Here is a 576,716-nt window from a genome sequence, read left to right on the forward strand (position 1 = left end):
AAATGCTTTGTCCAAGAGCAAGCTTTGCATTTTGCCCTGAAGTTAGGCAGATCCTGGAGCAGCCTGATCTCAGGAAGTTCATTTCCCAGCCGAACCTCCTTGACCGATAACATTTTACCTCCATCTCTCACACGCTTGGCCCGAGGTTTTGTCAGCGGCATTGCCCCCGAGGAGCACAGCTGTCTTAGTGGGTCAGAGATGGAGATGCAGTAGCTAATGTAGCTGGATCCTGAGTTGCTGATGGCTTTGAGTCTCAAGAGCAACGCCTTGAACTGGCAATGGCTGGGAGCCAGTGGAGGGTGTGAAGCAGAGGAGTGATGTGCTCCCGGAGACACGTCCCGCTGTGGAGATGGGTTCAGGGGTTGCTGCTTTCTACACAAGCTGCTGCCTCTGTGTTGCTTCCAACAGCAGCCCCAAATACCGTGTTTTACAGCAACCCAGCCTGAAGGTGCTGAACGTGTGAATCACTGTAGCCAGATTCTCCTTCATGAGGAAGGGGCAACATTTTCTCACTAGCTGGACGTGTAAAGAGGCATTTTTCAGCATTGATGTTACCTAATCATTTAGTCTCAGTGATGAGTCTAGCAGGACTTGAAGGCTTTGCCCTCATGGGTGAACAGAAGAATGGGGGGTGGAGGTGAATGCCTTTGATGGGAGTTCTTGAAAATGTTTCCCTCTTGAGCAGTCTGAGCATTGAGATGTGAACATAAGAATGGCCATACTGGGTCAGACCAAAGATCCATCTAGCCCAATATTCTGTCTTCCGACAGTGACCAAGGCCAGGTGCCCCAGAGGGACTGAATAGAACAGGTAATCACCAAGTGATCTATCCGGTCGCCAATTCCCAGCTTCTGGCAAATTTAGGCTAGGGACACCATCCCTCTCCATCCTGGCTAATTGCCATTGATGGATCTATCCTCCATGAACTTATCTAGTTTTTTTTTTAATCCTGTTATAGACTTGGCCTTCACAACATCCTTTGGCAAGATGTTCCACAGATTGACTGTGCATTGTGTGAAAAAATACTTCCTTTTGTTTGTTTTAAACAATTTCATATTAATGCTGCATATTAATTTCATTTGATGACCCCTAGTTCTTGTGTTATGAGGAGTAAATAATACTTCCTTATTTACTTTCTCCATACCAACCATGATTTTATAGACCTCTATCATATCCCCCCTTAGTCATCTCTTTTCCAAGCCTCTGTCTGTTGCCACAGGAAGATGGTCTTTGAGCACCACCAGGACTGTCTTTGTGCTGTGACCTGGTCTGAGGCTGCTCTGTGAACCATCTAGGATGCAAGTGTAGGTCATGTGCTGTTGGAGCTGAGCTGTCATTGCTTCCTGTGTGATTCAGTCTAGGAGTGGAGAGCTGGAGATGGCTGTGAGGTCAGAGTGGCTTTCTGCATCCAGGGCTGGCTTTCCGAGGATCAGGCAGGCTAATGTGCATTTCAGTAAGGTTGGCAGAGTTGTGTATTTGAAAGAGGCACCAATTGTTAGCAGTAGGCATGGTTGTTTGCTGCTCCCACCAGCCAGGAGGGGCTCAGAGTCCCAATATGCCAGCTCTGTCAGAAGCAATAATCTAGTGGCCATTTGGCCAAGGAGCTGGAACTCTCTGAGTTGTTCCCCAGGAAACAGGGCCTCCTGTGTGCTACCAAGCCCATCCTACATTCCAAGAGCCAGGTCTGTAGGATAATTGGAGAGCCCTGAATTTATAAGGGGCCCGGCAAGCTTGAGTCAGAATGCAGAGTCTTGCCCACATGACACGGCTGTGATGATTAGAGTTCATAATGGAATTATTTCCTCCTCCACCACAATATTCAGGATGGTGGCCACTAGCCCAACCCCACCCAGAACCAAGCACTGCCTGTGAGCAGAGCTTCCTTCCAGGGAGGAGAACGACATCTTATTTGATTAGCAGATAAGCTTGTGATTATAACTCACCCATTGATAGTGAGCTACACGTTCATTCTTCCCTGAAGTCTGTATGTTGTGGGCGTGGAGGGGTCTTGGTCACATACCCCTACTGAGCACGCACACCCCACCTGACTCTTATACCCCCTCACAAACCCACACTACATTTATCCCCCATTGCGTGTGCACATTGCTTCAGCCCTTACACACACCTCCAATGCATCTTCACACACCTTCACCCCTGCAACACCCACTCAGACTCACCCTTTCAGTCCTTACATCCCCCACCAATGCATCTTCACCCCCTACAGCTCCCCTTTCCCCACACAGACAGCCTCACAGGCGCACATCCCAGACCCTCCTCCACTCACTCACCTCGTACACTCTCCTTGTAAGGTCTAAAATAAACTCCATCTGGAACATGTTCAAAGGCTAATGTGCATCCTCTCTTAATTATTGATTTGTTTATTACAGACACTTTGGCAGGACACTCACTGCAGCTTGTATGCCAAACTCCTGCCTCCAATTCCCCTCTATGTGCACAAGGGACAGAGGGGAGGTTTAGCTGCTGGTGAGGAGGGGGAGGCACAGGACGGTCACAGATTTCTGGCCTGTCCCCAGTGGTGCCTCTCTGTCCCCACTAGAGCACTGGAGAGCTTCTGTGGTGCAAAGGTTAATCATCATTATCCAAGTATGGTGTGAATTCCTCACGGTTTCTGCAGAAGTAACAGCAGCTCCCCTGTTGTCTCCCATCAGCTCCCCTGCCACATGTTCAATGGAAGGAGACCCCGGGGTTTTGGGGCTCCTCGGTGGTGGCCCCCTTCTCCTGTAACTAACACACTATCACCTCTCAGTGTGTAAAGTAGAGTCTCTGGGAGCTGGCATGGTGGATCAAAACACAATTATGCCATTGAGTACCGAGGCTGCTGTCATCTCTGTGCAGGGAGAGATTAGATCCTACACATTAGCGTGATGGTTAACGACTCTGCAAAGCTGCTATTGAGAAACAGTGGCGGTGGCACCTTGAGATGTGCGCGCACACACAGCTCTGCCTCTACCAGGGGCTCTTATTAGCTCGTCACTTTCCGCTCCAAGAGCTCAGACTTTCAGATAGTACAGGGGAGGCATCAAAATAGGAAAATAAAGACTCAATCAGCCACCGGTGGATTGTTCATTCAGTATGTTTTCTCCAGCCCTGGATGATGTCGCTGTTTCTTATCAGGCTCCCAGGAGCTGCCATACGAGGCCAGACCAATAGTTCCTCCAGGCTGGTGCCCCATCTCCCACTCGGGAATAGACAACTGTCCCATTTGGTTTGGCACCATTAATTCGAGCTGGGTGTGTTGTACAGCATGAGCCAAAGAGAGTGGTGTGGCTCTCTTCATTGCAGCGAGTCTGAAAGGAAGGAGGCTGCCCACCCTGACACTGGATTGAATACAGTGTCTCCGTCTTGTGTACAGGCCCTGGGCTGGGGTTCAGATGGGAACAGCACGTGTGTATTGCTTCTCCTGTCCCACTGGGAGCTGTGGAGGTTCCTCACCAGCACTGGAGACGGAGTCCTTGTGTTTGGTGACTTCAACATTCGCGTGGATGAGGGAGGTTTGGAAACAGCCCGCGATTTCCTGGCTGCCAGGATGACCATGGGGCTGTCCCACATGATGGTTAGCTCAACTCAGATAGCTGGGCACACTCTTGGTCTAGTGTTTGGGAAATCTGGAAATTATCCCCTTGTCCTAGACTGACTGTGGCCGCCTTTGATTTCAAGTTTGGACTAATTTCTCCAGTTAGGTCAAGGGACCTGTTTTGATGGTCCTGTTTCCGAAACGTTAGGAAGCCCTATTAAACCTTCCAGCACCTGAGTGGAGGGGGTGGGTCTATTTTCCTCCTTTCCAGAAAGTTGCCTTTCTTACACTGCTTTAGTGTTAGTGATGTAATTGACTTAGACCGGGGAGATCGTGAGCCCCAAATCTCGGCTTTAGCAGGTAAGTATAGGAGCCATTAGATTTCAGATAGCTTCACATAAATTCAACCCTGCTGGGACTCCACTGTAATCAGCAGAGTCCTACCAGGCAGGAGGATCTGTTAAGGATTTGGAGTCTGAAGCAAGTTGTTAGTTTTAAAAAAAAAAAAAGCTATTCAATTCACTTTTAAGGACAGCCTAGGTTTGTAGAATGTGGGTGTGTGATTTGGAGCCAGGGAAAAACTCAGGGTAAGGAGGAATTGATTCTCTAGTGAGCTGTGATTTAACCTGAAGACTTGGTAGGGGGCTGGCGTGAGTGTTGTTTAGCCTCTGATGAGGCATGTGTCACGGCGGCTGTTCTTGTCGCACAATTTCCTTCCCAGCATTTTTGGTGCCGCGCTGGCTATCACTAAAGCACACTGAGGTACAGCCTGGCACTAGCAGTGCTTGCCATCTGGACCCGAGCCCCAGGAGCTGCTGTATTAGCATAGTTGCAATTTGTAGGAGTCTTGCAATCTAATGGCAGGTGTTGCTGGCAAAGGGGAACTGGACCTGGGGAGTGCACAGAGGAATTGAGGCCAGGGTAGTGCAAAATGTTATGTATTGGCAAGTAAATAGGAAAGGAGAGCTGTTAAGTGGTGTTCGATCTCAAACTGAAATTTTGTAATGAATTTTTTAAAGCTTAATGCACACAGAAATGCCATACATTTTCTGTTTGTTTAACATGTGCTTAAAATAGGCGGTTTTGTTTCTTTTTAAATCTACAGCCATTTTTTTCCAAAGTGGTCACTGCCTCCATTTTTGGATGCCCACCTTGAAAAACCTTAAAAGGCCTGATTTTCACAGGCGTGGAGCACCCACAGCTCTCGGTGGCTTTACTTGGAGGTCTCGGTGTTCAGCACTTCTGCAAATCAGGTCTTTAGGCGTCTCAAGATGAACACCCAAAGACTGTGTTACCATCATTAGGGGACACTTTAGAAAATCCAGGCCTTCACCTTTTGGGGAAGATAATTTGGGGGTATGTTTTTAGGTGGTGTGAGACCCTAGCTCCCTTTCTGTTGGCACAATGTGTGTCCATAACTGGACTGCAGGGCCAAACCTGATCACGTGCCTTACTGGTTTCCTGATTTGTGCCCATGGTCAGACAGTGAACTGGTCAAATTTTCAGCTTTGCATCTGCAATCCAACTGTCAGCACACAGTGCAAGTGCACATGGGGAGCCACGGGGCTGGACACCTCCCCCCCTTATTCTTTCAGTATCGTTTTGACATCCTCAGACGGCAGGCACTAAAGCAGAAATTTGATGACTGTATTTTTTGTTATGTACATGGCAACACACTGGCTGTCCCTAGTGCTCACCGAGGCTTCTCTAGAGGGCAGTGACTGGACTTGTGAATTGTGATGTAATGGCTTTGTGATATGGGAACTGGAAATAAGAAAGAGTTGGCTGTGTGGGGAAGGAATTGAGAGGGGACAAGGGGTGATGTATGGAAAGGAAAGGGTTAATGTGGAGATGGAATAGGGACACAGAAACCATTTATACTAGATGTCTTTCCGAGGTCTGTATGTATCATTCCTGAAGAGTTATCCCAGTGACCATGGGCACCTAATGACCTTGGTCAAAGAGTATGGTCCCATTGTGTTAGGTGCTTACAAAAGAATGTCTTTGTCCCAGAGACCTCACAGTCCACTTCTGAGTCTTCACCACCAGCAAACCTTGCCTCTGCTCGTGATATCCCCATAACACAGGAACATTAGAATCACCCGACTGGATTAGACCTGTGGTCCATCAAGCCCGGTGTCTGGTCTCCAACAGCAGTCAAGACCAGATGTTTCCTAGGAAGGTCCAGGACATCCCGCAGCAGGTGGTTAGGGGATAACCTGCTCCCTCTCCCTCTTCTTTTTGTCAATTTGTTGCTATAACTTTGGAGATTCATACTGTTCATAAAAATGCCTGATCCTCTTCTGAATTCTGCTAAGCTCTTGGCCTCATTAATATCTTCTGGCAATGAGTCCTCCAGGCCAGTGGGGCACTGTGTGAAGAAGTATTACCTTTTATAAGTTTTGATTTTGCCACCTTTCAATTCCATTGAATGTCCCCTTGCTCTTGGGTTCGGAGACAGGGGAAATAGAAGTTCTTCTCCAGACCATTCAGTATTCTGTGGGCTTTACTATGTCCCCTCCTAGTCCTCTCCTCTCTAAGGCAGACAGTCTCAAACTTTTCAATCTCTCTTCATATGAGAGATCTTCTCTATGCCACGATTCATTCTCATTGCCTTTGAATCCCCTCTATTTCCTTTCTGAGATGGGGTCACCAGACAGCACGCAGAATTCCAGGTGGCAGCTTATCAGCAATTGATATAATGGCACTATAATCTTTTCCGTATTATTCTCCAACCTATTCCTTATGGTTGCTAACATTTTTGACCACTGCCTCACATGGAGCAGAAGCCTTCACGGAGCTGTCCCCTGGGTATTCATTTTGATGACCAGGTTCTTTTTTCTTTAGAATCCACTGAAGTGTTTGAGTTGTTCAAATTAGTCCCTCCAATGTGCAGTCGTTTGCAGTTGTCAACGCTGAATTTCATCTCCACATCACGGACTCCGTGCTACACTGTTTTGACCCATGCAATGTGCTTCTTACCAGGATTGGGCTCCAGTGAACCCATGTGCCATACTTACCAGCATAGCCTTGCACCCAGCCACACATAGGCAGTGTTCATTACCTGATACCCAACCTTACAGAACAATGTGTAAACAACTGCATAATGGTGAATCTATTTCCCCAGGCTTATTGTAAAGCAGGGCTGCAGGCAATGTTCTACTTGTAAATATGGAGAGGACAATGTTTTCATCTTTCTCTTGAAAACGGCATTTTTCAAAGTTTCCATGCCTGTGTACGAGCAAACGAGGCTTTAATTTGTGGGTTCTCCATTTCCTTTTCATGCCTGCTTAAATTTGAGTCCATTGTAATTGGTCGTGTCACTGGAAATTAGAGCGGATTGTGTGATTTCCTGCTCTGATTTCCATTTATCATATTTGATATCTGTCTTTCTCTGTCTCAGCACACGTGGGAGTGGTAGCTCTGCACACAGGCACTTCCCTAAAGACCTACCTGCTTTCGCAGAGTGGCTTTCGTACAGCAGTGGCGTAGCCAGCTTCTAAGAGGAGGGGGAGCAAACATAAAAAAGGTGCCCCCCCTTGGCTCCTCCTCTGGCCATGCCCCCCTTGGCTCCTCCTCCGGCCGCTCCATGCCCCTCCCTTGGCTCCTCCTCCGGCCGCACGCCCCTCCCCCCCCGGCTCCTCCGGCCCTGCCGTGCCACCCCCGTGGCCCCCCGCCCTTGCTCCTCCGGCTGTGCCCGCTGCCCCCCCATGGCTGCCGGCTGCGCTGTGGGCCACCAGCCTGCACCCCCCCTCGCTCCTCCGGCTGCGGCTGCCTGCCGCGCTGCGGGCCACATGCCGCGTCCCCCCCACTCCTCCGGCCGTGCCCACTGCCCCCCCATGGCAGCCGGCGGCGCTGTGGCCGCATGCTGCGCCCCCCGCTCCTCCGGCCGCGCCCCCCCCGCTCCTCCGGCCGTGCCCACCGCCCCCCCATGGCTGCCGGCCGCACTGCGGGCCGCCAGCCTGCGCCCCCCCCGCTCCTCTGGCCGCCCCCCCTCGCTCCTCCGGCCGCTTTTGGAAAGGCGCCACTTATGGAACATGTGCTGAGGGGAAGCGGCTGCTTCCCCTGCACCCCGCTAGCTACACTACTGTCTTAGAGGACATATAGCTGGGGAGATCTCAGCCAGGCAATCTGAGAAGCCAGTGAAGATCTGAGCCCAGTGCGGTGGGAACTGCTTTCTCCACGTGGGTGGGGAAGCTCATCTGCCCTGTGGATGAAACGGACATCTTTGTGGATGATGATGCAACGGTGATCAAACCTGACACCTCCATACAGCTTCTCCTCTTCAAAGTGCTTGCGAAACTCACCAGCTAATCCAAACAATGCCACTGTGAAGCAGAGAACGTTATCCCCATTTTACAGAGATGCTGAAGTCTCTTATCTTGGGTGCCCAACTTTGGATAATGAGGGCTTGTTTTTTAGGGGCACTGAGCACCTGCAGCTGGCACTGAAGCCTGTGGGAGCTGGGTGTGCTCAGCACTTCTGAAAATCAGGCCATCAGTGTCTCAAATTTGGGCAACCAAAAGCCAGGGACTCGAAATTAGAAGCCACTGTTGAAAATCTGTCCCCAAGTAACTTGCCCCAGGCAATAGAGAGAATCAGTGTCAGAGCCAGGATTAGACCTTGGGAGTTCCTGGCGCCTGGTCTGGCACCGAGACCACTAGACTGTGCCTCTCAGTAGAACATACAGGGCTTCTGTCTTTTGCAGAAGTCTTTGGCATACCCAGCGGGACCTTCTAGGGGGACAGCAGTCGCCAGCGGCCACGGAATCTCCCTTGTATCTCCAATGCTCTGGTACTGCAGAGCTGGTGCAAACCTCGCGGGATCTCACACCACAGCCACCCTCTCCCTCTGCTGGCGACAGCCACTATAAGGAGAGAGGAGAAACCCACTTGCCTCTGTCTGGGCCACTCTGTCTTTCCACCCCAAGAACCTCCTCAGAAGAATCATCCCCAGGGACTGTGGTGCCTCTTGTTTGAAAAGCCTGCAGTGGGTGGGCAGGGAGCAGAAAATACACCATGGACAGCGACTTGCAGCAGGAGGCTCAGTTCCCTTCCACCCATCTGCAGGCAGAGACCCTGATTCCTGTCCTAAGAACCCTGCCTCTCCCTGGGAACAGGCTGTCTCCAGACCAAGCCTGCCCCTGTCCTTTATAGGCTCATTACAGCCCCTCCTTGTATTCTCCAGAGCAGCAGCCCCCTGCTCCCCTGGCCTGCCGCCCCATCCCCTGGCCGCAGTAGGGCGAAGGGAGGCGGTTCAGAGAAGGCAGTGTGGAGAGCTGGTGTCTTGTCTGCTTCTCGCGCTGCCCTCTCTTTGAGGTCACCATGAACAGCTGCTGGGATGAGCTGAGCTAGAGCCAGGAGCAATTCTGCTGCCTTCCAACCTCCCCAGCTGCTTAGACATTAACCCTTTGTTGCCTGCCTCCTAGTCTGATGTTTCCCAGAGGTGTGATTTCCCTCCCCCCCTCCCCCAAGCCTCCCAGGCAAGGCTGACCTGTTTGCAGGAGGCTACCTCCTTTTGCTACACGTGGGCTTCTTCTGCCAAATGCTTGAAAAGAGATACGGACATCAGATCAAAAGCTGCCTGTTCCCAGGGCTTCAGGGAAAGAGGAGCTTTGCTTCGGTAGCATTCCTTTTGATACTTGTGTGAGCTATACGGTCTGGGCGAAGCTAGGGAAACAGACTCCTCTAACACTCAGTGACTGCAGCTGTTTTTGTTTTTGATACCTCCCGGTCGCACCTCCCGGTGCCTCAGCAGGGAACAGTCTCCCCTGGAATCAGTACTGACCCCAAAGCCCCAGCATGGGCCCAAGGGGGTGCTGTGCTGCAGGGAGTGGCGAGCGGGACTTGGAGTCAACTGATCCCAGTGCCACAATGCAGCTGTAAGGGGTGTGGTGCTGCTGGAGATGCCAGCTTCTAGATGAGATGGAAAACTGACGTCCTGACCACCTGTGGTCATTAAAGAGCCCAGGGCACTTCCCCTAAGAATTGGGATGTTAGACTTCAGTGATCTGGCCAAGTTCCAATTTGGGAAATCACCTTCTTCCCTAAATTTCTCCCTGGAGTTTCAATCAGATATAGTATTCTTCACTTCCCATCCTAAAGTGTTGTTCAGTGTTGTTGAACAGCTGCTGCGTCCCACCCCAGACATGGCTGCCTGTAATGTGCAAAGTGATATCCTTCCATATATCTTGTGTTTGTAAAGTGCGGTTGGGTCCTTCTGGATGAGAGGGGTTAGAGAAGTGTTAGATCATCATTACTGAATAACTTAGTAGTGTTCTGGTAATAGGGACCAGAATGAGGCACGTCTCTGGGGTTGCTGAATCAATGTGAAGATTAGAGGAAGGAGGAGATGCTGGATCTTATAAGGACGGAGTATATGTCGGTGTCCTTACCTTAGACCAGGGGTCAGCAACCTCTGGCACGCGGCTCGCCAGGGTAAGCACCCTGGCGGCCCGGGCCAGTTTATTTACCTGCTGACGTGGCAGGTTCGGCCGATCGCGGCCCCCACTGGCCGCGGTTCGCCGTCCCAGGCCAATAGAGGTGGCGGGAAGCCGCGGCCAGCACATCCCTCGCCCGTGCCGCTTCCCGCCGCCCCTATTGGCCTGGGACGGCGAACCGCGGCCAGTGGGGGCTGCGATCGGCCGAACCTGCCACGTCAGCAGGTAAATAAACTGGCCCGGCCCGCCAGGGTGCTTACCCTGGCGAGCCGCGTGCCAGAGGTTGCCGACCCCTGCCTTAGACCTTAGTCCATCCTGTGCTTTGCCATCCTTGCTTGTCAACCGCCCTTCTCTCCAAATCTTCCCATTTGGGGGGGAGGGATAGCTCAGTGGTTTGAGCATTGGTCTGCTAAACCCAGGGTTGTGAGTTCAATCCTTGAGGGGGCCACTTGGGGATCTGGGGCAAAATCAGTACTTGGTCCTGCTAGTGAAGGCAGGGGGCTGGACTCGATGACCTTTCAAGGTCCCTTCCAGTTCTAGGAGATGGGATATCTCCATTAATTTCTATAATTTGTATTTCATTTCATGTTGTGGTGCTTGATGTCGTTCAGAACTGTTCGTTTCCATGTTATTCGCGGTCTTCCTCTCTTTTTCATAGGTCTTCCATTCAAGGGTGATATTTGGTAAGTGTTCTTTTTCCATTCTCAGCATATGTCCCAGCCACTGATGTCTTCTTTTGCAGATTATTTGTGAGAGGGTGCTGAGTCCAGTCATTTTTCTGACTTCTTCATTCATCTTCCTATCTCTATGTTATTCCCAATATTCTTCTCAGACATTTGTGATGAAATGCATCCAGCTTTTGTATATCTTTCTTGGTAATTTGCCATGTCTCACTGCTATATGTTGTGATGGTGATTAACAGTTGCTTTGTACACGTTCAGTTTTGTCTTGAGGGAGATGTTTTTGAGTTGCCAGATGTTTTTGAGTCTCCCAAATGCTGCGTTTGCCTTTCCTTTCCGATTCTTCTTATTTCCTCAGAACTAGTACCATCTTGGCTGATGGTACTTCCAAGATACGCAAAATTGTCCACCTTCTCCAGTTTCTCTTCTTTAATTTTGATTTCTGTCCCTGTAGTCCCCATGAACATGACTTTACATTTCTTTGCATTGTATCTCAAACCTATCTTCTCCATTACTTCTTTTACTTGGTTTGTGCATTTCTGTAGTCTGTTGGCATCTTCATTGATATATTGGTGTGCTAACCCTTTAAGATCAAAGTGTCTCCGGAGATTGTGACTGTAATTTTTTCCTCACCTGGGAGAGGTGCGGTGCATGGTAATGATTAGGCTGAGGCACCAGGAGTAATAACCTTTATCTAAGAACCACTGGGGTGGAGGAAATAGGGTGCCCAGATGTCCCAATTTTATAGGGAAAGGCCTGCTATTCAGGGCTTTGTTTTATATAGACGCCTATTACCCCGCAACCTCCTGTGTCGATTTTTCACACTTGCTATCTGGTCACCGCATGGTGGCCTGGAAGTCCCGGTCAACAGGACTGTTCTGAGTGGTTAGCAGCCTTTTGATTCTAGGTTCTCTGTGCTTGGTTACACACTTGACTCTTTCTCAGATTGTAGCTGGGGGCCACACCAGCTAGTCTGGGGCTGGATTGGCTGCTTCCGTGAGGGTGGATGTGTGTCTGAGAGGGATAAATGCAAGTTCTTACGGGACTCAATTTTAGACCTGAGTGGCTCACTGAGGTTCTGGTGGCACTTGGTCAACATCGGGCAAAGCCCTACAGTTTGAACCCATGTCCCTCTTGGCCAAGAGAATCTCATGGGGAGTCACTGACTTCATTCTTCATGGAGACTCTTAACACATGCCTTAGGGAGGGCAAGATGCCAGCATGTCTTAAAGCAATGATTGCAAGGCTGTGCCCAGGAGATCACCTCTTAATCCTGACAGTCGGATCAGTTTTTACCCTGTCCCTTGGCTCAGAGAAAAGTACGGGGTGTAAGCCACACCGACAATCCCTGCAGTTCTCAGATCTTCTCGATTCCCTTTTTGGTCTGGTTTCGGGCCTGTGTGTTATGGAGACTGTATTGGCTTTGTTGGGTGTTGACTTCTGTCTGGTGAAGGACACACACCAAGTGTCCATGGTCATTCCTTTAACTGTCGGCAACCTTGGGGACACTGACTGAGTTACTGACCGGGTCCTGGCAGAGACAGAGAGATAGCAGTGATCTCTCACCTGCCCCAGATGCCTCCTGGGAGGTGCTGCAGGAATTTTTCTTGTTCCATCTGTTTATTGAGGCCTGTAGGGGAGACGGTGAGGTGGTGTGAATTGCAGCGGAGCCACCGGTATGCCCTTTGCACAGAGTTCTTATGTCTCTGTTTTGCGGGCACTTCTGAAGCATAGAACAGACAGATTCCTCCACACACACCTACTAAAAATCCCTGGCTTCTGGCAAAGGCGGATGCTCCTGCTTCACCAGTTATACATCTATATCTATATATCTTGGAGTCATCGTGGATAGTTCTCTGAAGACGTCCACACAGTGTGCAGCGGCAGTCAAAAAAGCAAACAGGATGTTAGGAATCATTAAAAAAGGGATAGAGAATAAGACGGAGAATATCTTATTGCCCTTATATAAATCCATGGTACGCCCACATCTTGAATACTGCGTGCAGATGTGGTCTCTTGAGCTCAAAAAAGATATATTGGCATTAGAAAAAGTTCAGAAAAGGGCAACTAAAATGATTAGGGGTTTGGAACGGGTCCCATATGAGGAGAGATTAAAGAGGCTAGGACTTTTCAGCTTGGAAAAGAGGAGACTAAGGGGGGATATGATAGAGGTATATAAAATCATGAGTGGTATGGAGAAAGTGAATAAGGAAAAGTTAGTTACTTGTTCCCATAATATAAGAACTAGGGGCCACCAAATGAAATTAATGGGCAGCAGGTTTAAAACAAATAAAAGGAAGTTCTTCTTCACGCAGCGCACAGTCAACCTGCGGAACTCCTTGCCTGAGGAGGTTGTGAAGGCTAGGACTATAACAGGGTTTAAAAGAGAATTAGATAAATTCATGGTGGTTAAGTCCATTAATGGCGATTAGCCAGGCTGGGTAAGGAATGGTGTTCCTAGCCTCTGTTTGTCAGAGGGTGGTGATGGATGGCAGGAGAGAGATCACTTGATCATTACCTGTTAGGTTCACTCCCTCTGGGGCACCTGGCATTGGCCACTGTCGGTAGACAGGATACTGGACTGGATGGACCTTTGGTCTGACCCAGTATGGCCGTTCTTACGTTCTTATAGTTCTTCTCCTGCTCGAAATACATCTCTGAGTGGCAGTTTTATCTGTTAGCTGCAGAGGAAGCCAGAGCTTGGCACAGAACCTTCTCATTAGCTGCTGAAGCAGGGCCCCACTGGCATGGCAATGGCAGGACGGAGAGCGGGTGTCTCAGCTCAGAGGTACCCTGCACTAGATGGAGGGCCCTATGCTCTCACTCAGAACCGCTCCGCCTTTGAAGCAAGAGACCTGAGACCTTCCAAACTTTCCACAATTCTAAAACTCTCCTTTGCAGGAGTCCATTACTGGGCATCTGGGGATTTCTGCAGCCACATGAGCGTGTTGACAGTGAGCTTTAGGGAAAGTGGGAGCTGCAGTAACTTTTTCAATTCATTATAGAGGAATTGAAAACCTCTGCATATAGATTTACACTCCATTATCATGCTAACTCAGATATAAGCCCTACTTTCCAGGCACAGAACATCCTGGCTGCAGCTTGGGCTTGAATTGTAACAGCCACGAGACAATAGCCAGGAGCTGCTTTGGAAAATGTAGGACAGCGGGCAAACGCGCTGAGAGCCTGGGCTGCTTGCAGTCGTCATGTGGAGCGTGCTTGGCAGGGGAAAAGGGCGGGGATGATTCCTACCCGCTGCCCAGGGTTGCAGGGAGTGGGTTCAAAGGCCTGCGGTTGCCTTCACTGATGCTCTATTTAGTTCACATCTGCCCAGGGTGAACCTGGACGTAAGTGATGGAGATAGATTCATGGTAAACTCCCCCAAGTAAGGGAGAGGTTATGGCTGTGGCATTGTGCTGTTGATACTTGGCCCTGTTCGCAGGTTGAAGGGGGTGAAGCACAGATCCCGTATCTCGGCAGCATACTTGCATTCTTACTTGCTTTCCCTCCCCCACTTCCATCACTCTGGGGTACTATACTTTTAGAGGCGGTGCACGCCTGATCCACTCCTTTCACCAGCAGGATGCCACTCATCCCCACGTGGCACCAGTCCCCTCCCCTCTTCCAACCCTCCCCACTGAAGACAGAAAAAGCTCACTATTAAGGACTCTACACCCAGCCCCTTCAGTTACAGGCTGGGGAAGATCCCTGTACGCACTTCTGAGTCCCCTGTCAGAAGCAGGGAAGGCAAGATGTGCCATTCCTGATATATCTAAGGAACAATGAAGATGCAGGAGGAAAAGCTTGTCCAGCCACCTTCTTGCATCACAAAGAAGCAGAAAAGGGCACCAGTCCAGTTGTTTTTCCTCCTTCAAGTCACTTCAGCACTCTGTGCCTCAGTTTACCAATCTGTCAGATGGTTATGATATATAGTTTAATAATGGGAATAGAACACATTGCAGGGGAGCTGTGTGGATCGGGTCATTACTGTCTGGAAAGTTCTTTGAGGTCCTCGGTAAGGACGTTTTAGAGAAGGACAAAATCTGCATTGCCACTAATGTCTGAACAATGCCTCGGGATGGTAAACTCCGTCAGAGCTAAGCATAAGTATTATTTACACTTGCAGCACTATACGCCACAATAATAGCACAGAGCCCCTCTGCAGCACTTTATGGCCCAGGTTTTAAAATGATCTGTGAAAAATGCACCGGCGTGACTTGGGTATGGCATTCCTGCGATTGCACAATCAGCCATGGTAAATACATGGTTATTATTTTGTTACCTCTTGTGACCCAAGCAGCTAGTCAGAGTTTGGGACCCTGGGGTTGTTTCCACTGGAGGAGACATTGATGAGGCACTTCTTTGATGCAATCTTTTTTATTTACCAAGAATATACAAAGTCCCGTTTCCCTGAACACAGGAGGAATCAAATAATGGGAGGCAGTGTCCTTGCTCACAGGTCCAAGGTTCTTTTAGCTGGCACCTCCACCCTAAATCTCTCTCTAGGCTTCTCCCAGGGCCACATCACACTTCCAGGCGGTGTCTGTCTCTGTCCTGCTTCTTCCTCACCACACCAACCCTTGGTTAAAATAATACTCAGCAAAGTCCCTCTGCTCACATTGTAAATTCCTGATCTCACTCACTTATGTCTTTGCTTTGGGCGATGACGTACACTTAACTGACCCTTACGGTTATCTTAAATGAGGGGCAGTGGTTAAACCTGTATTATTATTTGCATGACCGTAGTGCCCGTGTGTGTCTATCTGTCCAGGTGCTTATAGGGGCTCTCCATCACTGAAGTAGCTGAGTAAATGGTCACCCAGACATCTAACTGGACTTTGCATGCACAATCACTGTGAATGCCCAGGGGACTTGTGCACACAATAAAATCTGGCCCTGTGTTTTCAAAGCACCGTGCAAAACACTGGGCTAGATTTGCTTCTGCTTGAAAGTCCCAGGCCCCAGCTGCAGGGGAGCCCTCTCAGGAGTAGAGGAGGCACAACAGTGCAAGCGGCCCACATACCTGTTGTGCCCATCTGGTGCAGCCCTAAAATAGGGGGGGGCAGCTAGGGGAGGGGACAGAGCCAAGGAAGGCCCCTGGCAGAGGTGCTCTCTAGGTCGATTTGCTGGGCATCCTCTGTTGGTGGGATTCTACTGGAGCCCCTGCCCTGGCTGGACACTACTTGCCCCAGCAGTGAATCAAGCCCACTAGCTAACACATACGAGCCCAGCCCTGAATCCCTTACTCAGCTTTGACTCCCTCCTTCCTCAGCCCTGGGAATTTTGCCTGGGTAAAAAGGTCAGGATTTGGCCCTGTAACTGTAGACCCAGACATAGAGGTCCCTATGCCCATTAACCCCATGCAGCGCAGCTCTGGGGAATACTAGCTACTTCCCAGGTCTGACTGCTCCTCTGCACTTGCTGAGGTGAGTGACACCTGTCCCCTCCCTTTCTGATCATCCTTTTGGGACAGACGTTTCTCCTCTCCTCCTGTCCGCCCCAGGTGCCAGGCAGCCCTGCTTCTTGGCTTCTCGTGGCTCCAGCCCAGAATATGAATCTTAGATCCCCTCCTCAATCCCATTTTGCTGTCATAATTAAGCTTATTCTGCCATATCTCCTCTTGTTCCCAAGCAGCTCTCCAAAGGGTCTTTGGAGGTTTCTCATTTGTTCTAAATCCAAATGTCTCTCTCTCTGCTCCCAGAATGTGTGGGGGAGAATTTAAACAGGGACTGAGGGTGTTAAAACCACAATGTTTCTCTTTAAAGCGGGTCGGCCACCATGGGGCGAGATGCTCATGCATGAATCACACCTAAATGCTAAACAAGATCACAGCTCCTTGGAATACAGAGCACCCGTGGGATCTGCGAATCCATTGCCCTGAAAGTGCAGGCGGCAATAGGTGGGTAGCCCCCAGACGCTGCTCTTGTTCTGTTTTGCATAATTATCCAAGAGATCTGCCCTCAAACAAAGGGATTTGCCATCTCCTTCTGCCAGATCCTGCAGTGATGTCCTCTTGCCAGGCTGGTGACATTACAGTCATTTCCATGGCAACACACTGTGATATCACAAACACAGGCGGTTGACCTCATGGCAGGGTCCAGTAGAAGGAAACCCCCTTGGTGCTAATCTGCCACCCAAAGAAGGGTTGTTATTTATTGGGTAACAAAACACGCAGACCTGCCACTCCACTGTTTGATGGAACCCACCCTTCCGGTCCTCAGCACAGCCTGCTGTTTGTTTAGGGCAGGGAGATGATTTCTTCCATGCAGCGCCAAGCATGCTGTCAGCACTCAACAGATACATAACATGAAGCATGAGAAGCTGTGTTCCAGAGGCTGGGAGGAAGAGAGGGGTGGCTCGCCTTAAAAATATTGACAGATGTAACGAATAATACAATGATGTTGCCAATCTCTAGCCTCTTCCATATCTGGATCTCAAAGCTTTTCCCAAACAGGAAAGAACAAACCCTCCCGCCTCTCTGAGGTGAGTCAGGATCATTATCCCCTTTTACAGGTGGGGAAACTGAGGCACGGATGGGCGTCTGAGCAAAACTTTCAATCCTGGGTGCCTGAAGTTAGGCACCTCAGTTTGTACAGAGGCGCTGAAATAAGTGACCTGATTTTCAGCGGTGTTGAGTCCTGACAGCTCCCACTGAAGCCAATGAGAATCAGGCCACTTTTATTTAGCTGCCTAACTATGGATTTAGGGGTCTATCTTTAGGTACCCAAGTCTGAACATTTTGGCTTGAGTATCTTGCCCCAGGCCACACAAGGGGCCGGGGACAAAGGAAGAGCTCAGTCCCCCCAACTTTCAGCCTTAGCTACCAGACCATCCTTTCTCCCATGCAGGAAGACATTACAGCAAACGGACACCAGTACAACTACCATTGATCACAGGCGGTAGAGATGGAAAAGCCCCGTTAGGTCCCATCTAGTCCATCTGCGGAGCCCGGGGAAGGATCTTTCCCTCTAGGCTATTTCCTAGACCTTTTTGTCCAGTCTAGGACAACAAACAAATGCCTCAAGAGTGGCCAGCGCCTAGCACGAGGCGCGACTGGGCCTCTAGGCGCTCACCGCTACACTCGTGCTAAGAAATAACAGGGATGCTATTGGAGTTTGATCCCAGCGGCCAGCCCCACTTCAACAGCCCCCTTGTGTGGGTGGCACGAATTGCTGGGACCCCTTACTGAAAGATACAGGTCAAGCTGCAGCCTCTCTCTCCCCCTTGCTCTTCCTGCTGGCCTGGTTGGATTGCATGTAGATTCGGTGGGTTTGTCTGCGTGCTGCTAAGCGGCCTCCCTCCCCGATCACGCTGCTTTGCTTCAGACTTCCAGTGTCTCCCCCCAGGACTAGAAGCGAGTCCCTCTCCCTGGCAGCGCCCAGGCTGAGCTATTTGGAGGGATCCACCTGTAATTCCTCTCCTCCTCTTCCCCACCACCCGCCTGCTGCGCTGCTCCTTCATCCTCTGGGCGAAGGAGCAGAAACAAGAAACTAAAAAAAAAGCACGTAAAAAAGCGCTGTAGAAAGGCAGAGCAAATTAAGCAGAGCCCTGATCTGCTCGGGTTTGTGCTTGCCAAAAATGCACCATGCATCTTAATTCGCTCTGCTGTTCAGCTCTCCCACACTGCTCTCCCGGTGCCATTTCGGCGCTCTCCGCTCGCTCAGCCTTTTCAACACTTCATTCTTCTTCGGTATGTGTGTGTGTGTGTGTGTGATTGCGGAATCTGCTGCCGCCGGTGCAAAGGAGCGAAAGAGATCCCCCCCTTCGGAGCTCTCCTGGCAGGTCCAAACGATCCACTGGGTCCCCGTTGCATTTTTTCCCCAGCCGCCTCGATTTTTGTGGGTGTGCATTTTCTAGAAAGTGCTGCTTGGGCGCTCTCCAAGCTTTTTTGCCCCCATCCCTGGGAGCTGCCTTTTATCTCCCCGGGATCCTTAGAAAATAAACGCGTACATAGAAAGGACCCGGAGTCCACACTGGGGGTAGGCGCCTCTAGTCCAGTGCGTGTCTTTCCTGCTGGCTATCCGGATTGCAGCAAAAAAAAAATTAAAATAAAATAAAACAGAGAAAAAGAAAGTAAAAAAAGCCGAAGACACTCTCCCCTCCCCCTCTTCTCAATTGCAATCCCAACTGGAACTTTTCCTCTTCTAGCCGGGATGCCTTTCCTCATCTCCAGTCCTTAGCTTTGAGACCAGCCTCTTTTTTTTTTTTTAAGCGGCGGCGGGGGGTGGGGGGGGGGGGGGAGAATCCTTTTTATTGCAGAGAGGGAAACACGCCGAGAGGGGATCTCTTTGCAGGCTCTTGTGCAATCTAGCTCGATAGATAGATAGATATTTTTTGCATGCATCTCCTGCTGCAGCAGATCCAGCCAGCGTGGGGGAGGGGATGGAAAGGGTGCACCCTCCTCTCCTGATCCTCTCTTCTGCCTCTGTGTGGGTTTTTTTGCAGGTGTGTCAATTTTAATTCTGCCCAGTAGGTGGGACTTGGTGACTTTAGCACCATTTTTGTGCGTGTGTGTGTGTGCGTGCCTGTGTGTGTGTGTGTGTGTGCTTCCTCCCCATCTTCTATTGCAATCCTCAGAAGTCTCTCCGAGAGAGCGAGAGAGCGCCTGATACCGAGAGCCAGCCTGCAATCAACAAGGCACTATGCATTTCGGACCGCTACTGTAGGGGGAATTACAGCTTCTCCTAGCCAGCTGCCAGCATGATTTCATCTGCTGGAGGATTTTTGCATCTGATCGTTTGAGTTTTTTTTCCTCCCTCTGTCTTTGTTTCCTTCCCCTTCTCCCCCCCACCCCCCTTTCCTCCTCCTCCTCCTCTTTTTTAGAAGCAGCAGTCGGAGATGGATGTCTCTCTTTGCCCTACCAAGTGCAGTTTCTGGAGGGTATTTTTGCTCTGGAGCATTTGGGGAGACTATCTGCTTTCGGTGCTGGCTTGCCCTGCGAATTGCCTTTGCAGCAAGACAGACATCAATTGCAAGAAGCCGGATGATGGGAACCTCTTCCCTCTCTTGGAAGGGCAGGATTCAGGCACCAGCAATGGGAACACCAGCATCAACATCACTGACATCTCAAGGAACATCACTTCAATGTAAGTCAGCTATGCCCCCCACCCCCACCCCAGTGGGTGCCCTTTCCTCTACCGCTGCCCAAGACACAGGGTGTGTGTGTGTGTGTGTGTAAGGGGAGAAACCGGCGTGTGGATTTCAGGTGCCCTCAGCATTGCTATGGATGCTGGTTATTCCCTGCCTCAGACCCGTTATGCCTGGGTTGCTGTGCAGAGGACGCAAATCTAATTTTCTGCCCCCACCGAAACAGCAACAGTTTGGCTCACATTTAAGTGGGATAAAGTAAATGAGATGAAATGGCTTAGCAGGGGCGGGCAGCAGGCAGAGATGCTGTAAAGCGACCTCTTCTTTTCCCCATTTGTGTTAGCAGAGAGATGAAAACACACAAACACACACACAAACTGGGCACCTAAGGCAAGTTCTAAGCCGCCTGCTCCTTCAGAGACTTCGGATCTGATTAGAATGTCATTTTTTATCCCCCCACTGGCAAATCCACCCTCCTCTGCCCTGGCTGCGTGGATCTGGGAATCTGCAGTTTCTCCTTTTTAAGAGAGAGAGAGAGAGAGTGTGAGATGCCCCTCAAGTTGTTATAATTTTCCAGCTCCACTCTGATGCTGAGCTGGGATTTGTGTATTTTGATCTCAGGGTAGTGGGGGTATGTGTAGGAGGCAGATATTTTTAGTTGAGCACTTTGCGTTTGTTTGCATGCTTGTTTATCTGGAAAATCAACTGGAAGTTGCATTATCCTTGTTTGGAGAGGCTGGTAGCAAAAGCCCATGCAAATCTCATCAGCGTAGAGTAGGGAAAGGACTGGTTTTTTTCTCCCCCCCCTCCCACATCATGCTGTGTTATGTGTGTGTTTAAAAAATCCCTCATCTTCTACAATCTCTGCTCTTCGACGTTCAGTACATTTTCGGGGAGGTGAACTCCAAGGCATTTCATTATTCTAATGCTAATTGAAATGTGAGCATTTAGGGAAATGTAGCCCCATGAGTAAGTTGCCTGTGGGAGTTGGGTGGAAATGAGGTGGAATTCTTTATCCTGGCAGTTAAATGCAGCAAGGTTTGGGATGAGTAATTGACGGTTATTTATTTATTTCCCACCTCCATTGTGAAATAGCTTGTTCGAAGGGTGCTCTTTGATGGTTCTTTTCCCGAGGCTGTGCTATTTGGTCACAGTGCAATTGTAGTACCGCTATGGAATAATTGCGATACCCTCCTGAAGAGCATTGCTCGGCACCTTTGCCGGATAAAGATGACTGGGCTAACACAGACCCATTGCTGTTAACGGGTTTAATGTAATGAATGCCCACGCAGTTCTCCCCACGTCCAGTTCTAGTGAGTAACGCTGACCTATTCCCATGCTACGACTTTCCCTTTCCAGCAAATCTGCTCTCCAGAAACTAAAGGGATCAGGGAAAGTAAATATGAACCTAATGTAATGTTTGTGTGCCAAATGGCCCAGATTTACCCTGTGCCCCCTGTGCTGGAGTATTGCTGTGGATGCTAGAGCGATCCAGATAACACTAGGAAAGTGGGAGAAACTTGTGTTTATTACTGTGCTTACCGTTTGTTGTGTTTTTCTCTTAACCCTTTCTTGTTAAACTGTGAGCATCAAGTATGCTGTAAGAGGGAAGAGAACTATCAATTTGGTTACTGTACTGTGGCTCAGAGGCAGCTTGTGTGGTTGTTACTTAGTATGTGTTTGTGTGTGTGTTTGTGTGTGTATATACACACATCTGAACTGCTGGATGAGTTACTACAATGTGAATCCTTTGTGTCTAGAAAATGTCTTTACTGCTTTGAAATTGAAAAATGCTGGGAGTCAACAAAAAATCCAACCCAAACAAAAAACCTAAAACCCAGCCCACAAACCTCTCAACTCCATTAGGAAATGTTTTCAGGAGAAGAGCATCTTTTCAGGACAGGAATAACGAGAGGGTGACTGGGTAAATCTGTTTGTGTTCCATCTAGAATAATATGTCTTCCCTGGATCCCCAACTCCCTAAATGGACTTCTGTAGCTTTGGAAGAAATGGTGGTAGCTGAATTGAGGTTAGTCCATAACCACCACTACTGTGATTCGGGATTTTAGGCTGAATATCAGGAAAGACGTCTTGACAGTGAGATCTGTGAGACGGTGAAATAGTCTCCCCAGGGAAGAGATGAAAACCCGGGAGTTCAGGATGCTTACAACTGGCACTAGCCATTGTACTTGGAGGGGGCAACCTGGTGGGCCAGGGACGGGCTAGATGGCACCTAAGAAGTCGTTTCCTCCTGCTATTTGTGTGGGATTCCTTAGGGACCTGAGCGCGTGGCCTGAAGGAGCTAGGACAGAAACTTGTGTTTAGCAAGCATACTCTGCTCACTCCGCCCTCGACAGAAAGGGAGGCTAGGACAGGGCTGATTGGGTCAGTTCACAGGGAGGGAAGGTCAAAGATCATCCCTGCCCCCACCTCGAGATTGTAAATATGAGGTATAGTTCAGCCCCATCCTGGCCTGTCAAAACTATGTTGTTGGCAAGGAAGTTACAGTGCCCAGATGCTAGGGTGATGGGCACATTCTCAATCCACCTAATAACGAATCCACTGCCCTTCCCAAAGAGAAGAGTGTGATGCTCCCTCATGTCGAATGTCACCTTTGCGTCATCCTGCTTCATTCTGTCTCCTAGTGTAAAAGCCCATTGGGGCTTTTATTTCGTTAGCCAGATTGACTTAGTGGCGTGCAATTGCCTCAGGGGTCGTTTAACTTACTAGCCCCTCGTGGGGAATGGTGTGCAAAAGAAGGCGAGTAGCTAGCTTGCAGCACCTGCCTTTCCTGTCAGTCTCTGGAGAGGGGTGGGGGGCTGTATTGGCGGGGTGGGTAGCGGAGCTCTGGTGCGCGCTGCTGTAATGGATCCTGTGTCTCTGGGCCTGTTCTCCAGTCTCTGCTGCGTGACGACCGGTGTCTGGGAAGGAATCTCTAGCTTTCAAGAGCCTCCCGTGAAGACTTTCCCTTCGTGTGGCTGTTGAAAACACGGGTAGGGCGTGTTCTTTCTCAGAAAGGCCACAGGGCCTAGGGTGATGCCTTCCCCATTGCCAAAAGACAACTGGTAAAGCTACGCTCACAGGGTCTCTGTGGTGGATTGAACTGTGGAAATGCAAGACCATTTTCATCAGGGGAAGGGTTGGGAAAGAGAGAAGGGGCTGGGGGATGGGAGGAAGAGGACCCTAGGTTGTGAACACTTCACTCACTGTTATTTTAAAACTCTTTATGTTCCAAAGCCCAGCGGGAGAGGCCATGAGCCCTTTTGCTACAGGTCTTCAAAAGAAAACATCCCACTGAAAGAAGGAATATTCCCATCTCCCGCCATCTTGGGATGAAGCCATTGGAAGCATTTTGCTCTAGTGATGTAACATCCCGGAGGCCATCCAGGCCAGAGCCCTCTTTTACTAGGGGTTGCACAAGCAGATAGGGAACAGGGACCTGCCCCAAAGAGCTGAGATTCTAACAGAGGACATCACAGTGGCATGAGACAGAAGAGTGGGCCGAGGTGGGGGAAAGGGGTAATATGCTACGGGGTGGATGCAGTTCTTAGCCAATCAGGGTAGTGATCACAGCTTGCCAGCTGCCTAGGTGTCTTTGTGTCCTTGTTTGTTGTATTTGGGGCCCAGTTCTTTGGAGCCTGTTTGGGGCATTCACTCTCCTTTCCCCCATCAATGGCAGAGGAATTACCAGCACCAAGGGTCTGGACCCTGGCATCTCATATCTTCGGATGCTGCCAGTGCTGAGAAGCTCTTTGCCACCTTCCTCTCTTCTGGGCAGTTTCCAAGCCCAAGCCATGCTGGCATTCCTTCTCCTACCTTGAAATCAGCCAGGAGGGCTCAGTTTGCGCAGGCTTGAGCAGCAGCGCGTTACTCTGTCATGGCCTGGCTGTTGAGCCATAGTGGACTGAGTTCGAATTGCGTGCGACTTGCCAGTTCACCGTAGCAGATTCCCGCAGCTGTCTGTGTGGGGGGAAAACGTGCAGTGTGAGCGCAGCTATGCATGAAGGCAGCCCTTTGGCTAGCGATCAGCCACGGCCACCTCTCCTGTCGAGCCTTGATCCTGAACATCAGGCGCTCCTGGAAAAGCAGCCGCATGTTGGTAACTTGAGCTGCAAGTGGGTCGCTCTGAGTTTGGCTGGGCCGCCTCGCTGTAATATTATCAGAGCCGGTGTAACTCAAGCTGCCGTTTAAAAGCTTGTTTAGAAATTGAACAAAAGCCTCAATTAATTAACGTTCCGCTCTCAGATTGGTTTTTTCCTCTCCCCCTGTTCTCCTTCCATGGAGAGCGGAATGGTCACATTTCTTGTTTCTATCTGTGAAGCCAACGCTGCTGCTACTGGTGTGTGCTGCAGGTGGGGACGGGCCAGGGGACGCAAGGCCGAGAGCTAGTGAGGAGGCCTGGCCTAGTGAGATGGGCGGGTGATCTCCCAGCTGCTTTCAGGAGAGGAGTGCTGAAGCTGCTGTGGGGTGCTGGGGCTCCTCCTATAATGGATGGACTCTCCCATCCAGTGCTGGAAAAGGGGTGATTCGCAGCGCTTTATAAGAATCCAGACCAGAAAGGGTTAACAGGGAAGCATGGGAAGGGCAGAGCATTCCTGGCCCTGGCTTAAGTGGGGCGAGTGGGTGAGGATTGTGTGGCTGGCACGGGCCCCTGAGGCCCCGAGTAACCCTGGTAGTGTCCTTGTGTTGAGCAGGCTGGACTCTTACCCCCATCCCCGAGTGCCCTGGCAATGCATCTGGCTTTGTGACTGGGCTTCTGGGGACCTGGTTCTGACCATGAGCCACTCAGCATCCTCCTGCCCCAGGGGAATTGCACAAGCTTTCCCGTTAGCTGTAGTCATGTAAGGTCAGGCGCTATCCTTATCTGTGCTGCCTTCCCAGAGGCCAGGAGGGTGCTGAGCTCCAGCCAGCATCATGTTCCCAGGAAGAACGTGTGGCTCGTCCTTGTTTTTGGAAAAGGCTTGCAAAATTTGCCGAGTGCCCCTTCCAGCTGAGACGAGCTCAGCACGGTGTCTGCCCGCGTGCCTCAACCCTTGGCCACCTGATGGAGCGGTTGCCCCTGGACTGCGAGGGCCCCGTGTGAGCCGTGGCTGGGCTAGCTTGCAGCTAGAGGGGGTTCAGCGTCCCGAAGGGGGGCTCTGTGGGCCGATGTGCTTCATTTATTTTCCTAGTGACGTTAGTGCTGCTGCAGGGTGCCAGACTGATGGCCCTGGAGACAGGAGGCCTCTGCTTCACTCCAGGCCAGGTATGGGTTGGGGAACATGAGCTTTCCTCACCCACGGGAGAGGGCAGTCCAGTCTCCTTGGCTCATTGCATCCGCGACCTCTCTGCTGAGACCGCCGGAGAGGGGGCCAGGTGTGACATGGCCGCTTGGCCGCTAGGAACAGGACTCGACCTCATCAGCTCCTTTCACTCAGTCCACCGAGCAGCCACGTTCATGCTCCCCATCCGCTGCCATCGTGGGCTCTGTGTGAAGCAGTGACCTAGAGGTGAAAGTGCCTCGTTCCCGTCCCAGTGCCCCAACTCCGCTGGCTGGTTATGTTCTCTATAGAGTCTGGTGAGCAGAGCCGACCCTTCCCAGGCGGGCAGAGAGGACTGGCCATGCCATGCCATGTTGTTGTACTGAGGCCCTGGTGTATCTGCTCCCCTGTCATTGCACTGGCCTCAGTGAAGGGCAGATCTTAAATTCTCGGCGTGCTGGCTGGAGAGTCAGAGCGTTTCCTTTATGGCAGCGTGGGAAGCACACGTGTGCTCCGGCACAGCGTGCGTGGGTAAGGCAGGATGGAGGAGTTGGCCATCTGGGCCTCTCTACTTCTCAGCTGCTGCTCTGGTACTGGAAAGATTCTGCCAGCAGTACTGTGCTGGGGTGTGTGCATCGCTCCTGGGCTCCTTGTCGCAAGGTGGGGTCCCCCTGCCCCAGCACAGAGATCATGTCCCCAGTATATAACTGCCAGCTGCCTTGCTCCCTTCTCTGACTGGAGAAGGGGAACAGTGTTTTACATTGTGAATCACACCTTGTAGAGGGCTTGGAGGTGAGGGGCCAGGAGGGTCCTTAACATTACCCACCATGACTGGGTAGCTGCCTATGGCAGGGTGAGCAGAAATCACATCCTTAGAGAGGCACAGGAATCTGTGGCACCCTGTTCTTGGGGGTCCCCCATGGAGAAGCCTGTGACACCCCTAGAAGGGGGAGAGCCTCTAGTATTCCCCTTATGGGGTCACCTGCTATGCAGGTGTTTTGTCCTGGGGGAGTGGTCACACAGCCCAGCGTGCCTTGCCAATGCCATGAGGTCACACCAAATCACAAGAGGTGTCTGGTGTAACCAGGCCTAGTTAAACTGGAATGTGCTTAATTCTCTAATATGTGGGCCTTGGAGGAGTGGGCCCGCCAGGTCAGGTCTCAGTGGTCTCAGAGCCCGGGGGAAGACTGGCTCACTTACCAGGCACAGTGAGATTTGCACATATGGAGACAGGGGAGAGAAGAGGCCCTCAGTGTAGTAGGTTGCTAACGGGGGAAGCAGCAGATACATGGCTCTGGCACACCCTGCCCGTACTGCCTGATGTATGGAGGAATCTCTTCCAGTGGTGCTCGCAGGTCATACCTCCTGCCTGACGTGGGCCCTTCTGGTGGGAACGGAAGGAGCTGGAGTTTGTGTCGGCCTAGAATGATGGGAGGGGTTGCTGGGGAACCTTCCAGCGAGTGATTAAGTGAACTCTCCTGCTAGAGGCAATGGGGTGCAGATACTGGGGGGATCCATACAAGTCACCCCTCACTGTACTGCAGGGACATCCAGGCCTTTTACCATGCCCTAGTGGGGATCCAGACCGTGCCGATGCCAGAAGAGGTTTAGGTGGCCTCTGTATCCTCCAGGAAGCTTCTTTATGTACATTTCAGTCACGACCTGTCCAGGTGAAGCGACTCGTGAGGCCGCTGGTTGGACATATAACCACTTTCCTCCTCTGTGCCCAGGAATCTCAGCAGTGACTGTCAGCCCTTTATGAGATGCATGTGTGAACGTGGTGTTTATGAGAATTGGCTGGGACCAGCCAGAACGGAGGCAGCTGTCAGATATCACGGGGATAAGAGGATTGTAGATAGAGAGATAGAGTAGGGGCCGTGCCAGCTTCCCCCTCCCCGCAGCCCTTCTGATACGCCTCTGTCCTGACCAGCAGCACTCTCTGCCCTGGCCCCCTCCTTTGCTGTTCCAGCCCTGGGGGGGTCTCCCGAGCTGAGACTGCAAATGATGCCAGATTATGGTGTGGATTCATGATGTGGACAAATATCCAGTAGGATGCGATTCACCCAACTCATTCTCACTTGTGCCATCAGTTGGGAGAGGACGTTGGGTCCCCAGAGGCTACATGCCCCTATGTTACCAGCGCCTCTGGTCTGTCTGTTTCGCCAGGATCCTGGTCCCTGAGGTTTTGGCTGCTAGTGAGATCATTACAAAGGTCTGTAATTCAATCCATCTTTGTTTTGCACAGTGTTTGTTTATGCAGAGCGCTTATCCCAAAGCACATTGCCAAGTGAGAGGCGGGCGCAGTGAGAGACTCTGACGGCAGAGGGAGAGGGAAATACACATCCCAGGGTGTGAAGATGTTTTGGGTTGAGACTTGGAGCCGGATGGGGGAGTCAGTGGGGTGGAGAGAGGCAGGGAAGGCTGCTCCAGGTGGCAGGGGCTGCAGAGGAGAAGGCACTCTCACCAAGAGCAGGGCAGTTCTGTGGAAGAGGCAGGAGTTGAGAGAGACGTGGTCCGTGAGAGAGGCTGGATTGAGATTGCAAAGGGCTGTAGAAATGAAGGCAGTTGAGCTGTTTGGATAATCTGGAAAGATCCTGATCTGGAGGAGCTGAGCCCCTGAATCTTTCAGCTCTGCCTGTCCCTGGCCTTCATTTCGCAGGGGCTGCTTCCAAGCAGGGTGCCACCAGATGCCCTTCGGGGCCGGTGTCTGGAGCCTCTCCTCTCTGTTGCTCCTGCTGGGTGTAGCAATGGGGATTGTTACAGGCTCTTCATGCAGGTCAAACCCACTCTCCCAGCGGGTCTGGTTTAACTCTCCCTTAAGGCTGTGATTTTCCTACTGAAGCAGTTAAATCATGGTGTGGACACAGTTATACCAGTGTAAAGGTGCCTTATTCCCCTTCCCATATAGGGATAAGCTGTCCTGGTAAAAGCACTGTCAAACTGTACAGTAGCAGGGGCTGTCCTGCTTTAAGTACACTGATGTGGTTAAACGCGCAATGTCTTTGTGTAGACAAACCCTTGAACTCATGTTCCTGCCCCTGTGCTATCCTTACAGTTGGCTGCAGCAGTGCCTGTGTGGTTTAATTTCCCAGGCCTGGGCTCAGCGTCCCTGCTTTGCATGGATAACGCCTCTCCCCGCTTAGCACTCCTAGAAGGAGGCACCTTCGTGCCTGCCGTGACCTTTGGACCCTCCAGAGCCTCTGCAGTCACTCTGGTTATACAGGGACACGGCTGACTCACAGCTGCCTTTCCAGGGAAAGGGAATGGAAGCGCCAAACATCACCCAGCAAACGCTGTGCACAGAACACAGCCCAAGGGCCAGCTAGAGACCGGTTGTAAGAGGCTGCGGCTCTGCTAACTTCAGTGGAGTTGCAGCTGCCTGTGCCAGGTCTCTGTCTGGCCTGAGAATCCGCCTCCCAGCAAGGCTTGGAGACCATGGCGGGTTATGTGCCTAGCGCAGCGCTGTGGACACAGGCCAACCAACTGTTACTGAGCAGACTTGTGTCAGAAAGACGATTCCGCCTGCGCCGAGCCACCTGGCCTCTTCAGCCAGAACCACTGAGCTGATGCCTCTGTCCCTTCATTTCCAGTGCCACAGTCTGTCCCTGAGCACCCCTTGCCGGGCCAGGCCTCAGAGCTCTGTCAGTGCGCCTGGCCTGCCTCCCTTCTGCCCAAATGCTGCTTCTCAGAGCAACCCCAGCAGCCCCTGTTCTGGAGCCCCTCCTCCAACCCAACCAGCCTGCCCAGCGAGGTCCCACTGGAATGATAGGCTGCCTGGTGGCCTGAGCCGCATTGAGATTATTTCTTCTGCAGACAGGAGATGGCTAATGGGAAAGCAGGTGATTGAGCTGGCTTTGCATGGCATTGATCGGACTGTAGAAGGGAAAGGGATCGATGGGTTGCACGTAATATCTCCCCAGTCTTTGCCCTCCACTGGAATAGAGATACTGTACAAACCTGCCCAGGGACCCTCATTACCAGGGGCCACCTTCAGTGTAGTCCCAGATTCCCCACAGGTCTCTGGGTGGCTGAGAACTGCGGGCCTCCTCTGACAGCTGGTGAATCTGTCACAGAAGTGGCAGAGGAGTACAACCCCCCTTGGAAGCTGGGTGAGCGCGAGTTGGGAAGTTCCAGACACAGGCCATGCCTTGCATGGCGCCCCATCCCATGTGGAGGAGCTTGGGCAGAGGAGCTGTTGTGAGCTACCAGCCGGGGTGGAGATGGAGGAAAGGGGAGGGGCCCCTTTTGCTGCTCACCCAGAGAAGCCGAATTGTGAGCATCCCCCAGTGCAGGGACCGCTGGACGCACTGAGATGTGTCCAGCCCAGTTCTCAGTGGAATTGTCCCGCTCACCCTCCCTTGTGAGCACAGGGCTTGTGTGTACTTTGTGGGGGTTGTTTTCCTGAAGACAATGGGTTGTTTACGTTAGGGACTTTTGCACTGGGGTAAATCCCCAGGGTAGAGGGCATGTGCGGGTACAAAGCAGGGCTTGCGGATGTGGCTCACTTGAAGCCAGAGCAAGTCGCACTGATTCAAGCCCCATCTCACACCAGTGTAGGGCATCTACACTGGGACTTTGCACTGATGGAATGCCAGTGCAAAGCCCCTAACATAGACAAGTCTGATTCCTCTTGTTCCTCTGAAGAGCCCCCTGGCATCTCTGCTGCTGGCCAGAGAAGCGATGTGTGCCCAACTCTGGTTCTTCCATAGGCAGAAACACCCCCAACCATCACATCAGGGACCCCTTCTGGGCACCCCATCTGGTCAGCTGTGCTTCAGCTTCTGGGGTTCTAAGAATGTCCAAACTGCCCCAGACCAGCAGCCTGTTAGTCATTGGTGCTGTCACGACTGGTGGCCAGAACTGGATGCTCCATATGAATGCCTGTGCCCCTCCCTGTAGGTAGCCTGCAGCTGGGTTTGGCTCCCCCCTGTTCACTGAGCAGAAGTTGCATGAAGAAACCAAGGCCCCTGGGGCCACAGTCCAATACTAAGCACAATGTCTTCCTGACCACAGTGTCTGACCTGGTGATGCCCTGCAACATGCGGGTTAATAGTGCTTGTCATTTACCTCTGCCTGATGGACCGTCAGGTGCTCTTCAGTGGCTTTTAGCCTTGGGAACATGCTGCTTCAGTGAGTTCTGTGGGTTCATTTCATGTTCTCAAAAAGTGTTTCCCTCCATCTGTGGGAAATTTGAATCTTTTACATTTCACTTATTGTCCCTTGTTCTTGTGCCGTGGGGCTGGGTAGAGAGGAGCCAGACTGGCCGTCTCTGGGTTGCTGTGTATCCCTCTCTCCTCACCTCTCTTACTCTTCCTCATTCCAGACGAAAGAGTCCAAGTGCCAGGCTCTGGGCCGCACCACGCAGGAGGCACAGAGCAGACAGTATGGTCCAGGGAGAGGGAGCAAAGGTGGCTTTATGCCAACTTTGTGCCACCCAGATGTTGGGCTGATTCAGGGCTCAGTTTGGCCCCTGTCATAAGTTAGAGCGACTCAGAGGCTGCTCTAATTAATGGCAGCCTCCCCATAACTGCCTGTGGGCTGCCTCATGGTCCAGCACAGCCAGAGGGCAGAGTGCTCCTTCCACTCCCCTGCTCTGGGGGTGAAAAGGGATGGGGGGAGGGCTGTGTAGACCTGCCCTAAGCTGCTCCTGCACTTGGGGAATTCCCCAGGGGGCCGTTTTGGCCCCTTTACACAGCAGCAGTGGTGTAAGGGAGACAGAGTAGGGGCCAGAATCAGGCCCTCGCCTCTCTCATCTCGCCTCCTTCTGGAGGCCCCTCCTAGTTTCCAGTTGCCTTCGTTCTTCTTTTCACTCTCTTTGGAGACGCGGTGACCCCTCCAACCCAGTGTTCAGAGTGTGGCTGTGTCCTTGGTTTCAATAGGGATATTCTCTGTCCCCATCTCAGCGGAGCCCTGCCTCCTAGGGCTTGTCTAGGTATGGGGTGGTTGCGTTGTGGTAACTGCACGGATGTGGCGCCATCAGTGTAAACCTTCCATCAGGCGCTCTGCACTGGTGCACAACGGAGCTTGCAGTAGTGCGCTCCCCTGAGCCCCATCTTACCCCGGGGCAGTGCATCTGCACTAGGGCTTTGCACTGGGGTAGCTACAGCCGTGCATGACAGACACCCTGCTACAGGCAGGGCCTTAGACACCTGTGTCACCACTGAACATTGAGCCAGTTCTTCACGGCTCTCTCTTGTCAGTGAAGCCCAGGTTTTTGTGCTGGAGAGGATACAGTGAACTCAGGATGAGGTGTCAGGAGTCCGAGGAGTTTAAATTGCTCCTTCCATTGTGTGTCCCCTTGGACTGGCTGATGTCAAGAGTCACTTGCCCAGTAGCTGGTTTAGCTTGGTGCCTCTCACTCCTCTCTGTCCTTGACTCACTAAATACTTTTGTGCCATCAGCACCTCCTTATTCACCCTCTGTCCCAGTCACTAATAACTATACTGACCAGCACCAGCCCTGGCATCAATTCACTTCTCTGGGAACTGCCCAGTTGTTCCTCCCTCTGCACCCTGTCTCTCCTAGCCAGTGTGCGACCCAGGGCCGGACACTAGCCCTCACTCTGTGGTGCCCCTTGGAGCCCTGAGGCCGACCTTCCTTTCCTCTTCCTCAGGAAATTGCACGTAGGCCGAGGATACAGTAACTCCTCCATGGCTTCCGTATTCCTGGTCCCACTCCAGAGCACCTCACCACTGACGCCTCCCTCAGCAAGAGCCTCGGCCCCATCCCAGCTGCTGGCCCCTTCCACTGTCCCTGATGTGCCCCAGCCTGACCCCTGGCTCTGCTGCTGGTTCCTGCCTCCCCATGTCTGGCCAGCTAGAAACCTGCCCGTGTCGCCCTCCCATCTAACCTGCCTCTCGGCAGCTGCTCCCAGCCTGGATGGGGACAGGTCTTGAGATCGGGGAGCTCGGGTCTGTGAGGTAGGTTGGCTCAGGCCATCCCAGCTGCTGGACACTCTCCCTGCTCCCCAGCCTCCTAGCACCCGGCTTTCCTTGTCCGATACTGGAAAGCGCTCAGGGTGTGAAGTGCCGAGAGCCTCCCGCGAGGGACTTTATCCCAGCAAAATCCCTGGGCAGGTCTGTCCCTTTGTCATCCCAGCCCGGCGTTCAGGAGGGTGCGCTAAGGAGCCCCCGGTCCATGGGGAGCCCTGAGCCCGGTTGTAGCCTTGTGGTAGCTGTCAGGACACACCCCCAGCCAGCAAACAGCTCCCCATCTCCTCCTCTTTCCCTTAGTCCGGCGGCTTTGCCTTTTCGAAGTGCAGTTCAGCCACTAGAGGGCAGCATGCTGCCCAAGACTGTGTGTCAGCATTCGGGATAGACAGACTGGAGCTGCGGAGCAGCTTTGGGTTGTGTCCTGGGGAGGGATGGTGATAAACAGAGACATGGCAGGACTCCCTCTGCTGCACCCCCCAAGTCCTGCACTGGGAAGCAGGGAGGCTGTATCCCAGCCAGGTGGGGAGGGCAGGTTTATGGATGTGCCCAGACAAAAGACACTGCGGCCAGCCAGCCCCTCTGTAGTGATCAGGGCCGGATTCTCCTGTCGCTCGCCTCACCATGGTTCTGCAGTGGGTCACCCACACGAAGGGCCTTTGCTCCGAGGTGACTGTTCCAGCTTCCTAGCGCCAGCTGTTCCAACCCTCTGGTGGGGTGACTGAATAGGTCTCAGCAACCCTGGACTCTGGGGCTCTTTCATTAGCAAAAACTCCTCCTGAAGTAACCTCCAGTCCCAGCTCCTCAGCGCCTGTGTCACATGCTGCCTTTGCATGCCACTTGGTGGTGGGTCACAGCTCTCCTTTCTGAGCTCCAGGCGTCTCACCTCCCCAGCATCCCTGCAAATGCACCCAGATGCTGCATCAGTGTCATGAGCTCTACGGCCTCAGTGGTATTCACATCTTCGTACCCATGCCTTGCGTGGTGCTGGTTCTCGTGCCCAAGACAGAGCTGGTACAGAGTGAAATGCCCTGGGGGAGGAGGAGGCTGGGGACACAGACAGAGGGTTTTAGTTCCACATTAAATACAGTCGAAGATGCTGATGTGCTGGGTGTTATCGGCCCTTTGGGACTATTGTCTAGCGATAACAATATTATATTGTACTTTACAAACGAGGGCAGTATCGTTATCCCTAATTTGCAGCTGGGGAAACTGAGGCACAGAGTGGGGCAGTGACTCACCCAAGGCCACCCAGCAAGCCAGTTGCAGAGCCAGGACGAGAGCCCAGGTCTTGTGAGTCCCAGTCAAGTGTTCTATGCACCAGGCCACAGTGCTTCACTATAGTCTTAGTTTTCAACCTGTGGGGTGGGTGCCCCCCTGGTTATCAGGAGGGTGAGGTGGGGTGTGGGGCTGCAGTCAGCCTGGTGTCCAGGGCAGGGCAGCAGTGGGGAGTGTGTGCAAGGAGTCCCCAGTGGTCGGGAGTGGGGAGAGGGAGCGGGTCCCTGCCCTGCCCCACCCGGGCAGCAGCCTGCTGCTCTCCCCTCCCTCTCTTCCCCTCCCCCGGGGCACTTCCTACATGCTCCCCCCAATGCTGCCCTGCCCCGGGCGGCTGCAGCCCCATCCATTTAAAACCCTCCAGAGCCTGCGGGGGTGAGAGGTTCCGGGCAGGGGAAGGGAGGGCGAGGAGCCCTGGTCTGTGCCGCGTGGCTGTGGGCTACTTCGGGGATGGAGCCAGCCAGGTCCTGCCACCGCCCCCTCTCTTCTGCCCCACATGGATGGGAATTGGGGAGCACGACCGTTATTTGACTCCCCTGGAGAAGTGGGGGTGCAGCAATAAACTTGGGGAACCTCTGTCCCCTCTAGCCATAGCTGAGGTGTTTGCGTGAACGGCCGCCCTGCAGAGCAGCTAGGACGGGGACAGAGATCCTCCAGTCCAGCTGCAGAGGGAGTGTAAGGAGATGCCCTCTAATTCCCCAAGGTGGAATCTGGCTAGCGCATTAGGGCTCATGACCAAGCGCCATGACCACAGGTAGGCAGGATCTGACCCAAAATACGGCTCCTCCTGCTGCACCAGCCCTGTGCTGAGGCCTGGGGCTCGTTACTGACCTAGAAATGAGAGTGCCCCCTGCTGAGTCACTCTCATCCCCCCCTGCTGTGCTCGGACATTGGGGTCAGCACTGACTCAGAGAGGAGAGCGCCCCCTAGCCCCACGCTGGGGGAATGGAGTCAGCACTGACTCAGAGGGGAGAGCGCCCCCTAGCCCCATGCTGAGGGAGTGGAGTCAGCACTGACTCAGAGGGGAGAGCGCCCCCTAGCCCCACGCTGGGGGAGTGGAGTCAGCACTGACTCAGAGGGGAGAGCCCCCCCAAGTCCCACGCTGGGGGAATGGAGTCAGCACTGACTCAGAGGGGAGAGCGCCCCCTAGCCCCACGCTGGGGGAGTGGAGTCAGCACTGACTCAGAGGGGAGAGCCCCCCCAAGTCCCACGCTGGGGGAATGGAGTCAGCACTGACTCAGAGGGGAGAGCGCCTTGTCTGAGTCACCAACGCCACTTCTAACAGCCCTTGGGTTTCCCTGGGAGGGCTCTTATTGGAGCACTGAGCTGCCCAGCCCTGCTGAGCTGACAGGCTGAGGTGCCATGGCTGCAGTGGGGTGAAGAAAGGGAGTCGTGTATGCAGAAGGGCGGCTGGAGGAGTGGTTACTCAGAGGCAATTCTGTGCATTTGCAGAGGGAAGAGTTGTACTTAACAGAGACAGTCTTAATTCCTGACCAGTTGCAATACCCTGCTAACCCACTAGAGGGCACATGGCTGAGGTTTAGGGTCACAGTCAAGTCGTGGTGGAATAGGGTGAAGGCTCTCTCTAGCCTGTTACACTCAAGCCACTGTTAGATACACCCCTGTACTGACAGTCTGTCCGTGCGGCTGGCCTTAGATCCCTCACTGATCAGCGCCTTGGAAACAGCTGTAGTAGATCGGGCCATCCCTGCTCCGATTAACCCTTTGCTGCATGTCCGAGCCCAGTGCTGGATGGCTGGGGGTGGGGCATGCTGAATGCAGGGCTGAAGAAACTGCTGGATCCCCAAGATGTAAAGGGCAGAGAGGAGACCTAGTTGGGAAGAGGGGGGTGCAGGAGGAGCTGAGTCATACCCCTTCCACTGCAGCAGTCCCATGCTCATAGTTAGTGAGCTGGTGCCAACCACCAGCATCTCTCTGAGAAAAAAAGCATCTTGGTTATTTTACTGCCTGGTTAATGCAGTTTGGATGCATTTATGGTGGGGTGGTTGTGACACCTGGTGGCCAGTTCATGTAACAGCAGCTGAGTTTTCACTAGTGGTTGTGCAGGGTGAAAGTGTGCTTGGGGGCGGGGGCTAGTGAACGCATCCCTGCTCAGCGTTGGGACGTTGGCCGATAATTCGGGGCCCACCGCTCAGTCCACTTGACGAAAAGAGGGAAAAAACCCTTGCTGCGACTCAGAATATTTGAATGATGTTTTTGACAGTTCCGTGGAAACGGTTTATTGGATTGGAGCCTTCTCCGGGAGGCTGCACGCTGCAGCCCAGCGGCCCCTGCTGACACAGGACAGGTGGCATGTGGAAGCGGCCATGCTGGTTCCACGCCCCAAGCTCGGGTGAAATGCAGACGGAAAACATGCCGCCTTGATGGCATTGTGCAAATGAGCCCCGGGGTCATTAGGAGCCAGGGCCAGGAAGAATGGGGATTTCTTCAATATGATTTTGATTTCCACCCTGCCCTTTTAGCTCCTTTCCATGCCATGCCCACCCGCCTCCTGAGACACCCCTCTTAAAGCTGTAGTGTGGAGTGGTGGGAGGTACTGTGCTGGGCGCTGGCCTGGAGATAAAGGGCCCCTTAGTTACAGCATTTCATTGCATGAGCAGCTCCTGGCGCTTAGCAAATATGCAATAAAACTCTCCCGAGCAGGGGCTCTCCAGAATGTGCCCAGCTTCATGGGGAGAACGGCCAACCCGGCCAGTGCCATGCAACAGAAACTAACCCTCCCCTGCCCCATCTCCCAGCCCAACCCCCTTCTCATTCCCAATTGCTGGCCCCGCACTGCCCATGCCGTTCCCCATGGCAGAACCCTGCTGTGGCAACGCCAGCCTTTGCTTACACGGGAAAGGAACATCAGGAAAGAATTTGCTCTATTTGTAGCTTCTTTTCATATGCTGCAGCAGCCGGTTCTCAGCCAGCCACCAGCAAGAGCGGCAAGGGTCACCGTTTGGGAAACAGTGCTGTGTATTAACCTCCCGCTTCTCCCCTGCTTATGCACCCCTCTCCCCCATGTTCAGAGACCGCCAAAATGAAGAGAGGCAACATCTCTTTAGCCCTGAAGGTCCCAGAGGGCTGGGGGAGGCTTCCCAGCGGAGCAGATCTAGTGAGCAGCGACTGGCTCCAAGTGGCTTGGTTACCGTTGCTCCTTGGCAGGCTGTATGGCAGCTGTCCAGTCTGGGGAGGAACACTTTGTGCCAGGTTGTTGCTGTCACAGCTGCGTGTTTGAGAGGCTAAGGGAGAACCCGCCCTGTCCAGTCTGCCCTTCCCAGGGCAGCCTGTGCAGCCTGCTCGGAGCCTCCTCCAGACAAACTGCTGCTTTCTGAGCGCCTGGTTTGCACCTAACGAAGCTTTGAAAATTAATTGATAGATGGCGCCAGTGCTGGGGGTTTGTTAAAGTGACTGTGAATGTCTAGCTGCATCTGTCCAGTGTCTGATGGAGCTGCTTGGCAGGGCGGGGCCTGTTCCTAAGAAACACCAGAGAAAAGCCAGACTCGGTTCCCCTGAGCAGCAGATCTCAGCCATGACCAGGACAGGAGCAGTCGGAGCAGGGAATAGCTGCTTAATGAGTCGTTAGCCCTGCTCCTTGCTGAAGTGCATCTCAATCCTGACCTGCAGCCCTCCCCATCCTCCCCACTACCCCAGTCCTGGGCTCCCACGCAGCTCTGTCAATACCCTCGGTTGCAGCCCCCCTCTCTGCTGCTCCCGTCCTGGGCCCCCCTGAGCAGAAACTCCCAGTCCTGCCTATTTTATTTTTATATGGAAATATGTTCCCAGGGATCTGGCCCTTGACCTCAAAATTTGTTGCCGTGGCAACGCAGTAGACCTTTGATCCCAAATCTATGGGGGGCCGACAGCTTCTCTTCGTTGTTACTGTTTCATGCACGTTACCCCATGGCTGTGCAGGGCGGTGGGGAGCCCCCCAGAGCTCGCAGCATGGGGGGAGCTGAAAACAAGAGGAACGATGGCCAAACATGGTGGGTAGGTGGGGGGAAGATTCCTTGGCAACAGCTGGGAGTGGGGATTTGGGGTCTGTGGATGAGGTTCCTCTCCAGGCTTTATTTGGCTGCTGGTCCCCTCCCTGCCGGCTTGCACCTCCCCTACCCCCTCCAGTTGCAGCTAGCTTGTCCATCCTGGTCCTGCCAGGTTGCCCCTTGCCCGTCCTGTCCTGCCAGTTCTCCCATCAGCAAGGCACCTCAGCTGCCAGCTGGGTTTCCCTTCTCCCTCCCTGCAGCTCCTCTCTGACTTTGGGGCTTTGGCACAGTCTGAGCCAAGCTGTTCTTTGAATGAGCCACCGTGAGCTTCATGCCCAGGTGCCGGGAGGCTGGGGCGCAGTTACCTTTGCCCCCCTGGCGAGACGGGGCACTCAGACAAATCCCTGTGCTCAGCACGCTGCTGCCGGGTGACCTGGCACTGTCCCTGTCCTGCTGTTGTGCTAGGCGGGGCTGGCCTTGGACAGATTCCCCATGGCACTGTCCCTGCTTGGCTGCTGATGGCTGTGCCCATGGAGGGCTAATGCTTAGGGTCTGTCTACACCAGAGCTGGGGCTGTAAGGAGACATACCCACGCTAGCTCTGATGGAGCTAGCATGCTAAAAATAAAGCATTTCTGCAAGCTGCCCTGAATAGGATCCTGTCTGAGAGAAGCATGTACTTGGGGTAGGGAGCCCATCCCACTGCAGCAGCCACACTTCGACATCTAGCATGATCTGAGCTGGCATGGCTCCCTCTCAAGCTGGAATTGACACCTTTTACCTCTAGTGGAGACATACACTGAATGCAGACTCTGCTTGGTCCTGTGCCCTAGTCCGTTGGAGGCCCAGCAAATTCAGGCTGTGTTGAATCAGGAACGTGGAAACTCCACTGGGTGATTTCTGTGGCTGGACAGCAGGGAGCTCTAGTTTTGGACTAGAGCAGGCTGGTTAACTCCTGGCACTGGTAGGACTTGAACTTACAACCTTTGGGCACAGATGGCAGTGCACACTGCATCAGCATTAGGCCTTGTGCTGCATGTGGCCTCTAACTTCTCCTTACCACTCACAGCTCAGTGGCAGAGCCCTCCTCCTCGGCAGCAAGCCCCTGCCTGTCTCTCGCCTCCTGGCTGAGGAGCTCAGCAAAGCTATGGAATGCAGCAAGCTGGGCACAGAACCCTGCTGCTGGCAGGCCACGCTCCCTTATGGGCTTGGCAGTGCGCTCTCTCATGGCCTGGGCTACAGGCATCAGTGGCTCCCGGGGGTCAGGCCTCGAATTAACCAGGGCCTTCGCTTTTGTCAGAGCGAGGCCATGTATCGTGGGGCCAAAGGGGGAAGGTTGCAGCTTGCAGGTCCCACCCCCATTATTTTTCACTGTCCCGTGTCATGTCTCGCGCCTTCTCAGATCCTTGGGCCTGGGGCTCCTCGCTAGTGCCACAAGCCACGTCCATCAGTCCGTCTGCTGGCGGGAGACAGCTTGTCGGCTTGTGTACCTGCCTGGCCCTGCTGGCAGTGCGCCGCCGTGGCTGCTCTCTGAGGGAGCCCGGGGGTGGCTGTTGGCCTCACCTGTTCATACTGCAGCTGGGTTCCCTTTGCACCGAGCCCCTGCCCTGCTGCAGGCCTGACTAGACATTGCACCCAGCTCGAACCCAGCCGGGTTCCTCCCCCCTCTGCCTGCCTGCCCTGGCGCATTCTCTGCTTTCACTCGCTCCCTCTTCCTGCATCGTCCTCTCCTCCTTCCCCAGGCTTGTTCTCTGGGCTCCCTCCTCCTCCCCCCGGCTCTCCCTGCCTGTGTGCTCCCTGCTCTCTTGGGGCGAAGCCCCCCATTGGTTAATTGTAATGTATATAGACAGTGTTTGGAAATGGAGCCGTGTGCCTCGTATTGATCCCTGCACAGATGGCTGCAGAGCTGCCTCCAGGGACCCCTAATGACTCGCTTGGCAGTCACCTCCTCCCCCCCATCTCCAGTTCCTGACATGGCATCCCCCCAGTCACGGGTTGGAGCGGTCCTGATGGGGGGACTCTGCCATGCTCCCTTGCCCTGCTGGAGGGGGATGGCATCTCTCTGTATCCATAATGGCCTGGCATGATGCCACTGTCGTGGCATTGTATATGAAGCCCAAGTCCAGAGGAGCCAGGCCTCTGCCTGCCACATCCGGAGGGGAATCTCAGTACCACCGACCATCCCTGGCACCAGGCAGACCCCTCCTCAGAGCCCAGGGAGTCCCCAGGTGGGGGTGACGGGGAGCCAGAGTCACCAACCCGCTTGTACAGGTTGGATCACAGAAACCCCCTTGGGAGCTGCCACCTGACGTACCAAGACTACCCCTGTTTCTGTTTTCCCTGCCAACTCAGGACTCCAGCACCCTGTCTTGCTGAGCCAGACACTCCCGTCTGCTCCAACACAGACCCAGGGTCTGAATAACTTGTCTCAAAGCTGCAAGTTTACCTGAAAACAGCTCACAAAAGTGTGCTGGTCTTTAGCACTGAGGGCAGGTCTACACTACAGGGGGGGTCGACCTAAGATACGCAACTTCAGCTACGTGAATAGCGTAGCTGAAGTTGCATATTTTAGGTCGACTTACCTGGCTGTGAGGACGGCGGCGAGTCGACCGCGGCTGCGCCGCGGTCGACTCCGCTTCCGCCTCTTGCCGCGGTGGATTTCTGGAGTCGACGCAGAGCGATCAGGGATCGATTTTATTGCGTCTTCACTAGATGCGATAAATCGATCCCCAATAGATCTGGCGGGTAGTGAAGACGTGCTGATGCCCAACTCCCAATGGGGTCTAAACCTAAATAAATCCGTTTTACCCTGCATAAAGCTTATGCAGGGCAAACTCATAAATTGTTCGCCCTCTATAACACTGATAGAGAGATATGCACAGTTGTTTGCTCCCCCCAGGTATTAATACATACTCTGAGTTAATGAATAAAAAGTGATTTTATTAAATACAGAAAGTAGGATTTAAGTGGTTCCAAGTAGTAACAGACAGAACAAAGTAATTCACCAAACAAAATAAAATAAAATGTGCAAATCTATGTCTAATCAAACTGAATACAGATAATCTCACCCTCAGAGATGCTTCAGTAAGCTTTTTCTCAGACTGGACACCTTCCAGGCCTGGGCACAATTCTTTCCCCTGGTACAGCTCTTGTTGCAGCTCAGGTGATAGCTAAGGGATTCTTCATGATGGCTCCTTTCCCCCCTTGTTCTCTTCCACCCCTTTATATATCTTTTGCATAAGGCGGAAACCCTTTGTCCCTCTGGGTTTCCACCCCCCCTCACTGGAAAAGCACCAGGTTAAAGATGGATTCCAGGTCAGGTGACATGATCACATGTCACTGCAAGACTTCATTACCCACTTGCCAGCACACACACATACAGGAAGACTAACAGGTAAACACAGCCATCTGCAGACAATGGTCCTGGTTAATGGGAGTCATCAAGATTTCAAACCACCATTAATGGCCCACACTTTGCATAATTACAATAGGCCCTCAGAGTTATATTTCATATTTCTAGTTTTAGATACAAGAGTGGTACATTTATACAAATAGGATGATCACACTCAGTAGATTATAAGCTTTGTAATGATACCTTACAAGAGATCTTTTGCCTGAAGCATATTCCAGTTACATTGTATTCACTTATTATCATATTTTTATAAAACTATTCCAGTTGCATTATATTCACTTCTTATTATGTTTTTATAAAACCATATAGACTGCACAACGTCACAATGAAGCCCAAGTCCAGAGGAGCCAGGCCTCTGCCTGCCACATCCGGAGGGGAGTCTCAGTACCACCGACCATCCCTGGCACCAGGCAGACCCCTCCTCAGAGCCCAGGGAGTCCCCAGGTGGGGGTGACGGGGAGCCAGAGTCACCAACCCGCTTGTTTCAGCGCCTGTGAGCACCCGGTTCTCCTCTGTAAATGGCACAAATTCCAGGGATCCTGCTGGGCCCCCCGCTCCATTGCCCTTCACCTGTGGCAGACGCTCTGTCTGTCTGGGCATCCGATGGCCCTCCGTGCCCAGTATCTGGGTGCTCTGGGCTCAGCTCATCTCTGCCCTCTGGTGGGAAGGGGCTGTGCAGCGGCTGTATGGCCCCAAAGCTAGTTGTAGGGCATCCCTAGTGGGTGACGCCAGCACAGGGCCTTGGACGGGGTATTCCAGCCACTGTCCAGCCCATTGGAGCCATGGCGTCTGGGTGGGCAGTGCCCTCAGGGCTGCTCTAAGCTGATCCAGGGCACAGACTGGTGGCCCAGGGTTGAGGCACCGCCATCTCCCCCTCCCCTCTGTGAGATTCCCCCCCTCTGCTCTCTCTGCTGGCTTTCTCTCTCCGCTGTCACCTCCTCCCTCAGGGAAATGCAATAAGCGGCAGTGAGATGAAAAAGCAATTTGCATATTTCCCGTAACCCAATCTCTGACAAGGGCTTATTGTTTTTAAATCAATTGGGAGCTGGCGAGTAGGCTTGTAGTGCAGAGGCAGGCGATTGAGCGGCAGGCGTCTCGGCCACGTGATCCGGCTATGGCCCTGTCAGAGCTACATGTACCACAAGGACAAACTGCTGACCAGCCTGCTACCTCCCAGGGCCTTGCACCCCTTGGCTAGCCAGGTGGGGAAACTGAGGCACAAAGTGGCGCAGCAGACTTCTCCAAGGCACATGCTGTCACCGGCACAGCTCAGCTGAGCCATCCCTTCCCCCTCCCCCCTGCCCCCAGATCTCAAGTTTCCTGACAGTAAATGGGATCTCAAGGACAGATTCTACTTACAATTTTTCCCGTCTCCAAACCCCAGGCCACACATGTGCTCACCTGAGGGCATGCGTGTGTGCGTGCAGTAGTGTGGGTTGTGCACGTGTGCTCTCCTGAGTACATGGGTGTGTATATGCAGGAGTATGGGTGTGCACGTGGGTACAGGCAGGTGTGCGCTTGCACAAGTACTTGGGTGCACTCTGAAGAGCATCTGCCCATGTGCACTCCCTTGCGGGCATCCGTGTGTTTGCACTAACCTGTGCCCACAGCTGCCATGTGCGGCACTCTCCAAGCAGCTTTGGACCCAGCCTGTGCGTACTGTAGAGCAGAGCAGTAACAGCAACCAATTGTCATAAGAACATAAGAACATAAGAAAGGCCGTACTGGGTCAGACCAAAGGTCCATCTAGCCCAGTATCTGTCTACCGACAGTGGCCAATGCCAGGTGCCCCAGAGGGAGTGAACCTAACAGGCAATGATCAAGTGATCTCTCTCCTGCCATCCATCTCCATCCTCTGACGAACAGAGGCTAGGGACACCATTCTTACCCATCCTGGCTAATAGCCATTTATGGACTTAGCCACCATGAATTTATCCAGTCCCCTTTTAAACATTGTTATAGTCCTAGCCTTCACAACCTCCTCAGGTAAGGAGTTCCACAAGTTGACTGTGCGCTGCGTGAAGAAGAACTTCCTTTTGTTTGTTTTAAACCTGCTGCCTATTAATTTCTTTTGGTGACCCCTAGTTCTTGTATTATGGGAATAAGTAAATAACTTTTCCTTATCCACTTTCTCAACATCACTCATGATTTTATATACCTCTATCATGTCCCCCCTTAGTCTTCTCTTTTCCAAACTGAAGAGTCCTAGCCTCTTTAATCTTTCCTCATATGGGACCCTCTCTAAACCCTTAATCATTTTAGTTGCTCTTTTCTGAACCTTTTCTAGTGCTAGAATATCTTTTTTGAGGTGAGGAGACCACATCTGTACACAGTATTCGAGATGTGGGCGAACCATGGATTTATATAAGGGCAATAATATATTCTCAGTCTTATTCTCTATCCCCTTTTTAATGATTCCTAACATCCTGTTTGCTTTTTTGACCGCCTCTGCACACTGCGTGGACATCTTTAGAGAACTATCCACGATGACGCCAAGATCTTTTTCCTGACTCGTTGTAGCTAAATTAGCCCCCATCATGTTGTATGTATAGTTGGGGTTATTTTTTCCAATGTGCATTACTTTACATTTATCCACATTAAATTTCATTTGCCATTTTGTTGCCCAATCACTTAGTTTTGTGAGATCTTTTTGAAGTTCTTCACAATCTGCTTTGGTCTTAACTATCTTGAGTAGTTTAGTATCATCTGCAAACTTTGCCACCTCACTGTTTACCCCTTTCTCCAGATCATTTATGAATAAATTGAATAGGATAGGTCCTAGGACTGACCCTTGGGGAACACCACTAGTTACCCCTCTCCATTCTGAGAATTTACCATTAATTCCTACCCTTTGTTCCCTGTCCTTTAACCAGTTCTCAATCCATGAAAGGACCTTCCCTTTTATCCCATGACAGCTTAATTTACGTAAGAGCCTTTGGTGAGGGACCTTGTCAAAGGCTTTCTGGAAATCTAAGTACACTATGTCCACCGGATCCCCCTTGTCCACATGTTTGTTGACCCCTTCAAAGAACTCTAATAGATTAGTAAGACACGATTTCCCTTTACAGAAACCATGTTGACTATTGCTCAAGAGTTTATGTTTTTCTATGTGTCTGACAATTTTGTTCTTTACTATTGTTTCAACTAATTTGCCCGGTACCGACGTTAGACTTACCGGTCTGTAATTGCCGGGATCACCCCTAGAGCCCTTTTTAAATATTGGCGTTACATTAGCTAACTTCCAGTCATTGGGTACCGAAGCCGATTTAAAGGACAGGTTACAAACCTTAGTTAATAGTTCCGCAACTTCACATTTGAGTTCTTTCAGAACTCTTGGGTGAATGCCATCTGGTCCCGGTGACTTGTTAATGTTGAGTTTATCAATGAATTCCAAAACCTCCTCTAGTGATACTTCAATCTGTGACAGTTCCTCAGATTTGTCACCTACAAAAGCCAGCTCAGGTTTGGGAATCTCCCTAACATCCTCAGCCGTGAAGACTGAAGCAAAGAATCCATTTAGTTTCTCCGCAATGACTTTATCATCTTTAAGCGCTCCTTTTGTATTTTCATCGTCAAGGGGCCCCACTGGTTGTTTAGCAGGCTTCCGGCTTCTGATGTACTTAAAAAACATTTTGTTATTACCTTTGGAGTTTTTGGCTAGCCGTTCTTCAAACTCCTCTTTGGCTTTTCTTATTACACTCTTGCACTTAAGTTGGCAGTGTTTGTGCTCCTTTCTATTTGCCTCACTAGGATTTGACTTCCACTTTTTAAAGGAAGTCTTTTTATCTCTCACTGCTTCTTTTACATGGTTGTTAAGCCACGGTGGCTCTTTTTTAGTTCTTTTACTGTTTTTCTTAATTTGGGGTATACATTGAAGTTGAGCCTCTATTATGGTGTCTTTAAAAAGGGCCCACGCAACTTGCAGGGATTTCACTTTAGTCACTGAACCTTTTAACTTTTGTCTAACTAACCCCCTCATTTTTGTATAGTTCCCCCTTTTGAAATTAAAGGCCACAGTGTTGGACAGTTGAGGTGTTCTTCCCACCACAGGGATGTTGAATGCTATTGTATTATGGTCACTATTTCCAAGCGGTCCCGCTATAGTTACCTCTTGGACCAGCTCCTGCGCTCCACTCAGGATTAAATCTAGAGTCGCCTCTCCCCTTGTGGGTTCCCGTACCAGCTGCTCCATGAAGCAGTCATTTAAAGTATCGAGAAATTTTATCTCTGCATTTCGTCCTGAAGTGAAATGTTCCCAGTCAATATGGGGATAATTGAAATCCCCCACTATTATTGGGTTCTTAATTTTGATAGCCTCTCTAATTTCCCTTAGCATTTCATCATCACTATTACTGTCCTGGTCAGGTGGTCGATAATAGATCCCTAATGTTATATTTTTACTAGAGCATGAAATTTCTATCCATAGAGACTCTATGGAACCTGTGGATTCGCTTAAGATTTTTACTTCATTTGAATCTACACTTTCTTTAACATATAGTGCCACTCCTCCCCCTGCACGGCCTGTTCTGTCCTTCCGATATATTTTGTACCCCGGAATGATTGTGTCCCATTGATTGCTCTCAGTCCACCAGGTTTCTGTGATGCCTATTATATCTATATCCTCCTTTATCACAAGGCACTCTAGTTCACCCATCTTATTATTTAGACTTCTGGCATTTGTGTACAAGCACTTTAAAAACTTGTCCCTGTTTATTAGCCTGTCTTTTTCTGATGTGCCAGATTCTTTTTTATGTGGCTGTTTATCATCTGATCCGGCCCTTACATTATACTTTTCAGTCCTCTGCTCCTGACTATAACCTGGAGATTCTCTATCATCAGACTCTCCCCTAAGGGAAGTCTGTGTCCGATCCACATGCTCCTCTGCAGCAGTCGGCTTTCCCCCATCTCCTAGTTTAAAAACTGCTCTACAACCTTTTTAATGTTTAGTGCCAGCAGTCTGGTTCCACTTTGGTTTAGGTGGAGCCCATCTCTCCTGTATAGGCTCCTCCCATCCCAGAAGTTTCCCCAGTTCCTAATGAACGTGAACCCCTCCTCTCTACACCATCGTCTCATCCACGCATTGAGACTCTGAAGCTCTGCCTGCCTACCTGGCCCTGCGCGTGGAACTGGGAGCATTTCTGAAAATGCCACCATAGAGGTCCTGGATTTCAGTCTCTTCCCTAGCAGCCTAAATTTGGCTTCCAGGACATCTCTCCTACCCTTCCCTATGTCATTGGTACCTACATGTACCACGACCACCGGCTCCTCCCCAGCACTACACATAAGTCTATCTAGATGCCTCGAGAGATCCGCAACCTTCGCACCAGGCAGGCAAGTCACCATACGGTTCTCCCGGTCATCACAGACCCAGCTATCTACATTTCTAATAATCGAATCTCCCATTACTAACACCTGCCTTTTCCTAGAAACTGGAGTTCCCTCCCCCGGAGAGGCAACCTCAGTGCGAGAGGCAACCCCAGAACCATCTGGAAGGAGGGTCCCAACTACGGGAAAGTTTCCCTCTGCTCCCATTGACTGCTCTACTTCCCTGGGCCCTTCTTCCTCCTTAACAGCACAGGTGCTGTCTAAGCGGAGGTCGGACAATTCTACAGTGTCCCGGAAAGCCTCATCAACATACCTCTCTGCCTCTCTCAGCTCCTCCAGTTCCGCCACCCTGGCCTCCAAAGTCCGTACATGGTCTCTGAGGGCCAGGAGCTCCTTGCACCGACTGCACACATACGCCACCCGCCCACAGGGCAGGTAATCATACATGCAACAGTCGGTGCAATAAACTGGATAGCCCCCACTCTGCTGCTGGGCTTCTGCCTGCATTGTATCCTAGTTAGTGAAAGGGTGGTTTACAGAAGGAAGTTTTGGAATGTGGTTTGGTTTATAGGTTTTAGGGGGGGGCCACGGGGATGGGGTTACGGCTGGCGAGGGACTCCCACTCCCTTCCCACTCCCCTTCTAAACTCCCTTGCGAAACTCCCTGTTAGCAGCCCCTGGTCGCTTGTGCGCGGCTTTATAAAGCCCTGGCCTGAGTGAATGCCCCGCCCACTGAGTAAGGCTCAGCCAATTACCAGAGGCTTCGAGCTTTCAAACCTGCCTCCAACTGCCAGCCAGAGCACACGGTCCCTCAAACAACCAAACAAACAAACACAAGCTCAGCACACAACAAGTAACCCCCAAAAACATGTCCTGGAGACGCAGCACTGGAGGACCTCTAGGAATAGGCTCTCCTGTCTCCTAGGAGTGTGAATATTCCATGTACCCACCCGGCTCCTTGTTCTCACCATTCTTCCTCCCTCCAGCAAGGTGCTCATTGCTTTGTGCCCTGCCCGGGGAGGAGTGAGAGGAGGGGAAGGTCTCCTTGGGCACCAGTGTGGTTCCAAACTCTTATTGGTCAGTCAGAAGCTCCTAGAAGAACCACATCCCTTTTCGATAGCGTTTGGGGTCCTCGAAGAGCTTTGCTGACTGCAGACAGGGCTGACTTGAGCCAGCACTAAAATGCAGCTACCTCTAGGGTGGAGAAACATGCCACAGGAACAAGACCGACTGCCGCTAACTCACTGTGTGGCCTTTGGTGAGTCATATGGGCCAGAATTCGCAGAGGCCTGTGGGCGCAATGGGAACTCCTGAGTGATGAGCTGTTTCGAAAGTCTGGTTGCTTCATCTGAGTGCATAAATGGGAGTAGAAGATCCTAGCTCCTTTGACTATCATGCTCTATACTTTTCCATGCCTCAGTTTCCCCATCTGTAAAATGAGGGTAATCATCCTGACCCAGCCCCTCCCCCTGTGTGCAGTGGGTTGGTGGAATCCACTAAGTGAGCACTGGGTGTAATGAGGATCATTAACATTACATTAGCTCTTAGAAGAGGACTCACAGAAGCGCCTGTGTCCAGCTGACGCTGATGGTGTGTAGGGTGGGGGGGTGGCCCCAATGCTGGGGTTCACATCCTGACTCTTGCCAAAAGGATCATGGGAGTGTTACTGACCTTCAGTGATCAGGACATGCCTAAAGCATTCCCTCTTCTAGCCACTGCCAGAGAGCACAGAGGCTGCTGTGTGAGTAATCAGTTTGCAGAGCTGGTCAGGGCTCCAAACTGACCACAAAGCAGCTACATGCAGTGTTGTTGCAGCTGTGTTGGTCCCAGGATAGTAGACAGACAAGGTGGGTGAGGTACAGTAACTCCTTGCTTAACGTTGTAGTTATGTTCCTGAAAAATGCGACTTTAAGCGAAACGATGTTAAGCAAATCCAATTTCCCCATAAGAATTAATGTAAATGAGGGGTTTAGGTTCCAGGGAAATTTTTTTCACCAGACAAAAAACTATATATTATATAGATATATACACAGTATATGTTTTAAACAAACAATTTAATACTGTTCATAGCTATGATGATTGTGAAGCCTGGTTGAGGTGGTGAAGTTAGATGGTGGAAGAGGGAGGGATATTTCCCAGGGAATGCCTTGCTGCTAAATGATGAACTAGCACTCGGCTGAGCCCTCAAGGGTTAACACATTGTTGTTAATGTAGCCTCTCACACAAGGCAGCACGAACACAAGGGAGGGGAGATCTAGACTGTTCTCAGTGGTACCTGATGACAGAACAAGGAGTAATGGTCTCAAGTTGCAGTGGGGGAGGTTTAGGTTGGATATTAGGAAAAACTTTTTCACTAGGAGGGTGGTGAAGCACTGGAATGGGTTACCTAGGGAGGTGGTGGAATCTCCTTCCTTAGAGGTTTTTAAGGTCAGGCTTGACAAAGCCCTGGCTGGGATGATTTAGTTGGGAATTGGTCCTGCTTTGAGCAGGGGGTTGGACTAGATGACCTCCTGAGGTCCCTTCCAATCCTGATATTCTATGATTCTATGAGTCATAGCAGACAGAGACAGACACACACCTTGTGTGTGGGAGAGAGAGAGAAATGCACACTGCCCCTTTAAGTAAGCTGACCCACTCTTAAGTGCATTATCTTTTTAAGTGGATCAGGAAGTTGAGACAGCAACTGCTGCCCCAAGTTCTCTCTGTCTCTCTCCCTCTGTGTCCCGTCCCTGCTCTATATGGATTATTAGCGGTAAATATGCCCAATGGTCTGTAATGGGATGTTAGATGGGGTGGGATCTGAGTTACTACAGAGAATTCTTTCCTGGGTGCTGGCTGATGAGTCTTGCCCACATGCTCAGGGTTTAGCTGATCGCCATATTTGGGGTCAGGAAGGAATTTTCCTCCAGGTCAGATTGGCAGAGGCCCTGGAGGTTTTTTGCCTTCCTCTGCAGTGTGGGGCACGGGTCACTTGCTGGAGGATTCTCTGCACCTTGAGGTCTTTAAACCACGATTTGAGGACTTCAATAACTCAGACATAGGTTAGGGGTTTGTTAGAGGAGTGGGTGGGTGAGATTCTGTGGCCTGCGTTGTGCAGGAGGTCAGACTCGATGATCATAATGGTCCCTTCTGACCTTAAAGTCTATGAGTCTATGAGGGGTAAGCGGGGTGCAGGAGCAGGAGGGAGGGGGGACACCCTGACATTAGCCCCCTCCCTTCCCCCCCTGCACAGCAAGCAGGAGTCTCTGGGAGCAGCTCCAAGGCAGAGGGCAGGAGTAGCACATGGCAGTGGGGGGAGGGACAGCTGAACTGCCGATTGATAGCTTGCTGGGCGGCTGCGGCACAGGGAACTTAGGGGAGTGGGGAGCTGATAGGGGGAGGTGATGGGGGGCTGCCGGTCCACCCTGGTTCCAAGCCCCCACCAGCTAGCTGCAAAGGGCTGCTCTTCCTGTAAGCAGTGGACAAAGCAGACGGCTGCCAAATGACGTTAGAAGGGAGCATTGCGCAACTTTAATCGAGCATGTTCCCTAATTGATCAGCAACGTAACAACGTTAACCTGGACGACTTTAAGTGAGGAGTTACTGTAATATCTTTTATTGGACTGGCTTCTGTTGGTGAGAGAGACCAAGCTTTCTAACTACACAGAGCTCTTCTTCAGGTCTGGGAAAGTACTCTGAGCGTCACAGCTAAATACAAGGTGGAAGAGAGAGAGTTTAGCATAAGTAGCACATACTGTAAAGAACCACTCAAGGTAGAGTGGCCTGTTAACACCCCTGTAATCATAGGACAAATGGGGGGGGAGGTTAGTGGGTTACAGATTGTTGTAATAAGCCATAAATCCAGTGTCTTTATTAACACCATGATTTTTAGTGTCTCGCAAAGTTATGAATGTATGCTTCCAGGCTTGTCTTTTGAAAGTGTTGTGCTGGTTTCTTTTGCAGATGAGGACTGATAGGTCAGATATAGAGTGATCATTTTGTGAAAAGTGTTCACCCACAGCTGATGTGGTGTTTTTGTCTTTTATCATTTACTTGTGTGAGTTCATTGGAGTGTGTAGTGATTGTCCAATTTCACCCACATAATTGTTATTGGGGCATTTAGTGCACTGGATGGGGTAGGATGAGTAGGATCCATGGATCATATAAGGTGTGTTGTGGGGGGTATTGATCATTGTAGCAGTGGAGATACGTCTGCAGGTTTTGCATCTGTTGTTCTGACAGGATCTGGTGCCACTCTGAGTTGGCGTGTCCTGGTCTGTGGGGAGCTTGCTTCTGATGATGAGCTTGGAGAGGTTGGGGGGTTGTTTGAAGGCCAGAAGAGGAGGTTCAGGAACGATTCCTTTCAGGATGGGGTCCCCAGCGAGTATGGGTTGTAGTGGTTTGGGTTCCAGTGTGGGGTGGTAGGTGACAACAAGGGATGTGCGGCCAAGTAGATTTTATTTCTGTATTGAAGCAGGTTCTTTCGGGGTATTTGGGTGGCCCGTTCCATGATGCGATGTACTTCTCTGGTGGAGTGTCCTTATTTGGTGAAGGTGGTTCTGAGTGTATTGAGGTGTGTATCCCGGACGTTCTCCTCGGAGCATAGTCTGTGGTATCTGGGTACCTGGCTATAGATAAGACATTCGTTGGTGTGTTTGGAGTGGTTGCTAGATCTGTGAAGATAGGTGTGGTGATCCGTTGTCTGTAGGGCTCTATTGTTGAAGCTGATCATGGTGTCCAGGAAGGTGATGACAGTGTGGGAGTGTTCCAGAGAGAGTTTAATGGGACGGGTGGTGGTTGTTGAAGTGGTGGAGATCTATGAGAGAGTTTAAGTCATCTGTCCAAAGGATGAAAATAGCATCGATGTATCTCGGGTGTATACTTGGTTTTTTGGTGCATTTTTTCAGAAATTCTTCTTCAAGGTGGCCCATGAAGAGGTGCCTAGTTCTGTCCTGTGCCATTTTCTCCAACTAAGCCTGGTATCTCCTTGTTCTTGACATACAGCCCCCTGTGAGTCCATCCCTGGGCTCCCCACACACAGCTCTGACAAATCCTCTCTCTTCTGCCCCGCAGACCCCTGTGGGTCCAGCTCCGGGCTCCCCACACAGAGAGCTCTGCCAAATCCCCTCTCTCCTGCCCTGCAGCCCCCTGCGATTTCAGCCCTGGGCTCTCATCAGAGGAGAAGGCTGCTCAGCCTAAATTGCCTGTGGAGGTTTTATGTTGTGAGCAAACAGTCCCCTGAAACTGCAACCAAACCCCACCATGCTCCTTTGGTGTGTGCAGCTGGCTGGCTCTGGGGGCGAGTGGGGAGCGTAGGTTCAAGGGGACACGCAGCAGGGCTGCCTCCCGCTCCCCAAGGGCTGCGGGGGATCCCTCCCCCCAACCTCCGCGTGCCTCTGAAGTGTTTATTGTGACTCTAATAGCAGCACAGTAATCCGCCCCTGAGGAGCAGGCGGGAACAAAAGTCGGTGCAGAGCCTGCGCTTGCCTTTCAGTGTCTGAGGCCAGGGATCAAAGCTACAACAGCTCCCTTTTCTTGTCACACAGAAAAGACAAGGTCGCTCTCAGAGAAGCCAGGTGCCAACGTGTCCCTGCCAGCCAGCAACGCTGCATGGTGGTGGTGCCGCTGGGAGCCTGAACAGTGCGAGCTGTCGGGTGTGGCCGGGCTGGAGCCAGGAGAGGGGGAGCTGTGCTGCTGGAAGTGCTGCTGCTCCCCCCTTGGGATTGTCGCTGTAAGGGGAGCATGTAGGGTGTAGAAGGGAGTCGTTCCCTCCTTCCGCTGTGGAGGGACGGGGTGCGGGGTGATTCTAACAGTGGATGTGTTATTCCTTGACTTTAGTAAAGCAGTATTCTTGCCGGCAAGATAAAGAAGTATGGGCTGGATGAATGGACTATGAGGTGGATAGAAAGCTGGCTAGATCATCGGGCTCAACGGGTAGTGATCAATGGCTCCATGTCTAGTTGGCAGCCGGTATCAAGTGGAGTGCCCCAAGGGTCGGTCCTGGGGCCGGTTTTGTTCAATATCTTCATTAATGATCTGGAGGATGGCGTGGATTGCACCCTCAGCAAGTTTGGAGATCACACTAAACTGGGAGGAGTGGTAGATATGCTGGAGGGTAGGGATAGGATACAGAGGGACCTAGACAAATTAGAGGATTAGGACAAAAGAAATCTGATGAGGTTCAACAAGGACAAGTGCAGAGTCCTGCACTTAGGACGGAAGAATCTCATGCACTGCTACAGACTAGGGCAGGGGTAGGCAAACTTCTTGGCCCGAGGGCCACATTGGGGTTGCAAAACTGTATGGAGGACCGGGTATGGAAGGCTGTGCCTCCCCAAACAGCCCCCTTCCACTTCCCGCCCCCTGACTGCCCCCCTCAGAACCTCCAACCCACCCCTGCTCCTTGTCCCCTAACAGTCCCCTCCCGGGACCCCCGCCCCAACCACCCTCCGGGGCCCCACCCCCTATCCAACCCCCCTGCTCCCAGTCACCCGACCCCTATCCACAACCCTGCCCCCTAACAGGCCCTGGGACCCCATGCCTATCCAACTCCCCCTGTTCCCCGTCCCCTGACCGCCCCACCCGCAGAACCTCTGCCCCATCCAACGCCCCCTGCTCCCTGTCCCGTGACTGCCCCCCGGGACCCCCCGCTCCATATTCAAACCCTCTGGCCCCGGCCCCCTTACCATGCCGCTCAGAGCAGCATGTCTGGCAGCCGCGCTGCCAGGCCGGAGCTAGACATACTACTGCTGTGCTCGGCAGGAGCTCACAACCCCGCCGCCCAGAGCGCTGCCCACGCGGCGGCGTGGTTGCGGGGGAGGGGCCGGGAGCTCAAGGGCCGGGCAGGATGGTCCCGTGGGCCGGATATGGCCCGCGGGCCATAGTTTGCCCACCCCTGGACTAGGGACTGAGTGGCTAGGCAGCAGTTCTGCAGAAAAAGACCTAGGGGTTACAGTGGACGCGAAGCTGGATATGAGTCAACAGTGTGCCCTGGTTGCCAAGAAGGCTAACGGCATTTTGGGCTGTATAAGTAGGGGCATTGCCAGCAGATCGAGTGACGTGATCGTTCCCTTCTATTCGACATTGGTGAGGCCTCATCTGGAGTACTGTGTCCAGTTTTGGGCCCCACACTACAAGAAGGATGTGGAAAAATTGGAAAGAGTCCAGTGGAGGGCAACAAAAATGATTAGGGGGCTGGAGCACATGACTTATGAGGAGAGGCTGAGGGAACTGGGATTGTTTAGTCTGCAGAAGAGAAGAATGAGGGGGGATTTGGTAGCTGCTTTCAACTACCTGAAAGAGGGTTCCAAAGAGGATGGATCTAGACTGTTCTCAGTGGTACCAGATGACAGAACAAGGAGTAATGGTCTCAAGTTGCAGTGGGGGAGGTTTAGGTTGGATATTAGGAAAAACTTTTTCACTAGGAGGGTGGTGAAACACTGGAATGGGTTACCTAGGGAGGTGGTGGAATCTCCTTCCTTAGAGGTTTTTAAGGTCAGGCTTGACGAAGCCCTGGCTGGGATGATTTAGTTGGGGATTGGTCCTGCTTTGAGCAGGGAGTTGGACTAGATGACCTCCTGAGGTCCCTTCCAACCCTGATATTCTAGGATTCTATGATTTACGGCCTGTTGGTGGGAAGGCTGCAGAACTGGGGCAGGGATGGAGGTAGGCTCAGAGGTTGATTGTGGGGCAGGGTGCCCCTCTGTCCTGTCTGTCTTGGTACCTCAGAAGCACCCAGCCCCTGAGTTCAAGCTCCAGGTGTTAGCCTGTGTCTCCGCTGGTGCAGCAATGTCCCCGCTGCTGTTTATACGTGCGCTTGAGTACCGCTAGCGTGCGCCTGTCTGCACTGGCTGGGAAGGTCACGCTCTGCTGCCGTGTAGACGGACCCTTTGTCTCCCATCGCCATAGTGTCTCAGTGCCTGGGCTCCCAGCTCAGGTAGTGCATGGGTGCTGAGGTCTCTGTGGGACAGTAGGTACTGGGGGCTGACTAGCTTATGGCTAGCGTCCCGTTTGGATGGCGTGTGCGGAGTGGTCAGGCACACTCGGTTCTCCCTTGTCGCTGAGGTGCAGGGCTGCAGCAGGCAGGTTCCTTTGCCGAAGAAACCTGCAGGGGACCCTGATGACTCAGGGACCCTCCTTATTTATCCCTGGCGCTCTGAAAGGCTGCCGAGCAGCTGCCAGTCCATCTCCACCTCCCTCTGAGCTTTGCTCTTTGACTGTGCTGCTGTGAGGGACCATCTGGCAGGGACGGCATGTGGGGAACAGCTTGGGGCTCCCCTAGTGAAGGGGTCAGGCAGCCCCGAGGCCACCGTTTCCCCCTGCTGGTTGGCAGTGGTCTCTAGGGGCTCCCAGCCCAGATCCACTGGAACAGTTTACCCAGGGTTGTGGATTCTCCACTATGGGCCATTTTAAAATCAAGACTGGGTGTTTTTCTAAAAGATCTGCTCCAGGAGTTATTGTGGGGAAGTTCTGTGGCCTGTGTTAGGCAGGAGGTCAGACCGGATGATCACAATGATCCTTTCTGGCCTTGGAATCTGTGAATCCCTGGGCACTGCCAGGAACTCAGGTGCTAAGACAGTACCAGTCTCTCTTTTGCTGGGTTTATTTTACCCTTCAGCTCTGGACACTTTAAGCTTTCTTTATACTTCAAAGTGGACTAGCCGGCTGTCCCGGGAGACGCTCTGTAGCAGGGAATTCAAAGCAGTGCAGAGCCCGGCTAATCCAAACACGAGGCGGAACTAGGGCAGGGGCAACATGCAGCAGCCTGCAGCTCTACTTAAAAGCTTCCTTTCATCTCCGGTAGCGTGGGTGTCAGAAACTGAGAAGTGGAGGGTCAGGCCTAGTGGTTGGAGCAGCAGCGGTCATGCCTAGAGGTCAGGCGGGAGCAGATCAGGAATCAGGCATCAAGAGCAGGGTTGGAACAGGAGTGGGCAGGGGCTGGGGCAGGAGCAGTCTGTCAGAACCACCCAGCAGCGGGGGATACCCGCAACAACATAGCAACATTGAGTAGACTGGAGAAGCTGCTCTCAGTGGGAGCTGATATCCCTGGCCTTGGGGAGTGTGTGTGTGGGGGTCACCTGGTTAGCCCTTCGCCTGTGGATTGGCTGAGCCCTGGTTTATTGATGTGGAGCCCTCAGGTAATCAGGCTCAGGGATGACTTATTACATTGAGGCCGGAACTGGGGGCTACAGCAGGGGTGGGGTGATGGAGATGGATATACCTGACTTACAAAAGGAGCTCACCACAGCTTGGAAGAGGCAGGGCCCTGGGATGAATGCACCCCCAATGGTCAGGGGGGAGGGATGGCTGTTTTTACAAACAGTTAACTAAGAAGGAGCCCCAAAGGTTAATGCATCCCAGAGATTGGAGCTGAGGGGCCCATTCTAACAGGGACCTCCTTGGGGCAAGGCTGGGGCTCATGGGATACATGGTCCAGCCTGCTGGAGCTGGGCTCTCGCTCCGGGCTGGGTGTTCTAGCCTAGCTGTTGCCTTTGCCGTGATGCTGAGCCCGGTCAGTGCTGTGGGAGGAGGAAACTCAGGGTATGTCTGTACTGAAAAAAACCAACCAAACACAAGAACCCCATGGCGGCAAGTCTCAGAGCCCGGGTCTGCTGACTCAGACTTGTGCTACAGCGCTAAAAATAGCTGTGTAGCCGTTTCTGCTTGGGCCCTGCCTCCCCAGCTTCCCCAAGGCTGAGCAGGGCCCTGGCTCCCACTGGGTTAATGGCTTTGGCTGGATCTGCTTTGTGGGGGAGAAAGGAGCCTAATGAGGAGGAGGAAGTGTCAGGTGTGGGAGCTCATCAGCCCCTCTTCACATCAGGCTATTGACCTCCTTGATGCCAGCATAGGATCCTCCCTCCCTCCCTCTCCCGCAACCCCGAGAGCAGGTGCCCTTGTGCCTCTGCATGCCAGCGCCACTCAGAGCCATATCAAGAGGCAGGGGGTGATTTGGGGCCCAGATGTGTGCTGGCACTTCAGCATCAGGCCTCTTGTTCTGCTGCTCTGCTCTGCTCGGCAGGAGGGGGCCCTCAGCTGTAGGGAGATAAGGACCTCTGGCGATTTCTGAAGCTGCCGAAAGGTTGTGGGGTGACAGCCCTGGAGCTAGCTGTCCTCTGTCTGTATAGGAGAGATAGAGCAGAGCAAATTTCTACTGCTCTGACAAGGTCTTTGGCCTTGCCCTGGAGGGGTCCCACTGGGGCTGAGGGGATTTCAGTCTCCATGGCCCTTGGCCTCTCTGCTAAATGGGCCGGCTGGTGCTGTTTGCGAGGAGGGTTTGGGTACTTGTTCATGGAGAGCTGTGTTGAGCCCCACCAGCTCACATCAGGACCACTGAACAGCCAGCAGATGTGGCCTTGTCACTACCAGCCTCTTATGGACTCTCTAGAGGCGCAGAAATGAAGGGTTCGGTAGCTTGTTTCTGAGCCCTTGACCTGACCCGGTTTTGAGCTGGTGACGAGGCTAGAGTGAACGGGGTTGGGTAGGAGTCATGCATGGTAGCTTCCCGGGATGGAGCTGGGATCATCTTGGCATTTAGGACTTTGGCCTCTTCTCTCATGTCAGATCTCCTGCCCCCTCCCCGGTGTCCATCTATAGCACCTGGGGGTTCTGCTCTGTCACATACCTGCTGAAGGGTGAGTGAGGAAACCTAGTTGGCTTGTGGGGTGAGATCCCCATTTGGGGTTGGCTAGTGCTGTTACGCTGAGATTGCTGGGAAGCTTTAAGTTCCCTCGGGATGCCAAGGAGCTGAGTCCAGTGCCCGGCTTGCAGCGATGGTCCTCGCTGTGCTACTTGAGAGGCAGCTTGGGAAGCCGTGACCTTGCTGCTCCCAAAAGTGAGAGATCCCTAGCACAGCTCTGCCAGTGCTCCTCTAGCCTGTGGTCTCTGTCCCTTTAAGGTCCTCCCTTGTGCACTGGTGGCCAAATAGGCTTGGCCTTACTCTCCCTGCTATTCCAGGCCCGGGCTGGAGCATGGTTGCTAGGGGTGAAGGTTGTCGTAGATTTGTGCTGCGGGCAAGAATCCTCTGGGAAAGAGACAATAAATACTTGGTTGAGGAGAGACCCATGGAGACACTTGCCCCCCCCCCCATATTCACAGTTTCACAGGTCCCCTCCCACCCAGCCACTCCCCACTTTTGGGGATCATCCTTGTAGCGACTACAGCAATTGCTCATATGGAAAGTAACGTCTGGAAGTATTAATGGGTATTTAGCTGCTTCTGATACAATTTAACTGCAGGCAATGAGGAGGACGAGCCAGCACCATGTGCCCAGCCGGCGACAGGCCACAAGCTATTGCACTGTATTGAGTAGGGATGAGACATACCCAACTCTTTCACTTGTAACTCAATTGAGGTTTGATCCTAGATCTCCGGGGTCCCTCCCTTCATTCTCCCTTCTCTAAATCATTATATGAGGCTCTGCCACTGGGAGGTCATTTTGACACCCTTGTTCCCTGCTTCCCTTCCTCCCCCACACCCCGCACCCATTTGCTGATTGGATGAGATTTGGGCTTGGGTGTCAGTGAGGACCCAGAGACTACTGAGACTAGGAAGGGGACTTGATGTGGCTGCAGTAAATGGTGGATGCAGAGGGAAAGGTGGGAAGGTGGGGTCAAGCGTTGTGCAGTGCTTCTGAGTGGTAAGAAGCCCCAGCCACATGGCATGGTGGAGGAGGCAGCCCACAGGCCTGTGGCTGGATGCACCAAATGGCTGAGGATGGAGGCAGATTGACCAGCTCCCCTGGCCCCCAGGCAGACTGCCTGGTGCCTTTGCCCATTGCGCCGGCGGCACTGACTCTACGGGGAAGGATCCCTGACTTCCAAAAGGCATTTGCTAGAATAGATTTGTTTATTCAAAGACTTAATTAGCATCTTTAAATATTAACTAGTAAACAAGCCGCGTCTAGCGGGATCAACATTTACAAACAGGGATGGTTTTTTTTCTTCTCTGGGACATGCATTCAGTTTTCAAAGCATTTAGCTGTCTGATGGTGGGAGCAGCTGCCCATGAGGCTCCGGGATGGGCCGGGGGCTGCCGCTGGCCTGTGACCGACCGAGCAAGCCGTGAAGCAGCATGTGTGGCCCATGCTCCTGGGGGGCAGAGGGAGCTGCAGAGCTCTGAGGAACAGGAGCATAAAGGGGCCAAGAGTTTGGGGGGAGGGGTGGGAGGTTGCAGGGGGTGAAGTTCTGAGGTGTAGAGTAAGTTGAGGTACAGAGTTACAAGGGGGCAGGGAGGTGGGGGTACAGGGCTTGGAGCTGTAGGGCACCGGGGGCAGAAGGATAGAGCTATAGGGGGCAGGGAGGTGGGAGAGGTACCAGATTTGGGTGCATAGTTGCTGAGTGCTGCCAAGTTGAATCCCAAGAGGTCTCCTTGTGCCCCCCCCGGCAGACTGGGGAGATGGGGAGGGACAGGAGGACCGAGAACTAATTGCAATAAAGACGTGGCAGTCTCTGGGAGCAGAGGTGTTTTACAACTGATCTGCATCCTAATATCTCTGCAGATGGAGTCCTGGCTGGCAGCAGATTACGCTGGGGGTTATTTATTGGCAAAGCACTGTACAGTTTTAATTTTTCTTTTTGCTTATTCAGACTTTAGCTCCGGAGGAAAGTAGCCTGGGGTGGCTTTGAAATGGATTCTCTCTGCCCCATTAACTTATTCAGTGAGTTTAATGGGCCTTTTTTCCCTCAGCCTTGAAGCCATCATTAAAAGGCAGAGATTTATAAAAGCAAAGATACTCCTGAGCTTTATTCAAACTTTGGGTGCTCGGGGGCAGGGGTGGGAATTGCATTGGTACTTCCTGCGTGTTGGGCGAACGACGTACAGTCCCTATTACCATTGATTGAAGCTGCCCAGGCCAGCCTGGAGCAGTGGAGAGTTACCCATCATGCATAGTGGCAGGAGGCCTTATACTGCAGTTCTGCTGATACATTGAGCCAAGCAATGAAGTTGGGGAAGTGCTGGAAGAAGTGCAGGGCTAATGACTATAGGGAGGGGACTTTTCTGTAACCGGGGCAGGGAATAGGGGGAACTTAGAGCAGAAACCAGTCTGGCTGGCACCATTTAAGGCAGAGCTATAGGGGGAGGCAGATGATATGAATGTGATATTTCCCGCGTCTGACACTGCCAGCTGCAGGATGTGGGCACCATATATTGGAGTATTCTCCTAATATCTAAACGGCATGGTGTGTAAAAAGAGAGAAACACGTAAAACCAGCGGCTCCTGCTCATCCTAAATCCCCAGGGTCCTGAATAATTCCATACCGCCTCCCCTGCGGCTTCACATGGGGCTGTGATTCCTCACTTCCTCTCCTAAATGTTCCTGGGTGGCCACGACCTTCCCTAGAAGCAGCTGCATTTCAGTGGTGGTGAAATGATTCCTTCATCTTACTGTGCGCCTTTGGGCTGGGTTAGGGGAAGGGTTTAAAGGAGCTGTGTGGGGGTGAGAGACGCAGACCTTAGCCCTCGTCCTCTCTGAATGATCTGGCTGTCTCCATCTCCTCTCCCTGAACCTCTGGAGCCTGTGATATCCTAGAGGGGTATTTGGGGTGGGGCGAGCGGAGTTCCCTGCTGACTCTTGTTCAGCAGAGGGTGCTGTAGAGCCCAGCTTTTGCTGGCAGGCTCCCCGCCGCAGCCCAAGGTTTGTTTGTAATAGAATGGTTAGGTTACATGAGCAGGAACAAATGTTCTGAGTGTTGGCTCGATGAGGCATTTTCCTGAGTGCTCCCTTTGCGGCATCGATCCCTTCACCTCTAATAAAATAACTATGCAGGGAAGCAGATAAAGTACCCACCGCATTGATCACTTCAGTATGAGAAGGCTTCGTGGGGCGGGGGGAAGGGAGCACTGGAGTGGGCAAGCGTGCATCTCTGTGTAAGGAGGTGTGCGAGCAGATGGGGGAGGGTGGCCATCGGAGGGTGCGGCTGTGGGTGCATTGGAGTGTGAGAAAGCGTGCATGTGAGTGCACGTACACGTGGGTGAGTGATGGGATGAGCGTGTGTTTGGCTGCCCGGCAATGCACAGCCTTGTAGCTGCAGCTGCAGACAGGCTGTGAGCTGTGATTTGTGATTGATGGGATCTTATCTGGGCCCTTGTGTTACCCATAATAGTGACTATTACAGAGTGGGATATTACCCGGTATGGCTCATAATCCGTCTGTGCTGAATAGCTGCCGTCACTCCAGGCTGAGGGGAGAGACACTTCCTGCCTCATGTAGGCAGCTTGCAGCTTTATTTTCATCTTATTTATTCTATTCCTGGCCTGGGAAGAATATTAACTCTTTCATTGCATTACTCGATGCCCATTGGTTGTCACCCTTCCCTCATCTATCCCCCTACACAGAGATGTGCGTGCACACACACACACACACACACACACAAACATTCACGCTTGCACTTGCACCACTAAGTTATACCTGCTAATTCACACTCAATTGTACAGATTCACGTTTGCACCGTAACCAGCTTGCATGCTCACTTCTCACTTGCTCACAACAGTTTTGTACACTCATGCATGCTTGCAGCATGTTGTCTAGTACGTACACCCTGGGGCAACACTCAGTCTCGATTCTTCAGTGTCATGCCCTCTGCTGCATGCTCACAACGTGCGTAGCGCGTCTGGTCTCTTGTACGTGCACACTTGTAGCATGCTCAGCCTTGCTCGCTCAGTGCATGCTTCTCCTTTATTGGGCCAGTGCAATGGGAATTTGATGCTCTTCTTAGAACTGATTGGTCCTCGGTTCCCTCATTATGAACCAGACCTTGGTATTTGTCAATTCCCTTAATACAGGGGTGGGCAAAATATGGCCTGCGGGCCGCATCCGGCCCGCGAGCTCCTGCTGGGGAGCGGGGTCTGGGGCTTGCCCCACGGTGGCGCTCCAGCCAGGGCGCAGGGTTGCAGGCCGTACCACGCGGCTCCCGGAAGTCATGGAATGGCCCTGCTCTGGCGCTCCAGCCGGGGCACAGGGTCGGGGGGCGCACCACATGGTTCCCAGAAACCGCGGCATGGCCCCGCTCCAGATCCTACGCACTCCAGTGACCCCCTCTGTCATTCCAATGGGTGCTGCAGGGGCGGTGACTGCAGACAGGGCAGTGTGCAGAGCCGCCTGGCCGCGCAGTTGAGTAGGAGCAGGAGAAGGGACATGCCGCTGCTTCTGGGAGCCGCTTGAGGTAAGCGCCGCTTGGAGCCTGCACCCCTGAGCCTCTCCCCACACCCCAACCCCCTGCCCCACCCCGATCCCCTCCCGCCCTCCGAACCCCTCGATCCCAGCCTGGACACCCTCCTGCACTCCAAACCTCTCATCCCCAGTCCCACCCCAGAGCCCGCATCCCCAGTCGGAGCCTGCACCCCTTCCCGCACCCCAACCCCCTGCCCCAGGATGGAGCCCCCTCCCGCACCCTGAACTCCTCATTTCTGGCCCCACCCCAGAGCCCACACCCCCAACCAGAGCCCTCACCCCGTCCTGCACCCTAACCCCAATTTTGTGAACATTCATGGCCTGCCATACAATTTCTATTCTCAGATGTGGCCCTCGGGCCAAAAAGTTTGCCCACCGCTGCCTTAACAGAAGTTAGAGCAAACCCCTGAAGGTGCCATCTCCAGTCTACAGGCCACTTTTTGCTGCTGGGGAGCCCCCGACCCCAGCTCCTGCCCTGGCTCCAGTGACTTGGCCACTCTCTTTCCCGACATCAGTTGCCCCATGTAGCTGTGATTCGGATGCATCTGTTAATTGGGCCAGTGATGAGGCCTTTCCGTTCCTGGCTCTGGGGCCGCCACACGCTAGGCTGGGGCCCTGTGCTGCTTTCCTTTACATAGGTTGCCCTTTGGCGGCACTGACGCAGACTTTGCACTGGCTAGTTCGTGGGCGAGGGTTTGAACTTGACCTTAGAATCATAGACTCCTAGAATATCAGGGTTGGAAGGGACCTCAGGAGGTCATCTAGTCCAACCCCCTGCTCAAAGCAGGACCAATCCCCAACTAAATCATCCCAACCAGGGCTGTGTCAAGCCTGACCTTAAAAACCTCTAAGGAAGGAGATTCCACCACCTCCCTAGGTAACCCATTCCAGTGCTTGTCTGGGGTGTTGCCTTCCTGAAGTGGTGCCAGGGTGCAGGGTTAGGAAGGAACCTCCACCCTGCTCTCACGAGTGACCTGAATTGCCCCCAAAGCTTCTGGAACGGAACCCATGCCCATACCCTCGTTCAGCTCCGCCCAGCACAGCCCGGAGAACCCTGTTGCACACGGGAGTTCTGGTGAAGTTAATGGAGTTGCACCTGCTTACCCCAGGGGTGGATTTGGCCCACGGAATCCAGGTGGGGGAAAGGAAGAGGGAGTCCAGGTGGCTAGAGCCCCCTGGGAACAGCTAACCTTAGCTCTGGCTAGTGGCAGATCTGACAGACAGCAATCTGGGATAGGCACATATGGCTGGTATTCCTGGCATTGGGGAGGGTGGAGCTGCCCTCGATGGGGAAAGACCGGGCTGGGCGGGATTCAAGGAGATGAAATGCCACAGGAGCCTTTCAGGAGGATTTCTGCCTTTCCATTTGGCTCTAGTGTGTTTGGTTTGGCTCAAGGTGCCCGTGTGTCCATTGATTTTTGCCCATGACTTGGCTGAACCTTCCTCTATCACCTCCCTCCCTTGCTACCTGTCCCCAGAGCTGGTCTTGGCCTGCAGATGCAGGGTTGCTTTCTGGGGCTGGTGGAGGAACGTCTCAGTATCGTGTACTGTATCAAGCACATTGCAGACTTTAGCTCCCTTCTTTGTGCTGATTGGTCAGGGTCACAGTCTGGTTGGCCCCTTTAAGGGGAGAGGGACCCAACTCCACCTGTGTTACAACTCTCTTGCCTCCCCAGGTGGAGAGAATGGTCATGGGACGGTGGGTCATTGGAACCAATCAGGTCTTCCTGGAAAAGCTAAGAACAGAGGCCTGGGGAAGAGCTGGGGGAGGGCAGAGAAGGAGGATCTGGGCCCAGCCTGAAAGACTGGGGTAAAGGCTCTTTGTTGTGTGTTTGTTTTGAGCTGCCAGGGGAGAGAGAGTGTGGAGCTTTGTTCTTGAAAGGGTGGATCAGGGGGCAGCACCAAGGAGGAAGGTGGGCTGTGATGTGGAATCCCCTTAGCCAAGAGGGAAGGGTTTGGAATCTAGCGGGCTACTGAAAACTGTGTTAAAGCTGAAACAAATTAAACCCCACGCAGAAGGGGGAAATCTTGTTTTAAATGCTGTGTGGTGGGGTATTTACTGAAGAGCCCAGAGAAGGGGAAACTGAGGCAAGGGGGCTGCAGCCCCCTAGACCTGGAGGAGATGCGCTGGAGGCGATGACCCTGTTATGGTCAGTTAATCTCAAAGTGCTGCTCTTGGAAGGAGATGCTTTCCCAGGCAGCTCCCTGAACACGACGACTGGCTGTGCCTCACTGGGCTGCGCATGTCTCACGCCTGCATCAGTCAGAGCAGCGGCTGTGGGAGTTCTGCGGGGTAGGCGACGGGGAGGGAGGGAGGAAGGGGGGAGTGCAGGGCAGCAAAGAGCTGCTGGGATTTTCCTAGCTCCCTGGCTAAGATTGTGAGACCCGCCTCCTCCCACATCTCCTTTGTCTGTTTTTTTGAACAGTGACTTATTGCTCTGTGGGGATTTGAGTGTAACACTCAGTGTGGCAGGAAATGGGGAGCGGGAGAAGGGCCCTGCCGCAGCACTGGGTCGCTACTTGCCATTGCTGCACACTCCCTGATCTCCAGCCTGGGACCGTCGGCACAGTCAAAGCCAGGGACCTGTGCCGCCTCCTCGCGCTCCCAGGCGTCGCTCTTCGAGCCAGGAAACGCCAGCAATGGGGCTGAAGGAATGAAACGGGGCCAAGGGCAGTTGATGTGTCAGTTTGTGAGCTGCCCCTCCCCAGCCTGGAGCCCCCAACCCAGCACGGGCTCCGTAGCTAATGTTAAAAACCAAGCTTGTCGGAGGGGCTCAGCAGCTGCAAGTGGGACCAGAAGATTCAAGTGCCCAGTGCCCAGCAGCTGCCTTCGCGCTGGCAGTGGACCGACGCTCTGGCTGCTCGCTGGGATTCAGTGAAGTGCCTGGCTCTGCAGGGCTCCGGAGAAGGAGGCTCCTTGGGGCATTTTGGCTCTGCTGCTTTCTGGCCCAGCTGGAAGCAGGAATTGCAGAGGCAGCTGGGAAATGGGAACATAAAGGGAGGGAGTGTGTGTGTGGGGAGGGGAAGTGACCTGCCCACAAGGAAGGATCTGTTGCAGTTGGGATGATGGCTTGGCTGGCTTCCCTGACCTTGCTGCATGGCCAGGGAACAGGATGCCCTGGCCCCCAGTCCCAGTGCTATCAGCATGGTGACTACCCCAGCTGCAAAGAGCCTCTCCAGAGCATTAGAAGTCCTGACTTCCAGCCCCCCTGCTCTAGCCACTGGATTCCCCTCCCATTGGGCCTCCTCCCTGCAAACTGAGGTGGGTGTGACACACAAGGTGGCATGAGCAATGCAGCTGGTCTTGCTAGAGGAAAAGGGCATTTGCCTGTGGCCCCAGGACAGGGTGTGGGGGAGGATATGTGGTTCCCAGCCTTGTTACGTAGAATGGCTTATCCATGCCCCAAGGCAGAGGGGAAGCTGTATTTGATGCAGTGCTCCATCTACCACAGCTGGAGCCTTGCATTCCAGTTGAGCACCTTTGCTCTAATCTGTACATCTCAGGGTCTGGCTCTCCCTTGTGTTAGCAGACATCTGTGGGAAGGGGTGTAACGTGCTCCTCCGAGCACTCATGACTCCAGGTTCACTCTTAGCAGGAGCAGGGAAGTGGAGCATTGGACCCAATGAAGGAATTCGTGGGTTCGTTAGGGCCACTCTACACCTGCAAAGCAGCTGTAAATCCCCATGAACAGTAGCCTGGGTGCAGGGGGCATGTCAAAAACATGCCCATGTTTTGACTGCCCTGACTATTCTGCAGTGCTGCAGCAGCCCATAGGGACCATTGCAGGAGCCATGCAAGTTACAGGCTGCCTTCAGAGCTGCTTCAACCCATACCAGAGATTAAGATGTCTCCCAGAAGCTCCAGGATGTGACAAGTGCAAACCACCCCCTAACTCCATATGGCTCTGCGAGGGTGAATCTGGCCCTGAGTTTTCTTCTGGCCCTTTTGGGGCTCTGTGGAGGGAGCCCTTAATGTTTGCATAACCACTGCTGGAAAGTCAAGAGCCCCCTGTAATGCTGCACCCCCTCCTGTAAACTCCCAGCCTCTCTGTGCTAAGCTCTTCAAACCCCTAGCTGCTGACGCCGGAAACCACCCTCTGCTTTGTTCCGAGGACCCTGTAACTTGCCCATCCCTTTAAATTCCCTGCTGCTCTGTGACACCAACCCAGGAGATCACCTGCTTCTGTCCCTTGCTCCCTCGCTGCCTGTCCCCATAAGTTCCCCAACTCTGTAAATCCCTTGGTGTTGTATTGCGGAAGGGGGCTTGACAGGCAGACACGTGGGGGAGAGGACTGGAGGGCATAGGTGCCATGTTTGTATAATTTTTGGTGATGCCCAGAATGGTTCCAAGCAGAGCTGTCCTGTCCATAGGACGGACCAGGGCAACTGGCCCGGGCCCTGTGCTTTGGGGGGCCCTGCGCTTCAGGGGGATGTGGGGTCCAGGGCAGCCTGGAGGGTTAGCGAGGGTCCTGGTGCCGGCAGCAGCGAGCGACCCAGCCTGCCCCACCAGCTTCCGGCATCGCTCAGGGGAGGGGTTGGAAGCCGGAAAGAGGCAGGGCGGAGGCTTGGGGGAATGGGGGGCAGGGAGGGGGCGGAGCAGGGGTAGGAAGAGGTGGGGTGGAGGCGGAGCAGGGGTCAGGTGGGGTCTTGAGGAAAGGGGTGGAGCAGGGGCAAGAAGAGGTGGAGCGGGGCAGGCTGGGGCCGGGTTGCTTGCTGCTTCTGGTGCCAGGCCCCCTGCTAACCCTCCAGGCTGGACCCCGTGTCTCCCTGAAGCACGGGGGCCCCCCAAAGCGCAGGGCCCGGGGTGGGTGCCCCGGTTCAGGATGGCTCTGATTAAATATAAGCCCAAACACTGGTGGAGCCGGGCTCACGTTCCTGAATATTCTTGGAGCACAGGCACCACGGGCCCATATAACTCCCCGCTTATGCTGGAGGGTGCAGGGCCGGGAAGCCCCCTTTCCTGGCTCTTTAGGTTCATTCATCCTCTGCGCCAGCTTTAGTGTGATGGGCTGGCAAAGGCTGATCTGGCTGGCTGCGGGGAAGGTCACTGCACCATGGAACCATACAGCACTGGGATGCCTCCTGTATTCTGCAGGTTGCAGCATGTTGGGCACAGACTCCCCTCCCCCATCGGGGGGGGGGGTGCAGTCTTTGTGGCCCTTTCATTCCTTGGCCTGGGCAGAGACCCCCAGCAAGGGGGCCCATTAGTGTGCCTTGCTGTGCAAATGCTGGTGTGTGAGGAACAGAGCTGAGACCACCAACTTGCTTCACAGAAGGGGCCGCTGAATGGCTGCCACACATGAATGTCTCTCTGGGGATGCCCCTGGGCCATAGTGCCATATTTACCCTGGGCAGGAGGAAATGTGTTCCCGGGATCATCCGGGCGGTCGCAGAGACACTGATGCCCCTGCTCTGACCCTGATTCCTCTAACACAGGGGGGAGGGAGGGAGGTCATTCTCATTGTCCTCCTTTGGCAGGTATGAGGCAGAGATGGATTGGGAGAGGGGAAGATTAAAACAGAGACGTTCCTGGCTGTGAGCTTGCTACCCTGGACAATAGTCAGTGCAGCTCTCAAGGCTGGGAAGTGCAGACAGACAGACAGCTGGTGGCTGAATACCTCAGGAAAGGGGCCTGGCTTCTCTAATACGGTACATGCAAGCCCTGGTGCTGCTGTTGCCAACTGCTGTTGTGCAAGGCTGGGAGATTGGAACTCGGGAAGCTTTGCTTTGCCAAGTGCTGATTCTGCACCTCGATGTCAAAGGGCTCAATGAGCAGAGCTGTTAGACGTGAACAGTTCTGCCCTGCTTCAGTAGGGGGCAGTGGTGCCGACACCAAAAAACACATTGCTGGAGCAGAGGAGGGGTTGCCGTAGTGTTTTGGGTTGTCATTCCTGGGTAAGTATGGAACTGATGGGTGGACCCTGGAAACTCCCTGCCCTGTCTCCCAGGGAGCCAGGTGATGGCTCTTAGAGATGCTCTGGGAGCACTCCTGTTACCCTCTGAATGAATTATCTTAATCTCTGCTGAGTGCATGCGGGCCAGCAAGCGCTAAACTGGCTGCTGAATCCCAGAGGGGAACAGCAGGAAGGAGCAGGCATTTTCCTGGGGCAAGCAAGGCTCTGAGCTAGTGTGTTGGGGTGCACTTGTCCTGCCTCCCCTCCAGCAGGCCCAGCAAGCATTTCCAGACCCTGGAAATCAGCGCCCCCTGTAGGCGGAGCTCGTAAATACAAATACATGCAGCCTGCATAGCTGCTGTCCCTGTGCTGGTTACTTAGTGACCCCCAGACACCTTTGAAGTCGGTGAAAATTGTTTCCATTGATACGACTAGGAGCAGTATTGGGCCCATCGGGGTTTTAAGATGCGGGCCCGGTGCTATGATCTGCTGAGCCCCCTCGAACCCCAGACGTCAGTGGGAGCTGGGGCAGTGTTGAGCAGCTTGCAGGGCTGAGCCTGTCAATAGTAAATGGAGGTGAAGGGATCAGAAAGGTGCGGCCATGGATTTGAATATTTCTCTGAATGACCCTTTCTTTTCTGTAGCAAATTTGTCAGGCTTCGCTGTCAGGCATACTGCATTAAAGGTGCCAAGTTCTAGCCCCTTCTCTTGGTTCTGGCACAAAATGGCTGGGAACTGGCTTACTAGGTTACCTGGGATTCTCTTTCCTAAGGGCAATCCCAGGGTCTCCAGCTGTCTGTCCCCTTTACCCCTTCCCCTATACTGGTTCCTGGCATAGGAAGTGTGACTGGAGCATCCGTGTGTCTCAGTTGTTGCTGGCTGCAAGAACAGCCTCTTCTAGGCTGGGTACCGATCCCTGCAGTCCATGTTTGCCCCTTTTCCCCACGAACTTGGACACGGCTCTGAATCTGGCCCCTAATCAGTGAATCGTTCTGTTCTGTATAGGTTCTTATGCCACTTTCTGTCGTGGTATAGTCACTGTAGTGTCTGAGCACCTTCCAGCAGTGCATTAAGCAATGTGACTAGCGTCTGTCACATGTTGTCCAATTCTGCTTGACGACCTGGAGAACAATTGCCAGGAGACTAACAATAAAAGCATTTAGTGACTCTTCCAAGTTACATCGGAGGGGTGCTGAATTAAGAGTTGCTAAATTCGCTAGAACCGTCACTGGAGAGACTGGCGAGGTCTTGGCAAACTAGAAGCAAATGTCGGGCTGCAGTCTGGCCTTTGCTGGAGGAAACCCCAGAAGGGAACTGTATGGCAGTCACAGCACCGAGGACAGTTGTGGCAGCTGAGAATGGAGGGGGAAGAGAAGGCGGATTTTAAAAATCCATATAAATAGCAAAAATAAATTTCCAGCAAATATTTCCAGCCCTGCAGTATTAAGAGAGAGAAGCACCAGAGGATAAGGGAAGCATGAGCAATAACAGCAGGGATTTAGAAAGAATAAATCTTGCCAGACAAACCTGATTGCTTTTTCTTTTTGATGGAATCACAAAATTAGTGGCTGAGCCCGACGTGGAAATCCTAATATAGTTGGATTTAGGAAAGCGTTTGATACAGTGTCTCGCCAAATCTGCCTCTGAAAATTAGTTCAGTTTGGCTTGGATATGACACTGCCAAATGGACTGAAAACTGGCTTAAGGCCCTCGAAAAGTGGCTGCGGCTGCAGGAGTGTGCGGAGTTGGGGGGAGGCATGTAGCTGGGTGCAGCAGGTAGCACCGAGCTAGGAGCTGGCTTATTTAAAGCACCTGGAATGTTGCCTCAGTTCTGGGTGCCTCGTTACCGGACTATTGACCAACTGGAGAGAGAGTTCAGACTGGAGCAGTGAAAAGAGATCCGGGGCATGGAGGGGTCCATTTGTGCAGAGAATAGTCTCCGAGTTTGGAGGGTGTAAACCCCAAGGAAGGAGGGGACTTTAGGGCAGAACACATGGGTATCACTGGGAGCAAAGGGATGAATGTCTGTCTGTCTCCATCACTACCCTAGTATCTGAGTGCCTCACAGTCGACAACGTATTTACCCTCCCAACACCTCCGTGCAGTATGGAAACACTATTATCCCCATTTTACTGATGGGGGGATAACAAATTGAGCGGGAAAATCTGGGGTGACTATCTGAAAGACACCTCCCTGCCACAGTGGTGAATGGTCTTTCCAGGGACATGTGCTCACTCTGGCCTCTTGAAATTAGGCTGGACAAAGCATTAGAAAATGGCGCATGGTCACAGTGGCAGCGAGGTGGGGGCGCATGGTGTAACGGGCTTTTCCCTCCAGGATTCTTGGAGACAGCAGGAAGTTGAGGGTGCAGACGGTAGGCAGGAGCTCCACACTGGGTGTGGCCGTGAATAAAGTCAGTTGCTGCCTGGTGTCAGTCCCAGCGTGCATAGCCACGCACTGGGAGTTATTCGTGGCCCTGAGGACAGGGCAGAAAGGCTGTCGCTGCTGATGAAAAAGGGACGATTGGGGGTGCAGGACTGTGCTTGTGGGCGTAAACCTGGGCTTCCGCCTGCCCGCGGGGTGATGTTCTGTCCTTTAAAATCTCACTGTGAGCTGGCGGCATTTTGGCTGGTCCCCAACTGGCCACATCAGGCAGTAGTGGGGCTAGACTTCCAAGTGCTCAATACCCAGGGCAGCTCAGCTCCCGTTCAGGCATCTAAACCAGGGTCAGATTTTCAAGAGCGCTTCGCCCCCAGTAGCCCCCGCTCTGACACTAGGGCTGGGTTTTGAAGGAAGCTCAGCCCCCAACCTATGTCCAGTGCTTGGAGCTCTTCTGAAAACCTGGCCGCCGCTTTGGGTGCCTAAATGGATGCTAAGCTCCTGTGGGAACTCTGGTCCTAAAGGGTTCGTTAGGCCCTCTGTGATCCTGTCCATTTCCGCAGCACAAAGCCGGTTCCTCTGGCAGGGAGGGTGCAGTGCTGTCACACATTGCTGTGACTGCTCTGTGTACTGTGCATCTACCAGCGCAAGTTGCCTCCCGCTTTCCAGGCTTCGTGATCACCAGGTAACTTGCAGACAAAGTGAAGCAGTGTGTGTGTGTGTGTGTGTCCCCGTGGGGAGTGTCCCCAAACCACTGCCCGCCCTCCCTCCCTCCCTCCCATTATCTTCTATGCCTTTTAAGAGAGGACATGGTAGTTCCACAAAATAAGGAATGAGGGAGAGAAGGCAAATCATGTGCTTGTATTTACTGTGGTTTCTAATACAAGAACAAGGGGACTGTCCATGATGCTGGAAGGCTGATGAAAGGGAATAGACAGCGTACAATCAGCTTTGGAACTCGCTGCCATGAGATGCCATTGAGAATTGATCAGGATTCAGAAAGGGATTAGATACAGAGAGGGCCAATGAGACCTGTGATGGGGTGTATAAACCCCACACTAGCCACAACAAGGTTAAAGGGGAGCCAGAGAGCCCAGTTTGCCCATTCTCTGGCCCCTGGAGGGGAGGCAGGTTAATTGAGGATTAGACTCCGCTGGGTGGCTCCTATAAAGCAAGGCCTGCAGGGAGAGGAGACCCAGGAGAGAGGTAGCTGGGAGTTCTCTCAAATGGGGATGGCAGCTGGGGAGGAGGAGACTCCTGAAGGAGGCCAGAGAGAAGAGACACCAGGGGAGAGGCCCTGAGGGTCAGCGGCTTTGGAGGATCTGGGCCTTTGGGGAGAAAGCCCTGGGAGGCCGCGCTCTGTAACTGAGCGAGGAAGAACTCTGCAGAGCTCAGGTTATTCCATAGCTTGCCCACTGCGTTGCGTCTTGCACCTTTCTCTGTTGGCTCTGGCACTGGGCAGTGTCAGGATTGGGATACTAGCCTGGAGGGTTTACTAATCTAATCCTAGATACCTGCTCCTATTTTATTGTGGGGCTTCTTGGTGCCCCACTTGACCAATCAATCTCTGAGAGGCTGGTCAGAGCCATCTCCCATGCTGCGGAAGCGCCAGCTGGAATCCTCTGATGCCAGCAATCTGGCAGGGATCTTGGAGGGCCATGCTGAGCTACTGTTTGTTCAGCCCCTTCTCTCAAGCTCCCTGCCCAGGGTCACCACAGATATTGGTGGCTCTTCCATGGTATGATTTCTGTTACTGACCAATGCTAGTTGTCAGTTTCTGCTGTGGATTAGTGTAGGGGCTGATGGGATCTGTGGTTCTTGCTCTTGTGCCCCCACTACTCCCCAGCTCAGATCTGCCCTGCGCTTTTCTCCTGCCGTTCAGCCTTAAAGGTGCAGTGTCTCTGGGTGAGAGGGTCTGGGAGGGGAAAGGGACAGTGCAGAATCACAGAGGGTGCAGGGAAGTATTTTTAGAGGTTCTAAGTGTGGCAAATAAATGCCATTCTTACTTGTGGGGCTTGAGCAGCAGATACATCACAACTAGTTCTAATGATGATAATTACCGGATTTCAATATTTATAGAAACTGGTGCTTCCTTCGTATCGGCGTCTGCTGCTGAGCTCTCACCTTCACACGTAGAATCCTGGGCTAATTATCACTGCAGCTATTTATTTATTTGCACATTTTTAACCCATCATTATTGTCGCTCTTGGTTAAAATTTGCAAATTAAAAACAAGCCTCTCCCTGAGACCTGCCCATTAGGCTCTTGCCAACACAGACCCTGGGTGAAGTTCTCCAGAGTCCTGTGTCTCCAGCGACTCACTCTGCCCCTGCCCGGAAGTGGCCTTCGCTTCTGCTAACGCAGTGGGTCTGCTCCTTTTGTGCGTTGGAGCGTGCATGTGTTTGTACACGTCTGTGGGTGTGTGCAAGTTTATGTATGTGTGTGTGCAAGGCTATGTGTGTCTGAGGGTGTGTATTATTTGCATGCGGAAGCTGTACGTGCAATTGCGTCCTCCACGTGTGTAGTCTGCGTATGCGCGCCCTCTCTCCTCGGGAGCTGACTGGCCTTGTACTTTGCCTGCAGATCCTTGCTGGCCTTCAGACCTCTGTGCGGATCAGCTCAGGAGATTCCATCCCCATGCAAGGTGTGGAGGAGATTCACTTATTCAATTTGCTATCTCTCCAGTGCCGCATAAGCTGTATTGATAAATTAATCTCATATTGTTGTGACTAAACAGCCCTGCAATTTTTTCCACTGTGCAGTCTAATCTGTCTTGACAGCTGTATCATTATTTTATATTTGTTGTAATCTTATTCACTGTGTTGGCTGCGTGTGTGCTGTCACACCATCACCATACAGGCTATAGGCATGGCTGTCAGCTTCCCTCCCCCACCCGTCACACCAATCCATTGAGGGAGTGCCTCTGCTCCACTGCGGGCATGCAAGGCAGAGAGCGCTAGCTGCTGTGTCAGAAGCAAACCACACTGAAAGTGATCGGGACGTCCAGAAGGTGTTTGCGTGGGTGTGGAGCTGTGGGTGGCTGGGTATAGCCATATATGGCTGGGCACTGGGCAAAGAACGGCTCACGAGCCAAACACAGCCCACGTGGCTCAGCAATGCAGTCTGTGGCTGTTCTTTAACCTGGAGGTGTGGGCTGGGCGAGTTGGTGGCTCCCATAATGCTCCGTTCTAAACTGAGAGCCCTGCTTGCATTGCATGCTGGGATGTCTCTTAGTCTAGTTAGTAACACTATGCCCATTTCTATGGGGTCTCGGGGCCTTGGCTGTATTCAGCTGCATTTCATGCCAGCTGGACTGAGCGGCTGGAGAGCCGGCGTTTCACCAACGTGGCCCTCAAATGGGCGAAATGTGGCCACCATGCAGTGTAAACAGTGGAAGGGCTGCAGAGCTGCCGGACACGCCCTGGTTAAACTGCTCTCCGTTGCCGATAGGAAAGTGCTCCTGTGTCTGCTCGTAACATAACTTCCTTCTGGGGTTGTTTGCGAGCCGTCTGGGCACCTCAAAGGGTGGGTCTGCAAGGCCCTTATTTGCATACTCGAGTTTCACACGGAAAGAGCCTCTTCCATATAGCGGTTGCTAGGGGTGTCGCTAGGCCATATGTCATAGAGGTTCTTTGGCTGCTGACAAGGTGATTGACATGACTGTCTTGAATACAGATGTTCAGCACGACCGGAACTGGGGGTGGAGACAGAATGAGGTGCACATGGCCAGGCTGGGATTGGCTAATCAGTGGAGACGGGATGCAGGGGAGGGTATTCTCCCAGCTGCAGTGAAGGAGAGCAGGGGTCCTTAACATACAGCCTCGAGGCAGGGTGGGTGGGGACGGCACGCTGGCACCTGTGATGTGTGCATTCTGGTGCATCACTCACTGTGCTGTCAGCCTTTGTGGAGAAGACATATTTCCCACTCAGCTGTTACGGGGCTTCGTAAACGCGAAGAGACTGAGTTTCCACAGCACGTTTCAGACTTAAGGTGTTTCCAGGCACTTTGCGCAGCAGTGAGTTAGAGCCTGTCTGTGCAGAGAAACACATCTGTCACGCTGCATTGGGTGATGGCTCAGGGCCGTTAGAGGCTGCTGAGTAAGGAGGGTGACTGTTGATGCGGGAGATGCTGGGGCAGGGCTGCCCAGAGGATTCAGGGGGCCTCGGGCAAAGCAATTTCAGGGGCCCCTTCCATAAAAAAAGTTGCAATACTATAGAATACTATATTCTCATGGGGGCCCCTGCGGGGCCCGGGGCCTGGGGCAAATTGCCCCACTTGCCCCCCACTCTGGGCAGCCCAGTGCTGGGGTTGTCTCCGGCTGCATGAAATGCATGGGATCTATAACTGGACAGCCCAGGAGAGAGGTTGGGTTAAGATCTCTTTCAAAGGGCAGGGGGTTGGACTAGATGACCTCCTGAGGTCCCTTCCAACCCTGATATTCTATGATTCTATGTTCCCCCACCAGCTAGGACCCCAGTGAGCTTTCAGCAAAGGTTAGGAGTCAAGTCCTGATGTAAGATCTGAGTAACCTACAGCCTTTGGGTTGACGCTGGAGAAGAGGTGGCTCCCTAAGCTAGGCTAATACCTTGCAATTGGTATAAATTGTAGCCACGTGCTGGCCAGTTTCTCAATGGGCAGAGTATAATAATGGCTTTGCTTTCCTCTAACCCCTTTCATTATAACAGCGGGAAGCTGCTTGGAGGTAAGGACACCTTGCAGTCCACACCAGTTGGGTCACTATTATTATTAGCCTCCTTTTACAGATGGGTGAAACTGAGGCACGGAGAGGGAAGGGATTTGCCTGCATTGAGTTGGTGGAAGAACCAGGAACAAAACCCAGGAGTCCTGAGTCCCTGCTCTAATGATGACACACACTCCCTCCCGCACAGTAACGGTGTGGTTTGGGGCTAATTGCATCCCCCCCAGGTGTTGTAAGTGTCATGCCCATTAGCAGCCGTGGTAATATTTCAGCCCTGTGTGTCTCCCGATTGTTCACATGGGGAGTCACAGACCCTTGCCCCAACTCTCTTGAGTGTTCTCCTCCCCTGGCAGCAGCGACTGGAGAGCAGCACATGGGTGGCCCTAATCTCAATGGCTCAAGCCTGGTCAGCAGTTTCCTGACTGTGGTGTCTATTTCACACCACCCTGCATCTGTGGATACTGCCAAACTCCGCCCACACCAGGGACTTTGGAGGGGAAGCAATGGAAGGAGTTTAAAAACAGGATCCAACCAAGCCACTCGTGGGGTATCAAATACCTGCTAGCGCAGGGGGCGCTGTAAGGTTAGGACTGCCTAATGTCTGGGAGAATTACTCAACTGGCCTGACCTGCTCCTGCCCCAACGTCAAGGCAATGGGAACTGGCTGGCCCCACACATCGCCTTGATGCTCCGATTGTGGGCAGGGCTATGGAAAGGGAGCATCCCTCTTCATGCTGATCTGGGTTCCATTCCTTGGTGAACCCCCCCTCCCCCATCCCTCAGACCGTTCCTGAGCAGAGCAGTGAGGGCCACGGTGCGGTAACAGCCTTGCTGGGCCAGTTGTGTGCACAGGCGGTGTTGAGCTTGGGCACCGTTGGAGGGACAATGCGTGTGATGGGAGGCCAATGGATTCCAAGACAGCGCCTGATGTTGTAGGGCTGTGGCTTGCCCTGGTGGAGGGGCAAGATTCCAGGGGTACACTAGGAAAGTGTCAAGTGTTGATTTGTACCCAGATACACTCATGCTCACACTTGGTGTGAATCATCAGACTGCCACTGGTCCTGGGATCACAGCGCTTACAACCCAATGCTATAGTTGCCAGGCTAGAGGCCGTTTCCTGCCCCAAACCAGCCAAACTCCAGTTTGTTTTAAACGTCTTTTATTTTTGCTGGGGGGTGGGAGGTAAGGAAAGTGGAAGCCCATCACCCCAGATGGAAATGAAGATGCCCGGCCTGGCCCTTTGGGGTATTGCAGTGTATTGGTGACCCTCTCCTGTTCTCCCTTCGTCTCCCATGCAGCTGGGGCTCTCACGTTGCAGGACCCTCCTTGAAAGTGCTTCAGCTGTGCTGGTGCCTGTGTCGACTCAGCAGTTTGTAGTGATGCATGGCTGACTGGCCCTGCTGGTCCAAAGGGCACCGTGTCCAGAGGGAGCCATGATTCCACTGCACCCTATTGGCAGTGTGCTCTACTCCTCCCTGGGGTTGGTTCCCTTCCCATTTGCTCCCGCTCCCTCCTTGCTCTGCCTCTTGCTGCCCTGGTGCCAATGGAAGCCATGGAAACGCTGGTACAAAATCCCCTCTGCTTGAGAGTGAGCCTTTGACAGGCTGTGAGGATGGAGCATCTGCCCACTTGCTGTAGGAGGTGATCCCAGCAGCTCAGCCTTGCTGCTCTGCCAGCCAGAGAGCCAGAGCGTGGAGCCTGATGTCTCATTGCAGGAAAGGAGCTCCCTGGACAGGCAGCTGCGCATACAGGAGGACTCTGTTGCTTTCTGCTGGGCTGGGTAATACAGGCCAAACGAGCCCTTTAACTCCTGACTGTTTTAGCCATGAGCTGGCAGCCAGCGAGGGAGTAATGGGGGAAGGAGGTGCTCCCCAGAGATCCTGTGCTTGCCTTGCACCCCTCAATTGTCTTGGAGCTGATAGGCCAGAGGGTGGAGTCCTCCCATCCTGCAGAGCCCAAGTCTCTGGGTACGTGCGGCTCTGTATGCTGCTGTAATGCAAGTTTTGCACCCAGGACCCTTGTATGGAATGTGCCAGGCCATGCCTGTGGCTTATGGACCACTAGTGGTGCTCAGAGCCTTTCCCGATGGTCCACGGGATGACCTATTTTGAGAACCGAACACTGGGGTATTGGGAGGGGAGGCTAGTCCCATTCTCACCAGGTCACTTACAGAATGAGATGAACTGAGAAACCCTGTGCTAGGAGTGAGCAGACTCTGTTCTGGGTCATACCAGTGAGGGGACAGCAGACATCCTGACCCTCTGCATGGCCTGTGTCTCCCCCAGTGCACAGGCTCTTTGTGTGCCTTGCAGTTGGGGTGATGCCCTAGGCATTCAGGACTGCAGCAGCTAGCCTGGCTGTAAAAAAGCCCTGAGCCCTGAAACAAGCAGCATCTTCCTCTGCCTGCCTCACGGACCTGTACTCCAGGGAGCAGCTCCTCCGGGGGAGTGAAAGGACTACCTGGCTGCTCCCCTTCCTTCTCCGCCCCCCCCTCACTCGCCCGTCTGTAGGGGTCAGACAGGTAATTTGGGGACAGTTCTGTTGCGGTGACCCAGGAATTTTGTTTCTGCAGTGAAATTGTTGGGGGTTTTCGCTGAACTTTTTATTTACCTCCATCAAGCGCTGGCTCAGGGTTTTGAGTGCACAGCCTTGCCGTTCCCTGTGCTGCCCATTAGGATGGGGTGAAGGGGCATACAGATGCCTCACAAGGCAGTAAGTGGTTAACGGGCTACTGGAGCCCAGTCAGCCTGCCCTGCGACACCTGGGGCGGGAGTGGGACTTCCAGGGAGGAGCAGAAAAGGAGAGCCCTGCTCAGCTGGAGAATGGCAGGCTGGGGGAGTGGCTGTGGAGTTCTGCTTGCAGCAAAGAAAGCTGTTGCTGATATGGTCTCAAGGGGAAAGGGAAGAGTTTATGTGCTTGTCTACTTGTTTTGGTCTTTGGGTCTCCTGGCGGAGGTAGACCTGTAAGTGACCTGACCAGAGGGCTAAGTCATTGCGACCCAGAAGGCGTTGGAGGCTGGGTGGAGCAGCAGCAGACTAATAGGGAAACCGAGTCTGAGCAACTGCTGCACTGTGCAGCGCTGCAAGGGGGCACTCTGGTAAGGATGCACTATTGCGGATGGGCACGCTGCACGGCTTAGGGGATTGTAATTCCGAGTCTCTTGAACTTCCAGGTGTGCATGGGGGAGCCTGAGCCTCGCAGGGTTCCAGGCCCTGCTGCCTCAGGGGTGGGGAAAGCTGTGATGGGGGATCCTGGCAGGGAGAGCAAGCCCACTCAGCCCTGTGGAGTAGGGGCAGGCTGCTCTGGGGCCAGGCTGGGGGATCTCTGGGCGGCTGGCAGCTTTGGAGAAGGATACAGATTTCTAGGCATTTAATCTAAATTGAGCTTCATTCCAGCTTCCGGAGGTTTCTCAGTTTGCCAGGTCTCTAGGTGTGAATGTGGCTCATGGAGCGCTCCCACTGGCCTCCTCTTCAGCAGGTTGGTGTAGCCCGTGGTTCTGTCAGACCAGAGCCCAGAAAGTGCTCTGCCCCCGCCCCTCCTCCTCATGACTTTGTTGCTTCTTCTTCTTAGCATATCCGCCACATGCCTCAGGTGGCACGTGACCAGGATTCCTCACTGAATTTGATCCACTGGTTGGATCATTAGCTTGCCTGGGCTTGGCACTGACAGGGCGCACAACATGAACGCTGATCCATGCCCCCCGCTTTCTTGCTGTGGCTGGCGAGCTTGGCCAACTAGTGGCTTCTCCTCAGCTATCAGGGAGGACACATTTGTGGTGCGGCCTTCTGGCTCCTGGCAAGGGGGTGATACAGCCCTTTTGTTGCACAGTGTGTGTTGGGCCATCTTGTCCCTGCCACTTCTCCTTGGGTCCGCGGCCAGGTCATTCTATGTATCCGTGTGAGGAGGGGCTCATCTCCCCCTCCCAGTCACTAACTCCCCCAGACCAGTAGGGTGGATAGAGCCCAGCAGACAAGTGGGGCCTGCCTGGGGCCAGCCAAGTGTGTGCCGTAGGACTGGCAGAGCCCCCCAGTTCAGTCAGGCTCGAGATGCCGCCCCACAAAGCAGGAAACTCTAATAAAAACCCAGTCTGGCATACAGCAAGAGCGCTTAGGTCCCAGCTGTTGTGGGCTGCTGAGTGAGCCAGCCCCCAGAGGACTCTCTGTGTGTTGGCATGCAACAAAGTCCACATTCTTCACGCAGAGTGAACTTCCCTTTCTTCTGACTCTCTTGGATTCCCCAGTCACTTCCCCCGATAGCTGACTTTGCCGGCTTGTTGGGCTGGGCGTTTTCCCCTTGGCTTGGTGCTGGCTGCTGATGCCTTTTGATGCCCGTGGTGCCACCGTTGCCATGAGAACATTGGAAGTGTCTTTATAGCCGCAGCACCACTAGCTGGCTTCAAGAACTGAGAGATTGTGTTCAGTGCTCAGACTTTCTCTCCCTGCCACTCTGTGTCTCTGCCATTCGGCGTGCTCTAGTCTCGCCCTGGTCTGTTTGTCTTTTGCCTTCTCGCTCTCTGTGTCTCCATTCTCATTGAATTCTGTGTTAACATGCAGATTGCGTCCTCTGATAGTCGGGGGTGATATTTACTCCGAAGCCGGGTTGGTACTGGGACCTCTCAGCCCACGCAGCTGCCTGGGAAGAAAAAGCAAAGTTTGAGTTAGGATTTGCAAAGAATCCAGGAACATGCTGAGATGTTTTCTCTGCTGAGGATCTGCTTTCTGGCATTGAAATTGCTCCGTGACCCTAAATGGCACCAAAAGGGAGGCCATGTCCTAGTAAATGAATTTTCAGCCTCACTGCAGAAAGAGGAGGCGCCATCCGGAGCTTGAACTTGGCTTCGCTTCTCGTTCCTTCTTTGCAATTATGAATTGGAATGGCCTCTGGATTCCTTGAATGCTCCTGCAAGATTTTATACCTGTCGGTTAAGCATTGGCCTTTGGGAATGCTTTGGAAATAGGCTGGTGTACTCTAAAATCAGAAATTTATCATGCTTGTCATGTGTGTACTTATCACATCTCAGTAAGGGAGGCGCTCAGGGTACCCTCAATGGGACGTTGCCTTATGATACAGAGATCTGTGCTTAACCTGACTGCTGCAGCCTTCTTTCTTAGCCAATCAGCTGATCTTAAAAAGAAGACAGGCGGCTTCACCCCCACAGTGCTGAAAATAGACCACTAGAGGTCGCCATTGCCCATCTAGTGCATTAAGTTAAAATTTATCGGGCAGTCAAAAAAACCATCTGACCGTTAAAGGAGGCTGCTTAAAAGTAAGCATGTTCTGTGCATCTCCTTTGGATCCTTTAACAAGCAAAAACCTAGACATACTATTTTCAAATGACTAACTGTAAATATCGCTCCCACATGGGTGCTGAGAGGATAATTCACAATGCAGTTTATGCACTTACATAGGGCGTATGTGGAGTGGAATATTGAGTATGCCACTTTGCCCCTGGGGGGTGGAGGCATTTCCATTCTGCATCTAGGTCCAAACAGTTGTTTCCTTAGCTGGGTCTGTCAGGAATCCTAACCGAAATGCCATAGCCCCTTTAACAGAGTCTCTCACTGCCCTATTGTTTCCTTCTACAGTATTTAGAAAAAACCCCACACCCTTGTTAAAGGGACACTGCCAAAGTTGAGAGTGTTTTGGGGGAGGGAGGGCTAAGTTTGATCAATGATACTTTCTCCCCCTCCCCCTTCCCCTCTAGCTCTGGCTCTGTCTAGACAGTGTCATTTGTGCAAACCAACCATCCCCTTCCCACAAAGTACTCTGCAGTACCAACAGCCCAGCACTCATGAGCAATCCCATGCCAGCACACTGGCATGCACATCTCCAGCTCTCCTGACCACAATCTTACAATAACACACCAGCGGGTCCGCTCTGTGGAGGAGACATGTTCAGAAAAGCGACAGATTTTTTTTTTCTTTGACGCTTCCAAGCAATGATGACCAACTGCAGGAAATGAAAACATTATAATCTCGAAAGGCTGCTAATATCACTGCCAGGTGACTTTGTTGGAGGGAGTCAGCTACTAGGGGTGTTTGCTCCCTCTGATGGGTCATCGAGGGCTGAGCTTGGGCTGAGGTAGTGGAAATCTCCCCCCTTGGGGCGTGGGGCAGATGGCGGTGGAGGGCTGTTGCTGCTGGCAGGACAGGCTGTGGTTTTTCTGCAATGGAAGGAATAAGAGGGGCACCATGGCAATGGGCACATAATAAGCTATCTGGCAATAGCTTGCTCGGAGCCAGTGGCTTTGCTGTGGAGAACAGGCTCCAAGCAGGCCAAGGAGAGCGATTTTAAATCCTCTGTGGCAGCGCTGTGAAGATAGGGAGACCGGGGCGGGCCTCTTCCAAGCTCCCAGACAGCCTTAAGTTGCTGGGCCCCAAGGCCCTTCGGAACAGCGTTCCGCTGGGGAGGGGGCGGGCAGGTTGGCACTACTCCAGCCCAGCTGGGCATCACTGCCCAGTTGCTCAAGCTTCATAAACATCTGAGGAGCCAAAACGCTGGAGGATCAAAGTTCAGGCTCCTTGGGAGCCATTTAGAAAAACAAATGCTTCGTGGGAGCTGAAAACAAGTCCAAGAAAGATTGGCTCCATCTCCCCGCCTCATTGGGAGCAGCAGCAGCACAGCAGGTTTCATACTATCTGGTGTGTGTGGGAAAACTGGTGCCTGAAATAGCTTAGGAGGGAGGGAAAGGCTGAGGGAAACGGAGGAGCATAAAGCCGCGGGGGAGGGGGATGGGGGAGTGCAGAGGAGGGAGAGGACAAGAAGAGCTCAGGCTGGGGGCAGGACATGGAATCTGTTGCCAAAAGCTCATAACCGCTCAAGGAGCAGAAAGACCTTCTGACACTTTGAAGTTTGCAAATCTTAGTTTTTGTTTTTACAGCTTTTGTGATAGTCAGAGGAGGTACCCGGGGGGTGGGGGTGGGGAATCAGCCCCACGGCCCTGACATTCACGTCTGCATTTAAAATGGAAAAAAGAATCTGATGTAGAAAAGAAAACTCCTAAATTTAGATTCACATGGAACCTTTTTGTTTTAAGTGTGTGTGGGCGAGGAGGGGAAAGGGGGCAGGACTGGTGCAGCAGGAGGGCTGTGGTTCAGGACTAAGGTATATTAGTACAGCTGCAGGTGCTGGAGGTGGGGCTAGGAATGGAGTAGCAGGGGGCTGTGGGGTCAGAATTGGGATACAGAGCCCTGGCTCCTTAACCCCCACCATATCTAGGCAGGCTGTTGGTCCGGTTTTAGGATGCACAGTCCTGTTTTTAGATGGTTTGTCCCCTGTCCAGTACTGAGACAACACCAGACATGGCTTTGTCCGGTATCACAAGGGTGCCAGGGTGACCTCGCTGGTGTGTGCGCGCGGGGTCACGCAAGCGGGGGCAGGATGGCGCATTCTTCAAAATGGCAGCCTCTCTGTGGCGTGCACGCGAGGGCGCACCATGGGGGGCAGGCCCCGTCATTCCCGGAAGTACCGATGTGTCCAGTATCATGGGGATGTGTGAGTAGCCACCCTACCTGCGTCTCTGTCGTTAATCGTGCAGCCTGGAGCTCTATATACCCTTTGTCCCTCTGGGAGTCTGGGCCTGGTGCTGTACAGCAGTTTACTACAGGACGTGAAGAACCACCCTCTATCCATTTGAACCCGCAGAGGGAATGTAATGAGTTGGGATTTGGCCCGGATGCTGGGCCTAGCACCCTGATTCTTGAAGAAAATGCCGTGTGATCTTTACTGACCACAGGGGGTCAGGACCTCATGCTTTCATATGAAAGACTAAGAGGAATAAAACAAGAGTCCTTCATCCAGAAGCCAGGATGGCTCTCACTGCCTCGGTTAGCTACTGTCCAAGGGGTGGCTCTTTGGGTCCCCTAAAGCCACCTCCTAAGTCAGGCGATGCTGGCCCGTCCTGAGGCTTGTGCTGCGATTGAGATTCTCAGGAAGCAGCTTTTTCCCTTGGGAAGCCCTCAACCCCAGAGCTGCAGGGTAATGAAACATGAACAGGTTTATGGTAATAGTCCCTAATCCAGAGCATATGCTCCTGATGCACAGTGGATAAGTCTCTAACAAGCAGCAGCAGGGACCGCCTCTCCTGGTGCAAAGGATTGTTTTAGCCATGACTTCATGAAGTCATGAAGTGAGACCGCCAGCCACACGCCCAGCCCAACAATAACAAAGAAACGGCCCATCTATGGGGAGAAATAGATGACTTTGGTCTCCAGGGCTGTCAGTCTGAAACCTTCCACTGGAGCCAAAGGGAGAGACAAGTTGGTCTAGTGGTTAAAGCAGGGGACTGGGGCCTTATTCTCCATTGCCTTGCAGCTGCTGCATTCCACCCCAGCGGTGGTTGTATTTCAGTACCGGGAATTATTGACATCTGTGTCAACAGGGTGTAAAGTGCTGCTGAATTAGAATTCCCTCCTCATGCACTCACCCTTTGGGTGGTGGGTTACACCTGCTCTGTTGGGTGTACACGACACAGGGTGAAAGGCCGAGGAGTAATTAGACCTTCGGTGCCTCAGTTTCCCCAACTTTAAAATGCCACTTATCTCATTTGAAGGAGTGTCACAAGGGTTAGTATCGGTAAAATGCCTTATGATTGTCTGATGAAAGGTGCTAAAGCAGCGCAAAGGTTTATTAATACAATCGCTCTGCTGTCGGACCCTGGGCAAAGGTGGGGCAGGGGCAACACAGTTAAGGGACACGAGGGTAGGATGTGGAGCAGTGTTTCTCAAACTGGGGACGCCGCTTGTGTAGGGAAAGCCCCTGGCAGGCCGGGCCGGTTTGTTTACCTGCCCCGTCCGCAGGTCCAGCTGATCGCGGCTCCCACTGGCTGCGGTTCGCTGCTCCAGGCCAATGGGAGCTGCTGGAAGCGGTGCGGGCTGAGGGACTTACTGTCTGCTGCTTCCAGCAGCTTCCATTGACCTGCAGCGGCGAACTGCGGCCAGTGGGAGCCGCGATCGGCCGGACCTGCGGATGCGGCAGGTAAACAAACCGGCCCGGCCCACCAGAGGCTTTCCCTACACAAGCGGCGTCCCAAGTTTGAGAAACACTGATGTGGGTTATAACAGCACTTGTGCAGAGCTTAACAATGCACAAACAGAGCCTCCATTCCATTCCTCTGATGAAGGCAGATGGTGTTAGCTGAGGTAAGGTGACATGCCCAAGGCCCCATAGAGAGTCAGAATCAGGAATAGAATGTAAGAGTCCTGACTCCCTGTCCTGTGCTCAGACCATTAAGCTGTGCTGCCTCTTAGAGGAGGACTGGGGGGGGGGGGGGAAATGCAGTTCTCTGTTGCGGGCCTTCGACATAGCTTGGTCCCAGTGAGCAAGGTTTCGTTTGTGTGAGCAGAAATGCAGTGATTGAGCAGTTGCACTAATTGCTTCTGGAGGCCTAAAGCTCTCTGGGGAACCCAGGGCTCAGTTCTGACTGGTGGTAACAAGGGCATGACATTAAGGAGGGTGTTTGTGAACGACATCCCTGCCGCTGCTGCCACCAGCCGGGTTTCGTCTCGGCTGCTGTGCCTTGTGAAGCATCGAGGTAGAAAACCACGTGTAATTCTTCCGGCACTGGGAAGGCCCTGGCTCTAGTGTGTGAGAACAGGAGAGCTCACTATTTCTGGCTTGCGGCATTGCCTCTGTGGTGGAGTGGGGCAGACAGTTGTCAGCTGATAGTTCTGAAACATAAGCCCTGGAGCCAGGACAACCAGCCCCATGAGACAGGAAGAGAGGGTGAAGGCACTACCCTGGTGAACTGGAGGGAGGATGTAGTCAGCCTGAGGGATCAGTGCTGGGGTCTGAGCACCCAGATCAGCCTAGCCTGGGTGTGAGCAGCCCTTCTGCAAAGCCCTACCCAAGTTACCTGCACTGGTGCTGAGTTTCCCCATGTGTGTTGCTGAGAGATCAGGGGGCATATCCCATAGTGCTCGGCCCTACAGTGAGCAGAAGTGCTTGAAGATTCTTTCCCTTTGAATTGTGGGAGGACGTGTCTGTCTGTTGAGGATCACAGGGAGAATTGGGGGGCTGTCAGTACTCAAATGGTTTAGCCTGCAGCCTACTGCAAAGTGGGTGGGTTACCAGCCTGAGTGAAAGCAGCACCTGAGCTGTAGCCTATACCCCTGCCCAGGCCAGCTAGCCTGGATTGAAAACACCATTTAGCTCAGCTCAGAGGGTTTTGAGAGTGGATGCCCAGATAAGAGCCTGGACTAACTCTGCAGTGAAGATAGGCCCTAAGGGGATGTCTACACTGCACTGTAAACTCGGGGTTAATAGGATTTGAATTAGCAGTCCTTGGGTTTATTAACTTAGGGCTTGAGTGTCTACACTCATTTGTAACCCCAGGTTAGGAATTGTTGAACAACCTGCGTCTCCAGTATCCACACTGCATTTTGCAGGCCTGAGTCCAACTAGCTGTATCCCAGACTTCCTGGCAGCCTCCCAAAATATAGCTCCTCTAGCCCTTTGTTTGTGGTGCAGTGTGGGAAAATGAGACGGTCCACAGGACAAAGAAAGTCAGCCTCTGGGATACTTTTGGTGGATTCCCAGAGCGGGAGTCCAGTGGGTCTGAATCTACACTGCAAAGCAATAGGGCCTGAACCCTGAGTCCTGGCTTGACTCAGGCTTGGACCCTCAACCCCTGTGGGGTCCTGGGACCTTGGGTCTGAGCCCTGGGTTAGTGCAATTTGTGTGTAGAGGGAAGGGGGCTAGGCTTGAGCCTGAATTTGAACCTTGGGCTTACACTGCAGTGTAGACATACCCTTAGATCAGTGTTTCCCAAACTTGGGACACCGCTTGGGTAGGGAAAGCCCCTGGCGGGCCAGGCCGGTTTGTTTACCTGCCGCGTCCACAGGTCCGGCCGATTGCGGCTCCCACTGGCCGCGGTTCGCTGCTCCAGGCCAATGGGAGCTGCGGGAAGCAGCGCGGGCCGAGGGACATACTGGCTGCCGCTTCCAGCAGCTCCCATTGGCCTGCAGCGGCGAACCGCGGCCAGTGGGAGCCGCGATCGGCCGGACCTGCGGACGGGGCAGGTAAACAAACTGGCCCGGCCCGCCAGGGGCTTTCCCTACACAAGCGGCGTCCCAAGTTTGGGAAACACTGCCTTAGAAGATGGTGAAAAACAAACCCAGGCAGAACACACAGGGAATGTGACACGTCGATGCCCGACCCCCATATGTAACATAACATTCAGTAAGGAATCAATAACATTGTCAGTGCCTCTCTTCCCAACCCCTTTAACAAAACTGAAATGCGGAGCCTAAACCTCTGGCCTGCGTTCTTATGGACTACCAGCAGCATTGTGTAGCTGGGCACAGCATCGGTGCCTGGGATAATTCTATATGGATTCCAAACAGAGCTTAAATATATCACTTACAAGATAGAGGCTGGTTTTCTAGAGCATCTTCTGTACTCGGATGCCTTTCTATGGCAATGAATTTAGATACTGCAAATGAGGCAGCCCTTCAGCACTGAGCAATAGCTCCCAGGTAGTCTGGGACAGCAGAACGTGTTTTGGTGAGAGGGGAGACACTGGCTGGACACTGACCTCATCCCGACTTGCTTGAAAAGTGTCCTTAACAAAACAAATTCCACACCAGGTACCGCTGGTGCCCTGAGAACTGTGGTGGGGCTCCTGAGGGCAGAAGAGAGGGATTCTGGGCGGGAGAGGAATTCACAGTTATCTCCAGGATCCTGTACCTAGATGGGAATGTCTTCAGTGTCTCAGCAGAGATGATGCAACACACCTCCAGCCACTAACCAGATTGCAAGATGCGTTGCAGAGTTATTAACTCAGTGGCAAGGGGGGAGAACTCAGAGGCTTTGGCAAAGAGAGCTGCAGAGGAGAAGGTTCTTGCACTTGCATTGTCTGGCCAGGCTGTGTGGAAGAGGACAGAGGAGGAGGCAGTGCTAGGCAAGGATGGGAGTAGAAAGAGGAGGGGTCATTTTATCTATCCCTGAGGGGCAGTGCAAAATTGTTCCCTACAATCTATTTCCCCTCCTGCCTGCTGTGCTCTCGCTCTTTCCCCATGATGGCGCTCCAGTGGGGTGCTGATTCCACCTCCTGTTGCAGGAGACTCAGATTCCACATGGTCAGGAGACTCTTAATGATATTCAACATAAATGCGCCTTTGCTTAATCCCATGGCTCCTCGTTCTGTCCCCTTGGATCACCCTAAGCAGCTCCTCTCCCTGCGTGGTGATTATACTCTGATAGGCCCCCTTAGTCACTGTTGGGATGGGGCAGGCATCCTCTGGGCATGTCTACACTGCAAAACAAGCCCTGTGGCAGCAAGTCTCAGAGCCCACCCCACTTGACTTGAGTTTGCACTATGGGGCTAAAAATAGCAGTGTAGACGTTCCTGCTCCCCCCTCACACCCTGCCAGTGGGTCTCAGCTGGGACTCGGAGACCTTCTGTAGCGGGGTAAGAAGAATTCAGTCTCCACAGCCCATTCGTGTCTTTGTCTCTCTGGGGATGCCAAACAGATGTCTGAGCTGGGATGTTGGGTCCTGTGTAGGATTCTGGTGCCGTGTCACATCTGGGACCAGAATGCAGACCTGAACACTGTTTCCTGCTAGCTATGGATCGGACCTCTCCGTTAGTAGTTTCTAACTAGCGGTGCTGTTTGTTCGGTTGTTGCACCTTTCTGAGCTAACATAGTTCCTCTGAATGATCCCGTATGGACCACTAGGTTATGCGAGGTTGGGGCCATGAACGGGTAACTGCCTCATCTCCTGCTTTCTTTGCCTGAGTCCTACGCATGCCTCACGTACGTCGACTGTCCTCACATGCGCTCTGTAAGGACCTGGCTAGAGGCACAGATTTGCATGTGTAGAGAGTGCTGTGTCACAAATGTTATGTTTTATGATCATTACCTTGACAAATCACAATTACACCCTAGGGTGATGCTGTTAATTATTTCTCCAAAGCTGGAGTCATTTTTTTTCCCTGTGACCTCGAATTATCCTCTAACGATATAAACTTCCTCAGTGCTGGGAGACTTTTTTCTTTATGTGCCCGTGGGGAGGGGGAGTTGAGGGGAAATCCATCCATTTAATAGGGAAAATATTGCCCTTGTAAGTATTTATGTGTCTGTATTTCCCTTTGATGCTCAGTTACTGATTCAATTTTATAACTTCCATGTTGAGTGAATTAAGTCTTTCATGCCCGTAGTTATTAAATGTATGTGATAAGTGCTTTATAATGCTGTAAAGGATGGCTTGATTTCTTTACAGCTTCATCAGAAACTCTTATGGAGTATGCAGGTGTGGGTGAAGGGAGAATGCAAATCAGAGACCTGTGCTGTGGTGTTTAATCTCCCTACGTACAGCCAGGGTCTTCACTGTGCTATGGGCTTTTTTCTCTGTCTCTCATGGGGCATGCAAAGTCGCTTGGCAAGGCTGCAGTCAGGATAGACAGTTTCCACTTAACCTTGCAGTGGTTTGGAGCATATCTTCAACTGCTCCCGGGCACAGGAGAGGAGAATCCAAAATCAGATTCCACGCTAGCTCTCTTCTGGGGCTGAGCTGAGAAGCAGGGCTGAGTTATGGCAAATAAGGACTGATGTCTAAGGAGAGGTAAAAAGAACAGGAGTACTTGTGGCACCTTAGAGACTAACAAATTTATTAGAGCATAAGCTTTCGTGGGCTACAACCCACTTCTTCGGATGCATATAGAGTGAAACATATATTGAGGAGATATATATACACACATACAGAGAGCATGAACAGGTGGGAGTTGTCTTACCAACTCTGAGAGGCCAATTAAGTAAGAGAAAAAAAACTTTTGAAGTGATAATCAAGATAGCTCAGTACAGACAGTTTGATAAGAAGCAAGTGTGAAAATACTTACAAGGGGAGATAGATTCAATGTTTGTAATGGCTCAGCCATTCCCAGTCCTTATTTAATCCTGAGTTGATTGTGTCTAGTTTGCATATCAATTCCAGCTCAGCAGTCTCTCGTTGGAGTCTGTTTTTGAAGTTTTTCTGTTTTAAGATAGCCACCCGCAGGTCTGTCATAGAATGGCCAGACAGGTTAAAGTGTTCTCCCACTGGTTTTTGAGTATTATGATTCCTGATGTCAGATTTGTGTCCATTAATTCTTTTGCGTAGAGACTGTCCGGTTTGGCCAATGTACATGGCAGAGGGGCATTGCTGGCACATGATGGCATCTATCACATTGGTAGATGTGCAGGTGAACGAGCCCCTGATGGTATGGCTGATGTGATTAGGCCCTATGATGATGTCACTTGAATAGATATGTGGACAGAGTTGGCATCGGGCTTTGTTACAAGGATAGGTTCCTGGGTCAGTGTTTTTGTTCAGTGATGTGTGGTTGCTGGTGAGTATTTGCTTTAGGTTGGGGGGTTGTCTGTAAGCGAGGACAGGTCTGTCTCCCAAGATCTGTGAGAGTAAAGGATCATCTTTCAGGATAGGTTGTAGATCTCTGATGATGCGCTGGAGAGGTTTTAGTTGGGGGCTGAAGGTGACAGCTAGTGGTGGTCTGTTATTTTTCTTTGTTGGCCCTGTCTTGTAGGAGGTGACTTCTGGGTACTCGTCTGGCTCTGTCAATCTGTTTTTTCACTTCAGCAGGTGGGTATTGTAGTTTTAAGAATGCTTGATAGAGATCTTGTAGGTGCTTGTCTCTATCTGAGGGATTGGAGCAAATGCGGTTATATCTTAGAGCTTGGCTGTAGACAATGGATCGTGTGGTGTGTCCTGGATGGAAGCTGGAGGCATGTAGGTAAGTGTAGCGGTCAGTAGGGTGGTATTTATGTGACCATCGCTTATTAGCACAGTAGTGTCCAGGAAATGGACCGCTTGTGTGGATTGATCTAGGCTGAGGTTGATGGTGGGATGGAAATTATTGAAATCACGGTGGAATTCCTCAAGGGCTTCTTTTCCATGGGTCCAGATGATGAAGATGTCATCAATGTAGCGCAAGTAGAGTAGGGGCGTTAGGGGATGAGAGCTAAGGAAGCGTTGTTCTAAGTCAGCCATAAAAATGTTGGCATACTGTGGTGCCATGCGGGTACCCATAGCAGTGCCGCTGACTTGAAGGTATATATTGTCCCCAAATGTGAAATAGTTGTGGGTGAGGACAAAGTCACAGAGTTCAGCCACCAGGTTAGCTGTGACATTATCGGGGATACTGTTCCTGATAGCTTGTAGTCCATCTTTGTGTGGAATATTGGTGTAGAGGGCTTCTACGTCCATAGTGGCCAGGATGGTGTTTTCTGGAAGATCACCGATGGATTGTAGTTTCCTCAGGAAGTCAGTGGTGTCTCGAAGATAGCTAGGAGTGCTGGTAGCGTAGGGTCTGAGGAGAGAGTCCACATAACCAGACAAGCCTGATGTTAGGGTGCCAATGCCTGAGATGATGGGGCGTCCAGGATTTCCAGGTTTATGGATCTTGGGTAGCAAATAGAATGTCCCTGGTCGGGGTTCTAGGCATGTGTCTGTACAGATTTGTTCCTGTGCTTTGTCAGGGAGTTTTTTTAGCAGATGGTGTAGTTTCTTTAGGTAATCCTCAATGGGATCAGAGGATAATGGCCTGTAGAATGTGGTGTTAGAGAGCTGTCTAGCAGCCTCTTGGTCATATTCCAATTTATTCATGATGACGACAGCACCTCCTTTGTCAGCCTTTTTGATAATGATGTCAGGCCAGTACGTCCCTCGGCCCGCGCAGCTTCCAGCAGCTCCCATTGGCCTGGAGCAGCGAAGCGCGGCCAGTGGGAGCCGCGATCGGCCGGACCTGCGGACACGGCAGGTAAACAAACCGGCCCGGCCCGCCAGGGGCTTTCCCTACACAAGCGGCGGCCCAAGTTTGGGAAACACTGAGATAGGCTGACCGTACCTGAACACTAAGGCAGGAGGAACAGAGACGCTCTGTGTGGTGGCCTCTTTTTATCCTCACTGGAAGGCAAAGGCCTCTTCACACGCACCCCCCTTCCTGCCTACCAGGAAGGGTTTAGCAAAAGCCAGCCAGTGCAGGCTGGTGGGGGGTGGGGGGTGGAGCCAAGTCTGTTGCTGCTCTGATCTGGTGGAACTTGCCAGGAATTGTTCATTTATTCATTGTCAGTTGTTGCCTTTGATCCCTGGACTGAGCCTCTGAGTTCTGAGGTTTTCAAAAAAACTCATCTGAAAATTAAAGGGCAGGGGGGAAATTGCTCAGCGCTGACTGTGAACATCTGGGCAGCAGCAACCTGCGTGAAACTGTTCAGCCGTCACTCGCTGGTGTGACTGGGGTTATAACAGAGGGGGCTCCTAGAGAAAACTCCGGGTGCTTTAGGGATGGGGTGTAGGCGCTCTCCCCTGAGTGAGTGCTGACCCCAGTACAACACTGCAGAGCAGTGTGTGGGGGACTCAAAAGGGGGCAACCAGGCCTTCTGAATCCGTGCTGACTCCAGTGCCCCAGTGGGGGGGTAGGAGGTGATGAGCAGCACGAGCAATGGAGGTGATGCCCTCTGAGTCCGTGCTGACCTCTGTGCCCTAGCACGGTGCAGGACCCTGGTGTGCTGCTGGAGGGGGCCATTCTTCAGATGGAACATAAAACCAGGGCCCTGTCCACTGGGTAACAAATCCCATGGCACTCCTTACCAGAGTCGGAGTGGTAGCCCCTCAATCCCTGGCCGTACTCCTTCCATCTCAGGGAATTATTTTGCTGGCTCTAAATTTCCCATGTGGTTTCAGTCTGAGAGAGGATTCTTTGTAACTTCCTCTCTGTCCTGAACCTTGTGTCATGTCGCTGTGCGGCTGCCTGCATCTTCCAGGCTAGCAGAGGTTAAGTTCAGTGGAGGAAGAGTGACCCCTGTACGCAGAGCTAGTTAACTGCGTTGGGATCAATTGGCAATTCGCATCAGTCTTTGCTAGTATCGTTGTAATGGGATTGGCACCGGAAGGGTGGTGACGTGGGCAGAAGCAGAGTGCACTCTGTACTGCAGTCATTAGCAGGATGATGGGGGGCTACAGAGATTGCCTGGAGACGTCACCAAACACTGTGGAATTGACCCAGGATCTCTAGCATCCCGTCTACAAACGGCAGCGGGTCCAATGGATTGTCAGCGGCTCATTGGTATTCCCGCAGGTAATTGCTGTTTTGCATTGCAGTGGCCTCCCAGATCGGCGTGCCAGTCACAAAACATGCTGAAGTGGGTTTCAAAAGAAGTCCTTGAACCTATCGACTTTTTTAAGTACCCATCAGCCTGAGTTGCATGGCCTCTGGCCTTCTTTCTCCTGACAGCTGGGGAGAGGCAGAGAGCTGGATTCAATTGGCTGCTGCTTTTAAAAGAAGGCCCCCTTCTCCCCCCCAACCCCTCCACGTTCATATCTGCATGGTCTGGAGCTGGTGTGCCAGACAGTTTGTTTATAATGCTAAACATATCAGATAATTGAAAGCTAATGCTCCTGTCTAGATCACTAGACATAATACGCCTGGATGACAAATCAATTTCCTGGTTGCCCTACAAGGGTGTGGAGTCAAATGCGCGGCTTGCATTTCCATTGTGCGTGTGTTTGTTTGAGTGCTGCTTGCTTGCTGGAATCCTGCGCTTATTTCGCAGCCTAGCATCCAAACACAAATGTGGGTCTTGAGCTGCATGTCTCTAAAGGGGCCATGTCATCTGCTCAGGTGTCGTGGAGAGAGAGCATCCTCATGGAAGTCCACTCCAGACTAACTAGGCAAGATACAAGTTGTGTGTGTGTGTGTGGACTGTGTGTAGAATGTAGTGTAGGCATCTCTCTGGGCATGTCTCTGTAGTGTAAGGTGTAGAGCTAGGAAGGCATGTAAGGCGTAGAGCTAGATGCCTTCAGAGGACTCCAGTGACCTGGCAGCTTATGGCCCAACAGCTTATCAGTTCAGTGTGGGAGGAGCTTTACACGCCAACCTGTTTCCCACTGAGCTTGCTTAGCCCGTGAGTGTGTCTGTTGGTGTGAAGAGTGTTCTTCCCCCAGGCGTGAGGACGGGGAAAGCGCCTTCCTCTTTCCAACGTGAAAATTCATGTGGGAGCAGAAATTACCCGATTGTCCTGTGAAGGGTGGGGAGAGGGACTGGGATGAGGAGCCTGTCACCTCTTGGTCACTGATTCCAGTTCAACCTAGGTTTGTATGTGTGTCTGCTCAGTGGACCACCTGCGATGTACTGGTGGGTCTTCCATTGTCGTGGATGTTAACTAGCCCTTTGTTGGCTGTGTCAGCAATGAGGTCAAGCCCTGAATGCTCAGGGGAGACAAAACTCTCCTCTGTTCTCTAGGTTAGGCTCCCACCAGCTCAGGGTTGAGGCCCACGGACAGGAGTCTGTGCTTATAGGGGTATATCTGTACAGCTAGTGGCAGTGAGTCTCAGGCTTGGTCTACACTTACCCCCCAATTCGAACTAAGGTACGCAACTTCAGCTACGTGAATAACGTAGCTGAAGTTCGAAGTACCTTAGTTCGAACTTACCTCGGTCCACACGCGGCAGGCAGGCTCCCCCGTTGACGCCGCGGTACTCCTCTCGTCTAGCTGGAGTACCGCAGTCGACGGCGATCACTTCCTGGTTCGACTTATCGCGTCCAGACAAGACGCGATAAGTCGAACCCAGAACTTCGATTCCCAGCCGCCGAACTAGCGGCTGGGTGTAGACATACCCTCAGAGCCCGGGTTGACAGCTGTGTAGACTCTTGGGCTCTGAAGCCTAGGGAGGGACGGGCTCCAGAGGCTGACCTCCAGTTTGAGCCAGTGTCTATACAGCTGTTTTTAGCACTGTAATGCGAGCCTCAGTCTGTAGACCCGGGCTCTGAGGCTCGCTGGGTAGACGTACCATAGGAATTAAACAATACAGCAGTGCCAGCTTTGTTCCCCCCCCCCCCCACCCATTCTCTATAGCACGCCTGTCCGACTGCCTCAAGTGTGCGAGGAACTCATTGTAAAGACACATTTTACAAACTCAGCCAGATACCATGTCACATAAACACTCCCCAGCCAGCAAAGAGTAGAACCCCACCTGTCACTCCCATTAGTAGAGTGGATAAATATAGGTATGCTGTGTTGCTGTAGCCACTTCACCTTGAATGGCCCCTTGAAATGTGTGTTAACTAGTTATGCCAAACAGCTTGTTCCACCTTGTATTTAGCTGTGACACTGAGTGCATTTCCTTGATCCGAAGAGCTCTGTGTAAGCTCAAAAGCTTGTCTCTCTCCCCAACAGAAGTTGGTCCAATGAAAGATATTACCTCCCCCACCTTGTCTCTCTGGATTAAAGGTATGACCAGGTCCTTCCATTCCTGTTATACGGTATATCGCAATCACCCCAACCAAAGCACCTCACCCCAAACCAGAGGTGGGCAAACTACGGCCCGCGGGCCCCTCCTGCCCAGCCCCTGAGCTCCTGCCCCGGGAGGCTCGCCCCCGGCCCCTCCCCTGCTGTTCCCTCTCCCCCGCAGCCTCAGCTCACCCCGCCGCTGGCACAGCGCTCTGGGCGGCGGGGCTGTGAGCTCCTGGGGCAGCGCAGCTGCAGAGCCCGGCCTGACCCGGTGCTCTGTGCTGCGCCGTGGCGTGAATGGCTCCAGCCGGTCGCCTGTCCTGGCGCTCTGGGCAGCGCGGCTCTAGCGCCGCCAGCCACCAGTGCTCCAGGCAGCGCGGTAAGGGGGCGGGGAGCGGGGAGGTTGGATAGAGGGCAGGGGAGTTCAGGGTGGTGGTAAGGGGGCGGGGGTGTGGATAGGGGTCAGGGCGGTCGGGGGGGGGAACATGGGGGTTGAATGGGGGCAGGGGTCTGTCAGGAAGGAGGGGGGGTTGGATGGGGTGGCGGGGGCAGTCAGGGGCAGGGGTTCTGGGGGTGGTCAGGGGACAGGGAGCGGGTGGGGGTGGATGGGACAGGGGTCCCGGGGGGGGGGCTGTCAGGGAACGGGGGGGAGGGGTTGGATGGGGCAGGAGTTCCGGGGGGGGGGGGGCGTCAAGGGGCCATCAGGGGGGCAAGAACCGGGGGGGATAGGGGATGGGGGCCGGGCCACGCCTGGCTGTTTGGGGAGGCACAGCCTCCCCTAACTGGCCCTCCATACAATTTCCAAAACCCGATGTGGCCCTCAGGCCAAAAAGTTTGCCAGCCCCAGCCCCAAACCCTGCTTTGCAAATCCAAGCTCTTGCCAGGAAAGGAGGGCTGGGTTGTATGGACCCCATCCAGCGCTTGGCAGGGAAGGAGTTATCCCTCTTCCTCCGGGCTGGAGGATGGCCCCCTGGACTGGGACTTGTGAGCTGGGTTCAAATCCCTGCTCTGATACACTCCCTATGTGACATTTAATCTCTCGGTGCCTAGCTTCCCCAGTAAAATGGGGACAACGATAGCTCAGAGACTCGTAGACTTTAAGGTTAGAAGGGACCATCATGATCATCTAGTCTGACCTGCTGCACATTGCAAGCCTGAGAACCTCACCCACCCACTCCTGTAATAGACCTCTAATAGCTCCTTGCCTCACAGGAGCGGGATGAGGACAAATCCGCTAGAGAGTGTGAGGTGCTACAGGAATGGGGCTGTAGAAGCAGACCAATCCCTAGAGAGAGCTCACACAGCCCAGCGGGCTCTAGGCAAAGTGGCTGCGGGGGAGTTGCCGTGGAGCCAGGTTGCAATGGACAAGTGGCTTTTCTTCCTCACCCGTCTCCCTGCTTCTCTTGCTGGTGGTGGGTCAGGTGGGGAGCTCCAGGTGGGGTAGTGACAGCAGCAATAGCTGCTAGCAGGGAGGGTAAGAGGGCGAATGGTGCAGAAAGGGGCAGAACAAGGGAAGCTTCTTCAGGGTTTCACTCACGCTTAGGCTCCCCCTTGTCCCCCGTACACCTGTCTCAGGCTCCTACTGCCCCCATAACCCTTTCCCCCAGTAGCCTCAGGCTCTCTTTCCCCCTCCCTGCACCATCCCCCCCAAACAATCTCCCCTCCAGACTCTGCTACAACACCCCATCCCAACAGCCCCTGCTCCCCGCTGGCTGCCCCAGGCTTCCCCCAAGCCCTCCTTGCTTTTGTGTGTCTTTGGGTATGGGGACTAGGTTCCTGCCGCTGCCACAGCTGCCCTTCTGCTCAGAGCAGCGGCGTGTAAAGGGGAAATCATTGACTTTTTCCCATCGCAGATGGAGCTGCTCAACTCCTGGTATCTCTTTTACTCCTTGGGTTTGGCTGGGGCCAGTTGCATCTTGCACCTTACCTTTGGCTGAGGGTGTGGCCCCTTAAAAGGCCAGGAAACTCTTAACACTTCGGTGTTGCACAATATAGCCCCCCCCCCCCCCCATTGGTGTTTAAACTCCATCTACGCATGCAGAATCCTTGCCTGTGGCAAGTGGCACGTTCCCAGGGTACTGGGGTAAAGCGGTCTCCTTCGTGAAGCTACCGGCATGGTCCGTAGCAGGTGAAGATAGAATGGGGCAGCTGCCTCTCTGGGACAGTCTGGAGGAATTTATTTATTTTAAGATTCATCTGTTTCATTATTGCCCTAGCCACAAACTTGGGCATGTGCCCGTATCATATCTCCATGGCGCTGTTCCTCCTTACTCTGGCTCTGATCGAGGGACGAGCAAAAGTTACAGCTACTGGAGCAGGCTGCTGCCTTGTAAAGGCTTTGTAAAACCGTGTCCCGTGTGTGTAGCAGCTGAACATCCCCTGTGGAGAGAGAAATAGGCTTCCTTGGCCCCATAAGCCTTCTGGTGCATCTCAGCTCCACCTCCCTATATGACCCCTGTGACCTTCAACTTCCCCTGGCTACAAGGGGCTTTTGAAGATGAGCCGCCACTCAAATGGTTCTTCAGTGTCATGGAGGTCACCCGTAGCAGGAGCCCCACAGGCTCCCCTGCTTAGCCCAGGACCACAGACCTGCCGCTGACTCCTAAGCTGTTGTTCCCTCACCCGGTGAAAGACCTGCAGCGGCTCTGCATGCTTAACTTTGGGGACACCTCTGCCCCATTATATGCAGGGATGCCCCTTCCCCATGTGCTGAAGAGCCTGCTGATTGGAAACGGGAAATCAGATCTACCGTTGTCCATACAAATTCTGGTTGGTGGATCAGCTGTCTGGGGGGTGGAGAGCCCTCTGTCCTTTCCCTGGATTAGTTTGCGATGAGGGCTGCTTTCAGAGGTGTCTGCCTTCCAGAAGCTTCAGAGACCAGGAGCCCCGAGGTGGGCCCTTAACTCTGGCTCTTACACGTGGGGATGTTGTATGTTGTCGCTGGGCTGGACCCATATTGAAGACGGGGTTTTTTGAATCTGGGGGGGTCAGAGCTGAGTGCACTTGAGCCCTGAAGGGACCTTATCTGTTTGTCGGGCAGCTCAGCCTTTTGCCCAGTGGCGCTAGTGTCTCTCATGTGGGGATCTTGATCCTTATCTCTGCTTTATACATGGGCAGAGTGAGACACACACAGAGGGGAAGTGACTTGCCCCAAACTCCTCCCTCCCATTTGGCTACATTAACCATTAGACCCAGGTACCTCCATTGGCCCCTTAATCAAATATTAAAGGACGGGACCGGAGAAAACCCAAGGTGATGGCTTGACCCCCAAAGTTGCAGAGAATTGGAAATAATAAAAAAAACAAGAGAAATTGTTTTTTTGGGGGTTATAATGGAAACCACATGAGCTCCACGGTGTGGGAGCAGCAGCTTATGTGGGTGTTGCAGATGCAATAGTGTCTATTCCCCACACCCTCCCCCTGCCTAGGGCTTTGGACAAAGCCAGGGAGTGGATGTCTCCTATAGACAGTTTCCTGGGTGTTGCCTGTGTCATGCAGCACTTCACCTGCGTGGAACAGACTGACTGTCCTGTTGTGCCGAGGGCTGAGCTTTTCCTTCCTCTCCACAGACACATAGAGAACTGGAAGAACTTGCAGACGCTGAATGCTGTAGACATGGAGCTGTACACGGGACTCCAGAGGCTGTGAGTATCATGCATGTGTGAGGGCGAGAGACCTGAAGGGTGGTGTGCGGGCAGCCAGTTCAGGTTGCAGCAGGGAAATATTGCTCCTTTCATCCTATGGCCTCTGACCTATGATGTTGAGAGCGTGACTGACTGTTCCCAGGCAGATGTAGAACCTTGCCTTTCTCCTTAACTTTTGTAGCTTTCCAGTCCTAGATGGAGCCCTGGTCAGGCAGACTGTGAACTTCACACAGCTCTGCCAATACGCTTCAATCCTAACCTGGATCACCTCCTGCTAGTCCAGATCTGGGTCCATACTCTGCACTGCTCTCCTAAGATGTGAAACGCCAGCTATTTCTATCTATCTGGTTACTTACATGGCTCCCATCACAGTATCAGCTGAGTGCTTCGCAGTAACAGCGACTGTGTCCTCAGCATACCCTTGTGAGTAGGGAAGTATTCGAATCTCCATTTTACAGAGGGGGAGCTGAGGTAGTGATTTGTCAGTCTGCGGTACAGCCAGGAACGGCGCCCAGACCTTTCAGATCCCATTCCAGTGCCTTAAACTGGAGCCTCTCTCGAGCAGACGCTGAATTATATTGGGCGATGGTTCTGTAATGTGGACAGACATCCACCAGGAGTTAAGTGGTAACTCTCCAACCTCATTTCAGTGGGAAACCTACAATATATCGCTCAGCTTCCTGTACTCTGCTCCCCGGCAAGCTGTGCACCGAACCAATCCCCAGCCTACGCAGCCTGGGCTGCTGGTTGAGATTTAGTGTAGGAAAGCTGCAATGGAGTCTGGTATCTTGTCCATAGAGGAGATTAAAAAATCATGGTCCTGGTGCTGATTTAGCTCTGCCAGAGCACAAGAAGAAGAGAATCCTTCTCGGCTCTTCTTATCATGCTGGGAAAAACTCACTTGTCCTCAGGTGCTCAAAGCAAAGGGATTTTCTCCTGGGTTAAATGTGTGTGGTGCTCCCCAAAGGATGTATATGTCCATCACAGATCTCTAGAACAATGAGCCCAAGGAAACTCTGGACCAGAAGTAGCAAGGACCATGGTGGGGTGCAGTCAGGATTGAGGGACACTGGCAGAGATGTGTTTTGGGAGCTCAGGACTGGAGTAGCAGGGAGTGCAGCTGGTAAAGACCGAAGTGCATTGATAATGCTACGTGGGGAAGCCCAGGGCTGCAGTAGCAGGGCGTGCTGTGGGTCAGGATTGCGGTGCATTGGCAGAGCTGGTAGGAGAGGCTTGCACAGCGGCTGCTCATGCTACACCTGCTCTTGACAGTACTAGGTCTATCAGATTAAATTGAGACAACCAGACTCCTCTCTATTTGTGACCTTACCCAGGTCTTCTGAGGCGAGCGATTAAAGCGTTCACCCCTCCCCACGCTCGCTAACTCCCTGAGTGTCCGCTCCTGAAACTGTCTTGCTCGGCCTGTCGCTTTCAGTTTTATGGCCATTGTCTCTTGACCGTCTCCTCGAGTTTAGCAAAGGGTTTTGAGTGCCCATTGATCCTCAGTCTTTACTTCATCACTGTCCTTTTAAATCTCCTTCCAGGACAATCAGGAACTCAGGACTTCGCAGCATCCAGCCGCGAGCCTTTGCCAAGAACCCTCATCTGCGCTACATGTGAGTAACGTTGCCCCCCTGCCCTGCTGTTCCCTTTGGAAAGGTTATCTCCAATGCTGTCACTCCTCGGGGGAAAGCCAGGGGCAAGGGTGAAAGGAGAGATGCAGGAGGGAGAAGGAGTGAGCAGTAATGAAAGGTGAATTAAGGAAGGGAGTAGAAGAGAAGAGTGAAGGGGATGGGGGACAAGGGCACAGAGAGGGAGGAGGTGTGGGGAAAGTGAGAGCACTGAACAGTTCTCTCCTGCTGGGAAGCCGACACATTTAGGTGTCTAAGAACTGGGCTGGCTTTGATTGTGGCTGTAACGAGCGCTTGCCTCATTAGCACCCCTGCAGCGGCCAGCGGAAGTTTCCCTTTCTGTGGAGTTCAGGGGACTGCGGACGGGGTGGTGGTGGCAGCGTGCCCTAGTGCAGAGCCTGAGCCTGCTCCGCTCATTAGCATTTAACAAATACAGAGGGCTTTGCAGACACAGATCTTGCTGTCGCTTCAGGCACGTGGCTGACAGCTGTGCTCCTAATTATTGACTCGTTAAACGTGCGTTTGAGGTGGGCCCTGGGCACAGATACTTCCTGCTGGAAGTTATTGGAGGATAAGGGAAGATGGTAAGGAAGTGGTGCTCTGGAATTTGGTATAGGAAGGCGGCAAGCCAGTAGGTAGCATCCAGTTTTCCAGAGGAGTATCTGGGAAGGTGGGACTGTGTCCCATGGAACGTACAAGCACTGGAGGCTGATGGGTGACATTTCTCTCTTCAGAAAAGGCTGGAGTACCAGCATGTGTGCAAAGCACATCAAGGGCCTGAAATAATTTGTCTGAGTGAGTGATATGGGATCAGATCCCTCTGAGCTCCAGCATAAGGACTAGAGGTGGGCTGATTGGTTATTGTGAGAGTTCTGGTGCATTGTGTGTGAACCCATGTGCTTGCTCTGAATCGTATGCTGTCAGCCATTTCAATGAAAACTGGTCATAACTTAAAAAAAATCATCTTTCTGATTCTATGGGCATGTGTTACCACCCATATGGGCATGTTACTGGTGAAAAGAGATGGGGTTTACTTGCCACTTGATTCCGTGCGCAGAGCTCACGTTAACACAAATGCCTAAAAGCTTCATTGTGAAAGCTAGTTACAGTTGCTAAGTGACAGCAATGTACTTACCTAACAGGCCATTTGCAAAACCCAAGCACTTAAAATCAAACACATGAATAGTTAAGGACGTCACAGAACTTGAACTGCCCACCTAATAAACACACACTGTTCTTACTGAGCATAAAGGAATGCATATTTCATCACAATACAACAGTTTTAATTCTGACCCATGGATTCTTTTTTGTAATGTATACTCTTGGCTATTTTGGTTGGGAAATCTAAATATTTTCTTTGATGAGATACTGTTGAATGGGGAAATTGCATAATGCATTTAGCACTGGACAGTTGAATTGTTGGGTAAAGTAGCTATGGTTGCTGTTTCTTGGGAGTAATATTGTCTATAATAGGTAAGGAGCATAACTATTGATCCATGGTAATGTTGTGTAGGTGAACTTGCATTAGAGGCTGATCAATATGTGCCATTAGTGTGTACATATACAATTATTACTTCTCTTTCAGAAAGAGCTCAGTTTTGTAGTTTGAGATGGCTGGACAGATCACTTTAATTTTGGGTCAGAGTTAAGGCTGCTGTGTGGTGATGAAATGTCTGTTTACTATGTGGGCCATGTAAGATTTAAACATCCTTAGCTTGAGATTCCCTTCCTTGCCTTGAAGTGCTTGGGTCTGCTACTATAGGTACCTACATTGTTCAGTTACTATCCTTAACTTTTTTTTTTTATTTAAACTAAGTAGCTGGGCTCCGGTGGTATGTCCTAGGCATGCTTCAACCTTCACCTGGGAGCATGGAGCTAGAGAGGAGGAAATACGTCTGTTCTTCTGACTGTTGTACTCCTGTCCAAAGAAAGCTCAGCCCCTGGTTCTGGTTGTTTGTTCAGACACATCATCTTGCTGTAGGGCCCTCTCCATGCCCGATGGTCACGGTTACCTTCTTCTGATAGTGTCTTGGATCATCTCTGGAATTACCTGTCTGCTCCCAGGAGAGCTTCCCTGGTCACCATGCCAGCCACTCAAATGAGGAGACCTCTCCTAACTCTGGCATTTCACAGTGTGAAGAGCGGTTGATTTGAAGTAAGAAAATGTAGCGTGATGATGGGAGGAGCCCAGACGTTGGGCTCTCTGTCACGCTTTGCTGTTCATCTTGGTGTCTGACCTCATGTAAAGGCTGGAAGTTCTTAGCTCTTAAACTTCCTGGTCCTAGAGGAGAAGTGGCTTTAATGATAACACAAAGAGGTGATTTCTGAGATAGTGGAGTGAGATAGATGGGGCAGGGCAGGGTTCTGAGTCCAACTGGACCAGGATTTGGGCTGCTGCTGGTTGTCTAGATGGTCTGCCCTCCGCTTTACTATCTAAGCTTCCTGTGGCTCCCTTGTCTCGGAGTGTGGCAGGCCATCTCACCTCAGCCATTGGATCTGCCGCATGAACATCTGGTGGCACTCGGGGGACCCCTCCAGAGCGACTGCACGTGAGACTGCGCCAGCATGGCAGGGCAGCTTTCAGGCTCCTCGCCAGCCACTGCCTCGGAAGGCGCTCAGCCTGCTGCAGACCTGACATTTTCGGAGGCAGCCTCACATTGGAGCTGGGGATAAAAGGATTAGTGGAAATGTCACTCTGCTCGGAGTCTCAGGCTGCTATAGCTGGGTTGAATGGCTGGTGAGATCAAGGAATACTGCCCCAGTCCCCAGCAAGGGGAATGGCCTCCATGAGCCACAGCAGTTGCATGTCAGGGCCAAGACCTGCTGGATGGTGTTGTCACTGTACTTGAGGCTCAGCTAGCCAGGGCTGTGAGAAGTGGAACCCAGGGGTCAGGGGAGGATGCAGCATTGCAGGGGACATCGCCTCTTTGCCCTCCACCACCTCATTTGGGGATCTTGTCGCTGTGTGTTGGTTGGAGGTTTGGATAATTTGCAAATGGATTCTGAGGCACCGAACACCAAGTGCTTGACTGGCGAATTACTGAGAAGCTGAATGGGGAAGATTGAGGGGCCACAGTGCAGGTGTGTTGGGGCCCAGGACTGGAATCGCAGGGGGTGCTGGAAGCTGGGATTGAGGGGCAGACTTGTATCTTGGGGAAAGCTTGCATAATGATTTAAACTACTTTACTGATTGATGGTGGGGGGTTTTCCTCTCTGGGGTAAATCCCAACACCATCCACCTCTCTATCTTCTCTCCCCTTCCACCCACAGCTTTGAGAGAGGCTTCCTCCTGTCAGACAAGCTGGGTTTCTCTGCCTTCTCCCAGCTTCTTCTATTTCTGTTCCCTTCTCCGTGCATTTACAAGTCTTCAGACCCCAGCTGTGCAATCAAGATGATCACTTACTCCAGCTCTAATTGTAGGAGCTCTGGTTTGTTGGGGTTTATTTAAGATAATGGCTCTGAATGAGTTTTTTTCTGCACAGAGTAAGAAAGGGAAGGTGAAGCCATTGAGAGGTTTTACAGTGTTCAGCTTCTTGAAGTGTCTGAATACTCCAGTGCCTTCTAACAGGGGACATAGCTGCCCTTGAGTGGTTAGTCGGTCCTGTGCACAGTCCTTGGTATCTGATGTGTCAGGGGGTGGGTGGGAAGGGGCGGAGGGAGCAGTGAGTGACTGATGTAAACAAACCCTGGACTGGAGGTATATGGATCCATAAATAGCCTTAGCCTACTGTGACATACTATACCTTGGGGGAGTGTCTTGTAACCCCCATAGTCCTCATTTTTATGTAATTGTGATCTTACATATAAAGCATGCCTTGTAAGGTATCGGGGAAAGGTTATGATCTGCTGAAAGTCATTTCTCTATCCATATATGTATATCATTAATGCATATGAAGTTATGAGAATTGTGGGTTGTCACTAAAACATGTTGTAAATTGGGGAATCAGACAGATATTAGCCCCCCAGAGGCAACAGCAAGGAAAGTAACCAACACCTGGGTGGGGTGTCAATCAACCCATCAACAACCATTGTCCAGCAAGGGAGCTACAATGCAATGACTCACCTGCATGGGGCCACACCAGGGGAATTGCTCAACCTTGCCTGGAGACTCCACATGCCTGGACTTGTGCTTCCCAAGCACATGGGTCTGAGGTTATAAAACAGACACAGGGGCCACATGCGGGGTCTTTCTCCTTCACCCACCCATGCTGGAAGCAACAAGAACATTGAGAAGACTTAAGCAGAGGAGATTGGCCCAGATTTCAAGGGGGAAATCTGTATACTATGGACTTGCAGTATCCAGTGGGGTGAGAAAAACTGCTTAATCTAGATGTTGCCCAGTCTAATAGAGTTGAGAGTTTAGACCAGTGGTGGGCAACCTGCAGGCTGCATGCGGCCTGTCAGGGTAATCTGCTGGTGGGTCGCAAGACAGTGTTTACATTGGTTGTCCGCAGGCATGGCCACCCGCAGCTCCCAGTGGCCACAGTTCCCGGCCAATGGGAAACACTGTAAACCCTGTCTCGCAGCCTGCCAGCGGATTACCCTGCTGGGCCACAGGTTGCCCACCACTGGTTTAGACTGTGTGGTTATCGTTTCTTTTCTTTTGGTAACTAACTCTGACTTTTTGCCTGTCACTTAACATCACTTAAAATCTATCTTTTGTAGCCAATAAACTTGTTTAACTGTTTATCTTTACCAGTGAGTTTGTCTCAAATGTGGGGCAAATCTGCTCAGGTTTTACAAAGGCTGGTGTATCTCCACTTCCCATTGATGAAGTGGTGAACCAATTAATAAATGTGCACTACTCATCTTGAGTAGTGCAAGACGGTATATTCCTGAGGTACAGTGCTGGGAGCTGGGGGGAGGATTTGGCTCTGGTGCCTTTCTCTGCGTGATTCATGAGTGGCTCTGGGAACATTCATGCAATCTAGCTGGGTGTGAGGGTCCACATGCTGTTGTGCTGAGTGATCACAGCGCCTGGAGGGGTTTGTTGCTGATCACTAGCAAGGCATTGTGGGAGCCAGCCCAGGCTGGAGAGAATTAAAGGGGCAGAGCGGTCCCACAGTCCCAGGCTGCGCCCCGGGGATCCCGTCACACCCACCTCTGGGAGTGAGCAGAGCTAGGTCTCCTGGCCCACTGAGTCTGTCAACAAGGGGACAATTATTCCCAAATGTGTTTGGGGGGTGGTTTTTCTAAAGTGGATGTACCTGCCCCACTGGTAACTGAACTGAGGCCATTGAGGGTATGTCTGTACCGCAATTTAAAAATCTGTGGCTGGCCCGGGCCAGCTGCCTTGAGCTCGCAGGACTTGGGCTAAGGCGTGTAAACATTCAGACTCAGGCTGGAGCTCATTCAGGGACCCTCCCACCTTGCAGGGTCCTGGAGATCAGGTTCTAGCCCAAGCCCATACGTCTACACTGCAGTTAAACAGCCCTTAGCCTGAGTCAGCTGGCCCGGGCCAGCCACGGGTGTCTAATTGCCGTGTAGACATGCTCTAACTCCTTTGTCCAGAAGCTGCTGACTGGAGGGGGATAGCTTTAGGTTTGATCTGAGTCAGATTCAGACTTGTGGCCTGTGACAGGTTTTTGCCAAGACTCTGGAGGCCTCGCTATTGGGCAAGGGCCCCACAGTGATTCTAGTCCTTGGCCCCTTTACTGTGCAGTCTTTGGTGTCATCTTGGCTAACACCTGGCTTGCTCTGGAGATCCACTCCCAGGAGGGGGTCTACTCTGGATGCTGTGAGTCTGATGTGTATTGCGCATGGGCTTCAGTGATCCAGTCAGAGCTTTGGACCTGGGCACCAGGTAACAAGGATCAGGTCAGGCAGAGACTCCCCAGCCAAACCGTTTCAGAGCAGCTCAGTTAAGCACAGTGAGGATTGCGCTTTATGTGATCAACTCCGTCTTTGAGCTCCAGGTCTTTCCAAGAAGCCTGTGGGATACTGTAGTTGCTAAATTTGGGGGTCCTTTGTTACTCCATGCCTCTGCCCTAGGCTCTTCCGGAGCTGGGAGGGCAGGGTTACCAAGCAGAGCTGGTAGGATGCGGTGGGCCTCTTTGGCTAACACAGCTGCCTTCCCCTCCCAAGTAGGAGAGTGTGCTGCCTTTGTCATGGATGTGCCATGCTCTAAGGAGCTGAGATCTCCAGTTCCTGAAGTATGTCCAAATGAGGCCCATATATCAAGGGAGCTGGAGGGGAAACCATCTCTCTGCCCTCTCCTTTTCCCCCACCACTCAGGCAGAGCTTCTGCAGAGGCCAGGGGAGACCCATTCACTGTGCTTCCATCCTGGGATCTGCAAAAGATGGAGCTGCCATAAACCCCTCCCTCCCAAAGCACAGTGCTGCCTATGCCAGGAGCCCAGAGTTCTCATTGCAGTGGGGGACACCCTCTGCATCAGTGCGGGAGAGGGTGGCTGTAGGATTTATGTTTTTCTGTCTTGTTGACTGAACTGGACCTTCCCTCTCCCCATCCTCCAAAAGATAAACATCAACCTCCATCTGCTCAAATAATGTGCCCTTGGGAGAGAATAGGAAACAAATGTCCTGGGGAGACAAGGACTCTAGGAGCTTAGCTGACTGTATGACACAAATCTGGTAGGTCTCAGATCCTTTTTGGGGACTGGGCTACCACGAAACCCACTGCTACAAGTGATACTCAGTGGCCCTGCCATTGTGAGGGCCTCAGCAGAGAGGCTCAGGATTGGCTGGGCTCTAGATGTTGAACTCTGTTCTTATCCCAAATGGCTCAGGGCTGAAACAGTCAATGGAGTGTGATGGCATGTAGGAAGCTCTCCCTGCAGAGGCTATCAGTGCCAGGGCTGCCAATCTGGCACCAGAATCGCCCCCAAGAGATAAAAAGAAAAGGACAGCAATAAAATTGAGAATAAAAACAATCGGGTGGTGTTATCTGGGGGAACCCAATCCCGTTGCCATTGTCAAGGAGGTTGGGGATAGGGTCTGAGGGCTGGACTGGAAATGCAAGCTAGAGAGGAGAGAAGGAACCACAATGCCACAGACTGGTGTGCGTTAGATATTAATGTATTTGTATGTCTGCTCCATCCCTCCCATCAGGTCCATAGTTCCATGCTGGTTGGGAGGCCTGACAGTCTCACCCCTCCCTGCCATTCAGATAGGCTGATGCTGGTCCCAGAGGTGTAAGTCCCTTCAGCCTCCCTTGCTTCCCATTAACAGCCAATGCTGGTCCCCTGTCCCCAGCTCCTTTCCTTGGACTGAGAGCTGAGTCCCTCCCCATGAACCCCATCGCGTTCTACCCCCCGTCTCAGGTCACCCGCTAATAGAGTGTGACTCCCTCTAAACACTTTCTCGAATCATTGGCTCTCAGTCAGCCAGCCTGTAAAGCGCCTGTTTGTATTTGCAGAGAATAACCACATGCACCTTATTTATTGGCGTAGTAAAGAAAACAAATTAAGGCCCAGTAATTACAGAGTCAGGTGCGCTCTTAAATAAAGCTTAAGTAGTCAGAATTCCATTTAGACTATTAATAATTGCTTTTTCCGCCTGCATTCTGTGGCTTCTTTCCCCCCCCATCTGTCTTCTGGAGGCTTCTGTGCGCTCTAAATTGGTTCATAGGCCGGCCGAGACACTGTTCCCATTCCAGAGCTCTCGCTTGGCAGTGCTTGCCAGTGTGGGGATGGAGGCCTTTGATAAAGCAGAGCCATGTTTTTACAAACTGTAGCCAGGTTGGTAAATACAAAGGACATGGAGTCTTTGTGGTGACTCCTGCCCTCTCTGAGTAGCGGGGTGGTGGGGTGATAGAATCCTAGAATATCAGGGTTGGAAGGGACCTCAGGAGGTCATCTAGTCCAACCCCCTGCTCAAAGCAGGACCAATTCCCAACTAAATCATCCCAGCCAGGGCTTTGTCAAGCCTGACCTTAAAAACCTCTAAGGAAGGAGATTCCACCACCTCCCTAGGAAACCCATTCCAGTGCTTCACCACCCTCCTAGTGAAAAAGTTTTTCCTAATATCCAACCTAAACCTCCCCCACTGCAACTTAAGACCATTACTCCTTGTTCTGATACAGGGGTCGGCAACGTTCGGCACGCGGCTCGCCAGGGTAAGCACCCTGGCGGGCCGGGCCAGTTTTATTTACCTGCTGACGCGGCAGGTTCGGCCGATCGCGGCCCCCACTGGCCGCGGTTCGCCGTCCCGGGCCAATAGGGGCGGCGAGAAGTGGCGCGGACAAGCGATGTGCTGGCCGCGGCTTCCCGCCGCCCCCATTGGCCCGGGACGGCGAACCGCGGCCAGTGGGGGCCGCGATCGGCCGAACCTGCCGCGTCAGCAGGTAAATAAAACTGGCCCGTCCCGCCAGGGTGCTTACCCTGGCGAGCCGCGTGCCGAACGTTGCCGACCCCTGTTCTGATAGATTGTTTGGCTTTTGAATGCTGCATACATAGGCTGCCTTCTGTCCCACTGTGGTTTTTTTCATCTTCTCTTCTGTGTCTGTCACTTCTCTGCTCACATACATTGGGGGTGGGCTGAGGGGGACAGACTTATGGACGTTAGAAGTGGGAAAGGCCCACTGGGCTAAGTGTGTAGGGAACTGCTTGGCTTGGGAGGAGGATGGGGTGGATGATCCAACAGGCCTGTTCCATTGCCAGCTTCTGTGATGTAGTTAACTTAGACCGCCCTGGCCATTCACCGTGGCATGTTGATGTGGATATACTTTATGAGCATGGCCTTGGCCCTACTGTCCTGGCCACGTTCTAGTCTGGGAAAGCACATCCTGATTACCTGAGGTTCACTTTCTGTTTTTGACTGGATACAGGATTCTTCTCTGCCTCACTTCCTGGTCTGTTCGGTACAGTTGCTGAGTGCTGTTAAAGAGCGGCTGTATTCCACCCCAGAGCCAACTGCATTCCAGTGCGAAGTGAAAGAATGAGGGGTTGCGTGGATAAGTGTGGTCTGTGAAGAGTTTTGGACTAGAATATTCTGGAGAAGCATTGCAGGATTATCTCTAGATCAAGGCAGGACCATGACCCATGACTCCTCCTCTGGATACCGCATAGTCTAGAGATCAGGGCTGCTGAGTCACTCTGCGCTCATTGTATTGACACTTCATAAAGGCACTCAGACACTAGAAGCACCCTTCCAGCTCATACACACACATATTCAAGGACTGTAGACACTTGAGCCGTGGTGCTTGTGAGGTTTGTGTGTCCCCTCGTGTAACTGCGCAGCCTTTCCATGTGCGTTATTGTTTAAACTACTTTGCCCTGTGTGGCTGTGTGAGCTTGTTCAGGATCTCGGGCTGAATGGATAAACAAACAAAATACCAGACGTAATATTGTTTCGAAGATGTTCAATTGCTTTTCACAAAAATCACTTGCCCTTATTCCCTGGATAGTGATCCCGGGCCTCTCTCTAAAGCAGCCAGGCTAATCTGTCTTATAAGGAGCAAAGTCTAACTCTGCTCTCCTCCACTAAGCAACTCCAGGGCTTCTCACTGTTTCTGATCCTGGGTGCCACACATCCTCCTTCCTCCTCCATGTTCAGTCCTTTCAAGTACCAGCTGTCACCTGCACTCCTGCCAGTCTTTTCCCTCCAACCTGAATTATAGCATAGGAACATTTCAAACAATTATGAAAAGGAATCAAATACATCCATAGCAAATCAATCTTTCCCCATCTCCCAGGTAATGCTTGGCATTCCTAGCTTGGCGCTATTACTATTTAATTGTATTTCTGTGAGAGACATCGTTATGGACTAGGACCACACTGTGCAGGGGATGTGGTCCATTGCTATCCGCTCTTTTAGTAAAGGTCTGGTCATGTCAGTACTCAGCACCTCTCAGCTCCCATTTGTGCCGTAAGGACGTTAGGGAGCTCAGCACCTCTTGGGAGCAGGCCCTTGAATTGTAACTTACTCACAGCAAGGTCAGTTGCCCTGGTCTATTTTTCATAGATTCCAAGGCCAGAGGGACCACTGTGATAATTTAGTCTGCCCTTCGGTCTAACACAGCCCATGGAACTTCCTCCAAATAATTCCTAGAGCAGATCTTTTAGAAAAACATCCAGTCTTGCTTTAAAAATGCCCAGTGATGGAGAATCCACCACAACCCTTGGTAAGTTGGTCCAATGGTTAGTTATTCTCACCATTAAAAATGTACGCCTCATTTCCTGTTTGAATTGGTCTAGCTTTAACGTCCAGCCATTGGATTGCATTATACCTTTCTCTGCTAGATCGAAGAGTCCATTATTAAATGTGTTCCCAATGTAGATACTTATAGACTGTAATGAAGTCAGCCCTTTACTTTCTCTTAGTTAAGCTAACTCAATTTTGCTTTTTGAGTCTATCACTCTAAGGCCAGTTTTCTAATCCTTTAATCATTTTTGCGGCTCTTCTCTGAACTCTTTCCAATTTATCAACATCCTTTTTGAATTGTGGGCACCAGATCTGGACACAGGATTCCAGCAACAGTAGCACCAGTGCCAGATACAGAGGTAAAATAACCTCTCTACTCCTAATCCAGATTCCCCTGTTTATGCATCCCAGGATCGCATTAACTCTTTTGGCCACAACATCACACTGGGAGCTCACGTTCAGCTGATTATCCACCACAACCCCCAAATCTTTTCCCGAGCCACTGCTTCCCAGGATAGAGTCCCCCACGGCGCAAGTATGACCTACATGCTTTGTTAGTAGATGTCTACATTTAGCTGTATTAAAACACACATTGTTTGCTTGCGGCCAGTTTATCAAGGGCTCCAGTTCTTCTGTAAAGAGGTGTGCATGTCTGTGGTTCCCTAGGTATAATAAATAGTAATAATGTTCACTCTGCTTCCATACCTCCCCCATGCCCTCCTCCCTACTTTGTCCCCTGCGTGCTGGCATAGCACACTGCCTAGCCGCTATGCTAATCAGCAGCAGTGGCTGGATGGCATTTTTTCCCCCCAGTTGTTACCTCAGACTGAATCAATTTGGAGCATCTCCTCATTCAGCTGGAACAGCAGCGCAGGCAGGCTCTGTATTTTAGCAGCCTCTGTTCTCAAGGCCGAAGGAGAGACCCGTTCTGTGCAGACATCAGTCAGTCTGGCTTTTCCCAGAAGGCTGGCCACTGTAACCTTAGCTCATTTGAACAGCATTCCGAAGGCCCAGTAGTGAATTTCTGACTGCAGTGATACTCCTCAGCATCTCTAGTTATAAACACCATCCACATTTAAAGCACTGCACAAGCATCCTCACCAGGCCTTGGTAAGGTAGGCAGGGGAGTGTTAGCCCCGTGTTACAGATGGGGAATGGAGCTGCAGAGATGTGAAGTGATTTGCCCAAGGCTACACAGTAAGGATTGGAGCTGGGGACCTCATGCCTCTTAGACTTGTGCTCTCTGCTGCAGGGCTGGCTGCCTCCATCAGAATCCAAACCTGCCTAAGAACTCATGTGTTCTACAGTAATACCGAGAGGAGAGATGATCATGTGGTTAATGCACTATAGTGGGACTCCGGGATATGGGTGCTGATCCTGTCTTTGCCACAGACTTCCTGTGTGCCATTTGGTGAGTCATTGATCTCTCTGTGTCTCCATCTCCGTCAGATGGGGATAAGAGTGCTTTTGTTCTCTAGTCTCCGTAGGCTGTAGCTCTCTGGGGCTACACCTGTGCAGCACCTAGACCAGTGTTTCCCACACTTGGGACGCCGCTTGTGTAGGGAAAGCCCCTGGTGGGCCGGGCCGGTTTGTTTACCTTCCAGCAGCTCCTGTTGGCCTGGAGCAGCGAACCGCGGCCAGTGGGAGCCACAATCGGCCGGACCTGCGTATGCGGCAGGTAAACAAAGCGGCCCGGCCCGCCAGGGGCTTTCCCTACACAAGCGGCGTCCCAAGTTTGGGAAACACTGACCTAGAACAATGGAGCCACAAGCTGGTGGGGCCTCTAGGCGCTACTCTAACAAGATGAATTATAACAGTAGTGATGTAAAGAATGTGTCCTATTCTGTTCAGGTCCTTTTATCTGCCCATCACCGTGGTGTCTGAACTCTTCAGAATCTTGTCTCTCTCTCACACACCACCTTGCTCTGAACCTTTTAGATGCGTTGAACCACCACTTCCAGTTAAATCACACGGGGATGGTGATGTTCCCTACTCCCTTGGGCCTTTCTGGTTTCATGCCATGCCGCCTTTTTGAAAAACGATCCGTCATCTCGCTGGCAAATGGACAAAACTGGGAGCTGCTTTGCCGGAATATCTCTGCTTCCCAGTCCCGTCTTACAAAGTCCTTTGCATTGATTGCAGCATCATTTCAAACTCGGCCCGCGCTGCATCCAGCAGCTCCCATTGGCTTAGAGCAGCGAACCGCGGCCAGTGGGAGCCTCGATCGGCTGGACCTGCGTACGTGGCAGGTAAACAAACCGGCCCGGCCCGCCAGGGGCTTTCCCTAAACAAGCGGCGTCCCAAGTTTGGGAAACACTGATGTAGCGCATTTACCCTGCAAGGCATGCTGTTAGAATCGGGAGACCGATCTCAGCCATGCCTCACGTAGTGTTTCTGAGCCAGGGGATCACCTGGTACTTACCGTATATATTCGTTCATTAGCCCGTTCGTTTATAAGCCAACTCCCCAAAATGGATAGGTAAAAATAGCAAAAACTGTATGATTCTTTCATAAGCCGACCCTATATTTCAGGAGTTGGAAAACTTTGGCTCCCGGCCCGTCAGGGTAAGCCACTGGTGGGTCAGGATGTTTTGTTTACTTGGAGCGTCTGCAGGCATGGAGCCCCTCAACTCCCTTTGGCCCCGGTTCGCCGTTCCCAGCCAATGGGAGCTGCGGGAAGTGGCATTCCCACAGCTCCCATTGGCTGGGAACGGCGAATCGCGGCCACAGAGAGCTGAGGGGCTCCATGCCTGCAGATGCTCCAGGTAAACAAAATGACAATGTATTAGATATTCAATTCAATGATTCCATAGAGTTTAAAATCATCAAATTTTGGTGTAGACCCGTTCATAAGCCAACCCCCGCTCTTTGATGCATCACTTTTTTACCAAAAATATTCGGCTTATGAACGAGTATATACAGTAGTTAAATCCAGTCAGATCTCTCCTCCTCTTCCAAGAGAGAGCAAACAAATGTGGAAAGACCTGATTCCTGCAGGGCTTGGTGTGGAGGTCCATGGGCGATAGGGGCCAGAATTCACTTCCACACCCCTGTGGCCAGTGGGGAATAGCATTTCAGAGGCAGCCTCTGGTAGCCCATTGAAGTCAGAAGCACCTTGCTTGACTGCAGAAAACACAATAGGGTATGTTAAGTGGCTGTGGTGGGGAGCCATATCCAGCCTCCCAGTGGGAGGTGCCCTGGGGGCATGAAATGAAGAGTATGGGCCTCCAAGGGGGACTTGGAAGACACCTTAAAAGTGGGTGGGAGGGAAGATCCATAACTGTAGGAGCATAATAAAATGTCGAGGGACTTCTCAAGTGATCTCGTTTGGGTTTTACAAGGATGCCGCCTTGCTAACAACATGACGGTGGGGTGGATAGGGGTGTAGAGACAGTAAACAGAGCTTCTGAGAAAGAGACACATTCAAAGAGTGTGTTATTTAAGCAATAAGGCATGACAGGGTGTGAATGATGGGGCATTAATTCAGACCTTGCATGTGACTGTGCCAGAATTTAATACGCCATAACTTACTCACTGGCACGTTTTATTGGAATTGTAAAATGTTGTTATAAAATTCTAGTTTTTTTCCACCAACCCCTCCCACTCCCTATTTATATATGTTAAAAGCCGAGTGGTGGATTATGCAGGACGTGGGAGTCAGTGTGACATACTTTATTAGCCCATCTGTGCGAGCTCACTGTGGGGTTATGGCGTCATGAGGAGCCCTGGCTGGAATTGCCTTTGCATTGTCTTTCCGGTTATGTATGCAGTGAGTGTCAGCAGTAATGTGGGATAAGTTGTGGTGGCAGACCTGATCCCATGGAAGTGTGTGTTTCCACTAGAGCCCCTCTCAGTCAGGAATGCGAACAAACGGTGACGTGTGTGTGTGTGTGTGTGTGTTTACACTGGATCCCCAGTGCACTGGTATATGGTTATTCCAGGTGCCTTGCACTCTGAATACACTTACACCCAGTGAGGTGCATGTTTACTTCTGATCCATTGCTCTGGGAGCCTGGTGCGTGAGTCCCTTAGCTGCAGCATGTCACCTCTCTTTGCACCTGCGATAGGGCCAGTGCCATTCAGCACCAAGGCCAGAGCATGGAGCAGAGCCCCTCGGCCCTCCCATCAGAAAAGAGGAGAGCAGTAAGGGCCATGCCAGGCTTTCAGAACTGGTCCCCTCCATATTCACCTGCCTTTTTTCCTCTCCTCGCTCCCTCTTCCCAGTGCTCCCACTGCTGGCACAAGATCCGTATTTTGCAAACAGAGCCACAGTGGTGAACTTGCAGCTGTTCGCATCTGTCTTGCAGGTGTCTGCAGGTGTCTGTTTTTCTTGTCTGTTTCTAGCAGCCAAGGATTTGGGGGGGCAGGAGGAAGAGCTCCCCATGGCTCCAGAGTAACAGGTGCGGGTGAATGATAGAGAGGGGAGAATAGCTTTCTTTTGGACCCTTCTGTGGTGCTACCAGCCTGTCTGAATTATTCTCCTCCAACCCCTGTGTTATCTCCCTCCTCCCCCGCACATGGGCTAGATCTCTCCAAAGTTGTGTCTGTATTAAAAAGAAGCAAAATAATTCTCTCTAACCTGAACTGATCTCCCAGTGCCAATTCCCCCTGTCAGCCTAAATGGAACTGTCTCCCAGTACGGGTACTCCGGCATTCCCAACAGGCTACCCAGGTGCCCAAAGTTCCAGCAAAATAAACCTATCACCCAGCCCTCCGTTCACCCCTCCCAGTCATCCCCGTGCAGCAGCAACAGGCTCTGCAGACAGGACGGCCTCTCAGGAGTCAGATACCGCGGTGCTGGATGTGTCCCGAGAATCTGAATGGAATAGGAAAAAGGGTGAATGCAAGACAGGGGTGGCTCTAAAGCTGCAGCTCCCCAAAGGCTCTCTCCCATTCTACCTGGGCTTGTTTGCTGCCATCCTACCCTGCATGAATGCTGCTAACCACTGGCTTGGGCTGTAGTCGCCTTGATGTCTGGTGTCTTGTTGCCCCACAAACGCTGTGGGGGTCCCAATGAGAATCGGCAGTTTGGGGTGGGGCAGCTTCCTCCTTGATGTTGTATTTGTCTTGTCAGCTGAGCATTTCTCTTGCCTGTTGGATTGCTGCTTTCGTATCCATTTGCTGCTGCAGGGGACCCTTTGCTACTTGCCTTCCTCCTTTCCCTCCAGGATGAAAACCTTAGCCTCTCCTGAGATCCAGGCTTGCTTCCCTCCAGCGGCCCATTGCCACAGCTACACACCACCTTCCCCCAGATGCTTGCACAGACACACAAACACTCCCCCCTCCTGGAGATACAAGGCTCTCCTCTCCTCTCCCACCCAGTCTACACCAATCCCCAACAGACATAAACTACTTCAACACAGATCCTCACCTCTCACCCAGCATACCCCCTGTCTACCCACTGGTATAGGCTGTCCAGCCTTCTCGGCCACATGTCTTCTGCTGTGTCTATCTGTGATGTCCCCAGTACTCCCTTTGCCACTGGAGGTTGCACTGGAAGCAGGTGTCTCAGTTTCCCTCCGCTCTGATGCTGGGGTGCAAGTGCCGTGAGGTAATGGCAGTCTTTCCTTTTTATTAGCTGGTATAAACACAGATTTCTTGGCAGCAGCCTGGCTTCATCAGCCCATGAAGACCATTTTCCTTTTATCTATAATTTAGTAAAGTATCAAGCCATGGAAGTTTTAACAATCAACAGCAGCAGATTTTTTTGTTTTGTTTTTGCTGTTTTATCCCAGGGCTGTGGCTCATTTTTAGATCTTCTCAACAAAGGGTTCAGCTGCTCACACAGGAGCAAATTCATTTGATCTCTATTCTGTCCTGGTGGAACGGCTCCCTATCTGCTCCCACTAGAGCCAGGTACCTGGCCGGGCAGGGCAGGTGAGCAGGGGAAGCTGGAGTGAGAAATAAGTGTTTAGTGAGATTTGAGCCTGGTGGGAGGGAGAGGACTCATGTTGTTGGCAAGGCAGGGCATGGGCTGGCTGTTGCTGGAGAAATTTGAGGCAAAGACCCAGCCACTGCTCTGACTTTGAATCAACATTCAGGGGGACAGGGAGGAAAGGGAAGCATTGATAGACACAAAGATGTGGGATGGGGGTGGGGGGAAAGCAGAGAGCGGGGAGCAGGAAATGGGGGAGGTGGAAAGGGATGAGATGTTGAACAAAGAGAAGTTTGGGGGTTTCTGGCTAGTGAGGAATGGGGACCAGGCCGGAAAGGGATAATGGTTGAATAGGGTGGAGCAAGAAGAAATGAGCTAGGAGGAATGAGTTGGAGGAGAAGGGGGAAAGGAAGTGGATGGGAAGAATGTGTATGAGGGCAGAGGGATAGGGGAGAAAGGGAAAGATAGCTGGGGTAGGAATGGGGTGTGTGGACTCCAGGAAAGTGGAGCAGGGACGAGAGGTGCTGGGAGCTGTGCCTCTAAATTAACCAGAACCACCCCCTTGGATTTGGATGTAATATTAAAATGTGCCTAATTATTCTTGGACAAGTTTTGTGATCCTGATGATATTAATTATTCTTAAAGGTCAACAGCACTCACTCGAATCCCCTTCTGTTCTATCATGTAATCAGTTAATTAATTGGAAACTATTTAGCAGTGCCTGCCAAGTGCTTTGTCTACCTCGTGTTGGGTTGTTTTGTTACTGCTGATTTCCCCCGCTTCCCGCCCACCGCTTTCTTCAAAGTCCAGAGAACCTGGAGAGCTGCCCCCTCCCAGCCTGGCCACGTGAGCACAGCCGTTTGGTACCGCGAAGGTTGCTCGGGGGTCTGCTGGCAGTTTTGGTTTTCACCCTCCAGCCTTATGTGCATGTAGCAAAGCAGGGGGACTTGGAACATGGCTCTGAGGACAGAAAAAGGCAGCTCAGCGACTGGGCCAAGCAAGCCTGCCTGAGCGGCTTCCTGCTCGATGTTGCTCACCATAGTTCTTCTACGACTGCAGTTGTGGGTTGATTGTGTAAAACGCCCCAGCCCCTCCTCCCGCTCTATCTGTGCAGCAGGGCTCCCCTCTAGTGCCTCCATAAAGGTGATTTATTAATCCATTGGCTCTCGCTGTTTCTATACACAGTGCCTGGAAGCTGTAGTTAAGTATTTTGGATCCTTGTTGAATATTATTGTGGCTGTGCTGTGGGTTCTGGCTTCTCTGTGTGCTTTGTGGAGTCGGAGGGAGGGGCCCTTTCATGATTCCCTTCCCAGGCGCTCTCTGTATCTTCCCCTGTATTCTCAGGATGGCTGGGATCTCTCTTCTGTTGTGGAATGGTCTGCCTCACCCCAGGCCTGCTGGAAATCTGGGGCTGGGGATGCAGGGGATGGGTCTTCGCCGTTCGCTGTCTGCGGGGGGAAACAAGCAGGTTGAGGCAAACAAGCACAATAAGCCCGGCCTCTTGCTGGAGTTGTCAGCTGGCACCTCCTGGCCTCAGTCGGCATGAATACTGCTTCTGTAGTATTCCTACTGCAGCAGGAAAAAACCCATCGTACAGTTATATTCCAGGTCTGATGGGTGTCCAATTACCCCGGTGTGGGCTGAGGGGCGGGGAAGTGAAGGGCACTCGGGGGAGGATCTCTCTCCGTGGTAGGGTGGAAGTGGAGGGGAAGGCTCCTCTCACTGCAGGCTGGCTAGTTGCACTGAGAACTAAAGTGCTTCCGAGCGCTGTTGGCCTTCACCCTGCGGGGGAGCTGGCAGGCTCAGGAAATGCCATTGCGGGGCCGAGCCAGCTTTTTAGTATTGGCTTGAATCCTCTGAATCCAGCTGTCCTTGGAGGAGAACATTGTAAACAGCCCCCAGGCAAAGGGCGATGAGCATAACAGAGAGCCTGAGCCAAACCCTGGCCTCTAACCTCTAAACCACCTCAGACCATGGGAAAGTTTGGATCCAACCTTTGTGACCGGTCCCCATCTCTGTCACATGCTGAAGCAAAGCCCAGAGTACCACTGAACCTTTGGGGGTGGTCCCATCTCTGAGTAAAGCTGGGTGCAGCTGAGAGACCCCTTGGAAGAAAGGGGGTGGTGGATGAGGGACGGCGTGTGAAGGCTCTGTGGACTCTGAAGTGCGTTGGGATCCATTGGGAGGAAAGTGCTAGCAGTATGCACGTTGTTATTATCATTTGCGGTGGGAGGAAAGGCGTGTGGCAGATGAGCTGCTAGTGCCTAGCTCCAGGGTGCCATAAGTGTGTGTGCACGTTGCTGGCAATTTCACCCTGTGCAGCATTGGCAGGGGAAACGCCCTCGCTCCTCCCCCGGTGTCTCTCTCCCTTGCATCGTGATTGTGGTTTGGTTTTAATGCTGTCGCTGAAAAAAAATAAAACCTCTCCACCCACCCCTCTTCCCCCTCAGATTCTGCTGCAGGAGCAGTTGGGGGCTGTGGAGAATGCCGGCTGCCAGCAAACGCAAAGCGAGGACGGCTGGAGTGCTATCTCTGGTCTCCTGCCTAGGAACGGGCCTGGGCTGGCTAGGTGCATCCCAGGGGATGCAAGGGCTGGTGTTTGAAAGGGGGATGTGCTGTGATGCGTCACGGTGGGCAATGGCTCCACCAGGCTGGTGGTGAAAATCTTTTGCTTCTCCCCCGCAGGACCAAATCTTGGCATCCATGCTGGTGTTTCTGGGGTTGTCGTGACTGCTGGCTGTGGCTCTGGGAGACAATGTATTAGGATCATGAAGTGATGCTGTTTGGGATACCCCATGTTCTAAGGCAGCATTGGGCAATCTCACAAAGAGGACAAGGCTCTCACCCCCTTCATCCATTGCAGCATTTGGGGAGACGCTAGGGCAAGGAACTGGGGCTTTCCTGGCTGGAATGAAACATCTTTTTGCTTTTTCGTAGCGCTGATATGTTTGTGGTGACACCTGGAAGAGTCCAGGCAGAGAGCGCGGCAGAAGGAATAGCCAGCGGCTAACACTGGCCTCGTCAATTTAACGCTGAGCCCTGTTCTGCTAACTCATCCACTTTGCCTGCGTGTGAGCGAGGGAGCGAGAGGCTTGCGTGCGTTTGGCATTGCCGGGTGCTTTGGCAGGCTCTGCCTCAGCTGTGGCCTATTGGGGGTTTGTGCTGAGCTATCTGAGATTTCAATTTAGTCTAATATCGGCAGAGCCCGATTCGTGGTGAGGGCCTGTGCCGCCGCCGTGGCTGCTGCTGGGACTTGCTAGGGTAATTTTAGCACGTTCATTAAAGGAGGACAGTACGTTTTCCCTTAATGAGCAAAGCTGCTTACTAAACAGGAAATAGGGTGGAGGAGGAGAAAGGAGACTGAGGGGGAGGGGGGAGATCAGGAGCACAACACTGTTTTTAGAGGTCATTGCATCTCTCTGACAGAGATGAACAAGCCGAAGAGTTATTCTCCAGTGCTGGAGAGTGAGGCTTGTTCAAGGGGTTTCTGCCGGACTAGGTGGGTCGTCCACCTGGGGGATGACCTCTTGCTCTGTTCTGGAAGGGCAATTCCTGTGTCATCAAGCCAGATTACTCTGAGGTGGAATGTTTTTCACTTCGGCCATTTTGGCACACGGTAGAAAATAGATCAGATGGTGAGGAGTTGGCCTAAAAGAATAGTGGGCCAGTGCATTTTCCCCTCCAGCCACTTTGTGGTATTTTTTTGGTGGCACACATTTTTCGCCGGTCCCCAATGTCTCTCTCCCCTTGGCACCCTGTTTCTGTGTCAAGTGTGTGGCACATGGAGACAGGGCAATGCCAGAACAGATGATCAGGCCTCTCCTTCCTGTCAGCTTCAGTGTCCAGTTCACACTTGCTGATCAACGCAAGGGTGCCAAGATGATCAAGAAGTCTTCAGTCCAGGGCTTTATTGCAGCCATGGGGCAAAGCCCAAATACCCTGGTGAAGACAGCGGGTCCACAGAAGCCTGGATGTGGGGGAGGGATTCCTGGTGAATGGCAAGGAGCCCTGAGGAGTGAGGTGTAAGGGAGGAGGACTTTCCTATGAGGACATATGCAATAAAGTCAAACTTTGGCATGAAGAGAGGTGGGCAGAGGCGGACCAGTGGGCTGTGTGTCCGTCCTTACTTTAACTTACATCTTCATCTCAAACCTGAAGCACCTGTGGCACCTGGCTGCTCCAGAGAGCCGACACGAGACGCGTGTGAACCCATGGCATTTGCTGCCGGCTTCAGTGGGTTAAACTAGCTGCCACCAGGAATGCTGAGAGATTGAATTGTCTGGAGAAATGAAACCATGACAAGTCCACGCTTGCTGGGCTCTCAGTCTGTATTGTTACCCTGGGTTGTGCCCAGCTGTGTTTGTGCAGGGGCCTGAGCGGGACTGACGTAGAGGTTAGTTATGTAGGAATGTCAGGGAGAATTTCCCAGGCTCCCTCTGGTTGGTTTTTGTTCTTGTGGAGTTGGTGGCCCCTTTCTTCTCTTCTCCCATTTCCTCCCTCCTTATTCCCTTCCCAAAACTAGGACTGCTGCTGGCTAGCAAATGGCCTGGAGAGAGCCACAGTAGGTTGGTTTCCCTACCCAATGACAACAGCAGTTTTTACTTCAACCCTGAGTGTGCTGTCATGACTTTCTCCTGCCGTGTGCTTGCCCCCTGCCATCCTTGGCCTTTAGATGAGAGGGTGGGGAGTCAGTGGGGGCAGCAGCCTATGTGCTATATTGGGGTACAGTGCCTTAATGGGCAAGGATGACTGGGTCTGTGTTGCAGAGCAGATTGAATATCAAAGAAGCCACGCACTGTGCCCCTGACAACCTGGGACTGGGGAATACATTGGGGATGTGCGTTTCACTTCTAATTTATGCCAAGCACTCATGCGCGCCCTCTCAGCAGCTCCATGCCGCTAATCCTCTGGATCAGGATTTTCGGAGCTGGCAGCGTGTTATTAAAATGTGTTTAAAAACATCTTCCATGCGTAAAGAAATGTGTCAGGTTTGAAATAAAGGGCAACCATGGAAGGGGGAGCTCAGTGGGAGAAGGAGGGCAGGCGGGTCCGTCCTCAACAGCAGCGTCTTTCTGCCACCAGTTGGACTGAATCACAATAATATAGTTTGCAGTTTTAATTACAGAGGCTCTTGTTTGTTAGTGTCATTAATCAGGCATCTGGCTCAATTTAGCTGAATAAAAATGGCTTTTAATAGTGGAGCCCTTTTTGCTGCTGCTTAATTGAGGGAAAAGCAAACATGCCATTTCCTTTTCGACTAAAGTCCAATTGTTCTGGATTTCGGGAGCTAAACTCCTCTTTAATCCTCCACTACAAACAAACAAACAAACAAACAAACAAACAAACAAAGAAACCACCACCTCCCCAAGAATGGGAGTGACGAGCCGTTCGGCAGATGCATCTCAGTGGCCCCCTTCATCTGCTGGGCTAAGATGACTCTGATAGCATTATATTTCTCTTCTGCCTTTCTTCACCAAGGTTACCACAGCACTCTAGCCATATGCAAACCACTTCAGCTACCACTGAAATGCAGCCACCTCTGAGTAGGGGTACAGATGCTGCCTAATAATGCACATCAACGCTTTAGGAGAGATGAGGTGACGAGTCCCACACAGTTGAAATTCCAAGAGGGAGAGGAGGCAGAATGTAATAACCCGGGCGGGAATACCCTAACTCAGAGGTCGGCAACCTTTGACTCGCGGCTCACCAGGGAAAGCATCCTGGTGGGCTGGGCCAGTTTATTTACCTGCTGACGCGGCAGGTTCGGCCGATCGCGGCCCCCACTGGCCGCGGTTCGCCGTCCCAGGCCAATGGGGGCGGTGGGAAGCGGCGCGGGCGAGGGATGTGCTGGTCGCCGCTTCCCGCCGTCCCCATTGGCCCGGGATAGCGAACCGCGGCCAGTGGGGGCCGCGATCGGCCGAACCTGCCATGTCAGCAGGTAAATAAACTGGCCCGTCCCGCCAGGGTGCTTACCCTGGCGAACCGCGTGCCAAACATTGCAGACCCCTGCCCTAACTCTTACAAAAAATGCATGAGATTTATAAGCACCAGTGGTCAGGAATGTTATGTCTCATCTCAAAGACAGCCACTCCAGGAACACTGCTCCCCCTGACATGATGCTGGGACAGTTGAGTATTGTTGAACTGTGACCTTTCCATCAGAGGTCACTAAAGAGTCTTAAATCTGTCTCGTTGGTGTTCAACCATTCAAGTGCTCTTTTGACCTGTAGTTTAGAAATGTGGGGTACTTGGTCGTTATGGGCCTCCCCTCCTTTAGAGCCCCCTTGGTCCAGAAGGGTACAGGGAAAGAACATGTTATTTGTGAAAGGGGAGGAGAGTGTTTTGAAGGATTTCCCATGGAAAGTGGGTCCTTGGAGGGTCCTGTGGGATGCCGGAGGCTGGCAGGAGTGAGGTTTAGACAACCTGAGGTGGAAAGGGCTGGTAACATAGGCTATTATTAAGGTTGCCTGATGCATCCCATGATAAGATCCTATTTTCAGTTGCTTATAACTTTGCTAAATTTTATCCATTTGAGCTGGAACTTTTTCATGCAGGCTGTCTGCCTTATGCTAAATATTTTTTGGAACATTTCAGCTAAAACAGTTCAGCTGCTCCCAAGAACGAAGCGAGGGAAAATACATTGTTTTATCCGTGACAAAGAATTCTCTTTTCTTTGCAAAGCTCTAGTGCCCCGTGCTTTGGAGTAGGGATTTGAAATTTGACAGGCCGGTGGTCTTTGTGTCAGAGATGTGCCTTTTGCTTTCCCTGTGAAAATCTGCCCACATTTGGCCCAATTATAAGTCTTTGTAAAATTGCAGTGTGCACACGCTCAGTAAAGTGTTGTTAGATTTTAGCAGGTACAGTAGTTCTCTGGAGCACACTTGCCTCCGGAGCCTGGAATCCAAGATTCCAGAGTCTCACCATTCCTCTGCTGTCAGCAACTATCTATGGAAACACACTGGCAAAGTGACCCAGTCTCCTCTAGTGCTGCTCCACACAAAGGATGACAACCTACTACTGCTGTCGGTTACTCTGTTACCTCAAGCTACAGAGGTCTGTGCTGTGGCTCTAAAACTTCCAACTCTGCCGATGACCTGTATAGGTGTTTATATGGTGCCACATAATGTAATTTCAGTTTTTTCGTTTGGCTTTAAAAAATTACCCAAACCCTAGGAAATTACATACAACCTTCCTGTCCCAAAAAAACCCAACCCAAACCAAAAACCAAATAAGGCTGCAAAGTCAAATGCTCAAATTGTCAGAGTTAAGGTTGCTTGTGGCTAGGCCAGGGTCTTGTGGGTAAAATAGTATGTGATCATGTAACTAAAGACTGTATCATAATGCATGCACTCAAGGAGGCCAAATAAAGATTACACAGGCAACTCTAATTCTGGCATTTCTTATTTTTTGAGTGCTTAACAGTGGCCCTGAGAGCACCCCAGTGCCAGAGGGCAACGGGCACTTTAGTAGCTAGCAGTGAGCCTGAGCTGGCCTGACCTGTGTACTCCAACTCACGTTGTCATAATCTGTATCTAACAGGTGTGGTGTAAAGTATCATCTGTGAACTGATAAAACGCCGGTCACTAGTTTTATTGTGTGGTGTCTGTGGGTGATACGAGAAACATTTTGTGATGGAAATGTATTCTCAAGTGTTTTTGGCAGGTAGGGTTTAAGTCAACCCACCCTAGACAAAGGAATGTGGTCCCACCTGCTTGACTTTGCCTCCAATGTAAATTGAACAAAGAGAGGCAATGAAAGGACGCTTACATAAAAGGTAAACAAAGCCATCAAACTACTAGTGAATTGGGGAGATAGCCACTTAACTATCTCAGTGAGGGGAGGAGACAGCAAAAATGACAAGTGTCAGCTCCTTGGTGGACCCAGCAAGCTAAGCCCCCAGGAGGGCTTCCTGACTTTGAAAATAAAGATAAAACTTTGAGGATATAAGCAGAGAGAAAAAGCCGTTTTGGCATCCTTCACCTGAAGGGACAAAGAAGCCAAGCGCTTTAAGCTCTGTGTTGGATCCTGGCTAAGAATTGGCCATTCATGCTGGAAGAACAACGGTGGTGATCAAATCACTTTGAACAAGAGGCTCTAGTTTAAGTTAGGTTTTAGTTTTACAAGCATATTTTTACTGTTGTTTGTTTGTAGCCATTTCTGTCTCAGTTCCGCCAATATGGTATCACTTGAATGTCTGTGCTTTGTTCATAAACTTAATCTTGTTTTATGACACCACCACCTCAGTGCATTGTTTCAAATGGAAGAGTAAAATCATCAGCCAAGCGAACAGGCTGGTGCTGCGTACTGTCTCACCAGAGGAGCAGCAAACTCGATAAGGTTTGGTGAGGGCTACAGTCAAAGGGACTGAGCTCTGCAGGGGAGATGGTTTTGGGTAGACTTGGGGCTGGTGGTGTCACCCTGAAAGGAGGAACCAGGCTGGTGGAAGCGAGGGTGAACCATTGTACCGCTGTTGCCAGGGCTATGAGCCAAAGCTGCCCAGCACAGAAGCACCAGGCTTGCAGGATGGGCGGTAAAACAACCCCTTACTGGTCTGGGTGAACCACAAAGCGTCACATGATTTTCCAACCTAATTATTTTTTTAAATATAGTGTTTTGTTTTTTTTAAAAATAAACCTCCTAAGATCAGGAACCTTACATAACTCACCCCACTTCAGAGTGTGTGTATCTGCCTCTGTTGACCAACGCCTTCCCCATGGCGTGAATCTCTGTTGAACTTCCCAGATAAAAGTTGTGAATAGGTGTCCCTGCCTGCTGTCGCCTGCAGATGTTGCCTATTGGGTCAGACGGTGTCACTGCTCTTCGGAAGGAGCGTTTCCTGCCAGATGTGAGCCAATGACAGCGCGTCCCCTCTTCACTGGGTTCTCCGGGAGGGGCGCGGCGAAGGAGTGAGGCTAAAAGCCGAGCACATCCGCCTAGCAAAGCGCCTCGCGTTAGCGAGGCCGTGTCCCCTCTCCATCTCTCCCTGCCCCAAATTGTAATAACATGATCATGCTATTTTTGATTCCTTATTTGCGTGGAAAGCCTGTTGTTTTTTCTTTCCTCTTTCAGAATCCAATTTTCTCTTGACATTTCTGCCTAATGTAGCTAAACATGACCTTTGTGAAAGGACACTTCCAGCAAGATGTGCTCCCTCCTCTGCAGCTTTGTCTGCCGTTCTTCTACATCTCTCTCTATTTCTCACCCATCGCCCTTTCCACCCTCCCCTCTTCTCTCTCTGGTGCGGGGAACTGTAGAACATTTACCGGCTAATCTTTCTGTAGCAACGGGATTTTCCTACCCTCTCCTCATCTGGCGGTGCCAGACTCCCAAAGGTTGACTCTTCTCTGAGGGGCACTGCAGTCCGATTCTCTGGGGCATGCTTGCAGGTTGTGTCCATTTCCCAAGACTTTCCTGCGGATGGGAGTGGGAGCCATGGGCTTGTCTAAATGGAGACTTAGTGCGTGGCATGCTGGGGTGTAAACCTCCAGCGCACTAGCCTGCCGCGCACTAACTGGCTGTGTGGACCTTGCTGCCGCGCCCTGAGTTCCGTAGTGTGGTTTGATCCATTGCTGAGTGAAACCGTAGTAGGTCTAAGCTCACTATGGAACTGTTATCACGCAGTAGCAAGGTCCACACGGCCTGTTAGCATGCAGCAAGCTAGTGCGTTGTGGATTTACATCCCAGCTTGCCACACGCTAAATTTCCTTTTAGACAAACCCAGTGTTTCCACAGCGTTGGGAATTGAGGGATCTTTGCTGCCTCAGTGAGATTCTTGCAGTTTGCAGTGCTTTATGCGCGGTATGATGTAGCGTGACATGAAGCCACGGCTTATGGATGCAGCGGAGTCATGTGGCTACTACCACACAGCTGTATGACACCAGGGCACGTGATGCGGTTTATCCCCTAACCAAAGTGAACGACGCGTATTTGGGAGTGTTTGCCTTGTAAGCAGCACAGATGTGTCTGGGCTTCAACTGCAGAATTCCAGATCTGACCCCTTCAGGAGAGGTTGTCCTAAGTTAGGGCAACCCCTGGGGCTGTTCTAACCTATGCCGCCTAGAATCTGAGTGGCAGAGGGGTGACTTAAAGTGACATTTGCCCTCCAACCCCCTGGGCTATGGCTTGTGTGCTACATGTCTCGTAAAGCAAAGCCTAGACCAGGGATGGCAACCTTTGGCACGCGGCCCATCAGGGAAATCCGCTGACAGGCCAGGACAGTTTGTTTACCTGCAGCGTCCGCAAGTTCGGCCGATCGCAGCTCCCACTGGCGGCGGTTCGCCGTTCCAGACCAATGGAGGCTATGGGAAGTGGCGGCCAGCACATCCCTCGGCCCGTGCCGCTTCCCGCAGCCCCCATTGGCCTGGGACAGCGAACCGCGGCCAGTGGGAGCTGCGATCGGCTGAACCTGTGGACGCTGCAGGTAAACAAACAGTCCTGGCCCGCCAACGGATTTCCCTGACGGGCCGCGTGCCAAAGGTTGCCGATCTCTGGCCTAGAATCTGCCATTGACTCTCTCCTGGAGGCTGGGTGGCACACTGGCTTGTTATTGCAGCATCCTTCAGGCAGGTTGCGTTGCAGAGGCCACGGTGTCTCAAGTGGGCTGGCTGGGCAGAGACCCAGAGCCGGCAGGTTTCCAGGGGCTTTGTGAGGAAGATTGTGAGGAGTTCTTCCAAGCTGGAAAGGTAAAACTCCTTCAGAGACTCCTGTATCCAAAAAAGATCAGTTTGGATTTGTAGGACCCATCCCATTTATCGCCCCTAGCACTAAACACCTGGCTTCACTGTATATTGCTTTCTTATTCTGAGCGTAAGAGCCAAGTGAATCTAATAGCCCAAACCCTTCAGACTCCCTCCTATATCAAACCCACGTAGAGCCGAAGTCAGTGCCTCTCCGTGTCCGCTCTCAATGCTGCCTCGTGCTTATCCCATTTCCCTGAATCTGATGGGGATCCTCGTGCTTGGCCTATAGCAAACTTGGCTGCCTGGAGCTGCCTTCGTGCCACCACCTCCTCTTGCCCCATATTTCCTCTTTAGCTGGCTGCAGATTTAATGAGGCTCTGGGTCTCTTGTTCATGTCTCTTGCTCTTCGTCGCCATTCTCCGTGAATAAGGTCACAGCATGAATGATCTCTGCAGCCAAGGAACCGTTGTCATAGCTGATAAATTGCCATGCCTGCCCAGGCATAGGTGACCAGGGCAATGATGATTCAGATGGGCCGGCAAAGGGGAGGGAAATTAGAGGATGAGGAAGGGGTTGAGTGGCATGAGAGACAGAAAGGGGTCAGTGCTTTAATGGGAGGGAGGGAGATCAAGGGAAGGGGTGCTATTGGTGATTAATACGTGTGCAGAACCCCACTGCTGAGAAGGGGGAAAGACAGTCCTGAAGCAACTCTACTCTGCAAATCCTGTTCACTGGACGTTCGTTGCTGGCATGCAGCGATGGAGATGGCTTCCCGTTCCTCCCCATGCAGCGGGCTCTCCCCCACTAGAGCTCTACAGGAATGGGCTCCCAAACCAAAGATTCTCCTGGGCAGATATTGCTGTCTCTGCTCTCAGGGTGTGGGACCCCAGATCTCAGCCTTCACTGTGACTTAAAAAGCCAGATAATGACTTCAGGGGTTACTGAAGTTTATTGCTGAACTTCCAATTGAAGTCTAAACTCGGGATTCGCCTGTGATCCACCCCTACCTCTTGGTTCTTGCTGTAAAATGGGAGTTTGGTTGGGAAGAAGAGAAGGCAGAGTTAATTAGGCTGTAATTAGGAGAAGGCTTTATGATCACTCACGCTGATGATTAATGGTTTGGAGCTTTTGCCCCTAGTTTCTGCAGCTGTGGTTTTTCATGCTCAAGTTGTTGCAGGTGCAAAAACTTCAGCGGGCAGGTGCGAGCTGAATGTGTGTGTGTGTGTGTGTGTGTGTGTGTGTGTGTGTGTGTGTGTAGACTGAGCTGCCAGGTGTGTAGCTTTGATGTGCAAAGCTTTGAGGCCTAATTTTTCTTTGAGTGCTTGCTCATATCAATTCCATGTTAGGTAAGTGCGCGCCCATGTGCACAGCTGCCGGAGATTTTTGCCTTACTGATATCCACAGGGCCAGCTCTGGAGCCCCATGCTCATGTGCTGGTATATGACGCGCCGCCGGCCCTGCGCCCTATCAGTTCCTTCTTACTGCCTGGGGTGGTTGCTGGAACGCCTTTCCTCTTGTGACTGCAAGTGCTTATAGTGGTTCTCCTTCATAGTTTCTTGTATATAGTTGTTCATAGAGTTAGTATTTAATAGTTAGTAAGTTACAGTTAGTTAGTGGTCCCCTTAGGGACGTCGTCCCAAGGACGGGGCTTGCTCCGGTCCCCGGGCTTCAAACCATGTTCCGCTTGCCATAAGCCTATGCCTGTCAGCGACCGCCATGCAAGCTGTCGGAAGTGTTTGGGAGAGACGCACATTAAAGATAGGTGCCGATTCAAGACCTCTGCAGAGCCACTACCTGGTCTTCAGTCCATATCTTTGTGTCCCATTACGCCATCACCCAGCAGGCTCGGGACGACTCCAGCTTCAACAGAGCAGTGTTGCAAACAGCACATCCGTGAACTCTGAGCCCACCTCCAGGGATACTGCTTGGGAGTCACCTAACATGGAATCACCATGAGCAAGCACTGAAAGGAGAAAAAACGGTTACTAACCTTCCGTAACTGCTGTTCTTCGAGATGTGTTGCTCATGTCCATTCCATGAGTCCATGACGGCAAGAAGGAACTGAGAGGCCACAGGGCCAGCAGCACCTCATATACTGGCACACGAGCGCGGGGCTCCAGAGGGCACCAGAGCTGGCCCTACGGATACTACTAAGGCAAAAATCTCTGGCAGCCATGCACGTGGGCACGCGCACACACCTAACATGGAATGGACACAAGCAGCACACCTCGAAGAACAAGTTATGGAAGGTTACAAACCGTTTTTGGGGGGTTTTTTGAGCGAGGGTTGAGGATCCATTGAACATTTTGCTTTTTACGAAATTTAGGTTCTTTGTTTTTTCCCGTCATCTTAAAATGAATCAATAATAAAATACAGGCGACCCTTCCGTCTCTCTCTGTGTGTGTCTCTCTCTATCTTTCTCTTTCTCATACTCTGCCTCTGTCCTCTCTGAGCTAGTCTTTGACCCCTGTTTGCTCTCTCTCCCATCTCCAGCTCTTTTTGTCTCTCTCCTTCTTTTACTTGACTCAGTAGACGTGGGCACTGGTTTGTAAAATGTTCCCAGAGAGAGAAGAGGTCACATTTCTGTAGTTCAGGGTGGAGTAGTGCTAGGAGGTGGTTGCTCTTAGTTGCTACAGCAGCAGTTCCTTTTGGTGTGAAAGACGCAGAACCTAATGGGAAAACAAATATACAAATCCTGTTTTAAAATTTCCCTTCTCTGTGTTTCTGTTAACACTTTAGAGTGTCACAGTTGAAATAATTCTAAAGATTAGCATTTATTTCTTACCATGCAGTTTGCTTATCTCTTTTATTTCACTTGAGTTTGGAGAGTGTAACCAGACTGATCAGTTTTCCTTTCTGTTTGTAGCTGGTTCCCTTTCCGGTTCTCAGGTATAGTTGCAGGGAATTGTTCTGTTTGTGTTTTTCACATTGCAACAGAATATGGACTGTTTTCACAAAAAGGAAGGGAAGTCTTCTATCCACATTCAGTGTCATTAAAATATTTTTACTAAACCTTAAGTTGGGGCCTTAGACAACTTGATAGCCTCCCTGTAGCTGTAAACTGTAGCGGAAAATGATGAGCTCTGAGGAACCCCGTAGGGTCTGGTGCAGAGGGAATTATTCACCATGAATTCTTTCTCTTGTTAATTTTCAGAAACCTCTCCGATAACCGGCTTACCACACTGTCATGGCAACTCTTCCAGACACTGAGACTTTCTGAACTGTAAGTTCCATCCTGGAGGGATCTCCTGGGAGGGGGGTGGGTGGGAAAGAGGTACAGAAAGTCCCCCCCCCCCAAAAAAAAGATTAATTTTGAAACCTGTGATATATGAGTGTGAATAATTATCTAAAATCCCAGAGGGCAGAGTGAATTCTGGAAGGGGTTCCTGGGCACGGAAGCACCAGAGCCCTGCTGCTTCTCTGTTAACTTCATAACATCTTGTGAACTGACGTTTGGGGCTGATGATAAAGCCATTTCTGGGCTTATAACTGTTTGGTTAAATGCAAGGCCAGATTTTAAGTGGACCTCCGTAAGGGCCAGACACTGTGAGATGGGAAGAGTCCTCCACTCTCATTCATTTGCAGGCTATGGTTGGTTGTACGGCAAGGGTCATCCAAGTGTGGAGGGGTGCACTTCGTAGGCAATGGTGGCTGTAATGGTGGGTCACTCCCTGGCTCTTGAGTAACCAAGGCACCTGCCAGATCCTGTGTGGACGAGAGGCGAGTATCTCTCCTGGGTCACCTGAGGGCTGCAGCCCACTGAATTATTGATAAAGCATGCTCCACTGCGTCTGAAGAGTAAGTGGACATGAAATCAATAGAGCACTGCCCTGGTGACCTGTTTTGTTGAGTTTTAGAAATAGTTGTTCAGTGGATATAAAAAAAAATGTACGATTTATCCCAGAGGATCATGGGATATCCCATTCATCCTCACCTGTGATCAATACAGCTGTAAGCTAGAAGTGACTTATGAAAGAATAATGACAGTCTCTCAAGTGGGAGTAAATGTGTTATCACCGCTGTTACTGCAGTGTATTTTATTTCTGTCAAATTGTTAAATGAAAAATACTAATAGTGATATTAGAAAATAAAGAAATACCCATCCGATGGGGAATCTGGCTCACAGAGTTAAACGCTGGATTTGGAATTCATCTCTGCACTGATTGCAGCTCACACGAGTTCCAAGTCCTGGCTCAGGTTTCAAGTTTAAAAGAGGTGAGTGGCTTGTAGTCTTAGGTTTCCATTTGTTCTCATTGCACCATCTGGCACAATTCAGATTAGTGGTTGCTAGCCAAGAGAGGCCCATGAATGGAAGAGCAGGGGGGCTGCAGGTCAGGACTGAGGTGCATTGGCAGAGTTGTGGGGGAAAGCCCAGGGCTGGGATAACAGGGGGGTGCTGCAGATCAGGACTGGGGTGCTTTTGCAAAAAGCTTTGGAGTCAAGGGCTAGAATGGGGTATGCTGCAGATCAGTGTAAATACTCTCAATATTAATTTGTTTTTAAATGGTTCTGTCCCATTTGGTTATACTGCACTTCAAGTATATCCCATGTCTACAACCCCACATCAGGCCAACACCAACAATGATGGAAACTGAGGATCCTTCATATTTGGGCAGCAAAAAAATTAGCCAAGAAGCCTCTTTCTTGCCCTACAACAGGGATTTCGATCTGGTTGAGCTTGCTTCATGTTGTGGCAGCAGGGTAGCTCATGACCATTACTCGAAGGGCTGACGATCAGGTGAGCTATATGAAGGAGGAGAATGGAAGTGGTGTAAACAGTCCAGTTCCTTTTGGAGCCTCTTGCAGAGTGGTTTTGTAGGAGGTAGTGAGCCTTGGCTGGTGGGAGAAGTAACGTGGATGAGGTTGCTGGGGATCAAAGAAGGGGGAAAATGGCACTGCCGTTATGAAGCGGTGTGGTGGGTGCTATCCCTTATAAAGCTTCAGGCCTCTAGTGCTGGGAAAGTATTAACTCCCAAGTGTGTGCTCCTCAAGCTATCAAAGTGGCTCCTAAGATGAAAAAACCCATTGGGTTTAACTCCTTCATTGAGAGTTATGCCTATGGGGGATGACTTCCTTTGAGCTGAATCAGAATCCGCATACAATCAGCATACAATCAGCATACAGTTCAGATAAACAGAAGTTTCCAGATGGGATCCTGCTCAGCAACAAATCTCCGTCCAGCTGGACAGTGGCCAGGCTGGTGGTCAGCAGTAGGACAGGACAGGGATGCTGCTCCAGGAAGTCTGGAAGAGAGAGGGGAATCTTTCTTAGCAGGCTGGGAGAGTACCAGTGTTGGCGGGAGGCGTGCTTTGAGCACCTCCGCTGGGATAGGGACGAGGGTGGCCTGGGTTGAGAGAAGACCGAAAGGGGTGGAAATCAAACTACAAGGCTGAATAATTGTGAATGCGAAGATGCTAGAGAGTGAGGGGGAAAGAGAGAACGGAATAAATATATTGCACATAGGGTTGACCCCTGAAGCTCAGAGGGCAAGATGAGTGCAATGGGGAATAAATCTCCAGCAGGTTGGGGAGAGGTTAAGAACGGATGGTCCAGGAGAAACATAACATTTAAAAATCCCAAGAGGCTCAGCCAGTAGAAGACATTTATGTCATGTCAAGCTACAAGATGGGTTACAAGACTTGGGAGGGAGGTGGAATACACAGTCCACACAAGGTGACAGTGTTGTACTGGTGGAAGCTAGAGAGAAAGCTGCAGTGTGAGGTTGGCTAAGAACTTGAAGGTGAGCCAAATCTCTCTTGAAAGGAAGAAAGTAATGAAACAAGAAGATAGATGCAGAGAGACAGCAAGCGTGAGAAAGTCAGGTTGAGCCGTATGAGCTCTGCAAGGCCTTGGGGAGGCAGGAGAAATATTACAGAAGACACAAGAACACATGTTCGCATGATGTGTATTATCCTCCAGAGCGATGGGAATATAGGAAGATGAGATGGGGACAAGCTGGCCTTCTAATGGCAACAGCTGCTGCTGCTTAAGGCCAAAGATGGAGTGGTGGTTACCGAGAGGACATCCGGCAGAGTAGACAGCCCCAGCTGGTAGGAGGGGCTCGTCACTTGAACATAACCAGGCAAAAATGATCTGTTAGCATTTCAGGGCATCAAGAGGCAGAAATGTCAGTGCAGGTAAAGATGCCCCCAGGGGGCCAGCTGAAAGAAGTGGAGCAAGCGGTAAAGGTAATGGTGGGAATGTGACAGATCGGAGACCCTGGGCAGTGTAAAGAGTTCAAATGACTCTACTAAAATGTGCCAGACAGGCCTTGGCTCTTTGGGACAATACGTGTTAAATGGCTTTCCTGGGCAATACCTGGGGAGTTTTTAAGGCAATTGCCACAACTCCGGTTTTGCAAGAACCCAGCTTTTTGGGGCTACACCCTGAGGAGAGGGCCATCAACTGGCGATTGCCTGTTCCCAGAGACTGAAGCTTAAAGGCCTGAGCTGTGTAACGAAGTAGCTGCTGCCTAGCTTTTATTCTGGTTCCGATTTAAAGATTGATGTGAGCCCAGGGAAAACCCAGCTATGGGAGTTCAAGGACTGACAGCTGACAGCGCCCTATGTTGGAGTTGGGGTGACCCCGGTAAGCTTTTAGGATGCAGGTAGGTGCTTTTCTTGGGTTTTTGTGTGCTTTCTTGGTCATACTTTGACTTTCAGAATCAATGTGCTTATTTAGAAGGAGCTGTGTGTTAACTTATAGCGGCTGGCCACACACTGCTCGTTGCCCTTGGGGAGAGAGCAAAGCGCAGGCGCTGGCCATTTAGGGCGACTGGCTTGCTGCGGGTATCTGTGTACATCAGGGAGCTGTGCAGTCTCAAAGGTCCCAGTCAGAGGGGAGTGAGATGCAGGTCTCCGCCCAGGAGCGGTCGCAGCTGGAAGCCCTCAAGGGACCATGGAGGAGGAAATACAGGTGCAGTTACCCTGAAACGGTGACAGGGAGAAACAGCTCCTTGGGGAGGATTGGGAGGAGAGGCACTGCAATGGACATGACATGAAATGGAGAGCGATAGAGAATGTCCGGTCTGATGAAGCCATTCACAGCAAACGCAGGAGAGGAGAGAGCACGGAAATAGTAATACCAGGATCATGCCACCCGTAAGATCTGGCTGACATATGGGAATTTCCTGAGGAACTCCAAGCTTCAGTGGGTTTGTGTCTGCCCTTTAGGCACATGGAACCAACAGCCTCCTTGCAGGAATGAGTAGTTTTTTGCAGGCTAGGGCTTCTTTGTCGTTGGCCAGAGCCAACCTTCTCCCCAGCTGACCGTTCCCCCAGAGCGACTGGCAAGAGGTCATCTCCTATTGACGATTGCTACACGTTCCCCACTCCTGCTGGCGCAAGCACCGAGCAACTGGTTCTTGGCATCAAACATAAGGCAGATCTGTCTTGGGGCAGGATGATTTTGTATGAATACAATACAGTGCATTACAAAGGAAAGTCCTGATCAACTCCTTTTCAGCCAACACCACAGGGACTTGAGAAACAAGAGGCTTGGTACCAAAATATACCTCCTCCACTCCTGGAAAAAGCCATGTCTGGGGATGGCTTGCTGTGAGTCAACCCCTAACTCTCCTAGGCTCAGACTGACCTTGTCGGGCAGGTCTCCAGCCAAAGGATGTGCAGCTCTTGTGAGCCTGTAGTGTGCTGAGCTCAGGGAAGCTTCAAAAACATGCAACAGCTCATAAACATTAGACGTACAGGCCTTGTTATCCAGAGGTTACTGTTGGCTTCCTCCGTCATGCTCTGGGAGAGCTTGGGGCTGACCTTTCAGGAGAGTTTTTTGTAAAAAACCTGCCCCCAAAACTGACCTTCCCAGGGCAGTGAGAGATCCAAGCCTTCCTTGATCCAGTGGCATCTTTCATTTTATAAAACCTTGGCGTTACGGGCAACTCCTCCCTCATCCAGACCTCCAGTCCTTCTAAAGCAATCTGTAGCTGCCTCATTGCACTGCAAAACATTTCCATAGTGCTGTTGTGAGAGGTGACGGTGCTGAATGGGGCACAGCAGGGTGTCTGTTAATATCATGAGCACAAGTTAATTTCACATGTGTCCGTTGCTTGAGGACTTATTGCCACCGACAGGCACGCTAATGGAGTTGGCTATACACAAGAGGGGCCTCCCTGCTGGGTGCAGGGGACTAATTCAGCAACCAGAAACCATGCCTCGCTCTGTAGATTAAATCTCCCCTTCTTGTTCCATTGCCTGCCACCAGGGGTTCTGAAATGATGAAGCCAGATATTTTTCCTTCTTTGCTGGACACCCTGATTCACTTGGAGGCTCAACAAAGAAGAGTCAGAGTCCCTACCTGGGAGAGTGCTTTAAGCCGCAAGCATACAAAACCTCAACCCTAATTTTATAAGACCCAAAGCAGACAATGGAAACAAGGCACAGATCTGCTGTTTCCCATTAGGAACTTTGCTGCGGGCACTTTTGTTTTAACTGGTGAATCGTATAGTGAGCTCGCCGAACCAGGGACAGGCTGTGAGGGTTTGGTGTGTCCCACGCGGCTGCGTTATTCTTGAGAGAATAGTTTTGAGATGAGCACACATCTAAAACCGTGGTCATCCCAGTGCATTCAGGAGCTCCTCAGGCCTCTGCCCCACAGAGCCCATTGGGTTTTTTTGGGAGCAGGGTGGCTGGGGTAATTTCCAAACGTTCTAGGCACTGCATTCTGGGATGCGGTTAGGAGGCTTGGCTGAACCAGGCAGCTGCAACTAGGGTGACCAGATGTCCCGATTTTATAGGGACAGTCCTGATATTTGAGGCTTTGTCTTCTTTGGGTGCCTATTGCCTCCCACCCCCGTCCCGATTTTTCACACTTGCTCTCTGGTCACACTAGCTGCAACACTTTATGATTCACTTAGTGTAGGCAGGGATTAGGCATCCTTTGCTGACTTGCTCCTTACCAACTGCTGCTGCATATTTCTGAGATCTTCTTCCTAGGTGCCCTCACCTCTCTTGGTCACCTAGACCCTTCCCCTGTACTACGCCGTTCATGTGTAGTCACATGGGACTTCCTGAAAATGAGCCGTGTTAACTCTGAGCCCAACTTGGCTGCCAAGACTGGGTGCAGTTCTTCTCTCCTGGAATGAAACTGCCAGACCCACTTGTGCCTGTTCCCTCTGCTTCCTGCGCCAGTAGAACCATTTTCAAAGCTCACTTGGTGCGTGCTGTGCTGCTGTGTGTCTCCTCCCTGCCCAGCCATGGATGGAATATGCTAGACCAGCATGTGGGTCCATCTCCTTTTGCTGGCTCATTCCTTTAGCTTATAAGGTAGATACACTTGATAGATTAGATCCCAGTTCACTTACACATGTGCAATTGTGTTTTCTCAAAGCTGTGGGTTGTTTTTTCAAATGAGGTGTCTTAAGGAAGCGGAATGGTTGTGCACCCCTTGAGAGGTGGTAACCTGGCCGTGGATTGGGAATACCTCTAGCCTGAATATATAAACTAAAATCTTCTTGTCCTTTCCTAGAGTAAAACGTGCAGAATACAGCTCATGAGAAAGAACACTCAGCCTTTAGATCTTGCTGCAGCTCTGATACGGCTGTTAAGCATATGGCAGCAACTAAGTGAAATTAACTTCCAGAGGCTGCTGAGGAAAGGGACCGCAGCTGTGGAGAAAATTAGCTCCTTCTCTTTCTAAGGCCAGGTCTACACTACCGCGGTAGTTCGACAGCTGGCAATCGAACTTCCGGGTTCGATTTATCGCATCTGGTCTGGACGCAATATATCGATCCCGGAAGCGCTCGCCGTCGACTGCGGTACTCCAGCTCGGCGAGAGGAGTATCGCGGAGTCGACGGGGAGCCTGCCTGCCGCGTGTGGACCGCGTCTGAACCGCGGTAAGTTCGAACTAAGGTATGTCAACTTCAGCTACGTTATTCACGTAGCTGAAGTTGCGTACCTTAGTTCGAATTTGGGGGTTAGTGTAGACCAGGCCTAAGTTGCAGCCTCGCAGGGAGGATAGCTTGGTTTTCTGAGATGGCCGTGCATCCCTTGGTCATTCTGGTATTGACACCGCTCATGCTCTCATTCTGGGTGCCTCACTTCAGGAAAGATGTGGACAATTTGGAGCGAGTCCAGAGGATGGCAACAAAAACGATAGAAGGTTTAGAAAACTTGACCTCTGAGGAAAGGTTAAAAAAACTGGGGATGGTTTAGTCTTGAGAAAAGAAGACTGGTGGGGCAGGGGTAACCTGAGAACAGTCTTCAAGTATGTTAAGGGCTGTTATAAAGAGGAGGGCGATGTGTTCTCCATGTCCACAGAAGGAAGGACAAGAAGGCTTAATCTGCAGCGAGGGAGATTGAGGTTAGATATTAGGGAAAACTTTCTAGCTAGAAGGGTAGTTAAGTTCTGGAATAGGCTTCCAAGGGAGTGTAGTGGACCCTCTCTCTCTCCCGCTTGGAGGGAGGCCACTCATTCAGGTTGCCTTCGGGCTTGTCTGGCCAAGGCACGAAGCTGCAGAACAGTCTAGGGCCCTTGTCTCCACCTGAGGTGGAGCAAGGCCCCCCCAGGTCCTCTAGTTCCCAGCCCCACAATAGGGCTGGGCACCAGACAGTCACGGCCAGGCTTTAGCCTGGGCTTGGGGAGGCTCAAGCTGCCAGCAATTAAACACCAACTACAGGTCCGGCTGCCAGCAAGACAATCACAGTCTATGGAGCTGGTGCGGGCCTGGGCTTGAGGTTCAGGCTGCCAGCCAACAAACAGTCTCAAGGCTGGCTTTAGCCGGGGCGGGGCTCAGGCAGCCAGCAAAGCAACAGTCTATAAGGGAGCTGGTAAGGGAGGCTCCTTCTTCAGGGTGGGAGCTTCCCTGCACAGTGTAGGGAGCCGGCCACCCTGGGGTGAGGTGGCAGGGGGACGCGGGCCCACCCTACTCCACCTCGTCCCAGCCCTGGGCCCTGGCAGGGGCAGGATTGGCTGCCCCTGTGTCGGTGGGGATCCAGCCACAATACGCCGACTGAGCCACACCTGGCTCCGCAGCCGGCTGCTCCATGGCTGCCCCTGGGCCACTTCCTGCCTCCCCAGGGTTTGGTACCTCTTGCTTCCAGGGCTCGTCGGGCTCCTTAGGGTACACCGCGGCCGGTAGTCTGGGCCATGCCTCGTCGGGGTCTCCCACTTCTGCGGCTATCACACAGCCGGGGGTAGGTTCCCCTCCTGGGCACGGCAGGAGCGTCCTCCTCCGAGGATTCTGCCCTAACTGGGCTGCAGGGCCTTCCTCTTATACTTCCGGCCCTGCCCCGGCACTTCCGGTGCGGGGGGGGGGGGGGGCAGGCTAGGCTCCGCCCACCAAGGGGAGTGTAGTGGACCCTCGCACTCCCTCTTGGAGGGAGGCCATTCGGCCTCACTACAGGGAGGTTGTGGAATCCTCATTGTTGGAGGCTTTTAAGAATAGGTTGGACAAACACCTGTCAGAGATGGTCTATATGTACTTGGTCCTGCCTCAGCACAGGGAGGCTGGACTTGATTATGTCTTGAGGTCCCTTCCAGCCCTGCATGTCTATGATTCTTGTGACATACGCCCTGCAGTTCCTTCCATCCTCTTGACTTCTTATAGCCTGATAAAAGTATTGGCATAAATGAATTGTCTCTTGGTCTGAAGTTTTATCTGTGACATTAGGCATCCCGGTGGGTGCCTTCTAGCTGGACATTGAAAAGTCAGCATATGCCAATAGGCACCATGCAGTTGCCAGAGCTATTTCCTCTGAGCACATGGGGAGAAAGCTCTGTTAATCTCAAGTACTGTTCCCGGCAAGTACTGCCTTCTTAACGGTAAGCACTGGAACGCTGGGTGGCCTGGTGCCTGAGTTCTAACTGGAACACCTGGGAGCACATCCTACCACTGTAGTATCTGAGCGGGGCAACTACCATCCTTTTCTTACTGGGAAATGGTTGTTTATATCACCCCACTGGGGTGCCTGGCACATGTCAAGGGAGTCAGATAACCTCCCTGTTCTGCACTTAGAGGAATGATAGATCTGTTACAGGAGACAGTCCATGGGCTACAGTGGTTGTGAGAAAATAGAACAGAAGGGAAGGCTGCTTTTAAGTGGCATTGTTTGTAATGGTCAGGCATGAGCCCTGAGGCTTGATAGGGCCTGGCATGGAGTTGAGTGAGCAGGAAGAAGCGTGTTTCAATTACTACGGACAGAGTGGTGGATGCAGGAGCAGAACAGCATGGGAGTCAAAATCCCTGTCTGTAGCGTAGAGAATGTATCTCCCCCTCCTGTGAATCAGCTGGCCTGGCAGCAGGGGTTCAAAGCCAGGAGCGCTTTTGGGAAAAGCACAAATAAAGGAGAATCAATAGCTGTATCTGAAAAGCAGCCCTGTCCCCAGAGTGGCAAAGTGCCAGCTGCTGATGACACGCGGCACATCCAGTCGATGAGAGGAGTTAATTTGTGCAAAAGCTCCCCGGGGGGCCACGATTAGGGGGAGTTACATCACTGACTCTGGGGCAGGTTGTTAGTAAATTCTACCCTGAAGTGTGCTGCTCCTGTATTATTCATGGGGCTTCATGCATTATCGATGGGCCAGAAAACTGCACTCTGTTACTTACAGATCTGCCCCTGAAGTGCTGTGAGGGCGGTGGCTCTCGCAGGCAACCTGATTTCAGGGCCATGTTTCCAGCCAAGTAGAATTTCCCCCCCTCTTCTAGTCTCCCCCTCCTCTCTGCTGCGTCTCCGGACGTAACTCACATTAACAAACCTGCTATTAGCAAAGACCAGAACGCCTAACCGTGTGCTGTCCCACCACTCAGCCAGCACCATGTGATCTCCCCTCCCTGCGCGTGGCCGACATCCTGTCACACTGATGGAAGGTACCTATGTATCGAGGGGAGTGAGGACTCCAGGTCTACAGCCATGCTGAAGTGAATTCAAGGCCTACTTTGGGCACCAGCGATAATCATAGTGGTGGGGGAGGATGTTTAAGTCATGCAGTGTGGGATGCCATGTGCCCCCAAATCCCTGAGACAGTCATGATGATCTCAGGTCTGTCTTCTCTAAGCCTTTTTCTGCTAGATTACTGATGGGTCCCTGATTTTTTTTCTCGTGCGACAGCCTCTTGCACCTGTATTCTAAAGGGTGTAGATTCTTGTGAGGGGAGAGGGAGGGAGAGATCTGAAATGCCACCCATCATCCAAGTTGGGCCACCAAAATGATCATCTGTAAAATATTGAACAATGTGCACATGGAAAGTGACATCACCAGGTTTCAGGATCAAGATCTTTTGAGAAAACAGGGGGAACTTGCCATCTCTCTTTGCACTGAGAGTTTCAGCAGCCCTGCAGTACACCGCATCAGAATCCGGTGTGTGGGTGGGGGCTATGTAGCTTTTTTTTTTTTTTTTTTAATGAAAATGTAAATTTTGCAGACCAAAATGGAGGAAAGCAGAGGAGTACTGGCCTCTGGCTTGGCCAACCCCTGGTACGCAGTTGTACAAAGATGCAGAATCCCTGGGTGGGAGAGTTTTTTGGGCTTGCTGAATCTTTCGCAACCTCAGAGTTGGAAAGGACCCTTCCATTTTCTTATGGCTGAGTCTGCACTTCACAGTTCCTACGCCTCCTGGTTTCTCTTGGCTTCTGGTTGTATCTGTGTTGGGAAATCCTGTCATGTCTCTGGCTGAGTCCTGAAGACCCTCTGTGACAGAATATATCCTTGTGTTCACACCCTACACACTATTGTAATAATGTTTGTACCAGGTTTGCCTTGTGAGGTATCATTTAAAAACTCCTAATTTGCTGATCAATAATATAATGGCAAAATGCACATAGTATTATATGTGAAGTTATAGACAGAAGCTGAGATCATGACTAGAAGTATGATTAAGTCTGGGGAGTGGTCAGACCAGTTCCTCAGAGACAAAGGGTGAGCAGACACCACAGGCAGGTGTAAACACGGCTAATGAACCATTACATGCTAAGTGGCGATTCTTTGGCAGGAAAGGAGGCGGGGTAAAAATCTACATCTTATCAAAGAAATAGCATGGAGTTCCCTTGCACACAGACTGTCTGTCACCTTGCTCCCAGCTGGAAATGCTTCTCAAAGTGGGGACAGGACTATAAAGGAAGGGGCAGACACCCCAAGACACCCCTCTGTCTCTCCCTGCCCATCGCATTCACAGCACCTGAAAACACAAAGGAAGCAGCAGTTGGATTCTGGAGGAAGGGTCCTGACCTAAAGAGTTTGGTCAATAAGCCTGCTGAAAGCATGTGGTGAGGAAACTTTGCTTTGAATCTGATACAGGTTGTTAAGTTAGGCATCGGTTGCATTTTATCTTTATTGTTCTTGTAACCATTTCTGACTTTTATGCCTCATTACTTGTACTCACTTAAAATCTATCTTGTTAATAAACTTGTTTTACTGTTTTATCTAATCCAGTGTATTCAAGTTGAAATGTCTGGATAACTTTTTAAGGTAATAAGATGGCATATTGCTCCCTTAAGGAATAATGGACTTAATATATTTGTACTGTCCAGGAAAGGGCTGGGCAGTGCAGGACATGTATTTCAGGGGGAAGATCTAGGACTGGGAGTGTGTTGGGGTCATCCTGAAGTATAGCCAAGGCTGGTAAGAGTCAAGGTGTGGCTGGCTGGCTGCAGCAAACACATGGACATTGCTGGGAGTGACTTACACGCTGGAGGTTGTTCATGAGCAGTCCAGGGTGGAGGCTACAGCAGCCCGGCCTTGTGAAGAGCACCCCAGGTTACAGGGCTGGGGTGACACAGCTCCTCACTAGTCTGGACTGTACCCTGGGATGTCACACCCTTTCCCATGTTTCTCCATGCTACATCCTCAAGTAGCTCCCTCTTCTTATCCCAGTGGTCATCCTTCCAGCCAAGCCGGGCTGGGTTCACATCCCCCAGTGGGAACCAGTGACCTCACGTCTCCGAAGGGAATAGCAAGGGTTTTTCAGAAATGTAAACAAAATGGCTAATAGGCTGGAAAATCAATAATAATAAAATTATCTGTATATAAAATATGTGTGAGTGTATTTTAAATGAAGTATATTAAAGGCAGAGCTCCCTCCCAGCCGGGTCAATGGGTCCCAGCACAGCACTGTTTGATTCAATTAAAATGCCTGGTGTGCTGTGTGTTAGCCAGCAGCGTTGTTTTATTACACGAAGATGCAGTATTAAGGACAAGAGCTGCCAGCATCTATTGAGCACACCCTGCTGAATGCCCCCCAGAAGGGTCCTGCCCCCCACAAGCACTGGGGTCTTATGACACAAGACATAAATACACCTCTACCCCGATATAACGCTGTCCTCGGGAGCCAAAAATGTTACCACGTTATAGGTGAAACCGCGTTATATCCAACTTGCTTTGATCCGCCAGAGTGCGCAGCCCCACCTTGCCCCCCCGGAGCACTGCTTTACCGCGTTATATCCGAATTTGTGTTATACCGGGTCGCGTTATATCGGGGTAAAGGTGTATTTCTTTAGGAGAATGGGGTCACGTCTGCTCCTTTGAGACAGTCCTTTGTTGTGCTAGGTGGCAATGAGGTGGAGCATTGTGATAACCATTTAATCCTGGGGCGTTCCAATGTATTACATGGATGTCACATGTCTGGGCTCCTGTGAAACCCAGATCTCTGAATTGGAGTGTGTGTGTGTGTGTGTGTGTGTTTGGAGAGTGCATACAAATGAACAACTGCCCCATATGGCTAACATCGAATCGAGATTCTCCTTTAGCTCAAGCCAGTAGTATTGCAGTCCAATGCGTGTGCACACACCCTTCCACCAATGCAATTCCATTCTGAACCTCGGCATCCTTTGTTATTCCAGCTCTTGTACTCTCTGCCTTTCAAACTCTGCCAACATATCTGCTTGCCTTCTCCCCCTCTAGCCAAATATCCGTCTGGCCTTGAGAGTGCTTACAACATTCTTTTTTGTGACCCCAAGATAGCATTTGAACCTTGGTTTCCAAGGCCAAAAGGCTAGTGCAGTAACTGGCTGCACCCCCATGCTCCTTTTCTCCCCTTGCAGCTCCAAGGAGTCCAGAATCTCTCCTGATCTGTAGAGACTCATTTTAGCCTCGCAGCACGTAGCAAGGGCGACCCTGCCTTTTTACAATTAGTAGCTATTCTGCGGAGATCCCATATAACCAATGGTCACCCTGTTTATTTGACCCCATCCCTTGCTTCTCACATTCTCTCTCTCTCTCTCTCTCTCTCTCTCTCTCTGTCTCTCTCTCTCTCTAGGACACTCGAAAGAAACCTTTTTAACTGCAGCTGTGACATCCGCTGGATTCAGCTCTGGCAGGAGAAGGGTGAAGCAAACCTGCAGAAACAGGAGCTGTACTGCATGAACATGGAGGCTGCTGTCATTCCCCTGCAGGAGATGAACATCACCCAGTGTGGTAAGGAAAGCCCTATATGTGCTCCGATTCACCTTTCTCCCAAGGCTATAGAGAGAGGAGGCCAGGAGAGGCCCCTTGCTCCCCTTGCCCGTCCTACAAGGAGTACCCAATGACAGGGAATAGATTAGGATAGTTTATGAATACAAATGGTGTCTGTAGTTGAACTTGGAATACTATTCCTCATGGTTCAGAGCATTAGCTAATCATCAGCTGTGTTTGGGAAGAAATTCCCTCAGTGGCATAATATCATCAGGCAAGGTGCATTGTGGTTGGTCCATGCCTTAGCCTGAAGCAGCAGGAATTGTCCATTTGTTCGAGACCGGATATGCTTCCTGTGGTCATCCTTCTGTTTAACCGATACTAGAAACTACTTGTATTAAAGGGACACGGGCAGCTTGATTTTTTTAAAATAATTTTTTTCAGTTGGTGCACATTTAAAATAGCAGATCCTTAAAGTTTTACGTGTGTGTGTGTGCGTGCGCACGTGCTTGTATATTTTTCTGCCCCCTGCTGGTCTTTTTGGGTGGGCCCATGAGCAACCTCAAACATGCTCTGGGCTGCCCCTTCTCCCAACACTTTCCCTTTGTTCACCCTTAAGTCTGCTGCCTTTTCAGTTTCAGCTCTACTACTGCTGGTACTGGCAAGCAGGACCTAGGGAAGGTCCTGTACCAAGAACGGAGCAGTGAAGGAGGCTGTCAAATGAACAGTCTGGGGAAAAAAGAGAAACATTTTTTTTTTAAAATTTTACATCTTTCTATTCTAGGAGTGTTCGGGTGTTTCTTGTAACAACAGTAGATACACTGTTTTCAGCTGGAGATACGGCATATGACTTTCAAGTTTATAATGTCTCTTTAGTCTAACCCTTCTTTATTACAACCTGGAAATGGGCTGAAATATCTGCAGGTAGGAGAATTAAAGAGATTTGAGAGAGAACTATAATTTCCTCCACAAATGAGAAGAATAATCCTCAGTGATTAGAAAATCCTCCATGAACAAGGAAAGGGGGAGAGGGGACTCCTACTGCTATTGGACGTGAGAGAACAACAGGGTGTTTTATGTACATAAATCTCCTGGGTTTACCAGGTGAGCAGCTCCACTGACCCCCCAGACCCTAATGATCCCTAAAAAAATAGAGAGAAGGCAGGAAAAGAAGATGCCCAGCTAAGATCTTTCCTCCCGAGATGAATCTTTCATTCAGAGATTTAGTGGGCAAGCATCCAAATGGCTCAAAGTATTTTCCAACGAGGCTTACTTTATCCTTGCATTCTGTCCTGCCAGGTGGTGCAGCTAGTTCAGGTTTGATATGTGGCTTGTGGCAGAATATGTGCACCATACAGGCTCCTGCCCAACTCCCACTGCTGTGTTAACGCTACTCAAGAGTGAATTGCAGCCTCTCTTGGGCTCCCCTCCTAGCTCTGCCAATGCATCTCAATCCTGACCTGCAGCACCTTTGCTATTCCTAGAGACTCTCGTGACTCAGAGATCCCACAGGAACAAGAACAGACCCATAACTCTGGATTCACTTTTGAACTGGGTCAAAGTTTGAACCCAAGTCGTCAGAAGAGAGAGGCCATTGCACTGACCCGTTGCCTTCTATTCCCATCTCGTTCATTCAGGGCCCCCTCTCTCCCCCCCTTTACACATGCTGCAGCCCTCAATGCCCCCCTGATGCATGCTGTGTCCAGTCACCCTCCTGTGTATCACCCTCCTTTCTGTATTGCTGCTGGCACTGCCTCTTGCACTCTGTGTGAGCGTTTGGTGGCTGGGTGACTCAGCAGGACAGAGGAGTAAGTCAGAGCCACTATAAATCAGTATTTCTTTGGCACCTCAGAGGGAAGAGCAGGGGCGTCTTTCATTAGCAGAGATGTTGTTAATATGAGGACACGTCCCTGGTCATCTTCTCTCGATTGTTATAAATTAGAGAGAAACTCTCTCTCTTCCCCTTAAGTGCCAGGAGCTCTGTGCCCTGTCCTAGCTCAGGCTGGATCTCTTGCCAGTGATTCCTTAGAAGCGGCTTTATTCCTCCCAGACCTCTGCACTAGCCCAGGACACAGGTGCCAGGGGCTTGGGGGAAAGGGGAGAAGGGACATAGGTTTGGATGGCAACTAGCACTTGGGCTGAACTTCCTGACTTGTGTGCAATGTCAGAATTGCAAAACACAGAGAAGATCCATCCATCCACCTGGTGATGTCCCCCGTGTCACTCATCTCTTCCAGCATGAGAAGGCCAAGTTACTTGCCACCTCCTGTACTTCCCCCTCCCCTTCCTTCATTCGGAAGCACAGGACAGTGCAGGCTGCTTTGCTGTAAGGTGAAGCCTGGCTGGGAGACGGAGCTCGTGGGGATCAGAATCCAAGTGCCTTGGCTGGCCAGGGTGCCCTAAGTGTCCTGGTGTTTGACTCCCTTAGATCTGCCCGAGATCAGCGTCAGCCACATTAACCTGACTGTGCGGGAAGGTGAGAACGCGGTGATCACCTGCAATGGCTCAGGCTCGCCGCTGCCAGACGTAGACTGGACGGTTGCAGATCTGCACTCCATCACTACTCACCAGGTAGGAGGCCCAGGGGCTTGGGTGGCTGGGCATTTACTGCGCTTGCCAAGGTCCATCGCCAGGACGTTAACACACAACACAGCAGTTGGGGTGCTGGCCGTGGGAATTTTCCGGGTCTTCGTTTCCTTTGTATTCCATTTTAATAGGGCTGGATGAGTGTTGATCACCACGGGGGAGAAGTGAAATGCAGGGATTGTTTGAAATGGATTGTATAGTCCCCACCAGCGTCAGATTAGGAACCCTGGGTTAGCAGAGTATTAGCGGGTGGCGTGCAGATATTGAATCCAGGCAGGAAAACAGCGCTTCCTGCGGGCTGATCGTTTCACACCTTCAGTGCTCCCTTGGTTGCATGTTAGCCTATCTCCACGAGCAAAATTATCTGTCGCTGACAATGGTGTGTCAACAATAGGTGCAGCTGAACGTGGTTTAACTGCAAGTAGAGGCAGGGACATACCCTGCTTAGCACTGTTTCAGAAGCTGTGATTATAACCTCCTTGGACCAAGTGCGTGGGTGCACTGTGGTGCTCGTGGTGCCATGAAACTGAAATCCTGCCTGGCCACGGTTGTTAGAGACCATGGCATTTCATACAGGAGTTGGGATTTTCTGGTCCTGGGCCAGGGAGGTGGGCAGGCCGGCATCATTTGTTGGTTTTGTCCTTATTGTTCTTTTTGGGGATTTGCAGACGAACCTCAACTGGACTAACGTTCATGCCATCAATTTGACCCTGGTGAACGTCACCAGTGAGGATAACGGGTTCCTCCTCATGTGTATTGCTGAGAACGTGGTGGGAATGACCAATGCCAGTGTGCTGCTCACGGTCTACTGTAAGTAGAGGCAGGGAGATGCTGGCTATACATGGGCTGGTGGGAGGGTGAGCATGGGAACTATTTGAATGTGTCTCCCGCGGGGAATTGTGTGTCACCAGGCTATGCTGTGCTTATCTTGATTTGCTGCCGTGGAGGATGTGGACACGGAGTCAGAATTGCTGCAGGAGACTGAGGCAGGGACCAGTTCTAGGACTGTAAAAGGAAATGTACAGAGCTTTCATTATGGGCCAATTACTGTGTCCTCCAGCTTCTCTCCATTTTAGCTTCCCTGCAGAAACGGGCATACTCCCAGTGTGGGTGTGCCAGTCCCACACTTGCACATGTGCAGTGGGCACCTGGTGGGTTGAACGGCTGAGTCTATGCCTGCATGCCTCACTGGCACGTTCAAGTGGCTACTTGCATTCACAAAGCAGCACTGGAAAATCCAGTGGGGTGAGGAAGTGCCCAGCAGGGGCTAAAACCTTCTCCCTGCATTTGTAAGTGAGTCACTCATCCCTTAGCCTCATTGAAATCCATGGAAGTTTTGCCATTGACTACAGTGGAGTCAGGATTTCATCCCAGATCTGTTCCTACCAGGTTAATCAGTGAACACTGTGTAAACATGTGCCAAACAAGGTTTAAAACAATTTACTTATAGGCTGTAGAGAGCTAAACTTTCATGTGCTTCCTAATATAACTTAATAAAAACCAGACCTTAGCAGGAGTTTACGCAGCTTTGCTGCCTCAGGCAGCCGGGACTTACCATGTGTTGCTGGATCCATAACATTTGCCCTTAATCTGTGGTTTGGAAATCCCCCATCCCTCACCCCTGCTGGTATCTGTGTAAACTGGAGAATTATGCCCTGCTATCCCATGCAGCGCGGGCACCATTGGGCGCCTGTAGAGATGAGGCAGAATTGTAGACAATAGAATATTGGAAGGAGAATAAAAGGTACATCATTCTCTGGTCTCCCCCAAAATAAATAATTTTGGGGTGTTTGGATGGGTTGGGGGCTTCGGTTGCCTAAATTAATACAGTTCCAGATCTGATCAGCTGGAAGGAGACAGGTAAAGTGCTTTACTCTGGAGTCGTTTACTGCAAACCCTTTAAGTGCCACCATGTTGATGCTAATTTTCATGCCCAGAATCCTGCAAGCCAGTGCCAGTTTGTACCATACTTGCTCTAATGTAATCATTCTGAAAAGAGCTGATATTTTGGTGTATCGGTGACTAATTGCTTTGGTACCCTCCTAGTCTTTCACCCAGAGATATATGGAACTAAATTCTGACCGAGGCTTACAGGTGAAACACGCTGGGTGGGACTCTGCACAGTCTCTGGATTAGCAGCCGTGTTTCAGGATTGAGGTCCATTGGCTGAGTTGTGAGTGGGGAATCTTGCACGGCTCCTCCCAGCTCTACCTCTCTCTCTTTGGCATTGCTGTTCCTCCACTTTCACAACATGAAACCAGCGCCGTATTATTGCCTAGGCCGACAAGGCCTAGGCCTAGGGCGGCAAATTTGTAGGGGCAGAAGCTCCCCTCCGCGCCCCGCCCCCCTGCTCCAGCTCACCTCTGCCTTCTCTGCAAGTGCGCCGCTGCGTCCTGTTTCTCTCCCCTCCCAGCGCTTGTGCCGCGAAACAGCTGTTTTGCGGGGCAGGGAGGGAGGGGGGAAGAGGGGGAACGCCGCGCGCTGGGGGAAGAGGCGGGGCCGGGGGTGGGGATTTGGGGAAGGGATCCAATAGGGGAAAGGAGGGGGCGGAGTTGGGGCGGGGACTTTGGGGAGGGGGTTGGAATGGGGGCGGGAAAAGGGCGGAGTCGGGGCGGGGCCAGGGCGGCAATTATTTCCCGGCCGAGGGGCTGCAAAATTATTAATCCGCCACTGCATGAAACGTTGACCATCTTTAGAAAACAGAGAGAGGAAAGTTGATGGATCTTTCCTGTTAGTTAGGGGCTGCCTGGGGGCATGACCCCAGCCCTCAGTATGGGGTGAGAGCCAGGGAAAGGAGAGTGCTTAGGAAAGAATAGAAGAATCTTATGAAATTGTGATCCTTGCCCCACAGTACTGGGCCATCCTTGGTCATGCTCTGTGGCCTCAGTGTTTGGGGCCTTACATGTGATGCTGTAATTAAGATTTCATCAGCGATGGTGGAGCGGAGTTTGAATTCTTGAGGCGTGGATATCCTCAGTTCAGAGGCCTCTCAGGAGAGGGGACCGTCAATATGTATTAAATGGAGGTGAGCTCCCAGCTTTAATCCCTGTCCTGCTACATGCCCTCTAATTGTAACAATCCTGGAGGATATTCAACCAATCAGAGCTCCCCCAGGGAGATTCAACCAATCAAAGCCCCCAAGGACATGCAGCCATTCAGAAGTCCTGAGGGATATTTGCTTGAATGGCTGAGAATTCCTAAACTACTGAATGTGACCAGAGAGCCCCAAGGGGCACCTTTTAGACATGTGTGTAATTAATAACAAGGCACTACAAAAGCCTACTTAACATGAGCAGGCTACTCCATTGACATTGTGTGAGGCGGGGAATACAACAATATGCATGCTAAGTGGAGTTACAAACTTAATTTGGGCTGGTCTGCAGGGGTCCAAATGCGAGATCTGATCTCAGACCTTGTTTCCCAGACCTATGGAGCTGGCGGTGCTTGTAGTGCTGCCTTTATAGAGGCTAGAGTGGCTCAGTGGTGCCCCTTCAGGTTGATGCTCTGCATGAGCCCATTCGGTCCTCCACACCAGAGCAAAGGCTGCTGTGAAGCAGGGCCATTTAGGAATTAAACTGGTGGGGTGAGGAGGAGTGGGGCTGCAAAGTAAGGGGTTCCAGTGGACATTTTAAATTTCTATTATGTATCCATTATCCAGGGCAGGGCGGAGCCTGGTTACGTGTTTCTTTATTGGGGATTTTGACTGTTGAGACTGACTGTCCCTCTATCCTGCACTGCTCGTTACATGCCCACTAAAATGAATGTGAACAACCCTCAAACATGTGTTGGGAAGGGCCTTGCACCAGTGTGATGTGAGTGCTATGAAATGCTATGAGAGCAACTCCCAGCTGAGACAAGCTTAGTTGATTTTGTGTCATCAAGTCCAGAGGGAAGGGACGAGACTCTTAAATAACAGCAGGTCATCTCCTACTGCCAAAACTAGGCTTGGTTCCTTTGGGCAAGGCTCCATTCCAGCTCACCTGGTAAGGCTGCTGCTTACAGACGACACGGATCCCAGTTCACGTTGCAGCTGCAGTAGCATGTAGGTTGCATGCCCAGCAAATTCGGCCATGGGATGGGAGTTTCCTCTAGCTGTTCGAGTGCGCTTTGGTGGCTGGCTGCCTACTGGGAGATGAGGCAATCATCTCTGCCTGGAACACGTGAGTTTACTTGAGTCCCACAGGTTTGCATTGTGTTTCTCTATGCTAGATCCGCCACGCATTCAGAGCCTGGAGGAGCCAGAGCTGCGTCTGGAGCACTGCATTGAGTTTGTGGTGCATGGGAACCCAGCGCCCAGCCTTCACTGGCTGCACAATGGCCAGGTCCTCAGGGAGACTGAGATCATCCGCATGGAGTTCTATCAGCAGGGTGAAGTGTCTGAGGGCTGTCTACTCTTCAACAAGCCCACTCACTACAACAATGGCAACTACACCCTCGTGGCCACCAACCCGCTGGGGACAGCCAACCAGACCATCAAAGGGCACTTCCTCGAGAAGCCCTTTCCAGGTGAGAGAGTCACAGCTTATGTTTCTGTAGTGCCTTGCATCTCGGAGCACTTAACAGGCTGCTATACAAGCTATGCACCAGGATCGCTGAACCTCCCATTAAAATACAGTCCCCTCTGGTGCACAATATAGTAACTGTTTACCAGCATGGAGCAACATTGCACAAGAGTCTAGACACGGGTGTGAAAAAGAGTTGTGGAACCAGTTGAAATCTAAGGGGATTTTAGGGAGGGAGGATGTAATTACCCAAACTGGCCATGATGTAAGAGCTAACATACCTATTGGTGCAAAAAGGTGCCATGACGTCTTTGGGGGATTTGAATGGTCATGGCCTTTGTGTCAAGTCTCATCTGAAAGATGGCGGCTTGAACAACAACACAACATCATGATGGGACACTTGGGTCTGATCAACCACGTACAGACCAGGCATGGCCCTAATTAGCTTGTGAAGTTTGCCCAACCCATGCAATATGATGGCAGGGGACCCCACTTTCTTCTTTGACAGGAATCTTAATCAGCATCTTAAGGGAAAAAAGGGTGAACATTTGACGGAAAAGAAAATGACTGACTGGTTTTTGACTTTGCATTCTGCAGTGTTTGTGGTGGTTCTTGCTCCATGACTTGTCCGTGAGAGAAGGGCTTAGGGCATGCAGTGTATCATGGGTTACTCTGACGCCCCTTAAAGTGGACTCCCATTGTTTTGACACTGAATATTTGGCATATAACTGGGGTAGTGGTTGTGTGTGTGGAGGAAAGCCCTTTTGAGGGACTTGGTGATCTCGTTTTACTTCTTCTATAAAATGGCTGTAATCTAGATGGAATGTCATCAGGATTCTACATATTTTATTAAAAAAAATCTGTCAGTTTTTTTGGTGCAACAGCCCCCACAAAAACTGTGAATCCCCCCAGTTCCTCTGTATCAACTGTTTGTTAGGCACTCTCAGGAAATGGTTTTAAATTCCTCACTGTGTCACTAGGTGGTGAGTGGCGAAATTGTAGAAGGAAAAATTAAGCTCTTGTTATAAGATGTGCATTAGAGAGGGTTGTCGTGGCTGTACTGCAGTGGAAGAGTTGGAGGGTTCTTGCACTGCCTTCTGCTTTTGCATCACCAGATCAGGCCCCATGGAGTTAACAGAGCGGTGCATGCTATTGCTTTCAGGAGTGATGCCGTGAGAAAGTGGCAGCCCCAAGTTGGCTCCTGCAGCCCCTAGAAAACTGAGCAAAATAGGGCACTTGCTATATATAGAGCAATACCAATGGTATTTTCATTTATTATTTATATCATACCGTCAATGCACACAGAGCTTTCCGGCAGGTCAGATATAGTAAATGGAAACCAAAATCTCTGCCTTGAAGAGCTGACCAATCTAAAGACATGAACAGATACAGAAGGGAGTGGGAAAATTATATTCAAGATTCAAGGATGATAATATGTCTATCTCCTTAATCTATGTAGGTTTTCTACTATCAGGGAGGAAGGGCAGTCTATGTTTCTGGCACAGGGGTGGGAGTCAGGAGATAGGGGTTATGTTCTCACCTCTGTCACTTCCCATTTCTGTGATTCAGTTCCCCTACCTGCAGAATGGGGAATAATAACATTTTGTTTCTGATGCATCCGCAATGTGCTAGGCACTTACCAAAGGTAATAGGAAGCAGTTCGGCTGCTCCAAAGAGCTGACACTAAAAATTCATTCCAGCCTTGCCACCATGTTGAGAGAATAAGCTAATGTTTGTAAAGTGTTTTGAAATACTTGTATAGAAGGTGCTGGAAAAGGAAAGACTATAGATAGACCTAATCCAAAGCTTCGCTGCCTTTTTCTACCTGCCACTACAAACCCATCCCCTTTTTTCCTCCCATGAGCCTGTGTCCCAGAATCTTTCTCACTGTGGCAGCCCCCGCCCATGATGTAATCAGTCCATGATTTACTTTCCTTGAAGATCACTGGTCCGTACATTGCCAAAACTGACATTAACATTCAGTGCATCTGAAATTTATAGTCTTGCATCTGAAAGTTGGTTTCTCTAGAAAATGTCAGGAGCTGCACATTCAACATGCCTCATTACTGCTGCTAGTTACACTGGGGAGGTTTTTGCTGCAACCTGCCAGGAGCAGAATTTTTTAAAATTAAAGTTTAGAGTCTCATAGATTCATACACTTTAAGGCCAGAAGGGACCATCGTGATCATCTAGTCTGACCTGCACATTGCAGGCCACAGAACCTCACCAACCCATTCTTGAAATAGACCCCTAACCTCTGGCTGGGTTACTGCAGTCCTCAAATCTTGATTTAAAGACTTCAAGTTACAGAGAATCCACCATTTACTCTAGTTCAAACCAGCAAGTGACCCATGTCCAAAGCTGCAAAGAAAAGGAAAAAAATCCCAAGGTCTCTGCCAATCTGACCTGGGAAAAAATTCTGTCCTGACCCCAAATATGGTGATCAGACCCTGAGCATGTAGGCGAGACCTGCCGGGCAGACACCTGGGAAAGAATTCTCAGTCGGAACTCAGAGCCCTCCCCATTTACTGTCCCATCTCTCGCCATTGGAGATATTGTCTAATAGCAGTTGTGGATGGGCCATATGCCATTGTAGGCAATCTCATTGTACCATCCCCTCCATAAACTTATCAAATGCAGTCTTAAAATAGGTTAGGGTTTTTTGGCCCCACTGCTTCCCTTGGAAGGCTGTTCCAGAACGTCACTCCTCTGATGGTTTGAAACTTTTGTGTAGTTTCAAGCCTAAACTTGTGGATGGCCAGTTTATGTCCATTTGTTCTTTTGCCAGAATTGGCCCTTAATTTAAATAACTCCTGTTCCTCTGTGGTGTTTTTCTCTCTGATGTATTTATAGAGAGCAACTGTATCACCCCTCATCCTTCATTTTGTTAGGCTAAACAAGCCAAGCTCCTTAAGTCTCCTCTCTTAAGGTAGGGTCTCCATTGCTCTGATCATCATAGTAGCCCTTCTCTGCATCTGTTCCAGTTTAAATTCATCTTTCTTAAACATGGGAGACCAGAACTGCACACAGTGTTCCAGATGAGGTCTCACCAGTGCCTTGTATAATGGTAATAACACTTTCCTAGCTGGAAATACCTTGGCTGATGCATCCTAGGACTGCAATTAGCCTTTTTCATGGCAGGATTACAGTGGTGGCTCATAGTCATCCTGTGATTGACAATACACCCGGGTCTTTCTCCTCCTCTGTCACTTCCAACTGATACATCTCCAGCTTATAGCAAAAATTCTTCTTGTTAGTCCCGAAATGCACTTTGTACTGTTAAGTTTCATCCTATTTCTATTACTCCAGTTTTCAAGGTCATCTAAATCTTCTTGTATGATGATCTGGTCCTCCTCCGTATTGGCAATATCTCCCAATTTAGTGTCATGCACAAATTTTATTAGCACACTCCCACTTTTTGTACCACGGTCATTAATGAAAATTTTAAATAAGATTGGTCCCAAGACTGACCCTTGAGAAACTCCACTAGTAACTTCCCTTCAGCCTGACAGCATGACCCATTGTTGTCTCCTCATTAACCAGTTTCTTACCTACCTTTCGATTCTTGTATTAATCCCCATCGTCTTCAATTTAACTAATAATTTAACTAATCTACTGATCTAACCATGTGGAACTGTATCAAATGCTTTACTGAAATGCAAGTAGATGAGATCTACTGCATTTCCTTTGTCTAGGAAATTGGTTATCTTCTCAAAGAAGGAGATTAGGTTGGTCTGGGACGACCTACCTTTTGTAAAGCCAATGTTGTATTTTATCCCAGTTACTGTTCACCTCTACATCCTTAACTACTCTCTCTTTCATAATTTGTTCTAAGACCTTGCATACAATTGAGGTCAAACTAACGGGCCTGTAGTTTCCCAGATCACTTTCTTTTCATTTCTTAAATATAAGTACTATATTTGCAATTCTCCAGTCATAAGATACAACCCCTGAGTTGACAGATTCATTAAAAACCCATGCAATTTCATGTACCAGTTCCTTTAATATTCTTGGATGGAGATTATCTGGGTCCCCCAATTTGGTCCCATTAAGCTGTTTGAGTTTGGCTTCCATCTAATTTCTACTTCCATATACTTGTTCCATTAGTTACCCTGCCACTGCCCTCAAGCTCCTCATTATCCTTATTAAAAACTGAGGCAAATTATTTGCTTAGGTGTTGGGCCATCCTTTATGATCTTTAATCTGCACCCCATCCTCAGTGCTTAGCGATCTCACTTCTTTCCTTGTTTTCTTTAAAAAAAAAAAAGAATCTTTTACTATTGGTTTTAATTTCCTTTGCAAGATCCAACTCTGCTTGGCTTTTGGCAGTTCTCACTTTTCCCCCTACACTTTCTGACTTTCAAGATGTAGCTCTCCATCACTTCTTCCATTCCTTGTAGGCTTTCTCTTAATAACCTGTTTGAGATGCTTGTTCATTCAGTTTGGTCTTCTATCCTTCCCTTTTAATTTTTTCCCCTTACTCAAAGTAATTCCAAGCCTCCTCCACTTGAATTCTTCAATTCAGTCCATTTCCCTAACTTATTCCCTTAACTTTTTAAAGTGTGCCCTTTTGAAATCAAGGATAGTTGCAGACCTATTTTTGTTTATCCTTCCATTTAGTCTAAACTGAATTAATTCATGATCACTTGAATCAAGGTTGTCCTCTACAACCAGGAGTCCTATGAGGTCCATGCTGCTTACCAATACTAAATCTAAAATAGCATCATATCTTGTAGGTTCAGTGACTACACCTCTACCTCGATATAACGCTGTCCTCGGGAGCCAAAAAATCTTACCGCGTTATAGGTGAAACCGCGTTTTATTGAACTTGCTTTGATCCACCGGAGGGCGCAGCGCCGCCCCCCCTGAGCACTGCTTTACTGCGTTATATCCGAATTCGTGTTATATCGGGTCGCATTATATCGGGGTAGAGGTGTATTTGGTGAAGAAATTTGTTGACTATCATGTCCAGGAATATCTGGGCCCTACCATTTACACACTTGTGCTTCAATCTATATCTGGGAAATGAAAATCTCTCATAATGACACAATTCCCAGTACTGTTTATTTCATTAAAAATATTAGCGGTCTCTCTCCATATCCAAATCAGATCCTGGGTGGTCATAGCAGACCCAAGCACTATCCCAGTGGAGCCTCTGTTACCTTTCTTCCCCAAAGAGATTTTGACCCAAACAGATTCAGTTTTATGCATTCCATCACTTCTAATTTCTTTACAGTCTTCCCCGTTATGAATAGACAGTGCTTTTCCACCACCTTTACCTCTATGTCTGTCTTTCCTGAACAGCACATACCCTTCAACACCTGTATTGAAGTCATGGCGACTGTTTCACCATGTTGCCATTCACCTTATGATATCTAGTTTCACTTCCTGCACCAGTAGTTCTAGTTCCTCCATTTTGTTACCCAGGTTCCTTGCACTGATATACAGACATCTTAGTTGTTTCTGCTTGGTTTCGCCCAAATTCCTCGCTGGATTAGATACAGTCATTTTACTGCCAGTATAGCTGACTGTTACTGCCAGTGGTTTAGCACTCTTTCCTCTTGTTGTCCATTTTCTTACCCTCTCTTATTCCTTTCTTCATTGCTCTTTTACTTGGTTTTCCTCCCACTCAATATTAGAATCCGATGCGGAGATTACATGAGCTCCAAACCATTTCCCCCAAGTTCCTAGTTTAAAGCTCTTTTAATCGGTTGTGCCAACCTCCATCCCAGAAGCATATTTCCCTCCCTACTCAGGTAGAGTCCATCCCATGAGAACAGTCCTCTGTCTGTGAATGCCTCCCACTGGTTGAATATCCCAAAGCCCTCCTTATAGCACCATTGTCTGAACCATCTGTTGATCATCATAATCTTGTCTCGCCTTTGCCCTCTTCCTCTAGGGACGGGTAGAATCCCCCTGAGGGTCACCTGAGCCTCCATTTCTTTAAGTGTCTTCCCCAGCCTGTCAATCTTCCTTGTTGCGTCCCAGTGAGAATCTAGCAGTATCATTTGTTCCAACGTGAAGGACAATCGGTGGATTCTTTCCTCCTCTCATTAGGATCCTCTTCCACTTCAGGTCCACATCCTGTCTCTTAGCTCATGGTAGACAACACACCCTTATGTTCTCTGGATCAGCTCTGGTGACAGGTCTGTCTGTCCTTCTTAGTAGGGAGTCCCCAATCTCATAAACCTTCCTCTTCTGATGGTGTTGCAATTCTCCAGCCTTCCCCCTTCTGTTCTTTCTGGCTGCAAGTCTTCTTGTCTTCTGTTCTCACTTGTCGTCTCCTGCGAGTCATCCTCTATTCTCTTGGGTCTCTGAAGTCTGGCTGTCTTCATTGTCTCTTCTCCTCTTCTTGTAGGACTAGCTGCTCTTCTTTTCGTACTTGCCTTCCCATCCTTGATTACTGACTGCCTCTCCCCTTCATTTTTCAACTCAGCGAACCTGTTCCTCAGCTCTATTTCTCCTTCGCTAGCCAGTCTTTTCCTCCTCCTTGTTCTCATAGTCACGTGCTTCTGCTGGCCACTTTCCTCATCCAGAAGTGTACCCTCACAGTTCTCTGGTCCAGCATGCATTTGCAAGTCATGAGGTTTCCCTTCAGCCTCCTCTCTCCTTCCCTCCATCATCTGCTCAAATCCCCTTTGAAACTCTATCAGTTTCTAGCTGCCTCTCCAAACCTTGGATCTTCTCCTCCGTCAGATGCATCAGATGGCACTTCATACAAATGAAGCACCTTTCAGGTACCCTCGGCAGAATAATGTATATCCCATAGCTTCCATATCCAGTCATCTTAATTGTCTCTTCCATTCTTTGGGTCACTACTACAGCTGCCTGTGTAGCTGTCATAGCCTTCCTCCTGTGAAGAAAGAAAAAAGGAGTGCGGAAAGAACCCAAAACACGCCCCCGTCCACAGATTCCTCTGTTTTTGGCTCAGTTTGCTGGCTCCTGTGCTGCTGGCCGATTGGTTGGCTGCCTTTATAGGCCTGCTGATTAGGGAAGCCCCGCCCCCTCAATCAAGGTTCAGCAGTGATCACAGGCTCTGCTTCTCTCCCCACACACTGCCCCCTGCCAGACTTTGCAAACTGAAAACAAACCTGCAAGCAAGCAATCACACTGTCAAGAACTCACTCCCTACCCCTCAGGAGCAGAGGCTTGCTACCTTCTCCTCCAACAGGGATCTCCACGCAAATGCAGCTGGTTTCAGCTCTGTTTGCTGGCTCCTGTGCTGTTGTCTCTTGAAAATTTCCAGCCCCCTCAAATAAAAAAATGCAGTGACTCGCCTGGGAGTCAAGAACTACTGATCTAATCCATCACAGCCCAATTAACCGAACCAAACTTCAGGTCATTGGGAGCTGCCCGTATGACCCTGGGACTGTATTTGCTTCCCTTCCAAGCCTCTGCCGTGCTTTTATGGGAATGCCGCAGCATCATTCCAGGCACCCTTGGCCAGCAAAGCTGTGTAAAATCCTGTTAATATCAGGGTCAGTTTCTTATTCTGGCGAGTACATTGAAAGCTGATGTTGTTCTCACGCTGTGTAAACTGATTGTCACTGAGAGCTTTAGACATTGTCACCTGGGGCCCCAGCGAGCTGTTTTGTTTGGAAGGAGCTTTTCTGGACACCCTGAACCGGTCAAGTTGCTGAGGTGAATGACTGACAGGGCCTGCTCTACTGGATGGCGCAAATGGAGTGCAGCCCGTTTCCCCCACCCCAGCCACACCTCTGTCCTGAGCCCATCACTCCATCACAGCTCTGCTACCGCAACTTGCTCCTAAATGGGGGGTTTCCAGTTCTGCCTTATCAATCCACCGGAATCCCAACCTGCAGTCCCCCCACCCCCATTTCAGCCCAAGCCCCCTCACAGCTGTTCCAGTGCACCCCGATCCTGACCTTCAACACAGTCTGAGGTTATTTTGAGCCAGGACTGCCAAATGGGCCAAAAAATGGGAAGCTTTGTTCTCTCGCCACACCTCCCCCAAATCCTGCTCAGCCCTGCCGCGTGGATCTAAACAGAGAAATCTCTTAAAGTAGCTATGCTCTTCCTAGGAGGGTTTTCCCTTTGCTCCCTGTGCAGTCAGTGAGCTGGCACTAGCTAGTGGCTGGCTTGCTCCGAGAGATAAGCCCTCAAGCCTCCCGGGGCTGGTTGGGATGATGCGGGAGTGTGGCTGAGAAGTGTTTGGACGGGAGGGGCTGCCGTCCCTTTACTGCGCTGTTAATTGTGTTGCTTCTCTCTTTGTCCTTTTCACAGAGAGTACGGATAACTTTGTCTCAAGTAAGTGCCTTCTTGCCTTTTGCTTTGTTCCCTTTTCCCCCCTCCTGAATGCAAGTACCTTGCAGATGACATTTGGGGGGGAATCTAATGCTTTAGCGCTAGGCAGGAGGGATTGTTAGAGAAGGAGATGGGAAGCAAGACACTTGTTTCCTCCTCTGTGAGAGCCCGAGTGTATTAAGGAAGGTTTTTATGTGCTGTACAGTCTGCAGATCCTGGGCAGGTCTATTCCTGCCTAGTGGCGTCCTGAAGAAGGATCCATACCAATGGAGAGGGTGGCATGTGTTGTGCTGGTAGCATGGGTGACTTTGCAGCATGACACAGAGGCGTGAATGTGTCCAATGTGTCTTCAAGCAACTCCTGTACTGGCTGTAGTTTGGGGTGCCACCGGGCAGCGGTATAGATGCCTCATCCACTGAAACTAAAAGGAAAAACAGTCTTCAGAGCTAATGTTGTGGGGGCTGATGTGGCTCAGGGCTTGGGGAAGTAATATGGAACCTCTCCCCTTGAGGTTACTGATCTAAATTAGGTGCAGGTAGGTGGTGCCCCAAAGAAGTTGCCATTGAATCAACTGTATGAAATGAGCAGATGGGTCTCAGTCCCCTTCTTAGCAGAACAGTTGTCCACATCACAACAAGCACTGGTTTGACCCCCTTATTCGGGCAGTCTGAGCGCAAGCCAAGGGACTGATTGGGTCCTGGATATTGGAACCCCTCCCCCCTGCATTGTAATGGGGACTTTTCCAAGTAAGAGCTGAGGCCCATTGAACAGGTGTGTAGGGTAAGTGCTGTACCTGTTCTGTGGGTGGGGGACTTCTGCCTCCTGGATTTTTAATCGCCAGCATTCAAATGCATTTAATTTAAAAAATCACTCAAGTCATTGTTTGTTGGTTTTAATTTGGCAGGATTCAGTCTTGCAGCAATCCGCATTCCAGGGATGCTTGAACCACGAGCTTTCCCCTGGTGCTGGGAGGCGTGTGGGTGGATGAAGAACCTTCACCCACAGAACATATGGGATCAGACTGCTTCTCATTAGCTGGGTGGGAGTGGCACTGTGTCCGATCAGTAACGTGGCTCTGCTTCCTCACTGCCCAGTTACATAGGACCCTAGAGATCTTAAGTAGAAAACACCTATTAGCTCATTTGGTCTATGCCAGTTCAGGAGAAATTACAACCCCAATAAGACTTGAATTCAGAGTCTTTGAAATAGAAGACAAGAGACCTCATTCTCTGGGCTAGCCAGTGCTATGTAGTGTGACATCACAAGGTTGGGATGTTCTGGGACCTATGGAATTCCTTGGGGGCACAAATTGAATGTTTCCTCTTTCCTCTTCTGGTTCCAGTTGGTGACTATGAAGTGAGCCCCACCCCACCTATCACCGTGACCCACAAACCAGAGGAGGATACGTTTGGGGTGAGTCCTGTCTCCTTTTTGTACAGGGGAAGCATTTTCTGCTGTTGCTGATGGATAGGGTGGTACACTGTTTGCACCACCATTGCTTTTATACTGAGATAGTTGTTTGTAAGTAAAATCCTACTCTTTGCAATTCATGATGGTCAGACTTCAGAAGGTTCAATGGTTTGGGATGGATAAGCAGGGATACTGATATGAACCACGTGAGCCTCTTGAGTTTGCAAAACTGGGCTGTGAATCTCTTGAAGACAGAGTCTCCCACAAAGTATTTCCTGCAGGGTCAGAAATTCTGGGAGAACAGTCTGAAAAAATAACAAATAAATCAATGAATTGAGTTGTTTCATGCTATAATAGAATGTTTAGGAGCATGGATCCAGTTTGGGTTTATTTTCATCAATACCGATTCATCCACCCCTTCTTTAACCCCCCTGCTGCATTTGGTGATGTCACACTAGGACAGGGGTCGGCAACATTCGGCACGCGGCTCGTCAGGGTAAGCACCCTGGCGGGCTGGGCCAGTTTTATTTACCTGCTGACGCGGCAGGTTCGGCCGATCGCGGCCCCCACTGGCCGCGGTTCGCCGTCCCGGGCCAATGGGGGCGGCGAGAAGCCGCGGCCAGCACATCGCTCGCCCGCGCCGCTTCTCGCCGACCTCATTGGCCCGGGACGGCGAACCGCGGCCAGTGGGGGCCGCGATCGGCCGAACCTGCCGCGTCAGCAGGTAAATAAAATTGGCCCGGCCCGCCAGGGTGCTTACCCTGGTGAGCCGCGTGCCGAACGTTGCCGACCCCTGCACTAGGACTTGATGACATTGGCTGAAAAAAGTGAAACTTTTGCCAATTCGTTTTACATGGTTTGCAAGACCTCAAAATTTCACTTTTCACAGAATCCAGACAGGAATGGGAAAAAATGTTGTGAGCAATAGTGTTGGGAAAATAATTAGGATTTCATTAAATTGCTCTAATTTTGTGCAAGTTTTTGAGAATCTTGAAATCCAGAAAATATTGACAGAATAAACAAAACCTTGTCAATTTTCTGAATGTTTTACCCAGCTGTAATTCTCAGGGGAGTGAGGAGAGAGCTTCATACAATGGGACATTACTAGAGAAGAGCACCGAGTGTAGAAAAAAGAAATGCAGAATATATACATGGGAATGAAAATCATACTTGTTAAAATGTGACATTTTAAAAATAAAATCATGAGTATATCAAAGACTGGGAAAAGCATGAAGCGATGAAAGGAATAAAATGTCTTTGTGTTAAATGCTGTATTTTCTTCTGTTATTGAACACATCACAGTAAGAGGAACACAGGTCCAAATGCAATAAGAGGCCTTGGAAGGCAGTAAGAATAATTGGCCAAATGCAAACGGAAGAAATCCTGAAAGGAAGCTGTTTGTTTACAGCAACACAATTAAAGTGTCTTGGGTAAAGATTTGCAGAAATAAATATTAATAAATATAAAAAGGAGCTTTGGGTTGTAAGCCTTTGTGGGCAGGGATGATCTCTCTTCTGCGTCTGTACAGTGCTTCGCACAATGGGACCCCAGTCCCAATTGGGGGACTTTGGATACTATCATAATATAAATATTTAGTACTACTACTAATAGAGGAGCAGCTGGAGCCTCAGGAAAAGAGTTCTACCACCTTCTGTCTCTTGTGTTTTTTCTCTTCCTTTATTCTTGCTTCTGAGGGTTGTTTGCATGGAGACAGAATTGATATTGTGAAAGAATTGTTCTGCTCCTACTGCATATTCCCCATCTCAAATTAGTATCCCCTTATGGTTGTGAGACCACAAGTTGGTTAAGATGTGTCAAATGGAGATTATGAAGGGGAAAAAAAACAGGGCATTAAGGAATACTAAGGAGCGAAGAGTCCATGCAGCTGTACTTGATGATTAAAGAGCGAGGGTTCAGAGATATGGGAAATGTGATATTGGAGCAGAATTGTATCTATATAGAAATTATTCTTGTTTTTCCAGTAGCAGTAAGAGGCTCTTGTAGTTTCAAAATTGCATTAAAGCCATTTGCATTCAGATGTATTCGTCTCCACAGCAGGCATTCATGCTGCTGTAGCGAATGTAAGTGTACAGGAGTGACTGAGCCAGGAGACTTCTACTTTTCAAGTCTGAACTGGTTTTGATATCATATGTTCCTTTAGCCTAACTTTCAGATTTGTCCCTTGCAGGTATCCATAGCGGTTGGGCTTGCGGCTTTTGCCTGTGTCCTCTTGGTGGTGCTCTTTATTATGATCAACAAGTATGGTCGACGGTCCAAGTTTGGGATGAAAGGTACGTGTAGCTGCTTTTCTCCAGCAAGAGGCACCTTCAAGGAATGCCAGGCTCTAATGCCACATTATGAAAGGTGTTGTTTTATTTCCACAAAAGGTACTGTCTATACCAGCCAGTGGCATTACCAGAGCCCTTTGAAGGGGAAAGGTGCTACTACCTCTTCTATTCATTGCCTGGCCCTAGAGAGCAATAGAGACTTTCTCTTTTGTTGTTCTGGGCTGCAGATGTTCCTGTTATTGGGAATAAGCGTGTGTGTGTGTGTTGGTGGTGGGGGCTTTGGGTCCTGCTGTCTTTGGCAGTGAACAGCGGTTGCTGCACACTGAAGAATGAATGCCCTTGTGCAGTGTTGTTGTAGCTGTGTTGGTCCCAGGATATTAGAGAGACAAGGTGGCTGAGGTCATATCTTTTATTGGACCACCTTCTGTTGGTGAGAGAGATGAGCTTTCGAGTTTACACAGAGCTCTGCTTCAGGTCTGGGGAATGTACTCAGAGCTCGAAAGCTTGTCTCTCTCTCAAAGATATTACCTCACCCCCTTTGCCCTTCTTATAGGTCTCACGGGAAATGCCGGTTGGCCGCACTGCGTTAAGCAGGTTTGGGTATGTTGGGGCGGGAGGTGAAAATACATGAAATTGCCTCTTTGGTGTATTGGCCAGTTCCTGATAGAAAGGAAGGCGGGTGGATTTGGAGTCGGTTTGTGAAGGAAGAGAATATGCTGTTGTGAGTCTGTGGAGTGCTTGCGAAGAGCAAGTGATGTTTCAGCAGGTTGCGAGGGGTTTTCCTGCTGCCTCCCCATTGGAATGTTTCACTCGTTTCCTCTTCTGCTTCATGGCCATCCTTGTGGGAACTGTTTCAGGCAGGCTAGGTAGTGCTTAGCCAATGAGAAGACAGTGATGTTTGCCATATGGAGCCATTCTTTCAGTTCTCCCCAGCAACGTAGTTGCTTCTCTTCGGGATCATGGGGCTCGTGCCAAGAGAAACTGAATCATTGAGCACCGTCTGTTTTTCATGATTCGCCTTGTGTTTATCTGCAGCCTTGGAGCGTTGGTGGTGCGCAGCAGAGCCTACTGGGACAGGTTTATAACATAACAAAGTAGTTGCCAGCCTCTATCCTTGTTAATACAGGCATTGTTCAGCCAAACACGTGGTCTTTGGTTAACACAACCCTTTTCAAAGGCTTCTGAATGGCAGCTGATTACCCAGCCATGCTGGGGCCTGCATTTGAGGAGCAGGCTAAAATGTTTGGGGGCATGGCTTGCGCTTGCCCAGAGTTAGTTTGCTTTGTGAAGACCTTTCCGGAGTAGGTCCAAATAGGATTGTGGCTGGAGTTTCCCCTGTGTGGCCTGTGGAGATGGAAGACAGGACTTTAATTAAACAGCAGAACTACTGTAGCAACTTAGCAATATTTAGCTCATATGCCCATTGATGGGAGCAATCTGCTAGGGTGTACAGACTGGTGGGGAGAGCATGGGAATGGAAGTCATGATTTCTGCCATTTGTTCCCAGCTCTTCCACTGACTCATTTTGTGATCTCACACAAGTAACTGGCTTAACTATGCTTTCTGCTTGAGTTTCCCCATCTGGAAAGTGGAGCTGAAGTTTACCAACTTCATTGGGGGAGGGGGGAATTATCTAAGGCCAAGTCTACACTACCGCGGTAGTTCGACAGCTGGCAATCGAACTTCCGGGTTCGATTTATCGCGTCTGGTCTGGACGCGATAAATCGATCCCGGAAGCGCTCGCCGTCGACTGCGGTACTCCAGCTCGGCGAGAGGAGTACCGCGGAGTCGACGGGGAGCCTGCCTGCCGCGTGTGGACCGCGTCTGAACCGCGGTAAGTTCGAACTAAGGTATGTCGACTTCAGCTACGTTATTCACGTAGCTGAAGTTGCGTACCTTAGTTCGAATTTGGGGGTTAGTGTAGACCAGGCCTAAGAGTCACAGGAGGAATGTTTGTACGGTGCTGTGATATCTGCTGCTGATAGTGCAAAATGTTATGGGTAAAAGAAAAGAATAAATATTCCCCCACACATGAAAAACAGAGATGAATGTGAATATCACGTGGGTAACTCACCTCTGTAGATGACAGATGTGTGCTTGCACTAAGGGGTTATGGTAACCATGAGTGTGAATCTTGAATGACGTTTGAGTTCCCCAGAAGCCTGAGATGTGCTGTGGTAATATTCCCTTTTGGCATGTGCAGGATTTAGATAGCACAAGCTTTTATCAAGAAAAACATGGATTTCCTTTCATTAAGTTGCTGTGCTAAGTTGGAGTCCCTGTTAGTCTGATAATAAATTGTAGACATAAATGTCCCCCTGCAGACTTAATTTTTAGGGGTTTAACTGGTAAGGCTGTTAGACAGACAGAATCTGCAGTGTTTACATGGGTTTAAAATTCAGGGAGATGTCTCATGTGGGACTTGATCTTGGTTCACTGATTATGTAGCCAATCACAACCATCATAGGCATCTTGGAAATGCAGGTTGTTGTTGGGCGCTGTGGACACCAAGTCCACGTGGAGTTAGTGTGAAAGTGACTGGCATTGCTATTGGATGAGTGGCTGGATCTTGAGCCTTGAAGGCTCTTTATAAATCGGTAGCATTCTGTCACCATGTTTAGACAAACATGCACATGCTCCTGCTGAGCAAAAGTACCTGCTGCTGACACAAGGGCTCACGTCGCTCTCTTGGTATCTTCTACAGCACCTTTATCATTGCCACTAGGGTAAAATTGTCTAATTTGCTCTCCTTAAAAACTCCACCTTGGTTCCTCCTTCTCCTCCCTCAACCAACATTCTGGGGACCCTTTCCATGACTTCCCCCTCTATACCACCTCCTTGGTGACCGTATTCATTTGTACAGCTTAACTCTCATCTCTTGGTTGATCACTCACTAATCTATGGGCCCTGTTTCCCTCTGCCCACTCCCGTGCTGCAGAGGATCTCCTGATATATGGCCTTACATGGCCCATCACCAGCATAGAGCTTCTTGGTTTTTCCATTTCCTCCTTTCTCTGTTCCATCCTGCCCGTCACTTAGGCTCACAATCCCTTTGACTCCTCCTTTCCCTTCTTCCCACACAACAAGGCTGTTGCCGAATATCGCTGCTTCTTCCTCTTCAATGTTTTGTAAATGTGACCCTTCCATTCTAATGCCCTGGCTGCATCTTTCCTTGATGGCTGCAACCAGCTGATGACTGCATCACTCCCCGCCAGTCTGCCCGAAACGCAGTGGCTAAAATACTCTTCCTTCCCCATTGATCAGATCCTATCATCCTCTATCTACCTTTGCAACCCTCCATTGGCGTCCATTCAGCCACTGCATAAAAGTTCAAACTTCTCACTTAACACCTTTAAGGCCTTGAATAACTTAGGTGTGGTCTACACCAGTGGTTCTCAAACTAGGGCCGCCGCTTGTTCAGGGAAAGCCCCTGGCGGGCCGGTTTGTTTACCTGCCACATCCGCAGGTTCGGCCGATTGCGGCTCCCACTGGCCGTGGTTCACCGCTCCAGGCCAATGGGAACTGCAGGAAGCGGCGCGGGCCGAGGGAAGTACTGGCTGCCGCTTTCCACAGCTCCCATTGGCCTGGAGCAGCGAACCGTGACCACTGGGAGCTGCGATGGCCGAACCTGTGGATGCGGCAGGTAAACAAACTGGCCCGGCCCACCAGGGGCTTTCCCTGAACAAGCGGCGTCCCAAGTTTGAGAACCACTGGTCTACACTACAGACTTATGGTGGTATAACTACATCGCACCCCTGAGCAATGCAGAAAATCCGCACTCCTGCATGACACAGTTATACCGACCGAACTCCTGGTGTAGACAGTGCTATGTAAACGGGAGAGCTTCTCCTGTTGACATCGCTGCCTCTTCTCTGGGAGGTGGAGTACCTGTGCCGATGGGAGAAGCTCTCCTGTTGGCAAAAGTACTGTCGTCACTAAGCATTACAGCCTCGTCGGTGCTGCTGCACCGCTGCAGTGCCATATGTGTAGACAAGCTCTTAGGCCTAGGCTACAAGTTGGATTTTATCTCCTATCATGTCCCCCCACCCTTCATTCTGCCAATGATGCCCCATTTATTTCAGTCTCCCATCTTTACCTTCTTCTGTGGTGTTTCCCACTTGTGGAATGAGCTCCCTAATAACATAAAAATGGCCATAACGGGTCAGACCAAAGGTCCATCTAGCCCAGTATCCTGTCTTCCGACAGTGGCCAATTCCAGGTGCTTCACAGGGAATGAACAGAACAGGTAATCATCAAGTGATCCATCCCCTGTCACCCATTCCCAGCCGCTGGCAAACAGAGGCTAGGGACACCATCCCTGCCCATCCTGGCTAATAGCCTTTGATGGGCCTATCCTCCATGAATTTATCTAGTTATTTTTTGAACCCTGTTATAGTCTTGGCCTTCACAACATCCTCTGGCAAGGAGTTCCACAGGTTTACTGTGCGTTGTGTGAAGAAATACTTCCTTTTGTTTGTTTTAAACCTGCTCCCTATTAATTTCATTTGGTGATCCCTAGTTCTAGTTCTAATCTAGTTTGCCAAGCCACTCTTCTTTCTTCATTCATATCTCCTGAAGTCTTACCACTGGACACTAACCTCTGGCAAAGATCTTTACTGCCACAGTGTCATGCTAGAGAAGGAGAATGTGATCAAAAATCAAAACAACCAAAAATCCTCTGGAAGCTTGCTCGCTCCTCTGAGTCTCCCATTGTGATTTAGTTGCAGCTTTCTGGGGCAGGAACTAGGTCCTACACAGCATCAAGAATGTGGTTGGTGATTAAAAAAATAGAATAATAATAATCAAAAGGCCTGATCTAGGTACAGAGCATCATTCCCTGATTCAGGAGCAGTTTGTAGCCAGCTGATGCATTACCACTTGCTATTGAAATCCCAGCTTGGCAGGATTGTAGGAGCAGGTTTTTCTTGTTGTTTTTGTCATGGCCACAGAACACTGTGTACTCAAGTAACCCAGAACGCCTTGTGGGGGCCCTGTAAGCTTGTCTCCTCCTCCCCCTCTACTGTGCTCTTCCCAGCAGGCTGAGCAGGGAGGTTAATGCCTAGTGAATAAGGGAGGAGGTGGGGGATAGCTGGCACAGGGGTAGGGGAGTGAACCTTACCAGGGTGTGCAGGCAGGTGGCTGCTTGTGTTCTGAGGAGGTGAGGCCAGAGAATGAGGAACTCCTATATCCCAATCCTGGGCTTTGTGCACATGGGCAGAAAGCACAGCAAAGGAGCAGAGCAATCTGAGAGGACCTAGTTAGGGATTTCCTAGCTAATAGGTATGGATTTGGGTCCTGTTTGGGAGCATAGGCCAGTGCCTCTGCTTCTCTTCTCTCTGCCGTGCACATTCTAGTGCTAACACTTGGCTTGCGGGTGCTCCTTTGTGTGTATGTTTTCTGTTGCAATTGTAAGCTCTTTGGGACAGGGATGTTGTGCTCATACTTATTTGTATTAGGTACTCTTGGTGCTACAGAAATAATAAACAATAATTCATGCTTGTAAGAGAGCGACAATATTTTTGGATGAAAGAGGATAGAGCAGAGCAGAAACAAATGTACATATTTATTTTGTGTGTTGCCATAGCACCTAACAGCCCTATAGTCATTGTGTGAGGTGCTACACAAACACAGAACAAAATGACTTGTCTTGCATAGCTAAACTTGTTTTCTGGGCTCAGCTACAAACTAGTTTTTGGTCCCCAAATCAGGTTCATCATGCAGGACAAGGGTGAGGAGCAACTGACAGCCCAAATGTAGCTTCATCTGCTAAAATCCCATTGCCTTTTTACATTTTCTGAATCAACAGAAACAGCAAAGGGGAGAGGGGAGAGGGGGAAGGAAAGAGAGAGGGAAAATAATAGTAAATAGAGGCTCTTTACCCTTTCTGTAATGTTTCAAGAATCACATCACTCAGTTCATTTGGTATTCACTCCAATAGCCCTGATCAGAGCACTGGTGTTGCTGATGTGCATGTGCATGTGCATGTCAAAAGTACTTGCAGAGCTGTTCCATTGCAATTTAGCATTAGTTAATAGCTACTTAAAGTAAAGTGGTTGCCTATTTGATTATGATTGGGGGTTATTAACATTTTTTCCATAAACAGATGGTAACTGTCCTCTGCGTCCATTGCAAAGCAATGCCAGGGTTCTGATTTCAAGGGGACCAGTTCCTGCAAGGAGAGCTTGGATGCATGCTTTGTTTTTTTGTTTCCCTTCTTAACAGTGTAATTATCTCTGTAGCTTAAAGGGAAAAAATGTTTAAGTGACATGACCTGCCTCTCCAATGAGACTTAATCCTGACCTCCATTGACTTGCCCATGTCTGAGTACAATTACATGGCGGTTTATTTTTTTCCTTGAAGCTGTACAGAAATTAAAATAAATGTGCAATTAAGAGAAACCATAAAGTCAGTACTGATTGCCCCAAAGGAATCGGTGTCCAGCACCCTTCTATTTTATTCTACCAGACTTGTTCATGTCGCAGGGGTGATTCCCTCCCAGTATCAAGGCCGTACAGGGTGGCTACGGGAGAGGAGCAGCCATCCATAGGAAACAGCAGCTGGCCACAGAAAGTGTCATGAATAAATCCATGGTGAACCAGGTGAACCATCAAGTAGAACAAAAGTTAGTAAAAGGTAACAGGCTTCTGCTGCTTTGTTTGGGCCCAGTCCTGTAATGTGCTGAGCACTTGATGTGAGATGTGAGCTCCTTGGATTCCTGCTGACGTTGATGGGAGCTGGAGGCACTCAGCACCCTGCAAGGTCAGGACCTTTCCTTGGTGGTATCTTTTTATTTGTTTTAAAAGCCCCTAGGTTTGCTTTCTGCGCTCAACATCACTTAGTTTGCCTGCCTTGAAACCTGGGAAATGGATTGAAAGGGCATGTGGTTTCACTGGGGCTTCCTTCTATAAGTGCTTCTGTATCTTCTAAAGTGCCATTTTATTTTGTTTTCTGATTTCAACCTTGTGAAACCCTGTTCTCCCAGTGTGTAGGCACCTCGCCTTCCATTAAAAATACAATCCATAACCACAGCAGCAATGGTCAAACAAAACTCTTCCAGGCCTGTCTTGGTGAACCTCAAGAGAAAACACTGCACTGCTTACAACGGCATGTCTCTAGAGGGATCCGTTTATCTTCGTTTCACAGGACTGGAAGTGCACCAGTATCACCCAAGGCTGTGTTGTGCCAGCATTCCTGTTCCCTTTACCAAGGTTCTGATACCAATTCCTGCACTTAAAGTGCAGACTTAATATATGGTAGGTATTGTTCTTCTAGTCCAGTCACTAGAAGTTTAGTCTGCATTTACTTTTACTGTCTTGCTACACCAGGTAGCAGCAGACTTTTTGCCTATCCTAACTAAGAGCAACCAGATTCCTTGTTACTAGGCTATATAAACAAAGGTGGCAGAGTAAATTCTGCCCAAGCTTGGCATCTCTGTGCCAGATAGAAGTGTCATCCCTGAAAGACTTTGGAAGGGAACAGAGGTGCATGCCACTTACTCCTATGAACTGCTTGGAGAAATGCTTAGTATAAGATTTGCAACTGCTTAGATCTAAAAGAAAAAATACTTCTACCTGAAGCTTTAAGAGACTGCTTAAAAGAAATGCTTGCAAAGTGCACTTACCAAACATCTATCAAGCATCAACTTTAATTTCTTAGTCAAAAATTGAATGTTACTTGAGAGCAATGGTAAGAACTGCTTAAGGAATTCAAATAAGTAGTTTAATTTGACTTGAGATACCTCTGCTTCCTTTAAGTTCCATTAGCCTTTCATCATACATCAGACCTTCCAGTTCTCCTTAAACCTTTGTTGCTTTTCGGGGCATTCATTCTTTCTAATTATCTGTTGGGTATTCTGATTCCTGCCATCTCCAGAATGCACCAGTCACATTAATGGAACAATGATGGAAAGAGCCCAACAACAGACTGGCTAGTGAAAGACTGTAATACGCAAATCTCGTTCTGTTCTTCTCTCCAGTGAGTGCCATGAATGGTTCACAAATCACATTAGTGGCACCCAGAATTGTTTGCAGCTAAATTGAGATGCAAACACCAAATTGGTGTGGTGGAAGTAAACAGTTGGATTATAAAAAGCAAACCCAAAAGCAAACTCCCAAATCCAAGTGACTTGCATTTTGCTGCTTTGCCCAGCAGAACATTAATAAGCAGGAACAGATTGGAGCTTCAGGGTTTCTAGGACATTGGGTTAATGAGGAACGGTAGGAGGCTGGTGATCTGGCTGGACATGCTAATGCACTAGGCTTGTAACTTCATGTACGTTGGGGTCACAACCTTGCATACAGTTCCTGGGGGAGAGGAATAGGGTCAATTACACAGTCTCTCTCATGTTGGAGGGGCTGAGTGGACTTCCTTCATCCATTGCAGATTTGGAAACCATCATACTGGTTTGTGGTCCTGCTTTCCGCTCTGCAGGCATCTCAGTTCCACAGCAGTGAAGTCTCACACTGCTGAGCTTCTCTCATCAGAGCAGCCTTACCTTGAGGATGATGGCCCAAGGGGATCTCCTCTGAAAGCAGTGTGGTTCCTGCTGGGTCACTCATCCCCTTTTCAATTCCAACCTGTGCTTGTCACTTGAAATGTTGTGTTTTCTTTCCGTTTTAAAATTAATTGAAAGATGGTGTATTGACAGACCTGGAGACCTAAGACCTCTGTTTATCTATAGCACATGTGCCATATGCATCAGTTTCCTTCATCTGACTTGGAGGGAACTACTTCTGGGCCATGGAGACTGAATTCTTCTCTCAACCATATGGAGTTGTCGGGATCCTCCTCTGAGGCTGACAACAACTGGGCAAATCACCGTCTGTTACGATGGTGGTATTGGTGCTGGAGCACTGCAGAGTAACACAGGGAGAAGCAGGGAGGCCCAGTACTTGCTTTTCTTTCCTGTGTCACCTTTAATTAATACTTTAATTGTGATCTGTCTATACTACCTTTCCTTGTCTTTCTCTTGGAAAAGGCTATAGGGCACTAAATGTCCTCCATGGAGTTTGTAGTTCACCTTCTCCTTCTCTGGCTTGCTGTAGGATCCTCAAGATTTTCCTCCCATTTAGCCAAGGCTCCTGCAATTGAATAGCCCATCCCTAAACTGTGCAGCCAGAGAGCGCAGCTCTTGACCTAATGACACCTCAATGGAGATGTGATGAACACACACAAGTACAGTGTAAACCCCCCGGGGAGGGAGAGGGAGTTCTTAAGGAAGATTTACAACAGTAATGGGATGATATTGTTCAGTTGTGAATTTAGGCTTAGTGTGATCTGAGGAATAACTTCTGAACCCTGGGCTCTCTAAGGCTGTGGAATAGTCTCCAAGGGAAATGGTAGAAGCTTTGTTATTTGAACCATTTAAAACTCTACTGGAGAGAACACTGGTGAGTATATTGTAGGGACCAGTGTGCATGGGATAATCTAATGGGCCTCTTCCATCTCTAATTTCTACTTTTCTGTGATGGAGTTACACCTCTGCCTGTGTTTTGGGAAGCACTGAGCATCTAGCAGGGGTACCGATGTTTAGTAGCTTTATTTATTTATTTAATGTATTTATTTATTGCTGAAAGTGGAAGCCATGTAGGACCCTCATTAACGTTCAGGCATTTCATTTCAATATTCAACTATGCTATTAAAAATTAATGGCCCCCATGAAAAATGCCTGGCCTAGTACCTGAAGTCAGCTGCATTAGCAGCACTCAGCATGCTGTAGGAACAAATCAGGTTGTGATTCTAATGCCTGGTGTCCAGGGTGTTTCACGATCCAGGTTGTAGGGTGGGGAGCTGTCTCTAGTTGACATTCCAAGTTCTTGGGAAGGAATGGGGGGGCGGAAGGGGGTTCTTTCTCCAGTGGATGGTTGGGATCTGTATTGGATACCCTGCCTCGGCTTCAGAAGAGAGACCTGGAGCTCTAGGCTGGTATTGCTGATAGTCATTTCTAACTACTATGTACTGAAAAGCAGTTTATTTTCCTTTGGGGCTAGCTGAATGGGGTGTGGGCACTTGTGGCAGTTGGGTTATATGTAGGTTTGAAAGGATTCGATTTTTCTCAGTAAATGTTGTTAAATGTGGATTTTTACCATATACAAACAAATCAACAAAAAGACGATAATTGAAATTACAGATAGGCAAAGTAAGAAGAATGTTGCTGCTTGAGAACTTATTAGCATTTGATTTAAGGATATTTACTGTGTATATACTGTATTGTTGACAGTTTGCGTTTTAATGCTTATAAAGCTTTAACCTTTTGTATCTCAGTGCCTACTGTCACTAAATAATTAACATCTGATCCCAGCCCGCATAATTTCCCACAACTGTGAAGAATCTAAATTGATAAAAATAAAGCCTGAAACTCATAATTTTGGACAATTGTGACAATTTGAATTGATTTAAAAAATTGCTTAAAAATGCACATTGATATTGGAAGCTGAATAAATGTGAAAAACTTTGGCTCAGCAGAGCACTCATAATTGCTAAAAGACTAGTGCTACAGAAATGGAAATCCAAAAAGCGACCACCAACTGAAGATTGCAGCATAGACATCATAAACTTGGCCATCCATGGAAAGAACTGTATAGTGTAACAGAAATACCCCAGAAAAATTCTGAGGGTACGGGGTGCTTTCCTGGAAGTATCTTGGTGATCTTATTAAATGGATGGGCCTTCCCCACTCGCCACCTCCTCTTTGCCTATTTCCTTCCCTCCTCTTCTCTTTCCCCCTCAAGTTTGCTTCTATTCTTTATCGTATTCTTTTTTTTTTCAATTTCTCTGTACATACAATAAGGATAAGGCAGAATAAGATTTAAAATTAATTGGATTTTATAAACAAATTATTTATAATCTGTAATACAAAGAATTGATTTATATTTTAACCATTCATATGATATAGTCAACTGTTTCAGGTATAGTTAACACATTGTGAGACATTTATGGATAGCTTATTTTTTGTGTGTATGTGTGTTAAAATTTAATTAAAAGTTAATAGGAAAAAATAAACATTGATATTATCTGTCAAATTTATAAAAAATAAAATAAAAATCAAATTCTGCCAAGCCTAATTATATGCTGGTATAATTCAAGGAGCTGAGAGCACCATGTTAACCTCTTGCGTGCCACAGGAAAATAGGGTACCAAGTTTAGCCATGAAAACTCGTGCAGGCCCAGAACCATAGGTCACCCTGTTTTCAAAGAAAGGAATTCCCTCTCCCCACACTGGCTATATATTTCTAGTGGATTCCCTCTCTTTGTTCCAGTAATTCATAGCTTCAGTCTCTCCCAGCACAAGGACAGCGTGGAGTCACTGCTTCCTTCTCCTCTGTCCCTTATCTTTCATTGCTCCTCTAGTCATAGAAGTTTCCTCCCTGAGGCTCCAAGACTAGACCTCTCAGAGGCCCCATCTTGAAGTGTTTGTCTACAAATCAGGGCTGTTATTATACGACCCAACATTACGCTCACTAGTGACTGGAGATTGCTCGGTGTCCCTCTGGACCCTCTTTGAGCTTACTCTATCTTGTCAGTCTGCACAGTTGGGCCAGAAACAGGCTTCCCCAGGAGGTATCTGGTACGTTTTGTTTCCAGCTGGTCCTGAGATATCTCAAGAAAAGAACAGCCTTTGATGTGGCATTTTGCCTTGTTTGTTTCTGATACCAGCTGGGCCAAGGAAGTGCGGAAGCTTCTAGAGATGTGAAAAATAACAGTTGTTCCAAGCACAGCAAACGTCCTGGTCAATTTGGGATTAGGATGAAACTCCTTCTACCCAAACCAGTACACCTATCCCTAATTCAGACCAAGGGTTGCTCTGCTGGAAGCTGGAGCCAGGAGGCCTATACGATTCTGAATCTCCCTGCAAAAGGAAGTGTCCCTTTTGCTTCCTTTGCTCCCCTCTAAAATGGAAGGTGAGACCGGGTGGGAGGAATGGACAGACAGAGGGAGGCTGTGAGTTGGAGTGGGGACAGATACTTTTTTCCTTAATCTAAATCTGGAGTTTCTGCCTCTTGAGTGCAGTGAGAGTATGGCATAGGCTGAGATCCCTGTGCCTGGGCAATCCTGGAGTGGGATGGGGAGGGGTGAGCTGATGGGAGACTCCTCAGCACAAGAGAGATCTGTCTTGACACAGTGCAGTGTCTGCCGCTCACGTAAAAGCCTGCGGCGGTGAGGCAGCTGCTGGAATCGGGGTAAAGAAACTGTCCCTTTTGTTGCTGACAGGATGATTTCATTTTGATATGGTAAAAGCTCTCGTGACCTCTGCAATTTTCCAGATGGATAACGAAAAACTAGAAGGAGGGGGCGTCTTGACGGCTTTCTGTGTATCTGCCTATGTAGCTGCATCCATTGGCTCAGATCTGCTGACAGGACTTAGTAGTCATTACATTAAATGGTGCTGGCATGGAGGGAGGCAGGTAAAACCACTGCCATCCTTGGGTTGAGATGCGTTCCCCGTGATGCAGGGCATGTGCATGCTGAGACACGAAACGCTCTCTCCAAACAGCCCCACTTCTGCCGCACATGTGTAGGGACCCAGAAGTTCTGCTACAGTTTGGAGAAGGGTTGTGCAGCAGCAGCAGCAGCAGCATTGGCACCGCAGCACTGTCCTGCTTTGCGGGAGTGAGGGCTGCTCTGAAAGCTATTTATTAACGGGGTAGCTTGACTGAGATGTGTGTGACTGGCGGAATCATCCCTGTTTTTCTCCACATAGCGCATGGGAGCTGTTGTATCCGTGGGGTGGGGTGGGTGTTTCTCAAAGCTTGTAGAATCTTCCCTACTTTTCCTTCTACTCTCCCACCTCAGACATTATTGCCTCAAAGGGAACTTCCCAACACCATGGAGAAATGGACCCAACTCCCTCCAGAGCCTGTTAACACCATTTCTCTAATCAGCCAGTTGGGGGCAGCAGAGAGTTATAGGAGGGGTAAATGGTGTCTGCAGGCAGGATGAGCAGAGAACCAGTTGATGGAGGTTTCAGAGTCAGCTTCAAAAGTCAGCTTCAAAAACAGACTCCAACGAGAAACTGCTGAACTTGAATTAATTTGCAAATTAGACACCATCAACTCAGGTTTGAATAGAGTCTGGGAATGGCTGAGCCATTACACACATTGAATCTATTTCCCCATGTTAAGTATCCTCACACCTTGTTGTCAAAGTGTCTGAAATGGGCTATCTTGATTATCACTTCAATAGTTTTTTTTCTCCTGCTGATTATAGCTCATCTTAATTAATTAGCCTCTTAGAGTGGGTAGGACAACCCCCACCTTTTCATGTTCTCTGTATGTATATATATATCTCCTTGCTATATGTTCCATTCTATGCATCCGATGAAGTGGGCTGTAGCCCACGAAAGCTTATGCTCAAATAAATTATTTAGTCTCTAAGGTGCCACAAGTACTCCTGTTCTTTTAGTTGATGGAGGGAGAACAGGAATTCTGTTCTTATCCTTCTGGATACTGCACATCAGTGGATGGGGAACAGATACTGGTGTTAAATTTGTATGTTTGCCTCACTACCTTATTGTTAGGTCCCTACCAAATTCATGGTACGTTTTGGTCATTTTCATGGTCATAAGATTTTGAAAAATGTAAATTACATGATTTTAGAGATTTAAATTTGAAATTTCACAATGTTGTAACTGTAGGGGTCCTGACCCAAAGGGGGCTGTGATGGGACCGGGGGGGTCGCAGGGTTATCATAGGAGGGTTGCGATATTGCCACCCTTACTTCTGCGCTGCTGCTGGTGGCTGTGCTGCCTTCAGGGCTAGATGACTAGACAGTGGTGTCTGTTGGCTGGGAGCCCAGCTCTGAAGGCAGTGTCGTAGGAATGTCATGGTATCGTATTGCCACCATTACTTCTGTGATGCTGCCTTCAGAGCTGGGCCCTCAGCCAGCAGCCACCACTCTCCGGCCGCCCAGCTCTGAAGGCAGCGCAGAAGTAAGGGTGCCAATACTGCGACCCCCCTAAAATAATCTTGCAACTCCCCCTGCAATCCCCTTTTCAATCAGAACCCCAGTTTGAGAAACGCTGGCCTCCTCATGAAATCTGTATAGCATAGGGTAAACGTACACAGAAAACCAGATTTCACGGTCCGTGACGCATTTTTCATGGCCAAGAATTTGGTAAGGCTTTACTTATTGTCTCCAGAGAGATCCTCTTGTATTCCCCACACACATCAGTGAGTGCATGAGAAATAAGAGCTGCTCACCTTCCCCTTATCACTCACAGTATCAGAGAAGTCAGCGAGAAAAAACCCTCTTGGACTTCCTGGTTCCCTTTCCCTGTATTTGCAGGGTTGTTCCACAGGAGGCTTAATATCTCCTGCGGATATAGCCATGGAGGGCATCAGGACTTATCCCATGCATATGACTCATATTCCATGTTGACTTTGTGATGTTAGCCCGCATATCGGCAGAGTGGCTCATGGTAAAGGCACAACAGCACATTTGCTCAGGAAGCCCTTGGAGAACTTGGGCCTGCGCTCTCAGGAGTGTGAGGAGAGCTATCTATTCTGTTCTGTTGCTAGGAGAGGCCATGCAGTGTGGTGGGACTGAGGCAGAGCACTTTCTGTCATTCTGCATTCTCTCTTTAAAACAGCCTCCCTCTCCTGCCACTTCATCAGCAAGCCCCCAGCATGGCCCAGCAGCTGCTTGGCTTCTGAATAATGGAGTCAGGGAGATGATGGGGTTTTGTGTCCTAAATGGCCACGTAAGACTTGGCCTTCTAGAGCAGACGGATAGCCCACCTAGTCCTGTCTCCACCCCTGCCAGACCAATAGCCCCTTTTGTCCAGTGCCCTATCTTAATCTATACCGGATCAGACCAATGGTTCATTTCGTCTCATGTCCTGTCTCCAGCTGTGTCAGGTCAGTCCTGTTGCTGCATTTGTCCCTTGTATTATCTTCTGACCTACCAGATCATATCAGCCACCTGTCCTACTCCTTTAGGCTGCTTCTTGCCCATAGCAGATGGCAGTGGCAGTCCCTCTGACAGTGGCTGGTGCGGGAGTCCGCCCCAGAGGGTGTAAAGCCCCCAGCATACAGTGCATGTACTATACTGTTTTAGGGGGCAACTCAAAGCCGTGGAGACAGAAGGGACGATGGGAGGGACAGGGGAGAAACTCCTCCCTCGCCATTGCCACAGCAGTTGTCTCTCTTTTTTTTCTCTCTCTCTCCTCTGGTTTCCTCCACTGTCCCTCATCCTTCCCTTTCACTTCTTCCCTCCCCACCAGTAGTATTAATCTCCTGCCTTTGGCCCGTGCCCGTGCCTTGTTGTACATCTGAACACGCTGTAGTGACACGGCTGCTGGGACACCTGTGGTATTTAACGATCAGGCCTGTGCGCCTCTCGTTAGGGGGCCCCCTTGTCAGCTCTCTGCCACCTGTTCTGTCTCGCGGTATAGCGCTGTTTATTTAACAGAGAGATTAAGCATGACATGATGACTCCCAGCGGAGGAGCCGGGGAAACTGCTGCCATCTATAAATTGGAGTCTTTCTATTTATTTATTTGTTTAATTGCCATCAAGGACTTGTGAGCTGTTTTTTGGAAACAGTGGTGACAGTTAACCCTTTCCTGCCCACGTGGCATGAAGAGAAGCCTGTCTGGGTGTGGCTGCGGGAGGGAGGGAAGGACCTTTTGACCTAGTCAGGACCTATGAGGAGCAGGAGCGAGGACGTACTGAGCCTGGTGCTCAGTTCTATGACAGTTTTTTTTTAAGAGGGAGGAAGGTTTTCTGGGAGCACCCTCCTCCTGTTTAATTTCCCCAGGTGTTCTCCTTCCCTTCCCTCAAGGAACCCGGCCTTGTGCCAGCATGCCTCCTGGGCTGAGGAAAATCAGGCTTCCCTATTGGTTCCCGGCCTCTCATCAGACTATCTTAGTGCAATCATAGGCAGATGCAGGATAAGAAAGGAGCTTGCATAGGATCTCTTGAGCTACCGCAGTGGAATGATGCCTCAGTCCCTGAGCCCAAACAGCTGCCTTCAGCTCAGGTTTGTCTTAAGGTGGTGGGGACTTGATGCTGAAAATGGAACCCACTCTTTGATATTGGGCTGCTAGTGTCTTTGCCTAATTCCAAGTGGGTGATTATATTCTATAGTCTACCTCCCCAAAGTCCTCCTGCATTGTCACTTAGATGCGTTATTCTTCACTCCCTGCCTTAAACTGATGTGCAGTGTTTTGGGGGCTCTGTTAAATGGCTGTTGTGCTCCACCCTAGAAGTGGGTACATTTCAATGCTGAGCAAAGTGATCGCTGTATGAATACCATCTGGAATGTGCTTTGGGACCAAAAGATGAATTTCTCATGAGGAAGTACTTAGGCTGGAGCATTTTCTATACAAATAACTCAAGGATTTCTGTTGCCCCCCCCCCAGGTGCTCCAGTAATAAATACGTTGATTTCTTTTTAAAATATATAATTAATCTGGGTATAATAGCAAGTGTGGAATTATTTATTAAGCTATGTTTTTTAATCAAGGAGAAAAGAAATTACAAATAGAGAGAAAACATAACTTAAGGCAGCAAAGCCCTGGGATCAATTTATGGTCTCCTTAATTAATCTCTCTCCTTGTTATTTATTGCATTTTGTAAAGAGAGAGAATCCACATGCCTGTTAGAATGGCAGAATGATGGTGCAACAAGACTGAGCAGCTGGTAAGGGCATAGCCCCAGCATGGCAAGGATGCAGAGGGGGTATTATATTGGCAGCTCACTAGACTGGACATTTTAAAGTGTAATAATGGATGTTAGAGGGACGATGTGTGACGTGAAGTGTGCCTGTTTCTCATTCTGGTGCTGTACCCGGTGCCTCTCCAAAATTGCACTAGGGCTAGATTTTCAAAAAAGAGAAAAGTGTGCAATTGTACACTTAATTTGCTTGTGCAGAGACTCTGTTCGTACAAATTGTGTAGCTGTATGCAGAACCTCTACCCTTAAAATCACTCCCAGATCGGCGGGTAGTGATCGATCTATCGGGGATCGATTTATCGCGTCTAGTGTTGCGATAAATCGATCCCCGATCGCTCTGCTGTCGACTCCGGAACTCCACCGCGGCAAGAGGCGGAAGCGGAGTTGATGGGGGAGCGGCAGTGGTCGACTTGCAACCGTCCTCACGGCCAGGTAAATCGACCTAAGATACGCCGACTTCAGCTACGCTATTCACGTAGCTGAAGTTGCGTATCGACCCCCCCCCCCCAGTGTAGACCTAGCCTACTAGTACACCAGAAACTAGACTTGGGGGAGACCTATTTGTTCATCTGGTCTCTTCCCCTGCCAGTGCAGGACTCTTCTTCATTGGATGATCTCTAGTGCCTGGTCTTGTCAGCAGTGGAGATCCCATCTCTTCCCATGGGAGACTATTCCACAGTCTAATGGCACTCATTGTTAGGAGAGCCTACATTTACCTTTGTTCAGTATCATTCCATCTCCCAGCTACACCCCTTTGAGCCATCCTCAACAATTCCTCTCTCCTCTTCATCCTTGTAGATGATTCTCTCTCTCTCCCTTAATCATCATTAAGGGGAAGCAATCCATATTTGTTTTTTTTTAACTCCCCTCGTAAGTCAGTCCCTCCAGCCTCTTCATCATTTTTGTTGCTCTTCTCTGAATTTCCTCAAATGTGTTGATGCTTTCCTGGCTTTTTGCCCAGAACTGTTTGCAGTATTCCAGGTGTGGTCTCATCCGAGCTCTAGGGAGATGGACTATCTCTGCTCGGTGATGCAATGTTGCTGCCTATGTAGGCTGGAATTTGGGTGGGTTTTTTTTTTTGCTGTCATATTGCATTATAGGCTGATAAGCCTTTTACTGCCCATCGTCACCACAAGCCTTTTTTGGTATTAACTACTTTCCAGGTTTCTGCCTTCCACTAAATTGTTTGATGTGATTTTCTCCAAAATGTATTGGCTTGCATTTTTTCTGGGTTTGGGTCTTGTTTTGTTTCCTTCCCTGTATTCTAAGCCCTCTAGGTGCTTTTTGTATGACTTCCCCATCCTCAGTGACCTCCTGATTTTATTATCGTTGGAGCATAGAAATGAACAGACTGGATCTGAAATAGACCAGTATCCTTCTCCTGTTAGTGGCCAATATCAGATGCTTCAGAGAAAGGTAATAATCCCCCTAAACATACAAGTATCAGCTTTATAGTTAATGTGGTGTCTAATGCTTTCCAAATAATTAATAATGATGTTAAATAAAACCAGACTTAACACCAATCCTGCTGCAGACAGCTTCCCCCAACTCTAAACTTTGCTATTTTATTGCCCTTTGTTTACACTCCTTCACCCTGTTTTGAATTCATATGCATACTTTTTTTAATGCAAGTGGTGTGTTTTTGTGGACTACCTAGAATGGCACTGGCTGATAAGAGCTATATAAATAAAATGTGTTGTTATTATTAATGCTACTATATGCCAGTGCTTATAACGAAGCCAATTTGAAATAATTTTTCAAGTAAGATTTTGTGAAGCACTGTATCAAATGCTTTACTAAGTCCAGATAGATTGCAGCTACTGCATTCCCTTCATCTACTCATTTTGTAATTCAATCAACAACAAAAAAGAGGTGATCAAATTAGTCTGGCATGATTTGTGGTTTATACATCCCCGGCTTATTGCTCTTGGTTCCATTATCCTGTAGGCACTTAAAGAATTTTGTCTCTTAATATTTGTTTAATTGTTTTGCTAGTGATCGAAGTAAAATGTACTAATTTATTTTATTCATCAAATATGAACATGCAACAGTTAACAATATATATGAGTATATCTATAAATATATATTATATATATATAAATATAAATAAATGTCTGTGAAGAATTATAGTATTTGTCTGTCTTACTGGTATGATTCTGGATAGAAATATATATTAGTCCATGGCCTGGAAGTGCATTTCCTGCCTTCCATGCTGTTGAGTGTATTCCATGCTGTTGAGTGTATCTGGTATGTCTAGGTAGCATACACCTGCTGGCTGCTCCATTTATGTCGAGCTGATCTGGAGAACCAACAGAGAAAACATGAATGAATTTACTAGAAGGACTTCTCATCTGCTTTGACCATTATTTCTTATGGGGTTTTGGGAATGTAAATTCTTTTCTCTCTTGTTCATTCTAAACTCCTCCTTCATTAAAAGTGGCACTCAAATAGCCTATAGATAGATATATAAACATAAAAATAGTATCTCCCTATTCACTCTGACTTCATTTTTGGAATATCAAGGACATTCACTTCCACTTCACTGCTGTTATACAGCTGGATTTTAGATTTCCATTCCTTTATTACAATGTCATTTAGCTCTTAATAACGAAACATATGGTCCTTACTTTTCATGTTCTTTTCTACCAACATTTTCTATGCTACTGACATATTCAGTAATGTGATTTCTGATATAGGAGTATTTCCCCACTTGGAGAGTTTGGATAATGCTTCCTGGCTGTGCTCTATTATCTAGTAATATATTGGAGTTAATGGAACATCAGCACATGCCTAATAAGTAGGCTTGGCAGAATACAATTTTTATTTTTTGTTATAATTTTGATGGATAAATTATCCTTACAACTTCTGCACAAAATCATGGGTGGTGGTTTCCAGATAATAATTGACGACAATGGACGTTGAGATTCAAAAAGTTAATACTTTATAACTATTAAAACACAAATTGTCAACATCATATATCTAAATATACAACATAAATAGCATTAAAATAAACTCTAAGTTTTCAAGCAGCTTACTTTGCTTATCTGTGCATTTTGATTTTTATCAGTGGAAATTTTGTTCTCGGGTTGTATGTGTATGGTGAAATCAACGTTTATTGACATTTACTGATAAAAATCTAATCCTTCTGAGCTTACTAATAAGCTTGGTAGCAAGGTGGATGTGTTCTGTGCTGAGTACCAGGTGCAGAAGTTGTAAGGATAATTTAGGCACCCTCTTTATATATGTGTGTGTGTGTGTGTGTGTGGCTAGAGGCATTGCTTACGCTCTACAGAGCTTTACATCCTCTAGGTCCCACTGACTTATGTCACAGTACAGAAGTTAGGATCTGCTGGGTTCTTATTGCAGTTGGCTCAGGGCCTGCACTTCCTATGCTCAGAAGAAGGCACTCTCAGTTGAGGCTTTCCCGTCTTGAACGTAGTTCCTGCAGGGCTCTGACAGAGCCTCAGTTTGGAGAGCTGCAGGGTGCCATTCCAGTACAATTTATGTAGCAAGGCTTTTCATTAATCTTCCTAATCAGGAATGGGGTTTGGGCTTTTTTTTGTTAAACAGCAGGTTTTGGTAACTTGTAAACGGGTGTTTTTGTTGAAGGAAGACACCTTGGGACCTTTACATTTCTGAATAATAATAATAATAATTGGTAAGGCCAAAAACTATAACATTTGTTACCTGCTACAGAGTGGCCCTGAAAAGGGATGACATTCTTTCCTCATCAGACATTTAGTTCAAAACTCAACCTGGACTGTTCATCTGATCTGTGTGCAAGCTAAACACATCAGCACCCACTGAAATCAGCCTTTGGAAATCAATTTGGATCCATGTAAGAAAATGATTACCACTGGCACTGATCCCTAAAGCCAAACTCACCTGGATTTTCAAATACATGGTCTGAAATTAGCGGCCTAGGGATAGATCTTGGTCCCATTAAAGTCGATAGCAAAACTCCCGTTGGCTTTCATGGGACCAAGATTATATCCTTAAAAGATTTTCCAAACCCTCCCATATCTGTTCTAATCTTAACTTAGATTGTAAACTTTTCGAGGCACAGGCTTTGTGTCTTTATGTGCCCTGTAAAATGCCAGGCACATCTAAAACACTATATATATAATGATGGGGATGGTACAGGGAACAATAAAGATTTCAGAACCCCCTTCCCTCCCCAACACACACATGCACTGGAAGCAATTCAGGATCGCAAATCAGTCACAGACTTTGTAAGCCCACTGACAAATCCATCTAAACTTTAGAATAAAATATTTGGAATTGGCTCCACCTCCACTTAATGCTTCTGAATCTTGAGTTCAAGATTCTAGGATTTTCTGGCAAGAATGGACACCATTGAAGGATCTATGGGTAAGGTTTTATGAATTCACACAAAAGGCTGGATGGCTCTGAGGACAGATATGGGAGGGGTAAGATTTGAGACACACATGCAGGAGGTCTCATGCTGCCGCGACTAGAACAATCTTGGAATTTCTAAATATTGTAAATGACACTTTTTTTAACTCAAAAAGTGTTACATCCAACACGGGAATTCTATATTAGACCTCATCTTGTCAGAAAAAGAGGAACTGATAACAGAACTAAAAAGTAATGATAATTTAGGTACAAGTGATTATGACTTGATCACATTTTTAATGTGCAATCAGAATAAAGTCCAGACCATACATACACACACACACTTGGTGCTTTATAAGGGCCAACTTCATAAAGAGGAAAACAATTATCAGCTAAATCGTCTGGGAGGAAGAATTTAATCAGAAAAAATGTGAATGATAACTGGGAATTGTTTAAGAATACTTTAGTAGACCCCAAAAAGCCACAGTCCTACAGTTGAGGAAGAAAGCTGTATCGGTTAAAAACTGACCTGATTTAGATAGGAAGCTATATATTTTTTAAAACAAGGGGTGGGGAAAATATAGCAAATGGAAGAAAGGGAAAGTTGATATTAATGAATATAAATCAGAAACTAGGAATTGTAGAAAATTGATAAGGGAAGGAAAGGAACACAAAGGAAAATCTATGGCAAGCCGAGTTAAGGACAATAAGAAGGATTTTTAAAATTATATTAGGAACAAAAAGAATCCTAACAATGGTACTGGTCCATTACTAGATGGAAATGGTAGATTTATCAATGATAATGCAGAAAAGGCAATGGTATTCAATTAATATTTCTGTTATGTATTTGGAGGGGAAAACAGATGATGTAATCATATCATATGATAACATTCTTCCATTGCTCTAATATCTTCGGAGGATGTTAAACTGCAGCTACTGAAGTTAGACATTTTGAAATCAGCAGGTCTAGATAACTTGCACCCAAACGTTTTAAAAGAGCTAACTCCGGAGCTCGCTGGACCATTAATGTTGATTTTCAATAAATCTTGGAACACTGGGGAAGTTCCAGAACACTGGAAGAAAGGTAATGATGTGCCAACATTTAAAAAGGGTAAACAGGATGATCTGGGTAATTATAGGCTTGTCAGTCATCGATCCCGGGCAAGATAATGAAGCGGCTGATACAGGACTTGATTAATAAAGAATTAAAATATGGCAATATTATTAATGACAATTAACATGGGTTTCTGTAAAATACATTTTGTCAAACTAACTTGATATCTTTTTAGATGAGATTATAAATTTGGTTGATAAAGATAATAGTGTTGATGTAATATACTTAGACTTTTGTAAGGCGTTTGACTTGGTACCTTATGATATTTTGATTTAAAACCTAGAATGATATAAAATTAACATGGCACATATTAAATGGATTAAGAGCTGGCTAACTGATAAATCTCAAAGAGTAATTGTAAACCGAGAATCATCATTGAATGGGTGGATTTCTAGTGGAGTCCTGCAGGAGATGGTTCTTGGCCCTATGCTATTTAACTTCTTTATTAATTACCTGGAAAAAAACCCATAAAATTGTCATTGATAACGTTTTCAGATGACCCAAAAATTGGGCGAGTGTTAAATAATATGGAGGACAGGACCGTGATACAGAGTGATCTGGGTTGTTTGGTAAAGTGGGTGCAAGTAAACAAAGTGTTTTAATATGGTTAAATGTAAGTATATGCATCTAGGAACAAAGAATGCAAGCCATAATTACATGATGGGGGACTCTATTGTGGGGAGCCAGTGACCCTGAAAAAGATTTGGGGGTCATGGTGGATAATCAGCTGAACATGAGCTAAAAGTGTGATGCTGTGGCCAAACAGGCTAATGTGATCCTTGGCTGCATAAACAGGGGAATCTTGAGCAGGAGTGGAGAGGTTATTTTATCTTTGTATTTGGCACTGGTGTGACCGTGGCTGAAATACTGTGTCCAGTTCTGATGTCCCCAGTTCAAGAAGGATGTTGATATTTTGGGGAGGGTTCGGAGAAGAGCTGTGAGAATAATTAAAGGATTAGATAACATGCCTTACAGTCAAGTATCAGAGGGGTAGCTGTGTTAGTCTGGATCTGTTAAAAGCAACAGAGAGTCCTATGGCACCTTTAAGACTAACAGATGTATTGGAGCATAAGCTTTCATGGGTGAATCTGACGAAGTGGGTATTCACCCACGAAAGCTTATGCTCCAATGCCTTACAGTGATAGACTCAAGGAGCTCAATCTATTTAGTGTAACAGAGAGGCAGTTAAGGGGGGACCTGATTGCAGTCTATAAGTACCTACATGGGGAACAAATAACAATGGGCTTCTCAGTCTAGCAGAGAAATATAACATGATCCAGTGGCTGGAAGTTGAAGCTAAGACTGGAAATAAGGTGTAAATTTTTAATGGCCAAAGTAATTACCATTGGAGCAGTTTACTGAGGGTCGTGTTGGATTCTCCATTGCTGACGCTTTTTGAATCAAGATCGGATGTTTCTCTAAAAGATCTGCTCTAGGAATTATTTTGGGGAAGTTCTCTGACCTGTGCTATACGGGAGGACAGACTAGATGATCACAATAGTCCCTTCTGGCCTTGGAATCTATGAAAAAGGCAGAGACAGTATAGTAGTGAAGTCGCTTGAGAGGCATCTTGAGGCTGCATGCTGTCCCTTAACGAAGCCCCTAGGGAAGGGGGAAGGCTGTGAAGAATTAGTTCCAATCTACATGTCTGAATAGTGTGTGTGGGTCGGGGGTGGGGCATCCCAGGGGAATAAAAGCAGAAAGATGTTTTATGAAGTTATTAGCAGCTGGTGGTAAGTGCCTATTTATCTGCACCGAGCTGCAGAGCCTGGGAGCGGCTGGAGTGAGATTTGCTGTCATATTGGTTCTTTAAGGATAAATAACCTTGGCTGGAATTTGCACTAATGATTTCCTAAGCGTGGTGCTGCTGGAGTTTCCAGACAAAAATTGTTTCTTTGTTTTTCAAGGGTATAGATGGGGATGAGTAGGAGGCGGGAGAAAGGTTTGTTTCCCATTTTGTTCTCATTGGGAGGTTGGCAAAAGATGCTTGTGTTTTATTTCTTTTTGTTTTTTTCAAACCCCTCCCAAGATTACCTTCCTTCCATCAAGGAGTGTGACCACTGGACATGGTCCTGCTGAAGTGTGATGAAGGCTGTTCCTTCAGTCATCTGGGGAAGGTTCTCTCAAACCCTCTGGGGGCTGCCTCTGCTGGCCTTGATGTTTCAGTTGTACAGGTTGGTGGAAGTGGACACATTGCTGGGACGGATGCTACCTACTCAGAGGAGTTTGGAATGGGGTCCAACAGAAGGCTTCCCATTTGCATTATTGGGGAAGTATATGGCTGCACATGCAACTATTTTGCCCAAGTTGGCAGTGAAACCAAAGCAGATGCACAAAGCCATCTAGCCAGGGTTTGAAGATTGTCCTGTGCATGTATCAATGGGATGCAGTTGTCAGCAAAGTATATTTCCATCTCCAGATGGAACCAGATGGCGATCTCCAGTTGCTAACCTTCCTAGAGGAACTCTCACGGATCTGTTTAGGCATTTATTCCCTGTGCAGCAGGGTATTATCTGAGCACCTTACAGAAATACCAGCGTCGACAGTAGTTTAATCAGTGTTGCGGGTCTGTTTTTTGGCTTTTTCCTCTTCCTTTGCATGTGAGGGGAAATGGGTAAAAATTAAATGTATTACCACTACAGTTATTGTTCTAGTAAAAAAGGGGAGTCTTGTATTTAGTCCTATGCCATGTTAACCTTTATGTAAGGGAGTCCCAATGCTCAGGCTTCCACAAGTTTCATCCTTGTAGTAGATAGTTCAGTGCCTGAGGAGCCCAGTTGTCATGGGAGGTCACGGTCCCTAAGGTAGTCTGGGCTCATTGCATTGTGGGCTTTGGAGAGCAGGACCAGAACCTTGAATTTTGACTTGTTGTTCAAGAGGAAGCCAAATGTCTGGAGTACAAAAGTTATATGTTCATATCACTCTGTATTGGATAGCAGGCGAGCTGCTATATTTTGAATCAGATGGATCTCTTCAGGTCTAGCATTGTTATGCCCAGATAGAGTACAACTGCAATAACTTAGTCTGGAAATCACAGACACAGTGGATCTGATAGTGCAAACCAATCAAGTAAGCAAATATGTTACCAAAAAAAAAAAGTCATCAAGTATGTTAGAGTATAGTCTCTAGTCACAGACACAAGAAAATATTCCTGGTGTATACTGGCTGCTAGAAGGTGAAGACTTGCATTCTCCATGTGTTCTGTTCTGGATGTTTGTTCCCTTTTCTGCAGCACCGAAGAATGCATAGAACGTCTGTGGTCTGAAGAGGCATCTTTGCTCACCCCACTGTACCGCTGGAAATGTGCAGCTGTCTTTGATCCTTCTAGATATCATGCTTTCATAAAACTCATGAATGATATTTGTTAACTTCTGAGTATCCCGAGGATCTTTCTGAAGATTTTTCATGGTGATGACTGGCCCCTGGGCTGTGATGGGAGGCATTTTGTGTGCTCCCTCGCTGTACTCTCCATTGGAGAAAATGCTGAAGTAGTATAGCTGAACAGTAATCATGATGATTCCCTGTGTTTTAGGGGAGGCAGTGTTACCTAATGGCTGGAGCACTGGACTGAGACTCAGGAGACCTGGGTTCCAGTCTCAGCCACTAGACCTTAGGCAAATCACTTCTCCTCCCTGTGCTGTCATTTCCCCCATCTGTAAAATGGGGGTGATACGGACCATTGTGAAGTGCGTAGAGATCTATGGATGAAAAACGGTATCTGAGAGGTATTATTATTATCAAGACACCTACAGAGGGGAGTCACTGAGCAGGATATGGGATCACAGTCTATAACTACCTTCCAGGCAACAATAGGAAGGCAGGAAGGTAGGTGGTTGGCACAGTTTCAGAAGGCAGTTGGACCCCGTGCGGTGGTGTGACGTCCAGCGAAGGAAGGATTCTGAAGGTCCTGAGGAGAAGGTTCTGAAGGCTAGGCGCAGTTGGGCTGTAGGGTAGGCTTCCCAAGTGGGTGATGGCGACACCATCCCTGTGGTGATGGAGGCACTGTTTCGAGAAGACCAGTGCTCAGCACCCAGCCTCTCACACTGTGACACTGGTGGCCAGATTTTCATGAGAGCGCAGCACCCGATGTACCTCCAACATGCTTTTTGAAAATCTGGCCGATAATGGGCCCTTTGTGGAGAGAAGCCCTGCAGGATGTAATGGAGATTTGTCAGGGTGACCCAGGGGATATTTTCCAGCTTGTTTGTCTGGCTTTATGAAAACTATTCGGGCGGAATGAACATTTTAGTGAAATTCTTCGTGTTACAGCTCTTGTATTCCGAGGGGCATCGTCGTCTTAAATGGATGACACTAGATTCACTCCATCACTCTCAGCTTGATCATGGCACTGCCCAGACCTTCATAAAGTGCACAGTACTTACAGCCCCTTTTGCTTCTGCTCTAGCAGTGTCCAACCGCTCCGCTGATGTCCCCTGCTTTGCCTCCCATTTGCATTATGCAGTCAGCCAGGCTTTCCCTTTAATAACCTTGTCGCTCGCCTTGAGAATTAGTTAATACTCTTTAGCATAAACATTGAACTGCATCCCCAATGCCTGGGAAGCCTGCATGGATATATTGTGCCCAGCATGCCGGCTGTCGGAGCTGCGTGGTATGTATATATTTTAGCCTTGACAAGTGGAGTATGTAAAGATTTTCCACTTACTGCCCTGCGTGGTCTGGTTGGTTCCAAAGCGTGCGTTAGTTACGGCAGCTTTCAGTGCACCCTGCGTCGATCATCGTGTTGGTGGATGTGAGTATTTCATGCGGGAAAAGCTCTTTTCCTGGAGAATGAATGAATTAAGAAGCGCTGTTATTGCCACTTGAGCAAAGCAGTCCCAGGCCGGGCAACAAGATGCATGGGTTGCGTTAAAATTAAGAGAACAAACATTAATACGGAAATGGAAGGGGAATGGAGACCGGGGAACTGGATTCTGTTACTTCTGAGCTAAGACAATCTTTGAGGCTGTCTGTTGCTCTGTGGGGATTTTGGAACTAATACACCTGATAGCATCACATGAGAGGATGTGAGTTTCATATGTATACCCATGTCTGCATGTGTGTGCATACGTGCGTTCCTTCTTGCAATTTATCCGGTGTGCATGTCGATACATTTATAATCCGGTTGAACCCAATAATCAGTTATAGCCTGTCAAATGGCACTGAAAGGTTTTCCTGCCCCAGCTAACACCCTCTGCCAGCATAACATACTTCCTCCGTTCAACCTCCGCTTTGAAAACTGCTGAGAAAACAAATGTGCCCAAAACGTCAACACTCTCAGAGTGAAATCCTGGCCCCAGTGAAGTCAATGGAAGTTTTGCTATTGATCTCAGAGGAACTAGGGTTTTATTCTCACGCTTTCCTGGAGCAAGGAGGGAATCAAATTCCAGACTGGAGACCTAGCCCTGACAGCGCCCTGCTCTCTGAGGCATTAATCAAGAGGGTATAAGCCGCAGTGCCTGTTTTGATCTCAGCTGTCGGGGTACCCACAGAGAGAGCATCTATCGCTGCGGTATCCAGGCCTCTGACTATGAAGAGAGAGCTTCATGGATCGGAACTAGCATTCTGAATATTTAGCTGTACTGAAGATGCTGCGGTGAGGGGCGGACTATAAATTATTGAATTTTATATAATAAACACACATATACCATGGAACCCACTTATAATGAGTGTGGGCCTTGCAAAAGTCTGTTTACAGGGCACTCAGATGACATTCTATGGGGCAAATAGTGTGTCCAATACCAAAGCAACCACGTGGAGCTCCTCCTCCGAGGTAGGGAATCCAGAAAGCCAGATGGGGGTTGGTAGCTCCCTCAGGGCCCTGTGCAACAGCATTAGTTTTTCTTAAAGGGCCACCTTCCAGGACATTGTATCAGGATGTGATACATCTCAAAACAGAGAGAGGTGTTCCTGGTTTGAGGAGGGATGGTGCAGGAGACTTGTTACTATTTGGAAATGGAATTTACACATGAAATAAAGGCATAGATAGTGATGTCCTCCCCCGGGAAGATGTTAACAGCTGGTTGGACCACTCCACTCAGTCCACTGATCTAATGCTTTCTCATGTGCAGGTATCAGCATGGAGGAAACAGGGCTGTGGGGGCCTTTCCCGCTTACCTTGCTCAGGAATCTCTCTCTCCCTCTGACCATGGCATCTGGGCCTCCTGCACAATCTGCAGTGTTGATCTGAGGGGAGCTGATTAGCAGCATAGTCAGCCAAAATCCTGTAGGAGGTAGAACTCCACTCGCTTTCAAAAATAGTTTTTCTTCCAACCAAAGCAGCCTGCCTTTGCCAAGATGTAACATAAGGGAGCTATGCACGTTCCGCTATTATAATCCCTTCCCTTGTTAATTCATCCCAGCCTCACTTTGGAATAATGCGAGAAGACAAACCCAGGAAAGATGATTTCAGAGCAAGCCCATTCCATGACCGAGCAAACCATCGGGAAGCAGAGTGGGGTGTTGTGAAGTGGATCTGTTTCCTCTGAGACTGCTCTGGCTCCTTGGAGTTCAGCCTTGCCATGTTGTGGCCTGTGCGTGTCCAGCTGTTTCTTTCCATAGCATCCTTCCTTTGAGGATGAACTCCGGCCAGACTTGAACATACTCTCCCTTTTGACCCCTCCCCTCCCCAACTCCCTTTTGACCTTCAGAACAGCCTGTGTGCTCTCAGCCTCTGCCAGAGCATCTAATGTTCTGTCTTTCTCTAGAAACATGGGTCTTTTCCTCTTGATTTTTTGTAAAGGGGTTGAGGGAATGTGTCCATCTATGGTGGTTAATGAAGCAGCATTCTGGCAGTGCTTCCTCCCCAGTCCCATGCCAACAAACCACTGCAGTACAAGCTTCTCTCATACACTATCACCTGCCAATGACTTCAGTCCTGAGCTGGTGCCACCACCCATTTGCGGGGGAGGAGGGGCGGTGTCAAAGGTAGCTCAGTCTCTATGTAGGCTAGGGGACCCATATTTTCCCAAAGGGAAAATGGGACACTGCACAGGGCCCCCAGAGCCCCTCCCTACTCCGGCATGCAGGCGGGGCCAGTCCAAGGTCCCCCTCTCCTGTCTGTGTGCAGAACTGGCCAGAGCCCCCCTGCGGCCCGAGCCGCTCTCCCGAACCCTCCCTCCTGGGCGGGGCTGGTGTTGCCGCTCACCTCCTCCCCACACGTTCCTCTGTGCCCCGCGAGGGTTCGCACCCCACTTTTTTTTGGCAAAACTGGGCATTTGTCCCGTTTACTCTTGTCAACTGATGATCAAGATGGCAAGAGCAAACGGGACAAAAAAGTCAGGATGGCCGGGACAGGGCTTAAAAAAGGGACTGTCCCACCCAAAATGGGACTTATGGTCACCCTAACATAGGCTCACGTTTCTGGGGGCTCTCCTGAGCACTGGGCGGTACTTACATAGCTAAATCTCTATGAAAATGTTCCCTTTGGTGTCTGTGGTGAGCCCGAGGGCTTGCCTACACTTACAGCGCCGCAGCAGCACCGCTCTAGCGCTTAGTGAAGACGCTGCCTATGCCAATGGGAGAGCTTCTCCCACCGGCCTAGTTATTCCACCTTCCCTCGAGGCCACAGCCATGTTGACAGGAGAAGCCCTCCCGTCGACATAGCACTGTCTACACTGGGAGTTTGGTTGGTATAACTGCATCGCTCAGGGGTGTGGATTTTCCACACCCCTGAGTGACGTACTTACAGTGTGGACCAGAGCTCTGTACTTTGTAGTGTAGACCAGGGCATAGTATGTCTTCTGTTGTTTTTTTTTTTTTTCGTAGCTGTTTGCACTATCTGATACCAGGGTAGGATACTTGGGTTACTGCAGCTACCATTCTGTGAATCAAATCAACTCCATGTTGGGCTGTCATCTTGTAAAAGACCTAAGAGCCAATGAACATCTTTCCAAATTATTCTAGGGGAGATTACTTGGGGAAAGGGCTTCCGGTGTTCTCTGCAGAAAGGGCTTTGATGCAAGAACTTCTTTCACATAGTTGAATAACCCCTCGCAGTTCTAACTAGACACTGGATTTGCAGCGTCTCCTCAGAGAGGCTTGTAGGCAGCTTGTAGGAATGAGTCTTTATTTGTGGTCTATAAAACACACAATAGAAGCCTCTCCTAGACATGAGAGCAATTAAAATGTCCACTGAGTGAATAAACACAGTCTAATAATAATGGTACAGTTAATGAGACTTCAGATGTTTTAGCAAACTGGCCTAGGTCTAGTAAGTTTGGAGATGCATTATCTGAATAAAGTTGCTGCTGCTGTGAATTGCAGAGATGTTTCCTAAATGCTGTGGGCTTTAAATGAAGCTTCACTATACCAGTACCACCACCGTGGGTGGTGTGTATCCCATCCCCAGGGAAATATACTTTAGGCAAAACATAGTCTGGAAGGGACGAGAGCAATTTTGCAGAGCAGTTCACTTGACTCTCTCTTGGAAGGAATTCAGAGAAGAGCAACAAAAATAATTAAGGTTCTGCAGGGATTAAATTGTAAAAAAAAGCTAAGTATGTATACCTTGGCTAGACAACGGCTAAGGGGATGTGATAACCAGCAGTGCATATTTAAAAGATGTAAACAGTGAGGAAGGAGAGGGATTTCTTAGGGTAAGGGGCTAGAACTGGAAGTTGCAAGATAAAATTAAGCACAAGAATATGTAGCTTCACTATCTGGAAACTTTTCCTAATCATAGAAATGGAGGGCTGGAAGGGACCTTGAGAGGTTATCTTGCACAGTCCGCTGCGCCGAGGCAGAACCGAGTATACCTAGATCATCCCTGACAGGCATTTGTCTGACCTGTTCTTAAATACCTCCAATGACAGGGATTCCACAACCTCCCACAGCCTATCCCATGCTTCACTATCCTAATAGTTACAAAGCTTGCCCTAATATCTAACCCCAATTTCCCTTGCTGCAGGTGAGCTGTATGGGAGCGTGGTATAGTTTCCAAAGTGAATGCCTCATCACTTGAGTAATTTAAAGCTGGTCTGAGCTAGTTAGGTTCGTTAGCTAGAAGGTCATGGCTGAGGAGCACGGGCAGCACTGTTTGAAGGTGGCAGAGCAGGACAGCCGGATGGATAGAAATCAGGGATGAGCAGAGATTAGTAATAATCAGTGGATTGCAGGACAAGATTGTGGTGCATTAGCACTGCAGGGCTGTGCTTGGGAAGTTTGCGTAGCCCCTGCCTGACCTGTGCCAAGCTCTAACCAGAGCTATAAGACACTCACATGCAGAAGCACCAAATTCACCCCAAATCGTAGTGTGGGAGGTGGAACAAGATACTGGATGGAACTGGAAAGCAGTGGGAGGAAGAACAAGATACTGGCCTTGTTTCCCCCAGTCAAATTGCTCCTTCTATCCCTGCGGCTGCCATATTTTGTGCTCATGGGTGAAATTGCTGACTGGAAGGTGGGTTAGGAGGACTGGCTGAAGTCTCTCAGCCTTGGCTGATTAATTAACTCTTCAGATTAATTTCCTTTCTGATTACCGCTTGACTAATTCCTCCTAACTCTGTGAGACCTCCTCACCACTTAATCCTCTTTGTAAGCCCTCAGAGTGAAACGCTTGAAGTAAACATTAGCAAAAAAGGAAGACATTATGAAACACAACAATGCTCCCGCTCCCCCCGTTGGGACACCCCCTCCCGTCCCACCCCCGCAACACCACTTTCCCTTTGCTTCACCATGGGGGCTGCTATGAGGCAGATTCTCTCAAGGGTTCCTCAGAACTCGTCTCTTTTCCTCATGTCTAAACCTGCTTTGCGTGTTGTTTCTCCAGTGTGTCTGTAACAAATTGCATAATTTCACTTGTTGAGCCTGATAATTAGTGACAATATCCCAGTAATTTGCAAAGGGGCCGGAAGAGGGAGACTCGTTGAAGCTCTGCTCAAAAACATTAGAGGAATTTTTTCTCACAGCTTCATTAAAGACAACGTCCAAACTTGTCAAACAGCTTTTGAGCGCAAGAGACTGACAGCGCTCCTGGGCTCTGCCGGGCATAGGTATCATGCAAACATCTCCACACACCTCTGCAAAGGCACCCCAATCGTAATCTGCCGTCCCTCCGGTTAGTCCAGCCCTGCCTCCTCCAGGTTTTGAATGCAGCTCAGTCCTGATCTGCAGTCCTCCTTCACTCCCCTCCCCCATTATTCCAGTCCTGCCTGCCTCCCATAGCTTTTAAATACACTTCAATCCTCATCTGCATCCGCACAGTCATTCCACTCCTGGGACCCTCCTCCACAGCCATGCCACTGTACCTCAGTCCTGATTCGGATGAGCCGATATTATTGGGACCATCCCAATATTAGGGGCTTTGGCTTATATACGCAAGTATACTCCCCTTTCTCCCTCCCCCCCAACGTGTCCCAGTTTTTCACACTTGCTATCTGGTCACCATACTCCTGATTATAATTAATTAATTTATTTGTATTACCGTTGCAGCCAGATTTGGGGCGCCCTCGTGTTAGGCATTGTACAAACACATATGAAGACCTGGATGATCCCTGAAAGAATTTACAATGTGATCCATGAAACTTGGGGGAGAGGTATATAATCAAATATATAATTGATGGTCAAATGGGATTAGTCTGTGTTGCATCTGTGTATGTGCAAATGCCTAAAATACTCCATGTGTCAATCACTGATTGCTGGGATGTCATAAGAAATCAGCCAGAGGAGAGTTGTGAAGGAGCAGAGCGTAGTGGCCCTGCGGATCGGTTCAGGGAAGATGTTCCATGTGTAAGGGGCAGGAAGGAAGAAGGCCTGGAGATAGATATTTGAGAAGCTCACAAACAGGGTAATGAGGTTGGCATTGTTGGTAGACAGGAGAAGGTGGCGATCATGGTGGTAGGGGTGGTACAGTGAAAGAACAGAGTGGACAAATAGGGGTGGGTAGAATTGTGAAGAGCCAATAACGTGAGGGCAAGAGGTTTGAATTTGATATAGTGAGATGAGATCGAGGAGAAAGGTGATATGGCCAAAGCGATGGGCAATTATGGGGCCTGCTACAGATAATGTCCAAGCAAAATGAATATGCTATGAAAATATGAGGACTCGCATATGCTATGGACCTGATCTACAGCATCCCCAATTACACAAGTTCAGTGTTCTCCAGAGGGGAATGCTGTCATACTTGTAATCTGCCTTGGAAGCCCTCGCCCTGTCCCAGTTTTGACCACTAATACAGCCCTACTAATGCACCTCCGTCCTTTTCTGCAGAGCACCTTCTGCTATAACAACCCTGGGCTCTCCCAATTAGTTCTGTCAATGCACCTCCATCCTGACCTTCGGCACCTCCTGCTATTCCAGGAGATAGTTTCTGCAGAACAGACGACTGCTTGTTCCACTAAGAGCACTATGTTTTTATTCCTGGGCATGCATTCCCAAAGTCTATGGATGTTTTAATGAAATATAAGTAAAAACATAACTTACACCGAAAAAGGAAACCTGCCCAAATCAATCCCAGAGCGGGAACAAAACTTCCCCCATCTTCCTCCAGCATCCCACCCTCCTAACATGCAATAAACGTACACGACACCCACTGGAAACATAACATTCAAAGAGAAACAACAAATTCTGGTGCAGCGCTTTGACCAATGCTTTGTGGATAGCAACAAGGTTCTACTAGGAATCCGGCTGAGACCTAGCCAGCTCCTTTTGCTTGTGACCTCAGCTCGTGAAAGGCTAGTGCAGTGACACTTGGAGTGAGCCATTCCTTTCTCTTCATATGTGTGCTGTGTGCAGTACTTAAATGTTGCCTAGACTAATTAATCTCGGCTGAGTTTGAGCTGCCAAGTGGAAAAAAATAAGAAAGAGGGTATGTGGATAGAGAAAAAAGAGGGCAATCATTTTTTTGACTGACGGTGAAAACAGCTATTTGAGGCTTTTGGAGCAGACACTGTTCGTGGATTCCAGGCTTCGCTGTGATAGCCTTGTGCAGCCCAGCCCTGAGTACCGCTGCACTCTCCTTGTCTAGCTGCTATGATTATGATATTTAAATCGGTCTTTAGATCTGCTGCTTTGCTTTGTCCCTGCTGGAAACAAATTACTCTGGCTGATAAAGGAGAGTGAACCATACGCAGAGACTATGCGGTTCTCATATACATGGCATTAAACACAACACAGAAAGATTACTGAAGGTACAGTGCAAATAGAGACTCGGGCATACTGCAGCCAGGGAGCTCTGGCCGCAAAGCACTCAGGCAGAAGCTTCTGTTCTTCTCTGGCGCCGCCACCCTTGACAAATAATTTTTGTTTGTGCCAACTTTATTCTAGCTGGTGTATGACAAATGGTAACTGCACTCTGCCAGATGAAAGAGGCCTACCTAATTTCAGGCAGCTAGGAATTGGTTTACCAGAACAGACCGATGTTCTCTTTAGTTCAGTATCCTGGCTCCTGCCTTATGGATCAGATTAATAGTCCATTTAGTCTATGCACCTAATTGGGCAATGATGTTCCTTGTATTGGGCGGGGCAGGGTTCTTCCTGACTCCAACTGGTGATCAGTTGAAGTCATCAAGTGTGAGGACTGGTAGACTGTATAATTTTATCCTGGCAAGTGTAACTGCAGTTGCTGGCCAGAGACGTAGTAGTTTGTAGTGATTAGAGCAGGTGCTTGGGAGTCGGGAGTCCAGGGTTCTCTTCCCAGCTCAGCAACTGACCTTGGACAAGTCACTTAATCTCTCTGTGCCTCACGTTCCCCATCTTCAGAACTCTATCTACCCACCTTGCACAGCGCTTTGATCTCCTTGAACAGGAGGTGCTGGAAAAGCACAAAATATTACTTATTTCCCAGAAGTGCTGGGCTACCTCACGACCCAGTATCTAAAAGCATGTATTTCGTTCCTGGTCCCCAGAGCTCTCACCACACCCTCTTGGTTTAAGGAGGTGAAGCGTGGCTCCAGTTATGTGCACAGAACACAATGTCACTCTGCTATAGATGGCATTGCATGCCTGGTGGCACTGATGCCGGTGCAATTGTATTGTATAGCTGCTCTGGATTTGGCCCCATCACTGATGCAGTCAGAATGGCACTGCACTAGCAGTGGAGCAGTCCCATACTTCGATGGCAATTGCACCCCGAGAGCATAAACTCTGTCTTTGTTTCTCTCTGGGTGCTTACATGGCCTGCTGACTGTAGTATCTGGTGGCTCCCTCTCCCCACCACACATGTGCTTTCATTCCTGCACCCAGCTTAGGTTGGGGTGGGGGGGAAACTATAGTCTCCTGTATTTCCAGTTATGCAATCAGAGTGACCCCATGTCCCCTCTTTTTGCTACATAAGCAGCATATTTCCCTTTGCTTCAGCACACTCAGTAACCCCAGGGGTAATACAGTAACTGCTGCTCATATGCCAACTGCTTGCACACACGTTCCTGTGGTTTGCATCACTTTCACGTTTACTTCTGTTGCCTGTTCAATTTATAAAGCGGAAGAGAGAGAGCAAAAATGACAGCAGTCATAAAATAATGGCAAAGCCAGAGCTGGCCAGTCAGCGACTCTTATTTAGCCCATCTCATCATGCAGGACGTAGAGGGCACCTGGCATTTCAAACAAATCCACAACACTTTTTAAACTAAACATGTAATGAACCTATAGCGCTCGCTGCTGCAGGGTGGTAGCTTGCTAAGATCCATCTGAGAGTCATTCAGTGAGAGGATTTGTTGGGTCTCTGTCCAATTTCCAGCGGACAGGTTCCCACATCTCGTAAATTACATGCTGATGGTCATGCTTGGTAAGAGTCATCTCTGCAGAGGGGCCAAGAACTGAATGGGCCATGGAGCCTGCATTCCCCTCTAGCTCCTCAGGGTCTCTGCAAGGCACGGCTGAGGCGCAGTAGGGGAAAGCTGCCCTGCCGTTGCCTGGGCTGTGTCTGGTCTGTGGATCAGAGGATATCCCTGTCCAAGGCTGTCATTCTGGCATCTTTCACCAGCATAAAATGTAGTTTAATAAAAGAAACGATCTGTCACTTTCCCCTTCGCCCTCTCTCTGAACTCCATGCTCCAGTCTCTGACTGTCCTTGCCATATAAAGCCAGACAGCACATCCCAGGACTCCGACTGAACCTTTTGGGCTGTGTCTTCGCTCTGCTGTGTCCTCCACAAACATGCAACCAGCATGTGAAAAGGGAGCATGGAGAAAGCCAGTGGCCTGATTCTCGGCCCTAAGAGCCGGGCTACAACCAGCTACCGCATGGTTAGGTGGTGTGGAACCAGCACATCCTTCTGACTTCCTGCACAGCTCGGAAGCTGGCAAGTCAAAGTGAGGGATGCAAGACAGGTTAGCATGGGGGGAATGATGGTAATGTCTGGAAAAGCAATGGATTCACGGGGGGGGGGGGGGTAGATTTCCAGCTGATGTAGCAGATCCAAAAATGCACATAAATTATTTGGGGCTGAAATGATAGTTTTTCAAAAACACATCTCTGCAAATGCCCTGGAAAAAACCCTCAGAGCCCAAAGAAATTTCTCATTTTTATGAGGTGGCCAGAGGGTGAGCACAATATCCCTTCAATACTGTATTGTATCAGAATCTCACACGCACACTCCCTCCATCCATCTCCCTCAGGCAGCTTAAACTCTGTAAGGATGACTTAGAGCATGAAGGATGCGGTAGGATTGAACCCTAATCAGATTATTACTGCAGCAAGGAGGGGAAATAACTTCCAATCCAAAGCTGCCGTCTTTTTACTTATTTCAGAATAGCGTTTATTTATTTATTTTTCCCGCTGCGTGGTCCAAAAATTCTCCCTGAAGACAGGGGAGAGGGTGAGCCACAGGGAGTTAGGGAGAATAGATGTTCCCGCGCTCTGAATTAAAAACAAACACAAAAAACACAGCGGTGCAGGCGTGCACAGTGCAGAGTTTTGCAGCAATCCAAATAATTTTATTCTCTCTAAACTAAAATTCCAGCTGTCAAACGTCTCTGGCTGTTTAGCGCTGTGGGCTCTTGAGGCCAAAGACTAGAGAAAAGGAGGAAAAGGAGGGTGATGCTTTTTGAAAAAAAAAAAAAAAAATTTATAAAAACAAGCCAGGGGGAAACTGGCTGTCTGATGGCTCCACTAATAAAGTCCAGGGCTGTGCATTTTACTTCTGGCCTAGACATCTGATTGCATCTTATGTCAGTGGTAGCTGGAAGCTGTTACTAGCTTATGGCTATTTGGTGCCCCTCCATCTGAAAGGAGCTGGAGGTCACAATATAGCAGAGAGGTGCCCACTTCACAATTGGAACTAAGGGGAGAGGCTGAATAGCTCAGGGGTTTGGCATAGGGATATAGCTAGGTGGCCTATTCGAATCCAGTCCAGGTCAGTCGTGACCACAACTTGCTAGCATTTGCTGGTTGTTTGGCTTCTGTGACATGAGCCTGGTGATTTCCATCACTTCCAGTGGGCAGGTGCCCATGCGACAAGAATACCATCACCGCAATTGGCACTAATTGTTCCCTTTACTGGTAGAAGGTGAAGAACTGAATTGCCTGCTCATGCGTCCTTTATACGAGTATCTTTGGACTGTGGGCGATTATGTCATCTCTGATATAGTCAGGTTCTCAGCTATTTTGGGCATAGCTGATTAGGACCAAGACTTTGAATTTGGTTTAGAAGTGTCTGGGGAACCGTTGGCATGTGTGGAACACTACAGTAATAGTTTCACTTTGAACCTTTGTTGCTTAAGACTCAGACTTGTAGCTTCAGTGACATCCCCGTTAATCATTGGGTAGAGGGAGTTGCTGCCATCTAACCTGGTGACCATGAGCATGGATATGTGTGGCAAGGTCTGTTTCGGAAGAGGAAAGAATGGAGTCTCCTGGGCAGTTGGAGGCGGTAGGAGCCATCCACACCACTATTGCAATCTTCGTGCACTGGAGTAGTGAAGTGGTAGCAGTGTGAGAGGTAGTTCCTCCTGGTTAGGGTTGATGCACATTGCTGGGGTGGTAAGTGGTGGAAACTTGCCATGCTGCTGCCTGTGCTTTACCTGTCCTGGGGATAAATAGAGGCCTTGATCTCCAGGGCTGTCAGACTAGCGTCTTTCACCAGTTTGAGCTGCCGAGAAAGAAAGAGGTGCTGAAATAAACGTGGGGCAGATCTGTAATTGCCCAGCCAGCTGGGCTCACAAATGTTGGCTTTGAACCTTGGGATTATCATTCCACAAATTCCGTCATGGGTGGCACCCCCTTTGCTGACATGTCTGGGACAGGAGGCGCCAGAGGTGGGTGCACCATGCCCAGACAACGGTGCCAGGCGTGGGAGGTGACGCTCCACCAGTGGAAATGCAGGGGGTCCTGTTGGAAAGCAGCTCCGAGAGAAAAGGGTTTGGTTTTGTATGCGTGACCCCGGAGGGCAAGGGGAAGAGGCTGGAGAGGAGGATGGAAAGGAGAGCCTGCTGGGCAGCACAGCGGTGGCCTGCCTGCACAGAGCTGTCTCAGCAACATCAGCCTTCCCTGCTTGAAATGGTAAATTATTCTCCTCCTCGGTGTGATTTTTTTTATGTGCTTTTCTCAGCAAAATCAATCAAGAGGAATTGATAATTTATAAGCTTTTGTTTGCCTTTTTCACTGTTCAAAGGTCGGGGTGGGGGTGGGGCGAAGCAGAATTCAGAGAAACAAATGCCAGAGATAAAGGAGGAGTTTGCATCTCAGAGTCCCAGTGCTTCCCCCAGCCCTGGGGTGGGTGCAAGGGTGAAAATGGGGGGAGGACTGCTGTTTCCTGTAGGATGCTCTGGGGGAGAGGGGGTAAGGTTTCTTTGTTGCGGCTGTTGACTCATCAGCTTCTCCTGAAGCAATGTGTCTGCTGTTGCTAGCTAGCCAGCAAAAGAGGGGGATGAGCCTGCCAAAGAGTGTGTCCTAGTGTATCCGTGTCAGGGACCCAATCCTGTGAGGTGCTAAACACCCTCACTTCGCACTGAAGTCAACAGAGTTACGTTGGGGTGACTGAGAGCAGGATGTGCTCTGCTTTCTGTGTGCAGAGAATGGTACAGGGAAGGAGATTGGATTAGGCAGGTAGAAAGATAAAGGCTGGTCAGCTGCCATCCTGGTTTATTTAGAAAAAGAAATACCCTATGGCAGCGTATTCCATGCGGCTGCTAGATACATCCCTGCCGACGCTCCCTCACACTCATGTGCACCCTCCTGCGTACACACATACACAGTCTGTGCCTCCACTCCCAGGCGCACACGTCCTGCAACAATGTGGGAACGCGTCTCAGCCATCCATGCCCACCTCACCATCATTTCCCTCTAGGGTGACCAGATGTCCCGATTTTATAGGGACAGTCCTGATTTTTGGGTCTTTTTCTTATATAGGCTCCTATTACCCCCCATGCCCTGTCCCGATTTTTCATACTTTCTGTCTGGTCACCGTATTTCCCCCTGAATTGCAAGTAAGATATTGAGAAGAGACCCGTGTCCCCAGGGAAACTACCCTAGTTTGAGAATTACAGGAGCCACCATCATCGTAAAATAGAGACAAATGTTAGAGCTAGGCAGAGAGAAAGATAAATAGACAAGGAGACACTCCACTTAGATAAATAGGTGCTGTAGATAAATACTTAGACAGATACAGTAGGTAATTATGTAGATAGATAGCTACACAGACTAGTGCATAGACATGGATAATAGTGGGCTGCTGTAGTCTAAAGAGAGAGACATGTTAGTCTGTAGCTCAGTTCCTGTTCCCTGACTAAGGGCTTGTCTTCACGTACAGTGCAATAGCCGCACAGCTGCCCCAGTGCCGCTATAGCGCTTTAGTGAAGCCTCTACTACACCAACGAGAGAGCTTCTCCCGTCGGTGTAGTTAGTCAACATAGTGCTGTTTACACGGTGGGGTGAGGGGTAAGTCGGTATATCTACATCTCCCAGGGGTGTGGATTTTTCACACCCCTGAGTGACGTAATTATACTGATATAGGCCTGTAGTGTAGACCTGGCCTAAGCTAACCCTCTTTAATGCCATTGTCCCTGGAACGGAAGTTTCCTTTGTGGGGAGCTCAAAGTGGGCAGCGGGTGTTTTTCCTCAAGAAAGGTTGGTTTCCATAGTCTGAACTCCTTGTGTGGCTTCATACCTCCATTTCTCAGAGCAGCCTGCATGAGTGATCATGGAAGTGAGTGATGATAATGTAATTAGGAATTGTAACTCCATCTCTTGACAACATCCTGCCCAAGAGCTGAATGTCCTTTGGCCCTTGTGCGCTACCAGCCCAGTGGTGCCAAAGGGAAACCAGTTTTGATGGTTGCACATGCTCCTATGGTGCTTGCATATATACTGAACCTAGTGAAACTGATGGTGTCTGGTTAGCTGTCCCTGCCCCCCTAGTAGTGTAATGTGTTTTGGTAGATGGTCCATTTACCAGGTGGAGCAGAGGCATAGAACAAAGTCTCAAGTTTCTGGTTAATTTTGTTGGTAAATAGATAATAAATAGTGAAGGGAAAAGGCTAAAAATGTTGGGAGTTGACGTTGGCTTTGAATAAACACTGCAGAATTTGGATCCTTGTCCAAAATGTTTCACACCTTTCAGGCCTGCGGAATTTGTCTGGAAATCTCCTGACAACAGGCTTTCTCACATGGCTTTTGTGCCATGTACCCCAGGGACAGCTTTCAGCACTTCTGCTTCTAATCATGGTCAGCACCAGAAAGTTCATAGATAGCTTCACAAATGGAAGAGGAAAAAAGTGACTTGTGCCTTTCTGAACTCTCAGAAAGGATGGGGTTCAGCTTTTGTTCTAGAAATTGGCAAAAGCTCATGGGGTTTTGTTTTCTTCAGAACCCTCTTACCCATTTCCTCTGTTACTGCTAACTTTGACTGGGCATATGCCAGGGCTGGCTTCCTGGGAACCAGCAGATCTTTCTGATCGACCCCAGTAGATTCTGTGGCCTGGTCTACACTACGACTTTAATTCGGATTTAGCTGCTTTAATTCGAATTAACGCTTGACCCGTCCACACAACGAAGCCATTTAATTCGAATTAAAGAGCCCTTTAATTCGATTTCTGTACTCCTCCTCGACGAGAGGAGTAGCGTCAAAATCGGTATTGTTAATCCGAATTAAGGTTAGTGTGGCCGCAATTCGATGTTATTGGCAATTCAATGTTATTGGCTACCCACAATGCAACGCTCTGGAAATCGATGCTACTACGGTAGCTTGGACGCACACCACCGAATTAATGGTGCCTAGTGTGGCCGAATACATTCGAATTTATAAAATCGGTTTCCTAAATTCGAATTATATAAATTCGGATTAATCCCGTAGTGTAGACATACCCTGTATGTTGGAAAATGGATGTTACTGTGTGAGCAATGATTGACAGCCCAGCCTGTAGAGGACTGGTTGGATCGTGGGTTACTCCTGAGCTATAGAGCCCTTTTAACCTTTAGTTTTCTGGTTCAAGTCCAGCCCAGGATGTGATTGATTGACAGTCACCAGCATATGAAGGCTGCGTGATGTGGAAGGAGTTATTGTCCACGTTAAAGAAAAGCAAACAAAAATACACCACTACAAATGTCACTAACTGACCACCTGGTTAACAGCAAAGAGAGGCTGAGAATTGAATGAGCCAAGGAGAATAAATTCTTCTCCCATCCTATGAGGTAGGGTCCTTCCCAAGTAATATACTTCTTGGACAAAAAACATGATCGGAGAAAAAATAATTCTCTCCTGAACCTCAAAATGGGTGATCGTCTACTCCCCAGCACAAACTGGTTGATAGCGCTTTCCATGCCATTTACTGCAGTCCTTTGGGTTTTATTTAAATGGCTTAATGCTGTGGGAGTCCTCCACTTCACCCTGAAGCTCAGTTCATTCCCTGTTGGGTGACCGAATGAAGGAATGTGATAAAGCAATTTGTTTTAATGCTCTTAGACACTTAATTTAATGCTCTTAGACAGACACTGCCTTTCTGTAACACCTTCTTGAGATGTAATGCTAGATTTGGCTGTCCAGTGACCATGTGGCCTCCCCTGGCGATTCCTATCAGCTGCTGAAGAAAATATGGTTCAGGAAGAGGTGGCCAGCCCTTCTCTGTGCACTGAGCACACCCCTGACTGGTATAGATCCCATGTATGCAGCATTTCCAGTCACTCTTGCCCTCTTATTCCTCTGGGCCCTTTCCCTTATGAAACATGTTTTTAAAACCCAATACATCTGAAGAAAATGTTCCGGGACCGTTGGTCAGACCTGTGTTTTGTTCCCTTCCCCGCTCATCACGGCCTTCACCTGGCCATGTAGATCCCCATTGCTGTCCTCCTCCCATCTATTGTTGCACCGCAGCTGCAAACGAAACGAGCAGCTCCCTGCACCAGGCAGATTGCTCCTTGGCTAAGAGGGTCAGAGATTGATGGCTTTGTGGCCAGAAGACACTTGTCATGGGCTTGACAGGCGGCTCAAGGTTGCTTGGTGTTGCAGGGTGGAAGTGGGGGAGGGAGGCAGTTTGCTTGCTGTTTATTGGCCCCCTGGTGGGACCAGTAGGCGACCTGCTGTAGTGACCGCTCTGGGCATTTAGTGAGAGATTTATGAGTTTGTAATTTTCTCAGGCCCTGAAGCAAAACTGTCTTTAATTAAATTTGGATTCCACCCCCTCCTGTCCCCCCTCTCTTCCCTGGTTGTGGATTGTTTACTGAGAGGCCTGCATAGCTTTTGAAGAACAGGTAAGAGTCTTTGAACATATCCAGGAGGAGCAGGGGATTGAAAAGCAAACAGACAGCTGGAGAATGAGACAGAGAGAGACATAGGTGGCTTTGCCAGGCTTAGAGAATGCTCTGTGATATCCCACTGCATGCACTTCAGGCCAGCAGGAGCTGCAAGTGCTCTAGGTTCTTCTGCATGAGAAAGATCCTGGATCAGTCTTCAGATTCTGGCTGACCTCTTGGGTTATTGCTCTGAACTGCTGTCTAGGAGCCCAAGGTTTGAGTCATGTTCCTGTTCTCTCCTTCCTCAGGTGGCCAGGAGCTAGGATAGCTGCAAAAGCAGTGCTGTCCAGTGCCACCCATCCTGTGGTGAGATGAGATGAGCTTAGGTTGCTCTGCTGTGCCACCCTGTGGCTGATGTAAGAGCACCACCCAGCCCTCCCTGTCTGAATGAAGGTTGCCTCTAGTGGTGAGAATGGCGAGTGAGCAAGAGGAGAAATAGCTGGTGGGAAGGGCTAGTTTTATTATTATTTAAAGAGGAAGGTACCAGAAGAATAAACTTGGAAGCTGGCTTGGTTGCTTGAGCTCTTCTGTTAAGGAAGTGGCCAGAAGGCATCCCAGGAGATGCTAACAGGACACTGCATTGGGTGTAACGGTGCTGCAGCCGCGCCCACAGATCCTCCTTGTCTTCTTGTACAAACAGACAGATGGAGAATGCCACTGTAGCACTTAGTGAAGACACTCCTACACTGACAGGAGAGCTTCTCTCAGTGGTGTCGTTAATCCACCTCCCCGAGAGGGGGTAGCCGTGTCGATGGGAGAAGCTCTCCTGTCAACATAGCGCTGTCTACATGAGGGGTGAGGTCGGTATCACTACATTGCTTAGAGGTGTGGATTTTTCACACCCTTGAGCGATGTAGTTATACCGATAGGTCTGCAGTGTAGTCCTGGCCTCAGTCTCATTTCTGATCCCCATCCAATAGCTAAGACAAACACTACATCTGCCCTGTGAGTAAACACCGGCTCCCATCCATTCACCCTCTCAGCCCTAAAGACCCACAGTTCAAAGGCTCTGGATACACATTAGCACTGTCTGCTCCATACTGAGGATGGTTTCACCTGCCTTTGTGCCTAGATAGTTGGGATGAAAAGTGGTCCAGTTTCCGTACTGCTCCTGCAGTGACTTGGTATCCACTTCTGAAAGGCTATTCCGTGCCCCTCCAGTCACCTGCCTCAGTGTTTCCAGTGCTATCTATATGATCCCTACAGCCACATTCCAGCGATCCCAGCCACATCCCCACACATCCTGTGGACACATGCTTCAGTGATCTCAGGCATTTCTGGGTCTTGCAGGGGCATGGAAAATCCTCCTGTCTTGGGCCCACCCAGGAGGTGCTGCAGCTTGGTGCTGTAGGTGCTTGTTGCTAGGTGAGCGGATAGGTTTGGCGGCACCCTTGCATTGTGCTGGGAGCCCCTTGTTTGTTCAGCCACACGCCTGGTGCCTGCTTCTGGGTGTGCTTGGTCTGGTCAGCAGCAGTCAGTGGGTGACGTGAGAGAGGCACGTGGCGTGAAGCGCAGAAAATGCTAGCGGCTCCCGGCCTGCTTGCTGCCAGCATGGGGCATTCCAGATTCCTTCCCTTCACAATGCAGTAGATGAGGATTCTATTAACTGAAAAGTCTCCTGTGCCTGCCTTCTCCCTCAGATGGCGCATATGGAGGAGACGTATGGCCCCCGCACATGTTCGGTTCTGACTTTGCAGCACAAAGCTGCTGTCGTTCGTCTTATTGTGAGCTACAAAAACAACCAGAAAAATATATAAATCCCCTAATGTGAGAGCCCTGTCTCACGAAGGGGGCTGGGCTCAACACATATTGATGCTTTGCCTGTGCGGAATGACAGATGCTGTCCTTTGCATCCCCTTAATTAGTCATGAAGGTAAATGTCGACCGCCTCTGCTTTCCTCTGCCCTCCTGGCTCGTGACCTGGAAAGAGGCATCTTTCCCTCCTACCAGCTCTCAGGATGTTGATGAAGTAGCTAATAATGACACAGGGCACATGTGTGCTAATGGGGACCTGGCTTGGGAAGGGGAGAGCACTCTGTCCTTCCGACTTGTATCATTTTAAACATAGACAACTTGGATTGCAAAGAACTGGGCGTAAAAGTAGCCACCTCTAACCCACTCCCTTCTGTGAGGCAAGGCTAGCCCACAGCTCACAGGGAAAACTCGAGGCTCCAAGCAGAGTCTCTTCTAGCCTGAATCTCCTGTTGGCAAGTCATTGATTATGCCAGAAAAGCCTTTGGGTGACCAAGACCCCATTCTGATGTCCAGTTGTATTCATCTGCTTCCTTAGCAGTCTCTGACAATAGGAACAGGAGTACTTGTGGCACCTTAGAGACTAACAAATTTATTTGAGCATAAGCTTTCGTGGGCTACAGCCCACTTCTTCGGATGCGTAGAATAAATCTGACAATAGGGTTTCCCCTCATTTGCTGTTCTTAGGTGGGAGTAGATGCTCTTTATGTGCACACATGTATAGTCTGTGTGTATCCGTCTTCCTACATTTGATCCCATATGGAGTCTCCTGCATTGTGATAGGTGGTTTCTGGGAACTTCCCCTCTGACTCTTGCCCGTCTTAGTATATTGAGCCAACTGATTCTATCTCTTATCATTCTTCTTCACCCCCACCCCCCCGGTCCTTTAGTGTCTGGTGTTCATGGGCATTTTCTAACCAAAGACCTCTTCATGTGTCCTCCTTTGTGATGCATCCCAGTGTGTGACACAAGCAGCAACTCCTCACATGCTCTTCAGTAGAGCACTTAAAAGCTCCCCTCACTTTAAGACTCTCCTCTCTCTTCCAGTCATTGGGCCATAGGCAGCCTTGATGTACAGGACCCAACTCCATTCAGTTGGTGGAGTGGCACCCGCTCATACCAGTGGCCCCTTGAGTTTTCAAACGACGGGGAGGGGCCAAGAGTGTAATACTTTTTTCAGGGTGGGGGTAGGAAGGATGTGTTCTAATAATAATAACAATCTCTTATATAGCACTTTTCATCAGTAGATTTCAAAGCACTTCAGTCTTCAATGCGTTTATCCTCACAACACCCCGGTGAATAGGGAAGTATCAGTATCCCCTATTCACAGATAGGGGAGTGAGGTACAGAGATGCCAAATGACTTGCGCAAGATGATGCAGGAAGTCTGTGGCAGAGCAGGGAATTGAACTTGGGTCTCTAAAGTTCTAGGCTGGTGCCCTAACCTTCCTTCCTCTCCAACTTCTAATTGCCAGCCAACCCCACCACTTCTTTTTGGGCACCTGCTACCACCGGCTGCTTGGATTCGTTCAAGCTGAAGTCAATGGAAGCAGCTGGGGATGCCACAGGTGAAGATCAGGCTGCTTGCTCAGGCCCCTACGTGTGGCTCTGGGCTCCAACTCTTTTAAAAGCTTGACCTGAAAGCCTTTCCCACAGATGAGAGATGGTTCATCATGCAGATATACGCTGCACCTCCCCCTTAAATGTGAGTTGCTCTGGTCTAGAGGCACCTCCCGGGGGTGGGAGGTGAAGTCAGTCTCCTATGGCCTGTTCAACTCTTGGCCTCTCTGTTATGAGTGTCAACAAGGAGCAGAGTAGTGTTAATTGTGCTTGTGCTGTGGACTGCTGTCCACCAGGAAATCGAGTGAGCCCCATAACTCTTTCACTTGGGTGACTGAACAGCCCCGGATGGGTAATAATGTTTGGTCTTTACTGACCTGGGCTGGGTTTGAACTAGCTGCTTAGAAGTGAAAGGAACCACATTCCTGTTCCTGATCCTTTGCAACATCCATCGCTCAACCTGATATTGTCTGGAATCATCCCCTTTATTCCATGCCACCATTTCACCCTTTATAATTGCAGCCTCCAATGGCTATTGCCTATGGCTGGCAGGACGGGGAGAGGCAGAATCGGTTTCTGGTTGAGTGTGAGTGTGGTTACACAGCTGACGGGTCCCAGAAGGTGTTGTGTGCACTTACACTGAGAGAGCTAGAGCTGTTTGCGATCATGGCTCCAGTCATACCATGACAACCACTGCACTTGCTTGCTCCTTTATTTAAATGGAGTTGATGTTCCCTACTGACCTCAGATGGGAGCTGCGTGCATGTGTGCCTCTGTGAGAAGCGGAGCATGCTGCACTGTTTAGAAAGTGAAATCCCCAGCCCTGGGGGGAATTAATAATTTTATATTCTGGACTCTTGCCTCCTGTCTGATCTATCTGAATTACAGATTAACTGGCAGCATAGGGACAGTGGAATCCATTTAAATGAATAGCTCTCTAATTTATTAAAGGGGTTATTTAGGCTGTTGGTATCAGCAGCGCATCAACTTCTTGGAGTAGCAGCAGATTCCCGCCCCCCAGCAGCACTCAACCCTTTGCTCCCTGTATATTTTATCTTCCCTATCAAAGCTGAAAGGGGGCTCTCCCAGAAATCCATGTAGGATTCAGATAAGAATTCTGAGCAGTTAGTTTTATTTTCTTCTCCGATTAGCAGTCGGCTCACTGGTAGCATATGCATTCTAAGTCATTCTGTAGGAGCCAGCTTTGTGTTCTCCTTTCTGATAGGTCTGGGGAAAGCATTGGAGAAATCAGACCTGGCTGACTAGACCAGACACCAGTTGTCATGATTACCCTGTGTCTGGTACTGTCAATAGTTCTTGTTTTTAACCCACACAGCCTGATTTTCAGACATAGAGATACAATCCACCTCTAGATCTCCAGGTCAGGGCTGCAGACCATGAGTGGTGTCCTGGAAAAGACTGGCATACCTATCTGACCTATTGACTGTAGGGGACCCAGCCAAGAGAGACCTTTGAAAATAAGAATCACAGAAGTTAGAAATAGAAAAGGCCTATGTAGGTCTACCCAGCCTGACTTCCTGGGGTCAATACAGATTTGTTTCCTCTAGTGATTTCTTGTGCTTTGTCCAGTCTTTTAAATGTCCCAAGCAATGGAGCTTTCATTGTTTCCCTCGGCAGACTGTTGTACAGATTCATATATCCTGCTACTGGGCCTCTTTTCCCGATATTGTCAAGGGGTTCTGTCCCCTCTGAGAGATCTTTGCCCCTCTGAAGATAGGGGATCCTTTGCACTAGTGGAATAGTTGTAACAGATGTATTTTTTTTCAGTTTAGTTTGCCCTGGACAGCCATCTGTTCCTTTGTTTCACACAGACTCATAGAAGAAGTGTCCCTTTCAGCCCTACAAGAGGTCAATTAGTCCATCCTCCCGCCCTGAGGCAGGACTGAGTATACCTAAACCATCCCTGTCAGATGTTGTGACTAACCTTTTCTTTAATGGTGTGATGTCAGCTCAATATGATGTGTATGTACAATGACAGTGAATTTTGTAACAGTACAGTTGTCTGCAAATTGTAGCTAAAAGAACTCATTTTGTCTTTAAAAGAAGTCAAGGCAAATACTACCTTGATATCATCTGTTAATATGTGTGCCAGGAATTTCTGCTTTCCCTCATTTAAATCAGCTTCTGTACAAATGACTGGAGGATAGCTAATGTGAAGCCAATTTTTACAAAGGGCCCCAGAGGTGACCCTGGCAACTACAGGCCAGTAAACCTCACTTCAGTATCGGGCAAATTGGTTGAAACTATCGTAAAGAACAAAATTGCCAGACACATAGATGAACATAATTTGTTGGGGAATAGTAAACATGGTTTTTGTAAAGGGAAATCATGCCTCATCAATCTACTAGAATTCTTTGAGGGGGTCAACAAGCATGCGGACAAAGAGATCCAGTGGATATAGTGTATTTAGATTTTCGGAAAGCCTTTGACAAGGAGGTGGCCTATAAAAGGAGCAGGTAAGAACCCCTTGATAATCCTTCACGTAGGAACGAATGACACTGCTAGGTTCTCACTAGAGAGAATCAAGGGAGATTATGCCAGGCTGGGGAAGACGCTTAAGGAAATCGAGGCTCAGATCATCTTCAGTGGGATTCTGCCTGTTCCTAGAGAAGGGCAGCAAAGGGCTGACAGGATTGTGATGATAAATAGTTGGCTAAGGGAGTGGTGCTATAAGGAGGGCTTTGGGATGTATGGCCACTGGGAGGCTTTCGGGGACAGACAACTGTTCTCACGGGATGGACTTCACCTAAGTAGGGAAGGAAATAGACTTCTGGGAGGGAGGCTGGCTCATCTCATCAAAAGAGCTTTAAACTTGGAATTCGGGGGAGACGGTTGGGAGATGTCCAGTTAATCTCCACGCCAGATTACAACACTGAGAAGGAGGGTGACGAGACAAGAACTGATATAGCCAGGGGGAAGAGATTGGACATAAGGAAGACGGGGGGATGGATACTAGACTAATAGGTCATACTGGCGGTACGGTGTCCGTACCAAATTGGATAACTAACGTGAGAGAGGCTAAACGGCAAAAATTAAGATGTTTATACACCAATGCGAGAAGCCTAGGTAACAAAATGGAGGAATTGGAGCTCCTGGTCCGAGAAATGAAACCGGATATCGTAGGAATAACCGAAACGTGGTGGAATGGTAGTCATGACTGGAGCACAGGTATGGAAGGGTATGTGCTGTTTAGGAATGACCGGAACAAAGGTAAAGGTGGGGGAGTAGCATTGTATGTCAATAATGAGGTAAACTGTAAAGAAATAATAAGTGATGGAATGGATAAGACGGAGTCTGTCTGGGCAATACTCACATTGGGTAAAAAAACTACTAGAGCCTCCCCTGGGATAGTGCTTGGGGTGTGCTATAGACCGCCGGGATCTACCCTGGATATGGACAGAGAACTCTTTAATGTTTTTAGGGAAGTAAATACTAATAGGAACTGTGTAATCATGGGAGACTTTAACTTCCCGGATATAGATTGGGGAACAAATGCTAGTAACAATAATAGGGCTCAGATTTTCCTAGACGTGCTAGCTGATGAATTCCTTCATCAAGTAGTTGCTGAACCGACGAGGGGGGATGCCATTTTAGATTTGGTTTTGGTGAGTAGTGAGGACCTCGTTGAGGAAATGGTTGTAGGGGACAACCTTGGCTCGAGTGATCATGAGCTAATTCGGTTTAAACTAAATGGAAGGATTAACAAAATTAAATCAGAGACTAGGGTTTACGATTTCAAAAGGGCTAACTTTAATAAATTAAGGCGACTAGTTAGGGAAGTAGATTGGGCTAACATATTTACGGATCTAAAGGCGGAAGGCGCCTGGGATTATTTCAAGTTGAAGTTGCAGGAGCTGTCGGAGGCCTGTGTTCCGAGAAAGGGAAAACGGTTCATAGGCAGGAGATTTAGACCGAGCTGGATGAGCGAGCGTCTCAGAGGGGTGATTAAGAAAAAACAGAAAGCGTACAAAGAGTGGAAGAGGGGAGGGATCAGCAAAGAAACCTACCTTATTGAGGTCAGAGCATGTAGAGATGGAGTGAGAAAGGCCAAAAGCCGGGTAGAGTTGGACCTTGCGAGGGGAATTAAAACCAATAGCAAGAGGTTTTATAGCCATATAAATAGGAAGAAAACAAAGAAAGAAGAAGTGGGACCGCTGAAGACTGTAGATGGAGTGGAGATTAAGGATAATCTAGGCATGGCACAATATCTAAATGAATATTTTGCATCGGTCTTTAATGAGGCTAATGAAGGGCTTAGGAATAGAGGCAGTGTGACAGAGGGGAATAAAGGAGGGGGGGTTGACATTACCGTATCCGAGGTAGAAGCCAAACTCGAACAGCTTAACGGGACTAAATCAGGCGGACCGGATGATCTTCATCCGAGAATATTAAAGGAACTGGCGCGAGAAATTGCAAGCCCGTTAGCGATAATTTTTAATGAATCTGTAAACTCGGGGTGGTACCGTTGGACTGGAGAATAGCTAATGTGGTTCCTATTTTCAAGAAGGGGAAAAAAAGTGACCCGGGTAACTACAGGCCTGTTAGTTTAACATCTGTAATATGCAAGGTCTTGGAAAAAATTTTGAAGGAGAAAGTAGTTAAGGACCTTGAGGTCAATGGCAATTGGGACAAATTACAACATGGTTTTACGAAAGGCAGATCGTGCCAAACCAACCTGATCTCCTTCTTTGAGAAAGTAACAGATTTTTTAGATAAAGGAAATGCGGGGGATCTAATATACCTCGATTTCAGTAAAGCGTTTGATACGGTACCGCATGAGGAGTTATTGGTTAAATTGGAAAAGATGGGGATCGATATGAAAATCCAGAGGTGGATAAAGAACTGGTTAAAGGGGAGACTGCAGCGGGTCATACTGAAAGGTGAACTGTCAGGTTGGAGGGAGGTTACCAGTGGAGTTCCTCAAGGTTCGGTTTTGGGTCCGATTTTATTTAATCTATTTATTACTGACCTCGGAACCGAATGTAGAAGTGGGCTGATAAAGTTTGCGGATGACACTAAGTTGGGAGGTATTGCCAATTCGGAGAAGGATCGGGATATCCTGCAGGGAGACTTGGATGACCTTGTAAACTGGAGTAATAGTAATAGGATGAAATTTAATAGTGAGAAGTGTAAGGTGATGCATTTAGGGATGACTAACAAGAATTTTAGTTATAAGCTGGGGATGCATCGGTTGGAAGTAACGGAGGAGGAGAAGGACCTCAGAGTCCTGGTTGATCGCAGGATGACTATGAGTCGGCAATGTGACGTGGCCGTGAAAAAAGCTAATGCGGTCTTGGGATGCATTAGGCGAGGTATTTCTAGTAGGGATAAGGAGGTGCTGCTTCCGTTATACAAGGCACTGGTGAGACCTCATTTGGAGTACTGTGTGCAGTTCTGGTCTCCCATGTTTAAAAAGGATGAACTCAAACTGGAACGGGTACAGAGAAGGGCCACTAGGATGATCCGAGGAATGGAAAACCTGTCGTATGAAAGGAGACTCGAGGAGCTGGGTTTGTTTACCCTAACCAAAAGGAGGCTGAGGGGGGGATATGATTGCTCTCTTTAAATATATCAGAGGGATAAATACCAGGGAGGGAGAGGAATTATTTCAGCTCAGTACTAATGTGGACACGAGAACAAATGGATATAAACTGGCCGTCGGGAAGTTTAGGCTTGAAATTAGACGACAGTTTCTATCCGTCAGAGGGGTGAAGTTCTGGAACAGCCTTCTGAGGGAAACAGTGGGGGCGAAAGACCTCTCTGGCTTTAAGATTAAGCTTGATAAGTTTATGGAGGGGATGGTTTGATGGGATAACGTGATTTTAGTCAATAGGTCAATAACATGCCATCGCTTGTAATTAGTATCAATGGTCAATGCGGGTCTGGCTGGAGAATCTTGCCTGCATGCTCGGGGTTCTGCTGATCGCCATATTTGGGGTCGGGAAGGAATTTTCCTCCAGGGTAGATTGGCAGAGGCCCTGGAGGTTTTTCGCCTTCCTCCGCATCATGGGGCAGGGGTCGCTTGCTGGAGGATTCTCTGCGACTTGAAGTCTTTAAATCATGATTTGGGGACTTCAACAGCTGAGTCAAGGGAGAGAATTATTCCAGGAGTGGGTGGGTCAGCTTTTGTGGCCTGCATCATGCGGGAGGTCAGACTAGATGATCATAATGGTCCCTTCTGACCTTAAAGTCTATGAGTCTATGAGGTCCCTCACCAAAGGCTCTTAAGCAAAATAAGCAGTCATGGGATAAGAAGGAAGGTTCTCTCATGGATTGGTAACTGGTTAAAAGATAGGAAACAAAGGGTAGGAATAAATGGTCAGTTTTCAGAATGGAGAGAGGTAAATAGTGGTGTCCCCCAGGGATCTGTACTGGGCCCAGTCCTATTTAACATATTCATAAACGATCTGGAAAAAGGGGTAAACAGTGAGGTGGCAAAATCTGCAGATGATGCAAAACTACTCAAGATAGTTAAGTCCCAGGCAGACTGTGGGAAGAGCTACAAAATGATCTCTCAAAACTGGGTGACTGGGCAACAAAATGGCAGATGAAATTTAATGTTGATAAATGCAAAGTAATGCACATTGGAAAACATAATCCTAACTATACATATACAATAATGGGGTCTAAATTTGCCACTCAAGAAAGAGATCTTGGAATCATTGTGGATAGTTCTCTGAAATCATCCACTCAATGTGCAGCGGCAGTCAAAAAAGCGAACAGAATGTTGGGTATCATCAAGAAAGGGATAGATAATAAGACAGAAAATATCATATTGCCTCTATATAAATCCATGGTACGCCCACACCTTGAATACTGCGTACGGATGTGGTCGCCCCATCTCAAAAAAGATATATTGGAATTGGAAAAGTTTCAGAAAAGGGCAAAAAAAAGGTTAGGGGTATAGAATGGCTTCCTTATGAGGAGAGATTAATAAGACTGGGACTTTTCATCTTGGAAAAGAGGAGACTAAGAGGGGATATGACAGAGGTCTATAAAATCATGAGTGGTATAGAGAAAGTAAATAAGGAAGTGTAATTTACTCCTTTTCATAATACAAGAACAAGGGGTCACCAAAAGAAATTAATAGGTAGCAGGTTTAAAACAAACATAAGAAAATATTTTTTCACACAACGCACTGTCAACCTCTGGAACTCCTTGCCAGAGGGTGTTGTGAAGGCCAATACTATAACGAGGTTCAAAAAGGAGCTAGATAGATTCGTGGAAGATAGGTCCATCAATGGCTATTAGCCAGGATGGGCAGGAATGGTGTCCCTAGCCTCTGTTTGCCAGAAGCTGGGATTGGGTGACAGGGCATGGATCACTTGACGATAACCTGTCTGTTCATTCCCTTTGGGGCACCTGCCATTGGCCACTGTCAGAGGACAGGATACTGGGCTTGATGGACCTTTGGTCTGACCCAGTATGGCCATTCTTATGTTCTCTGTTGTCTACAACATCCTTTTGAAAATCTGCTGAACCTCATGTCTTCCGGTTAACTTCAGATGACAAGACTGTATCAGCATAGCACTAGGGTACCAGCAGGGGAAAGCACAAGAGACTATGTAAACAATGGTTGTGTGTTTTTGGTTTTTTTTAATTTATCTATGATGGAATAGTGGACAAGGTTTTTTTTTTTTTTTTTTTTTAAGGATATTTCTAACCTGGAATTCATACCCATAGAAGATCCTCATAATTTTCAAAAGGCTCAGATTCAGGATATAAACTATTTCTGCAATTTAAATGCATTTAGTTTCTGTAGGAAACAAAATATTTTTCTTCGGAAGGAGTAAATGCATAGGGAGGATGACATCACCAGACCAGGCTATTTTGAGGAGTGTTGAGCAAAGAAAAGTGATATGCTTTTTGCAGAAGTCAGAAGTGTTACATTTCCATTACTTTAAAGAACTAACAAAGTTAAGTCAGTTTTATTTCAGACTTTCCTATTAAATTCCATTCTGGCTGAAAGTAAACATGGTGGATCTGGTTTTTCAAAAGTTTGGGTGTGCAAATATGTGCCTAATCTGCACATTCAGAGCCCGGGCTCCAGCCTGAGCAGGGATGTCTACACTGCTATTTTTAGTTCTGTAGCAGGAGCCCTGTGAGCCTGAGTAAATTGACCCAGGCTCTGAGACTCATTGCCAATGGGTTTATTTTGCAGTGTAGATGCTATGTCAGTTGCATGCAGAATTGCAATAAGTGTGCCTGCAAATAACTCGTTAGAAGCATAATGTCACTGTCATACAACTATGGTGACTGCCTGAATACAGAGTTAAAATGTTTAATAACAAAAAGTCCATTTTTAAAACAGGTCAAATTTTGACAGAAGAGGTTTTGTTTGAAACATCATGAGCTCTGTAAAATAGAGTCTGAGAACTAGAATGTGAGAAACTGACTAGTCTAGTTTAAAGGTTCAAGATGAATGATTTGCAAAAAGAAAACAAAGAGCATAAGCCAAGGGTGCAAAATACCTTGGATTATAAAGGTTCTTTCCATTTGAATCCTTTGTGTGAGTAACACAAGGGAAGAGATTTATTTTTGTTTAATACATGTTTTTTTTGCTTGACAGAAAATTAAACCGCAATAGGGAGGCCTGAACATTAATGTTGTATTATAACAGCTAATTCCCTCACTGGCTTCAGAGTCTCATAAATTGGATACTTTGGGGAGGGGACACATGACTCCAAGGACTCCAGGGGCTCTGGTTACCATTGGATGGGTCAGACTACTCTGCATACAGGCCTCTCATCTCCATGGAGAACGCACTGGTGTCAGCATTAAGTGATGTGGCTTAAAGATAGGCTTGTCAGTATAATTGCTCTTGAGTCATTGCCTTTCCTGCCAGGACTGTCTGTCTCCTTACCCATAATCCCCATCACTTTGATGACCCATCAGGAATATGGGACTTGGCCCAGCTTTGCCTTCATCCAATAACATTATGAAATTGATACTGACACTTCCATTGGCACTAATTTCTGTAAGAGATTGGAGCCAGAGGACAAGTGGTTTACTTTCATGGCCGTTAAGCTTTCCAAGTAGATCAAGGCAGAGACAGTCCAAGATTGATCTCACTGTGGCCAGGTTATGGGGGAGGAGATGTGGCGAGAGGATGGGTGGGGGGTGGATATGTTGGTAGCTCACAGCAACCATAGCGAGGGAGGGAAGCTGATTGTCGAACCATGGCAAAGCTGGAAAATGGGAAGCATGCACAAACCTTCTACTTCATGTCCATGATGGCAATATCCGCTGGTGGCCAGATGCCTGGAGGGCAGATACAAATGCTCTGACCACTGAGAGCTGGTAGAGGTTTGCTGGTTGATTACTATAATTATTTATTAAGCATCCGCGGTGCACTCAGCTCAGCTCAGGTCAGCACTGTATAGTAGGCCAGGTGCAGGCACTTGCTCGTGGGGCCATGCTGGACTCACTGAGCTGATGGTCTGATTCAATGGCAAATTTAATGTTGCTGAGGCCCGGCTCAACTACAGCTTTAACCTAGTCAGGGGGTCTCAGTTATAACATGTGAAAAGCTGCAGGGTAGGCAGGACCTAACCACAGCCCAGCATTGCAGGCACCTTAAAACCCTGGGCTGTCCAAAGCTTTACCCCAGTTGTGCGGAGACAGGTAGATCCCATCTAAACAGTAGCTTTTAACCCCGTTGTAACAGTGTCCCTTGTCCTGGGAGGGGTCTGCCTGCGAGGAGGGGATGGCATCTTCACATTGGGGCCCAGCTAGTAGAGATTTCTAGCTAGTAGCTAGAGATTTCCTATGTTTGTGGAAACCGTGTGCCTGCCAAGCAGCCCCTGCTCCAGCTCAGCTCTTTGTATGCGTGTGCTCAGGAGGAAGGGCTTGGTTAAAGTGTTTATCAGTTTTTCACAGTCTCAGTCTGCCATGGCTGGGGGCCAGGAAAGTGGATAAAAGCCTTGGGCCAGTGATAAATAGAAATTGAAAAAAGGAAATGTGTGTGTTCAGCCCTGAGCCGTCAGCTCTGTTTCCGAGGAGATTGCTCCCTTGTGGTTTGGGCATTTGGATTGACTCGCTTGTCTTGGCATTGAGCGCCCACGAGGTACCTTCTGGTTCAAATGACTTGTAAGCATGTGAAACGCCAAGGGCCAATGGGCGAAGAAACATGTCACAATGCTGAGTGTGGTTTTGGGGGGGGGTTGTCCCCCCCATTTTTACATATGGGTGATAGCACACATGTGCAAGTGAGCATGTCTGTGTGGGAGTGCCACATGCATGTAAACGGATATAGGCAAGTCCTTGGGCGAGTTCAAGTGACCGTATGTTAGCAGGCACGTGTCTAAGAAAGCAAATATGGACTTGTGTGGGTCTGAGTGAGGGAGGGTCCCTTTGTGGCAGGTGTCAACATGATCTAGTGGTTAGTGGAGTCAGGGAATCTGGGCTTTATTGCTGGTTCTGCAATGGATTTACTGGATTACGTTGCTGGATAGTCTTTGTGCCTCGGTTTCCCTACTGGTAAAATGAAGATTGTGACACTTCGCTCCTTTTGCGTACTGTTTATTGTGTGCGAGTGTGTATATGCGTGAGCAGCACCTGTGCAGACGTGAATGTTCATGTGAGTAGTTGAAGGTGTACTCCTGCACGTGTGTGCAAATTGTAGCAAGCACTGCAGTATATAAAACACACCTTATAAGCAGAAGAGATTAGAAAGCTGATATGGTGTTATTCCGATTGATTTTGCTGTTGTATTTATACCTGAAGGTAAAGAGCAGACATCCTGGAAATCAATTGGCCCTGTGCTCTCTCCCCACTCCCTCTGCAGTGCCGTTTGAATGAAATGCTTATATCATTTTTACGGTGTGTCTATGATAGGGATGAGTGAGCCAAGAGATTAATAGGCACTGGCTGAGGTCTTTACCCAGCAACTGCCCATCTCTTGTGTTGTAAAGTACACACGGTTCTGGAGGTTCAAGGTGCCCTCGAGGTGAAAGTTTTGGGACTCTGGCTTAAATGGGAGGCAAGTTTCCGGCTACGAAAAGACGATGTAAAGGGGCAGCATGCTGAGAGTTCAGGGGAGCCGGGAGCGTGCTGAGCTCTCAGTGTATGGGATTGGGGGCTAAGGGTGATTAATGGGAGATGCTGAACAGTTAGAGATTCATGGCTGGTACCAGACATGGGGGTGGGAAATAGGGGGTTCTGTTGCCAAAAATAAAGCATGGCCATAACGTGATGGCAGATTGCGGGCCTTGGTGACAGGACAGGAAGGATTCTTCCTGTGGTAAAGAATCCCAGCTACACCCACCTTTGCCATGACTTCAGTCTTTGTTGGGTTCCCCTGATCCATCCAACCCCAAATTGACTAGCCTTTGGCTTTCTGTAGCACCTTGCAAAATCCAGGTGCCATGCTGAGGGTGGTATAGCAGCTGTTCTGCACTAAGCAGTAGTCTCAGATATGCGAAACTGCAGTACTGGCCGAGGAAGAGTCAGTCATTTTATCCTCTGTCTCCTCCGGAAAAGTGCCTTGGGACTTAAAGATGGAGCAAAGGGCGCTGGAGAGATTTTTGACTTAGACCACAAACTGAGGCTATTTTGAGGCGGGGGAATGGGATTTTGTCCCCCCCCCTATTTTGGGGGGGGATAGCTCAGTGGTTTGAGCATTGGCCTGCTAAACCCAGGGTTGTGAGTTCAATCCTTGAGGGGGCCATTTAGGGATCTGGGGATTGGTCCTGTTTTGAGCAGGGGGTTGGACTAGATGACCTCCTGAGGTCCCTTCCAACCCTGACATTCTATGATTCTATGTTTAGTTTCCACATGAATCACCAACCAGAATCTTGCAGGTGGTTCCTTGGTTTGATGCCTCATTCCAAATATGGCCCCCCTAAGCACAGCGACCCTCCCCCTTATTACTGCATGGCTGCTATAAGTCTGGATCTTGGTATGAGATCTGAACCCCAGAAGCTTTTGGGCCAGAGGCAGATGGGCTCCCACCTGAGCCACAGTGACAAATGAATAGCAAAGGGACTTGTGTCCTGCTCAGGTCATGTCTACAGAAATGCTGTTGGGGCCTGCGGCCGTGGTGAGTTTGCAAGGAGCGGTGCCGTGCCTTGGGCCTCTGAAATGTCTCCTGATTTGCCCACTCTGGCATTTGTCCACTCCATGGGTACTTCGGGCTAGGCGCAGAGTGGGATTTTGTTACAGCGATAGATAGTTGTATCCCCTGCAACAGGGGCCCTTTTTCACTGCATTTCAGAAGGGTACATCACTGACATGCGGTTGCGATTCTGCAACCCAAAATACCACAGTGCATCCCATGTGCCTTGCTGGAAGGTTCCATATCTTATATATGCCAGCATCCTCCCCACGTAAAGAGGTGTGAAAGGAGCAAAGGGGCTGACTTCCAGAGGGTGCTGTGCACTGGCAAGTCAGTAGCAGCCGTGGGTACACCCAAAGAGCACGCTGAATAATTAAAGTGGGATTACAGCGAGTGACTCTGTAGATTTGGCCCTTCCTTGCTTCCCCACTCCACTCTCTTTGTGCCTTCAAAGCATATCTGCTCCTTTTGCTGACAGAACTGCATTTCTGCTCCCATTAATGCTGCAAAAGCCGATATCGCTGGCATGGACGCTAGCATACCAAGATGCGATCCCAGGAGCATTCTTGCTAGTGATTGATGCGTAAGCCAGAAAGACTCCACCTGGGTTTTCAAATCCCAGGATGAGTGTGCAGCTCTGGCAGTTAGAAAAATCAGCTTTTGGCATGTGAACAGAGCAAACTTGATCAGGGAATCATGAGGAGCAACTAAAGATGGTATAAGAGTAGTGCTGTTAGCTAGTGTCCTGTTCCATTCCAGCACAGGTATGGTAACTAAATACGGCCATCCTCCCTGCATTTACCATCAGATAAAATATGCTTTGCTTCCTCTCCTGAGCTGTTAGGAAGTGTTGCTGTGCATTATTAAATAGCTGCCATGTTTCACCCCAGAGGTGGTTGCATTTCATTGGTAGGCAGGTGAAGCGGTTCCCATATATCCTTTATGTGCTTCATGGGGGACGGTTTAGGCTTAGTTAATATTTAAAATGTTTGAGATGCTCAGGTGTAAGGATAAAATATTCCTATGAGTAACCCCACAGTGTCACGTTTAGTCATTTTTCCGACTATTTGCTTCTTCCTGCGTTGGAGGCACTTGGTACAGCTGGCCCTCTGGCTTTGGGCATAGTTGTAAAATATCCTCCTCTCCATTCTTCCTACTGGAGCCTGGGACTCAGAATTGCATTTTCACACGGTCTGGCTTGTTGGATGCCTCCCCTTGCAATTTTCAGATTGTCTTGTGATTTTTATTGTCTGCATTCCTCGGCTGGATTTATGTATTCGTGCTGTCCTATGCATTGACTCATGTTTGATCTTAATACTTCCATTCCCAGTGTGCAAGTGCATTCAGGAGTCGCATCAAAACTCCATAAATAAAGCTGAGAAGGAAAAACACTACCAAGGGGGAGCTCTCCGGAGCGTGAGAGATTTGGGGAATCCCACATCTCTCTTACAGGAGAGAATCTTTGAAGGGTGATGGAAGTTGAACCAGTGCTTTATGGCTTGGGGAGACCTTATGGATTATTGTATATGAAGCAAACAACAGTGTGAGTGGCCCAGAAGTAGATTTACTCTGTGATGTGCCTCAATTCCTAAACGTGATGATGGGATAGTTTCCTCGGAGAATTACTGTCCAGCATTCCATTTGTTCTGGGGGTCAATTGTAGCGACCACAATGGATTATTTTTACATGTGGCAGAAGGCATATGGGGAAGGAAGGATGGGGGCAGTAGCTGTGCTGCCACTGCAAGCTGAAATGCAACAAGCTTCTCTTTTTTCCTCTACCCCCTGGGGATGGAATAGGAGCAGCTCATTCAGGGCACTTGCAACTGAATTCAGTGGCAGGTTCATGACTCCCCTCTTCCATTCTCAGCAGTTTGGGTCTGCATCAGTGTAACTGCTGCAATTAGTTCTGTCTCTGGTTGGTCCATGTGCTTCTGGCTCTACCTCTGGCCTGCCTGTGGAGTGTATCGTTTAATGAGAACTGTGATTATAGCTCTCTAGGAAGGTGCTAATCTGGTTTCAAATCTTAGTGTGGCCAACGTCAGATGAGCTATGGGTCGATGCAGCTCTAAGGCTTGTGGACCAATTGCCGTGAATTTGGTGAAGAAGGAGAGGGATGGCCCTCGGTTGATGGTAACCGGAAAGCTGTTTCCACGGTAGGGGGTAACCTAGAAATAGGCATGAAGTTGGGAGTGGCCCGAGCAGGCAGTGCGAAGACAGCAGGGAGTGGGAGAGCGGAACAGAGTCCTGTGGCTGTTGGGGAGTGAGGGAAGCCGTGTTTGAACTTGATGCAGATGGCGAGGGCAAGCCAAGGGCGGGAGACTGTAGTCAGCAGAGTGAAAGCATTTTGCATGGACTGGAGGGAGGTATTCAGCCCCTTCTGGCTCTTGGTAGGGCCACGGCTCAGGGAAGCGCATCCTACAGGATAGAAGCTCCCGCAGTCTGCCATGCTGGATATCAAAGCTAGAAAGAAGAGGCAGCCGCACCGGGATATTCTGCAGACAACAAGGGTGGGATAATGCCCTTTACAGCAGGGAAAGGGGAACAGGGAGAGCCAGCCTCCAGTCAGGTCCCTGCCTTGAAAGCAAGCGCTAACCTGGCCCTGTGCCTGTATCTGCCAATAAAAATTAAGAAATTGATTTCCTTTTGTTTGCCTGACAGAACAAGGCTCTTTATGAGACAGTAAATGCAATACATCTCTGAGCATGGCGAGAGTTTTAATTGTGTTTGTTGTGCTTTCACTTATTCTGTTTTATGAGTTTCAGTTGCCATCCCTGCTGGTGCAGAGCTCACCCCTGGGGGATGAGTCAGTGTTTGATTTCAGCTCCAGCTAAAGGTTGGGATTTTTTAAACACCTTGGTGCTTTTGTTGTTGTTGTTGTTGTTGTTGTTTTTAAATGTAAAGGTTGGAGCTGTTTTTGTGTCTGCTGTTTATAAATAAATATATGTCTCCTGGTATGAAGCAGGGCTGGATGATTCTGTTTGAGAGCCATCCACCTTCCAACGGATGATATGGCCCTTTGATGTATTGAATTTAAGATTAAGATAACTGAAGCATGAAAGCACCAATCGAGGTTTGAGGTCAGGCCAGAAGGCCAATGGGATTTTAAAAGGTGGATTTTTTTTTAAATGAGGGCTTTTACAGCATTTGCTGTAACTTGCTTTTTGGACCAGTTTAGTGGGGAGGGGAGGGTTTTTTTAGTTATGGATCATATACAGTTCTTAATGAAATGGCTTCATTGTGTGGTTCTTTATATTATCCAGTGGAGTTTGGATAGCCCATTTAGCTCTTGTAGTGATCGATCAAAAATCAGTTCCCAGAAGGCAGTTCCTGTTGGTGGTGGTGTGGTTGGCCCATTGTTCTGAATGCACTATTTTTTTATCCTGGCCTGCTTTGGGACCACTGCTTTGGGGTTTGTAGTGTAGCTGGGACAGACCCTTTCTAGAACAGTGTTAGGGAATTGTGTTGCTTATAGGCTGAGAGTTCCAAAGTCACCTAAAGGATCTGGATGTCCACTTCCCATTGCAATGAATGAGAAATGCACATCTATATCCTCTAGGTGGCTTTGAAAATCCCTTACGTTCACTACGAGGAGATTTAAGGAGCTTCAGACTGGAAGGTAGGTAGGTACTTTGTCTTTCTTTGATCTTTTCAGAGATAGGAAAGAACTTGACTCCTCTCTGAGGGCCGTTCTGCTGCAATAAAGAATGTCATGGCTTGGGAGAGCACTGAGCATCATTATTTACAATCTGCCCGACCTGCCTTCTAGATGCCCGGTAGAGGTTACTGTCTTAGCATGATGGAGTTTTTGCTTCTGTGCACATGTCTGCTTTGGAGAATTCATTATGTTATGGATGTGCGTGGAGTGACCATTATCTTCTCTTCTCTAATCTCTGGCTATTTATAAGGTATTCTATAATGCCTATGCCTGCATTTTATCAGAAAATATAGTACCTTACCTTGTTAAGTAATTGACTATTAGGATATGATCATGTGAACAGGGGATCTCCTAGGTATTTATTTTTACTTCATTTTTTCATAACAAATTGCCTATATAACCCTGTAAATTTACTAGGAGCTTTACAGATCTAGAGTAAGAGGTGTACCCTGCTTCATAGAGATTCAGACAAACTGGAACCAGACCAGTTCATCCTCAGGAGACCATGCGGAGAGAAGATGCTAGAAAGTCACCAGAGACAGTGGGTTTCAGGAAGATTAGAAGAATGGGAGAAAATGTTGCTTGGCAGATGAAAAGAGGGAGGATTTTGGAGCAGCAGAATCAGGATAGAGTCAAATCCAAAAGGGGGAGAAAAAGAAAAATGGGCATAATGCTGGGAAAGAACTGGAAGGCATATAGGGTGGGAGGGAGGCAGCAGGAGATGAGAAGGGAGGTAGATGGGCATGCAAATGGGCCTAGCTCATGGTGGTGTGGGGGGAAAAGACAGAAAGAGTCAGAAAGGGGAGCTACACCTTTCTCTATCGTGACTCTAATGGCTGATGTTGGGGCATCTCTGACCAGGCTCTCCACCAGTCTTTCTTGGATGAGGACAGGTACAGTACTTTCAGTTGTGGTGACCAAGTAAGAGTCTAAAAAAAGGAGTGTGGAGTTGAATCAGCTGCTGGAGTCATGGAGGGGCCCCCAGGAAACTGTAGTTGCTGTCGTGCAGCAGGTATGAATGACTCCGACTGTTAACCTGACTTCAGCCACATACCAGATCCAACCTCTGCTTCTAATCCCTCCTTTGGTCTCTGAGATTTCAGAATGATAAAATCCCAGAGAAGACAGAAGATACATACAAAATCCTTCAAAAATTAACTAGTGGCCATATTATACGGTAATTAATATCCACAATACAGACCTATTTATCCACAGACAGACACCTGCCACATCATCATCATAGTTTGGTTCATTGGAGACTCAGATTCACTTCAGTCCTGTTCCAAGATCTCCCGTGGGTATATCAGGAATTACCAGGGGTTGTTCTGGACCATTATCCTGCATTTGATGGTACAAAATTATGTCCATCCGGGCATCTACCTACCTATCCATCTGTCTGTACAGGTGGATAGATTTGCATAGATCCATAGACACTTAAATCCTGAAGTCCATTTTTATTCAGTTTTTCTCAGTCTTTACTCAGAAAATCTCTCGCTGAGATCAGTAGACATTTGCCCAAGTAAAGATCTCAGGATTTGGTCTTTCATCAGTATCATCCATTCAGTGTCCATACCTGGTTAGTAGTTACAATATGTACAGTATACTCGAGAGAGTGTTTAAAAGTTACATTATTGATACATGGTTTATTTCCATCAGAAATTGATGATTGTATATATCAGGGATTGGCAACCTTTGGCACACGGCCCGTCAGGGAAAGCCCCTGGTGGGCCGGGCCGGTTTGTTTACCTGCTGCGTCCGCAGGTTAGGCCAATCGCAGCTCCCACTGGCCGCAGTTCGCCATCCCAGGCCAATGGGGGCTACGGGAAGAGCGGCCAGCACATCCCTCGCCCGGCGCTGCTTCCTGCAGCCCCCATTGGCTTGGGGGAATCTAAGAGAGGAGCAGAGAGCTGGAGATTTAGGAGAAATGTAAAATAACAAAGATAAATAATTAAATGATAAGAGAATGAGGGGAAGGCTTGGAGGGCACTAAACATTAATTTGTAAACATTGTACATAATTAATCCGATAATATCTGGTTCCTGAGTTTATTGGGGAGGAAATAGCTGGACGCTAGCCAATAGCTAAGTATCTTGGTCTCCAGCTCTGGCCCTGGCAGGGGTCTGAAGTGCCTCCAAAAGGTAAGAGCAACTGCATTCTGAGCTCCATTGGTGCATTCCCTTGCACTGGACTCCCTGGGGCTTGAGAAGAGGAAGCGTTGCAGGCTCATTCTCGGCAAGAGATGGAAGTGTGCTTAGGCAGACTGCAATATATTATCCATGTGGTTGTAAACGTCTGGTGGCTCCATCCCTGGCAGTTCTTGTTTTGTCAGTGACTAGCAGTAGTTGTAAGTGTTTGGGGATGGTGATGGACCAGCAGAGTTGGCTGGTGCTGAAGCTGATGGGGACTGGTAGCTTCCACAAGTGTACCAGTGTCTGCTGGAGCTGGGTGAATTTCACTGAGATGAGATAAAGCAAGGTCTTTTGGTGGTTTTATCTCAGTGTAAGCCAGGCAGTGTGTCTTGTATACTGTATATGTAATGATCATGACAATATTCTTGACTTTCCATTGCACCTTTCATCAAAATGGATCCCAAAGCACTGTCCACGTTACTAACCGATCAGACAAACTGCTAGCACATAGAGATCACTTTCTCCATTCTGAATCAGGGTCACCTCTGGGACAAAATGCTGCAACCTCGTACTGCCCCAGTTCCCTAGTGTCATTTGGGAAAATCTGTTTCTTTGTGTATGTTCTGTCTTTAAAAAAAAATTTAAAGATCACAGATTCAAATCCTGGCCTGGAATAATTTTAACTGAGAGTTATTAGAAGGAATGCACAAACCTCTTTACCACCATGATGGAAGTGGTTGGGAACCAGTGACCTAGAAGCAAAAGGCCCTGTATATCTGAACCAGCCAGAGCCCTGGTACAGTAGACCTGTCTTCTATTTAGTTTTAGCGTGTAGTGTCTTCTCTTACTGACTCGGAGGGCCTGATTTGACAGAAGTGCCGAGAACTCTCAGCTCCCATTAACTGCAATTGGAGTGGTGGCAGCTCAGCATTTCTGAAAACTAAGCCCTACGTTTGTAGTAATGCTTTTGAAACCCATCCTATTTGGGAGCCATCTGTGGTGTCCTCTAAGGCCAGGTCTGCACTTGAAAGGTTTTGCCGGCAGAGCTCTTTCGGCAAGGGGTGGGACATTTCTTTACGACATAGCTATGCTGGCAAAAGCCCTAATGTAGGCACAGCTATACTGGCAAAAAAAAGTGGTTTTGCCGAGATAGCTTATTTCACTCATTAAACTGGAATAAGCTATCCTGACAAAAGCACTTTGCTGGTACAACTGCATTGATACTTGCAGGGTTTTACCAATATAGCTATCCAATATAGTAGGGATCGGCAACCTTTGGCACGTGGCCCACCAGGGTAAGCCCCCTGGCGGGCCAGGCCGGTTTGTTTACCTGCCGCGTCCGCAGGTTTGGCCCATTGCAACTCCCACTGGCCCGGTTCGCCGTCCCAGGCCAATGGGGGCTGCTGGAAGCAGCGCGGGCCAAGGGATGTGCTGGCCGCCACTTCCCGCAGCCCCCATTGGCCTGGAGCAACGAACCGCAGCCAATGGGAGCCGTGATCGGCCGATCCTGCGGACGTGGCAGGTAAACAAACCGGCCCGGCCCACTAGGGGGCTTACCCTGGTGGGCCGCGTGCCAAAGGTTGCCGATCCCTGCAATATAGACAGCATTGCAAACCTTTTAAGTGTAGACCAGGTGTAATCCTAATGACTTTTAGCCACCCTTCCTGCTCACTTACCCTGATGTGTGCCCTACCACCACATCACATTACTGCCTTGGGACATGAAAACCCTTAACTGGCACTTACGGATCCCTGACAGCCCCCTTTTAAACACCAGGCCCATTCGGGGTGCTAACCAAAGAATTGCTCTCTGTTTAGACCAGGGGTCTCAAAGTCTCGGCCCGTGGGCCATCTGTGGCCCGAGAACCTCCCCATTGCGGCCTGCGGAGGACAGATGCATGCAGCCACTGCAGTCTCTGTCTGCTGCAGGCGCTGCCCCCTGCAGCTCCCATTGGCTGGGGGAGAGGGTCAGAGATACCATCACTAGTTGCTGGGCAGAATCAGCCATGGAGGCAGCATCATTAGTTGCTGGGTAGAGTCAGCTATGGCGGGAGCATCATTAGTTGCCGGGCAGAGTCAGCCATGGAGGCAGCGTCACTTTTTTCCACAATGAATATAAATAAGTCAAAATACCGAACAGAACTATCTGATGCACACCTTGCTCAATCCTGAAGGTTTCAACTGCTCAGTCACTGAGGCCAAACATCAACAAATTGACAGAACTGAAGTGTTGCCAGGTGTCTGGCAAACACTAAAAACTCTCTGGCAGGCGAAGAATTGTATAAAGTTGTATGACAGTTTCATTAGTTCTAAGAAATTCAAAATAAAAAATACAATATAAACGTTTTCTTTTCTGAACACCATCTTCAGTGACATTACTGGCCCGCAAGGAGGATTTGAGGACTGGCACTGGCCCTAAGGTAAACTGAGTTTAAGACCCCTGGTTTAGACTGAGGCCTTGTCCAGGCTACAGATGCTTTGCCGGCAGCTGTACTGCCAGAGCCCTCTAGTGTGGATGCAGCTTATGTCTACAACAGAAGGAGTATTTCTGTCAACAGAGTTGCACCGCTTCCCGCAACAATGTTAGCTCTGCTTCTGTCGGCACAGCTGTGTCTGCCTTGGGGTTTTTGCTGGCATAGCTGTCACCTAGGGGCTGTGGTTTTTTCACCCACCCCCCAACTGACATAGGTATGCTGACAGAACTCTGTAGAGTGGACCTGGCCTGACTGAAATGCCAATGTATGGAAGAGTAAGCGAAAGTGGAGGAAGTGGGCTGAGCCTGGAGAAGGAGTGTTGGCATGGGTGACAGCCTGCTATGGGGAATTACCTGAGAGTGAAATCCACAAAGACCTTTGAAGGGTGTAAAGATCAAGGAGCATGAGGTATTTTGGGGAGCATTCAAAAAGGGCTTGAAGTAGGAGCAGTGGGGATAGAATGAAGAGAAGGAAACTGCCGAGCGACCCTCAGGAAACACTTCCTACCAGTGAGGTAAGACCATGAGATTCTAGTGTCCAAAAGGGGAGTGATGGAAGCCCCATTGCTTGAGACATTTAAACGGGACAGCCCTATATTGATGGGGTGGTTGAATGGGCTTGATGTGACCTATGGTAATGGGTCTTGTCCATCGTTAATGCCTATGATTCTTCTCTGCCTCTTTTGCATTCTGCCTTCTTGGGATTCAGTTTGAAGCCCACCTTCAACCTGAGGGACAGGAGCACCAGTTTGAAGACCTCAGTGCTGACCTGGTTAGGTAGACATTAGCCAGGGAGTCACCGGGCATGCTCCCCTCTGCAGGCAGCCTCTTGTGTTCTGTGGAGCTGCCTGAACTAGTGTATTGTCATGTACAATCAGCTTCGTTATGTTGGCTAGTGCAGTATCGCAAGTCTGTTGCTGGATCAGTTGATCTCAACCTGTCCCTAGGGCAATCTTGGTTACTGTCCCCTCCCTTTTCTTCTGCCCCTCCGCCCCCCAGCCCTCATCAGCTTAGGCCTTGGCTACACTTGCGGATTCACAGCGCTGCCGCGGCAACGCTGCCGTGGCAGCGCTGTGAAGCGCGAGTGTAGTTGCGCCGCCAGTGCTGCGAGAGAGCTCTTGCAGCGCTGTATGTACTCCACCTCTCCGAGGGGAGTAGCTTGCAGCGCTGCAAGCGAGCGTGCAGCGCTGCAGGCGCTGATTACACTGGCGCTGTACAGCGCTGCACTCGCTGCGCTCGGGGGGGGGCGTTTTCACACCCCTGAGCGTAGCAAGTTGAAGCGCTGTACAGCGCCAGTGTAGCCAAGGCCTCAGTCAAGAGTGTACTAATGTTCCGATTTTGTCTGGTTTGGCAAATGAATTGCACAGCATCAGTGAATTGTTACGAATCATTAAAGGTGGGTGAAGTCTCAAGGTTCAAAGATGTGGCTCAGTTTGGAACAGGTCCCAAAAGTTTGGTGCTAATCCCACCTTTGAGACATTATCCAGGCTTCGTTGCTCTGGGAGGCACGCTTGGAATCTCCTGAGGATGGGTTTTCCTATCAGTTGCCCAGCACTTCCATCAGCTCCCCCAAATCCAAAGATCCTGCTGCCTAGAGAGACCCGTGGGGTTGTCAGTTGGCCTCTGCCACTGCCGTAGGGGGAAGTGGGACCTTCATAGACTCTCTGCAGGCGGGAGGGTGACATTCCTACATTTAAGGGTGCAGGATACAGAAAACATGTCAATCAAGATACAAGCGCCATATACTAGGATAGTAGACCAGATTTTTTGCAGAGACAGACGTCATGTTGTGTTCACTTCTCAGTGCAGTTTGTGACAGAGGAAACACCTACCATGAAAAAGACTTTGCTTTTGTTCTTTCTTTGGCGGGAGGGGTGTGTGTGTGGTGGTGGTGGTGTTCTCTTTCATCTAAAATAAGTCATTCAGACTGAAATTGCTTTTTGTTTATTGTGTTTGGAGAAACACAATAGCTGTAGTCCTAACGCAGGCATCTTGCTGGGGAGCTGAATTCCGTTGTGTTTTCTGTAACATCACAGGAGCTGAGAGTAATCTGGGCCCTGAAAGAAGGCGAGAACCTGCCAAAAGGAACTCACAATAAAGGGAGAGACTTCTTTCTTGTGCGTAAAACACCTGCCAGGAATCTGCTAATTACACAATAACTTTATTATGTCCCACTCGGAAGAACAAACAGTACTTGAAGTCTGAGAAATTAGACTAAATGAATGCAGTCAGAATGTCTGAATGAAGCACATATTCTCTGGATCCTCTCAGAAGCTCCAAGAGAGTAAAATGACTTCAAGACTCTCTTCTTTGTTGCTAGCGCTACATAATAAAGTAATTGTGCAATTAGCAATAGATTAGTGACAGGAGAGAGACATTTTCTACTCGGCGCAGGTAGAAGGTGGAGCAGCTCTGCTCATCTTGGCTTAACCTTCTGTTAGCCCCTGGTAGCTTCCGGAAAACAGCAGAGACGCATCACCAGATGGCTGGGATTTTTCTTCCCTCGGTGTCTGAATAAATTGCAGTGTGTTTGATTAGGGTGCTGAGGAATGCGTCCTTGCAAAAGCTTGCGTTGGAGCCTTCTCATTCCCAAGCTCCTCACAGTTTCCCATTCATGCAAGACAGATGGCTGAGGCTTGCAATTTTCGGCTTTACCAGGGGCATGGGGAAATGGTGGTTGTGATCATGGGGCATGTGGAAAGAACATTTCATAATGATCCCTCCTGGCCTCTGAAGTCCCGTGCGGTTTTCTGGCCTTGAGAACTTTCCGTCATGAAAGCTGATGGGCAGTTTTACAACTGGGGTTGTAAAAATCAGGGTGTGACTGAGATTTGTAACATATTCATGGGTTTGAGAAGCTGGACCCTGGCTATTAGGTCACCTGTCCCTTTCTTCAGGGCACCCTTTTGCGTATGAAAATGGGTGTGTGTTGGGGCGGGGTTAGAGCAGCCGTATTCTGGGATTTGGATGTGTGTGTGCATGTGCATGCTTGGATGTGAGGGGGTCTGTGTTTGCAGGAAGTGGGCTGTATGTTTGCAGTGTTTGGGCCATTAGGGTGCCTGAGGGGAGGTTGAGTGTGCCCATTTGGTGGTGTTAGGATGAGTGCGTTTGCCCATGCTGGGGCACGTGTGGTTGGAGGGGTGGGTACATGTGGTGTTTTGGAGGGGGTGGTTTGTGAAAGGGCAGGGAGGTGTACACAGATGGTGACGTATTTTGGGGTGTCTGAGAAGGAGAGGGGATTGGTGTTTGGGGTGTTAAGGTGATTGTGGATGTGGGTGCGTTGGGAGAAGGGAGGGAACTATTTGTGTGTAAGGGTCTACTGTGCAGGCTGCTGCAATGGTTCACCCGCCATGCAGTTCCCACTGGGTGACAAGTGTCAGCCCTTGGCTTAGAAGGACAGCGTGGAGAGAGACTCCGGGCTTCTCCATTAGTCCTGCTGCCCAGCAGTGTGACCGAGTGGCGAGATCGATAAAGCAACCCTGGACGTGAGCAGCAGATGGGGAACGGGGAGTTAAAAAGGACTTGAGATGGCAACAGTCAAATTAGAGAAGATGGGGAGGAGGAACTCTCCTGAGCCTATTACAGCTCAGCCCAAAGCTTGCTCCAATTGCTGCCTGGCTCTGCACCATGCTTGGGGCTTGCTCCTGGTGCTGGCTGTGGGTTCTTGTGGCAGAGGTGGAGAGAGGCGGAGCGGGGAGAAGCCAACACTGTGGAGTGCCAGCAAGGAGAAGCTCTGCCAGTGGGAAAATCCTCCTGCAGCCTTTTCTCAGGCAAGAGCAGGCCAACAAGTTGATGGCAGGTGGAGAAGGTTGGGGGGATTCCCCTGGATTGCAGTCAGAGAGCACTGGCTGTTTTTCTTCTCCCGCTGTCTGTGAATGCTCTGGCTTCGGAGGGGCTCCGGTGGAGAGGGTGTGGGTTGCTCAGCACACAGTTAGGAAGGAGCGGGGTGCATTTCCATCACTGTGCAATTCACTCAGGATTGACTCCTATGGATCACAGGTTCCCAAGCACATCAGCTGCATCGAGCGGTTGTGTACATGCAGGCAGGGAAAGAGGGAAGGAGGAGGTGTACCTGGGTGGTGAGAGGGAAACATCATCTGAGCACAGCGTGTGACCCAGGAAGCCCTATTTGTGAATGCTGCTTCTCCAGTCTGCGCTCTCGGTCCCCTGTTTAATCTCTCGGTTCTCATATCACGCCCAGCACTGTAGTATATGAACACCACAGAGGCTGAACTGTCCTGCAGGGCCTAAAGACGGTGGCCCTCCAGGGCAGGGCTGAAGCCTGTTCTGTTGCTGCCCGTGCTGTAGTTCTGGAGGGAGAGGACTTTGATCTCCAGGATTCAGTCTGGCTCGCTCACCGGAATGGTGAACGGGACGGGCTCTCCCCAGGACCCATGCATTGTCTGGGAGATTCCCAGGATAATTAATCCTGTTCAGGAGGTTAGATTAGTCTTTGTCCAGCTGACGCGACTAACCTGGGTGAACTGTATGTAACAGTGAACAGAAGAACCACACAGGGATCTGGGCCGCTTGTCTCTTCATTGTGTTGTCTGATGTTTTTGTGTGTGATGGATCTAGGTCCCGTGGCAGTGATCAGCGGGGAGGAGGATTCTGCCAGTCCCCTCCATCATATCAACCATGGCATCACCACACCCTCGTCGCTGGATGCTGGCCCGGACACGGTGGTGATCGGCATGACGCGTATCCCCGTCATCGAGAACCCCCAGTACTTCAGGCAAGGCCACAACTGCCACAAGCCAGACACATGTGAGTGCCTTATTCAGCTGGATCCTTCTGCTTACGTGAGGACAAGAATGGGGGCAGGGGTGGGGGAAGAGAAGTGGGTGGGGAAAGAAGGATGAGGAGGAAGAGGTAAAGGAAGAAGAGGGTGTGGGGGAGGGTAATGGGTCTTGTATGGTCCAGAAATGAAAGTGAACCCTAAGGTAAATCTCAGGTCTCAAAAATCACAACATACATGAAGGTGCTTCAGAAGGAGAATTCCCACCCTCACCCTCCACTCCACTTTCATCCTCCTACCACCACCCGCTAATCACCTTCCCCATTCCGGACAGAGACAGCCTAGAATGGAGCCTACAGACGTTTGCTTTGGGCACTGTACCAGAGGCGTGAGCCAGTGCAACTTGAGAGCACAAGGCATTAGAGAGACCTGCTTCCCATGTGTGATAAGAATGCATCTACCCTTCCTTCTCCAACAATTCCCTACCCTCATAGCAGCGGGACTACCTCCTTGAACACCCTGCAGCCCAAAGGGCAAACACAGCAGTGTCTACAGGTAGGGCAGATACACAAAAAACACTTGGAGCAGGAGAGCAACAGATTCGGACACTCCATTTCTTACACTCAGGGGGGCCTCTGAAAAGCTTGAAATCTGCATTGTGAGCAAAATCCATTAAATAGCAAATATCTTCCACACGAGGTGATAAACTGTCCATCCCAGCTTAGTGGGAGCCCTCATAAACTCTGATAGTAAAAGTGAAGGGCTATTAAAAAAGATGCACTCTTGGTCACCACATACCACGACTGCTTCCCGGGCCACTGTCCCTCAATATGTGGAGCCCATTCACAGTCAGTGGATCAGATACAAACCTCTCGCTGCACCCTCAGCCTTTGCCAATTCCTAGAAGCAACCACCCCCCACTCCAGTTATTGTTCAGGTTCTTGGAATATTTTGCATTTCTTGGTTCAAGTCAGGATTGGATGTAACAAAATGTCACAAGGAAAGTTATTGTCACTATCTTTCCGGGCTGACCAGAAGCAGGAAGAACCAGGGATCTTGCTGGAGAGCCAGACTTCCAGTCTGTTTTTGCCAACTCGGGAGGCTGGAAAAATTTGAGTCAGCCACTGAACTTTAAGGTGTTCGTAGGAATCAAACTTCCACACCATTAGAAATTCACCCAGTACTGAACATTAGGCAAGAAGTTGGTTCTCCATGGCTTCCTCTTTTGCAATCAGATAAGCCCGAACAGCATCCCTTTCCCCTCCTGCTGAGATGTCAAGGGCTGGTCCTATCGCTGACACTCACAAGAACGGATAGAGAGAAACATGAGCTGGACCTCCAATCCTGGACTGTTGCTTGTTGCACTTCAATCACCAGAGCAATGGGGTGTATCCAGTTACTGTGCCTGGCTTTCCCTTTGATTTGTATTTTAATGTATTTCTTTTGGTCTGTTTGTACAGGGATGGGGTGGAGTGTTTTGGTTAGGCAGAAGGAGCCAAATAGTGTGGTATTTCTGTATCATATTTATGTTTTATATTTCTTATAGCACCTCAGCTCAAAACACTTTACAGACTCTGATGGCTTTGATTCTCTGCTTTCTCTCTCTCAACTCTGTAATCGATGGTATTTCATAGTACACCAACCATTTTGGTGTGTAAGCGCCATTGTAGTAGTGGTGGTTGAAAGTCAAAGGATTCAATTTACTCTGCGTTTTGTGGGGCTGCCCGGGAAGTAAATCGCAGCAGAATTTGGTCCGAAAGTTTCACGGGTTCCATTTGATTAAGATCTGAAAAGTTCAATATGCAGCAGAACCATGAGGGGCTGGAATCTGGATCATTTAACCGGGCCACATGGGGAGAATATAACATTGTAAATAAATACACGCACAACAGATTACAGGGAAAGCACTTGCCTCTCTGCTTACCTGCCTGGAATCATCTGCAGGGTTCTATGTTTCTGGCATTAGTTTAGTATATTTTAGGGCCCAATCCTGCAGCTCTTATTCAAACCTGTGACTTCAGTAGCAGTGTGGCCTGAGCCCTGGAAAGTATTATAGTTCACCTTTACAATAAATAAAACCAACCAGGCTCTTTGGAGCTTCCATTTGGTTTTTATTTTACCCAAGCTGTTCTGCCCAGCCCTCATTTGGCGTGTTGGGTCTGGCTGGAGGTGAGTGACTGTTCCCATTCACCCAGCATTTTACACATTGGACCTCTGGTTTGCTCCTCTTAAAATATTTCTCCCTCCTCCCCCTTCCCTCTGTGAAGGAGAGGTGAAGCCCTTTAGATAGGCAAGCCTATTAATACCCAGCAGAGTCCATCCAGAAAAGGGGCTGATACAATGCCTGGACATACCAGTGCCAGTTAGCCCCTGCCCTTCTGATCACTGCCTTCCTGCTAAGTCCACTAGCTGGATATTAGACTATGAAGCCCATCGCTAGCAATGGCATTTACCCCCACATAGCCTGTAGAGCCCAGGTTCACATACAGGTTTTGTTAACGTATCATCTATAGGCACTGGAACGTGGCTTCTCTCTTTCTTTAGCTTGGTCCTCCTCCCTGGTTGGCTGTGACGCTGGGTGTTTGGGCTGAGGACACTCAGACACCTGTTACTGAATTACAGTGAGGAGAGAAAACTCTCTGTGCTTAATGCAGTATTAATAGTACATTGGTGTGATATAGATTTCCGTCACCCTCTGCACTAACAAACATCGCTTATCATGCGGGAATGATGGATGTTTATTCCCAGCCACTTAGTTCTGCATAATGGAATTGCAGATGAAATATGGAAAGTGGCTTGCTGCCTGCTAAGCTTTGCCCCCTCTTGCTGCTTCTGCACAAACCTGTCCTGCGGGGGGTACTCTTACAGACCCATTAATTACTGCTGTCTGCGAGGAGACAGACGTTTGCTTCTGACTATGGAGGTGCTGGGGTTTTTTCCCTGTCAATAGGATGAAGGATGCTGGAGCTCTCTCTCTCACCTGTGATTTTCTGGGAGCTCCTGAGACCAGGGCCTTTCTCTCACTCACCTGCTTGCTGCTGCTTCCAGAATTAGAGAGACGGAAGGGAAGAGTCATTCTTCCCTTCCTAGATGTGGGTTTGGGGAAAGGGCCTGGAAGCAAATGTGCCACCCTGTCCCTGTGTTGGGACGTATTGACACTTTGGGACCTCGTGCCCTCTGCTCCTTCCAGCCATAACTCCATGTGCACCGGTCAGCACCATGGCTTGGAAGGATGCATTTTGTTAATAAATAAAAGCTTCAGCTTCAGTAGTTCTCACTCCCCTGCAGGGAGTTAAGCTGAGTGTCAGATTTAAGATGGGGCATGTTGATCTCAGAAGAATTGGTGGCAATATAGAGTCCCTTTTTTCTGGGATACGGACTAGGGATCAGGTGGGCATATCTGCTTACTGAGATCTCAGGGTATCTATGGATGAATCTGTGCCTTCACTGTCATCTGGAAATAGTTGTGTTTCTTTTCTAAAATGCATTTAAGTTGTTTTGGGCTAGGGCACCGTATGGAAGGGAACTCATCAGAATTCAGTGTGCAGTGGGTCAGAAGGGTCCATCCCATGAGTGATGCTGGTGCTGAAGCAAAACGTGACTCATTCTACCCTTCAACGTTTCCTGAAAACGGCAATTGGTTCCTATGGGCAGGAAACTGCAGTTTGCTACAAAAATTAACCACACGATAGAAAAAATGGCAAGTGTCTGCCCAAGAGACATTAGCACTGATGCGGTGCCCTGATGCTGGTGGGAGGGACCAAATGTCACAGTTTTGACCATGGACAGCTGTGCTTGTTGACAGCAATGGAGACTTTCCACTCTAGCTCCAATTTGCCAGTCCCCACCAGACTAAAAAGGATCCATTTTGCCCCCGACTCTGATTCCAGGTGGGTGATGGAAGAAGCTGGACATTTCTTAGATCTAAAAGCTTCAGAGATGTTTTGGATGAAAAGGTTTGGAGGCTGACCTTGCTTTTGATAATGGTAATAAGCACCGGCTATGTTGAGGAGATTATTTATTAGAATCTCTTGAGTCTGTACCATCAGGTTCTATGCAAACACGGTAGCTAACGTTCAGTTGGCTTCCTGTTTTGTCAGAACAGCAGTATCCCAGGGAGCAATCGTTCTTGCGGAAAACTGGCTTTTCTGAGACTGTTCCAGGGCAAAACTAGGAAGAAAAGGCCTCAAAAATGAAAAATACTTTCCAAGAACGGATCCGAACTTTTCTGAAACTCAGGCATTTCTCAGTTTGCGTCTGGGGTGAAGGGTCAGTCGGGGCTGCTCTCTCAGAACAGGACGCTCTGGCCCCAGTAAAAACAGCGATGCTGGAGTCATTCAGAGCCTTCTTTGATTTTGTTGTTGCTGCTGCTGCAGACTGGGCACGACGGTTGTTTGGTTTGTTTTCCTCTGTCGGGACTGGTGCAGCCTTAGCACTGCGATGCATTCACCATGTGGGCGGAGCCGATGTCCTTCTATAGAGTACTAATGAGGGTTTTTTTTACAACCGCATTTATTACAGGCTGCCCTGACATAATTGCATATTCAAAGTTAGTAATTACACGTATTCACACTAATTAAGTAATTCTATCTAATTACTTAATAACTGTAAATACATGGTAATCGGCTAAAAAGAAGTACTTCAGAAAAACCAAGGCAAATCACACAATAAAGACACCATCAGCAGCCTTTCCGCACATCACTCTGTCTTTATCTTGCATTTGGAGTGCAGTTTGAAAGGGAATCTGTGATCCATTCAAAAATCATACTCTTTAAACAAACGGATTTCCTCCCCTGTCTCTAATAACACTAGAGAATCAAAATGGGAGAGGATTTTTAAAAATCCAGTTTTCCTCTCACTGCTGATGCTCTTTGTTCACCAGTTGTATTTTCTTTAGCTTGGACAAAGGAAACTGACTAAGTCCATTCCATTTTGCTTGTAATCAGTTTTGCTCCTAGGTTCTCCAAGATGCACATCTTAGGTTGCAAATGTTTGCAGTTTATTTGTATGAAAACAACTGTTTTCACTGCTAATAGAAGAGGAAACGTTCCTGGGGGCAGGTAGGGTTTGGAAAAATGTATTTCCACCAAATGTAAATTTTGAGCCAACTTTGAGCTGATGACAGAGGCCCTTTAACTCTTAATGAGCAGCCCAGAGTAACTGAATTATAGTAGACGTAGCCTCCGAGTAGACTGAATCCCCTCTCAGAACCCCTTGCAAGTCCTACTGACACTCACGTACACAAGCACTGACCCCTCTCTCTGCTCCTTCGGAAAAGCCTTAACCTTCCCAGAGACTCGAGTTCCCTTCACTTCTCTCTGAGGTTTGGCTGTGGCGCTTTCTTGTGGGGTACATCAGCATTCTGTGCTGCCATCCCTCATGGTCCATGTGTGTCTGAGGTCATTAGGGGACTTAGTGGGGAGGTTTGAGCTGAGGCCTTCTCAGTACGCTGATGACACCTAATTGAGCATCTCCATCTCCACCAACCCAGGGAGGGCGATCAGGTGTCTCGGAGTTTAGATGAGGGTGGGGCATAGATGAAAGTGAGCTGGGTTAGAGTGAAGTGTTTATGGGGAGTGGGGGAAGCAGCAGGATGATGAGACTGAGTTGATGCCATGCCTCCAGTTTGAGGCCTCCGCTCACAACTTGAAGGTCGGGTTAGATTCCCAGCTGCTTTTGAAGGATAAAAGAATAGCAATGGTCAAGGCACCTTTGTCCATCTAGATCTGACGAGGAGGCTGTGCCCGTTTCTCTTGGATGTGAATTTAGCTGTCATGATTGATGCCTTTGTCACCTCTAGATCAGACTGCTGCAGAGTGCTCCGTCCCCCTACCCACAGTAAGCACTTCTTCTGTCTGCCTCCCCATTGCTGCCCAGCCGCCAGCCTTTCCACTGCCAGAAACCCTCTTGAGCTTCCCTGGACAAGAGTTCTCACTGATGGCTGCTGCCCAGCCCTGATTGTCAGGTTCGGAGGTGGGGTGGAGACCACGTATGAAATAGGCTCCCTGGGGAAGTAGTGGAAACCCTGTCTCTAGAGTTATTTACACAAAACATAGGCGATCTTACATTGACAAGTGGGTGGAGGAGTAGATCTAATAAGTCTCTTCCATCTCTTCAGCACTTATGTCTAGGAGGTTTCTGGCTTGGCTCCATGCAAAAATCCTGACCTCAACATTCGCCTTCTAGCAGCTGGAAAACCTCTGTGATCCTGAACTAGAATCCTGCTTCCAAACCTTGCAAACCCCACCCCCCTGCTCCAGAGTAGTCTCTGCTGGAAACTGCTTAGAATGCCAAGGGCTAACGACAGTCTCTTGGGAACAGATTTTAATGTTCAAACCCCACAGGCAATGAAGCAGAACTGAGCAGTGCAGAGTGGCAGAATGAGGAAAGCGCAGGGCCCCACTCATCCCTTCATGCCCGCCTCCTCTGCCTCATTCTCCTGACTGACAGCTGAAAGGAAAGGTCCTTTTGGTCACTGGCCTGCCCATCCAGCTCTCTCTACCTATGGTCAGCTCTCAGCTGGTTTCTCTCTCTCTGCTGCACTCTCCAGTATTCCTTATCTGTAAGCATTTGTTCTCCATTCCATTCACCCAGGGGAGGAAGGGAGAGAGAAATGGCAACAAATGCCAGAGCTGAGAAGTCAAACCAATCTCAGGCGGAGAGTGGCAGACTGATCATCCAGACCCATTCAAGAGCTTTTCTGAGTTGCAGTTTGACCCTCAGGATTAACACCACTGGGAGTTGGTCTTCTGCCTTTCCTGCCATGGGCCATCAGCTTGCTATTGAGCCAAAGAAGTAGCAGGCTGCAGTGGAATGGCTGGCAGGTGCATTCTGCCCACGTACACCAGGACTATTGGCCAGTACTGCAGGTGTTTCTACATGGATCCATTCAGGAGAAGCCAAACAATTAAGGAGGAAAATTCCTGTCCTGCCTGTCTCTGCCCAAACCCTGCAGGCATTGCAAGGCATTGTGGTAGCCAATAATGCAGTGCCTGGTGGGACAGGCCCGCCCTACTCCTAATGTGACACACATGCTGTCTCTATTTGCATACAAGCAAATCACCTCCTGCAGCTGTGAGGATGGGCTCTGAGGGAGTTAGATCCTACCACTGTTATTTTAATGTGTGTTTATTGAAGATGTTTGTAGCAACAAAACAGATCAAAGGCAGCAAAGCACAACGCCAGCCCGCACCAGGAACTGAAGCTGACAGCACATCTGTGGCGGGTGATGCTGCATCCGGAAGCCACGCTCCTGAGTGCAGCGAATCCAATTCCATTAGAAAACAAACCATTAACTCAGCCATAACTCAGTTATGTGCTGCTGACACTGACCTGCCAGCAGGGAGACAATGCTCATGAAGGGACGAGACCCACATACAGACATCAAACAACGAGCAAAGTCTTCCCCTAAACACACATCCTCTGGCCCCAGAGTCACTCCTGAGGCCCCTTTAATCCTGGCATGTCCAAAGGTGACAGCTAGTGTCGGCTTGCCTGAGGTGATTTTAGAACGGAGCCAAAGCTCTACGAAGGGGGCCTGTAAGCTGTACGAAGAAGCAAAGCAAGGAAAGGCCTTCAGCATATTTCCTATTGGGCCGGAGAGGCTCTAGCACTCCAGGCTGCTGTCGCTCATCAGAAGCCCTGTCTGTCCATCAAGAAAAGGGTAGTTTGATCCTTCCCACTTCAGCAGTATGGGAGCAAACTCTTCCACACGAGAATAATGATTAAACTTGAAAGCTACTTGGCTGCAGCAAGGATGTGTATATACTCACTTGCCACCCTGGGCACATCCACACTTTACCTGCACACTCATTTGCACACCTGTGACACTCATTTATCTGTAGTCTGTCCCACCCATGTATTGCAATCACATACCCATCATCCTTACTTCTGTGCCCTCCGACGTACATATTGATTTGCGTACATATGCATGCTCACTCATATACTGTAGTGACAGGCATGGTATAAAACCCTAGCTGGATTAGCTACAGGCACTCACTCACCAATGCATGTGCTCTCACACGTACATTCACACCCACTTATCAGACGCCTCTGCTCACAGATAACTTTGCACCTGTGAATTTTCTACTTTCTGCTGAGCACGCTTGCCAGTTCTGGCACCACCCTCCCCACCCCCACCCCTCCCATGCAAGCCCAGCAATGGCAGCAGGCACATTGACATGCAGCCTGGGCAGCTTCCCTTTCACATATTGCCCCTACCTGTCAAAAATGGCTGTCTCTGCAATTTCTGGGGGTGGGGGTGGGGTGAAGGGTTTTCATGAACTGGCAAGAGAGACTGGATTTTCAATTCTGGCAGGTCATAAACTGTGAGGCATTGTGGGAGTGGTGGGGTGAGAAAGAAAGGATAGGGCAGGTGACAGAAGGAGGAGAGAGATTATCATGCTGTAAATTGGTGCCTGTTTAATCATTCGCTCACCTACGTATTGGTATTTTGTAATGTCTGTCCGGTTGAATTTGTCTCAGCTCCACTCTGTTCTTGGGGCTGAGGTGGGTGTCTGTGCCACAGAAAGACATAATGGTCTTCATCAGTCATTGCTGTCCTGGCTCAGAGCTCCGTCCTCTCCGTTTGGCATAATGGTGACACAGCAGCTTGTCCTGGGGCTATTGCTAACTCGTGCAGCCCTGATGCCAGTGATAATGAAGAAAGCTTTAGAATGATCTCCTAATGGCACATTGATTGTGTGAATTATGCTTTGGGTATTGCTAAAAATAGATGGTATGTCTGTATAGAGAGAGAACTTACCCATCAGCTATTTATTTATTGTGGTTTTTTTCCTGAATTTGGTTTGGCTTATAAAACAAGCATTCTGAAAGACCCTTGACCTGCCTGCTGTACCTACAGATCCATGATGCCCATGTAGTACATGGATGCTCTGATGTGGCTGTGGCATGTCGTAGTACCCAAGAAAGTGTTATTTTGTAGAAGCTAGTTGCCAGGTCCCAGGAGTTGCTTGGAAACAATGTCCTCCTCTCTTGGTATAATCCACCCAATGAGAGTTGGTTTTGCAGATGCAACATCACATCCTGCTGAAGAGTTATGTTTGGGTGAAGTCTTCCAGAGGTGATCTGAGTTGACTTGGTTTGAAGGAGATGCTCTCTCTGCTGGCAGTGCAGTTGAATTAAAGCTCCTAATAAAGACACCAATTATTAATGACAAGTCTAGGTGCCGGTTAGAAAAATTATTACTCCCAACATAGTGTGAGCATCTTTAGTAGCGCTGCCTCTCCCAATGGAGGTATAGTCTGGTACCCTAGAGCTGATGTAATGGTGATGGTTCATCAGCAGTCACAAGCACTGTCCATTTCCAATGCCGCTTTTAGACAGAGACCCCAGGAGTGGTTTCTCCTCAAAACAGCATTTTCAGAACATGACAGAACCCACAGTTCCAGTGGTGAAACCCAGGCAGAGATCAGGGTAGAAAGATGCTCTCCCTAATTGCAATAGGTTCACTCCAAAGAGCTCCTCGTGTCAAAGGGGACTCGCGTTCCATGGACCTGCACAGAGGTCTAGGAAAGGATGTGTGAACGGACTGTGAATGCTCAGCCAGTCCGATTGCTAAATGAGCTAGACAGTTTTTGTAAAGAGTGCGGCTGCCTCCTGTATCATGTAACAAAACTTGGCTATGGAGGATGCCGCATCTGTCACTATGCTACATGCCGCAGGCACTTGGAACAACCCAGTGGCAGACCCAAGGGTAGAATTGAGCTGAATCTAATCCAGTCTGCTACCTCTAACAGGGGCCAGTGTTGGGTGCTGCTGACGAGGGTGCCACAATACAGTGCACCCAGTCGTGCAATAGTATTCTTACTGAGGGGGAGTGTAGTAGGGATTTCTTCCTGACTCCAGCTAGTGATCACTTGGTGCCATGAAGTCTGTGAGCTCTTGCTGTTTTACTCCCGGGAAATTGTGAATTATTTATTATTTACATTGCAGTAGCACCCAGAGGCCCACTAATGTAATTGCACATACCGTTCTTCAGAGAAACGTCTAATCCTTTTGAGTCTTACTGAGTTATTTGCCTTAATATCTTGCATCGGCAGTTCTCCAGGTTATTGATACATTAAAATATTGGTTTTAAATGTGCTGGCTTTGAAATCTAGAGTGCCTTCTTGTTCTTGTACTATAGGAAATGGTAAACAGAAGCTGCATTGCCCTTCCTTATCCCATTCTATCCCTTCTTATTAACCCTGTGCCAGGCCAAAGGGTTCTTTCAAAAACAAAATAAAAAACCACTTCCTTTATATTGTGAAATAACAGATCTATGTGGCTCTGATAGGGATAAAAGGCAGAGAAGGTGGCTAAATCTCCAAAGTGTAAAGGCAAATTTGCCTTCTAATTGCAACACTGAAACGAAATCAAAGTCCCTGCCTCCCTCCCTCCTTCATCTCATCCTCTCTCACCCTTCCACCTCCTACTTGAGGGATTAATTTGAGCTAATCCTCGGCTGAGCAAAGTCTTTAGGAAAGTGAAGAAGTAAAGTAAAAACCATGGGGGGAAAAAAAAACCTCACACTCGACACTAATAAAGAAATTACTGGCGTCCTACATTATGAATTGGATGAATTTTTAATGGCCGGGAATGCGGTTGATTTAATGCATCCATCCCAGCCTGAAGAGCCCATCGCCAGCTAATAAATAAATGACTGGCCCCTTGTATTAAAAGTATCAGTCATTTTACATCATAGCACTGTAACTGATGTGGAGTATCAAGCATGGGGTAGAGTGGGCCTGCGGCCATGGCAGGTTCCATGCAGGCAGAAGAAGCAGGATGGGCTTCATGCCCCCAACCTATGTTTCAGACGAGCTCTGTGAGGCCAGAGAGTGGGTCTCAGTTGAGGTGGCCCTGTGAGAACCAGGCTGGCTGGTTACAGTCGTTCCACCCTGCTCCCTAAGAGGAAAGGGAGCTCAGCTGGGTTTTCCTTCCTTCCCCTGTGTCCCATTCAGAATTACCAGCCTGCATTCTGGGGGGAGGTAACTGCTCGCTGGTTTGAAAGCTGCCAGTACAGGGGGGAGAAACTCCCAGGAAAGGATCTCAGCCCCAGTTCCAAGCATTGTGTTACGCAGCCTGCAGTTTCCATTCTTGTCCTTGCATTGCTGGGGCCCTCACACATCAAAGACAAATGTAGCTAGGCTGAGGTCTTGCTCCAGGTGTCTCCAATAAAGCCTCATTCAGTGCAGCTCAGTACCCTGTCCTGTGGGTCTTATACTTAGGGTGCAGAGCCTGTGCAAACCAGGGGACAGGCACCCAGAGTCTGTGGTGATGGGCACATTAGTAGATATCATCAATGATCTAGGACAAGATTTGCAAGCCCATGTTCACTGGGGCAGAGCCCAACAAGCCAGAGTGAGGCTTGGTGGAGGGACATGCTTTACAATGAGCAGGGCAAAGTTCCTTAGGGAAGCAGGGTATCCGGGAGCTTTGGGGTGTTCTGCTCTGGGTTTCTCAGGTAGAGATACTTAGTACTTCACAACTCTCTAGAAACACTGATTACTCCTCAGAGCCACCTGTCAGGTAGCAAAGGATCCTTGTCTCCATTTTACAGAAGGGGAAAGGCAGAAGGCGGAATTGACTTGTGCGGGGTCCCAGGGCAAGTCAGTGGCAGCTCGGATTAGATCCCGGAGTTGCTGGCTCCCCGGCCTGCATTCAGCCCACTAGACCATGTTGTGTGTTTACGTGCCTACTGTAATTATTTCATAGTTGGCAAAGAGGTAACTCCCAGTTGAGACCAGTTAAGTTAGCTTCTTGCCAACTTGGTAGGAGGTGGGCTGAGCTGGGAGTGCAAGAGTAACTCCATTTTACAGACTTCTTTGCCAAGCACATAGATATGTCATATGCTTTCAGAGAGGCTCATTGCAGAGCTTACGAGGGGAAGGGTAGGGCGATATTTGCCTTATACAAATGGAAGACTTCTCCTTACTGCCTCTCCTTCCTTGACTTCCTTTATTGGCTGAAAGAATGCAACATGGAGCCTGGGACATCGGACTCGCTGACTGATGAAAACAGAGTGCTCCAAGCTACAGATTCTGTCTTGGCCTGGAGGAAGAAAGAGTTTATTGCCTTATTTATTACATTTCCCCATAGTAGCATAAATAATATTTTCATAATAGATGTGGACCTTATGAATAATATAGAGTTTTGATCTAAGTAATTGCAATGCTTTTTAATATAAGAGATCTTCAGTGTCAAGTACTATTAATGAGCTGCCTTTACTCTCTCTCTGCTGAGGGCAATTGCAAACCCCAGCGCTGTAAGAATTTGATACATTTGGGGAAGATTCCAATGCACTGTTCAATCATCTTGTTCTCTTTGGGATACCCCAGAAAAAGTATCATGTTTGCTGATTTTCTCAGCCTTCCCTGGGTTTTGATGGATGCCCAAGTTGCGTAGGTTGCTGGGAAACCAATTCTCTTACATTTAGTATAAATCTGTGAACATCTGATTGATTTACACATTGGCATTAACTACTCTAAACTGCAGGGACTATTTTGAATTAATGCATGTATAATACACCAATTCCACCATTATTGTATACATTATTTTAGTAAACCTAGTGTGGATGATGGGTGCCAGATCATCCTGGAAACTGAGTTCCTCTCTCCCTAAATCGGGTATAGCACAGGAAATTGTAGTGTAAGTTTCCGTAGCCAGTATGCCTCAGTTTTGCCCTGGAGGGACCAGCTCTCGAGGCCAGGAAGTAGTTCAGCCTCTGTGGCCCATTTGGTCTTTGGCCTCTCTTCTGAGGCTGAAGACAAGAGGGGGCAGTTAGTCAGGGGGAGACATTTTCACAAGTGCCTATATAACTTAGGCACTTTGGAAAATTTTACCCATGGTGTTTTTTGTGATGTGGACATTTGTCCACTAGGAACAAGACAACCAGTGGGCTCTGGGACTAGTTCAACGACCTGGTTAGTGTGGGGGTGGACTACTTTTCTCAGGGAAGTGGTAGAAGCGCTGCCCTGAAGTGCTGCAGGGAGCATTGATGGTGCTCTTCCCTTTGTCAGCAGAGCACTGAACTAGCATTCCAATGTGTACGGAGGCAGGGCGTGCTGTGCTGTGCTGTGCTGTGCTGCGCTGCGCTGCGCTGCTTGAGGCAATGTTTTTTTGGATGAAATACAAAACAAAGGTCCTGGCCACACTCCCTGTGGTCATTAAAGAGGATTGGAAAAGTCAGATTATTAGACGTGGTGTTATGGTTAAATTCACACTCAGGTAATGACATTCTGCCTGTCTGATTTCTCCCTGCAGTGTTAATTAGAAGTACTCCTCGTCACTTGCTGTCCTAAAATCCTGTGTAGCCTTGCCTCCTATGTGCTATTAAACAGGTGGCTATGTTGTTAGAAATGGTTCCTTTATAAAGTATATGCTGTCTGTAATGCCTTATGATCCTTTGGGATGAAAAGCACTGATGATATTAATTATTATTAAGATGGAACACACAATACCTCTTTAGCAGTTACACGGTCATCTGGGGGGGATAATGTGATAGCGGTTGTTGGAATTGCTGTGTGGTCATTTTCATGTTACGTCACTGTTCATATAAAACAGCCATTCATCAAATGGCCTGGTTGCCTAGTGGTCAGTGCACCTAAGATGGCTTCCTGCTTAATGTGTTCGAGGCCATGTGTCCTAGTGCCAGGAGGCCTCTTTAGATTAATGGAGCTGTCTTGGAACATTATGGATACCTTTTCCATTTTTTTCCAGACTTTGCATCTCAAGCCCAGAATCAGGCTGTAAATCTCTTGCATTACTCTTTTCCCAGCCAAGTTCCTTTTTAAGTAGTTTCGCTTCCTCCTTCCCCCAGCTCCCTTAGGACTGGAACTCTGGAAGGGGAGAACTGCGGCCTGCTGTCTTGGCAAATACAAGGCCTAAATTCAGGCCTCGCCAGTAGTGAGAAGAGGCAGGGAGGGGAAGATCTGGTGACCTTGGATGGCGAGTCAGGCAGGACCTGTGTGGCCTCCGATGTCCCTGTGCCAGAGGATAGCTAGTATCTCATTGACCCAGTGAGCCTCTGCACATAACTTTTATTGATCATCAGCTTCTTAATCAAAAATTCAGTCACAGTTCGATACCACAGTTCTCCCCCTCCCTCTTTGAGCTTCACCCCAGGTGAGGCTCACATTCTCATTATGCACCTGAGAAGCTCCTCTCCGGGGTTTGATGTGTAAATTTCAGTGCCGGTGAACGTTTACAGCTACCACAAAGCTCTGTGCATTGTGGTTCTGATCCACCACCAGCTGGTCATGCTGACCTTCTGCCCATGAGCGCTCCCCAGCTGACTTGGAAAGTCCAAGTTTAAAATCAAAATTCATACTCAGGGCCCCAGTATAGCAGTGCATAGTGCTGCTGCTAAACGGCAGAGCTGGCTCACGCCTGCCATTATTTAAGCACATGGCAGCTGGTTACGTATTTGCCAACTTTTGCATCTATAGAGCTGAGAGTTTTCCCTCAGTCTGCACCTGGCTCCATTATGAGCAGCATGGCGCCATGACATGGCATTGTTCCTCACAGCCATTGCTTTGTGGGGAGAAAAGTAGAAAACAGCTCTTCTTCCCATTTTCCCTTCATGGTTATGCTGCAAGTGCAGTTCCAGTGTTGGAGAAGAGTCCAGAGGGAAGGAGGAGGTGACTCTGCTCAGTACAGAAATTATTCTAGATGGCCATGTAGAGATATAGTCAAGGTTTCAGATGAGCAGCCCCCACTCTGCTGTACCCTTCCCTGGGTGGACTACAGGAGAAGACTGAGCTCAAGAGGAAGGCAGTGCTGCAATGAATCTGTGCCTCACACACTGCAGAAGCGGTTGTATAAACCACACATATGCCTGGGGAACTGGAACCCTCCGCCTTGAGTCCCAAAAGCCCAGGCCTGAGCTACCTGAGCTAAGGTAGATCTCTTGTAATGGGAGGTAGTAATCAGCCCCTTATCTTCTGTATCAACCAGCATGAAAAGTGACACCAGACACATTTACTGACTCCAAGCCAGTGGAGGACAAGGATGTCAAGAAAGAACACTCAGAAGGGCACATTAATAGGGTGAAGAAAAGAGACCGTGAGAGCGGGGTGACTGGGGCAGAAGGATTGATCTTCGGAGGTGGAGATAACAGGGCAGAGGAATTTGGGCGCAGGAGGTTAACTGAGGGAACGAACACACAGAACAGCTCTCAAGGGATTTAAATTGTGTGTAAATGATGGGAGAGAGCATAGGGGGTTGCAATCCTCATGGAGGGTCAAATGGCAGCCTTGGTCCTTCTAGTTGGACTTCTTTCTTTTTTCTTTCCCTGACCTTCTTGTATACAGTCCAGGCTAGATTTTCAGGTGGCTTAAAACCAGTGTGTGATCTGAGTCCTCACAATGGCCATACAAAGTGCACACTCATAATTTTGCACAAGTGTTCTTGGTCGTGTGTGTGTGTGTGTGTGTTCTGCTCTCGAAGTTTTACGAATCTGACTCCTTTTCTTGCACTTGACATGTCATCGTGCTCCAACTGTCAGAAGAAACAATGGACCATTTTTGGATGGGACATGATTGTTTTGGGGGAGATGAACCTTGAGTTAGATGTGTTTGTTCCTGTTGCTTCATGTGTAGCTCGGGGCTGAAGTTGCAGTTCTGTTTGATTTTCTGGTCTGCTTCATTTTCCTTCTCTCCTTTAATAATTGCTGCATTGAAAAAAATTCTCCTTGCTCCTTATGCGATCAGTGCTGCATATTCTGTATTGGTTACAGTGCTCTAATAGCTTAATTTGACTGTGCAGGGTCATGTCTCATTTAATGCTGGCTGGTTTTCTTGTCAATCAATAAAAACTTCATTTAAAAAAAAAAAGGAAAGAAAGTGGAGGCAGAAACCCAGCCATTAGTGAGCTAGGCTGAGACCTGCAGTACTCACCTGGTTTCCAAGCGGTCGTGCTGCAAAAGCTTGTGCGATCTAGTCTAAGTTGAGCCCTCCAGATTCATTGCTGACTTCTGCCAGCAAGGGACAGACCTGAATCACAGAAAGCCCCCCCCCCCTTTGGCCCTAGGCATCACTGAGCTGCTCCATGGAGTCCTTACTCCACCTGCTTGCATGTCCTCTAAGAGGAGTTCGTCTCTTAGGTCCTGTGAGTGTCTGTATAATTCTTCCCATGTCCCCAGCTCGACGCTCTCCGTGTTCCACGTGCGAACCATGTCTGGCTCAGAAACACTTCCCCTTCCTTGCCCCTGTGTTATTTACCACTAGCTCAGAGGGGACAAGAAGAGCCTGATTTGGGTTTGTTTGACTCATTTGCCTGTGAAATAAACATGTCACATCATAGGAGGGTGTCAGCAACCTCAGTCTTGTGTCCATGTTGTTCTCCTCACTCAGGCTGCTTAGACAGCCCTTCCAGAGGTTTTGTGTGAGTGGACCGTAATCAGGGAGGGAAAGAGATGTCTCAAGCTCTTATCTTAGCTGAAGTATAACTGCTTCTGCTGAGCTGGCTTATTCCCAAGAGAGGGCTCATAGCTAAATGTGTCAACTCAGAGCCTGGCCTTTTATAAAAGGGAATCTGCTTTTTTCCAGACTGAAACAATATTAAACCATCGCCTACATGTATGCAGGCAGCCTTTGCAAGGTGACAGTACTCGTTTGGCAGATCTCTCAGCTGACCCTTCAGTTGTTTGCTTGTGAGCCGCCAACCTTCTCCCTGACCTCTCAGGACTTTATTAACTCACTTTCCTGCACCATGCTATCAAGCGGGGCACTCCCAACCCTGTGAAGTCCAGCTTGAATCAGCAGTGCCCTCCTGTTTCCATTTGGAAACCTCTACTCTTGGAGCCGGGGGTGTGATTCCCAGCTCACGTGGCGATATCTGAGCTAGCTCTGCTTGAGCGAGGGTGCTAAAAACAGCAGAGTTGCTGGGCTAGCACAGATGGTGGCTTAGGCTCGCCACCCAGGGAAGTAGCGGGGGGTCTAGGTGGGTCTGGGCTATGGGAGTACATGCCCGCCTGGACACCCTGGGTACTTATTTGGGCAGCTCGCCTGTGCTACCCTGGCTACACTGCTAATTTGAGCATGATAGCTGGAGCAGAGCTAGTGCAGGTATCTGTGCAAGCTCAGACTCACACCCCCAAGTCCAAGTGCAGACATAGCCACCATGAGGGGGTGGTCAGAAAGGCACTGCCTCTCCCCAGACCATGTGCTGCATTGCGCAGTTGGCCAGGTGAATTATGCGGGGGGAGGGGGAGTTGTGCCTCATTCTGAAGCTTTAGATATTAGCCGCTGCTAAAGGCTGAATAAAGGAGTAAATGGACTGATGTTTCTGGCATGGCACAAGGCAGAATACCTTGGCTGCTGGAGTCCAGTGTTGTTAGGCGTAATGGGAAGAGGTAGGCTATTGGGCTGGATGGACCTTTTGAGCGATCTGTAATGGCAGAAGGTGGAATAGTAGACAAGACAGAATTATGGTGTGATCCATAATTGCAGGGAGTGGGACAGCAGGTTGAATATTGACTAGTTGTGTGATCCTTGATGGCATGACATCAGATCTGATAGACCTGCAGGCTGATCCATGAAGGCCGTTCCTGTTACTTGTTCTCCATACTGAAATATTTCTTTAATCAGAGAGTCAGATATGAAGTCTCTTTAAGAGCAGACTTCCATACAGTACCTGACTCAACGTAGTAATCAGAGTATCCGCTATGGAATGTTTTTCCTGCAGAAATTTCACATCCTTCCTCGTTTCCTTGCTGATCTTTAGGGTGAATCAATGAAAGGAGCTGTACACAAATAGTGCAGCCTGTGATCCTATGGGTGTCCATTAGCGAGGCATTTGCTCAGTATTAATGGACCTGTTGATTAACAGACAAGCCATCAAGGAAAGCTGTTACCCGATGACAGTGGTTTGGTAGCGTTTGGTGTTGTGCTGCCCCACCTCCTCCGTGCATCATTCATTCCTGGTGCCCAGGCTGCTGCAGCCAAATCCATATCTGTGCCACTTGAGAGAAGATCCAAAACAGGAGCTTGTGCACATCACTCGCAAACCGTGAGAAAATGGGATCTCATTGAGAAGAGAAAGAGATTGTTGTGTAATGGGCTGGTGATTTGATTGTTGTGGGCATTTTTCGGTTAATCCTATTACAGGCGTAGGCAGGGTTTGCCAGTTGTCTCTAGTGAATGCCTTGCTCAGCTGAAGCTAAATGGAGTGGTAATGTCCACGGAAGAGCCCCAACAGTCTTTAGAACTGTTGTAGTCGTAATGGCTCCTGAAGAAGTCACAGTGCATGGGAACATTCAGTCAGTTCTGTAAAGACTTCCAGGCTGCCTGTCTGGGCTCAGTAAAGCTGAGAGAGATGAGGTGGGTGAGGTAATAGCTTTTACTGGACCAACTTCTGTTGGTAAAAGAGACAAGCTTTCAGTCTCCGCAGGGCTCTCCTTCAGGTCTGGGAAAGGTACTCAGACAAAGCTGTTAGTTCTTTACCTTCCGACAGAGCTTTAATCTTTGCCCTTTTTGCAGAATTTCCCATAGTGCTAATGCCAGTTCAGTAGCACTCCCCATAGTAGAAGACCTAGGCCTGGTCTATGCAACGTGGTAAGGTCGACGTAAGCTGCCTTGTGTTGACCTAGCTGTGGAATTGTATTCTTAAATTTGTCTCCCTTCAACATAAGTGCCTCTCTACGCCAATTTAGTAACACCACCGCCCCGAGCGGCGTGGAGTCACAGTCAATGTAATTAGGTCGACACAGGGTCAGCGTAGACATTGCGTTGCTTGCATTGACTGTTCCTGGCCTCCAGGAGCTGTCCCATAATGCCCCACGCAGACAATACAATTGATATGAGCGCTCCTGGTGAGGATGTGCACCGCCTACCCAGGGAGCCAAGCATGCGCACACAAGTGATTTAATAACTATGGTGGCTGTATGCCGACGTAAGTTAGGTCGACATCATTTTGTAGTGTAGACATGGCCCTAGTGCAAGAGTTGGGATTTTGAGCACTGTGTTGATTAACATTGTATTACACTGTGGTTCAAATTCTTCTTTGTCTATTGTAAGGTGCACACTGCTGCTAATACCAGCAGAGCTGACCCAGTCTTTGGAAACTTTTGCAGAGTTCCCATAATGTAGACAAGGACTTAGCACATTTGGGTATGTCTACACGGCAGTATGGAGTGAGCCTCCCAGCCCGGGTCAATAGACATGGCCTAGCCAGGCTCACAGTAGCTCTCTACAAATAGTGGTGCAGACAGTGCTTTGACGTTGTAGCTCAGTCTGGAACTTGGCTCTGAAGCCCACCCCCCTTCCCAGAGCCATGGCTCCAGCGTGAGCCACAACTTCAAAGCGCTGTCCGCACAGTTAGTTTTAGAGTGTGAGCAGGCTCCCCGCTGGCCCAAGTCTATTGGCCCGGGCTGGGAGGCTCACTCCAAAATGCTGTGTAGACATGCCCTTCAATGTCTTCCAGTGATCTGGGGTCCCTCAGTACAAGCCTAGGCAATGCACTTCCCTGACAGCCCATGATGGCCTATCCGTGCTGAGCAGCTGTAATAAAGCTGTTGCGGAGACACTTGCGTGACCCAGCAGCACCAAGTGGGTGGAAGGAAAAGAACGGGTTTCTGGGTACGGGTTGTATTTTAGACATAACTATCATGCTTGTAACCAACTGCTGAGCTTCTGGGAAGTGAACTTGAAACCTCAGCGCTTTGTGGGGAGCGGAGGATGCTTTGGGCATCCTTTGGCTGCCGGTGTAAAGAAACCTATTGCCCGGTCTGGTATGCCGGGCATCACTGCTCCCCTGGCTTTGTGCCCACTGCACAGAGAGTCCCCAGTGTGTTAACTGTTAGACCTGTCTCTGTTGTTCCAAGTCTGACTCTGTTAGGATCGTCCTTCTTAGGGCTGACGGGAGCCGAAGTGACAAGGCAGTTAGTGGGTTAGGGCAGCAGAGTGAGAACCATTTGGTGTTTCTCTCCCAACTCTTCTGAGTGCCTTTAATTAGCATGATTGTAGTGCACACGATTACGCCATGTTCTCTAGTTCCCCTGGTTAGAATAATGATTCCCACAGCTCCTTTTGTAACCAATGCTGATCATTTAGAAAGACTCCTGTTAAAAGCTGTTGAGCTAAGATGTGAAAAAATGATCAAAGTTCAGCTGCAACATGCTCACAGTGACACACACACATTCGCACGTCACATGCCTCTTCACACCCGCATCCTACGCTCACCCTTATCACTGTCGTTCACACAGGTCACACCCTCCTGATGGCCTTGCCCTTTCTGTGCCATCCACACACACAACATCCACTTACACGGTCTCACACTGATGCTTTCTGTGTTGCTCAGACATAGTCACACGTACAACGAAACTTCTCCCCACCGCACTCAATATCACTCACATACATGTCACATACTTACCCTTTGTGTCACTTGCTTGTCCCTATCACGTGCTTGCACATCCAATGCACTCACACAAACACGCCCACCAACACACACTCACACATGCACAACCTTTCTGTATCACTCATCCCATGCACACTCACTACTCTGACCCATGTCCAGTTGCATGCACAGCCATGGACCGTAGTCACTCACGTTCAGTCACACGCACAGTCATCTCTACCCAGATATGCAGACATAATCATGAATGTGTGCACACTCGCTCGCTTATGCTGTCTCTCCCACACACTTACAACCTTAGTAGCTCTCCCTTTGAGGCCTCTGGTACATCGGCCAGTGGCGACTCCTGACTGCCGGAAGCAACAGACAGAAAATGGATGTATGATACATTGGGCTGAAGTTATTTTGGGTAAAGCTGTTCCCCTCACTGCTCCCTTTTTAACTCTTGGGTGGAAGGAGAATGGGGGGGGTTTCTGGACAGTTGTATTTTAGTGAGTTATCCTGTCCCAACACCTGCCCGTACTGACCCTGGGTGAGTGCATCCTCGTCTCTCCTGTGGATCGTTCCACATCCATGGCGATTGATATTTGTGACAAAAGTGGGGCAGACAGATATAAAGCCTTGCACAGAATTATATGGTGTGAAATGAGATCTGGCTGAAGTGCTTTAAACCCATAGTGCATTTATGTGACTCAGAGGGTGGGGGGAGTTAGTTTGGGGCTCAAAGTAAAACTGGGTCAGGCAAGGGCTTGTCCATCATGTGGATTCATGAGGCACAGAACTGTCTGTCAAAAGCTCCAGCGCAAAGATTCACAACCAGGCTACTGACAGGAAAAGTTTGCAGGAAAGACACCTTTGTCCTCCTCAAAAAAAAGAAAACTCCAAATGAGGCAGCCAAATGCTTTCATCCCACTGAGCATTTCAGCCCCTGGCCCTCATTTTCAACCCTGCACTGGTGTGCGGGTCCGTCCCTAGCCACCCTGTGCTGACCATCCCTAGGGTGCTGGGAGGGGCATCTCATGCATCGGTCGCCATCCCTTCTCGCTCCCTGCAAAGCAGACTGCCTGGGAGCCCCCAGCCCTTGTCTCCTCTCCACTTTGCTGACTCTCTCTGCTCTGCTGGGGGCGGGGGAAGTCGTCCTGACTTTTATACCTTATTCCCACAAACAGGCAGGGCTTTAGGTACCTTCTGTGGAAGGGAGGTTTCTAGCCATGCCTCCCTCTGTAGAGTGAGCCATGTGATGCCTGCCTCATTCACTTGGGGCTATCGGGAATGCCTAGGATTATTCCTTAGGAGCAGCATGTTCCCAGTACAGGCTTGGGTTCCTGTACACCCTGTGGGGACTGCAGGGTTCTTTCTTTGAGGGAAGCACTGGCCTTTTGTACCCTTGTTTGTGCATTGATTTGAATGTTCAGAGGGCGTGTTGCTCTGTGACACAAAGGTGGGGGACAGGAGCCCTCCCCACTTAACCCTTTGGAAGAAACTTGTTTCTTGTCTGACTTGTTTTTCTTCACAAGGAAACTTTTTGAGAACCAGATAGTGGGGCATTGGCAGGGGAAGCAAACCCATGGTAGGTTTCTTCTTTTACAAAGTGATCTGCAGAGTAGAAGAGCTGGAGATGTGCTCTGTGAAGGGTAGTAACACCCGTCCGCGTAACTGCCTAATGGCTTAAAAATAACAAACCCCTCTTGCACTAGCCCCTCTGCTCTTCTGCAGTCTCCTGCCCTCAGCAATTTCTGTTCCTATTTAGAACCACTCTGTAGAGACAAACACCTGGTTCCCGGCTGAGCTCCCTGGTGCTCTTCACTCTTAAAGCACCACTTTCCATCACTCTTTAAAAAGCTCCAGGACATTGGCTCCAGGACTCTCAGGCTGGTATCGCTGCCCGGATTCCTTGAGAACAGTTGTGTCCTTGCCAGGCTACAGAAGGCAGTGCTGGAGCAGATGGCTCGAGGAAGGGACTTAAACCAATGAGAGACTATCTTGGGCCTCGATCTCTCTTCTACTACTTCCTTGTCCATCTGGGAATCCGGATGGAGGCCTTAGGGAAGGAGACAGGAACGGTCCCACATATCCAGGGCTGCAGAGATGGAGCATTTTTCTCTTCAGCACATATACCTCCTTTGGCTGTGTGCTGTCATCCCCCTACCAATTTGTCTGCAGTAAACTCAGCTACTGAAGGGTTGGGGATCTGGGAGTGGGCCAGCAAATTGTTTGGCGCTGCCTAGTTCAGTGCCACCTGCAAACATGTATCCTCCTTTGTGTCTCTTATTATGCCATGCCAGCCACTTCTGTCATTAGTCTAAAGGGGGCAGGCTGAGCCCTGCACCCACCGACAGAGTAGCTAGTGAGAGTGTTATCTAGTGGTCAGGGCAAGGGAATGGGAGTCAGGGCTCTTGGGTTACATTCCATCTCTCTCACTGACTCTTTCTGCTATCTTGGACAGGTCACATCCCTTCTCTGTGCCTCAGTTTCCCCATCGGCATAATGGTTAAAACATCTCTTGCCTTCCAGGGGAATGGTGAGGCTTAGCAAACTAATGTTTGTAGAGCCCTTTGAGATTGAAGAGAAATGTATAATGTGATAGCTGTTATCCTAACTGGGGGGTTTCCTTCATGGCTTGTCTCTTTGACTTTCCAGTCTATGGCACTGTTAGATCAGCCACTCCATGATTTGTATTAAACACCAATTAAATAACCTGTTTAGTTAAAAACAGCCAACCAGGATTTCTTCCCAATGGGCTCTAATTCCTGGGCAGATTGGTTTATGATTCCAACAACTCAGTATAAACAATTTCCACTTGAAGCAGTTGGAGAACTGAGTCAGTGTAAGAATAGTACCAACACCACGGACCGACCTGCTAGGCAAACTGGGATTATAAATAAATAAAGATATCCTATCTCCTAGAACCGGAAGGGACCTTGAAAGGTTATCAAGTCCAGCCCCCTGCCTTCACTAGCAGGACCATGTACTGATTTTGTCCCAGATCCCTAAGTGGCCCCCTCAAGGATTGAGCTCACAACCCTGGGTTTAGCAGGCCAATGCTCAAACCACTGAGCTATTGCTCCCCTCTGCAGAAGAGTTGAGAAGCTCTTTTGAAAAGGTGCCTGGTTCTCAAGTCAGTAGACATCTAGGGGCAGATGTAAAGATGGCAAAAGAATATATTTAAAAATCAAATATGTGACAATGTATTATGCTCCAGTATAGTATCTCTGACAGGGTCCCTAATGCTTTGGGGAGCGTAAGAGCAGAGGGGAGAGAAGCTGAGACAGAGCAATGTCGAAAAGAAATGGAGAGTCAACGAGGTGGAAAGATACTAGAGATGGTTCCTTCTGTCAACTGGAGCAGTGGAGGAGAAGGCTTTTGCACAAAGTAGTGATACAACTGTGGGAAGAGACAGGGATGAGGAGAGTAGAGAGAGACAAAGCTCATGATATCGTCTGGAGCAAATCCATAGAGTGTTTTAAAATCAATTCCTGAGTTCAGGGTAATTTGTTTTTCATCACTAATATATCCAATGACCGGTTTGCTGCACACCTTGCATTGCTTTGGTTGTTTGGACAGCCAGGATATACTGCCCTGTGCACTTCACAGATTGAGAGCCTCTCTCCTACATGTTACAAGTCTGACCCTATCTGACTGAAAGAAGACTGAAACGCTAACCGTTGTGCATCGTGGGTGAAACTGGTGGGTACCCAGTCCTCCCCCCTCCAAGCAATCCCACATACACTGACTTCAGGCTAATGAAAACAAAGCTGGGGACAGGGAGGCCTAACTGATCTGGCTGAGTTCCATCATGCACTGGGCCTCTGAGTAGCTTTAAATAGCTGCATCACAGTGCATTCTGGGGGGGAAATCTGGCTCTAAGCTTTGATGACATGGGTGTGTCAGGAGCAAAACACAGAGCACCTGCATATGCTATCGCAACCTTGACACTGTTGTAGCAGAGCTCAAAGTGATCTTTTTATTTCTGTCACTCACTCTCTCTCCAATTCACGCTTTTTTCCACCCTGGTAAACACTTTCCCTTTCTGCTTCAGGGGCTTTTCTTAAGGAGAGGGGGAGTGATGGGGAAATCTTGGATCTCTGCCTTTTAGGCTATCCGGCTACAGCATTTAGTATCTTGGAACCACTCCATCCACAAAGGAGTTCCAGAGAAAACAAACTTGTGATCCCAGCTAATATGGAAATGTCTCAGATTAATGGAGGCAACAGCAGAAATATTCTGGATACGGGAATTCTTCTGACCAAAGGTTTAATGAGTCCGACACAAGAGTCTTAAAGATCCCGTGGACATCAAATGGAAAGCTCTGAACACTGCTTTCTTCACAAAGACTCCTGGGTGTTTTCAGTATTTCTCTTCCCCTGTGGTTTAAGAATGAGAAAAATCTGCATGAAAACAGGATCTTTGTGCTTTAGCTGCTTCTGCTCTTTATTCCACACACCCCTACCCGAGGTCATGATCCTCTGATTGTGACATCGCGGTTGGTTCCTGTGGAGATGATGGAGATGCCACAAACGGAGGGTTATAACTTCAGCTGGCGCCTAAGCCAGAGAGGTGTTAGGCAATTTCAGCTCTCCTTGAGGTAAGTGGGAGTTGTTTGTTCAGGCAGCTCTCTGCAATTTATGAGATAGAGCCCAGGGAGAATAAACAGCAGTAAAAGGTGAAGCTGCTGCTAATGGACAGAGATCCTGTTTCCATGCAAATGTCCCCAACAGTCAAGCCCCAGGGACAAGGGGAACTGACTGAGGCAGTGAAAAGTGATTCTGCCTTTCCGATAGGGATGTTCACTAGCTCCCAGGACCCATTCCGAAGCTGGTAAGTGGGGTTGGTTCCACTTTAACACTGGCTTGACCCTAGTGAAACTTTTCCGGGGGCCTAATTCTTCTCTGTCACGCAGGTTGTAAATCAGTAGTAACTCCCTTGAAGTCTGGGAGTTTGTAACACGGGTGAAGATGAGGAGAATCAGGCCCAGTGGCTTTAGCTTGGAGTGCAGAGAAGGCAGCATGACTCCTGTCTTGCGGGAGAGGGGGAAGCAGCACCTTAGTTCACTTTCTGCTGATCCGCTGTGGCTGGAATTGTAGTTGCAGGGCTGGATGAACCAGCCCTGTCCCTTGAAAGTGGGGGAGGCTCCTGAAGGAGCCCCCGCCTCTAAAACGTAGCCCTGGGGCTGAGTGTCTCCCACAGAGTTCACAAGTTCCAGGGCGCGATGAACTTCATGGGGCTCTCCCTCATCAGGATGTACAAGCGACTCTCCTAACCCTGAACACGCACTGGCTCCAGCACATGGACTAGACTGGATGGCACCAAACAGCACTCCCATCTCTTGTCTTCTCGGATGTCATTCCAAGGAGCACTCCTCCTACATAGAGCTATGAAAGATACCTGGACACTGGATTCGCTCATTGTTCTTGCCTATGTTACATGTTCTAATGTAACATGAGAAGGGCAAGGGTGGGAACACTATCAAATAGTTGAGGCCTTAAATATGAGCTAGGTTAGCGCAGCTGTAATTTGCTGGAGAGTCTCTTCCCGATTCTAAATAGCTGTTGTTAATTTAGCACTACCTCTCTTTCCCAAGAAAGAAAAAACAATCGCCCTGTCAGTGCTGTGTCTGTACTGCTAGTGCCCTGGCTGACTATGTGCCAGTTTCTATATAATCCCCTGGGGCTACCCTCCCTTTGCGGCACCACCTTCCACTCTCCTCATGTGACCTGGGGCACTCCAGGGTTTGAAAAGCCCCAGGCTGGATAGCACTTCAAAATGTTGGCAGAGCGGGAGGCAGGCAGTTAGTATACTACAGGGACCCAACCAGGAGGAGGCTGGGCTCTGGGTTCCCTTTTAAAGTAGCAAAAAGGGTGCTGGAGGCTGTTGGAAGGCCAGAGCGGAAACTAGGGAGAGTCAAGGAGAATGAGAAGGTAAATGGCTAGGGCAAAGAGGAAGGGTTATCACATATCCCTGGGACAGATGCCCTCAACCCAGCTCTCCTTTCAGCAGCCACCCCCTCCCAGACTGCTTAGGACAAGTGCTCCATCTGATCCTGCCCACCCCAAGATGTTAGACCGTCCTGCATCTAGTTACATGTAAGCCAGATCTGAGCCCCTTTCCTCCCTCACCAGCAGCCAAAACGCTCTGTGCATTTGCTCCAATACAACCACATGATCATTAAGAAAGGTGGTTTCATATTAAACTGGTCACCATAGACCAGCGATGGGCAAAGGAGTGAGGAACAATCATCCTCACCCTGAAGTGTTGCCTGTTCTTAGAGTCCGATTTTCCACAAGGCTTTGAAATGCCTGGCTGGTCACTAGTTACCAATATATTAGAGTGTTTTCCTCCCATTTTCCAACTGGTACTGTACTGAGTGAAAACGTTACAAGAACTGTTTCAAGATTTCCCCAGCCTGCTCCAAAAGCAGGAGGTGCTAGAAATCCTCTTTTCGTGAGATTTCCAAGCCAGTTTTGCAGGAGCTAATGGTTCGGCCAGTAGAGCTGATGCTTATCCCATCTCTGAATCTTTTGAGATTCACCCATTCCAACTCGACATCACTGAGGACATCATCCATCTAACATATGACAACAAAGAAGAAAACCTAGCAAAAGTCATGTTAGTTTCTGATCCATATGAAACAGAACAGGGTAGAGGACTGCAGATTGGGAGAGGAATAGTTGAAAAAGAGCAAAATCTGCCAGGAAAGGAATATAGTTTTGCAACTTCTCTGAGGGTTTTACAAACAAGAGAGAGAAAAAGGCAACAATTAAACACCATAAAAGAGTGCTGGGCAGTATCTCATTTTTTGCCAGATCATTTGTAGGTTTGCTTAATACCCTAAACCTTGGGAAACATAGACCTCCACTTCAGCACACCCCTCACTGTCTCTCAGTAAGAGACACATGCCACCTATGAGACCCAAATTTGCTCCCATCCCATGCAGACCCAGCATTCTTGTGCTCTTTTATTTATTGTCCATGGAGAGCTTTGAAGCCTCCAGCTGTACTTGCAGAACTTGCCACTGATGCTAATGGAATAAAGCCCTAGGACTTTCCAACTCCTGGCCTGGCTGATTTTTCATGTGTCTCTTGCTTGAGGGTCTTGGTGAATAGCAGGCTTTGGGACTGCTGCACACACTGGTTTTGCAATAAAATAAAGCAGAGACCAGAACTCTGAAGAGACACTTGGTTTTATTGAAAGTTGACTCCTCCAGCCATCCACCAGTGAATTTAAAGTGCAGTTATATTCTGAAAAGTGACTGGGTAAAAATGCCATTCCGGGGTGCCATGTTTATTGTCTGCCAATGACTCTGATAATAAGCGTGCTCAGTTTACACGTTATTTTCTAACTGTCAGCCAAACTGGGATCTTTCTCATCAGGAATGAAGATTCTGCTGCTGGAACTTGATTAACAATTTTGGTTATGATAATTGAATCCAGCTTGCTGTCCCAAAGACATGTCGATTCTGCAGGCCAACAGCAGTAACAGATAGTTAAAAATTATTTTTGTCTGCAAAGCTAGCAGATCTGACTGCTACATGCATTCAGGGATCTGATGAGGAAGAAGGGGCCAGTTTTATAAAGGTGCTTTTCAGGGTAGAACTGCATTTTACAATTAAAAGAGATGATTTTTTGCTGTCTGGCTTGGATTCAGGGTTTAGTGAGCACAGGCCATCTGTTTCTGTCCCTTCCGTGTCTGATCTAGTAGAGGTCACCCTGCATGTTGCAATCGAAGGGATAGGTTCTCCTCTGCACACTGGCTGCTCTGGTGGTAGCAGCCCCGAAGCCAGCTTCAGCAGTTAATTCGAGGATTCCCTGCCCAGGGGAATCCTTGAGTTGTGTAGAGCGGCTAGAGCAGCACTTGCACCCTTTGGGTGGGGCAAAGGCATCCCAGTGATTCCCAGCTGCTGGAACTGCTCAGGAGTAGCTGGCATAGACGTACGTTCCCTGAGGCAGCGTTAATGGTCATTGTTGACCAGACTGGCAGCCTGATGGACCTAGGATTAGGAAGGCACCAAAGGTGGCTTAAAAGCTTCTTTTGCACCCTCTTTGCCCAAGCTTCATTGACAGCAACTCAGCGGGAACTACCTACCTCCGACGACATCGACCATCTTCGCTCCTGCCCATCTCATTCCATTGTGGCTGCCTCCGTGTTATGGGAATATTATCAATGGGAGTCCACAGAAAGAGTTGAAAAATTGGCTTGGCTAGATGACAGTGGAAGGGCAGACATGAGAATTCTTTGCAAGTACCTGCAGGTGTAAGCACCAAAGAGGCGGGTACATGGGGCTAGACATTGCGGGGGTAGAACTAAGCAAAGCAAAGTTTAGGCTGACCATTGGAAAAGTGTCCTAACATTGACCCAGAACATAGCCCCTGCGCACCCCCGTCCCATTCAGCTTCACAGAAGAGGGCTCTGGGACAGGAAATCACCAGCTTTCCCCCATGGAGGTTCCCCCACATTGTTCCATCAGGAACAAATGAGGTTAGCTCCCGCTGGTGCCTGGAATAGGCCAAACCTGGTGATGGAGGTTCCATTGGAGTCACAGTAGTACGGACTCTCCCAGGCTGAGCCTGCCCAGGGAGGGGGCACTGTGCAGAAATGACAATCCCAGGCGGTTGATGCCTTGGGACTGAAGGAGGGATGATGTATGCGTTCCCTGTCCCACACACTCTTCCTTCTGACCTGACCAGGGCAGACCCTAGACCCACAGAGTACCCTTCCAGGCAGGGCTGTGCCCAGGCGGGAAGGAGGTGATCCACGTACAAATGATCCCCTCAGAGTATAACTCTTGAGACTGAGGGGACAGGCTGGGCCAATGAAATCAATGAGGCTGTGAAAGAATGTCAGAGGAATAGTAGAGGGAGCTCTTGTGCTTTAGCTTTTAGAAGCTAGACTGAACAAAGCAGTGGGGACACCGCAGCAGGGAACCCCCCACCCCAGGAGATGGACTAGTTGTGAACTAATAGGCCTCTGCCATCTCTAACTAATATGAATCTGTTGGGAAAATAATTCACAGAGCATTTGCACCACCCTGCTTCCCTGTCACAATCATGTACCTCCTGAAGCCTCTGTCTTTCCCTTATGGACTGAGATAGCCAGCTAGACCCGGCAAAGAGAGGGCAGTTTGACTTTGATTTAACTGCAGCCGTTCGCTGGTTATTCGTTTGGTTCTTTTTAAATAATTACATGTGTGTCAGTATCTCTCTCTTTTTTTTCTAGTTTTGCTCTTTTTTGTTTTTTCGTTTACTTTATTTTTCTTTTTTCTTTTTTCTGTTTTTTGTTTTTCTTTTAGGTTTCAGAGAAATTATGTTGAATCCAATAAGCCTCCCTGGACATTCCAAACCTCTTAACCAAGGCATTTATGTTGAGGATGTCAGTGTTTATTTCAGCAAAGGACGTCATGGCTTTTAAAAACTCCTTAAAGGTCCCTGTTCTGATGCCAAGTTTATAGGCTGTGTCCTCAGAGCGGTGGGAAGCAGTGAGCGTGCTCTGTACGGATCAAGGCCTTCTCCTAATAGGACTCTGCAGCCCCGTCGGTACACATGTTAAAGCCAACCGAAACCTGTGGTTGTCTGTCACCAGATATCAGGGTTGTTCTTTTCCTCCAATAGTTGCTGTGTTCGTTAAATGTTCCTGCAAGGCCCCACAGCCGCAATGAGAGCAAATAAAGAAAATTTAAAGCCCAATTTAAAGGAGTCATCCTAATGACACAGTAAATAATTGTACTTTTGCTTGAAACAACCAAACTGATACTGTTAGTCACGTCCTCCCTGCTTGGAGTTCTCCTTGTGAGCTTGTGTCTTCACAACACCCAGCGAATGCCGCCATCACCTTTTCTTGTGGCAACGCCATGGGAGGTCTCCCAGAGCGAGTGGAGATGGGGGATCCTGGAAGACACTAGAGCATAACGAAGACTTTTGGTAAGAACAAAGGAAGCCCTCTGCTCCCAGTTTTTGCACAGAAAGTGAAGATGGGCAGGAATAAAAATCTTACTTCTCTGACAGGAGAGAATGTGGTTATTTTTGACGTACAACTGTCCTAGGAGGCTTTTTTCGTTTGTGTGTGTTAGAACAGCTCTTTGGCGCTGACTATATCATTGTTGTGCTTTGGTCTCTCCCTACTGCTGGAATGATGAGCTTTATCTGAGGAGTTTCCTGGACTTCCCACATGGATGGAACGTCAGTGGTGTAGGATGGTTGGTGACCTTGCCAGGAGTAGGGCAGTAAGCCAAGGGAGAAAGCATATCAGACACATGCTGGCCCCAGTCAGTGAATCCATGGGCCTTTTTTCCTCCCCTCCTTCCTCGCTGAGGTAGAGATGTAGTGTAATCCAGTCATGTACACAGAATGATCAGCTCAAGGCAGACAAACTGAAGGGGATGAAAAATAAACATTCTGTTGCTTCTTTGGTGGCATAAACAGAAATATTGATCCTGTTCTCTGGTCAATATTTGTATGTTTTTTTCTCTTGCCTTACTCCATCCTCAGCCTCTCAGATGGAAAAATTAAACCTTTGATCCTACCCTTATGAGAAGATAACTGCCTTTAACGGCAACTCACAATCTGGACTGGCCTGGGATGGGTCTTTCCTTGGATACTCTGGAGAGCGTGTGTATGGGAAAGGAAGATGTGCTCACAGACACCACTGAAAACCTATAAAATGAGGCAGGTTTTCAAGGAGGAGGGGGAGAAAAACAAAGAATCCAGGTTTGGTCAGATCCCTTTCTGGCAGGAGTTGCAAACTATGAGCTCCCTCACCAGTCAGTTAGCTTGCTTGCCTCCCTCCGTGGCCCGAGACGATGTTTATCATCACCAGCCCTGATAGGTTGCTGCCGTTGGGAAGCGAGAAGGTTCCCCCTCAGCCAGCATTGAGCAGAAGTGTAAGAATGGGATGTTCCATTGTCATCCTGCCCTTCACGGGTGTCGCGTGCGGAACATTCCTGGAGATTGCAGGAATGTTCTCGAACTCCACACAGGGACGCTCCACTGAACATTCCATTCTCTTGCTTCTTTTACTGGTTCTCGTGCATAAAAATGTGAAGTATAATAGAAGAGAAATGGTGGCAGTTTGTTTTAAAGTAATGCATACGCATGAAGGGGCAGCTGCATTAGAATTGGGAGAATTCAATGCGGATCACATAAGGACCCACAACCAAAACTTGAACTGAAGGGTAATATCCCATGAAATTTCCAGCCCAAATTGGAGCAAGAGTGGCGGGAAATGTACAAGGAGATGACCCATTGCTTTCATTATTTCCGCCTCGGTTTTGCAGATTCAGAGAGTTAGGAGACACTTCAGAAAAACATGTAACAGCTGGGTGCTTGTCCAAACTGAACTCCCCGTCTTCTGAAATTCGCCCATCCCATTTGGGGATGTCTTGTTCAGGATGAACTGCTCAGCCTCGTGGTCCTCTCCCCTTGCACTGCACAGGGGACTCTGCTCTCAACTGTATGTGTCAGACTTAGAGACGTGTGGACCTGACCCAGAACCTTGTCTCCAAACGCCCTGTTGGAGGACAGTAGAATTTCACAGCTCAGGCCCATCTCTGCTCAGAAGCTGTCCTTCCTGACCGTACGGAAACATTTAAAACAGTTCTCCCCACTGTGATTGATGTCTCAGTTATTTAAACACCAACTAAAAGTCTCTGGTTCCTCACTGCTGAAAATGACAGCCAGTCGCAGTCATTTGCAATTGGTGGCTTTAAGTAGCAAATCTAAGGATTTTTTCTTTTAATTATTGTAAATCATTACCTCATTTCCTGTCAGTGAGAGTCCTCCATCCCTGAGCATTCTTATCTTGCCATAACTATCATCTTGTGCTATGGAAATGGGACAGTCCCTTTTTCACAGAGACTATAGGGGTGTTCAATGTCTAGTTTCTTAATAAACACTTTATTTTCTAACGAAACACCTGCATCAGGTCTGTTCTTTGAAGACAAAATAAAGAAAAGGTCAGACTGACGCCTCCCATACTTTACTGCTTAATTATGCGTTCTTGGTACAGTTTTTTGGTTGGGAGGGGAATTTGCTGTTCTGGTGTGAAAAGTGCTCAGCTCTGAGGCTATGTCTACACTACCGCGGTATGTAGACCTACGCTCCTTAGGTCGGGTTACCGTGGGGTCTACACCATGAGGGGCGACGGGAGAAAATCTCCCGTCGACTTACCTTACTCTTCTCATCGGGGGTAGAGTACAGGGGTCGACTGGAGAGCGATCTGCAGTCGATTTGGTGGGTCTTTACTAGACCCGCTAAATCGACCGCTGGTGGATCGATCTCAGAGCGTCGATCCCCGCTGTAGTGTAGACCTGCCCTGATGCTTGGCTCTGTCACCCACGTTGGTTTGGAGGCTGGTCTTCTCATAGAACTGTGGCTCTGCTGACTACGTGTCTGAATAGCTAGTGATTCCCAGCCACACATCAGCACTTATCTCCAATGACCTCCCTCTCTGGGACACAGCAGGCTAACGGGCAATTTAAGGGCTTACAAAGACGGGCTCCTTTGCCAGAGGATGGAGGAACGAGTGGTGGCTCTTAGTTCATCATTTTATCTGGGTCTCTGAAGCTTGCCTCAGCTCTACATGTGCATGTGCCAGAGCAGATGTCCCAGCAAGGATCCTCCATCCAGAAGAGCTATCCCGTTAAGCTGATGGCTGCGAATGGCATGTGGAGTGGGGATGAAGGTAACTTTGTTTTACTCAGCCTTTCCCCCATCTTTGTCTAAGTGGACAAATGTCTCAGTTGCCCCAGGGCTTGATCTGTCAGGCTTGGTAAACTGGAGGGATGGTGACAGCTGTGCCTATGAGGCTGTCAGTGGGAGCTGTCATTTTCATAACGCTCTCACCACCACCACACCAACCTGTATGTGTCCATGTGTGCATATGCGAAAGGAGGGGAGGAACTCCAGAACGGTGCTGAATGGGAGATATTTGAACTGACAGCAGTGGGATGTTATAGGAGCAGTTTCACTGTAACTCTCCTGAAAAGGCCCAAGGAAGTTTTGATGGTCTCACACTGGCCCCCAGTGAACAAAATAAGGTACCATGGTCTGGCATCAATCTGCCTCTCTAAAGTCCTGAGCTGACTTTCAAACACACGCATCGCACGGGCGCCATGAGCAGGTTTCTGCCTGTGCTTCTAATTACAATATCTCTGTGCCTGGTGAATGGGTGCTGGGGTTGACAGCAACAAGGTCTTGTTGAGCCCAGAGTGCCCTTCAGGCTCTCTCCCACTCCAGGCCCTGTGCCAGTGTACCCAGAGAGGAGGGGATGTGCTCCTCTGGGGGGAGTGGGCATGATTCACAACCTCACACAGAGGCTGACCAACTCACTGCTGCACTGGGTGCCGGACCCCAGGCTTCCCCCAGGCTTGCTGGAAGCATGCAGCCAATGGGAGCTCACCCCAATCTTCTCCTTTGCCCAGTGTGCCAGTTCCCTGGTTGGGTTTCACAGATCCGTAATGCTGCCAGCCGGGACCTGATAATCGATTACTGTAGCCTGGCATTATGGCCCAGTCCACCCGCCTTGCATTTCCATGGAAGCTGATTTCTCCAAGCATGTGAATTCCCATGACCTCAATGTATTTTGGAAGCTGTGAACCCCAGATAAGCAGGCATAGTTGTGTCTTAGTGCTTGAAAGAAGCTGCGGGGGTTCTCATTGTGCTTGCTGGTGGGTTTGGGGTTTTTTGTACCTGGCGGTGGATCACTAATACTTGTATTAGGACTTCATGGTTATTGAGACATCAGTAGTGTAAGCTAGTTGCCAAGTAAGCTTCTATGTAAAATGAGTCTGACCAAGACTGAGGTGCATGGGCAGAGCTGTGCGGAACAGGAGAGGGTGGTGCAGGTCGGGACTGAGGTGCTGGCAGAGCGTACTCCGGAAGCTTTCACAGGCACTTGCCTGCACTCTGTCCAGCTCTATTTCCCCAAACTGCACAGGGTGAGCTCAGAAACTCTGACCACTGTTTTGTTGATCTAGGAGGCCATTAGCACTGATCAGCACATCATCCCAGAGAAACCAATAAGGCTCCTTTCAAGAAAGCCCCACTCCTTGCTTCCCTCCCCCATCCTGCCCCTAAGTTCTCCATGCTCCCAGCCTCTTCCTTTGTCCACTGGGCAGGGACAGGGCAAACTGCAAAGAAACTCCTACCTCTGTCAGCTAAGTGTAGCGGAACATCATCCCTCCATTTCGATTTGTACCAAGTGCAAGCTGCAGATCTCACGGGTTAAGCCCTGGCATTAGCAGAGGATAAAGAGCCCTCGATACAGCAGTCAAGCTTTAAACTCAGGCTTGAAGGAGCAGACAAAGGAGCGCGCAAGAGAAATCAATGAAGGGCGACTTCATTTTTGTTTAACGCTTTGAACTGTTCCAGCTGTGGCTTAAGTAATGAGCCAAGGAGTCCTTGTTACCTCGATATTTACCGATGCCTCCAGGCGCTGATCAATTGACAGAAAAGTTTAACAAGTCACAGGAAAATGAATACAGCCACTTTAAAGGGGAAATAGCTTCTCCTTTCCTCCACCCTCCAGCTCTTTGGGCTAATTCTCAAGTTCCATGGCTTTTCCCCCTCTTGTATCTGCATCCTGAGCCCCAGACGTATTATTTAGAGCTGCTGCTCTGCGTGCAGATAGACTCCTGCTTCGACAATCTCTTTAGTGTTGCCGTGATGGTCAGTGGTACATTAAATTCCCCAGAGTAACCACTTCTCAGTCAGCTGCGTTTTCAGCCATCCATGTTCTGATTGAGCTGTACAGACAATGGTTCATATTCATCCATGATGTAACTCTATCAGCTTTGGTGGCTTTAGCCCAAGGATGGATTTGAGCCAATATATGGCCATTTCATTCTGTCAGATGCTCAGAAATTTAGGTTACCCTCCTTAGCATTTCTCTTACACAGGAACTGTTCACCATTTAATGCCAGGAAAGAAACAAGTGGCAGGAAGGCCAACACATAGATCTTTCAGAGGTTCAGTTGTGGAGCTTCTCTAGTGTTGCTGGAATCTCAGAATGGGAACTTCATCTCCTGATTAAATGTTTAGTTTTGGATTTCACTAACTTGGATATACCACAAGAGTGGTCTTTACTCATAGGAGTTTGGTATGTTTGCTTCCATCCAGTGAGTGATCTCCTCCTGCTTTTGTTTGAATCAATGGGCGCTTTGCCATTGACTTTACAGGGACCAGGACTCAACTGTAAGCCAGGAAGACTAAAGGCCGAGCAGAAATCTAAAACACCCTTAATTGAGTTTGGTTTGGTTTTTGGGTTAAGACTTATTTCAGTTCTTAGTTTGAAAGAACTAGTTCTCCCGCCTTAGTAAATATATGGCAGATTATTTCCTTGACAAGAAAAGATGATCTTTCCAGCACTAAAGCAAAATGCCAAGTACAAGACTATTATTTTGAACTTTGATATCGGTTTTGAACTAGTAACTGTAACTACTGACTGATCAGCAGGTGCGAATCCTGGTTGTTTTGAACAAAGCAAAGGAATTCATTATTAGAGCTGGTTAAATGATTCATTTTGGGGTTACTGAGTCATATGTGACCTGATTCTGGTTTCTGCGAACATGTGGGTTATTCATAGGGATTTGCCCCATGGTTTCAGTGGATATCTTGCAGCACATTGTGCCTTTTTTCTAGAACAATTTGCTTCAAATATTCATTATTGTGTTGTGTGATTGGTCCATGGTATTGTTTCTGCTCTCTGACTGGATGACTGAAAGTTTTTAAACAGGAAAATAGTGACGATGACCAATGTGAAGGTGCTATTGAACAATTACTACTACTGTACTGGATCAGTCACTAGCATGGTATTTCTGTACCATATATGGGGATGGATATTTCACCCTAGGGATCTGTCTGAGTAGCAGAGCCTACCCACCTATAGCAAGCAGAAGGAGGCCCGGTTTAATAGTCACCTAATAGCTTGCACTCATGAGTCATTAAGAGACAATACCAGAGCCAGTAGCCTTAATGGCTCTAGTCGGATCTCTGGGCAGCCCACAAACTAGTCTGAACAGGGGGAGTGGGCAGGACCCATGTACACTTGCTAAAGAACCCAGGAAGACAAAGGGAGGGGTGTATGGTTGATATAGGGAGTCAGAGACTCTCTCTAGGGGAGTCAGAGAGATCCAGACTGGGAGTCGCTCTCAGACACCAGAGCCTGCCAGCCTGGCTGAAGAAATTAACCCTGGGTCACCATTACAAGATGGTAGTACTTTAGGTAAGATAGATGGTGGTGGTTGTTTTAACTCATTTTCATGTAATGCTCTGTTGTAGCTGCTAAGTAAAACCACTTTGTTTTAAGAGGCTGTTGGTCATTGTATCACTGGTCAAAGGTTCCCGAAAGGAAGAAAGGTAGGTACCCAAAACCCAGGGTGATAGGCAATTGGTATAAGGGGCATTGTGGGAGAATCACCAGAGTCTACCCTGAGACAGGTAGGGCAAGAGACCTGACACTTGAGGTGGCTGCATTCAGAGAGACTTGAAAGGGGCAGGGGTGCAGCTAGCCCTATAACTGTGACAGTGATGGATAACAAAGGTTTGTAACACATTTTTGGACAGAGAATCATTGGTGCTAACAGTTTGGGGGTTTAGGAATATTTTCCTGCGTGTCTGCGAGCTGCCCGCATACTCATGAGTAACAAGAATCGGAGCCCATGAATGCACCTGAAATATTGCTTTTAGTCATAACAACTGTGATTTATTTTTATTTTTTTACCTCTTTGACCAGCTCTATTAAAGGCAGTGTCAGTCCCATAGAAGCAGAAGTAAACTAGGGCTGCCTGCCACCTGCCCTGATTTTACTGGGATTATCCCCAAATTAATAAAGGAGGACGGTCGCACTCTTTGAGCTGACTAGGTAAGGAATACAGTGTTCTGCAGCATTTTTAGGGCCAGCATGTCATCCTAACACAACATGTATTGAATGCATGGTGCTGTATTGCTACTGGTCTGTGTGTGTGCCTAGCCCTGATCTCTGATTGAAGCCTGTAGACACTCCAGTGATACTACTAATAAATAATAGCAATGACCACATGCCAATGGTGTACCAGTGTTCCAAACATCACAACAGGTGAGTTTGTTATGCTGGGCAAACTGCTAACGGTGGCTTTTCTGCTCGCAACTTCCTGTGTGGTCTTTGTGCCTGGTACTTAAGTGCAGTCAGAGATATTTTGGACCAAGAATGCATTTTGGTTTTGCCGAAATCAGTTTTTGGCAATATTTTGGGGTCTTTGGAACAGCTGTACATTCGTATAAGCAGATGAAAGCCAATCCTGGATTGGTGCAATGCTGTCCAATGCCCCACAGAATGGAGAAGTAACTGCATAGTTGCCTTGTGCTTCCCAGGACACATTTCCTGAGCAATTGGTGCCAAAGAGGTTTGCACATTTAAAAGTGTTCAGGCATAGCATGTATGCTCAGCAATGCCACAATAACTCCAAAGATACTCATCCCCCAAAGACACCACATCTGACAGCATGCAGACATTGCAGGCGATTGAGAAAGGAGCTTTTTATCTAGGTAAGTGTTGAATTTTCACCTTCCAGGAAGCTACTGTATATGACACATTGAGTTCAAATCTGGCTTAAATCGACAGCAAAAGTGAGTTTGGTGGATCTGATCCCAGTGTATAATGCCCCTCCCCAAAATGTGGTCACTCTAGCCCTAGGATTGTGGTGCACTGTGGGAAAACTTTACTGCCCGCCCTGCATGTTACCAGGAAGTAGCTCGCTTTGCAAAAGGTTTGATCAGTTCACTCTCCCTTGCAAGCCTAGGAGGCTCTCTGATAGTGTTCTTGCAGATTGATGATCAGAAGGAATGGGTTAACGCTGACCTGAGCTGCTGCTGTTTGCAAAGGGGGTGTTGCTTCCATTTTCAATGGAGTGGATTGCAGACTGTTGGGATAGAGAGGACTAAGGAAGTTGTCCCATGGAATTGTGGGATACTTGCGGCTGTCTAAGCGGGACTGCATCTACACTGCAAAGCAATAGGGTTTGGACCCTGGGTCCTGGCTTAACTCGAGCTTGGACCCTCCAGCCCTGCAGGGTCCTGGGACCCTGGATCCAAGCCCTGGGTTAGCACAATTGCAGTTTAGACGCAAGGGTGTTAGGCTCAAACACAGGTTTACGTTGCAGTGTAGACGTACCCAGGGTGTGGACTGAAATCTGCCTCACTGAGCTCTTTCATTCCCCGGAAAGCACTGAAGAGAAACAGCCAATGAGAGAGATCTTGGGGTCGGCCCTCCCAGGCAGAATTATGGGAGTATTCAGCCTTTCTGCTTCCCTCCAGGATCCATGCGTGACACAAGGGAGAGGGGTCTTAGCTTCCAAACTCATCCTTGGCTGAACGCCTCTTTAGGATGAACAGAGTAAGGGATGGGTTCTCTGTCTGCTGATCTTCTCCTCTCTTTTGAATGAGGACTGACTCTCCTCCTCTCTTTTGAATGAGGGTTTGGTGCTTCACTATGCTCAGTTCACTGTAGTAGAGCAGAGATGCCTCATCTGTCTTGGAAGGTCCATCTCCTTCACTGGGATGGCAGATGTTTGGAGTGAGGTGGGAGATAGATGTTCTTCAGTCATGGCGCAGGGGGTGTATGCGTGGGCCCATGCTCAGAAAGTGGTGCCAGGCTTAGAGGTGGTGTTGATTTTCCTAGATCAGGGGCTGGGTTTCAAAAGGAGTGTGATGTAGTAGGCTAGACTGGAAGTCTTGGGTTTTTTTCTCAGCTCTGCCAGTAGATAACCATGTAACCTAGAGGTAAGTCTCTGCCCATGTGTTTCCTCATTTGTAATAATATGTAGGGTGTAATAATTCTTAACTCCCTCGCAGGCAGTCTGTGATGTTCCGGGATAGGTATTTAAAAACTACTGCAGTCCCGTGGGAAGAGGGGGAACACTGTCGATATCTGACACTGGGGAAGCCGTGAGGTATCCTTGAGGAGTAATAACTCTCTGCTGTAATGATTCAGTGGAGATGGGAGATGTTCTTGAGGTTGGGAGGGTGTCAGGAACTAGTCTGTTTCCTGTGCCGCTAACAGACTGAGCTGGAGTCCTCAGTGATGAGCTTTTGAGGCCTGGGGTGCAGGAAGGCAGCTCTGCCCGGCAAATAGCCTGTGTGATGGGTTGGATCACAGAAACCCCCTTGGGAACTGCCAGACTGATGTGCCAAGACTACTTCTGCCCCTGCTTTCCCTGTCAGCTCTGGACCCCAGCACCCTGTCTTGCTGAGCCAGACATGCCCATCTGCTCCAACACAGACCCAGGGTCTGAATTACTTGCCCCAAAGCTGCAGACTTAATTGAAAGCAGCTTACAGAAGTGTACTTGTCTTTAACACTCAGATGCCCAACTCCCAATGGGGTCTAGAGCCAAATAAATCCATTTTACCCTGTATAAAGCTTATACAGGGTAAACTCATAAATTGTTCGCCCTCTATAACACTGATAGAGAGGTATGCACAGCTGTTTGCCCCTCCCCGCCAGGTATTAACACATACTCTGAGTTAATTAATAAGTAAAAAGTGATTTTATTAAATACAGAAAGTAGGATTTAAGTGGTTTCCAGTAGTAACAGATAGAACAAAGTGAATTACCAAGTAAAATAAAATAGAACACGCAAGTCTGTCTAAGAAACTTAATACAAATAACACCTCACCAGTTCCAGTAAGCTTCCTTTTACAGACTAGTCTCCTGCTAGTCTGGGTCCAGCGATCACTCACACCCCGTAGGTACTGTCCTTTGTTCCAGTTTCTTTCATGTATTTTTGGATGTGGAGCGGCTCTCTTTAGCCAGCCGAAGATGAAATGGAGGGGTCTCCCAGGGATTTAAATAGACGTTCTCTTGTGGGTAGAGACCCCCTCCTCACTCCTATGCAAAGTGTAGCTCCAAGATGGAGTTTTGGAGTCACATGGGCGAGTCACATGTCCATGCATGACTCAGAACTACAGGTAGTAGCCAGGGTTCACATGCTACCTTGAATGTCCTCAGGTAGACTTCTTATGTGAATTGGAGCATTCCAAGATCCATTGTTCCTTAAGTGCTTCTTGATTGGGCACTTAACTTTGCAAATTCCTTTCTAAAGAAGCTGACCAAATGCCTTACAAAGCTTACTTAGAAATCAAGCAAGTATACAGCCAATATTCATAACTTCAAGTACAAAAATGATATATGTGTACAAATAGGATGAATAGATTCAGTAGACCATAACCTTTACAGAGATAAGTTACATGGTACATGTAGCATAAGACATACTCCAGTTATCTCATATTCCCATCAAACATTGTGGGATACATCGTCACAGCCTGCAGTGTCAGAGAAAAAAATGTCAAACCCTGAGGATTTCTTTCCCCCACCCCCACAAAGGGGCAGCCTGGCCCAGGCAAAAAAGACAGGGCCCAGGAGCCACTCAGCACCACACCAGGCTGCCTTACAATCCTCTGAGTACAGATTCTGACTTAGTTCCATGATATTTTTTTTAAAAGGTCCATGAATCATTTAGAGCCCAACAGATGAAACCAAGCGCCAGAGCTGAAGAAAAGGCTGAGGGTCTGAGGCAGGGAACGTTCCATTAGTTATTGTACTAGATCTTGAACTGGCAGTACTTTTTCTCTGCACTCTTAACCTTTACTTTCGGGCTCTCTCTCTCTTTCTAAAGATAACGCTCTCTGATGTGCTGTCTGTTTTCAGTAGATAATAGTAACAAAAAAGCAGGAGCTAATCAGCTGCTTCTCTCGGTGTGATAACCGGCAGCTGGCCTTAAAAAGAACCCAACAGCATCCCCTTGAGAGCATGCGCAGCAGCAGTGCTGACGAGGAGAGCTCAGCTCTATTGGCTTGGGATGGGGTTAGGAAGAGAGGAGGGAGTCTCCAGAATCAGTTATCACCAGGGTGGTATCTGGACAGAAAAGGGTTAACATTGGAGTGTGCAGTCAGAGCCACAGTGCAAGGATTATTTGACTAAAGGGTTTGCTTTGAGGGCCTGGATGGCTCACAAGACTGGTAAAAGAGAGATGGAGGCTTTCACTTTTGGGCTGCCAGTTCCCATGTGGCCCAGGTCAGTTGTGGGTGAAAGCTGTTGCCATCACGTGGCTGTTTGGTGGCCTGTGTGAACTGAGGTTGTGGATCTCAGCCTAGTTCTTTGTGGACAGGTGTCCACGTCACAAAACCCACCACTACATTGTTGGAAGGCAGCCGAGGCCAGTGACTGAGTGGGTCATGATGTTGTGGTCTCCCCAGGTCAGGGATGCAAGGGGAGAAGTTTGTGTTGCATTTGTCCTGTCCTGTGGACAAAATGAGGTCTTCCATATGCAGAACTTTCTCTGGCACTTCTCACCAGCATTGAAATTCACATGAACAAAGGATGTGTCTTTTAAAGGTGACCTGGAAAAAAGGGCGTTGCTTTTCACTTCTGTTTTGTTTTGCTTCTTTATGATGTCGAGAGAGAGACTGGAAGATGGGGGAGTTCCTTCAAAACATGGGGTTTTTTTTTGTTTTTTCCCCCTCTCCTTGTTCTCCTGCTTTAGAAATTCAGATCATGTCAGCTCTGGAAGACTCAGGGATGACTGGAGAGGTAGTAAAATGATGCACCACAAGAGCCAAGAGAGGAAAAGCTTAAACCCTTTGCTTTACATTGGCTATTGTTAACACCTATTTAATGGCAATGCCTGATTAACAGGTGGGATAAATGTCATCGTGTCTAAGCCTCAGCAGCCCTCCATTTCAGTTAGGTTGTGAGGGCGCACAGCAACAAGCTCTGCAACAGCCAGGGAAAAACAGACTTGAAACGCCTGCTAGTTCTAAAGTAGAAAAATAACAAAAGGTTTGACAAAAACCTGTCAGGCCTTCTTGGATCCATCATAACGAAGGGGTGGGAGAAGTACGTATAGGACCAAATTTTCAACTTCCTTTGCAGATCACCTTTAAAAACTCCTAAATGCTGCATGTGGACTAGAATCCAAGGCAGCAGGCCCAATTGGGTTTGTTACTGAAAAAAGAACGGAGAGGCTAAAACAGAATCCAGATGAGCTCTGGAAATGGAATGGAGGAGCTGCAGCTGCATTGAGCTGGCTCGCATAGATTCAGTGTTTCATAAAGCCGCTTTGCCCTCCCTCTCCAGGCTCCCATAGTGCTTGGCTTGAGCACAGGAGAAAGCAATTTAAGGAGTGTTCAGAAGACTGCTCGACTCCTCGTTTGTCAATTGCAGATTTGCTCTGTCCTGTTCCTTCCTATGGAAGTTGGGTGTAAGTGAAAATTTCAGCATCCAGCCTTACCTGGGGTCTAGGTGCCAGCTCTTTAAGGAAAACAATTTTCCTCCTTCCACCAAGATCTTCCTGTGATGCTAAGTGCAACAAGGGCAAAAGCACGCTACATTAAACCCGATGAAGCAAAAGTGTATGGACTGGGGGGAGCATGCAATGAGTCTCATGAGACATAGTATTGAATTGAAGTCACAATGTGGAAAATGTGATCTATGGAACACTCTTGAGTTGATCCCAACTCTGGCCTCTCCTGAGCCAAGACTCCTTGTCATGATGAATATTAAATACTCTTTTGCAGACTAACCTGAGATCCTCAAACTCATTTCACTTTTGAATACCTAATTTCTGCACTTCCATCTAAAGACCAGCCATGTGCAGGGGCAGTAGGCACTTATTATCTATTGCTTATTAAGAGGTTTAACAAGCCTGGCTAATTACAACGTACTCAAGGATTTTCTAGCTTATGAAAACTGTCCCTGTTTGTTTGTGTAATGCTTTAATACCGTAACACTCCAATTAACTGTGTGCGCGTATGCGTGCTCTCATGGCTTAACATACAGTGGGGATTTTAAGGAGACATGGGAAGCCTTTCATATCGACCCTTGCTGCTCCAAAGAAATGTTTGTGTATTCACTGTCCGACATTACATGCAAATCGGATCACTGTTATAGCAGAACAATGTAACTCCTGCTAAGCAATGCTCTTTTCCATGAGACCCCAGCAAACACAGCACTGGGGTTAGTTTGGGGTTGTTTTTTTTCAACAATGACTAATCTACTGAAGTTGTGTGAGATGCTTTTTGGAGTATTTCAGAATTTGTTCTCACCCTGCGGCTGATTACTCAGACAATTTGTACCTAAATGTCTCCCCTTCTCCTTCGAGTGCTTGCTCATGTCCATTCCATTGTAGGTGTGTGTGCTTGCCACAGGCACTGGTGCAGGACATTTTTCCCTCAGCAGTATCCGTAGGGGACCAGCTCTGGTGCCCTCTGGAGTGGCACCCTTATGGCACGGTATAAGAGATGCTGCCGCGCCCCCCACCCTCAGTTCCTTCTTACCACCAGTGACGGTGCTGGAACATCTCTTGCTTTGGCAAGCCTTCTCATTCTTAATTAGTTGAGTCAAACATTTTTCTGTAAATAGTTAAAAGTTGGTAGTAGTTTCCCTTAGTGTAGTTAATTAGGCCTGGTCTACACTAACCCCCCAATTCGAACTAAGGTACGCAACTTCAGCTACGTGAATAACGTAGCTGAAGTCGACGTACCTTAGTTCGAACTTACTGCAGTCCAGACGCGGCAGGCAGGCTCCCCCGTCGACTCCGCGTACTCCTCACGCCGAGCAGGATTATCGGAGTCAACGGCGAGCACTTCTGGGTTCGATTTATCGCGTCCAGACAAGACGCGATAAATCGAACCCAGAAGTTCGATTGCCTGCCGCCGAACCAGCGCGTAAGTATAGACAAGCCCTTAGTTAGTTAGTCCCGGATGGGACTCAGCCTAGGGATGGGGCATACACTGATCCCCAGGCTTCAAACCCTGTGATCGCTGCAAAAAAACGATGCCCATCAGCTATCCTCATAGTAGCTGTCTGAGGTGCTTGTTCCTCCCTGCATGGGCCTTTATAACTTTGGACCGTTGGGTCCTCAACACTGTGATGCAGGGTTATACCCTCTAGTTTCTTTCCGTCCTCCCCTCCCACTCGCCTTCCCCATCCCTCTTCAGGGACCCTTCTTACGAGCAACTACTCGTGCAGGAGGTTCAGGGCCTTCTGCAAGTGGGGGCAGTGGAGGAAGTCCCTCAGGAGTACAGGGGCAAGGGATTCTACTCACGGTACTTTCTAATCCCCAAAGCCAAGGGGGGGGGGTCTAAGACCCATTCTGGACCTGCGAGACCTCAACAAATACCTCAAGAAGTTGAAGTTCCGCATGGTCTCGCTGGCCTCCATCATTCCCTCCCTGGATCTAGGAGACTAGTACGACACCCTCAATTTGAAAGATGCGATATTCCAGGGGCACAGACGATTCCTACGCTTCGCGGTGGGTCCCACTCGCTACCAGTTTGCAGTGCTCACGTTCGGCCTGGCTACAGCTCCGAGGGTGTTTACCAAATGCATGACTGTGGTGGCGGCCTACCTTAGGCAGTGAGGTATCCAGGTTTACCCGTACCTCGACGACTAACTTATCAAGGGCCGCTCCAGTTCTCAGGTCCAGCACAACATCTCAGTGCTGCAGCTTACGTGCTGTGCTCTGGGTCTGTTGATAAATGAGGAAAAATCAATGTTAGTCCCAGTACAAAGGATAGAATTCATCGGAGCGGTCCTCGACTCCACCCGTGCCAGAGCGTTTCTGCTGCAGGACAGATTCGAGACGATGGCAAGTCTCATTGCCAGAGTCTCTACATATCCCCTCACCATGGCCCGGGTCTGCCTCAGGCTGTTGGGCCACATGGCAACGTGCACTTGCGTCATCCACCATGTGAGGCTCAGGCTGTGACCCCTCCAACAGTGACTTTCAACAGTCTACTCCCATCCAGAGACCATCTGGACAAGGTTGTCACGACTCCACTGAAGGCACTTACCTCCCTGTGGTGGTGGTCCGATCCGGGGACTGTCCTGGAAGGAGTTCCATTTGAGAGTCCCCGACCCTCGGTATCTCTGATATCGGATGCCTCCGACCTTGGCTGGCGAGTGCATCTCGGCACATTGCGGACCCAAGGTACATGGTCTCCAGAGGAGCTGACGTTGCACATAAACGTCAGGGAGCTCAGGGCAGACCGCCTAGCCTACGGAGTCTTCCTGCCGCACCTCTCTGATCAAAGTGTACAGATACTCACGGACAACACAACCTCGATGTTTTACATCAGCAGGCAAGGGGGAGCTCACTCGTCGGCCCTCTGTCAGGAAGCGCCCCGTTTGTGGGAGTTTTGCATCCAGCATGGCATCCACCTGAAGGCGTCGCACCTCCCCGGCATCCAGAATGTGCTGGCGGATCGCCTCAGCAGGTCCTTCTTCTTTCCCCACGAGTGGTCCCTCCACCCAGAGGTCATCCAGGTGCTCTTCCAAAGGTGGGGGGCTCCCCGAGTAGACCTGTTTGCCACCGGACAGAACAGCAAGTGCCAGCACTTCGGCTCTCTCCAGGGCCTAGGCAGGGACTCCCTCTCCGATGCCTTCCTTCTGTCATGGGAGGGGGATCTGATGTACGCATTCCCGCCGATTCCACTGGTCAGCAGGGTCCTAGCAAAAGTCAAAAGAGACAAGGCAAGGGTCATCATGATCGCCGCAGCATGGCCTTGCCAGCACTGGTTTGGCACGCTCATGAACCTGGCCGTGGCATCCCCATGGCCGCTGCCCAGCCATCCGGATCTCCTTTCGCAAGACCACGGGAGGCTCCTGCACCTGAACCTTCCCTCCCTCCACTTCATGGCTTGGTTGTTGAGTGGCTGAACCCGGAGGAAAGGGCCTGCTCAAGCCAGGTACAGCAGGTCCTCCTGGTAAGCAGAAAGCCCTCCACCAGAGCGACTTACCTGGCAAAGTGGAAGCGGTTCTCCTGCAGGGCGGAGGAGCATGGCATCTCTCCGACATAGTCGTCTGTGCAGTCCTGCTCCACCTTAAGCAACAAGGCCTTGCGCTTTCTGCCATCAAGGTGCATTTGGCAGCCATATCGGCTTTCCACCTGCGGGTCCAGGGCAAATCGGTGTTTTCACACGACACGTCCATCCAGTTTCTGAAAGGACTAGGCTCACAGGGCCTCCTTTTTTGCCACTGATCTCATACTCCCTTTCACATCTGTGATGGAAAGTAGCTTTCCTTGTAGCCATTACCTCGGCAAAGCAAGTCTCAGAGATTAAAGCCTTCACTTCGGAGCCCCCTTACAAGGTTTTCTACAAGGACAAAGTCCAGCTGCGATTCCACCCGGTGTTCCTGCCCAAGGTGGTGTCCCACTTCCATGTTAACCAGGATATCTTTCTCCAGGTTCTCTGTCCAAAGCCACACTCAACTGCGGAGGAGAGGCGGCTGCATACCTTGGATGTCCGACGCGCCCTAGCCGTCTACCTGGAGCTCACCAAGGCCTTCCGCAAGTTGACCCAAGTCTTTATTGCAACCGCTGACAGGATGAAAGGCCTACAGGTGTCCTTGCAGAGGATCTCTAACTGGATCACATTGTGCATCCGGACTTGTTATGAGTTGGCATGGGCTGAGCCGCCACCTATTCTAAACGCCCACTTGACCAGGGCACAAGCGTCCTTGGCAGCCTTCCTAGCGCACGTCCCCATCCAGGACCTCTGCAGGGCCGCCACATGGTCATCAATACACACGTTTACGGCGCATTACGCCATCACCCAGCAGGCCAGAGATGACACTGGATTCGGTAGAGCTTTGTTGCAATTGACACATCCATTAACTCCTACCCGTCTCCGGTGGTACTGCGTGGGAGTCACCTAATGTGGAATGGACATGAGCAAGCACTCGAAGAAGAAAAGACAGTTACCTGTTTCGTAACTGGTGTTCTTTGAGATGTGTTGCTCATGTCCATTCCATGACCCACCCTCCTTCCCCACTGTTGGAGTTTCTGGCAAGAAGGAACTGAGGGTGGGGGGAACCGGCGGTGCCCTTTATACCGCGCCATATGGGCGCCACTCCAGAGGCACCAGAGCCGGTCCCCTACGGATACCACCGAGGGAAAATCTTCCTGCACCAGTGCATGTGGCGCGCACACACACCTACAATGGAATGGACACAAGCAACACCTCTCGAAGAACATCAGTTACGAAACAGGTAACTGTCTTTTCTTTCCTCCTCTTTCTTGATTCACTTGGAGAGGCCACAGGTCAGAGTTTGTGGCTGCCCGGCGGATTTTCTGGAGATGTCTGTCCTTGTTTGTAAAGCACCCAACGCACTGTTGATGGCACATAAATGATAAACGAAGGTAATGTCAGAAACAGTTGATTGTACCATAAGTGCAGAAACTGGACTGGAGCAGGCAGCCGAAGGTAAAGGTAAAAGCTTCCTTCCATGCACAAACATTTCAGCAAAGGGGAAAGCATGTTGCGGGGGGACGGGGATAGCAGTTTAAGGGAAATTCACCAGCTATGATAAATGCAATTGAAATTGAAGAGTAGCTAGGCGCCAATGATTATATTCTCCTCAGGACTGAAATGCTGAGGAGGGCCTGCAGAAAGGGCAGCCGCACAAAAACACTGGCCTTTAGGAAAGCAGACTCTAGAGGAATGCAAAATGAGTTAAAGAAAACTGGCTGGAATTCAATGCTGCCTGGGAAATCCACAGTGGGGGAGTGGGAATATTTAAGATACAGTTGGGAAGGCTGCACTCAAAATTCATTCCAGTAAAATAAAAAGAGCTGAAAGGGCTGACAAAAACCAGCCTGGCTAAGCAGGGAGATAAAGAGATCAAGAGAGGGCACTGATGAAATACACAGTGAAACTGTGAGGGAGGAAGATTGGGAGTTAGCCAAACAAAGAGGCAGTGGAAAGAGGAGAAAATGGAGGAACAGGCGGAAGCAGCATGCAAGACAATTCAGGAAGCATTTCAAACAGCAATACCCTGGTCACAAATATAGCCATGAGAGACAAAGAACCCTTTGGGAAGTTGGTGAGGAGGAGGAGAATTTATCTCAGAGATGAGGAGAATGGAGAGCTTATTTCAACAGTGAGGACAGTGGAGAACTTATATCAGTGATAAAGAAAAAGAAGCATTATTAAACAGTTTTTGTTTACTAAAATAGCATTCATCTTTACAGAGGATGAAGGGAAAGAGCTGCCCAAATTGAGGATCCGTTTCTCATGGGCACTGGACAAGGGAATATACTGTTTAGACAAAGACCCAGGTCCGATAACACACGCATGCATACGTGAACAAGGAAATAACTGAACCTCTAACTGACATTTTTAAATGCTCATCAGATTTGGGACAGATTCACCAGGATTGGAAGGTGGCAAACATAGTGCCTCCTCGTTTGTCTCTTGACTCCTTTTGTAAATAATAGCATTAACACCAGTGAGCTGAACATGTGTTCTGCGGAAACTCTTGGAAATCATCTTAAAGGATGTGGTGGAAAAACACATTGCTGTGAAGGCCAGACTAGCATGGGTTTGGAGCATTGGGAGATCATGCTTAACTAGTCTGCAGGCATTCTCTGAGGATCTAACTGCCAGAATAGATAAGGGAAATTTAGTGGATATAGTATACTTAGATTTTCAGCAAGTATTTGATAGGGTTCCACATCAGAGATTGATGGTTGAGGTTAGGAGTCTTAGAGTAGGATTTAAAATAGGAGGCTGGATAGAAAGCTGGCTTAAGAGCAAGAGACAAAACTGAGCCATTGCTGGAAACTATTCCAGCTGGAAAGAGGTCAAAAGTGTAATATCCCAGGGCTCATTTTAAGCACCTCTGTTGTTCATAAGCTGTATTAATGTTTTGCATGGAGGGTACTGATAGCAAGGGGCCAGATTCATCCCTGTTGTAATTCCATTGGCTTTATTGATGTTTCACCAATGCTGAGTCTGTCGTAAGATCTCCAAGTGTGCACAGTGGCAAACTGGATACTGGGCTGTGTTGGCAAAAAGGAGGTTCTGGGAGGGAGTAAGGTACTTCTTGGACTCTGTGCAGCTCTGAGAATAGTCCTACAGGAAGGAGATTTTTGTCTCAGAGGATGCAATGTGGGCAAGAGAGAGGATACCATGAAAGGATGAGTGAAGCAATTCAGATAACCTGAGACTCTCTGCCCCTCTGAACCTCTTCCCAGGACAGAACCCATGACTTAAGGGTATAATAGGAGTAAAAATCAGGGTCATTGACTTATACTGCAGTGATGAACATGGCATAGGCAGGTAGAGCATGAGATTAGATTAGCAAAACTTGGCCTTTGATTTATTGTTCCTAGGTCTTCAATTCAAACATTGAGAGAAAACACATAGCATGTAAGCTCCTGTCTAAGCAACTTAAATGAGATTGATCCCTGACTAATGAGGAAGGGCAGCAAATAAGATTGTGGTAGGCCCGTTTCTACTGTATGTGGCACATGGTTGGCTTCTTAACACCAGTTAAAGGTGTGGCTCACACACATTAATCTAAAAATTGGCATCACCAGCTTCTGCAGGCTACAGTGACGTACTTTCTGGTGCCTGGGGTCCCTTTTATGTCTCTTTAGCTCCTTACGCTGGCTTAGCTCACTGCAAAACTTGCCCCACAAGGACTCACCACCCTTCTTTCTGTTAACACAGTCCTTGCTATAGACCTTTCAGCTGAAGGTCTGATTAGATTCTCCCCCTGCGTCCCCCACGGCATGTGTCCACAATACTCACTTAGCAATCATCCAGTCATCACACTCACAGCCCATTTAGAGCTGGCACTGATCGGTCTCACTCGCCGTAATTCATTGTGTCCCGCAGGGTCACCAACAATACAAAATATCTTCTTCATTCTTGCCCTGGAGTTTAAGAAGAACCAAAAGGGCAGTTTCCATGGTGCAAATGATAGCAAGAATAAGTTGTTGTTTTCTTGCAATGAAAGTGATAGTCTCTGTGAAAATTTGGGCTCTGCGGGGTGGTCCTGATAAAACAAGAGCCACCAGTGATGGAAAACAGAGTCAGCCCTAGATATATTTTATTTATCCAGCATTCTAAAGTGTGCTGGGAGCCTCACAGGCAAAGAGCAGGGCAGGTCTCCACATGCAGTCTACATAAAGGTGGGACACTAGAGGGGAATACAAAAAATACAAATGGGTAGACTAGGGAAAGGCAGGACAGGGTCCCAACAAGATCACGGGCTTCCTTAAATAGTTCTCCATGGATAGCAGTAGATCAACAGGCATCCACATTTCTGAGGCCTTTTCCAGACAGTTCTTGTTGAGGTTCTAAAGGGTACACCTCTGCCAAGGGGGAGATGGTGATTTTGGCAAGTGGGTGCACCTCTCTCTTCCCCAGCCTTTGACAGCTCTTGGAGTTGGGGGTGGAGGGAGAGTCCTCAAGCTAGTCCCAGATCCACATGGCTAAGTGAGAAGCAGCTGCTAGCCCCATCAGATCACTCCCTATTCCTCCCAATAAAATGTGCAGCCTAATAACTGTCCCTGAAATAGCCAAACCACGGCAATTTTAGACCATTGTGCCGCAAAGGCAGGAGGAAATTTCTCACGTTACTCCTCCTTTGGGGGCTTCCTGCAGCAAGAAGAGTGGCTGAGATGAAAGGGATTGGGGTGTTGTTGACCCAAGTAGGAAGGAAGCCAAGGAAACCTCAGACAGAGAGAAAGGAGGAGACAGGCCCGTTTGGGATATAAGAAAAACATGAGTCCAAAAGAACACCTCATCAAGCCCTAGACTAGAGTATGCCTCCTGTATCAACTGCTTGAGAGCAGGGATAAGGGGGGAAGGGGAGAGATGGAAATTGGGCAAATTAGAGGGAGAGACATTCTAATGAAACCATAACATGAGCCTGAGATCTGTCTTTCAGCACCTCATGTTTTCACTCCATATGGCTTCATTTCTGGAATTTTCTTGTTCCATAAACTTGGCTGGGTTAGTTGCTCATTTAGTGCCAGCCAGAGCAAGCTTTCTGTAGGAAAATGGCCAGGCAAGGAGAAGGAGACAGGTACTCAGAAACCCCCTGGAGCCCGTAGTGGAAAACACTAGTTTCTGTCAAGACTTGTCCTTATAATTAGTGATCGCAGTGAGCCATACAAGAATCTGAGGCATCTCTGAACTATGTGGAACTCTGTCTGGAAAGCTCAAAAGAACAAGCTCTCTCTCACCAGATTGCCACTACTTCCTGCTTCAGGTCAGGGCAGGAATTCTGGGAGAACAGGTTTTTGCATGGTCTTCCAGCACTTCCGCCTCTGGAAGGCACCAGGAAGTGTGGAGGGGAGCAATGAAAGTAAAATGTAGGTTTTTAAAAAAAAAAATAGCCAAAATTGTTGACCTTCTAAAAAGTTTGAAGTTTATTTGAGTTTTGGCCAAAGTTCAGGTTGCTTCTTGTTCTACTCAAAGCCCTTTCACTCACCCTGTTTATAATCTGTGAGATGAACAAGTCTATGTTCAATCACCTCCAGACCACACAACTTGGTTAGATTCCCACCTCTCTCCGAATTGTCACCCACCTTCCAGTTACCCCTTTGGACTCCATCATGCAGTCAGCAGCATGGATACCGCAAGCCCTGCTTAGCAGCCCCCATGCTACACTATTGAGTGTCTCTGGGAAGTCGTGCTGCGTGATAGGCTCTTGGGCTCCAAGTGGTGCTGGCAGACTGAGAGCAGAAGTCACCAGGAACATCAGGGAAAGTAGGGCCAGATTAAGGCATAAGCTCTATAGGCCCATTTTTAGGACCCCAGTTTCTGGAGTCAGGGATTGAACTGGACTCTTAGCTTTTATTTTTAAAAAATGTGTGGTTTGAGCCACCCTGGTTACAAGGAAAAGTTTGAAAATGTGATCCGAGTGTAACGTATGCAGAGACGTCTGCCTGAGTCCTCAGACAGCCTGAAGCAATAGCCCTGAGAGGGATGAACTGCCCCATGCATCTCAATAGGATGTTAACTCCAAGACCCATTGCCCAGGGCAGGGGCTGCCAACACTACCCCAGCAGAGGATTCTTTGTCCTGCAGAAGAGTATAGTGGGTCTGTCCATCCCACCCATTCAAGCAGATAAATCCTGGCTGCTGGGGTAAGTACTGGGGGACCCCCTGCTGCCGGTATGTGCTGCAGCCCCTAAGTCTGGAATGGGAGGGGAGCCCATATCATTGACATGCCAACTAGGGATTGAGGCCAGGGCATGGTCCAGGGACAAGGCAAACTCCTGGAAGGATGTTGGGAGCCCGTGCCTCTGCTGCTGACCCCAGAGCAGGGTCGCATGCAGGAACAAGGTCAGGGGTGTGACCAGTTGGGGCCCTGCGTCATGATGTGAACGGTATAATCCCGCCCTGAGTGAAGGTCATGCTGGGAGGAGCTAGGGAAGCCAAACCTTAACTGTTGCTAAAGGAGAAGTCTCAGGTTGGGTTTTTCAAAAGCCAGTCCCTCTCCCACCAAGGAACCAAGTACCAGGAGCTCTGCTGTGGCATTATGGTACCTGTGTGCCTCTCTGTGTCATTCAGAAGAGGCTGGGGGGGGGGGTGGTATGTACGCCATCCACCATTGGAACTAAGCCTGGCATAGTCACCGTCACCGTGCGGCCAAAGATGAATGGTTTTCCCAAGAGAATTCTTCTCGGACCAACAGTAAGTCTTAGACCCTTAGACTATCCAGATAGTGCCTGTATTCCAGGAGGACCAGTCTATCTATAGCAGCCAGCAGCATAGTGTCTACATGCCAGAATTATGTGGTGCTTTCATTACTGGGAGCATAAAGAGCTGGAGTGGTTGGAGTTTTGGGGTGCTGGGGAAGGGGAAGGCAAAGAGAGGCATGCAAAACCTCAGTGCCAGAAGGTAATGCAATCCATGTTCCTGGGGAGAGTGGGCAAAGGGACGGCCCAGAAGCTTTGAGCCTGCTGCATAAAGCGGCCTTCTGGTTGCTCCCAGATTTATCGGGATTATCCATCTCGGCAATAGGATGCCGTTAAGTGTCTGATTACTGCATTGTTAAAGCACTAAGTCTGAAATCTGACTACTGCACGGGTCCCTGAGGGAGCCTTCCCCCTCCCCCTTCCGCCACTAACGATCCAGAAAAATCGCAAGTGGGATCTGTCTGCAGCAGCACTTTCCAATCAAGTGAAAACTGGCTGGAAAATCAAATCAACCTGTAAAGTTCCTGTGAAAAGCAACTATATCTCTTTAAAATCGCCCCTTTTGGGAGAGTTGAACTGAATGGCAATTGCAGCTGATGTAAAGCAAACCGTTTCGCCTCTCTGAGCCCCCTCCTGCCAGACTGACGAGTTTGAGGGAGGCAGACACTCTCTGAAGACTATTTTCCTCAATTCAAATAAATTCACTTTCAAATAATGTGTAATTAAATGTGTGGTATTGAATTAATGTTTTATTCTGAGTGCTTTGGCAGGAGGAGACTCAGGGGCCTGGCTGGTGGAAAGAAAACACGCTCACCAGAAAGCCTCCTGTCCTCTCTCTTACTCCCTTTTCCTCCCGCTCCTGCCAAGAATCCCCATTCCCACTTCCAAGAGCCGCTGGAACACACCGGAGAGTCAAGGAGCAGCTGCCACTTCACATTCGGTCTCATTTATGGTACCTTGTGGCGTAGCTCCCGGACTCTGGACCAGCACAAAGGTCTCTGCAGCTCAATACCCTCCTCTTCCTCAGCCCTGATCCCTCTCCATCTCCTGCAGGGGTTTGGCTTCTTGCCCACATGACTCTCTGCCATGTCATTAACCCTTGGTGTGCCAAAAGCTGCACACACTTTGGGGTAGGAGCCCAAAGCATCACCTCATTGGAGGCAAGAAGTTGAAGATGTCCATGGTGCGCTGTGATATATCTGTTGGATATATGTGGAAATAGATTGTGGGAATACATGAAGGTCAGCGGACAGGCTAGACTTCGACGTCTGGTTTCAGCAGGGAGTTATTTGTGGGGGTGGAGAGATCTGTGGAAACCTTTGTCCTGTTTTCATGTCTTTTGCCTGTAGCTTTGACCAGGCTCAGGTCGGATAACAAGTGCTTTTGCAATCCCCTTGCGGGTTAGTGATGTTTTTAGTCACGAGGAGCTACAGAGGAGAGGGAGCTTGCAGTGATTAGCTTGTGTGATGTGGCAGGGAAGAGTCCAGGGCTAGGCAAGCGGGGCGAGCGAGACGGAAGATCTGCGAGTGTAGCAGGAGCAAGGTTTTAAAAACAAGGGCAGTTTTAAAGCAGTTCTTGAAATGACTGTGGTGCCCATGGACATGTTTGTGAGTGGGGGGGATCAGCTGGCCGTGCTGTTTCACATGGATGAAAGGCTGACATCATGATGGAGTCTAGAGAGCTGAGTTTTGGGGAGGGCACAGGGAAAGCAGTGGCTGTGGCCAAAGCAAGAGGAAAACATGGGACAAGAATTTCAGCAGCAGTGGTATCCGTGGGCCCTGTTGCAGAGGTGCTGGTGACAAGTAGAACTGCAGTCTAAAGAGAGAGATCTAGATTTGTTCCTTGGGAAGGAAGGGGTGGGGGGGAAGAGAGCTGTGGTGAAAGGCAGGGACGTGGCATTCAGATCAACCCAAACCAGGTTGGGATGGGCAACCATGTTGGACATGCCCCTCAAGTTTGATGTGTTCTCCTCAGTGATGATGTTTTGGCCATTGACTTCTGAGCACAGACGAGGCATATGTGTGATTTTACCATCCATTGATTTCAGGGACAATAATCAGAAAAGGTGTGGGTGTGGCAGGTGATCTTTTGTTGAAACAGTTCTGCCAAGTTACACGTCTGACTGCAGAGGAGAATTTGCTTCTTCATGATGGGAATTTGCCACTGTGCAAGAATCCGGATGTACACTAGGGTTGGAGGCCTCTGTTATTTATTACTACAGTTGCTGGCAAAATCTGCGGTGGATGATCAACAGGAATTCTCGGTTTGACATGGCTATGTTGTTTTCTTTCCTTTCTGGAATTCCCCAGGTAGGGAGGAGATCTTGCGGAGTTCTGCAAATAATTACAGATTTCAACTGAGAATCCGCAGAGCGCCCAATAACCCTGAGTTACTTTATGCTATTTCCTTTATAAGATAATTAGCAGGCAGGTCCTGTTCACAAGTATGGCACGTATCGTTCTGGAATGGATGTGAAGGGTAGGGAATTCATTTTTTAATACACTCCGCTTTTGCTTTTTTTTAGAAAAAGAAGCTGGGCCTTGCTGTAAGATAAACAGAAATAGTCTCTTGAAATAATGTTTTTAACTGTTCTTAATGAAAATGAGGGTTTCGTTTTGGGTTTAAACTTTTCAGCTGCGCTTTATGCACCGCCCTGGCTTTCATCACCTTCCAGGTACAAATCAAGATATTGGTTTTAAATCTGGCTGCTTTAGAGTCAGCCTCTCGCCCTGTGTGTTATTGTGACAGCAGAGCTCAGATGAGATGTGTTGGCTGCAAGGCCTTAGAGGTGTCTCCAGAGGTGGTGGAAATATGGTGTTCTCAGAGAACAGTCTCAGGTTGTGAAATTGCTCCCTCTGTTCTCATCCTCTCTGGAGACTGATTTTACTGGCACATCTTTTCAGTCAAGCACGATAGGTGTAAATAAATCTAGAGGGAGCCTATTGAAGTAGTATCTAAGAGTTCCAGGCATGGACCAGGAACCCATTGTGCATTTGTTCTGTACAAACTCAGAACAGAGAGAGTTTCTGCCAGAGACTTTACAATCTGTGTAAGACAACAGATGACAGGTGGAGGAATACAAGGAAACAATAAGACAGTGTTGGTCAGTATGACAGGCAGTTGTCTCAGCACACCAGCTTCTTAACTGTTGTCAAGGCTTATATAGGCCTGGTGGCAAAAGCGTTTTAGAGAGGGCTTTGAATAAGGACAATGAGGTTGCATTGTGGGTTTTGTATGGGAAGCCCCTCTCAAGTATGGGGGCAGCATAGAAGAAAGCATGAAGGTGCTTGTTTGAAAAATTAACTAGTAGGTGATGAAGCATGAAGGTGCTTGTTTGAAAAATTAACTAGTAGGTGATGAATTAACCATTGCCTGACTGGAAATGGGAGTCAACTTTCTGATAATGTGGAAGAGATGATAGGTCTCATGGGGGTGGGCTGTGAAGGGCCTTGAAAGTGAAGATAAGGCGCTTATGTTTGATGCAATGAAGAAAGGGGAGCTAGTAGAGGGATGCAGCGAGTAGGTGACAGAATCAAATTGACAAGCTAAGAAAATGGTGTTTGCAGCAACCCTTGGGAGGTGAGAGCACAAGATGGCCTTTGTCCAGGCCAGAGAAGAAGATTGCAGTGATCGAGCCGCAAGATGATAAAAGCTTGGATTAGAGTGTTAGCTAGGCAGATGGATAGAAAAGGCTGTATCTTAGAGATGTCATGCAAGATTTAGATACAGCCTGGATGAGAGGCTTTAGAGAGAGGGCCGAGTGAAAAATGATGCCCAGGTTACAGAGATGACAGTGGTGTTATCCCTAGTGACTGGAGGGAATAGGAAGGGCTTTGATACATGCGGTTTCTAGAGCTCAGAAAGTCTATTTATGGGAGAGTTCCAACCCAGTTTTGCAGGCTCAAGAGAGTTACCCAAGGTTGGGGTACAAATTGCATCTTTTTGGTGCTGTTCTGAACCAAGTCTCTGACCCTTTTGATGTTTATTGTCCATCACTATTTTAGACATGAACTCCAGCAGGACATCACACAACCCTGAATGGTATTTGGACAAACTCTAATGTAGGATCTCAGCAAAGAGTAAGGGGCCAGGCACAGGGAAGAGTTGTCAAGAAGCAGATGTAGAACCTCCTCCAAAAGGCAGTCAGTGGCCAGGCTACCTACTGTACCATTAGAAGAAGAATGCAGCCTATTTATTATCCTCCTGGACTAGAGGAACAGCATGTGTGTTTCTCCATCGTAGACAATACGGACCTGATTCTCCTCTGATTTACATCAGCTTTACACCAGTTGACACTATTTTACTCCACTGATTTCAACAGAGTTACTACAGATTTACACCAATGCGACTGGAGAATCAGACCACATGCAGTTAGCAAATGAGTAACCTTTTTTCATTAAGAAAAAAGCCCAAGTTAGAGAGTGATTTAACAGACAGCCGACTGTGAGGCTTTTTGATCCTGTCCTACCACATGCGTTTGTCGGTTCAGGTATCTTGGGTAACTCAGCAGCGCAATTGATTGACGCCTGTACAATTTGAAATGCACTCTGCTGGCTAGTGACATGTCTTAATTACACAAGATGTAGTGCAAATTCTGACCTTTATAGTTGATTTTAATAGTCACGGTGCATGCAAGTCACATAGGGCTGATTCACAAGAATTATTGTCACCGTTACTCATGGAAGAAATTAGTGAATAATGAATACTTCTGCGAACTTTACCTTTTGGTGAACGGAAGAAAAGACCACATTCACAGAATAAATGATGTGTTGCAGCAAATTACTCATCCTTAGGGAAAACTGTCACCCATTAGTATTATATATATATATATATATATATATATATATATATATATATATATATATATATATATATATATATATATATATATAGTGTGCTGGAAGTGTAAACCAGGCTTTAGAAGTGCCTAAAAAAGACAAGGGCCCTGCCATAAAGAGTTTGTGATCGAACTCAGGAGATCAAGAATTCAGCTTTAAAATGGGTTTTGAAGAGTGAGAGGAGCAGGGCATAGGGGGAGGTTTTGACAGGATAGAGTGACCAAGTCAAGAGGGGGAATAGGTATGAAGGGGAGGGGTGCATTGTGGCAAATGAAAGCAGAGATGTGGGTTCAAATGGCACTGGGCAGAGCGTATAAGGTAAGGACAGGGACCATTAATGCGATGTGAAGGAAGAGAGGAAGCCAGTGGGGGGATTTGAGCTGGTCATCACCATAGCAGGAGGAAAAGATAACGATATACAAATGGGAGGCAAAAAGAAAGAGAGGGGAGAAATTTCCATAGATTTGTTCTGTGTTTCCTCAAATGAGCTGCATGTTGTCCATGAAACAGGAGCTGCAGGATACAAAATCGGTTAGCAAACACATACCAGCAAACGGGCCCCTTTTCATGAGAGTTGAAGATGGATGGTGTACGTGCCACACAAATCAATTTCAGTCCAGTGAGAATAAAGAGCCCAGACCAGTAGCCTAGGGATAGCTTTCTGTGCTGCTTATATAGTTTGAGGCCTATTCCTAGCAGCTGTTTACTGTGCCTATGATTCTATCCACCCATCTATCTACCATGCTAAGCATGCATGCCACACTTATCACCATAGTATCTGTATCAACCTTCCAATATATCATAATGTCCTTTGCTTGAAGGACATTGGAATTGGGAGGTCTTAAAAGGAAAATGGGGGCATCTTAAGGGGCATGGAAAACACCCAGAAATTAAAAAAAAAACAATGAGACTGAAGAGTGATTTGAAAACGTGTAAATAATCAGAAAAGTGGCCATGTGAAAAGGAGACTATGCGAGATTCTGATTTATCCTCATCAAGCTGTTGCAGTTACGTATTTTTTTCTGCCTACCAGTCTGTAAACTCCACTTGGGATCTGAAAAAAAATCAAGCTGGGCTCTTTCTGCCTCTTATATTGTCACCAGTGATAGAGATTTTGCAATAGGAGCATAGAATCAGCCGTAGGAGTTGGAGATGGAAAAGCCCTATTGGCTCATCTAGTCCATCTCTGGAGGGCTGGTGCAGGATTGACCCCTTCAGGACATGCTGGGCTGATGTGTGAGGAAGAGCTGAATTCATCTTGCCCCCCAAAAGCTGTATTGGTTATGTGGGGCTCATAAGAGTCACATATGTTTGTCTGGAAAAGCAGTAGGTGTGACTAAGAGACAGGGAACAAAGATGGGGCATAACAAGGTGCCATTTTTAGACAGTCATTTTTCTGACTTAATGCACTTTCAGCCACATTGCAAACGGTTTGGTGGAGGTTGTATAAGGTCTCACGACAGAACCAAGGTCCCTACCCATCTGCCTCGAGTCTCGTGGAAACAGAAGCCCTGTTGTGATTGTGAGCACACCTCCTACTGCTTACCCAACTCTTAACACTTTTAAATCTTAGAACATAATTTCTAAGGCTTCCTCTAACCTCCTGTTGGGCATTTTGCAGTTAGTTTCGTGCACCATTCACAATGGTGATGGGAGAAGGCCAAAATGTTTTCTACAGATGAATTCTTGATGGTCAAAGAATATGACTGAAGGGCATCAATCCATTGTCTATCTTTTTTTATATCGCTTATCACCATAGCAACGTAGCGATTGTGGGACCAGAATTATGAGATGTTACCGTGATTATGGCAACTAGTTCAGTGCTCTGTGTTGGCATCTGTCCTTGTAGGTACAGCATGGCCTTGAATGAGTTCTTATAGTGCTGTTGAGTCCGGTTATTTTCCTGTCAATTATTATTCTGGTTCTTGCCTAGATTCCTCTTTTGAATTGTCTTACTAGCTTTCTTTTGTAAATTAACGGTATATGGAGAAGAAAAAAAAGAGCATGGAGCTTGCGGGAAGGCCATTTGCATACACCTTGTTAGCAAGGCTGACCGCAACCCAGCAGAGACAGATAAACAGATTTAGTACACCCACGTCTGGCTGGAACAGCAAACAGCAGCTGTTTATCAGGCAGCACTCAGCTTTTGCCAGGAGGAGGTAAATAGCTTTATTCAGATGAACCTCCCATGTGTCCTTGCAACACAGTGTCTTTTGGTGGCAACTCCGGCTGCCTTATTAATTACAAGTTACAGTGTAAAATGGGGTAGTGAAGACCAGATCAAAGTCTAGCAGAACGAGGTCCGAGTCATTCAATTCCAGGCTGTATTTCATTGCTTTATATTTTAAACCCATGCTGACACAGCAAGGTAGGACCAAACACGAGCCTTTTGTGTCTCCAAGAACTTCACAGAAGCTGCACCAGCTCAGTCCTATAGCATTTGAAAATGTTATTTATTATTACTCCACATGGGCCAAAACACCACTATGCAAAATTCCCTGTGGCCATTCTGGGATCGGCGGGAAGCAGGATCAGCAAACATTTCCTTCCTGATCCCCAGAAAGGGTGACCAACTGTTCCCAAGCACAAAACTGATTCTCTATTACCTTATTAAATTTTATAGAGCCATTCAATTTTTTATTAAATCCATTAGAACTACTTGATACCCCCACCTCAACAGGATATCCACTCTATCTACTGCTTGTAATATAGCATTGATATAATAGGCATCATGTAAACTTGGTGGAATGAGGATAGGGACATAGCAATACCAAGGTACAAAATATATAGGATTGACAGAATAGGTCACACTGGGGAGGGAATGGCATTATATGTGAAAGAAAGCATAGAGTCAAATGAAGGTAAAAATCTTAAATCAATTGAACTGTACCATAGAATCGCTATGGATAGAAATTCCATGCCTGAACAATAAGAATATAGCAGTAGGAATATACTGACCAGGATGGTGACAGTGATGATGAAATGCTAAGGGAGATTAGAGAGACTACAAAGGCCGAAAACACAATAATAATGGGAGATTTCAACATATTGACCCGTACATGTCACCTCAGGACAGGATGCAGAGATAAAATTTCTAGACACCACAAATGACTGCTTCTTGGAGCAGCTAGTCCTGCAAGCCATAAGGAGAGAGGCAATTCTTAATTTAGCCTTAAGTGGAGCACAGGATCTGGTCCGAGAGGTAAATATAACTGAACCGCTCAGTAATAGTGACCATAATGTAATTAAATTTAATGTCCTTGTACAGGGAAAAATGCCAAAGAAAGCCACCATGGTAGCATTTAACTTCAAAAAGGGGAACTACACAAAACTGAGGCAAACTAGTTAAAGAAATTGAAAGAAGCTGTCACAAAGGTGAAATGCCTGCAAACTGCATAGACTTTATTTAAAAACACCATAATAAAGACTCAAAGTAAATGTTTACCCCATAAAAAGAGGACCAAAATATGCTGCAAAGGCTAAACAGCAGAGTAAACGAGGTGATTAGAGGCAAAAAGGCATCCTTTAAATATTGGAAGTCAAATCCTAGTGAGAAAAATAGAAAGTAGCATAAACTCTGGCAAATCAAGTATTAAAGTATAAATAGGCAGGCCAAGAAAGTATATGAAGAGCAATTAGCTAAAGACACAAAAACTAACAGCAATTTTTTTAAGTACATCAGAAGCTGGCAGCCTGCCACTGGATGATGGAGTTGCTGAAGGAGCACTTAAGGAAAACAAGGCCATAGCAGAGAAAATACATGAATTCTTTGCATCAGTCTTCGCTGAAGAGGATATGGGGTAAATCCCCATACCTAAGCCATTCTTTTTAGATGACAAATCTGAGGAGCTGTCCCAAATTGAGGTGTCAACCAAGGAGGTCTTCGAACAAATTGATCAACTAAACCGTAATAAGTCACCAGGACCAGATGGAATTCACCCAAGAGTTCTAACTCATATAAATTGCAGAACTATTAACTATGAATGTAACCTGTCACTTAAATCAGCCTTTGTACCAAATGACTTGGGGATAGCTAATATAATGCCTATTTTTTAAAAAGGCTCCAGAGATGAACCTGTCTATTGCAGGTTGGTAAGCCTAACTTCAGTAGCAGGCAAATTAGGTGAGACTATTGCAAGGAACAAAATTATCAGACATGTATATAAACATGATATGTTACATGAGAACGTAAGAATAGCCATACAGGAAAAGAGTCAACACGACTTTGTAAATCATGCCTCACAAATTAGAATTCCTTGAGAAAGTCAACAACCATGTGGACGAGGGTGATCCAGTCCGATATAGTGTACTTCCAGAAAGCCTTTGACAAGGTCCATCACCAAAGGCTCTTAAGCAAAGTAAGCAGACATGGGATAAAAGGGAAGGTCCTCTCATTGATGGTTAAAAGATAGGAAACAAAGGATAGGAATAAATGGTCTGTGAAAACGGACCATTTTCACAGTGGAGAGATCTAAATAGTACGGTCCCCCAAGGAGCTGTACTGAGATATGTGCTGTTCAACATATTCATAAATGATCTGGAAATGGGGGTGAACGGTGAGGTTCCAAAATTTGCAAATGATACAAAATTACTCAAGATAGTTAATTCCAAAGCTGACTGTGAAGAGTGGCAAAGAGATCTGACTAAAGTGGGTGACAGAATGGCAGATAAAATTCAGTGTTAAATGCAAAGTAATGCACATTGGAAAAAATAATCCCAGTTATACATACAATATGATGGGGTCTAACTTAGCTGTTCCCACCCAAGAAGATCTTGGATTCATCGTAGCTAGTTCTCTGAAAATATCCGCTCAATGTGCAGTGGCACTTAAAAAAACCTAACAGAATGTTAGGAACCATTAGGAAAGGGATAATAGAAAATATCATAATGCCACTATATGAATCCATGGTACGCCTTCACCGTGAATACAGCATGCAGTTCTTGTTGCCCCATCACAAGAAAGCTATATTAGAATTGGAAAAGGTACAGAGAAGGGCAAGAGAAATGATTATGAGTATGGAACAGCTTCCCTATGAGGAGAGATGAAAAAGACTGGAACTGTTCAGCTTAGAAAAGAGACGACTCAGGGGGAATATGATAGAATCATAGGACTGGAAGGAACCATGAGAGGTCATCTAATCCAGTCCCTGGCATAGAGGGTCTGTAAAGGGTATATAGAGTTCCTATAAAGGGTACATAGAGGGTATATAGAGGTCTATAAAATCATGACTGGTGTGGAGAAAGTGAATAGGGAAGTATTATTTACTGCCTCACATAACCTAAGAATTAGGGATCACCAAATTAAATTAATAGGCAGCAGGTTTAAAACAAACAAAAGGAAGTACTTCTTCACACAATGCACACACAGTCAGCCTGTGGAACTCATTGACATGAGATGCTGTGAAGGTTTAGAGCAGGGGTGGACAAACTATGGCCCATGGGCCACATCCGGCCCACGGGACTGTCCTGCCCGGCCCCCGAGGTCCTGGCCCGGGAGGCTCGCCCCCGGCCCCTCCCCTACTGTCCCCTCTCCCCCGCAGCCTCAGCTCGCTCGCTCCGCCGCCGACGCAATGCTCTGGGTGGCGGGGCTGTGAGCTCCTGGGGCAGCGCAACTGCAGAGCCCGGCCTGACCCAGTGCTCTGTGCTACGTGGTGGCGGGTGGCCACCGGTGCTCCAGGCAGCACGGTAAGGGAGCAGGGGGGGTTGGATGGAGAGCAGGGGCGTTCGGGGTGGTGGTCAGGGGGCGGGGTGTGGATAGGGGCTGGGGGGGAACAAGGGGTTGAATGGGGGCAGGGGTCCCGGAGGGGCAGTCAGGAAGGAGGGGTGGTTGGATGGGGTGGCAGGGGGCAGTTGGGGGCAGGGGTTCCAGGGGCAGTCAGGGGACAGGGAGAAGGGGTGGTTGGATGGGGCAGGGTCCTGGGGGGGGGCGTCAGGAATGAGAGGAGGGGTTGGATGGGGTGGTGAGGGTCCAGGGGGGGTCAGGGGACAGGGAGCGGGGGTGTGTGGATGGGGCAGGGGTCCCAGAGGGGCCATTAGGGAACGGGGGGGTTGGATGGGGCAGGAGTCTCGGGAGGGGGGGCAGATAGAAGGTGGGGGCTGGGCCACGACCCTCTCCCCTAACCGGCCCTCTCCCCTAACCGGCCCTCCATACAATTTACGAAACCCGATGCGGCCCTCAGGCCAAAAAGTTTGCCGGTCCCTGGTTTAGAGTATAACTAAGTTTTAAAAGTTCATGGAGAATAGATCCATCAATGGCTATTAGCAAAGATGGTCAGTGACGCAACCCGATGCTGCTGGTGTCTCTAAATCTCTAACTGCTGGAAGCTGGGACTGAACAACAGGGATGGATCGTTCAAAATTGCCCTGTTCTGTTCATCCCCCTGAAGCAACTGGCACTGGCCACTGTCAGAGACAGGATACTGGGCTAGATTGACCATTGGTTTGACTCAGTATGGCCGTTCTTATGTTCCTTAAATTCTTCTTACATATCTTCCCTCTTACCTAAAACTTCCAGTGTGTACTCCTGGCCGGTTCAGGGACATCACATAGGTCATGATGTTAACAACCCATTGGTAGTTTAAATTACCCGCACCAGAGCCCTGCTCCAAACTCCGGATCTTTAATCCAAAATTTGTATTTTTGTAATGGAGCAAACATCAAGTCTGAACTTGAAGGTACAAAATCCAGACCTGAACTTTCCCATGTCTAGTAGTTCATACTCATTTCATTCTACAGATACAGTAGGTTGGAGCTGTGAATTCTGAGCAAGACCTGAGGGATTCAGAACTGGGTATTTGGTTCAGTTCCAGTCACGTCACCTCTTAATTATCTTCCCTCTAGTCTAAATAACCTCAAACTCCATCAGTCTCTGCTCACATGTGAGCCGCTCCACACCATGCAGCATCTACACTGGCCTACATCGGACTCTGTAACTATCTCACTTCAAATAGGGTGACCAGACCCGAATGCTATCCTCCAGATAAGTATTTCTTTATAAAGTACTAGCACAGTATCTTTGGACTGCTGCCAATATGAGACAGCCTCCTCTTAGCCCTCTTTCTGGCTGCTGAACAGTGGACCGAGACTTGGGGCATGTCTTCACTACCCGCCGGATCGGCGGGTAGCAATCGATCTATTGGGGATCGACTTATCGCGTCTAGTGAAGACGCGATAAAATCGATCCCCAATGGCTCTGCCGTCGACTCCGGAAATCCACCGCAGCAAGAGGTGGAAGCGGAGTCGGCGGCAGCGCGGCAGCGGTCAACTCGCCTCCGTCCTCACAGCCAGGTAAGTCGACCTAAAATACGCAACTTCAGCTACGCTATTCACGTAGCTGAAGTTGCGTATCTTAGGTCGACACCCCCGCCCCCGTAGTGTAGACCTAGCCTCAAAATACTGGGTTTATCACTACACCCAAATCCTTAGTATGCAGACTACAGTAATGGGCCCCATGGAAATACCTTGGTACACAGAAAAAGAATCTCTAATTCAGTGCCATTTACAATATTTTTAGGTTAGGGGCTCTCCCTACCCAAGTGCATCCATTTACACTTAGACACCTGACATTTCAGATTCTCCTAGGTACCCATAAACACTGAAACTAAGCGAGACCCAGGGCTGGCTCCAGCTTTTTTGCCGCCCCAAACGGCGAAGCGGGAAAAAAAAAAAGATAAAGCCGCGATCGGCGGCACTTCGGTGGCAGCTTTACCGCGCCGCTTCATTCTTCGGCGGCAATTCGGCGGCGGGTCCTTCCCTCCGAGAGGAACTGAAGGACTCGCCGCCGAAGACCTGGACGTGCCGCCCTTTTCCATTGGCCGCCCCAAGCACCTGCTTCTTTCGCTGGTGCCTGGAGCCAGCCCTGGCCAGACCAAAGAAACCCGTACCTGAGCTGCTGTCTTTGACTGTCGTTTGAGATTTCACACCAGTCATTTAGGATGTGGCTACCATCCTATGCCTTAATGTTACTAATAGTATTAATAGCGGCACCTAAAAGTTTTCTACCTAGTGTACAATTAATGAAAAGGTCAATGAGAATTCACTATAGGGCACTGTTCATTACAAGGCCCATTGCTTATGCAATCTGTCCATATCTCGCTTCCCAAACAGTCGAGAAGACTGGAGATGGCAGCTTATAGACCTGCCTGCGAGCTTCTAATTAGCAGGTTTAATTGTATGGAAACCCTCAGTTCATTCCTCTTCCAGTGCATTGGCTTTTTGATAAGTTGAGCAGTGCCTGTGCCATCACAGGGTGTGTTCTTCCCCCTGTGAAGCAGCTGTGTATTGAATTGAGTCAGGGTTGATATGGTACTTGGGATGGGCACTTCTAGTGGGCTGTAACCTTTCCTTCTCACCGGCATGCTCCAGATGACTCAGTACAGCCACCAGAAGTGCTGTCTCAGTGTTGTCTTACCTTCTCGATACACCAGCCCAACATGAAATCTGGGCACCAAAGAATGCTGCCTACTGAGTACAGATCCTTTCTGCTACCTTGGCAAAGGGAGATGGATGAAAGGATACAAAAGCAACTTGCTATGGAAGAAAGTGGGAGCACATAACCAGAGGGTCGCATTATCGCTGCCTTTCTGTGGGAGAGAGAAGGGAACACTTTACCACACAGGGGACGGCCGTAATGGAGCCACATTTGGTCCATGAGCACAAGAGAGGGGTCACTAATGCTGCCATCACTCTGCCTCCGGCACACTAGGGCTCAGCTGGGGAGAGTCTGTGGTGCACCGGTGCCTTAGTGAAGCAGCTGGCTCTGGGGAATGTGCTCCCCCAGTATCTGCTTCTGGCCTCCACGGGCACAAAGCTTCCAGACACTGCTGCTGTGGTTGGGCACCTCTTCCTCCCAGCTCCACACTGCTCAGGCCCTTGGAGCCATAAAAAAGCCCTTTGGAAGCACTGGGACTCATACATGACCCGGTCCAGAGGCTGGAGGGGCCATCTTTTGGGTGAGATATGAAAAGAGTGCTTGGCGCACTGTGGTCATTGAGCATGCCAGGGCATTTTCCCCAAGAGAAGGCACTGAGGGGCAGATTTTCAAAGGCATTTCTGTGTCTAAAGGTGTAGCTAGGTACCTAATTGGATTTTCAGAAGTGCCTACGCAGGCTAGGCCCCTAAATCCCATTGATTTCAACCAGAGATAGGTGCCCAGCCTGCCTTCCTCTTTTGAAGAACTCGCTAGGTGCCTGTCTGCACCTTTAGGCACCTAAATACCTTCGGAAATCTGGCCCTGAGATACTGCACCAATGGGTGCTATATAAAGACCTAAACCAGTGTTTCTCAAACTGGGGTCGCCGCTTGTGTAGGGGAAGCCCCTGGTGGGCCGGGCCGGTTTGTTTACCTGCCACATCGGCAGGTCCGGCCGATCGCGGCTCCCACTGGCTGTGGTTCGCTGCTCCGGGCCAATGGGAGCTGCTGGAAGCAGCGCGGGCCGAGGGACGTACTGGCCATCGCTTCCAGCAGCTCCCATTGGTCTGCAGCGGCGAACCGCTCCCAGTGGGAGCCACGATCGGCCGGACCTGCGGACAGGGCAGGTAAACAAACTGGCCCGGCCTGCCAGGGGCTTTCCCTATACAAGCGGCGACCCCAATTTGAGAAACACTGACCTAAACAGACGGAGCATAAACCGCAGTGTCCCAGCTAAATTCCTATTGGTTTGCTCCTTCCTGCGTTTCAGTTGATATTTTCCTTCACTTCCTTTCATAAATTAGGTCAGATCCTGCAGCCTTAACTGAAGTGAAGAGGCTCACTGAAATCAAATTGATCCCTGGTGTCAATGAAATCATACTGATGATGAGCCTGCACCTGTAGAAATGTTCATGGGAGTGAGAGTTGCAGGATCGGGCTCTTATGTAGCATTGTTGGGGCTGCTAAACTGCTGCCACTTACTGCCCAGAACTTCACGAAAAAGTTAGTGCTTTCTCTCCTCCCAGGTCATTTTCCTCATTTTGACCTACCAGGGTCAGGCACCCAAATACAGTATCTCTCTTGAGTTTTGGGGTTTAAACCAACCCAAAATCTCTATGCAAAACTCACTCAAAACCCTCAGATTTCATCTGGTCTGGCATCAAAACCATGTGAAACTGCAACATGTCATGGACGTGGTGCCAGAACATATATCATATCCAGCTTTGTTCCAAACAGACCCAAAACAACATGGGAGATTCAGCTGAAAGTTTCCTGAACCTCCTGTTAAACCTGCTGTGAGTTTTAGCAAAAACAGGATGACTTTCAAGTGCTTTCCTTGCTGATGTTTTGGGCAGCTCTAGTTCCACTACTGCGTGGCTGCATCCCCTGTAGGGGTGCATGTGAAAAGGTAGAGCGCTTGTAAAGCACTAGAAATGTAACGAGTTGTTGTCCGATCCCTGCATTAACCTGGATTCATTCTCCCCTCCCCATCAACCCATTCTCCACAGATGTTCAGCATATTAAGAGGAGAGACATCGTTCTGAAGAGGGAACTGGGAGAAGGTGCCTTCGGGAAGGTGTTTTTGGCTGAGTGCTACAACCTTAGCCCCACCAAGGACAAGATGCTGGTGGCAGTGAAGGTAAATCTCAAGGGAGCATGGAACAGAATGTAGTGGAGGCTGAACAGCAAGGTATAGCTGGATGATACTGTGTGGGAAGGATAGGAAAGGGTAGGTGGGGAAGGTTTATCAGATGCAGTAGATTGTGGTAAATCCACTTAGTCACATAAAGTTTCAGCATTTTGCTTCAAGGTCATTTATTCTCACCAATGCCAAAACCTTTCCTTTCCTTTCCTGTTGAGCTGGCCACGAGGCACCGAGGAGAATCTGCACTGCACTGGTCTGGAAGCTAAAGCTGACATGCAGCTGCAAAAACAATGTATGGAATTCACCTGCCCTCTCTGAGAAACTCTGGGTCCTCCCCCCCCTCCTTTTGCTCAGCCTTTTGTTTTATCTTTTGCTGCAACTATATATGAGAAGTTGAGGCAAAGAGGCCTCAGCAAAACACACACACACACACAAATCCAAAACACAAACACAAAAACCCCACAGAAATAAAGTTTTCTGGGATGATCTGCAAGATCCTCCAAGGATCACTTCCAGCTGAGATCTGCTCCTACCAGCTTGGTCACACAACTCCTAAAGGACTTCCAACAGAGGCCAGCTCAGCATGGCTTCTACTGTCTCAATCAGCTGCTGCGTACACCCCTTAAGGGTCCTTTTGAGAGACTCAGAACACGTTTGCACAGCAAGTCCAGGCCTCGGGTGGAGGATTCTGCTTAGTGGATAAGTGTGCTATCATATCAAGTGGCACCAGTTGGCAAATACATCATAATCCACCATGGTAACTGCGGCCATGTAAATCATTATCAGTGGTTTTGAATTTGAACCGATACCCTACAAAGAAAAAATATCTCTCTCCAGAACCCCAGAGACAACCTGTTCCCAAAGAGAGCGTTGTTTTAATCAACCTTTTAAGACATTTTTTTTAAGCTCACTTTTCCTGGTATGTTCTGGTCCTGAACTGCAAGGTGCCACCTTTTCGCTCTATGCTACAGAGATGTATAGAATAACTACACACATGATTAATTATCTGAGAGCGTGGCTTGTGCCATGGTGTCAACCTTGTTCCTCGACTTGTGCCTGCCTCTCAACAACATCCAACCCTTACGGCGTATAAACAATGCATCCACAATCTCTTAGGGCTCGACTGAGTTCCATTTGCTTGTAGGCGGTAGCGTTAGCTTGACTATCTCCCACTAATTGTTGTTACAAACTTACATCTCCAGAATGCCTTTTGTCATGGTCACAAAGCATTTTACACAAGACTGACTTCGCCACCTCTGAAATGCGCCCAGCTTCAATATGCAACACAACAGCTGTTTGACATCCGACGGCACAAGGATAGGAAAGAATAATGTAGCCAGTTGAAGCCACAAGGAGAATTTAGGGAGCAAGTTTAGGTAGTTATGCAAAATCTGAACCCAGGCTGGCGGAGCTTAACATCAGTCCTCCTTTACAAAATGCCAGAGGGTCTTTAATTACCACAAGTGACCAAGGCTTTCTGTTTCACATCCAAAAACCTACCCCCCAGCAGCATCACACCCCTTAGGACTGCACTGGCATTTGTTCAATGATGGGTTAGATGGAAGAATGCCACCCGCTGGAGCATCAATATCACTTGCAGCACGCTGGGTTTTCTTGGAGATCTCGCAAGTGCACACAGACTCAACCTCCTGAGAACTGACTGTGATGGCAAAGAGGTGGCCCCAATAATGAAGCCCCATTCCCCCACAGGAAAGCCTACAGGACTCAGTAGCACCGGCAGTTGGTTTCTACAGGTGCATGTGAGATGACCTCCTTTTCTACATCAGAACATCGTTTTCTTTTCTCCTCTTCATTTATTACAGGCGGGACTGATCGCACTGCCCATTATTGAGGTTGCCTGACCCTTCCCATTGTAAGACCCTGTTTTCAGTTGATAATACCTTTGCCAGATTTTAACCATTTAGGCTGAAGATTCCCATGGTGGGTGTCTGCCTCAGGCTGATTTTTTTTTTTTTTTTGAAAATTTCAACCAAAACAATTCAGCTGTGTTCAAGAACGAGGCTAGGGAAAATGCATTGTTTTGCCCATGCTAAAAAATGCTGATGACCTTTTGTTTCCAAAGTTCTAGAACCCCCATGCTTTGGAGCCAGGAACTTGAAATTTGGCAAGGAAGTGGCCTTTGTGTCAATGACGTGCCTTTCGCTGTCCCTGTGAAAATCCACCAAATCTGGACAAATTATCAGCCTTTGAAAAATTGCAGTTTGCACGTGCTCAGTAGAGACTGCTTAGATTTTAGCAGCTAAATTCCCTGAAGGTTTCATGCAGTCCTGGCACTAAAATGGAGAGAAGGGACACTCAGCCTTTCCTATGCTCTCAGTGACCCCCCCACACACTCCATCCCACTCCACCCATGGGCCCAGGCAGCATGGAGAAGGAGGCTGCCTGATTCAAATGCAGAGGGGACATGAACCAGACTTGGGGGAAAGAGTAGACTGGGAGAAGGAGCTGGGCAAGGAGACTGGACTGGGAGCTGGGGAGAGAAATAAGGACGGAGACAGGAGCCTGAGAACCTGTAGATGGAGGTGTGTCTGAGAGTGGATGAGGATCGGGGTGGGGAGAGGAGACTGAGACTGAGAATCAGTGGGGTGGGAAGAAGAAGTAGGAGGGGAGATAGATCTGATGAGCTAGGGTGCATGCGGAGAACTGGAACTGGGTGGACAAAGAGATGGGGTAAGAAACTGGGGAGTGGGGGACAAGATAAGGCACTGAATTTGGAGAAGCCCCAGGAGGGAGATTGGGACTGGGGGCCACTGGGGATGGGGAATTCCAGAAGCGGGGAAATGGGCAACTGGAAGCCAGAGTGGGTGAGAGTGATAGATCAGATGAGGAGCTGCGATGGGGTGGGAAATTGGGACTGTGTGAGCTAGGAGACTGAGGCAGGAATGAGAAGCCAGAGGAACGGGGTCTGGCACTGGCTGAGGAGAGTGGGACTGGGACATGGAACTATGGATGGAGAAGAGACAAGAGTGGAGGGACCAGAACAGCAGGGATCACGGTTGGGAGAATGGGCACACTTCCCTCTGGAGCCTGTAATGGTACCTGAGATGCCAATCTCATTGTTCCTCTGCTGTCAGCAAATGTCTGTGAAACCCACTGGCAAAATGTTGCCCTTTAGTGCTGGTCCACATAGAGGATGCTACTGTTATCCATTAGCTTACCTGGCAGCGGTCTGTGCAGTTGGAAGGCTCCAACCCTGCTGATCACCCAGTGGATGTCAATATGATGCCACTCAATGACATTTTAGTTTTCTCAATTTGCTTTTTTAAAACCCTAGGAAATAACACACAAAAACTATATTCAAAGAACATGAGTGAGGTTGTAAAGTCAAGCATTGTAACGGTAGGAAATACCAGCATTAAGGTTGCCTGCTCTGAAGACAGAATTATTCATATCTTCACGTGGCTTTTCTGTGGTCCTTATCACTCAGTGCTTCACAAATATTAATGACTTTATTTTCACAACACCCTGAGTTATCCCCTTTTACAGATGGGGGACTGAGGCACTGAGAGATTAAAGTGAGAAGTACCCCCTCATGCCCAGTTTGGATGCCTTTATGCCAGAGTATTGCATGCAAAGCACAACTCCCATTGACTTCAGTTGCAGCTGTGAGTGCTGAGAGAGCTGCAAATCAGAGCCCAGAGTCTCAGGTCAGGCATGAGGAAAATGAGGAACTCACAGTTAGTGACCACCTGTGTAAAGTTAGGTTTAAGTGACTTGCCCAGCATCCAGAAGAGGCAGAAGCAGAGGTAGAAGGCAGTTCTCCCAGGCAACATTCAACAGCCTTAACCATGAGACCCTCCTTTCTTTTTCCTCTTCTCTTTTGCCTCATTCACTACACACCTTCCAACGTCTATATTTCCTGACTTTTAAATCCTTGCCTTTACAATCTTAACAATGTTCCTTTAACATATATATTCCCATTACCTTGTAGAATCAACGATGTATTCAGGGAACTTAAAAGTCATTGTACCTTGAAATATCAGGTCCAAATATAAAGGGGGGAAAGGATGATTGAGGGGGGAGGGGAGCTATTTTCCTGGAAGGGTGTAGCAGCAATACTATAAAGATATTAAATGATTAAAAATAATCAGGTGCCTGAGATGAGGATGGATGTTTTGCCATCTGCACAGTGTGACCGTCATCCATCTAAATATCTCTAGGTGGCTGTCCCGTGAGGGCAGAGAATTAAAATGAAGTTATACCATGTGTTGAGCGGGTGTAGGGTGGGGGAAGGAACAAAGAGGAGTGGCCTCATGCTTGGATAATAACCTGTGGAGATTGGTTCAGCGGGAAAAGCACATGGATGGAAGAAGAGCACTTGCCACTTTGCTAAGCTTAGTGTCTAGCTCAGGGGTTCTCAAACTGGGGGTCGGGACCCCTCAGGGGGTCGTGAGGTTATTACATGGGGGGTCGCGAGCTGTCAACCTCCACCCCAAACCCCGCTTTGCCTCCAGCATTTATAATGGTGTTAAATATACAAAAAGTTTCTTTAATTTATAAGGGGGGGGGTCTCACTCAGAGGCAGGGGGGGTCTCACTCAGAGGCAGGGCCGGCTCCAGGCACCAGCTGAGGAAGCTGGTGCTTGGGGCGGCAGATTGTTCGAGGCGGCATTCTGCCCAATCCTAGGGCGGCACGGCCACTTTTTTGTTTTGTTTTGTTTTGTTTGGTTTGGTTGGTTTTTGTTCTTGTTCCGCTCCAGCCGCCCTGTAGGGGGCGGCGGCACGGAGAACCAGAGCGCCCTGCAGGGCAGTCCTCTTCCTTCCCTCCCCGCCGACCGGAGCAGAGCCCTCGCGGCAGGAGGCGGCGCAGCGGGAGGGGCCGCGTGGCAGCGCCCCTGCTGTAGCCCTGGCCGCCCCCTTCTCTCTCTCTCTCCCGCCCGCTCCCTTCCCCTCCCCCCACCCCAGCCGATCCCCCTGCACCCGCGCTCCGGCCGCGCCGCAGGTGTTGTTGTTTTTTTGCTTTGCCGTTCTGGCCGCCCCGTTTGTTTTTTTTTTGCTTGGGGCGGCCAAAAAGCCAGAGCCGGCCCTGCTCAGAGGCTTGCTATGTGGAAGGGGTCACCAGTACAAAAGTTTGAGAGCCACTGGTCTAGCCTGACAAAGCTGCAGGACAGGCTGGATTTATTTTCAGCATCTCACTCGATAGATCCACTGCCTCAAGACACAGCAAATGAGAAAGCGCTTCCTAAATGCTGAACATTCTTCCAGTGCCTCATTTACTGCCAAGTTCTGCTGGCCTTCCTCTGACTATTTGTGCCTTTGAATTCCAGGCATGAGTAAGATGAGCAGGGTCTTGTCCTTAGTCCCCAATCAGTGGGGTGACCATATGAGTTTACAGACTGACAAGAGAAGGACTGGGGTTTGTGGTAACTCCAATGACATCATTACACAGACAGAGATTGGTAAGCAGACAGCAGATGTCCTGGTAGGGTGGGCACCCAAGAAGAAATAATTTCAAGGGATATTGTTAGGATCAAGTGGCACTAAATCTGAGCAGCCTTTTTTGATTCGCAGTCCATGGCATTTGTGATGATTCTCCCAAAACGATAGTGGGGAGGGACAGCTCAGTAGTTTGAGCATTGGCCTGCTCAACCCAGGATTGTGAGTTCAATCCTTGAGGGGGCCACTTAGGGATCTGGGGCAAAATCAGTACTTAGTCCTGCTAGTGAAGGCAAGGGGCTGGACTCAGTGACCTTTCAGGGTCCCTTCCAGTTCTATGAGATAGGTATATCTCCATATATTTTTTATTTTTATTTTATTACACCTACAATTACAAAGCAGTGTCCAAACCAACCTCCATAAGCAACTGTACAATAATAAACAGTGTGTACAGCCCTGCACTCACGCGGAACCTGACCGTATATTCAGGAAGTATGTGCAGTCAAGTCCTCCCAGCACCCTACAATAACAAGTGTGTGCATGCTTGTAAGCTACCCTATAACAGCAGCAAACTGGTGTGCTCAAATGTGCTAAAGGAGATGTTTTTGGTAAGGATACAGATTTCAGCATCAATCTCTCAGGGAGCTGTTATAAACAGCAGGGAATAAAAACATGATTTTAAAAATGATGAGGAAAGATTTGACAGTGTCCTTCAGAGGCATTTTGAAAAATCCTCCCAATAACTGCACAGCCCAGCAAATCCGTCTTCAGAAGAAAGGAGGTGTCGTCAGCTATTTCAAAAGAAAAGACAGCTAGAGGGGGCTGGCTGGCTCAGGAGCGGAGTAATAATGAGATACTGAGCCTTTCGCCCCTAGGTCACCAGTTGAAATCCTGCCCAAGCTGGTAATAATGGGAATCTATTACCCTCTGAGGGCTGTTTGCTGCTCTCTGTGAAATGAGGTGGGGAATGAGCTCTATTGCCAAGTAGGCTGCTGTCCACATAGGAAGAAACTCCAGCCTAGTGGCAGTAACTGCGGCTCAAGCTCAGCAGGGCTGACTGGTGCCATGGAGCCGTACCACCTTTGCCAACTCCTACAGGAGGTGCCTCCAGGGTAAGGTTGAGGCACATAGGTAGGGAGTAAAGGCCCCTTTGACAGCACTGTGAGAAGACCGTGAACTCCGTGATGGGTCCCACAACAAAGCCCGCAAACCATCAGGTGTTTAGTGGGAAAGGAGCAGGTTGTCTCTCCTTGTCGCAGGGAAGTGAAGAGATCTGTGATATTTCTAGCACCTGCTGGTAAGACACTGGAGTTTAATGGTAGGGAAGGCAAACTACTCCTCCTAAAATCCAAACAGACTTCGGCCTTGTCCCAGGTTCAAACCAAACCCAAACCATATTGAAGGGTTAGGAACAGTGCACTTAATGCAAGAGGGCAGCTCCTATAAAAGGTCTCCAGCCCACCTGTAACTTCCTCTAGCTTCCTTCTCTTCCCATCTGTTCGCTCTCCAGATTTACTCAGCAGATTCAGGCAATGCTACCAAGTCTCTTTCCCCCAGCCACTCTTGGGTTCCCCCCTCAGTGTCAGCCCAGGCTGGGTTTCAGGAGGAGGGTAGCTCAGTGCAGCAGTTAGAGCATGAAACTGGAGCTGGCACTACAGGATTCTGTTCCCAGCTCTGCCACTGACTCACTTTGTGGCCTTGGACAGCTCACTGTTTCTCCATCAATAAAATGTGGATAATGAACCTGGTTTGTCTCACAGTGGGGCTATTAGGCTTAATTCGTACCTGTTTGTAAAGTGCTTTGAGATCCTCGTGTAACAGGCAATATCACTCTGCAGAATCCTCTACCCCGAAGAGCCCAACGCTGGAGAGACCAGGCCTGGTCATTCTGACTCACACCCTCCCAATTCTGTTTGTATGCTCCCCTCTTCCAGGCTCTGAAAGACCCCACTTTGGCAGCCCGCAAGGATTTCCAGAGGGAGGCAGAGCTGCTCACCAACCTGCAGCATGAGCACATTGTCAAGTTCTATGGGGTCTGCGGTGACGGGGACCCTCTCATCATGGTCTTTGAATACATGAAGCATGGGGACCTGAATAAGTTCCTGAGGTAAGCGTGAGCTGACTGCTGAGAGGGCAGGGCAAGGGCCACTGAACCTTCCTCCTCTGGGTCACTGCTTTGAATCCAGGCCAAGCCAGTAGGGACCAAAAGTTGTTACTGTCCAGTGACTACTTGACTGCCTGGATAACATGAGTCGGTCTTCCCAGTCCAGCTTCCAGCAGACAGGGGTCAGCACTCTCCACAGAGAGCCATGCAGACTGGACTTCTTCCTCATCCAGGAGCGACGCCGGGGTTTTTGCCGCCCTAGGTGGCAGCGCTCCTCCTTTGAGCATTCGGCGGCGGGGGGGTCCTTCCGCTCCGCATCTTCGGGGCACTTCGGCGGTGGGTCCCGGAGTGAGTGAAGGACCTGCCGCCGAATTTCCACCAAAGGCCCGGAGTGGAAGGACCCCCCGCCACTGAATTTCCACCGAGGGCAGCAAAATGCCGCCCCCCAAATCCTGCCACCCTAGGCGACTGCCTAGGGTCGCCTAGTGGAAGCGCCGGCCCTGTCCTCATCCCTAGAGGGCGTCCATATGGTCAAAGCAGGTTTGAGACAGGAGGCAGCCTGGGAATGCTATGGATAGGGGGCTGTAGTCTGCAGGGCAGGCAAATCAACACCTTTCAGCAGCTGTGAAATTCCCATGCCAAACAAAGCCAAGGACTGAACTGACCCCCCTGAACACTTTCTCTGGTTTGTAAAAACGAGGTTATCGTTCTGCTGCCATGCATTTCGTTTTGCGCATCACCCACCTCAGAATTCTGATGGGGCCAGGAGTAAAAATACCAAAACTCTACCCTAGAGAAGCTGTACTTTCAGGATGTCTGACCTGGCTGGCATCAGTGGTTAGAGATCCTGTGAGATTTCCAGTTCCCCTTTCTAGATCCAGAGATCTGATTTTGGGGTGCCCACTGGACCCAAACACTGGGGCTTTGCTCACTAATTCTGGTCAGAGGTCCCAATTGTGATCCAGATGTCCCTAATCCTAGGGGAATTAGGAGCTATTGTAGGCTGGCCCCATTTCAATAATTGCCTCACCTGCCTCCAGAGTGGTAGAGATTAAAACACCAGCCGGGCTTGTCTATACCGCATGGTAAAGCGCATTAGAGGGGTGTGATTTGAGGGGTGCTCTGCCTGCCCTGTGTTGACCCTCCTGGTGTGAACAAAAAGGTTTCAGTTTGCGTTAACGTAGCCCTGTTTCAAATCTCTGAGTGGTGTGGAGCAGACAGCAAATGTGTCTGATGCTAGTCTCCTGTGATGCAGAAATCATGCTCTAAAGCTTGTACTGTAAGTGGAGTGGCGCTTACCTCTTGAAATAATTACTAGCTTTATTTCCAAGTATTTAGAAAATTGGACCCTTGATATTTTTGTGTTTTGACTGCTAAACACGAGCATAATTGCATTAGGAATGAGGAGCTGAACGTGGTGTCAGTGCCGAAACTGGGGTTCTCCTGTTCACAGAGATTATTGCTCCACTGTTGCAATCGATTTCTGACTGGGAAAAACAAATCCTTCCCCAAAGGTTTGGGTTATTAAACAAGTGTCCTTAGTGATGAGGCTCTGGGAATGGCTCTTGAAAGGTTCACCTCTCCCCAGAGCTCTGCAAGGTGGCTCTCGCACTGATGTCGGAGTTTCACAGTCCTTGGGGGGCGGTGCCAGCATTTTGATCCCCAAGCCAGAGGTGTCTTGGTGATAGTGTGCAGACTTCAGGAAACTGCATGTGATTTCACAGGTCGATTCCTATCCTATACCCTAGTGGGATGAGCTGCTTGACAAGTTAGGAACAACACAATACATCACTTTATTAGACATACCGAAGAGGCATTGGCAGGTCCCCCTCATAGCCAAATCCAAAGAGAAGCGAGCCTTCCCCACTCCGGGGCTTTCCCATTTCACTACCATGCCTTGTGTGGCACCCTACCACCTTCCAGCAGTTTATGGACCACCTCTCCCTGCCATCATTGTGAGCTTGTGGCTGCCTATTTGGATGAGATGGTCCTTCATTTAGTTCGGAGTGCAGATACAACCTGTAGGACAGTGTGTTGCTGAAGGAAGCCAGCCCAGAGAAAAGCATGAGAGACCAAGTACTTGAGGTATTTAATAGAAAAGGAGAAAATCCATCTGCTCTTAGATGAAGTGGAGACACCATTTCCTGGCAAAAAAAAAATTAAAATTTTGCAAGCCTTGTCTTCCTTAGGACTAGCCAGATATTGCAGATGAGTCATAACCTATTGTACCACTTTGACATCTCCTTTAATTGACCTCACCAAACAGAATGCTCCAGAACAGGCCAGCTGGACACCGCAGTGTGACAAAGCCATTCCTTGTTAAGCCTTGCCACTGCCAGAGCTCTGGGGCCTGGTTTTACACAGACATTCATACTCCAGACGAAGGCCTTGGAGCCATTCCACCCCCACACTTCCAGGGCTGTATTGGAGTCAAGCAACAATTTGCCTCATTAAGTGAGATAACCCATGGTTGAAGAGTGCCTGGGTGGGCCATGGACTCTCTGGAATCACCTATTAGAGAGGGTCTTTGTCTCATTACTGTATTATGCCCTATTGTCCTGGCTCCATGAGATGGAGTCCAATCCCTGGATTACCCAGTAGTCCCAGGCATTACAGCCTTACACCTTTTGGATGCTTTTTCCCTCATACTTTGGTCATCCCTGGGCCCCCTTCTCTGGGGAGTTATGTGGTGGGCAGAATGGACACTCTGGAACACCAGTAGCTGCCCTCGCATCCCCCAGCCCCTTTTTTACTAGTGATGGGAGGAGACACCAGCCTAGTTATTGGGACAGGAGGGCTCCAAGAGACACCTGGGCCAAGGGAACACCCCACAAAGCTCGGGGAGTTCAGAGAGACCATGAACCCCTTGAGCCTGATTCACTAATGCATCTGTGCTGCCATCCTCACAAAGGGGATGAGGTAGAGAGAGGGCAGCCCTGGGAAAGGGAGGCTGCTAGACGGAACCTCTCTCCCTTGGGCAGTGAGCTCAGGCAGAGCCATGAATTGAGCCCTGTCTTGTTGTTTGTGAGCGTACACTGAGTCCTTTGTGTAGCCAGCCCAGAGGCGCTGGGCGGGGAACTGGAGTCAGGTCTCCTTAGGCGTGAAGGTCTTTACATCAGATAAATAGGGCCTCTCTTTTGCTTGCTGCAGAGGAGCCTCTGAAGGAACTGGAACAGGGACCCGCCACACCTCTCTTTGCTGAAACGATACTGCGGGAGGTGCCATCTTTCAGGCAGGGCATAAAGCCCAGGCCCTGGCCACTTGTGTCACTTAAAATCCCCAGCGCATTCCCTCAAAAAGGGGAGTTCATGCCCAGACACTGTCAAAACCTCAGCAAGGATAATAACATTCTTCTTTAATTTCACCCATCAGCTTCAAGGCCTTCACTGCCTTCCTTAAGTTCTTCTGCAGCGTTATTGTGCACCATGAAGCAGCTGCTGCATTGCACACCAGTGGTGGCTGCACATCAGTGCTGGTTAGGAGTTAGCCCTGGCATGAGAGGGCCTAACTACCACTGACTTCCGCAGATATTACCCCAGGTTAGCCTGGGGCTGAATGTGGACCAGTCTCTGAAGCCCTTGGGAGTATTCTAGCTGTGTTGGTCCCAGGATATTAGGCCATAGCTACCCTACAGCTTTAGTTATGTCGCTCAAGAGTGTGAATTAGCCACACTCCTGAGCGACATAACCCATGCAGACATAGCACTGTCCACTCAGGTGCATTCCTTGCGTTGGGTATTTACCCTGCAGGAGGCATGCAGAAGTTTTCTTTGGCATACGTCACCCAGCACTGCTCCCAGGGCCAGAGGGGCGGGGGCTACTTGCAGGAGCAAATCAAATGAACTTGTCCGAGTTTAACTACACCTTTCAATAGAAATTGAAAAAGCAGTAAAATGGGAGCGGGCTCACTTTAGCCTGGGCTTCCCACAGATAAGCATCATAAATAAAAGTCCCCCAGTTTTTATTATGGCCTCTCAGAGAAAACACTGAACAATAAAGGTGACCGATGTGGCAAGGGGAGTCATTTCAATTTACACCTGCCAGCTGGACTGGGGATTGAGTGCCACAGGGTGGTCTCTCTTCATACTTCACTCCCAGCCCTCATGCAGCCTGGCTGCTCCTCTCGCCACTGGTGGCGGCAGATCAGACGTGTCAGGCTGCCGTCGGCCCATCAGGAAATACAAAAAGGCCTGCTGCAAATTGCAGTGTCCTGGCTGATAAAAGGCCAGCGTTGAAATGGCAGCTCCCTCCGAAAGAGCCTGTCAGGGAGAAGTGTAAACATCCCTCTCCAGGGAGCAGGGGGTCTCCAGGGCTGACTTACTAGGGAGCCTGGGAGTTCACTAAAAAGAACAGGAGTACTTGTGGCACCTTAGAGACTAACAAATATTAGAGCATAAGCTTTCGTGGGCTACAGCCCACTTCTTCGGATGCATATAGAATGGAACATATATTGAGGAGATATATACATACAGAGAGCATGAACAGGTGGGAGTTGTCTTACCAACTCTGAGAGGCCAATTAAGTAAGAGAAAAAAAACTTTTGAAGCGATAATCAAGATAGCTCAGTACAGACAGTTTGATAAGAAGTGTGAGAATACTTACAAGGGGAGAGAGATTCAATGTTTGTAATGGCTCAGCCATTCCCAGTCCTTATTCAATCCTAAATTGATTGTATCTAGTTTGCATATCAATTCCAGCTCAGCAGTCTCTCGTTGGAGTCTGTTTTTGAAGCTTTTCTGTTGTAAAATAGCCACCCGCAGGTCTGTCATTGAATGACCAGACAGGTTAAAGTGTTCTCCCACTGGTTTTTGAGTATTATGATTCCTGATGTCAGATTTGTGTCCATTAATTTGTTAGTCTCTAAGGTGCCACAAGTACTCCTCTTCTTTTTGCGGATGTAGACTAACACGGCTGCTACTCTGAAACCCGGGAGTTCACTAGAGCTGCTATGCAAGGCAAGGTTGCAGAGCCCCTGCTGTGCACATACCATTGGTGGCTGCTCCGCATCTCTATGGTGTTCAAATATCCTCTTTCCCTCTGTGTTTACCCCATGTGTGTCTCCCTCTCTATCTAGCCGTGGAGAAGGACAGAAAGCGAGCATGTATGTGTGTGTGTGTATTAAACTCGGGGCTTGGGTGGTAGAAACAGCTAGAGTGACGGTTACTTAAAAATTTCCATTGTAAACTCCTATTTGCAGTCGCCTTTAATTTTCCTCTTTTATTAAAATCTCCAGACTTGCTCCCTGCTCAGAGGCAATTGTTTCTTGGAAGTTTGTGTAGCATTTTGTATGTGTGTAAAATCAGAGCGTGGGTGGTAGCACCAGCTAGAGTTAAGGTTACTTTAAAATTTCCACTGTAAATCCCTATTTGCAGTCATCTTTAATTTTCCTCTTTTATTAAATACTCCAGACTTGCTCCCTGCTCACAGACAATTGTTTCTTGGAAGTTTTTGTAGTCTTTTGATTATGAAGAAAGAAGGAACAAACATACAAGCTATCCATTACAAAAAAAAAAGTCATAGTAGTATAATTTTAACAGCTGTAGTGTCCAAACAGCTGGGGGCAAAAAGAGACAGTGCTCATTGAAGACAGGGGATTTCTGCCCCATGCTGACCAAATGTCCATCGCATGAACTGCGGTGTTTTATCCCCAAAGAACAAACCCCTCTGATGGGCTGAGAATCTGCCTGGTTTTACAATCCTTAATAAACCGAATTAGCCCCACACTCTGAGAAAGTGACAGACCAACCCGTCTTCTCATGCTCTCTGCAGCCTTCTCCATAAAACTGGATGCACTGTTGTCACTTATACTAATGGCATTAGCCTGTTGACACTACCCCAGCTACAGGGAGGGAGGAAGGGCCTGTCTAGACTAGGAGAATAGGTTGCATTTTAAAAGGTTTTAACTAATTTAGACACTAGTGTAAACAAGGTGTCACACTTTTATGAAAGTGTTAGCTGGTTGAGGGTAACTGTGCACCCCTCTGAGGTTGACCTGGACCAGCTAATATGTTTTAAACATCACCTTTGTTCCTTACCTAGACGGGGCAGAAAGAGAGATTTCTTTGGTGCCTCTTGGTCTGTTGGGAGTTGGAATGAGCAGCAGATCAAACAACCATCTATCAACAACACGTTGCTAGCTTCCAGACCTGTTCTACACCAGAAATATTACTCGTTGCTGACAACAGGTGTCAGCCAGTCGAACCTTGACGAGCAGGGTCCAACTGCAAGTGCAGACCATGGCCAGCTATGTTCTTCATTGTTTCAGACGCTGTGGTTTGTTCTGGTGTATGTTTGTCGCTCAGCCGTGCTCAGCACCAGCTCAGCTCCACCTACTGCTGACATGTGTTGTCAACAACAGTTAATTTCCCTGGTATAAAACAGGCTTTAGGATGTTTAAATAAGACATCAATCATTCATCTTATATACTCTCTTCAGCAATCTCTTGCACTCTGCAACATTCCCTAACAAGTTCTCTCAGTCCACAGCTCCTCTCATCATCCCACCTGCTCTTTGCAACTAGCCTCATAATCTCTGTGACATTTCTACCCCGCAGCCCAGCTCCTCCAACCCTAGCCCTGTGCTGTCTGCAGCATTCCTACCTCCGGCTCTCTGCAACATCTCCACCTCTGTCTGCAGCACTCCCTGCTCCCTAGTGCCACCTGTAGAGTTCACCTTCCCTTTCAGAGCTCCTCCTGCTGTCTTGTAGGGGAGCTTTAGGGTTGTATTTGTGGTGGCAGGGAGGCAATAGGCATTTGAAGAAGTGGCATCTGAGAAATGGAATCAGCTGAACGCGAAATATCTGGACACTAATCCCAGTGCTCATCCCAGAGCCCAGCCAAGCACTTAAGAAAAGTAGACAAACAGTTCTGATCTTGTGGGGATGTTTAGCTCCATGCAGGGAAGGAGGTACAGCTCTGTACGTGCAGTTTCAATTTGCTTGATGAAATGTCAAGAATCATTTAGAAGAGAGTGGTAGGAAAGCCCCAGAGGAAACGTTGTTCTGTATCTAGTCAGGAGGAAGAAGATCACAGCAAAATCTTTTGCTTTTTCCCTAAATATGAATGTTTTTCCTATTCCACCTCCACACAGGCAACCAGAGGGTGAACTCCAGTAGGGGAGAGACTCCACCATGGAGATAGTGTGGCAAAGACAGGCTTAGTATGTGAGGGGAACTGGGCAGGCAGGGCAGCAAGGAGGCTGACCTTGAGTCTGAACCTAGAATGCACTTGTGTCTTATACGTAGACCTTGTGCTGCCCAGGATTTCCCCTGACTTTGTAGGGTCTAATCCCTGCTAGCAACTCTGGGAGGGCATGTGACCCTGCAAGTCACCCCCCACCCATGCCTTGCCTCTGCCTGCCACTTTCAGCTCCTGTCCAAGCTTACAAATGCCAGGGCTGCCTCAGGGTTAGAGTTGGGGCTCTGACCCGAGGAAGCCCAGGAGTGTGTGACATCTGAAGCCCAGCAGAACCCCCCCCCCCCTTGCCTCGCTTCGTGGAACGTCACCAGGAGCAGAGGACATAGTGGGGGCTGGTGAAAAGGAGTTTGGTGGGGAAAAGGCAACCTGTTTGAGGAGAGAGAGGCCACTGGGGAGCCAGGGAATGATGGGATTGGAAGAAGGGGAGATCTCTAAATATTTGGAGAAGGTTTTATGGGGGGCGAAGTTAACTGAACTGAACTTCCAGATCTTGAGGGCGTTCATGTTTGTTTTGGCTCCATTTTTCCAATAGATCTGCGCATAGAAGCCAATCATCCAGGTGCACTGAGAAGGTCTCAGAGTTGGGGCCCAATGCCCTGACTCCAGGATGAATGGAGGTGGTTTGAGATCCCTGCCACCTGGTTGTTTAGATACCCACTTCTGTGCTCTTTGCTCTTTCCCCTGCAGGGCGCATGGCCCAGATGCTATGATCCTGGTGGACGGGCAGCCTCGACAGGCCAAGGGGGAGCTGGGGCTGTCCCAGATGCTGCACATTGCCAGCCAGATTGCCTCTGGAATGGTGTACCTTGCTTCCCAGCACTTCGTCCACAGAGACCTGGCAACCAGGAACTGCTTGGTTGGAGCCAACCTGCTGGTGAAGATTGGCGACTTTGGGATGTCAAGAGATGTCTACAGCACTGATTACTACAGGGTAAGGCAGCTCCAGGGCCAGAGTCTGAAGGGCAGAGGGCGGCTAGGAAATGCTACAGTCAATCAGCCACCAAAACTACTGACTCGCACGCTTGTTCATTCCTTCCCCCGTGCTCCCACGAACCCTGAAACACATACTCACGCAACCGCCCACGACTCACATCCTTGCACACATCGGTGTACACACCCACGCATGCGCACACCCACACATCGGTACCCTCTGTCCTTCTCACCTACACTCCCATACACATTTAGAACTCAGACACAAATGCACACTCGTGCACTTACACACATTCCCTTAGTCTTTTACATATTCAGCTCTTTCTCTCTCTGATGCGCACACACACACATCACTCTCCATTACACACACACGCAATGTGCAGTTTTTGATTCCTCTCTTCATTTAAAAAAAAAAAAAGACATTGATGCATTAAAGAGACTCCAAAGGAGGGTGACAAAGCTGATTAAAGGATTGTAGACCGTGATCTGTAGAGTGCAATTAAAGAAACATAATATAGAGAAAAGGCAACTGAAAGAGTGACTGATAACTGCATAAAATAAGGGAGAGGAAATAATAGGCAATTTAGGTTTGACCTCAGGACTGTCTTTCAAAAGGGACATTATTTAGACAATGGAATAATTTGCCAACCTAGGTTGCTCAGGCCCCGTCATTAGAGAAGTTCAACAGGAGACTAGAAAATAAATACCTGGGTTTAGTGCAGCACTAAATGCTAGAGCTCGACTCAATGACCCAGGAGCTCCTTTCCAGCCTTATCTTCTGTGATTTATACTTACACATTCCTGTGTCCTTACACACACCCTTGTGTTGCTCTGCAGTGCCCCATCTGGCTGATGCAGGAGCTTTACTGATGGGCTCTGAAGGAAGCTCTCCTCAGCTGTGGAAAATGGGTTTTGCTTTGGGGGGAATCCTGTAGAGGATTCAGCACCCCGCCCTCCACAAAAAAAGAGTCTTTCAGGATAAAAAGTGGACGCTGTTGCTGTAGGGCACGTTCTGGGTTTGGGTCCTTTCAGATTGTAACGTAGGGGTCTGGTTCTGTATAGCTGGCTGCTGATTCTCCACCTGATTTCTGTCACCTTGGGGCAGAGTGATCCATGGCCACGTTGTTTTAAAACAACATGAGGTAGGAGCTATCTTGTGGGGGGATGGAGAGTGGAGATGGACAGAGGAAAGCTCTCAACAGAGCGATTGAGCAGTGGCCAAGGTGGAGATGGTTAAGACACTGTCAATGCAGAGATTTTAAGAAGCAGGCTAGATAAGGAGTTAGTGGGCATGATGTCTGGAGGAATCTTGCAGGATTTGGAGTAGGATGGGCTGTCAAGCTGGTATTATCTGAGTCTTCTCTCTATGGCTGTAGAAAAGATATGCTCCGTCTAACTACATTATTGAAAACCCCAGTAGGGTTTCTGCAAAAAGAACAGGAGAACTTGTGGCACCTTAGAGACTAACAAATTTATTTCAGCATAAGCTTTCGTGGGCTACAGCCCACTTCTTCAGGGTTTCTGTAAGTCATCTAAGTAGCAGGATCGCTGTCTTCCCACTAGTGCTGCGCAAAGGAGTGAGCACTGCAAAGAGCTTCGTGGATGAAGGGACTGTGCTGGGCCCTTTTCACTCTCTATAATGGAGATGTCCTGGGGCCCCGCCCGTCTTCTCGCAGAAGGATTTTTTATGTCTTTATTGACTGAGGAGGTGGAAGTTAAAACGCTCCCTTTCCGGCCAGTCACTGCAGCGTCTTTAGAAGTCATCTGTTTCTAGTGGGCTTTTCTTTGTATCACACCAACTGCCTTGTGTGGCCAGAGCAGCCCCTGGCACTGTGCTCTATACAAGCAGAGAGTCCCAGGGGAAGAGTTTTGTTCTTCAGAGGCCAATTTTTATTAGTTTTAGGATTAAAAACAAATCTTGATCATTTAACCCACTACTACTACTACTACTTAGCCTTTCTCTAGCACTGTCCATTTGAAGGGGTCCCCACAATCACCCCGGAGAAGTAGGGATCACTATTATTACTCCTGTTTACACATGGGGAAAATGAAGCACAGACAGGTTAAGTGATTTGCCTAAGGTCACACAGTGAATCAGTGGTAGAGGACAGAATTGCACCCATGTCTCTTGATTCCCTTATCCCCTCCCTTAGCCAGCAGGCCATGTCCCTCTTAGAGCTGGGAGCAAAACCCAGGAGTCCTAACTGCTCTATCCTCTGCTCCAACATTCCCCCCAAACTGTCCCCATCTCCCCTTCTGCTTTCACTTAGCACAACAACATTCTTTGATAACATGAGACTTGCTTTGCTGGGTTTGAATTGTGTGGCGGAATACGGTTTGTGAATGGCAGTCAGCATTGCTGAGCTCCCTGCTAGCAGCCGTTGCCACCTTTCTGGGCAAAAAGCTGGTGGTGACACCAGTGGTGTTGGATGTGGCTCTGTAGCCGTGGTGTCAGCCGTGGTGTAAAGTGCCATTGACTTCTCTTGCAAACCTGGGCAAGGCAAGCAATTCCGTTCAGCCACAATTGTGCTTCTTGGCCCTGAATGCATTTTAGGATTTTTACTCCTAATGTCTCTTGCATTAAAACTGGATCTTTTGGGCTTCAGAGCTCACCCGTCCCTGTTGCTTGTGCCCAGCATGAAGGGCTATTTGACCAGACACCACAAATGGTTGCTGTTGAAGCAACACAGACAGAGAGCAAGATCCCAAGTTTGAGAATCAAAGTAGGGCTTGGACTCCCATATGCAGCCACTAGGATGTGGCTGATGAGTTCAGCCTTTAAGGTTTACCCTTTGGGTATGGTACCAAGCAGTGGGTATAACCCCCATAGTAAGTTCCCTGAGCCAACTTCTCAGGGTCCATGCAGAACACCTTTCTGCTGAGGATATTTCCTGTTGGTAGGATCCTGGAGCAAAGTTCTATTTCGGGTGATTTCTGCATCACATTGTGTTGTGTATCCAGGTTGAGGCCCCAGAAGAATACAGTAATTTATCATTTTCTGAGAAGGCTGTGAAGGATTCCATCTGAAAACTGACAAGATCTGACAGGTCTGCAGCACTCTGAAGGCTGCAGCTTACTTAAATCTGTTGGGTCTGTGTGTTTGCCCTCGCCCAGCACTGCTGAGTGCGGATAACTAGGCGCATGGGATGCGGTAGTGCATTCCAGGTTCGGGATTAACTCCTAGCCATTTCTTTTCTTTTCCATTTTTAATCTTTTAAAACAAAGAGAAAGCACCATCTGGCTCATGCATAAGTAGGATGCAAAATGCTTTACAAAGGTGAACTGCTTAATTTCCTGTTACACGTTTGGATACAGAAAACAAACATTGACGTAACAAAAGCAACAGAGTGATTTGTTCTCCCTCTCTCCGTGTTCAGTCTGAAGACAGATGTGTCCTTTCCCACGCGGATCACTTAGGAATCCCATCAGCTCTTGCTTTTAAACCTGCTTTGACAAGACAGGGTTTCTTATGGGGAAGGGGAGGAAGTGTTTTTTGGCAAGTATGAAAAGATCTGAGATAAAATCTTTGATTCGAAAGGGAGGGAGGGTGGAGGGGTGGGACGGGGACGAGCTTAATCCTAAAACGTGTGTGCATTCCACAGAATTGAAGGAACATTGCTGTAAAGCGTTGTTTAATGTTCCATTTCATTTTTGGTTTTGATCCCTGTGGGAATAAAGGATTGAATAGCTGCGTATTGGTGAGAATTTTTATTTTTTTTTAATTTCATGAATGGAGTCTTTTTCAGACAAAAGACCCAGGACTGCAATGAGGGGAAGGGGGACTTGCAGGTCAGGATTTAGGTGCAACAGATTTGTGTGGGGAGCCCTGGACTGGAATAGCCGGGATTCTGTAAGTTAAAACTGAGATGAATCAGCAGTTATGTGCAGGAGGCAAGGGCTGGAACAGCAGATGGTGCAGCAGGTCAGGACTGAGTTTCTCTGACAGCTGGGGGTGGGCAGGAATGGAACAGCAGGGGATGCTGCAGGTGTGGGTTATGCTTGGATCCTAAGAAGTAGGTGACTTCCTCACTCACACCCTCCTCTCTTAGGCACTACCTTAGGGAAAGATCCCAACCAACCCTGGCCCATGCCCTTGCTAGTCTCAATGGGATGTTGAATCTCCTCAGTGAGGTCATTGGGTTCCCCTTCACCAAAACGAGAGAAGGGTCCCCGGTGTTTTAATGAGTGGTGAATTGCATTCCTAACAGTTCAGCTTGAATTGGGTGCTTCACCGGTGGTGTACAAGCCCCTCGAGTCTGTAAAATCTGGTTGGAAGTGTTGGAAGAAGATATTTTCTGGTGATGTTTTGTCATTGGCCTGGCGGGTCATGGCCAGAAGCATGGAAAGGCATGGAAATGAAAAGTTAACAGAATTCTTCCCAGCACCCTACGTGGCTCAGGATTAATATGAGCTCTGGGTGAAAGTTCAGGTCTTTTCTCCTTTTTAATCCACCCCCCCAACTTAAATTAAATACTTTCCGCATGACACTATTGTAGTTGCTGGCTTGTAATGGTAGGAGACCAGGGGAAGGAAGGGTGACATTTCTAAGTCTTCGGAAGAGAACCCTGATCCTGGCTTCTCTATAGCCAACATCTAATGACGCCCAGTTAATGTCCTAACATGGATATGACAGCAGGAGTGAGGACAAAGATCCAATCAGAATAGGGGAGTTTGGTAGCATCAAAAGCAGTGAAACCTTGTTACAACATCATTCCTGGTATAGTAACATTGGATAGTGCTTAGTCCCCATCATTTTTCAATTCATTTAAGAGTTTCAGCTCTAATCTAGCCATTGGCATTTCTCACACATCCATCGCCATGCTATTTTATTACTATAGAATCCTTCATTAATATAATATCCCTGTTATCTCTTCCCCTGCTGCTCTAGGACTTTGCTTTATTGTCCATCTCCATGTCGCACGAGGGCAGTGTGGCATTCACTGTGAGGCTCTTAGCACCAAGAAAAACGCCCAGCTACAGCACAGCAGTGCCAGCAAGAAAAGTGCCGGACTCCCTGCCCCAAGTTTGGATGCAATGTCACATCTTTCATCCAATCCCCAGTAGAGTTAGAACAGGTTTTACTGTACCGATACGTAAAAGTGGTTTGAAAACGTACTAGTATTTCGAGCTAATCCATCAGCCTTCCCGTCTTAGAAATCTGTCTGAAGTTTACTGGGCAAAAGTGGGGGAAATCGATTTGTCACCTGCCCTTCTGGCATTACTTCATTCCCATTTGACTAATACTAATTAACAGAGCGCTAACCCTTTCCCCTTAATTAATACTGAAGAAATAATGGTCTGTGAAATACCAGCCACTTCTCACTCGGAATTGCTGAGGAGCAATTCCACTCTCATCCCTCTTGCAGTTCTTCCAGGAGGCATGTCTGAAGCAAATGGCTGGCACCAGAAGCTATGCGGAGTGTGCTTAGGAGCACTGTGGGCTCTTCCCTCCATAACCCAGTATGGGACTTGGAAACACACTGCTTTCCAAATGTTCATCCCCGTCTAGGTTACTGACTTTGCTGTAAGTTCTTGGGCAGCCCATATAACGCATATAGGACTTCGCAGTGCAGTGCTAACGCTGGCTAATGAATCCAAATCACCTCACCTCTCCGTACCTCAGGTTCCGCTTCTGTAAAATGGAAGTGATCATACGATTTACAGCCTGGCAGTGCTGGAAATTTTAATGTCTGTAAAAATGCTTTGAGATCCGCAGATGAAAGGAACTTGGAGCTGGGCAGAGTGTTCCGATTAATTAAGGGCTCCCCATAATATAGGAGACGCCGTGGCAGAGTATGTGCTAGACTCACATACAGAGATAGTCATGGGTGCTATTAGGGGACCATAAGAGCTGTAGAAGGTGCCTCAGGGTGACAGAAAGGGAACCTGGAGACTTTCAGAATGGATGCAGATGTGCCTGCAGACTGGTGGCCGGAGACTTGCAGGGAACTTGGCCAGAGAATGGAGATCTCCACTGCTGATGGGAATATTTTTCTCAGTGTAACTTTGTATCCTTTTAGGGAGCGCTAGGCAACTTCATTCTCCCCACTTTAATACCTCTCTGTTCCAGTGCCAGCGTCAGTCACCAACCTCCCAGACGAGGACTGAATGGGACTCCCATCAGAATACAACCATGCTGCTGCTTGCTCAGCTGGTGCTCAGTATTCAGGGCTCCGCATGCTACCTACTCAGTGCGCCAGTCCCTACTGGCAGTCAGGAGTGAGAGAGCAGGACTGGCAGTCACCCGGGTTTGGAAAGGGAGACTCCTGTGTGGCAGTGCAGGATAAGTCTCCCTGGGCCGGCACACTGGGTGTTCCGTGTGTGTAGGAAGAGACTGCACAATATTAAATGTGTTGGTCTTTGATATCACTCCAGCTCCTGTAAAACCGCTGCAAATTGAATTCACAGTACAGTTTATTATCTTTGAAAGGAAGATGTAAGAACAGCATCTTGTGTTTTATCTGGACTCTTTTCCCCACCCTCCACCCCTGACTTTTACACCGATGGGGGCAAAAACAACAAATTGTAAAGGTTCTTTTTTCCTCTCTCTCTCTCTCTTTGATAGTTAAGAGCCCTTCACAAAGCAGAAGAATTAATCAGGGTAATTAGGTTGTGTTGTAATTCATGGCATTTTCTCAGGAATGGTAATTACCCTAATTCCCCCCTACACCCTCAGCCCTCCCTCTACCCCCCACCCCCACCTGCCCATCACATGGCTGGGTTGCTGTTTTGATGTATATACTGTTCATTTAATTTCTATAATGAGAGGGATGTGGCCGGCTAAGACCTCTCACCAGTCTAGTGACGTCTTCTTTGAAGCACAGACACAAAAGGGGACTGTGAAGAATAGTCTGTAATCAACTAGTGAAAACGCCAGCCTGCCAGCCGTGCTAGGAGGTTTGACCTCTGCCCTAGTATCACCACCAGCTCAGGATTTGTGCCACCAGACTCAGTCGTAGCATCGTCACTAGTGCATGATGCTCTTAAACGGGTTCAGGTAAAATGAGAATCAACCTGAACCTTCCCCCATGGCTTAAACGGAACCCCAAAACTTAATCCAGAGCTCAAACTAAATCCAGAACCTTGTGCCTGAGGTCACCACATCCCTGCATCTTCCCCAGAGCTAAGTGGACTCCCAGAGCTAGCCAAACCCGCATAGTTTCACTCATTGATAACCAACACATGAGCTTTCAACCAGAGCTCAATACGCCCTCTTCCCCCCCCCCCCAAATCTTCATCAAGAGCTTGAACTGAGGCCTTGAGCCTTCTTCCAGCAGTGGAGCTCAACTTCAGACGTTTGGTGAAGTCAGAAGCAGTTCAGTTAGCTCTTCCTTTAACTTGTACCCTGCCCTTGCATCTCCTGTTTGCAGAATACATGAAAGCATCAGGCCATTGTGTAAAAGCCAATTTGTTCAGCATGAAGTGACCCAAAACCAGCAAATACAGGAAGTCTCCCAAGAGGTCCTGTTCTCATGAGATTTCCAGCCTGATCTCTACACCACTATGGTCTGGAGAAATTCCAATCAGCTGTGGGTAATCAATCAAATGCTGAACCCATATGAGTGAGGGGCAAACCAACACCAGTAACATGGAGGTTCCATTTTATTCAACACAAAGAAATCCAGATGATCATCCAAATAGTCCATGCTTCTTACCTGCACAACTGTATTGCTAATCGTGAGGCAGCAGGTTTTCTGGTGAGATTTCAGGGTCCTTCTGCTTCCCTCCACTCAAATTCCAGTTATGCCTAGACCCTAAGGGCTGGATTCTCTGCTGTAGCCAGTTTCTGCTGGGTGAAGCAAACAGATGCAGGGGCAAAGGAAGCTGTTGATGGCTCCCTGATCGTAGAGCTGGTTCTCCTCCAGCCCCATCATAGATTAAAGAAGCCTAGAGCCTCCTCTAATCTATGCTGGCCAGCTGTGGCCCCCAGTGGATATCCATCAGCTGGAGATTCCCGGAGCAGTGTGCGCTAGCCACACCATTCCCCACCTTCCATATGACAAGGGCTGCACAGAGAATACTTCAGGAGCCAGATGTATGCCTAGGGGAAGCCGCAGATAGGGCGTTCTCACCAGTGTCTGGTCCCTTAGTGCCACCAGAACCATGCAAAGGAAAGGGTACGGAGCTGACCCTAGGATATTACAGATGAAGCCAGACAGACAAGAAGAATGAGAAAGGTGTTTCCCAATTTTTTTTGGACACTTCCACTCATTGTCCCAGGTGGCACCAGAAACTACAGAAAAAATGAAAAAGAATCCACGTGATGTTTTAGAAAAGCCTTTGCCACATTCAGGGAGATGAGTTAAGAATTAGATGCAGCAAGTCCCTCCTCTCTTCCAGTGCTGGGTCTGTACTCTCCACTGCTCCCCAGCTGATCAGCTGCCTCCTCCTGCTTGCTCACTACCCGCAACGTTGTGACATCACCATTCATCTCCATCGCAGCGCCTGTGAGATCACAAGCAGGAAGGGGCAGCAGAAGAGAAGGGTCGCAAGCTGTCGTTTAGCCACAAACACCTTGGGGATCAGCAAGGGAAGGGGAGGTAGAGAACTTATGAGAGTTTAATAGGAGCTTGGTAAATTATGGCTTGGCTTGATTTTTTTTTTTTTTTTAATGTGTTGCTCACGGCAGTGGCTTTTTAAGTGGATAGATTTGAAGGCTTCCTCCCGGTGCAAAAGGCCTTTCTCAAAGACAAATTGAAAACCTAGCTATGAAAATTAACATACAAATATCTTCCTCATCCTCTGTAATTAAGATATTTGCATAGGAAGAGAGCATGTTTCTCCTGACTCCTGCGTGGCCTGAATTCTTTCTCTCTTCCCCTCCATTTCATAATCCTCCTCCTCTCCCAGCCACCCTCTGTGAACTCCTACTCTAAACCAGCTGGAGATGAAAGAGGGAGAAAGACAGTATTTGCAAACAGCTGTGCTTAAGAAACGGACCATTTAGGGCTAGGCTTGCAGAGAAAGCATGCTTCACCGTACACTTGGGCAACGGTGCACAAAATTGCACATATATAGAAATAGCAATCTTTTTTGGGGAGGGTAACTCAAGTACCGAGCACAACTGAAAATAGTTCTTTTTTCTGTGCATGCCACGCTGAATTGGGGGAGGAGGGGAGAATCATTTGTGTGGGCATCACATCATCAGATCGTCAAAGGAATTCACAGGGAAGAAATGTTTATATTTTCTTACTCCAACCCCCCTTTCCTTTTCTGCAGTAGTTAGTGACAACATGCAGTACCTATAGTTCGGAAATACTTTGCCAGTATCTCATAGCAGCAGGGTAGTAACTCCACTCCTAGTTTTTTCCAATATATGTGAGGAAAGCATATGAGATCATTGGCTTTTATAGTCAGATTCAACAGCTTCTTCATATTTACTTGGACTGAGATATAAATTTCATTTGGGTTTCTCTCTCCCTAAGTTATTTGTGATTGAATAAGCACGTGGTAAGGGATAGACACAGGGAAAATGTCTCTTGCAGCCTCATGTTTGAGGTGGGATTTGCATTGTTCTGTATTGGGCTGGATTGGTGTGTTTTTCCATTGCTAATGACTTCATTTGCTCTGTATCTTTTTTGATGCCCGTCCTGTGACACTGCTGGCTGGGAGAGTTTGTGCAGCGGACTTTTCTAACTCTGTAACATTTTAATGAACAGGAAATTTAAACAGCAGTGAAATCATTTTCTCAACCTCTTTCCCACCCAGTTCTCATTCCTCAGGCATTTGATTTGTTCGGAATAGAGCAAAGCAATTTAGAGGCTTTTCAGCCATTCAGACAGCAATTGCCTGAACGGGATGATCTTGCAGCTACAGGTAGCAGCTCAAATTTGCACCGCTAGCTATGGTGAAAAGGTGCACGTGAGTGGAACTAGGTGGCCATGCCTCCCAAACCCACTTACTTCTTTGCTTTAATTTGGCAGCAGTCCGTGTTGTGTTCTTAAGCACCGCCTATGAAAATGGTCACGTGTGCAGAGCAGTGCTCTCCAACTACATGCATAGCTCAGGGATGTCCCTTTAATTTTTGCCCTTGGAGTCCATTTCACCAGAGAGGACTTACTCACTGATTTCACAGTATCTGCCACGGCCGTTCAACATTATTTGCCCAGTGAGAGTCTCCTCTGGCTTCCCTTCTGCTTTAATACAGCCGAAGTCTTTTCAGTGTTTTCTCCTTCATTCTTTTATAATATTTTTTTCTTCTTCTCTTCTTTGGGCCCAATTCTCTGAGGGGTGGAGCATCTGTCACTCCCACCGGTGGGGATAGAATTCGAGGCCAGTCATAATCTTGCAGGATAGGCTCCTGTACTTGCAAAATGTGACTGAAATGACTGGGGGGAGGAAGTACTGTAAATGAAACTCAGGGTGTCACCACAAGCTGCTTAATAACTTTGCACCACTGCAAATCAGGGCCGTAAACTCAGCTTCCCTGTCTGAAATGGGTATAATTCCTCCCTACCTCACGGGGGTATTTTGAGGTTTAATTGCTGTTTGTGAAGAGCACTATAGAGGTGGAAGTTGTCACAGAAAGGCAGATTACTGAATCACTGTGAGGCCAAACACTTTTCTGTCTATCATGTCGCTCCTCTGGCTTAGGATACCTGTAAACTAAATAAAAGTGGAACAAGTTGCTCTCATGAGTCCACTTTTATATTGCTGCTCTCAGTGGTCCCTAACGCTGAGGGGCATGTGTAGCAGAGAATAGCATAGCATCTATGTTACTGCTGTATTACACTGCAAAATTAGCTACAAGAATAGCCTCTCCAGTAGGAGTGCTGGCACATAACCATCCATTATATAGTGGGTGCTTCATCCTGTGAACCTTTAGGACCCTAATTCTGAGAGGCTCCGGGCACTCCCTGTCAGGTTCTGAGCAGCTTGAATTCCTGTTTGCTTCAGTGAAAGTGACAAGCACTCGGCACCTTACAGGATCAGGTCCTCAGTCTTGATTCAGGCCAAATGTTCCCTGGAAGTTTTGGCTGAGTAAAGGCCTGGGCCTGGGCCCTGTCCCATCTGCAGTGATATCAATCCAAGTACATCATTCTAAGGAGGATGTTTAGTAGCAAAGGAACTGGAGATATCTCGGAGATGGACACAAGGGACAATTCCAGCCCTTTACAGTTCCTTCTGTGCTACAAGAAGGAAAGGAGACTGTTTGTACAGGGTCTCAGTGTTATTCAGTGGCTTTTATCATGTAAGTCAGGGGTCCAATTCACAGGTGCCCATCACTTTGTTTAGTCCTTTGTACTTGTTTAATTGATGACCCCAGGTGCCGAGCAGTGGTGCAACGTGCCTCAGCACAATAGTGGATGTTCACGATGAGTGTTGTAAAGCTGTTAGAATGTTGCAGCCAGTGAAAGCCATACAGTTCAGTTAAAGACATACCCTCTCCCTTCTTGTCCCCCTGCTTCATCCCCCCCGACATACTCCCTCCTCCTCTCCCCCTCCCCTTCTCTTTTGTTTTTCTCCTTCCCTTGTTTTCACCCATTCACTGTCAGGAAGGGCCGCATCCGAAGGGCCAATGCAGCGCAGCGTGGCAGCGGCAGAGACTAGCACGACCAGCAGCTAAAACAGTGAGTGGATTTCAACTCCAGGGGGCAGTTTGAAGGCTGGGGAGTTGTATGGATCGAGCATGCGATGACATATGGGATTGGCTTTGGGACTGGTCTGCCGCAGTGCACGTGGCAGTGGAGGGGACCCCACCCCTCGTGTGGGAGGAGAACACAACCTACCCCCACAACAACTTCATACAGATAAACAGCCTCTCAGTGTAGCTGAAGCAGATTACAATAAGGCATGTGCTGCGTTAGGTGTCTGACTGTCTCTTGGAAGGCCCTTGGCATTGCTGTTAGGGAGCAGGGCTCTAGTAATTAATGTCGATCAGCAGAATCGCACGATAGCGTGAGTTTAGATCCAGCGTGGACAGACGATATAAGGGACATGGCAGCAGTTAAACAGGCTTCACCCCAAATATGATTTTGTTGCTTTCTTGCATTTCAGTGCAGTAACCATGGATGGAATTAGTGTAAGATCTGATGTCATTTGTATCCTCTGCCCTGAAGGCAGTGGCGGATTAGCCACTGGGCCAATGGGTCCCATGCCCAGGGGCACTGGGCAATTGTGGGACCCTGGGAAAATGGGGTCCCCATGCCCTGACCCGCTCCATCCACCCAGTGCTCCTTCCGGGGAGCAGGGTCGGGGCGCAGGGGCTTGCCCCACTCTGCCCGCCAGCCTGGTGCTCCTGCCAGTGAACAGGGTCAGAGTGCAGAGAAGGGCAGAGGCAGCATGTCCCAAGCTGATGGGTCCTTTCAGGAGGCTGTGGGTCCAGCCCCACCTGTGCCTGGCTCAGGTCTCCACCCCGCTGGGGAAAGTTAGTGCAACCACATGACAGGGAGCTCCCGCAGCTAAATCAGGCCCAAACGGAGGGCTGAGCCAAAAGCTTGCAGCTGCAGGGAGCCCAAGGCCGCAAGGGAGAAGCAAGCTTGAAGGAGGCCTGCCAGACCCCCCAGCCAGGACAGGATTAAAGGGACCACTCAGAGAAGCTACAGCTAGCTGGAATGAGCAGCACAGGCTCCGCAGGGCTGTGAGATTCCGGGCACAGGTGGGGCCGCTTACCGGAGTTATCAGCAGAGCTAAGCCGAGATGCTGTAAGAAACGAGAGCCCTCATGGCTGAATCGAGTCTAAAGTGCTCTGGTTTGGGTGCCAGGCAAGGGAGGAGAGGGCAGTGCTCCTGCAGGACCATGCTGTGCCCCCAGGGTATCCTGAGGGATGGCTGCTGGTCACATAGGGCCCACCTCTCCCAGGATCCAGCCCAGCCCACCAGAGCAGGTGGCTTGCAGAGCCAGTTCCTTGTGCCAGCCAGCATGGCCATGTGACCTGCAGCCAGGCCAGAGATTTGGGTTTGAAACCCTTTATTTCAAGAACCTGGCTAGTTTCCAGGTGTACATGGGCTTCCTGACCAGAGGCGCTCCTGCCGGGCGGGCAGAGGAGGGCGAGCCCCCGTGCCCCAACCCCATTTTCCCGGCAGGAGTGCCCGGGAGGTTTGGGGGGCCCCCACTTGCTCTGGCCCAGGGCCCCACAAAACCATAATCCGCCTCTGCCTGAAGGGAGTCTTTTTAACAGGATTTTCCCCTGTGCACTCACACTATTTTTTGTCTTTCATTCACATCCTCGTGACTGTATAAATACGGCAGAGGTCAACTCCAGCAAGACATGGTAACATGTAACTTCTCTGTAGTTCCTTTCATCCAAAGCCTCTGCAAACTGTGAGCCTGATCCTGCAAACACTTACCTCTGGACTGCCATGAACAATCCCCAGGGAAGTTAATGGGACTAATCACTCTAGAAAGTTCCATACCTGGTACTATTTGCAATATCAGGCTTCACCTAAATGCAGCACCCCACTGAGAGTGGATACATTTTGGACAAGAGAACACTACCGTACTCGGATGCAAAGTTCCCTGAGCTCTTGCCTGTCCCGTGTTAACATTTCGTCCCAAACACTCACACACTCTCTTCCTTTGGCTGCACTGTCATTGCAAATGGCTCTTTCTTCATAATTGTACTAACCATCTGGAAATTTGTTGCTTCCTTTTGTTGATTTTATGTGTTTTCCAGTGTAGATAACGTGAATTAACAGATTCCCTTAGCATAGCTTATACCATTTAATAATACAACCATTCAATACTTTTAATATATTGGCAAATACAAAGAACAAGCTATTCTGGGGTGGGGTGGGGGAGAATTTACTTAGAAATGTCCCCGGGTATCCCTTCCAGCAGAGCCTTGCAGCCTGCCATGGAGGTCAGTTGACTCCAGCTCCCTCGGACTGACTGGGTCCTAGACTTCAGAGCTCTGCACTGACCATGCTTGTATAGAGAGGTAGGGTCCGCCATTGGTTTGGGTGCTAGCCTGCGATTTGGGTTCAATTTGCTGATCTGCCACTGAATTCCTATGTGACCTCAGGCAAGTTATTTAGTCTCTGTGCCTGAGCTTCCCATCTGTAAAATGGGCATAATAGCATGCCGTACCTCATAGGTGATAAATACCTTTAAGAAGATGGTGAGGCATTGTGAAGGGGTTCCCACTCACCACAGGGTCTGGGAATTAGCACCTCCCCCACACCATCTAGCACTCTCTTCTGTGGATTATTCATGGCATGACCCCCTCACTCTCTTCATGACTCAGGGCTCTCCTTCTTCATGACTCTGCCCTCCGGCCTGGTCACTATATAGTCCTCCCCTTCTAGGGTAGGAAAGTCCCACCATACAATATCCGTATGCCATTTCAGTCTTCTGTTTCAACCCAGGCCCTCCCACTACTCCAGGTTCCAGCCCTGAGACCCTACGACTAGCAACCTAGGTCTGCTTAGTCTGAGAGACTGTTGTTTCCCTGGGCTCCTTCCTGCCCCCTTTCTCTATGTCCTTGCCTATCTCTGGGTTTACTACCAAAGATTCCTCCACTCTCTGTGGCTACTTCACCCCTCTGAGCCTCTTGCCAGACTCCCTAATCCAGGACAGGACCCTCAGAGCTTTCTCTTCTCCTGGATTTCCTCCTTGTCCCTGACCAACTCTTTTTCCCTTTAGGAAGTAACTGCAGACCTCACCCCTTCAGCCGCCTCCTACTTGCACTTCCTGGCTTTGCACTCCTATCCCAGGTGGGCTTCATCTGCCATCAGGCCTATCAAGCCCTGGTTCCACCCCAGATGCAGCATTCTGGCCCACATTAACCCACTGAGGGCTTGTGTGGGGATAGACATCCCATCACAGCTGCTCAGATACTATGGTGATGAGGGCCATATAAGTTACTTAGATAAATACAATCTTTGGTTTTGAACTGCACAGGGAAACATTGTCGGCAGAGATACGCAATGTACCCTGCTTGGAACTGGGTCTCTGGATCAGTCCGGGTGTGGTGAACTATGAAAATTCTCAGTGTTGTTGGAAAAAAACAGCAGGAGCTGGAAAGTATCCACCAGTGCAAGGACCATGCCGTGATTGCTTAGCCCTTTCCTTACCTGGCATGTGCAGCACTGCCAGTCATAGGCGCCAACTCTGTGGGTGCTCCAGGCTGGAGCATCCACAGAAAAAAAATAGTGGGTGCTCAGCACCCACCAGCAGCCCCCGATCAGCTCCTCTCCCTTCCCCCCATGCCTCCTGCCTGCCGGTGGCCCTGCCGATCAGCTCCTCCCTCTCCCTCTCAGTGCCTCCCATGGATCAGCTGTTCAGCAGCGTGCAGGAGGCGCTGGGCGGGGGGAGGGGAAGGAGCGAGGGCAGTGAGCACTCAGGGGATGGGGCAGACCAGGGGCAGGAAGGGGCGCGGGTGGGGGCTTGGGGGAAGGGATGAAGTGGGGTCAGGGCCAGGGGTGGAAAGGGAGGTGGTTGAGCAACCCCTGGCAACTCATAAAGATGGCGCCTATACTGCCAGTACTGTGCAAGGACATTAGTCTAGCTGCAGTGCTGTAGGATGTGGCCTTGCCTGGTGAGCTTATGCAATTAGCCAGGCATTAGAACCCCCCAAGAGGTGAGAGAGACATACATGCATATGTAACAGGTGTCTTTCTGAACACACATCTCTCTCTTTCCTTTCTGCTTGCTGCCACCCAAACAGGATCTTTTTTCTTAATTAGTTAATGTTTTATTAAACAGGAGGTACCTAGCTCAGAAGCAAGAGGTTTAACTCAGAATCTCACACAACCCATACAAAAATACTGCATTAAAAGAACATAAAGGTTGCAAAGTGAAGCATGCAAAAGTCAGGCACTGGAAAGGTCAGGACTGCCTATGCATCCTTAACTTCTACACTCCGATGTATCACCCTACAGTCTTTAATTATATGATCGTGAGCTATTATTCCTGCAAGGACAGTGCTCAGTAAACACAGGCAATTGTTCATTATTTCTTAGTGTTCATTGTGTGGCCCCATGTCTCATTTGCTGCACACCATCCAACTTCCACATTGAGATTTTTTTCTTTCTTTATTGTCTTTTTCTATGTCATTCATCACTGCAGTGTCTGAGAACCTCACAAATCTCTATCTGCCCAGCACTCTTCTGAAGCCGGGAAGTTTTATTTCCCCATTTTACAGATGAGGACCCGAGTTACAGAGAGATCAAGTGAATTACTTGTGGTCACACAGCAAATCTGTGGCACAAGCAAGACCAGAACCCAAATCTTGGGAGTCCCTAGCCATGGCCATAATCACAAGGCTATCTCTTCTCTACCAGGGGGCCTCTATCTTATTCACTACACACCATACAACATCTGCAGTGAAAGAGGAAAGGATGCTATGGATACCACCTTCATTCATGACACACCATACAATATCCGCGGTGAATGAGGTGAGATGTTCAGGTCCCAAGAAAAGTCACTACACAACCTGGCCTCATTCATTCTCCAGCATGTACATTGCATGAAGCAGGGGTCCTGTGAAAAAATAGTGTGTTATCATGTAACTGAAAACGGTATCACATTGCAGAGGTACAGGGGGGGCAGAGCTAAGGTTATACTTTGGCTGAAGGAGAGTCCCCTGAAGCTTGTAATAGCAAAGGGCCTATGACACACTGTAGTGCTCATTCCATCCAGCAGAGAGCAATGGTGCGCACACACACACACACACACACACACACACACACACACACACACACACACACACACACACACACACACACACGCTTGCCAATTCATTACAGTACAGTATAGACATGGGGCTCTCAACCTTTCCAGACTACTGTACCACGTTCAAGTAGCTGATTTGTCTTGCGTACCCCCAAGTTTCACCTCACTTAAAAACTACTTGCTTACAAAATTGCTGACTTTCTCCTTTTTGCCATATAATTGTGAAATAACTCAATTGGAATATAAATATTGTACTTACTTTTCAGTGTATAGTATATAGAGCAGTGTAAACAAGTCTTATGAAATTTTAGTTTGTACTGACTTCGCGGGGTAGCCTGTTGTAAAACCAGGCAAATATCTAGATGAGCTGAGGTACCCCCGGAAGACCTCTGAGTACCCCCAGGGTACATGTACCCCTGGTTGAGAGCCACTGACTACTAGAGCAATTTGCTCAGAGGGCTGTGTGCAAAATCACTATGTGAACTAAGTCCCACATTCAGTTATTTAAATTGACACTTATTCACCCAAAACAGGCATGGTTAAGAAGAGGTTAGACAAACGTGTGTCGGGGTGATCTAGCTATGTAATCCTGCCTAAGTGCAAGGGGCTGGACTAGATGCCCTCTTAAGGTCCCTTCCAGCCCTGCGTTTCTATGATTCTGTGTCTGGGGTCTACGGGCTGAGGGGAGCATCAGCATATGGGATTTGAGCGTTCTGTTTTGGTACTCATGTTTGAAAACTGGGCCTGGAAACTTTTTTTAAAAGTCATAAGAGCTATATTATACCCGACTGAATCCTTCCAACAAATTAGAAGATTTTATTAGTCTACGATCTGAAAATAATTGCTGCCATTACTATTTAAATTGTAAGTGCTCCTGAGGGAGCAACCTAAGTGGGTCTAAAATACATGCAAATAGCCTTAGTCACCTTAAAAATCCCATGGGCCTTATATGCATCAAACACCAATCCCTGATCCACATGCAGAGCACCCGTTGGCATCAGTGGATTGGAGGCATTTGTGTATCAACTGGTGGGGGCGATATGTGGGGGTTCTGTGGGCGGGATGGTTCCTTCGGGTGGGGTGAGCACTGTAGTCCAGGCAGTTCCATAAGGCATGGCTGGGGTATAATGTACCTGGCTCTGAGAGGGGCAGCATTAACTCTGGTGACTGGAGCAGAAGCTTTCAGACTGACCCACAGGGTGTGTGCATGTGGGCAGAGGCGAAAAGTTTCAACAGAGAAGGAGACAGCTGGTCCACTCAGCGTTTTACCTCAGGTTTTCCAAAGAGAACGCCCAGGTCTTTCTATCGTTGGTTTTGATGAGTTCAGAGGGTGACACAGAGCGCGAGGACATAGGTGGTGGTTACTGGCAATGCTCCCCCTCGCTCGAAGGCTAATATAGTACTCCAGCTGGTGTCCTCACCACCTCACAAACGAGGCTGTGTGAAATCTTGAACCCCTTTCTCCCACATCAGGAAGGGTGACCCCTCGCTCGCCCCACACACACCCCTTCCTTCTTCCAGGTATCACTGGGCAAACCCAGATTTGTCCCTCTCAGAAAGCTCAGTTCAAAACAGAGGAACTCCCCCTCCCTGCAGTCACACGCACAGACGTGTCCAGTCAGACTGCGCTTCACAGAGCAAACCCTTCCTCTTCACCACCCTGAACAGGGCTACCACCCCTCCCACCCCTGTCCCACAGCTGAGTTGTTTGTTGGGAGGAGTCTCAGTGCATGGACATGAATGGGCCGCTTTTCGGGGGTGCCGAGCACCCTCAGATCCAGCCAACGGGAGCTGCTCTGGAAGCCAACTCATAAACTGTTTCCCAAGGCGCTGACATGGAGACAGTGTCTTGCGTCGTGCTGCAGCCACCTCATGCTTCACGGACAGCATTGCAGAGTCTTGACACAGCAACTTTATGCATTTAAAAAGCGCTGACTCTTGCTCTGTAATGATAGCAACATGGCCAGTCCCCTGACACTGCACAGAGATAACATACTCTGGCAGGTTACTGAACACCAAAATGGGAAGGTGCTAAGAGGTTCAGAGATTAATTATCATTTAACTGGCCGTGTTTCAATCTCTGGATAAGGCTGTAGTGAAGAAGACAGAAATACCCAGATAATTTACTCTGGTGCTATATAGTAGATTACCCTGTACTTATAAGGTCACTAGTTACCCTGTAATTAGAGTTCTAACACATGGAAGCCAGTGCAAGGCTTCTGAAACAACATGTTACCACTTCAGCACCTGGTGTCATAATAGCAGAGGGATGGCAGCAGAGGGCAGGCGAAAAACCTCATTATGCACATATTGGAGGATGTTAAATAGCTTAAAAATTCAAATGGGGCCAGGGGGATTTGGGGTGGGGTGGGGTGGGGAGAGAGGCCATACGTAGAAGAGAGGAGAGAGAAGAGACAGACCCAGGGTTTCTGCGATACACAGTGGAAATGGAAGGAGATACAGACTATGTGTGCTAGGAGGTTTTGGACTGGAACAGCAGGTGTTGCTGCATTTCAGGATTGAATTGCATCCGCAGAGCTGGAGGACATGAGGCCCAGGGCTTTGACAGAGTCACAGGACTGGATTAGCGGGATACGGCACAGGTCCGGGCTGAGGAGCACCAGCAGGACTATGTTAGGAGAATGCAATACTGGAAGGTCAGGGTCTGCTGCAGGTTGGAACTGAGGTACTTCAGTAGCAGCATGTCAGGGCCCATGACTGTAATACCAGGTGTTCCTGCAGATCAGGATTGAAGTGGACTGGCAGAGCAAGTGTACCTGCCACATTGGACTTGCCCACACTGGGCCTGCCTCTAGTTAATGGTTTCTGTCCCTCATTTTCACTAGCATTAAATTCAAACAGAGCGAGAGAGAGAGAGAGTTTGAAAGAGTCTTTGATTATAAAGCACATATTCCATTAACATCACACATCTCACGTGGAACCAGTTCTGTCCCATACACAATAGAACCCCTGTAATGTGCACTTGTATCATTTCCCCTCAGGTCACATCCTATTTTCTTGGGGTAAACACTGTCCTCTTTGAATCGTGTGACGGGGAAGTTCACCACAGAGCTTGTGTGATACGGCAACACAAAGGCCAGTGCACTTTGAGGCTGTATGTACGGAGCAATCACATAAAGGAGCAGGGAGATAGGTCTCTGCTCCAAAAGTCTCTACTGCAGCCATACCTCAGATATTTCTTCCTTGTGCAGGCAGGCTCCGTGCCACAGCACCACATTAACAGAAAGGTATTGACAAACCCAAAAGACTTCAGAGAAGAGCAGCAGAAATCATGAGGGGCCATTGATTTATGAAGATTAAAAGGCCTAACTATGTTTAGCTTGGCTAAGCAACGACGAAGGGAGAGGATATGACAGTCTGCAAATATTGGAAAGCGGCAGATTTTCAGAAGTGTCAGAGAAGTGCTATTTAGGGCTGTACATGGAAGTTATCACTAGGAGCAATGGGATGGAGATAAGAAAGAGAAAGGCAGCGTGAACATCAGGGAAATCTCCTTGACAGTGAGATGTGTTTGGCTGTGGAGTATTTGCACATGGGAAACAGTGGAAGCCCCTTTGGGATGTTTAGAACTGAAGCCATCAAAATGTCCTTCAGGGGACAGTCCTCCATTCGCAAAGGGGTGATAAACTGAGTGGGACATAGCAGGTATTTTCCAACTCTAATTCCTTTGGTAGAACATCTTTTAGTTTGGTGTATAGATATGTGGCCACTGTGTGTTTCTCCGTGTGTAATACACACGTATACAGAATTCCTGGAACATAAATATAGGGCCAGATCCTCAGCTGATGTAACTCAGAGGAGCTTCAATGAAGTCAGCTGAGGATCTGGCTCATAATTTTTAAAGATAAACTTCTCCACTCAGTAAATGACCTGGCAAGGATATAATCTAGGAAGAAATGATGCCTTATGCATATCTGCATTGTGTCATTCCTCCCACCAGACACAGCTGAACATTAGCGGTTTCTGTATTTCTCTCTCTCCTTCCGTCCTTCCTCTTGTGGCTAACCCTAATGGAGAGATGGTGTCCAGAGAGACATCCGAAAGATCCATCTGGTTAAGACAGTTGATCATCCAGGGGCAACACAGGCTTCCAGCAAAAGCTTTCATTTCTGTCCCACCGGGGGGTGGGTTTAGCAAAATGAATCCCTTAGGGGCTGGATGGTTCAGGGCCTCCGGTTGGCTTCAGGAAAGGGAGCCAGTGGTGCAGGAGATGTCAGACAGCAATATCTGAAATAGGCTCTTAGTTCTTCCTAGCTCTCATGGCATTTAGGACCCAGGCATCAGCATATTCCTCGGTTTGGTTTGGTTTTTAAAAAAAATACATTTCTCTGCCAAATAAAGTGCAGAGAAGTGTTTTAATAATAGACCATTAGGATAAGCAGGTCATTGGACACCGTGGATGCTGGTCTATCGAGAAGTTCTGGAGACATCACCAACCAGGACAGTGAACTGTAAGTCACTCTGACGACAAATGCTTGGCTAGAAAGGGACAGGGTGGGGACTGTAGTCCCAAAATTCAAAATTAGCCTGTTACTGTTTCCAGAAACAAGTCCCAGATCCATCTTCAGCATGGGCTACTGCTCCCCCTAGTGGTGCTTTGAACTCTCCATTTTTCTGCTGCTGCTGCTGCCTTCTTGTAACCCACTCAGACACCTCCAGCAACTGTCCCCTGCTTCCACTTTTCTGTGGGTGCTGTCACCTCCGGCAGCCTCCTGTTTCTGTGCCCCAGCACTTTTTTGCCCATGCATTATAGCGTCTGGGACGTGCAAGAAAAGAGCTCCATCCAATGCAGGGCATTCACCTTGCTTGGCCTCAGGAAGTGGAGCCATTAGCAACACATGTCAAATCACTGTATCATCACAGTGTCTAAAATGTGTGTGCTCCAAATCCTCTCTAGCGGTGCCTTAACTCCTGGTTCTGCCTTCCTTATGCTTCTCCCCCATTGACCAATGTCAGAGCAGGCATTGCTTCCCTAATGGCATTGACTAGTTTAATCGCATCATTAGTGGGTGTGACGTTGCAGTCCTGAATGTTGAGATCTTCATTCTGACATGGGATGTAGTATGTTTGTTTGACATGCCATCCATGCCTTCTCTGCCAATAACTGGTACTTGACTAGGCCAGGAATCAAAAGCAACTTCAGTCTGAAGTTACTCAATATTTCTTTGTGGTTTTCAAGCTGATAACCCACTGTTCTAAAACAGAGTGAGACTCTCAGCCTAAGAGGGGTGAAAGCACCATCACCTGAGATGTTTAAATAGACTGGAGAGGACAAAGCACTAGCAGAGGTACAGTAAGGAACTGTCCTGTGTTGGCCCATAAGAGATTGACTAAATGTGACCGAATGGATTTTGATGAGATGGTCCTGATTTAATGGAGATTGTCTACCTATCATATTTCTAAAGGATCCCTCACCTTGGGAAAACACTAAACCCCCATATTGTAGGCTGAAGCTACTGCTACATTTGCAGAACAATAAGGGGCAGATTTTTGAAATGGTCCTTTAATTTGTATACACGCTTTCGCACACGTCTCCTGTTTGCACACACAATTTAGGAAACTGCATATGCTGTTTAGGCACGCAACTGTATGCATGAGAGTTACGTGTGTGCAGTTTTTAATATCTGACCCAACGGGTTTATTAAGTTATTATGGGCTGGTGCAGTATCCACCGAGGGTAGGACAAGAAGTAATCAGCTTAGTTTGTAGCAAGGGAGATTTAGGTTGGATATTAGGAAAAATTTTCTAACTATAAGGATAGTTAAGCCATAGAACAGGTTACCTAAGGAGATTGTCCAACTGGTGCTTAAAAACCTCCAGTGTTGGGGATGCCACAAACAACTGTCAGAGATGGTCTAGGTTTACTTGGTCCTGCCTCAGCACAGAGGGATGGACTACATGACCGCTTGAGATCCCTTCTAGCCCTACATTTCTATGGCTCTGTGATGTTCCATTGCAGCATGATGTGCTAACATCCCAACATTGCAGTACAGCTGGGTTCAACACTGGCAGCTTTCAGGTCACCCTCCAGAGTACCTGTTTCACATATAGAAAGGGATTTATGTATCATGGGGTTCCCAGGCCCTGCATTGTATTAAATTTCTGTCTTTAAGCCGCCAGGACATTTCTGTCTCTGGCTGCCAGGCGTGAGCTCAGTGAAACTGACATTAATAGGAAATAGATTTCCAAACAATCAACCCTAATGAATTTTGAATATTATTATGATTAATGCCAAGGAAGTTGAACTGATTATCCAGCATCCAGAAGTTAAGTAATGGAGCCTTGTCTAAATCATGTATACTCTTCAGTCAGGAGTGGATCTGGCTGCAGATGAAAAATGGACATGATTTTTCCAGAGAGGGTTTCGTGGGCAGGACAGAGAGATAGGGGTAATGGAGAGGAGAGATTAAGAGATACCAAGATGACACTGTCTTTGCATGTAGTGGTAGTACATGCAATTTGTTTATCACTGCAGTTTTTTGAGCTTCATATCTCAGCCCATTTTGTGAGTTTACTTGCATATTACTGAGCAAGGATCTATTGATATAAAACTCCACCTAAGTTCATGCCCCGAGATGATGCATGTAGAAAGAGAAACGTATTGAAGACATTGCTTGCAGCCTGCTGTTTTGACTTAACGCCCGTCTATCTGATTAGCTGTTGATCCCTGACACACCCATCACTGTATTATCAGGTCACTGTCAGGTTACACCACAACGCATGACGTGATGATGTAGTGCCAGCTCCAAAACATATGCGCTTGTATGATCTTGCAGATATGGGAGACTTTAAAATCAGTCTGAGAGCTGGTAATATGCAGCACAAAAGAGATGTCAGTTGGCCTCATGCCAGAATGAGACTGGGAGAGTGTAAAGCAAAAGAGAAGGTGGTTGGAGGGGGTTAGATAATTTCAGGGGTAGCCAAAGTGTTGGTCAGCAGGCCAAAATGGCCTGCAGAGTTCTCCAGTGTCCCTCACAGGAACCCTTATCACTAAACCTCAGGGGCTGCCCCTGGACATTCATGCAAATTTCCATCTTGATCCAAGCAACATTAGCTTCTCAGCGCATGATGGAGAATTACACACTGGGACCACGAGTAGCTTGGGTCAATATGGAGCATTACATGCTGATACCAGTAGCTTCCATGGGCCACACCTCTTTATTAAAGTTGGATACAGCTGGAAGACATTCCATTACATCAGTGTTTCCCAAACTTGGGATGGGAAAGCCCCGGTGGGCCAGGCCGGTTTGTTTACCTGCCCCGTCCACAGGTCCGGCCGATCGCGGCTCCGAGTGGCCGCGGTTCGCCGCTCCAGGCCAATGGGTGCTGCTGGAAGCGGCGTGGGCCGAGGGACATACTGACCGCCGCTTCCAGCAGCTCCCATTGGTCTGGAGCAGCGAACCGCGGCCAGTGGGAGCCGCGATCGGCCAGACCTGTGGACGCGGCAGGTAAACAAACCGGCCCAGCCTGCCAGGGGCTTTCCCTACACAAGTGGTGTCCCAAGTTTGGGAAACACTGCATTACATGGATATTAGGTGCCTCTGTCCACCTATGCAGCCTGTTATTGTGCGCAGTTTGGGCAGTGCCTGGGACATGGTGTCTGTAGTAGCGGATGTGGTTATGAAGTTGGTAGCATTGCTGGTGGCCGCACTGAGCACTTTGCAAATCAGAGCTGAGAAAGGCTTTCCTCGCTGTTACTCCAGACATTTGGCTTGTGTCCGGGCTGCACCTGGACAGTTTGTAGGACCAGCTGCCTCCCCAGCTGAACAAAATATGACTGTGACGTGTAAAACTCCACACGTGCTCAGAAGGTACTATTTTTGAGGCATCGTTTTGGAAGCAAAAGCGAAGTGCTGGATCTTGCTCATTTGCATATTTGCATGTGATTAGCCTAGCTCCTTCATAGCAGTAGGTGCTGATGTCTGAGCTCTGTGGGAACAAGAGGGAAGGGTTGAGCTGTGGTTTGGGCACACTGAGTTCTTGTCTGTGTTCTTGGCAAACATAATTAAAAATATCTGTGAGATTAATCCTCTATTTCCCTTTTTGTAACCACTCTCCGTGTTACCTCTGGCATTTCTAGGCAGCAGGTAATAACAGAGAACAATCCTGGATGCAGGCAGCTCTTAGAGTAGCAATGATTTATCTCAGGCCATTTTGAGGCAGCAGACTTTACCTCTAGCTACAGCCACCCCTCCATGTCTGCTCCCTCTCATTTGCATAAGTAATTGGCAGCTTGTTAATGGCTCATTAGGAATGCTGAAAACCGTGGGATTGAAACAAACTCAAAGGAGCAGAGACGGGGGAAGGGTGAAAAGGACGGTGTCCCTGCTTGCAAATTACACTGCTGAATTCCACCTGATTCCGAATTACGGGTCATAAACCAACCAGATTGTTAAATGAAGTACGGAAAAAACAATGTCAATGGGAGGCTTTATTTTTAGACTTGTATTTAAACACAGAATGCGAGTCTGTCGGGAACAAATAGTCCATCTCGCCCCCGTCCCGACCTTGCAGTAACTTTATCTGGTCAGCTCCCCCGCCTCATAACAGGTACATCCAGCTCTCTACATCCACCTTATGAGAAGCGCAATTGGTTCCAGCAGAAGTGATTCCAGCCTCCTCTCCTCACCTCACAGCCAGGGCACTGCATCCTGACAAGTAGGGGGACACAGGTGCCAGCTACTGTCTGGTGAGGAGAGGCCGTGCCTATTTGTAAACACAGACATGGTCAACCTGTGCAGGGCACTTCACTGAGAGCTATGAACAGGGCCCAGTTTTTGCCCTATGAGATATAAGCTGCCTACAGCTACTGACACCCAGGCAGGTCGCAAAGCCTGCTATGTGAAGCCGCGAGAGTGCAGAACTGGCTGTGTAATCGTTACACAGAGAGACTGGAGATGAATGCAAAGGCTGTGACTGCCATCCCCATGGGCAGTGGAGGGAATGCAAAGCAGCTGCATCAAGGAGACACAAGAGGCTGAAGAAAATCAGTTGGTGTTTGTTTGTTTTTGGGGGGAAGGTGATAGTTCATTCTCCACTCTGGCTGCAGCTGGGACCATTTGAATGAGCGAAGTCACCAGGCCCCAAGTCTCTCGCTTGTCCTGCTGGATCATGGATGAAGAACAAGAGCTTAAAAGCCCTGAGTGCGGTGTGTTCTCTCCCCTGCTGTAGGCCTGAGCTGTGCCCAGCAAAGAATTTAGGTTAAGTGGAAGGGCTAAAGCAGGGGAAGAAAGGAGCGGGGGCAGTCTGTCTGATCTGCTCTTTGCAGGGAGCAACAAGCCTGACATTTGCAGCGAGAGGTTGTGTTGAAGGGGAAAGAGCCTGGACTGCGAAGTAGAGCAGCAGCAGGAGGTCCCAATCTGGAGATGCTGTGACAATATCAGGGGAATTGCTTTGCAAGGCCTTCATAATCACACAGGATACTCCCCCTCCAGCTGGTGTGTCCAGACAGGAGAGAGCCGTGCAACTCTGAAGGCAAGATGGGGCTGGTGAGAGGACCCACGTTAGGAACGTCTACGAAACTCAGAGGCTTTGCCTCCATGAATCTGGAGCCTCTGTTGCAGCAGAGCCCAGATTTGGAGCTGGACCACATTGAGTTACGCATCTGCCTTGCAGTCTTTCCGAGTCTTTTCCACACATTTATAAGGACAAGTGATGTTCTGGTACCAAACAGCAGCCTCTCTATTGAGCGGGATCCTTTCCATTTGATTTTTCTTTCCAAAAGGAGTGGAACAAGGAATTGTTTCCTTCGTCTTACATTTCTCTAGGGCAGTGGTTCTCAAACTGGGGCTGCCGCTTATGTAGGGAAAGCCCCTGGCGGGCCAGGCTGGTTTGTTTACCTGCCGCGTCCGCAGGTCCGGCAGATCGCGGCTCCCCCTGGCCGCAGTTCGCCGCTGCAGGCCAATGGGAGCTGCTGGAAGCAGCGCGGGCCAAAAGACATACTGGCCGCCGCTTCCAGCAGCTCCCATTGGCCTGCAGCGGCGAACTGCGGACAGTGGGAGCCGCGATCGGCCAGACCTGCGGACGGGGCAGGTAAACAAACCGGCCCGGCCCACCAGGGGCTTTCCCTACACAAGCGGCAACCCCAGTTTGAGAACCACTGCTCTAGGGCCTTTCATCATGTATAAACTACATACATGGTAAAATGGAATTCCATCTCCCCCAACTCCAAATGAATATCCATACACACACGTGCACTTAAATGCAGCTACCTCTGGGGTGGAACATGCCAGCTGTTTAATAGCAAAGCAACAAGACAGTTTAGAAAAGAAAAAAGAAGTATAATGTCTGCAGGGAATATTTAGAGAAGCAGAATGTAGCTGAAAATAAGCCAGGACATCAGGGCTAACACCCTGTCCTTGCACAGAGTGCCCTGGAATCCTTAATGAACACAGGGTCTCACTTTTACATCTAATCTGAAAGCTGGCACTTCCAGCAGCACAGTATCTACTAGCGTCACACTAAGGCATTGGATTCAGCACTGACTCCCAGAGAAGACTGCTCCCTTCTGGATTTCCAGCAACACTGGGAATTTCCTGTGGGGTCTTACATCCCAATCCTTACAAAGGGCAACCCTGCTTAGCTTGTGAGCACTCACAAAATCACAGCCTGCTGTGGTGGGCAGATGGCAGCATCATTTGTTGTTTTTGCCAAATGCAGAGGCTTTTCCCGCATCTCAGCTGTATTCGCTCTGCTCTTACTTCCCCTCAGAAGATGACCCAGGCACCTGCAGTTCTTATTTACTCAAGAGTGCTCTAGATTATTGAACAGTAAGTATTGTCCTCAGCAGAAATGAACGCGCCCTGATGGGGACACACATCTGGTTGTTGGAAGAAGGTCCAGAGGTGAGAATCTTCAGGTGCTTTTGGTGCTGTGGTTCTAAAGGACATGCGCACATGTTCCATCCCATCCCAGCCTGGGAAGTCAGCCAGTTCTGCAGTTGAAGGAGAGCTCTGCTCTGACCCACACACACAGCCGGAGTTGAGACAGCAACCACAGAGCATATGTCCTGTCACCAGGTTTAAAAGGAATTAATTTGCTGAATGGATTCAACTGCATTCACAAACCAAACAGGCAGGGAGATGGCATCAAGTTTTCTATTTCCCCCTACGTTGGCCAGGAAGAAACCAAGCAAACAACATCTAACCTTCCAGCACACAAAAGGCAAAATTCACCAGAAAACTGCCTCATTTAAAGAGACACATTTTCTGTGACTCAGACCTGAGTAGCAAAAGCGACAAGAGCAGAGGCCTCCCAAATGAATGCCAGCCAAGTGACCCTTCCTCCTTCCAAGCGATCCCCTGTGTACATTAAACGGTTTCCTGGGTGTGGATCACAAATTTGGGTCAGGCTAAGTTAGAGGGTGTTTGGAGGAGTTGGATTCTGGATCCTAATGCACCAGCTGGCCCTTATCTCCAGAGTGGGGATCAGAACCAAAAACCCCTAGATCCAAAGTTCACGGGAGTTCTGGGCTAGGGTTTTGGCCCAGGCCTGTCTTTAGTTTTGGCTACGTCTAAGAGAGTAGGTGCCCAAGCGCCCCATTGTCTGAAACACTGCACTACCTTGGCAAGCTTCTCCGTGACTTGCTGCTGTATGGCCACACTCACTTGGGATGGCATGTCTTTTTAGTCCTTCCTAATCAGCTAGATGTCATTCAGAAAGCGGGGACAAGGAGACTTCTTTCCCCAGACACCAGGCTTCCTTTCAGGCAGTCAAACCTGGAGCCTTATAATAATAATCATACATAGCACTTATATAGCTTTACATCTTCAAAGTGCTGTACTAGCATTAACTAATTATCCCTCTCCCTAATGGCCATTAATCCTGGCCTTTCATGAACCTCCCCCATTTCCCTGAGGTTCAGCTCTAATACAGCAATAAGCTACTCTACGGGAGTGGCCTGCTATCTTGCAATCTGCTGCCTCAGATGTGTAATGAGGCCCCAAAGCAAAGGCCAGGTGCTCTGGGCCATTGGAAATGTGCGATTATAGAACAGTGCATGACCTTGAGAGTGGTTTATCCTGATTCTAAGATGGCTATTTTATCAAAAGACAGTTCTCCACAGCTCTGAAGCAAATGCACCGCAGGCGGCATTCATTTGTGGGCATCACGTTACCAGGATAGTATTGGAAGGAGCAGAGCCAGGGCCGGCTCCAGGCACCAGCTTAAAAAGCAGGTGCTTGGGGCGGCCAAGGGAGAGGGGCGGCACCTGCGGCAATTCGGGGGCGGCAGGTCCCTCACTCCCTCTAGGAGCGAAGGACCTGCCGCTGAACTGCCGCCGCCGATCGCGGCTTTTTATTTATTTATTTATTTATTTATTTATTTATTTGCTTGGGGCGGCAGAAATGCTGGAGCCGGCCCTGAGCAGAGCAATGGAAAGGATATGGAAGCTGGAGAGGTTGATTTAGAGAGAAAAAGTAAGAGCTAAAGCTGTCCGGCTAGGTTCGGCGGGAAGGCTGCAAATATATTGTGTGTTTATACAGCAACTAGCACAATGGGGTGCTGGTCATGACTAAGGCTCTCAGGTGCTATAGTTATACAGATAATTAGTGGCAATAATACACACCAGTTTGAATAGCAAGGAGGAGGGGGAGTTCTTTTAGGAGCAAAGGAGAAGAAAGGAAGAATTTAGGCTGAATGTCAGGATAAACTTCTTGAGAGTGAAACCTGTAACCAGGTTGTAGAACGTCTCTCAAGGGGAGTTGTGGGAATTGCATCGTTTGGGACTTTGAAGACTGCACTGGACAATCCTGCATTGCCCCAGGTAGACAGGTCTGGATTTCAGAAGAGCTCTTTTCTAGCTCTGCTGTGTCTGATTCTGGGTGGGAGTGGTGGAGGGTGGAGAAGAGAGCGACAGGAATCGTTCAGAAATGATTTTGAAGCAGCAGTCTCTTGACAAGGAGTCAGCCTGCGCGATCACTGTTATTGCAGGAAACTGCCACCCTGGGCTCTGTCTCAGCAAACTGTGGATTGATTGAAGCAAACTTTCATCTTCCCTATAAATATACATAATGATTCTATCCAGAGCCAAGGACATGAAATGTAAATTGGCTCTGCAAAAGGAAAAATAAAGTCTGTTTTGTAGACAGGTTTGTTTAATAGCCTCATTTCTCTCCGGTGCTTTTGCCAATGGATGCTACTCCAGGTGGTCCCAGGTACAGTGCACAGGCCTGGGAATCATGCTTATGTGATTATACAGTGGGAAGCGGGGGTTCAGAACAGGGAAGAACCCCCAAAGGGCAATGCCTGTTGTAGCCAGCACATGGTGTAAGAAGGATCTTCTGTTATCCAGGCCACATGCCATCTTATGTACTGTAGCCTATGCAGTCTAATCTGGCTGCTCTCAATTCTAGATGATAACGTTTGCAACATTAGCAAGCAGCGGGGCATAGTAGAATGAGCACAGGACTGAGATCCAGGAACGCCTGTGTTCTATACCCAGCTCTGCCATGACCGACTGTGAGGCCTCAAGCAAAGTCCTGTCCCCTCTCTGTGCTTCAGTTTCCCCATCTGTGAAGTGGGGATTATCATTTATATCCCTAATCAACCTGGTACGTGGCTGGTGTGGAGTTAATGGCTGTGCTTTGAAAACGTCAAATGGCAGGTATTACATTAACTCTGCACCCACTGAAAAAGCTGCTACCCTTCTGAAATACAGAACTCCCAAGAAACCCTTACTTACAGCCCTAGATTGGGCATATTTTGGGCTCCAGAGTCTTTTGTTTTTGCCTACGTCAGGGTTTCTCAAACAGGGGTCGCCGCTTATGTAGGGAAAGCCCCTGGCGGGCCGGGCCGGTTTGTTTACCTGCCGCGTCCGCAGGTCCGGCCGATCGCGGCTCCCACTGGCCGCAGTTCGCTGCTCCAGGCCAATGGGAACTGCTGGAAGCGGTGCAGGCCGAGGGACGTATTGGCCGCCGCTTCCAGCAGCTCCCATTGGCCTGGAGCAGCGATTGGCAGACCTGTGGACGGGCAGGTAAATAAACCGGCCCGGCCCTCCAGGGGCTTTCCCTACACAAGCGGTGACCCCTGTTTGAGAAACCCTGGCCTACGTCCATCTTCCTAATGAATTATTGGTATTTTTTTCAATAACAAATACATTGCACATGAAGTACAGAGATGAGAGGAGCCCCTGGGCACTCCATGTCTGTGAACAGATGAGCTAAGCCAAAATTCTGTCGTTAAATCCTTAGGACAACAGCTGACCTTGTATTTCACTCTATGGGTAATTTTTCCCCAATGTGTGTGTAGAGAAGGCCAATGCCTTGGCTGATGATTTGGCTCATTAGAGATGAGATGGACTATTGGTTCTTTTCTCTACTTTCACAGCCAGATCCTCAGCTGGTATAAATTGTTGTAGTTGCATTGAAGCCAGTGAAGCTACACACCAGTTTATACCAGTTGAGGATCTGGCACACAAACTTCCTGACTGGCGCGGGTCTAGTTCAAAAGGAGGTTAAATGTACACAATATATATTTCACTACTTGTATCTCCCACAAGCGCCAAGATATGGCAGATTTACAGAGCTCTGCAATGATTTCAGGATTGCTGGAAAACTAAGTCAGTGCTACTAAAGGAGTGCAGGGAGCCAAACATTAGCACAAAATAATTTTCAGTAACTAACTTGGATATATGTCATGTTGTGTTGACAAAGAATTTCCTTGGAGTCCTTCAAAATAAGGGAAAGTAAGTCATAAAAGCTGGAAGTGCAGGAAAGAGCTAAAATCGCAGCCAAGATTTAAAAGGAACAGAGGAAGGAGTCTTTCCAGTTGCAATAGGAATAGCATTCCTGGGGGTTCAAGGCAGCAAATGGAGAGCATTTCAGCCAAAGATGGATCTCTAACTGGGAGGTGTGGAGATACAATAAGCTGTTCATCCTCACGAATTGCAGTTTTGAGCATCTGCGCACATTAAAGTGAAAGATAGTTTTGAGACTTTAAAGAATCATACTTCTGGTAAAATTAGGCTGTACTAAGCAATAGAGCAGTGGTTCCCAAACTTGTTCCGCAGCTTGTGCAGGGAAAGCCCCTGGCGGGCCAGGCCGGTTTGTTTACCTGCCGCGTCCGCAGGTCCGGCCGATCGCGGCTCCCAGCGGCCGTGGTTCGCTGCTCCAGGCCAATGGGGGCTGCTGGAAGTGGCGGCCAGTTCGTCACTCGGCCCGTGCCGCTTCCAGCAGCTCCCATTGGACTGGAGCAGCGAACCGCGGCCACTGGGAGCCGCGATCGGCCGGACCTGCGGACGCGGCAGGTAAACAAACTGGCCCGGCCCGCCAGGTGCTTTCCCTATACAAGCGTTGGAACAAGTTTGGGAACCACTGAACTACAGACAGGGCCAGTTGACAGAACTCAGAGCCTGGATCTGCACCCCATTAAACTCTGGGGAAGTTTGGATCACCACTTCCTGGTTAAGGGCTCTCTCTGCCATGTGTATTACCCATGTCATAACTTACTTTGAACACCTCCTATGAAATTGTTTCTGTAGCTTAGTGTTGTAGCTTGCCTCTTTACTGACACTGCTTTAGCACTAGCAGCGATCTCGTGAAGCAGGGGAGCTTTGAGAATTTGTGAGGAAAGCAGGGACTTGCAAAGCTTTTTCTTTTTGAGTACTGTTGCCCCCTTGACCGAACAGTAGCTGAAACCGGGGGCCTGGGAGGATGGTTTCTCTTTGGATGGGAAACCAATGACGTGGAGTCAGGATACTGTCTTCATGTCATTTGTTACTTACAAAAATGTACACCAGCCCTCTTTCCACGAATGGCAGCAGCACACTGCACACAGGCAGCCCCGTGTTGCTGAAATTTCAGGCCAGGCGCTCCAGCCCCTGTCCCAAGAAGCAGCGGCCTTTGCCTCTGCTCATCTCCAGAGACCGAGAAAGACTCCAGCCGCTTCATTCCAGCTGCCACGTGGTTGAACTTTAGTGCTTCCACTGGTCGGTGTCTGTAATAGTATGAAAAGAGCTTCCCAAGCGTGCATGTGCAAAGACACATGCACACAGAAGGGAGTCTCTCAGCATCAGTACGAAAGGAATGGTAGTCTAGGACACTCTGCCCTCACAAGAGATGAATGCCGGAGACATGGAGCCACACTGCTCTCAACACCTGCTGTTCAAAACTCCTATCAATTAGTTATTCCTCTGCAGATGGTGATTCCTGAATTGAAGGACAGAACAGAGAGAAGCTGGTTCTGCTCAGAGACTTTAGTTGTACAAAAATCTCTAGCAAGGACAAGGTGATTCCTTCTGCTTTCCTGCTGCCACGGCTTGTGTACTTCCCCAGTTGGACTGAAATGTCCTGGCGATGGGGGAAACTCTGTCCCAGAAATGCTTCCCCTGCCCAGCATTCCTCAGAGGAATAGTCTCAGGCTATTCTTTCAAGGGCTCCACAGATTTCAGACATTCTGAAGGGGAAGGCTTTACTTTGTGAGTAGATTCTTATGCTGCGCCCATCACCGTGGTATCTAACGGTGTGAAGGCCAAGCCTTCATCCACTGACTGTGCTTTTGCACCTGCAGTTGCTTGAGTGGATTCCTGGTGCAGTTTTCTGGGTACACACCCCTTTGTGCAGTTATTTAATAGGAACCCAAACCTGTCTGAGGCTGTCCTAGGCAGCAGGAAAGCTATAAAGAACATTGACATACCTCTGCCGTACGTATTTCTATGTATTTCAGGCATAAAACTGAATATGCCATTCATTCTGCAATATCTAGGCCCAGGAAGGCTAAGGATAGTGCTTTGGTTTAGACTGTATATTTCCTGCCTTTTGTTGCTTCATCAGCAGTTGAACACGTTCTAGGCATTTTGTTGTATTACTTTGTAAGTCAGGTTTGGGAAGAGGGAAATCTTTGGAGCTGATCATTTATCTCTATATATTTTACTTCTGATCTCTCATGTTATGATATTAGCTAGTTTGCATTGATGGGTGAGTGTGTGGGGGTTAGAGGGAGGAGTTAGTGCAGGCTACCCATGTGGGTGCTCAGACAGGCTAGGCAAGCTAAGTGCAGCCTTTCCCCTCTCTTATGGCTCTGATAACCCAGATTTGCCTGTGCCTTTGTCCCCATGCAGGTTGGAGGACACACCATGCTGCCCATCCGCTGGATGCCCCCTGAGAGCATCATGTACCGGAAGTTCACAACAGAGAGTGACGTGTGGAGCTTTGGGGTGATCCTCTGGGAGATCTTCACATATGGGAAGCAGCCCTGGTTCCAGCTCTCAAACACAGAGGTACAGGATAAACCAGGGCATCTTGGGCTGGGGAGGGGAGGGGAGACGAGACATGATGGAAAGGGGCTTAGCATGCTTGTTGCAGGATGTTTCGGGCACTTTGAGACCTGGAGGTGGGTCATTTTGCCTCCCTTATCCACGTTGGAAGCCAGGGTACACCACCACCTTTCACATTCTCAGGAGGAAATCCTAGCCTTCCCCCACCTCGGGTGCCACTGTTCATAACAGCATCATGGCCTCGCAGAGGAAGGGCTAGGTGAAGCCATGGTTTCTGTCTGTGAAATGCAGCCTGACAGAGGCTCTTACTTTGAGAAGAGCCCCCAACCCATAATTCCTCCCATCCCACCCCTGCCCCTTCCTCGTGGGTTTGAATCAGCCACAAGTAAAGTAAGGTTACATGGAGGGCTAATGCGCCCCACACTGGCACTGAGTTGTCTGGCTTTAAGCAGCAGCCCGTTGCAAGTAAATTATTTCCAGCAGAATTCCCAACCTGGGGCATGTAAAATGTTGGTCATAGCGAGGGCTGCAGGTGGGGAGGTGCAGGGACGGGGTGGACCCCCAGTATTTTATAGAAAGCTGGGTCAGGCCATTCAATGTGCACCCCAAAGAGGGGGGGAAATTTGGGAAATACCAATTCACAGCAAACACCTATGGTCCAGGCACTTCCCTTGTATGTTCATGTACAACTCCCATTGACCCCAGTGGGAGCTGCGGGTGAATGCGGGAGGGACAGATCTGACCATAAAAATGGAACATTATTGCTCACGGGGAGAAGGGCTGTTCTCCTTCCATTGCCATCTTTGCAACAATGCTTTCAGAGCAATCAGTGCATCGAGTTTGATGGTCACCTCCCAGATGTTCACAATAACAGTGGTAATTAATGCTTGCCACTCTTATGGTCTTTTTCAGCATAGCATTTAAAGCACCTTTCAGAGGGATAACTATTATCCCTATTTCACAGATAGGGAAACTGAGGCACAGAGCCTGATACAGTGACAGAGCTGGGAATAGATCCCATGTCCCTTGATTCCCAAATCCATGATTTAGCGACATACCCACCACACTGTTTGGCTAGATAAGCACAGAAGCACGCTCAGAACTGGGACTAGTAGGGGTTGCTGCAGGTCAGGCTCAAGTTACATCCAGAAGAGGCAGGTCTGGAACAGCAGGCAGTGGTCCAGCTCACGTTTGAGTGCAGTGACAGAGCTGTGCCCGGGAAACGTGCACATTTTTATCCGATTGTGTGTCTAATGGATTTCAGAAATGTTACCTCTTTTAACAAGAAATGTGCATTTTCTGCTTTCCGGACACAGATCCCTTAATTGAGTGAGTGCAGAGAGGGACTATCCAAGGTGCTTCTTTACATCGCTAATACTTGCCCATTTGTGAGCTCAGTGCACTTCCCGAAGCAGCACGCACAAACATTTTAGAGACACAAAGAGCGAGAGAAATGATCACAGAAGCCATTTGTTATGATACTTAATGAGCTGCTCTTGCATTTGCCTTGGAGATAAATACACACACACACAAATGAGCGTGCATACATCCCACATGGATGAGCTGTCCTGCTGGAACCCAGACCGCACAAATGTCTCTGCACCTGTCTTAGTTTCCCCGTCTGTGAAATGGGGATAATCAAACTAACCCATCTAATAACCTTAAACAGTGCTTTGAACATATAAAGCTGGTACCGTTGGGCTAGGAATAGTACTGCTACATCCAGACAGGGTGACTTTTAACCACTGTCACCTCCATCTCTACGTGGCCCCGTCTTTCCTCTGTCCCTTTCCCTTTTCTCCTCAAAGGAGAGAATTCACAGGCAACCTGTACAAAACATTGCACATTCATCTTCCCAAATGTTAGGGACGTGTTTGCTGTTGCCCTGCTGGTTAGAAGCAAGCTTTGGAGACTCATGCAAAGTCCAAGGGCCTCTGGAGAACTGACTCCACCAGATCTTAGACTGTCACTTTTAATGAGGATGAGCAGGTCTGGGACACACCTTCTCCACTCCGGGACATCTACAGGGGACATGAGTCTAGATTTTGTCTGGCTGTTGGCCGGTTAAAGTTAAAATGAGCATTTTTAGACATTCTGCTAAACACTAGAAGAGACCCTCGCTGAGGGGAAGATGGAATAGGGCACATGGCTACTCAGAGACCACCTGAAGACCCAAAGCGAGCCCTACTGGCTAAATCTAAACTTTTCTTCCTCTCTAGAGATAGGGGCTCACCCTGGGTCTTTCGAATACAGGAAGCCTTTTAGTGGTCCTAGTTCATGTCTCTCTGCCTGCTCCACCAAGGGTCCGAAAGTTGACTCTGCCATCAGCTGTATGGTGATGGAGCCTTGTCTGCAGCACTGCATTTCCATCGCCCTCCCATCAGCAGCTCCTCCTAATCACTTATCCTCTTGCTACGTCTATGCAAACATCAGAACGATAACTATCTGTTTGGATGGGTGCCGGGCCCCATTACTAGTCACAAATGATAAACTTCAGGCCCCCCTTGCTGGTCTACTTGCCTCGCAAGTAGCACTGTTTGGGATCTGTGTTTATCTGCAGCGTGTGTCGGGTCACTCAGATACCACAGTGCCGGGACACATCACTTCCCAAACAGGGGGCTAGTCAGTGATAACAGGTCTCTGACAAGTCACTTTTTTCCCCCTTTACATCCTTTTCTCTGGCGAGCAGGATTCAAAAAGCAGGTGCTTGGGGAATTGTTTTCCCCTGGAGTCACTCTAAAGACACCATTTCATGCTGCACGAGCTGCTCGCAAATTTCTCATTAGCGGCAACGACCTGACCTAGAGCGAGGTGTGAACATTTGCAAGATTTCCTTCCATCATGAATTTGATCCAAGATGAAATGGTGTTCTTTTTTCTGCTTTCAAACATCAAAAATTAGACAAGTTTGCCCTGGGAGAGGCAGGTGGGAGATGATGCTTTGAAATCCCCCTAGTAGAATTTTCCTGGGTTTCACCATGGAAAAGGCTTTTATTTTCAGGGGGGCTGGGGGAAAGACTGATTATATTAAAAAAATTAACTTTTTCTTAGACCATCAGGAAAAACTGACATATCACTTTCAGGTTCAGCCTCTCCACTATATAAATTACCATTGGACTCCTTCTTTGACTAAGCCTTCTGGTCCATAGGTACAGTCAGGTAATGAGGTGTCAAACTGGGAGGAGTTGTGCCTGGAGTTAATCGTGGTTGCAAAATCAAAAGTGTATTTCATTGAGATTGCAAAACTGCAGCTGCAAAGCAGGAGGCAGGTGCTGAGAATCTGTTGCTGCATATCACCAGCTGGGAGCCCGCACACCTCAAATCAGAGGAATCTGCTGGCTCATTAGTGCTCTGATGAAATGTTGGTTACCATCCAGGGCTAAGCAGATTCGGCAAAGGGACATTCTCGGCGCGTTGTTGTGTGGGACTCACCCTCTCTGTTCTGCGTTTCAGGTCATCGAGTGCATCACCCAAGGCCGAGTCTTGGAGAGGCCTCGAGTTTGTCCCAAGGAGGTTTATGACATCATGTTGGGCTGCTGGCAGAGGGAACCTCAGCAGCGGCTCAACATCAAGGAAATCTACAAGATCCTTCATGCTCTTGGCAAGGCCACACCAATCTACCTGGACATCCTTGGCTAGCAGTGGCCACTTGTCAAAAGTTCCTGCTCCTTCCTTCCTCCACCCTCCCCACCTCCTCTTCTCCCCGACCCCTTCAGCCCCCAAGCAAACATCTTCATATAAACTCAAGTGCCTGCTACACATACAACACTGAAAAACAAAACAAAACAAAAAAAACAACCTGTAAGGCAGTTTGGCTTATATATATTTATAGATATATAGATATAGATATATATACCTTCCACACCAATACAGAAAGAAGCTGCTGTTACAGAAACTAAGACTTTACAAAACAAAACAAAAAAGAAGAGAAGAAACGTAAAGTACTTAAACAAAAAAAGGAGGAATCTTTTCCCCCAAGCTGTGGAGCAGTGAAACATGACCCTGCTGTGCTTTGTCCGCTCGTGCCGAGCTCAAGACTCTTGCTAGCGCAGAGAAAAGCTCTGGGAGGAGGCCCTGCCCCGTTTGTAAGATATGCACTGAATGTGTGACTCAGTCCCCCCCCCGGGCGTTCGGGCACTGAGCCAGGGCAGTGCCCCTGGAGGAACTTGCAATTCCGCCCGCCCACCTTCCCACCCTTTTCCTCCTTTTGACATTGCAGGACAATTTTTCTAATTTGCCAATTCTTAAATGTAGAGACTCAAGGCTTTCGGAACATAGAGTAAAGGATCACGGCACCTACGGGTAAACCACACACGAGAAACAGCCACCCTCCCACAGAACACAGACAAGAGGAACTGAACCTTTCTATTGCCCAGCGCCAACCCTTTGTCAGACTCTGGGGATCAGTGCCGGGGACCAGAGCAGCTGCCTGGGAGAGCCATACAGAGAACAGAGTTGGGGAGGGGCTTGTGCCATTCTAAGGATGCTTTGACCGCACTTCGGCATGCGGGACAGGCACCCAGCCCATGCGTCGCCCCAAATAGGGGGCGGTTTTGAAAGCAAAACCCTCCGCCCTGCTTCTTTTGCCAGGGGACACGATAGAGATGTGAGGAGAGCCCCCGCCATACAGATGGGCCAAATTCATCCCTGGTGCAACGGCGCTGAAATCAGGGCTTTCCCCCAGGGTGTGTTCAAAGGCTGTAGTTTGTCATCTGGCTGGGGACTGACTGGCACTGCCACAGGGGTGCTCTTCAGGGTTAGTATGCCATGCTGCCCCTCCTCTCTTTCCCCCGCCCCCACCATCCACCCCCCTCTCCCTTGGTCCAGTACCTGCCAAAGGGGTGGGGGGTGCAGGGGAAACGCAGGGGTCTGGGAGATGGCTGGGAACCTATCAGCACCTGCCCAGGCCCTGTTGACATTCCCCTCACGTCTCCAGGCCCTGAAAGGATTGATGCATCTGCCTTTGAGCTGCTGTGAAAATGCAGAGGCTGAAGAATAGCTCCACTGGCAGCCCGGGGAGCTGGGGGAGGGGAAGGTGGTTCCTTCCCGAGGAGACAGCTCAGCAAATGGCCACTGCGGCCAGCCTTGCATGTCAATGAGGACAAAGGCCTGGCCAAGGGGACAGGGACAGCCAGGGGAGGGGGAGAGAAGCAGTCCCTGTCCCATGCCCCCATCAATAAAAGGAATCAACCTCCTGGCGAAAGGCCTCCTCAGAGACGGGCTCCTGCTCGAAGCAGGCCTGGGAAACAAACGTTTCTGGTTCGTTTCTCCTCCAGCTAATGGAGGACGAGGGGAGAACGTGCCGCTTGGCAGCTCCAGCCAGGAGGAGCCTGGAGCACGGGAGCCACTGTCAAGGCAGAATCTGAAAGGTGACCGCTGCAGACCCAGAAATAGCTTGTTGGGATGTGGCCCTTGTCATGGAAGGAGTGGGGGATCTTCTCTCCTCCCCCCCCCCTCCAGCATCCCCTGCCCAGAGCAATCAACAGAGCAGGGTACATTTGAGAAAGGATCCTTCTGTCCAGCTAGCGACGTAGTTGTGGCGTGCTGCACAGAGGACACCCCCATCCCCTCCCCCCTACAATCACCCCATTTATCTGGAGCTGTCTTGTTCATGGCTTAAATCAGAGGAGGGGGCCCTGGTACAGGGAGGGGACGTAAGCAGATCCAGGGGAAGGCCTCTCTGGTGCTAGTGGAGCGGAGTCTGCAGGGGCTAAGGCTGCTGGAGAGGGATGGGTGCAGTGGCTTATTTGGCTGAGGCGGTGCTTGCTGTAATAAAGGCATTGGCGAGGGGAGTGGAGACAAAATGTGACTCTTCGGCCTGCCTTACAAAAACCAGGATCTGTCAGTGCTCGGCGGTAACGGCCAAGGCCAGTGCAGCAGACTCTGGAGTCGGGGCAGCGCGCGGGGCTGTTGGCGTTACAATGCTGCATGATTGTTTACGGGTCGCTTTGGATAACAGAACTGAGCTGTTGGCAGGAGGGCAGGCAGGGAAGGGGTGTTAATGGCCCCAGAGATCATAGAGAAACCACAGTCTGGTGCACCACTCCCCCCACGCTCTGCATGGCTTCGTTCTCCTGGGGCAGCTGGACCATGGGAGCTGGCTTTGGTGAGGGGGCCATCCAGTCTCTCCCCTCCCCCCCCCCTGCCCATTTAACTAACCCTTCAAACCCCTTCCCCCAGTCATAGCACTCATAGACCCCACAATTCCATGTTAAATTCAGGAGCACCCCACCCTCCAGCTCTGCTGCAAACCAGGGATTTCCCCTCCCCCGTCCCATGAGTGGTGAATTCCCCAAGCCAACTCTGTGTGTGGGCACCCGAGCAAGGTGAGGGCAGGAGCAAGGAAAGACATCAGGCCTGAATGCAGCATGGTTATTAATAACTGGTCTAATGAAAGGAGAGGATGTTGTCCCCTGAAAGCTGTTAAGCTCCCGACACCGAGATTCAGGCTGTCAGATGCCCTATTCTTAGCCCCACCAAATGCAATTATGGCACTGGGGAAAGGTTCTCTTGTCAAAGCTTGTTTTGAGCAGCTACTCAGCAAAAAAGCAAAGCAGGGTTGATACCATGGAATGGAGTCATGATTCCCCTGCTGCCGCTGCTTTGGGCCTGTGGGTGTCGGGTTTTGCTTTTGTTTGTTTTGTTTCTGTACGGGTGAGAGGAAATAGTTGCAGACGTGCTGTGGGAGTTGGGAAGGACGCTGGGCCAAGTTATAGGGGAACATATAGGGGAGTCTCCTGTTTGCCGGAATTAATACGGAGCCCCTTTAGTCTGCATGGGTAGGTCTTTCACCCACCACAGGACCAGACGTTCCTGAGGGCTGTGAAGCCTGTGTGGTTCCAATATGTCAAAGCGCAGGATTTGGGGAAACTCATGCAGTGTGCCTCAAAGCAAAGATCTACTCTAGAATGTGGGTGCCTTTGTGGACAAGGGAGGCACAAGTGACTCCAACATTGTGCAGATCCTCCATTCGCTCCCCCTATGAAGAGGGTTAGCTATTGCTCTGCTGCCAGGAACACCAGAGCTCTCCCCCAGCCTGGTTACTCGTGTGATACCCCAAGGACAGCAGTTGGCTCTGGCTTAGGCTTATTTCAATTCCTGTCCCCACATCCCCGTACCAGGGCATTCCCATTACTCCCCTCCTTTCATTGAGCTGGTCCCGAATGCCTTGTGAAAGGGGAGGTGGGCCAGACCCAAGGGAAGTCCTGGACCTTAGCTGAGAACAGGACTTGTTGCCCTTCCTTGCACTGGCAGTGGGGCAACCCAGGCAAATCCCTTCGAAGTTTTCACCTAGATGGAAACCTGCTGGGTATGAGGGCACTGGAGCTGTGTTGTGGTCTCAGTGACCTCATGTTTTTTTCCCCCCATATCTTCTGTGATTTCCCATTTCTAACATTTAGGTGAAGCGGATACTTCTTGAGGGTGGGCCATCGAGCGCTCAACCCCAGCTCTTGAAGTCAGCCTCCTATTTTGCATGCCTGTATTGTTGCTCACACAGCTCTCTACACTCCAGTTTTTGCACACACCACCAGACTTGGATGGTCATTGCGTGCGTTATATGTGCAAACCTGATCACCTGGCACATGCATGTGAATTCAAGATTTTGAATTTGCATGAACTTGGGTGTGAAAAATGGCATGCAAAAACGTCAGTGTGGAGGAATATATGTGCAAAAGCAAGTGTGAAAATGTTGGGGTTCCATTATAGAGGCTGCTTTTGAAAATGTGATCCTCAAAGCTCAGCCAACTGCCTCTCTCCTGTAGTGGGTAAAATAAGCTGTCTCAGTTAGACAGCGCTTGGAAAAGGCCTCGTAAGGAAGGGGACAGTTTTACAAGTCCAGTGCACTACTTGGGTTAAGTAAACCATAGTTGTATTGGGAAGGGCTAGTGTTATATTAAATTCCAAGTGGTGGTGATGGTAGAAACTGAAATAAACAAAAAATAAATTGTGTGACTGGGACTACAGGAAAATGAGGCTATAATTCTGGGCAAACATTGGCAAAAAAGCAAAAGCAAAGGTCACCAGCCGGCAGGGGTCTGAACTGTGCTGTGTTGTGAGCTTTTCTGGTCTGAAATACAAGCAGTACAAGGCCTGAGCAATATTAAACCTTTCAGGGACAAAGGCAGGGAAATCCAAAGCTAAGGCTGCTGTTTTCTCTTCTGAAGAAAGGCTTTTACCTGTCAGGACCCAAGTGCATTTGCTGCCTAATGTACTAGCGATATCAGCAACTGTAACTGCAAAAACACAGAACCCGGGTCTCGGCAGGTAAGTGAAGAAGGAATTGATTTAAGCGCTGTTGTTCGTTGGGTGTATTTATTTGTCATTGGTGAATCTCATCTAAAGTGTGTTCTGTTCAGAGCTGGGATCTTAGGCAGTTTTATTACGGTCGCGTATTTATTTTTATAACGAGGCATTTCACTTCCGGCACCCAATGGTGACTCTCATTTTACAGGCTGTGAGTGAAAAATGTTGCATTCAAGGCTAGTAGCCAAATGTACTGACAGAGAAGGCCCTCCTTGCTCTCTGCAGGTGATTTTTACACCTCAGGGTGGCCCAGTACAGGGCTTCCCCCTCCTCTGGGGCAGCTGTACCAGTTTACCAGACTAAGACTGTGGCCCATGCCCAGTGCCTTCCTGTACAGTTACATATGTTCACCTCTCCTGGGGCTTAGCAGCTGAAGCTCAGTTGCACACCACTAAATGGGAAGCTGGCAGTGGTGCCATGCTGAGGCCTAGCCTACAGAAACCTGACTGAGAATGCAAGGGAGAGCCTAGAGTATCTGTCATATGAGGACGTGCCAGTTTCAGGGCAGGGAAGAACCAATTGTTGAGAAGACAGACACACCCACCAGAAAGGATAGCTTACCCCCTTGGCTTTCCATTCATCAGGACTTGGTTAAGACCCTAGTATTTTTTGTACAAAGAGGGGGAGGATTTAATCTCTGACAGGATATTTAGCACTTGGGTCATTCACCTTGCATGGGCCAGGTCTTGGCTGGGAAGCAGTCCCTCCTGTTTACCAGGAAGAGCCTGGGTTCTGTTCTATGCTGTTTAGTTGCTCCCCTGCAATGGCTCCTCTCTGCTTTTCAGACACCTACTCATGTTTCTCTAAATGTGGATTTTCACATGCAGAGGGAGCTGACGGGGCGGGGCGGTTGGCCGGTGATCGGGTCTGATGGCTCCATACAGTTGTGCCCTGCGCATTGTGGGAAGACAGGATGCCCATGCCAAAAAAAACACTAGGCAGGTACATGCTTTGGATCGGTGCAAAGGCACATCCCCAAACGCTCTGCTGTGCTACTGTGTCCTTTTAAAGGAACAGGATGAGACTGCACCTTTGGGATGAGTATGCTGTCGGTTTGCAAAGGAGAAGAAATTGCAGGGGGAGCATGTCGCTTTGTGCCCCATTAGCATAATGGCTAAGTGGAAAAACTTGCTTAGCTCTTCTCCAGAATCACTGCTAGAAACCATGCTCCTGGCTGGGACTTTGCGGGTCCTGTGTCTAGCCAAGTGAATGTGTTCGAAGGCACACCCCCCCGAGTGGGAGACTATAGTGTCGCAAATGGCACAGGCGTATGTAGTCTCTGCTCCCAGTGGGATGCAGACGTAACAGTGCATCCTTCAGTCACTTTCATGCCCCTTGTTCCTTGTCTGTACAACATGAGGCAGTGGAACAGGTTCCCAACCAAAGTGGTGGAAGTCTCATTGCTTGCGACTTTTAAAACTATGCTAGAAAATTGTGGGGAACAATCTTGCTTGGGACCCCAGGAGACAGGCTAAGTGATCTCATAGGTCATTTTCATCTCTAGCTTCTGTGGTTTCCCACTGGCCACAATTTCGCAAGGCTTCTTTACAGCCTCTGTCTTCTTCTAAAACAACCAGCTATAACAGTCCTCAAAGGAAATGGATGATTATCACATAACTCCCATTGACACTCAGGGATCCCCTATGGGAACTGATCTCCCAGACAAAAAAAGTGACTGATCCTAAAACCTGAAGCCCAGAGTTCAGCAGCTGTTCTGAAGAGGTGTTTAGCTGCAGAACTACTGGCTTCTTAAGACAAGAGCCCAGCAGGAGATGACTGAAATGCCTCTGTGAAGGAAATCATAGCATTGGGAGGTCTGAATTTTTTTTTCTTTTGCGCACGCTGGCTCTCTGTTGGTTTCCAACCTCCCAGATATTTGCTGCTTGATATTTAGATAAGTGAAGTTGCTGCATTCGCTTCCTTCAGAAAAAATAGGACTGGCACAAGCCTTGTGATTTGTCTGGTGTAGGTGCGATAAGATTCCCTCAAACCCTATCCCCCGCCACCCCACACACACACTTTTCCTTTCTGTCCTTGTAGTTCTCTGGGAGTGACAAACAGACTTTGTCAACTGAGCGAAAGTCTTAATGTGAGGTGACTCTGAAGACCACAGTTTGGACTTCAAACAGTGAGAAAATTGGCGCTGAATGATTCCGCACACAAAGCAGAAAACTTTTATTTCCTGCAGGCAGGATGGAATTGACTGTTATATTAAGACTTCAGAAGGAGCACTGCCCTGGAGTAATTTCACTGCTGTCAGGCAATGTTGACATCTAGATTAACCTCTGTGCAGTGAATTTTACAGCAAAGCTCATTGTGATGCGTGTGGGATATCTCCTGTAAATCCCAGCTGAAACCAAGGGTGTCCCACCCCCCTCTATGAGAAGAAGGGGAAGAGCCTGGCAAGCTACTGTATTTTTTTTACCTCAGCAGAATGCGGCTCTGACCTCATCCAGGCCATTCCTGCTGAGACAGGTTTTCTGTTCTGCTAAAGTGACAGGAGTTTTAGCCCATATTTTTTTTAATCCCCCCAAGGTATTTAAATCAAGGGGATGAAAGGCTCTTTGCTATTGACAAACAGGTCCTGCCATGTATCCACAAGCAGACAGTCATAGTTAAAAGGAACTGGTTAACCAGTGGCTGTTAGCGTCTCTCTCTGATTAACTCCAAACAAGGGCACTGATCAGACCCGATACGGTGAGCCATGCCGCTCACTCTCACAGCTGCTGCCAACCGGCTGCATCTAGTGTTAACCAGCCAGCCCAGAAGCTAACTATTTAAACTGTGAGCACTAGACAAAAGATGCATGAATTAAAGGAGTTCACATAGTTCATTCTGCAGAAGTCAAAGGCCATTGCAAGAGAAGTCTCCAAACTCCTTATTTCTTTGCTCTGGCTGTTAAATCCAAACTGCAAGGTAGGAGCAAGTACCCTTGGTATTTTCTTTAAGAGTAGCTTCAGCAGCAAAAGTTTCCAGGGCTGAGAGGTACAGAAGCGGAACTGCCTTCTCCTCCCTTGTGTGCTAGAGACAATGCTCTCAACAGGCATTAGTAGGTACCCAGTGAAGTCACCTAGTTCTTCTGATTACCTCTGTGTAGACAAGCACTGTCAGCTGGAAAATGTCAGGACTTGAGGGTGTATCCTGCATTCTAGCTATTCTTTATGCCTTGTTCTTCTTGTTCATCTCCAAACTCATATATGTCTATAACAAATAGCAAAAATTCTAGGCAAAAAGGACAAAATGTCAGGCTCTCAGTGGCAAACCCCTAAGGCAAAATCTCCATCATATTTCTAGAAATTCCTTTCATGAAAAAAATCTTTGTTAAAGAAGTTTATTGTTTGTGAAGTGCTCTGAGATCCCTGGATAGAAGTGACTGTAGAGTCAAGAGCTTCATTTTCAGAGGTAGTGCATGCATCGTTAAAAAAGGGATTGATGATAAGACAGGAAATATCATATTGCCTCTATATAAATCCATGGTACACCCACATCTTGAACACTGTGTGAAGATGTGGTCACCTCATCTCAAAAATATATACATTGGAATTGGAAAAGGTTCAGAAAAGGACAAAAAAAATGATTAGGGGTATGGAACAGCTTCCATATGAGGAGAGCTTAGTAAGCCAGAGACTTTTTCAGCTTGGAAAAGAGATGACTAAGCGGGGCTATGATAGAGGTCAGTAAAATCATGACTGGTGTGGAGAAAGTAAATAAAGAAGTGTTATTTACTCCTTCTCATAACACAAGAACTAGAAGCCCCCAAATGAAACGAATAGGCAGCAGGTTTAAAACAAACAAAAGGAAGTATTTTTTCACACAACGCAGTCAACCTGTGGAACTCCTTGCCAGAGGATGTTGTGAAGGCCAAGACTATAACAGGGTTCAAAAAATAATTAGATAAATTTGTGGAGGATAGGTCCATCAATGGCTATTAGCCAGGATGGGCAGGAATGGTGCCCCTAGCCTCTGTTTGCCAGAAGCTGGGAGTGAGTGACAGGGGATGGATCACATGATGATTACCTGTTCTGTTTATTCCCTCTGGGGCACCTGGCATTGGCCACTGTCAGCGGACAGGATATGGGGCTAGATGGACCTTTGGTCTGACCCAGTATGGCTGTTCTTATATTCTTATGCAGCTCCCATTGACTTCAGCTGGAGTTGTGTGTCCTCAGTATCTCTGAAAGCAGGCCTATAAACTCTTTTTTGAACTTTTATTTGCTATCCCCACTTAGAATACAGCTGGAAGGGTTGCCTCCAAGGTAACAGAGAAGGTCATGGTGTCATTTTTGACTATGGAAAGAATATGATTGACCAATTTAACACCAAAGAAAATCAAACTTGGTGGCCTCTATAGAATATCTGGGTTGGAAGGGACCTTAGGAGATCATCTAGTCCAACTGCTGCTTAAAGCAGGACCAATCCCCAGACAGATATTTGCCCCAGATCCCTAAGTGGCCCCCCTCAAGGATTGAACTCACAACCCTGGGTTTAGCAGGCCAATGCTCAAACCGCTGAGCTATCCCTCCCCCTTAAAGTATAAAAGTATATCGGTATTGTGTTTTGCTTTGGATATCCATGCATTAATATTCCGCAAATATGATTTCCTCTTTGTTTGCATTATTGATGCTATAAAATGTCAGACACACTAAAAAACAAACTAAAAAAACCCTTCAGCAACCCAACCTTTGGGGTTTGGAGTAATTTTGGCTGAGTCAAAAATAAGGTTGCTGTCCCTTTTGCTTCTCATGGATATTAATGCACTGGTCACTTTGCTAGCTGTATTTCAAAGAATACAAAACCCTGACATTCTTTGTGCCCCAGGCAGGAAGCCAAAAGGGCCAGGGTGAAGTACCACTTTATTATGGTTGGGTTTGTGACAGGCATCCCCTCTCTCATAGGGTCTGTTGCATCTCTGAGGTTCCCAGCAAAGCACCACTTCACAACCGTCTTTGTTCCAGCCAAGAAGGACAGGGAGTGTGTGTCCCCTTTTGTCAGAGCCATTCTATCACTTGGGGTTGCTCTTGAGCAGTACTGGATTCCTGCCTCTTGCAGTGATAGGTGGATGTTATAACTCCACAGCACACCAGCCCTTAGTTGCCCAAGAATTGAGACAATCAGGAAGGAGAGACCTGTATTCTTCTCAATCGCTATCTAACTACATCCCAGAATCTTAGGCACTTGTTTTCATGAGCACTGAGTGGACATCTTTACTGTGCTGTCCACAGTGAACCCTAGATTTTTGTGCCAGAGAGGATAAAGGGAACTCAGAACCCATCCCTGTGTTTTTCCTGTGTTGGAGGAATTTAAATTGCTCCTTCCAATGTGCGTCTTCTTGAACTGGCTGAAGACGAGTTTCACTTGCCCAACAACTGATTTACTTTCGTCCCTCCCACTCCTCCCTGCCCCAACTCACTAAATAATTTTGTGCCATTGGCAAATGTCACATCATTATCCTCCCACCTCCCCAAGTCATTAATAACTAAATTGACCAGCACCAGCCCTGGCATCGATGTGTGGAGTCACCCCACTATTAACATCTCTGCGCAATAGGAACTGTCCTGTTACTCTTCCCATTTGCTCCCTGTTTCTCCTTGTTAGTATTTGATCCATGGTAGGACATTACCCCTTGCTCTGGCTATCCAGTTTCCTTATTCGTCTCTTATGAGGGCCTTTATCATAGTCTTTTTGAAAGTCTAATAAAATGATACAAATGTCTACTTTATTATTTCCTTCCCTCTTCCAAAGCATTCTCAAAGGTTAGAGACAAAATTGACTCTTACATAGGCTATGTCGGCATGTCCCTACCTTGTTGCTTTCATCTGGGGGCTTCCCAACTATTATGTAGTTGGCTTCCCGACCCTTTTTCCTAGTCCGGCAATTAGAGCTCCCCATCTCTCTGAGGTCTGAGTGAAAATGGAGGTCAAATCATACTCTGCTGGTGGGACCTTCTGCACGATGTTGTGGGGAGGATATCTCAGCAAGTTTCTCCTTGGATTTTCCCTCCAGTGATAGCATGAGCAGGGGATTTGGGGAATCCAGAGGGAGATAAAAGAGCTCCCAGTTCTGTAACCTCCTGCTGAGATTTCCACATGGAAATCTGGGAGCAGGGCAGGGGACACTGCCATGGAGAGCAACATTTCTCTTATTCAATCCTCCTCCCAACCCAGCCCTCTGAAGTCCACAGAGTGCCATTGGCACAGAGGTACAGCTCAGGTCCATGCCCACAGCACAAGGATGGGGAATTTCCAATTGTGCCCCACCAACCCCAATGAGATAGGAACAAAGGTAGCAAAAGTCCCAGAGTAGGAAGAGTTCTGGCTTATGATGTTTTCCCCACAGGGATGATTTAGTTTCCTTTTCTAACTCCGTTATTTAAGGCACAATCCCACAGTAACTATAAACATGCTCTGAAATATGGAATGAGTGCGAGGAATCTGTTTGTTTTCGTTTTTATGCCTGTAATTTCTCTCTCTGAGAATTCAGCTGTTACTCAGCCCCCAGCTGGTTGTTCTGATTGGAAAGTCAGTCAGGACTGATTCCTGATGGGATCTGCTCTAGTCCATCCTAGTTCTTACACACTTGGGCTGCGACAATGGAAATAATCAGCAAAAAAAGACTGAGTTATTGTTACCGTGTATAGATCTGAACCCTCCACTTGGTGCTGGGCTAAAGCCTGGTAGGTGTTGAGCACCACAAGTGTTCACTAGAGTCAGAAAAGGTGGTGGGGTCTGGATGCCTCTTGAGATCATTCATTGTGATGTTAGGAGTACAGTTGCAGGGAATGAGGGGGTGAAATTGTACAAGAAAAATGTGTCAAACAAACAGATTGTTTGACATTTAGTGCAAGAAAATCCACAATTGTACATGAGACAAGATTGAACTCATCATATTCTCCCCGGCAACAAAGAATATTTGCTACAGAGAGAGGAACTTCTCTGTCCCAATAGCTTTTAATTTTGTTTTTCTTGTTCTTCTGCTAGAGCAGAACGAACCATGGCTCACAACATCTTTGAAAGCTGGAAATGAGGGTGAGAGGTGGGCTTGGGAGCGGATGAGAGCCTGATCTTGTTCGGTGATGTAAATGGGTAGCAGCACAGCATCTTCCCAGAATCAGGCCCTAATCATCTGGCATCAGATTCCCCCTCCCCCCACCCCCAATCTATTTTGTGCAAGCATTGTTCACAATGTTGTAAATCAGCTTTATCTCTGAGATTAAGAGACAAAAGCAGCCACTAATCTGGGGATCCTGCTGTATTTTAAACCGGTAGAATCATTTCCCTGAAGATCAAAGCGCCTGCCTAAGGTCAAGAAAGGCGCTGATGGAAAACCAAGCAATGAGATTGTTTTGATGACCTGTCTGCACCTAAATTTTTGCAACATGTTAACCACAGCCACCAGGGAATTCTGTGCTGAGGACAGGGACACCTCCGACACCGCAGAGATCAATTTCAGGCAGCTCTGCTTAAGAACGGTCGGTGTAATAAACGTTATCGGAGGCAGGCTGTCAAGCAGTGTCTGCAGCTGATGACTGAGTGTTTAGTCTGTCAGACTTGTTCTGGTCTCTGGTTTCAGGGTGGCATGTTCTTACTGGCATTTAATTTGGGGCTGTGTGTTCAGCACCATGGACAACGGTCATCTGCTAGTAGTGAGTGAAATGTACAGGCTCTCGCCCAGCTTCATCTCCCACAGGGCCCTGGCTTCCCCCCTTGTTTCTAAGCTCTGGTGGTGGTTTTTCCTAGTGGCTGCTCTTTTGTGTGTGCTTTGCTTATCCAACTCAGTATGTCAAGACTCCCTCCCCCCCCCCCCCCAATGTTGCACCCTGAACCTGCTGACGTTGGCCTGCTCCTAAATCAGTGTGTTCCTCTCTGCATTAGGACTACTTGGGTTAGTAAGGGGGGCAGGGCTGGATCTGTACATCTCCCACTCTGAGGAACAGGCCAGAGAGCTCTCAGGAGAAACAGCTTGAAGATTAATAGGGATCCATGTACGTCAGTAGTTCTCAACCTGCTGCCCAATCGGCACACAGCTGAGGCTCATGTGCCATCCTCAGAGCCATACAGGTAGTCTATATATTATGTGGATGTGGCCCACATAACACAGAGAGCTACGTGTGCAGCCCACAATGGTAAATAGTTTGAGAACCACTGATGTAGGCAGTGGGCTGGCTCAGCTACCCTAGAACTGATCTGGGACTGTCCTGGCTCTTATTTAAGCCTAAATATTCAAGGACCTGGCGTTTACTTTGGAATGATGTAAGGATTTGGCTCAATGATGAGAGACAAGTTATAGCATGTCTAATGTATAAAAAGGGAACATAATCAGAGCATGCAGCTTTCTCCCGATTGTGTATGTGGGATTTCCCCCCCCCCACACACCCCCCCACACACACCCCTTTTCCTGAAATTTCAACATTTGCTTTGTCCTAAAAGATTTAACCAAGTAGCGTGAAACTACTGGAACTGGAGCGTCAGTGAAGTTACTGCTGATTGTCACCAGCATTTGTGAGATCAGGTTCAGGTCCAGTGACAATCAAAAAGCACTGGGCCAGCTGGAGATTTTGAAGCGCAGCCTTTGATCTGCTTTTGTTTATTTTTATATAAAATTGTCCTGTTGCAACAGTGCAAGGAAATGAGTAGCTACCACATATTAGTGAGCATATTTTTTCTCAGACTCAATGAGGTAACAGCATGCAAAATCCCTCTCAGTTCAACTTAGTGTCTCTGTGCTTTTTTTCACTCTAACAGCCCTGCCCCTGCTCTAAGCCCAAATGAAGCAGATAAACTCCATCTTAAGTGGCTGATTCTGCAAGCATCATGAATAATTTCCTTCCTTTGGGCAGCGTTGGGAGTGATCAGGAATTGTAGCTCCATCCCCAGCTCTTGGGTAGGGATGGGCTACCTGATTCAGGAAATGGAAGATAAGAACCGGCCAGAAACTTAGCTCAGATATGGAACCGAACCTTCAGATTGGTTCCTGGGAGCACCCCTTCTTGTCTTCCCTCCCTGACCCAACAGGCCCACTGACTTGGCTGAAATCCATCTTGGGGTTTGACAGTGTGTCTTTCCTCAAGACTGATGATGAATGTTGGGGTCACCCAGGCAGTAGGAACCTCAGAACTTATGATCTCTGATCACACAAGAGAGAGAAAGAAATTCAGGTCACTAATCTCTGATCAGTGAAGAGCAGGGCCAGGAGGAGGAGTTGAGAGGTAGAAGTGGGAGAGGTCTGGTTGGCATAAAGAAGATAGAGAACTGGTGGCATAAGGAGGAGAGATGCCAGCTGGTAATAGGGTCAAGGAGCAGTATGGAGTTAGGGAGCCTGCTGGATTTCAGGGAGAGGGAGTCATAGGGCAGGAGGATATACTGGGAATTGAAGAATGGGGTGTAAGAGGGAGGCTGTTGGAAATCAGAGGGTTTGATTTGCAGGAGAGGGGAATCCTGAACAGGGAAGTCTTAAATGTTGGGAGAGAGGCGAGAAACCACAAGTGACTTGTGTCCATTTGAAGCAGCTTTGAGGGCTTATCTGGACTTCCCGTCTTGTTGGGCTTCTCCCTGGTCTGATCGAGGGTCCCTCACTCAATACCTTACAAACACCAAAGTCTTATTATTGTATATTCCACTGTCTGATGGTTCTTGCCCAGCCACAAGTGGGTTGGTTGTTTGGGTTTTTTCCCCCTGTGTGAAAGGGATTTGTTTCTTCAGGAGAAGTGTCCTTTAAAATTCCAGCTAAATCTGGAGGTAATTTCTTGCATGAGCAGCTTTTTATAGATAGGCTTAAAGCAGAACAAAAAAACCTTATGTTAACTAAGTGCTATTTCACATAATGTGTTCCATGAGAAATGAAGGATTTCCTGCCTTGTAAATGATGTACATTGATGTAGTTCATACTGGACACTTGGGTCGGAGGAGTTGTGCAGAAAGATTTCATGATCTGAAGGATCCGCTGGCACCTGGGACAGACGTGAGGGGAGACCAGGATGTATTTGGCAATGGAGTGTAGGTGCTGTATTCTCCCCCTCCTGAGATACTAAATACGTGATGCGGTGACAATGGCTGGAAGTGGCGTGTATGTCCAAATTTCCCCCCCCCCCCCCCCAGTAGGGATGTATAATTCTCAGCATTGGAAAAATGGACCAGCTCTCAAAACAAATCTATTCCCCTGCCTCTATTCTGCAAAGATAGATGGGCCCTTGCCTGGGGAAGAACTGCGGTGGTATACACAGGCTGTTGTCATCAGCAGTGACTCTAGCCATGGGGAAGCTGTGGCTCTACCCCACTCAGAAAAAAAGTGAAAGTAAAATCAGAGTCCAATCAGTTGGCCTTTGTCCCAGCTCCTATGTACCTCTGTTCACAACTACTAATGGAACAGACTGGCTCTGCCAGGTGTAGAATTCCCCGCCCCATACTATATAATTCACATTCCAGTAGGGGGCTAGGCAGCAGCTGGACCTCACCCACCAGCCCAGGAGCGGCCACAGAGCACTGAGGGGTGCTGTAATGCGCCCTTAACTCATGAGCACATGTACAGCCCTCCCCCAATAGAATTTGGCCCTACGCAGCCTCTGGTTGGAACTCGGCCCCGTCTTTGCAGACACATTGGGGGAACATGGCTAGCATCCCAAAACACGGACGTTTGACTGGATTTTTACCAGGCTAATGTGAATATCAGTTAACATTTTTGAAACTCTGTATGAACAGAAAACAAAAATCTCAGTGACATTTGCTGGATTGAGTTGTTTGTTTTTACCCATTATACCAATAAGCTACAGTCGTGGCCTCTTTGGATCCTGTTTTAAATTCTGCATCTGGGTCTACAATGGAGGCCATCACCTCCCAATACTTAGCCACTATGGGGGTCATTGGTGGTGTCACCCGATTAAGGAGTCAAAAATGAACTACCAGCCTTCAGGTCTTGCTATGGTTCTCAACCCCTTCCATATCACAACACCCTTTGCCATACCAGGACCCATCTAGAACCTCCCATTCTGTCAAACTAGGATCCCCTCCCATGGGACAATATGGGAAAGGCAGGGTGATGGCACCCCCTAGAACCTGTCTGCAACACCCTTCCTCCCCAGGGACTCCAACTGCTAAGGGGAGGAACTCTGCAAAAGGTATTAGCCAAAGTGGGTTCCCCTGTATCCTCCCCAGTGTAATTTGGATTGAGCTCTTTGCTACACTGGGGTGGGGGGCATGATTCCATTACAGTTTTAGACCCATAGAAGCCTTTTACAAATTTTTAAAAAGTGTTTGAAATTGAGGTTAAGGGACATCTGAAACGCTGAGGTATTTGCCCTTCCCCTGGATCCTCTCCCCACCCTTTGCTTCTCCTTTCCCCCCTCCCCAGCCTCAAAATGAAACAGAAAATTATTTTTTTAAAACTATTGATAATTTATGTTTAGTACAAAGGATGATTTAATGGCATCACCAAAGGTCATTCATTCCATTTACACGTTCCTCCTCCACCCCCTACCCCATTCTCCCTACTCCAGCCTGTCGCCCCCTGTCATCCACCCCACACACTCCCCACCACCACTAAAGAAACACAAACACTGGAGACCATTCCGATTTGGTCAACAATCGTTGGAGGACAGAGATTTAAAAAAAATACTAACCAGCCACCACAAAATGAAACCATGTCCACCTTTCAATTCAATAGTCAACTGCTGCAAATAAAAGACGAACTCATTTCTTGACTTTTGTTTTAAAAAAAAGAGTCTTTTATACCTATATGTCTGAGCGTGTGTATGTATATACATGCACCTGTGTTCATACACACATACGCACACACATCTCTCTCTCTCTCTCTCTCTAATATAAATATATTGTACGTTAGAGCTGTAAATATTCCTTGGTCATGTGTCTATGTCTTCTTCATAGTATCATATCCTCAGTGTTACGTTAACAACTCCATTTATTGATTGATGAAACTGTGTGTAGAACTGTACCCTCCTGACATAGTTTATGTAGATCTCTCTTCTCAAATAAAGTACAAAACAACCATTAACTAGGCGTTTTTCCCCTCCTCTGTCTGCCTGTCATTCAACTTTCTTTTTATGAACATCACCTTTGATCTTTTATGTTCCAGTTTTAATCACAGGCTTGAGGCAGGAATTCTTGGGTGAAGTTCTTTGACCTGGATTTTGCAGGTCAGACTAGAAGATCATAGCAGTTACTCCTGGATTTAAAATCTATGGGTGATATCCTGGCCCTATTGAAGTCAAAGGGAGTTTTGCCAATGAGGTCCATAGGACCAGGATTCACGCTAGGAAGGGGAGAGTATTTTTCGTTTAGTGGAAGCTCTGATTTGGGAGCATGAGATAGCAGGTTCCAGAGAAAAATACCAGTTTGCTGAACTACTAACCCCAGCCTGATTCACCTGATGGGAAGGGTGTGAACTACCATCAGTCAGTTCCTTCTCACCCAGGTTTCTAGCTCATGAACTAGTTAAACCCAGACAAAGTCTTTGTTACAGAAATTCCATCATTCACAGGTCCCTTGACAAATAGCTTCCTTCTCCAGGCAGGGCCAGGAGGACACATCTCTGACACTTTCTTGGGGGCACTTAGGACTCTGTATCACTGTGTAACCCCCTCCCCTTCCCCCGCCACAGTGCGGGAGAGACTTGGTGGGGCTAAACTGGGTGTCCGCTCCCTGTCATCCCAGTCTGTTAGCCAGCTAAACAGTCTCCTCTGAAGCTCTGCCAGCCTTCACTTTGTTTTGCAGGTAACACTTGGTGTACTCCCATTCCCAATCACCTCAGAAGTATCTCCCTGTAGCATCCAGCCTGTCACTGGACACTCACGGAAATGACCAATCTGCTGTCTCAAAAAAGACAGTGTACACACAGCTGGGAGACTACAACCCAGGATCAGGTCCTTCCTGACCACATAGCACTTGGTGAAAACAAACGGAAGTTTAGTAACAACAGAGCTTCACCGATTCAAGTGAGTATTGAGTAAGAATAATGGAAACAGAAATGGTTACAAATGAAACAAAAGCATAACACGCTTCTAAGAGACGCCTCGTAATTGTGACAGGCTATATTCCTTTGTCTGCAATAGTTTCTCACCCTCAGAGTCCTTTTGCAGAGCTTACTGATTTTAAGTCAAATCAGGAGCCAAATTTTCATGAACAACCTCTGCTCCACTAAGTGTGTTCCGCAGTTAAATGGATAACGAAATGTTCTGCTGATGATTATATTTTCCAAGGTTTATTGTCTTTGCTTCTAGAGTCAGGGTAACCCCTGTTGATTTCACATCCCTCTGTCAACCTGTTTTTCTTGTAGACATACCATGCAAATAGGTGTTCCTTCCTGCTGGTTTCCCAACGCTTTTAATTTACATTAGAGATTGGGAGATAACTACCTTTCCTCCTGTCTGGAAGAAACTAGTTTCTGCCTTTGTTGGGTTACAGACTTTACAGCATAATATCAGTAAGTATCCATAATTCCTCATATAGTGTTAATACATACATTTCACAATGGCATTAATGACCAGTGTGTCACCGGCTTTCATCTGATACCTTACAACAGTGGTCTCCAAAGTGGGGTGCGCGCAAGAGGATCCTTGGGGGTGCGCGGCAGGAAGAGCGTTGTTTTTTTTTTTTTTTTTTTGGTTCGGCAGTTTGGGCGGGAGTCCGAGCGGTATTTTTTGTTTGTTTGTTTTTGCTTCGGCAAAAATGGTAGAGCCGACACGGCAGGGGGTGCGTGCTCAAAATTTTTTTACTGATAGGGGTGCGCGATCAAAAAAGTTTGGAGACCACTGCCTTACAAGACACTTTTTGGACAAACACTATGAAAACAGTGGGTTAGGTGTAATGAGTTTTTCAGGCCTGATAGGAGTTGCTCACAGAGTCGTGAACCATCAATGGGCCTCTGTGTCACAACATCACTGAGGCTTCTGAAGAAATAACCAAAATGAAATGCGTTAATAGCGGTTACCAGTGGGTGGTGCGATGGCCTGTCTGGTGGTGAAATCCCCAGGCATTTTCTACTGCTCAGAATGGCAGTGGGTCAAATGGCAGATTATAGTTACAGGAAGGCTGTGTCATTGGTGTTACGTTATATCCTGCCAATTTCTGCCATTGGCTCACGTTACCTTTCTAAGCGTGTGCTGCCTGCGGTTAGAATTAGGAGGTGCGGAAGGGTCCCAGAGTAACCATGTGAGATAAAAAGGCTCAGGATCAGCTTCAGGTTATGTGCCAAACTTAAACCGATTCCACATGCCTACAAAAAATTAGGGGTGATGTGGGAGAAAAGGGAAGGCGGGAGGGCTTTTGACATAGTCCCCCGGGGTTTGTGCATGATTTCCTGCTTGTTTCAAGGCATGCATCCTTGCGCTTGCTTGTGGAACCACAACACTATGTGATCGAGTCACCTCACAGCTACTGTGAGGATGTGAGCCTGAGAAATGCAATGTGGAGGTGACATCAGCATATACCTGGGAGCCGCAGAAAGTGACTCCAATTATTAGACTAATGAAAGAAGCAGATAAGTGCTGAGCACTGATCAATTAACTAGGTATTTGATCTGGACTATACACTGGGGACTCATTGGCTAAGGGAATTGTATAATGGGATACTGAGATTTTTCCCGACTTCAATTCCAGCCTGGTCTGGTAGATTCTTATCTGATGGCTATGGGGTGGCCTATGCGAAATGAGTCAAATGAGCCCTTGATTTAATAGGAGACACGTGTCCACATCCAAGCAGGCACCACTTGTCCTTCTCATTGGCAGCTTTGGCGAGAACTGAACAGGCCATGCAAACCGACCCCTGGGAGAGGTCCCTGGTGAGGCACACTAGCATAGCAATGAAGCTTGCACTGCTGCTGCCCATGCTGAGTCACCGAAGCTCTTTTTTCTCCAGAGCACCGTCAATCCAGCTCCTTTCTCCAGCCACCACCGTCTGATAATACATGTGCAGCATAAAGGGACCCATCACACAACAAAGACTGAAACAAAGCTGGGGGGAGGTTGGACTCAGGACTACCCACAATCCAGCTTGTCTGATGCATCCCCAGGAGGCTTCAACCTTCCGTTCATGCACATCCCCGTGGCTCTGGCATTTCAAAGAGGAGATGGCCCCTGTGTGGCGCTGAAGGTGACAAGCTAGACATTCAATAGCATAGCTGCCATTCCGCGCCCCTAGCACCATTGCAGAGCTTTACAACGGCTTCGGTTATTCCAGCCATCGATGCAGTATTCCACTGAGCGCCTAATTACTGCCCCACAGGCAATGGCTGCTGGGCTGGCAGGACCGGGTGGGAGGGGAAGTGCCCACCCTAGTTAAGACGCCCAGGATTCCTCTTTCCTAAGGCAGCTGGAGCTGGTGGCAGCTCTAGAGGACGTGACACTGATGAGAGGGGACTCCAAACCTGCACATACAGCCTGCGAGCCACGTAGCTGCTCATTTAGGGTTAAATTCACCCTCGGCATAAGCCCCATGCACCACTGGAGCAGTTCAAGCAGTGCCTTCCACCTCAATCAGGCCCTCTGCAAAAGGGGTGAGATTTAACCCTTAGAGAACCACTGAATTGTGCCACAGAGCTGGCACCAATATTTGGATCCCTTAGGATCTAGCCCCACTTTCCCCTGGTTCACACTGACCTGCTCACAACCTTTCCCACCCCTAGCCCCCTGCAGCGGCAGCTTGCTTTAGCCTTGGAAAACACAGCAGCTGTCATTTTTGCAGGCATTCCCTCACTGCTCTGAGCCTTTTTCACTGCAGGGCCAATGAGACTCAGAATTAATGCTGTTCATTGGGGGAATCCGCCGTTGCCTCCACTACATCCAAAGCCCGCCCCCCCACCCCCCAGCCAAAAGGTCAAGCACAAAGCAAGGCTCTCCCTGTCCCACAACGGCTCCGTGTACTCTCCTCCTCTTGTTCTCAGCCACTGCTGGCCTGAAGATCTCAGCACTCCAACTCAGATCTGCTGTATAATAATGGGTCAGAGGCCACCAGCCTAGCAAAGGGCTGGGTCCACCCCCGGCTCTCTTCATGCTGACTCTATGCCCCAATTACAACAGTCCATGTGATACCATCTCGGAGTCACTGGGAGTAAGGGTATTTGGCATCGCAAACTGAAATAAGTCTTTGTACAAATACACTTGCCAGCCAAACCGTAAAGGTGATTTGGGGAGTGTAACAGTTAATGTATTGCCTCTGACTCCAGCTGCTAGGAATTTGACTGACAATTTCTGTTTATTTATATCCCACTACATAATCTGTGGCTTCATGTTATAAATTCTTCTGATTGGCGTTTCACTGTGTCTGCTTGGATATTTATTGATCATAAAATAATCGGCACAATCCTTTCCAGTCGAGGCAGGAAGAACTGGCACCCATGAATTCACTTGGCAGGATCTGGGCACCAGTGCCCAGGCAGCAGGAAAAAGGGGGCTATTGTATTGGGTTATGAATTACTGAGCGCCAACCTTTCAGAATGGTTTATCGTCTCTGCCTGAATGCCTGACCTGGAGGCCTCCTTGGCTTGTGAAGCTGATTACCCATCAGTTGATTCCACCTGGACTTTGCAATCCGTTCTATAGCTGTGTGTGGGTAAGGGAGGCCGAGGGATGTTTTGTTAGTGTCATTAGCAGGTTCCCTGCTGTGAGGATTATTACATGTGCAATGAAATCTGTGTTTTCACAACAGTTCACTAATAGGGCCCAAGGGGCAACATTTGGCTCTTTTTTGCAGCACGGAAGTTTTGCCAGCTTTTTTGGCAGCCAAGAAAATGATACAGTTCCGAGCCCCCTGGGAAAAAAACCCTGCGCGCCTGCCCCAGCTGGGAGTCTGCCATTTCTGCTGGTGAATGTAGCTTTTCTTTCTGCACTCAGTGCTGACTCCACAATTTTTATCTCCAGTGAATCTTGCCCCATAAATTTTAGCTTCACTGATGCCTGGAGGAACAGAGCCGCCTCCCTTGTGGAAAATGTAACTGACTAGAAGATGTCCCTTTATTTCCCTTTTTGGCTTAGGCTTTCTTTCATTCCCTTCCAAAAGCTGGGCCTTTGCTCTTTCAGGGACGGCACTTCTATCTGGCACAGACATACCAAGGATGGGCAGATGTTACTCTGCCACCTTTGCTTATGTGGCCTGGTGCCAAAGATTCTGGTTCCTTTTAGTTATGATAGGTAATAAGTCAGCCGCTGCCTGGTGCAGCACAACACTGGAAGGAAACGCAGCCTAGCCCACCAGTGGCTGGACTAGAAGGCTGGTTCCCGCCATATCCATTTTATGAGGTTTGCACAGTAAGTCAGCCTTGGGGAACAAGGCACTCAAATCCCCTTAACCTCCCTTCAGCTCCTTTGAAAATCCCAGCCTCAGTGTGGGGTCTGACAATACCCAGCTCGACTACAGCAAGCCAGGTTCCTCACTGACACCCATGTATGCAGCGGTGAATCTGCTGTCAGTGAGAAGGAAAGGGTGCCACCCACCCACTTCTGGGCTGGCAGGCGGAGGGCGCTCTCTAGCGGCTCACTGGGGGACATGGATGTGCGAAGTTACACAGACACTAAGGAGGCATTTAGGAGAGCTACCGTGTTGGCACTTCGGGGCAGGAGAGACAGTTGTGACTATGGCAGCAAGGCTCTGTCTCTCCTTTAGCCTGCAAGACACCTTGCGTTGTGTGGGGGGGACGCAGGGAGAAATGGGGGGCTTTTCCCATTTTAACAGATGTGCTTATCCCTATCCATTCCCAGAGAGGGAGGCCACAGCCTCCCAGAGAGCTGCCCTTGGCTGGCCAGTGTTGTGCTCCTGAAGGTGTGCAGAGCACAGACTCCCGCTCCTGCAGCCTGAGGGGGTGGGATGAAGATCTCGGCGGAGTGCAAAGGGGAATGCAGGGCCCCTCTCTCTTTGCATTTCTTCGCTGGCTCCCTTGTATCAAACATAAGCGACATGTCTTCACTTCCAAGGCCCTTCACAAACGATCCCTACCTCCCTGCCATCTCGCCTTCAGCACCAAAAGGTTGGCACCTGCCTCCGACTGGCCCATGATGTCAGCCTCCATCAGCCACTTGTTAAATTTTAAGCCCCATGGTGCCTTCTCCTATGCTGGCCTTCACCGTTGGGAGACGCTCCCCATAAACATCCACAGAGCTACCTCATTGTCCTTCAAAACCCTCCTTAAAACGCTCCTTTGCTGTGTGGCCTACAATAAACTTGACAACAGCTAGGCTGCCGGTGTGCTGAGATCACTGCCAATCATGCTAAGAAGTGTTGTCTCATTGTTTCCTTGTACTCCGCCTGTGGGTCTGTCTGTCTGTCTGTCTGTGTCCATCTGCTCTAGCTTGGCTTAGGGCTTGTCTATGCTTGCAGCGGTATATAGGGTACATGGAGCTCATGGGCGGCGCGTGAACTGCTGGCTTGGGGAGGTTAGCCCCTGGCCCCACCCCTTCTGCCCAAGGGCCCGCCCCCTCTGGAGCCCAGAGCCCCCCACTGTGGCCACCACCTCCCCCCCCAGCCCTGGGCCGCCAGAGTGCCCCAGCCCCTGAGCGCTGGGTGGGCAGTGCAGCCCCCAGCCCCTGAGCGCCGGGTGGCCCCGCGGCAAGGTCCCCGAGCCCTGGAGCGCTGAGTAGGTGGGAGTTGCAGCCCTAGCCACCCAGACTCCCGGGCCGCAGACTGGCCCCTCCCAGCCCTAACCCTAGCCCCAGCCCCAGCCCAGCCATGGGGGAAGAGTGCAGGCAGGGAGCAGGCGGAGGCCTGGGGGTGGAGTGTGGGCAAGGCCACGCAGGGCTGTTTGGGGAGGCTCAGCCTCCCTTGGCCTGCGATACCCGCTGCCTATGGTGTAGCTACATGCCACAGTGAAAAGCCAGCGGCAGCGGCAGTGTGTAGCTACACGCAGCAGTGAATGGCTCTGGGTTGGGGAGGGAGGCAGCAGGGAGAGGCTCTAGCAGTGGGACACTGCAGTGTAGACGTGGGAGGCAGGGCTCAGGCACAGTGGAAAGCCACGTAGGGATATACCCTAAGGGTCTGGCCAGTCTGCACTCTACCCGTGTTGGTGATCCCCGTGCCAGCTGTGCATGCAGTGCCTGTACTCCACATGCCCCTAGTAGTGTAGTCATCGCCTTGGCCTGTAAGCTTTGTTCTGAGTGTGTACAGCGCCTAGCACAGGGGGCTACTGGGCCGGGCTGGGCTCCTTGGTGCTACAATAATACAAACCAGAAAAATCATCCTCATCCCCTGAGAGGTTAGTCTGAAAATCTCCATCAGTCGGTGCAACGCGTGGGCAACTAGAAGCCTTGGCGAATGGATCCAGCGAGGGGGGGCGAAAACCCACGGAACACAGTGAACTTGCTCCGCCCATGTTGGGGGGCAGAATTTTAACCAGGGGCTCCCAGGAACCCCCTCCGGCTCAGCAATGGACCAGGAAAGGAGTCTGTATCCAGAGCACTATGTGCCACTTAATGAAGATAAGTCGATAATGTCAGAGCTGCCCCCCCCCACATCCCATCCCAGCACACACACATGCTCGCTCATTGCCCCAGCAGGCACACACGCTCTCCTCATCAGCACACACCACTCCTCCTGCTCCCCCCTTCCCCTCTCCCCTCCTGGTTTGTTCCTGGAGTGCAGCCTTGGCTTGCCGGCTCCAGATAAATAATGCACCAGCTATTGTTTCTGCTGCTCCCTGCATCCCACAAACAAGCTACTCCTCGCTCCTCATCAAATGCAGATTTGCGAGCGTTTCCTCAACTTTGGACTAATATAACATGGGCTGGGGCTTGGATTTCAGGCTCATTAGCTCCAGGCCAACACCCTGATGGACAGAACTCACTTTTATTATTGATTTAAGACATTTACACAGCAAAGACCTTTTGAGATTCATTAAAAATACAATAAAGACGAACACAGCTCAGCCAAGTTCCCTAAGCATCCCCGCGTTCTGCTGTTCGCTCCCGCCCTGCGCCTGCTTCAGGCCCCTGCTATTTGTCTTTGACTAGCAGAGACGATGTGATTACAGGCGAGTGTGGCGGATGGAGAGGCATCTAATGGGGCTGGAAATAAAGACACACAAAGAATAAACAGCAGCAGAGAAGTCAGCTACGGTGGGGGGTCGTTAGGCTGCTGCAAAGCACCCAGTTGAGGCAACCACGTTCTGCATGGACTGATCACATACAAACATACGTGAACACCCCCCCCCCCAAACACACACACACACTGAGTCACTCGGCTCTTCACAGATTGTGCCTGCACAGATGTGTACACAGAGTCAGTTACATGCATATACCATCTAAACACAGAGCCCCCAGCCATACGCATGCCCCCCACGTTGTTCATACAGACCAACTCACACATAGATCGGCTGTGCATACATATAGCCCCAGATACACACAAAGGTTTTACAATCAGACACACATGTATGCTCCCCTAGACTAACTCCTGCCACACAAATAACTATAATCATACGGCTGTGATCACAGACAGTCACACACATACCTATGCTCCGCATACACCTACTGGGACAGCTTGTCAGCTGGTGTCAATTGGTATAGCTCCCTAGCCGCCCATCACCAGGCTATCTGGCCACTAGCAGCTGTGTGTAGGTATGCATAGTGGGGCAGCTCCTCAGTGGGAGTAAATCCGCATAACGCCATTTAATTCATTTACGCCCGCTGAGGATCTGCCCCACTGTATATACATACAATGGTGACAGCGGTCAGCTACCCTGGTGAAGGGCAATTGAGACATTCGTAGGCTGGACTAGCTAAAATGGGCAGAGATAGCAACACACACACAAAATCCCATTGACTGGAGGAGATAAAAGGCTCACATCCGCCCATCAGCCAGCTGCCCCCCTTCAGTCTCTGTTCAAGCTGATGATGACAGTGCAATGACAGAGGGCGGATGTGGGCAAGTCATTGAGAAAGTGGGACCTCCCCTGGCATTGGTGGATGTTTCCTTCCGCCACCGTGCCGTATATTTCACTCCAAGCCGATTGCCTGCCATGGCGATCCCACAGAGGCTCCAGTGTTCACGGTAACCTTTTCAAGGCCCATAAACCCCTGCACACATTACCCTTTAGAAACCAGTAAGCCTGTGTCTTCCGTGCGATCCACTTGGACAGCGGCAGTAATGGGGTCCTGCCCTGCGGGTTAGAGTCATCCAAACGCATGGTTAACAGTGTCATGCTTTACTCACTGCACTCGCAAGGCAGGAGGAGTGTCACACAGGAGCCACTTTTAAATTATGTCCTACCCAATCCTGGTGACTGTTCTTCCCCGAGAAAAGCAGCATGCGCTAGGGGCTTCTCATTATCATTCGGCCAGCTATTACCATTGTGGGGCTGTAATAAACACCTCCATAACGACCAAAGGGGAGGTCTTTCTAGGCTAATAAAGATATGGCCAAAAAATACCTAAGGACGTAGTAGTGACCAGGATGGGCAATTTCCTCAAAGCCAGACAAATGAAGGGCTCTTCAAGCAACACCTTTAGCCTCATGGCATAGCCTGTAAACACAGCTGCCCTCTGCACCATCTACTCTTCGAATGAATTCCTTTACCAGCCCGACTTTTCTACTCGCCACATTTTTCCTGCTGTGGGCCATCTGTGGATCCAGATCCATCCACAAAGTGCTAAGGATGTTTCAAATGAAGAGAGAGTAGGTGGGTGTGAAGCACATGGAGGGATAGGAGGCAAGTGTCATGACACCCCTGGATGCATCATCTGAGGGGACTGAACCAGGCTCTCTCAGCATGAGCATCACCTGGTTTTGCTCATGAAGCAGATCTATGTGCACAAGGCCAGTAGCAGACTCACAAACCTCTATAACCTGGTCTAGCCATAAGCGGTGGCCAAATAGACTTAATGTGTTCATTTGGTTTGCACGAGCATAGAAAGCAACATGGAGGTCATGGTCCCGCCGTGCTTGGCATTGGTAAGGCCTCAGCTGTGTCCAGTACTAGGTGCCACAATGTAAAAAAGATGTGGACCAATTGCAGAGAGTCCTGAGGAGAGCAACAAAAATGATAAAAGTTTCAGAAAAACTTGACCTATGGGAAAAGGTTAAAAAAAACTGGGCATGTTTAGCCGTGAGGGGGGACCTGATAACAGTCTTCAAATATGTTAAGGGCTGGTATAAAAAGGATGGTAATTAATTGTTCTCCGGGTCCATTGGAAGTAGAACAAGAAGGCATGGACTAAATCTGCAGCAAGGACGATTTAGGTTAGCTATGAGGAAAATCTTTCTAACTATAAGGATAGTTAATCCCTGGTATGGGCTATCAAGGGAGGCTGTGGAATCCCCGTCACTGGAGGTTTATAAAAACCGGTGGCACAAACACCTGTCCTGGATGGTCTACTGGTCCTGCCCCAGTACAGGGGGATGGCCTACATGACCTCTTGAGGTCCCTTCCAGCCAAAACATTTCTATGACAGGAGGTCTCCAGCATGGCAAGATGACTGAGGCTGCCCCCATTCTAGAAATTGTAGCTGTGGGCTATTTTCTCTGGAAATCCTTATTTTTTCTGCCAATAAAAGATAAAGAAAATGTCACCTAGTAGTTAGTGCAATAGACTCTAAGTCCTAGTCTCAGCCTAGCCTCTGAATCACTGTGTGACCTTGAGGGTTGGTCACTTACACACCGTGTGCCTCAGTTTCCCCATCAATGTAATGGGGAAAGTAAGCCTTACCCATAATACTTTGCACTCATATAGAGCCTCCCATCCAGGGAGTGCAAAGCACCTTCCAATAAATTATCCCTCACAACACTTCAGTCAGGAAGAGAAGCCTTAGCCCCATTTTTCTGGGAAAAAGTGGAAACTCAGGCATGGAGAGATTAAGTGATTTGCCCAAAGTCACACAGGAAGCCTGTGGCAGAGCTAGCATTAAATCCTAGCCCTCCTGAACTGCCAGGCCCAGGCCTTAACTAGAAGACCAGCTCCCTTCTTTTGCTTGACAGGAGCTGTGATGCTTCATTGATGCTCTGTTCTGTACTAGATGGTTTTACAATATGAAACACTGGTTAAAAACTCTTTTAGCCAGGCAACCCTTCTCTGGAACACCTGAAATCCCAGCACCACAAACAGCCAAATGCTGCAGGGCACTGAGCAACTAACCAAACCCATGTGTGGAGAAGTGGGTGATAAGGTGTCTGCCATTGCTGGACGAACGGGTAGCGCACGATGCAGATAGAAGTCTCTGTGATTAGTTGGTTGGGAGTTGAGCACCAAGATTCTCTCTCTCTCTGTTTCCAGACGTTGCCCATGCTCCTGCTGCTGCCGCTTGGGATCACAGAGGTGTGTCCTCCTAATGTGCGTCGTGCCTTTGCTTTAATAGGCCCCTGTGCTCTAAAACAACAAGCGGCATGGTGTCAGATGCCAGAGCCTGTGAGTGGGGCAGACGGGGGGTGGAGAAGTGGAGGGAGGGGTTCTGGCGTGGATGATGGCTTTCAGGAGAAATGGGGAAAGGAGGAGCTTTTCACCTGCAACATGGACTGTCTGGAAAGCTGCTGTTTGGAAAGTCAAGTAGCAACAGCTGCCTACCAGAGGTCCATGGTGAAGGGACCCTGACGGTGCAGGATCCCCAGTATCCTAAATCTGTTGTGCCCCAGCCCCGTCCAGCTGCCAAGTGCCCCTGCAATCTGCCAAATGACCTGATGCCCGCTCTTCTCTGCAGGACAGCCCAGCCAGGTGCTGAGCAAGCTGCCCTGCTTCTCCAGCGGACTCATCCCCTGCCTGGAGACGTGATCCAGGGCTGAGCCTTCTCAGCTGCCATCTAGCCTGAAATTAGACAGCATTTTAAGGGTTACAACGGCCTGTCTCTCTAGCCGCCTGTGTAATTACACCAGGCTCATTCCCAGGCTGGCTGAGTGCCCGAGGGAAGCAAAGGCCAACTTGCTGCGAGACCGTGGGCTCAATTCCCAGCTCACACGTATCAGCGAGAATGAAGAGAAACCCCACCACAGTCAAGGGACTTACCCAAGGTAAACCCAGAGCTAGCGAGGGAAGACTTAGGCTTCGTGTGCTCTATTAACGGGCACAGGAGCCTCCCTGGTGCTTCAGAAGGGAAAGGAGATCAAGGAAGCCCAGTGGCCAAAGCAGTGGTTCCCAAACGTGGGACGCCGCTTGTGTAGGGAAAGCCCCTGGCGGGCTGGGCCGGTTTGTTTACCTGCCGCGTCTGCAGGTCCGGCCGATCGCGGCTCCCACTGCCCGCGGTTCGCTGCTCCAGGCCAAGGGGAGCTGCTGGAAGTGGCGGCCAGTACGTCCCTCGGCCCGCACCGCTTCCAGCAGCTCCCATTGGCCTGGAGCAGCGAACCGCGGCCAGTGGGAGCCGCGATCGGCCGGACCTGCGGACGGGGCAGGTAAACAAACCGGCCCGGCCCGCCAGGGGCTTTCCCTACACAAGCAGCGTCCCAAGTTTGGGAAACACTGGGCCAAAGCATCACAGAGCATGCTAAAGGCAAAAAGATGTCGCTTCTGGAAAGTTAGCTAATGTAAGACAAGGAGAGGATGAACGGAACGGGCAGGCAAAATATATCACCGGGCGCTCCGTGTAGGTGCTCAGCAAGCTCCAAAAGTCGCTCGGGGTGCGGTGATCTGCAAAAAGCAATGCACAGGTCCCACCATTGAGAGGCTCCAGTTCAGCTAAGCTGGCACAGCTGCTGCCCCAAAGGCGGGTGGCAGGGCCTGTCTCAGCTGAGGTCCTGTAGAGGATGCACCACCCTTACGAGCCCGGCCACGGCTGAGCGGACACCCCCCCTCCAGCACCCGATCTCTTGATGTCATTTCTCAGTTCAGGTTGGCTGCCCATCGCATCGTCTCTCAGCTTGGGCAGGCTAACGAGCGAAAGCAAAACAGCAACAAGAACCTAACCAGTGCCAAATGCCCAAAGCAACAATGGCAGAACTGCCCAAGCCCAGGAGACCCTCACTCGAAAAGAGCCTGTGTGAACACATTGGCCTTCCTGTAATGTAACGAATGGCTGTGGGTAAATACAGGAGTCAGTGTCAGCTATCCCATTCTCTCTGTGCAGGATCCACCCGGAGATGAGTGTCTCAAACAGCGCCCAGCTCACGGGAAGTGATGGCGTGTATATCTCACACAGGCCCTGACAGGGTTCATGTGGATCTGAGAGGCCAATTATATGGTAAGGGGTGCGGGGGAAGGAGACAGGCTTTGCTGATGTTGAAGACCAGCTGGAATAAGAGCCTGGTGGAGACTATGAAGGAAGGACCTTCAGCGCAGAGGGAGGGCTGCAGGGAAGGAGTCTGCACCCAGCTCTCCGGGAAGCGAGAGAAAGAGAGAAGTCCTGGGATCCTAGCGTGCCTAGAGAAGGCTGGCAAGCAGCCTGGGGAGGCACAGAGTAGCCACAAGTTCCAGGGAAAAGCCCTGACTGTCTTGGCTCTGCAAGAAGGGTTCACTCAGAGAGGTTGTCGGCAGGGGCGCTGGAACAGTTTGTATAGTGGGGGGTGCTGAAAGCCTTTCAACAAAACTGTAAACCCTGTATATGATGGAAACCCCTTCAAGCCAGGGCGTGTGGCAGCACCCCCAGCACCCCTAGTTGTCAGTGAGAAGACCTGAGAACGGCTGTGATAGGAAGAAACCCACAGAGGCAGCAGCAAGGAGCTGTGCAGAGCTGCTTGTTGGAGGATCTCTGGGCTGGAACCTGGTGCAGAGGGAGGACTGGGTTTCCCCCACCAGCCACTGGAGAAGATGCCATGAAGCCCCCCCTGATGTAGGGGGATAAGGACATTGGAAAGCCCTCAGGCAAGGGAATGAGGACAACAGGACCCAGAGTTGGGGCCAAAGACCCGCTCCTGAGACCATTGGACTTCTTTTATGTTGGACCTTCTCTTACCCTGTAAGAGGTGGACTAAATTGTGATGTAACTGAAGGGCTGAGGTATGGGAAGAGAGACCACTGCAGCACTGGAGCGACCCAGCCACAAGGAGGCGCTCTAGTGGCCAGTGAACGCGTTCATAGGGGACTTAGTCCTTTAGCTCACGAGGGATCATTTCCCCGTTTGTGGCTTCCGGCAAACAGATTTGACAGTGTGCTGCAAATGGTACAACTCCCGTAAGCCATTGTCATCACTGGTGAAGCTGCAGCCATTGCAAACACCAGGTCCCCGATGTGCAATGCAGCTAAGGCGTGAGGGGCTGCAAAGCTCTTCTGTTGCTGGTGGGCCACAGAGGGGGTCTCCTTTAGTGCAATATAAATTGGCCTGTGGTTTTGCAGACACAGGTCCTGTGTTCTACTCCCACTGCCAGACGCGCGTGGTTTACCTGCCACCTGTGACATCTCTGTCGTGTGCAGCACGTGGCTCTTACAGTGCAACATGCTCCGTCAGCAAAGTTGGTGGCATCTCTCAGTCGCAGGCGGGAAGGGAATATGAGAGCTGAGAGCCCTTTGCAGGCAGCACTCTGTCCACCCTGCCCCAAGACGTCAGCTCAACTCTCTGGTTCCGCCTAGGACAGAGAGGCACTTTATAAACATTAAATCTGATAAACATATGAATTTATCCTAACTAAATCGTGGCCTAGCCAGACGGCAGCTCCCCCGTGAGGTCAGGAGGTAGCACTACCCACATTTCGCAGCCAGGGAAATGGGAAGGGCCGGGAGGGAAGTGATTTCCCCAGCACATCACACAGAAAACCTGTGTCAGAGCCAGGAAGAGAAGCCAGGAATCCTGAATCCACATGGCCACGCTTCCTCCAGACGGCTGATGGGGGTGGAGGAAGCCTGTGAAAACTGGTGAGCTCCCAAGGAGGACTTGGCTGGGGAACAAGCAGCAGCAGTACATGTGAGATCCTGATAGAGAAGTAGCAGGCCCTGACAACTTAGGGTAATGTAATAACCAGACACACTCTACCACTTCACATCCTTTACCGAATAAGTCCTCACAACACCCATTTTACAGATGTGGAAACTGAGGTGCGGAGATGGGAAGCGACTTGCCCAGCGCTACATGTCGATATCGCTGTTCAGACCTTTCCATGTCCACGTTCACCCTTTTCATTTCTCCTCCGCCCATGCCGGGGGAGTGACCATTGCTGTGGATTACATGTCCCACAACCCTTTCTATGGAAGGTCTTTAGCAAAGTCAATGTCCCTCCTCCTCACGCTTTTGTCGTCCTCCCCATCGATTACAAAAGGTGCTATTGTCAAGGGAGTGCACTGGAGACTGAGGACGTGTCATTTGTATAGTGCTTTTCCCCGCCGTCTGTTCCGACTCCTGCTGCTAAGTGTGCGCGTGCCCTTTATCATTGCTTTGAAATCGAGAGAGACACTTTGGAATTCAATTAGTCAAACAGTTGCCACAGCAACAAAAAACATATACACGTAAATGATTTATCCTCGCAGATACCACTTCAAATAGGGATAAATTTAATACAGCAGCTGGGAATGAAATGCATTGTACAATAAGAAAATTGTATTTTTTCCTCTCCCTGATGATAGGCCTCAAGGTCTTAATGCAATATAGATGAAAAAAAGATATTTGGGCAGAAGGAAGCGGAATACATTGTGCTGTATGTACAATGCTGGCTCGGAGAGTACAACATATAATGAGCATGTACATCTAATCACAGAGCTCCCGGATTTTGTTTGCATGACAGCAGAGAATCAAAGGCTGCAGTAAGCAAATTAGCTGTTGTTTGGTTTCGCTTTCCTTCTTCAACCCCTGCAGCATGTGACATGCACCCTGTTTGCTCTTACCCACTCGGGCAATAGACCTACCAGCGTTCCACCAAAGATCTATCGGCTGGCCCTAATTGGCGCCGTGATCCACTTTTGAACACGATCCAGGCCCATTAAGTAAGGCATGGCTGGGATGTTATTCTAAAAGCTATGCTCCAGTGCAGCCTCAGCTCTTACACAATCAGCAATTAATTCAGGGAAGTCCTGTGGTCTGTGTTATGCAGGAGGTCCAATTAGATCATCACAATGGTTCCTTCTAATCTATAAATCTATGAAAGTCACCATTGGTTGGGGAATCCAAATCAGGTATGGTTTGAGCAAACTATCCACTCTACAAGATCTTATTCACCTGCCCTCCATTCCCCTCCCTTGACCAACCTCAAACAAAGAAGACATCCAGAAGTTGGGCAATGGTAGTTTAGTTCTCCCTTGCAATAAGAATGGTGGCTAGTTTGGGACACGAGTCTGTCATTTCTGCGCTTGCAGGTTGTCCGCCTGTGTCATCCAATACAGCAATGGTGAGCTCATCAGCTCTCACAGCTTTTCACACGGACCTAGGCCATGCTTAGATTGTGGGCTTTAAGCAGAACCCAGTATGCTGTGGGAAGTTGTGATTCAGCAGGTGCTTCCCTGAGTCAGAGCTGACCCCCTGCTCCTGAAGGCTGTTCAGGGGTACTGTGCGGCCAGAGGGGCTCTAGTTCAGATGAGACGTGAAACTGAGGGGTCGATCTGAACCTGTGAGGGCTGAGTAACTGACACTGAAGCCAATGGGAGTTGAGGATGCTCAACCCCTTATAGCAGTGTTTCCCAAACTGGGGTCGCCGCTTGTGTAGGGAAAGTCCCTGGCAGGCCGGGCTGGTTTGTTTACCTGCCGCATCTGCAGGTCTGGCCGATCACAGCTCCCACTGGCCGTGGTTCGCTGCTCCAGGCCAATGGAGGCTGCTGGAAGCGGTGGCCAGTAAGTCCCTCGGCCCGCGTCGCTTGGCCTGGAGCAGCGAACCGCGGCCAGTGGGAGCCGCGATCGGCCGGACCTGCAGACGCAGCAGGTAAACAAACCGGCCCGGCCCACCAGGGGCTTTCCCTACACAAGCAGCGTCCCAAGTTTGGGAAACACTGCCTTATAGGGTTGATGCTTCATCACTGAAGATCCCCTGACTGTTTCTGCAAGAGATAGAGTTTTAGCTCTAAACATTGCTCAGGGCAACTAAATTCCACCAACATGAATTATCCTTTGAGGTTTCGGCCAGGTACAATATTCTTCTTTATTTCCTGCCCTGAACTAGTCCATAGCGTTGAGCCTTGTCTTAACTCAGAGGTGAGGAGCGAAGTGATTCCCATGTGTGTCAAGCACCTTGGGACCCTTCTTGTTCAACCCCTGTGTTAATGACATTCTGATGATTATGTATGATTTCCCCTGTGTCTAGTGAGATCAGAGCTTGGATGAGAAGTAGAAGGCCGAAGTTCTGCGTAAGACAGGGGTGATTCAAATCTGCAAGTCTTTAACTTGAGATTGGAGGTCTTTCTAAAAGATCATGCCCCAAGCTCAACCAGAAGTTATGGGCTTGATGCAAAAATTACTTGGTGAGGTTTTATGGTCTGTGCAATACAGGAGGTCAGAAGGGCTGATGGTAATAGATTACTCAGTGATGCTGCTGGGCTGGAACAACTGGAAGAGATGGCGGAAGTGATACTTTGATTGAACGGGGGTACATCTGCCTTTTTTGGCTAAGGTTTGCATAGACTAAGGGGCTGATCCAATGGTCGTTGAAGGCAATGGAAAGACTCCCATTGGTGTCAATGAGTACAGGATCAGCCCTAGGGTTGCATCCTTAGATGCTTAGGGTTCTCCAGACAGAGGCAAGACCAATGAGGGTTTCTTCCAGCTTGGTGTGGAAGGAGACTTTGACCTCTTTCCAACCTGGACTTTGCCACATGTATCCCTATGAACCAGAGAAACCGCCTCTCTTCACCATTTGCTGACATGCTCAAACCGATGGTCTCTAGAACATTGAGGGTGGGGGAAGGCCATTTTCAGGGGAGGGATTGTGTTTGGACTGGAAATAAGGGCCATCGGGAAAGTTCAGATCCAGAGGAAATGCTCAGATTCTGGGGTATTACTCAGTTCCACCCTGATTTCAAACAACAGTGCACTCCTCTTGAAATGCACAGAGCACTCCACGGAGCGCAGCTCCTCTCAGGATCAGGCCCTGTAGCCAGACCTACCTTCTGCATTGCTAATGTTTTTGTTGCTTCCTGGTTACTAAAGCGTCATGTGAGTGCAACACTCCTGAAAATGTCTCTCCAAAGAAAGAAGTTCAGTCAAGGTGCATTGCCTACTTGGGGAAAACTAACTCCTCTGTGGAGTAGAACTCACGTGAACAAGTTTTGGAGAGAACAATCTCTTCTAAAGGACCCGGAGCAAGGATTATGTGACTTGCTTTTCAGACAGGCAGCAAAGAGCCTTTGCATCTCTTAGCTGGGACTGACAGCATGGCCCCCTGCATAGAGAGGATAACGTGGTACTAACCCAGTGAGATACCCTGGGCATTTCACTGGCTCTGCTCTGTATGGTCATGCTGATCAGCTCACTGGCACCCCTAGATTGAGAGTGGCTGTGTGTCCATGAATTCACAACCAGGCTGTGGATCAACTGTTGTGATACTGTTGCCTGATCCGAGTCACTGAATCGTCTCTCTGCCACCACTGCATGCTTTAGCATGCCTCCAGCACTCGCTTGGAGTGAGCTGCATATGTTAGCCTTAAGGGCTGCATATATTGTCCTGATGGATGGGAAAGTTCTGTTTACCCAGCTGCATGATATGATGATCTTCTTGGGCACCCCCACTCACTGAGCTACTCAAAGAGACATTATGAATCAGGCTACAGGCTAATGTGCAGGGCTGAATTATTTCATGAAGTAGCCAAGGATGTTTAGGGGTTGAAATCTCAGCCACATTCAACGTGCTCATGCTTTTGCCTTTACACATTTTATCTCCAATAGCGCAGTTCCCAGCTGACTCTGTGCTGAATCAATGCTCCGGTACACACTCCCCATATAGATCCAAATGGCCTCATGTCATAGGAACAGAGTGTTTTTTGCAGCAAGCTCTCTATGGTTTCCCCACTGTCCTGCTCTGAAAAGCTCTCCCAGTCTAATATCCTGTTGGCAGCACACCATGGCTGTGTTCTTTGCTGATCAAACAATTTCATGTGGGGATTTTTTTTGCTGGGCTTTTCCAGCTCAGACTGCAGCTTTTCCAAATGCACCGAACCATGCCGGACATTTAGCCAGTCAGATCAATGGGACTGGATCAACATTGTAGCCTCCTGTTTCTGAGGAACTAGCTCATCTCATATAAGTCCACTGTGCTGGGATGTCCCATAGTCACTTTAAGGTTACATCTGACAGGGGTGGGGATAGCTCAGTGGTTTGAGCATTGGCCTCCTAAAGCCAGGGTTATGAGTTCAATCCTTGAGGGGGCCACTTAGCGATCTGGGGCAAAATCAGTACTTGGTCCTGCTAGTGAAGGCCGGGGGCTGGACTCAATGACTCCAGTTCTAGGCGATAGGTATATCTCCATATATTATTATTAAAATAAAGTTTATTTCAGTAGTTATTTCAGATTTTAGTGCTTTAAAACACACAGTTAAGTGCCTGAGGATCTCCCAATTCACCTGGGATATAGCCCCTACGCTACAGTTCATATATCTATTATCTGGGATCAGATGCGACAGTGATATACCCAGAAATAAACAGACAGGGACCCCGGAAGCGTCCCCACCAACATTCATATTACTCTTTCTAGGGATTTAATCTTACTAGGAATGAGTATTTAGAATTGCAGTAGAATCCCCAGTGGCTGTAAACTGACACATCTCCAGTGAGATGCACACCACCAAACAAGGACTGGACTTTTCACATTTCTGCCCAAATCTGATTATAGATGCTGCCAGCAATGGGAGATGCCAGTTCAGGGAGATAGTTTGCATTGCTTTGTGCACAGATCAAAATCAAAACACGGGAACCACTGCAACTTTGGAAAGGAATCGAAGCGGACTCGGCAAAACAACCAAACAAATCCAATAATGAAATCATGTTTATGTAGGCAGGAAGTAAGCTCAATTGCCAGGAGAGTATTAGACTTTACAAGTGTAAATACATACCAAAGACGTCAGTTTGACAAGATGCCAAGTTTGTCTTGCAAAGTAGGCCACTCTAGCGCTGAAGTGCCCCTGCAGAAGGAAAACCAGGAAAATGGCTTAAAGGTCAATGGGTGAGATAGGTAGCTCACTCCGGATGTTATGGAAACCAGCACAGATTGCTGGAATCGAATGCTGTATGTTTCTCTGCAGGTGAGAAAATATGCAGGGTACCTGACAATCCTGCCACATGTAACTGCGTGCAGGAGCTCTGCCGCAGGGAGTTGACATGCACTTACTGAACTAGCGCTTTCAGCTCTAGAGTCTTGGCAAAGTGGAACCCCCAGGTCATGCTTAGTGAAGGATGTATCAGGGCTGGAGATGAAAGGTTGAGATCCACGGCTGAGACCTAACCAGATATTTCAGACCACTGAGTCCTCCAAACCCAATTCAGCAGAACTGTCCTTTGTCAATAGATGGCATGAAAAGGATCAGGGAGCAGGTGGCTCAGGTGTGCATGTATTTGCAGGGCTGGTTTGGTCAGTACTTAGATGGGAGTGTTCTAAAGAAAACCCAGGGTGCTGCAGGAATTTGTTACCTTGACAATGTATCTGAGTCAGGGCCTAATGGCTCTTGCTTTTTGGGTCTTGGCTCCAGGTGGTGCCTTTGTAACCCACACACCTCCTGGGTGTGGTGTTCTGTCCCCTCTAGTGGCACCAAGACTACTTAGAGATTAATGAGTCTGCTACAGCCTTAGCTACGAGCCAGTTGGGCTCGTCTCAGAAGTCCCGGGTTTGATCCCACCCGCCAATGACCGGGGTCTGTGGATGTTATACCTTGTCTAATTTTTCCTTCCTCCCTGCCAAGCTGGGTGTCCATAAGGAGCGATGGTGCCTGGGGACAGCAGTTTGGTTTGCCCTGTCGCACGTACCCAGTGAGTTCCCACTCTTCTGCTTGTGCCTGAGGGAGCAGAACAGTTCCACAGTAAAGTATTCAAATCAAATGTAGTGTCAGACAGTCTAAATCCAGAAGGGACTCGCAGACCAGCTAGTCTGACCAAGCCAGCAGCACCACCCAGCACTTGCACACTAAGCCCAACAACCAAAATTAGACCTAAATATTACAGCACAGGTCTTTATGCCCCATCTATTGGTTCCCCCGACATTAAGGCTTTATCAGACTTCTTTGCTGGCTTGGCGTGTGTTAGTATTCCATTTGCATTACTAATCCCAGCTGGACTCTTGGCAGCATCTCCTGGGGACGAGCAATCTTTGCCCTATGCCTTTGACTGCGGGCCCAGGCTTTTCAAACGAGATCAGGACACAGCAGCTCCCATTGAGTCACCTAAATGAAGTGGCCAGACCTGGGAGTTGTTATTATTTAGTATGTGTATTACTGTGACGCCCCATTATGGACCACGACCCTGTTGTGCTAGGTGCTGTATAAACACAGAGCAAAAAAGAGGGGCCCTTTCCCAAAGCGCTTACAGTTCAAGTACAACACAAGAGACCCAAGTGGATACAGATGGGGGAGTACAAGGAAACAATGAGCCAAGGCTGGTCAGCATGACAGGTAGGGGTCTCAGCATACCGGTGGCCTAACCACTGATTTTTGCCGACCTCATGCCAAAGGAGAGCTTTTAGGAGAGTTTTGGAGGATAATGAGGAGCTTTACAGAGAGCTCTCCTAAGTACAAGGGGCATCATGGGAGAAAGCATGAAGAGACTGGCATCGTGGCCTGATCAGAGACAGGAGGAGACATCTCGATAGTGACAGGTAGGGCAGGGATAGGCCATGAAGGGCTTCAGAAGTTATGTGCTGGACATGTATCCAGTCCCTATTGCCCTGGTTCAGATACCTTTAATCCCCTTCTGTCCCTCACCCGACGTCAACAGTTTGTGGCTTTCAGAACAGACCTCAGTAAAGTTCCCCAGAACAGCCTGTGGCCAATAATACATCAGGCAAAACAAAGATTGTTAAAGAAGATGAGATGGAGTCAAATCAAAGATAAATGGTGCAGAAGGTCCCTGGGTCTATGAGTGCAGTCAGCCTTAATTCAGGGCTTAGTTAGAGGTGAAATAAATCCAAGACCATCAATGCTCACACCACCAGAAAGCCGGCCTTTGCAGGCCATCAGGGTAGATACTTCCTGACATGCTACCATGCCCAGCCATGAAGGCCAGGTGCCCAGCTCAGTTCCTGGCCCTGCACTATTTAATGTTTTTATCAATGACTTAAAAGAACACATAAAACCATCCTTTATAACATTTGCAGATGACCCAAAAACTGGGGAAGCGGTAAATAACAAAGAGGACCGGCCAGTGGCACTCTAGCTCACTTGGTAAGTTGGGTGCAAACACTGAGTGAGGGGAATGTAGTTTCCTGGGTTTCTGGGTGAGGGCTCAAACTGGTGTTAGTTAACTCTTTAATGAAACCCCTCAAAAATTGAACCTGGTCCTTTTTCTGCCAACACCATCTGGGAGAAGGGTGATATGTTATTGGTCACTTCGGAGGGTTACATGGGAGCCCGCATATCCATGTTATCAGCCACGGAGTCGCAGGTTGCATTCAGCTGGGCTTGCTCGTATTGCTAGCTCATGCAGTAGTTTGGATCTGGGTCCATCTCTGGTACAATACCTGCATTTAATGAAAACTCCCACTTTAGAACTGGAAACCCTAAGGCCCAAATCTGCACCACAGAGCAGCCAGCACTCTGGCTTAAATGGCCCTGGGAGAATTCCTTCTTTATAGGGGAATCCTCAAGGTGATGCAAGGCCTCTGGAACACATCCTATGCCACCGTCCCCATGCTGGGAGTGTGGCCAAGGTGTTCGCCCACCCTGGAGAGCCTGGCTGCTGGAATGGCCCCTTGAGGTGGGGGGCAACTCGTGTAACACAGAGCACCCTTCAGGTTGGCCCCACCATTGGGTTGCTAAAATAGTGGCATAAAGTCACCTTTGCCCTCATCTCTTAGGTTTGTGCCACGCTCAGCTCAGCTCAGCCAGCCTGGAGAATCTGAGCCTTAGTTTTAGCCACTCTTGCTCATGTTCCTTTTAGCACTTCAGAAGCGCCTTTGACTTGGCACAGTGGGTCAGCTTTTATTTTGCACAAAGTTTGAATTAAGCTCAGCTGCATGGTGACCAGCTGTGACATTCTGTACCTCGAGGGAACACCCTGCACCCCCATGCTCATCCTTATAATATGATTGTGTGGTATCCAATGCAAAGTTTGCCATGTCTGGCGTCTTCGGAAGGCTCGTGATGCACTGAGCATTGTTGTTATAGTGATGTTATAGGTTGTAATTTCATGTATATAGTTATGAGGCTGAAAATGTGTCCTCATGGCTTAAAACAACCCCAGGCAAAAACTCTCCAAGAGCAGAGGGGCAGTTCACACCTCATCAAGGCATGTATGGGACAAACCCAGCCCGGCCTAACAGGAACAAAGGACGCTGGCCTAGGCAGCAACAAAGGATCTGTTGGACTCTCAAGTGAGTCACCCCCCTTCCCTTGGTCAGTTTGGGGCTGCGATGAGATAATGCTCACCTGACTCTGAAGGGGGGGGGGGCAAAGCCAAGAGGGAAGAAAGAACATGATAAAAGGGAGAGACATTTGCCATGCTCTTCCTCTCCCCTCCACCTCCATCTACAGACACCAGCACCAAGCAACTGAAGTGCTGATCAAAGAGGAGCGCTTGGCTGAAGGGCAACCAGCCAGCCTCTGGTGAGAAATATCTAAGTTTGTAAGGGCACTGAAAGTGTTAAGATCAGCTTAGAATGTGTTTTGCTTTTATTTCATTTGACCAAATCTGACTTGTTATGCTTTGACTTATAGTCACTTAACATCTATCTTTGTAGTAAATAAATTTGGTTGTCTATTCTACCTGAAGCAGTCAGAGACTCCCCTTGGGATAGCAAGCTTGGTGCATATCTTTGTTAAATTGACGAACTCATATAAGCTTGCAGCATCCAGCGGACATAACTGGACACTGCAAGATGGAGGTTCCTAGGGTTGTGTCTGGGGTCGGAGATATTGGCTAGTGTCATTTGGTTGCACAATCCAAGCAGCGGCGGCTCCAGGCACCAATCCAAGCGCGTGCCTGGGGTGGCAAGCCGCAGGGGGCGCCCTGCCGGTCCCTGCGAGGGCGGAAGTCAGGCAGCCTTCGGCGGCGTGCCTGCAGGAGGTCCGCCAGTCCCGCGGATTCGGCAGCAATTCGGCGGTGGGTATGCCAAAGCTGCGGGACCGGCGGACCTCCGGCAGGCATGCTGCTGAATTTGCTGGACCGGGGACCTCCTGCAGGCATGCCGCCGAAGGCTGCCTGTCTGCCGTGCTTGGGGCGGCAAAAACGCTAGAGCCACTCCTGAATCCAAGGAGCAGCTTACATGCCAGAGGCTGTGCGTGAACAGCCCAGGAGTGGGGGTTCTCACAGCAGAGCAGGGTAAGGCTGGCTCCCAGAGTCAAGGATTGGAGTGACCTAGCAGATCACTGGTCCAGACAACACCAGGGGAACGTCACACCGTCCCAGCTCCCTGGGACTGCTGGCCTCGTGTGTCAGAAGGAAGGCAACTGCCAGTTCATTCACAGGTTTTGCAATCATACTCTAGTTCTCATTAACTCCCAATATGATTTCTTGCTGTATGAAATCTGCTTCATCATGCTGGGATTGGGGAAAGCTCAATGCTTGTCAAAAGCACAGGGCCAAAGCCAGCAAGGGAGAGAAAGTTATTTCTAAGGAGACCGTTACACACAGAGCAGAGCGAGACAAAATTATTGGAGACAATATGAAATGCATCGACAACCTGCCTGCGAAACACTGCAACTCTCTCAGCAACATGCAACAGTTTCTCAGGGGATGGGAGCAGTCAGATCAATGAAATATGCAGTCTGGTCAGCACATTTGTCATCTCATTCACTCAGATGCATAAATCCATTTACCAGCAAAGCATACGCTACGCCTCCATTGACAGGAGGGGAGAAGTTACTGAGCTAGTGAAGTATCTGCCTCGGGTGACTTTTGTCTTAAATGGAAGACATTTCCATTACAGGAAACAATGCTTACCAGTGATTCTCAATTATATGGGAACAAGGAAGAACAATGCCTGATTTTAATTAGCTGCCGCAGGTCGATTCCACAGCACTGAGAAGCCAGTGCCTCCCACCCCAAAAAGGCAAACCTAATTCGTAGGAGCAGGTAGACCCCAGATGAACAATCCCATGCGCCTGTGGAGTACATGAGTGCTGTATGTGCATACTTGTCTGACTCGTATCCAGTTTGGCAGGTTTCTTGGGTGTCAGGAGAACTGAGGTGTACAGACCATATAAATTGACTTCAGAAATTCTTTCAAACACATCTAGTGAGTCTGGTTTCCTGTTTTGAAGGAAAAATCAGGGACACCCCACCAAATTCTGACCTAGGGTATGGATGCACTGCAGCCACTGAAAAGAAGGACAATTGCATGAATGTATCTGAGGCCCATAGCAGGTTGTTCTGATTGATCTTTCATCCCAGAATCATCTGGTGGAAGGGATCTGCAAGAGGACATATAGTTCATAATGATTCATATATTCATGTGTTTAGGAGCCATTAATCCACTGGGTGTCCTCTGGGGAACTGTTAGTCTTTGAATTCATTTATTTAATTTTAGGTGAATTTAGAACTCACAAAAGCAATGCAGGAAAGTGATTGATTCTGCACGCAGTGGACAGGTGCTACGCAAATTCTCCTGCCTCAGCACTGCCAATGCAGTTTAATCACATCCTGCAGAATCCTCCAAATCACTATCCCGGACCTGGGCTCCCCGTACAGCTCTGCCAATGCCCCTCAGTCCGGATCTGCAGCCCTCCGCTGCTATCCCCATCTTGGGTCAAACACATAGCTCTGCTGATGCACCTCATATCTGAAGTACAGAACCCCTTGCTCCTCCAGGGCTGGGCTCTGCCTCAGCAGAGACTGACAGTTAGAGCAGTGGTTGGGACGCCGCTTGTGTAGGGAAAGCCCCTGGCAGGCCGGCCCGGTTTGTTTACCTGCCGCAACTGCAGGTCCGGCCAATCGCGGCTCCCACTGGCTGCGGTTCGCTGCTCCAGGCCAATGGGAGCTGCTGGAAGTGGCGGCCAGTATGTCCCTCGGCCTGTGCCGCTTCCAGCAGCTCCCATTGGCCTGGAGCAGTGAACCGAGGCCAGTGGGAGCCACGATTGGCCGGACCTGCGGACGCGGCAGGTAAACAAACCGGCCCGGCCTGCCAGGGGCTTTCCCTACACAAGTGGCGTCCCAAGTTTGGGAAACACTGAGTTAGAGGATGAATAATTTGTGACAAATTTTGCCTATTTTTCTCTACACAATTTGTCCCCAACTAGCTAGTGATTTTTTCAAATGAATTCATTATTCAGCTTAATCATGACCCCATTTGTTCTTGTTCGATAGCTTGTTTACAGGTAGTTTGTTGTAAGTCCTCGATTTTCAGAATTTGAGCTTTTATTACTGGACTTTTTAGGTCAGGTGGGATGTCAGCGTCCCTGATTATATGAGTGAAACTCTTTAGAATCAGGTTTCTGGTGCAACGACCTTTGCTTGTGAATTTGAAATTTGCATTTTTCAAACTATATGCAACATCCACTTAATTATTTCAGCGACATCCCTGACTGAAGGCCAACACCCCAAAATCATGAAGAATTGTGCCAAATGGACTAGTAGTAGATTTTTGTGAAGCAGACAGCTTTCACTCTAGACTGACATGGGACTCAACAACCTCATTTCACCTGTGAAGCAAATTTGGTCTGGACCTGACACTCCAGAAGTAAAACTGCATGAGCCCACTGCATCAGTCAGGCTCCTGGCTTGTCTCCTTGCAGCTGATGTGTCCATGTCTTCCCTTACATAACACAGATATCACTTCTGCAAAGACTTTTAGGTTAGAAACATTAATGGATGGATTTGAGGTAAACTCAGGCCCCACACATCCATCTAATATTGCTGAACTGCTGCAGGTTACTTCTTCTGAAACCTGTAATTGACTAGTCCTGTCAAAGCGTATAACATCTCAGGCTTTGACTAACAACACCACGCACTCTGAATCAGCTTTCTATCCACCGGATAGAGCAGCACATTTGTAAAATTGCTGTCGCACGTGTCTCTCTCCTATGCTAACACACACGCGCGCACGCAGAAATCTGAAAACACAGATTAATACTTAAACATCAACCTACAATCTTGTTCTAACTAGTTTGGGTCAGAAAACCCTGCCATGGAAAATGCAGTGGTGCAAAGGCACAGAAATCTCTTTTTGAACGGGAAGGTATTTTTCTTGTCCACTCCCTTTGAGATAGCCCTAGGATTAGCTGCTTTTCATCGGGGTCCTCAGCTGTTTTTCCATGATCGATCCCCAGAGAACAAAGCTTAGGAAGTTAAATGAATTTGGGAATCTCATCTTCACTTTTAATTAATCTGAAACAAACGCAGGCTAAGGATGGAATGACGGGAGGATTAGCAGAGCCTCCCCACACTGTGGGGGCTGCAGGCGTAGCCCCCTTTACTCTCTCTGGCTGCTGCTACAGCAGATAATTTGTGGTGGCTCCACCTCAGGAGGGTTTGCTGTTTCAGTTTGGAACAGCACTGAAAGCTGGGATGCTCTGAACTTCATCTGGCCTATCCCTATCTCTTTGGCCCAGAGTCTGTTTCCCTTACGCACTCTAAGGAGCATTGCAGTCCTCCAGTAGCCCCTTTGAAATCAGTGTGATGCCTGGAGGAGCAGGGTGCTTGCCAACAGGAGTAAAGGTATCATACTCCGGACCCTGGAGTGTGCAAACTCAGACGGAGATTTGTTCTGGTTCAGCCTCTCACAGGGCCGGCTCCAGGCACCAGGCAACCAAGCTGGTGCTTGGGGCGGCACCTGGAGGGGGGCAGCGCGGCGCTCGGGCCACCAGGTAGAGCGGGGCCACAGCCGGGCTCGCCGCCCTCCCCCCGGCGCTCTGGCTGCCCTCCCCCCCGCGCCCTCCCCCCGGCTGCCGGGGGGAGAGCGGCGAGCCCCTGCCGGGGCTCACCGCCCTGCGCTCTGGCCGCCGGGGGGAGAGCCGAACCCCAGCCGGGGCTCACCGCCCTGTCCCCGGCGCTCTGGCCGCGGGGGGGGGGGGGGGGCGGGGGGGAGAGCCGAGCCCCCGCCAGGGCTCGCCGCCCTCCTCCCAGGGCTCCGGCCGCCCTCCCCTCCGGCGCCCTCCCCCCGCCTGGGGCGGCAAAAAAGCCAGAGCCGGCCCTGGCCTCTCAAATGGGATTTTGATGCTTTGGCTTCCCACCCAGAAGTGCAGGGGCCGGAGCGAAAGAGGAACACAACAAAGCAAGCCAGTCGTTCGATCTCGGCTGGGCGGCAGGGATCAGGCTGAGTTTCTGACAAAGGTTGGTGTTTTGACCGGAATGGTCGCACCCTTCTCTAGTGAGAGTTTGGCTGAGAGAGCACAGTGCTTTGGTTCCCTGGAAGAGCATCTGAAGATTTGAACAGGACACTAGATCTTTCTCTCTGGCCTGGCGAGCAAGCAGTCGGGTGTGAAAATACTACCTGACACGTACATCGTGCCTTTCATCCCAAAGGGCTGCAAAGTGCTATGCGAACCTAGGGCACCTGTCAGCCACCACAGATCCTGGAGGCCTCAAATTCCTCTTGCTGATTGCACACCAGCTCAAACCCTTAGAGTGCTGCCTGCCCCCTTTCCCCCCCCCCCCCCCCCCCGCAAGAGAACAGCACCGCCGGGCTGGCCCAACAGGAACGGGCATTTTGGGGATCACACAATGCAGGGGTTGCCTGCTGGCTCCCCTCTAGCAGAACAAGGCATTTAGTACCAAGGAAAGGGAATGTTTCATATGATTTTAAGGCCACATAGGACCATGAGATCAGGGAGTCTCACTTCCTGTGTAATACAGGCCGGAGAATTTCACCCAGTTACCCTGTACTAAGTCCAGTTGCTTGTGTCTGGCTAAAGCAAACCTTCCAGAGAAGCAGCTCAACTTGATCTGAAGACATCCAGAGATAGAGAATCAACCACTTCCCGGTAGCTGATTCCAGTGGTTTGTCACCCTCACTGTGTGACACAATTGTGTTTCTTAACCGTCATGCAGCCTAGAGTCACAGCCTATGGGCTCCACGGTGGCAACAGGACAGGGAGAGAAACTCCAAGGGCTGGAAAGTGTTGCTGTTCAGAAACTAGGGGCCACCCTTCGCTTGGGAGCAGGTGCAGGCAGCCTTTGCAGTGGGGTGCCTGATCCATGAGCACAAGGCAGCGTATTAGTGGTAAAACAACAAGGAGTCTGGTGGCACCTTAAAGACTAACAGATTTATTTGGGCATAAGCTTTCGTGGGTTAAAAACCTCACTTCTTACCCACGAAAGCTTATGCCCAAATAAATCTGTTAGTCTTTAAGGTGCCACCAGACTCCTTGTTGTTTTTGTAGATACAGACTAACACGGCTACCCCCTGGTATTAGTGGTAAGACACTCCCTTAAAGGAGCTGGAGAAAGTCAAAGGGCATGACCTTAAGCCTCTTGCCTCCCTGTTAGCACAGGGGGAAAGGCATTATACAGTGTTGCCAAACCTGAGCGTTCAAATACACTGAGCCAAGCCTCTCAAAATCATGAGGTTGGCCTAGAAATCATGAGATTTTTAAAAAAATAACTACTGTGTGTTTTTATTTGCTTTCTTTCAGCCTGGAGAGGATCATAGTTCCCCAGCTTTTCTCTGCCACCACCATGGCTAGAAAGTTCCTTGTTTTTAAAAGGAGAGCTCAGGGACTCTCATGACCTCAGGACCTGGGGTTATCAGGGAAAACACCAAATATTGCGTGAGTTGCAATCCAACTGTGAGTGTTGGCAACACTGGCCCACATGGCACCCCTTTATCGGGCTCAATAGTTGCAACTTCAGGCTGTGCTTCCCACCTCAGTCCAGGGTGGTATCCCGCACAGATAGATCTCCTCTGTAGGAGCAATAGAAAGGATGATCCAATCAGTTTTTGGATTGGGTCAATCGAAACGGTTCATTTAAATGTCAACCTCTTAAAGTTTTTTTTTTATTATATATTAACTAACGTTTCAAAATGAAAAGTCATTTTGAATCAGAAAACAAACAAACAAACAAGTGCCAAAATGTGATGTTTTGAGAATATCAAACCTTTTTTTCAAATGTGTTTCAAATCAGATGTGTCGACAACGATCCATTCCCAAGAACAGTTTAAATTTTGAGTCAGCATTTTCCAATGAGAAACATTTTGTCACAAAATTTCCAGCGCTATTTGTGTCCTTATCTAGCCAGAGGGCTATATTGTGGCATAAAAATGCACCATCCCAGAGGCAGTAGCTGGAGGTGTAAGGTCTCACTGTCTCTCAAATTTGGATTTGAGGAAAGAACTAGGTGAGGTATATATTTTATTGGACCAACTTCTATTGTGGAAAGGACCAGCTTTCAAGCTTCACAGAGCTCTTCTTCAGGTCTGGGGAAGGACACCAGTGTGTCTGAGCTCAATACAAGTTGGGACAGATTGTTAAGCATAAGGGGTTCAAACACACATTGCAGGGGACCACTTAAAATGAAGTGGACAATTAAGCACTAGCAGGTCATGGGGTGTGTTATAAATTATTGTACTGAGCCATAAAACCAGTGTCCATGGTTTTTAGTGTCTAGTACAGTTGTGATAGGTTGGTTTTGTCTTTTATCATTTTTCTGTGGGAGTTCATTTGAGACCATAGTGACTGTCTGGTTTCACCCACATAGTTGTTGTTGTTGTTGTTGGGGCATTTGATGCACTGGACGAGGTACAGAACATGTTGAGATAGGCATGTGTAGGACCCATGTAGGATCTTGAACGGCACATAGAGGGGTATATTGATCATCGTAGCAGGGGAGATACATCTGCAGGTTTTGCATCTGTTGTTCTGCCAGGGTCTGGTGCTGCTTTGAATTGGTGTGTCCTGGTCTGTAGGGAGCTTGCTTCTGATGATGAGCTTTGCGAGGTTGGGGGTCAGAGTTTGGAGGTTGCCAGGCTGGAGGTTGTTTGAAGGTCAGAAGAGGGAATTCGTGAAAGATTTGTGGTCCACATCGAGTATGGGTTGTAATTGTTTGATGAGACCATTTAAAATTCAAATTAGAGGCAGTCTTAAAGGAACTTTTCAGAGAGCTGCCTCATTCAGTCAAGGCCTATTTCACTATTGTTCTTTCAGGATAAAGGACGTAAGGGAGTAAACCAAGCTCTGTTTTATTGCTACCACCTGAACAGTAAAAGGCTGAACATAACCCATTGAGCTATTGTGCCGTGGTTAAAATCCATCTCTGTACAGTACTTTGCATTTCAGCCTCAGCCTTTTTCAGTAAAACATCTCACAAACAACTCAAGCCCAGTGTAGATATACTGGAGTACAATCGCTAAGAGAAACCATTACATGGGGGCATCGTAGTTTAATTTAAATTAAGCAATCACCTGCCGCATTTGTAAAAGTGCTTTAATGTTAACCTCAGAGCACAGGCCGGTTACCCGCACAAACAGAAATCAAGTTACAGATGCTTTGGTGTTAACACCTTTGGTCTTAGTCACAAAATCAGAATGCCAAACTTTACCGGCTACATAAGCACACGCTGTACCTATAAGCATTTAAACAAACATGCCCAGCAGAAGCATTTGTTCCACTAACAGATTCCAGGGTAGCTGGTGATGGAAATCAGCTGGGCTGCTACGCCCGGCTTCTCCCTTGTGCCTCAGTGACTGTGATCAGCCTTACTCTCTCTCTCCTAGTTGTTTCAGCCATCAACCCCCCTCCCTACCTTTCTCTATTTCTCGGGGTTTAAGAGGAAGCTAGGCAGGCCAGGTGGCAGAGGAAGATTCCAGGCAGAACCTCTGCAGGGAAGGCAAGAGACCAGGAGAGCGAGTTTAGGGCTAATATTGTTTTCCCTACTCTAATAAAGGTTCTTGTTCAGCGTTAGAAGAAATCAGCTCTTCCCCATTGTCACATGGCAGAGTCTCATTATTTTATTATTAATATTTATTATTTGTATTATCGTAGCACATGGGAGCCCTAGTTCTGGACCAGGACTCCATGGTGCTAGGCGCTGTACAAAAACAGAACAAAAAGACACATTAAAAATACCCCCCAAAGGCACTGTCAGAGCTGCAGGACTCCATCAGCCCCTGGGCAGGCTAATGGTAGGGAAATAATAACCCAAGCCTGTTTGTTTTAGTCTCCGATGAGTGATACTCACTGTAGGTATGTTAATACTTTTGTCATTCATGGAAAACGCAAAGGAAGAGTTAAAAAAAACCCATGGCACACAGGGAGGCAGCAGCCCTGGACCTCACACTCTGAACCGGGGCACCATGCTTCCGTCTCTTATTCAGCTCCCACAAGGGTCATGAGAGCACTTGGGAAATTGCCTGGGATTATCGATTCATGAACATTTTGCGTTTTGGACCTTTTGTCCAAATTTAGGAGAAGAAATTTTTCTTGAAATCTCAAAAAAACTCTTGCGGGATGGGAAAACTCTCCGCCCGCCCCCAGCTCTAGATATCAGCACCAGTTCAAGAGGGACAGATCAAATCACTTGTGTCAGAGTATCACCTGACCACATGTAAGATGAGGACAGCATTTCTTTCCCCACCTGTAATTATCCAGGTGCATTCTGGGAGTTGTTCACTTAGGGTGACCAGATGTCCCGATTTTATTGGGACAGTCCCGATTATGGGGAATTTTTATTATATAGGCACCTATTACCACCCACCCCATGTCCCGATTTTTCACACTTGCCCTCTGGTCAGCCTATTTCACTGTCATCCTCTGAAGCACCAGATCTTGACATTGGCAGAAGCAAGATTCCAAAGGCTAAAGTTCACTCCTAATTGTAGATCAAGTGTAAGTAGTCTCTTGGTCTATCCAAGGCTGTGATCAAGTGTCTTGATGTTTTTGGTCTTTTGGCCTCGAGATGAAAACCTTGCCTGGGTGTCTTGGACCTTGAAGTAAAAATATTATCTAAGTTATATCTGTTAGGACAGAGAAGAGACAGGATCCCGTTATAATGAATGTAAAGGGGATTCTTTATAAGATTGCTGGGCACAGACAGGTCCTTTGGTTCTCTCTGGCTCTCTGGTTCCCAGATTTGGATTAATATCAAACACTAACACAGGGGGGGCTCCTTAAATCCTGGTCTGGAATGGTCTGTTAACTACACTGAACTAACCCAGAAAGACCTTTGGAGGAAAAAAAATGTTACATAGAGGAAATTATGTTAATATCCAGGGTATTAGATTATTGGTTTCCCTTCAATAAAAAACATGTGGCAATAAAGAAATAAGTGAAACATCAATGAGATCATCTGGGGCAGAGCAATAGGGCATCCTAGTGAGAGCAGATTTGCTCTTGGCCTTTTGCCTTTCTAATGCTAATATACTATTATTTTGCATTTCCTCCTCAGTGTCTGTTCAGTAACAGTAGAGGTGTCTGGGAGACAGAGTTATTCCCCTCCCCACACGCTGGGTCATCCCAATCCATGTCCCTCTGACCTGCCTGAGGAGTGATAACTAGCTTGTTAGGGGAAGTAAATACCCACTGTAGTCAGGTTGGAATTTAAAGGATGTCCTTGTCTTGGTGTCTTTCAAGGTGATGCTTTCAGCTTCGTTAACGGATCACATACAGTTTTGCTTCTTTAAAGCCAGGCTCTTTAGTTCCATCAAGGGCCTTAGATTTAAAATCTTTGATAAGTAAAAAAAAAAATCACATCTCAGTGGCTTTGCTTTGTAGGCTCCTTTTTGTCTTGCTGTCTCCCCCCGCCAAAAAAAAGCTCTGTGGCTTAAATTCCTGCAGCGGGAAGAAATACACTGGAAATAGAAATATGATGTACGAGATGGGAGCAAGTGTGCTGGGATCTATGGAGAAAGCTGTCCTGTCCTGCCCCAGCGTTCGGTGCATCTGCATAAATCCGCAGCTACAGCAGCTGCCGAGGCAACCAGAGTTTTGGGCTGGGTCTCTTAAGGGAGAAGAGCGGAGAGGATCACAGACTAGAACGATGGAAGAGGGCTGGTAAGCCCCATCTGTACTTTCTCCTGGCCAGGCAGTGAAGGATTGTTCTCTTAGGCTTTGTCCAGTTAAAATTTGAATGATCTGAGCAACTGGGACTTCCAGTGCTTCCCTTGAGGAACTAGTCCGCACATAAGGAATCTCACTGGGAGGAATTCTTCCCATCTTTGCAGCCTAAATGTTTCCTTTCCTCAGTTTCCCTGTTGCACCAGTGAAGTGGAAGGGGGGGAGGCAATATGAGGCCTTTGGAATATTCAGGGCATGCTCCTATCTGTGGGCCATTGCCTTCTAAAGCAGAGCCAGAGGCCTCTAGTCTATCTCCTTAATGTGAATCTCATCAGAGAGCTCAATGTTTGAACTCCCTTCTCACCCCTGGGATCAGAGACCCTTGCCATTCAAGGCTGAGACAGTGGCAGGCTGTGTGGGGAAAGCGGGCCCTGCTGCTCACCACGCCATTTCGTCTGTCTCTGGGGCTGTCAATCCAGCCCCTTTCACCGGCTCTTTTACTGTATGGGGCTGGTGTCACATTTCAGAGAATGGATGGACACAGTGACCTGCGTATGTTACAGAAGACTTAGCCTTTCTCTGGGGAACAGGGTGGGGGTGGGGGGAGATACGTCCCAGCCTGGGTCGGATACTGATTGTTGTACTATATACCTCATCTACAGTGGAAGCTGTGATTTGTTTCTTGGTTCTTGCTTTATTTTGTACACAGTCATGCCTCCCTTTAAAGTCACCTTTTCCTGGGAGCTCTGGCCTCAAAGGCTTCCTTTCCTTTGTGTGGGAATTGCAGATGTCACAAACACCTCTGACACGGTGCATGATTCTTGATTCAAATTCAGCTAAGCAGAGGAGAAAACAGGTCTTTAGATCTAATGCATCTCCTGGGGATAGCAGCATGGCACACACACACACTCACGCATGCTCCCGTGATAAGGCAAACCGGGCACTGGGTGTCACCAGAACTCCACCAGAATCACAGTAGAGGGAGCAGGTATCTGGCAGTAAAAACCTCCACTTCTTAAGGAAGGCAGCCCAGTTAGCAAGTAAGGATAATTGCTCGCAGTGCAAGAACTAATGGAGATCATCTATCCCTTTCTATCGCTGGAGTTATTCCAGCAGGCCAAGGAGACTCAGCTGAAGGGATGGGGGTGAGTTTTCAGTGCAGTGACAAAATAAGCATTGAGAAACAATCCCTAGCAGGGGAAATGAGAACGTTTTGCTAATCTTGGTGGAGCGGGGGGACATGGAGAAATAGCGTGAAGATGTCTCAGCTGGTCAAATTTCTCCTCCAGATCCCTCCAGCTGGCTAACAATATTGATAAAAGGGAATTGGGGAGGGGGGGGGAAGGAAAAGATCTAGGTTCTTAATCTGCCACTGCCTTAAGGCTCCATATTTCCCTGAAGCCCGGCAAGAGCCTGGCGCTCAACCCTTCTCAAGATTATGTAGTGTTTTGCGATCCTTGGCTGAGAAGTGCAAGTCTTGGTATTATTATTTCTGTACACTCTTTATTCACTCTTTTTCTTTCCCCTCACCCCACATATGCTTCTCCTTGCCCTCTGACGCCCCAGTTGCTCTTCTCCATGTGCCAGTGGGAAAGGAAAGTATAATTGACAAGTTCTGCACCGTCCCAGGGCTTGTCAGTTTCACTGTGCCACTCTGCTCTCGGTACAGAGCAGGAGACAATGACAAAGCTCTAGCCCATCCATTGTGCCAGCCCATCCCTGCTCACATGCGCCCCAGGGGTCAGGGTCAAGAGAGTACTGGGCACACTTGGAGCAAGGCACGCAAACCATGGAATGATGGATCCTGTACACTACAGAGTCCAGCTGAATTGTATGTTAATAGAGGAGCAGGAAACAGGGTCTGAATCGTCTGCTGGGTATGGAGTCTGAATGCCTCTGATCCAGGATGCTTGAGATGTTAAATATCCTAAAATGCTGTTTAAAAACTCAATGAACTGTGTGTATGTGTCACTGCTCGCTACTGGATGGAATGAGAGCTGTGTGTCATAGGCCCTGTACTGCCAACAGCCAAAGAGATTCTTCTTTAGCTTGACAGGGGCATGTGTTTTTGCAACAGGAGGAGATCTGTCCTACCCCCACTTTTGCTGTGGCGATATATGTGGTGACTAAGTGGAGCATAATAAGACATGATGTTCCTAGTTGGCTATGGATTTTTTACAAGTCAAGGGTGTCTGCATTGCCTTCGCATTATTTCCAGCACTAAGAGCCTGTGTCGGGCAGCTTCTGGCCTTACCTGACTGTGTAACTCTGTTACTATTTTAAACGTCTGTTTGTTTGTTTTAAATGCTCCAAAGCTGAATACACTGCCCTGCTGGAATGCCCAGGGAAATCGCCATTTGCACTGCCTGTGCCATCCTGCATTCTCCCTCCCATGCATTCATTTGTACAGAGCTTCACTGACCTTCTAAATATAGAGGCCTCAAATTAAATTATAACATTGCTGATAATCAGCAGACCGGGGGATTAAACTGATTGGGACCCTGCCAGACTAGATTTAGCTTTCATTAAGTTCTGTCCACAGAGCTGCCCTTCCCACGGAGGAAAGTCCTTATTCTCTATATTACAATATAATGCAATACACACAGCAAAAGCAAAGTACTTCACCGTTTAAAATTCTAATCCTTTCAAGATCCGGAAATACCTAGGGTCTAAGTACAGCACTGTCTATCCAACATCTGCTGTTAGAAGTCAAAAGCTGAAAGCAAGTCATTTACATGAGGGTTTAGAGAACTGTGAAGGAGCTACAAGACCAGGGACATAATCGGCAGCACAGAGAACGTCTGAAAGGAGCTTGTGTATCCCTGTGAAATGCAGCAAGAGGCTTATTTAATTTTGTGTGTGTGTGTGTAAATTTCCTAAACAGTTGACCTAAATGAGTTCTTACCACGATCAGATAGCCTAGGACAACAGAGTAATCCTTCTAATAGGATTATAGGCTGTGCTAAAGGAGACTTCGGGCTTTTATGCTCTGCATCGTAATATGCATGCACACACAAACGGATATCTTGCTTGGCTGGTGGCACCTGGGAAACTGGCCCTTATTCATGGACCCATAGACTTTAAGGTCAGATGGGACCATCGTGATCATCTAGTCTGACCTCCTGCACATTGCAGGCCACAGAACCTCACCCACCCACCCCTCTATTAGGCCCCAACCTCTGGCTGAGTTGCTGAAGTCCTCTAATCTTGAATTAAAGGCTTCAAGTTACAGAGAATCCACCATTTACACTAGTTTAAACCTGCAAGTGACCCGTGCCCCATGCTGTAGAGGAAGGTGAAAAATGCTCAGGGTCTCTGCCAATCTGACCTGGGGGAAAATTCCTTCCCAACCCCAAATCTGGTGATCAGTGAGACCAGGTATCAGTAACCTTTGGCACGCAGCCCATCAGGGAAAGCTGCTGGCGGGCCGAGACGGTTTGTTTACCTGCAGCGTCTGCAGGTTCGGCCGTTTGTGGCTCCTACTGGTCATGGTTCACCGTTCCAGGCCAATGGGGGCTGCGGGAAGCGGCATGGGCCAAGGGATGTGCTGGCTGCCCTTCCTGCAGCCCCCATTGGCCTGGAACGGAGAACTGCGGCCAATGGGAACTGCGATCGGCCGAACCTGCAGATGCTGCAGGTAAACAAACTGGCCCAGCCCGCCAGCAGCTTTCCCTGATGGGCCGCGTGCCAAAGGTTGCCGATCCCTGAGTTAGACCCTGAGCATATTGGCAAGACCTAACAATCAGAGACCTGGGAAAGAATTATCTGTAGTAACTCTGAGCCCTCCCCATCTAGTTTCCCATCACCAGCCATTGGAAATATTTGCTGCTAGCAGTCGCCGATGGTCCACAAGCCGTTGTAGGCACTCTTATCATACCATCTCCTCCATAAACCTATCAAGCTCACTCTTGAAGCCAGTTAGGTTTTTTGCCCCCTGTTCTCCTTGGAAGGCTGTTCCAGAACTTCACTCCTCTGATAGTTAGAAATCTTCACCTAATTTGAAGCCTAAACTTGTTGCTGGCCAGTTTATAGCCATTTGTTCTTGTGTCCACACTGGTGCTTAACTTAAAAACCATCTTGTGCCTGGGATAGACCACACTGATAATGCCACACTCAGGGCAAGAAATAGAGCAGACTATCCCCAGAGGTGGTTTACTCTATAATTAGATTCACCAAACCAGTAACAAAAACCCATGTGCAGTACCACATGGTTAACCAGAAGTCAAACACAGTCCCCCTTAGGCATTCCAGCCTTTGGCTCCAATCCAGGCAAACCAATCTAATATAGTGAGAGATTATTGGAAACCTATTTCACCAGCTGTGAGATTCTTTCTAATACCAAAGGATCAGACACATATTCCCAGGTCAATATGCATCTCAGATCTTACCCAAATATCACACTGCCAGTCAATCCTTAGTAACTAACTAAAGATTTATTAATAAAAGAAAAGAAGAGAGTTATAAATGGTTAATAGATCAAATACCTACAAATGATTGCAAAGTCCTTATATCAGGTTTGTAGCCATGATGGAATAGACTGCTGGCTTGTAAAGTCTCTCTTGGAAGGTCCTCAGTGCATAGTTCTGAGGACCTATTAGTTGTAAACCCACAGTCCAGATAATCAAAGTAGGAAAGAGGCAACATGGAGATGTCTTGGGTGTCTTTTTATATCCTCTGCCATGTGCATGGAAATGTACTGTCCCAAACAAAGCCCACAGCCCCTGTCTGTGGAAAGTTACTGGCCAAGATGGAGTCCAGGGTCACATGAGCATATCACATGCCCTTATATGTTTTGCAGAACCACAGAGGGTGGCTATTGGCTCCTTGCTATCTGCTGGAAGACCTCCTGGGTGGGATGAGTTTCTTCAATGGCCCATTGTGAGAGCAGAGTGGCCTTTATGGGCCACCGATACCTAGCTGTCTAGCCCTAACGTATGTCCTATCTGGTAGGTGTCACCCTGGAATACAACAGAGCTTTAAGATACAAGTCCATAGCCAATATTCATAACTTCAGATAAAAAGAGGATACATGGATTTAACAAGGATAATAATATTTGATAGACTGTAACTTTTCCATTGACACTTTACATGATACACTTTGTACAAGCTTTATGGGAATTGTATAACAGTGCTAATATCAATTATATAAATGGTCATCTTTAATCATATAGCAGCACACCCCTCCTTGCTCAATTCCTCTCCCCTCCGCCCCTGCTTTCTCCACCACAGCAATAAAGTAGCCACCGCTGTTTGTACTGGAAATAGGAGAAAACATACATCAAAGTTGGAAACAAAATTGGACAGAACTTGGGGAATTATCATCAAATGGGGGAGTTTCTAGTGAGGTTCCACAGGGATCAGAACTAGGCTGGAGGCTATGCAACATTTTCATCAGTGATCTGGAAGTAAATATAAAATCGCTGCTGCTAACATTTGCAGATGACACAAAGATGGGTGGAGGGGTCGATAAAAATGAGGACAGGGCAGAGTGATCTGGATCACTTGGTAAGCTGGGCCTATTCAAACACAATGCATTTAAATACAGCCAAATGCAAGGTTATACATCTAGGAATCAGGAATGTACGTCGTATGTACAGAATATGATGCTGCTGAAAAAAAGCAAAGGCAATTTAGGTTGCATTAACAGAGGCATAACATGCAAGTCAAGGGAGGTGATAGTACTGCTCTACTCAGCGCTGGTTACTCTTCAGCTGGAGTACTGTGTCCAGTACTGGTCACCAATGTATAGAAAGGATGTAGAGAAACAGAAAAGGATCCAGAGGTGAGCAACAAAGATGATCAAAGGTATGGAATGCAAGCCATCTAAGCAAAGGCTGAAGGGACTGGGTATGTTTAGTTTGGAAAAGAGAAGATTAAGGGGGTACATGATAGCGGTCTTCAGATACTTGAAATGCTGCCATAAAAAGATGGAGAAAAGTTGTTCTTTTTTGCCACAGAGGGCAGGACAAGAGGCAATGGGTACGAACTACAGCACAGCAGATTTAGAATAAATCTCAGGAAAAACTTCCTAACTGTAAGAACAGTAGGACAATGGAACCAGACGCCTAGGGAAGTGGTGGAAGCCCCTTTGCTGGAGGTTTTCAAAAGGAGGCTGGAGCCATCTGTCTTGGATGGCTTAGACACAACAAATCCTGCATCTTGGCAGGGGGTTAGACTAGATGACTCGTGCGGTCTCTTCTAACCCTATGGTTCTATGGATTCTATGAAGGGGGGGACTGTATCCTGGAAAGGAGTAACTCTGAAAAGGATATAGGGGACAAGCAACTGAATCTGAGCTCCCAGCGAAATGCTGTAGCAAAAATGGCTGAAACAACCTCAGATTTATAAATGAGAATTGTGAGTAGGACATAGGGGAGGGAGATAGCTCAGTGGTTTGAGCATTGGCCTGCTAAACCCAGGGTTGTGAGTTCAATCCTTGAGGGGGCCATTTGGGGATTTAGTAGGGGATTGGTCCTGCTTTGAGCAGGGGGTTGGACTAGATAACCTCCTGAGGTCCCTTCCAACCCTGATATTCTATGATTAGGAAGGTGATTTTGCCTCTGCATATGGCATTGATGAGACTGATACTGGACTATTGCACACAGTTCTGGTGTCAACATGTTAACTAGGACATTGAAAAATTGGCGAGGGTGCTGAATCAACACAACACATTTGTAAGTTTCACGTTCTAGGTGCGTATGTAGGAAAGTTTGGTTTGGAAGCTGCCACAGGCATGGAGAAGGGGGAATTGGGAAAAGGGCACTGTTGGGAAATCCATCCTCCTCCACCAGTTGGCAAGAGCCCAAAGAACTGGCATGGGGAGAGAGAGGGGGCACATCCTGCCATCACGTGCTTCCCTATGGGAATCAAGGGTGTGACAGAGAGCAGCATTTGGACCCGGAAAGGTAAAGGAACTTCCACAAAGCTGCAGGCTGGGTGGGGCTTGGTGAATTGGAGTGAGACAGCATGAGAGCAGGGTGGGGGGATGGAACAGAGAGAGAGAGGAAGTGAGTTGATCAGAGATGAAGGAGCAGCAGTTCCAATGCCTGGCAGTTTGGGGAGAATTGGGGCTGGGATCTGAACTCTGATCTCCTGCACTTTGCCACACTGTAAAGCACCATATAGCTCCAAGAGGCCACCTTGCCAGTGCTCCACCTAGATCCCCCTCTCCCCTTAATGGCGGAGCCTCTTTAGCATTCCTGGGACTTGCCCAGCAAATGAGGCATTTTCACACTTGACAGCAGCGGCAGCTGCTTGGCAATACAAACCATGCGTCTCTCCGGGGCTCAGTGCTAGATAGGAAATGAGACTTTTAAAAAATGGAATTTCATCCCCCCCTAATCTCTCCTACCAGGGGCAGGATTGTGATTGCTGGGTGCCTTGCACTGCGTATGCAGGTCAGGAGCATCATGTGAGACAGGCGAGATGCCGAAAGCTCCACTGGTATGTTTCAGCCCAGGCAAGATAGCATCTTTCCGTTAGCTCACTGCTTAAAGAGTCCTTTCTCAGCCTTCAAATATTTACGACGCCAGCTGATTTCCTGTCAGTGAACTTCACAGCTCTGCTGGCTGGTGTTATTTGTTTTCTGATACAGAGGAGAGAGGGCGGAGGTACAAAGAGAGGCCGTCCAGTACTTCCACTAGGCCAAGCCAGGCCTGGAATGCACATGAGCTGCTGCTGGTTCCCCTCAGGAGATGCGTTTGTCACAGGGGGCATGGGGAGCAGAGGTCCAGCAGTGGGCTGGCGGGCGAGAGGATGGAGAGACGGGCTGAAGAGGGGAGGGGGTGGGTGCTGTACCAGATGGCAGGGAGAGGGATGAGTGGTCGCAGTGAGGAATGCAAACCTCTTCCCAGTCAGAGTGTTGTCTGCATGTAGAGATTTGTTGAGTGTTTCCTCTTCTGGCCATGCTCTGTATGGTGACGAGGAGGCTGGATGGGAAGAGGAGGTGGCGGATGGAATTAGCACACCCATGCTCTGGAGGAACCAGTTTATATCCCCCTGGTTCTGCTGTGCTGATGTAACCCACCACGCCCATTATCTCATCAGCTGGGGCAATTGCAGCTGTCTGGGGGAAGAGAGGACAAAGGGAGATTTAACCCGTGCTTGTTAAAAGGCAGGTACCTAGTCTATACGGGCCTGGTCAATAAACAGTAACATGTAGGATTTAGTGCTGGAGAGGCCTTGACTGAACAGAAGCCCACTAACCCCCCAAAACATTTCACTTGTGGGACATACACCTGGATGGGTAGGAGGGCTAGTGGGTAATGCACTCAGCACCCCACATTATTAGCACTAACACATTCAAAATCCATATCTGCATTTTCGCCTTCCTCTCCGCCTGCCCCTGACACCAACTAAGCTGAGGTATCAGTTCCAATCTGCAGTGGGCAGCCAGTCACTGATACCAAGAGCCAAAACCATCTGGTCTAGTTCCAGACACAAGTCCCCGGGCCCTGGCTGGCAGCTCAAGGCTGCAGCAGGTCAATTTCAAGGAGGGTTATAATGAAAATGCATCTTGTTCTCCATTGGCCTTTGATCTACTGCAGCTCTGAGAATTTCAGCAAAGAAGTGAATTGCTAGAATTCCAGCACTAGAGAAAAATCTCTCCCAGTTCCTAGCTGAGCTCCACAATAGGTCGCACCTGCTGCTGGCCAAGGATTTCAGCGTCAATGCTGAGAATTTAACAGGTGTTTGTTTATCAAGGCCATATGCCACGATTCAATTGTCCAGAAAGGGCGGCTGGACACACACTCTCTCCAAGAGCAACAGTCTGCGTATTCATCACCTAGTATTTAACAGGCATCTTCAATAGGGGACTGCCAAGGAAAAGAATTCACCAGAAGATCCAAGGAGTATAAAAGTGGCAATTACAGACCATTCTTATATTTGGGGCCCATTTCTGCTCTGATACCCATCAAAGGGTACGTATGTTAGGGGCCAGATTGTGCCATGAAGGCACGGCCTGGACACTGGGTGGTGTGGCATTGCTCCCCAGTGGGGGTTTCAGCAGGCATTGTCTCTCCCTGGAGCTGCAGGGGGCGAGGGAGTGTACACCGTAGGATGTGCTCCTGGCTGATGTCTCAGAGGGTGTGGTTATGGCCCCTACTGGAGTGGTCTCCCCACCTCCCATCTAGAGCACTACCGTATGACGGGGGGAGGCTGTTCTCACAGCCTCAGAGAAAGGGCTGGGATTCCTACAGAGAAAGTCCTTTCACATACAGTTTTGCAGCATTCAGAGTTGCAAGTTGTTCATATTTGGAGAACCATCATCAGCATAATCCTCCGAGAATTTCCCTCCAAACCAAACTGAAGCTGGTCAAAATATTTCGTACTTCTCCCACCCCTGAAAATTGGCTTTATTTTCGGAACTGGAAATTCTCACCATATTTTCACAATTTATTTTTTAATTTTCTGTTTTTTCCCCCAAAGCAATTGGAAAAAGAAAAATGATCATTTCCAGTTATTGTTTTCTCTTTTTCCTCCACATCCCTCCTTCCATCCCACTGTGATCTTGCTCATTTTTCCCTGGCAAAAGGGAAAAATGAGGCCAGGAGAGAGCGGCAAGGGGGGAAAAGGGAGAAAAATTGAAAATGGGGGGAAATAGAAAAAGTTCAAGTCAGGAAATATTTTATGGTAAATGTGAATTGATAAAGTAAACAGTAATAAGTCACCAGGACCAGATGGTATTCACCCAAGAGTTCTGAAAGAACTCAGATGTGAAATTGCAGAACTACTAACTGTCATCTGTAACTTTAAATCATTTAAATCAGCTTCTGTACCAGATGACTGGAGGATAGATAATGTGACACCAATTCTTAAAAAAGGCTCCAGAGGTGATCCCAGCAATTACAGGCTGGTAAGCCTAACTTCAGTACCAGGCAACCTGGTTGAAACTATAATAAAGAACAGAATTATCGGATACATAGATGAACACGATTTGCTGAGGAAGAGTCAACATGTTTTTTATAAACCATGCCTCACCAAACTACTAGAATTCTTTGAAGTGGTCAACAAGCATGTGGACAAGGGCAATCCAGAGAAATACTGTACTTAGATTTTCAGAAAGCCTTTGACAAGGTCCCTCACCAAAGGCTGTTAAGCAAAGTAAGCTGTCATCGGATAAGAGGGAAGGTCCTCTCCTAGATCAGTAACTGATTAAAAGATCGGAAACAAAGGGTAGGAATAAATGGTCAGGTTTCAGAATGGAGAGAGGCAAATAGTGGTGTCCCCCAGGGGTCTGTACTGGGACCAATGCTGTTCAACATATTCATAAATTATCTGGAAAAAGGGGTAAACAAGTGAGGTGGCAAAATTTGCAGATGATACAAAACTACTCAAGATAGTTAAGGCCAAAGCATACTGTGAAGAATTACAAAGGAATCTCACAAAACTGGGTGAGTGGGAAACAAAATGAAATTCAATGTTGATAAATGCAAAGTAATGCACATTGAAAAACATAATCCCAACTATATATATATATAAAATGATGGGTTCTAAATTAGCTGTTACCACTCAAGAAAGAGATCTTGGAGTCATTATGGATAGTTCTCTGAAAACATCCACTCAATGTCAAAAAAGCTAACAGAATGTTGGGCATCATTAGGAAAGGGCTAGATAATAAGACAGAAAATATCATATTGTGTCTATATAAATCCATGGTACACCCACATCTTGAATATTGCATGCAGATCTGGTCACCTCCTCTCAAAAAAGATATATTGGAATTGGAAAAGGTACAGAAAAGGGCAAAAAATGATTAAGAGTATGTAACAGCTTCCATATGAGGAGAGATTAATAAAACTGGGACTTTTCAGCTTGGAAAAGAGACAACTAAGGAAATATGGTAGAGGTCTATAAAATCATGATTGGTGTGGAGAAAGTAAATAAGGAAGTGTTATTTACTCCTTCTCATAACACAAGAACTAGGGGTCACCAAATGAAATCAATAGGCAGCAGGTTTAAAACAAACAAAAGGGAGTATTTCTTTACAAAATGCACAGTCAATCTGTGGAACTCTTTGCCCGAGGATGTTGTGAAGGCCAAGACTATAACAGGGTACAAAAAAGAACTAGATAAGTTCATGGAGGATAGGTCCATCAATGGCTATTAGCCAGGATGGGCAGGGATGCAAAACCATGCTCGGAAGTGTCCCTAGCCCCTGTTTGCCAGAAGCTGGGAATGGACGACACAGGATGGATCATTTGATAATTACCTGTTTTGTTTATTCTCTCTGAAACATCTGGCATTGGCCATTGTTGGAAGACGGGATACTGGGCTAGATGGACCATTGGTGTGACCCAGTATGACCATTTTTCTTTTCTTATGAAATTTTTTTGAATAAATGAAACATTCTTCCTTTTCAAAACCCACAGAATTAAAATGATTTGAATTTTCAGATGTTGTTCACACATTAGTTCACACAGAAGACTGGAAAAGGGCAAATATAGTGCCAATCTATAAAAAGAAAAATAAGGACAACCCAGAGAATTACAGACCAGTCAGCTTAACTTCTGTACTCGGAAAGATAATGGAGCAAATAATTAAACAATCAATTTGCAAACATCTAGAAGATAATAAGGTGATAAGTAACAGTCAGCATGGATTTGTCAAGAACAAATCATGTCAAACCAACCTAATAGCTTTCTTTGACAGGGCAACAAGCCTTGTGGATAGGGGGAAAGTGGTAGATGTGGTATATCTTGACTTTAGTAAGGCTTTTGGTACTGTCTCATATGACCTTCTCATATACAAACTAGGGAAATACAACCTAGATGGCACTACTATAAGGTGGGTGCACAACTGGTTGGAAAACCGTTCCCAGAGAGTAGTTATCAGTTGTTCACAGTCATGCTGGAAGGGCATAATGAGTGGGGTCCTGTAGGAATCAGTTCTGGGTACGGTTCTGTTCAATATCTTCATCAATGATTTAGATAATGGCATAGAGAGTACACTTATAAAGTTTGCAGATGGTGCCAAGCTGGGAGGGGTTGCAAGTGCTTTGGAGGATAGGATTATAATTCAAAATGATCTGGAGAAACTGGATAACTTGTCTGAAGTAAATAGGATGACATTCAATAAGGACAAATGCAAAGTACTCCACTTAGGAAGGAACAATCAGTTGCACAGATACAAAATGGGAAATGACTGTGTAGGAAGGAGTACTATTGAAAGGGATCTCGAGGTCAAAGTGGACCGCAACCTAAATATGAGTCAACAGTGCAACACTGTTGCAAAAAAAACCCAAACATTATTCTGGGATGTATTAGCAGGAGTGTTGTAAGTAAGACACAAGAAGTAATTCTTCCGCTCTACTCTGTGCTGATTAGGCTTCAACTGGAGTATTGTGTCCAGTTCTGGGCGCCACATTTCAGGAAAGATGTGGACAAATAGGAAAAAGTCCAGAGAAGAGCAATAAAATTATTAAAAGTCTAGAAAACATGACCGATGAGGGAAGATTGAAAAAATTGGGTTTGTTTAGTATGGAAAAGAGAAGACTGACAGGGGACATGAGAACAGTTTTCAAGTACATAAAAGGTTGTTACAAGGAGGAGGGAGAAAATTTGTTTTTCTTAACTGCTGAGGATAGGACAAGAAGCAATGGGCTTAAATTGCAGCAAGGGAGGTTTAGGTTGGACATTAGGAAAAACTTCCTAACTCTCAGGGTGGTTAAGCACTGGAATAAATTGCCTAGGGAGGTTGTGGAATCTCCATCATTGGAGATTTTTAAGAACAGGTTAGGCAAACACCTGTCAGGGATGGTCTAGATAATACTTAGTCCTGCCACGAGTGCAAGGGACTGGACGAGGGGACCTCTCAAGGTCCCTTCCAGTCCTATGATTCTATGGCTATGTCTACACTATAGCCGTGATCGACGCCCTGAGATCGATCCGCTGGTGGTCAATTTAGCAGGTCTAGCGAAGACCCACCAAATCGACAGCAGATCCCTCTCCAGTTGACCCTGTACCCTACCCGCCAATGAGAAGAGTAAGGTAAGTCAACGGGAGAGTTTCTCCCATTGACCGCCCACGGTGTAGACCCCGCAGTAACTCGACTTAAGGTACGTTGACTCCAGCTAAGTTATTCACGTAGCTGGAGTTGTGTAGCGTAGGTCCACTTACCGTGGTAGCGTAGACATAGCCTATGATTATTTTTCCATTTTTTGACAAGTGCAACAAATGACAAACGCTTTGAGCTTTGCCCATCACTAATTTCTTTGTGTAGCTCCCTTCTCTAGTTCAGTGGTTCTCAAAGCTGGTCCGCCACTTGTCCAGGGAAAGCCTCTCACAGGCCGGACTGGTTTGTTTACCTGCCGCATCCACAGGTTCAGCCGATCGTGGCTCCCACTGGCGGCAGTTCACCACTCCAGGCCAATGGGGGCTGTGGGAAGCAGCGCGGGCCAAGGGATGTACTGACTGCCGCTTCCAGCAGCTCCCATTGGCCTGGAGCCACGATCAGCCGAACCTGCGGCTGCGGTAGGTAAACAAACTGGCCCAGCCCGCCAGGGGCTTTCCCTGAACGAGCGGCAGACCGGCTTTGAGAACCACTGCTCTAGTTGATTGTTACCTGGTGGTAATATCAACTCCTCCACTCACTGTTGTGCCTTTTAAAAAACAAAACTGGAGGGGAGGAGGGACTGGGGGAAGAGAAATTGTATGAATTGCTGAGAACCACATGGTGTTCAATGTATCTACATCCCAGCAATGGATGATCTGGATTGCGTGCGTTTAACAACCCTTTTGCAAACCCAGCATGGGTACCCCAAATATTTATTTAGTTAGATTTTATATTTGATTGTTTTTGGACACAGGGAAATTCAGTTCCATTAGGGCATCTTCCCTCCCTCATCTCCAATCATGACATCTGCCTGTGGAGCTAGGCGCCTGGGCTTGCCTGGTTCAGACGTGTGCATGAAAACAAAATCTCTAACTGCCTAGGACGCAGGGACCTCGGCGAGGCATCTTAATGCCAAGGCTGGTTGGTTAAGGAACAATCAGCTCCACTCAGCATTCCTGCCAGCTGTTCAAGTCCTCCCAGTAAAGTCAACAGTAAAACTCCCGTTGGCCCTAATGGGAGCTGGACTGGGCCTCAGTTCTTTATCTGTAGCCCTGGCCCAAAATTCTTTCCAACCTGAAACCATCATATTTGTTATTTCGATAGCAAGCTCTATGGAGGAGGGAGAGAGTATCTTATTCATGTGCTCTGCGGCCTTGTGTAAATGCATGCATTGCATTATTAATGTACATTATTCTTAATCAGTCAATTAGGTTGAATAACAAGATAATACACGCAGCTCCTGGATCTTTGTAACCAAAAGCTCTACAAATCTTTCCACACCAAGGGGAATCTGAGCCTGCACAGATAGATTTGGCCAACAGTGTCAGACGATAGCGGTGATGAGCAAGTCTGAATCCCATCCAGTTTTATTTGTAAACATTACATAAATACATGACTGGAGGCATGGGAATAGAAGGATCTCTGTAATCCTGCTACGCTGCAGATTTCTCCTCAGCACGTGAGCCTCTGAGCCGCATTTCCCATCTACATTACCAAAAAAAAAAAAAAAAAAAAAAAAAGATAAACCCAGTTATTGCCCAGATGCATTATAAAAGGGGAAGTGCCACACTTTGAAGTATGTGCTAAAGCCATCTTCAGAGCCTCATTTTCACCCATGCACTCCATTGATAAAGCAGTGGCGCACTTTGCCATGCAAAGATCATGTGACTTTAAATGATGTCCAATCAGTTTGAGCCTGGTGGTCAGGGCCGTCTCTAACTTTTTTGCCGCCCCAAGCAGCAAAAAAAAGCGCCGGCCCGCCGTAACACCCCCCCCCACTGAGTGTCGCGCCGCCGAACATCCCCCGCCGAGCGGAGCACCGCTGAACAGCCCCCGCCCCCCGCCGCGGAACACCCCTCGCCACCCGCCGAGCGCCGCGCTGCCGATCCTCCCCACCCCCCGCCGAGCTGCCGAACCCCCCCACCCCCCGTGGAGCGCCGCACCGCCGAAACCCCCGCTGAACGCCGCGCCGCCGAACACCCCCCGCCCCCCGCGGAGCACCGCGCCACCAAACACCCCCCGCCAAGCGCCGCGCTGCTGAACCCCTCCCCGCGGAGCGCTGCGCCGCCGAACACCCTCCGCCGAGTGCTGTGCCGCCGGAACCCCCCCCCCCTCCGCCGAGCAGCGCGCTGCCCCCCGCCACTCCAAGATTGGCCGCTTGGTTGCCTGGTGCCTGGAGCCGGCCCTGCTGGTGGTGCAACAACTCTGCAGCAGCCCGAAGCCCACAGAGTGAAGAAACTGCAGAAGAGTGGGAGTGTCTCTCTCTCCCCATTTCCATAGTCCAGCTGTCCAGACATTGTGATGTTCGTAGATAAAGTAGATGATGGGGTTCTGTTTTGCTGAACACTATCATCGCTGCATTCTGTGTATCAGATCGTAGGGTGCAGATGCTGATTGCTGCGCTGGTAGGTGAGATCCATGCCCCAGATCTGCGGGATGCAATGTAAACCCCACCCGGTAGGGCAGTGCGTGAAAAATTCGTATGTGGAAATTTAAGGACTCGTGGAATGCGTATAATGCATTTTATCAGGGACATCTGCCCCTTGTTCAAACACTGCCAGTGGCTTAGAGAGAAAGAAAAATAAAAAGTCTCTTATAAAATTATTACCCTGTAATTTAAGTCAACAGCAGTGGTACCATGATGGAAGCCAGCAGTTATGTCACATTGTTTTATCACTATAATTACATCAAGAACACAGTTACTGTCTGGGAGTGATAAGATGAAGAGAAGCAGCCCTTCTGAAATTTTGTATTCATGGCACTGAGATTTATAGACTGGTTCTGTGTTTGGACATTACGTTCAATTACTTCCCTTTAGCTCTGGAGATCTGTGTTACAAGAGAAACACTCTCATAGGCTGTCCCCCTAACTCCATCTGCTGCCACTGGGTTCACCTGGAGCCACCAAATGCAAGGTGGCTAAGGAAGATTGCTAAGAGATGCTCGGATTCCTTTCATTTCACTAGTCAGGGAAGATGGAGTCAGTCACTGGACAGCAACTTGAAGTGCTCCACGCTCATTTCATCTGCCAAGGGTGACTCTGAGGCTCTCCCAGCCCCAGGACTGAGGAAATTCAACTCTGCTTCCATGTTACATTACAAGACCATTAGACCATTGGGACAACCAATGGCTGACCTTTCTTTCCAGTAGCTCACAGCCATGCCAGTTGTGGCGGCTGGGAAAATGCTTACTCAGTGGAAGATCTTGCGTTCCAAACCTTACCCTTGCTTCTGATTTCCAATTGCCCTGAGAACGCATTACCCAGAGCAGAGATTGTGCATCTGCCAGCCCTGCTCTCCTATGCCTTATCTCAAGGAGCGCCTACTTGCTTTTAGCGGTGTGGCTTGCTTGCCAATTTATTTTGGCTACCAACCTGCTAATAGCATTGTTCTGTAGAGGTGCAGAGAGGCACACTCATGTACCTTTCCCTAACTTGTGGTATCACCCTAGCAGCTGTCTATAAAATCTTAAATCCTCCAAACACTTGTTCACTCATCTCAAAGAGTGAATCTCGCAAGGCTTGGAGGTTCCATCATCATTCCCTATCCATTCCTCCCACCTTCCCCCATCGCTTTGGAATACACAGCTACTCTCTCTGTTCAGGGGCCCAGTGCTCCACGTGCTCCTACATCTTGCCTGATGACTCATCTGTTTCTAGACTCTTTACTGGGGATCCCCTTATTTACTGTAAATGGTCCTGAGGCACCACAGCGTCCAGCGAACGGTGCAAGAGAAACTGGAAAGCTGCAATTGCTGCTGCTCTCAGCTGCCAAAGGAGGCAGGTTTTGTTTTTTTTCTTTTTATAGTGAAAGGCAGGACATGGCAGTGACACGCACAAAAGGTCAAATGCAGAGAAACTGTCAGACCAGCCATCTTGCTGGGCCAAGCGCCTTTTTTCTATCCAGTAATTCATTGTCTTGTGCTTATTAGACGTCCTTGTGCTTGCACCAGACTAGCACTCAGGACCCGTCCTATGTATGCACGTGAGACTCTCTCTCCTCCTGCATGTTGATCTCCTAGCATCTCTTGTCAGTACGTTGGTGCCCTCTATTTACATCATGAAAAATGACAGTATAATTTCAACCCCCGATATGTGTCAGTTACAGATTGCAGGCACTGCTTCCTGGGTGGAGAGGAAGTTCCGCCTCCATGGGCAAATGAACACTGTGGCTCTTCTGCTGAGAACTGAAACAAGAGAGCCAATCAGCAGGGGCAATCAGAGTGGGGCCTCAAGCTTAAAGGGGGCCTCAAGCTTAAAGGGGGCCTCAAATTTAGACACTTGTTATTCTGAAGCAATATCTTCCTGTTTCACTGAATGGGATGTCCAAAACTGGATGGTCTGCACGGATTGATGGTGTTTAACCAGTTGCGCAGTGTCTGAGTTCAGCGAGAAAGGCTTTAAATGAGCTTGAATCTCTCAATCTCACTGCACAGGCTCGAACTGAACTTCAGTCTGTTCAGAAGCACATGTCCAAATTTGAATGCATTCTGATGTCATCTTTGTGGATGAAGCTACTTACAATGATCCACCAAACTAATCTGGTAACTGAAGCACGCAATGCTACACTTGATATTGAGAGGGATAACACTGAAAGTCTTATCAATGACATTCAACAGATTCGTGAACAATGGGATGCAATCCTGACTGAGTCCAAATTAGTAGTAGAGAATATTGGCATTTCATCTGAGTTCTCCACCAATCGCAACTTACCTACTGAATCGGATGCCGAGCAGCATTATAGGGTCAATTTTCAGAGTAGCAGCCGTGTTAGTCTGTATCCGCAAAAAGAACAGGAGTACTTGTGGCACCTTAGAGACTAACAAATTTATTAGAGCATAAGCTTTCGGATGCATCCGAAGAAGTGGGTTGTAGCCCACGAAAGCTTATGCTCTAATAAATTTGTTAGTCTCTAAGGTGCCACAAGTACTCCTGTTCTTTTTATAGGGTCAATGTTTTCCCTGTCATCATTGACTCTATTCAATCAGGTCTTACACATCGATTTGAGTCACTGCGACTAATTTGTACCCTTTTGGGGTTTCTTTGGCAGTTCAACAGACTGAGTAATGAAGATCTACTTTCTGCAGCTGAACAATTTCAGCAACAGTACAAGAAATCTCAAAAGATCTCAGTGACGAGGTCATCTTCCTCAAACGAATATATTCCACGAACTTTACATTGGATTGCAAGCCAAAGGAATTGCTTCAAGAAATACTCGAACTTGGACTCTCTGGGGTGTTTCCTAATATCACAATTGCATTGCGTATTTTTATCAGTTTGCCTGCATCAGTGGCTTCAGGTGAACGCCCCTTCAACGTGTTGAAGCAGGTAAAGAACTATCACCATTCAACTATGGGACAAGAGCGTTTGAATGGGCTCGCCATGCTTAATATCAACTGTGACATTACACGAAAACAAGATTTTTAGTGCATTTGCACAGAAACCGGCTAGAAAAGCATTTGTTAAATAAAAAATATTCAAATTATGTCTCACTTTTTTTTGGTGCCTTATTTTGTTTTCATATGTCGTCATTTTTTATTTTTATTATGGCTAGGGGCCTCAAAAGCTGGAAGTGGCCCAGGCTTCTCTGGACCTCTGAGAGGGCCTGCCAATCAGTGCCACGTATCTGCACTGTGGACATCTGTCAACTAGGAATTCGACTGACACCTACTCGACTCATTTCTCACAGGGGCCACAGAGTGCCCGTCAGGTAAAAATGACTTCTGATCCACAATATTTTGCATGCTCAACCACAGAGCAACATGCAGGGAAATCACAGAGCAATCTGAGCTCTATAGAAGACTGAATGATGGGAAGTTTACAGTACATTTTGCTAGGCAGGCACAATTCAGATGAAGATAGTGCCACGGAATGTAACCCCATCCTGTTTACTGACATTGTTTACTATGCTTACCACAAAGGCATGGGATAAAATATCCTCTTGTCTGAAGTCAACAGCGACAGTGCAGTTAAGGATGATCCGTCATGCCACAGAGCTTTATCACGGTAATTACATCAGGAGCAAGTTTACTGTTTGAAAAAGAAGTAAGATTACAAGAAGCAATCCACCAAAACGGCAGCACCGCTATGGCTAAGAGATACACAGCAGGGAAGAGGAATACGTTATGCAAATGAAGTTGAGACTAGATTTAACACTCCAAGGACCAAATTTTCCTTGACTGCCCCTGAAGTATTTATGAGCACATCTCCTTTCAGGCGCTCATACATGCATGTTCAATAACTAATCCTGCATGCAGGGATATTCGTTTTGCACTTGCAAATGTACATACTCCCTGACGTTACAAGGACATTTCTAGAGGCCCTTAGAACGCAGAGGGATTACGGAGTCCTCCAGACACTCTTCTGAAGCAAATCAAAGTCCCTCAAAACCACATGGATTGGACACTTTATTAGTCAAGAATGGACCCATGCTCATCTGCTACTTTGACATCTCTACGTAGCACAACCTTTTTCCTTCAGGCATAATAATACAGAAAATATCAAATTGTCTCTATATAAATCCATGGTACACCCACATCTTGAATATCGTGTGCAGATATGGTTGCCCCAACACAAAAAAGATATATTGGAATTGGAAAAGGTACAGAAAAGGGCAACAAAAGTGATTAGGGGAATGGAACAGCTTCCATATGAGGAGAGATTAATAAGACTTGGACTTTTCATCTTGGAAAAGACATGACTGGGGTGGGGGATATGATAGAGGACTATAAAATAGTGACAGGTGTGGAGAAAGTAAATAAGGAAGTGTTATTTACTCCTTCACATAATACAAGAACTAGGGGTCACCCAATGAAATTAATAGGCAGCAAGTTTAAAACAAACAAAAGCAAGTATTTCTTCACACTACGCACAGTCAATCTGTGGAACTCTTTACCAGAGGATGTTGTGAAGGCCAAGACTATAACAGGGTTCAAAAGAAGAAGTAGATAAGTTCATGGAAGATAGGTACATCAATGACTATTAGCCAGGATGGGCAGGGATGGTGTCCCTTGCCTCTGTTTGCCAAGATGGGCAATAGGGGATGGATCAATAGATGATTACCTGTTCTGGTCATTCCCTCTGGGGCACCTGGCATTGGCCACTGTCGTAAGACAGGATACTGGGCTAGATGGACCTTTGGTCTGACCCAGTATGGCCGTTCTTATGTTCGGGCCAAGTTTCAAGTGATCTGCCAACAGCTCAGGTGAGGATCTGTACAACCATATGGAGAATCTGAATTTGGATCCTCCCTCTCTTAGCCACATGGAGGATCTGAATTGGTGTCTTGAGCCCATTCCCAGTTTCCTCAACATGGCAGGGCATGGAAGCACCACAGAGACAGTGGTGGACAACCTGCGGCCCATCAGGGTAATCCACTGGCAGGCCGTCAGACAGTTTCTTTACATTTGCACGGCCGCCTGCCACTCCCAGTGGCCGCGGTTCGCTGTTCCTGGCCAATGGGAGCTGTGAGAAGCAGCGCGGGCCACAGGGACGTGCCGGCCCCTGCTTCCCGCAGCTCCCACTGGCCACAGGGAGCTGCGGGCGGCTGTACAAATGTAAACAAACTGTCCGGCGGCACGCCAGTGGATTACCCTGATGAGCCGCGTGCGGCCCACTGGCCGCAGGTTGCCCACTGCTGCTCTAGACAGAGCTTCACACAGCCCTCCTGGACTGGAGGGAGGGTCATTACAACTCTGACTGGATACACCCCCCCACACCCACACAAATAAGATGGTGAGAAAATAGAGGAGACGCAAGGACGCAATCTGCCCATGAGACCCCATTGTAAAGAAGCTGTCATTGCTAACGCGAGGCTAGGAGCAATATCATTGGTCAGTTTCCTTTGTGACATTAGGACATTGGTACCCCAGGCACCACAGCCGCCTCCCCAGTGCACCACACACAGGCTGCCAGAGATGAAGGGGGCAGAACAGTGCACACCCCAGGCATTCAGAGAGAACTGGCCCTCAGAGAGCCATGGTCCATAGACAAGCTGTGACAGGAAAAGTGGAAGGAAAAAAAAAAAAAGAGCGTGGATGGCAGAAAAGACAGCCTAATACAAGCAGGCTCTGACACCAAGGATTTTGCCAGACCTCATGTCACTACCATGGCAGAGGCACACAGAGCCAAGCTGCCCTCTGCCATGCAGGCAGCAACGTCCCAGCCTGCAGAGTTTTGGGGGCTATAAATCACTGTGTAAACCCAGAGACCAGCACTCAGCCCCAGAGCTCCACACCGGCCACCGACAGGAATCATCACCTTCCACAGATCTGCTTCTGTGATGGCCTCATAGGCCACCAAGCACTACCGGTGGGAGCAGGGCCAGACATAGTGAGTCCCCTCCTTCCACGGAGTCAGCCCATTCACATGAGTCACAGAAGCACTGATGGCAACCAGGGATCACCTGTGACTGCCCCCTGCCCTGGCTGGCTGGTAAAAGAGGGAACACCTGGGAGCCCAACTAACAGCCTGTTGGCCCCTCCTCAGACAAAGGGACATCTACTACCCACCTTAAGCCATTCAATAGTCAGGGCGGTACTAGAGAAACCACCACCCCATGCTAGAGCCCTCGCAAGCCACTACCCAGCGTCCGACCTGCCTCTTCCAACCAAAGCTAATCCACACATGGCAATAAATGGGGTCCATTGGCACCCACCGGCTGCCCATTTCCTGGCTCCCTCCCAGGCCGGCATCAGGCCAGGGCACAGCACAGGGACAGTACTTGTTGCTATGGTGGATGACGTGCTCCTCACTTGTGACAGGGGAAAATCATCCATACCCCTCCCACTGGGACTCTTTATGGCATCTCTGACCAGTGTTCACTAAATGCCCTGCCTCCAAGAAACTGCCAGGATGAATGGAAACTCCCTGGAATGGTTCAGGGCCTCCCTCTCAGATCCCAGCTGGAGCTGCAGGGGCTCAGCACCTCTGAAAACCGTGTCATGTTATGTAGGTGCCTAAGGCCATGTCTACACTAGCGAGCTTACAGCGGCCCAACTGTACCAAGGCAGCTGCCCCACTGTAAGTTCCGCTCCGTGCAGAGCTCTCTCCCGGCGACATAATGAAACCACCTCAGCGAGCGGCGGTAGCTATGTCGGCGGGAGAAGCTGTCCTGCCAACGCAGCGCTGTGCATACGACTGCTCGTGCCAGCGAAACTTATGTTGCTTAGGGAGGTGGTTTTTTTCCACACCCAGGAGCGACATACGTTTTGCTGACGTCAGGGTGAGTGTAACCATGGCCTAAATAGAGACTTAGATGCCTTACTCTAAGCCCCCATGTTTGCAAATTGTGGCCATACATCTACCGTGTACAGACATGCATAATGCATGCAACTGAAAGCTCAGCCGGCGCCCCAGTCTGCCCAGGGAAAGTGCCCAAGCGCCAATTTATTCTCTCACATGGCGTTTTCATTTACTTGGTGTTCCAGGCAACTCTGAAGGTTAGGAGAAGGCCCTTCAAAGGTGCTGCAATTTGCAGCATTAGCTTTTAGTGCTCAACCAGGCTGGCGAGCAAAGGAGGAGGATACGGGTTGGGGGCTGTGATGTTTTAGGGACGATTTGGAATGCATAGGGTTGCGGGGAGATGTGGTGTCTAAAGGCCACTTTTCAATCTCCTGTTTAAAAAATCATCCCCAGAGCAGAAATATTCCGAGTGCGTGCAGGGAGCTCGCTCGCTCGCTGGCCGGCTGCATATTTGTTTAATGAAATGCACTGCACAGCGATGTAAGATTTATGATCCAAGTTGTAGAATATATTGAGAGCGTTACCAAACTGGCCACTTTTCAAAGGCATTTTGAAACAGTAAAACCTAGATGAGAGGCCACCCCTTCCCCTGCCAGGCAAGCTCCCCTCTTCCGAGACTGCCCCAAAGCATCTCCTCACATGGTGGAGCAGAACTGTCTGCCCTACCTCTATTCGCAGACCACCCCGGTTGAGCAATGAGCATTGCTGCTCCCCTGAGCAGTTGCTTAAGACAGAATTTGCTGTGTGGGCTATGAGGCAATGCAAGTTGGGTGTTAGGCCCCTGGCGTCCGGGCTAAATTCCAACCTGGGTAATTGCATTCTGGCTATTTAAATCCCTCCTACGCTGCGCACTCACAGCTGGAAACAGTCTCCTTTTCTTTCTGACCGAAGCTGTTCTATGGGGTTGCTACTGTTGCAGGTCAACATTGTCGATAGCCGTTTCTGTAACATCCAGGAATGTTAGCTAGAATACAGACAAATGATAAATCATGCTTCAGAGCATAAGCCAGCCACCTACTGATGGGGTCAGGAACAAAACTTTCCCCAATGGGCTGGTTATTCCCTAATTGTGCATTATGGCATTTCTTGTATCTTCCTCTGAAGTATCTAGTCCTGGCCATTATTTAAAATAAAATACTGGACTGGCTGGGCCAAATGGACAGGCAACTCTTAGGCTCTTCAGGATAGGAAACTATCATAGCAATGTTAGGGAGGCTTATTCTTTATCGCAATGATTAATTTCAGTGTACTCTACTTTCTACTGGTTGAAAGTCCAGAAAGAGATAAAGGGGGGGGGGAAGATAGTTTCTGTTCGTTATTTGTTAGTTTTTCAAATCTGAACAGGCGTCTTCAGTGCTAAGAGCCCCTCACGTCTATGGGAGTTGGACCGTTAGCTCCATACGTCCCGTGGTGCTTTCTGAGGGCGAGAGAAGATTGGAAGTGATCAGCAGTGTTGCGTGACAGGTCAAGCAGAGGTTGGTTGCTGTGTAGCTCCCGCATTATTTTTATGCTGCCAATTAATACAGCCTGAGGTTTAGAAAGAGACAGAAAGGCAGCTAGTGGAGAGAGAGAGAGGCCCAGAGATGAGTGAGTAGGTGCAGGAGCAACAGGGGGGGCTTTTGCCTTCCTCAGAAGCATTTGGCATTGTTCAACAGCAGAGACAGGAAGCCAGATGAGCTGTGGTTTGTTCTAGTGCAGCGAGGACAGCAGAGTGATTGGTCTGAGGAGACGGGGCCTAATCCAGAGCCCATTCTAGTTGATAGGAGTCTTTCCATTGTCTTCAGTAGTCGTTGGAACAGGCATTTGCTTTCCAGAGTCCACTAGGCCTGTGGGAGGATACAGATGGTGTTCACCTCATGCAACACCAGCGCCATTGGGACTGCCCTGCTGGACCTGAACCAGAGCTCTGTGTAGCTCGAAAGTTTGTCTCTCACCAACAGAAGTTGGTCCAATAAAAGATATTATTTCACCCACCAGATCAGGGCTAAAACAGGTTGGCAGGGCCCACGTGGGGAAGACTGACGTGGGACTGCCTGTGTGATTCTTTACGGAACCAGAAGCTTTCAATATCCAGGGTTTTCAATCTGTTACTTTTCACTTCTGCTATCATCTCCTAAATAAATTAAAACACAGTGAACAAACAGACCCAAGAGAGCCTCTCTCCTGAGTTTGTCTCATCCGCGCAGGCGGGATAAATCATCCCTCCTAATGTAATATTGAGAGCACTCTCTCCAGCAAGACTGTTGCTATCCTTCATTAGGTGCAGTTTTGCAATTCTGCTGTTATGAACTGGAGCCATTCGTCCAGCCGCGCGACACAGGTGACACTCTCGAGCATTTTGCATCACCTACGAAAAGCCATTATAGATAAAACAGCTCGATCTCCGATATGACCTGAAAGGAGCTGACAGAGTGTTATCTTCAAAACACTGCCAGACACTTTCCAAGAGGAGTTTCACTTGAACACAACTCTTGCCCAGCTCAGCCGAGTTCCCTCTAGTGCTCCTGAGTCCTGCTTGCCAGCTGCTGTGCCTAACATGTCATCTGGGTTGTAGAGAAGGGACTTGTGAACAGGGAAGAGGCAGAACCACAGGAAAATGCTTTCTTAGTCACCAGCCAGTTTGTTCTGGCCTCTGGCTGTGAGACCCAGGTTCAGAAACCCTATTTCCAGGGGTTTCACATGAGACGCTTGCCGGCTCACAAGGGAAATTTGTAACCCAACTCTCCACTTTTTGCAGTTACCTGGGTGTTGCCTCATGGGCAGCTCTGATGTGAGGCTCCAAGACTGCTGTGTTGAGTCACCCCGTTGTGTGTCACACATGGTGAATAGGGGTGGTCAGATTATTCACTGTGGATAATTATCTGATTATTCTGTTTGTGAGTCAGAGCTTCCAGATTTTCTCCAAATGGTTTGTGCCAGCAAATGGCAGCCTATGGGGTGCTTGGCAACTCTTGACTACTTGTTATTCATGGTGTGTGGTTGGCCACATCCAAGCCACATTGTATTATTTCCGTTCCCTGATTAGATCACTTACAGCTTTTACACAGGAAAATGACAATTGAGGGAGAATAAATGGCAAATTACAAACTTTCTGGTTTGAATTTTCACATAATGGATCGTTCTGTGCTAAAGTTTGTGGAACTTTTTGAATTTGAAAATGTTTTCTCAAGTGAATTGGTGCTTAAATGCCCAGGAATGATAAACCCTCTGGCCTGTTATCTGACTCCGATAACAGCAGAGTGAACTCACCAAGTTTGTGCCTGAATACAGTCACAGACCACTTTGGGAATATTTCCAATCAGCTGTAGCTACAATGACACCACGTTCGCTGATTACATCAAGGGAAAGAGGAAATTAGGTAAACAAACAAAAAAAGTTTCAGTGTAACAATTTGATACTTTTTCTCCCCTCCCTTCCATAGGCGGAACCATTGATTTGGGACAGAACTTGGCAATGAAAGGCCTCCCTCTTCAAAGACTGAGCTGCCATGACTGAATACTCCAGTAGTGCTCCATGATCATGGCCTCACATCGGGTGACTCAACAGCCCAATCTGATCAGGCCTGGGCTGTCGGCCAGGAACATCTCGGGCTACAGTTGCATTTGGAGCTAGGGTGCGATTCCCAGCTCAAGTAGACATATGCTAGCTCAATGTTTCTCAAACTGGGGCCGCCGCTTGTGTAGGGAAAGCCTCTGGCTGGCCGGGCCGGTTTGTTTACCTGCCCCGTCCGCAGGTCCAGCCGATCGCGGCTCCCACTGGCCGTGGTTCGCTGCTCCAGGCCAATGGGAGCTGCTGGAAGCGGCGGCCAGTACGTCCCTCGGCCGGCGCAGGTAAACAAACCGGCCCGGCCCGACAGGGGCTTTCCCTAAACAAGCGGCTGCCCCAGTTTGAGAAACACTGTGCTAGCTCAATGCTAAAAATGGTAGCGTAACCATGGTCGCAGCACGGGCTAGCTGCCGCAAGTACATACATACCCATAGAGTCCAGGCGGGTTTGTATTCAGGATGGCTACTGTGTGTCGCTGCTCACTACTGCCCGTGGCTACACTGCTATTTTTAGTGTGCTCGCTCCATCAAAGCTAGTGCAAGTATGTCTACACGAGCTGGAAATCACACACCCTAAGAGAAACGTCTCTGGCTGGTGAAAGCTCAGCACAGCTACTCTTAATGACTCACTGAGCAGGACGTGTCTCTTCCCTCACCTGACAGGGTTGAATCTCAATGATCCCCAGCTATGGTGGTTACATAGGTCCAGTCACTGGAACAGAGGCAGGGGAGAAGGCATTGCTAGTAATTTCAATACACCCACTGATATTTTTGCCCCCCCCTCCACAAACACCTACACACACACCCATGTGCACACACACATATATAATACAGCCCTCACCCCAACGCTGTTTGCATGCAGCTAGACCTTGATCAGACTGGCTCATATTTGGAGCAGTCAGCCAAGATTCAGTATGGTTGCAAGCATCGGTGCATCTTTCCCAGCTAGTGCGGCCAAGCACTCAGAATAATACAGCACCAGGTGGGAGTGGAAGGAATATGCTGTCTGTTTTGCTATGTGTGCCCCCTTCTGATTCACAGCTAGTGTCTTTCTAGGGATTGACAGGCTGCACAGGGCAGTGGGTAAGTGTAGGAGGTAGCAGCGACATACATTGGGGATGCTCTCCCACTCCATCCCCAAACGCAGTCACATGGCTGTTTGCCTCTATGCTGGAATGTAAAGTCTACACCAGGGGTCGGCAACGTTTGGCACGCGGCTCCCACTGGCCGCGGTTTGCCGTCCCGGGCCAATGGGGGCGGCAGAAAGCGGCAGAAAGCGGCGTGGGCGAGGGACGTGCAGGCCGCGGCTTCCCGCAACCCCCAGTGGGGGCCGCGATCGGCCGAACCTGCTGCGTCAGCAGGTAAATAAACTGGCCCGGCCCGCCAGGGTGCTTACCCTGGCGAGCCGCGTGCCAAACGTTGCCGACCCCTGGTCTACACCAAAGAGAAAGAACATCAGCAAAACTCAAGCTGAATACCTGCATAAAGTTTTGCCCCTCCTAGTGCCCCTAAACACCAGCCTGGACCCTATAGTGATACCTGGGCCTACAAATTTACCCTAATTGTGTGCTCAACTGGGGGAAGGCGGAAACAAGTTGATTAAAAAGTTACAATAAACTATAACCATGGATGCTGATAGGAAAAGGTGCAAAAGAGAGCCTCCAAGACTGACTTAATCCCAATAGAAAAGCCGCCTGATATAACTCAATCATTGTGTTAAGATCATGACAGGTGAACAAGGGAAGTGTGGGATCAGAAATCAAAGGGCCAAAATTGGTGTGTTGGAAATAAAGCCTAATTGATGAACAAAATAATGAGAGGCTGGACTATTTGCCCATCAGTCCCTTTTGGGATCCTTAAAAGAAAAGAATTCCTTAACATTAATTAATAATTCCTTAACTTAACCCAGTATCCTGTCTTCTGACAGTGGCCAATGCCAAGTGCTTCAGAGGGAATGAACAGAACAGATAATCATCAAGTGATCCATCCCCTGTTGCCCATTCCCAGCTTCTGGCAGACAGAGGCTAGGGACACCATCCCTGCCCATCCTGGCTAAAAGCCATTGATGGACATATCCTCCATGAATTTATCTAGTTCTTTTTTGAACCCTGTTATAGTCTTGCCCTTCACAACATCCTCTGGCAAAGAGTTCCGCGGGTTGACTGTGCATTGTGAGAGGAAATACTTCCTTTTATTTGTTTTAAACCTGCTGCCTATTAATTTCATTGGGTGACCTCTAGTTGTGTGTATTTCTCTTATTTTGTCTTTTAGAAAAGGGGATCAGACTTGAACAGCAGCAGCTTGAGCCCATTGCACCTAATGTCTTCTTTCCCTCCCAAAAGAAAGCTATTGCCATCTTTAATACCATCCCAAAGTCTGTCAAACCAAGCGGTTTTCCTTACCAACAACACCTCCCTAAAGAGAAAGGAAAAGGGAGCAAGGGTTCTGGTAAAAGTAAACGCTTAATTAATACTTTTCATTTTAAATGCTTTAACTGTTTTTCCTTCTTTTTCTGCACCTTTAAAAAAGGTTAGAAGATTTTGAATGGTGTGTTTCCCATGGTGCTAAGCAGGCTGATGTCTTTGTATACCAAACCCCGAACCCTGTTTGAAACTGTTTAATGTTGGACAGTTAACCCCTTTCACCCTCTGGGCCCATATATCCCGTCTAAATTAATACAATACCTTGCATCACTGCAGTCAGACCTTGATGATAATAGTACCAGGCCCGACCAGGTCACCTTGCTTCCCCTGGACTCACTAGTCTGTAGAGGTGAGAAGAACCTTTCCTCAGTCTGTTACCTCCATGGAAAGGTCATGTCTTTCTGGCGGCATGGGGATGAGTGAAAGGCCCAGGTATGCGATCATTCCAGGACCTTCGCCAGCATCGATTCTGCACTGCAATGCTGGTTTTGGCGATGGTCATTCATGCCACTAATTAAAGTCAGGCTGGGGACCCTCCAAGGAAATAGGAGCAGATAGGAGAGAGCAGGAAGGGCCCCACATACCTTGTGAGGCACATCCCAGATGGAGAGTGACACTCTGCACCCAGGTACCAGATGCCAGACACACACACACACAATCTAGGTATTTATATGGTCCATCTCCGTGATACCCGAGTACACACCTGTCTCTGGAATGTTACCTTCCCCCTTCACACTTGGATGAAACTCACGTATTTTCCACTCCTCTTCCTACTCTTTAACCTCTCATCAAGTGCACAAGCTGTTTTCAGGAGAACCAGCAACATTATCTGGTCTTACCCAAGCTGGGTCTGAGCTTTCCAGCCCCTTCCTATCTCCATGAAGCTTGCCCTCTGCAAGACAACTGACATAAGAACGGCCATACTGGGTCAGACCAAAGGTCCATCTAGCCCAGTATCCTGTCTTCCGACAGCAGCCAATGCCTGGTGCCCCAGAGGGAATGAACAGAACAGGAAATCACCAAGTGATCCATCCCCATTCCAAACTTCTGGCAAACAGAGGCTAGGGACACCATCCCTGCCCATCCTGGCTAATAACCATTGATGGACCTCTCCTCCATGAATTTATCTAGTTCTTTTTTGACTAGGTCTGGCTGAGGAGAATGGAGTTAAAACATGCACTTAATTAAATGTATGGGGGGAAAAAACCCAGCCACAGAAATAAGCAGATGGATTTATCAGCCGGTGAGGGGTGCGGGGAAAGGCAGATGATGGAGGAGATGAAGATTCTGGGTGGTGGAGTGGATGTTATTGCACACAGACAGTATTCCTTTGTCTGACAAATACAGACCCAACCTATAACCTCTATTAGCTCTATACACTCAGCTGTGTTCAAGCAGATCTGCATCCATGTATTATTCTCTATATAACGGTAGCATCTAGCGGCCCCAGCTGAAGTCAGGGCTTATTATTCTAGGGGGCGCTGTACAGACCCATAATAAGAGTGAGTCCTTGCCCCAAAGAGCAATCATGTGAATGGGCAAGTCAAAGGGTGGGAGAAAAGGAAGTATTATACGGGTGGTGCATTGTAGCTGGCAGTGTTGTTTGAACAGGCTCCCGGCTCCCTGTTTATTTGTATTTGTGATAACAGACAAAAACAGCACCTATGCCAAGCACTAATCACCTTTGACGATCGTTGGAAAGCCAAGTAAACAGAAGTTATAAGCCAGCAGCAGTTTCTGCTACATAAAGCAGCAAACAATCAAGCCTTGTAGGAAAGGAAAAATGACTTCCTGAAAATTATCCCTCCATCCATCTCTCTCCCTAGGCTCTCTTTAAAAGATGAACCTTGCAGCATGCCCTTGTGGGCAACAGATGATGCTAATTGGGGCTGGAGTGAGGAGTGTGTTCCTAAGCAAGCCCCTTTCATGAGGAACATCCTGCCAGCAGCGCCCTCTCGATACTAATACCTGGTGTTTTTTAATCAATAGGTCTTAAAACACTTTACAAAGGGGATCAGTATCATTAACCCCGCTTTACAAATGGAGAAACAGAGGCACGGAGTGGGGTTGTGGCTGGCCCAAGGTCACCCAGCAGACCAGTGGCAAAGAGGAATAGCATTCAGGTCTTCCAAATCCCAGTCCACTCTATCCACTAGGCCCTACTACCTCCCCAAGGGCATGCCAGCTGGAGTGCCTCTGCTGGTTTGCAGTGTGGCAGCACAGCACAGGGAGAGAGGCAGGTCCCAGGCTGCTAGAGGCTTTATATGTCAAAACTCACAGGTGGCTGGCACAGATCACAAAGCATCAGTGTACTTAAGCTTACAGCGAGATCCCTTGCTTACCAAGCGGGCTGCTGCCTTCTCTGCCAGCTTCAGGTTTGCAAATGGCTTGCAATGGAATCAAATCTAATCATCACAAAGGCAAGAATCACCCTGGTAAGGTCTGTGGCGAGGAAACAGGGGCGACTTACGGAGGGATGGTGAGGAATTCTCCATCACTTGGACTCTTTACCTCTGGACTAGGTGCCTTTCTCCAAGATGAAGCAAATGAAGGAGAACCGTCCTAGCCACTGCTGAGATCTGATCAAGTAGCAACAATAGGGAATGCAACCAGACTCCCAGGTTATGAATATGGGTAACAAATGACAGAGCAATGCTGTCAGAGAGCGGCACAGACACCACCCTCACCATATGTTCCAGCTGCTTTCCACCACTTGCCTCTTCCATGGTGATTGGCCACTTCTCTCTCATCCATATCCTAGTATCAGCTAAGCACTGGGGGAAAAACACTGAACTGCACAGAGTCCAAAAAGATGAAAACAAAGCCAGGTGTCAGACACTACAGGGACCTCACCCCATCGTACCTCACGAACGCCCACTAGTGGTCTCTTGCCTACATTGCACAAGAAGGAGGGCATGATGGGTCCCTGTGGAACTCCGCAGGAGAGTTGGGGAAGAGAAGGAATTGTCCAGCATTGCCCCACAGGACCCATCCAACACACAAGAATCAAGCCACTGGTGGACAGCTCATCCCCTTTCTTCCAAGATCTGCAGATCCATCGACAGCATTGCACAACCAATGGGATGGAAGGCAGCTGATACTGTATAGCTAATAACAGTACTGCCTCTACAGTACTGCCACTGCTACTTCTGGTGGCATCGGGACCCTTTATCAGGACTAACTCCCCCTCCCTGCTGCAGATGGTAGCATTTCGCTAACATCCTGCTTCATTGTGTTTCACAGTGTCTACTTAGTGCAACAAGATGCTTTAAGCTCAACAGGAGCAGACAATCAATGTATACGTCTGAACGATTCATAGATATTCTAGGAGAGAGCCAAAGCATGTTTGCCATGTTTTTAAAAGACAGGGACACGATTCTCCTCTCCCTCACCCCAGTTCACTCTACTGAAGCCAGTGAATTACACTGGCATAAAGAGCCGCTGAGATCGGAATCCAGCTCCTGTTGTCTGCTGTCAAATAGCTGCTAAATAATGCAAAGAAATGAAAACAATTTGGTTTGGAAGATTGATTATGGGAGTATTGTTCATACCCCCAAAGCATGACACTTCCAATCAGATCTTCATTTAATCTGTCAGCAAAGAAATTATGTTCCTCTCCTGGCACTGGGCCTGCTCCTTCCAGAGCTACCCAGGGTGCTTTACTTTATTCTTTGTCAGTTCCCGCCCCACGGTGACGCTTGGCCTATCCCCACCAGGGCTGCCAGCCAGCAACCACCTGACTCCACTGGGTCTAGAACTCAATTTGAACTTGAACATTAGCGTTCTAGATGGCCTCAGATCTCAAAGCCAGTTCTTCTGATTTCTTATAATCAACTTCAAGGTAAACCTTGCTTTTCCCCTAAGCACAAATACATTGCTATCGTCAGAGAAGCCGAAAGACCAGCTGTCACCTGAGGATTCATTATCTCCTTCAAAAGGGTTCTCTCATTCAGCTGGCTTATTTCCCCATTGCGATTAGACAATTAAAGACAAAAGTTGTGAAGTGCAGAGTTTTAAATCAATCCCAGTGGCTCTCTCCCCTCGGGGCTTTTTCACACTTATGTTTCTGGATCGGCTAGAAATAAACACTAAACTAGGCATGTTGTATAGGTGTGTGTATTATATATATATAAAAATAAAAACCTTAGGCATGTGCCATCCTCCAAAATATACCAGCTAAGCTGTCACATAGGAAATAGTGACAAAGGCACATTAAAGGGCAAAGAATGCAGCTATTTGTAGACAGACCTTTAAACTCCTCCAGGAAGGGATTAGGTGGGTTTGTACAGCACCTAGCACAATGGGGCCCTCGTCCCCATGGGGGCCTTTGGGAATACTGCAATACAAAGAAATACATTATAATTAACAGCACACTCCTTACTGTGTATCTGAGGAGCACCCCTTCCCAGGATGTTAGGTAATGGGGTGTGGGACAGGGAAGGGGAAGAGGTGTGGGAGGAACTGAAGCCGAATAATGCCACATTTCCGTAACACTTTTAGGCAACAGGAGGGCAAAGCACTTCACTGACGGTACAAACTATCCCCAGGAATCCCTTGGCCCCAGAGCGTGGTACAGCCACTGTGGGGGGTAAAACGCAGCCATTGCTTAGCGCACACTGCAGGACAGTTGAGGACGGGAAGTGAGGAAGGATACCATGTCCAGAGGACATGACTGGAGGAGTTTCAGAAGGCAGAATGTAACCCTCCAAACTGGAATATGTCCAAGACGCCAGATTTAGTAGCTCAACATATGCAGAGGGACACAAGGCTTTTAAAGACCATGCAGGATAAGTTCATCAATGGCTATTAGCCAGGATGGTCAGGGATGTGACACCATGCTCTGAGTGTCCCTAGCCTCTGTTTGCCAGAAGCTGGCAGTGGGCAACAGGGGATGGATCACTCGATGATTGCCTGTTCTGTTCATTCCCTCTGGGGCACCTGGCATTGGCCACTGTCAGAGACAGGATACTGGGCTAGATGGACCATTGGTCTGACCCAGCGTGGCTGTTCTTATGTCCTAAGACTATGAGTGGTGAGGACCGTCAAGCTGGCATCTCCCCAGAAAGAGAATGATCATATTTTGCTGTTGCATAGCACTTTCCCTCTGAGGATCTCCAAGTACCTCTCCAGCAGTTTGACACCCCTTAGCATCGTGCTGAGGCACTGGTTCAGTGGGAAATGCGTGTCGACTAGTGAATCCTCATCAGCGCGGAGGTCTCCCACTCAAGCCTGGACCCACCAGAACCCTGCTTATGAGATGTGACGCGCTCAGAGCCCAAGGTAGTCTGGCTGCAGATTCAGTGGTGAATGCACCAGAGCAAGAGGAGCGAGATGCTCTCATATTGCTGTTGCTATTAAACGGCACACATTTGCAGCAGAACGGCCCAGGTAACAGGAAGCCTGAGGCTGGATAACAGCTCGAGAACCCAGAATGGAGTCTCTCTCCCCCTCTCCACAAGAGCATTTTTGAGGGCCCCGCTGCCTCAGAGTGCAAGTAGCACAGCAATGAGTGCTGGATTCACTCAGCAGACTGGGAACAAAGCAATAACAATCCTAGGGCTAGCTGGTGGTGTTGTTACTGAGGCTTGTTCTGTGACGAGGGAGCGGAGGAGCTGGCAGACAGACGCACGCTCTGGGCTAAGTGGAGCCAAATGAAATCAGCCAGTGCTGCTGTTCCTCAGAAGATAGCAATCCTTCAGGATCTCACTGAAGCCTGCTCCAAAGCGCTACCGAGGATGGAATGCTAATTCCGGCCTACCCCAGCTCTCTCCCCACCTGTGCTTTCCAGACAGCAGCGTCCCGCGCTTGTTCGCTTTTCCCCTTCCTCCCCAAATGCTCCCCACTCCTGAGGGGGCACGCACTGCCCCCCAGTTCATACCAACATAGGGCTAGATTCTTCCTATTCAGCCAAGGTGTGAAGCCAATGTAAATTGCTTTCCTCTTTGTTTTGGGGGAAACTCTCGGCTTTCTGTCAGGCCCAGGTAACTGCCCAGGTACATTATAAGAAATACTAGATTAGCTTCTATCCAAACAGGTGGACCGTGGTCCCTCTTATGATCTGCCCCAGGCAGGTCAGCTCGGCAGCTTCATATCCTTTTCTGGATGGGTGAATACAGAATGGCAGCGTCCCTGTTAACTGAGCTGCACATGCTAAGAGAGATGGGAGACTAGAAAGGCACCCAGTCCGGAGGTAAAGGGTCCAAGTGATGAAGAATCCCCCGCCATCCCTCGGTAAGTTGGGCCTGTTTTCTCTCTGCCGACCTCACCAGGGTGACTCTGGATAAACTCCGAGGAAGATGCAAGCACAGCGTCACCGAACACTGGTTCATAACAAAGTTTCTTCTCTGCCTTCTGTTCAGGAGGATCTTGCAATCAGGGCACGTGAAAAAAAAAAATATCACTGAAATGCAGCCACTTCTGGGGTGGGAAGTGGCAGCTGTTTAACAGGGGTCCAGCAAAGCTGCTTAACAGCTTCAGCCAGGAAATGGAGCCAGGACTGACACACCCAGTTGAAATGGATGAAGGGGATTTTGGGGAGGCAGAATGCAATTACCTACACGGCACCAAACCTTTCCTTCCTCTCTACTGTAAAAGTGCCCAAGGTCCCTCAGTGACCACCTATGCCCATGGTCACGGTTCTACATGTCCTCTAAAGCGTAAGCAGCGCCTCCAAGACCATCCAGGGGCACTGGGGTGAATAAATCCCAACAACCCTTCCCATGGACCCCTAATTTCTTCTTCACTTCCTCTGTCCGAGCACTGAGCCACACTAGTCCTGCCTTTATTGACAGGTCAGACAGGCTCACAGAGCGTGGGGTGAGACTGCTGGTCAACCCCAGTTGAAATCCAGCATCCCCAGTCTTGGGGAGCAATTTTGTAACTTCTTTTTCATTATGACAAAAAAAAAATCACTTACAGCATAGACACGAAAAGCAGTGGCCCCTCAGTTCCCCTTTCACGCTTCCCCAGCCCATGTGCTACAGAAAGTCGGGTGTGGATTTGATTTAATAGTGTAACAAAACAGTTCTGCTCTCCCATTTTACATCACTTCTGGGTATTCCTACCCTGCATGGTTTTGCCTATCTTGTACTCACTTTGACCTAATTCTCACTGAGGTCATGCCGGTGTGGCAGGATTGAAGCGGGGCTGTTCTACTGCTGTTTCCTTTTAGGTTTGCATTGAGCTGAGGAGTAGAGAAAAGACAGGAAACATGGGAGGGGAAGACCAACCCCTTCAACCTATGTAGCGAGTGTTGCCCTCAGAATTATGGTAGTTCAGGACTGCATGATCCCGTCACTCGTGATCCTGGGGAACAGGAACAGTCATTTTCAGAGGAGTGGGTAGCAGAAGATAATTGTTATGGAGCGCTGTACCAAAATGCTAAGCCAAACCCCGATAGCCAGGGCTTCCCAAATAGGGTGTGAGGGCTTTTTCACCAAAAGCCCTCCGAAGAGCAAATGGGCATGATCTAAACCTACGGGAACTTCGACAGAACCACCACACTAAATCTAGGGAATGAATTACTAGGGAAAGGGAAGGAAATCAGACCAACCCCCTGATTTGTGGTGGTGGAGGGGGCAGAAGGACATGATGAAAAAGCCAGGGGGTAGGATTAAAGTCACCTGGAAAATGAGCTACTCCTTTGTGCCATGAAGCATATCCTGGAAATATCTGATTGGGGGTTTGCTGATGTGCTTGAAGCCTGTCTTCACCCTGCTTTCCACATGGGATTTTGCCATCTCTGTGAGGGGAGAGGAGGGAACTGAGAGAAGGGGAAGAAGCAGCAGAGAAGATCCAGTTTATGGAAATCATGAACTGTCCCTTACATCCGGTGATATTAGGTCCTGGTGGGAAGTGATCAGATACCGTTGCTAGGTATGTTCCTAGCAATACTGGAACCTGGATACTATTGTGGCGGCGAACACACTAATGCATAGTGAGAGAAAGATCACAGCTTTGCCCTAGCTATGGGAAGCAGCAAATTCACATCATTTGACTGCATCAGTCCTTCCCCTAATTTTGCAAACCTCCGAGGTCACCTCAAAGTCTCCTCTTCCCCTCGGAGAAATGAGGCCAGCTCCCTTCATCTTTCCTCAGAATATGAAAGTGTTTGAAGGCAGCTGAAATGGATGCAGAAGCAAGACGGGCAAAATCAGAGCTGCTTTGGAAGTGGTTTTGTTCTTTCAAGCAAATGCAAATGCTCATTTGTAGCCACCAACCCTTCTGAAGGGAAGGAAAAGCGGCTGCCCAAGCAGCCCTGGTCTCCTAATGCATTCCCTGCTGGCTTTGCCACAGCAGCACAGCTTCAGCTCTGCAGGGGAAGTTAGAAGCTGTGAAGACAGATACCAGGGCCCCCGTTACACCAATCTGAAAACTGGCAGAGGGCTGTACGGGGTCAGAACTGCATTATCTAGTTCCTTGCCCTGTGCTAGCAGCATGCACGCACACACTCCCATGGAAACGCACTCCTGGTCTAGGCCGATGATTTGCCTCATGCAAAAATGACACATTTTAAGATCTAATTTATTATTGCAAAGCCCTACACCATAATGGAAGAGCCTCTCTGACTCAGCTCATAAAAGCCTGACTGCTCTCCTTTCTTGCAGAAAAAGAGCCTGTCAGGTGTGAGAACAAACTGTCACTTCAGGCTTGTGAAGTAACAGACCACAAAGAACGGGTGCCCTGGGCTCAGTGCCCTGTCCTGGTCTGTCTCTAACTCCTTTGGCTAGCCTGGTGGTAGCTTAGTGCTTTATGCCCTGTACTGCAATGCTAGAGACCTGGGTTTTCAGCTGCATCGGATCTTTTAGGCCTTGATCCATTGAAGTCAATGGATTTGGGATCAGGCTCTTGGCTGCAAGGAGCTGTGAAGGAAGCATGCTTGGTTTGGAGTGGCGAAGGGAAGTCAGGACATCTTGGCACATCTTGGCTCACTCTTACAATTAGTCCCATCTGGCTGACTGGGTCAGGATGGGCTGCAAAGGGAGATCAGTCTAGCTGGAGTGTTTGCAACCCAAACCTGCACGGAGTCTCGTGGGCACGACTGTTTTTAGGAGTCCGTGAGACTGATCTTCAGGCACAAGGGGCTCAGAGTTGCATGAAGCACTTTGGATGCTTCTCCAAACTCACTGTGTGCATCTTTTATGGTTGGCCTGTCACTCACTACCAGAAAGACCAGATGCATCTTCACTGTAGCCAGCAATTAAAAAAAGTGATCCAGATGCCATAATGGCCAGCACTAAGATACTCCCACACCATAGATATTAAGGACCAGAGTTTCTATCTGGCCTGCCTCATGGCAGCTTCTGACTTTTATTTATCTTCGTTTGCATGCACAACTGATTGCACTAAGGGATGGGTGCATTCCCAGTTTCTGCCTGCATCTTGGGTAGCTGGGCACTCACTTGTTTGATTTGCGCACACAAAAATGTGAAGGTTGTGTGCAGAAGCGGGGGAGGGTGTACATCTGCTTGCCCGTGCAATCAGTTGCATGTGCAAAAATAGGCAAGCAGAACTGTAACAAGAGCATGTGACATGTATGGATGTCAAATATGCCTGGAATATATTGGTGCTAATGTACTATTACTTCCTGACTGAAGGGCAGAGAGGGAGCTATCACTCTGGTCCTCTCTCCATGACAACCAGGAGTTTAATCATCCCCTCCTCTATTCCAGATGGTATGCTCCTAAAGGAACCACTGACATGGGGAGAGCAACATATAAATGTGAGACACCTTGACTAAAGAGTGTCAGATAAACTGAGGCTGAAATCCACATCCCCCAGGAATGAAAGCTCTGATGCTGTTTTAGATAAGAAGCTTAGATAAGAAGCTCTGATGATTTGCATGTGGATAGATTTTCCTCCCTCTCTCTCTGGCTACCTGGAACCCCTGGGGCAGATGAACAGTGAAGAAATGCCAGAATAGCTTTCCAGGAGACCCAGAAAAACTAAAGATTCCAGAGGTTAAACTTCCTGATAGCCCAAGAAATCCAAACCAACCAGATGTCACCCCCAATTTCAAGCTGTATATGCATCTGCTCTATAAATCAAAGGCACCGTCTTGTCATATGCCTTGATAATCTGTCTTGTTCCTTCAAAATAATGTTTCTTGCTCTATTATAAGCCCTAAGGACATGAAATGCTTATATATTATCAAAGAATGTACAGAGAAGGTTGACTAAATTTAGAGTAACTATAGGGGATTTTCTTGGCTTTCTTTCTAAATGATTGTCCCACTCTAGAAACCAGATGAATGACATGCACAAGAAAGTAAAATGATGTGGAAAGAGATAAGCAACTAAGCAGGGTATTACTTGGAAATATTAAAAAGTTGCTTAAGGACAGGGAATTCTAACAGTCAGGGTTAAAAGTGAAATGCAATCCCTGAAATGAAGAAAACATAAAAAACTTCAGATAAGAGAGAGGTAAAAGAAATTGACGCCATCTACTGGATATCAATGGAGTAGCAGAGAAATTGACAGCTGAAACGTGACCGCCACCTGGCAAGTGTCCAATAAAAATAAAAGGGTCTTCCCTCCCCAGGGCCGGCTCTACTGTTTTTGCCGCCCCAAGCAGCGCGCCGAATTGCTGCCGCGGGCGGCGGGGACAGTCCATGTGCCGTTAGGGTGGCACACGCGTTTCCACGGCGGCGGCAATTCGGCAGCAGCTTCTGTCTTCAACTGGAAGACAGAAACCGCTGAATTGCCGCCGCTGTGGGCAGCTGAACATAGAAGCTGCCGCCGAATTGCTGCCGCCGCGGAAACGCGCGTGCCGCCCTAATACCGCACGGACTGCCTCCGCCGTCCGCGGCGGCAATTCAGCACGCTGCTTGGGGCGGTGTAGAGGAGCGGACTCACCCCTGCGGTGCCTCCTGCTGGTCATCTCGGGAATTAGCTCTTCCAGCATCCTGGAGCGCCCCCTGCAGGCCAGTGATCCACCTGTCCTCTGGCCCCCGTGTCCCTCCCAGACCCTGGTGCCCTTGTATCTGGGGTGCTGTCCCCTGGCAGTACACCCCTCAATACTAGGGTCTCCCCTCCCTGGGGAACCCCCACCCACTATCCCTACCTCACCTCAGAAGAAGACCACTGCCAGTCACCAACTAGCCCCCACTCCCTGGGGCAGACTGCAGTATAGGCCACTCATCACAGGCAAGGTTGGGTTTGGACCTGCTGCCTTGGCCTACCCATGGGCTGCCCTCTGCAACCCCCAGTACTCCTTAGCCTTCTCCTAGGCCGCAGCCTGGGGCTTTCCAGGCTGGAGCTCCCCAGCCCTGCTCCACTCAGGTACTCTGTCTCTAGCTCACTGCAGCCAGGCCCTTCTCTCTCTGAAGGCAGAGAGAAACTGCTGAGCTCTTGGCTCCCAGCCTTCTTATACAGGCCAGCTGGGGCCTGATTGGGGCGTGGCCCAGCTGTGGCTACTTCCCCAATCAGCCCAGTAGCTTTTCCCTTTGCCCCAGCCCTCTGCCAGGGATGTTTTAAACCCCTCAGGCAGGAGCGGGGTAACCACCCCGCTACAGGTGGCATAAACACACGGACTGCTGCCCCTTGCAAATTGCTACCCCAAGCACCTGCTTGGAATGCTGGTGCCTGGAGCTGGCCCTGTCCCTCCCCCGCCCCCAAGGAACCTGACACAGGGTGAACTGAGGTCACCATGTGGGACCTCAGCGTTCTGCTCAACCCTCGCAGACAACCTCTTCCCCCCTCCAGTTACAGGACTAAGAAGATGAGTTTGAGGAACCCACAAAAGTAGCAGCAGAATCCAGAAGTGCCCCCAGGACATTTGGACGAAACACACAAACAGACTTTCCTCTAGGATAATGTTACGAGGGTAAGAAGAAGTGGTGAGAGTTCAGAGTTTGTATTTCTCTTTGAGTTCTTAAATAGAAGTAACTGAAAAGTCTCTCATTGAGTCTGCACTCTTTCCAGTGAGACCTCAGGTAACTGCATCTTTTATTTTAACTAAACAATGCCATATGCATGTCTCTCCTTTATAAGTCCAAGTACATTGGCCTAAAAGAACCTCAAACCATATCTTTAGGCAATTGCTTTTGGTGCTTTAAACTAGATTGGTGCCTTTCCAACCAAGCCCTGGAAAGAGCAGGAGGCCATGTTCATAAGAGCACCTTAAGACAAGTGCATCTTTAGTCCTTGGGAATTACGTGAAGTGTGATAAACGTGTTAGCGATATTGAAGAACTGACAACTGGTGATTATAAGTAAAAGTAAGAAATCTTGGTGATTTGTATTGTTCTCTGGTGTAACTGTTTGAGCTCAGTGCTGTTCTGTGTCAGTTGCTTTCAGGACAATATGTTGTATTTAGTACACGCCTAGAGCATTTGATATCCAAATGTAATCTGTGGTTCTTGGTGAATTAACAAACCTGGTGATTAGTTAAGGGTAACTGAGAGTTTCCTGCTTTGAAAAGTGCCACCCAGGGTAAAAGTGAATCTGAAAAGAAAAGTGTCAGAACTAGTGAACTAGCATTCCCTGGACTCAATAAAAGGACTCGACCTTATAAAATTCCCATCACATATTGAATATAATATTTCTCTAATTGGCGAATCCAGTTTGTTAGATTTCAGCTTTAAAATCAACCTGGAACCTGGGCAAATTGATAAAACTGACAGCTGCCTTCCCCACTCACACTCAAGTATGCAGAGTAACCAGCAACCAAGGAAGGATATTTTGGGCCCATCACATTGGAGTGCCATGCCTGCTTTCTTAATGGTCATAGGCCATGGTCCTGTGCACATGGCAGCTCTGGGCATGGATGGTTAATTTATTATTAACTTTCAGAAGAACAGACCTAAATCTTTTCCTCTGGCATTTTCCACCCGGATTTTTAGTCTGATTCTCCTCTCACACAGTAAAAATCAGAAGTACCTCTGCCAAAGTCAATGGATTTATACCAAAGTGAAACCACAGTGAATGAGATCAGAATCAGGCTCTTTGTGTTTAATAGGGAAAGACTTGTTTAGTCATTGTTCTCAGCTCTCTGCTTTTTTTGGGTCAGTCCAAAGGCCACTGATGTCAAAGGAAAGATTCTCAATGACTCCACTAGGAGTTGGATCAGGTCCTTAGTTTAAAGGGTCCTTCTATCTAGCTGATAGCAGCCAAATCAAGTCTCTCGGACCTTATAACCTCATTGCAGGCTTTCAGCTTTTACCTCTGCCATGCGTCTTCCCCTACCTTGCAATGCTTATACTTTTATCAGAGAAAAAAGATGACAAGCCAACCTCTAACAATAGCTTGACATTTCTGAGCTCGGTTGGAACCTAAGAATGCAGAAAAATAATGAGAAAAGTTTCAAAGCAACTTATTTGAACCTCAGCTCTGGTTCAGTTGGAGTCTGGGCAAAAGCTGAGATTGGTTTTCATTTTACCCAAACTGTTTCATTCATATATTTGCAGGGCCTCTTTAAAATGAGGCTCCAGGGTGACAACAATGGGTGTGGTTTTATTTGTTTTGCATGTGCCAACAGATGCACTTGCAAATAGTGCTGGAGCAGTGATCAGTCATAAAATAATCATGCATCACAATAAGAAATGTAATCGCAATTAAAGAGCCTTTCAAATCCTGGCCTGCATTTGCATTAGGTAAACACAATTTTAAAAAGAACTGGAAAGAAACAGTTATTGTATCATATTACTACCAAAAGGACAATCCATCCAGCTCGGCAGTCCTGGGTTTTATCACCGTCCGACAGACACACAAAACAGTGCACAAGACACTAATCAATTAAGCACTTTGCTAAAGCACTTATTCCGAATGGGAACATCTGGAGTTGAGAATCAATTGTCCAGAACTAGCTGCTTGCTAATTAAAATTCTTTCAAATGGCAGTTCTATCAAGGTGTCCCTCCTGTCTTGCTGCCCATTCCCTGGTGGTTTGGATTAATTTCCTGAGAGGCTCGCATGCTCCAGCACATTCCTGGTGGGCAGTCCTGGTGAGGGAAGAGTTGGGCAGGGAAACTAGCTCCTGGTGCAAGGATGCTCTTGACTTGTTCACCCAGGCCTTGTGCAAAGCACCAGCCCTTTGCATGTATAAAACTAGCTGGACAAAGCCCCCGAGGATACAGGGAACAGATCTGTATTGGCCCTGTGGGAGGACTGGGGGAAGGAACACCCTCATAACAGGTGTTTTCCAGCTCTAATTTCTTTGCAGCAGAAGAATTCCGAGGCGGCCATATTTTTACAGGACCTCAGGTTTGTATGCAAGCACAGTTTGCACATGCACCCATTTGCCGTCATAATCAGGCCTTCCCAAGCACACTGCCCCTCTCGGGTGGGCAAAGGCAGGCTTTCTGAGCAGGAATGCGCATACACAAACCGTCCAGACATACACACTGGTGGCCCTTTGACAATGGAGCCCCCAAAAGAGTCCCAAGTGATTTAACTGCTGCTACCCCTGGATTGCCTCCGGGGGATCCCTTCAGTTGGCTGCAGATGATATCCTTCCCTGAGCAGGCTGCTTCCCCGCTGCAGAGAAATGCAGAATACAGCGCTAAAGGAAACTCAACAGGCCAGCCGCTAATAAATACACAATAATAATACTTTACAAGTTTCCACAGCACCTTTCATGTCAAAAGTCAAATGAATTGTCTTCATTGCATTCGCCACTGAGGTCTGTGCCGAGGGAATAGCGAGGAAATCAAAATGTCCATGTAGCTCTCCAGTCCTGCTATGTCTGTTTGGCTCTCAGTACATTTCCAATCTCTCTGTGCTGCTAAAAGGGAGGGAACTGATTCAATACTGGCTCATTTACCCCTCTCCCCTTCCCGAGTTGGAGAATCCTGTCAGTGCCTTCTCTGCAAACAAAGCCCAGCTCCTCAGGGTCTCTGCATTTTTTGTTCAGCTCAGTCCCATCAATCTCGTTCAGATCACACCAGAAAAACGAGCGTGTGACCCTGTCATGCACGGCTGATTTATCTATTTATTCCCAATAGACATTATCAGGAGGGATTTCACTGGGGCAGTGCTGGCCTTACGACCCTGGGGTCAAATGCCACTTGGTCCCCAACCCAAAGCCCTGCAGAGTATGGCAGAATTGGCACTGCAGTCTCAGGGTCAGTGGGGGTGCTGCAGTCAGGACTGAGGCTCCTGGGTGAGCTGTGGGAGGAGCTCCAGGCTTAGAATTCCAGGGGTGCTACAGGTCAGGCGGGAGGTCCCTTGGCACAGCTGTGTAGTGGGAGCTCAGGACTGGAATAGCAGTGGTGGCAGGGGAGTGGTTTGCAGGTGAGGCTGAGTGACATTGGCAGAAGCGTGTGTGTGTTGTAGGGAGAAGTTTGCATAGCACCTTTCTCAACGCAGCGCTATTGGAACGCCACCATCACGAGCATCAACATTCATCAGAGAGAGAGAAAGACAGCACACCTCTGCTGCATGCCTCACGCCGGGCCGTAAATACTCTGCAAACCCTGAGTCTCGTCCCCATTCATTTGGGGACCCCCTAACCGAGACCTATAGGTCCCAAGAATTCTATCTGACCCTGAACAAGAACACCATTGCACTTCACCAGGGACACGTTGCTCACAACAGATCAGGTTCCCAGCCCCATGGCAATCTCCCGTCACCCCACTCCATCTCCAAGATATTTCTGGGTTTGTGTGAATTGATTGGCTCCATCAGACATGCTCTTCCCCTGGGCGCAGGTTGTGTGATCTCACAGAAAGGCACTGCTCCGGAAGACGTGAGCATCTCAGCCGCACTGCAGGGCTTGGCGGCGGAAGTTCTGCGTGTGGTCCTGCAGGAGTTTTCAATGTGGAGCTCCCCTGAACATGCCCAGAGATTCCGCTGCGCTGCCTGTGGTCAGAGCCAACACATGCAGCCTGGCGAGCTGCAGCTCAGGAGAATGAGCAACCAGGTCCTTGTAAGGGCTGAGTGGTGTCCGTCCGTTGGAAAGCTATCCATGCCGTGACACAACCCAGCGACAAGTAATCATAGGAGGAGCTCGTGAGAGAGTGGGCGGGGAGGATGGTGGAAGGGGAGCATTAGACCAAGGAACTGAGTGGAAACGGCATCTCGTGCTCTTCCCATCCAGATGGCACCAATGTGGGAACGATACAGGGACGGCATCAGAGGCAGAATTGAGAGCTCCCGATTAGAAATGGCTGCATAGCCCCTATATTTGAAGTATTGGGGGTAGCTGTGTTAGTCTGTAGCCACAAAAACAACAAGGAGTCCGGTGGCACCTTAAAGACTAACTCTCCTTTTCATAGATTCATAGATTCTAGGACTGGAAGGGACCTCGAGAGGTCATCGAGTCCAGTCCCCTGCCCGCATGGCAGGACCAAATACTGTCTGTATATTGACTCCTTTTGACTCCCTATATTTGAAGGGAGTCAAAAGGAGAGCTCTCTCGATGCCTCTGCTTTATTTCTGATGGTGTGGAGAGGGAAGCACGGGATGGGCAGGCGTGACCCCAGTGTCGGGAGCCAGAAGCTGCTGGCCGATGAGGGAACCATGCCTTCCTGGCGTTGGAGGAGAGGTTTGCAGGCGATGGCACGGAGTGAGCGCTCCCTTCCCTTTGCTAACCCACAGCAGCTGCAGTTTGAACGCGTGTCTTCAATACGGGAAAGGCCCTTCCAGGTTTATGAGGCTGGAGCTTCCCCTCTCGCCTCACCTGACTCCCTCCCTTCCCCAGTGGGGTATTTCCAAACTCAAAGAGGAAAGAAGTTAGGCAGCCTCATGCCCTTGTGACTCAGGGGATCCGGGGAAGACTTGGCCTGCTCGTTCCATTATTATCCTGCTGATTATTATCCCAATGCCCCGCAGCCTGTACAGAACTGCCAGGACTCCATATGGAAAGCATCAAGTGACTAAGCCGGTCTGTGGAGGACATACACCTTCAGCGTACTGCGGACGTGCTAACTGTAACGCTCGAGATAATGACCGTGATGATCACACTTCGCAGCATGCACATGCCCGGCTGCCCCGGGAGCTTTCCAGCCAAGGAGCTCAGAGCAGCCGGCTGCTGCATCATGCTTCCTGCAGGACCATCCAAATAGACAAGACGTAATGGGAAGTATTTGCGCGTGGGTTCTTAACCTGGCCTGCAACTTTGCTATCCTGAGAGTGAAGGCAAAGCAGGAGGAGGTGGGAGGGCAGGTGCAATTCCTACTCGAGGTTCAACAATGACGGAGGATCAGCCCATCCCCTGTGACCGAAGGGCTCCATTCGGTGAGGTGCCGGTCCCCTGGACTTCAGTGGGATCTCAGCACCTCCCGGGAGTGCTCAGCACCTTGAAGGAATAGACCCTAAGCCCGAAGTTTCATACAACTGGAGTGGTGACTCCCTCCCACAAAGAGCTGGATGAGCCAAGTCCTGAAGCCCAGCTAATCGTTCGTGGCATGTCCAGGGGATCTCGACACACTTTGCAGAGGTTAAGGAATTAAGACTCACAAACGTCTCTCAAGGGCCACCCCCTCCGCATTAGGTAGGTTTTATCCCTGTTGTACAAGGGGAAGCTGAGGCACGTATTAGTTAATGGCTGGATTTCTCAGAGGTGCTCAAATAAAACAGACCATCGCCCAACAAGTCAGTGCAGGAACAGAACTCACGTCTCCCAAGAGGCCTGTGCTGTAGCCACCAGTCAGGCTTGTCTTCCCCTCATCTCCCATAGTGACCCCTGTCCCCATCCTTCCTTCCTTCCTAAGCCACCTGGCAAGGAGCAGACCAGATTCAAATACCTCCATGGCCTTTGGAAGTGCTCAGTTAAAATACAGGAAATGCCAGCAGCAGCAGGAGGAAAGCAGGGCATGAGCTGGCTCTGGGGGCCAAGAAGGTGAATCCATGAGCTGGGTGCTACTTAAACACGAACCATTTCTGTATGTGCTTGGCTGCTGAGAAGACTAGGGCCGTATGGCAGCCTGCCTGGAAATGGGCTGGGCTTCCATGGTTTGAAATCACTCAGCTGCCGATAAGTGTGTAAAGCTGGGTGCCCCGAGATGACTTCCAACACAATTGCTTATTAAAACAAAACAGTAATTAAAGGGAGGACATGGAGCTGGGTGATTTCAGAGGATTGGATCATTATTCACTATGAGCCATGGAGTGGTCTCCAAGCTGGGGCGAAGGATCGGATGGGACTCAAAGGGCGAACAGCACTCTCAGCGCTAGGGAAGGGAGCGCTGCAGGGAGAGCAGTTATCGTGAAATAAAGAAAGTGCCATCCACCTCTCCTGGGAATGCCACCCTGTGACAGAGGATCCAGCACTGACCGGGCAGGGGGCTATTCAGAACTAGAACCAGATTAGATTTAGGCTGGCGGGGAGAGTCCAGGTTTAAGGTCATAAGAACAGCCATACTGGGACAGACCAAAGGTCCATGTAGCCCAGTGTCCTGTCTTCCAACAGTGGCCAATGCCGGGTGCCTCAGAGGGAATGAACAGAACAGGTAATCATCAAGTGATCCATCCCCTGTCGCCCACTCCTAGCTTCTGGCAAACATAGGCTAGGGACACCATCCCTGCCCATCCTGGCTAATAGCCATTGATGGACCTATCCTTCAAAGGTTCAAACCCAAATCAGGCTGGGCTGGAAGGTTTGCGTTTGGCAGCACTGATTAGCTTGCTGGGTGTTTGGGCCCCAAGGCCAGGTTGCTGAGTGTTGTGCACACTGAGGGCTGGATTTCTCAGGGCTGAGCATCTGCAGCATCCATGGACATCAGCCGGAGTTGTGGGTGCTTGACATGGCCAAAAACTAGGCCTTGGGAGCTGAGCACTTTGGAAAGTCTGGCCCCAGTCATGTGGGCTGAGCAGTGGAAAACCTGGCCCTGAACCCTTTTGAAATCTGGACCCTCCCAGCTGCTATTCTCTCTTCCTTCCTAGCCTCTTGCTTGCAGGGTCTGGGTGCCTGTAATAATTTAGGAGTGGGAGGGCATCTCTCACTGAGCTTTTAACCCTTTGGGATAGGGTTGCCAACTTTCTACTCGCACAAACCTGAACACCCTTGCCCCACCCCGCCCCTCATCTGAGGTCCCGCCCATGCCCCGCCCCTTATCCGAGGCCCCAACCCCGCTCACTCCACTCCCCCTTCCTCTGTCGCTCACTCTTCCCACCCTCATTCACTGCTCATTTTCACCGGGCTGGCTCAGGAGGTTGGGGTGCAGGAGGGGGTGAGGGCTCTGGTCAGGGGTGCAGGCTCTGGGGTGGGCTGGGTATGAGGGGTTTGGGGTGCAGGAGGGTGCTCCAGGCTGGGACTGAGGGGTGTAGGAGGGTGGGAGGGGGGGATCAGGACTGGGGCAGGGGGGCCAGGTGCGGGAGGGGGTCAGGGGTGCAGGATCCGGGTGGCGCTTACCTCAAGCAGCAGCATGTCCTCCCTCTGGCTACTACATGGAGGTGCAGCCAGGCAGCTCTGCACGCTGCCCCCATCCGCAGGTGCCACCCCCTCAGCTCCTATTGGCAGTGGTTCCCAGCCAATGGGAGCTGCGGAGCCAGCGCTTGGGACGGGGACAACATGCAGAGCCCCCAGGCTGCCCCTACATATAGGAGCCAGACAGGGGACATGTCGCTACTTCCGGGAGCCGTGCGAAGCCACGCCAGGCAGGGAGCCTGCCTTAGCCCCACTGCGCTGTTGACCAGACTTTTAATGGCCCAGTCAGCAGTGCTGACTGGAGCCGCCAGGGTCCCTTTTCAATAGGGTGTTCCGGTCGAAAACCAGACACCTGGCAGCCCTACTTTGGGTACTAGTGGAAGTTTACCTTTCAGACTGACACTAGAGCACAGCTAGGCCTGCCCCATTAACTCATGCCCATCTTCCTGCTCTCTGAGATCAGTGCAGTGCTTTAATCAGCCCCTGTGATAACATTTCATTGCTATTTCAGGGACTATCCGGTAATTTTTGCCTCTTGTACCACAATGCAAGCTGCACGGTCACGTCCTTTTGGACTTAAGCATAATTATTCCATTGTGAACTGCAGGAAGGTGTCCTTATTTACTGTGTCATTCTAGGCTATTTACTAACAGCTCCCCTTTTGGTTAGTTGGGTGATTGTGGAGTCCTGCCATGTTACCTGTGTCTCTTGTGATGACCGGATCCTCCTGCAGCCACTGGGGAAGCATAGGAGGAAGCATCAGCATAATTCAGTCGAATGAGAGAGCAAAGGCCATAACTTCTAAACCGTGTGCACCCATAACACGGATCTCATTGCGGTAAGGGGAAAGCATCATGGGCGAGCTATATTGCTGCCATGTGCCCTTTGAATGCCTGCCTTTCACATCAGCTGTGTGTGTGGGAGCCACCCCGGTGTTAGTACAAGGGTCTACCTGAGGATAGGACCGTGCTGACCTGTAGATTACTGTCAATGGGCAATGTGTGCTGTCATAATCAGCTTCCCACTCCATTCCCTTAACTGTGCTTCTTATCTGACCTGATCCCCCCACCCCCAGAAGCTACACGCCATGCCCAGCTTCTAGCTCTGAAAGAAGGGAACTAAAGGGGGGTTACAAACACCGTTCTCTTGCTGCTCACACCTTTGTCTGGTGTGGACACAGTGAACCCTGGCAGTGCCCTGACACAGGCATGCCTGGCCATGCACAATGGGAGGCTCAGTTACTCCATGGCTGAATTCCCTTCAAACCACTAGGGGCAACTCATTCCAGGCCATGATTGATGTGGGAGCATGAAGCACTATGCCGCTGCCCAGGCTGTGGATCAACAGGGAAGATCAGTTCCTAGAGCTGTTAGCCTGACATTTTTCACCAACACAAAATTCACTTTAAAACATGTTAAAGCAGGGATCGGCAACCTTTGGCACGCGGCTCGCCAGAGTAAGCACCCTGGCTGGTCGGGCCGGTTTGTTTACCTGCCGCGTCTGCAGGTTTGGCCGATCATGGCTCCCACTGGCTGCGGTTCGCCACTCCAGGCCAATGGGGTGTGTGGGAAGAGCGGCCAGCACATCCCTCGGCCCACGCAGCTTCACGCAGCCCCCATTGGCCTGAAGCAGCGAACCGCGGCCAGTGGCAGCCGCGATCGGCCGAACCTGCAGATGCGGCAGGTGCCAAAGGTTGCCGATCCCTGTGTTAAAGTTTACTATAAAATACCACCACTTCTCTGGCCACGGCCAGCTTCTAGGCTACAGAAACCAGTGAAACCTGAAATGTCTAGACATACAAGCATGTGATCAATGCATACAGCTATTTCTAACATGGGCTCATCTACTTAGAGAAATTAGAAATTGTTATCAACAACTTGGGACATATCTAGCACTCTTCACTTTACTGCAAACACTAATTAAGCCGTTCAACACCCCTGTGGTGATGTAGGTATTAATCCCTCCATTTTACACACAAGATGAAACACAGGGAGGTGAAATGGCTTCTTGCCCAAAGTCACTCTGTGGCTGAGGAACTGGGCTGGTAGCAAAACCTGAGTCCTGGCTTTACGAGACTTTGCTCCAATCACTAGGCAACGCTCCCTCCTTCCAGATCACTAAGTGCTCGTTCCCCAGTCCATATCCCCTTGCTTGCTGAGTCTCAATCAGATGGATGGCTTTCTCTGGGTGTCCCTGGCTTCTCTTATTCATTTGGGCCACTCCCTTATGTAAAAATAACAGGAGTACTTGTGGCACCTTAGAGACTAACAAATTTATTAGAGCACACGGCTGCTACTCTGAAACCTCCCTTATGTAGTGGATGCTACACAATGCAGAGGTTCCTGTCCTACAGAGCTTAACTGGCACAGTCAACTTAGCCTGCAGTACGGATAAGCTATCCTTCCAATCCTTTACTCCCGCTCACCACGGCATGCTTCTGTTAGGAAAACACCGTGCTCCAGCCTCCGGTCCCTTCTATCGCAAACACCATTTGCCACAGTCACTTATCTGCATGCCAAGAATGCAGATTGCGCGGTATTGCCGTCTTGATAATGGGGTTTGCCAGAAAATATTTGTCCTCAAGACCTTTCTGAGTCCAATTCTAGCTCTTTAAGAGCACACGGCATAGATTTTAAAGTCAGAAGGGACCATTATGATCATCTAGCCTGGCCTCCTACATAAGACAGGCCATGGGAATTTCACCCACAATTCCTATATTGAACTCTGGTTGAACTAGAGTCTCTCTGTTAGAAAGATCTTGATTTAAAGACTTCTGTTGTCCCAATCAATTACCCTTGCTGTTAAAAAGTTGCACCTTATTTCCAAATGGAATTTTTCTAGCCTTAACCCCCTGCCACTGGCTCTTGTTACACCTCTGTCTGCTAGTTCAAAGAGCCCTGGCGTAACAGGTATTTTATCTCTGTGTACTTACTTCTGAATCACACTAAGTCACCTCCGACCTTTTAAATCCAGTCAAAGGCAGGCGTTACATCAGAATACACGACAGTGTGGAAGAAAACAAAGTCTTCACTCTCAGGCTGGCTGCAACAAGTCGGAGACAGTTTATTTTCCTGACACTTGCAAGGGGAGAGTACACACGGGCGGGGGTCGTGCCCCCCCCCCGTCCCAGGCAGGTCTCCGTTAGATAAACAATTAGGGCACGCATTTATACCTTTTGTTACAGACAATAATGATCAACAACCGCATCTTGTTTATACATATTCCTTCTGATATCTTACTTTTCTCATTCGTTTCTGCTATAGTCTGCATTCCATTCTTATCTAATACAAGGTCAAAACAACCTCTCTTACAGTTCTTTCCCACTCGCCTAGCACAATCCCGCCTAGGCCCTGCCTTCAAGTGTCGCGTTATTAGAGTCAGTGTCAGCCTGACTTTGTTAGCCTGACCCTTGCTGTATTCCTAGAGCCTAAGATGTCTGTGCTTTTCCCAACTTCCACAACAGGGACTGGGACTGTTTCATAAGATCTGCATTAGCCTCAGCAGTTCTGTGACCCAGTGCTTTCTGTGTAGCTGTAGACAGTCCAGCCCACATGCCTAGCCGGAGAGTTAGTTCTTGCAACGGTCATCTAAATCTGTCAGCACGCAAGAGAGACGGAGTTCGTTGCTGAGCTGCCACTGGTGCGGGTGGAAATGCCAAGCAGAACAGCAGGGCTAATGCAAACGCTCGCTTCGTATTCCATTAACCAGGCTTGTTGCTTCCCCCGGTCAAGTTCAAACAGAGGTGAAACCTCAAAGCAAAAATTCAGTTACCTGTAGCTCCCCAGTCTGGGGTTCTAAGGTCCCCTTGGACCATATGCCTCCAACACTCCTCTACTCACCAATGATTCAATAGCCAGGAATCTGCCGGAGCATCCATGCTGGGGCACCACGGCCAAAGTCAGGCAGCGTCATAGAACGTGTACCTGCTGCCATGCGGTATGAAAGCTGAACTCGCCTCTTCCCATTAGCATCCAGGCAGACTGAAGGAAGAGGTGGGAAAGCTCCTCTTGCTCCCAGGCCTGGGCAAAGTTTGTCTATTCACGGATTCCTCTTTTGCCCACTATGCACACGTATCCCACAATCCCTGGGATAGCCTATGCACATAACTCCCTGCAGCAGGAAAGGATGGTGCTTGTGTATACACATCTATGGCGGGGTTTATTGAAAAGCCAAAAAGTACATGCAAAGAATGTCCTTGACCTATGAAGGCTAAACAGAGCAGGGCCAAAATCAATCTCTAAGGTATGGCCAGAGACCCGAGGAAAACCAGCTCCCTCATCCCCTTTTCTTCAGCCTTCTTCCTGCTAAGCTTCCCTCCCTGCCAGCTCCAAACCCCAGCACCTTCCAGCAAGTCCCTCTTATAATGGGCTGGGAGGGAGTTGAGAGATTGATCCCCATCCCTGCAGATCCCTGCACACGGGGCAAGCAGCTGTGTTCCTTCCCTTGCTGGAAGGGGAGGTTTAACCCCTTCCCTGCCAACTTCTGCTCTATACACTGTCTCACTCCTGTAACCTCACTTAGTGGACATGCCTTTTATACTGTCCCCTCATCATGTTCAGGAAGTCAACGGGGCAGAGAGAACGACAGATCGAACAGAGTGTCAATAAAAAGCCCAAGTGGATCAAAATAATATTAATAATAATAAAATCTGCCCTATCAGTTGCCATGAGAAATATAGTCCCCCAAGGAAATTGTGTGTGGCGGCACATACGCACCTCTGTCTATACCTCCACGGCTGTCAAACCCACACTATTCACCAGACTAAAATTTGCTTTCGTAAAGAGTGATATGAGACAAGTTGGGAAAAAAAAAAAAAAGGAACACTCTCCATGTGGAACCATACAACATAATGTTTATTGTCCCCCCTCACCCCCCCGTGTGGATGTTACATATTTGCAAAGCAACCCTTGGAGGCAAAAGGGAAACAAACAAAGCTACAGTGAAGAAAGGAAAAGTGATGGGGAGATACTTGGGTAGCTGCTGTAATTTATGATAAGCTCATTAAATAAATAAAAAACCAATGCACAGCTGCTGAGAAACTTGTCCAATATGTTTCAACAACAGTGAAAAGGCCTCTGAGGTCATCTTGACACATTATGCTACAAAGAAATTGTCCAATTACGACCCCTTGTACGTGTTTATACGTGTTAAAAAAAACATAAACCCAAACCCTCAAGCACCTAAAAATCCTGGCCAGAGTGTCAGGTGGAAATGGGATGTTTTTATTTAGTTATTTATTCTATGAGATTTATAATGAAATGCCCCCACCCCCCCAAGATCATTATTAGGATGTTGACACAAAGGGCTTCCAAACTCCCTTCTCTTCGTGTAGCTTGTAGTCTCTGCAATAAAATCTCTCTCTCTCTTTGGTACTTAGGGCCTGATCCTGTGCATCACTCTTGCAGTGTGCTGAGCATTCCCGTGGTTTCAACATGCTCACACCTTGTGAGAGCATATGCAGATGGGGCCTGATCCTGAGGCCACTGAAATTTAGTGGCAAAGCTCCCATTGAATTCAATGAGGGGAAGCTGGAGCCCAGAGAGCGCCAGGCATTGCAGTATCCAGACACAGCGGATGTAGTTGATGTCAATGTCTTTTTGTGCTATTTATTTCTTGGATGGAGAAGGCTAGACTGTGGTTCATGTGACTAGCAGTCTAATTCACTGCAGACAATGCTACAGTGGCAGCCCTTCCTATGGGGAGGATATAGAGCTCAGAATAGATTAAAGAACAGAGGTTGAACGGGGCTGGAGAGTGGCAGCCGCTCATGGAGCCATGTTGTTTTTAAATCCCTATATCCACAATCTAAGTCAGGGATCGGCAACCTTTGGCACGCGGCCCATCAGGGAAAGCCCCTGGTGGGCTGGGTCGGTTTATTTACCTGCTGCGTCCGCAGGTTCGGCCGATCACAGCTCCCACTGGCTGCGGTTCGCTGCTCCAGGAAATGGGGGCTGCAGGAAGGATGGCCAGCACATTCCTCAGCCTGTGCCACTTCCCGCAGCCCCCATTGGCCTGGGACGGCGAACCGCGGCCAGTGGGAGCAGCGATCAGCTGAACCTGCAGACGCGGCAGATAAACAAACCGGCCTGGCCCACCAGTGGCTTACCCTCACAGGCCGCGTGCCAAAGGTTGCCGATCCCTGATCTAAGTTTAATTGGCTTCCACCACAGAAGCTTGTGGGACGTCCACAAATCTGTGGCCATGTGCAAATAGACCACAGTTGTCAGCCAAACTGAAAGATGGGGTGACAGGACTCAGCATTTTGAGCCATGAGCAGCTCGGTAGATTTAATTCTATGGGGTTGTGCAAATGTTTACTTCAGGTTCAGCCTTTTTAACTCTGCATCCCAGAATTTGGGGTTCAAAACAGGCTTCAAACCTCAGCCAAAATTTCCATGTTCTGCTAGATTTTCACCTGACGCCAGAAATTGTCTCGGACTCTCTTGAAACCTGGCTCAGGTTAGCACAAATCCCAGACTTGGGCAAAGTGAATATTTTGCGAACTATTCAGCAAACCTGGCCTGAATTTTGGATTTCAAGTGAGCTGTTTTTGGCCTTTTTTTCATGGGGTTTCCTGCTTTAATATCCCAGCTACTTGAGCTAACACAGAATCTCTGTTGGCTGTACTAGCATAAGGGCTTATATCCCTGGGGAGCGTGCCAGTCACCAGAGGGAGACATTGTCCCACACAACTGAGCATATCAGACATTCCAACCTGGCAAGAGCAGTGTTGACACACACACACAACCCAGCACATTACAGTGAGACCAATTCCTTTTTTGGACTTCACATGGGGAAAAGGTTGAGAGAAAGATCCAACAAACAGCCCATGTGTCTTTGAGACAAAGCTTGAAAAGTCAAACAGGCAGGAGCCCTGCATTGTAATGCTAAAAATTACATTGCCTATAACCATTTTAGCAAGAAGCATATTTCAAACACCAATAACTTATAGAACTAGTCACTCTATTAGTTTTCCTTTAGATATATGGCTGCAGTGGCTGTGCATGAAGTGTATTATGTCTGGGGCATTTACTCTTAGTTCTGGGAGCTATTATTGATTTTACCCTGATAGATATTTGGCTCCATCGTATAATGAAAAATCATTAAAACTAAAGAGAAAAGCATCTTTAATTCCTCACACCTGTGATTCAAAGTGTCCTCATTTGGATGTTGCAGCAAAATTCCAAGAACAAATTGGCCAGAGGTATAAAAGTCATTTTAAAGAGACTGAAAGGTGAAGAAACTGAAAACAGGATTTTGTAAAACTACTTTATGGTGGCTCTGAAATAGCTGTGGGCATTTATTAAAGCAAACAATGCTGCCACTCTAGTATTTTGAGGTATAAAATGTCGGGTTTTCAGCCTTTGTCAAGCTTGTCTCTACATTTGCAGTTGCAAATGTTATACCGAGAACTGATTGCAATTATTGTATGAATGCGTCTCAGGTAGGCGGGTGATTAAATTCAGAAAACCAGATGCAGATAGTATCATACAGTCTGGCACGTGCAAAACTAGAGCCCTACATAGGAAAACGTGGCCCATAGTGCCTTACAGAATAACCGAGAGTCAGTCTGGAGAGTGAGGAGAAAAGGGTTCGATCCCTTGTTCTCCCACTGACACAATGTGTCACCTTAAGTGAGTCATTTCCTTCCTCTGTGCTTCAGTCTCTCAATTGGTACAATGAGGATAATGGTACGTGTGTGTCTTTAGCTATAATCTGTAGGCTCAAGTCTGCCCTTAGTTACATTGCTGTAATTCTGGAGTAAATCCACTGATACTGGTTCTCCCCATTCCTTTCTGATCACTATCTACATCCCTTGGCTGAGGCAATGGGGACCAGAGGTGATGGTGGGGTGGGAGGTGAGGCTCGGGTGAGGCAGTGGGAGGCAGAGGTGATGGAGCCTGAAGCCAGGGGACAGAGCCTGAACCTCGAACCCCAACACTCCTGGGAAGGTGGGGAACTTACACTGGCTGCCTGCTCCTCTGCAGCCTGTGGCTCCAGAGAGGGGCAGGGCCCAACCCCGGGTGGCAGCCCCAGGGGAGGAACCATTACTTTGCACCCCCTCCTCCAATCACTGCTCAGGAGGCTGTGGCCACAGAAAAAGCCCCTGGTGGCCACAAAAAAAGCCCGATGGCCGCATTTGAGAAACACTGTGCTAAGGTCCTCCTCCGTGCCTGCTGTGGTGACCATGTCACCCTCCCTCTTTGAAATTGGTGCAGTGGAACAAGGGGAAAGATTCAGTCTTCTTGTCCTTGCTTTCGAAGCCCTGCATAGCTCTACCCCCTCCACTTATCTCTTTTCACATTGTCCCCTACCCACCTCTGCTCCACCATCACTCTTTCCCGCTTCTTCCTTGAGACACAAGTAGGAAGTTTCCTGCCGCGGGCCAGGCCTGTTTGTTTACCTGCAGCATCCACAGGTTCGGCCGATCGCAGCTCCCTCTGGCTGCAGTTCGCCGCTCCAGGCCAATGGGGGCTGCGGGAAGCGGCGCGGACCGAGAGATGTGCTGGCTGCCGCTTCCCACAGCCCCCATTGGCCTGGAGTGGCGAACTGCAGCCAGAGGGAGCTGCGATCGGCCGAACCTGAGGATGCTGCAGGTAAACAAACAGGCCCGGTCTGCCAGCAGCATTCCCTGATGGGCCGCGTGCCAAAGGTTGCCGATCCCTGATATAGAGTGCATGGATGTGGGCCACATAACACAGAAAGAGCTGCATATGCAGCCCACAATGGTAAATAGGTGGAGAATCACTGGTCTAGTGGGTAAGGCAATAGGTTAGGCCCCAAAGACATGTGGGTTCTGGCCCCAGCTTTACTGTGTGACCTGGGGCAAGTCCTGCTATTTCTCTGTTTCCCCTCCCACCTATTTTCTGTCTTATCTAATTGGAGGCTAAGCTCTTCAGGGCTTAATAAGACTGTGTCTTACCATGAGTTTGTTTAGTACCTACTGCATTGGGACCTCTGGATACTACTGTAAAATAACAGCGGTTAGGGGAGTTCTGCAAAACAAATAATAAACAAGAATTGCAGAAATACCAGCTAGGCTAAAAACGATAAGGGCTATCTAGCCTTCTGCTTCAGGGCATATGCTTATCCTCAGCCAAGGGCAGTAAGCTATTTTCATCCATGGAACAGTAGGGGAGAATTGGTCAGGTATCGTATGTGGGGTAGGAGTGGGTTGACCTTCTTCTGAAACTTCTGCTATTGCTAGTCGTGTGGACAAGCTATTGGGCTGGATGGACCATTGATCTGTCCAGGCATGATATTATGGCCCTCTAAACCATTCATGGCGATGATGATAGCTGTGGTATGAGTATGGTAGCCCCTGAAGGCCCAAGTCAAGAATTGGGGACCCATTGTGCTTGGCTGCACAACGAAAAGATTGTCACTGCCCCAGAAAGCTCAGAATCTCAGGAGATTGTTCCAGGGCATCGACCCAGCCATGGCTTTTAAATTCTTGTAAAGGCCTGCATAGCACTGGAAGCCCACATCAATTCATGTGAGCATACGAAGAGTTAAGGCAAGCGGTCGTGGTGCAAGGTATAAGCTGGCTAAGCCATTGCCTAGGGCCACAAGCTGCTGAAGGGGCCCTCCGAGTGCGGTATTACCCCCAAAATACCGTTCAACTTATTTAACGTGGACTTTCTAACAAGGGTATTAGTATGTATTGTGTCGGTATAATTTTTGATTTATGGAAATGATGCAATTACTTTTTTTTGGAGGGTGGGTGAGTAATGAGGGCACCCCCACCCCGCCGCCAAAATATTCCTGGATGGGGTCCACAGTACTGCCTTTAAAGGCACTTCGTTTGTTTCACAGCTAGCTTGTGCTTCTCAATTTCTGTGTTATTCACACCTCAACAAATCTTATTTCATTAGATTTTTGGAGCTGCAACGGTAATTTCGGTGATTAACTTTAAATTGGGGATAATATGCTGACAGCCATTAACATAATGTCAAAACAATTTCTTACAATTACTACTTAACCTCGGTCAAATCATTTCCACCCTCACCCCTCAAACGGACCCTTAGTAAAATCATATGGACAAACATGAGAGAACGCCGCACTCTCAATAGGAAGGTGATTAAAGATGAACACTTATCAGAAATGATCATGCAGAGTAAAAAGACATCAGGGTAAATCTGTGAATTCAAACATTTCCAGGGCTGCGTCTGGCCTTTAGAGGAATGAGATGAGTGAGTCTTCAATAGGCTTCTTGGAAAGAATTTCATAAGTTGTCTTGCTTGGCTGGTGATTATTAGGGGCTCTGTAGCAAGTTGTTTGGTTTATTGCATATCATAGATATAGATATAGATATAATCTATCTTTCTATATATATTAAAGTTGATGAACAATTGAGACGGAAGATTTTTATTTATCCACAGAACAATTATGAGGCAGGGCAGTGGTATGGCAAGTTTCTTCCATACTCCTGGTACCCTCTGCCCTTGTGCCTTACCCTGACCTGGGGGGCCCTGCTTGTAGGGCTGAGGAAAAGTTCATTCTGCATGGCCTATTCAATCTCTGGCCTGTTTGCTGAGGCTGCCAACCCAAGGGCCAAGTAAGGCTCATTGCAAGGGTGATATTTTGCGATGTTTGGGTATCTGTACACCAGGAACAGAAATGAGACTCATCAGCTCTATCCCGTTGGGCCACTGAGTTCATTTACCTGAATGGAATATAGGCGACTGGAAGGACTAACTGCCCCCTGCAATCACAAGAAACTGATCATGAGAGCTATCCACCAGATTGCTTGGAAGCCTGTTAGCTGCCAGGTGAAAAGATAAAAAGTTCATCCAGGAATCAAATTTTCAGTCTCATCTGATTTCGCATGGCCTGACCCAGCCCCCTTTGCAGCTGATGGAAAGACTCCCATTGACTTCAATCGGAACAGGCTCAAATCTTCATTTTGCAAACATGCCACAGAGTAGGTGTGCAATACGTTTCAGGCAGGTTGATGAGATGGCTGATGGACTACCTGATTTGCATGTGCATGGGCAGATCTTGTAGGCACTACCATTGAAATGCATGAAAGTGGGTGCCCAAAAATGAAGGTTGCATTGATATTGGCTGAAAATTCATGGATCATAAGATTATAAGGCCAGAAGGGACCACTGTGATCTTCTAGTCTGACCTCCTTTACAACACAGGTCCTGGGGCTTTCCCGAATTAGCTCCTGTTTGAACTACAGCAGATATGTTAGAAAAACATCCAATCTTGCCAGTGATGGAGAATCCACCACCAGCCCTTGGTAAGATGTTCCAATGGTTAATTACCATCACTGTTAAAAATGTGCACCTTTATTCCAGACTGAATTGGTCTAGCTTCAATTTCCAGCCATTGGATTGTGTTAGACCTTTCTCTGCTAGACTGAAGAGCCTTCTGTTTTCTAATTTCTGTTCCCCAGGTAGGTACTTACAGACAGTGATCAAGCCACCTCTTATCTTAACCGTCTCTTTGTTAAGCTAAATAGATTGAGCTCCTTGCGTCTGTCTCTATAAGGCAAGTTTTCCAATCCTTTAATCAATCTTGTGGGTCTTGTCTGAACACTCTCCAATTTATCAACATCCTTCTCGAACAGTGGACACCAGAACTGTTCACAGTATTTCAACAGCAATTGCATAAGTGCCAAATACAGATGTAGTATAACCTAACTCCTAGTCGAGACGTTCCTATTTATACATCCCAGGATCTCATTAGCCTTTTTAGACAGTCTCAAAAAGAGAGTTCATGTTCAACTGATTATCCATCACGGCCCCCAAATCATTTTCAGAGTCACTGCTTCCTAGAATGGAGTACTCCATCCTGTAAGCATGTCCTGCATTCTTTGTTGGTGGATATATGACTTTACATTTGGCCATATTAAAACACATATTGCTTGCTTGCACCCAGCTTACCAAGCAATCCAGATCACTCTACCAATGACCTGTCCTCTTCATTATTTACCACTCCCCAAACTTTGTGTCATCAGCAAGCTTTAATGATGGTATGTTTTCTCCAAGGTCATTGATAAAAATATTAAATAGCTTAGGGCCAAGAATGGACCCCCGTGGGACTCCACTAGAAACACACCTGCTCATTTAGCTAGTTTTTAATCCATTTAATGTGTATCATGTTAATTTTGTATTGTTCTAGGTTTTTAATTAAAATCTCATCTGTCACCAAAGCAAGTGCCTTACAAGAGCATATTACATCAACACTAACACCAAATTGTAATCTCATCAAAGAAAGATAGCATGTTTGTTTGACAGGATCTATTTTCCATAAACCCACATGTATTATGCTCATGATGTCTCTGCCCTCGAAATTAGACAATTAGCAGGAAACTTACTGTAAACAAGAGACATTCAAACCCTATTAATTTGTAAACACAGCTGGTCCTGACATTGTTGTATCCTTGACAATGTTGTAAATTATGGACTGTCTGGGTCAAGTACGTTTTTATGGAGGTGGATTTTAGTACACTTGGCATATGGGAGGCTCCCTCCTCTGCCATTTGGCCAAGATGCAGCTCTGAAACTTGGGGGATACGTGATGGTCTATACTATTATGTTCACTGCATTTACAATACTATGATAAATTTTGTACAAAGTATGCCTTATGAAGTATCATTTGAAACATCATAATCTGCTGAACATTATTGTCCTGGTAAAATATGTGTATCAACATTATATGTGAAGTTATAAGATTCTACTATGTATCCTTGTTATAACATGCTCCAAGTTTAAGAAAAGCAGGTCCAAACCGTTTCTCAGGAACCAAGGACAGACTAACACCCAGCCAGGTGTTAAAGAGCTATCACTTACTTAAGCAGCCATTCTTCAGCAATGGGAAAGTGTGAAGGAGAAATCTACATTTCATCGCAGGGACAGTTGAACCCTCACCCCCCACAATAGACGATGTGTCGCCTACATCTAGAGTGACCAGATAGCAAGTGTGAAAATCAGGACGGAGGTGGGGGGTAATAGGCGCCTATATAGACAAAACCCCGAATATCAGGACTGTCCTTATAAAATCAGGACATCTGGTCACCCTACCTACACCCCAGCTGGGGGTAATCCTCAAAAAGGGGATGGTGATACAAGAAGGAGAAGCAGTGGTCTCCAATTCACCTCTCTCCTCCTTCATCTCTGCTCATGACATCAATGACTCTCAAAGAACTGACCTAAGGGAGGAGTCCCAGGTTGAAAGGAGCCCCAGACTGTAAAAGTTCCTACAGCGTATGGTGAGACATTCCTTTTGCTTTTAGTTTCACTGAGCTTGTTAAGTTAGGTATTAGCTGGTGTTTTACTCTTTTATTTTCCTTTTTGCAACCAATCCTGACTTGTTATGCATCATCACTTGTAATCACTTAAAATCTATCTTTCTGTAGTTAATGAACTTATCTCATTGTTTTATCGTAACCAGTGTGTTTGGATTAGAGTGTGTGGAGAAACTCCATTTGGGATAACAAGGCTGGTGCATTTATCCTTTTCCTTTGATGAAATGATGGATTTCCTATGAGCTTGTACTGTCCAGAAGGGTACTGAGCAGTACAAGACACATTTCTGGGGGAACAAGGCTGGAATGGGAAAGCTTGCAGGTGTTGCCCTATATGTAATTCATGTACGACTGGTCAGAGTGCTCACGTATTTGGCTGGGAGTGAATTTGCATGCTGAAGGCTACGTGAGCAGGCCAAGAGCAGCCGTTCTGACAGTGAAGCAGTGCGAAAGACACCCCAGGCTAGAGAGTTAAGGGGACACTGCTGTTCAACAGTCCAGACTGAACCCTGTGGAATGTCACAGCAGGAAAGAAACATTGGGGGGGGGGGGGAAGGGATAGCTCAGTGGTTTGAGCATTGGCCTGCTAAACCCAGGGTTATGAGCTCAATCCTTGAGGGGGCCACTTAGGGATCTGGGGCCAAATCAATACTTGGTCCTGCTAGTGAAGGCAGGAGGCTGGACTCAATGACTTTTCAAAGTCCCTTCCAGTTCTAGGAGATAGGGTATCTCCATTAATCTAAAAAAAAAAAAAAAATTAATTTATTTAAAATTTAAAAAATTTTGATAAGCAGAAGATGGCTTGAAAATGTGAGTCAAGTTATGACACCCCAGAGCACTGGACAAGTTTGGCAGCTGGACAGGCAAATGCTGCTCCACAGAGCATGAGAGAGTGGCTGACTGGTGGGTCCCTGACTGGCAGGGTAGGATGGCTCAGAGGTACCAGGGAACAATGCACAATGCAGCACTTCTTACTGTGCTTCAAATAAAAACATCAAATTCTCATTCAGCTACCTGCTTCCACTGAGGATGTGTGGATGGGGGAGGATGGAGATTGGCCACACCCCTGTGTCGTCTGACCAGGCCCCATTGGGGCTGTGCTTTATGGCACAGCTGGGGACATTAGCCGGGGTGTCTGTTTAGTGCTCAGTGGAGTGCGCCCACTGGATCAGGCTCCAGGATCCCATAGTGTCCTACCACAGCAAGCACTGGTACTAGTGTGAACCACTGGGTAGATTTTCAGGAGCTGTGTCTGCTGCACCCATTTCCAAGTCCGGACCAGAGCAGCTGGCGTTAGCATGCATAGTCCCTGTTCTCAGTGGGCAAATCTGTCCCTCGGCTTACACTCAGTGCGACATCATAGACTTCAGCTGGGCTGCCCAGGTGAGTCTGGGCATGATTTCAACTGTTGCAGGCTCTAATCAGCACGGTCCAGCCCTCATTTTCAATAAGCCCAGGAGGCCACATGTTCAAAAGTAGCCACTAATTGTGGATGCCTCCATTTCTGAGTGCCTGGCCTGAGTCACCCAGGGCCTCTTTTCCATAAAATGCCAAGCACCCAGAACTCCAATTAAAATCACCCAGCGCTGAGGGGTTTCAGGCTGGGCACCCAAAATATGAGGCTCCCAAGATCAGCAGCTTCCTTTGGCAATTTTGGCCTAAATTAATTCGTCCATTTGTTCAGAAAAAGTGTGGAAAGAGAAGAAAGTCAGAAAGGATGAATAACCCCAGGTCATGTTTTTCTGAGGAGAGAGGGCTTGTTTGTTTTTTCAGCTCACCTAATCTGTCAACGTGGAACATAATAAATCTGAGAAGATAATAAATAAGCAGAGCAGAAAAAAAAATCCCTTTATAAACAGTCCCTAAAAAGCCTCCACAGCATTCAGTGCTGCAATGGGGGCCTGGGTGATTCAGAGAAGGCCAAGGATGAGTTGCGAACTCCACGGTAAAGCGAAAGTGGTTGTTGTTTAGTATCTGGACAGGATTGTAGCAGTGAGATGGGCAAGAAGTAACCGTTAGGAACTAATGGCTTCGTTCTTTCAATAGCCCCTTTTACATTTCTTTGGTGCTCTGTTTACACTACAGCAAAAAGCACTACCCGCAGGAGTCGGGAAGGGATTCTCCCCCCCCCCCCCCCCGGTATTCTGGGGTGGGGATGGACAGGGCCGTAGCAACAAAGAACGTGGCCCCCTCCGAACATATGTCCGGGCGGGGCCCCTTACAATGCAGAAACTGGAATGCGGTATTTATTTTATACAATATACAGGGTTCATATTATGTATACATAGGCCTACAGTGTACATGTATTCCGTATTTACGCAAAGCGCTTCTTTCGAGCCTTGTTCTCCGCAAATTGGTTAATCAATGCGTCACAGTCCAGACATCTGGCAATCTTGTTTTCGATTGAGATAACTGCAAGCGCAGAAAGTCTGTCATCTGTCATGGTTGAGCGCAGGATATTCTTGATCAGTTTCATTCTGCTGAAGCTCCTTTCAGCACCAGCGACAGTAACTGGTGTGGTCAGAAGAATTCTGATGCAGATACAAAGATTCGGATATATCTCCTGAAGGCTGTTCTTGTATATGTATGTTAAAAAATTGTTTGCCGTGACAAGTCCTCTCTCTTTCTCGATGACATAAATAAAACAATTCAATTCCATTATGAGTTCGTTGGCATCAATGTCTCCCATTTTTCTTTCAAAATGTTTGCTGTGATTCTCCAGTTCATTTTCTCTGTGACACTGCTTCAGGCTGTTAGCGTTGTACAGAAATCCAAACAACTTATACCACTCCACGAATTGGTCAAATCGCGACCAAACAGAAGATATGGCCTGATCAGTGAGAACAAGAAAGAACTGCGATTTGAATTTTTCTTCGGCAGAAAGACGACTCGAATCATCAGCACATTCGTAATCAAACATTCTCTTCTTACGTCGCACCCTGGTTTCTGGAAACACCTGCTCAATACCCATATGCTCTGCTATTTCACGTGCATTTGTGACCGCAGAGATATATCCTGTATTTCGATAGTCTTCCAAAAACTTCTTTGTAGCATTGACTTCTGCCTGCAGTATGTCAATTGACACATCTGGTGACTGAATTAATTTGCTGGTTTTATTGACGTGAAATAGTATATCGTACCACGTGTACACAGTCAGAACAAAAGGCCAATAGATGTACGGTTTACTATGCCTGACCAAAGGTCAAACCATTTCACCATACAGTCTTGATGACCTTTGCCTGTTTCATGCTGCTGAAGTCTTTTTGACAGTGCTTTCCAAGCAGATGTTCCACGACGTAGCGGTATGTCGCCAGTGCCAAATAATTTACAACAAAAACAAAAAATGGAATCTTTCTGAACTGAGTACATTAACCATGAACGTCTTATTTTCTCACCATTTGCCATGGTTCGATAGAAATGAGTACTTGTGAACCTCCGTCTTTCCTCGTTAAATGGAAATTCGTAACTTTCATTCTGCTGCGGTGGGCCACGTGCAACAATGTCACACACTTGCCTGTCAGATATTATAGACGGCCAATCTCCTGGATCATCAGTCAGTGGTTCAGATTCAGATACTTCTTTCCCGGCAGCAGCTGGAATATCTGTCACAGTTTGTTTGGTAGAACAACTGGCTTCACCTTCGACCTCACTTGAAGCACTTCTGGATACTTCTGGATACGATTCGTCGCTGCTAGCGCTGTCCGTTTCATGTGCCTGTACCTGTACGTTGGATTGCAGCGCAAAATACGTTGACAACTTTGGAATTTTCTCAAGTTCCTTCTCGGCATCTTTTGCTGCCTTTCGTTTACTAGCTCCGCTCTTATACGTTCTCTTAGACATCACAAAGCACGCTTCTGCGTTGGAAACGAATAGTTTCAAATGATAAAAAATTAAACAACTAAATTAATAACATTTATCCGCCGACCGCCATTATGAACGCAAATACACATTCTTTGAATGAGTCCAACTAAAATTCGAAACTGACCGACAGACAACTGATGTAGCCAATAGCATTATGATGTATCATAATGACTTCACGGTTTTGTCAGTAAAACCGACATGGATTGTGCAATAGCGTCAATAAATGTCACTTACCTAGTTATACCTTACATTTTTTTTGCCGCTTTTAGGGGCCCCATTCCTTGCGGGGCCCCCTCCGGTCGGAGGGTACGGAGGGCGCTCGCTACGCCTCTGGGGATGGAGTATGTGTGGAAGGGTTGATCTCTTTCCTCTGAAGCACCAGGGATAGCCACGGCTCGAGATGGAACATTGGGGGGGGGGGGCAATCTCTCTCTCAGGTGTCTGGCTGGCTGGTTTTTGCTCACATGCTCAGGGTTTAATTGATCACCACATCTAGAGTTGGGAGGGAATTTTCCCCCAGGTCAGTTTGGCAGAGACCTTGGAGGGGTTTCACTTTCCTCTGCAGAGTGTGGGTGTGGGTCACTTGCCAGGATTATCGGAGTATATCTCACTTCCTCGTTACCCTGACATTACAGTGGCCTTGGGCACTGGTGCACCTCGGTCCTTCCTATTCTCTGACTGTGGCACATAACAGTCTAGTCTCTGGTGGGCTGTAATACTTTTGGGTGTTGGGTTTAGAGTGCAGGTGCTTGTTGGTGGTCTGTGATATACAGGAGGTCACACTAGAGGATCTGGTGGTGCCTTGTGGTTGTAAACTCTGTGATATTCTTCTCTGAGACACTAAAGCCAGACCAAGATGAGCAATATGCTTACAAACAACATGCTTAGAGAAAACAGCAGATGTGCATCCAGAATCTGACAGCAGGGAAATGCTTCAGCCCACTCTGAAAGGCACCCGTGTGTCTTTGAAAATATATATTCCACTGGAACAACCATCCCCAAACTAACCAGAATGTGCATTAAAATGAAAAAAAAATGCTTTGTTGTCTCTGCCAGGGCACAGTTTGGGGGCAAAGCATGAGTCACTGTGACATAGACAAGAGAAATAATGACTGACAGCTACAAAAAAACCCCTTTCAAATGCTGTTGTGTTCTTCGTACTTACTCACGATGAGTCTACTCCTCCAGGGTAGGGAATGCTTTCTACTCTGCCGAAGCAGGGAGCTCTGTAATCGCTCTGGAGCTGAAGCAGCACACACTCTTCCATGTACTATCCCAGAGCAGCGAGCTCTCTAGCCGTAGCACACACTTGCCCTCGGCAGGGAACTCTCTAATGGTAGCATGGTCACCCTTCAGCTCTTTGCAGGCCAGACTTCACACATGGCGCATTGAGGTTTTCAGTGCCAGGTTCCCAGCCCCTTTACGGTAGCCACCACGTCCTGTGAGATTGTCAAAGGGTCACATGTTGAGCCTGCAACAAATTGAGCCAAATGTTCAACATTAAATACCACTGGTGATAAAGTCTGTTTCCTGCGACAGATGTTTTAAGTAGCTAATAAGACTCGATGAGCAACGCTGTCAGTTCAGTGAAGCTCCTCCTGAACTTTTAGTGCACTGATATTTTATAATTTAAATTACCTTTTTTTTGAGAGAGAGAGAGAGAGAAAGATGGGCCTTGTAATCCAATAATATGGCCACATAAATCACTGGTCTTTGCTCACTTTTTAGTCAGTGTTTACTCAGTTTGCCTGAGTAAGGACCAGGTAAATCCTGAGTAACCTCAGGATCTGCCCCATAGTGACTGAATGCTCTCTAGTGGCTGTGCTTTTAATAGTACTTCTGAGTACTGGACATTGCCTGTTGGATGCTACCCAGAAACCCTGACTCAGAAACAGAATCTCATGGGAATTTTTCTGTCCAGAGACAAAGGTAAGAATGTGAGAATGGTAAGGTGTCCAGTTATTAGCTCCCACCTTGTGCCCCAAAATGATGCACCCTTGGTTCGTGGCCACTGAGATTCATGTCAGGGGTGGGAGCTGGGACAGTTAAAAAACCCCATAGTACCAACTGAGGCTGGGTGACATAGCAGCAAGCACATGTCTCAAGTGCAGGAGCGACCTCAGGATTCCCATGCTGAAGGTGGGTGGCACACATTTCAGAAGGAATGCACATAGTCCTAGGACTGGGGGAGACCCATTTGTTGACAAATACCTACCCACCGCCCCCCATCACCTCAGCGAGAGTCATTAATGCTGATTATTCATGAGACTGGGGGCTGCCTACAGCCAGGAAGAAAGGTCCCAAAATAAAGTATCACATGGGCCGAGCAGGAAAAAGGATGGTAGCATTGAACAATCCTACAGGTCACCACTTCTCTTGACGGTCCTCAGCTGCGTAAGCCAACAAGCATTTGAGAGCTGCATTCAACTACCTGAAAGAGTATTCCAAAGGGGATGGATCTAGACCGTTCTCAGTGGTACCAGATGACAGAACAAGGAGTAATGGTCTCAAGTTGCAGTGGAGGAGGTTTAGGTTGGATATTAGGAAAAACCTTTTCACTAGGAGGGTGGTGAAACACTGGAATGGGTTACCTAGAGAGGTGGTGGAATCTCCTTCCTTAGAGGTTTTTAAGGTCAGGCTTGACAAAGCCCTGGTTGGGATGATTTAGTTGGGGATTGGTCCTGCTTTGAGCAGGGGGTTGGACTAGATGACCTCCTGAGGTACCTTCCAACTCTGATATTCTATGATTCTAAGCATTCTTGTCACCGGGGAGAGGACAAAGACCCAAGGGGAGCATCATGCTTGATTAGAAGGAAATGCATCAGAGTTAAGTAATGGGAAAGTCAGCAGAGGCAAAGATGGGGAAAGGCAGGAGGTCCTGCACTGAAGTGGTAGATTTTTGCCCATATGCTGGTACTAGGGGACAGGGCATCACCGCCTGCATTGCCAAAAGGTTGTAGCAACTCTCTCTGCATTTAGAGAGGTGGTAACATGGTAGGTAGGCATCAAATGACTCAGGAGCATCCACACAAATTACTGCAGGACACGCGTGGCCAGGATACCTCCGAGAGTTAAGATAAAATCCTTAGGGAATTATACGACTTTGCCTTGATTTTGAAGACTAAACGTTGGCTAACCTCTGCATCGCTCTGGGAAGGGGCTGGCTCTCAGATCTTTAGTTGGAACGAGGAAACAGCAGTGGTGTCTGAGTAGTCAATTTTACTAATGAGCTATTAGAAGTTGTTTCTGAGCTGTACATTTTGCCCTCATTATAAGTTATAACTGTGTTCCCAGAAGCTAAGCTTTCTGCCTGTTGTAATGAGAAAGCTGGAGTGAAGCTCAATTTTAATGAGCTACAGTGTAGATGTAAAGTGGAATAACCAACATCTAAAAAATACCTCAAAGTGGAGTAACGGGAACAGGTAGTGGATTTAAAGCAACAGAGGAAAACAGTGGGAAACTATAGTTTTCAAGTCACAGGCAGAACAAATAAGATCTACCCCCCCAAATCTAATGTGGATTCAATCTGGAAGGAGTTTGAGGGGAGCAGGAGAGGGTGCCCAGAAACTAACAGCATCTGAGGTTAGAGCAATGGGAGAAAACTCTTACAGATGAGACAGGAAAGAGAGAATGGAACATTTCTTTTGTTCTAGCCTCAAATCCTTTGTATGAAAATTAAAAGGGCAGTTTTCACAGTTGGAGAAGAAAACCCGCCTACCTCCCCACCCCCATTTTGACATCTGATGCTGGCTTCACTTTGAAGTCAGCAAATTCATGCCTGAGGCCGAATTGGTGAAAATTCAACTAGTTTGCCTGGGGGAATTTTGCCATGAAAAGCAAACAGGATCTGATGGAATTTCACCCAGATCAAATTGACGAATAACTGTGCCCCAGAGCAACCAGGTCCTTGTTAGACAATAGGAAAAAGCCCACTACTCTCCTTAGAGCTACTGAGCCCCATTCTGGCCTCGCAGTGGCTTTACACCAAAGCAGCTCGATTGATGTCAATGGAGTTTCTTCTGATGTGCACCAGTGTGAGCTCAGAATCAGGCCCGCTGGTTAGGCCATCTTGGATTCCGTTACAGAGCACCAGAGTGATAATTTCTGCACCCACCAAGGCTAGAAGCTTAGGCCCAAATCCACAAAGGTATTTAGGCTCTTAACTTCCATTGATATCAATAGAAATTAGGAGCCTAAATACCTTTGTGGATCTGGGTCTTGCTGACATTATATTCAGTGAACATTAAAATGCAGCAGAAATGGGGCCACCAGGAAATTCTGGTACGACATCCAGCAGCAAACTGGCTCGGCCCCACGTCTGGCCGTGACAGGGGATCACTCAGCTGCCACAGGTGTTCCACAGGAGATTTTAGTCCTGGGATGATGATAAATGTCCATCCCTAGGTCTATTTCCTGGGATGTTTTATTCCCAGAGCCCCTCACGCCTCCTTTGCTCTCCTTACGCCAGTATATTAGCTTCTCGGGGCTTGTCAAGGACGGAGACAACATGAAACAAGCTACTTTCCAGAGCTTTTGGCCAGCTGTGGCTGCCAATCCCAGAACCGCGTCACGGTGCATTTCCCAGCTTCCGAACCATGCAGGATGCACCCCTCACTAGTAATTGCTCAGCCGTTACATGGTAAATGGTCCTGAAGGGGAATGGCCATCATGATGTTACCATACGAGTGAAGGGAATGCATGGCTCATGGACCCTGTTCCCGAGAACCTCCGGCATTATCAGGTGTTTTCATTTTATTCATCGATATGTGGGAGTTAAAATTAAACAGCTCCAAGTTCTTTGCACAACATGAAGCCTATGCTCTGCCTTCTGTGTCCAACCCTGGAAGGCTGTAGAGGGTCCAGATAATGAGAGAGAGGACTGTTCATTACTGAATTGCTTGTGTTTAGCAGTCAGCAGAACACCTTTGCCAGCAAGGTAAGGTGCCTGGGTCTGTATGCCTGATGGGTGTGTGAATGTATGAGGGGTGAGTGTTTTTATGTGTATGTGTGTATGCAGAGATGGGGGAGTGTGTGTGTATCAAATTGGGGTGGGTAGTGCATGACTGAGGGCTGTGTGTGCGGGCATGAGAGTGTATGTGTGTGTGAGGGGTGTGGCTTTTGCACAAGAGTGTGTGCGTGCATGTGTGGGTGTGCATGCCTGAGGGGTATGTATGTGGATGAGAGGGTGAGTGTGTGTGCCTTTGACATGATGGGAGTGTGTGTGGGTATACGTGTTAGCGGAATGTGTGCATGCAAATGAAAGTGTGTGCATGTGTGTTTGCGTGTATATGTACAAGGAGTATGTGTATGAGTGTGTGGGAGTTGCGTCTGTGTGTGTTTGTGTTGTGAGAGAGAGAAGAGGGGAAGGGAGCCTGGGCAATTGTATTGCCCTTTGCCCCAGAGCAGTGTCCATATCTATCACCATTTCCATCGATTTTGGTGGCTTTCACAGCATGGTTTCGACACCGTGCCATGCAGTTCTGCAGAGCTCCCAGCAAGAAGCAGTTAAAAGTAAAGGGGTTGGGGTGAGTGGGAATGTGTCTCCTAATTGATTAGCTCCATGAATCACAGAAATGCCAGCCTGTCAAAGAGTAAATCACTGGAGCTGTCTTTGATATCTCCTTCGGTCAAGGACAAACCATCCTACTGCATACGTTGTCTTTCCTTTAATGTGTTTTCTCCCCTCTCTCGTAGCCTGTTGTGTTTTTTCGTTTGGTGCCAGCAGCCCTGCCACTTTGTGCTAGGGTCCCTTCAGTGCTTACCTGCTAAGCAGGGCCAGTCTGGATTGACATGTCTGTAAGAGATTGCCAAGGAATCCGGAGGTGCAACAGGAAGTGGTCCTTATGACTCTATCGGGGGCACTCTCCTCTCTGAAGGCCAGATTGCGGTAACCGTACGCATAGTGAATAGCACCTGACTTCAATGGGATTATTCATAGCATAAAGTGCATTTGAGCCTGAGTAAGGGTATCCCAATGAGGCCCCGTGGTAGCACTGATTTGGTGCTAGAGGGTATTGTGGAGCTAAAGGTGGAAAACAGAAGTCCTGGTCAATTAGGTTAACTAAATAGCCTCCTGCATTTCCCCCACATTTCCAGCACTAGTAGAACTGCTTTGGCAGTAATGCAATGGTGGGAGATGGTAAGAAACAGCTCAGTGAAGATGCAACTTCTTTCATGGTATTTCAGCACCTCCACCAGAAGCAGTGTGAAAAATGCTATTTAAATAAACAAAAATAATGAACCAAATTCTTTGGAATTCCAGGTTTGATTCAGTTCAAAGGTTCAGGGGGGTTGTACATGAAGTTCTATCACTGTGCCTGTGCCTGGTGATAATGCTCTCCTAGGTTTGTATCTGCATGTGCTTTTATCAGGCCTTAGACCCATACATGGGAATAGGTTGCTTTTCATTGGTTGTTAGCCAACAACACCTACCCTACTTTGCCTTCTTGTGTAGGTAACACACCAAAGTGACGCTGCACATTGGCTTAGATGCCAAGTCAGATGTGGGCCGGGTCTGGAGACAGCCTGTTCGTAACTGTCACTCGCTTGGATGGGTTGTTTGTTTGATGCCGGGAGACGGATCATCAGTGGAATGCTGACTGCCAAGATTTTCTGCATGAAAACACTGCCTCCCTCCAGTGCGTGATGAGCTGATTGAGCCTCTTTCTACACCTCCAAAGAGCTGGCCCAAGAAGGAAATAATCACTGATAGTTACAGGCTGCCCTTCTCAGAGGTCACTGCAAACACAAACTGCTCTCTGTCCATGTGTATTCACGATAGGTGCTAATAGTGGAGTAACACCACCAATAGTGCACGGAGAGGGGCCTCTGGTTGCCTGTTTCCTTCCTTGGAAACATCAAGTCTCACGGCAGTTCCTGGTTGTGCAATTTCTTGCACACGTTTGACAGGCCATGGACAATGCTTTAGGATCTCCCACTGACAGCACTCACTGTTGCTCCAGCTCCCACCTCCTTCAACATTAACTGTTGGCAATGGGGCAAATAAAGAGAAAAGCAACAAAACAAAAGAGAGAAACTAGTTGAGGGTTAAAATCACAATGAAAGCGATAGCAGAGAAAGATTAAAGACAAGAAGCATCAAAGGAGGGATAGTGCTGTGGTGAAGGCACAGAACTTCACTCAGGAGGCCTGTGTTTATTTTCTGATTCTGCCACAGGCTTCCTGTGGGATCTTAGGCAAGTTACTTAATCTCTCTGTGTCTCAGTTCCCCCTCTGTAACTTGGGGATAATGACCTTACAGGCGCGGAGTGAGGACAAACTCTTTGAAGTGGGTATTAGACATGGTAAAAGAAATACTGGAGAAAGGAGAGTGTGTTGCTTTAGTGCCAGAACTCCCATTGCCTTCCCAGATATGTAGGCTATCAAGTATCCCTCCAGGACAGGCAGATGCTGCCTTTAAAAGATGAGCTGTCAAAGGACAGATGACCATTGGAGACTCTTTCTAGGGCATAAAGCTAGTGAACTTTTAACAACTCAGATTAAAATTTAATCCACTTTCTCACGTTTTCTATAAGTGCTGGCAAGTTAGACACTTCCTAGACATGGTTACTAATGGGTGAACACCACAAAAGGGGAAAAGTTGATTATTAAAAAAATGTAGATGATGGCTTTAACCAGATACACTCCCATCTCTCCTGCATAACTTCTTCACTGAGAAACACTTGACACAACAGTGTATACTTCTTTAACTTGGACTCGAGATATTCGGAATCTTCTTAAGGTAATCAGTGGCCCTTTAGCACCCCTTTGAAGCTTCTATTTGCAACACTTACATGCAAAAGCGGTAATCTGTGCTGTATTGACATTGCTATTTTCCTCCAGTTTTGAACAAAATGAATCGAGATCTACATTTCAGATGCTCTAAACGTGATTATCCGTTACCCTCCCTCACACATTCTTCAGCCCCTTACATATGATGAACTGGGGCATCGATCCACTAGTTCAGTGGTTTTCAAACTTTTTTTCTGGTGACCCAGTTGAAGAAAATTGTTGATGCTTGTGACCCAACGGAGCTGGGGATGAGGGGCTTGGGGTATGGGAGGGACTCAGGACTGGGGCAGAGGGTTGGGGTGCGGGGGTGAGGGCTACGGGGTGGGGCTGGGAATGAGGGGTTCAGGGTGTGGGAGGGGGCTCTCAGCTGGGGCAGGGGGTTGGGGTGTGGGAGGGGGTAAGGGCTCTGGGCTGGGGTGCAGGAGGGGGTCAGGCCTCTGGGCTGGGGGTGCAGGCTCTGGGGTGGGGCTGGAGATGAGGGGTTTGGGGGGCAGGAAGGGGCTCCAGGTTGGGGGGGGGGCTCAGAGCTGGGGCAGGGGATTGGAGCACAGGGTTGGGGCGTGGGCTTACCTCGGGCAGCTCCCAGTCAGTGGCGCAACGGGGGAGCTAAGGCAGGCTTCCTGCCTGTCCTGGCATTGTGGACCATGCTGTGCCCCAGAAGCGGCCAGCAGCAAATCTGGCTCCTAGGCGGAGGTGTGGAAGCAGCTCCGCACGGCTCTCGCTCGCAGGCTACGCCCCCCCCCCGGCTCCCATTGGCTGGGAACCAGCCAATGGGAGTATGGAGCCGGTGCTCGGGGCAGGGGCAGTGCATGGAGCCCCATGGCCACCCTGCGTAGGAGCCAGACCTGCTGCTGGCTGCTTCTCGGGCGCAGCGCGGTGTCAGAACAGGTAGGGACTAGCCTGCCTTAGGCGGTCAGCACCACCGACGGGACTTTTAACGGCCCTGTCAGCATTGCTGACCAGATCTGCCGCGACCCAGTGCCTTCCATTCCACGACCCAGTACTGGGTCGCGACCCGCAGTTTGAAAACCACTGCACTAGTTCACTTGTGCCAAGTTGGCAAGCCACTGCTTATTTAACTCTTTATTTGCCATTCTGGGAATTGACCAATAGGGTGAACGCTCTGATACCCACTTTGGAATGCAGAACGCAATGGGTTCGGACTATATTACAACAGAGTTCTGTAACACTAGAGTAAAACTGACATAGTGCAGTGGTGAATCAAGTCCAAAGTCTGTGGACAGCACAGTTCTAAATCCATTGATTGTACCAACAAAGCCCATATAACATGCATGGCAGGGGAAATCTGAACCTACCTTAACCTACTGAAAACAACAGACTGGATCAACAGCACAGAAGAAAGCAATGTCCTGGGACTTTACCAAATCATAAGTCACCTGCTATTTCAGGCTCTGGAGATACCTGAGTTCTGTTCCTGTGAATTAGGTTCTTATTGGTATTTAGATGTGTAAATAGAGATTAGATGGATGGGAGGGAGAGTTCATAAATGTTGTTGGTTTTCCTCAGCAGGGAAGGGGTTACTGGAAGGGAAAATTCGGCAGGCCCAAGCAACATGGAAAGGCATTAGTTCTTGCTGGGGAAATGCAGAGCCCTGGACTTCAGGACTTGTCAGGTAAATGAATGACAGATAGATTTCCAAAGACTTCGCTTTAAAATATAAATGTAATTTGCTAGTTTTAAGTCTGCACATAAATTCCAGGTCAGATTTGGGATCTTAAAGGGATTTATTTATTTTTAACTAAAGCTTGAACTTTAATTTCTAACAGTCAGATCAGTTCATCTGCGCAGGAGCCAGCTATCTCGGAGGCCAGTCTCAGATGTGTGGACCGCACACTCCAAGAAACTAAGGCCCATCCTAAATCTCATCACCCTCTGCTTTCAAATGTGAGGTGCACTTCTCCCACCTGCTGTCTCTAACGTAAACACAGAGCAGCATGGACGTTTAAAAAAACCAGCTCTCCAAACAAAACACTACACAGCACACACAATTCTCTCCCAGGGGAGAGAGAACAAAGCTGTTCAGATACTACAGTGATGAGAGTGGTGTAATGACCTACATAGACTAATGCGTTGAAGCACTATTGAACCAGAGACTGCAGATGTACAGATTCAAACAGGGCGATCATGTCTGATCATGTCCAGCTGCAGCATGAGTTTGAATCCTAGTTCACTTGTTCCACTACCTGTGCTGGCACGACTGTGGGAACATTATAAACCGGGGGGGCGGGCTGAGAACCAGGACCCCAAAACTCATTTTTTTGCCCCTCCATGACCTCTAGATACCACCACCATTTTTTATCCCAGAATGCTGTGTGTTCCCTCCCAGAATCCATTGACAGTTTTCTTCCAACCTCCCCATCTACGTGGTTCTGTAATGCTTAATCATCTGTTCTCTTTCCATTCATTTTCATATATGGCTAAAAGCTGAAAGTATTTACATTCCATAAACTGGCTAATGGCACATTTAAAAATATATCAGAAAGCTGAAGGTATATGTCCTTATGACTCGCTCAGATTCCTCGAAGCCATGTATTCTGTAAACCTCATTAGCACTGCTAGTTATGCTGGGGAAAGTTTTCTTTACAGCTCAACGGACTAGAATCAAAGTTATTTTAAAAGAAAGCTTCACCCATATACAACAGGTTTTTGTGCCCCCTTGCGGTCAGGACCTCTAGGGTTCCAGAATCAGGGCCCTGGAGTTGCCTGTGGTCATGCAGGGATCCGGCTGCGCTACTCCCTATGACTTGGAGTGCTAAGAGCTCTGCACAAGGCTTGAAAAATTTAGTGAGGCTGCTGCTATGTAAAAATGATTCCGTGTCCGTGAGCAGAACATCTGTCAGAAGAGCTCGCAGCTGGCAGAACCCAGAGTCAAGGAAAGGAAATCCTGGAGAGAAATGGGGCGTAGCTCGCAAATACAGAGCTGCAGATGCTGAGCTGTGGGGGTGGGGGCTTGAGTGGCGGGAGGAAGAGAGGGCGGGGAGTCACCTAGGTGTGTGGTTGTGAGGATTACTGACTAATTTACCTAGGAGCCAGAAGAGCGAATGCCTAGCAGAACAATACATCTGGGGCAAGCTCCAGTGCTCCAAGGGAGGAGAGGAAAGGGGAATATAGATGGACGTTCACATCATTTTTCTGTTTGTTCCAAAGCGTCTGAGTCATGTGTTTCACATGATCCATATGCGGCTCTCTGATTATTTGGAGACTCTGGGGCCGCCTGAAACCTGATCCCCCCTCACACAAATGTTACACCAGTTTAACTCCCTTGTCTTCAGGGGAGTTCGTCCTGATTTAAACCTATGCTGTGCAAGAGCAGACTCAATCCCTGTATGCAACGCAGCCATGAGTATACTGGGGGCCCTGGTCACCATTGTGCTGCTCCAGTCCTAAGCCAGGGTAAAGCCATTGAATTCAATGCAGAGTGGAGTAAAGCCGAAGCAATGCAGTAACGAATCCGGCTCTAGAAGTTTCTCCTGTTTGTTCAATTCAGCGAGAGCTCCTGAGGCAACTTGCAGGGGCTGGGGGCAAATTTATAACTTCCCGCCCTCAGCTGGGGAAGGCCAGGGACCAACATTTTCCCTCTTTTCTCAGAGCCTTAGAAAGAGCTAATCTGCGGTAGGTCTGTATTCTTCAAATGTGTGCGTGAACTAGAGACAGAGAACTGTGTAGTCACATGCTTGCCCTGTACTCTGCTCCTTTGCATTCTCCCCCTCACTCCCTTTGGAGGGTGTTTCAGGGACAGCCTGTGAGGGACTAATCTGCATGGGTAATGTACATATGCACATTTTTATTTGCTCTCTCCAGCTGCAGGGAACTGGCTGGCAGCAAAAACCACCATGTGGTTCCCCTCTAAAGGTCTCTCCAAAGGGGCTCTGTGCAGCTGTTTGACCTCACCTCATGTGCGTGCTACCTAGATGGCTAAACAAAATTCACTCTACCTGCTCCTTAGCCTGTGATATAGATGAGCAGCTGACACACTGATTTGTAGCCTCTCTACACACATGCACATCATACATCATTTGAAAGCTTATTATGTTTACTTTAAGATGAGCTATGGTGTGCAACTGTCAAGTGGTGCAGTTACCATGGAAATGGGGATAAACAATGATACCATCAACATGTTAAAATGACCACCTTGCCATGTTTGCATTCACTTCTGGTAGTTTAATGACTCTATTTATTATTTCAAGACCTAAAATTGGATTTCTTTGTGGCCTCAAAGCATCACAACAGCAATCAGAATAAAACAGACTCTAGTAATAAATGTGCACAGATATAATTGAAATGTTGTAGAGCTGGTGACAATTCTAGTTAACATCATTATCATCATCTTGTTCATCATTCTGATCTCTGTCAAAAGTGTGTGGGTTACCAGAGTCTTCATTGCCTTGGCTTCTTCAAAACCTCTGCTGGTGACGGACTCTGTTACTTCACCACTGGAAAAGCCTCCAGCAAGGAGTGTTTGGGTTGTGTGCGTTTCTACATTGTCAGGTGCATTTTGAGCCATCTCTTCACAGAGGAATTTGACAAGTGTCTGCCTGTTGCGTGCCACGTTTAGAAACTTTTCTCATGGAGGCACAGGGGACCCACCAATCATCTGATATTTCTTGCATCCAACCATAGATCTTGTCCGGCTCTGTCTTTTCTGCAGTTGTCACAGGGTTACAATTGCCATGTCTATCAAAGATTTTGATTACAGAATTAGCTTTGTCAAATCCTTTTAGGGCCTGCTTCAAGTACTCAGCAGTCAATTCATCAAACGTGTGGAACTTGTCTCCAGACATCATTTGCACGACAGCCATGGCATCTCCGATGTACACTGTGATTTCTTTGTTGCATGCTTTTGGTACATGGATTCGTTTAGCTTGAGCTTCCCGCTGATGCTCTAATTCAGCTTTGCCTGTTCTCATTATTCCATCAGCATGGAAGAGGGACATAGGCACAGGTGCTATTGGGTGACGGTGACAGTCTACACTATCATCGTCACCGTTTTTACAAGACTATGATACATTTTGTACAAAGAATTCCCTGTGAGGTAGCATTTGAAAAGTCATAATGCTGAATATCATTATCCTGTTAAAATATGAGTAGCAACACTATATGTGAAGTTAAAAGATTCTACTGTATGATTGTTACTTAAATATGTTGTAATTCTGGGTAACACCCACAAACCAGTTTTTCAGAGACAAAGACACACGAGCACCCCAGACAGGTGTTAAAGGGCCATCGCCAACTTCAGCAGCCATCCTCTAGTGGGGGAGAAGGTGTAAACAAGAAATGTATATTTCATCACAGGGATGATTCAAACCTCAGGTCCACAACAGACTGCGTGTCACCATGACTCAGCAAGGATGTTTCTAGCACAAGAAATTGAATTATAACGTGGGAGGAAAACACTTCACTTCAACTCTCCTTCTCCCCTCTCTCTGATCATGACATCAACGGCTCTCAAAACTGAACTAAAGGGGAGTGGTCACAGGCATCACCACTTGTAATCACTTAAAATCTACATTTCTGTAGTTAATAAATGTATCTTATTGTTTTATCTTAACCAGTCTGTTTGGATTAGAATGTGTGGGAAATTCCATTTGGGATAACAAGGCCGGTACATTTATCCTTTTCCTTTGGTGAAATGACGGACTTCCTATGAGCTTGTACTGTCCAGAAGGGTACTGAGCAGTCCAAAACAAATCTCTGGGGGAACAAGGCTGGGACTAGAGAACTTGAGGGTGTTGCCCTGTATGTAATTCATGAACGACTGGTCAGAGTGCTCACGTATTTGGCTGGGAGGGAATTTGCATGCTGAGGGCTGTGTGAATGGCTGTTCTGACAGTGAAGCTGTGCGAAAGGTACCCCAAGCTGGAGAGTTAAGGGGACACTGCTGTTCAACAGTCCAGATTGTACCCTAGGGAATGTCACAATGATTGAGAACAGTTGCCATTGAAACATCATCTCTGCACCTTGCTAAGGACAGGACTCTCCAGAAAACAATTTCTGGACTGATAGCTGCTGTGATTGTCCCTCCCTTGCCAGACTTAAATTTGATCTTCTTGGCCATATCAGCAAATGTTTCGATGCCAGATTTCTTGACTGGGCTGTAAGAAACTACATGTCCCATCAGAATCAAGTGCACACCTCACTAATCTCTCCATTTGTTCTTCACCAACATCTGTTATTTTCAGCAGAGACTCCTGTGCATCTGATGTTACAAACAGGCCAATAGGTTTGTTGATAAGCATCTCTGGATGTGACTGAGTGTTGAATAGGTTTGTCATATGGTTGATGACATGGTTGCTAAAAGCTATAAGATGCTCTTCCTCCCCCTTCAGTGCAGAGGTGAGGACTTGTTTGTGGACTACGCCTTCACTACTTCTTGTTAGGCCACTTTTCTTTCTCTCGTAGCGTTTGCATATTCACAATATGAAGTTGTGTATCATCATCTCTAACACTAATACTGACCTGTGCATAAGTGTCACTGAATTAAAAAGCTCATTTCTAGAATATTTCAAAGGCTAGTCCTGCATGCAGAGGCAATTGCAAATTAAAACTTTCTATCAGGCAGACACTGGATGCTACATTGTATGTACAAAAGGTTAGAAATGGAGAAGCATTACCAGTGTTTAATTTGTAATGAATGAGGTGCCAGGGTTTAAGCAATTAGGGTGCAGGGGCTAATGCAATTTTTTTACATTCAGAACTGATGCAGCAAGCCCAGAGGTGCCAGGGCTATGAACTGCCAAGCTTAGAGGTGCCAGGTAGGGTGACCAGATGTCCCGATTTTATAGGGACAGTCCCGATATTTGAGGCTTTTTCTTATATAGAAGCCCATTACCTCCCACCCCCTGTCCCGATTTTTCACACTTGCTGTCTGGTCACCCTAGTGCCAGGGCTCAGGCCTGGCAAGCCCTGACATTAATTAAGCACTGAGCATTACATTAGGGATTCATGTACATTTATATCTACCCACTCTTCAGTGCAAACTATGGGTACCTAATCTACTTCTGCTGGCACTGTAACAGGGTGGCATCCACCTCTCATGAGACTCCTGGCCAGGTGTGTGTCTGCACCTCTCTCAGCCTGCGGTGACCTCTGTCCGTGGTTTCTCAGGTGGGTTTTCAGTAACTCAGCCCCCTGGCCGAGTCTCACACACAGTCTGTATGTGAAACAAACCAGACCCCTTCTAGGGTATACAGTCCAATGGGGACCTATCCCAGGACCCCTCCATTGGTATCTTTGTAGCCCTCCCTGGACTCAGTCTTTAAATAGTCCCGGCCCTGGTACGGAGCCGTACCCCCAGAGCTTTTCCCGTGGAGACTCTTCGCCCTTTCTGTGTGTTAGGCATTCTCCTCTGTCCACACTGGATGTGAGCCTGTTACAGTCCCCATCTCTTTAGTTCAAGCTGGAGAAACTCATGCTTTTACCTTTGGAGGTCCCTAGTACTGGCTAACAAATAAAGTGGAGTCTGTAACAGACTCACATCATCTGTGAATGGGGGATGTGGAACATGCTGGCCAGTCATTTCCAGCAACGGAGACCCACAGCAGTTCAGATTCCAGATGAGCAACTGCTTATGTGCTGGTAAACATCAGGGATTGAACCAGTGACCTTCAGAGCTCAAAGTATGAGCCTATACTGCTCCAAGTTACAGAACCTGGCTTTTTAGTTCAGTCCTCCATGTCTGCCAAGAAGGCAGGCATCTCGTAGCCACAATATGCTCTGAATACACTGCTGACCCAAAATTTGGGTCTGCAGCTTTGGAGACCTCTCTTTAAAAATGTAGACCTTAAAATATATTGGGTGAAAGTCAGACCTGATGTAAGTAGACACAACTCCATTGAATTAAGTAGAGTTGCACCATTTATGTTATATCTGGATTTGGCCCAGGTTGAAATATATGCCACATTTTGCTATTAGGGTCCAAAGTTTCAGCAATCTTCAAGTTGACCTTGGATTTTGCATGCCCACGCTTGAATGTGAAACTGAATTCATCTGCAAAAGAGAATACATGCCTGCGTAATGCACGTGACACACCCCACAGACCATGTGAATCAGGCAGTTGGGTGCCCGGCTGATCTGTCTGGGTGTAGTATGAGTTTGGCGTGCACCGATGGGCATGTGTTCTGATCCAGTAACATCTCTCTGAAAAAGTGGATTGCGGATTCCAGGGATGGGGTTGAAAATTTGGTCCAGAGGTAAATTAATTTTCAACTAGGCTTCTACCCAGCCTCCGTGTGTGTGTATGTATGTATGTGTGTGTGTGTGTGTGTGTGTGTACACAGAAATGTGCACACATACATACTTGAGGCTGCATTTTCAAGTGCAAATGCCTGCTACAAAGTCTTACATGCCAGCACCCTTTAAATAATCTAACACAGCAGTTTTCAACCAGTGGTACACGTACCGCTGGGGGTATGCAGAGGTCTTCCAGAGGGTACACATCAACTCATCTAGATATTTGCCTAGTTTTACAACAGGCTACATAAAAAAGCACTAGGAAAGTCAGTACAAACTAAAATTTCAAACAGATTATGACTTGCTTATACTGCTCTATAGGCTATATGCGGAAATGTAAGTACAATATTTATATTCCAATCAATTTTATAATTATATGGTAAACATGAGAAAGTCAGCAATTTTTCAGTAATAGTGTGCTGGGACACTTTAGTATTTTGATGTCTGATTTTGTAAGCAAGCTGTTTTTAAGTGAGATGAAACGTGGGGTACGCCAGACAAATCAGACTCCTCAAAGGGGTACAGTAGTCTGCAAAGGTTGAGAGCCACTGATCTAACAACTGCATGGTCCCACGTGTTCGAGGTTGTACCTGCAAAACCCATTGGACACTAAAGTGTCAAGCTGTTTAAAGGGCTTGCACGGGTGTTTACATCTGCAAAGCAGAGGCACAGATATGTAGGTGTAATTTTGCAGACAAACAAGTGCAAAAACTTTGAAAAGTTACTCCTGAACGTCTTTCATGAACTAGCTCTGCCCTACTATCGGGTTTAAATGGCATGACCTCCACTCGCTATTTAAAATAGTATTTTAAATACATCTGGTTCTTCAGTATGTGCGTGTGTGTGACAGTGTGTTTGCATGTGTGGGTATAAATATTACAAGCACAGGGGCGAGAATACATGTGGCCCTCTAAATGAGGTTATATATACACACAGCTGCTGTGCTGTCAGTAAATGTAACAAACCCACATTTCTACCAAGAGTGTGAAAGTCAAATCGGCGTGTAGAGTGAGAGAGCACATATGTTTGATAAACTGCATAGCACATGGCGTTTTTGGAAATTACATGCCGTTAGCCAAATCCTGGTCCCGCTGAGGTCAACTGGAGCTTTGCCATCGACTTCAATGGGATCAGGATTTGGCATGTTATATTTCCTGCGTTTCCTCTGGACTAGCCGGATCCTGCTACTGTAAAGGCAAAAGATCGCCCTCCCACCACAGTACCAAAGAGTCCCAGCCCTTCTCTGCTCACTGAGTCCTCAGCCACGCAGAGCTGACATAACCACGGAATGCCCCAGAGAACAGAGGATGGCCTGACCCAGGAGCTAGACCTCCCACAGATTCTCTGCTGGAGCAGGTGGCCAGTCCCCACAAAGGAAGTAGAGCTGTGTAAGGAGCAGACCCTGACTCTGAGTGCCTCCCTCTGGATGTAGAGACCGAGTGTGTGCCAGAGACTAGGAATTGTGGAGTATGAACCATCCCAACCAAAAAGCATCCCTTGTGTGTTTGAAAGGAGAGGTGTTGACAATATATAGGCCAGATCCATAGACTGCCATGCGGCCACAGCCCAGTCACTTTAGCAGCTGGCTGCACCGATTGCCTCCTCAGGGAAGTTCTGCAGTGATTGTCAGAATTCCTCTTGGATGACTGCACACAACGGATTCAGGGTTTCATTAGCTGGCGAAAGGAGAGCCATGAAATGAGATGGGTTGGAGGCAGGAAGGCTGCAGGCAGGAGGCAGGATTTGTTTGGCCAGTGGGATGGATTAGAGGGTTTTAAAAGAACCGTGGTGTTGCTGCCTGCTGCAGAAGATGCCCTTGAGTCCACAGCAGCACAGGGGATCACTGTTTGGGCTCACAAAATCAGGCTGGCCTGCAACAGCAGCCTTTCATAGAGGGGTGTCTCGCCAAGAGGTCTCTTTCAGCCTGCAGCAGCTGTGTGAGCCTCTGCTCAGTTCAGATAAGGACCCAGGCATTCAAATGCCTCTCTGAACCTTCTCCAAACTCTCTGAACCTTGTGAGATTACAGAATGGGGCTGGAAGGCTCATGAAAAACAGGCTCTTATGGGATTCCTGCATGCTTCCTGCTTCCAGGGGCTGGCTCTCTCACAGTGGCACTGTTATGCTGAAAGGTGCTACCGCTTGGCACATCAGAGGTCACTGATGTATAAGCACCCAGGTTGGAATTCTCCACAGACAGAGTGAAAGACATTGTGCAGTGACCCAGCCCAGAGAGTCACTAAGGGGTCTGTGTGGATTTGTGTGGCCACTCCAGCTGCAAGAAAGGCGTTGCCGGCGTGCTGTTTGTCACTACCTCCATCCAAAGGAACAGACCTGGGGTACATTTTTTGTGTATCAACAAAATGCACTAAGAAAATACTAGAGCCTGCACACCAGAGTCCTTATCCGAATTGCAAACTGACCCAACATCCGCTACCGTTCGGACAAGGGTCAAGAGCCTGATGGTGAATCGTACCCAGACCATTGCCCCAGAGCAACATGAAACTGACTAGTTACATCTTTGCTTCAGTTATTCGGATGACCAGGACAGGGTTGGGGTGTTTAGTCTGAGTTTTGGGAGACGGTCCTGGTCAGGCTGAGTTTGCGCTCTGGGGTTTGGTACAAGTTTAGGGTGAACGTTCAGTTGGCTTTTATTCTATCCAAAGTAATTCTTCCATCCCTAGTTGAAACAGGGCTGGAGGGAGAGAGAGAGCTGGGGAATAGGAGCCATGCACCTCTTCATCCAGCAGAACGACACATATAAAAGGCCCGTTTGGGTCCTGGGAGAAGAGTGGGTAGGGGAACGGTTATACAAAAGGGCAGAGGTTAGTCTCCCTGTTTTTGCCATGGAGCAAGCATCACTGACCAGCACCCCCATACTAGTGATGTGTCTGTTTAGCAGCGAGCATTGGTTGGGGGCTTGCAGCTCAGAATGACAACGCTGAACTATAGGCTGAACTGTGCCTTAGTGTCTGGGTAAACAGAGGCATGCCCCTCCACATCCCCTCGCCCCAGCAGGGCAAGGGAGAGCTCATGCTTGGATGCTCAGAAGTGGGGTTTGAAGCAGTTGCTGGGGAAGAAACGGCTGTTTCAACAGAATATGGCACACCGCAGGCAGTTCAGAGACGCTGAGATAACCACTTCCCGCCGCTGCTTCCAGGTACGCGGCTCTGCCTCCTCGCCCTCCACACAGCTCTCAAGATGTGTGGTTAACTCAGCAGGATGGCCTGGCCTGCCATGGCCTGCTTGATTATTATCCATACAGGTATTTTGAAAGCTACTTAAAATGCCCATGATTGTGTGTGCGCTAGCAGGCAATTTACCTGTGGGGGGCGCTGCGTTGCACTCTGCAGGACTGCGGCATCGCGTGCAGCTGTTGGTGTGTGAGTGAGGGAATGCATACTTTTGCATCTATCTCGCTCTTTCCCTTGCCTCTGTCTTTTCCTGGTTTCTCCCCTGACCCCTGTTAAAAACCTGACGCAAACCAAGGAAGAAATGCTCAGGAAAGCAGATATGAGGCTAAGCCTTTCTTCCCCCAGCCCTGTGTGGATACATCAGGCTAAATTCTCCTCTCATTTACACCAATGCCACGCCCTGGACTCTCCGCCAGCCTGACTGAGGGGAGAATTTGTCCCTGGGTGGACTCCGTGGATGCCGTTATAATCTGGTTGATGTTGAAATCTGAGGCCTTTTTTCTCCATGCTTCCAGTCTGGCTTCAGCCTGAGGGAGTGGATGGATTCATAGATGTTAAAGCCAGAATAGACCATTGTGATCATCTTGTCTGACCTCTTGCATCACACAGGCTATGGACCCTCACTCAGTAATTTCTGCACCAACCCCGTAACTTCTGTTTGAGCTACAGGACGAGGGGGCTGGGGAGACAGAGGAAGGCTTATTTGTGCCATAAGTGGAGTTACTCCTGGATTACACCAGTGTAAGTAAGAGGAGGATCTGGCCTGCAGAACATCTCACTTATTGTGCTGAATGAATTCAGCAGGTACCAAGTTATTCCCCCCTCTCCCGGTCCCTTCTCGTGATGTGTGCATGGTATGGAATACATAGGGGGAGGTGCGTGAGGGAATCTGGCACTGCCAATTCTCAGTGGCTAAGTGACAGGGTTTAGTTTCCAAGACTGTGTCAGCTTGGCACCGTCCACTAGCAGCACTGAATTAGCTGAAGAATTTCAAAAGAATCCTGCCAGAGCACGCTGCTGGGGTGATGTGCCTGTGTGAGTTTTAGCCAGGGCCTTAATGTCATTATTTCTATGAAAATTCCCTTTGATTTTTCACATGTGCACCATATATATACTAATCAAAGGGCCTCTGCTGGCAGCTTCCGCCTCTTTGATGCAGGCACCTTTCGCTTTGGTTTTACTCTCCTGTCATGCACTTAGCTGCCAAGTATACAGGCCGTGCTAGTGATACTCCCCACATCCCTTAACACTGGCTCTTAATCTGCTCTGCTGTGTATTACTCAGGTTTTCTTCAGTAGGAAGTGTACTGGGAGTGCTGCGGAGGATGAAAGGTGGCATCGAGCACAGCGATTCCTGCAGCTGGCAAAGCATTGGGAGGGACAGGCTCTGCACTCGACTCCATCTGTTTGCCTGAGATGGGGTTGACGCACAACACATGGAAATGGGCCTGAACGCTCGTCCTGCGGGTGGGAGAATCAGGTGCAAAACACCATCCTGGAAGATCTGCACAGGAAATGTTGGCATATGTGTGGAAAGGAACGGTGGTTTCCACCTGTGGAAAGTTATTGCAATGCTGCAAAAACCCGGTGCATTGCCACGTGGGGATAAACCCCTCAAAGTTCATAATGGGGGGGGGGGTGGTTTCAACATGTTCTCCATAAGCAGCTGTGCTGAACTTTACCCAATATGGCAGACTTTTCCTCACCTGATTATTTTTCAGCTTCTGAAACAAACAAGGAATTTCTGGCTCCAATTCCACTAATCTCCAAACATAGTAAAGTGTTTCCCAGCATCACGTAGGCCAGGGGTCGGCAACGTTCGGCACGCGGCTCACCAGGGTAAGCACCCTGGCAGGCTGGGCCAGTTTTATTTACCTGCTGACGTGACAGGTTCGGCTGATCGCGGCCCCCACTGGCCGCGGTTTGCCGTCCCGGGCCAATGGGGGCGGCGAGAAGCCGTGGCCAGCACATTGCTCGCCCGCGCCGCTTCTCGCCGCCCCCATTGGCCCGGGACGGCGAACCGCGACCAGTGGGGGCCACGATCGGCTGAACCTGCCGCGTCAGCAGGTAAATAAAACTGGCCCGGCCCGCCAGGGTGCTTACCCTGGCGAGCCGCGTGCCAAACGTTGCCGACCCCTGACCTAGGCAATGGAGTAACCTGCAACATTTCACTTGCAATGGTAAAGATGGAACAACAACAAAGAAGCTGGATTCATCAACTCCTATTTGTTTTCCTTGCGATATCTATGTACTAAAACTTTATATAGCTACTACACCTACTATTCCCTATCAATTATTATAACAATGCACATCGCTTAGATAACACTTTTTTCATCCATAAATCTTAAAGTGCTCTTCCAAGCAAGGCAAATATTGTCTTCGTTTTATAGATGGGGAAAATCAAAGCACAGAGAGATGAAGTGCCTTGCCCAAGACCAGCCAGCAGGCTAATGTCAGAGCCAGGAATAGAATCCATCCAGCACTGTGCCCTACTGTAGTGCATCGCACTACATCTATATACCTACCTACTTGTCTACTGCATCTATTGTGAAATATATGATGCAGCTAAAGTCTCTTCCCCTCTCTCTCTGGTATTTCCATACTTCTCATCACTGCGATATCTAAGAGCTCAACATGTTGATTTTAGACCGGGATAAAGATGTTAATAGAATATTCCACTCTGTCTCCCTAGATGCCTGGAAGTTCTGCTATTTTTGTTTGCATGGAAGGTCTTTAGATATTTTTTTTAAGATGGGCACAAACTACAAAATTTAGTCTCCCATCTGGATTTTGAAACTCCCAAAGTTTGGAGCAGTCCATCTTTTGGGTTCTAGTTTGGAATATTCTAAAGATTAGGGGCAAATACAAACTTTGGACCCAGATCCAAGTTTAGATTCCAATCCTGCTCCTATCACCTCCAAAAATAGCTTGTGTCTTTTTTTATTTCAGAGCCTTGTTGGTCCCATCTCTATTCCAAAGCAATCAGGTTCATGTTTAAAATCTGGAGGGGCAGGGGAATGGATTTTAGGCTGTAACTTGAGCATGGCCTTTATCATCCAGCATCAATCTTGGTGATGGGGAAAGGGAATTTTTACCTCTGAATGATAAACCCTTTAAAAATAGGATTTATAATGGCAACGGCGTTCATTTATAGGAGCTTCATTATGACCAGGATAGTATGAATCATGGGACAAAGAAGAATGACAAGAAGAAAAGACAGATTTCAGAGTTGTAGCCGTGTTAGTCTGTATCCGCAAAAAGAACAGGAGTACTTGTGGTACCTTAGAGACTAACAAATTTATTTGAGAATAAGCTTTTGTGGGCTATAGCCCACTTCATCGGATGCATAGAATGGAACAGAGAAAAAGAAAAGAAAGGAAGTTATTGAACACAAGACATTTATCTCTGAGGTTCTTCCCTCAGTAAACCCAATTACTGGTCTTGTTCTCCTCAAGGATGTCAAGTGACTAGCAAAATATAAAGGGATGGGAGAGAAGATGTCAGAAGAAGGACTTGTGATACTCCAGAACAGGGGTCGGCAACCTCTGGCACGTGGCTCGCCAGGGTAAGCACCCTGGCGGGCCAGGCCAGTTTATTTACCTGCTGACGTGGCAGGTTCGGCTGATCGCGGCCCCCACTGGCCGCGGTTCACCATCCCAGGCCAATGGGGCGGCGGGAAGTGGCACGGGCGAGGGATGTGGTGGCTGCGGCTTACCCTGGCGAGCCGCGTGCCAGAGGTTGCCGACCCCTGCTCCAGAATCTACCTGGGGAGTCGGGGGATAGGAGAGGAAAGGATGCACAGATGCCAGAGCATTGTCTCAGCTGGTTTGCAAGATGAATTAGATGTGCCAGAACCGTCACTCTCCAAGGCTCTGTGTACTATTTATCGAGTGTTACTTGATTTAAGCAGGGCAAACACAAGCAGTAGACTAGTGTGTTGGCCCTTTCACCTCTTTAGCCCCCCATTTAATTTAGAGTTGGGCAAAGAGCTTATTGGAAGATGTAACTCCATCTGACTCAGTGAGGTTAATCCAAATGTAAGTGTCCAGTCCATGAGGGGCAGGTGTGAGTTCAAGAGACATGCCCCTGTGGCGGGGAAGTATCACACTATTATGTCTCATCATCATGCCTTGCTGCTCCGGAAGAATTGCTGCCCAGTGCAGATGAGGGGGGGGATCCTTGGACATGGACCCCCACATTTGGGAGGGAGCAGCAAGCAGCGTGGTACAAAGCTGATCACTGCCTGCTGGCCACCGGCTGCCAGAGCAGAACCCAGAGAGGAGGAGAGGCACCATGTGTCTGAGGTAACCAGTTCAAACTCTGAGATCATGACTCAAGGTTAGGGTTACATGGGGCAAAAGAACAGAGGGGTGGACAGCTGCTGGGAGCTATGAGTTTATGACTTGGCTGGCATGCCCAGCACACACACTGATAGCTGTCAGAGCTTTGTGTGTGTGAGGGTTAGGTGGAGCTGGGTCCAGTACATTCCTAATCCACCCCTATTCGTGTTCTGAGACCCTTGGCCAGATCCTCAGCTGGTGGAAACTGGCAGAGCTCCATTGACTGCAAGGACCTGCTGTAATAAGAGCTCGAGGAGAAGACTGGCTTTCCCTTGAATCCGGTGCTTTCATCCCCGGAGCCTGGACTCTTCAGATCACGCATCACAATGTTGCATCATCACATCAAGTTGTGCAGCGCAATCCTGAATCTGAACCCCAGCCCAACTGCAACTGGGCTCCCCGCACAGCAAGTTCAAATCCATTTGGGTCACAAGTAAAGTTGAGTTTGGCCATCTCATCTCGGACCTTTGTCACCTTTTCCAAACTGTGCCATGATCTGGCAGGGTTCACAGTCTCTGCAGAAGGATAACGAGGGAAGGCTGAGCTGGTGAGGTGCACTGGCAGAGCTCCATGGGGAAGCCACAATATTCAGTACTGGGCATTATTATTCTCTTTTTAATCAACACTCGCAGAAATGAAATCCTAAAAGAGTATGGACAAGGAAACAAACAGCCAGTCTCCTCCGGTTACACTTCATTCTGTCACTTCCCTGTTGGTCCCTTGGCTTAGACTCATTTGTGCTCACCCTCGGTGTCTCGTATTGTACCAGTTCTATTGCATTTCAGTTAGATATAGTGAACTAAAACTGAAACACAATATAATGGTTGTGTTCACAACTCAGTAATAGCTGCGAGACTCCCTTTACCCCCACGTGCATCGCGCAGAGATGCACGAAGGAAGTCCTGCACCCCAGTTTGAAAATGTATTCATCCGCTAGTGCCACCCTGTCCTTAGGCCCTTTCTCATTGGCGAGTCAGAATTGTGGGGCTCCGGCCAAATACAGATAGCTGGAAGATTTGACTGGATCAAATCCATTATTTCCACCTTCCCTAGGCAGAGAGCACAGCCTGTGTGTCATCAGCAGGCACTGACAGACTGATACACAGGTTGGCAAACAAAGTGGACACGATGGGCTTTAACAGTTTACCAGGCTGGCGGCAGCAGCGCCCTAGGTTAGAAGCAAATTGGTTTAAGTATAAATTGTTTCATCTCTGAGTACAGCATCGGTGCACTGCAAGGTCGCAGGTTTCTCTGGCCGTTGGGCCATTAGCCGAGGAAGTAAGTGTAGGAAACAAACCAATCTCCATTATGGCAATAAACTACTGAGAAATAGAGATCGCAGACCTTAAGGGACACATTGCGTTGAACAACAGGCAACAGGAGAGGAGCGGCACATCCACAGGATAAATAGGAATAATTACAGGGCGTGTATTAAAGGATGGCTATGGAGGGGCATCTTGTGCCATGTGGGTGTCTATGATAACCATACCTACCCCAACACCAACAGAACATCAACAAGAGAACCCTCATTTGTATAGTCTTCCATGTCCTGGAATTCCAGCATACAGACATGTGGGTACCACCGTGACAAGAGCAGGATAAGAACCAGAATGGAATGAATAGATGTCAATGGTCCTGACTGCATTTGGTGTCTCTCAGCATCATGACATTTCATTGCAAGGCTGTGAAAATTGCCTGACTAGGTGAGGTGGCATTCCCCACCGCACACTGACAGCGCGCAAAGCTGTGATGGTGCCAAAGTCACAACATTGAGCTTTGTCATGTGACCCAAATAGAAATACATGGCTCCTCCAGTTCATAGTCTCTGCTGCTATGCTCATTCAAAGAGCCACTGAAATTGGATTTATAGCAAGCACACGTTAAGATTGCCAATCAGGAGCCGAAGCTGTATCGTTAGCTAGCTCACATTTCTGTAGTGCTTTTCACCCTGAAACATCCCAAGGCAATTTCTTGCCTGCATATATATATATATATAAGGATTATTTAGCTCCCATTGAAATGCAGCCACCTCTGGGGTGTGATGTACAGCATCTGTGGAACAGGGGATAGCAACACTATAAACAGGACACAGGCATAATGCCTTTCTGTGGCTTTGGCTGATTGATTTTGCTCACTGCAGGCTCTGGCCCTTGAGTAGGCCCTTGAGGAGATAAATTATCCAGGCCCAAATTCTACAAGTTGTACTGATGCATTTCTTTTGGGTGGGAGTGGGGCATCTCCAAGACCCTGTATGTTCTTTTCTCCACCCCAGGCCATATTTCCCAGACCTATTTTGTTCCTAACGTCCCTTACGAAGCCAATGCAAGGTACAAAGCGTACCGGCTTTTTAGCAATAATCATGGGCATACTGTGTCCACATTGACCCCATCCCGTACTCATCCAGGGAGCAAGGGATATGTTCAAGGAGTCCTGCTCTTGTAGCTCAAGATGATGGTAGCTAGAGCTCCATCTTGGTTATGTGTTGATAATACTTTTAACATGCCTGCCAACAAAGTCATAAAATAATCATAAAAGCGCAGCCAACTAAAGCCCAGTCTCAGTGGGCCAACCCCACTCCTGGTGGAAGTCCATTGATTCCAAGAGAGTTACAGCAGGTTTGAATTTGGCCTCCTGTTCTACAATACCCAGTTAATTTAGTGCTTTCCAAAATAAGGATCAATAAAGAAAAAAACCCACTCAGTTTATTCAGCAGAGAAAAAGCTACAACATGAAGGATAATGTCTCCTTATTTTATAATACCTCTGGCAATAACACATCAAAATTGTTATGAAGCAATGATTATATCAGAAGCACCAAGCAAAGAAACAACCTCCGCAAAACTCACTTTTACGTATATTCCCTTACATGAGAGAGAAATCAATCCATTCTCACAAATAATATACACAAATCCTTGAACAGCTCAAAATTCAATACACTTATTAGGATGTCACTGGAGCTCTGGGAGCAGTGTGAATAAAAACCCAGGAAGAAGCAGTGATTTCGGCTCCATCATTTGCAAAATTTCCAGGTGAGACTGTCAATGCTGAGTTCGTGCCCATGCTGCTTGGATCTTAAAGATCCCAGGGGAGTTTCCGTAAGCCTAGGGACTTGACTCAGTGTCTTTGGGATACCTTCTCCTCTCACTGTTGTCCTTTGTGTTTGTTGGCTACTATCAGTCCTTCACCTCAGAAGCAAATGCATTTCTTTAGGGGGTAGGAGAGGATTATATAATAGTTTATGTATGAAGCCTTTTGGATGAAAGGTGCTAACTATATATTAGGTGTTAGTTATTAATTACATTTTGCAGTGGATCTGATATACCAGGGATTGGCAGCCTTTGGCACGCGGCCCGTCAGGGAAAGCCCCTGGCGGGCTGGGACGGTTTGTTTACCTGCAGCATCCGCAGCATTCGGCCAGTCGCAGCTCCCACTGGCCATGCTTCACCGTTCCAGGCCAATGGGGGTGCGGGCCGAGGGGATGTGCTGGCCGCCGCATGCCAAAGGTTGCCGATCCCTGTGATATACTTTGTTGCCCGACAAGGTCAGGAGAGAGAGAGAAACTCCTTTATTTCTGATGACTTATTCCCTATGAGAGAGAAGTCCCTCCTTTGTGTCTGATGAGTTTATTCCCTATGAACTATACACTGAATTATCGTTTTGCCACATCTTAGTCAGCAAAGTGTTGTTAACCCTAATCTGAGACCTTGCTTCACCAGGTAGAGAATGTAAACTTCAGCCTCCTTCTCCATCAATTTTGTTTTCCAGTTGCATGTATTTTTGTTGGACGGATTGAGTAGCTCTTTGAGGTGAATTCTTAATCTCCTTTGGAAAATAGTCATCCTGGTCTGCTTCATTCTAGAGATGCCCAGATCCTTTTGTGAGGCAGTTACTGCTGTCATAATCACAGCTGGTGCATCTTTTTCCTGTGAACCGGTGGCCTCCACTCTATTAACGTCAAATCTTTAGCTATCGCTTAGAATCCAGTTGGCTCTGCTGACGGGAATACAAGACTCAGTTTCAAGGCCTTTCTCGGCATTTCATTTGCAAAAAGTCCCTCCAGTTTATGTAAGGAGGCTGGGTCCACTTACCTTGTTACTTGTAGTTCCTGATTTTCACAAGGAGGCCTCCACTTGGGTACACACAGCTTTGTGCTTACACTGGCACCCGCCTGCACAGCTGAGAGGGTCTTCCCTCGAAAAGTCCTTCTGTTGAAATCAATTTCGCATGTGCAAATTCTAGCAGCTGTGCATACCAGCCTTGGACCTCAACACCTTATGCATATATAATAGAGGAGAGTGTGCAAAAGGTGAGTTCAGCCCATGCTCACAGGCTGAAGGCGGGCTGGAAACCAGGCCAGCTATTCACGTGCACCTGAGCTCTGCTTGGTTCAGTACATCTAAGGAGGGTGAGAGGGCATAGGGGCCTTTCTGCCCCGATCTGACAGGCAGATGGGAGTTGTTGCCACTGTTCTAATTTGAGCCATGTAGAACAGCTGCTTTAAAAAGCCCTCTGTCCCTGGAATGCTCAAGGGGTGGGGCCAGGAGCATGTGGCATACAGCCAAGCATGCTAGCTTTACTCCAGCAGGGGTTTTTCCTACACAAGGTGATTCCCCAGCTGCCCTGCTGTGGCAGCTCTGTCTCCTTTGCATTGTCTGAACAACGCCAAGGGGACTGAGCCCCAGATGCTGTTTCCCAAGTATTTGTGTTTAAGGAAAGATTTTTAAAACCAGACCTCTCGTTTTTTGTGCTGGAAATTTGCAGGCACAAGCGCAACGGACGTCATTTAGCTGCCTGAGTCCCCCACTACCCGGCTGCTATTGTGTGAGTGTCATTAACATCTGACTGACATTGGCTAACCCCACAAATAAATGCTAGTGCAGAATTACACCTGCCATTACTTACACCTGCAATACTGTGGGTGCAAAAAGGGGCGCAAGATAAAGAGAGATCATTAAGCCCTTAAAATCCAAAGACGTGCTGTCTTTCACTACCCGCCCTGCACAGCATTGCCTGTGAGGAATTAACCATTACTGCAAGTTCAGGAGATTGAGCCGCCCAGTTAGCAGTCATATGGGTGTAATTCAGGTCTCAGACTGGAGCAAATCAGGAATAACTCCACTATAGTAAGTGGAGCTACACAAGCATGACAAGGGAGATCAGAATTAGGTCAGTTTGAGTGTTCATAGCCCTAAATTACTATTCCACTGAGACCAGTTTACCAGCAAAATCCTGTTGTCCCAAATTTGTATCAGTGGAGTGTAAAAGCAATGGGTGTCTCTCTGGATTATCAATTATTATTATATTATTATTATCACTTTGACAAGAATCTCTAAATTGAGGGGTAGGCAGAATGGCAACTGGGAGCTGTCTTCAGGCTCATACAATCAAACTTGGGATGAATGTACAGGCCCCTTAAAGCCCAGGAAGAAATTCCTTTGCTTGCTCAGTTTTTTGATATGCCGTTCACACATTTCCTTGTGCTCTTAGACAATGGGGGGTTTCAGTTCTGCCCTGAACCCACTCCGCATGAAGGGGTGGGTCTGGGAGGAACAAACAGGCTCTCTGATCCTGTGCTGAGCTGGCCCTGATGTTAGTTGGAGTAGCCTAAAGGCTTTTGTAACTTACATCATTGGAGGACTGGGTAGTAGAGCTTTGTGGCCATGCACCAGCCCAACCCTGACATGCTGCCTACAATGGGGCGGGGCATCTGGTGCAGGAGCTTGTCTGCTAGGTTTACACTCAGAGTATTCCCCAGTGCTAGGGGAAATCTCCACCTGGCCACTTTGTTTTTCTTCCTGTGGATTGCAAAGGGGCCAGATTGTGCTGGAGAATATATCCCAGTGTCTTCAAATCCCACCATTTATACATTGTCCCCGAACACCTGCCACTTTCTTCGCTTCTATTCATCTTGAGGTGTTGAAACATCCCCACAATCATATCATTCTCCCTCCCTACATGGGCCAGAGACCCCACTATTCACATATAACCAGATCTGTACCGGGCTACTCGCTCTGGTATTGGGGACTGTGCCTTTAAGGGCTGAGCTTCCTCGACAGAGAGTGTGGGAAGGGTGCTGAGAAGCTCTTGTTATGCAGTCAGTTGGAATTAGAGAATACACCAGATCTCTTGGCAAGCCCCTTAATCACTGAGGCCCAGTGGAAATTAGGAGCCTAAATGCCTGTGAGGATCTGGGCCTGCGTGGTCACTGAACACCACACCGTCAGCTCTACCAGAGCTAGCTGTGGAGCAGAATCCTGCACCTCATCCATGAGAATGCCTTACAAGTTGTCTTCCCTACTCCTCCACAAAGAAGGCAAATAATTCATTGGTGTCAATCTAGCCCAGTGCACTTGAGAGTGGGGCATGGGACAGAGAGAGGGTTATCTGTAGACCTTTAACTCCAAATTTCAGACTTTGGGGTGGTTCCCCCGCCCCCATCAATTTAGTTTTAATTTCCAGCCTTCACAGAGTTTAGAATTATTTTTAATAAACCCAGTGCTAGCAATGTTTTATGCAGAGGAAATTGACAGGTCTGTTCAACCTTAACTGTATCCTCCCTAAGCCTTTAGTCGGCTAGCTAGCAAGAAATTCTCCGTCTGTGTCTGTCTACGCATCCAGAGAATGTTTCACTTGGCATTATCCTAAACATTAAAATTAATATTGTGGCAGCGAACAAACACTGTTCCTAGAGGCCGGGGGGGGGTTGGGTGAGCACCTACTGCTTGAGTTTGTGCCATTTGGGGAATCTGAACAGCTCTCTGAACACTGTGAAGTGATATTATATTAATGAGCGAATTGTTTGAGTATTTTACACTTGGATAAGCACATCTTGACAATGACAAGCACGACAGCAGTTCCTCTGATTCTGCGTCCTGGAGCCACGGAGGCAAATTAGATGCTTCCTGCCAAGTAGCTACCTTGGGGAGAACTGTCTGGTTTTTTATTATTATTAAACACAAAGCTTTTAAATAAAATGTAGAGGGGATTGAACAGTACTAATATATCAGGATTGTCAAGAGCTATCATTGGATCTTAATAAAAATCTGACCATTAAAGAGAAAAGTAACAAGTATTTCCAGCTTGACTGGACAGCAGATCTTATCATTGCTGCTTTGATGTTTCACCCCTTCATTTTGGATTGTCCCCTTTCCCCTCCCCACCCCAGTCCATTTAACCAAACCCAAACACTTCCTTTCACTGCCTGCCATTCAAATCCATGTAAACCAGCTCCAGTCGGGTATTTTGCTTTGGATTAATACATATTAATGGCCTGTAATACTTTTGTACCATTGCATACATTTCCATGAAATACAATTGTCCATCTAATGGACTTTATTCACAGCACGGCATGATAACTGCATCCACAATAACATCTTTAGTGCTTATTCATTACAGGAATAATACAGCTGTGACAAACACTGTATTTTAAGTGGCTTCACTTTTTTTTTTTAAATAGAACACGTGATTACATAGCTAGGCTAATCCTATTATTCTCACTAACCGAAGAAGACAGCTTTCTTTGCATTTATTGGACAAAGCAGTTGACTGGTGGAAATGGGGTGCAGGAGAATGGGGTGCCTGTAGACATATGAACCAGGGAGGAAGGATGCCCCAGTGGTTGATGTGCTGGCCTGGGATGTGGGAGATCTAGGTCCTGTTCCAACACAGACTTCCTGTGTGACCTTGGGGAGTAACATAGCCTCTCTGGGTTTCAGTTCCCCCACTGTAAGAGGCCCCGCAAAGGAGACGAGCACTGTTGTGATAAAAACCACGCATTGAAATGGCATGACATGGCACCCCTGTTACTGAGTCAGTCATGGGGCATTGATGTAGAGCAATGTTTCCCAAACTTGGGATGCTGCTTGTGTAGGGAAAGCCCCTGGCGGGCCAGGCTGGTTTGTTTACCTGCCGCGTCCGCAGGTCCGGCCGATCGCGGCTCCCACTGGCCACAGTTCGCTGCTCCAGGCTAACGGGAGCTTCTGGAAGCGTCGCGGGCCGAGGGACGTACTGGCCACCGCTTCCCGCAGCTCCCATTGGCCTGGAGCAGTGAACTGCAGCCAGTGGGAGCCGCGATCGGCCAAACCTGCGGACGCAGCAGGTAAATAAACTGGCCCGGCCCGCCGGGGGCTTTCCCTACACAAGCGGCGTCCCAAGTTTGGAAAACACTGATGCAGAGAGATAAACCAGGAGCTTTGAAATCGCTTCTGGATGGCTGTGAATCAGGTGCACGTATAGTGAAACAGAGACAGGATTCATTTAGGTAGGGATAGCTCAGTGGTTTGTGCATGGGCCTGCTAAATCTAGGGTTATGAGTTCAATCCTTGAGGGAGCTACTTAGGGATCTAGGGCAAAATCAGTACTTGGTCCTGCTAGTGAAGGCAGGGGGCTGGACTCAATGACCTTTCAAGGTCCCTTCCGGTGATAGGTCAAAATAAAGATTCGCTTATGTAACTGGAAAGGTATGCACCAGAGGACTATGCAGCATTGCCAACCCCAAATGTTCCAAAATCATGAGATTGGCTTTAAAATCATGAGATGATGTAGAAATAATAGATTTGGTGGGGTTTTTTGCCTTCTGCTTTTTTAGCCTTTAGGGTGCACTCGGGTCCCTTTTTGAAGCTTTCTCCGCAGCCACGAGGGCTAGAAACTTACTTTTTCTGTAAGAATGAAGGCTGAAGTCATCACATCTCCAATTGAGTCCTGCAGCTGGGGCTTTAAGGAAAACAAAAATTCTGATGAGACTCATGACAAAATCATGAGAGCTGGCAACACATACCATATGTGCGTGACGTATGTAGGTCTTCATGTACAAGTGCAAACAGTGGTACGTATGCATCAGGGTCACTTACAGCTGAGTAACTATGATCATTCAAATAAATAAATAATAATATGCACAGGTGCAGTGCAAGTGACTAGGCATTGAAATCAAGGTAGTTATACCATCAGAAAACTGGAATGGTGAATCAGACCTGACGTGTGAAGAAAGTTTGGCACTGATCCTGCCTGGGCAACAAAAATCAGCTTTCCAAAATAAAGACAATTAAACAAAGACTGAGATGGAGTGAGCTCTTTTCCTGACTCGCTTTTCTCCCTGGGCCCTGTTTGATGCCCTCTCTCTCTGTCACAGGCCATTCTCAGGAACTCAAACAGACAGCTTGGAGTACTTTGAGTCAATTTGCCATGGCAGTAGGAGAAACCAGACAGACAAGACACCATGTGGAACAAGATTGATGGGGTAATAACGTGTGTCCATCTTTCTGGCTGGAAACATCAGCATCAATTATTGTGGCAACTGTAATTGGGTTGTCTGTTGAGGGACAAGAATGACAACACCATTGTTCTAACATGTCAGGAGCTTCTGTCCTTTAATATCACGATTCAATATCTCTTTGGAAGGGAAGGGAAGGTGCCTCTTGACCAGTAAGCAACAAATAAACAGGCAAATACAGATTGTAATTAGTTGCAGCAAAATAATTAACAATAGAAACACCTTCAGGCAAGTAGCAGTTGTAGTTGCTCCTATGGAGGTAGATTGACCTCATTTAATGCTTATTATCTGTAGTTCTCAGGAGTTTTATTGATACTATATTGCCAAGACCTGTGGGATCTGCCAAAGCTGATTTCCACCATTTACCAAGGAAACAGCAGTACTGCGGTTGCTTAGGAGATTAATTAACTTGTCAAATAATTAAGCTGACAGCCTGTAATCGAGGTTTCTATTTCATAATTGATTTATCACGTTAGAAGCTTCCTGGATTAAGCCCTCCCTACACAGGGACTTTCACACAAGGGAAAAAATGTAAGATGTCTCAGAGTTAAGGGGAACTCTGTTTGCATTTCTCGTGCCTTCCCTGCATTTCTTTGGATTTTGCAGACATTTTAATGGAGGAGGAAAGGTGGGTCCCACATCTCCTTTCATTGTACTCGCAAATCGTTCTTAATAAATTAGCTTTGGGGAACACAATTTCTCTTCTTTTGACGTTAGCACTTTGTAGTTAGCTCTGGATGAATGGTACCTACAGACATAAAACCACATTTTTAAAGGCAGCTACTAAAGTGTACATGAAAATATCCTCCTCCCTCCCCTCCATTGTTCGGATGGCTCAGTGGTTTGGGTACTAGCCTGGGGCTTAGGATAACTAAGGTTCCCTGCTCCAGTACAGGCTTCTTGTGTGACCTTGGGCAACTCACTTAGGGCCAGATTGTCAAAATAGCTCAGCAGGGGGCTGAGCTCTTCTGAAAATTGGTTGCTGAGTTCTTTGAAAATCTGGTCCTTACCCATTCTGTGCCTCAGGTCTCTGTCTGTAAAATGGGAATAATAGGATTTCCCTACCTCACAGGGGTGTGGTGAAGTTAAATACAAGAAAGACTGTGAGGGACTCAGACACTATGTTAACAGGGGTCATAGACAGAGGCATGTGAATTAGAACTTGTGTATATGCAAATTATGCATTCTGCATGTTCAAATGGATGTATCTGTATTCACCAAAGGCTGTGAGTACAGGATAGTTGGTTCCTGGGTGATTTGTCCCACTGAGTCTCTGAAGCCTCAGAGGCCCATTAGTTATTTGGGGTGGAAGGCAGTATCTAGAAACGCCAGACATTATTATTATTCCTTTTGTTCTTGACGGTAGACCTAAGTGAGAATGTGATACTCAGGTCAATGAACAGTTATTCTACTGATAAAGTCTGCATGTTTTAAACGATTTTTGTCAAGGAACATGTTTTATTTATTTGAATGTGCTGTCATTTTGTTGAGGTCCATGTGAGCGATCACGTATATTTCCATGCCAAAACATTATACTGGAAAGCAGCTGCTCTAGCTCACCTAGAGAAAGCATCCACTCCGAAATTATAATCCTGGGTGAATATTAAAAATGAGCCTGAGTTGCAAAATGCAGCTCTCGACTTCAAGCCTGAATTTATTCTGAGGATATTTTGGTGTGGGGTTTGGTCTCGTTAATGTGAATAATGTTTTTTTTCTGGACGAGGTGGAACCTCAGGGTAGAAACTCTTGACTACAGAGTAAATGATAATGTAATCAGTTCTGAGGGCCTCCTGCTGGGTTCTTAATGATCCATAAAATTGTTTAAAGGGAAGCTGACAACTTACTATTGTCCTAACCTGTGAATTTTGTTTTAAAAACTGTGTTAAAAGAACATTATTAATGTGGCAAAGTCAAGCTGTCAAAATTAGGGAATCCCAGGATTAAGGTTTCTGTGCAACTTTAGTTCGGCCCCTTTGTGTATATGCATTATGATGCAGTCTTTAATTACATGATCAGAAATGTGATTTTTTTTCAAGTTGACAGTACCCTGCAAACCTTCCCTCAAAGAACTAGAAACCCAACCACAACAGCAGTGTTAATGCATGAGAACAGGACACTGAAAGTGGCTAGGAAACAAGGTTCCAGTTTCAGTGTGCATTCGAAAGGGCACATGCCCATCTCTCCCATGCAGATAGCTAGCTGTGTGCATGCACAGGTCTCCTTGTGTGTACATCTCAGGCATTACCTACACACAAGTTGGACACATGCAAAAGTGCATGCTCACTTCTATGTTGTGACCTTTTGAAAACTGGATCCAGACAGTGAAACTGACCAGACTAGTTCCACTGGCCAGGCAGAGTGAAATGTACATGGCAAACAATGATAGGTTCATTATAGTTAGTGTTTGAAATTCTTTCTGCCTTAATCATCTGACATATTACAAATAGCACAGGGACAGATTAATTAAAGAGTTTCCCTGTTATTCTTCTCCTGGCCTTCAGTGTTCTCTGTTGGGTGCACTGGGACTTGAACTGGGGATGCAGGTTTGCTGCAGTCAGATTGTTTCTTCTCAATTTAGCCTAGTGCATCTCACTTGAAGTTGTTTGCTGTCATAGTTGATCTCTGTAAGGACTTAGGGGAGAACACTTTAATTAGCCCTGATGAAGTGGCAGGAGACAAGTGAAACCTGTTGGCTCTTGTGCTCCTTCTGTTTGCATTTCCTGATGTCTATACTTGCTGGCAGAATTTTAAATCTGTTTAATTGCTCTTCATGATGTCTAGACGTCTTTAGTGAGTGCATCTCCCCTTTCTCACCAGTGCTTACAATTTACATGCACCCACCCACACACATACACACCGTGCATTATTTCACCTAGTACTAAGTGAGCCTTTGAAGAATTGGGAATTAGGGCTTGGCTACACTTGCAAGTTAGAGTGCATTAAAGCAGCCCTGGGCACCCTAACTCACGACCCGTCCACACTGTCAAGGCACTTAGAGCGCCTGGACTCTGCAGCTGGAGTGCTCCTGGTAATCCACCTCCACCAGAAGCATAACGCTTGCTGCACCTCTGCTGAAACGCCCCAGTGTCAGTGTGAACGAGGTGTTGCATTATTGCGCTTTGATTGGCCTCCGGAAACGTCCCATAATCCCCTTAAGTCAAGTGGCCACTCTTGTCATTGTTTTGAACTGGGCTGTAGGAATGCGGATATACCTTTTCAAAGCTCTGTTTCTGACAGCTGGCATGCTTATCTGCTCCGGGACAAAACAAGCCATTACTGTGGAATGCTGCTGTTGAGAGTGTGTGTGTGTGTGTGGGGGGAGGTCTGCTGCTGTCTGAACTTACAAGACAGCATGCTGACATGCTCTCAGCCCCCCCAAAAACCCACTCTCTCTCCCCCCACATACACACAACACACTCCCTGTCACACTCCACCCCACCCCACCCCCATTTGAAAAGCACATTTCAGCCACTTGCATGCTGGGATAGCTACCACAACGCACTGCTCTCTGTGGCATTGCAAGAGCTGCTAATGTGGCCACGCCAGTGCGCTTGAATCTGACAGTGTGGACACACTGCAGCGCTTTCCCTACTGCGCTCTCCGAGGGCTGGTTTAACTCACAGCGCTCTACATCTGCAAGTGTAGCCAGGCCCTTAGAGTCTGATAAGCACTTGTTGGGTCTCTGCCTCTGGAGTCACCGAGCTATACTTAAAAATTAAATCAACCTAACAACGTCACTCACAGCTGTTCAAGTTTTGCACCCCAACCACCATAGTTAGTCGGACACCCCACTGCTGTTGTAGAAGTGGCTAGATCGATGGAAGAATTCTTCCATTGACCTAGCTACCCTCTCTTGGAGAGGTGGATTAACTACCTCGAGGGGAAAACCCTTCCCATCAGTGTAGGAAGTGTCTACGCTTTGGCGCTACAGAAGCACAGCCACAGACCCGTAACTGTGCTGCTATAGCAGCTGAATACTCGGAGAGCTTCTTATATTAGTTTCTGATCCATGACAATACTTTGCCAGTCACTCCCCGAGAGAGAGATAATAAACTCTTGTGGGGATTTTACCAGAGGCTTACTGAAAGTCTAAATAAATTGTCACCTGCTTCTCCTTTAGCCGCTATTGTGCTTACATGCTCAAAGACTTCTAATAGATTAGAAGGACGTGATTTTCCTTTACAGGAGCTGTGCATGTTTGCCTCTCATATCATATGACTCTAGATGTTCATTATTATTGTTATTATTATTAATAGCAATGTATGTTACAGCAGAGCCTTGAGTCCCAGGCAAACTAGGCTCTTGTAGCAATGTCCCCAGGATAATTGTTACCAGATTTGCCCATTACGTTGGGGTATGCTCATTTATTAGGGTTACTTTATCAATGTACTGCTTGTGTCACTTGTGTTCTCATACGGAGCTCTACTTCTCCCTTCTGCAAGTTCCCTCCCAATGGAGCTATCCGGCAGGACCTAGGTTCCCCAGGGCTGGGTTCCTCCAGCCCCAGAATCAAATGAACACACACACACACAAACATTAACAGAGTGCATCTGAGCGGACCGGGTCAATCAGCACTCCCAAACTGACCCCTTCTATGCCCTTGGACTCAGCAGGCTGGGTCGAACAGCTCTTCCAAGCTGCCACCCTCCTATGCCACAGGTTCAGCATGTCCCTATCCCCACTTTCACGTTACAATTGTTCTGGTAGTAACTCACTTGATGAGCAAACCGGGATTTTTGGGTGCTACAGGGATCTTTAGCTTAGGTAAAAAGAGCGTTGCTGCAGAGCAAATGGGGAAGCCAAAAACACAAAAGAGAGAGAGGGAGGGAGGGAAGCAACCAGCCTAACCATAAAAGTTATTTATTGCCAGGTAATAACCATACAAGGAGAGCCAAACAAACAAAAAAGTTACAATATTAAATCTAGCTTAAATTTGATTACAAAAGTCAGGTTTAGTAAACTACACCTGATCACACAAGTCAAGGTTAGAAAGCTATACCCAGAGTAGGGGGGGGGGAACAGAGAGAGAGAGAGAGCGAGAGAGAGGTTCTCACCACTCTGTGAAGCTTGAACTAGTCGGGGTTCTCAGGTGGTGGAGGTAGCTGAGGGACCGAGTGCTGGAGACAGGCAGAGCCCCCAGCACGATCAGTCAGGAGAAGATGAAGTCCCAATGGAACTGATGCAGATTTTGGATCCAGGCACCAGAACACTTATGTGAGCGTGGGTAGGGTTTTTTTGTGTGTGTAGGGAAACAACAGTGGTTCAAGGGAGAACACTAGATTTGTTTATGGGTAAACTGATGGCTCAAGGGAGTATACCAAAGTCGTTTTGTTCAGGCTAGACAATAGGAATTGATCATTCCTGGCTCTGGGTGGTGTTCCTTCCAGGGAGCTCACAATGCAATTAGGCAGCTTCGGTATTTTGGATACCAATAAAGGATTTATTACTAGAATTGGTCTGATAACCAGTGAGCTGGGTGTGTGCAGGCGGGTTCATTAACATCTGGAGCGGAGATCCCCCATCATGCAGTGCTTCCCTGCTTTTCTGGTCCCAGAGTTCCGTGCACTTCCTGCCTTGGAATCTCTGTTCTCCATTCTGTATGCTAATGAAGATGCCTCCCTGTCTCATCTTCGATGCAAATGAGGCTAGGGGTGTTGCCTTAATCCTGTCAACCTTGTCCAGAGGGGTTTAGGTGTGTCTCCCACTGCCTTTTCATTGCTTTTTGTAAGTCTTTCTTCTGATCGATTTTGGTTCAAGCAGAGGCTGGGGGCGGGGGGGGGGGGTGTCCTTTGTTAGTCTGCCAGGCTGGATACTGCGCCCTGGTTCCCCAAGAACACAGAGCTGACAGGTAACATAAGAGAAGACAGTCAAAAGTGGGAGGGGAAATAGAGGCATGGAGAGATGAAGTTCACACAGGCAGGTGAGTGGCAGAGCCGGTAAGAGTGTCTCAGTCTGCTGACTTCTAGTTCAGTGCCTGATCCTATCGACCACGCTGCCTCTAAAATTCTTGGTTTTGATGCGGCATCTCACGCTCAGATGCTTTATCAAACCAAGGCTGGTTGCAATAAAAACCCCACAAGATTCCATGCACATTCACCCCAAATTAGAATTGAGCTACCCAAAGATTGTTCTCAGGGCTTAAATTCTCTTTGAGTATTCCGCTCCACCCCCAGCCTCCCTTGCAACATGCTCTGCAAACTCCAGGGGGGTTGAAAATATTTCCTGTGGCTCTGGTCTGGACAGCTCCGGCTGAATTTAAGCCCTGGTTGTTCTGAGTAGTGAAGAAGTAGGAAAGGAGCAGCTGTCTCTGCAGAAGATGCTTCCCCACATTGGGCTGCAAAATAGGACTTTCCCGGCAGCTCCTGGGCAGGCTCTATCCCGACTGCCTTTGTGTGCGGCACTGGATCTTCCCATGCCAGCCCATGACTCCTCTCCATGAACAGCGTGGTGCCTTTTGATGGCTCTGCACTTTTGTTTGCATGGCTGCATACGGGGTGGGGGGGTTTGTTTGTTTGTTTTGTTTTTCAGCTTTGCTGCTTCTACATGGCCTCAGCTGTTGCTGCTGCATTTTTCTTTTTAATCTTCATTTAATTGCTAACAAACCCCGAGAACTGAAGATGAATGTGTCGATGATTTAATAGCAATCACAGGGTGGGGTAGAGGAAGGGCACGATCCAACATGCCTGGGCCTTTGTTTGACCACAACAAATCATGTCCCTTGTTTAATAGCTCATACGAAAAAGCAGTGCTCAGAGCAAGAAGAGACCCCCAGGAGCTCAGTCCAGGCACTTTAGTCCCAGCAGAATCCATTACAAGGATCGTCCTTGAATTAAATAGGGGAGCAGCTTATTGTGTCATTGAACTACAAATAAAAATGCACGCTCCTCCATTCAGAGTTAGGATACAGATTTCCCATCTCCTCTCTCTCTCCCCCCTGGCAATCTGCTCCCTGCTCGGATATGCATTGCGCCATGACAAGAACTCCACTGCTTTAACAGCTCCCCCTCTGCTCCACTCCACAGTTCAGACCTGCCCTGCAGTCCCCTCTCCCTTCTCTGATCTACTCCCCCAGCTCACGTGGGGAACAGAAAATATTTGGTACGTTGTACTTAGGAAATGAAATCCCCCTGCTCTACTTCTGTCCTTCAAGAAAGGAGCAAAAGGAGTCCAGGTGCCCAGCACAGGATGCTGTTAGATGTTACCGAACCAGAACAGAGAATCATTTGGGAAGAAATCATCCCTTCATGAAGAGACCCTTCGGGGATGTTAACAGCCTGTTTGCAAACTGGTATGGTTTATGCTAGTCCAGTGGTTCTCAACACGCAGCCTGTGGGCTGCGTGGAGCCCAATCAGCACACAACTGCAGCCCATGTGACATCCTCAGGGCCATACAGGTAATATGTATATTGTGTGGATGCAGCCCACATAACATATAGAGAGCTGCATTATGTGGCCCACAATGGTAAATAGGTTGCAAATCACTGTGCCAGTCTCAGCTGCTTCTTTCTCCAAAACACTTCCAAGATCTCTCCTTTTCTTTCCAATCTTACAGTTAAAACACTTGTTCAGATTCTCCACATCTTCCATCCTGATTACTGTCATTTCTCTATTTTAGCCTCTGTGACACCCCTGTTGCCCTGATTGGGTCCATGAAAAATGCCGTACTGCAGTAGACTTGATAACCTGTTTCAGAGCTTTTCCGGGGAGCTTAGTTTTGGAGAACCAGGCAAAACTTGAAATCCTCCTGGCTCATTTGTTTTCTTTTTCTGAGTGTCCATTTTGCAAATCTGACCATGGCAATTAAGGACCTTGCCAAGCTAATTTTCACTTGTGAGCTAATTGGAATCTGAGGAAAGGTTTCTATAGGTGAAAAGCCAGCATGCACACTCCACCACTGCTCCCTCAACAGTCATCAAGTCTAATGCAATAATTATGCTTGTATTATTCAGCTTGAAACCCTGGCAGGATTCAAAGATGATGAAGGAACAGACTACTCCAAAGTTTCGGCAGCCCACAGGATTATTAAAACTCTTCTCCTTCTGGCAATGAAAATGCCCATCGATGCCTGGAACTGTGCTTTGATCAGAGCTGTGAGTGCATTATAAAGTGTACCCTGTGCAAGTTCTGTTACAGGAGAAATGTGTTTGGAGTCATTAAGCTGGCAAAGGCAATTTAAACTTTGCTAATTTCACTGACATTTTTTCATGAAAAATTGTGAATTTTTGGGGTGAGAAAAATTTTGAATTCTGTTTTGGTGAAAAACATTCATCATTTTCAGCCAGCTTTACTTGCTGGAAAGCAGCAATTAATATTTACTACGCTGAATGCATCCTAAGAGATGGCACATCGGTCTGACCATGTAGGGTGCAGGGCATGGGCTGTCAGGTCTAATGGCTAAAGTCAGGAGCCTGGAATTGCAACCGGTATCAGGGGCAGAGTTAGGAGTCAAGCCAAAGATCAAAGATAGAGTCAGGAGTCAAGCCCAGGTGACAGGTGCCAAGCCGGGGTTGAAGCCGGAGTCAGTGTCAGGGCACAGGAGCAGATATCTGGAGCAAGGCAGGAAAGCAGGAACCAGGAACAGATGGGGGTCTGGGATAAGAAGGGCAGGAACCAGGCACAGGCAAGAAGGGCTCTGGAGTCAGGCACGTGGGACAAGGTCCATAGTAGCAGCCAGCCAAAGAGTCACCTACTGGCTCAGACAACTTCCTGGTCCCCTTTCTGGTTTAAATATTGTATCCCCCAATCAGGGAACTTCATCTGCAGGGCCCTCTGTGAGCTAGAGGTTTGTTAGACTTCTTCTCCACAGCTTCAGGGAAGCTGGTGGGTGGGAGCCACACTCTGAGTACTGCATTCAAGGCCTGTGATCCCAGACAATACATGGCCATTAGAAGATGGCTCTGAAGTTGAGATAGCGACGAATGGGGTAACAGGACTCCAAGCCAGGGGCATTTCATGCCTAGTTTACAAAGTAGCTGCTTTGAAAAAAAGTGCTCCTTTCTCTGCCCCCCTCCCATATTACACCTAGTAGGATTGGCATTTGCTCATGAACTGCTGCATCAGAGACAAATGAATAGGCTCTGCCACTTACTTATAAATAGCTCCCCATTAAACACTCAACATTAACGACTGCCAAAGACAATGGGCCCTGGGTGACTCTCTCTCTCACAACAGTTCATGGGCTTCGCTGCAATTATTCCCGGAGATAATTGTAAAGATAACATCGTTTAAAATATCTAATGTTTTATTCAATATTTCGGTGAGTTTCAATTACTCCCAATTATAATTCAACAGCTTTCTATTTAAAACAATTATTGTCCCTTACAACGTGTTTCAAGTCAAATAAATTGTTTGCCGTTATTCGTCATTGGTTTCTTCTGTAGGTTTTTGTTTCTCGCTCTTCTTTGGTTTTTGAGTTTCCCATTAACACATATAGCCTTTCATTAACCCCTTAGGTGCCCTCAGAATACACAATACAATGAGCTTCTGACAAAAAGTTGCCTCAGCAACCACTGAGACAATCAGAATCAATTAAACTAATTAAAAATTAATACAATTCAATTACAGGCAGCACGATCCCATTTAAAAGTGTTTGAAAAGTGGGGAGATGCTCTCGGCCAAGCATAGACTGGGGGAAGAGGGGGCAAATACAGTGTTCCATGTGTTACCAAGAAAAGATATTGCCACAAGCATTAGAATCCTATATGCCAGGGGTCGGCAACGTTCGGCACGCGGCTCGCCAGGGTAAGCACCCTGGCGGGCCGGGCCAGTTTTATTTACCTGCTGACGCGGCAGGTTCGGCCGATCGCGGCCCCCACTGGCCGCGGTTCGCCGTCCCGGGCCAATGGGGGCGGTGAGAAGCCGCGGCCAGCACATTGCTCATCTGCGCCGCCCCCATTGGCCCGGGACGGCGAACCGCAGCCAGTGGGGGCCGCGATCAGCCGAACCTGCCGCATCAGCAGGTAAATAAAACTGGCCCGGCCCGCCAGGGTGCTTACCCTGGCGAGCCGCGTGCCGAACATTGCCGACCCCTGCTATATGCAAATGAGCACAACACACCCAATGAGAACATAGAATCATAGGACTGGAAGGGACCTCCTCTACACTCATGGCAGAACTTCGTATTATCTACACCATCCCTAGATTGACATGGCCAATTGAAGAAAGTGTGTTCAATTGGGCTATCCCATTCTTTGGTTTGTTGACTGGGAGAGCAGATACTTCTGGAAATGAAGGATTCCTGTAGGCACATCTATGCTTACACAAACCCATAACTGAATCCCCCCCCTTTACTTTATAGCATAAAACATGATCTTTTTGATGTGACGATGGGCATTCAAGTTTTCCCAATGTCCCGGGATCCTGAGCCCATTCAAGTCAATGGAAAAATTCCCATTGACTTCAATAGTGCTGGATCAAAGACATAGTTTGCAAACAGTGCTGTCCTTTTCAATGCCAGTTTCCTGTTCATGTGCTTGGTATCATTGGCAGAATTGGATGAAAAAAAAGTATAAAGTTTTGAAGCAAATGATTTTCCCCCATTTCATTCAAAATCTTTCATGAATATTTACAAATGCCGATGAAAAATTTCAATTTTTTTAAAATCCATTTTTTAAAAATTCCTTTCATTTCAGTGGGAGAAAAACCCACTTTCTCTCACTTTTAAAAACCTTCCATCTTTTTCTTTTCCAGTGGAAAAAGGTTAAAAGGTAAAAGAAAGTGTCCTTCTGCCACATTGTTTCTTTCACTCTTTTTTTTTAACTTTTAAATGGGATTTTTCCCTCCAAAAAAGTAAACAAAATAATCAATTATTTAAAAAAAAAAAATCAAAGTACCAAAAGTTTTCATTTTTCATTTTTGTTGAAAAATGAGAAATTTAAGTCAAAGCAACATATTTCAACTAATTATCAAAATCCCCCACCCTCCTTCCAACCTCTAGCCACTGGTTTGTAAGTTCTATGTAGATGATGAGCGGCACGCCCAGTTGTACCTATGAATGTACAGGGGTGAATATTCAACCAACCACCTTTAACGCTTTTTGCGATGTGCCCTTGTTGAGTACCTCTTAGTATCCTATCAACTTCTTGCTGGAGATCTCTCTATTCCACTTAGATTTTTACACAGCAACTATCACTGGGGTATCTAAGACCCCAATCCAGCAAAGCACTTCAGCACGTTCTTCAGTGTAAGTATGTAAGTAGTCCCCTTGAAGTTAATGGGGTATGCAGGTACTTAATGTTCAGATCAGGATTCAATGATTATTGATGAGTCCTAAAATGCTGGAGATGGGAGGGAGTGGGAACAGCTATGTGGCGGTGTCATGCTTTTAAGGAAGCATAACTTGTCTACACACAAAAGTTAAATCAGTTTAGAATCTGATGAAGTTCAATTTGTGCAAAGCTCTGTTGAGAATACTCTGAAGTTGACTTCAGTTAATTCAATAAAGGGCACTTGCAAAGTGATTTCAGAGTGGGATTACTCTGATTTAACAACATCAGTTTCTAAAACGATTTACTTAAATCTGGTGCAAGTTGTGTGTGCAGACAAGGTCATAATCAATGGAGCAGCAGCCTTATACTTTGAGCAGCCTGGATGCGATCCCTCTGTAGACACACGTAGCTCTCTACTGGAGTGAAGAGAAGATTCAAACCAGCAAAGTCAAGTCTCATGCTTTGGATAAATGGAACATTTTATAGTCAACTTACATTAAAGTGATCCCACTGTTCTGTCTCCTCTAATCAGGGCTCCATTTCAGGATACATGCCCTAGAAATTACTGTAATACACTCTACTTCAGTATCGCTTACATTTCAAAGAGGAAATGAATAGTTGGGGGAGGGGAGGAGGGTTCTTTCCACACTTTTGGCCCAGATCCTCAATGATATTTGGGTGACAAAGGGAGTTAGGCACCTAAATACCTTTGAGGATCTGGGCCTTTGTTTGTAGGCATATGGATTGCTCATAAAATATCAGGCACGGCAGCTGCAGTTATGTAACTAAGGTGAGGCCATGAGTGATGTTAGACCTGCCCCTAGAGCTGTCAGGAAATTCCACATTTCCCCCCGCACACACACACACAGAAAAATGTCATGGGAAAAAAATCCCCTTTTGAAATTTCGTTTTGGTTTGAAAAGTTGAGTCAGAAAAAAAGTTTTCGTTTCAGAGTGGAAAATGGGAAAATGTCACTGAAATTGCTGATGGGGAAATATTTCAGCTGAAAATTTTCTACCAGCTCTATCTGCCCTTTCACCTGGGAGGTGGTGGCACATAGGGATTGTCTGTTGTCAACCAGCACACTGGCTGGCCAAACAAATAATAGATTTGGAAGACCAGGGCTAATCCTCAAGTGCACCCATTAAGGCCATGATCCTGCAATTCATTGTGCAGGGGCACATCATTACACCCACAGGGAACCCCCTGGTTTTTGTGGGTTGCCATGCAGGCACTGCGGGGTGCCAACATGCACTTAATTGGACAGTGGGAGCTTTGCAAATGGACCCACCCATTTGTGAATGTTTTGTCAGTGCAGTTCAGGAGGCTATCACTGGACTCTGACAAAACCACAGCTGCAGGTAAGCTGTGCTGGGGTCTCCCAGCTATACCTAAGGGGCAAGTGTTACACCAGGGATCGGCAACCTTTGGCACACGGCCCGTCAGGGAAAGCTCCTGGCGGGCCGGGCCGGTTTGTTTACCTGCAGTGTCTGCAGGTTCGACCGATCGCTGCTCCCACTGGCTGCACTTCACCGTCCCAGGCCAATGGGGGTTGCAGGAAGCGGCACGGGCTGAGGGGTGTGCTGGCCGCCCTTCCCGCAGCCCCCATTGGCCTGGAGCAGCGAACCGCGGCCAGTGGGAGCTGTGATCGGCCGAACCTGTGGACGCTGCAGGTAAACATACCGTCCTGGCCCGCCAGCAGATTTCCCTGATAAGCCGCGTGCCAAAGGTTGCCGATCCCTGTGTTACATCCTACTGGCTACAGATTGACCCTCCCCTCTCTACAGAAATGTCCTATGAAATATCAATATGTTAAATTTGTAATTCACAGATTTTTAAATTGAAGTCGCTTCTTGTTATCTTGGTGCCTGATCACAAAGCCCTCCAGACTGTAGGGCTGGGAGCAACAAATACACAAGTTATGGGAGAAACTATTATTGTTTGGGAGAAACTATTCAAGATAATGTTCCAAATTCAACCCAAGGACAGAAAGAAGTCATTGTGACCAAATACATTTTAATCACTTTTTAATAAGTGAATAATTTAAAGCAACTTCATAACTTAACTGTCCTCTTACCCTTCCCATTCGCTTTTCCAGAAATTCAATTCCATGCCCGATGTACTGGGGTTAGGTGGCACATTCCTGCCTTTCACCATTGCACTCCTGGGGTCAGAGCCCATGTAAGGTCCTGGGTGAAACAATCCTCCACTTATTCAAACCGCAAAGCCTAAAATTGCCAGTGCACTTCAGCCCTCATTGCTGCACCACTTGTTTTGCCAATCCCCACCCCCCACCCCCAACAGCTCTGCCAGTGCATTTCAGTGCGAACCTCAACTTTCTTTATTATTCTTCCATTCCTGGTCCCTTCATGGAGCTCTGCCGAGGCACCTCACTCCCAGCCCCACCCCTGTATTCTAGTCCTGGGCACCCAGGATAGCTCAGCTAGTGCACTGCAGGGTGATTGCCTTCGAGGAGCAGTGGGTGCTGTCTGGTTCTCTGCTCAGTGTCCCCCTCTGGCTCCCTGCAACCCACATTCCCATCCCTGTTTTATCATTTGTGATCCCTGACTTTATTTGAGTCCTGAGTTTAGTGGCTCCTCCCCTTAGGCTCGGGGGAGGGGCCTTCAGATGCCCCCTTCTCCCCCTCCCGGGAACTCAATAGGTGGCGCACAGTAGTGCTGACCTGCAACCCAGCTCTGCTCAATGCACCTCAGTCCTGACACGTGACGCTGCCCTGGCTGACAGCCTTAGCATCAGGCACCTCTAAGTGGGGCAAATGGTGTTTTGCTTTTGTAATAGGGACAGATAGGCAGTGTCTGTTCATCTGAGTGCTGCACTGAGGTAGGCTTGCTACCGAGGTGAAATGATTAGTGTATTAAATGCTGCAATATCTATCCATCCCACTCGTCTCCATCACAAGCAATTAATATGGATTATATATATTTTGTAAGAAGAATATCATTCATTTCCAACCTTGGAGTCACTCTGGAGAGGATTAGGTAGAATACCGAATGAGCTAATTTGCATAAATTAGGTACAATATGAATAATAATTTGCATTCAGAAGGCTCTTTACGGTATATTGATGCCATATGGTGCACCCAGCTAAGGACCAGCCATTGGCTTGTCTTCCCCCCCCCCCCCCAGCTCATGCCACAAAACCTGATGGTGCTCAGAGATATCTCCCTACGTTATTATTGCCTGCAAAGGGCAAGACTTTTTGGGATGGCGGGGAAGGGGCTACAGCCATTTTTTCCCTTATGATTGTCATTGCTAAAGAGGGGGAATCATTCTGCTTCACAAAGAAAAAGGAAGCACTGAAAATGTGCCGGTTGGCGATCACATCTGAAGAAAATTCTCCGAAAGAAACATTCTGTTGAATGCACTGTGTTAATGGGGCACTGATAGAATATAATAGGGAAGTGGTTAGACTGGAGTCTTCAGCTGCTGAGTTGTTTCTTAAAGGAGAAAGTCAGAGTTCTGGCAGCTGCATGCCATTGGTTCCTGGGGTTCCACATCCTTTATAGTCGTCTTTTAATCTTCTTTGGAATAGCATAGAGTACTATTGGGGGAGGCAGGATAGCTCAGTGGTTTGAGCATTGGCCTGCTAAACCCAGGGTTGTGAGTTCAATCTTTGAGGGGGCCATTTAGGGATCTGGGTCAAAAATCTATCTGGGGATTGGGGTTTGGACTAGATGACCTCCTACAGTCCCTGACATTCTATTGGATTAAAATATTTCCACCCCACCTCTCCTTTTTGTGTCTTACGAGGCAATGTCTTCTGTGCTACTTTATTTATAATCTCTATTGCTTTCTTGGAGCATTAAGGCATGATCAGTGCTGGTTACTCAGCGTACGACTCAGCTGCACTATGAATAATAGTGGACGCCAATAACGATACTTTGGATGTCTACAGCACCTCCCTCCGTATGTATTATAAAACTAATTAATTTGCCACCCTCCCTCCCCCGGGGAATTAAGTGTGATTATCCTCTCTTTAAAGGAGGCATGGAAAGATGAAGGTGTGTTTTGTGTATTGTGTGTATGGAACTACCATGATTCACCCATGTAAACAGGTTACCTGGTAGTAATGCAATCACTCAGCTCTACTCTCAAATCAGTGACAAAGCCCAAGATTAGGTTTTAAGAGCTCTTGGCTTCTACACTTGTGCTCCGGCCACACACCCAGGCTGACTCATCACAGGATTAAAAGAGACAAGTGAGCAGTGTTTTTATGTACATGCAGGACTTGATTATCATTTTCATATCAATATAATTATCAACTGTCAGAGTCCAGCCACTAGCCCTTCCCAAACTCCCTCCATCAGGCCCTGCCCCTGTCTCCTATCCATGACCCTGCAATAAACTCATGAGCCCAGAGGGCAATGTGGGCAAAAGCGCCATACAGTGGTTGTCAGAGCTCAGCAGATACCACCCCAGAATGGCTAAATCCCAGAGCTTCAGGGAGGGAGATGTTACTTATTGGAGAGTTGCTGGGACAGCAAGAGAGCAATGTTTCTCATAGGAGAATCACAGAAAGCAAGGCAGGGATCTGCCCTGTGCTTGGTTAACCTATATTAATACCAGCGTGGAGAGCTGGCCAACAATTTTCCCGTCAAAATTTAGTTTAGTCAAAAAGAATTTTTTAATGGGAAAATTCTTGTTTTGGAGGAATTTTTTTAGTTTTTCCAAGTGGAGAACTTGAAATGCAATAAAACAAAATGAAAACGTGTGTCTAATTTTGAATTGAATTTTTCATTTCATTTCAGTTTCAGAACCTTTTTCCACTGGAAAAGGGAGGGGGGAGAAGAAAAAAGTAAGTGGGAGAGAAGAAAAAAGTGAGGGGGGGGGACACAATTTTTTCAGTTTGAAATAAAGGAGGGTTTTGTTATTGTTTTTTTGCTCTGTTGTTTTATTTGTTTGTTCTGAAAACCCCAGCTCAAAATCTGACTTTTCCCTCCAAAAACTGAAATGAGAATTTTGATTTAAAATAAACTGACATTTTTTATTTTGTTTCATTTAGAATTTATGAAAAAATCAAAAATTTCCAGGGGGAAAAATGTCACTTTGCCAATCAGTGTTACCAATATGGCTCTTTGCTCCCCCTTTTGTGCCTGGACCATGTAAAGAAGTATATACGTCAGCTGCTGCCAAAGCATGCACACAAGGTGTCCAGCTCAGGTAGTAGAGACACTGGTTTTAGACCCAGATGTCCTGGGTTTAATCCTCACAGACCCCAGCGTCATTATCTACATTGGTCTTTTCTTCCTAAAATTACCCACAGTTGCTATCGCTGGGGAACTGCACAAATGGTAGCAATGAAAGGAGCCCTAGTACACAGAATGTGCTGGGGACTTCAAGCATTTTAACCACCCTGTTGCCTAGACGTGTTCAGGGAAGAGTTAGGTGACACAAAGCTTCAAGTACTAGTGCCCTGTCTGTGGTAGGCAATGCTTCCACAGTTGTTACCTTCAGGGGAGATGAGCAGCGTGACTAAGTGCAACGATGGGAGATTTTATGGCAAGCAAGCCGAGTGTTGTATGTGCGCAAACGCAGGCAGACCCTGCCTGCAGTTAGCGGCTGCAGGAGCAGAGGGAGGACAGAAATGAGTTCTCTCCAAGTACAAAAAGGAGAGCGGGAGAAAGAATTTACCACAGGCATCCTTAATTCTCCAGGGCTAATAAATACGTTTTAAGACAATGGTCTTTCTGCTGCTCCTTCCAGCTGCCAAATGCTGCCTGGAGCTATCATGATGCTCTCACGCAACAGCTCTATGGATATTTCTACAAGTGGCTCCCTGGCTAGCTTCCCGTCCTCTCCCCAGCCCCATTCCTACTCACAACAATGGCCTGCTTACCCCATGCTTCCTGGCTGTCACGGGTGTAATAATTTATCTGCAGATAGTGCAGGAAAAGCTGAAGTAGCTTTAGTAGCTGTGGAGAAAGCAGTGAAGGCCCTCCATACCCCACACGTTTAATATTAAAAAGGGAAGCCCAAGGCCACTGAAGATGTTAAGGCTGAGGTACAAGGAGTGACTCTCTTTCAGCAAACCCCTTTTAAAGGAATAAGCCAAAGAAAATTGGTGTCAGGACTAAAGATGGGCCCCCGCTGCAAATCAAATCCGAACTGCTGCCAGGTTCATTCGGCCATGCAATTATCACAGTCGCACCCTCACACCAGTGTCAAAGTCAAGTCAGTGACCGCTGACCAGGCTGAGGAGGTGTGTGTGTGCAGGGCCGGCTCCAGGCACCAGCTTGCCAAGCAGGTGCTTGGGGCGGCCACTCCGGAGAGGGGCGGCACGTCCAGCTATTCGGCGGCAATTCGGCGGATGGTCCCTCACTCCCGCCCGGAGCGAAGGACCTCCCACCGAATTGCCGCCGCAGATCGCAATTGCGATCGCGGCTTTTTTTTTTTTTTTTTTTTGCACCGCTTGGGGCGGCAAAAACCCTGGAGCCGGCCCTGTGTGTGTGTGTGTCTCAGATTAATATGGTGTCAGATTGAGTGAATTGCTTTGCCCGAAATAAGATCTGGCTAGAAACCTTCATCCAGAATTCAAATCAGGTTTTCCAGGCTGTTTGCAAATGTTGAGGTAACTGTTTTTTGCTGTTTCACAACAGTATTTTTGGCTGGCTATATAAAAGTATCCTGGAGTGATAATTCCAGGTGCTAAAGAGAACACCACTGAGAGGGCAGGATTAGGAGTTGTTTCGGTGTGACACTGGAATCTATTCAGTATAGAGACTGTAGGCTGAGATTGTCGGAGGAGTCTAAAGGCTCTAAGGCCCAAATCAGCCCAACTGGATCTGGTTGTCTCCCTCACTTCAGCCTGTTTGAAAATCCCAGTGGTAAACTCTTAGGATCGTGTACTCATATATGTGTGAATGGCCCCGAGCACTTTGTGGATATTATCACAACAAGAACAACCATAATGACAATAAAGCTGATTAGGAATTTTCCAACGAGAAATGCCAATGAATCAAAACTGAAACTGTTTGTGGGATAGGGGTGGTTTCGACACATCTTCTGATTCGAAAACATTTTGTAAAAAAAGTTTTGAAATTGTCCAAACATCCCATTTCTACATTTTTGAAACAAAAAGTTTTGTTTTTTTCAGTTTGAAATGACTTTTCATTTTGAAATCTTAGTTAATTTATATTTTTAAAAAAGTCTTACAAAATGAAAAAAGGTGGAAATCAAAAGGAAATATTTCAAAATGATCTGAGTGAAATGTTTCAAATTACTCAATGTGAAGGCTTGCCTGAGCTAGCTGCCCGGTAGAATGGAATCACATCAGGTTTACAACAACAACAACCAGGGCCGGCTCTGGCTTTTTTGCCGCCCCCCCCCTCCCGCGGAGCCCGGGGAGGGCGGCCGGAGCCCTGGGAGGAGGGCGGCGAGCCCCGGCGGGGGCTCGGCTCTCCCCCCCCCCCGGCGGCCAGAGCGCCGGGGGCAGGGCGGCGAGAGGGCGGTGAGCCCCGGCGGGGGCTCGGCTCTCCCCCCGGCAGCCGGGGGGAGGGCGTGGGGGGGAGGGCGGCCAGAGTGCCGGGGGGTGGGCGGCGAGCCCGGCTGTGGCCCCGCTCTCCCCGGCGGCCCGAGCGCCGCGCCGCCCCCCTCCAGGTGCCGCCCCAAGCACCAGCTTGGTTGCCTGGTGCCTGGAGCCGGCCCTGACAACAACAACAACTCAATGCTGAACTCAGAATAGCCACTTGGATGTTAAAACCCATAATAACAACACCAGTCCGTCACAGGGATCCAAGGCAAATCCTGTCAAAGATGGAGCCCTGATTACTTGGATTAGGACAGGCAGACCCTTCCTTTCCACTTCACCTAGAACTAGGCTTCACCTAGAACTTGCTCCAGTAGAAGCAGCCAGCCCTTTTTATCTGGCCTACTGAGCCCTGATTGGCCTCCATATGCTTGTGGTCCTTCTAGGTGCTGGAGGATCAACTCTTGCTGGTTCTGCCTGAAGCTGATCATGGGACAACATGCGGAGGCCTGAATTTGCTGCTCTCCCCTTCCAGCAAAACACTTTGTTAGGACAGGGTGTGCCAAGGCAGCAGGTGCACCAATCACACCTGATCTGATTTTTATTATAGGGCCACAAAAGTTTTTGAGATTTCAACTTCTCATCCCCAAAATCACAAAATTTCTCATGGGACAGGAAAACCATTTCACACCCAACTCTAATAATAAATACTACAAATAATCATTACGATTACAATGATGGTGAAGATGATTATTGGCAACTTAAATTGAACCTCTTCTTGAAAGACTCATCTGTTTTCCCATTGGCCTGGAACGGCGAACCACAGCCAGTGGGAGCTCCGATCAGCCGAACCTGCAGAAACTGCAGATAAGCAAACCGTCCCGGCCCACCAGCGGATTTTCCTGACAGGCCGCGTGCCAAAGGTTGCCGATCCCGGGTTTAGAAGGTTGTTTGTTGATTATCTTGTTTATAGATAAATCATGGCAGACCATCAGGGTAAGGAAGAGGGTATAATCTCTTATGGCTTTTATTTGCTAAGGTTATGCGCTTAGACATAGGCATCCATAACTGGATGGATTAGACACATTTCAAACAATTAACTAAATAACATAAATATATAAATATATATATTCATTTTCATATTTCCTGCTTTGGGCCAGCACCAGGAAGTTTGTCCTTCAGGTATTTTGGGCCCAGCCACAACTGGGAAACAACAGAAATCTCACACTAAAAATCCTACTGTGTGAGGCTCCGAGCTCCATTTCCAGATGAAAGAGGTTCAGACAGATGGTTTACCTAAATAAATTGAAGGCTCACTGCGACAGATATGGCAATTTCCTTCAGTATCCTTGAAAGACCTTATTGTATTAAGTCAATGTATTATTGTAGGCTGGGATTGTATGTACCATCTCTAGGGGGGAAATGTGACAGATATTGCAGACCTATGCAGTACCTTTGGGGTCCATTGTTTTAAATGTATGTTTTGTGTATGACAGTGTTCTACTCCATGGGGGTGGGCTACCGCAGCTCCTCCAGGAACTAAAAACTGTGGGTGGTGATTAAGGCAAATCAGGTAGTTTGTAACCTCAGAGAGGTACCACCTCCTGGGGAGGTGCATATGTTCTAGCTCAGGGGTCTCAAACTCAATTTACCTTAGGGCCAGTGCCAGTCCTCAAATCCTCCCAGCAGGCCAATAATGTCACTGAAGATGGTGTTCAGAAAAGAAAACGTTTATATTTTTTATTTCCAATTTCTTAGAACTAATAAAACTGTCATACAACTTTATACAATTCTTCGCCTGCCAGAGAGTTTTTGGTGTTTGCCAGACACCTGGCAATGCTTCAGTTCCATCAGTTTGTTGATGTTTGGCCTCAGTGACTGAGCAGTTGAAACCTTCAGGATTACAGCAAGGTGTGCACAGATAGTTGTGTTCGGTATTTTGACTTGTTTATATTCATTGTGGAAAAAAGTGACACTGCCTCCATGGCTGACTCTGCCCAGCAACTAGTGATGGTATCTCTGTCCCTCTCACCCAGCCAATGGGAGCTGCGGGGGGGCGGTGCCTGCAGCAGACATTGCCAGCAGTGTGGCTGCATGTGTCTCTCCTCCACAGGCCACAGTGGGGAGGTTCTCGGGCCGCAGATGGCCCACGTGCTGGGACTTTGAGACCCCTGTTCTAGTTCAAACTAGACTCTCCAGAGACCAACAGACAAATAGAGGACTTTTGGATGAATAGCCTTGAGTTTAAACTGATTCAGGGTCTTCTTTCTGATCCAGCGAATGGACAGACCTTCCTGTTTGGGATTCGGGGGGGGGAGGGGGGGAGCAATCCTTGTGGAAGGGTTGGAAGGACTTGGCCTACTAGGGCCCCATAAGACTGTTGGGTAACCTCTGGGAAGCTTTTTAGCATGTGTGTAAGTTCTTTTATTGTTTTCTCTGTAATGCTTTCACCTTAAGAATAAATGTGCTTACTCAGAAGAAGCTGTGTGGTCATTTATAACTATGGGCACTTATGCTATTTATAGCCCTTGGAGAGAAAGTACAGTGCAGACACTGGCTGTTGAGGCAGTCTGGCTTGCTGGGGATATCACAGAGTAGGCGGGGAACGGGGCAGCCTTAAAACGCCGGTCTGGAGGGAGTGAGATAGAGGTCAGTGAGGGCAAAAAACCTAACTGGCTTCAAGACTGAGCTTGATAAGTTTATGGAGGGGATGGTATAATGAGACAGCCTACAATGCTAAACCCAGGGTTGTGAGTTCAATCCTTGAGGGGGCCATTTAGGGATCTGGGGCAAAAATCTGTCTGCAGATTGGTCCTGCTTTGAGCAAGGGGTTGGACTAGATAACCTCCGGAGGTCCCTTCTAACCCTGATATTCTATGATTCTATAATGGCATGTAGCCGATCTGCGACTGCTATTAGCAAATCTCTCCAATGGCCGGTGATGGGACAGTAGATGGGGAGGGTTCTGAGTTACTACAGATAATTCTTTCTCAGGTGTCTGGCTGGTGGGTCTTGCCCACATGCTGAGGATATAAGTGATTGCCATATTTGGGGTCAGGAAGGAATTTCCCCCCGGGTCAGATTGGCAGAGATCCTGGGGTTGTTTTCACCTTCCTCTGCAGCATGGGTCATGGATTGTGACAAAGTGGGCATTTTCTTAATGTTGTGTATGAATAATGTGTGGTGCCTCAGTTTCCCTTATGTGTTGCACAAGTATGTAAGTAGTGGGACAAGCAGAGACCCCTAGAGGGAAGGTGTGACTGCCATCTAGCTGCCTGGGCCTAGAAGATGGCCAGACATTCTGTATACTGGCAACTGATGGCCCCATCCTCTGCAAGGAGCCAGCTGGCTGCGTCGTGTTGGAGAACAAAGAGAGAGATGGAGGCCAGCTGACCAGTTTGCCTGGGAAAGAGACAAAGGACAGAGGAGGGGCAACTGGGGTGTGACTGAGGGTGGGCTGCCAGAAGCTGATCAGTTTCCTGGTTTGGGACTCGGGGTGGGGGTGAAGCCAGGGCTCTGGATCTCCCCAAGATGGACTTTGCTGTAACTTCCTGCTTTCTGCGCTAACAAGAACTGTCCTGCACTGTGTTCCGGACAACTAATAAACCCTTCTGTTTTACAATGCTGGCTGAGAGTCACTGCTGACTGTGGAAGTTGGGGATGCATGGCACTTTGGGGGGGCATGTAAGGCTTCCCCAGGTGTCAGGTGGACTCACTCACTGTGTGGAGCTCACGGCATGAAACAGGGGTGCTCAAAGCTCTGAGATCCGACCCAGGAGGCGCTGAAGCTAAGGAGGTTTGCCCTAGTGAGAGTGCGCCCGGAGTTGTTGTCACACTACAAGGGGTCCTGTCTGAACTTCCTTCAGAGCAGTTCCAGAGCTCCGAGCCTGTTCCCCCATGACACAGGTCACTTGCCAGTTTAAACTAGTGTAAATGGTGGATTATCTGTAACTTGGAAGTCTTTAAATCATGATTGGAGGACTTCAGTAACTCAGCCAGAGGTTAGGGGTTTATTACAGGAGTGGGTGGGCAAGGTTCTCTGGCCTGTAATGTGCAGAAGGTCAGCCTAGATGATCATGATGGTCCCTTTTGACCTTAAAGTCTATGAGTCTTTGAGTCTTCTTCCAAGACAGATGACAGCTGGGGATCCGGGAGCCTGAAGTGGGCCCTTGGTGGATCACGGTGGGAGAATACAGTGCAGTTACTCTGAAACTGTGACACTTGCCTTGCACAGACATCTGCTGCCATAGCACTGCTCTGTGATCTCTTCTCACCCCACAAGCTAAAGGGAATAGGGGTCAGGGAAATGTTTTGGTAGGAGACCTCCAAGAGAGAAGGTGCTGCCTAAAGAATGGGGTGAAGTCCCGGCTCTGTGAAGGTTTGCCATTGACTTTCATGGAAGCAGGAGTTCGTCCTAGAGGGGTTGTTATTCTCTCTGGGTCATACTGAGCCAGTGATCTGGGTGCTGCTGGACATCTTTTGGATAAGGCATAAACCCAGAAGACTCGAGTACACATGGTCGTGAAAGATCCCAGGACACTTTGGCCAGGACACCATGGCTAATGTCCCTACTCTTGCAAAATCCAATCTGGTTAATTACATTTTGCCTGCTGAAAATCTCCCTCCTCCCCTTATGTAGTTCCAGAAGGATATGATGTGCTTCTTCACTCCCTTTCTGAAGGTCTTGTGTACTGTTGTTGTGTGGTGCAAAACAGCTGCCATGTTCCTCCTCAGAGATGGCTGCATTTCAATAGTGGTGAAGTGAATCATGTATATATCCCTAGGGCTTAAAATAAATGGGGAGCTAAAGGAGAGTGAAGCTTCCCCTGGTCTACTAAAATCAGGGGGAATTTACTAGTGCAATGAAAGACTCTCCTTCTGTCTCATTCTATTTTAATTCCTGTATATAGTTAATAAAACTGGCTGGTATCCTTCCAGATGAAAGGTGCTATCTCACTGTAAGATATGATTCATTATTATTATGGTTGCTGGTACATAGATCCTAATCTAAGCCCTCTGAACCGTAGATCTTGGCACTACTGAGCTAATGGAAGGTTGTCCTAGGGGAAAAATTCTCTCCCACCAATTGTTATAAAACTCACCATGGACACAATTTTTATGTTATCTCATTAAAAAAAGTCGATTATATTTAAAGTATTTTGACAAACCATTTAATCTGCAAAAAAGAAAAAAAAATCCCCTCATAGTTCCTGCACTGAATTCATCTGTGACCATGCAGCAAAACAATTCTCTATGTTATGAAGATGAGGGATCAGTTGGAGAACAAATACGTGCAATAAATATTTCCCCCTCCTTCTGCATTTGTTGAAACGGGACTGTCTCTCAGATTTTGATTTCATTTTCTTTATGGCAGAGCGCTCTTGTTGAAACATGAATTTGGAAGCACACATATATCTATCTCCTGGATTTTTGCTGCTTTTCTGGCTCTGAAGAGATCATTCTTGCCGACTGTCTCTGTTTAAGAGGGACAGTCTATATTTTACAAGGAAAACACACACCATTTTTTCCACTCTGTTACTCCAAAGAGCTCTCTGAAAACAATGCATTTCTATGGAGTTAAAAAAAAATCTCCCTATTTGTCTTAACTTAGCAGGTATGAGAGATTCAACAGCATGTATTTTCCCTCCTTTCCTCAATTTGCAGGGTTTTATTAGGAGGGTTCAAAGTAGGATCAAAATGTTATATGTTGGGCCCTTGGGAGCTGTACTCCAGTTTTCCTGGCTGACAGAGTGCATCCAGGATCTATTATATTATGAGAGAAGATGCTCTCTAAAAAATGGAGAGCCCTTGTAAATAACAATACATTATACTCTAACAAATCCCGATCTACTAAGGACTTCATGGCTGTATCTCTGCTTCATTGTAGCAGTGAAGCTAGAACTCAGATCTTCCTGCTCCAGAATCACAAGCCTCTACTACATGAGCAAAAAGAGAGCCTTCAGCTATGGTCATACAAGGCTTATTACAGACAGTTGAGCAGTTCTTTCCAAGAGATAGCAGAAGTCGCACATACACCCTAAGCAGCACATTATAACACTAAGAAATAATGCTTTGCTTATATACTGTAGTGCCTTTAATCTCAAGGCCCTGTGAGGTAGGTAAGGAATATGCTCAGGGAAGGGTACAAGCCACAGATTTTTAGATCCAGGTTTCCAACCCGCGCAAAATTTGGAGACTGGATCTTGGCTCTGTTACAAAGAGATGGACCCGCTGTGAAATTCAGGGCTAGATTCTAAACCCCACCCACAAACTCAAGGAATTTCCCCAGGTTTAAATGCCCCCCAAACTGCACTTGGCTGAGGCGCTGTCTTCAGAAAACAGCTTCCTCCTGGCTTCTGATAATCAGCAAGCCAGGAAAATGCAAGAAATTTGCGTTTAGCCAGGAGCTTTCGGTTTTGGACCAAAAAAAAAAAAAAAAAAAAGAGGAAAATCAATCTGTAAACGAGCTAATTAAGGCAGCAGTAGGCTCAACGGAGAGAGCTGAGCCCCTCAGAGCTCCATTTGTGCATTGCCTGTGCTTAGTTGGTTCCGGTTGTTGTTGCTCTAATTTTCCCCAGAAGGGCCCATAGGTTTTAGAGCTGGGAGTCTGTTGCTGCTGACTGGAAAGAATGATGGGAGTAGATTTGGCTAAGGAAGCTCTAGGTTAAGAGAAGAAAGGAGAAGCGCGCCTGAATGGTGTCTGAGCTTTGCAGACATTTAGGAGGGCTGGAAATCAGGTTTAGGATTCGCCATTAGGCAGAGGCCACAGAGACACTGCTGAGGGTTTAGAGAGGTGCTCTCAGCTACTCCCCACTCCAGTTGGGAGTCACATTCAAGGAGCTGCCACTGTGGTCCCTTTTTAAAGGTTCTCCCTGCACCACCAGCAGCAGCAGATAGAAACAGCCACAAGGAGCACAGCTCCAGCCTGGCTGACCTTTCCTTTACAGCTGTGAGGAGAGAGGTGGGGTCACATCTATACAGGCGATCTTCCCCCACTTCTCTGCACCGCCTGCAGGAAGTGGAAGCCAGGGCTAGGGGCTGGTGTGCCAGGATGGCTCCAGCCCACCCCCACCCCTCCAAAGCAGGTGTGGGGGGGAATATTTGGGGTGGACATATTGCCAGCAGTGGCATTGATTGCCAGCTGTCAATGGCTAGCTGAGGGGCAGTGGTAACTGCTGATATTCACTCTATTTATGAATAACGTAACCAATACAAGATTGGGCAAGAAGCCCGAGTCAAAACCCTAGCTTGCCTAAGTCAATGGCATGCCCATTATTGCTGTTTCCCTCCTTCTCACGGTCCTTCCTATTGTTTTCTCCATCCGCTTGTTGTTTCTTGCCTGAACCTAGCCTGGGAGCTCTTCAGACCAAGGCTTTCTTCTTACTCTGTGTTTGTATAGCACCTTGCACAACAGGATCTCGCTGCTGACTGCTCCTCTAGGTGCTACTCTAACGCAGCAGAATCAATAAGGATGCGCTGCAACAGCCTCACATAATGTCACAAGGCTGACGGCACGAGTGAGATTGGATGCGTCGTGAGTAGTGGCTGACTCCTAGCAGCCTGTGGGGAGATAATAAGGACCTAAAGCAGGGACAGTATGTGATGCCTCCCATACGGACAAAATACTATTCAGGTTGGCTCCCGATTTACTTGTTGCACGTACTACCCTATGTCTTGGGAAAGGAGCTCAGTCATCACAGTGATGAACAGAATAGAACAGAAGGGGATCAGCAAATTCCTACTAAAATTCAATTTCCAGGTTAGCAACAGCTTTAAACGGGCAGCCACATCTGTAGGCTCAGGTGGTCTGGAGAGGAGGCCTTTTAGACCTTCAGAAATCCTAGATCTTCAAAACCCCTGATTCCTCTGTCTGTGATACCTTGTGCTCTTTCTCTCGTCTCCTGCTTGAGTTCAACTCACCTGCTCTCTGTGGTTCTTTTCAGCGCTGCTAAGCCCTGGCAGGCATTTCAGGAACAGACAAACGGATCATACGAGTGAAATCCAAGTGTATCAGTAAATCATTAACAGACACCAGAAATGATTTTCTGCTATGGAACGGGGATTTGTGTGTGCATGTTTTCTGTTATGGAGCTGGGATTTGTGTTGTGTGAGTGTGCGCATCTGCAAAAAAAAAAAAAATCTGTTTCTTTACTCTACGGAGGACTTTCAGTTCTTGGCCCAGAGCAATATCTGGGCCGAGAGAGGGAGGGAGAGAGCTGAATATAGGACACGGTTTCCGCAACGTTCAATAAAACAAATATAAAATCAAACATTACTTATTCCGCAGAGCAGTGGGATCTGTAGAAGGGTGGGGGTGAGGGGGACTGGTAAGGTTTCACTGGTTGTACACACATAAAGAAAAAAGAAAGCTTAGTTGTATTGAACATGTCACTCCTTCACACCTCTGCCATGTCACGTGAAATGCGCTTCTTCGTGGGTGTGTGTACAGGTCTGGGGGTGGGAGACAGCAATCTTAAAATAAATCACAAAATGACCCCTGCCACATAAGCTCAGTTGGCAATCACTGCTCACAATGGACTGTGAGTTAAAATCATGTGAGTTATACTTTCTTATCCCTAACACAGGGCAGCTCCAGCAGGGGAGAGACACATGCTGTATTGTGTGTCAGGGCCAGGAAATTTTAATGCACAGACCTTGTAGGCAGAAAACTCAAGTCCTTGGCACAGAACTAAACTCTGGAGTCTATGCAGGAGGGTTCTGCTTAACCCACTTGCGTTTTATTTCACTTGTCACCTGATAAGTTACACTTCTGGGTGGTAGTGGAATCCTGGCTCTGTGAAATGGCCTCTCTGGGCTTTAGAACTTCATTAATTAGCATCTTTTAAATGTTTGGGTAATATTCGTTTCTCCTTTTCCAAGCCATTTCCCCAAGCCCTCATTTTAATAAAGCTGGTGCTCATGAACATTTGAATATGAAAGCTCTCGGTTACAGACAGACGAAAGATGAATTTTAAAAGACAGCAGATCAAGGATTACTTAAATGGCTAGCGTAACAGTTATTTTTTTTAATGAATCTACGGTACTTTTAAGATAAAATATTGTCTTAAAGGCATTCTGTGTGTGTGTGTGTGTGTAGGTTCAGAATAAGCATTACTTAGCAGGCTGCTGTGTCTATCAGCATGGCAGTGACATCAGACGGACCTCTGGGAAAGTCAATATAGTAGAGTATGTTTAACTGTGGGTGGCAATTTATTTCAAAATACAGTTGTAAGAAATCTATTTTTTTTATAATTGCATGCACAGTATTTCAGGTGTAAAAGGTGAGCTGAAATGCCTTTTAGGAGGAAAATTAACTAATTAAAACACTTTAAAAAAATCCCATAGTGGTAACAGGATTCTGTGCAGGATTGAAGCCCTTAGGTACTATGGTGATGCTGCTGTTAAAATTCTGATAGCTAGATAGCTAGATAGACAGCCCAACAGCCCAGGATACGATTATCCTCAGGACAGGTTCATCATGGGTAGCAGCAAGACAAGCTCCCCGCATCCTGCCCTGCCAAGGTGTCTGAACTTTGTCCTGGAGGAACAAGAGGACACTTTGATTTGCATGGTCCATCCAGTCCTTGGCTTCTCTGCTGAGGCTGTCAACAAAAGGCACTAGTTTGATGGTGTTTTTTGTCACGTTAACACATCTTGTCCACTAGGAACTGGGCATAGACCCACCAACTCATATCACACAGGCTGTAGGACAGGCATCAGATGGTAATGATTTCAGTCATTCATGACATTATCATGTTTGATACTTAATGAACAGAGTGGTCTTAAGATAGGTAGCACTGGGCAAGATTTACACTGGTGCCATCTCATGAAAGGCTCTACATTCTATCACCAATCCCAGAAAGATGCCCCTAAATATACATTTTCAAAATGTAGTTGAGAATCAGTTCCTCCTTTGTTCACCTGCCAAGACCTGAACTCAGGTTTCTCTGTGTTCATTGGGAAGACCTGACAACATCATTAAACCTGAAAGCAGCATTAGGAATTCTTGGAAAGTAGGTCCCCTCTCTAGTCTCTTTCACATGCTGGTGATAGCATCAGCCCTGCTGGAGGAGCACAAGACCTTGGACTGAGGAGGACTCATGTAAAGGAGGATCACATTTTCCAGTAGCTCCTTTGTTTATCCATAGATCAGTGACAAAGTCAGTTAATGATTCTGATTCTCACATCATTTGCTTTTCTTTTTAAAAAAGACCAGTCTTTTTAGGAACACTGAGACCCTGCAGTTCTGTAGACAGAGGTCTCTCATGTGCAGGTGTGGCAGTGCTGTGTGACAAGAAGTCACACTGTGCAGAAACAGATACAATCCCTGAGATAAATGACACACTTAGAGCTGTGGGTTTGGGACTTAACCCCTGCCTTTTCAGTTAAAATGTAAGCCTCTACCATTTGAACTAAAGGAGCATTTCCTTAGCTAAAGCTAGTCGCCTCTTTTTAGGACAATATCGCTCATTTGCTCATATATATACGCCCAGCTCATGGCAGTTGAGAGAACCTCAGCAAAAACAAATGCATGTAATCTTAGGCCTCGATCCTACAACTGGATCCTTGTGGGAGGATCCCTGGGTCTGTGCGGAGTCCCACTAAAGTCACTGGAGATCTGTATGGGGTCCAGGATCTGTCCATGTGGATCCAGTTGCAAGATTGGGGCCTATATTAGTATAGACATGTATAATATAGTATTAGACATGGCCAGAACTGCAAAGTTCAGATCTGGCTTTGAATTATCCCCAATGTTGTGGATGGTCTGGGCTCATCTCTACTAAAGACAGCGGTATAAGGCTAAACCAGCTGATGTAGAAGCAAATTCAGACTTGGTGTAAGTGGAAGCCAAATGAAGTCAGTGGAGTTGTGATTGTCTGTAACAGGTGTGAAATTGTATCAATATTATTTTGGAGAAGTCTACTTCATAGAAGGGTAAACCTGGCCTATATGATAACAGTGTATCTGCTCAAGTGCTGCACTACAGTGAAGGGATGGCAAGATGCAAGTGAATTATGATATACTCTTCCCACCTCCCTGTTACGTATGGGTCTTTGTAGCTCCTTCCCTTTCTGATCATCATTTCCATTGTGTGTGATTTGCAGGACACGTCCCTCCTGATCTTTAGCATCGGATGGTCTTTTAATTCTCTCTTGTTTCATTTGTGATTAAAGACGAGAAAGCTTTTCTTTTGTTTTAAATCCTGCAAATCTCTGTCCTGTCTACACCTATTTTGCAACGGCAATTTTGTTTTTTTGGGGAAAAAAGCCTAGTGATTTTAAATGCTTAACTCCAAAGATTTAGCATATTCAGCTCCAGTATCTCATTTCTCTGGCATCCAGTAAAATATTTTCCTAGGAGTGGGTCCCCATTCTAGATGAGATGGATAAGAATATTTTTCATCTGGCAAATGCATAATGGGTGAAAAAGATGGGTTGTAAGGGCAGAATAAAACTCAGCATGAAGGAGAGTGAGTCTTTTTTCTTGTAGTAATTGCATTTTTAGTCACAATTGCCTGTTATCTCCACATTTCCCACAGGTGGGGATATTGGATGCCACTGAGGGCTTGATGTAGCTGTTCATCTCTCAGATCCCTTTGTGATACTAAATGCCAGTTTGCCGTGTAATCAACATGTTTTTCTAATGAACAGGCGCGCACAGACGGCAATATGTTTACTCAACTTTTTTGTGCAGTTTTGGAATTTACTTTAAAGGGGAATGCCAGAAATTTTAAAGAGACCCCGATAAGATAAAAATCATGAAAAAATTCTCCTCTCAGTTATTCCCTTGGGCACTGAGCCAAAGGCCATTAAATCAACGGGAGTGTTTCCACTGAGATCAGCGGGCTTTGGATCAGGCCCTTGAAATCCATTTGACTCCCTACAGGTGAAATAGATTTTAAACAAAGTGCCTCTCAGAACATCTCTTATTATTAGAAGGGAAATAATCAATTCTAATTCTCATATTAACTCATTTGATTTTTACTATGGCTTGTGTTTGTTTACTCTGCATGGATGGTGAAACTAAATTGGTTAGTTTCACTGTTGTTTATCAGATGTGCCATTGGGTGGCCACCTCCCGAGTGCCTCCTCATGGCCTCTGGATGGCCCTGCAAGTGTCCCTTGCCTCCCCCATTAAGGGGCTTCTTCAGTAACTTACAGACCCCCTTTGTCCACTCACAGCCCTTCTCGTGTTCTGATCTATTAAATTAACAAACATTCAAATAAAATTTCTCAAGTCCATCTGTTTATCCTTCATTTCCAGGCCTGTCCTCCCTGTTTCCTCTCTTGTCTGTGGTCTTATTCCCAAATCCCAGGTTTCTCTGCAGGAGCCTACTCACTTTGAGCAGCCTCTGTACTCCACTCTGGTCTCCCTGATTCTCCTTCTACCCTTATAGCCAAATTAGGGGCTCCTTACATGGGGAATCAGCTGATCCCTGCTCTGCTGTGCTCCTTAGTAACTAGGGTTGGCTGGCCCAGGCCTCTAGCCCTTAATAAGGGGGCGGACACCCTGTTACAGGCAGTTTAACTTTCTGATTCATGGTCATGCACTAACATGCTGCTGTTGGGTTTCCAACATGGCCAGAGCGTGGCTCACAGCAGTGGGAGGCGGGTGCAATGATAACATTTTGATAAAACCATTTCTACTCATGTTACATTTGGTAACTCCTCCTCTTCTCTTTTCTTTTCTGCAGAATATAATCATTGGGTCTAAAGGAGGTTACCAACACCCTTTTAAAGACAGATGAACGGTTTTAGATCCCAAATGAGTGACAGCATCTATGGGCAGCCTTAAAAACATGAAACACATTTTACATTCTAATACAAAATAGCTGATACCTTTCTTCTTTCATTTACCTAACAGGCCTTGAATTCAAGATTCTTATTTCTCCTGCTGGGGTTGGTGAGCATTACACCACCTTAAGGAGGACAGGAAGTCACCTTGGCTGGAGAGAAAGACACTAGCCCACTTCTCTTTCTCTCTTTGGACTTTGTCTCTTGGGATGAGGGGGGTGGGGGGGTTGACAGGAGACCAGTGCAGGGTGGTTATTTCTAACCACTGCACAGTACTTGCAAAGTCACATCCACTGGAAACTGTGATAAGTGCATGGAAATGCTACTATTTTAACCATGTAATAACCCTGCTAAAATCTCCTTTCGGTTCTTTTCTCTTTAGACTCCATTGTGAAAAGGAAAAAGGGGTGAGGAGGCATCATGAGGAGGTTTCTTTGGTCCATACCCTCTCCAGAACTAGAGATAGGGCAAAAAGGGAACCATTAGCCCACCCTCCCATAAACATTGGGGGCTGATAAAATGCATCATGGATCCAAGTTTTCCCAAGGTTAAGTTCTGCACAACCAAAAACACCCCTTACCCTACCTATCCCTACCCTGAGTTGATCCCAATAACTTAAGGACATATGAAACTGGTGGTCCTGCCATTGAGTGGTGTTCCTAAATAAACACAGTGAGGGCCCAAGATGTCACGGGGTCTCTTCTTCATACATGGAGTGAAAAGAAGATCAAAACCCATAGGAACCGTATGTTCTCCTTCAGGCAGCCCTTCGAGAAAGAGGGAGCTGTGATATTGGAGCCTTCATTTCTTCAGAGCAGAGACCAATCTTCTTGTCAAGATTCTTAACCTGATGGGTTTTCAATGCAGTTATTGGTGACGGATGGCTTGGGCCCACTACCATTTACCTGCCAAAAGTTAATGTAAATGCTCCAGCAGTTTGGAGAGGAAATGAAACCCCAGGATGTTTCTGAAATCTGGGAGACAATTAACGTGATTTACATCCCTGGCATTATGGGGAACTAAAATTTCATATGCTCCTTTGAAACATTATTGTGGGGTGAGGATTGGAAAAACCGCATTACCTTAGTGAAATATATCAGTCAGGGTGTTTATAAATAACACAGCTGCTAACAAGGATGGAAAGCCAATAACTGAACGAAAGGATATTGGATCACACCGCAACAGAATACATTTTTACAGACACTCAAGTCACTGAGCCAAATGCTTTTTGTTTGAAAATTGCTACTTTGCATGGTCAAGAAACATCCTCGATACATTTATTGGTGGCATTAAGGATCAAGCGATGTAAGAAAAGTGGGATGGCATCATATGCCAGAAAATGAAACTGACTTGGAGTGTCATTGGGAAAGGAGAAATATTTTCTATAGTATTCATCAAAACCCATCAAAACCGGGGGGAGGGATAGCTCAGTGGTTTGAGCATTGGCCTACTAAACCCAGGGTTGTGAGTTCAATCCTTGAGGGGGCCACTTGGGGATCTGGGGCAAAATCAGTACTTGGTCCTGCTAGTGAAGGCAGGGGGCTGGACTCGATGACCTTTCAAGGTCCCTTCCAGTTCTAGGAGATGGGATATCTCCATTAACTTCTTTATTTCTATTTCTTAAAATGCAGCATGAATGGGACCCAGATGTGAATATTGATCAGATGTAGTTTCTAGGTTCAGTCCAGGGAAAAGATGAATATGAAATATTTGGTGGGACAGAGGGCAGTAGTTGCACAAGCTATTTGCTTCTGCATGATGTGGTCCAAGCTTCGATTAAGTCACATATGGAAAAATTTGTGTAGCTGGGCAGAGAACAATAATTCAGTTTCACAGATGATTTTGAGATTTTGAAATTTGGTTTTGTTCCAATTTGGAATGAAAGCCAACATTTTTAAAATTCTCTATGAAAGGGAATTACCGTTCTCCACCTCGCTCTGCCGGGAGCGCCGGCTCTGAGGCAAATTGCCTGGTGAGTTGTCCTAGAGTCAGGGACCGTAGGAGTTCTGGCTGCCTGGATTGCCAATAAGCTGCAAGCCTGTGAACTTGGGCACCAGGGCTTCTAGGAGCCTGCCAAAGAGCTGGCAGGTAAACCAAGCTGGCTTCCAGTGGATTTTTATTGAATTTGAACCATCTGGGGGAAATGTTTCAATTTTGCCGAATCAGCAAATCATGACAAAAAATTGGGTCACTCCTGAAAACTCACTCATCCGTCCCAGAGAACCACCGTGCAGGCAGTTCAACAAGGACTACTGCAGATCAAGGAGGAATGATGTGCACTTGATACAGGGAATCTAGGGACTGGTACATTGTGTGTGTGTGTGTGTGCGTGCGGGGGGGTGTTTGGATGAAACAGCACTGTGGTTGGAGGCTCAGGACTGGAGAAACGTGGGGTAATGGAGGTCAGGAGTGAGTGCGTTGGTGGAACCAGCAGTATTGCCAATCCCAAATGTTCAAAAATCATGAGTCAGGCTCACCAAAAAATCATGAGATTGGCTTTAAAATCATGAGGTGACGTAATGATAAGAGATTTGATGTTCTCTTTATTTGCTTTCTGCTTTTTGAGCCTTTACGGTGCACTGGGGCCACATTCCACAGCCACGAGGGCTAGAAACATACTTTTTCTTTAAGAATGAAATCATCACATATCCAGGAGCTGGGGCTTTAAGGAAAACAATAATTATCATGAGACTCGTGACAAAATCATGGGAGTTGGCAACCCTGAACCAGGGGCAGGGAGAACTTTCACAGCTGCCCATAGTATTTATGGCTCCACCCAGTATTACGGCTCCTTTCTTTACATCTTTATTATATTTACCCATAATTTTTTAAAATAAAATTTAACATCAAATATATTTACACTGTGAAACCCCCTTTCCTGCAAAGACAGCATTTCAGTTCACACTGGTGGGTCACCATGGAGACTTTATCTATGTGATATCAAGCCATGACTCAATGCTGCTAGAGCCTCAGAACTTAATTATTTATTAATAGGCTTTTACCAGGGTAGCATCAAGAGATGCAACTTCTTGTTACTAAGGCTGGGAGAGAAGTAAAAAATAAAAGAAAAAAATACCCATGTGTCAAGGCTGTATCCCCACTTTGAACTTTAGGGTACAAATGTAGGGGCCTGCATGAGGACTTCTAAGCTTAACTACCAGTTTAGTTCTGGTCCGCTGCCACCATTCCCTACCCTGGGAAGCTTTTAGAAACTTTTCACCAATTTCCTGGTGAATACAGATCCAAACTCCTTGGATCTTAAACAAGGAGAAATTGACCCTTCCCCCCTCCTTCCTTTCACCAACTCCTGGTGAATACAGATCCAAACCCCCTTGGATCTTAAAACAAGGAGAAATTGACCCTTCCCCCCTCCTTCCTTTCACCAACTCCTGGTGAATACAGATCCAAACCCCCTTGGATCTTAAAAACAAGGAGAAATTGACCCTTCCCCCCTCCTTCCTTTCACCAACTCCTGGTGAATACAGATCCAAACCCCCTTGGATCTTAAAACAAGGAGAAATCAATCAGGTTCTTAAAAAGAAGGCTTTTAATTAAAGAAAAAGGTAAAAATCATCTCTGTAAAATCAGTATGGAAAGTAACTTTACAGGGTAATCAAACTTAAAGAGCTCAAAGGACCCCCCTGTGTCTTAGGTTCAAAGTATAGCAAACAAAGATAAACACTCTAGTAAAAGGTACATTTACAAGTTGAGAAAACAAAGTAAATCTAGGACGCCTTGCCTGGCTTTTACTTACAATTTTGAAATAAGAGAGACTTGTTTAGAAAGATGGGGAGAACCTGGATTGATGTCTGGTCCCTCTCAGTCCCAAGAGCGAACAACCCCTTAAAACAAAGAGCACACACAAAAGCCTTTCCCCCCCCAAGATTTGAAAGTATCTTGTCCCCTTATTGGTCCTTTGGGTCAGGCGTCAGCCAGGTTACCCGAGCTTCTTAACCCTTTACAGGTAAAAGGATTTTGGAGTCTCTGACCAGGAGGGATTTTAGTACTGTACACAGGAGAGCTGTTACCCTTCCCTTTATAGTTATGACACCATGTAATTGCAAATAATTAATTAGAACCACTATAAACATAGCAGCAAACATAACAGGAGCAGCAGCTGCATTTATAAACCCTGGCGGTCAATAATGTTTAGCTGAGGGGATAGCTGGAAGAATAATAGGGAAATGAATCTTACCTCAGGTATTTTCTTAGCTCAAAAGGGTGAGTTTGCAGCACCTTTATTTGTAGGATCATATTATTGGTTGTTCACCATGATGCGACAGACTGACCATATCCTGCAATATCCTGGACAAACCTTATGGAATTAAGATAAACTTTATTAAATTAAGTTAACCCTTATTGAATTAGTTTAATGCCTTTGGGGTCCATTGTATTAAAAATGTAATTGTGTATGTGTTATGGTATAGAACTCCTCTAGGAGGAGAGGGTTGCTAATGTAATTCCTCTGGTTATCAGCCCTTTGAAGCCATGACTGGGAGAGGTTCGCACCTGCTAGTTGAAACGGGATTCCCCAGGGACCAACAGACAAAGAAAGGATTTGGGGGTAAAAAGCCTGGTTTTGAACAGGCTCCTTCTTCCTGATCCAGCAAATGAGCAGGACTCTATGGAGGGCCCCAATCCTTAGGGAAGGGTTGAAAGGACTGGGCCTACTGAGGCCTCATAAGACTGTGTATTGGTTCTGAGCTGAAGTGGTGATGAACTTTAAACCACAAAGAAAACCCTTAGGAGGGATTTTGAAGGACTGCTCCTGCTAGAGCCCGTGTTAGGATTGGGGTGATCTCTGGTAAGCTCATTAGCATGTGGGTAGGTTCTTTTATTGTTTTCAATATGTTGCCTCTGTAGTGCTTTTAACTTTAAGGATAAAATAGGCTTGCATAGGAAGTGCTGTGTGGTATCTTATCACTGTGGGCAGTTATTCGGTTCTTAGTCTCTGAAGAGAAGGAAAGAAGGCCTGCTTAGGCAGAGTCTCTTGCTGGGATATCACAGGACAGTCAGGGAACTGTGCAGCCTGGAAGTACCCCTGTCAGAAGGGAGGGAAACAACGTCTCCACTCAAGCCAGGCAATGGCCAGGGGAGCCTGAAGCTGAGATTGGGTGTCCTTTCTGGACCAAAGGGGAACTCAAGTGCAGTTGCCCTGGACTGTGACACATGGTTCAGGCAGCTTCTGAAATGTTTGGGATCCCTGCCGTTTTGTGAATGATTTCTCAGCTGAAAATCCAGACCAGTAACTGTGGGGTTAGCTATTGGTTAGTCATTATTTTCCTGCTTTAAATGTTTCAATCATCCACTCCGAAAGCAGGGAGACTCAGGCGACCCATTGCACATCCTAAATAGAGTACCCCGGGATTGCAGTGTAAATGTACAAGGGTACGTTTCCACTGCAATCCCGGGGTGGGACTGCAGCTCATGACGACACCCCTGGCCTAGCTTTACTCTAGCTAGTTTGAGTACCGGAGCGGTGAAGTGCAGCAGCCAGGGTATCAGCATCGGGCAGCCGCCTGAGTAATTACCCTGGGTTCCAGGCAGGCTTGTACTGCCTGCACTTTGCTGCCACAGCTTCTCGGTATTGCAGTGTAGCTATGCCCTACGTCAAACATTCACGGAAACCCCATTGGCTGACATTTGTCCACAGAAACCATTTGGCAAATGCTACGAATAACAACTTGTTCCGCAGAAATCACCATCCATCCGCAGCCAGCATCAAATTCTTAATGAATAATCTTTTGGCAACCCCCTAATTCAGCCAGCAATAATGGCAAGTTAAGGACAGGACCCAGTGTGTGTTTGAGTCCCAAACAGGTACAAGGCTGATGGTGCAGTGCTGTGTTGCCCTCAAAACTTGTCACTGAAGTCTCCTGCCCCTTCTGATGAGAATGGTTGACATTCGTGGAGTATGATGCCACTGCAGTACCAGCCTATTCACTGCTGGGAGGCCATGAGGTGCATGGTTTGAGCCTTTCTAAGCTGAAGATACCACTTTTAGAAGGCATGTAAGAGGAAGCTCATGCCCTCTAGATAGATATTAGATTCCATGAGCTGATGAGCTATGGAACCAAGCAGGCAAGTAAAATGAAAATCATTTTACAAAATGTCATCAAAAGCAAAAAATAATAAAAAAAATCCCCTCAACCCCAAGCACAATATAAAGTGAATCTGCAGCAAGTGAGTGGCAAGGAGCCAAGCAAATTTAAGGAACAAATCTAGCAAACAATGAAAAGTAACAGCTCTGACCAAAAACAACCATTAAATGTTAAATGCTGCACTTGTAACTGACAACACCAGCAACTTTAAAGGGCTGTTTTACTAGCATGCATGTGCCTGTGTGGGGAATTGTTAGGTTCTCAGATGGATGAGTGTAAATTTATATGTATATTTTAGCATGCTTCTTTTTTTCTTTTTTTTCTTTTTTTCTGTTTCTGTATAACTCCGAGGTGATGGGAAGAAGAAATCTAGGGCCAAATTAAATCAAGTCAGTGAAGTTGCATCCACTTGCACTGGATCTGAATTCGGCCCTTAGTGACTACAGGAGAAATTGATTAGCAGGTACTGCATGGATCCATTTGGCTGGGCATAAAGGGTGCTGAGTAAAGCAGTTTGGAGCTGCAAACCCCATACACAAAACCTCTCTTTTGTCTTCTTTATTGTTTGAATGCTTGAGCTGTTGTTTTCCCTCCACTCCCCTGACGTAATAAGGTCAGATTAACTGAAGTCAATGGAGTGGCACCTACTTAAACCAGACCTGAATTTGGCTCATAACCCATCACAGCTGGCTCCTGCTGAAACTAGAGAGAGCGAATGGTAACCGGAAGAGGGCGAATAGTGCTGGGAAAGGTTCACTAATAGCTGTGAATTCTGAATGGTATTTCAATTCGTTCCCCATCACACTCTCTATAATTCACTTTGCAGAAACATGATGTACCATTATCCACATATGTAGAGACAAAACTGTCATCAGTTGGGCTCAATATCTACCTCTCTTAGGTATGTGTATGGCCCCCCTTACCAGGGCATCCAGGTACCTCACAGCTGTTACTGTTTATCCTCACACACCCGTTAGGTGGGTATACACTATAATCCCCATTTTACAGATGGAGAACTGAGGCACAAGAGATGAAATGTTTTGCCTAAGGTATACAGCAGGGATTGGCAACCTTTGGCACACAGCCCATCAGGGAAAGTCACTGGCGGACCGGGCCAGTTTGTTTACCTGCAGCATCCACAGGTTCGGCCGATGGCAGCTCCCATTGGCCACGGTTCACCGTACCAGGCCAATGGGGGCTGCGGGAAGCGGCGTGGGCTGAGGGATGTGCTGGCCGCACTTCCTGGGCCACATGCCAAAGGTTGCCGATCCCTGGTATACAATGTCATTGTGGTGACCTCCATAAATTCAAGGGCTGCTCCTCCACTGCTCTGCATCTTGTGTTGTCACTTACATCTGTGAGGAGTGAAACAACTCTTCAGTTTTCATTGCAGGTACTAAACAAGAGGCCAAGCCTGCAAGCTCTTACATGAGTAACCCCGAGCAATGTGAGCATCCTCTATTGCTCAAAATCTACTCAGACAAGACAGGATAAGGCCCCAAGCCACCTCTGTGTCTCTCCCTCCCTTCTCCATGGTCCTCTACCACAACAGCTCCCAAATCCTTGCCCTTTTGTCTCTTCAGTAGCCACTGCTGGCTCATGTGTCGGTGCATGCCCAGACTTTCCCCTTTTGTAAGGGAATGGCTCCTGGCACCTCCTGAATTCCTCCACACCAGCCAGGCTCTTCTCTAATCATATTTAGTGCAGCAAGATTAACCTGTCATTAAAAATATAATTGTTCTTCAATTTTCACTTGTTCCTTAAACGGATGTTGAGCAGAGCTCCAAAGCCCTCTCTGGAGCTCTCCTGCAAAGCCTCTGGCAACAAAAAGCTTATTATTTGCAAAACAGGGGATCCTAATTGGAAAATGTGATGGAGAGAAAATGGCGAATCCCCAGTAATCTCCTTCCAAAACGATAGCGCGTGTGGCATGATGAATATGAATGTGTTATATTTATGAAATGGGGAAGTTTGAACGTTCAAGACAAGCTGTCTTTCGACATGTACAGTACTGGGGCAAATGCACTCACACTCACCCAGTCAAATGCTCCTGGCAAATGCCTCTCTCCAAATACAGCCACAAATGCACCACTAGTAACGTATCCATGCCCGCCACGCACAAAACCATTCATCGTCACACCCTTCCTACGGGCTCACACAGAAACACACGCCCGCCCGCCGCTCACCATTCGTTATAGATGAACGTTATGCACACTTGCCACTCACGTACACACCTTCATTCACACCCATACGCCAGGCCAAATTCGAGTCCCATAGGAGTGGGGGGCAGTTCTGCTGAAGATAAAGCAGATGCACTAGCTTCCACCGGGCCTGAATTTGGGACACTGTCCTGAGGGACCACAGAGGGGAATTATTTCATCCTTCTGAGTATCACAGTTTGGCAACACTTCCTGATAGTTTTAGGGCCAGATTATTATTCCTCTGCTGAAGACAATGGAACTACTTGTGTGAGTAACTGCTAAGCAACGGGTGCCAAGAACTCACAATCTGGCCCTTAAGTTTTAAGTATTAATAGCTCAGAAGTGTCAGCGTTCCCCTTGAAGGCCCCAGTGGAGATGCTGTTGCCCACAGATCTCACGTATAATTTAAATACTCATTCCCAGCATTGTAACTACAGAGCATAAGGCTTTGTAGGAAAATTACCTGTCCCTTAAGTAGAGCCATTACCCACTCCTACAGATTTCTTGGTAATTTAACTTCATGCAGTTTAAAAAGAATTACCATGGACCCTCCACCCAGGTTTAATGGGCAGAAGTATTCTTGTATTTAGTGGATCATTATCATGCTAATACCTTGCTGCCATACACTCATTTTGGAATTAAACTGTTAACACAGTTACCAGGTGGAAGTGGAGATTTCCCCTGGTACTAAGTGGAGCGAAGAAGGGATAATTTCAGGTATTTTCTCCTTTAAGTAATGCATCTACCACAGCTATCTCAAGCTTTCTATAGAGAGAAGTTGGATTGGCTGCCTTAGAGAAAGGGAGAGAGGGATCAGGGAAGAGAAAGCCACAGGACTGGGTCTTAGGACAGCTGCATTCAGTTCTTGTCACATACTTGCTGTGTGACCTTCAGAAATCACTTAATCTCTCTGTGCTTCAGTTCCTTACTTCTAACATATGGACAATTGGGGGGTGGGATCCTCAGTGGTTTAAAGCATTAGCCCACTAAACCCAAGGTTCTGAGTTCAATCCTTGAGGGAGCCATTTAAGGAACAGGGGCAAAAATTTGTCTGGGGATTGGTCCTGCTTTGAGCAGGGGCTTAGACTAGATGACCTCCTGAGTCCCTTCCCACCCTGATGTTCTATGATAATAACTCTTCTTTTAGCCAACCCTTTTTCTGTCTTGTCTATTTAGATCTCATGCTCCCAGGGAAAGTCACTTTCTTGTCCTATGTGTTTATACAGCATCTCTCACAGTGAGACCCCAACCTCTGCTGGGAGCCCTAGAAACTGCCACAGTATAAATAACAATAAGGAACAGAAATGGCTTTCCTGAGAGTTTTGAGCCAGATCCATTACCGTGACCCTTGAAAAAGTCACTGGGGGATCAAAATATTGGGATCATTCCTGTTTTCTTTGAGATTCAAGAGACAAGGTACAGGCTGATATCTGGCACACCTACCTTGTGATTTTGGCAATCCCGGTAAATTTGATACTTTAACAAATCTCTGGGTATCTAGGACTTCACAGTTGTCACTATGCGACACACGATGCTGCTCAGAACTTGACTGCAATACAAGTTACTCCTGCACTAAGTCATAGCCCCCTGCCACTTGAACTAAAGGAGAATCTCAGTTACTAGCAGTATAGGGCATATGACACATGGAGGAGCAGTTTCAATTTCCTCCAGTCAATGTCAGTGGCCCACACGCGAGCATGTTCACTGCAAGACTTTTGGGATTGATTTCTCTCATTCCACAGATTTCCCTCTGAGCTGGCATCCAGACTTACCTTCCCAGAAAGGCAGCCTAGAGCAGTGGAAGAACACATATGACAGTCACAGCGTCGAAGATCACTTCCAACCGTCTCGATTCAGGGCAACACCTGGGGAGTGTAGGGCTATTGCCATGGAAATCACATCCCCAATGGCTTCGTTTTGGGCTTCTCTTCCTTGTGGTAATTTCCTGCACACCCGCCCCCATTTCATCACTTTGGGCCTATGCCATTCCAGCATGAGCTTCTCTCGTCCTCACTTGAACTGTGGGTGCTGGCTCACCCTAAGGAGCAAGGACGGTGGGGTACGAATAATACCAATTAGCTGAACAAAATAAGGGAGGGTGGATCTGAAAGAAGCTGCAGGGAGACCTGGAAGCAAAGAAGAGTTTACATGCCATGAGCTAGGGCAGGTTCTGGAGAAGCTTTGGGCAAGTCATGGCTGACTCCCACAATTTCATTTGGTCCATAATAGCCAGCTCTGGGGCTGCCTTACCTGAAGGTAAGTTATTCTCTTTGGCTATCCAGCCCACAGCTTTACCAGGCAACCCCACACAGAGCCACAGCTCATGGGAGGAACATGATTCCCCCTCCCCCCTTGTTTAAGAGGCCAAGCAGAAGACATCAAGGTACAGGAAGAAGTGGCTCATTTTCAGCAAGAGATGGGGGCTTTTCATGCAGACTCCTAGTGTGACTCTGTTGCACTCCTGAGCAATGGGTACAAGCTCCTGGTGCATCTGTAGGTTCCTGGAAGATTCAGACACCCAAATACTTCTGGGGTAACTGTGTCCTGGGAGTGGGTAAATGGTTTTCTTGGAAGGTGCTTGCCACTTTTGTGCTGGGCAGGAGTGTGTTCTCTGATGAAACGGCCTTGGGTTAAATCATAGAATCATAGAATATCAGGGTTGGAAGGGATCTCAGGAGGTCATCTAGTCCAACCCCCTGCTCAAAGCAGGACCAATTCCCAACTAAATCATCGCAGCCAGGGCTTTGTCAAGCCTGACCTTAAAAACCTCTAAGGAAGGAGATTCCACCACCACCCTAGGTAACCCATTCCAGTGCTTCACCACCCTCCTAGTGAAAAAGTTTTTCCTAATATCCAATCTAAACCTCCCCCACTGCAACTTGAGACCATTACTCCTTGTTCTATCATCTGGTACCACTGAGCACAGTCTAGATCCTTCATTTTGTTTTATAAAACAAGAGCAGAAGCTCAGCTCTTCTTTCCTATTCCTGAATCGAAGAGCTATTGAAATGAAGCCCAGGCCTTTACAGTGCCACGTGGGGACTGTCTAAGGGCACATGGCAGCACTCTCCAGCAGTCCAGGGTGGGACATGCAGCACATCCTATCAACTGGAAATGGTCGTGGGGAACTGAGTTAATCAGAACTCACTTACCCATCATGCAATTCAACCGGGATATTGGAATTAACAGCACAGCTGTTGGGAACAGGTGCCAGGAGATCATCAACAACAGAGGGGTCAAGCTTTTAAGCCTCCTCTGAAAGAAGCGTTGAATGCTTCCCGCACCTTTCAAGCTCCACTCACGTTAATCCTGTTTCCAAAGCGTAGGGCTGGGTAATTGTACCACAGAGGCACATTGCAGAGGACACTACACAGGTTTGTTTTGTAATGTTACAGCCAAGGAGATAGCCTGAAACGTGTAGCCTCCTTGTGAGCTCTCTAGAAGTGCTTCATGCAGATGCTCCAGGCTGGACAGATTTGTTTCCAGTGTAACTGGATTTGCCTGGCTGATGTGGTTTCTATAGACACCACTTCTGGGGAGTATTGTTCGGCAAGGTCAGGCTGCAAGCTGGCTTTACAGCCCTCTTCTGCATCATGCCTATGCCTGAGCCTTGACAGACTGTTATTAAGACAGAGAAATTAAAGGGAAGGGATGCAATGCAGTTATTTTCACAGCAACTGTAATATAGCGGGTCGATATCTCGCTGCTAGTTTTTACACCAATCTTTATTGTTTTTGACAGATCCCCTACTGCATTAAGTACTGTGTATTTCAGTGTTATCTGTGCAGCCTGTGACAGGTCAGCTGGTTTCAGTGGGATTATTTCATAGCGGGTTGGAGGCATAACGGTTCATTTTGGGCACACTGAAGCACAGGATTTGTCGCAACCCAGGAGCCCCATAATTCACCAGTGAGGTTCGGGCAAGGTAGTGCTTCCTCAAGGGGCACGTTTCCCAATGCTACAAGAGAAGCCAGTTCCATTGTCCATATTGTGTATTTGCTTGTGTGTTTGAGTTCTTCTTCTTTGATTGGTGGCGATAGGGGAAGAGGCATGCTGGTGACGGGGGCCATAGTAGCAGGCTTACAGACTGGAGCCTTCTCGCCAGGACCAGTACAATACAGAGAGTTGCAGTCCAAGCTTCCTACACAGTGTCCCTGTCATAACTATAAAGGGAAGGGTAACAGCCCTCCTGTGTACAGTACTATAAAATCCCTCCTGGCCAGAGACTCCAAAATCCTTTTACCTGTAAAGGGTTAAGAAGCTCAGGTAACCTGGCTGACACCTGACCCAAAGGACCAATAAGAGGACAAGATACTTTCAAATCTAGGTGGGGGGAAGGCTTTTGTTTGTGCTCTTTGTTTTGGTGGTTGTTCGCTCTTGGGACTGAGAGGGACCAGACATCAATCCAGGCTCTCCAAATCTTTCTGAACAAGTCTCTCATATTTCAAACTTGTAAGTAAACAGCCAGGCAAGGCGTGTTAGTTTTTATCTTTGTTTTCTCAACTTGTAAATGTACCTTTTTGCTAGAGTGTTTATCTCTGTTTGCTGTAACTTTGAACCTAAGGCTAGAGGGGGATCTTCTGGGCTCTTTAAGTTTGATTACCCTGTAAAGTTATATTCCATCCTGATTTTACAGAGATGATTTTTACCTTTTTCTTTAATTAAAAGCCTTCTTTTTAAGAACCTGATTGATTTTCCTTGTTTTTAGATCCAAGGGGGTTTGGACCTTCACCAGGGAATTGGTGAAGAGTCTCTCAAGGCTACCCAGGGAAGGGAATTAGCACTTTGGGAGTGGTGGCAGCGGACCAGATCTAAGCTGGTAGTTAAGCTTAGAAGTTTTCATGCCGGCCCCCACATTTGTACCCTAAAGTTCAGAGTGGGGAAGCAGCCTTGACAGTCCCCAACTGCAACAACATTCTTTGTAGCTGACCTAAGTGACCACCTCTAAGAGTGAGACGGTAGTTCACTCTCTGTGGCTCATGGCACCAATGGCTTCTTTGCAGAGACTACCAGCCAGGAACAGAAATTGCGGTGATGGCCATTTTTAGTGTCTCAGACTCCTGTCCACTAGGAACTGGGACGAGAGCCACCAATAGCCACTGATGGCACTGATCCTCACTCACTACTGACCTCACTTAGGTTTGAACTGATGACGAGAGCTAATCCCACGATGCAGCCAGTCCTCTCAATTATTTTGTAAGTATTATTGTTTACTGTTTGTATTGGGGTAGTTCTTAGGAGCTCCAGAAAAGGCACAGGACTCCATTGTGCTAGGCACTGTACAAACACACATGAAAAAGGTGGGCTGTGCCCCAAAGATACTACATTGTAAGCCAAACTAAAGCTTCATTTCTAATCCTATTAATTGTTTTAAAAATCCTTTTGCTTAAAAAAAAAAACTGGCTAATTTTTGGGCCTAGAATAAACTGATAGTGAGAGTCTTTTCAAGATGATTTTATTGGGCTATAAGTTGTATATGATTATGCTACCTAGAAATCATTTCGTGTTGAGTTCTTTGTGTTTAAGGTTCTGATTGAAACCATTCCTAGCAATACTCACATTTAGCCTGCCTTATAAACATAGTTATTAGAATTAAAAAACAACAACAACCTAGAGCAGAACCAGATGATGCAGCAAAGGCTCTCGGATGCACATATTGTCCCGTTACACCAACATTTCAACAGAGTTAGGCTCTGAGCCCTGTAAGGATGAACCTGTGCTTGAAACAATCCTGTCTGAGCACAGTTGTTGCTAGCAGTTATAGCACAGTTTCCTTTGAAGTTAATGGAGCCTGCCAATTTACACCGGCAGAGGAGCTAGTCCCCTGTGCAAAACAATCAAGGAAACGGTGCTATGTCTCTGCTAGCGAAAAATGTGCTTACACATGATTGTTGCAAGCACAGGATTCACCCTTACAGGGGGCCAGGGCCTAACTCTGTGGAAGTGTTTGAGAAACTGGAGAATACGTGACCCTGAGAGCTCTTGCCACATAATTTGAGGAGCTTGGCAAGATGACTTTGAAAGAACTGTTTAACAGGCAATTGGAGTCACAGGCTGAGTTCCTTCATGTTCATTAAGTGGATTATAAAAAACATCTGCCATTTGGGTCTGAGCAAGCATCCTTGCTGGAGCTGTAATCCAACTGGGAACTGGAACGACGCGGGTCAATGTCATGCACTGATTCAGCTTGACAACCGAGAGCTGATCCCCTTCCTAAAATGCAGAGAGAAGAATTCTGGGGTGTGAAGATGGAGCGCGTTCCCTAGCATCTCCTAGCCAGAGCCAGCTCCAGGCACCAGCCCACCAAGCTTGTGCTTGGGGCGGCACCTGGAGGGGGGCGGCGCGGCGCTCCGGCCGCCGGGGAGAGCGGGGCCACGGCCGGGCTCGCCGCCCTCCCCCCGGCGCTCTGGCCGCCCTCCCCCCCGGCGCCCTCCCCCCGGCTGCCGGGGGGAGAGCGGCGAGCCCTGGCCGGGGCTCGCCGCCCTCTCGCCGCCCTGCTCCCTGCGCTCTGGCCGCCGGGGGGAGAGCCGAGCCCCGGCTGGGGCTCGCCGCCCTCCCCCCCGGCGCCCTCCCCCCGGCCGCCGGGGGGAGAGCGGAGCCCCCACCGGGGCTCGCCGCCCTCCCCTCGGGGCTCCGGCCGCTCTCCCCCTCCCCCCCGCTGGGGGGGGGGGGGGCGGCCGGCCGGAGGCTTTTTCGCCTGGGGCGGCAAAAAAGCCAGAGCCGGCCCTGGTCCTAGCCCAGGCAATTTACGTTCTGTGCACAGGAGCTGCTGCGCAGTTCATCACGGCACAGAGACTGCTACCGCTTGATGAGCCTTTGGATTATACAGCTGACGCCAGCCTCATAAGACTTTGTTCAGACCCGAGTTCCAGGTGCAGCTCTCTTTGCATGATGTGCACATCTGCTTTTAGTGCATTCCCGAATCAAGGTCTAAGTACCTTCAACTCCTTTGAAGGTCAGTGGGAGTTGATGATGTTGAGGCACCTCACAGGAGGGTCCTGGGTCCCTTTCAGGATCAGGCCCTCAATGACCAAAGGATACATGTACGTGACCATCGGTTAGCATAAGAAAACTGATATATACACAAAAATTAGGGATCTCTCCCTCCTCCCCGTGCTTAACTTAAAACAGCAAAGAGCAAGCGTTGTTCAGCTGACTTGCAGCTGCAGGGCAGGCACCAAATGAACCTTTTTGATTGTCATCAGTGGCAAAGAAAATGAATTGCAACATCAGTTCCTTATTTTACCATTGGTCTCAGGTTATTTTAGATGGTTCTTTGCAAAGCTGGCATTGCTTAGTGCTGTGGACACAAAGCCAGCGTGCCTGGTGCTCTATACGCAAAGCTTGTTGCCTCAGGGGAAGGCCATGGTCTCCCTTAGGCTGGTCCAGAACCTGAGGGTTACTTTCAACCCAAACTCATCCAAGTGACAGGCTCTCGGGGTCATCTCTGTCATTCACCACAGCAATGCTGCTGAAAGCAGCAGGCCTGCTCTCCGCATGTCTTTCTCCAGGGGCACCAGCGCTTCACTGCGTGACAACTCAGAGGAGGGAGCATTGCTAATAAGCTAGAAGCATGATTCCTTTCTTGGTGGCAGCTCTGACCCAAGTCTTAGGGCTGGACCGAGGCACTAGCCTCTGATGGTTGCTGCCACGACAGGGATGTTCCTGAGCCAGCTTTTCCTATTGTCTCCGTGGCACTGGTTTAAGCTCACTAACCCCTCTGCCTTTTAATTCCTTGGCTTTGAAAGTAAAACATTTCTCAGGCTGTAAGGCCACTCTCTGGGGAAGCACAAACAAGTCTAGCCAGGATCCCAGAACGGATGGGAATGCTGTAATCATTTCACTCACAAAGCTGCCCCAGAGCCTTAGCATCCAAGGGACAATTCTGCCTTTGCTGAGCCTTGAGCAGGTACTGAGAGAAAAATGGACATACAAGGACAATAGATACACCCTCATGGTGAGTGTGTCAAAATATTCCCAGCACGGGAGGCTGGAATATTCCTCCAATGAGTTTGGTCCAGGATACTATTTCCCTGTGCCCATTAGGGAACATGGCTTTTGTGGCACAACCAGTTGTCTTCTGCCTCTGGGAAATACCTTTGTTTACAGGAGAAAATCTGATTCTGGAACAAGATTTTCCAGGCAGGAAGAATTTGTTAATCACAGAGCCATGGGCTCTAGCTGTAAAAGGGGGTGTTGCAGACGCTCGCTCTAGCAAAGTTCAGGTGGACAGGGGAGGGGACCCTGCCCATCCTCTCTTTGCTGTAGTTGACATCAATATTGCCTCTCAGCAGACAAGAATAGGTGCTGGAATCAGGGTGCTGCTGCACCCCCTGGCTTGAAGTGGTTTTCACCATATACAGGGTTTACAGTTTGGCTCTCAGCACCCCTACTATGCAAATTGTTTCAGCACCCCTGCAGACAAGGACTCTTCTCTACCTTTACCCACTTCCCAAACCTGCCCATTTTCTGTGTGATACTTTGCACTGCTCCATCTATAAGAGGCTTTGTCTCATGTCCCATTCTTAAAACTGCTACCATGAAGGACTGGATGGCTCAAGGGATCAGTGATAAAGTATGGAGCCTCATACCGCTAAGTCACCAGTCCCAGCTGCAGACTGAAAGTTGCTACCATCAGACGGCTGTTCAGTTGAGATATGTGTAATACGTTGGTGTCAGGGGCCTCTGTCCATTTTCTAGCAAGGCTGGTATCCTCCATTCCTCTTTCTCGCAAGGCAAGGCTGAATTGGTGCGCAGGAAACTTGTGTTGCTACTGCCTATCTTGTACCTGTGCTGTGGATAAACAAACGACTTTGGTCTCCAGGACTGTCAAGTCATCACTCTCCATGAACTTACATTCACCTTAATGTATTTATTTTATTAAGACAATCACAGCCCTTTACTGGGGATTTGTATTAAAATTGGGCAACAAAACTCTTGCCCATGGCATAAATAAACTCATGCATGGTCTCACTGAAATCCATCTTTTGGGTTTGGAAAAGGATCAAACAGGCAAAAAAGTACCATTTCATCTTTCTAAAAAGTTGGTTTTGCAGCTAAAGTAGCAAGATTTCTCAGCAAAAAAATGTTGGCACACAAGCAAATGTAAAGATTTGCTCAGATAAGTGGAACTTCTTGCGTTTTCTTCATGGAAAGCGGTGTTGAAGCTCCTGTCTGGGTAAAATTGGTGCAAGTTGCCGTAATGTACTAGTGTGTATGTGCACCACTGCCTCCAGTGCCTGGAGGCCTATGGGTAATTAGGGGCACTGTTATTACTGACAGACTCCTAATGGCACATGCCCTCCCATGGTTTTGGGAGCAGAAGATGCTGAGTTAATTTCCTCGGTCTGTGGCCCCTTTATAGGGATTCCAGCCCCTCTTCATAATGTTCCACTCCCCATGTTCTCACTCCTTGTCCCACTTTGAACTGTGGCTGTCTGTCACGGAGTGGGAATTTTCTGTAATATTTTGTATGAATAGTGTGGGTGCCTCAGTTTCCCCTATATGCTGCAATGTTAACTAGGTGGTGGGAAAAGATTATTTACTCTCTGCAAAGCTGTCTGGGGCCTGGGGCCCATGTCCATGGAGAGTCTGAGAAGACAGTGGCCACTCCAATTGTCCAGATATTTGGTACCTAGCAACTAACGATCACGGATGGCCCATCCCTCTGCAGGAAGCCAGCCATGTTTGACCAGCTGGAGAACAAAGGGCTGAGGAGGAGGGCCAGGTGACAATGGTTGCCTTGGCTCAAGAACAAAGGACTGGGGAGGGGCCAGGTGGGAGCTTGTTAAGTGTGGGCTGCTGGAAGCTGGAGCCTCTCCTGAACTGGGACAAAAAAGAGGCCAGAGGGCTTTGGGCTGACCAAGATGGACCATGCTGTAACTTTCTGCTCTCTGTGCTAACCAAGGACTTTCTATGCTGTGTTCCAAACAACTAATAACCCCTGCTGCTTTCAGAACACTCGCTGAGAGTCCCGGCAGATGCTGAAGTTGGGGGTGCACTGCTCCCTTTGGGTGTAGAAGTCTCTCTCAGGTGTCCAACTCAGGTGGACTCGCTGAACAGAGCTCACGGTGTGAAGTAGGGGTGCGAAAGTCTCCGAGGTTTGGTCTTGGGGAAGCCAAGTGGCTTATCCTCAGGAAAAAGTGAGACCCTAAAGGGTGGGGGGAGGGTCTGGCACACTGAAGGGGGCCTCCCAGTCCCAGGCACTGTTCCAGAGCTATTCCAGAGCACCGGACCTGTGGATCTGGGACACCACCTGAGGAGCGCTGGATGAGATAACCAGAAGTGCTGGCCTGACGCAGGAATCAGAGGGCGAAATTCTCTGATCTGTGAAGCAGGTGGTCAGACTAGATCACCTTTACTGTCCCTCCTGGCCTTAAAGTCGATGGATCTTCCCAATGCCGTCTATGTGTGGTGTGGCTGTCGACTGTGGTATCTGTATGTTCACGCAGTTACAGATTCATGGCATTGCAATAAATATCGGCTTGTGCACAGGAATATTTCCCATAATAACTTGGTTGATAGTTCGTACTGGTGGGGGAAATCCGCCACAAGGAGACGGGTGCTATGTTCACTGGCACGGGACGTTGTAGCAGCCCTGTTGTTAAGCAGTATGTGTGGTTTGCAAATGCTAATAAACTTGAACATGATTTATGGGAACATTTCTTAAACTTTTTTGTTAAGAGACAGCAAATTTGGAGCTTTATGTATTATAAATGGTTTTAATTTAGACTTTAAATGTCCTCTAGCCTCTGCATAAAGCACTCATTTGCTGCATGCCATTGTTTATTATACAGCGGCTGGACTTAATACAACAAATAGAACAAATGAACAGGAACAGTGAGAGAAACAGGAGGAGAGAGAGAGAGAGAGAAGTGGAGGGGTCAAGGTAAATGAGAAAAAGAGAGAGAGATTAATGAATGAATCACAGTATGGCCCTGATCCTCCACAGAGCACGCAACACAACTCCTGAGGGGTGAAGGGGTGCAAAGGTGGTGTTAAGGCTGTCAATTTGAGGGTGTTGTGGTCCAGGCTGGTTCCCTTGTGTCAGAGCAGCCTGAGGACTGCTCTAACTTGCACCCGCTGTCAATGGCTCCACGGGGCTGATACTGAAGCTGGGGATCACCAGAGTGTAGGGAAGCCCTGGCCACTCCACTTTTCCCCCAGCCATGTCCTCTATGCCTACTCCAGTGGTATGTGTGGCATAGATACTGTTATCTTGGCACTGTGCCGCTTGGATCTTATGATAGGGTGATCCTCCCATGGCCAGACAGGCTGGCTTCATGACAGCTTTACATGGATGTGCAGCATAAAGCAGTCCAAGTGCAGGAAAGGAGCAGGACCCAGATCTAATAAAATCATTTAAATACTCATGTGAGAGAATATGCCATGTTTGGTTCACCATGATTCATGGGTTTCTATATTCATCCTTCGCAACTGTTCGGATGGCCACCAGATATTCTTCAAAGTGCTCACAAATCCTAAACATTTAATAAGTTTTAGTTCAAATGATTATTCATACCGGAAAGTATGTTGTTTGCTATTGGTTTTCTGCCATTCATTAGGCTGTTATTTAAAACATGTCATCCATCCAATCGGGGAACAGAAACAAAATCATGTGGCCAACCCACACAACACTTAAAAGCCAATGGTCCAAAGGGAACAGTTGGACTATTGAACCTGAAAATTATTGTTCTAAACTATTCAGCAAACACAGCACTTAAGAGTAACGAAGCGACTTACGAGGAAACGGGACTAGCTGGAGAGCTAGTCACTTAACCACAAAGCAGAGGAAATTCACAGCAAAAACCGGGCCTGATTCACCGCTCTGTTACACCAGTTTTTACCCCAGGGTGACTCTACTGACTTCAGTGGAAAACTGGTGTTGCAGAGTCATGAATCGGGCTCGCTATTCCCAATGCACGCTCACACCCCAGCCTGTCAATTCCTATTTACAAAGGCCTGGCAGAACGAAGTTGAATGTCATGCAAAATTTAGCAGCTTTGGCTAGACTTCAACGGGTGTAAGATGCTTTCTGTGGGGTGCTGAGTGGAAAGCCAGGACTCACTGCCAGCATTTGGCCCAGCATTACACCAGGGTTCTTCTGTGGCTGCCTAGACGCAGCTGGGTACAATTCAAAGTAGTGGATCCCATCTTTAAATCACAACTACCCAGGAGGCAGCTTTTCCCTTATGTGTCCCCTCAAAGCTGTTTGGACTGATCCCTGCGGGTTTGTGAATTGAGCCTGGTCGATGAGCATTTTCAGCTGAGGGTCCCGCGGGTTGTGTGCAGTAACTCCTGCAACCTGGTGGTCTCCCAGAACCTGAGATCAGCCAGCTTTCCAGCTCAGGCAGGCAGCATTTGTTACACAGGCTTTTGATTACCGGGTGCAGCAGAACTGCAGTTTTATTCACTGAAACTGGTTGTCTCCGGCTGCAATTCTTTTAAGTTCGGTTTGTTTAAATTGTTGTTATAGCAGCCAGATGCCAGAGCAATGAAACCAGAGTAGACGAACAACTCCGAAATCTCCAAACTCTCCCCATCCCAGCTGTAGACTTTGGTGGGGGTAAATAAAACGGAGCCTGGATCCGAACTGCAGAGCTGGTGTCGTTCAGCTCAAATCCAACACTGCGAGAGCATCTCTAACAGGAACACATTCCACTAAGTTTGCTAAGCAGGACATGTTATTAATTATTATTATTATTTATTTGCCTACATGTCAGCAAGTGCAGTGGAAGCTGTGCATAAATCATGGCTATCCCAACCCTGTCCCCTGCAGTGAACCTAGCATAGCAATTCATTTAAGCTGCGTCAGTGATACTCTGCAGCATAAGATATAAAGTCTGCATGAAATCTGTAGAAAGGAAGACACATCAGGGCTAAGGGAAAGCATTGTGTCTTTGCCCCTCTTCTTATTGGGAGGGGCGGGGACTGATTGGGCTCCTATTTCTCATGGATCAAGGCGCTGTTCCCTGCAATAAACACCTCCAGGTCCAGAGCCGTGGAAGTGTGAGGTGGAAGGATTTATATCGTCTTGCCTGGAACTCTATTTTCTGATAATCTGGCTGAGTGTGACAGATAGGCACTATGAACAGGACACCTGCCAGCTCTCACCATGCACTTCCTTTGGAAGAGCTCCAGTTCTTGAGTTCCTTAGGTCTTGGCTCCCTTCCCAGTGCTTATCCCCCCCCCCCCCCCAGCTCTCCAGGGAGGTTTATCTTTTCAGTCTCTTCTCAGACAGTGACCCCGACGTACCTGACATGAGGTGTTCTCAAGAGGCCCCTTGGCAATGTGCTACAATCCCACAATGACACCAGTGAAAAGTTAGGATGATGTTAAATAAATCTGGCCAGACTGTAGAGGAATATCCGCTGCTTTCCTCCACCAATTCCCTCCCAGCTGCTTCACCTAAAGGAGGCTTGGCTAGAGCAGTGGACTCTTGGTCAGCGATTAGAGCAACAGACTGGGAGACAGGACTTCTCAGTTCTCCTCCCTACCTCTTCCATTTACTTGCTGTGTAATCATGGGTAAGCCATTTAACTTGCCCATGACTCAGTTTCCCCTTCTGTAAAATGGCAATGTTATTTGCTTACCTAACGGGGTGTTCTTTGGCTTGATTTGCTCATGCTTTTAAAGCGCTCTTGAGATCCTTGGAAGAGAGATTTTATGAGATGTGGGCTCTGCACCGTCCCAGTGGCTCATACTGCTCTAAAGCCGGCTCCCGGATAGTTCACCCTGTAGAGGGGAATCCTTGGCTGGTGTCAGGGAGCCATAGCAGTTCATATGCCACCCCTCCCACCCCCGCTGACCCATAGTGCTGGGGGCATGCCCAGTGCACCTCTGTGCTCTGGTAATCTCCAGCTGCCGGAGTAATCCCTTGGGGTAGTGGGCAGTCAGTGTAATATCAAGTATCTCTAAGGTGGTTGAAAGTTATGCCAGGGACTGAGGCTGGCATCAAATGGCCCTCAGGACAGTGGTGACTCAAAGCCATCTTTGCACAGCCATGCCCTGACCTGTACCAAGCACAGCTCAGGATCAAGGCCTGTGAGTGCAAAGTATTATTAGACATAGGATATGGCTTCATAAAGGGCTTCTCACACTTGAGGCAGTAGCATGTACAGATGAGGCTGGTAGCCCCTGAGGGAAAGAGGGTACATTTTTCAGACTGAATGCCTTACTTTTCTCTGATATTCTGTGCAATGTATGGCAGGTATTTGCATGTGTAAACAGGTGTAATAGCCATTTGACAGGTTGAGAAGTTGGTGGTGTATAGTGTACATACAGAGATGTGCCATGTACACACACACGTTATTGTGAGGCATCTGTTTTATCTAGTGAATGAGATTTTTCAAAGAATATGCCTGAATGTTTAGCAATACCTTCTCAATCATTTCAGAGGGAGAAGTCATTAGCCTATGGAAATGTTCCCTTTTAACAGCAGATGAAGCCATGTGCTCATTGAGGTGCAATTATTCTACTAGTACAAGTTCTAGTACATAGCCCTAAATAGTACATAATGGCAACACTTTAATAAATGCCCCTTGGGTATTTCAGATCCACTGATCTTCTTTTCAGCTTCTTCACCAGCCAATCCCTCTTAAATGACCCCTGATCCTGCTGGCTGATTTGTTCTTGGAATTTTGCTGGGACATCCAAATGAGGCCACTTTGAATCACAGGTGTGAGAAACTAAAGATGCTTTGCTCTTTAGTTTTTAAAAGATTTTTCATTTTATGTTGGAGCGAAATATCTATTAGGGTATAATCAATAGCAGCTCCCAGAACATAGAGTAAATGCTCCAGAGTTAATACACGTCACGCACAGCCACAGTAGCTGTATGTCTAGGCTTTGAAGGAGTAGAATTTTCCTGGTAAATATCAGTAAACGTTGATTTCACCATCCATACACAAACCAACAAAATATTTCCATCTATAATCATCAAAATTAATAGATGGGCAAAGTAAGAAAACTGCTGCTTGGAAACTTAGTAGAGTTTGATGTAAGGGAGTTTACTTTGTATATTTTGACATGTAATGTTGACAATTTGTGTTTTAATGCTTATAAGCTTTAACTTTTGAATCTCAATGGCTACTGTCATTAAATATTTATTGGCTGACCCTCCCCCCTTATCACCCATTGTCTGCCCCCCCATCATCTCCCACAATTGTGAAAATTTAAATTGACAAAAATAATAAAAAAGCCTTAAAACCCATAACTCTGCACAACTGTGAAAATTTAGATGAATAAAAATAAAATATGCAAAAAATGACCATTGCTATTACCTGTTAAAATGATTAAAAAAAATAAAATTGAATTCTGCCAAGCCTCCTTATATCTAAAGGGAAACTAACAGAGTGACTAGTTGTACACTTTAGTGGTGTTTGAAACAAGCCTGTCGCTAAAATGTTTACGGGCAAGGTAATGCAGGGCTCCTGCCTGTTTGACATTTCAGATACATCAGAGCATCAAATCCATGTCTCTGTGTCTCTCTGTCAGGCCCCATCACCTCGTATCTCAGCACCTCCTCACAAGTATTAAAATAGACATAATGAAACAATCTTTCCCCCTCCTTTTTCCTCCATTCCTGTGGAGGTAAACTTGACAAGTTAGTGGGATTTTGCGTGTGGGGGTGAACAGCGTGCGGAGGGAAATCAAACTCAGTGAGCTTTGTATTTAATTTGAGAGTGGTGTGGTTATTAGTTCTGATCTCTTCGGGTAGCAAGTCTGTTTCTTGGCTACTGGCTCAATATCTGGATGGAAAGAGGGCCCTGTACAGCCTTTGTCCTGGTGAAGAGGCAGGCAAGCTGAATCCCCATGTGCTAGCTGGTGTGCCAGTGTGCTCTAGGGCGGGATGTATCCCTATATGGAAGGTGGGCAATGTGTGCGCTATCATCCTCTTGCACGTTGGTTCAGCCAGAGTAGCTGTAAAGTCTGGTTGGGGTTCCATAGGAGCGTAGCCAGATGCCCAGGAAAGAATTCTCTGTAGTAACTCAGATCCCATCCCATCTAACATCCCATCACAGGCCATTGGGCATATTTACCGCTAATAGTCAATGATCAATTAATTGCCCATCAAAGAGACAGACTTGCTCAGTGTGTGTGTGTGTGAGAGAGAGATGGGAGAGACCTATCACCCCTCATTTAGGTTTCTAATACTGCACCCACCACCCTAGTATTAGCGCACCTCATAGTGCTAAGGCCAAGACATGAGGATGGACCCTCCTGATATGCAGTTCTATTGGATGAATGAGTCCACCTGACCTAGCTGATAGGAGCTGTTCTGACCTGGTTTCCATTGGGAGACATCTCCCTCTGGGAGAATTGTACTAAACTATTTCAATGTACGGAAAAATAATGGTGAAAACAATCAAACAGACATTAAGCAGTAAAGAATTTTTAATACTGTCCCAACTCAGCTGTAGGACAGAAATGTGTTCAGCATGGAGCTGTAGAATACAGCTAAGCCTGAGTAACACAGATTGTCTCACTATTTATATTTGTGTTTATGTTGAAGTCAAAGAGCAACACAAATGTCTCATCAAGGGCTGTGTCACGAGGTAGGTATACACTGTCCAAGGTGCCGGGTCACGTATGGTGAGAAGAAGGTGAAAAAACTGTATAGCACCCAGTTAGGTCCTGTGTTCACAACCCTGACTACAAAATGTGGTAGTACAGCCTAGTGGCTGGAGTCAGTAAAGCAGCACTTCCTCTCAGGGCAGTGTACCCTAATGGCTGGAGTCCATAAAGGAGCCCTTCCCCTCAGGGCAGCATTGTCTGATGGCCAGACTCAATAAGGGCAGCCCTTCTACTCAGGGCAGAGTGGCCTAATGGCTAGACTCAATAAAGCGGCCCGTCCGCTTGTCTGTTTAGACTGTCAGCTCTTTGCAGCAGGAATGCCCTCCACATGTCTGTACTGACCTAGCACAATGGAGACCTGATTTTGGTTGGGACATCTACGTGGTACTGTGAAATACATGACAAATAATAATAATTTCAGCACCTGAATGGTGGAAATAGCTGAGAAATCTGTTTATGTATCTATGCTGCACTCAATACCAGAGTATCTGAGACCAGATCTTGCATTATTTTGGTCTATCAGGAGATTCTTGTGGCTCTAAAAATCCCAGGAAAACCATAAAACAAAGACATATGAAACATTCTAGCCTATTCCGGCCAGAACTTGGATTTTTGTTGTTAAAACACACACATGCATGATCATCACAAGTCCATTAAGGAGACAAAACAAAAACATCACTGGGAGATGGTAAATAGGCTAAGGCCTCCTGAATTTTTCATCCTGCATGCTCTGTTTGAAGGGTTTGTCGAGGATCTGGTTTATAATCCTGCTGAAAATAAAGTACTCAGAATTTAAACAGTTTGGTCCTTTCACACTAATGGTCCTTTGTTCACAGCAATTAATGGAGCAATTTTTAAATAATGACTTAATTTTTTTTCCCCTTGAAAGATGCTTTTTTGTGATCAGAAGCAGGTTCTTTATTTTCCCAGCCTGCACTCAGATTCATTAGCACTAGTCGCATCCAACTTGTAGAGGTTTATTTGTTCAGCTGGAAACGGGACATTAACATTTTAAGAGGATGATGCATAAGCTTTTAGAGATAATATTCTCTCTGCCCTATTCTGCTGATGCGCTCTTAGAAACTGCAAAATGCTACATTCTCTCCCTCCAAAACAGCAAGTTTATTATAAACATTTTATCACTCAGGGCATAATTTTCTCTTTTTACATTCTTTCTACTAAAAAACACATAGACTTTTGTATGTGTGAATTTGGAGTTCAGGAGAATGAGGGGCTGATAATGCTAAGTAGAGTCAAGCAAACTACAGGCAGATACTTTGCCAGCTTCATCTCACCCTCATCGCTCAGATAGTGCATCTTAGTCCTCATCTGCTGCATAACTTTGATCCAGACCTGGGTCCTCCTGCTACCTCTTCCAGTGCACCTTCATCATAACTTGTAGCAGTCACAGCTACTCCAGACCTGGTTTCCCACATCCTGAGCTCCAGCAGCCCCACGATTCCAGCTCTGGAGAAAGGCCGAGAGAGAGAATGGCACACTGGTAAAAGATGTTAGTCACAGGACTTGATCCACTACTGGAAGGTGAGTGCGGTGTAAGTACCTGTATAGAACATTATACACAAAAGGCTACATTAAAAGAATGTTAAGGTTGCAAAATCAAGCCCTCCAAATTTAGGAAATGCCAGAATTAAGGTTGCCCATGCCACCCTAATGCATCCCTCTGATGCATATGCATCGTGATACAATCTTTAATCACATTCTCACATGCTATTTTTTCCACTATTTTTTAACTTGGCCAAATGCAGACTTTCTTATTTGCACAGGAATTGGAAAAGGCACATCCCTGACACCCTGCCAAATTAGCAAGTCCCTGCTCCTGAGCATGGGGGCACTAGAGTGTCTCATCGAAATGGCTGTAAGAATTTTTTTTGCATAGGCAAGACATTATTTCGCCCTAATCTGGTTCTGGGAAATGGCTGAGCTGGTTTTGCTGAAACTTTAAATATATATGATATATAATCAATCTGAGGATGGAAAAATCATGCTGTATGAAAAAAATCCAGCCCAAGCAGTTAAAGTAAAGCATCTGCAAACACAGGGTCTTATAATGGGAAGTGCCAGCAACCAGGTGGTGATACCAGATATAAGAATCAAGCAGAGTAGTTTTGAGTGACCCACTCACCTCTGCCAGTGCATCACAGCTCTGACCTCAAACCCACTCTGCTAGACAAAGCACTACACACCCATGCCCCACAACAGAGTCACAGTACTGTTCCAGCTGCTTCTGCAGCCACCCTGCTATTCTAGTGAGAGCTCTGTGAATGCCAGTTCTCCTGCTGGTAGGACAACCAGAGTTGGTGAGGCTGGCGAATGACTCAAATGAGGGTCTCAGAAGAGGATTAGGTTCTGCCAGTGGCTTGGTTTGATGGGAAGAGAACGTAACGATGGAGCCAATTACTGATGCTGCCTCTGCCTCTTCTGCAGCCTTAACAACAGCCAGAAAATAACCAATCCCAGATCCCAACCTAAACTCACTTTTTTTATTTTCCACATAGCAAAAACTGGCACTTTTGCCTCTAGTTCCGGGCAAATAACATGCAAAAAATTGGGAGGTGCGGTGGACACTCCTGCTAGTTTTCTCTTTACTTCCCAAGAAGTTTGCCATCACTCTGTGTTCTAATTGGGGTGTAATAAGGGTCATCAAAGTGCAGGTGTCAAGGTGTAAGCTGATCACTTGCAGGGTCGAAGAGGAAGGTCTCCTCTCTCTCCTTCCTCACAGCCTTGTAAATTTAGTCACATGCAGTGTGAAGCTTATTTTAAACTCCTCTGGAACATCAGGTACTGGCTATTACCACACACAGGACTTCTGACTAATTGGTCAGGCCTGGTTAGACAAAAGGCAATATACCAAAGGGCATAGGACCAGGAGTCAGCAGGCCTGAATTCTAGTCCGAAAGCAGCTACAGTCTTACTGTGCATCATTGGGCAAGTCACTTGGGCACAGATTTTCAAAGGTATTTAGGACTCGCTGCACTCAGCATTACAATGCCTAACTGATTTAGAAGCCTAGGTCTCATTTTTAAAGGTGATTTAGGCACTTAGAAGCCTAAATCCCATTGACTAGTTGAAATGGTGCAACAGGATACTGATCTAAATGTACCATTAGTCTGCCAAGAAGTGGGATACCAGACTGGATGAACTACAAGCCTAGATGGACCAATAGTCTGATCTGATATGGAAGGATGCAGACTAAACAGAATAAATCTCAGCTTCCTATGAAATCCCTGGCTTTTATCTGCTCATGTCATACACAGCCCTCACATTCATTGAATCTAGCTGTTTAACTCTGATCATTAATCGGTGTCAGATTTTTCAGCTCAGGATGAAACATCACCCCTGTTGTTGTTGTTGTTAATTGCTGGTCTAGGGCATCCAAATAAACGGGCAAATCTAAATACTTGGTATTAATTACATGAACTTTTTAGCAATAATCTGCACAAAACAGCTCTGAAATGAGAGGGTTAGAAGCAGGAGATAATGCTCTGCAGCTGGTCCAAAGGCATTTTGCAGAAGCGTGGGTGACGTGAATCCAAGGACTGCGACTCACACAGTTCGTCATCTTCACTTGCGCGTGATCTGTTGGAGTAAGACATTCTGCTGGATGAACTGATGATGATCAGACCCCTGACGTTTCACTGGCAAAACCCTCCCACTCCCCTGCCTTTGGGTGGGGGGTGGGGTGCTCCTGGGAAAGCTAACATAACATGGTCTCGTTTTATGATTCCTGACACCAGCCCCTGTTTGCAGTACTGAGAGTGAAATGTCCTTGATCAAAGATCACCACAACGAGATGCCATGTGCAAAATGCTCACCACGCTGATTAATCCAGATGGTGCATTCACAGTGTGGGATCTCGAAAACCAACTAAAACAAGATTTTTGATCTTTATCTCTGCTGAAAAGTTCTGCTCTTTGAGCCACATCCTCAGCTGGTGCTAGGTCCGGGGACTTCACTGGAGATACGCCCATTTGCACAAGCTGAGGATATGGCCTTATTGTATTGTAAATGATCCAGATTTATAAGTGTAAAGGAAACAGAGTGCTAAGGAAACACGATCCTGCCTAACATCACATTTACTGATAGCAATAATAGCTCATATTTCTAGAGCCCCTTCCACCCTGTGCAATCCCAAAGCAATTCACAAACAATGGGGCCAATTCCTCTTAGAGGGATATAATGGAGATGTGTATAGAAAGGAGTCATTTCCTCTAGCAAATTGAAAGGCAAATGCTACTGCCCCCAGTCCCTCCCAACCCCCCAACTGTACAGTCAACTTCCAAACTTCCAGGTTGACAGTGAGTCACTTTACAGGGGCCCTGTGTGTGTGTGTGTGATTCTTGTACTGCCATTGCTCTCAGCTGTACTTGTGATAGCAGAGGACTATAGTTGTGGAAGCCTTTTAATCCAGCACTTCACCAACTAAATACTGAACTAACGGGGGGGATATTAAAATGTAAGACTCCTGCATTGTGCACGCGTGCACACACACACACATGCACTGCATACAAGTTGTCTACTGGAGCTTTTCAGTGAAGCTGCAGTTACCACTATCTGAAGACACAAAAACGCCCTGCATGGGGAAGGCAAGGAGGTATTCGCACATCTTTGCCAAACGCTGTGCTATAGCTGCATTAGCTCTTGCAGTTTTAAAGTCCCCTTGACAGCTTATAAACAGAGGTGCACATGCCCAAACTAGGGTTTTAATCGGAGACAGGTGTGAGGTTTGGATACTGCTGGAAAGCGTGTGCTCTGCAAGCACCCAACTCAGGATACACGTGTGTCATGGGACACGTTACACCAGCGCACCCATCTTCTTCCTCCGTGCTCAGTCTGAGGGCGGAGGGAGCTTGGCCTTGGGCATTTAACAAGAATCCAGAAGAGGTTGAGAAGTCCCCTGCGTTTAGCATCACTGTTTTAGTGGTGGGGGCGTGGAGGCAATGGGAGGATGTAGCAATATGCACTGGGAACCCAAGTTATGACATGTTTTGGCTTCTTCCAAACATAATGTAGTTATTATACGTGGACATAAAAGCACACATTTTCTGAGTCCCCTCAAATAATTTCACGATAAACCCCCGCTTTTGGATGTGGTCCGAGCCATCCATTATACTGCTGCCACGAACTTTATTTCATCCCACACCAGGGAGGAGAGAAAGCACTTGGAGTGCTCAGATATTACATGTAATAACTGGTCATAAAAATCAATGTAAAATTTAATGCAAAAGGTCTGTGAGCACCCAACCATTGGAATCCAGCGATGAGGCAGATGGAAAGCAGCACAGAGCTTTCCAGCAAGTAGTATATTTTCTTTAATGCTCTTGAAATGTATATAATACTGTCATGATTTTGTCCATCTACATGCTAGTTAAAGTTTCTATACCCGTACTATTTATGTCTCAGTGTATTGTAAGTTGCTGTTTCCTCTCGGACACAGGGAGTTTTATATTCTATATGGATCCCGCCGCAAGACCTAAGAGGAACAGAACAAACATCCGGCTTCCTGATTGATATGCTGTTGCTTAATCCTGCAGTGCCCTGCTCTCCATGGAGGGACTCGCATAAAGTCACTGTGAACCAGGAGTGCCTGACCTAGAAAGTCCTAGAGAGCAAAGGTCGCATTTGCATAAATTCTGTTTCTTGGCTGTTGCTCAGAAGGTCCCCAGTGAAATTTGACACATGCATGAATAATTCCACTTTAGATAACAAGTCGCATCTGCCAGTGGATCCTTGCCAAATTGCTGGCTGCTTCACAACAAAGGGGAGGAGGAGAATGGAGCACTGAATCTACCGGAAATACGTAAATAAAATAGAAAGAACAGGAGGTTGCTGACCTGCTCTTCAGTCTCGCCTCAACAATCAACAACACACTCTAATCCGGAGAAGGGGAATGATCGCTCGAATTCCCACAATTTTGATAAAATCACATCCCAAAAGACTACATTTAAAGAATGTTAAGGTTGCAAAGTCAAGCACTCAAAAGTTAGGAAATGCTAGAAGTAAGATTGCCCATTCAACCGTAATCACCTCCCTCCCCCTTGTGCGTATGTGTTTTGGTACAGTCGTTAATTACGTGTCTTTTTTTCCACAGGACCCCTGCCTCATTCAGTACACAGGGTGGACAGTGCTGCCTGAGCGAGTAGCTAGTCGATATTTCTTTTTCTCATAATTCAGTGAGTGGTCCCATGCATTATTTAGTGCACACCTTCCAAACCCTGCACTGAATACAGAATTATTAATTTCCTGCTGTGCTTTTCTATGGTGCTGTCATCTTAGCACTTCTGAATGAAAAGGTTAGAAGAATGTTTTTAACGTGAGAAAAACAATGTATATTTCCCTAATCTCAGTCTCAGAAATGGCTTAACTGTTTTAGCTGAAACTTCCCAGAACAATTCAGCCCTAGGCAGATACCCAGCATGGAAAATTTCAGCTCAAATAGTTTAAGTTTAGCAAAGTCATAAGCAGCTAAAAACAAGTGTCAGGCAAATTTAACTATAAGTGGCACTACCTATGCTGCCTATAATTCTTGGCCCATGTGTGTAAAATGATTGTGATGCCATATAAAATAACTGTACAAAATTCTCTCTCTCTCTCTCTTATTTCTAAGGTGTCAGGCTTTGGGGCATGTAAGTACCAAAAACACTCAGGCAATTTCTATAGCAGGGAAAGGACACAGGGGCAAATTCAAAACCGTTTTGGCCCAATAAGTATTAAATCCTATTTAATCTTTTTATTACTGACCTTGGCACAAAAAGTGGGAATGTGCTAATAAAGTTTGCGGATGACACAAAGCTGGGAGGTATTGCCAATACAGAGAAGGACCGGGATATCATACAGGAAGATCTGGATGACCTTGTAAACTGGAGTAATAGTAATAGGATGAAATTTAATAGTGAAAAGTGCAAGGTCATGCATTTAGGGATTAATAACAAGAATTTTTGTTATAAGCTGGGGACGCATCAGTTGGAAGTAACAGAGGAGGAGAAGGACCTCGGAGTATTGGTTGATCACAGGATGACTATGAGCTGCCAATGTGATATGGCCGTGAAAAAAGTTAATGTGGGTTTTGGGATGCATCAAGTGAGGTATTTCCAGTAGAGATAAGGAGGTGTTAGTACCGTTATACAAGGCACTGGTGAAGCCTCATCTGGAATACTGTGTGCAGTTCTGGTCTGCCATGTTTAAGAAGGATGAATTCAAACTGGAACAGGTACAGAGAAGGGCTACTAGGATGATCTGAGGAATGGAAAACCTGTCTTATGAAAGGAGACTCAGAGAGCTTGACTTGTTTAGTCTAACCCAGGGGTCGGCAACGTTCGGCACGCGGCTCGCCAGGGTATGCACCCTGGCGGGACGGGCCAGTTTTATTTACCTGCTGACGCGGCAGGTTCAGCCGATCGTGGCCCCCACTGGCCGCGGTTCGCCGTCCCGGGCCAATGGGGGCGGCGAGAAGTGGCGCGGGCGAGAGATGTGCTGGCCGCGGCTTCTTGCCGCCCCCATTGGCCCGGGACGGCGAACCGCAGCCAGTGGGGGCCGTGATCGGCCGAACCTGCCGCATCAGCAGGTAAATAAAACTGGCCCGGCCCGCCAGGGTGCTTACCCTGGCGAGCCGCGTGCCGAACATTGCCGACCCCTGGTCTAACCAAAAGAAGGCTGAGGAGAGATATGATTGCTCTCTATAAATATATTAGAGGGATAAATACCAGGGAGGGAGAGGAATTATTTAAGCTCAGTACCAAATCCAGATGACAGACACAACTGGAAATAAGGGTGGGATGAGTTTTGATCTCTCAATTTTTAGCCATTTGGACTGTCTCTGGCCTCTACGCTCAGCAGCAGGTGTTTTAGCACAGCACAGAAAAATGGGCATAACACCTGTTTTGCACAACCAACCTCGTGGGCCAACTGAATTGTGTATATCCTCAAGGAATTCATCCCAACCGCTTAACCTACAGCTGGTCACAAGGCTGCCATTTCCTTTGCATGTCATTAAGTCCTCGACTGACGTCTGTAAATGTATTTCCACTCAGGCAGGATTATCTATTCACATGGTCACCACATATCCTCCCAGACTAAGCCCCTCATGTGTGAAATGCATCGTCTTCCCCTTTAGGGGGTTTACTGCCTCAGTGACCTTTATATTCTACAAAGAGGCATTTTAATCTCCCACACTACTGCTCCGCTAAGTGGTTTCTCATTTGACTGGCACTACTGAATGGTCTTTCCGTGTTGATGAGCTCTATTAAGACGTTGGGAATTGGATTGAAATGCTCTTCCCTTAGCTCTTCCTTACTTTATTGTTATTTTCACTAACGATGCTCTAAGTTCAGCATGGCTTTGCTACATGATTTGAAGAGTCTAGGGACTGCTATATGGGAGGAAACGTGGAAACACAAACCCTCATTAAGGTAATTTCCTTATGGGGAATAGGTGACTCCAGGTGTTCAGAGTCTTTGTTTACCCCTTGATTAATCTGTTCTTCCATCCTCAAGCTGAATCTCTGGCTGCTCTCTTCTAAGTCTGGTGCCTTTTTGGCAAATCTACCAAGTCCCAGAAGCCTCTCCATCCTCATTAAGGCTTTAGGTTCCATGCAAAACTGCTGCTGCGGGCAAAAGCAAATGGATAGCTAACAGGCAGAATCCACCCAGGCAATATAGTTAGTTCACTAGTTCAACTGGTAAAATCTACCATTGACTCTACCATGGACACGGTTAAAACCAAGATGTTCCATGCACCATGATATTTACCTTTACCATGGTATATTTGGTATTCTCTATGCTGAGAATGGGAAAGGTGGCTGTACATGTAACTACTGCAGGTGGTAAATGTCCAGGTTTATTCAGCACTCCCTCAGCCATGGAGATTGCCTATAAATCATGCATGTTCTGGTTTGGTTCTTGGTATGGTTTTCCACATGTATGTTGCAAACAGATATTACAGTTGTGAATGACTTTTATTTTTGATGAAAAGAATGAGAAAACAAGAAAGAAGACACGTCATATCTCCATGATAGCGCAGTGTGTGAGTGTTCTCTGATAATCTATGCTGAACTGAATATAAAATGGCTATCTGTGTCTGCATACCACAAAAGAAGGCTGAGGGGAGATATGATTGCTCTCTATAAATATCAGAGGGATAAATACCAGGGAGGGAGAGGAATTATTTAAGCTCAGTACCAATGTGGACACAAGAACAAATGGATATAAACTGGCCATCAGGAAGTTTAGACTTGAAATTAGACGAAGGTTTCTAACCATCAGAGGAGTGAAGTTCTGGAACAGCCTTCCAAGGGGAGCAGAGAGGGCAAAAGACATATCTGGCTTCAAGACTAAGCTTGATAAATTTATGGAGGGGATGGTATGATGGGATAGCTTAATTTTGGCAATTAATTGATCTTTGACTATTAGCGGTAAATATGCCCAATGGCCTGTGATGGGATGTTAGACGGGGTGGGATCTGAGTAACTACGGAGAATTCTTTCCTGGGTTTCTGGCTGGTGAGTCTTGCCCACATGCTCAGGGTTTAGCTGATCGCTATATTTGGGGTTGGGAAGGAATTTTCCTCCAGGGCAGAGTAGCAGAGGCCCCGGGGTTTTTTCGCCTTCCTCTGCAGCATGGGGCACGGATCACTGGCTGGAGGATTCTCTGCACCTTGAAGTCTTTAAACGATGATTTGAGGACTTCAATGGCTCAGACATAGGTTAGGAGTTTGTTGCGGGAGTGGGTGGGTGAGATTCTGCAGCCTACGTTGTACGGGAGGTCAGACTAGACAATCATATCGGTCCCTGCTGACCTTAAACTCTATGACTCTATGAGAATCCTTAGCGACTCATAGGTGCAGTACACTGGAAACAGATCCATAACAGTAACATAGCTATACAACTGGTCTGATTACCTTAAATGTGCAGATGGGAGAACTAGGCTGGAATATCAAGGATGTTTCCTGACCATGAAACCTCCTCCAGAACTTGACATGAACCTTTTCTACCATTCTGATCTGTTTCTTTATCAGCACTGCTTGGCCCTGGATGGGTTTAGAAGCACTGAAATGCAAGGAGAAAGGCAGTCTACATGGTATATCCAGACCACTCAGAAATACTAGAAATTTCATAGGAAACCCTTGGACTATGAGACCTCCAGCCTAACAGATTCATATTGATAAAATGCATGTTGGTTAGTAAGACCACTGTGACTCTGCTGTTAACTTGTTCCTCCCTCGTCCCCACATTTGCCTGCCCATTCATCTGTTGCATCTTATCTAAATCCCATATTTTGGCCTCAAAGGCTGTCTTTGCATTGATTGTCTGAGTATGAAAGAACATGGTCCCCCTTTGGGGTCCTCAAGCACAACAGAAACAATACTACTACTATGACTAATTACTAGTCACCCAATTCTGCGGGTGCTTCTCGGTGCCTGCAGGTTGAACCTTTTGAGGTCCACGAATCACCAGTTCAAATCACCAACTCTGGAGTTGGCCACCGAGACTGCTATTGCTTCAGGAAGAAGGAAGTCTAATGACCAGGCAGCTGCCTGCAGATGATGTACGTAGACACTTGTTGAGAGAGCACATGTGTAGGCGAAAGCCTGTTGGAGCCAGACATCTCCAGCTACAGGAACAAGACAAGACACTGACAAATAACTGGAGGGACTGGAAACAAGAAGTTTTCCGAGCAGGGGGGTGGGAGCCATACAAGCCTAGTCAGATTGGCACAGCCCTCGTTATAGTCTATGCCAGTAAGACTTAGAGCTCAGCTGTTCAGGAGCCCAATTAGCGATCAACGTGACCCAACAGAGCCACAGTTGTGTGAATTCATTGTTTCATTTACTATAGTACTATATATCCCTATTTAAACAGTATGACGGGGAAATATTTAGTTTATATATTATTCTCACAACAAAATGACTGACCCAAGTATTATTACTTTATCAACTACAATGGGTTAATAACATAGTAAAAGCATCTAGATGGATTAATAATTAATTCACACAGCGTGTTAATATCATGTGCTGCAAAGAGCTGCAGGAGACCCATTAAAGAGCCACATGCAGCGCCTGAGCCTCAGTCTGAGTATCACTGATCTATGCAATCCTTTAAGAAAGACTCCTTTGCTGATGGGCACAGGTTGAGTGATCCAGAAAGCACTAGAGCGGGATCCATTTGCGAGGCTGACTTAGACCTTGGTGAGCCAATGGGACCCCCTTCCCATTTTCTGGACTGTGTCCTTTAAATGTCGCAGCTCCAGCTACTCCCTTTAACTTCCCCAGCCTCTGAAATCCTTTATAATCCCAGCCCCTGAAATACCCAAAGCTTGTCTGGGTCCTGCATGTGGTCGGTTCTAACTACGAGTCTCTCTGGCCATAAGATGAAACCTATGGTAACTACTGGTGTGCATAATAACTGACCTCTCTTCATCTTCTTGCTGTCTAAATGCAGTAGCTACAGCTGGCTGCACTTATTAACTGTAGCACAGTTAATAAGTAAAAGGATCAGTGCCTCTCACGTCTACAGATTTCAAATGCACCTGTCGGATGAGATTTAGCTCATTATTTCATGAATCAGCAATGGTGAATATATATAATAATAACAATAATAATAATATCACCATGATAATGAAAGGGGAAATGATCAAAAATGTCGGCATTATCAAAAAAAATTATGTCTTTTAACAACGAATTGTAACTAATTAGACTTTGAATAGGAAATCAAATGAAAGTGCATGAAGGCTCAATTTTCCATACAGCTGACGAGCTGACCTTTTTAGGAGTGGGGAAAAAATATTTTTAATTAACATGACTAATCATTTTCCATCATTTCAAGATAATTGGCTTTGTTGAAAAACAAGCTGTTTGGGGGGGGGGGGGGGGTTGCCAAGAGAAAGACAGTGTCAGCTCCATCGGCATGTTTAACCTCTTAAAGGCTGGGGGAGTTTGCTGGCTGGAAATGAAATGTCAGTTCCTTTTGTAGTGTGTGGAAGAGATTTTGTGAGGAGCTGTGGATGTAGTTTTCTTTCCTCCCTTTCCAAATGGCTCAGGGAATTTACCATGTAGGAAAAACTTTGGCTTCCCGTTAGACCTCCTTTCATTTTGCAACAGGTATCTGTAAAAAAACAACATTGAGGAGACAGGGTAACGAATAGATACCCACCTACCTGGTGAGCAACCAACAAAGACCATTTAGTGACCCTGGATCCAAGTTCTAACCCTGAAGTCTTTACTCAGTCACGTCTTCCATTCAAGCTAAATGGGAGTTTTGCTTGAGAAAGGACAGCCGGATTTGACCCCAACTAAAGAGGAGGCAGTTGAATCTGGCCAGATAAAGAACGTTGTGGAGATTATTTCACTGCATTTGCTAGTCTAAGATGTGGGGAGCCCAAGAAGACAAGTCCCAAACTATGAGTTATAGCTCCCCTCTTCTAGTAAATGGCAATGAGTACTGATCTACTGCAGGCTTTCACTGGTAGCAGAATATGGGCCCAACCCAGCCCCCATTCATGTCGGTGGAGATACTCCTGTTGATGTCAATGGGTATTGGACTGAATTCTAAAACAACACTGATTTTATGGCTCATTACAATGATTTGTAACACACCCTACTGCCTCCATAGTCCTACGACTGCAGAGGTGGTACCACTTCAAATGCTCTCCTAGAGCATGTGTGAAACCTTATGCTTAACAATCTGTCCCACCTCGTATTTAGCATGGACACTCAGGTTACCTTAACTTTCCCAGACCTGAGAAGTGCTTTGTGGCGCTCCCAAGCTTGTCCCTCCCACCAGTAGGAGTTGGTCTAATAAAATATATTACCTCACCGACCTTGTCCCTCTAAAACAACAAGCGGTTTTCTAAAATGGTTTCATTTTAGCACATGCAAAAATCACGGCTATGTGAGTTCAAGTTTGCTTTTACAACCTGGTATAAACATATGCAAATGTGGGCCCAAATCTTGCAAGTGACGCCACACTTGCACTCCATTTTACCCAGGCAGGGAATCGCTGACTTCACTAGGGCTCTATGTTAGGGTAAGGGTCTGACAGTCACCAGCGGGATAAGAGCAATGGCTCAACCTTCAGGCTACAGGAGGGTGGCCAGCGCAGCTCCCAGTGTCACAAAGTCTAATGGATTCGACACAATTGATGCGGTTTGTTTACTCATTGCATTTAGTCAGCATGGACGGGGAAACCTGACTGGTTTGGGGACTCACGAAATAGTATTTGGGTTCCCAGCATTACAGAGAATGTTTAAATCCACCACACCCTCCAAAAAGAAAGAAAAACTTTGAAAAAGCCTTTCCTACGTAAGAATGACACTCACAGCACCGGCAGTTCCTTCTACAGCTAAACCCTACCAACCAAACCCAACAATCAATCGAGCAGATTTTTTACCCCAAAAGGGAGAAGCACCACAGTCCTTGTGAAGACCACTAGAAACTATGCTGCTGCCTTTGATTTCACGTGGAAAGTGCCCACATACTGCAATGATGGGCGAGAGAAAAAAACAACCCTAAGGGCTGGTCCACACTACCCGCCTGATTTGGCGGGTAGAGATCGATCTTCTGGGATCGATTTATCGCGTCTCATCTGGACGCGATAGATCGATCCCAGAAGCGCTCCCCCGTCGACTGCGGAACTCCTGCTCGCCGAGAGGAGGAAGCGCTGTCGACGGGGGAGCCTGCCTGCGCTGCGTGGACCCGAAGTAAGTAAATTTAGTTCGATCTAGGAAACGTCGACTTCAGCTACGCTATTCTCGTAGCTGAAGTTGCGTTTCCTAGATCGATCCCCCGCCCCAGTGTGGACCAGCCCTTTGATGGCTAGAAAGAAAAGAATAAAACCTGTTTTACTGACTCACTTCAAAACCAGGCAGTCATTTCTACTTCCAAAACAGATCCAAACTAAGTTACACTAACGGCTAAAAGAGGTGTCGTGGAGTGCTGAATTTTTGGAATTAACGAGGGAGCAATCAAACACAATTTAAAAAAAATTAAAGATACTGCATTACAGAATGCACTTTGTTCATTTAGTTGAGCAGGTGTAGTTCATTTTCAATTGCTTATGGCACCGTTTAGTAGCTTCATGGAAGTACTGTAGCGTATTGTGTTAAAAGTAATGGAGTTTGAGTAATGTGAGATCTAAGTACAGCACTCTGTTATTAAAGCTTTGTTGAGAAACGGGGAGGGAAACCAGGGTGTGATTTTGTACGAAGATAATAGAGCCCATAGGTAAAGCAAAGTGAGAATTATCAAGGTTCTTATTGTATAAGGTTTTATAAATTCCTGCCTCCCATTCTATATAGGCCACTTCCCCTCTTCTCAACAAAACCAACATTCCGGGCCTAACTGAACCTGATGGTGTCCTTTTAACTTTGAATTCTCTGGCTTTCTTCAGCTGCTCATCATTTAAATATCGTTATTTTTTGGCATTTCATTTCCTGCAATTCCCCCCTCCTCTTTGCATTTTGATAGGTAGTTATAAACATGAATAACAACACTCGCAGTGTGAAAGGCACAATATAAAATCCAATTGCATTTGATTTCTCTTTTATTCTAACTTTAAGCCTCAGATTTATCCATGTCTCACACCATTGGACCTGTCACCTGAATTAACTAGAGACTCTTAAACTGATTGCTGCAAGGAGATAGAGGCAAGAACGTAACACAGCATTTTAAAACAAAATTTCCTAATAAGTGTTGAATCTCATTTAAATTTTATTTCCCACACACATGAGATGTGGAGTGAGTCCATTGCTTAGAAGAGGGGGAAAAAAATTACCTTAATTTTGAATGATCTATTTTGAAAATCCTGCTGAAGAGAGAAAAATATATTGGTAAAATACACATTAAATTCAGCTTCTTGTAGTATACGGGAGCCGTTGTGAGAATGAAAATATTGTAACATGCTGGCCAATGTGTATGTGTCACTGCTGACACCTACTGGGTGGAATCAGAATTGTCTAATTGTGTGTCATAGTCTCTCTCTTGCTAATAACTGGAGGAGGTTCTTCTTCAGCTCCAGTGGTGAGGCCTGTGCTTTTGGAACAAGAGGATCTGAGTTCTACACCTGGTCTTGCTGTGAAGTTCTGAATGGCCCCAACGTGCAGCACGATGACTGCCAGCACGTTCCAGGTGGTCCTGGATTCATTTCAGTGCATGCAGGGTTGCTGTCTGTGTTCAGACTGACATTTGGCATCTTTGTACGCTGAGCATTTTTACCATCTCCGTCCCTGAATGGAATGTGGCGGTGCTCTTTGTGAAATCTGCTCAAGAGGTAAGAAATCTCCAGCAGGGAGAGACCCTGCATGTGGTGAAATGGAACAAGTGCCAGGTTGGTTTTCAGACCAGATGTGTTAATCACTAGCAATGCTTTGCATTTCTTTAGCACCTTTTATCCGAGCCACTAAATGAGCTTTGCAAAGATGAATGAACCAGGCCCTACAATGACTGGCAGCAATCTGTGGCTGGCACATGTTGCTATACCACTCTGTCCTCCCATCTGTAAAATGGGGATAATAATACCTCTCTACCAGCCAGTAAGTGTTAATAAATTAAGCACTTTGAGATCCTTTAATGAAAGGCTGCACAACATCGGTAAGTGCACAACACGATCATTATCAGACGCGGCACAGTAAGCATTGGGGATCAGATTACACCCGCGTGGCACAGCAAGCGAGAAATCTGATCGACAGCTTGTATTAACAGTGCATTGCATGGGGAAAAAAAGCTCCCCTTAAATAGATGCTTGATAAAAGAACAGAGGCAGGCAATGGATAGATTTGCTCTGTTAAGGAGGTATCCATAGTATTTGCATTTTATAATTGTTTCTGCAAAGGATGGTGTGAGCTGAATCACAGCACAGCCCTTGTGCTCTCTCTTTTCTTCCCGTGTAGCATGGCAGAATGTTAAATAGCTTCATTTCCATCAGGCTAAGGGTGGCAGTGTGATCTCCAATCACTCCTCTAGTGAGAATACCAAATCAAGTCTCATCCCATCTCTACCCCCCTCCCCCCACCAGCAATCTCAGGTCAGAAGTACCCCAGCATGCTTCTAAACTTGGTGGTTATTTCTCAGAGGTAACAGGGTGGTGCATTGGAATTACAGCCAAGCTCCTCTTCTCCCTGCAAAGAAAACAGAACAAAAATGATAGAACGTTGCTTCCAATTATTAATCCCACTGTGATTCTAAATGTCTTGCTATTACTGTACGCACAAAGATACTTGAAGGTTTTCTGATTTCAATTAAGATTATTATCTCCTCTGAGAGATGGTTTTTGGGAAATCTTTGTAGCTGATCTGCTCTGCAACGACATCAGCCAGTGGTAAATAGGCCTATTTGTATTATGGCTGGATTCCCCATTGGACCCCCCCTCACTATCTACTTGCTTTGTCCCTCTGGACCCAAGAGGGCTAGCAACAGCTTAGACCTGGTGCAGGAAGCAGACAACTGTGATTAGAAGAGCACTGTAAAAAGCACCCCCTCCTGAACTACATAGGAACAGCATCTCTGACAGTCTGCACAGATATGGCTGATCAGTGGAATCTACCCCTCACTGTCAACCTTGCTGTATGTGTGCAAATCCTTCCACTGACCACAGACGAGACTCAAACCCGGGTACAGCTGTATCCAGTAGTGACATGGAGACACATGGCCATGGAGCCGGAGCTGAGTTAACCTGCTGAAAGTTAAGGGATGATTCTCGCTAAATTTCTGACCAAACCTTTGGCACAACCAGAGAAGAGGCTGCGCCCATCCCACCAAGAATCTATCCCGTGTTTTACACTGAACCTAGCGCATGCTGCACAAAGACCCTGGGTGTTTGGTGAGAAATGGATGGCTACCGATCCAGAGAGGCATGGCCAATGCTCACTGTCATGCACCTCACTGCTGAGTCTTGATTTAGGGAATTCCCACCTCTTTAGCCAAACCAGCGAGTGTCCATGGGTGTATGTAGTATGGGAGACGGGCAAGTCCACCTGACCTTCATAGTTAGGGGTCAGATCAGATCTCTACACACCCACATTTACTGGAAACAGTTGTATGGCTTCCTAGCATACCTGGAATAAACTGATCCGCAAAAAAGGACTCATAAAATTGCTCCATTTGAAGACACCAACTGGATAAAATGATGCCATTCCAAATATTGGGACCTCAAGCCATGAGGTCAAAGCATGAAGTCAGACTTTCCTATCCTGGCAAGTCTTGGATATTCCGAAGTCATCCATGTGCAGGGAGCCAACTATGAATGACATATCTGGCAAATGTAGGTTTAGTTCTCTTTCACATTTAATTTACTGTATCTTTTAAAGTAGCCATGGGGATGGTATTAAAGGTTTGGGATTAGTAAATATAATCTGTAACATTCTGAATATAAAGCAAATTTGTTAAACATGGCAATACGTGACTAAATCAAGTCACACCCCAAATCTGAGCGTATAGCAAACCTGAGGATAATTATAAGTTGCTGTCGGAGTTCATGCAAGTGATATTGCACTCCAAGCAGTAGAGTGCACAGCTGGAATTGCAGCCAGAGGGTCTGGTGATATCATTAAGCACAAACCTAGAGTCACCAGAACCACCCCTACACCCCCAACTGGAATTACCTAATTTATATATACTCTGCTGGGCATGTTACTTAGCATGATACACTCCAGACCAGTAGTGACCGAGAGCTGTGACCATCTGACAGCTGATAGGTGGCCCATGTGAATGGTCCGATAGTCTCACTGTAGTTCCTAGCATACAGATGTCCCTGTTGTAAAACCACCAAAACAACCAGCCCCCTTTCCGGCAGTCCCTGCATGGAGGCCAAGAACTGAGTAGACTATGGAGACTGAACCTCTTGTATTCATAGGTGGACCTTGCAGAGCAAGGGAGATGCAAATTATCAGATGGATGTTTGCACCAAGATTCTATTTGCCCAGTGTCTCTATGCAGTCAGTCTGCATCAGCCTCCAAGTTTGGCCAGCTGGCATCTTTCACCAGCACTGAATTCAATTATTTAAGCTTGTTTTAAATCTCAATGTAATAAGTTACAAGGCTTATGCAAACATAACCCCACCAGACATCCACTCTGATTCACCTTTCCCTCTACTTCTGCATGTCAGCTCCCCTTTCTCCTATCTGCACCTTTGCCTTCCTCCTGGTTTCCCACCTACACAGTATGAATAATACAACCACTCATTTCCAAGAGGCTTTTTATTCATTTCTTCTCAAATGCCACTTTCTCATCAACAGGGATGAAGACACTTCTTTCCAAGCCTGTCGCTGGCTGCCATTTGTTATGAATGTTTTACTGAGCTTACCAGATGCATATTAAGCCTGATGCAGTCTTTCTAAATCTCAGGAACATTTAATAAATGGAGAATTAGTCTGGCTAAGTCATACCGGAGATGAATTCCTTACATCGATACAATCTCCAATGAGCACTTCACTTCATTTAATAAATGTATTTATTAAATACATAAAAGATTTGTAAATGGAGCTCTTGTCTTTCTGAACCGTATTAGATTCATCCTTATTTAACATTTATTTTCTTGAGATGAGACAATATTTGTTAGATCTCAAACACGTCATTGCATAAATCTGCCTGTCGTTTATTCAGTCTGACTCCAAATATTAAATTTCAACATTTGCTAGACCTGGCTCCTTGTTTAATCTACAAAGATCTCTAACAAGTGCGAAGGAAGGTTTGCTAACTCAAAAATAACTGTTATTGTATCTCTGGTGGATTTGTAAAAATCTACATAATATTTAATAAATCTGGCCTAGGATTTGCTGAAATCTATTTAACCTCTATTAAAAGCGAACAGGAATTTGTTAAAGAGCCTTGTCGGATTCATGTAAACTTTGAAAGAATATCCGACGCTAGAAAAATCCTATTAAACTGTCATGTGTGTTTTCTGTATTTCATTTTCCATCATTGCTGATTACTAATGTCTTTGTGCATAAATAGGAGCTTTCTCCTCTGTGCAGTGCCCCCTCCTCCTGCCCTGCTCACTCAGTACTGACATAATTTAGATGCTGGCAAATAAAAATTCACTACTAGAGCTGATGGCAATTTATTCCTACGTTTTAGATCACGTCTCATTGTTTCTGAACCCTTCACCAGGGTGAACTATTTATCTCTATCAATGTTATCGATCTCATTCCAAAAGGGACACTTACCAAGAGAAAAAAAGGGAAATAACCCTTACCTGTGTTACTAGCTGCACACCATACCTGATTAAAACAAAGAATTTTAAACATCATATTTACTTTCCACTCTTTATGT

General features: G+C 48.2%; 1 protein-coding gene across 5 annotated transcripts; it reads left to right on the top strand.

The window, feature by feature from the left end:
• The first annotated feature begins 19,492 nt into the window (after positions 1 to 19,492).
• On the top strand, positions 19,493 to 353,145 carry NTRK3 (neurotrophic receptor tyrosine kinase 3). 5 transcript variants are annotated; one of them, XM_065412797.1, is made up of 19 exons: positions 19,493 to 19,740; positions 96,818 to 96,892; positions 98,437 to 98,508; positions 128,332 to 128,400; positions 141,382 to 141,539; positions 143,947 to 144,089; positions 144,773 to 144,914; positions 148,314 to 148,610; positions 156,851 to 156,874; positions 158,214 to 158,284; positions 160,470 to 160,572; positions 231,595 to 231,783; positions 299,829 to 299,959; positions 307,296 to 307,468; positions 315,348 to 315,591; positions 327,086 to 327,160; positions 331,814 to 331,927; positions 349,282 to 349,440; positions 352,890 to 353,145. In XM_065412797.1, the coding sequence occupies exons 1-19, from the start codon at positions 19,493 to 19,495 to the stop codon at positions 353,073 to 353,075; spliced, it is 2,673 nt and encodes an 890-aa protein (XP_065268869.1). In that variant the 3' UTR covers positions 353,076 to 353,145. The 5 variants fall into 5 exon arrangements, with proteins under 5 accessions (XP_065268869.1, XP_065268870.1, XP_065268872.1 ...); XM_065412798.1 differs by lacking the exon at positions 331,814 to 331,927; XM_065412800.1 differs by lacking the exons at positions 327,086 to 327,160; positions 331,814 to 331,927.
• Positions 353,146 to 576,716: the final 223,571 nt, after the last annotated feature.

Source organism: Emys orbicularis, chromosome 10 (assembly GCF_028017835.1).
Source record: "Emys orbicularis isolate rEmyOrb1 chromosome 10, rEmyOrb1.hap1, whole genome shotgun sequence".
Classification (NCBI taxonomy): domain Eukaryota; kingdom Metazoa; phylum Chordata; order Testudines; family Emydidae; genus Emys; species Emys orbicularis.

Coding starts and splice junctions, on each gene's coding strand:
- NTRK3 (XM_065412797.1), top strand. CDS start 19,493: ATGGATGTCTCTCTTTGCCCTACCAAGTGCAGTTTCTGGAGGGTATTT. Junction 299,960..307,295: donor AGATGCTGGTGGCAGTGAAG/GTAAATCTCAAG, acceptor CCCCTCTTCCAG/GCTCTGAAAGACCCCACTTT. Junction 307,469..315,347: donor GACCTGAATAAGTTCCTGAG/GTAAGCGTGAGC, acceptor TTTCCCCTGCAG/GGCGCATGGCCCAGATGCTA.